Source organism: Plectropomus leopardus, chromosome 10, assembly GCF_026936395.1.
Source record: "Plectropomus leopardus strain MGB_pleo_1.0 chromosome 10, ASM2693639v1, whole genome shotgun sequence".
In the NCBI taxonomy this organism is placed as follows: Eukaryota; Metazoa; Chordata; class Actinopteri; order Perciformes; family Serranidae; genus Plectropomus; species Plectropomus leopardus.
Window position 1 is genome coordinate 29,508,045 of NC_142185.1, and position 563,626 is coordinate 30,071,670.

The 563,626-nt window shown below is 39.0% G+C and overlaps 17 protein-coding genes, 1 long non-coding RNA gene, 16 other non-coding genes and 1 pseudogene across 44 annotated transcripts in view; 21 read left to right on the top strand and 14 right to left on the bottom strand.

Annotated features, from left to right (window-relative positions):
* Positions 1-20,415: 20,415 nt before the first annotated feature.
* Positions 20,416-22,030, bottom strand: olig1 (oligodendrocyte transcription factor 1). Its single transcript, XM_042495290.2, has one exon. The coding sequence runs from the start codon at positions 21,726-21,728 to the stop codon at positions 20,955-20,957; it is 774 nt and encodes a 257-aa protein (XP_042351224.2). The 5' UTR covers positions 21,729-22,030; the 3' UTR covers positions 20,416-20,954.
* An 18,587-nt stretch (positions 22,031-40,617) lies between these two features.
* On the bottom strand, positions 40,618-42,725 carry olig2 (oligodendrocyte lineage transcription factor 2). The gene is made up of 2 exons (XM_042495284.2): positions 42,586-42,725; positions 40,618-42,110 (listed from the first exon to the last, which is right to left on the bottom strand). Exon 2 carries the CDS (start codon positions 42,086-42,088, stop codon positions 41,273-41,275), a length of 816 nt encoding a protein of 271 aa, XP_042351218.1. The 5' UTR covers positions 42,089-42,110; positions 42,586-42,725; the 3' UTR covers positions 40,618-41,272.
* A 5,513-nt stretch (positions 42,726-48,238) lies between these two features.
* Positions 48,239-85,497, bottom strand: LOC148188551 (uncharacterized). Its single transcript, XR_015777592.1, has 5 exons — positions 85,319-85,497; positions 81,862-82,133; positions 67,333-67,449; positions 56,551-56,680; positions 48,239-48,276 (listed from the first exon to the last, which is right to left on the bottom strand). It is a non-coding gene; the product is annotated as an uncharacterized LOC148188551 (long non-coding RNA).
* Positions 85,498-86,068: 571 nt separating this feature from the next.
* On the top strand, positions 86,069-98,420 carry LOC121948640 (uncharacterized). The gene is made up of 6 exons (XM_088083528.1): positions 86,069-86,377; positions 89,561-89,671; positions 89,762-89,871; positions 91,202-91,385; positions 92,511-92,587; positions 93,227-98,420. The coding sequence occupies exons 1-6, from the start codon at positions 86,179-86,181 to the stop codon at positions 97,454-97,456; spliced, it is 4,911 nt and encodes a 1,636-aa protein (XP_087939654.1). The 5' UTR covers positions 86,069-86,178; the 3' UTR covers positions 97,457-98,420.
* A 1,169-nt stretch (positions 98,421-99,589) lies between these two features.
* On the bottom strand, positions 99,590-99,708 carry LOC121938748 (5S ribosomal RNA). Its single transcript, XR_006106266.1, has one exon. It is a non-coding gene; the product is annotated as a 5S ribosomal RNA (ribosomal RNA).
* A 678-nt stretch (positions 99,709-100,386) lies between these two features.
* On the bottom strand, positions 100,387-100,496 carry trnal-caa (transfer RNA leucine (anticodon CAA)). The gene is made up of 2 exons: positions 100,459-100,496; positions 100,387-100,432 (listed from the first exon to the last, which is right to left on the bottom strand). It is a non-coding gene; the product is annotated as a tRNA-Leu (tRNA).
* Positions 100,497-102,149: 1,653 nt separating this feature from the next.
* On the top strand, positions 102,150-102,268 carry LOC148188552 (5S ribosomal RNA). The gene has a single exon (XR_015777809.1). It is a non-coding gene; the product is annotated as a 5S ribosomal RNA (ribosomal RNA).
* Positions 102,269-102,852: 584 nt separating this feature from the next.
* Positions 102,853-102,971, top strand: LOC148188553 (5S ribosomal RNA). Its single transcript, XR_015777810.1, has one exon. It is a non-coding gene; the product is annotated as a 5S ribosomal RNA (ribosomal RNA).
* Positions 102,972-103,555: 584 nt separating this feature from the next.
* Positions 103,556-103,674, top strand: LOC148188554 (5S ribosomal RNA). The gene has a single exon (XR_015777811.1). It is a non-coding gene; the product is annotated as a 5S ribosomal RNA (ribosomal RNA).
* A 584-nt stretch (positions 103,675-104,258) lies between these two features.
* On the top strand, positions 104,259-104,377 carry LOC148188555 (5S ribosomal RNA). Its single transcript, XR_015777812.1, has one exon. It is a non-coding gene; the product is annotated as a 5S ribosomal RNA (ribosomal RNA).
* A 584-nt stretch (positions 104,378-104,961) lies between these two features.
* On the top strand, positions 104,962-105,080 carry LOC148188556 (5S ribosomal RNA). Its single transcript, XR_015777813.1, has one exon. It is a non-coding gene; the product is annotated as a 5S ribosomal RNA (ribosomal RNA).
* Positions 105,081-105,657: 577 nt separating this feature from the next.
* On the top strand, positions 105,658-105,776 carry LOC121940733 (5S ribosomal RNA). Its single transcript, XR_006105680.1, has one exon. It is a non-coding gene; the product is annotated as a 5S ribosomal RNA (ribosomal RNA).
* Positions 105,777-106,353: 577 nt separating this feature from the next.
* On the top strand, positions 106,354-106,472 carry LOC148188557 (5S ribosomal RNA). Its single transcript, XR_015777821.1, has one exon. It is a non-coding gene; the product is annotated as a 5S ribosomal RNA (ribosomal RNA).
* Positions 106,473-106,990: 518 nt separating this feature from the next.
* LOC148188558 (5S ribosomal RNA) lies at positions 106,991-107,109 on the top strand (annotated as a pseudogene).
* A 699-nt stretch (positions 107,110-107,808) lies between these two features.
* LOC148188559 (5S ribosomal RNA) lies at positions 107,809-107,927 on the top strand. Its single transcript, XR_015777814.1, has one exon. It is a non-coding gene; the product is annotated as a 5S ribosomal RNA (ribosomal RNA).
* Positions 107,928-108,446: 519 nt separating this feature from the next.
* LOC148188560 (5S ribosomal RNA) lies at positions 108,447-108,565 on the top strand. The gene has a single exon (XR_015777815.1). It is a non-coding gene; the product is annotated as a 5S ribosomal RNA (ribosomal RNA).
* A 700-nt stretch (positions 108,566-109,265) lies between these two features.
* On the top strand, positions 109,266-109,384 carry LOC148188561 (5S ribosomal RNA). Its single transcript, XR_015777817.1, has one exon. It is a non-coding gene; the product is annotated as a 5S ribosomal RNA (ribosomal RNA).
* Positions 109,385-109,968: 584 nt separating this feature from the next.
* Positions 109,969-110,087, top strand: LOC148188562 (5S ribosomal RNA). The gene has a single exon (XR_015777818.1). It is a non-coding gene; the product is annotated as a 5S ribosomal RNA (ribosomal RNA).
* A 512-nt stretch (positions 110,088-110,599) lies between these two features.
* Positions 110,600-110,718, top strand: LOC148188563 (5S ribosomal RNA). Its single transcript, XR_015777819.1, has one exon. It is a non-coding gene; the product is annotated as a 5S ribosomal RNA (ribosomal RNA).
* A 693-nt stretch (positions 110,719-111,411) lies between these two features.
* Positions 111,412-111,530, top strand: LOC148188564 (5S ribosomal RNA). Its single transcript, XR_015777820.1, has one exon. It is a non-coding gene; the product is annotated as a 5S ribosomal RNA (ribosomal RNA).
* A 607-nt stretch (positions 111,531-112,137) lies between these two features.
* trnal-caa (transfer RNA leucine (anticodon CAA)) lies at positions 112,138-112,246 on the bottom strand. The gene is made up of 2 exons: positions 112,209-112,246; positions 112,138-112,183 (listed from the first exon to the last, which is right to left on the bottom strand). It is a non-coding gene; the product is annotated as a tRNA-Leu (tRNA).
* Positions 112,247-112,446: 200 nt separating this feature from the next.
* dhrs12 (dehydrogenase/reductase (SDR family) member 12) lies at positions 112,447-121,866 on the top strand. Its single transcript, XM_042494679.2, has 10 exons — positions 112,447-112,645; positions 114,001-114,134; positions 116,393-116,475; positions 117,348-117,440; positions 117,525-117,606; positions 118,627-118,688; positions 118,857-118,961; positions 119,063-119,153; positions 119,826-119,963; positions 120,912-121,866. The coding sequence occupies exons 1-10, from the start codon at positions 112,581-112,583 to the stop codon at positions 121,022-121,024; spliced, it is 966 nt and encodes a 321-aa protein (XP_042350613.2). The 5' UTR covers positions 112,447-112,580; the 3' UTR covers positions 121,025-121,866.
* Positions 121,867-123,252: 1,386 nt separating this feature from the next.
* On the bottom strand, positions 123,253-145,056 carry wdfy2 (WD repeat and FYVE domain containing 2). The gene is made up of 12 exons (XM_042494883.2): positions 144,748-145,056; positions 139,912-139,979; positions 138,743-138,816; positions 137,821-137,875; positions 136,302-136,452; positions 134,700-134,812; positions 133,081-133,207; positions 132,136-132,241; positions 130,515-130,616; positions 129,430-129,560; positions 129,212-129,320; positions 123,253-127,874 (listed from the first exon to the last, which is right to left on the bottom strand). The coding sequence occupies exons 1-12, from the start codon at positions 144,882-144,884 to the stop codon at positions 127,845-127,847; spliced, it is 1,203 nt and encodes a 400-aa protein (XP_042350817.1). The 5' UTR covers positions 144,885-145,056; the 3' UTR covers positions 123,253-127,844.
* A 5,093-nt stretch (positions 145,057-150,149) lies between these two features.
* On the top strand, positions 150,150-188,370 carry ints6 (integrator complex subunit 6). Its single transcript, XM_042494566.2, has 18 exons — positions 150,150-150,602; positions 150,741-150,818; positions 154,033-154,182; positions 163,886-163,975; positions 166,450-166,633; positions 173,455-173,580; positions 173,913-174,064; positions 175,444-175,596; positions 177,133-177,265; positions 178,040-178,134; positions 178,233-178,343; positions 179,103-179,318; positions 179,750-179,876; positions 180,996-181,138; positions 181,234-181,417; positions 184,338-184,706; positions 185,922-186,015; positions 186,711-188,370. The coding sequence occupies exons 1-18, from the start codon at positions 150,492-150,494 to the stop codon at positions 186,802-186,804; spliced, it is 2,610 nt and encodes an 869-aa protein (XP_042350500.2). The 5' UTR covers positions 150,150-150,491; the 3' UTR covers positions 186,805-188,370.
* Positions 188,371-191,005: 2,635 nt separating this feature from the next.
* On the bottom strand, positions 191,006-202,350 carry serpine3 (serpin peptidase inhibitor, clade E (nexin, plasminogen activator inhibitor type 1), member 3). The gene is made up of 9 exons (XM_088083535.1): positions 201,530-202,350; positions 199,016-199,339; positions 197,252-197,479; positions 195,762-196,004; positions 194,057-194,255; positions 193,868-193,968; positions 193,313-193,399; positions 193,061-193,144; positions 191,006-191,459 (listed from the first exon to the last, which is right to left on the bottom strand). The coding sequence occupies exons 2-9, from the start codon at positions 199,278-199,280 to the stop codon at positions 191,407-191,409; spliced, it is 1,260 nt and encodes a 419-aa protein (XP_087939661.1). The 5' UTR covers positions 199,281-199,339; positions 201,530-202,350; the 3' UTR covers positions 191,006-191,406.
* kiaa2012 (KIAA2012 ortholog) lies at positions 195,880-236,320 on the top strand. 6 transcript variants are annotated; one of them, XM_088083530.1, is made up of 25 exons: positions 195,880-196,043; positions 212,407-219,841; positions 220,113-220,373; positions 220,598-220,729; positions 220,908-221,054; positions 221,958-222,129; positions 222,449-222,600; positions 222,718-222,940; positions 223,710-223,777; positions 224,058-224,265; positions 224,462-224,599; positions 225,124-225,294; positions 226,655-226,777; positions 226,858-226,932; positions 227,088-227,158; positions 227,421-227,490; positions 227,567-227,780; positions 229,079-229,183; positions 229,319-229,508; positions 230,063-230,216; positions 231,087-231,475; positions 232,537-232,748; positions 232,874-233,046; positions 234,140-234,359; positions 235,578-236,320. In XM_088083530.1, exons 3-25 carry the CDS (start codon positions 220,263-220,265, stop codon positions 235,750-235,752), a joined length of 3,693 nt encoding a protein of 1,230 aa, XP_087939656.1. In that variant the 5' UTR covers positions 195,880-196,043; positions 212,407-219,841; positions 220,113-220,262; the 3' UTR covers positions 235,753-236,320. The 6 variants fall into 6 exon arrangements, with proteins under 6 accessions (XP_087939656.1, XP_087939655.1, XP_087939659.1 ...); XM_088083529.1 differs by having other exon boundaries at positions 212,407-220,373; XM_088083533.1 differs by having other exon boundaries at positions 212,407-220,373; positions 227,570-227,780.
* An 18-nt stretch (positions 236,321-236,338) lies between these two features.
* Positions 236,339-237,444, bottom strand: LOC121948642 (olfactory receptor 52A1-like). Its single transcript, XM_042494043.2, has one exon. It carries the CDS (start codon positions 237,442-237,444, stop codon positions 236,626-236,628), a length of 819 nt encoding a protein of 272 aa, XP_042349977.2. The 3' UTR covers positions 236,339-236,625.
* Positions 237,445-241,051: 3,607 nt separating this feature from the next.
* Positions 241,052-241,929, top strand: LOC121948643 (olfactory receptor 4K15-like). The gene is given in 2 exon segments (XM_042494044.2): positions 241,052-241,268; positions 241,271-241,929. Coding segments are annotated over 2 exon segments (876 nt in total).
* A 1,803-nt stretch (positions 241,930-243,732) lies between these two features.
* On the top strand, positions 243,733-264,604 carry LOC121948722 (uncharacterized). Of its 2 annotated transcripts, XR_015777705.1 has the most exons (12): positions 243,733-244,023; positions 245,210-245,689; positions 246,200-246,349; positions 246,655-246,890; positions 247,278-247,421; positions 247,723-247,810; positions 248,165-248,361; positions 248,907-248,993; positions 249,498-249,576; positions 250,180-250,391; positions 253,061-253,223; positions 264,328-264,604. XR_015777705.1 is itself a non-coding variant. In XM_042494149.2 (10 exons), exons 2-10 carry the CDS (start codon positions 245,254-245,256, stop codon positions 250,440-250,442), a joined length of 1,680 nt encoding a protein of 559 aa, XP_042350083.2. In that variant the 5' UTR covers positions 243,733-244,023; positions 245,210-245,253; the 3' UTR covers positions 250,443-252,366. The 2 variants fall into 2 exon arrangements, 1 of the variants encoding a protein (XP_042350083.2); XM_042494149.2 differs by lacking the exons at positions 253,061-253,223; positions 264,328-264,604 and having other exon boundaries at positions 250,180-252,366.
* fer1l6 (fer-1 like family member 6) lies at positions 252,136-306,631 on the bottom strand. Its single transcript, XM_088083536.1, has 46 exons — positions 306,244-306,631; positions 304,845-304,930; positions 303,996-304,104; positions 303,089-303,143; positions 302,671-302,802; positions 302,495-302,557; positions 302,289-302,367; positions 302,007-302,163; positions 300,954-301,140; positions 300,559-300,660; positions 299,831-299,921; positions 299,511-299,628; positions 299,176-299,410; positions 298,827-298,935; positions 297,417-297,672; positions 296,740-296,860; positions 296,473-296,573; positions 295,575-295,677; positions 294,538-294,657; positions 294,220-294,372; positions 293,403-293,574; positions 292,965-293,089; positions 292,077-292,211; positions 291,824-291,973; positions 291,612-291,719; positions 290,434-290,496; positions 289,904-290,002; positions 289,331-289,556; positions 288,680-288,858; positions 287,734-287,856; positions 287,602-287,650; positions 287,418-287,462; positions 285,725-285,825; positions 285,311-285,439; positions 284,260-284,400; positions 283,500-283,627; positions 282,644-282,814; positions 281,898-282,052; positions 281,234-281,376; positions 280,424-280,512; positions 280,194-280,292; positions 278,607-278,727; positions 278,406-278,526; positions 278,159-278,316; positions 277,946-278,046; positions 252,136-253,202 (listed from the first exon to the last, which is right to left on the bottom strand). The coding sequence occupies exons 1-46, from the start codon at positions 306,276-306,278 to the stop codon at positions 253,022-253,024; spliced, it is 5,724 nt and encodes a 1,907-aa protein (XP_087939662.1). The 5' UTR covers positions 306,279-306,631; the 3' UTR covers positions 252,136-253,021.
* A 3,975-nt stretch (positions 306,632-310,606) lies between these two features.
* prkag3b (protein kinase, AMP-activated, gamma 3b non-catalytic subunit) lies at positions 310,607-326,136 on the bottom strand. 3 transcript variants are annotated; one of them, XM_088083538.1, is made up of 13 exons: positions 325,851-326,136; positions 322,421-322,487; positions 321,937-322,076; positions 321,262-321,343; positions 318,557-318,615; positions 318,298-318,343; positions 318,130-318,181; positions 316,657-316,783; positions 316,261-316,426; positions 315,903-315,940; positions 315,364-315,510; positions 313,393-314,495; positions 310,607-311,534 (listed from the first exon to the last, which is right to left on the bottom strand). In XM_088083538.1, exons 1-12 carry the CDS (start codon positions 325,866-325,868, stop codon positions 314,379-314,381), a joined length of 1,059 nt encoding a protein of 352 aa, XP_087939664.1. In that variant the 5' UTR covers positions 325,869-326,136; the 3' UTR covers positions 310,607-311,534; positions 313,393-314,378. The 3 variants fall into 3 exon arrangements, with proteins under 3 accessions (XP_087939664.1, XP_087939666.1, XP_087939663.1); XM_088083540.1 differs by lacking the exon at positions 322,421-322,487 and having other exon boundaries at positions 314,402-314,495; positions 325,851-326,134; XM_088083537.1 differs by lacking the exon at positions 325,851-326,136 and having other exon boundaries at positions 314,402-314,495.
* A 3,573-nt stretch (positions 326,137-329,709) lies between these two features.
* Positions 329,710-354,511, bottom strand: ttll4 (tubulin tyrosine ligase-like family, member 4). The gene is made up of 21 exons (XM_042494520.2): positions 354,332-354,511; positions 351,590-352,863; positions 350,075-350,549; positions 349,088-349,259; positions 348,919-348,995; positions 348,718-348,781; positions 344,984-345,102; positions 344,787-344,897; positions 343,801-343,877; positions 343,471-343,665; positions 341,277-341,359; positions 341,050-341,178; positions 340,741-340,863; positions 340,547-340,645; positions 339,016-339,150; positions 338,799-338,936; positions 338,459-338,555; positions 337,893-338,103; positions 337,601-337,668; positions 337,388-337,458; positions 329,710-336,557 (listed from the first exon to the last, which is right to left on the bottom strand). The coding sequence occupies exons 2-21, from the start codon at positions 352,226-352,228 to the stop codon at positions 336,368-336,370; spliced, it is 3,273 nt and encodes a 1,090-aa protein (XP_042350454.2). The 5' UTR covers positions 352,229-352,863; positions 354,332-354,511; the 3' UTR covers positions 329,710-336,367.
* Positions 354,512-355,741: 1,230 nt separating this feature from the next.
* LOC121949617 (uncharacterized) lies at positions 355,742-372,987 on the top strand. Its single transcript, XM_042495358.2, has 8 exons — positions 355,742-357,878; positions 359,064-359,336; positions 363,976-364,230; positions 365,596-365,766; positions 366,603-366,734; positions 367,290-367,456; positions 368,297-368,551; positions 369,706-372,987. Exons 1-8 carry the CDS (start codon positions 357,626-357,628, stop codon positions 369,880-369,882), a joined length of 1,683 nt encoding a protein of 560 aa, XP_042351292.1. The 5' UTR covers positions 355,742-357,625; the 3' UTR covers positions 369,883-372,987.
* Positions 372,988-374,989: 2,002 nt separating this feature from the next.
* On the bottom strand, positions 374,990-408,620 carry abcb6b (ATP binding cassette subfamily B member 6 (LAN blood group) b). 2 transcript variants are annotated; one of them, XM_042494045.2, is made up of 19 exons: positions 408,402-408,620; positions 407,077-407,272; positions 403,572-403,664; positions 403,394-403,470; positions 402,768-402,883; positions 402,321-402,442; positions 402,017-402,126; positions 401,044-401,109; positions 400,753-400,878; positions 398,861-398,937; positions 398,532-398,595; positions 396,633-396,718; positions 395,717-395,774; positions 395,174-395,278; positions 387,570-387,744; positions 387,304-387,416; positions 386,243-386,337; positions 379,968-380,036; positions 374,990-375,950 (listed from the first exon to the last, which is right to left on the bottom strand). In XM_042494045.2, the coding sequence occupies exons 1-19, from the start codon at positions 408,459-408,461 to the stop codon at positions 375,836-375,838; spliced, it is 1,923 nt and encodes a 640-aa protein (XP_042349979.2). In that variant the 5' UTR covers positions 408,462-408,620; the 3' UTR covers positions 374,990-375,835. The 2 variants fall into 2 exon arrangements, 1 of the variants encoding a protein (XP_042349979.2); XR_015777583.1 differs by lacking the exons at positions 374,990-375,950; positions 379,968-380,036 and having other exon boundaries at positions 386,247-386,337; positions 387,559-387,744.
* Positions 408,621-414,126: 5,506 nt separating this feature from the next.
* Positions 414,127-563,626, bottom strand: part of kalrna (kalirin RhoGEF kinase a) — a 165,833-nt gene continuing 16,333 nt past the window's right edge. Inside the window, exons 2-68 of one of the 2 annotated variants that reach the window (XM_088083541.1) lie at positions 533,475-533,549; positions 527,801-527,915; positions 525,297-525,489; positions 522,936-523,109; positions 522,726-522,809; positions 522,393-522,524; positions 520,919-521,041; positions 517,034-517,156; positions 515,853-516,044; positions 513,494-513,625; positions 510,753-510,851; positions 510,478-510,609; positions 505,568-505,690; positions 501,349-501,540; positions 499,790-499,959; positions 498,999-499,173; positions 497,669-497,921; positions 496,085-496,251; positions 493,790-493,909; positions 491,661-491,729; positions 491,291-491,440; positions 491,034-491,183; positions 490,199-490,313; positions 489,857-489,972; positions 489,426-489,548; positions 487,873-488,055; positions 487,624-487,745; positions 487,226-487,292; positions 487,030-487,139; positions 485,405-485,474; positions 485,180-485,269; positions 484,316-484,408; positions 483,610-483,721; positions 483,121-483,311; positions 482,885-482,986; positions 482,614-482,762; positions 481,657-481,759; positions 461,359-461,437; positions 460,617-460,784; positions 440,164-440,370; positions 439,161-439,237; positions 436,902-437,051; positions 435,793-435,888; positions 434,129-434,247; positions 433,854-433,920; positions 432,932-433,035; positions 432,747-432,816; positions 432,526-432,612; positions 432,120-432,212; positions 431,505-431,555; positions 431,254-431,331; positions 430,904-431,089; positions 430,336-430,507; positions 429,451-429,668; positions 427,260-427,543; positions 423,672-423,834; positions 420,486-420,548; positions 420,136-420,163; positions 419,734-419,896; positions 419,462-419,583; positions 419,143-419,274; positions 418,867-419,028; positions 418,408-418,486; positions 418,230-418,281; positions 418,000-418,148; positions 417,438-417,576; positions 414,127-416,951 (exon numbers count right to left, since the gene is read on the bottom strand). In XM_088083541.1, the coding sequence (XP_087939667.1) occupies positions 416,394-416,951; positions 417,438-417,576; positions 418,000-418,148; positions 418,230-418,281; positions 418,408-418,486; positions 418,867-419,028; positions 419,143-419,274; positions 419,462-419,583; positions 419,734-419,896; positions 420,136-420,163; positions 420,486-420,548; positions 423,672-423,834; positions 427,260-427,543; positions 429,451-429,668; positions 430,336-430,507; positions 430,904-431,089; positions 431,254-431,331; positions 431,505-431,555; positions 432,120-432,212; positions 432,526-432,612; positions 432,747-432,816; positions 432,932-433,035; positions 433,854-433,920; positions 434,129-434,247; positions 435,793-435,888; positions 436,902-437,051; positions 439,161-439,237; positions 440,164-440,370; positions 460,617-460,784; positions 461,359-461,437; positions 481,657-481,759; positions 482,614-482,762; positions 482,885-482,986; positions 483,121-483,311; positions 483,610-483,721; positions 484,316-484,408; positions 485,180-485,269; positions 485,405-485,474; positions 487,030-487,139; positions 487,226-487,292; positions 487,624-487,745; positions 487,873-488,055; positions 489,426-489,548; positions 489,857-489,972; positions 490,199-490,313; positions 491,034-491,183; positions 491,291-491,440; positions 491,661-491,729; positions 493,790-493,909; positions 496,085-496,251; positions 497,669-497,921; positions 498,999-499,173; positions 499,790-499,959; positions 501,349-501,540; positions 505,568-505,690; positions 510,478-510,609; positions 510,753-510,851; positions 513,494-513,625; positions 515,853-516,044; positions 517,034-517,156; positions 520,919-521,041; positions 522,393-522,524; positions 522,726-522,809; positions 522,936-523,109; positions 525,297-525,489; positions 527,801-527,915; positions 533,475-533,549 (9,005 nt within the window). In that variant the 3' untranslated portion in view covers positions 414,127-416,393. The remainder of the gene's footprint in view (positions 416,952-417,437; positions 417,577-417,999; positions 418,149-418,229; positions 418,282-418,407; positions 418,487-418,866; positions 419,029-419,142; positions 419,275-419,461; positions 419,584-419,733; positions 419,897-420,135; positions 420,164-420,485; positions 420,549-423,671; positions 423,835-427,259; positions 427,544-429,450; positions 429,669-430,335; positions 430,508-430,903; positions 431,090-431,253; positions 431,332-431,504; positions 431,556-432,119; positions 432,213-432,525; positions 432,613-432,746; positions 432,817-432,931; positions 433,036-433,853; positions 433,921-434,128; positions 434,248-435,792; positions 435,889-436,901; positions 437,052-439,160; positions 439,238-440,163; positions 440,371-460,616; positions 460,785-461,358; positions 461,438-481,656; positions 481,760-482,613; positions 482,763-482,884; positions 482,987-483,120; positions 483,312-483,609; positions 483,722-484,315; positions 484,409-485,179; positions 485,270-485,404; positions 485,475-487,029; positions 487,140-487,225; positions 487,293-487,623; positions 487,746-487,872; positions 488,056-489,425; positions 489,549-489,856; positions 489,973-490,198; positions 490,314-491,033; positions 491,184-491,290; positions 491,441-491,660; positions 491,730-493,789; positions 493,910-496,084; positions 496,252-497,668; positions 497,922-498,998; positions 499,174-499,789; positions 499,960-501,348; positions 501,541-505,567; positions 505,691-510,477; positions 510,610-510,752; positions 510,852-513,493; positions 513,626-515,852; positions 516,045-517,033; positions 517,157-520,918; positions 521,042-522,392; positions 522,525-522,725; positions 522,810-522,935; positions 523,110-525,296; positions 525,490-527,800; positions 527,916-533,474; positions 533,550-563,626) is intronic. The other variant, XM_088083542.1, reaches the window with a different exon arrangement.

Here is a 563,626-nt window from a genome sequence, read left to right on the forward strand (position 1 = left end):
TAGACAAGAGAAACACGACTCAGTGAGAACACAACACACTGGTCAACACTCAGTTTGCAGCTACTGGCTACAACCCTAAATCCCCCTGAGGTTTTATCAAAGGCAGAAAGAGGTGCTATGTGTGTGTGTGTGGCTGCATGCACGTGTGTGTGCATATGTCTGTATGTGTGTATGCATTTTGTATTCATGCATTTGTGCTTGTGTGTGCATCTGAGTCCTCCTGAGGGAAATTAGTCGTCTCTACCCTGCTCCGTCTCCAGGTCCGTCCCTGATGTTTTCTCCCTCTGCCAGGACACTCCCACTCCCATCGGGCCACACTGCGGCTAATTGCTAAATACACTAGCTGTTGTTTCAGATGTTGGCAACTGTCTCTGCAGAAATGAATACCATTCAGACTAATTGGGAAACAATATCAAGACACGGGTCTCTATAGTTTTTACATTGTCTTTTACGGAACAAGTGCTGATCATCATCACATGAACCTCACTTCATCTTAGAAATCAAGATCCAGGCCGTTATGTTTTTGGTCGAACTGGTTATATTGTTTTAATTACTTCATTACACTGGAATACTTAAGAAGAAAACATTTTTAAACATTAAGATAGTATTTTGTGGAAAGTTTAGACAGCATCTGGAAAGTTCTGATGCAGACCAATCAATTTTTGCTCAGTTTAACCCTTGCACTCTTGCATTTTGTTGTGCAAATGTTTTGTTGTAAAATGACAGTAAACAAACATTGCAACCTTGCAACATATGAACAAAGAGTTGCTGAAAACAAACAAAAAATATCCTAAATCCTTTGCCCGCCATGTTTATGCATTTATGACATCTAGTCAGCAGCTTGTGTTAGAAAATAACGTTATCGGTGTTAGTATACTCGCCTGGCATGCTTTATTGTTAAATGTTTGCTTTCTAATAGATGCATATACTTAAATGTGCAACTGCTAAAAATAAATGAAAGCTACTAGAAACAAAATAACAAAATATATAACATTTTACCATCAATTACTGACACTGTTTCCATGGTTTCCGCCTTTTCTGCTGCCCTGAAATCTCATGCAAACGTCACAACTCTGCAACCTGGATATCATCGAAACGAATACAATATTTCTGAGTAGCAAGTGAAGCCAACATAAGTATGGACAGTAAAATAAGAAAACAAGTCACTGTTAAGTATTGCAAATTTTGGGGGGTTATGAGGACATGTGTAAAAATACTACGGCAGGTTTAGTTATGCTTCACCTCTTTCCCCAGCACTGCAGACTATGGAAGGTTTTTTTTCAGCTCATTCACAAAACATTATTCACTGACTGAATGGATCTGTAGCTTTTCTCCTTGACCAGCATCACTTTGTGAGAGCTCACACAGAGCGCAGCGCCGCTCGTCACAGCACTCTGTGAACTTGAGTCAGTTGTTTCGCTCTCTAAAGGTGTAAAAGGAGAGCTGGTGGGAGATTTATTCACTCCTTAGCAGCAGCAAGCAGCTGAGTGTCTGCAGCTTTCAGAACCCTGGAGAGAGCGATATATATATATATATATATATATATATATATATATATATATATATATAAAGAGATTTCGATTTCTTTCAAAAACTTGGGAAGACGGCAATGAGCAATGAAACAAGAAATTAAGCAAAAATTTGCAAAAGGTTAGTAAAAAGTACAAGAAAATTACCTGAAAATTAGTAATAAAAAAAAAAATAAAATAAAAACGTTTAAAAAATGTTAAAAAGCAATGACAACAAGAAATGAACCTGGAAAATGTGCTTTAAAAATTAAACCTTAAATATAGGTGGCAGATCAGAAAATGGTTATAAAAAAATCAATTTTGGAAGGCAACACATCTTGATTGTGGTTTTGTTGCATGTTAGAGCACAAAAACTAAATTTCTGGCATGAAGCGGTGACGTTTAGTGCTGAAGCTGTAGATTATTCAATTCCATTTTATGGTCCTGTAGCCGCAAAAGAAACGTCTCAAAAGGATGCCGTACATATTTGGCCAGAAACGATAAAAAATTTTTGCCAGTGGAAAAATAGGGCCAGAAATGCAAATTTGATTTTTATATTATTTTGGCAGACGTGTCACAGGATTTGGGAGTGTTGTCTGTTATTTAAGAGATTTATTTCTTATCCAGTGCTAATTTATCCAAATTTTCCAACTGAAAATGTGTTTTCTGTCATTTCTGTGTGAAACAAACAAGCATTGAAAACAGTTGCTGCTCCTTGAAACGTCTGAGTGTGAGAATAGAAGGTTTTCAGGCTCGGCAGCATGTATGAGCCATCTGTTAGACAGTGAATGTGTCTCTGCTTCCTTCACTGTGACAGCACTCACTGTGATTTACACTGTTACCGCCAACTGTCTCTCATACTGAAAACAGGGACGTCTCTGTATACAGTATGCTGATGGTACACAGATTATAGTGCTCAGCCTGTCGCTCATAGTCCCAGAAAGAAAGAACGAAAAAAGAAAAGAGACAGAAAGAAAGAAGTGACACCATTCAGTGCGTCACATGAGTGTCTCCTCTGTGCGTTTAGATGCAGGTGTGTGTTTAGTCTCCCTGGCTGTGTTGTCTTTGTGTGACACACTGAATGGGGACAAAACATACACGTGCACACACACAAACAAACACACAAAACCAGGCTGTGTTCACCAGTCCACAGACAGTTTGCGTGTGTGTGTGTGTGTGTGTGTGTGTGTGTGTGTGTGTGTGTGTGTGTGTGTGTGTGTGCTACTGAGGAAGAGTGTCATTTGACTTTATACATGAGGTCACTGGATGTCTGTCCATCCATCACTCTCAGTGCTGCTACCTGTGGATGACAGCTGTATTACAACAGTCTACCATCACTGAGTATTACAGTTTAAAGGAATAAGAAAAGAGAGATTTCTCGTTCGCAGAATAACCATTTATCAAATACCAGCCCATTCTCACCCCAAACGTGTCAAATTGCTCTGCTCTGTCAGCTCAATCGGGGTATGAGCATGACGCCCCAACACCGTCTCACTCCAAAGTTATGAAACGGTGATGGTCAGTTAGTGACATCAACCTACGGCGTTTGGAGTGAGAACGGGTTGCGTAACCACGTGACATGAGGAGCATGAATGCGCTCATAGGGAGAGTGGGTGGGGAGGCAGATGGGTCCCACACACAAACGACTTTCGTGTTGAAGTCTGGCGTTTGCATCCCATGTGGATGTGTTTCCCGTCTGAGTGTGTGTTTTCTTCACCTTACCACGTGCCTCTTTTGCCTACACCTCACCATCCGTGAGTTTGGTGCCTAATCCCAACCATCGTGACAGTCCTCGCTGTTGTGTGAACGTAGGGACGGTGCCGCATCATCCCACCATATGTATTTGTTGATATCACTGCACGGCATCTCAGAGTGTCATAGGTTGATGCTGTAAGGATAACTACAACATCATAGGCTGACGGGGAGGGTCGCCGACCAAACGTTACCATGTAACGAGTTCGGAGTGAGACTGTGTTGGATGCCAAAAGCCACCTTCGGCATCCAATCACAATGCGGCTGGACCGCATCAGAGAGAACAAGCTCAGACAGAACTGGCGGCGTTGTTATTATTAGAAAACACACACACACACACACACACACACACACACACACACACACACTGACAACCATGTTGTTCTGCTGCAGAGCTGTGTACATCATGTACACAGCTCTGATCTACTGGCAAGAGGAAAGGAGTCTGTGGCCTTTTAGCTATTTATTTTCCATTTTAAATATAATGCATGCATGCACTACTTTTGGTGGAAAGTAGTGTTGGATTACGCTGCATGAGTTTTGTGAGAGTTTGTAAATGGACGTTTTAATATATTTTTGCTGTTCTTTAACCCAAAAGTCAACCTTGTGAAAGTCTGAAAAGACTGTGATATTAAAACTTTTCTCAAGAGTAAAACTATTTTCACAAAAAAAAAATCAAAAATATTTAAAAAGTGCTCATTATATGATGGAGAATCACACACACACACACACACACACACACACACACACACACACACACACACACACACACACACACACACACAATGTGTTGCCTCAGACAGAGACAGAGGATGTCTGAAGCCTACAGACTCTTTCTTTATTCTTTCACTGTTTCTGTGTCTCCCCCCACACACACACACACACACACAGAGGCATCTTTTTTCTGCAGCAGCCTTTCAATACTTAACCGTCACTGAGACTGTATGGTGACCTGATCTTATTCTGTTGGTCCATACACACACACACACACACACACACACACACACACACACACACACACACACACACACACACACACACAAAAACACAAACACACACACCCTTTGTGTCTCTACTTCATATATAGTCTCTTTAGCTTTAAAGCCCTGTGTGTGTGTGTGTGTGTGTGTGTGTGTGTGTGTGTGTGTGTGTGTTTATGTGTGTCAGTAGGAGACCACAGGGATGCCCCCTGACAGTGCTTTAAGTTGAACTTCATTGTATCACTGTTCAAATCATTTGAACTACATGCATTCATGGTTCTGCACCAAGTTTTCTTTTGTCAAGGAAATATTAGGAAAAGGTGACCAAGATGACGTCTTCATCTTACAGTCAAAAATTCAAATGTATTCAAATTGCAATGATATGAAACAAAGATAGTCACTTTTCAGCTGAAAGCTGAAACAAACACATAATTTTGTTTTGCTCAAAAATGAACAATAATGACCAATCAAACATCAAACTTGTTGATTAATCTTGTCAGCTTACTGAAGGTTCACTAAAAAATAACCATATAAATCAAATTTTAAGACAGTTTGCCTAAGTTAAAGATATGGAAAGTATTAATCATGCAAATCACTCTGCAGGATGGACATTTCTGCTCTGTGTGAGTTTGCACATGTATGACAGTGGGATGGCTGTGTGTTTTTTTGGGGGGGGGGTGGCAGCAGTGTGTGTGTGTGTATGTGTGTGTGTGTGTAGCACAATGTTTGTACTGTGGGGGTATGCAGACAGATGGCCGGGACACTTGTACGTCTGTGGTTGAACAGTCCCACCATTGTCTGCGTCACAGAGAGAGCGGATTGTTGTGGCGGCCCGTCACACTGTAGTGTCTGTAAATCTCACATGTTCTGAGCACCACAACTCACTCCGACTCCCAAACCGATGCTGCTGCCTCCCCAACCATCAGCCACGTGATTTATCCCCAAACTCGACCTGCACTCGACATTAGGTTATATTGACCATAAACAAAGATTATATATGATTTTATTTTCTACGTCCTAATTTTACAACCAGTTATGGCAACGAGGCAAACAACGACAACAGTCAAAACCAGATGATCACACAGGTTGAGACTATTTAATTCGGAACAATACGTTTTATTTTGTATAAAACTAAATGGCCAAACATATATGGATATCTGCACCATTTATGTCAACACTAGAACATCACCCTCTCTGGTTTTCTTTTTGTTTTCCATTTTTAACCCTTCAAAACCTGGATTGACATCAGTTTCCTGCGTTACATTCAGACGCCTTTCACAACCATTTAAACCTGTAAAACCTGAGCAAGTCAGTTCGATAACAGCTAAAAAAGGAACGTGACACTTGGCAAGAGATGTCCCACAAACTGCAAGAAAAGCTGGCAAATAACAATAATTCAAGACATATCCAAACATTTTTGTAGAAACAAACCCGGCTATTTTTTTATGTCCATGGTTTATATCCATCCATGTTTGTAGCAGCCAAACTATATTACAAAGTCCAAAATTAGGAAATCCATTCTATAAACTTTGATTGTACAGTTTTTAAAATGATTGAATAAAATAAATTATAAAACTCCACTCCACTAAATCAGAATACAAACAGAACTTTCCCTTTTGGATCCATTTTTATTGTAAACAAAAGTTTCCACAAGCAATAGTACAAACAGCACAACAAGCAAAGTAGTGACCTCATGCAAAGCTTGCTGCATCACTCATATTCATAAAAACTCCCAAATGTATTTTACGCCAAAAAGAAAAAAGATGTTTTCCTGGCCTCAAGCAAGTGGTTTTTGTGCTACACGTATTAACAAGAACATTGTCGCAACGTAGAATTGAAATCGTCAAGTTTATCTGCTGAATAAGAAACAAACAAATGAAACATATCTGTGGTTGCTGTTGAATATACAGAAAATAGATACATAAATATTATTACTGTGGTTATTTAGACATTGTATGTACATACAAATAAATGTGTGTTCAGCTTAACAGCTTTATCACAATACTTTAATTACTTCTTGACAGTTTTACAAAAAACTAAACCTTGTTAAAGGCTCACACACAGACAAACACGTCATTCAAAGCTCAGAGGAAAACATACGAGTGAAAAAACCTTTCTGGTCTCATGTATGTTTGTTTGAAAAAGAAACAGACATGTTGAAAGTGACACCTCTTTCTAAAAGTGTACAGATGGGATCCAACACAAAAGAACTTTGAAGCAATTATCATAATCTCTCTCTCCCTTCGTTTCCCCTCATGATTAAACATGGGAGAGTTAAATCAGACGATTAGCATGCTGTCAGGGAGAAGTCTAACTGCTGTTGTGTTTCACAGTGTGAGAGACAAAGCGCTGGCCTGCACACCGACAAGCCTCCCCGGCCAGCTACAGTAAACTGGTAAACACACGTCTGTTTGGCTCAGCGGGGGATGACAAACACCCGCCGAGGAGGCAGAGATGAGAGGGCTGGAGGAACTGAGGAGAAAGCCCGTTTTGACTCTTTGGCTTCTGTGTCTCTTGGCGCCTAATGTCCAGAAATCAGGGGCCAAACAAGTCATTCTGAAAGGTCCCGGCACGACTGCCAAAGGCAGAATGGATGGAGACAGAAGGGAGAGGGAGGAGGGGGGTAAAGGGCAGTTTATTCTTGAAAGGGAGGCTGGACAGCAGACTCACCTTCAGCTTTTTTTTTTTTTTTAATTTATAAGGTTGGAGTGGGTGGACGCAGGAGAGAAAGCTCTGACGAAAGATTAAAATAGGTAGCAAATTCTGCAGCTCCTTTTCGAATGAATGTCTTCACAAAGATGTTTTAGGATTTATTTGTATAAATTTTTTATGTGTTTCAGCGGAAAACATTGATTAGGGTACAATGAGAAAGATACGCAAATGCGTCTTGGATAAGGAACAGATATGCAACAGAACAGTATTTCCTCCATTATTTTTTTAAAATTTCTTTTTATATCATGGTTTATATCAAGGTAGCTTGGAAAGTATTACTTCTGTTCTTGTGCATTTTGACGCAGTATCGGTAATATAAGGTCTATTACTAAACATTTCTGATGAAGGCTTGGTTCAAGTGTTCTGAACTAAACTAAAGATTAAATTGCGAAAATTTATATCCCAAACTGTCTCTCTCTACATACAAAGGGTAGTGTATCAGTAGGTGGGTTTCCATTAACCCTCAAATGGTGCAAATTGAAACTGCAAATATTAAATAAACCTACTAGAAACATGCCAATTAAAAAAAACTTTATTTATTGCAAAAAAAGTTTTTACGCGCGTGTGAGATGATATTTCAGGCAATTCAAAAAAGCAACTTTTAAAGGTCACACGATGCTATGGCTTTGCGCTTGTCAGTAGGAACTGGCTTCCTCGTGCATGATGTAGCAGGAGCTACAAGAGCTGTGACTGTATCACATTGACTCTTCATAAGTTGAGTGCATCATCGGGAAGTTTTGAATCCACAATTCCTCTGTGAAATCGTGGACTATCACCTCCCGGAAATCCCTCATATGTGGCCACTCTCACGTATACGGGGGGCTTGCCTTTCAGTTATCGCTCACATAACACTCCTACGTTGCCTTCGATTGGAAATAATGATGGCTAGTGCGGTGGTTGCAACAGAAATAAACCTGCTGATGTTTTGGAAAGTCACGTAACATCGCTCAGTGGAAGCGCAGTCATCTCGCAATTGTGTTTTATCAACATTTTGAAAAATAATGCTTAATTTTTGCACAAATCTGAATGGATTTGTATTGTATTGATATAAAGTTAAGGGAGTAATCCCCAATACAAACAATGTTATGATCAATCCAATTGTGCACTCAGATGTAGTCCACAACCACAACATTTTTAAACTTGTTTCTGACTATGTTTGGTCACTGACAGCGCTTTGTTAAGGTTAAAGATCACATTTTAAGCTTGCACTGAGTTGGAGACACGCATGTTTTTTAACAGTCAACCAAAACCACAGTACTATGTCTTATTTCTGTGATCTTTATGGGTCTTGGTGGAAACGCAAATGATGAGTTACAAAGATTGTAGTATAGTAAAGATTCTGGTACCATTTAGTTGAAATGGGTCCAAAGTGTCTCTGCATCGCTGTGTACCAACATACACGTTCTCCTATTTTTCATGCCCTCACTCGGTGACATTTGGAGGTCGTTGGTGTGAGTTGATGCATGTCCGCTGATAGACGTCTCCCTGAAGCTCTCGCCGAGGCTGATCAGCCTGGCCGCGAGCCTGCCGCGCCGCGCTTTACCGTGCCGTGTAACCATGCCGACAGGATTGGGCCGGGGTCCAGGAAGACAGTCGGCTCTGGAAGCTGTCAGCAGCAGCTCCGTTTGACAGCATGCAAATATATGCAAATGAAGAGGTCCAGCCATGACACCTGCACACAGGAGGAATGGACCATGCCCTTCCCAACAGAGGACTCAGGATGGTGGGTACACCGCCCAACACACACACACACACACACACACACACACACACACACACACACACACACACACACACACATTTATATATGCAAACACACACACTACAATCCTTGAGTACCCATTAGTTTCTGCCTTTACACTGAGTTTCGAATTTTCACTCACATTCAGAATCATAGCCTAAATGTCTAAGAAATATCCAACCAATCTTTAAAATCTTTCAAGTAGTATTAACCTTTTTCTCTTTAACCCTTTTAAACCTGGGTCGCCATCTGTTTTCTTGCACCTTTCCCATGCATTTAAACCTTTAAAACATTGGGAAAATTGGTTTGATTTCTTACGAAAATGGGGGGAAAGGTAATAAGCAACTTTGCATGAAATGTCTCAAAATTGCAAAAAAATTGTAAAAGGTGACAAGAAAATTATCTTTAAAAAATAGCTAAAAAGAGAGAGAATCATTAGAAAATTTTCAAAATTTTCAAATAACTGTGCTTTCACTAAAAGAGCAAATTATGTGTGAAAGGTGAACTGTGCAGGTGAGTGTTAAATGAATTGATTTTGGTTTCTGTCACAGTTCAGCAGGACTCAGAAGGCAGATGAACAAAACAAAAAGTCTTCACTGAGCCAAAAAACAAAACAAAAAAACAAAATGATCCAGTCAATCAACAAATTAACAAAAGGGGCTGGCTGAGGCAGAATCCAAAAGTTATGCAGGGTCAAAATCTAACGCTGAAAGTTAGATCTAAAGTTTAAATGCTGAAAAGTTGAGGCGCAGGGCACAAAGACAGCCTGGCAGAGAGCCGGTGAAAGTAGGCCAGTACGTAGGGAACCAACGAGGAATGAAGAGCAGGTGAGTGATGATCAGCAGGTGGAGTGAATCTGCTGATGAGGGCAGGCAGACTGGGGCCGGGTCTGAAATGACAGCAGAGTTAGAGCACAATATACAAACAAACTACGTGTATAAATGAATAAACAAAGTAATTAAAAACCGTCACAGTTCCAATGTTTTGCTGTTATAGATGCTATTCTGATGTTGTACTTGAAGTGATACTTCCTCCTACTCCTTTTTAAACATGTAAGATGCAGTTTCTTCTTGCTTGGTTGAATCTATTAACTGAGTATAGATTATCATCCATTTCTGTTGATCTATCTATCTATCTATCTATCTGTCTGTCTATCTGTCTGTCTGTCTATCTGTCTATCTATCTGTCTATCTATCTATCATCTATTTATCTGTCTATCTATCTATCTATCTATCTATCTATCTATCTATCTATCTATCTATCTATCTGTCTATCTGTCTGTCTATCTATCTGTCTGTCTGTCTGTCTATCTATTTATCTATCTGTCTGTCTATCATACATCTATCTATCTATGTATAGTTCACCCAAAAATGAAAATTCAGTCATTATCTACTCACTTTTATTGTCCACACTGCTGCTGAAGATTCACGTGGAAAAGGCGTTGCACTCGTCTCCCAAACAATAGAAGCAAATTTAGGCCAGGATTCAAATGTAAAAAAAATAAATAAAACCAAAAAATGACTCCATACTGCTCGTTTGAAGTCCACTACACCGCAGCCTCCGGGTAGTTTCTAGATAAGAAGTATTGCAGTGAATGTGTGAAAGGGGCCTCGGTTTGCTGCACCGATTCGTTTGAGTTTCAATAAAGACGCTGTTCTGAGCGTTATTGTCAATAGTGTACAGCTGTAAGCTGAGCCTGCATATGTCAATGACTGAATCAGTGCTGATACACCAATCTGTAAAGGAGTTGTATGACTGTTGACTATCGTTGCGAAATTTCTGTTAAACTCCAGTTATAAGACAAACACACTGTTTATCAGTGTTCAAGAGCATCCAGGTGAGTTTTCCCCTCATTTCTGACCTCTAAGGCAGCACAGCCAACACACGTTCTCCACCTTTTAACTTACGGTGGGGCTTTTGTTCCGGGCTTCAAAGTAAAGTCATTTCGGTTTATTGTTCAATGGGTCAAAATCATGTACCTGTGTGATAAAAATGCACAGCGCCGCTTGGCCTCGCCTCGTTCCTCTGAAGTGTTTTGACTCCTGTGTTGACCCTGCCGGCTGGTTTTGGCATTCCAGCAGGCTGGAGGAGAGGAGGAGAGAGCTGCGGGCCCAAGCAAGCCCTGCACACACACACACACACACACACACACACACACACACACACACACACACACACACACACACTGTCCTTGGGTTGAGGCGTCCAGGGTTTCTGCTGGTCAGCAGAAAGAGAACGGCTGTGTGATGGCACAAGTGTGTCTGTGTGTGTGTGTTTCGGGGATGTAGCTGTCAGAGAAGCAGTGCGTGCGTGCGTGCGTGTGTGCGTGTGTGTGTGAGAGATGATTTAAAAGTAAGTAGAGTCGGGGCAGCCTCTGGGAGGGAGCTGAAGTCTAGTGGCTCTGGTCCAGACCTTGTACCATGTAAACTGACTACACACCCAACCCTTCAAAAACCTCATATTTATAACACACAGACACACACACACACACACACACACACACACACACACACACACACACACACAGACTCTCCCCTCTGCCCTTGGCTGTCTGTTTTGGTGTGTGTGTGTGAGCAGATGGACAGGTTCATGGACCCTGAGGAGAGACAAGTGTGTGTTTCTCCTACAGTCAGAAAATACAAACACAACTCGCAACAAGAAGATTAAAGAATAACAACACAGTTAAAACAATAAGAGCCGCGCTGTTAATTTTAAAATATAGGTATCAAAGTCTTGCTAGAGTTGCTAGAACTTGGATTCGTTTCATTCAAAGAGATTTTTTTAAAAATTAAAGTTCTATAAATAAACCATATGATCATCTATGCTTTTGGGGGACAATATTTAGTTTTAGCTTTATACTATCAAAAATCTACCAGCAAAGTGTTGTGGAATGAGGTTCTTAATTTTAATAAGACATATAATAACGCTTTTACCAGGCAACTTAATGTACTGTATTACATTTCATTTACAGTTAAATATTTAAGAAATAACATTTGGCTTGAGTGGTTATGATACAGCGAAATAAACCCGACAGGCATTCGGTTTTCTCATTGGCACACAGTGGAAACAAACAATACATATTTAATCAAACAGACTTGGCCTGTGCTGTAATAATTACTTCTAATTATAAAATAAAGTTAAGAAAAAAGCTACCTTGATTAATAACACATTAGAAAACAGAAACATTTCAGCACGCAGTTTGGAAATGGTCAGCAGTCATGTAGTCCATGCTAATTGGTTACAGCGTGCAAAACTACAAAAAATCTTTAAAATGGCAAATCCAACAGCTCTAAAAGCCATTCAGACGTGATTTTATATGAAGTTGGGGTGTTGGGGATGTTGAAAGCTACCAATAACTTCACAAGTTGATCTACAGTAAAGTAACTGTAGTGAGAAATAGTTTAGTTAACTGGTTAGTTAGAAAAAACTAGTTCAAACTGCGTTATAGAAAAGGATCAGACTGACAATGTAGGCTACATGTGATGTGATATTATAATAATATATCAGACAAAAAAGTCACGTTCTAGCAAAAAGTGTCACTCAGCTGAATTTATTGCACTTGTGGCTACTTGTTTATGGATCATAAATAAAACAAAAAATAAAATACCCCGCTATTAATGAGGAAGTGCAAGAAAAGTCTGATTTGTTTTTGTATTTAATATCCATCAGTCAGACACCTGCCTTCAGAAACAAGAGCCCACGTGGGTTTTTGCACCAAAAAGGATTACCCAACTTGTACAAGCAAGTGCAACACACCAATGCAACAAATTCTCTGAATAATTGTTCATAAATAGCAATAATCAGTCCTTCAAAGTAACTGCAGTCAAAGGGGGTTAAACTATAGAAAAGAAGCAACGGTAAAATAATAAAATAAATCATGATTTTCCTTTTATAGCCCAAACTTGCTTGTAGTTTCACTAGTTAACCACCCAAAAATGGCCAAAAAAAGCATCTCAACTACCTGAATTAGTATGCGAAAATGAATGTAGTTGAACTACCAGCAAGCTACTGCAAAATTTAATTAATCTACTGGTTTGATGACATGTATTTCACTTCTCCTAAATATTGGTTATATAGACAATTAAATGCTCTGAGCTGAGATTCTCAAGCTTCTCACAACAGATTTCTTTTGTATTTCATTTTATCTTTGAAATTATGTTAAAACCAAGCTGGTTACTTGATCACTGCGGTAACATGCTCTTCAACGTAAAAAAAAAACAACAAAAAAACCACAAAACAGTCAAATGAGAATCCTCCTCTGCATGTCTCTGCCTCTCGTCTGTCCTGATGATTGATGACTCCACACACAGTCAGTGTTTGCCTTCTTCAGACCACTCCGCACCCTCGTATGGAGAAGATATTTATGGGTTTGCTGAGCACTTAAAACTGAGGACACTCACTTGTCTCCTAATAGTCCAAATCTCAATGATGAATGCAGATTTATATATTCAAAGTCTCTGAATAAACAGCATTTAAATTCAAATTCTACTTGTTATTTTATTATTTTTCTGAATACTTTGTACCCACTTTGTTAATTTTTTTTAATTATGGTAAACTGAATGAATTGTGTTTTTTCAGGGTTGAAAAAAAAAACGACTTAGATTTGCACAGAAATACTTTATATGAGCCACAACAAACTTTGAAACTAAAAAGCAAGATGAAACTAAAACAAAAGCAAATTTCCTTTAAAAAAACAGATATTAGACAAAATAGATGTTCATGATATTTCCTAAATTTTACTCCCCCTTGTCCTAATCTGGGCCATGCTCACTCATGCAGCAGTAACGGTGAAAAACTAACCCGTCTCTGTGAGCACAATGGCGGGTGCCCCCCTGCCCCTCAGACTCCCCACATAGACGGCGCTGTCTGACAAGCCCGCCTGCCAAACAACTCAATTAAGCAGAAAAGGAGGCAAGAAAGAGGAGCCCAAACAGAGGAGCGAGAGAAAGGAAGGGAAGAAAGGAGACAGGAAAACAGAGGAGGGAGAGGGCCGGTGGCTGTCAGGCCCCGTCGACACCCAGCCGACGTTTGGCGAGGAGCGACAGAAACACAAAACGAGAAGAAAAGAAAACCGATCTGTGATGTGTTAACTGGAATTCCTGCTTCCAAGGCCACCGAGGGTTCAGAGGGCAAACGGAGGGCCAGGGGTTCATTACCACAGCGACACACACTCACACACACACATTTAACAAAACCGTACTGAGATTTTGACTGTGTGACTTTACATAACTGTTGTCCATTTTACAGACTGCTCTACAGTTTTATGTTTTTACTCTTTTCTTCACGTTACAGGTATCCTCACGGCTCTGTGGTATCGAGTTTCCATTATCAGAAATGGAATTAGATTTGGAGACAACAAGCACTCCCTAATCCCTGTGTACTGAAACATGACTGGATACACTTTCTAATATAAAGATAAGACTAAAGAATGCCTTTTCAACAATTCTGATAAAAATTACAAAGCTGTCAACAGAATAGTGCAATGAAGTACATTATTTGCATCTTTAGTACTTCTTTTGAAATAGACAGTCTGTAATCCCCCAAAACCCAAAACTGGCTTGGAGAAAATCAGGTTTACAGGTCACTCCTCTCCCAGCATCTCCCATGCAGTACATCAGATAACTGAAGTATTGATCACCTGCCCACAGAAAATGTTTTTCTAACACCAAATGTTCATGGATGGATTAATAACCAAGCCTACCAGTCACAAGCCCAGGAGCCCAACGTGTCAGGGGCCCAACTGGTCTTTACCTGCAAAATGTCAGTCAAATTTAACAGGTGTGAACCAGGAAGAGACTCAAAATGACCACAATGAGACAAAATGACTACAAAGAGACACAGCATAACGACCAAGAGGTGCAAAATGACTAACAGAGACAAAATATGACCTCAGAGAGACTCAAAATGACTACAAAGAGATGCAAAATGACTACAGAGACTCGTCATGTTTTCAATAGAATTCAAATCAAATTTGTTCAACATTTTAAAAACTTATGAAAGACATATGAGCGCAGCACAAGAAAAGTGATGTTGATCCAGGTCTGGCAGGGTTAACAGTGATAGAGGACAGGCTTGATTTCTATTATTATGTCCATCGTGTGAGTTGCGACTCAGTATTTTGCTGCATGTTTCTCTTTTACTACTACAACATTAACATTTTAAAACAAACCTATTCAACTTAAAATCAGCCTCATTCCACCCCTAACCCAAATCATTTGCAAAACTTTAGAGATAATTTCAGATTTTGTAAAGACAATGCGTCCCCTGTGACCACACACCGTCTCAGTGCGTCTTTTAGCCGCTAGATTGGGGTAATGAGGTGACAGTTGATGGCGGCCTGTAAAGTTGTAATGAGGAGCACGGTGTGAATAGGACAGAGGGCAGGAATGGGTGGGAGAGAACACGATGCTTAATGAGCGGGCCGGCGGGCTCGGCAGTAACCCCGTTGTATCGGCTCGGTCTGAGAAAGAAGGGGTGACAGAGGGGATCGGGAATTTTGGGGTGGGACAGCACAGGAGGGCCTGATGTTATTTAGGGAGGGAATGAATAAAAGCTGGGTTAGAAAGTAAATGGGGGTCCTGACCAGCCCCTGTGCTCTGCTCATTGTGGAGATGAAATTTATGGCTCAGGACTTCCTCAGCCAAGGACTCCCCACGTTGACTGGTTAAGTGCCATGAAACAGTACGACAAAGGCCGCAGGCAAACAGCACTCTGAGATGAGAGGCTGCAGGAGAGCGGACAGTGGAAGACAATAGGTGGGTTTCCATTAACCTTCAAACTGTGCAAACTGAAACTGCGAATATAAATATGCCTACTGGAAACACGTCAATTTAAAAAAAAATAAAAAATTCACACTCGCATGAGGTGTTATTTCAGGTGCTTTGAAAAAGCCATATTTTGCAAAACTGCAATGGAAACACTTTTTTGGCTTTTAAAGGTCACATGATGCTATGGCTATGCGCTTGTCGGTAGGAACTATCACATTACTCTTCAAAAGTTCAGTGGATCATCCAGAAGTTTTAAATCCACAATTCCTCTGTGAAATCGTGGACTATCACCTCCCAGAAATCCCTCATACACAGCCACTCCCATGTATGAGGGGCTTGCCTTTCCTTATTGCTCGCATAACATGCCAGCGTCACCATCGATTGGAAATAATGACGGCTTGTGTGAAAGCTGCAAGAGAAATAAAGCTGCTCGTGTTTTGAGCATCCATCGCCATGCTTCTTGGAATCAAGAGAGGACAAGTCGCATAACATCACTCAGCAGAAAAGCAGTCATCTCTCCATTGTGTTTCATTGACATTTCAAAAAATATTGCTCAAGTTTTGCACAAATCTGTAATGGAAACTCGCCTAATGTGTACGCTCCACATTAGAGACACATGTTGGAGTATAAAGTGACGACCAAAATGCTTCAGCTAAAATCAAAACAGATATGTTACAGTGTTTTTTGTGTAGCAACGTTTGGTTTTTAGCAACATGGGCACTAACAAATATTTAAAAGCCTAAAAAAACACAATTCTTTGATGGCAGTTTGCCATCGAGTGTTAGAATAAAGCTCCACCCTGCTGCTTCTGTACAGGTGATGATTTACTGGTAAAAATCTGCAGTTACAAGGACTTAAATCTGACAACAAAGACTAATTAAAAACAAGTTCTTTAATTAATCTGTTAATTAGCCCCCATCGACGGTCACCATGACAACATAAACAAGATAAACATATTTGCAAAAAGTTATATTATAAATGGTCATCAGAAGAGAACAAAGTGAAAGAAAGATGCCTGGCTATTACAAGACAAACCCACAGGTGTGCTCATATGACAGCAGCCGATGTTTCAACGTTACTGTCTGATCAGGCCGTTCACTCACCAATATACATGTATGCAACCAAATCATCAGACTCTTCAGCTAAATGTACATGATATGAAGTGGCTGGCCTGCAGCAATGTGCAGACCTACCAAATGCAGCAACCTAGTGGGCGGGAATATTTAGGTGTTGCTTAGCAACAGTCCAGTTGTGAAACTATTTGTGTTGGTGAACCTAAAGAAATGATTAAATAAACAAACAAGTGAAATTTTCCTATGCCTATTACCATCAACTAATATAACATCACAGTTAAAGTACTGTGTTTTTACTTTGCCTGCAGCCTTGTGCCAATGACTGACATGCTGATACTCAACACAACAGCACTCCCTCTCATGTGATATTGCTTAAATATCAGGACTCTTCAGTTTATTGAATACAATGGCCAGACGAGAAGGTAGATATTAGATGATTCTGCAAATATCAGGTTATGTTCATTAACAATGTTTATTTCTCGTTCCAATACCCAGCTGCTCTCACAAATGGTTTGTTTGTTGTACGTTTGAGTTTGTTGTGTTTTGAAAGGCTGCAATAACGTGATCATGGTCATGATGTTGACAGGAGTAAACAACGAAGTGGTCCAGAGCAGTAACAGAACAGGTCAGAGCGGGGGACTGTGTTTCTATCCCTAAGCCAAACCACTGTAACTATTACTGCCTAAACCTTTCTCTTTTTTAAATTGCCTAAACCTACCCTACGTAACTGCATGTTCATCTTGCAACTGTACATCAGGGACGTAACATCATCACAATCACACAAACTTTTGTGTGTGCATTTTTGTAGAATATCATACAAACCGTCCTAAAATATGTTGCAACACTACACTACAGCATGGTTAAAGCCAGGCAACTATCTAACTATCTAACTATCTAACTAACTACCTAACTAACTAACTAACTGTGGCTCGATAACAGTGTCACCAAACATTATATAAACATGGTGCCACTTCAGTGGCAGCCTGTTGCAGTAGTATTTGTAGTAGTAGTGTTTTTGTTGTTTATAATCGCCTTTTTTTATCACCTGACTTTCTTCTGAGAGACAAGAGTCATAATTCCTACAACTGCCAGAGGTCTTTGCATGAAAGTGAACATACGTCGTTTTAGTAGAATTTGCTGAAACATCTTTCTTTCTCTGGAGGAAAGTCTCCTTCTGGGGAACTAGGTTTTGGTTATTTGGTTGCGTTTTTTTCTTTTCTTTTCTTTTTTTTTTTAGCCACATTGTTATGTGAAGTTTAACCAGTAATAGCTAGCTGAAAGGAATCTGTTGTGAGCAGGGAAAGGTTAAGGTTCAAACTATAAAAAGTAGAAATGCATACGTTACTGAAAAGATCAATACACAAATAACTTCAACTGAGAGATGCAAAGGAAGTACAATCAAAAAAGATACGTGACCTTTCATAAAAAGAACTACAAGGTTTGATGTTGTTACCCAAACTTTAAGAATAACATTCTGCGAACTAAAAGAAAACGTTACTAAAACATTGTAGTGGTTGCATTTTACCATTATCAGAACATTTTTAGAACCAAAAATTAGTAGCTGGGTAGTCTGCTTGCCTGGTCATCCACAGTGAACGGTGTGTGTGTGTGTGTGTGTGTGTGTGTGTTCGTGTGCATTGTCTTACAAGCCCTCCTCGCCCCATTGAACAACAGTGATGAAATGGAGATGAGTTAAAGTGCCAACACAAAGACTGACCAGACCCCTGCGTCGCTTCAACAATGAAACCACCAAACTCGAGAAAGTGAGAGCCTCTTGGAGAAACCGAGAGAAAGGGCAGAGAACGAGAGGGGGGAGAAATTAAGGAGCTGAAAAAAAAAGAAAAAAAAAAAAGAAGGGCTGAACCATCCTGAGAGCAGGAGGAAATGGATGGTGGGCAAAAGGTGGCAGAATGGAGCAGAAAATAGCAAGGTAGCTAATCCCTCCAGAGATAAAACAGCTATATGTAAATGAAAGACGTGAAGTTTGGCCATCTCACTTTGATCTGTGAATCGGGCTCTCCCTCGCTCCCTCCCCTCCTTCACTCTCACCCTCTTCTCCTTCCTCCTTTTTCCTTGTAAGAAAATCAAGCCTTATTTAGCTTAATCTCACTTAATGGCATCCAGCTCCTCTTTTGTCCTCGCTGATGCTAATAGATTCCCGTCCTTTCACTCGCCACCATTCACATATCTACCCTCCATAATCCTCTTATTCCGGGGTAGCAATTATTTTGAGTATTTTATCAGCATTATGATTATGATTATTTTCATTATTATTATTCATGCAGGCCGTGCTAAGGGCCAGGTTGCGGCTGAGAATATCCTCCCTCCTATCAGCGCCTCTTATTCTCGCTCCCAATGAGGCTGCCTGCTTTCTTCCAGAGGGGTGGCGAGTTTGCAGGAGTGAACCCCATTCAGCCGGACACATTTTCTGGGCGTTTGAACATATTGTGGAGTGAGTGTAATGAGTAGCACCAAATCACCCATCCGGGCTCCTTAACACAGAGAAACATCAAGAATTTGAGGACGGAGGCGAGAGAGGGGGCTAATAATCAAAAGGCCTCCTTTCTGCCGAGCAGTAATTACACGGGTGGGTTTTGATCTTTTGCTTGTTGGGGTGATGAATAGGGGGAGACATGAGGACTGTTTCACTATTTTGGGGTGGTGTGGAGGGTGGAAGACGCTTTTCAGCTCAACTTCTCGTCAGTGTGGTTGGGGAAGACCCACTGAGCTTGGTACAGTGCAACGAGAAATTCGTCCACTTTTTTTTTATGTTTGAATCACCTGTCAAAGTATTGTGGGATAGCAGGCGACACAGTGCTGACAAGAGACAAGAGAGGGGTCAAAAGCTGTTTTTCAACAAAAGCAAAGTGAGGGCAACATATGTCAGAAAGCTCCACAGTGTTCAAAAAGTGGTTTGTAAAATTTGGAGTCTTCAGATATAGTGTACATAAAGGTAAAGGTTTAATGAAACATGGTCCCCTTTCCTTAGCTATTTTGAAACCTTGACATTTGAATAATATGCAGCTGTCATTTATAAATTAATTCACCTATGTACTGAACATGCATTGGCCAAGAATGGTCACCTCTATTTGTCTGGTTTATTTATATATATTTTTAATTAATCTATTTTATTTATTTATTATTATTAATTTCTATATTCATTTTTCCCTTTTCCCCCAAACTAAATTAAGAAATTGATTTTAGTACTTTTTTGTTGTGGCTCTGATGCTTGGAGTTTGGTGCTATTGCTTAAAATATTCACATATTTTTATATTTTCTTTTATTGTTAGTACAATTTTCTCCTTGTCTGTGTTGTTGTCTGTATGTTTGCTTGTTTTTCTTTTCTCTCACTGTAAAGCCAATTAGGTTTCTTACATTGTGAATTTGTCACTTTTGAGTCTACTGGCTTCTTGCTCAGGTGTTTGCAATCTTGCATTAATTAAAGGGAAAACTGTATGCTGAGAGTTACACCCTGAAGAAGGCTGTTTGTGCTGCTGTGTTGGTTATCACCCAGTTTTATCTCAGCATGTAGCAGCAGCATTGTCTATGTTTGCCATCAGATTCAGAGCATTTGAACTTTCTGCCATAAGAGCTGCCCCCCAAGAGCACCTTCACCACACTTCTTTGACCCTTCAAGTGCTCTAGTCTTTTTACTTTCTTGAAGAAAATGTTTTTGATGTAGCGTTATTCCACCTGCATCACATTTTTTTCAACATAATGAGAAAATGAACATAATATCTGTCCAGTCACAAAATATTTACACTGGATGTAACAATAAAACATTCATGAACAACATATTTCCTTTGTTTTCTGCCAAAATATGCCAAGAATGTAACAGAAATTGAGTTTTTCACTGACTGCTGACTGAAGAGGTGTGCAGAGGAGTCTACCACAGAGTCTATAACACAACCCAGCGCACTTCAAACAGACTGAGACCACCACAAACAAAAACACAAATACAAAAATCTCTCATGTGAAATCAACAAAACGACTTTTCCATCTAATAATGAGTTCATGTAGGACCCCACTGCAGCTCTTAAAAATAACTTTTATTCATTTTTATAGTCCTTGATGTTGGCCCTGTCCTTATGGGCCCCTAAAATTGCTACAATAATGCAATCAAAGACACCGCATACAGTCATAACAACTCGCACACAAGAATCAACCAATTATTTCTCTGTAACATAAGAGAAAAAAATACAATGCAATTGAGATTATTAGCTCGACTTCATTAAGAAACTGGTTTATCTATGACGGAACAGATCCATTAGGTTCACAAAGCTTAAACGATAAGTGAGTTGTGAGTTATTGCAGTAAGTTATTATAAACATGTTAAAAATGTTAGAAAAATAACGATTCATATAAAAAATGTTGCATACATGTAACAGTCATCAAGTCCGTTAAGCTTCAGCTTCATGGTGTCACTTTGGGAATCTCGGAGCCGGAGTGGAGTGGCTAAATCTGGGCAGTCTGCAGACTCCACAGGGACACAGGGGCCCTCCTGAGGCCCCTGCAGAGCTCCACTGAACAGGAGTCAGCGAGGCCTCCATGGGCCCTGGGGACAGCAGGGGACATTTAACAGCAGAGGACGATGAAGCAGAGGAGGAAGATGAGGAGGATGCTGCTGAGGTGAGGAGAGACTCCTGGGTGAGGAGGAGCTGACTGGGGCCTGAGATTAGGGGCCACCCTCCTGCCAGCAGCAGCCGGGGGACGGGTCCTGTGTTCACGCCCATCCCGACGCTGACCTCCCCCAGCAGCCGCCGCATCTCCTGCAGAGACGAGCCCAGCAGGAGGATGTAGTTCCTGGCCAGAACCAGGGTGGAGATCTTGGAGAGCCTGCGGCCTGGAGGAGCACCGGGCTGGTGGGACTGAGAGGAGGAGGCGGAGGATGGCGAGGAGGCGTAAGGTACCATGACCTCCCTCAGAGCATCCATGGCGATGTTCAAGTCCTGCATGCGTTTCCTCTCCCTGCTATTGATCTTCCTCCGGAGCTCCTGCTGCTCCTCTGGGCTCAGCTCCCTCTGGGGTTTGGTCGGTCTATGGCCGCTCTGGAGGCCGAGCATGGGAGCAGGATTCAGGCGGGAGCTCAGGTTGAACCCGGGAGGGCAGTGGGGTAAGTCCTGGACGGACCCGGGGCCACAGAGCGGCAGAGATGGCTCCTGGGCCCTAATCACTGGATTTGACAGCACATTCATAGTCTGTTCAAATGTGTGCAAGTCTTCAGAGTTTTAGTGTCTTCTTAAAAATCTCGCTTAAAAAAAGCAAAAATCCACAAACTGCAAAAAAAAAGTCAAATCTTCCTTCCCTCCACCTGTTGATCTTCGCTTTGCTCGCAGAAAACAGCTGCCATCCAGCACAATGACGAGTCACCAAACCTCTTTACTTTTGGCTTCAGAGGTTCCTGGCGAGTGAGTGAATGAGAGCTTCCTGAAGTGGCGGCTCAGTTTTATCTCATTTCCACAGCTGCGTGCGGTGAGAATGACAGACTCACACAGTGGAAAAGTGAGCTAAATGCTCCCCTCACACACCCCCAACTCAGCTCAACTCCTCCCCGACACATGATGTGCTCTTTAGAGGCACACACATGCACGTCTGACTTTTTGATACCAGACAGTTAAATGAGAACCGGCAGGTAGAAGATGACAACAGCAGCAGAATCCCATTGAAAATTAGGACAATTTAAGGCAAGAGTTTTTATTTTTAAAATGAATCCTGTAGATAATACCATTAAGACCAGTTTGAAGAGAAAACCAGCCACAAGTACACTATGAGCAGAAATCAATCAATTAACAACATATGCAGTTTGAAGTTAATTCCATGGTGTTTTGAAAGGGTTTTTTTTTTGTTTTTTTGTAATTTTGCATTGTTCCACAAGGAACCTATATTATACTACTTATGTAATTTTTATCAGATAGCAAAAGTGTCAGTTTTCCAGGCTGTACTGGAACTCCTATTTATGATTTTCCAAGACACTCCAGTTACCAAATATAGAGTAAAAAGCTTTGGAAAAAAATAAGAGACCACTGCAAAATCATAAGTTTTTGTGGTTTAGCCATTTACAGACATGTGTTTGCGTAAAATGAAAATTTTCGTTTTATTCTATTTACTGCTGACAACTTTTTCCAAAATGCAAACTAAAAATAGGCTAGAGCAAAGGGTGCTAAAAATAGAGGGATGGTGTCCGTTTTGGTGCTCTAGGAGCGTGCTCAGCCTGGCAAGAACTTTTTGGCCATGCTCGCATGGTGGTCGATGTACAAAAAAACCCCAACATTTTAAGCATTTTTTTTATTGTCTTTTATTAAATACCTTTTCAATAATAGCTCCACCTATATTTTTACTTTTTGTATAAAATATATTCTGACCCAAGGCCATCTGGGGACGCCTTAGAGAAATGAATCAATCATCTATGTCACCCTTTTAGACTTTCCAGAAATGCAGACCACATTTTACTGCGCATGTGTTGTAGGCTACCCCATTGATATGACGCCATATTTCTCCAAATACTGGTGCTAATTAGCAATTGTTAGCATAATAACTCACGAAAATGCCAGCCTGCTCTTCCTCCAAACTCAAACTCAGTGGCCGAATGGCACTTGGCGCACCCACATGCAACACGCACAGGTGACGTCACTTGAGAACGCGGCCAGACTTAACTGGCCACATGGCATGAAATACTGAAAGACAGCGCCAGGTAATAATGCTGCCAGTAACCACGTAATATTAATAGCACAAGTGCCCCTAAAAGGCGAGCAGGTGGGCAGGTGGATGGGTCACACAAACATAAGGAATTCAACCCACCATGTGCATTTGTTGACATCACGGTAACGGCATCCCTGAGTGTAAACAACTGATGCAGAAGGACACCTAAAATGTCATGAGTAGAGGTGGAAGGTCACTGACAGAGCGGCAGCACGTGGCGAGTTGGGATGAGAATGTGTTGAAAATCCTGAACAGGATAAATATAAGCTGCTTAACATCAGCAAGTTAGCATTGTCATTTTGAGCATGCTGATGTTAGCATTAGCCTCATAGCACCACTGTGCTTACAAGCTACCAGTGTAGCTGCAGCCTTTTGCTTCCACCTGACAATATGAGCGATGTTGCTTTTGTGTGACGTTAATTGAAAACACACACAGAAAAACAACATTGTGAGCTTAATGGAATGCACCTTTACAGCCGTGCAACAACTTGGGAGCCATTAAAACCATCAGCACTTTGTTATGTGACAGAGAGCAGGTATTAGCAGTATTAGCGTGGGTTTTAATCGTGTCAGAGAACAGTTTTGGCAAACGGTGAATGGATACATCATTGTGTGCCGGGAGTTAATTGATGGTTTTGAGGTGGAGGTTATTGTTGCTCCGCTCTGAGTGGCTACGCTAACCGAACTGGCTGGCAGAGAGCTGGGCACGGATCCAGACAGCCAGACAACAGGCCAATTGACTCCAACCACAGGTGAAGCTGGCTTGGGGCACCGAGCAAGGCTGGAAACCTCAAATGTGCCATTCATGAAGCCACAAAAAGACCTCAGCATCACTCCGTCGCACGGGGAGCCTGGCCGTCCTCCTCCTTTGCACTCCGTCCCTCCCCCCTCTCCTTGTAAAGCCCATCTGAGCGGGAGAAAAGGAAGGCCGGGGGAAGAGGGGAAGGACAGTACCGTTACAAACAGAAAGCAAGTTGTTTACGATGAAAGCAGAAGGAGATGCAGAGGAGGAAGACCCTTTCTTTTCTCCCCGGCCGCTCCTCACTTGTCGTTTCAACAAGTGAAAGATGTGTGCGGAGGCGCTTCCCTTCCCTGCCAGTGGTCCGGTGGCGTCCGGCTGGTGCTGTGATTGAAGCTGAATGGACGGCTGCAGACGGACAGGAAAGGGAGGGCCTCATGAAAAGGGCCAGGCGGATGGCCCTCGCACCTGCAGGAGAACAGAGTGCAGGCAGCCAGGATGAATGTGTGCGTGTGTGTGTGTGTGTTTGTGTGCGTGCCTGCGAGCTCAATTTGATTTCTAGTGCCTGTTGAACAATGAGGGGTAATAAACGGAGTAATGAAAGAAAACAAGCCGTGATGGTTTCGACTGTATTTTGGGATCTGGTTTTGGTGTCAAGAGAAAAAAAAGGACACCTGCAAGGAGCCACACATACAGAAGTCAGAAAAGAGGAGAAAGAAAGAAGCTGGTGTCTACCAGAGAAGCGCACCTCCCCCACTTTTTTTATCCACCACTTAGAAGGGAAAGAAAAGTGAGCTTGATTTGGGGCCGCAGCCCAGCATATCCGCCTCCCAGCTTCCAGGCTCCTTTTGATGAGGCTGGACCAGGGCAGGAGCACCGGTGGCTTCAGGGCAGGGGGAAGACTAGTGTCTTTATGGTGGAAGGAGTACTATCCATCTGGGCAAGGCCGTCCAATGGTGGGTCTGCACCTGGGAGCTAAATGCCTCGTCTGTGTGGAGCCGTTTCCTGCGGCTGACAGACAGGAAGACACCTCGGCCAAACTCCTGGGTCAATTTATCCCCCAATACAGGATGAAAAATACACCCAAAGTGACACCACTAAAAAATGGTTATCAATTCCTTCCTTTTTTTGGCATTTGTCAAAGGGACTGTTTGAAAAAAAGTTTTTTTTCCCTCCTTGTTTGTTTTCTTTGATGTTTGTATTTAGGATTTTATGCTGTCTGCAAGTCAAAAGTCAATAATTCCGTGTCGGTTTTTCTGACTTCTGATTTAAATGCGTTCCTGTGCATCTGCTTGGGAAAAACATGGATCCCTACAGGAAACTCATGTTTGCTTGGCTAGCTAAACATCTACACATCAGAAGCATGTACTGAAGACTAACACAAGCTACCACAGCACCATCAGTGAAGAGAAGTGACGTATGCTGTAAGTGTAGATCTTACAGCAGGGTACATGCAGATTCATTGACGTAGGCTGCAAACAGAGACGGGAGCCGTAGGGTGGTAGGCTACTACATGCTCGCAAAGACTTCTATCAAACATTAATCAACTGAATGGAAACAGAAGTATCCTTACAAAGTTGTTATAGCACATTTCACAACACAAACACTACAGAAAAATTTAATTTCATTGTTATTTTCAATAACAAAAAATCACTAATAAACCTGCATATTGTTTTGGGGGAAAGAAATGACTAAATGCTGAGTTTGGACCACCAGAGCAGAGCAGACATTTCCTTGTTCAAACACACAAAACATCCTCTACTGGCTCTTTAATTGAGTACAAATTTGCAAAATTATAAAATAAGTCCACCTAAATCCACCTCAGTGGACATAAAGAGACAGTTTCACAAATGAAGTCACGCCACAGGCTGGCTGCTGCTGCTGCAGCTCCGGCACAATCTTGACTTAATGGAGTGAATTTACATCAGGTGTCTGATTGAGCTCTTTTGTGTGTCACTTGATGGTAGGTCGATGTGTTCGCCGCCTCGGCGGCAGGAGTTATGTTGTCAGTGTCTGAAGAAGGCTCGACAAAATTGGGACGATTACACAGCTATTTACTGTGTCCTTATCTGTTTGACACTGACTGTCTCGCTTGTTGCTGAAGAGCTCCTGAATGAAACAAAAATATTTCTCTGATTGGCGAGCGGTTCCTTCAGAGAACAATAAGAGACCAAAAGGCATTCGAGCTGGTTAACCAAACCATGCAGCTCACGTTTTCCTTATCGTCTCTTTCCTGCATTGTTGTTAGCTACAAATCTTACGTATTTCGCCAAATTTAACATAACACGGTGTGAGTAACTGATATACAAATAGTCATATAGGCAGTGAAGTTTTCCTTTAAAATACATTCAAAAAAAGTCGCATCGCTGTCTCAGAGAGAAAACTGGTGAGTTTTGGTCGTAAAAAAGCCTTAATTAATAAATTGTTTTTGTGATCATTTTTTTCTCCGTGGTTTTTGACAGCGTAGTTAGCCAAAGCGTTAAACGAGTCGGTGCACCTGCTCTGGGCTTTACATCCAAACTGTCTTCTGTTTACAATGTGCAGAGAGACTCTAATGAGAAATTAACAGTTGCCAATGACTGATTTCCTCCATGTGTCCCTGCAGGCAAACAGGTGCAGCAGCCACAATGGAAATATAACAGAACGGGACTTTTCAGAGGGGAAAAGGCTGCTACGCATCAAAGCAAGAACGGAGGACACACTCGTCTATTCGCCCAAACTCCTGCTCTGTGAGGCCTGGCCAAAGACATGAGAAGATTACAAGCTGTTAATAAGGTGGAACCAATCGGCTGAAGGTCTGCTTTTGTCCTTCCCAGCATGCTTTGTGGGCGCTGGCCTGGGATAGTCGGCATTTGGTGCTGATCATAGTGTGGCAGGGATAATGAAGGTGGGAGGGGTGTAAGGTTTTAGCCCTCGGGCCCTTTGTGAAAGAGAGCCTAAATGCTTCACGCTCAATAGCTGCACACGCTCAGCTGGTTTCGGTTGTTTAAATACAGATGGACATTTGCCACGTTCATAATTTGTGCTGCCAAGTGCTCCACTGACACGTTCTTGTCTTGACATTTATCCTTTTTTTTTTCTTGTTTTGTTGTGTCAGATGTATTCCTGCAAGATCTACACGGTTTGCAAGGTCATGAAAACCTGTAAAAGTGATGGCATGTGCAAAGGGACATTTCAAAGCCCTGGAAAAGTTTTGGAAATATAAATATACCCTGAACGTTTTGGAAAAGTCATGTAGATTAACATATGATGTGTTCAAAGTTGCTTTTACAGTTTCTGTCTCTGATAAATGGTGTCATTATTGGTGTTTTTTTTAAAACCCACGGATCCACAGGTTTGGAAGGCATGTTTTCTTTAAAATGTACCAAATATTTTTAAAGAAAAGAAAATTGCTTTTTTTTTTTCAAATTTCCAAATACATTTTAAAGAAAAAAACTTGTTTTTCTTTTAAAACTTTCCAAAAATTTAAAAGAAAAGACAAATTGGCATTTTTTTTTAAATGGCCAAAAAAATTTAAAGAAAAAACAAAAAACAAAAACAATCTTCTTTTAAAATCAACAAATTTTAAAGAAAAAAAAAAAAAAAAAACGGACATGGAGAGCATGTTTTCTTTTAAAATCGTCACTAAAATAAACATAAAATACAGCCATTTTAAGTTGTACTCCCCTCCCCTGAAGTGTAAAAAAGTATTTCATATGCCTCCCCCTTTTTGCACCACCCCCGTCACTCTCATTAACAACTAACAATTCCTAATTTTTAAAATAATAATTTAAAATATTTAAAATAAACTACCATATGGTTATAAGAAGAAAACGATATATCAATGGTTGTTTCAGAGAATGTTTGGTCTTTGAATTTTTCTCAAAGTCCTGGAAAAGTCATGGAAATGTATTGGTAAAAATGTGTATGAAACCTGAATCTATGTTTTGCTACTTTTAAATTAAAAGCCTGAAAATCTTCTCTCTTGAATGTTTTTTAAGTTTTACATTGATTTGTTTGCAACAGTAAAGCTAAAATACTCTAGTATTCTGTTGTAGTCATTTTAAATTACCCCAAACATAAGCCATCTCAATGATTGTCTTTTGTTGCAGCAGATGTTCCTCTCTGAAACAATGTCACCAGGGATTTGCACTGTGGCTGCTAATAGGAAAGTGTTAGTTAACCTGTACCCCCACAAAGTATCCTTAAAACCCCAGATCCTATTTAACCGTGACAATGATGGATTCACAGACACTAAACTTCAACAGGAATCCCTGTCTGAAGTAAAACACAGGCCTTCTTCTTCTAACTGAGCGATCGAGGTCAGCAGCTCCCCTAGTTAAAGTCTGAATGTTGAGGGGGCGGGTTGAGATGTTTCTTTTTGGGGTTTTATTAGCGGTACAAGGCCAAGAGTGCGTTTTCAGAGGTTAAACCCCCGTCTGTATGGAGGGCGGTGCCGCGAGACCAAAGTCACTGTTAAAGTGAAGGCTGATAGCAGTATGATGGATGAGGATACACGTCCCCGAAATTAGACTTCTGAAAGTGAAGCAATCCAGCGAGGGGAAGGGGAACAGGCTTTCAATGTGTAGTTGTTAAATAAAGAGACAACAACAAAAACTGGCTGCAGGGTGGAAATGCCGGGTTTTCTCTTTGTGAGGCATTGGCAAAAATGTCTGGATAGTCTCAACATGATATTTTAACTGAGCAAAACAAACAAATTCTAAACTTTTACTTTCTTAATTCAAATTAAATGACATCAAGTTAAATGCAGCATGGTGGCAAAAAAAGAAGTCAGACTGAAGAAACATACATGATCAGACAGGCTGTAAACAAACCCGAAACAAACCAAACCCTGGCTTGGTGGTTCTTTAAATCATTTAAATCCCAGCACAACAAAAAGTGTTTTTTTCCTATTTTTTGTGACCTGGTTGGAATTGTCCCTGCATGCCTCCCTTTGGACACGTTTCGCGCTCGGCCGGCCGGGAGGACGCCGCGAGGCAGAACCAGGACACGCTGCAGGGATCACATCTCCCAGCTGACCGAGCAACACCGGGGGAGAGATACGAAAAGATACTGCTGCTGAGAAAAGGTGTCCGGGGCTAATTTCTCTAATTTGCAATGCTGTGGATGAGTGGATGCTCAGTGGATCAGTGGACAGATAAAAAGTTTGCTAAAGGCAGGAAACTTGTTCCAATATTAAGGTTATGTTATAGTTAGAGTATGTTACCACCACACTCAGTCATCACAAATTATTAATGTTCATTTCTTTATCTGTTAAAGTCTTACACACAATTTTCTCCTTAAATTTCCCATTTCTTTGAGTGAAAAAAAAAAACTGCAGAAAACTGCCAATATACATATACTGCACAAAAAAATCAAATGCAACACTTTAATTTTTGATATATCACACTTGATAATGACTGATTTTGGGGTATCTGTGTCCATTTCTGTTGCACAAGCCAGGTGAAATCCTAATAAATGTATTTTTTTAAAGATAAACTGCAAATTTTAGAGTGGCCTTTTGCTGTGGCCAGCCCAGAGCACACCTGTGTAGTAATCTGTTTAATCAGCATTGCCACACCTGTCCTGTCCTGGTAGTTGGATTATCTTGGAAAAGGAGAAGACTGAAGGATTTTGACAAATTTGCAACCGGAATTTGAGAGAGATTAGTCTTTTTTCTGCATAAAAACATCTTAGATCTTTAAACCTCTGAAAAATGGGAGCCAAAGCCAAAATGTAAAAGCACAGTTGTAAGTTCACTATGTTTTTTGTTGGTTTGTTTTTTATGGCAGCACTATTTTATACTATATACCTTTTTTATTTATTTATTTATTTTTTTTTATTGGAATTCTCTCAAAATTCAGAGATACCTAGTATGTTTGGAACATTTGGGGTTTTGAGTAGAAACCTCAATATAGTTGCAATACAAGAGTTTTGACCCACTGGCAGAGTTTAAAAGGTTAAAGCGATCTGTTCTGATGGAAACCTTTTCTCCCACTTATTTACTGAATACTGAACATCATTTTGCATTTTAAGACATTGTTCTGATTTCACAAAATCTCGCCACGGCAGGCTGGCAGATGGATGCAGTGCATGTAAGATGATTCTTTCAAGCGTTGATGGACACATCTGTCAGCCTATACACCCTGTATCTCTCTCACACACACACACACACACACACACACACACACACACACACACACACACACACACACACAACCCCCCTCCTCCCCTTGAGAATCTCTCTGCTATGCCTTACAACCTCCTCCTCCTCCTGCAGCTCATTCACCTCCCACTGTGCTCCTGCTCCTCACAGCCTCTCAGCGCATTAAAATCCCCACTAAGACCTGAGAGATCAGACTGAAGCAGCCACCACTCTCCCTTTCTATTCAGACTCCACTCCGAATAAACTGCAGCAGGTTTGTCACAGATGTTGTCCAAACTCATGACCAGCCTCCCACTGAGGACTGCTGACTACAAACACTGTGACAGCAGGTGACTGACATGTTATTTTTACAGTTTCATCAATTAAATGGTTAAAAACCAACTTAAAAAAAGAAAAATTATTTTGGTTTGCTTTGGCCCAGCTTGCTTGTAAATCAGCCATTCTGAGTGTGGTGCTAATTTGATTTATGAAACAGAGGACCCCGGGGGAGGCAACAACTCTGAGAGCGGACATATGTCGCTCTGCAACACGATATCAGGCCTGAGTAACTTGACAAATTGGGGTTGTAGTTATTAAAACATCTCATGGCTGCTGTACAGGCAGAAATAATCACACTAGACTGGCTTAACCACAACCCAAGAAAATTCTGGACAGACGGCGCATAAAGTGTGTTGATAATAAAATGACACCTTACACTCTACAGTATCTAGTGTTTTAGTGAGGATGACTTCTTTTGAGCACAGCCCAGTCGCCAGAGGAAAATATTGATGTTATACATTTCTGCAAACAACGGACATGTTACAAACTCAAGACCTACCTCTTCAGTTTGGCTTTTAATTATTATCTATTGACTATTTATTTATATTTTCAATCTGTTTCACAGTTTTACTATTTCCTATATTATTTTATTATTTTTAACACACACACTTAATTATCATTTTGCTTTGTGATGTTATCCTGTCATTTAACTCGTATTTACAGTTTGAGTATTTTACTTATTTATTTATTTTATTACTATTATTATTTTATTCATTCATGTATTTTTTGTTTATTTATTTAGTTTTATCTCTCTATTTACAGGCTTAATCCTGCCTCGGGTGTTATGGTAGCATTACCTCAGTTCTTGGTTTTAATAGTGTTTAAGGGCTATACAAATAAAGTCTGAGTGATTGATTGATTTATACATTTCAAAATGTAGAATATCAACAAAATCATGTAGTTCTGATTACGCGTGTATGAGCTGCCTTTGTCATCAGGAGTTTGAGGGGATGCTGGATGGCCTGTCACACAGACAACATGGATGCCAAGGTGCAGACCACAATATACAATAAACAAACAACAACACTGTTTTTGTTTTTTTAGCGACCTGTTGCTATGTCGTCAGCTGCATTTTGTCTTCCCCATGTAGCCAAAATGGCCTGGCTCAGCATGAGCCTGAACTCAGTACTACAGAGGAAATGAATTGGGCTGTGTCCAGTTGCCAATCTCGGTTGAGACTTGGGATAATGACGCCCTAGAATCATGACGAATAAAGTGGCTGGATTTCGGCTGCCATATGTGCCATCACTGAGCCATTTAAAAAAAAAAACCTGGCCCCTCATTGGACCAGGTTGCCAGACTAGCATAACATCACTCAGTGGAAACACAGTCATCTCACAATTGTGTTTTTCTTGACATTTCGAAAGTATTGCTAAAACTTTCACAGATCTGTAAAGGAAACCAGCCTTGTCTCAACAAAGTTAGAGCTGAAGCAACATTTCCTTGTTTTTTATTCTTTTCATCAGAAACAGCTTTGGGCTCATAAACTAAGGTTAATAAAAGGTGACGACTCTCTTAGGACCAAAAGTAACTTTAATTTCTGATTAGAGGGTTATCAGTCTATGAATATCTGTTCCTTTATTTATTTGGTGAGGATGGAAATATTTCGTTATGAAGTTTAATAAAGAAAACTTGTTACATCATAACTTATTTTCACCTTCGGTCTTCAGATCTTAATACATTTAATTGGTGTGTTTAAGAGGTTTGTCTAAAGAGATTTTTTTTTGACTCACGTGCGAGAAAAGATCCATCCACCTATTTCTCTCAATGTAAGACATGTTAGAAAGATCTCAGCATGAATCTGAACCTTTTGAGTCGACTCTAGGACACCCTGTGTGTGTCTGTGTGTGTTTCCCACATCATGTTAGGTTCTCTGAAACCTGTCAGGTTGAGTTTCTTTGTCCAATCGTCCCAGCTGCCAGCAGCAGTCAGACCTGGCAGGGCCACTGCCAGGGGACAGAGTTGAGCGTAACATGGTCAACATACCATATGGGATGTCTTCCACATGTCTTCCACACACACACCCACATATACATATGTCTTTGTGGTAAGTAGCATATATTTTGATTAATCTGGTGATGATTCTCCAACATAACACACTTTTTCTTTGCCTTAAAAGTGCCACATGTAACTCTGTAAAAGCTTTGAGTTGGTAGTTCCATCCGACGACCAACTCAAATTGTCAGTATTTGATAAACCCTGAATGAGACTCAACAATCAAAGATCTTTTGCCACAGTTAAGATAAGACAAGACAAGACAAGACAAGACAAGACAAGACAAGACAAGACAACCTCCGTAACTTTAATCACATGATTTAATGTAAAGAACATAACGTCATTTGTGGGGTCCTAATTTGTAGGATATTATTGGAACCGTTCTATGAGGATACGTTAAACAATGATGTTGGGTAATAAGGTCTGAACCCCTGTTGGTGTTCCAGTTTTTGCCAAAGGTGTTGGATAGGTTTGAGGTCATAGATCTATGCAGGCCAGTCAAATTCTTCCACACCAAACTGGGAAAACCATTTTGTTTTGTTTGTTGTTTGTGGATCTGTGAACAGGGGCACTGTCATTGCCTAACAATGAAAAACAGGCCCAGAGTTTGGGCTGTTTGGGGTGTTTAGTCATTTCTGTCATGACAAAAGCAGCTCAAGAGACTGAAGGATGACAAGAACAAGAACTTATTTTAAATTTGATGATTATATGTTTGTCAGATTGGGAGCAGGTGCAGACATATCACTCTCCTGAAAGGCGTTTAGGAGGCCCTCTTCCCAGAGTCATTCAAAGTGTTGTCCACCCATCAGACAACTGGTCCCCACTGGCCCCCAGCACACCCCTCTGAGACCTCTGTGTCTCTGCATCGGTCGATTCATGTCCCAGTTCTGCACTCCTCAGATTCACTTTGATGTTTAATCCCATCCTGACTGTGTCCTCCTTCAGTCCGCGGAGCCGCTCGGCCAGTCATGAATATCCAAAGGTCTGCTTACTTGACAGGATTATCCCTCTTTTCAAAGCCACTGGGGACGATTCTTCAGCCACAAAAAACACACTCAATGGATCTTCTGCTCCCTCGCTTTGTTTCTCTCGCTTTCCTTTACTCTCACTCCTTTCTGTCTTTGTCCCTCCGGGCTTTTACAAAACACATTGATCCACCCGATCGAGGAGTTCATCTGCTGCTGTTCATAGATTACTGAACACACACACACACACACACGAGTATTGTTAAGTTCTTAGCAGAAATATCCTGATGAGTTAATAAATGGATAAAGTACCTGCACCTCAGATTTTTTCATGAGTTTCCTCACTTCAGTACTTTGGTGAAGTTAATATGCACAAATCGAAAACACTCCTTTCTTCAAGTGGATTCAAAATGCCAGGAGACTCATCTAATGAAATTCAGCTGCTGATGTAACTGCACGGTTGCAAACTCTGGTTGTAGCTGCCTTGCAAATCACATCTAGGCTTAAAGGTGGATGGGTGCAGTTTGCAAACCCGAAGCTGATACATTACCAGCAATCATCTCTAAATTATTTCCAACCCAGCCTCTTAAAGTAAGACCCAGAGCGCTGACCTGAACTGATTATCAACCTGCTGTATAGGAAAATGCTTTGTTGCTGGAAACTGATGGGTGCACAGTAGACTGGGAAATAAATTATTGTACAAAGAGACAACATAGTTCTATCACTACCCTCAAATGGGGTTGCGTTTATCGTGTTCACGAAGACATTTTCTGAAAAGCTCAGTTCTTAAAAATGAACATGAATGTAAGTTGTTCATGGATGGTAAGTTAGTATATAGTCTTTTATGTTATATAGACCTGTTCTTCATAATCTTATATGTCTAAGGAAAATGTTGATATTCCCAAGGGTCTCATCTTTTTACTCTGTCTTTATGCCTTTGCATTTCCTGACGGGGGCACTCATGAGCAGCAACATGTGAACACGATACTGGACCTGAGCGCCACATGATGAGAACTATTTCAGTAGATTTCAGCCTCTGAACCGACTATATAACTGCTTCATAATTTCATAACAATGCAAAGAATACAGTTTTCACCACTCTCCATTGGTTCTACATGGCTTTCAACGCTTTCAAAAATGTCTTGCAAAAACCGGGCTAAACAAAACACCAAAGCCATGGGCCCTACTGAAGAGGAAACACCCATGGGGACACCAGATTTAGCTGTCGCCACCATAATGCAGAGCAGTCCGTTTCAGCAAAAATAGACAAGACTGTGACTGCACTGTCCACGCAGATTGAAAACCTCTCTGATGAGCTACAGAGAGAAATAGCCACAGTCTGCTCAGAATTACAACAGGCCATGGATTATGCCTTTGCATTTCCTTTATTATGTCACCTGTGCTCCAGCTTGGAAAACTGTTAGCCTCTGTGGCATCTAGACGCCGGAAATAGCATCCATGTTGCCATTGCCTAGCAGCGGAGCTCTTTGCTCAACTACTTCAGTGCCAAATAGATCGTATACATGCCTTCCCATGTGGTAACCACAAATAGAAGATCTATTAAAAGTATATGTTCTTATAGCACAGGTAAAAGCCCCCTTCATATTTTCAATGGATTGTGTTCACTTGTGTCTCCGCCTGTGTATTCTTGTGTGTATGAAAGTATTATTTTCTTTTATTCTCTGATGGCTGAAACACATATTGCCCCTCAGGTACAATAAAGTTTAACTTGACCTTGACAAAGGGTCGGTAAAAGCACCCGCTGTCATTGGCTTACACGTCACAAAGGGTTGGTAAAAACACCCATAATTGGTGACTTTAACGTTGCAAAGGGTTGGTAAAAACCTGGGATCTGTGCCTCAAATGCCGCTGAGAAATTGAAACTCACTGCAGGGAGTGTGTATTTCCAGAGAAACAGGCGTATGGAGCAGTCAGCATTAGTCTTTGGGAGAACGGGCTGTCAGAGACAGCAGCTTACAGTCTGATCGGACATTTTTGAGACTTGTCTCGAAAATTTGAGCTGTCGAAACAATGTCACGGCACCAAAATAGCTAACCAGCTGCTGTCTTCATATAAACAGACAGATACAAAAGCTGGATCAATTTTCTCATCTGCATTTAAGAAAGTGAAAGAAATATGCATGCTTTGGACTAATCCTTCAACACGATACAAAACAGCATATGAAAAGCCAGCTAAGCAACCACTTGTTGCTTGTCTAACACACACATTCAGCGGTTTTGTGTGTGTTAGTGTCCGTCACAGTGAGTAATGGTGGTTGAGGGAGAGCAGATGAGGCTGAGTCGGAGTAAACATCAGTCCCATGGGAAAGAGTGACCTCTGAGGTCTCATATTCACCTTAGAGCTCCATCTATTCCCTTGTAAGAGTTAAATCCTGCCTTTGTCTCTGACAGCTTCTCTGTTTGTTTATCTTCTCTCTCTTATTCCTCCTTTGCTGCATCATAGACTCTGTTTCTCTTTCTGTTACTCCGCCACCTCTGATGCATCCCACCGATCTTTAATCCTTTCAGCTAACACAACATGATACGCGGAGCTGAAAGGGTGCAGCTACATCTGTGCAGTGTTTTCAGGAAGGTTTAAATCCAGTTACAACAGTGTAAGACTGATGCTCCCCTTCTGTCCAAAGTTATGAATATTTAAACTGTGACAGAATCAACCTCAGACTCTCAGCATCAATGGATAAGTCAGGCTACCACCAACAGTGGATAAGGAGCTGCTTATTCAAATCCAGTCACAGGGATGTGAAGCCCAGCTGCTATTGGCCAGAGTGATCAGCTGAAAAGATGCTACACAGTTAGTGTCTCTTTTAACTTTAGCACTATGTTAATCTGTCTAACAGAAAACTTTCTCATACGAGTTCGATGTAATTGTACCAACTTATATGTCTTCAACATTAGAGGACTAAAATATCTCAATTGTGCACCAATATTAAATAAAATAAAGTGTCTTCATTATTTTCTTACCATTTGAATTGATAAGCACTACTTACTAATCATTGTGAACTAAAGTTATTTTTTACATGAATAGATAAATCTTACATTTAAAATGCAGACGCCAGAAAAAAATGTCTGTATTGTATGTTTCTACATTTGCATGTTATTATGTGATACATTCACATTTATGTTTCATCAACTGTGGTTTATGTGTGCTAAAGTTTAGGCCCAAAAACACTTGGTTCTGGGTGGGAAAAGATCGTGTTTTGGCTTTAAATTAACCAATTAGGGGTCACGATCCTGACAGGAATAGCAGTGATGTCCATTAAATTAAAAAAAACAACTCTTTGCAGGCCTAAAAGGCCTCTGGAAAAACAGCAACAGGTTAGCTAAAATACACCCTTGTGTGGTGGCTAAAAAAGCTGGACAGGTAGCAATAGCCAGGTTTACAGATTTTCACAAAAAGGTAGGTGACATTTTCAAAATGGTGATAAAACACAATTGCGAGATGACTACGTTTCCATTGAGTGATGTAATGTGACTCACTAACATTTCAAGAAGCATGGTGACGGATGTTCACAACACCAGCAGTTTTTTGCTGTTGCAGTCACCACACTAGCCATCATTATTTGTAATTGAAGGCGACCTAAGTGTGTTATGCAAGTGATAATGAAAAGGCAAGCCCCTTGTACGTGGGAGCGGCCACATATGAGGGATTTCTCGGACATGACAGTCCACGATTTCACAGAGGAATTGTGGATTCAGAACTTAAAGATGATTCGCTCAACTTCTGAAGAGTTACGCTATGCAATAACACGTCATGTAGCGCCTGCTGTATCATGCATGAGGGAGCCAGTTCGTACTGACAAGAACAGCCATAGCATCATGTGACCTCTGAAAGCGAAAAAAGTGTTTACATTGCAGTTTTACAAAATGTGTCTTTTTCAAATAGACAGAAATACCACCTCATGTAAGTATAAAAACGTTTTTTAAAACTGAGGTGTTTCCTTTAGGCATATTATATATTTGCAGTTTCAATTTGTGCAATTTGAGGGTTAATACAAACCCGCCTAATGACTCATTAAAAAAAACAACATTTTTTTCTGTTTGTTGATCTCTGACAGTTGCCTGCAGCTTGGCAGCATCTCTTCTAGGTGTCACACCATCCAAAATCCCCTCAAAGGCAGCTCATATACTAAGTCACTTTAGTTTGCAGAAATGTACAATGCCAACATTTTCAACAAATATAGGTGCTTCCACATAGGGTATGATGCCAGTCTGACGTATGAAAATTCAACACCTCCTCACTCCCAAAACTCATCACAGCCAGGCCAGTGGCCCTACACATCAAACTGTGACGCTTTGTAGATTCCAGTTTCCGCTCCTTACATGCTACAGTGTCTTTTCAACGTAAACTTCAATGTCCACAAGAAACATAGGTTTCAGTATCTACACTAACAAATTCTCCCATAAAATCACTGTAAACTACTGGCAGCTAAAGTTGTCAGCATCCTATTGCTATCCTACTGTTATTTTACAATGTCACTGCTGTAATTTATTTTAACAGTATATTATCACAACATTTTACAGTAGAATGTGAGGTTTACAGTGTAATACTGTAGCTAACCTGTGGATGATATTGTGAATAACAATTGTTGCATGTGGCTTCTGTTCCTCAGGCTGACCTTTGGTGAAAGTAAACACTGCATAATGCAATAAAATCATACAAGTGTTATTGTGGCTCAAAAAAGCATTGAGATTTATGATCTTTTACTGGAGTGTGGAAAAACGGTACATTACTGTAAGAATTTGTAGTTTTACAACAATTTGTTACAGTGTTAGGTTTTGACAACACTGAATCACTGGAAAAAGCCAAATCAAAAACTGTTAAAAGAAGTTTCTCCTCCATATAGACAACATCTGAAAATTGCCCTGAGTTGAACTGACTGATTTGCTCTTTGATTTAAAGACAAAGAACAGCGTATTGTACATGCTGGCTCTCTCTCATGGTTTCCTGCGACACCTGAACAGAACAATGGTTGTTAACGTTATGAGTGACCCCTTTGCTTTTTGTGGTGTGACCGGCCAAAAGGTCTGATGTGAAAAAGGCCTTTGGAAATGTGAGGGAGAGTCCAGGTGTTTTCACTTGAGCCTGATTGCACCTCTTCTCGTGGGTGTTTTCAGACAGTTGCTGACTGGCATGTCCCATGTCTGCCCTTCTTTTTCACAGTGAACTGACACCTTTAAGATTTGAGTTGTCAAATGACCAAACAAAGAAAAAATCTTGCAGAGGCTCTTCAGATTCCAAACAAAATGACAATTTTATAACTGGATTACAAATGTGAAAATAAATTGTCATAGACTATAAAAGGACTATTGCTATGAATGAGAAGCGCACAAACCTTTTCACTTTGCAGATCAGAGGTCTGATTAACTTAACCTAAAACACTTGTGTGAGTTTGCAGAGCATTTAAGGCCGGTTCTACTTTTTTCAACAACAAAAAAATAAATTGTATTTTCATAATTTATTTTTTAGGTCCAACCATCGAATAACTACCTATATTAAACTTGTCTGACATTAAAGTTTCTATGTGCATATTCAAACTACTGCTTTGTCCAACTTCAAAACTGTCTTATATTAGCTAAGTCTCCTTTTTATGCCCTATCTCTAACACAACTCAAAGTTGAAAATTGCTCCCTTTTTGTGGATGGGGACCTTTTTAGTGTGTCACCTTGATGTGGATCCATCTGACTCTGCAGTTGAAGAAGAAATCAGAGAGAAAACTGTCTAATGTGCTGCTGAACTGAATGCTGCACATGTACATACAATTTAAAGTATGCTAACATATTCATTTAAGATCAGTGGAATTGTATGCCCATATTATTCTTAGATTTCCTATTAGTTTCCACGTGCTGAGACTGTTTAAAGATCTCATACCTCACCTGTAAACAGACTGTATTTTTGCCGTATTGCACCAAATGACCTCTTCCTCTCTGAAACGTCCTACAAAACCCTGAAGGACTCTGAATAATTCAATTCCAGTAATGAGACGAATAAACAAATGCGTGCATGAATATTCAGAGATTTAGTTCATATCGTTCCAGCTTCAAAAGCCTTTGGAAAACATTGCAACAGCATGCACAATCTGCTATGCAGCTGCTGCCTTTTCCTAAAGTGCACCGGCCTTTACTCGTCACTGGCTTTTTGTGTGCATCCTCAGCGTCTGTTTACACGCTTTTTGTGGGAAGTTGACGATTCTAAATGCAGTTTTTCTGGGTCATCCTCTTGTCATACAGGCTAGAAAATAGAAATCTATTCAATATCTACATTATATCAGTCTTTTAGCTCATTACAACTAATACATTCTACAGGCGGACGTACAGGTGCCTCTAAAAGTCATCAATGGTAAACTTAAGTGATTCTGCACCAGCTGAAGTCACCTTGTGTGCAACAGCGAAGGACCAAAAACTCGGACTTTGTTGTGATCTGAATTTAATCCAGCATAAACAACTTTGTTTCATGATGGCACAAACGTTACAGTGTCATAAAATATTAGGATTATGTTCATTTTATTCAATAAATCTATGAAAAATGCACATTTTCATACTAATTTCTTGTTATTAAATACATTTCTGTATTCATTATACAGACCTCATGCATTTATGTTGGACACTTAGGTTAAGATTAAAGCTGAAGTCAAAAATCAGAAGAACTAAACACTTTTTTATTTTATTGTACTTGATTTTTTTTCTTACTTTTTTTCTGTCTGGATGTTTAATCTACACTGCACAGACACTGTTGAATCAACTGACTTAAATTATTAATTAAATTATTATTTTTTCAGTTAAAAATAAAAAATATTTAATTCCAGAAGTAATTTTATTCTCATCTAATATTTGATTAGTTACTTTGAGTATAGCAAAGACGAATATAGGTCACTGTGCCATTTTAAGGTGAAAAAGGGGCCTTTTTGTTGCTCAGCAGTTTAAAGTTTTTCCCATAGTCTATTTTTTATTGCCTAAGTGCTTTAAAATGATAACAATTATAATAAAAGGCAATTTCAGGTGAAACTGAATTTATTTGTCTTTTTAAAGCCTAATGTATATGAGATTTCTGAGTCAGAATGTATAAAAGAGCAGTTTGATGGCTTACCGTGTTTGTATTACTGTTGATGTTTTTGTAACTGTAGGCCTGTTGGTGTATCAGTGTTGTTTTTAAGTTTAATTAAACATATTTGTAATTCTATTGTGTAACAGAGATAAAAAGAAAATCACCAAAGACTTGTTTCCTTTTCAATTATTCATCTTTATTTTACATTTCATCCCCCCAACATAATCAGAGATCCATCTGAAATTCCCGTCCAAAATAAGTAAATAAATATCATTTTCATTTTTTTTTTATTAAAAAAATAAACAAGTGGTCATTGTTTGACAGAGAATGACTGATAGCCTACTGGGGAGAAAATAAGGAGAGAAGCGTTGAATAAGATAGAATGAAGCAGGTGCAACATGTATGTGAGGGGTGGGGGAGTCTTCCCACACATTAACAAGACTCTAATATATGATATCTCCGACTATTTAAACAATAATCCATCTACATATTTACACTCTGTATTTGTGGTTTGATTTGTGAACTTTGCTCTGCAGAGAGGATTCAATTTGATCTTTAAATAACTGCAGAGACTCTTAGATGCATGGGCCAGTAATACGCTGTTGTGCTTTAGGAGTTGTGTTACAGTTGAGGTTAATTACCATAAAACACTAAGTTAGTTGCAAAAAACCCCAAAGTCCCAGTAAGGAAAACCATTGCTCATTACTGGCTCCGTCGACTCAACGGATCCAGCAACAAAGATAAATAAAAAGAGTAATAATGTTTGGAGAAAGTGTCTTTAACGGCCCCAAAAGTTCGTCTCCAGATAGTTTGGAGTCACTTGGAGTCGCCGGTCAGCCTCGGCATGGTGACGGCGCTCATGCTGCTCACATGCGGAGGCGGGACTTGGCACATGCTGCACGGACACGGCATCCCGGTGCCGACGCCCCAGTGCTGGAAGCTGCTGCCCAGCGGCCCCGCGCCGGCTGCGGGCGCTTTGAGGAGTCCGTGATGGGGTCTGACCGAGGTGACGGCGGAGATACCGGGCGCTGACAGAGAGGCGGTGGAGACGGCTGGTGGGAGGAGCGGGTGGTGCACGGCCGGGTGAGAGGCGTGGGAAGCCGCCGGGTGTCCCGGCACGGGCCCCGCGTGCGTCATAGTCCCACAGGCTGCCGGGTGGAAGCCACCGTGGTGTCCGCTGCTGCCGTAGATCTCGCTCACCAGCCGCTTCATTTCCTCCAGAGAGTTGCTCAGCATCAGGATGTAGTTTCTCGCCAGCAACAGGGTAGCGATTTTGGAGAGCTTACGCACCGACGGTCCGTGCGCGTATGGCATGACCTCGCGGAGCCCGTCCATGGCCACGTTAAGGTCGTGCATCCTTTTCCTCTCGCGACTGTTTATCTTGAGACGGATGGTCTGCAACTCATTTTCGGACAGGAGTTTACGGTCTTTTTTGGAGAGCCGGAGCGCGAGCGCGTCCTCGTCGGCGCTGGAGAGGCCGCGCAGGCCGGGGAGCTCCGATGGAGAGTCGCTCTGTGTGGAGGACACGGCGCCGGAGAAACCGTGCACCGACTTTTTCAGGGTGGACAAGAAGATGTCGTCCACCTCAGGGGATGAGGGTCTGCTGGAAACGCGGCTCGTGTCTGAGTCCATGGTCTTAATCCAGCACTGTGATCTGAGGAGAGAAAAACTTTTGGTTAATTTGCAGAATGCCAAAATCCATCTAATGCCAACACAATAAAACATCAAATCAACTTTTTGGAAATCATGACAGCTCGTGATTTTTCTTTTTAGAAAAAACGTTATTGCAAATGTACCAGTTTAATTAGCATAATATAAAGCAGAAAAATGCAAACAAAATTTGGCTTTCGATAAACTGACACCCTTAACGCAGAGAAAGTATCCAAAAATGCTGCACAATTTTAATTTTTTTTAAAAGGCTAAAAGTAGCTACATTTCTTGTAAATTTGCTTCACTTTTTATCTTTAAATTGACATTTGACCACCCACTAAGTCATAACAGATCAATAAGTGCCCTTGTCTGTTCTACATTGACTAACTAGCTTCTGGCTTGCAATAAGTAAAGCAGAAGGAGAAAAGACATAAAATCTGTCTATCAGAATGTCTAAAAACAAATAATCAAACACCTACCGAGAGTGTTTCCAAGCGCGATGGTGAGAAAATCTGCACGTCAAATCCACTTGTTACTCCAAATCGCATCTGACAGCCCATTTGGCACGCCTGCGTGTGACCGCGCGCTTTTATAGCTGGCTGCAGCGCACAGAGGCCGGGTCACCGGGACAACGCAGTTTCTGTCCCCGCTGCCTCCCTGCGACCAATCAGCTCCGTGCAGGGAGGAGGGGGTTGAGGAGGCGCAGGGGAGGAGGGAGACGGAGGGTCCTCCAGCCTGATGTAATTACCAACGCACAGCATTAAGTGAAATCAGACACACTCCCTCCTACATATGGCCCCTTCTTGTGAAAATGTTGGCCCGCGTGTGGATGGATTTTATTATAATAACACAGATAATAAGACACATTTTGCCCCTTATAAGTGGAAGGTAATGTGTATCTGGATCCGGAAAAAAAGTTTTGTTTTTTTTTTGTTTTGTTTTTTTTTTAAATCAGGTCTCTTTTTTGTGATAGATTATAATTTTCCGTTTTGTGTAAAAAAAAAACCCAGTTGTTTAAAAATGTCTAAATACATTTTACACACATGTATTTATTTTAATTTTTACATTTTTATCATTATCATTATTTTGACTGAAAATTCGTTCTTTATTTTTTTAATTTTAATTTTTCTTATTTAACCATCCGAGCTGCAGGCCAATCCGACCATAAAATCCCGTCTCCCCTCCAAATGAACAGTAATAACGGGTCGAAGCCTCATAAGCAGCTCAATATGTTTCCTGCTTGCAGTTTTGCTGTTAATATGGTCCGTTGTTACCCGCTGTCGACCAGCAGCTGCCGTTAAAGTGCATCTTTAACGTTAATTAATGAAGTGTGCAAAATTGTTTCTAACGGTTATGATCCGTAACATTTCAATTAGTCTGCAGAGAGCGATAGCGCTGCGGCCTGCTGCTGGCGCTCAGACGGCCTCCGGCTGACATAAGGGCCCAAACCGGTGATTTGCTCTCGGACGTAACTGAAGCTGACAGCAGCATTGTCCCCAAATATGAGTTGGATTGTGCAGTCAGACGCAATCAGCGCTAATTGCCTGGACAAGTTGATCTGTTTTCATAAGACTGGGCTCGGAATATCCCATCTGTATTTTCTTACTAATAAAATAGATAAATCAAAGTTCGTTAAATATGTTATTTTGCAGACTCAGCTACGTGGCTGCAGAATTGAATAATAAATTGGTGAATAATCAGTTGCTGCATTGCAGGTTGGACTTGTGTTAAATTCCCTTTTTGTTGTTTGATTGGTTTTTATTTGTTTTGTTTTGTTTGTTGATGTTTGTAGTTTACATTGCCCCATTTCGTTTTTAATGTATGCCTCTGTCTTACTTATATATCATAATAATGTAATAATACTTATGTATTATAGTCTTGTGAATTCTTGAAAATATTTTGGCTGTTTATATGTCCCTGTACTTGTCTTCATTAGGGTCTGTTGTCACTTTATTACACAATGTGAAAATAAAATAAAATAAAATTTAGAAATAGAAGTAGGCTTTAAAAAAAGAATAATGAGAAATGTAAAAGATGGGTTGTAATTTATAAAACACACACACACACACACAAAACAGTAAAAAAAATAAACAGTTATATATTTACCCTTTTTGTTTTTGTGTTTTAAAATGATTACAATAAGATTCATTAAAAATCCATAACTTAAATAAAATTAAATGTTCAATCAGTATACCCTTAATCAAATGTAGATGTGTTAAATATCTCATTAATTTTTAAATTACTCTATTTATTTTTTTGTCTGTGGTTACTTAGTTCCGTTACTTTCCCGAAATAAGACTTTGTGCTGTTGCCGTGGTTACCTGCAGTGTGATATACCTTGCGCACTGATATAGAACGTTGGTTTAACAGTTAACCGGAACTATGTTTGAGGGGCTCGCGTTCGATTGTAACGGACACCTGCCAGCCAATCAGAGGCCGACATTTCCCAGTCACCGTCAGTTAGGTGTTGTATCGATCCGCCAAAGACGTCACAAAATCAAGGTCGTTTCACACTCACACGCACACACACACTGTACTTTTCTCCTCTGTCCGTTGCGCTCGCGTGTTTGGTCCCGTTAAATCAGATTATGGTAATGAAGGCGGTAAAAGTGGCATTTTAAATCAGGAGGTTTGTATCTGTGCCACCTCTTGCTTCATTAGACATTCCCACACTCTCACTGATGCTCCGGACACACACACACACACACACACACACACACACACACACACACACACACACACACACACACACACACACACACACACACACACACACACACACACACACACTGCAGCCTTTTCCTTCAGCTCCCTTCACATCTTTTGCATCATCATTTTAAAAGTCCAGTTATTAGCTACAATTAGGCTACCTTGTACTAGCAAAAAAAAAAGGGTGTAAAATTTACATCCAACGGAAATTATGAAGGCTTTGTGGTCGTTAATAGCACATATTATTATATTATTTAGTCTTCTAATCTTAATTTTGCAACAGACTGAAACAAAATCTAAATATAGCCATGAGTCTGGACATCTCTAAATTTTGTTAGGCCTGTTAGATTAATGTAGGCTAATATTATCAGCTTTAGGAATATGCTGGGGCCCCAAACTAAGGTTGAGAAATACCTGCTTATGAAATTAATATTTAATGACAATAATCTCTGCAAAACTAATAACACATGGTTAACTTTTGGTACAAATAAATAAATAAATAAATAAATAAATAAATAAATAAATAAATAAATAAATAAATAAATAAATAAATGTCCTCAAATTTCTGCAAAATTGTGACATTTCAATTCCTACATTTTAAACAGCTGTCAGTCAGCCACTAGGCCTAATGTTAAAAGTTATCATGATGAATGGATTCATGCTCTCCCGCTCCACATTTATTTTTTCATAAACAAAAGCTTGTTCACAAAGAAAAAAACCCTGTATGTTTCATACTCCAGTGGTCAACTGGAAGAAGTGCATTTCACCCCTCAGTCAGTTCATTTGCAACATCAAATTTGGTAAGAAATATCTCCAAAATTGCTAAACAACAGCACTGATCCAACCTCCACAAACATAAATAATTAAGGGGAGATGAATCCAAAAAAGCAGAGAGCCTTCAGTTACATCATCCTTGTATTTTTCTATTTCAAATAATACAGATATACCCTGTATTCAGTGTGCCTTCATCAAGCCCCTCTGAGGGTTTTTTGCACCTCTCCCTCACATTTCTGTTATTTAGTTAGCCTACTAATTTGTGAAGAAAAAATGTCCTGTTAAAATTATTTTCCATAAAATAAATCACAAACACTACAGCCGTGTGATTCCCACAACTGTGTTTCTCCGCTGCTGTATCAGCCGACACTCGCAGACTTTCCAGCAGATTCTGAAACCTGGCTGCAGGGATTAACTCCCGATTCAGCCGCATCACATTAGTGAGGTCCAGCAGTGATGTTGGGTGATCAGGTCTGGCCCACAGTTGGTGTTCTAGTTTATCAAAGGTATAGGGCTCTGTGCAGGCTAGTCAAGTTCTGGCTTTGTGCACGGAGGCCATTGTCACACTGAAACAGGAGTCGAAGCAGTATTGTTAAAAAAAATCTTTATATACTGTAGAATTAAAGTTTGACTAGAACTAAAGCGCTCAAATTGGAAAAAAAGCAGGAGCCCTAAATCGAAAGTACACAAAAGTATGTGGACGGGGTTGTTTTTAACATTTCCTATTCCCCTCCAACTTTGACTCTCCTCAACACTCCTCACCGCCATCCTCTCCTCCTTTCTCCCTCTCTCTCTGTCCATCAGTCTGGGTGGCGGTAGGCCCGGTGTCGTGGTGAATACCAATAGTGAGGAGGAGCATATGTGAGCCATACTTAATCCTGCTAATCTGCCTCCAAAATAAAAAAGAAAGGGAACAAAAAAAAGCAGAAAAGAGAGGAGGGTGGAAAAACACGAGAGAAGGTTTCTCTTTCTGTCTGGGGAGCTGACCGACTGAGGCCAAATGAACTGAAAGACATGAATAACGTCCTGGCTCTCCCCCTCCATCTCTTTCTCTGCCAAATCTTGGAACGAAATGAAGCAAAATTCTCGCTTTTGTTGAAATCTGTAGTGAGGAACGTGAGACGCCGCCTGCCACCGCCACTGCTGTTACTGTGTGTGTTTGTGTGTTGTCTCCCAGTTAGATTCACATGCAGCTCTCCTGTACAGACGATTTACTGTACATCTAACGGCAAAGTTAAGTGCCAGCACAGGAAATGAAGATCTGAACGTCTTTTGAAGAAAATCACATTGTTTCCCCAAAAAAATACTTTACAAAAGCAAACTATTGAACATGCATAACATTTGCTGAGATAAATGTTCTGTTCAAGTTCAGATAGACAGATAGATAGATAGATAGATAGATAGATAGATACTTTAGTTATCCTGAGGAAAATTCATGCTGTCAGCTGATCACTTTCACACAAACAATAAAAGCATCACAAAAATATAATAAAAACATAACAAATATAAAAAAGAAAGGCAGCTGCAGAAAAATAACACAGCACACGCAAACACACACACACACACACACACACACACACACACACACACACACACGTACAGAGCAGCGGACAGGCAGCCCTCTTGTGCAGGCGCTGGGAGCCATGTGCTCAAGTTCAAGTACAGGAAAAAAAACAAAAAGGACCCACACACTATAAGGACGAAAATCTCCATAAAATACCAGTTTGTAAGAGAACAACCGCAAAAGTGCAAAAACAAACAAACAAAGACATAAATAAATATATTCTATTGGCAGGAAAGTAATCCAAGAAAATCTAATTAGTGGATACAGAGAAGAGCGGTCACCAAATGACCACAGTCACTCAATGAGAAAGAGGTAACCAGAGTAATGATTACCATAGTAACCAGCAGAGGTTTAAACACGAGACCACATGTGTATGCCTCATCGAACCACTCAAGTTGCTCCTACAGTTTACAACCATGTCTCTGAAAACACGGACGCTTCACACACATCTTCCCCCCGGCAGCACAGAAGATCTACACAATCAGCACAGTTTCAAGGTGGACGCCAAAAGATTAGTGTCACCAATTTGGACCAAATGTCTCCCCCTCTGTTCCTGAGTTATGATGCTGAATAATGGCCAGAAAAGTGTTTTTGCAGAACATTATAATATGAGGTTGACCTTTGGCTTTTTAGATATAAAATGTCCCCACTTCATCATTTTATTTGATTAGACACTTGTGTGAAATGTTGTCATAATCAGTCTATGAATTCTTGAGTTATGACCCAAAAACATGTTTTGTGAGGTCACAGTGACCTTCGACTAAATTCTGATACATGCACTCCTTCGCCCAAGGGGATGTTTGTACCAAATTTAAAGAAATTCCTTCATGTTCATGAAAATGAAACAGATGCGAGTTCTCAGTGACCTTTGACCACTAAAATATTATCAGTTCATCACTGAGTCAAAGTGAATGTTTGCGCCAACTTTCAAGAAAATTCTCTAAATGAGAATTAGTTATCGCAGTAACAAGAATGGGATGGACAGACAGGATGAAAACCCGAAAACATAATGTCTCACGGCGGAGGCAAGGATGAACAAAAGATAAGCAAACGAGAGGACAGAAGGCAAATAAACCCACCTACCTTTAAGGTGTCTTGTCTTCCCGTTCTTCCTCTGATGTATCTGTTGAACAGCAGAACATAAAGTCATGTCGTTAAAAGTTTGGTGATAAATCTGTTACAGTCAGTGACTGTTTTGCATCACACACACACACACACACACACACACACACACACACACACACACACACACACACACACAGACACACACACACATTTTAGTATCTCCCCAGTATTGCAGGCAGCTTCACTTTTTGTTGTTTCGGGACCCCTCTGCCCTTTTTTTGGTCTGCACCAGGTGAAGCTGATGATCGCTAATGTGACTGACTTGGCAAACAGAACTTTTTCACAGCAGACGTACACAGCTGCTGTAGTTACTGGTTTTAATGATTATGTCCTGGTGTGGTGCATGCTGACTCACTGGGATGGCTTACTGGGACACTTAAAGTGAGCCGTCATTAACTTTTATCAGTTTCACCTGTGCTTTTCCTACTGTAACATGTCAAAGTGTCTGCAGTGAAAAAAGGTCAATCAAGACCTGTTTGGCCCTCGTCACTCCTCGGCTCTGATGTCAGTATGTTCTGAATCAATCGACCTCATGCAAGAACAAATGTTATATCCTCATCCTCAAACGCTCTGTTTTTCTCATACAAACCTGTTTTTTTATTGACCTTCATTCAAATTATACAGAACACTGTAGAGCCATAAAATTCATTTGAAAACACTGAAAAACGTTCATTTTAGTAACATATCTGAAATCATTTCAAATACATAAAAAAAAGAATATAAAACAAAAACAATAATACAAATAACATTAAATTGCATGAGGGAGATTTAAACCAAGACATGCACCTTATTTGTTTTAATTAGATATACATTTTTTGATTATCTGAGAGGTCTTCATAGCTTTTTTATTTGTCGTTATCTTAGAGACAGACAAAAAATATATAGTACTTCAACACTTAACAAATGGATATTGGAAATAATTTGACTACTTAAGCTTTGTGGATGTGATATTTGCCAATAAGACAGACAAGTTTGAGATTGTCAGTCAAACCTGCTGAAAATTGCTTGTTTCAGCCCTGATGAACACCACCTGTTCACAAGGAGGTGTGTACTCACAGGATTTGACCATTAGTGTAAAAAAATGCCCCTGAAACAGCCATATAATGCCTCCTGTTCTCTGTCTGTGTACAAGTTTCATTCACATAAATGTCACTCAAGAATAAACAGAATTTCACTCTGCAGAGCCTCACATATCTCTGTCAGAAATCAGCAGACAAAAAGATAACAAGATTAGTAGCATCAGGTGCAATCAGTAAAAGGTATTAATGTAATCAGAGCAGCGCTGTACTGTGACAAAGAGTCAATGGCCTGATCAGACAGCAACTGCCCAGGCTGAAAAATGAAGTCAATGCAGAAGTGCCAAAAACTGCAGTTCATCGAACAGCCACATGAGGCTCCAAAACAGTCACTCCCTCACAGACCCTCATGTTAAAACGCCAAATTTTTAATTAATTAATTAATTTTAAAAAAACCAAAAAACAAACCATATATCTTATTAATGCTTACACATAATTAAAGGTGAGCCGCTTGAGTGATTGGCTGTCTGCGAGGCTACAGTTCGTGAGTCAGATGCACACGTCCCTCCTCTAGAGCTTCTCATTCAAATATAGCTCCAAAAAACCAAGAGAGAGGACAAAATGCCACAATGTGGACAAATGCTGTGACTTAACAACAATAAAATACTGTATTCATGTGAAATTGTTTGGTGCTGTGGTTAGCAATGCATTGTGGGTTGCTCTACTTGAAGCAACAAGATGGAGGCCCTTAACAGTATGCTTTTTTAATTACAGGACACTATAGTATGTTTTTTTGGTATCAGGGTGTTGCATGGAGAGTTCGGAGCCCGGGAAAAGTCTGATTTAAAGTTAGCCTTGTAATTCAAACATTAGGCTCGTGCTTTTTGTTTCTCTGTCAATTTTCTTTAGAAAAATAATTTGCAGTTACTTCAGAAACTGTTATTTTGGACAGGATATTTTCCCCTACAGGGGCACACAATTTGAAGGACGTGCTACACATCAACAAGGGTTTAATACTTGTGAAGGTGTCTGAACATGTAAAAAGTGACGTTGATCCAGGTTTAAAAAGTAACTTATAAACAGTTACAGCTGGAGATCAATAAGGGAATTCCTCCAAACTTTGTAACACCTGATGACTCGTACAGATCTGCACAGGTACATGTGGGGTCAAGAGGTCACTGATGTAAGCAGACTCAGGTCGTCTCACACATGACGAACCCCGAGGATGGTGGCTGCAGAGGGAGTCTTCAGTCCTCTGTGTCTCAGGGGCTGGACAGTGTTAGGTTATGCTGGCCGGGGGCTTTATCTCTACAACAGCTATTAGGAGGTAATTAAGTCCTAACACTGCAGAGCCTCCCATGGTTACTATAACATAACTGCAAATGGGAAGCTTACAAGCTCCTTTAGACGGCATGACAAATTGAATGGAACTCATTGGGCTTCGGCTATTATTCCAGCGGCCCCATCTGGCTGGGAAAAGATAAAGGGGATTTGCTGGAGGTTGTGAGGGGTTGAGCCTCCATGCTCGGTGTGTGTGTGTGAGGGATAAGGAACGAGAGGGGGGGTCCCGGTCCGGAGTGGGGAGTGTTTTGAGGGTTCCAGGGGGATTTTTTTTTCCTCCTCTTTGGTCTGAGCTTCAATTCAACAGGCAGCCTGAGATTTGCTTTGGCCAAATGTTACAAATGTTTCGACAACCTGGTCTCTGATCCTCGGGGGTCACCCAGGAGGGCACGGGGGTACAACGGCTTTACGCCCAGAGATTTAACAAAGCAGCATGGGGATGAATATATTCACACTTGTATTCACTCCCCGGGCCTCCAGATGCTTGTTTTAGCGAGACGTAGGACTAGACTCGGCTGCGTACGGCCCAAAGCAGGCCAGCTGGCGGTTTGTGTCCACAGTGTGTCCGTGACCAAACTTGTGTGGACAATAAAAGTGTCACGTTCACTGAAGTGATGCTGTCGATTGTTGACGGGGAAAATATGGTGAAATTATTTTAAGACTGTGGAAAGGTTTTAAAGATTTTAAAGAGTTCTTGAGTATATTTAAACTGAAATTTCACCTTTGTTTCCATTGTTTAAAAAAACCATTTGAATCATGTAATAATGTACACGCACTTTTTCATGACACTTAAAACCGTAAGAGTAGAAACCATTGTGCAATGGAGTAATCCAAACATCGCAACGATGACCTAATTTGACCTGTTTTTATGGCTTATTTTTGACTGTAGATAGTGACAACCAAAGAAGCTCAAATTGTATTAGTACTGTGTTAAATCAACAGGTATTTGAGTTATTTTGCTGCATTTATATCAATGTGAGTAGACCAAATGACAGAAACATCTTTCTGTATAATGCTAAACAAACAGCATTTTTTTTCAAAATCTTTTGTGCTGTTTTTGCTGTTATTGTCATTATTGATTTTTTTAATTAGTATTTAATTTTAGAAATTACTTTAACTGTATGTATCCTATTATATTTCTGCATACTTGTGTGCTTAAGTCTTTCTGTTAAGTTTGCATGCAAAAGCAAATTGTCGCATGGACAATCGTGATTAATCACAATTAGATATTTTAATCGATTTACAGCCCTAAAATATATATACCCCTCATGATTTATTGTAAAACTGTTACAATAGACTATTATTTTTAGATAGGTGTACCTAAAAAAGGATGCCAACTGTTATTTTTTTTCTTACTCTGATTACTCTTGAATTTGAAAGTGCTAATAATTGCCAATGCTAGCATTTTCAGGTTACTCTAAAAGCTTACTGTCTACACGGAAGCTTTAGAATATAAAGAGGCAAAAATCTCTTCCTCTTGTCATTTTATTTGACACGAAACAAAGTTGCTTTGACACCACCGTCTGGTCCGTTAAGAGGATTAATCAGTTTCAGCAGGTTAAAACTCAGCTCTTTCACCTCCAGCTGTCTTTGATTGTCATTGACACATTTGTTTTGGTTACAAGGTAAATGCAGCTGTACAAAATTGTGATTTGATGTTGGTAATGCCTTTTCAATTACACAGATAAGATGGTTCAGATTATCTGAATTGGGGCTGTATGAGGTAGTTTTCCATAGTCAGTGTATAATATACAGTAGATGTCAGTCGGCACGCCCCCGTTTGGAGAAGCAGGCTGGAGTCCAACATAGACACTAAGCAATGTATACTGCTGCGGAGCGGACAGCAACTAAATGTGGACATGGCTCTGCAGCAGACGAGCATGTTTGTGTGTGTGTGTGTGTGTGTGAGTGCGTGTGTGTGTGTTGGGGGGGGGTTGTTATGGTGGTTATTTCCCCCTTTATATCTTTCTTACTTACTCAGTCTCTTTTGCAAACTCAGTGCAGACTAACTTGGATCAATGTTTTGCCGCTGCTTCAGTGGAGACGGACAGTAATTAGTGGTGGCTCTTCATGCATCTCGATGCTTAAGGAGCTAAAATTACCGTGTTCACGTGGGGATTGTATTTCACAACATCAATGCCAATCTGAGCTGATTGTACACTTTCCCATTGCAATAAAAAGAAAGATGTTAACTGGGTTTTGTGTAGAGTCGGAAATGGGCTTCATCCACCCAAAAAGAGTTCCACATGAAAAAAAATCAACATCAGTTTAAGTGTACGCTATGTTTGAAATATTTTTACTGCCTTAATGTCAGACGGTGATTTTCAATGAGAAAAACAAGCTGCTAAATTGCTCTCTTCTCAGCCAGACTCCATTGAGAAGAACAATAATTTAAGACTGCTGGACATGAGCAGGGAGCTGCTAGTGTACAGCTGCAGGAAACATTTATTTTGTTTGTGTTATTGTGTGACTTTGGCGTTTAAAGGGATTCGTTCAGCTTCATCAAAGTCACAGTTACACAAACTAACTGACAGAAGCAGTTGCAGTTGCAGACCCGAGTTATTTCTCGTGATCTGATGACTGCTTTGCGAGTTAAAAGTGAGCGAGCACTGCAGCTGCACTTAAACTCACTTGCTGTGAGTTTTAAATTGAGTTGCTGAATGCACAGGTTTTATGCAATTGCATTGTTGGTCTCAACAACATTTTTAATACTTTAACTTCAGAAAAACCTAAAAGGTTCTTTTTGCATCAAATTTAAGATGAAATTGTAGAATCTACAGGCACATGGACTGTGAGGTTACATGAAAACACATGATATCAAATGCTATAAAACTGTCTTATATTTAATTGTCATCGACATGAAACATGCTAACTTATCGGAATGGGGAACTGAAGCCAATAACTCCTTTCCTGTTAAAACAAGCTGTCCAAAGGTAAGGTAAAGTAGTGAAAATACTTTCAATACTGTACACTTAAAGTGAAATTGATCTTTTTAGGTGGGACTTTTTTAGGTGGCTAAAATAAGCTTCATTGCTGACCTGCATCCACAGCAGTACATTGCTTAGCCTCCGTATTGGACCAAAAAGTCTATAAGAGGCATTTTCAAATGTATGCATCCAGGAGAACGTTTTCAAATAGTTCCAAAAGGTTGAACATGCTGTCTTCATGTGGAAGGGCGGCGCTAACAAAAAGAAAATTTATCTGTGTTATTGTTGACGTGGCCTCAGTCCTGCTGAAAGTCACTGATGGCCCTACAGTATCCTCACTGCTGCATCACAATGGATGTAAAGGGGTCTAATGATGGGGATCTGCCGGGCTTAACAGGCTCTCATTCAGATGGCGATTGTCAGAAGGCCTGGAGACAATAGGCCGAGGAATAACAATGGTGTACACAAGCGGACCAGGCCATCCCCGTTCTGCTGCAATTAGCGTCATATGGAGGCGCTGAGAGGCTGAGTTACATTCCTTTACTCTCACTACCAGCCTCCTGATCCCATCACACACACACACACAAACTCATCATCCCTAACAAAGGAGCCCGACTACTTTATTACCACCCCACTGCTAACCAGCTGTCACCCCCCCTAACAATTACACACACAGACCCCGCAAACCTCCAAAATATGTTTTCACACCTTTCAGGTTTCAGGTGTTTTAGTCCAGAGTGGTTGTGGTACGGTCAACTCATCTTTAAACTGAAAATGTAACTTTCTTTTGAGTGGAACAAATGTGAGGAGCCGGTATGCAGACAAAATTCAGAGGTGCACGGTCACAGTTAGATCTTGATTGAGGACCAAGCATAACAACAAAGCAAATAAATGCTACAAAACAAAAAAATGCAACTCGAAACATACAGTAAGTGCTACTGTTAATTTGATTGCATTAATGTAATGTTACAGTTACCGCAGTACCACAGCTGAGAATCTGCATGCATCTATGAATATCAATCTCTCTCTCTCTCTCTCTCTACATATATATATATATATACACACACACAGAAAACTCTGCCTTTAGGCTCAACAAATATTGCTTTCCCACTTGTCTCGCTTCATGGTACACCCCTCAGGTGTTCCTCTCCTACCAATTGTGATGTAATAATAAGAAATGTGCAGATGTGTTTTATGTAGTAATAACTTTATTAACTGTCAGAGCACAGTATTGAAGAGTTGGTAGTGGGAACGGGCTGACTCAACATACTTTGCTATCCCACTAATCTCACTTCATGGTACACCCTTCAGGTGTTTGTCTCCTACAAACTGTCCAAGTTTTTTATTTATTTTTTTTTTACCTTGAAGGGGCTTTAATCTAAACAATCACAACTTAATTGTTTAGTTAGCAGGTCAAACACAAATACTCTGCTTTGCCCTTTTGGGTATGAGGACTTGTTGTAAATGCAGGGTAGACCTGTTGGAAGCTCACGGACCAAGCAGACGTTAATGGACTTTGGGGGCCGAGAGAATGGACAGGTCTCCAGAGCAGGACCCACGGAGCTGAGGAGTGAAGGGGGGGGGGGTTGCGCTCATTTGGCAACTCGACACACTAGCTCTCCTTCAATTCTTCAGCAATTATGCTGTCATCAAGCCATTTTGCCTTGTTGAGAATGAAGAGAGGAGCACAAATAAGGGCCACGCTGGTTTAATTAAACTAATACCAATTCATGTTCCAGCAAGATGCTTGAGGCGTCATTAGGAGGAGACGGACAGAAAGGGTCTGTTTCTGTGTGTGTGTGTGTGTGTGTGTGTGTGTGTGTGTGTGTGTGTGTGTGTGTGTGTGCGTGTGCGCACGTGAGTGGATGCATGTATGCCCATTATGTATGTGAGAAATTTTGTGCGTGCGTGCGTGTATTTCTGTGTGTATGTGTGTGTGTGTGGGCATGTGTCCCCTTATTTCCAGTCCATTGAGCTGCGGTGCTGCTGCATGCTCTCTGCTGCCCTGGTTTTGGTCCAACAGAACATAATGTGTGGAGGGATGGAGGGAGGCGATGGGAGAAAGCAGAAAAGAGGAGGAGGAGGAGGTGGGGGGCTCTGCTTGGAGGGGGCTGTTTGTCACTGTGAATCGGCTCAGGGTGGTTCACATCATCTGGCCATTGATGGCCGCCCCTCCCCTGTTGTAAAACAAGCTCCTGTGGGCCTGCCTGAACACTGGGGGCATTGTGTCCCACCCTCGCAGGAAACATACCACCCAAAGTGCTGCTACCCCCACCACCATCCACCCACAGCATCCCCAATCCTCCTCTTTCTCCATGCATCTCCATCTTTTCCTCCCTTTGCACCAGGGCAGTGATGTTAACCTCGACTTGGAGGTGAATCAGCAGAAAACTGCCATCATTTGAGAGCAACAGGTAGAAGTAATGAGGCCGGACAAGGATGGAGGGAAAGAGGGAGCAAGTGGCCGAAGCTGAGGGAGGCGCAGAGAGGAAGACAGATTTGAAGGGCTGGTGTAAAGGGGGCGTTCCCCGTGGTTTCCGTAATATGGAGGGCTAATGGGAAGATTGATGGATTGAGACAGCAAAACAAAACAAGGGGTGGTGATAAAATGTAGAGTGGGGGATAGAGCAAGTAGGGATTGGGCTGAATGGTGGCTTGAAGCCTCAATTCTGAGGATGTGTGAGTGTGTGTGTCACAAGGCCAGGAGAAGGAGGAAAATTTACTGCATTTGGGGGCAGGGAGTGGGTGTGACTCGTTCCCTAATTACCAGGGAGGTCTCGGGAGCTTTGGGTACAAGACAAGTGTGAAGGGTGGGAGAATGAGACAGGATACAAGGGGTTAGCGCAGGTCAATGCTGACCACCTAGGATGCCCCTTGCAAAAGACGTGCACCCCCCACTGCATTTCAACCCCTCCTGGAGAGCCCCGGCTGAATGCTATAAATAAATATCGTGTCTTCTTCTCTAAAAGTTGATAATTTACTGCTCACCCATTCCGTTCTGCCCATCTCTTCTCCATTTCTCAGTGCCGTTGCCAGGCGGTGAATGGAGCTCGTCCTTTGAGTTTGGAGGGCCAGGCCTGTGTTTTCTGGAGGGGCTGTCCTCAACGTTTGGAGCACCCTGGAGTGGACACACACACACACACATATGCTTGTATGTTGAATGCCACACATGCTCCTTTATCGGCCACCTCTAAAAACAGCGAACCACATGGTAAAGAATTTGAGGGATTCTTGAGGGAGTAACCTGTTGTTCAATGCAGCCAAGGAGAGCTAACTCTTTTGTTTCCTAATTAAATCTGAGACTAACAGGTGCTTCAGGTTGATGATTCTTAACTATGGCTCAGAGTTGAAGGCGGACGTGTCAATATGTACGCTCACTTAATACTCTTGTGTTGTTTCTTTGCATATTTGTCAATTTGTTCCAAAAGATAGTTCGTATAATCTGATAATTTAATTGTTTCTCTAAATGTTTTATATCAAATGTAAGTTAGTGCAGATATTGTTGCAGTAAATTTCATGACACCAATATGTTTTCTCAGTCATATTTTGTCAAAATATGCATTTAAATCATGAATGCAGTTTGCACAGGACGGACGCCATAATGTGAAATGTGTTGTTCACTCAGACAGATGCAGAATCCTTGTGTAGTGGTTAAGACACGGACCATGTAATTGCAATGTCTGTGGTTCAATATGACCTTTGTTGCTTTTTGTACTCCCCTCTCTATCCTCATGTTTCCTGCCTACTCTCTCTACCTTTAACTATGCCATAAAGTCTTTCAATCTCAGGATCTTTATCTGAACTTAAAGGATAATTTCAGTTTATTACAACATGGATCTTATCATTGTAGGACTCAGAAAATGAAGGAAAAATGGTGTCACAAAAACAAACAAAAAAAAGACTATGCTCAAACTGTCTGTTTTAAACATACATCACAATTTATGTCCAAGAAATGACCCAAAATACTGGCAAGAAACTAGTAAAATTTTCAAGAAACCTGAAACCTGAAAATTTGCAAAAAACAGAGAGGTAAAAATAAAAAAACATCAAAGTAATTATCTGAAAAAGGGCTATAATTTAATAAAAATATATATTTTGTAACATAATTTTAAATATATCATTAAAATAATTATATACCATTTTCTGGTATTTACACCCCCCCCCCCATTTCTTGTGTTAATTTTCCAATGATTTCCTTTCTCTCTCTTCTTTTTCAGGTCGTGTTTCTTGTCATGTCTTAACCAATTTGCTGACATTTCAAGGGTTTAAATGTTTTTGAAAGACATCTCAATGCCACACAGGAAAACCAGTCCAGGTTTAAAAGTTGTGTGGCCTGTTTCCTTGTTTAATAATTATTCCAAAATTTCTACCTGCAAATTAAGGGGCTTAGATAATCTGGATAAACTGTCTGATCTTCTGACTTCCTTTCTCAACCCATTGGACTTTATTGTAGCAATGTCGTGGCATCCCTAAATATTAGTATTTACTTTGGGGAGTTCATTGTTTTCATATCTGAATGAAACAATGGCCAACACTACTAAAATAAGGAACAGTTTGTAATAAACCAGAATTTTCTGTAAAGCAGTTATCTTTTGACCACTGAAGAAATACAAAAGAAAATGTGCTGTTTTTGATATTTTATGTATGAGGACTTGTTGCTTCATATAGTGCTTAGTATTCTCAACAGGGTCCCCAATATACATTGCTTTATTTTTTCTTCTACACGTTTGCTTTCTTTCTCTGTCTTGAAGCCATCTGCTTCCCTGGCACCCTCGCCTGCGTGGCATTCACCTGGAGGAACGCAACAAAAGAAAGCGTGCAACTGAGACAGATACAAGTCTTTAACTGCCAGCGCTGCCATGGAGCCGTTCACTCTACTACTGTAGCTCGACAGAGGATTGAGAGTGAAAGACTGACGGAGAGAAAAAAAAACAAGAATCAAAGAGAAGGAGAGTGTGCTGGCAGCGTCACTCTGCGTCTGCTGCCATGGCAGAGTCACACAGACTCAGCTAAGAAATTGTAACCCTAACAGGGGGCACAGGGAGGGCAGAGAGGGACGGGAGAAACGGACGGGAGAGGGAAAGAAAATAGTGTCTGTATTCCCCAGTAAATCAGTGTTGTTGAGAAGCTCGGGCCCCGCCAGTTAAGTGAAGAAACGGCAGTGGCAGCTGCGCCCAGTTCAGTGCCTGCTGACAGAGAGGAGGCTTTTGTTTGCAGCACAGCCGGCACAGTGAACAGCATAGGGTGGCATGGTCTGGAATGTGACATTATTGTTTTTTTTTAATAGAGACTGGGTCAGAATGGGGCACAGTGAGGGAGCAATTAAGAGAGAACATTTTGTTTGTGTTTATGTGGGTGTGCACGTATAAGGCATGTGTTGTAGCCGGTAGTGACAGCCAAGGCTTGGAGTATAAACTTATACTTTCCTTGCCCTAAAATAACTGCAACGTGTTACATGAGCAATTGTAACATTTTATGAGGTGTTAAGTTAACACAAATGTCCATATTGTAACTATAGATTCCAATGTGACCTCTCAGTAAAATGACAATGATCTCTAGACGGTGCTGTACTTGGTGGCGGGTCTAGGGCACCAGAATTACTTGGTTAGGCTTAGAAGCAGTGATGCACGGTAATGATTATTTCAACTGATACCGATAAACCAATAATTTCCAGCTTCTCGTGAATGATAAGATACCGATAACCGATAATTTTGTTTGTTTGTGTTTCATTACCTGAGGGTATGAAAGGCTGAGATGTGATGAGTACAGATGGATTTAATTTGTGCATTTTCATATAGAAAACAAAATTTTTTCAACTGTCCAGTGCAACTGTTATAGAGGTTATAGAGTTAGAGTTACAGTTATAGAGGACATTAGCCGATTAATGCAGAAGCAAATCATGAACCTGCAGCAGACAGTGAAGGACAAACACCTGCTGCAGACACCTGTGGGACAATGAGCATGGAGCGGAGAGTGGGGAGACACCGGCGGACAATGAGAGCAAAGCAAGACCTAGCACAACCTAACAATTATGATTAAGTTTAACTTTTGCTGCGCCTGACGTTCTTCTGTTCTATCTGTGCCAAGTAGGATAAACTTAACAATCAATCGGTCAATTAATTATTTGAACCTTGCTAATTTCACAACACCAAATACGTTTTTTCCTCAGTCAGAGCTTAAAGCAACAGATTGCATATACTTTGACAGAATTTCATAGCTGGTTAATCACTTAAATTTCACGTTTTATTACTTTTTTAATGACAGATTTATCAACCATCAATTAATTGTTATCATCCCTTGTGCCAGGTTCTGCTTTCTGGATGGTATTCATATGTTCCAATAGCGCTCATAAGGAACTTTCCAACTCTGAAAATATAAAATCAATTAGTGGTGGGAGATGTTTTGATTGTTGGTGGGCCGCCAAAAGTAAATGAATGTGCTACGTATATAAAAATGACTTGAAAACATCCAAATTTGCAAAAAGACTGCTGCCTACATCATCACCTATGACAGTTGAAAGTTTCTGGTAGAAGCAACAAATTAATGAAGCAGAAACATCTCAAGTGACCGCAGCATGAATTGATGAAAATGAAAAATGAGCATTAATTAGAAAAGGCAAACAATCACAAATATTATCTGTTGATCACTTTGGAGTGATGATGCAATGGACATGCTTATGCACACACATGAAAAAACATAACTATCTTCCACCATCAACACTTAACAAGTCAACACCTGACTTCAATCTGGCAACACCTGCAGTGTGCTCACAAGTGCATGTTTACTTGTTTTGTGTGTGTGTGTGTGTGTGTGTGTGTGTGTGTGTGTGTGTGTGTGTGTGTGTGTGTGTGTATCCCAGTGTGGATGCGTGTGTGTGAGTTTAACAGGCAGGTGGTAATGAGGCAGACTGTGCTGTGCTGGCTTCTATAATGAGGTGGCAGGCAGTGAGGGGTAGGGCCAGTGCCACTAATGGGCCCCTATAGCCTCTAATAAGCAGTAATTATAGTGTGTGTTTACCAAGTGGCTCCAACACGGTTGAAAAGGTTACCTTCACACATAGCTACTCCACTGCAGGCCCTCCCACCCGGGGACACTAAGTGACAACACCGGAAAGTGCTTTGTGTGTACTGTATGTGTGTGTTGGAATTAGCATGTATGCTATTTTGGGGGTGGAGGAACTGTTAGGGGTTATGGCATTTTACAAACTAGTTATTCATCGTTATTTGTTTTTGTTAACATACAAAGGGACAGTTCAACCCAAAATAAAAAAATCCAAAATACATATTTTTACTCTTACCTGTGGTGCTATTTATCAATCTAGATTGTTTTGGTGTGATTTGCAGAGTGTTGGAAATACCTTTATTTTATATAGGAACTATTTTCTCACTACCGAACCTCTCTAACCTCTCTGGCACCTGTTTGTCTTTATTATTTTTGACCTGTATTTTGTCACTATTTTTTAGAATAGTCTTATTTGCTGCACACTTGTGTTCCCTAACACACCCTTGTTGTTGACGACCAGTCCTTGTGTTTCCCTCCTTATGCATGTCCCCGCCTACTCCACCTGTGTCTCGCTCTTGTGATCCCCTCTGTCTATATACCCGTGACTTTGCCCTTGTCCTCTGTCAGTTCGTCTGTTGTTTCAGTGTTGTCTCAGTTTAGTTTTTGATTTGTGTTTCTTTGTACTTTGAGTTTTGGTTTACCTGCTTGAGTTTATAGATTTTTTCAGCAACAAAACCTCACTTTTTGGTTTTGTAACCCCCTTTCTGCCTTTTTTGTTTTGCATTTGGGTCTTCATCCTGAGTTACACGTGACAATCTTTAAGTCCAGCCTGCTTCTGTAAATCAGTGTATGCTCTTCTTAGTTGTCTGAAAAGCCTACACATGATCCTGCTATTCACAGTCCACACAACATAAACAGATACTGAATACTACAGTATCTATTTATGTACAGTAATTAGACCTCATCGACAAACAGCAATTATTATTTTGTGAGCATGTAATACTCAGTTTTTTTTAAGATTACAGAAGACCTGAGATGTCTTCAACTGAACAAAATGTAAAACATTGAGTGAAAAGTTCACACATATGAAGCTTTTGGACTTTAAAAGTGTACAGTGACAATAGGAAAAATGAGGAAAAACTACAGAAAAAATGCACAAGTAATCAAAAGTAATTCCTTTTTTGCTCATGTTTTCTACAGAAACCAAACCAATTTGCTCAGGTGTCAAAGGGTCCCAAAAGCTTGGGAAAAGTGTCTGAATGCAGCACAAGAAACACATTTTGAGAACCTTTTTTGCTTCTTTTGTAAAATGCCAAAAAAAAGTAAAAATGTTTATATTTCTCATAATATGGCATCGAAAAAAAAATTCACTAGTTTTAGGCACTAGTTTTAAAAAACCTGGACACGACACTTAGTGAAAGTGGCTCAAAATGGTTGTTATCACGACCACGCCATGACTTCGAATAACATTAAAGTCACATATTAGTCCTCAGACAGAGAAGAGAAACAAAACTCAAATAAAGTGTTGACACATTCTGAAAAAACGGAAGTTTGGATGTACAGATTGTGAGGAGCACCTCAGCAGCTTATCAGACATAACGGACAAATATGAGCTGATACAGTTCAAAACGGCACACAGTGGTCGTCGGAGACATGTAGGACCGCGTTTGCTAAGAATATATGTCATAAATTTGTTGTGGTACTTTCAGGCTCTGCGTCTCCCCTTTGGTTGCACTCTGACCTCTACCCAACCTCGGACTGACCTCCTGAAGACACTCTGCATTTTGGGGAAGCCCTCTCAGTGACCTCATCAATCACAACGCCAGCAGCCAGGCAGCAGGTTCACCCTCTTTCTCTGGCTGCCGCTGCATTGTTTTCTTTCCGTCTCCTTCTCTACATCTCTCATTCTCTTGTTCCACTCTCGTCGCGCCCTCAAAGCTCGCTGTGATTTTGATGAGTGTACAGCTGCCAAACCTGACAAATCACACACTGTTCCTACATGTTGCTGCTCAACAAATTAGTTACCTATTGTCATACAGGACGCAGAGTTAAAGAGGGCAACCGCGGTTTGAATCATTTATTATCCCGCCAAGACGAAAACGGTCAGAAATACGCAACGCTGTCATTTAGTGAATACACAAAAACCCACAAAGATGCCACAAATGAAACAAAGACAGCCTACAGGGCTTCACTATGACAGTCAGAGGGAGACAGACTGTGCAGCCAGCCATACACTAGGCAGGTTTTCATTACAGATTTGCGCAAAACTTGAAATGTTGATAAAACAAAATTGCGTGATGACTGCGTTTCCACTGAGTGGTATGCGACTTCTCCTCTTGTGATAACATTCCAAGAAGCATGGCGATGGATGTTCAAAACATTAACAGGTTTATTTCTATTGCAGCCACCACACTAGCAGTCATCATTTCTAATCGAAGGTGACGTAGGTGTTTTATACGAGCGACAATGGAAAGGCAAGCCCCTTAAAAGTGGGAGCGGCCATGAACAAGAGATTTCTGGGAGGTGATCGTCCACGATTTCACAGAGGAATTGTGGATTCAAAGCTTCCAGAGGATCCACTCAACTTTTGAAGAGTTACGTGATGCAATAGGAGCCGGTTCCTACGAACAGGTGCACAGCCATAGCATCATGAAACCTATAAAAGCGAAAAAAGTGTTTCCATTGCAGTTTTGGGAAATACGTCTATTTTGAATGAACCTGAAATACCATCTCCTGTGAGTGTAAAAACCTTTTTGTATAAGTTTTGAGTTTTTTTTAATTTGACGTGTTTCCATAAGGCGTGTTTTATATCCGCAGATTTCAATTTGCACAATTTGAGGTTAATGGAAACCCACCTACTGTCTCTGTGTTGGAGAGATGCATGTAAAAAGAAAGAGACCTTAGCCTGATCAGATATCAACAGTCACTCATAAACACTACATAAGAGCTACTCTCTGCTTTTGGATCTCTAATCCAACATTAGCAGCGGGGTCTCTGCTCTCTTTCAGGGTGGTATTCCTGCAGCCGTTGGGCTCATCTTTGATGTGGAGATGAATGTGTTGGATAATGTTGGTCCACTATCTCACTGGCCATTCACATGTCATGAGAACTGCAAACCAGTGAAGAAATGGAGTCTCTAATCTGGTGCCCATGCTGGGACGGGGCCACGAGTTCGCGTACAACACAGTGGTGACGCTGTGTGTGTGTGAGTGTGTGTGTGTGTGTGTACATTTGTCAGGGGTGCAAGAAGTATTCAGATCCTTTACTTTAGTAAAAATGGCAGTGAAAAACTGTAAAAATGTTCTTCCTACAAGTAAAATCTCAGCACCTAAGCCTTTACTTTGGAAAAAGTTTTAAAGTATTAGACACAAATGCACTTCAGTATCAAAAGTAAAAGTACTAATTATGCAGAATGGCCCCCTTCCAGAGTTATATGTATTTTATGATTCAATCAGTGTTACTAAAGCAAATGTGCAAGCTAAAATCACAGCTACATTTAACTATTTGAATACTAGTTTAATATACAATAAAAAACAACCTTTTTATGTTTTTCATATGTCTTACAGGTAAATAACCTGCCAAGTATCTAATAAGTCAAGTATTGCAAACAGGGTAGAAAGTATTAGCCTGACTCCAGAGGTCAGATTTTTAGTAATTTGGGTGAAGTGTTGAGCTCATTTATGGCTGTTTCCACAGGTGTAAAGTTAACTCTTGACTGAGAATGGAAACGCTGCCGTCCTGCATCAGAGCCAGTTAAATATCAAAAGAAAAAAAGCGTGGTGAGATCTCAGCTGACAAACAGAAGTATTTTTTCATTAATTAAACAAAAGAAGGAACAGGGTGTACTTTTTTCTTTTGTTTTGACTTTCTTAAAATCCTCTGGGGTGCTACTAGCCAAAAACAAAAGTTACCAAAATTCTCCCTACTTTTTTTTCATTTGTAAGTGCACCTTTTTTTACTAAGAAAACAATGTGTATTATTATCAAATATATGAGGAAATGCTCAAAAAATACTGAATAATCATTTGATTACTTTTTTAAAATGGTTTGTTGGAAATAAAGATCCAGCATCCAAAACCCCAAGGTGACATCTTCTTTGCCTCACTTGCTTTGTGTGACTAATAAACGGTGAAAGCCAAAGATATTAAATTTAGGTTGATGTTAACCACAGAAAGGCCTTGTAGCCCTGTAGGCTTCACTAGCGGTTTTAATTGTAACCATGACAAGAAAGATGTATCCTCAATTATCATTTTCTCTGCTACAGCAGCATTTTGTGTCAAAATCATGTTGGAAAAACCCACCCAATCACCAGAATAAATGATGGTGTTGTGAATTTGAAACTAACAGATGTTACATTTCTATGTTTCATGCATAGCAAATATGTTGAAACTTTCCATATGTTTAAATTTTCAATATCATGTCAACGCTGCGGTTAACTAGTGGTTAGGTTTTCACACAAAACCCACTTCGGAGTTAGGAAAACAACATGGTTTATAATCCCTGTTTTTGTCAGTTAGAGATGGTGTTAGAAATGTCCTAACCTCTTGTTCAAAAGCACTAAGCTTACACGAAGTTCATACGCAATCTGAACTACGTCTGAAAAATACAAATGCAGCATATCTGAGGTTTACACAGGGTTCAACTTAAAGTGAAAGGGATTTAAGACTTTTTAAGACTCTTTTGATGCCACTTGAATTGAAATTTAACACCAGTTTCACAGTGGTAGATACTGACGGGAAAAATCTCTGAAATCTATTACTTAAGGTAAGAGGGATTTTATTTACTTATCAAATATATATTGTAAAATGAAACATGACTCTTTATTGAAAAGAATGCAAGAGGCATTTGGCAAATTATTATCACTTATTTAAATTACCGATTATCTTAAGCCTTTGCAATCAAATTAAAAAAAAAAAAAAGATTTATAAAAATCCTACCTCGAAAACATAAGCATTTTTGTGACTTTTCAAAGGTTGATTTAAGACATTTTAATGTTAATTAAGGCCTTATTTTTAGATTAATTGATTCAATGCCTTTTAAGACTTTTTAAGGATTCGCAGGAACCCTGGGTTCACCGAAATGTACAAATGCCAACATTTTATTCTAGCGATTGGGCTGGACAAACGGCCAACATGAGCACGATATCAGACTAAATAATAATAATAGGTATAATAAAAACGATAATAGCGATTGAGTCTGATTTTTAGGCTAAAAAGTCAGTATTTCTCTCTCAGTTTGTAGCAGTACAAAGTTGTATCAAAAACACATTTACCCAAGTGTTAAAGTCATGTACAAGTAATGTATTTAGTTACTTTCCACCACTGTGCACACATGTCCGCGTTCTGCCCGCATTAGTGAGAGAAAAAATGAGTCTACATGTGAGTGGCAGAGTTATCACTTGGCCCATCACAGTTTTTCCATGACAATGAAAACAAATCCAGCTTACACTCATTTCTGTTTTCTCTCAGACTCTGTATGTGTGAGAGAAAGCCTCCCTCTGTCCTCACTCTATAAAGGCTTGATCTCTGCCTCTGTTGAATATGTTAATCCATCTGGTGGTCCCCCTTTGCTCTTTCTCTCTGCCCACGAGACCCCCACTGCCCCACTCTCCCTTCCCAAGTAGGCGAAAAGGGATCTGGGATACTTCAGGGGAGGCTTGGTGGGCCAGGACTTCATCCCCTGGTTGATTATGTGTGGTGGAGAGAGAAGAGGGAGAAGGAGAGGTGCACGACGTAATCCTATTGACCATCCCTGTCCCATATGGTGAACGCACTGGCCTCTCCAGTGGTACAGTCGCTGGAGTGGCAGGGCCAGCTTGCCTCTCCAATAAGGGCACAATTTCACTAAAGCTCGCCGTCTCACGCTCTCATGTGGGATCACTGGTGTAGAAAAGACCAGGATTGTCCACCGCCATCTGATTACGATTTAATTGAACGTGGACAATCAGTCATGATCAACACTTTTAAGATTTACACCCACTATTATATACATTTTGTTTTACTCTAGTACTGAGAAGCAAACATACGATAATACTTTAATTTTCTGAATTGAGGGGATTTTAAAGGATGCAACTTTAACACAAAGCATTTCTTAGATGTCTTTTGATGGTACATAGATGATAAAACTGAGAATCTCTTTTCCATATTATTTAGATATTATTTCACATATTTTTATTGTGCAAATTCTCCATCGTCTGAGAGTTGATAAAAAAGTGTTAATATATTTATTAACTATATTGAAACTTTTTAAAAATGTTTTTAGTTTGTTTTTCTTCTAAATTTTTGAACTTTGTTTGAATGTCCCCATCATTTTTATTTCCTGATTTTATTTTGAATTTGTTTTTTATTATTTGTTTCTTTTCCTCATAAAGCACTTTGTGACTTTGTAAAAAAAAAAAAAAGCATTATACAAATAAAGTTTATTGTTATTATCAAACCAAGAGAAACACAGTGGGATCTATAGGTTTTGACTTTTTATAAATAATTTTGATTTTGAATAGTTTTCAGCAGAAAAACAGAGACCTACTTCTAAATGTTGATTCTTTGCTTAAAGGTCCACTATATTGGACATAAAAAGGCCCTATTTAGAGCCATGTTTGGTTTGTACATTCTAACGTAACAAAAACACAATGATTCGTAGTTTTAAGATGATTTGAAACTAATGAAACCATCATTTCTGCCAATAGATGCCCCTAAATCCAACACACTATGGTTTTGATTTATCATAGATACAATGACAAGTATCCATAATAGCAATAAAATGCAGATACCTGTGAGATTTGTGACACCTGGGCAGCTCCGTGGTGTGGTGGATAACTGGTTGGGGTCTCTCTCTGTGGAGGTTGCAGGTTCATTTTGTGCCTTTGTGGGTTTCCTCGAGTTTCCTCCTACAATCCAAAGACATGCAGGTTAGATTAACTGGCGACTCTGAATTGCCTGCAGGTGTGTCTGTCTCTGAGTGTCCAGCCTTTTGATTGATCAGCAAATTGTTGGCTGTACCTTTTCAGCTCATGGATGGGAATGGATGGGTTACTTTTATGGTTTAACATAATTTATTCAAAACTAAGGACAGCCAAAAACATGGAATGAAGGCAGAAAATGTGGGAATTTGGTCTGAAGTGGGGTAAAAGTCAAAGTAAATATACAAAATGTCCAGAAATGTGTATACATGTTTTTGAGCATGGGGGTAAATATCTTTACTGTAGGAGCTGAGTTTTTTTTTTATTCCGTCATTATGTGTATTCTCTTTGTCTTGTGCAGTTTATAAATAATTTGTTTTTAAAACTAGCTTAGTGCCAATGAAGGTGGGGCCAGGAGAAAAATATGGAGTGAAGTAAAGTTGAATGAATATGATTTAGGTAAAATAAACAAGAGTTTGTTCATGCCATCATGTTGACCTTTATATTGATAAAATTATTTTTATTTTCCTAATAAGAAATCCCGTTTTATTAGTTGTTTCACCAATTATTGTTAAGGATTTATTAAGGAGTCATGACAGAAAAAGTTTGAGAACCACTGAATTTGAGTAATTTGATATCTTTACCAAAACCTGGATAAACAGATAATGTCTTCAGACACTGATATGGCAAACTGTAAAATGGACATAAGATTCAATGACTGAATGACAATCATTATTGAGTTTTCCACACTTCTTGGTGATAATAATTTCCGTTAATGCATAACAACAGTTTTCAGCTCAACAGTGTCATTTGTATCTAATCCCTGTATTCCCAACATCGAATCAAAAACATAAACGTCAATGGGGCCAATGGGGGACCAATATTGTGTGTGTGTGTGTGTGTGTGTCAGTGATGGTGGGGGGGTCTGGCCTTGTGTCAGCGGCAGCCTGAACGTCTGTTCAGTTCTGGTGGAGGTGTGGGAGCCCGCGGGGGGCTTTTTGTCCGAGCACCACTGTTACAATCCACGTTGGCCATTCAGCCCCAGCCATGTCAATTGGCATATGGTTGATCCACCCCCAATGGGTTCATGTAACCAGAAAATGCTGCCTTTCAGGGACCTGCATTCTCCATCAAGCGGGTGAGATTAAGATTTAATGTCGCTCTCTCCTTCCACAACAGGGGGTCAGTGGAAGTGACGGGGAGAGGGGGACGATTAGGACACATGAACCAGCAGAAGACGCCCTTGGGGCAATCGAGAGCGGGGCCAGAGGGGATGTTGGGCACGATGGTGTTAATGTTGTGTTTCCCACAACAACAAAAAAAGGTAATTATGTCACTTGTTTTTGTTGCTAAAGCATTAACTCAAATAGTGTGTCTGTGAGTGTTTCTTGAGTGAAGCTATGACTCTATTTTATAACACACAGGGTGAACACTGTTTTTAGGGTCAAAGTTCATTCTTGAATTTGAAAAGAGCATTCGACAAAACATTAATGTCCATTTAGTAGCTGTCCTGGTGCTTTCAACTTTCAACCAAATTTTATTAATCTAATGGCCAGAAACAGAAAGTAAAGCAAAAATTAAAATCCACACAGCCAAACTTGAACTTCACTGCTTAATAAGTTGCTTTGGAAGTCTCAGGGGAAATCGACCTTAAAATTAAAGCCAGTTTAGATATAACTGAATACTAAACAGCTTTGCTTAAACCAGCAATAACATTTTTTTGCCACTACGAACTAGGGGACACAACATTGCTACCTTTCGTAATCTTTTAGGTTGATATGAAAAATGTTTTACTAAACAGCTTTAGGTGTCCAACAGTTATCTGAAGCAACATTTTCAATCATTTGGAGTTGTGTTTCTGACCATCTGATGAATGTGAGTCTAATATTATCTCACTTTAAGGTCTGTTTTTAGTCTCTACCAACTTCTGAAAGATTATTCCCTCATTTTATCTGCCTGCTGCAGCCAAAAACAAATTATTGTACGTTTATCTGTTTGGCCTGCTCAAAGGTTCATATTCTGTGTGGAAGGAAACAATGGCACTGTTTAAGTGGGGTATTCTCGCAATCTATTTTGACTTTTAGAAAGTTAAGGATTCTCACAAGATTGAAAGAAATAATGTCACTGACTCTTTACCAGGTTGTCGATTTAAATGAGCATTATTATGATATGATACGATGCAATATGATACACTTTATTGTTCCCGTAGGGAAAATTTGTATTGGACTCAGTGCTGCACAGATAAAGTCTCCAAAATCACACCATGACATTAAAAACACAACAGCCTGAACAAAAACAACACCAGATATGCAACTGCACATAGCCACAGTTTCACCCAAAACAACTGTGCACACGTTGCCCACTACACCTATTGCACTTACCCAGTAATAAAAACACATATTGCACTCACCCAGTAATAAAAACACCATGGTTGGTTCTTAAGTCACGCATTTGGTTAAACAAAAGGTTTAAACAAGACACAGATTAAAAACAGAATGGTCAGAATTGACCCAGTGAGGCCGAGACACCTTAACTTTTTGTTCGAAGCTAGAACTATGTCATAAATATATAGCCATGCCAGTAGACAGTGCTTCAAATCTGGATGTTGCTGCAAAGAAGCTACATAAGTAAAACGTCGATGCTTCAGATATATCTTCAAACCAGCAGCAAAGAAGGTCAATCAGGACAGTTTCAAGATTCGTGTCACCATTCAGTATCTGACCAAATGTCTCCCCCTCTCTTCCTGAGACGTTGACTTACGGCCAAAGGAGTTTTTGCAAAACATTATGATGTCATAGTGAAGTTGACCTTTGACCTTTTGTATATAAAATGTCATCACTTCATCATTATATCCAATAAGACACTGGTGTTAAATTGTGTCATGATTAGTGTATTAATTCTCAATTTATGGCCAAAATCACATTTTGTGTGGTCACAGAGAACTTGACCTTTGATCACCAAATTTTAATCAGTTCATTCTTGAGTCCAAGTGGATGTTTGTGCGGATGCAATGAAATTCCCTCCAGGCATTCCTAAGATATCATATTTGTGAGAATGGGAGGGACAGACAACCCAAAATGTCTCCAGCTATGGCTGTCTCTGGCTCAGAGGCATAAAAAATGCTACACTTCTTAAAATGCAACCAACTAGCATCTTTCTTCATCCCTGCACCCTGCAGGTTCACCCATGGAAACCTTGTTACGACTTTTACTTCATCTAGATAGTTTGTGACATGTATTCAAGCTGGGATAAACTTGAAGACGCGTCATACCATTGTTCTCACAAGTAAATTAAACCCTAACGCATAAAACTGACAGAGTGCCCCTTCAATGATGACCATAAAAGGCCAATACTAATCAATCAATTAGAACAATTGTCTAGTTCAGTTAAGAACAAAACTCATTTTTTCTGACACCAGCGTTACATTACTGTTTCTTCTTGGGCAAAGTCAGATTTAGAGTTAAAGTACCTACAAATTCTCCATCTCCATCTTTTTTCTTTCTGAGTTCCCACAGCTTAATTTTCTGTTTCCCACCAACAGAGTCGGCATTATGCGAGCAGCTTATCAGAACGCCTCATACCCAAAATTGCTAACTCCATTGTTTAGCTCGTACACAACACCTTCTTACCAGAACCCCTCTGACTGACATGCTCACAGACACACACTCAAACACACACATGCACAAAACTTGTCACTCTCTATCAAACTAATTTGCCTCTAACATGGGGGACGGACACGCCCTGCTCTAATTAACACAACTCTCTCTTTTTCTCCCTCTGTCTCTCAGTTTCCCTTTCCTGCCTTCATTCTCTCCATCGCCTCACCCCCCACACACACTCCCTCCAACCTTTGCTTCCTGCCTTTTGATATTGTAGCCATCTCACTCATGCCACCAATTAGTGACATAATAGAGCAGCGGGCTGCTGCCTGCTGACTGCTTGGACCTCAATGATCCAGTGCTGCTGCTGCAGGCAGGCAGGACAGATGTAAAGACAAGACAGGGGTGATTTGAAGTGGCAGGAACACAGGACAAGAAAAATATTGGTCATAAAGTTAATGTATTGGTCATAAAAATGTCCTTGATCTGTTTTTGACCATTTTCCCTAAAATCATGACATCAGGGCAAATTTTGAAGGAGAATTCAGAGGTTATAAGTCATAGCTTGACTTGGCGAGGATACCTAAAATGTCATAGGTTGACGTGGACGGTCACTGCCCGACCGTCACCATGTGGCGACTTTGGAGTGAGACCAGGTTGTTCCTGCAATAGCTTGCAGTGTCTATACAAGGCGTGCAGAAAGGACGGGCCAGAGTTGTGTTTATAGGCAGTAACAGACAATTCCTATATGTATACCTTGAATTCGGGTCTTCTTCCGCAATGTCCAGAACCTTGAGAATCTACGTTGGACTTCATTATTCATTTGGCGTCATGTCTTGATTACCTGGCAAATATAAGTCCATCTCCTGTGGAAACTACCTAGCCCATCAAGACAACCACACAGTCTGTTTTTACAGAATGATCTACTGTATTTAACGGTTTGTTCTTGCATGTTTACACCCATTACACCAGTGTTTTTAAAGCAATGTTATATTTGAGCTGGCTTTGTCATGACTAGGTACAGGGGATGGTGGATGGCTTGACACCTTGGCCAGCCTTGCAAGGTGCACGCAAATGTTTGAGACCACAAACAACAAAACCAATTGTTTTTTAAAGAGACATTGCTGTGTTTCCAGCTGATTTTTAGCCCCCACACCTGGGTATTTTTAACAACCTGTAGCTTTTTTCCCCCACAGGCTATCACAAAAAGTCGTTTTTTTAATGAGACATCAATGGCTCCTTCGGCACTGATTGTGCAACAAAAAAACATGTATTCTAAAACACAATCTTTTCCTGACAATAACCAAGTTTGGGGTTTTTCGCCTGGAGTTCTATCACAAATTAATCACAGCTTTGTTGGAATGCAAGAAATGTAAAAATTCAACATATCCACTACATCATAACATGCAAATGAAATGTATGCGTAGTTTGCAGAAACGTACAATGTCAACATTTATTATGGCGATTGGGTTGAGTGGGCCATGACTGCCACAGTCACAAACATATCTAGAAGGTTGATTTATTGGTCATTATTTAAAACTAAGTTTAAAAACTATAATGCATGGTGTTTTCTTTCTCTTATTCACTTGTTAAGTTAGGGCCCTCTGTGTTATTGTTCACAATTTGAGGGTTTGGTCTAGTTTTGTGGTTGTGGTCCGAATGGCGTGTATCCATCCAGTTTGGTTCACTGCATCTCTGAGCTGAGATCCGTGTTATGTAGGTTAATACCAAATGCAGAGACACAACACACCTCTGACTATGTGTCTGTCTGCCTGTCAGTCACTGTCTGTCACCATGACAACTGTCATGTTTGTTAATTGTAATCAAAGAAATCTCCAATCTTTTGTATAAGTTTCAAAGACTTCCCTTTTTCACTTTCTTTTTTAATTTTTGATTTTCGTATGTTATCATGCTAAATAAACTTAATTTTTTAGATTTTTTTTCCCCATGAAAACTGCACCAACAAGTGTATATATGACCATAAGTATAAAAAAATTGTAAACTAACTAACTGCCAAAAAGGTTTGGATGAATATTGTTATTATATTCATGCGCACACATACACTAGTCTCCAACGGCAGCTAGTGTGTCATTAAAGGAGGCCATTGTTGCTGATTAATTAATGAGCATTTTTTTTGTTCGTGGTAAACTGGGATTAGCATATTCATAAGGGCAGACATCTTTCAGACAGCTTTGAGCGAATCTGGCGGGTCTGTTTTCTCACTGTGTTCTTGTTTGTGCCCATACATAACCCCGTTTGTTGACCGGAGTCCTACCCCATTAACTCCCATGATCCTCCATGTCACAGATGCAGAGATCGAAACACAGGAGAGAGGGAGAGAAGCAAGACGCATATGGCCACATTTTCACACTTGAGAGAGCACGCCCCCCGGATTACAGACTAAATTGGTCAGGGTTACAAACTGATTACCATGTCGTGTTACATCTTTATTCTCATACATAATAAACAACGTCTATTAAAACATGTTGCACTCAACAACCCCCACCTCCATCCCAACCAGACAAATCAAACTGAAATTAAACTGAATAAAACTGTAATCACATACTGTAAATCCTGCAAGGACGCGATTTATTTTCAAACAGGGAATACAGGAACAACTTTAATGTTTTGATGTACTTAAAGAGGCATATTTACTTCCATAAAGACCCTTTAATGAGTCAAATTCCCTGTGTGGCCTGCTTATGGAGGTGGGCGTGAAATAAGCCCAGCATGTTTATATCTAATCTTTCTGGAACTTACTTTAAGCTTGATGAAAGGATTGCTCAATAAATAACAATATTTATATCATCTATTAATTTGACTGAGTAGCCTATGTTTGAGCTCAGAGCTGCCTGATATATCTGCTCTCATGATCTAATTTTTGTATGTCACAAAGGGGAAGGGAGAGCTGAGTTTATGATTTTTTATTAATATGTTACCATTACCCCCCGCGACCCTTACAAGGACAAGCGATTACGGAAAATGAATGAATGAGTGAATGTTACCATTACTATTATTAACATTATATTAGCATTCATATAAGCACTATTAATTCATCAGAATTTTTGTATACACACTTGATTCAGGAGCTATCTGTATGATGTAACTTTGATGTATTTAAGCTCTAGAGAAGTGACAGTGATGAAATAAAATCTGTATAATCTTAAAATCTTAAGTCTCTTTTTTTACATCAAGTTGATCAAACCGAGGCAAGCTCATACAAAAAAGTATAAAACATATGTAGAAATCCATGATCAATAAAATGTACAGAGAAGACAACATCTACTGCAATATAATGCTGTGTTTTCAATTAAGTTATTCTGAATGACCTATCGGGAATTTTAGGTAATGCCTTATTAAACAGTTGTGTTTGTTGTTGCATTGGTACATGGTTATGAGCTGATTTTGTCAACAGGAGGTGACGGCTGCCAGGCTAAAGGTCACCGTTCAAATGTTTGTGCTCCTGGATGTGGGAGTTTTTAGTGACCAGTGACTACATTTCCATCAGCATTTCCTAACCTACATTTATAATGCAAATAACCACTACTGATGCCTATTTACTAAATAACATTTGAAATATATGGCAGGTTAAACCCTAAAGTATAGCAAAGCCTATTGTACTGGATAATTGCCATAATTACTTCACTAAACCTCCTAATAGCTGCTATAGCTGTGTTTAAGTTGGACTTCAAGATGCTGGAAAAAGGGAATTGGGATATGGAGAATGTTTAAAAAACAAACTTGTGGCTGTGTATTTTGGTTGTTTTTTGGTAATAATTATAGCATTATATGTTCTTGTCCAGTTAATGATGCAGAGAACTTGGGTACTGGCAGCCTGATGGGACAGTTAAAGGCCAAGTTTGAGTGACTTATTTTTCCTCCGTCCTGTCTCCTCCCCCGTCTGTTATCTTATCTGATCACTGAGCCGCATATCTGCCTTATTAGTAACGTCCATCTAACTTTCTCTGAGCTGTTATTTCAATCTCTGGCCACACACAGACACACTCACGACTTATGTCGTGACCCGCTCACACACACACTCACGCATGTGTATGCAAGGACACAGACAGGGAAACACACACACACACCCTTGCACACATGCAGACTGACACACTCCCCTACTCACCAGCAATTTGTTGCCTCTGACATCACATTGTGTGTTAAAGCCGTACTGGCACCGGGCTGCAGCTTCGTTAACTTTCCTCTTTAATGAGCAGTTTAATTGAGCTGTCTAGCAGGCCACCTGTCGGCCTGCAGCCTCATTATCATACTAATGGACTGGGATTGTTGCTGTGCTGACAGCTCGGGCTGCACGGCCCTAACAGGCAGAGAGTCAGGGGAGAGCGAGAGAGAGCGAGAGAGAGGGAGAGGCCAAGTCAAAAACGTGGACTTTAGGCCACATTGGAAAGGAGGAAACAGGAGAAGAGAAAGAGTAAAAAGTGTACAGAGGAGAATGGGCTGGTTTTGATCTCTTTAAAATGACAAGTCTGGCAATATTTTCTATTTTTCCTACTAAGAAGTATTGTCTGTGTATCTTAAGCCTGATAAACCATATTCCTCTGTGAAACAGAGCTCCACTGTTGTCCAAAAACTATTAAAAATGAAGATACAGTGTTACATTGGGTGACGTGTTCCTTCATCACCTGAACTTACACACTGTAGTTAACTTTAATTTAGTGCCAAATATATGTACCTACTGCCATAAACAGCGACTATGGCTCCAAATGTTGCCAAAAATTTGTTCCTGTTTAGTGACATATACTTTTTAAAGTTTTATGTCTTCAGTAGAAAACAAATGACTCAGGAGTGGCCGTTACTGTTGAAAAATACTGACAGATGGACTAACACATTGTTGATTTTGTTTTGTTTTTTCCCTCAGGATTTATTGACAATAAAAACTACAATTAAAACCTTGCAGTTTTATGATTTTGCCAGTCAGTCAAGTTGTAGTTTACATCTATGTCAGTCCAGACATGGGGCCTAGTGAAAACTTTAAATCAATTTAATAAAAGGTATTAAGTATGGGTTGTTCCTTTTTTTGGCAAAATGTGAATGGCTCACATCATTAACCCAGCAACACAGACGAGCTATACAATCAGCACAGTTTCAAGGTGGACATTAGTGGAGATTAGCGCCTCCAACTCACTATCCAACCAAACACCTCCCCTTCTTAAACATAAAAAACTTTATCCTGTAACTACATTATTTTGTTGGTGTGTCCATGCAACGTCACTGACAGGCCGGAGAACGCCAGGAACAGAGGAAAACCTTTTAGTAGTTACTTTTCTTTATTTCTCTTATTTGGTGTCTTTTTCAAACTCGGTGCAGATGTATTTGGAACGGTGTTTCAGTGCTGCTTAGGAGGAGATGGAAGGTAATTAGTGACGGTACGCAATTGCATCATCATCGCTAGTTAAGAAGCTGAAATTACCATGTTCACCTGAGGGTTGCACTCCCATAAATGCCGATTTGAGCCAGATGCGATAAAAACCCATGTCTACTGCAGAGTCATTTGACCCGGGTGTGAATGCCGATTGTGCGAATTCTTATTGCATGAAAAAGCCAAATGTTAGCGGGTGTTAGCCATTTTTGTTTTTTGTGTAATGGGAATGAGGCTTGAGTGAAAGTTTCATAGCCCACACCAAGTACACACAAGCCTACATGTAAACAAGCTGTGAACAAAACAGCTGAATCAGCATACTTCAATGATTTACAAAATACTCAGAAGAAAATCCCAATTCTTGTTGATTCAGTTCTTTTGAAACACAGTGTATTCAGACTTAACTGAGGATTACCTGCTAAATTATCATTCTGCACCAAGAAAACACAAAAACTTGCGACAGAATCTGCACTGAGCTGAGAGAGTGAAACCAAGAGGACAAACTTCCTTTCTGTGCGGGTTGTGTGTTGCTCAGTGTCTTGATGTGCGCTAATGTGACAGCAGAAAGCTGGCATGAGGTGATCTCAGCACAATGGAGGAAAAGGCACCACACTGGGCCTGCTACTTTGCTCTTTTCCAGGCTCAGATAGCAGAGACAACAAGCTGAGTGAAAGTCAGCGCCAACAGTAGCTCTGTCAGGTCTTCAGCAAAATGAAAGACTAATTCAAGCCAAAATGAGTTTTTAATGTGAACCCTGCAGGAACTGCTGAGCAACATCTACAGTTTTAGATCAGTCTATAAACACAGCATCAGATTTATATTTGGTTCTAATACAGGAAGATAACCTCTTGCTTTCATTGGTGTTAAGCCTACCAGCTTGTGTCTGACATTTCGTTTGTTCCTACGTCTAATTATCCAGCTTAATTTGTTTTGATTTCGGGATTCCAGGGACTCTTTTCCAGTCAGCATGACGGCATAAAAAAGATGAAGGCGACAGAAGACGCCGTAGAAAGTGAATGAAAAAGGAGGCTAAATGGGGTGATTACAAGTGAAAGGTGGCCGCGGGGATGATGGACAGACTGAGAAGAAGAGTGGTGGGGGTACGGCCACGGTAGTGAGGCAATATGCATTCAAGGATCCAGTGAATACACTCCCAAATCCACACAGCCACATGCTAATGACGGCCACCATTTAATGTGTCAAATTCACAATTCCCTTCGTTCTTCCCTCTTTCTTTCTCTCTCCTCCGCGGGGCTAATTGCTCCGTCCCCTCCTTTTTGACAGAGAGGCTGTTGGTCTGAATTAGAGCCCATATTGTGGCGTCCATGCCCAACCTGCGACTCCCAAAGCAGAAGCACATGCACAAGGATCTGCTAACAGACTCAAACAGCGCTAAACAATCACTGAACCATCTTCCACATGTATTTGGCCACGGGCACATTAATGGATGTAAACTTAAAATGATGGTGCTGTCCATGTTTGGCATTTTCTAAAAGCTTTTTGCCCACACTGAAATGCCAAAAATGTTAAGGAAATACTTAAATACCACTGTGTTTTGTTGCCTCAGATATTCAGAATTCACTCATTTTGTGATTTGATACTGATGGACACTCATCGACAAACCCAGTTGTCAGAAAACATGTTTCTGCAAACCACAAACGTGTTACATTTTTACGTTATTATGTAGCAAAAACATTGAAATGTTACTTTTCTTTGTCTCACCAACACTGGGGTCAAAGTGTGGTCAGGTTTAGACATAAAAATCACTTGGCTAGAGTTTTCAAAAGATCATGTTTTGTGCGTAAAATGCCAACTTGTCATGGCACTATCATGTCAAGCAATGCAACTAAGTCGTGGTGAAAAACAGCTGCTTTTTGTGGCCCTTTTCTGTCAGAAAATGCTACCATGTCTTGGTATCTACTTTTTTTTAAGTTAAAAAAAAAACAACTTCCCAGCAGTAAACGTAGTGATGTCTCAGTTTTTGTGGCACTATTCAGAAAGGAAACTCAACAATGACTTTTTGTGGCACTTTTTATGGTGCCATGCTAACGTCTTGGTAATTTTTAGGTTATTTCTTCTTTTGTTGCTTATTGTTTCTTCCCATGTTTTTGAAAAAAAAATGTCAAGCCAAGTTGCCCAGGTTTTAAAGAATTAATTTTGCAGATTATGAAAAGACCCAGATCACAGGTTGGTGAGTTTCTGCAGTGGAAACGGTTGTAAAGTAACATGTCTGTGAGAACATTATATTATGTATTCTTTATATCTGACATACAAAAAAGCAAAGAAGAGGAACAATGAGGTCTGGGGGACAGAATTAAAAAGCTTTTCATAAAGAAAAATAACTTATTTTTTGACTAAATGTTCTTATGAGAGTCAAATTTGAACAATAATGTTTCTACATAAGTGTGCATGTGGATTTACCTCCTGGGTCGGGAGTACGCAGATGTCACAGACTCAGTTTTATGTGTTATTGTCCCACAACTTCCCTTTCTGCTAAGACAGAAGGCTCCCTGCGACCACCACTAGAAGAGCCAGCAGCCCCTTGCTGAGTTTAACAAGGTGGCCAGTGAGTGTGTGTGTGTGTGTGTGTGTGTGTTTCAGGGGTGAGGATGATCAGAGAAAAGGGTCACTGCTGGGCTACACTCAGGAAGAGGCCACACTTTCTTGGCTTCACGTTAAGGCGGAACAGTGTGAGCTGTGCTGACCACCTGCCTGCTGATCGGTGGGCAGAACCAAACACACAAAACACAAGAGGCCTGAAAGGGCTGCAATTTGTGGGAGGGAGCATTTCTAATGACCCTGTTAAAAATGTGTGAAAACTTGTGTTAACGTGCGTGTGTGTGTGTGTGTGTGTGTGTGTGTGTGTGTTTGTGTGTGTGTACTTATATTGTTATGAGGATAACTTTGAGTTCAAGATTCAGAGTGAAAAACATTTTGGAAAATGACAATTTTGATAGTAATTCTGGTCGTGTGTGTGTGTGTCTTAACTGCGAGGACTAAATTTTGTTTTAGTTTGAGGGGCAGAGATTGTGCTCTAAAGACGCAACAAAGGCCCCTTTTTATACCACGACTGCATTTTCACACAGAACCAAACGTTGGCAGAATCATTTTGGTTATAAACTGCATCGTGGCATACAGTGATCAAACACAGCAGAAGCAAAGAGCGTGACGTTTAACACATAAGTGTCGGCCTCTAGCATGAGGAATAACATGTCAATCACAATTATTCACCGTCTATGCTACATGACAGCTGATCTGAGCTATCCTCTGCTGGATGGGTAAGGAGCTCCTGAATTTCATCGTTTATCCAGTTTGCAGACATTTCTGGCCACCATTCTCCATCTTTGATTAGCCACTATACTAATAGCTGCTTTTTAAATTTCCCATGGGGGTCACACACATAACACGTCTTTAAAGCGTCGAGTCAAGTCAAGTAAGGGCAAGTCAATTTTATCTATAAAGCCCATTATCACAAAACACGGTTTGCCTCAGAGAGCTTTACAGCATATGACATCCCACTGCCCTTAGACCCTCACATCGCCTAAGGAAAAACTCCCAAAAAACAACACCTGAAACAGGGGAGAAAAAAATGGAAGAAACCTCAGGAAGAGCGGCAGAGGATGATGAGGGATCCCTCTCCCAGGACGGACAGAAAAGAAAAAAAAAAGTCACACCTGGCCGCGTCTTTCTGGCTTTACGTTTTACACCTGTTACTACCTCCGTTCCCGGCTCAGAGGCCAGACTATTCTGCCCCCCCCTTTCCACGATCGGATGTATACACAACGGCGAGGCGGCATAATGGCGTGATATTCTCGCCTTGAACAAGCAGTGTAAATGTGACTCCAGTCACTCAAACAGCCCCAACCTTAAATATGCGTAATTTCATGCTTTAATAATAATGTTAAATGGGTACAGTTGTCATGTAATTGAAATAAGCTATATAGACCAAAACTGTTTTATATACCAGGCTGTAAAGAGTATTTCTGATATAAAATGGGGCATTTTAATATGGCTGTCTGTGAGGATTGATTCTGTTTTGGAGTGAGCCTCAAGTGTTGATTTGAGGAACTGCCATTTTTTAGAGGTTGTTGCTTGAAAATTACAAGCACTTTAACTTTGTTAGAAACTTCAAAAGCAGCATCACAGAGCAGCTGGATTCATGAAGGCTAAAGACCTCACCGTAGAGTCTGTTAATCCAGAGCTACAGAGTTCTGGGGGACATGAACTTGTGCTAACAGCCTTAATGCTTGCCTCGCTTTTACCCAGCACCTGAACTGTGTTTCTGCCACTCCAGCAAATGGTGTTAATGTCATAATGAGGTCTGAATGGTGGGTGGATGTGCAGGGAGGAAATAATTTGGAATCTGGCCACACAGTGTACTGTGCCAACAATGTTTTCAAGTGGAGAGGCCAGGGACAAACGGCTGGAATGAAACATTGGTTACTGGCATTTTGAAAAAGTGAAAGAAACCAACTACTTCCCTTATAATGTCGCAACTTATTATTTATTATTGCACTTCTGTTTTTTTTTTTTTTAATCTATACTGAAAAAAGATTTAAAAAATAAGAAATCTCTACCTAAACCTCTCTTACTTTTTCTGTTAGGTTTCCTTGTACACGTCTACCGAGTCAGATTCAGCAAACCTCCTCTTTAACCTAATACACACCAGTTGTGTGAGAGTTTGCAAAAATATGTCTTGATGTAAGTCTCTCGTTAACCCCATATCCTTTAGTTCATCACTCATTTCTTTGTTTTTGGATTTGGACATGATGATGTCTGCCACTCACACCTAAACAATCTAGATTGATAAATGGCACCACAGGAAAGATGAAAAATATCTATTTTTTAAGTAATTTGGGGTGAACTGTCCCTTTAAGTAGTAGTTTCTATATATTAGTGGTCCTTGCATAAGGCCCATAATACATTTTTTTGAAGAGACAACATTTTGATCTGACAAGGGTCTTTCTCAGATCCTAAAATTACAAGCAAAAAAAAACTCCTTTACTTCATGCTGTTTTGTTGTAAGTTTACGATTTCTAGCTTATTTCTTTAAATCTTTGGTCAGCCTTTTTGTGATGGTTACTGGGTTTTATTTGGGTTATGTGTGTACATGTATATTGATGTTTTCTGTTGTTTTAAACAGGTCCACACACTCTTTTCTTTTAATCTGGGGGAAATGAGAAGAGATAGGGCATTTTACATACTTTTTTCCCTTCTATACTCAAATGAGTGAGTAAAAAAGAAAAAATCTTTTAAATACATAAAATACAAAATTATTTTCCCCTATGCAAACATTGTGTGGCGGCACTTTGGTACCCTCTACTGACAAGCTATCAGTGGTGCAAGCAAGTGTGTGGTCCTCATGGTGCACAACTGCTCGCCTTCTTGTGTGGGTGTGGGTGCGTGTGAAACCGGCATGTACCTCATATTCCCTGCATGCCTTTCCCTTTCTCCAGCATGCTCTTGACTTGACGCCGTCTCTGGGGACTTAATCCTCTGATCAGCATGCCAAGAGAGCGTGGAGGGGCCGGACTGAACTTGTGGAGGACAGGGGCCTGAGGTGACGCGGGCTCCAGCCACTTTTCTCAGATAGTCTCCAACACATGTACTGCGGCAGTGCGGCCTTGGCCTTATTGTTGACCCAGGGGTGGAAGTATAAGGGGACCCCCATCCATCTGCTCCCCATCTATCCTCCTAGATGAGTGCATGGGACAGAAATAATGAGTTACGTTGGCGAAAGCAAAAAAAAAAAAATCATGTTATTACATTGTATACCTGGACAATGGACCAGTCTCTCAAAAGACAGAATGTAATTGTAAATTAGGGGGAAAAAAATGACTTGAATTCCACTTTCCCTGGTCCGATGTGTCAGGTTCAAGTTACTTACGAGACAAAGACCGGGGTGAATAGAGTGACTCGAGAGACCAGGGGATTGAGGGGAGTTGCTTGGCACACAAACAATTAGCACTCATCCCTGCATAGCTCACCGTGGCCCCAAATCCCCACATTTGTCCAGACAAATTGACTGGACCCCAGGTCTTGTTTGTCTAGCTCTGCCGGCCTGCTAGAGAGGGCTTGAGGGCAGCGGGGAATGCCCCCTCCAAAGAGCACGACTCATGGGAACAGAACAAATATTGTGTTCTGGTCAAAAAAATTAGCCCTCTAACACTTTTTGGTGAGAAATATTGATTCATTCTGTGCTTAATTGAGCATTGGACCACTGGTTATGGTTTGGCTGTGTGATAACAACAGAAACTTACCGAGTTATTTTACAAAGGAAAATGGATTATACTTAACTCATACGGTGGAAAAAGAGATAAAGTCTGCACCTCTTAACCCAACATTGTTTCTCTCTCCAGTGCTGGAATTGTATATGACACCAGGGGGGACATGTTTAGAAATTAGGTTAAACATAATTTAATTTAACTAAAAAGTGTTTTGCCTTTCATTTATGTAGGACAAATGCCATTCTGCCCTCCTGCCTTTGGAGCCCTCTCCCACACGACATTTAAAATATTGACTGTCTTTCCCAGTGGTTCCAAACTGGTCCACTCATGGGGTCCATATTTTTATTTAGTCATTAGTTCAAGGTCAACGCATAATAATAAATCACATATTCAATATTATTTAACAAAATGTAAACAACACGTTGGCCTAGAACACAAAGAAATACAACATATTGCAAGAATTAACAGAAATGGCACTCTTAAATTAATGTAGTCTTATATAATAGTTCCCAGAATGGCTGCCACAGCATAAGGATGGCCAAGGGTGCTGCAAGATTCATTATATCATTGGGTTTTGGCTTCTTATTGGAAACCGGTACCCATTAACTGTGGTATTGAAGCTGTAGTTGATAACTTTTACAAAAATAATTTTTGATCGTGATTGTTGAGACTGTCACTACATCCACACACTACTGCTACATGAGACAGATAATGTGTGAAAAAATTATGGTCCTTGGCCTCTTCATAGTGCTTCTAATGGCATTTGCAAGAATTTACCACACATAAACAAAAACAACCAATTAGAGGCAGAGGAGTCTCTAACGCAGTCAATCACTGTTTATGAACCGTGGACAAACTGTCAAACTAGGCAGCGATGATCAAATCTCAGTCGAGATTCTGTGACTCCATTGCCTATTTCTCACCTCAAATGTTTTCACATTTTAGTGAACTGTTTAGCTGTAATATGCTCCACTGGTACAGCTGTGGACTGTGCAGTGCTCCATTTAACTCAATCCAACATGGTAGCCAGGTCACAGACTTCGAAATTTTCCAGCTAAACAGTATACTAAAATATTTTTCTGAAAACATTTGAAGTAAATTTTATATACTAGTTTGATAACTTGACTGCAGCTCACAAGCAGGGATTGACATGATTGACAGCTGCCTTACAGACTCCTTGGGTCTGATTGGTTGTTTTCTTTCACATGGGTATAGAGTGTTTCAGAAAATATGACAAAAGTTTTCTTTTATAATAGTTACCAACTTACAGCTTTAAGGCATTAGAGGATGCAGAGATTATAAAACTGTCAATAATGCACACCTTTCCCACACCTCCCTGTTGTACATCTCCACTTTTAAACAGTGACTATAATTCAAATACATCATAACTAAACAACTCAGTTGTGAGCTATTTTGCCCTCATTAGGGTTGTTTTCAAGTTTCCCAAGTTTCTTTATATCCATCAATTAGCCAAGTGACTTGGAGAAACTATGAGTTGTATTACAACCACATTTATTTTTAAATATTCAATATCAGATATTAACCTAACAATGGGTAAAGTACAAATAATGAACATATTTATGGAATTATTCCTTTAATATGACATATCAAATTTAACATTTTTTGTGTGTAAAAACTTGAGTTTCTCAAGTATTCAACACAGATTCTACAGTCAAAAGAACTTGTGCCTAATGCTCCTGTTATTGTCTTGTCTTTAAACAGCTGGATTCACCCTGTATTATGTCCTTGAATGGCTACTCTCAGATGTTATCAGTCAGTGCTTATATTAGACAGCCATCTAGTGCTTACTTTGGGGACATTTTTTCATACAATTCAATAGATCTTGTGAGCAGAATATCCTGCCAGGCCTCTAAAGCCTCAGAGCAACAGAGACACAATCACTTTGCCCTCATTTCAAACAACAAAGAGATCCTTGCTTGATCATTTCAGGCCACAATTCAAATTACAGGGGGCCATTAATTCAGAAATACAACCAGAGGCACAAACCGGGGAACTTCTCAAATTGGATTTACTCAAGCACACACAGGTAAGAGAGGCTAAATCCCCCAACTCCACCCCTCTGGCTGTACAGTTCATGATTTATGCATCTGTGCTGGCTATTAAAGAACAATGTAATTCATGTAACACATCACAAGGTGAGTTGTAAATGGTGATTATTTAGCTGGTTAGTTTCACAAGTACATGAGGGCCATACAAAATTAATGTTAAAATTCTGCCCTTGTTACCCACAACCTTGTCTCTGGCACCTGCAGAGTAAAAGTTTTCAACAACAAAAAGCTATGATAAACGCACTCTACACTTCTGCATCAGCTATGAAAAAACAAAGTTATACACCAGCAAGTGTAGAGTGGAACATTAAGCAACTAATGATGTTTTCTCTGGACTTAAATTCTTTAGGTGGACATAAACATAATTCCTATGGGATAAAATGTTTCATATCAGCTGGACGTGTAAGTATGCAATTATTTGTCGCTACATTTGCTATAATAACTTTAGAAAACAGCAATGCATCAGGGCTGTGTGTCAGTTGGCTTGTAGTTGTCCTGCCCTCCTGTGGCCAAAAGTGCTTACTCCAGCTTTAACTGCTACTGAATGAGAAAAATTGGTTTGTGCACGCTTTCAACTACTTACCGAGCTCTTTCACATTCTTCAGCTTTGATAGGACAGATTCATAGTGGCATGTGTTGTTCTTCAAGTCAGCTGGGGTGTCTTTGCTGGTGGTGACATAACTGGACTCTCATGACTGTCATGTTCTCCTGCAGCAGACGGTCGAAATAATGCAGCTTCAGTTGGCAGTATCTGATTCCATTTTAAGTCTGAGGATGAAAAAACATTGCAGACATTACAAAAGAGGTATTCTTCAACTTTATCTGCAAAAATGGATAAATGATGGACATCTATATTATCTGGACTTGCATGGATAAAAACTGTGGACAAATGTCTGAACAGGGGACAATGGATATAAATTGGTATGATGTACACAATAATTTTCATTTAACCTCACCATATTGTGCTCTTATTATGCTCTTATATTAAGTGCAATGCCTCTTTTTTTGCTTTTATGAACCAGTCTTGTGATGTTATACAATATTATAGTTCGTAAACTTGTTTCTTAATAAAGAAATGAAAAAGATGAAGAGTTAATCATATTGACATACACAGTAATTATCATATACCCGTACCATATTGTGCTCTTATTATGTAAGTGCATTATTTTATGTCTTTGTCTTCTTGTTTTCTTTTAAAGGACTGTGCTTGAACTGATCAGTTGCACTGGGTGACACAATACTTCTTCAGTATGATAAATATTGACCCTCCCGCCGCCTACGTCACTTCCACTTGCAACACACCTGTGCCTCATTAGGATTAATAGGCCAGATTTAACGGCGCAGGTATGTGGCGGCTCAAGCTTTTCTGACAGTTTCTTTGTGGTGTGGTGGCAGAGAGCAGCACATCGGTCCGAAGCGCATCGGTCCGGTCGGAGCATTACCATGGCTTCTGCACTGATGGCTTGGGTTTGCATCTGTCTAACACTAGCCCAGCTCAACAACGCAAAGAGCCAGCGGTACGCACACGGACGTTTGACCGGAAATGACGAGGCTAATGACGGCAGCGAGCAGCTTGTCGAGGCGCCTCAACAAGACGGGACACTGCGCAGCTTTCATGTACCGATTTGGCATTATCTCCAAGGTAAAAAAACAAAAACAAACAAACTGCTGCTCACGTGTTTTCTTTGTTTAACCAGTCTAAAGTGCATCCAAACAGTTTTAATTAGTTAACCAATGAATCATTTAGGTCTAAAATAAAGAAAAGGCTTTTTGTGTGCTTTTCAGTCCCATATCTACTTCACTTTAGGGCTAAAAAAGTTTAAGCAGTCTAAAAGTCGTTTAGAAACCAAATTATTGTTCCAAATCCAAGTATAGTGGCTTTGATCTGCATCCGGTGTAATGTGGTCTACATGTGGAAAATGCAGTGAAATCTCCATTTCTGTATTTTCACAAATAGATTAAAGGTTTCACAAATCTAGAACAGCGTTTTAAATAACATTTAGCCTTTCTGGGATAATCTAGTCTTGATACTACCAGTCTAAATATAGTGGTTTATGTTCTGGACCTGGTCTTATGTGGTCTATCTGTAAAAAAAATAAATAATAAAAGCTATTAAAATTACCTTTTTCATAATGTTACAAATGGAGTTAAGGTTTCATAAATTTGAAAATGCGTTTCAAACAATGTTGAGGCTTTACCTAAAACGTTCAACGTGCTTTCATGCAGTAAGAGGTGCAAAAAGCCGAGCAAGTAACTTTCAAACTGCTGAATCGGAAGCTACTTCAGCGTTATGGAAAATAACGGCGCCCTGCTAACATTAGCGCGGGGGAAATATTTCGGAATATTTTTTTAGCAGTTAGCGTTAAACAGACACTTTACTATTAAAGTACAAGCCCGAAATAAGGGCAGTAACGAAGGTACAAGGTTGGTTGTTACAGCTTACAAACGCTAAGTGCGTATATTCGCGGCTAACTAAGCTAACCAGTTAGCCAGTCGGTTAGCTAACAAACCTGATTCGGATCAACGGTCGCTGCCGCGCCGTCAGGAAGCGTCTCATCCACCGCTGGTTTCATGGCGAGTTTGTGGGATCATTTAGTGCCACCTTTGAACAAAAACCACGACGCCTCATCGACAAAAATCACATTATTAGCTAAAGAAGCTACACGGCCGAGCGAATGTGATGCCGGGTCGAAATAAATGCGACATAAAATGGAGACACCGAGGTTCCAGGTGCAACCAGGTAAAAGGTCTCCCTGGAAACAGAAGTTTACAGCTGCAAAATATTTTAGCGCAGTAAGGGACTGTTCTTTATTTATCAGGTGAGACTTTGTTTTTTGATTATTAATATTGTGTTGACTAACCTCAAAGCTACAAATAGCTTGTTTGAGCTACTGAGTCATTTGCACTTGTGGTAAATGCATGACCCGTGTGTGTGCGCGTGCGCACGTGTACCCTTTGATATGTGAAAGTTAAAACATTTTACATGAAATGCTGGAGTTGAAGAAAAAAAAGTTTTTCCCAATCTTGTCATGCTTGCTGGATGGTTAGTCCAAATTTTATATGAGACACGTAGAATAGTGGTTTTAATGAAATATCATTGTTTGAACGTCTTGTGTATTTTTTTTTCTTTTTTTTTTGGGATAAAAACATTGGTTGCACATTTGTCCAAGGACTGCTGTAAATTTGAAAATTTAACAGAAAAATTTTTTTTTCAACAGTTTCTGTCTAATGGGTCAATGCTTTTGAGGTTTTTTGTCAGGGCTGCTCAATTATGGCAAAAATAATAATCATGATTTTGATATTTACATCACGATTATTTAACATGACTAATCACTGGCCTCCAGAACATCATGCAGTTACTAAGCATTAACTCGGGTGTTTACTGGATGTCCTTTGAACTGAAAAACAATGAAAACTTTGTGGTGTAGCCAGGGCTGTAACACAACTTGCACATTAATGTAGTTTGTTCACTTCCACATAATAAAACCTAACCCAACTTATATAATTTAACAATACATAAGTTTCTGTATCAATAACATCTGTACTCAAAATCAATTTTGAGAAACGATCAATGATTGTTTCACTAACTCAGGAGAAACTCACCAGACAGACATTTCTCCATTATCTGTTTTAGAATGAGAACAGCTGGTCCACCTTAACAGTCCACCTTAAGGGGGCCTGGTAAGTTTCCAGTGGGAGGCTAACTTGGCTTGCTAACTTCGGGACTAACTTCTGTCACTTTAATCAGCAGCTAACGAACAAGACATGGGGACATATCTCGAGTCCTTCGGAGTTGTAGCATTTATTATCTGTCAAACAGCCTCAACTGTTTGACATATCACACAGCCGCGTTTCACGTCATACTCTCCGCTCCTCTCGCTGCAGCCTCACCGTCACCGTCACCATCACCGTCACGTTCACGTTTGCTCTCCCCGCTCGTGCTCGTTAACGCTCGTGCTCTATTCTTCGGTGCACGCGCTGTCTGGATTCAAAATGAGAACTTTGAAAACAACCAGAGAGACAGCGCGCTGGGACTCGCTGTTTTCAACACGCGTTGAAACTATGTTTTGGGCTTTGGAGCATGAGGAAAGAGTGCGCTTGATTTACAAAACAAGACAAAACGGGAGCAACATTGTAAGACTCATCACGCTGCACATATTATCTCGATAATCTTGTTTTGAAAATCGAGGGAAGACAAAATCGTAATCGAAATTAAAATCTGATTAATCGCCCAGCCCTAGTTTATGTTGTCAGTTTTGAAAAATGAAAAATGTCTTTTCTTTATAAATAACTTGTCTGCCCAGGTTACATTTTGGAAAAAAAGAAATTTAAGCCAAATTAAGTCGTACCGGCATTGTCAAGTATTACCCAAGTATCCTTTTTTTAAAAATTACATATTTATATTAGGTAAATTTTATAATTAGACCTCTTTATGATAACAATGCTCTTTGCAAAATGCTTTTTATTTGAATGTAAAATGTTTTGACATGGTTAAAGAGAAAACAAACTTTATGGCTGCATCCATTATTTAGTATAAAATGCAATATTCTCAGTGTTAGATTTTGAAGTAATTCAAAAGTATTTAGATTGAATTACATCTCTTAATTTTGTAATTCCTTGTAATCTAACAGTACATCGCTGATTACAAAAACTATGTAATTATTATTCAGTTAAATGACTACATTTCAGAGTAATCTGACCTCACCCTGATCTTATTCTCTGCAAGAAAGCCAATAAGTTTGTTTCCAAAAAAAGAAAAACTTTGCATTGTAACACCAGGCATCATTTTTCATCTTCAGTCATCAATTCTTTTTCTTTATTCCAGGAAGTGGAAAACATCCAGAGACAGAGTTCAGCCAGCCGCTGTATCACTGCAGTAAAGAAGCACTTTACTTGCGCTTTTCACTCATCCGATACTCAAATCTGCGTCTGGAGGGTGAGTTTGATTCATACACTTGTTTGTTTGTTTTTTTTACCTTTTCAGAAAAATGAATGGTTAAGTTCTGATGTTAAATCTTCCCCACAGATGGTGTTCGGTTGAAGTCGCTGCTTGACGGGTGTCACAGTTCTGTTCATATTTATAAGTGGTGGTTGCTGGTGAAGCTTCCCCATACTGGCTGCTACACAGCATCACAGGTACGATATTTGTTTCTTTGTCCCAACCAAGGAGAACTAATTCTCCAGCTCCAGTAGTGATTTGTTGCATTTGATGCATTAACTTATTTTAATGTGCTAGAATATGTAGTATGGTTTTCATATCTGCTTAGATATTTTGTACTTTTTATTAAGTTTTTTGTTCTCCTGATAACATGAGATCAAATCAAATAGAATCAAATTCAGCCACATTATGCCCTGCCCAATCTGAAATCCTCTGCTGAAAACAGCCCCCAACAAAACAATTATTTTGTTTGACGGACCAGTTCTTAAAATGGCTTAGTTTTATTTTTTTATTTTAATAATTGAAACTTTATATTTGTAAGTCATTTACATTTGCAGTAAGAAACGATAGTATCGTTGAAAATACTATTGAAGACATGCATCGCTGGTTTTGATCTTTTCATGGGATTTGTTAAGTGTGGTATTACTTTAAAGAAATTTAAAGTAATACCACATTTATCATTTTTTTTTAAATGACAGCTGTTGTTGTAAATCACTGACAAAATCTTGAAGCCTTTTTTCATAACTTATCATTTATTAGTTTGGGAAGTTTGCTGTGTAGTGAGTGACCTCCATGTGGCTGGCATGTATTGAAAATATAGTGAGGGAGTGCTTGTCAAAATAATTGAAGTACTGCAAAATGTATGTTTATCTTATTTTGTTGTAAGACGAGTGGCAAAACGATTATACTTGACGAGAAATCTGAAGTTACACTTGGCTTACCACATTCAGCATATAGAGAAAATTTACATAAGGTGCACTGTCACAATTAATGTTGCTGCAAATCATTGACATTCTGAAAGTAAAGTATTTGATATTATTATTTTTTGGACTGATGGTTAAAAAATAAACTCAGTGAAAATAAAAAGTCAAATTGATGTGTTTATTTTTATAGCTAACTTTTTAAAAAGCATGTATTTCTGTGCAGAGTGGTATGAGTATGTATTTGACACCGCACAAATTAAAATCCGTATTGCTGCTAATCATCTACATATTCCATGCTGTGTAAATCAAGAAATGATCTACTTAAGCATGCAGTATATTTAAAAACATTTTTGTTGTTTTTTCCATCTGAAAACAGAGTAATTTTGACAAAAACCTGACATTTAAAGGGTTAAAGTTCTGAGAATGAATGGATTTTTGATTAGGTCAGATGTTGGTTAAAAATGCAATTCAATGAAAAGTAGAAAATAATAATGTATTTTCCAGGCTTGATTTTGAACAGTATTTTTTTGCACAGAGCGATACAAGTGTGTGTAATAAAGTGTGCCCTAAGGGTTAAATTAATGACAATTTTGTCTTTCCCCAGACTGGAGATGGAATTGGTGCCCGTTCATTGAAACTGCATTACTTCGACCATCTGCTGCAGGAGGACATGATGGGCACAGCGGTGTGTGAGAATCCAGTGATATCGCCACAGGTGACGTGTACAGCAACTCGTGTCACTGTGCAGCTCCCTCGTGAATCAAAAGTGAAGAAGGTGAAAGCACTCGGTAAGGCCACTTTAATGTTACTGATTTAAAATTAATAATCAACTCCTTAAAGGGATACTAAGATGATTTTCAACCCTTTGTTTCATGATAAGGTAGTTACTATGTCTAAAATGACCTTTTGTTAAACTTTACTCTAATCTAACCAGTGCCTAGATACCCCATCGCCCAGGCAAAACTCCACTGGACAACGTGAATTGACACAAAAGACATCTGGAAGTGTCTTGCTGGCTCTCAGAGCTGTTACTCGAATTACAGGCTGTACTTGGCATTTTCGTTCTCCCCGCCACCCATGCCGTAAACACAGTTTAAAAAAAAAAAAAAAAGGAAAAAAAATGTTTCAAAAGATATAGCCTCTTCTCTCTCAAACTCATACCGAAATCCAATCAGAAGGTAAAACTGAGCAGTGCTGATAGAGTATCAATCAAGATAATGTTAATGTCCGGCCTTTTTCTCCCCAGAAATAATCTTACAAACGCATTGTAGTGCTGTGTTCAGCTGTAATAGCAGCAGTTTGTGACGAGAAATTGGGCGTCCTGTACAGTGAAAACGGATGCCGAAAAGACTAACGGTAAAATTAAGCAGTACTGATCGAATGTAAACAAGATTCTGTTACTGAGTTGTCCATTTGTCACCTCAAATGTGTTCAGAAACATGGTTTAGCTTATGCTACCTTAACGTGGTCCTTGGAAATATTGTAGTTTTTTATAAATTAATTCACGTATTAAATATACATTTTTGATCACGTTAATCAGAATCTAGTTTTATTGCCAAGTACAGTTACATATACAAAGAATGCGACTTAATAGAACATAAGATACAAAATAATAGAAGCAATAAATGTAATATGGTATTAATGTTAACTGCTTTCCATGTAGAGTGTAAACGGTGTATAAATATACTGAAAACACCTGTCAACCTCTTGTGTAAATGCTCTTAGCAATAAGACTCATCATGCATACGATCTCAAAGCTCGTGAACACAACAAAATTGGACGAAAGACTTTCCAACATGGAAATCACGAGATTCCGACATCACATGAATGCAGCATAACCTTTAACTGTAATATGAGATCGCCGGCTGCAATTAGGAACTTGCACCTGAGATTTAAGTTTGCTCTTTTGGCAGATTTTAAAGGACATCCAGTGACACAGCGCAAGACCCCTGATGCTTTGTTCATGGAGATATCAAAGTTACCAGACAAGGTAAGTCTGGAGCAAAACATGTTTGCATTGTTAAGCCTCAGCGACTATTTGGCGCATTTTAAGTGCTTTCATTCTTCATTTTTTTGTATCATTTTTGGCTGTACACAGTCTTGCCAAAACTTGTGATAAGCACCTACAATATGTCTAAAATACACTGTTTAAACAAAATTGTTTCATTCATACTGAGAAGTTAAGAAAATGCACCATTGAAACTGCAGTTTTTTTCTTGGTGTCATTCTGGTCATATTTAGCATATGGAGAAAATAGATGCTTTTTCCACTGGGTGCATCAGTGTTGTTGCAAATCCTTGACATATCCCAGGCTGTGATAATTAAAGAAAAAAAATCAATCTACTTGGCATGTTATATATTGAAAATAATTATTTTCCTTTTAAAAAAAACAAAACAAAAAAAAACATAGTGGCCTCATGACATGGAAAAAACACATTTAAAGGGTTAAAATTCTGAAAATTTATCAATATTTGATATTTATGATTAGGAATGATGATGGTTATAACAGCCCAATAAAAGTAGAAAACAATATTGATGTATGATATTAATATCATTGGAGTGTAATTTTAAAGCGGGCCCTGTGGGTTAAATAAGTCAGCGTAAAAATGAACACTATAAATGTTCGCAGGATACTGGTTTTGAACTGGTTTACGTCGACTCTACTGGGACACTGAGCACCATGGTGGCAGCTTGTTCTCCCACGTTTCCAAAGGTTGGGAGGCGTCGTGTTGGGAGATCTCTGGAGGAACCAGATTCATTTGGCCTGTGGGACTTTGCAGACATTCCTGATGATGAATTTGATCCAGAAACTACACCCACGACAACAGCCAGCTCAGGAACTGATGATTTCACAACCACAGTGACGACGGCCAGCTCAGGAACCAATGATGTCATAACCACAGCAACCTTGGGAACTGAGGAGGACACAGCCGCAACAGATGACCCTTTCGGATTAGATTCATTCGGCCTTTGGGACTTCGCAGAGGTTCCTGATGATGAATTTGATCCAAATACTACACCCACGACAACATCCAGCTCAGGAACTGATGAGGTTACGGCCACAACCGCCCCAACGACAGTCAGCTCACTTACCAATGAGGTCACAGATGCAACAGAGGACCCTGATGATACAGATGGTTTTGAGTTGTGGGGACTCGCTGAAATTCCTGAAGGGCCGTTTACAGGAATAGATATTGAGATTACAGTTTCTACTCCAACAACGCTCGCCTCTACGGCTGCATCATCAACCACCAGATCCTCTACCACAACGCCACCTGCCACAACAACCACCATTACTACATCTTCTGCCAGACCCTCCACCACCGTCAGAGCCAGCTCGGATACCACTGGTGCCCGCTCAACAGCAAATGCCGGCGTTTCGTCCACCACAACAGGCACTGGCTCAGTGACTACTAAGAGCCCCTCCTCCACCACTGGCTCTGCCTCCACCACCATCGTTGGCTCGACTACCACCAGCAGAACCCCGACCACCACGATGCGGTCTGGCTCCACCACCACGACGCGGTCTGGCTCCACCACCACGACGCGGTCTGGCTCCACCACCACGACGCGGTCTGGCTCCACCACCACGACTGGCGCCTCCTCGACAACCACCATCGAAGCCTCGACGACCACCACAGCCGAGGCCTCCTCAACGACCAACACGGGGGCCTCATCCACCACCACGACCGGCGCCTCTTCCACGAAAAGCGCCTCCTCGACGACTACCATAGGAGCCTCGTCCACAATCACGACTGGGGCCTCCTCGATGACCACAACCAGTGCCTCCTCGACGACCACCACGGGAGCCTCTTCAACCACTACCACGGGAGCCTTGTCCACCACCACGACCGGTGGCTCCTCAACGACCACCACGGGAGCGTCGTCCACCACCGCGACCGGCACCTCGTCCACCACCACGCTGCGCCTCGTCCACCACCACGACCGGCGCCTCTTCGGCGACCACCACGGGAGCCTCGTCCACCACCACGACCGGGGCCTCCTCGACGACCACCACGGGAGCCTCGTCCACCACCACGACCGGGGCCTCCTCGACGACCACCACGGGAGCCTCGTCCACCACCACGACCAGCACCTCCTCAACAACCACTACAGGAGCCTCTTCGACGACCACCACGGGAGCCTCGTCCACCACCACGACCGGCGCCTCCTCGACGACCACCACGGGAGCCTCATCCACCACCACGACCGGGGCCTCCTCAACGACCACCACGGGAGCCTCGTCCACCACCACGACCAGCGCCTCCTCAACGACCACTACAGGAGCCTCTTCGACGACCACCACGGGAGCCTCGTCCACCACCACGACCAGCGCCTCTTCGACGACCACCACGGGAGCCCCGTCCACCACCACGACCGGTGCCTCCTCGACAACCACCACGGGAGCCTCGTCCACCGCCACGACCGGGGCCTCCTCGACGACCACCACGGGAGCCTCATCCACCACCACGACCGGCGCCTCCTCAACGACTACCACGGGGGCTTCGTCCACCACCACGACCGGCGCCTCTTCGACGACCACCACGGGAGCCTCGTCCACCACCACGACCGGGGCCTCCTCGACGACTACCACAGGGGCCTCCTCGACGACTACCACAGGGGCCTCCTCGACGACTACCACAGGGGCCTCCTCGACGACTACCACGGGGGCCTCTTCAACCACCACCACGGGAGCCTCGTCCACCACCACGACCGGGGCCTCCTCGACAACCACCACGGGAGCCTCGTCCACCACCACGACTGGCGCCTCTTCGACGACCACCACGGGAGCCCCGTCCACCACCACGACCGGCGCCTCCTCGACGACCACCACGGGAGCCTCGTCCACCACCACGACCGGCGCCTCCTCGACGACCACCACGGGAGCCTCGTCCACCACCACGACCGGCGCCTCTTCGACAACCACCACGGGAGCCTCGTCCACCACCACGACCGGCGCCTCCTCAACGACCACAACCGGCGCCTCCTCGACGACCACCACGGGGGCCTCCTCTACCACCACGACCGGGGCCTCCTCGACGACTACCACGGGGGCCTCGTCCACCACCACGACCGGCGCCTCCTCGACGACCACCACGGGGGCCTCGTCCACCACCACGACCGGCGCCTCTTCGACGACCACCACGGGAGCCCCGTCCACCACCACGACCGGCGCCTCCTCGACGACCACCACGGGAGCCTCATCCACCGCCACGACCGGCGCCTCCTCAACGACCACCACGGGGGCCTCGTCCACCACCACAACCGGGGCCTCCTCAACAACTACCACGGGAGCGTCATCCACCACCACCACGGGGGCCTCGTCCACCACCACGACCGGCGCCTCTTCGACAACCACCACGGGAGCCTCGTCCACCACCACGACCGGCGCCTCCTCAACGACCACCGCAGGGGCCTCCTCCACCACCACGACCGGTGCCTCTTCGACGACCACCACGGGAGCCTCGTCCACCACCACGACCGGGGCCTCCTCGACCACTACCACAGGAGCCTCTTCAACCACTACCACGGGAGCCTCCTCGACGACTACCACGGGGGCCTCCTCCACCACCACAACCGGGGCCTCCTCCACCACTACAACCGGGGCCTCCTCCACCACCACAACCGGGGCCTCCTCCACCACCACAACCGGGGCCTCTTCAACCACCACGACCGGTGCCTCCTCGACGACCACCACGGGGGCCTCCTCTACCACCACGACCGGGGCCTCCTCGACGACTACCACGGGGGTCTCGTCCACCACCACGACCGGCGCCTCCTCGACGACTACCACGGGGGCTTCGTCCACCACCACGACCGGCGCCTCCTCGACGACTACCACAGGAGCCTCTTCAACCACTACCACGGGGGCCTCGTCCACCACCACGACCGGGGCCTCGTCCACCACCACAACCGGGGCCTCCTCAACAACTACCACGGGAGCGTCGTCCACCACCACGACCGGGGCCTCGTCCACCACCACGACCGGGGCCTCGTCCACCACCACGACCGGCGCCTCGTCCACCACCACGACCGGGGCCTCGTCCACCACCACGACCGGCGCCTCGTCCACCACCACGACCGGCGCCTCTTCGACAACCACCACGGGAGCCTCGTCCACCACCACGACCGGGGCCTCCTCGACGACCACAACCGGCGCCTCCTCGACGACCACCACGGGGGCCTCCTCCACCACCACGACCGGTGCCTCTTCGACGACCACCACGGGAGCCTCGTCCACCACCACGACCGGTGCCTCTTCGACGACCACCACGGGAGCCTCGTCCACCACCACGACCGGCGCCTCGTCGACGACCACCACGGGAGCCTCTTCAACCACTACCACGGGAGCCTCATCCACCACCACGACCGGGGCCTCTTCGACGACCACCACGGGAGCCTCGTCCACCACCACGACCGGGGCCTCCTCGACGACTACCACGGGGGTCTCGTCCACCACCACGACCGGCGCCTCCTCGACGACTACCACGGGGGCTTCATCCACCACCACGACCGGCGCCTCCTCGACAACCACCACGGGAGCCTCGTCCACCACCACGACCGGGGCCTCCTCGACAACCACCACGGGAGTCTCGTCCACCACCACGACCGGGGCCTCCTCGACGACTACCACGGGAGCCTCGACAACCACCACGGGAGCCTCGTCCACCACCACGACCGGGGCCTCCTCAACGACTACCACGGGGGTCTCGTCCACCACTACGACCGGCGCCTCGTCCACCACTACAGCTGGTGGCTAGTAGACTATTTATATTGCACAGCTGCAGAATTAAAGATGAGCTTTAACTTTAATGTGAAAAAAAATATAATAATAAAATGTGTTTGTTCTATTCACTGAGATTCATTTCCACTCTAACATGCATCTTCATCACATTTCTGCTATGTGGAACGGTTTTAAAAAAATAGTGCGATTCACGAAAATAACCAATAGTTATAATTCACATAAAATCATAGGCCAAATTTGGTTGCGCGTTTAATTTGCCCTTCTCCTCACAACCTTGCAATTTCCACAGGTAGAAAAACATAACTTGAACCAGAGAGATTCTTGAGTGTCAACTTTTTTTTGTCACCAAACCAACTCATTATTTTTCCAACTAACTCTTTTGTTTTTTGTTTTTTTTTCTTCCAGCTGACATTCAAAATGTTTCTGAGCTACTGGACTCTTTGAAACTTTACCACTGTGATGTTTGGGAGACAGTCTAAAATGCACTAAAGCAAGATCTACATTTTAATTTTTACAGACACTTAAATTACATACTGAAGTGAATTAAAAACAAGCAGGAAGTTAAGGTGCAATCTCATTAGGTTAAATGATATTTTAAAATGTGCAGTAGTAAAAAATAGCTGAAAAGACCAGTTGATTGAGACCAGTTACTTCATTTTTTTTCTCCTACTACTAAAGCTGTTTTCTCAAATTTGAAACCACTGCTCATCAGATCTTAATAGTGTCTATGGCCAGACAGAAATGAAGGTAGAATTAAAAGATCAAAGTATGTTACAAATAAAACATGTTAAGTAGAAAAAAAAACCATAGCCTACCAGTAATACAAAGAAAAGAATCAGAACAGTAAACATAAGGATCAAGACAGAATGAAAGTATAAAAAGATATAAAAGCGATTCTATAAAAAAAACTGTTTATTTTCATGAAAGGTTATAGTATATTTTTCAGTCATAAAACTGAAAATTGTCTCTTTGGAGCAAGAGGGTATTTTAAATAACACATTTCCCAGTCAAAAGTGTTTTACAGTTTTAAGTCGTTACCTTTGCAAAATAAACATGGACCAGAAATGCAGGAAATATAGATGAATTTATTTACTGATATTTATTTATTCATTAATGTATGCATGCATGCCTGTATAATTACCTTTTGTATGTATCTGTTTTATCTTTTTGAAATTATTTGAGGTTATTTACTTCACTATTTCAGCATTTTATTGTGTTTAAGCATTTCATTATGCTATTATTAGGTAATTTTGCATCCTCCCTAAATCCTGGGTACCTGTGCTGTTTCCTATCAGCAGCACCCTCTGCTAGTGAAAAGTGAGTAGCTAACAGTAGTTAGTTACTATTGTATATCAGCATTTGATTATGCAGCATATGATTTATGATGCTTTTTTCTAGGTCAGGTTTTTCTTTTCTTGTATTTTCTTTTCTTTCTTTTCTTTTCTATTTACTTCTATTTTAAATTTCACATTATTTTCTTGTAGCCTATTTTTTGGGTCATGTCTTGTATTGTTGCTTATTGTATTTTTCCCATGTTATTTTTAAAGAAATCAAGCCATTATTTCACAGGTTTCAAATGATGAAATAATAATTTTATTTGTATCATTTTAATATTTTGCAAATCAACCCTGCTTTACAGCAAAGTTAGATATGTTAGTTCTATGTTAATTTAATAACATTTAGTCATTCATTCATCTCTGAATGCATGACTTCCATTTTTATTTGATTGATTTATTTTACTTCTGATACCTTGTAGCGAAATTACATGGTCAAAGTCTGCTTTAGTTTAAAGTTTAAAGTCCCAAAGCTCCGGGACACACTGCCTATAAATATCAGACGCCACCTCGCTAAATATCTTTTACATGGAAACAAAAAACTTACCTCTTCTTTTCAGCTTTTAACTAGCTCTGACTTAACTGTTTTGCATTTTGCTTCGCACTTAAGGCAGTTGTGCACCTCTTTAAAATGTTACATTTTCCTTTTTTCATGCATTTATACACAATTTTGTGCTTTACTTTTTAATAGTATTATCTCAATGGGTTTAATTTTCCATCTTAAATGATTTTGCTGTGCTAAATAATTTAAGGTGCTTTTCATTTACTACTGTATATCAGCATTTATTGATTGATTGATTTTTTCAGTGGTAATTTTGTAGCCTCCTCACCATATTGCTTGTTGTGTGCTCTGTCTCCGTTAGATGAGCAGCAGCACCCTCTGCTGGTGAAAAGTGAAAAGTGAAAAGTAAAAAGCTTACAGCACCGGGTATTCCCAGGCGGTCTCCCATCCAAGTACTGACCCGGCCCGACCCTGCTTAGCTTCCGAGATCGGACGAGATCGGGCGTGTTCAGAGTGGTATGGCCGTAAGCGACAGCAAAGGAGACACACGACCTATTTATAGTTGTGTAATACAACTGATTTCCAAATTGTATTTTCTGTGCTTTCTTCTTTGCGTCTGAGATCAGACGAGATCGGGCGTTTTCAGGGCGGTATAGCCAAAAACAATCACTGAAGAAAAACACAAAGTAATTATAAATGACAACACGCTATTAACGATTCATAGCACTATGGTAAAAAGGAATTTATGGCTAAATAAATATAATAAAACTAATAATATTATATAATAATATATAGTATTGATACGAATAACAACAGCAATAATTTGTGACAAAATCTGAATCTTTAATGGAACTAATAACATGTCTCTGTCAAATAAATGTATTAGCCGGCTAGAAAGGTCTCCTCAGGAGTAGAAATACACAGAAAATAAGTATTATACCACTGAGATGCATGTTTAAGTGCTTTTGGGGGGCGTTGTTCTATTGATGTACATTAGTTAAAAAAGAAACATAATATATTTTCCATATCTTTACATCATCATAGATCTGTAACTGTCTGGTGTATTGCTCATGAATCAATGAAGCGTAGTGACACTTAAGACGGCAGCAAAGCCACAGTCCGAGCGAACAAGCATGTTTATCACCAGCCCTGATCTGGATAGTTGTAACTCGGATATTTATTGTATCACATTTTAAAGAAAAAGGTATTGTCAGAAGTGGGATTCGAACCCACGCCTCCATTCGGAGACCAGAAGTCCCATTCATAGGAAGGTTTTGTACCTTGAGTCTGGCGCCTTAGACCGCTCGGCCATCCTGACAATTGTGCCTGTTAGACGGTCAGAAGCCTGTTTGACTGCTTCTCAGAAGAGTTTACAACTATAGTTTTTTTTGTTGTTTTTGTGACAATTATCTTTTATAACTCATTTGAGCTGATGTGAGTACGAAAAGTGCCATATCTACTCCTTTAATTTTCTTATATGTTTGCCGGTACACTTTGCTCTCTGGCTGAAAACGTCCAACAGCGCCTCTGCAGCATTAAACTGATCCCAGTTCAGGAGTAGAATCGCCCTTCATTCATTAAATTTCCTTGTTGGTAATCAGCGTTAATTATCACTGACGTGAGGTCAGTGATGTATTATAGTAAAATCTGGATACAGCTGTGGGGGCGGGGCATAGTGACCTCACTCGCATGCGGCTGCGCCTTTACCGGCTAGTTTATCGCCTTAAAAACTAGCTAGCAGGCAAGCTAACCGAGTTTAAGTTTGGAAATTGAAATGTCAAAATGGACAGAAAATGTGCCGGGCATGTTGGATAACTTTTCCATCCACACCTTAGGAGGAACAGGTCAGAGAGGAGCCCGCTTCCTTTACCTGCCAGAGCCAGTGAGTTTAAATCTGTGTGTGTGTGTGTGTGTGTGTGTATAATTGCCCGCGGAATAGTGTGTCCGCGTCTAATGCGGTTGGTGCTGCGTGTGAAAAAGGAGTCAGTGCAATCATCCTAAAGTAGCTAATCATCTCAGTCCATGTATTATTTCTGGTTACTTTTCATGCATTCATATCGAAAATTAGAAATTGGTCTGAGCCCCACTAGTGTATGGATTAGCCCCACCTTTATATAGCCAAAACATGTCTGCCATGGCCACCAGTCAGACATGTCACTTTAGTCATTTTAATACTAATACTACACTTTATATGTAAAAAGCACCTTTCATAAGACAAATACAGCCCATCATGCTTTACAACAAAAACAAGTAAAAACATACACCGAGTGCTTCTCTTGAAAAGACTTAGAGGGCAAAAAGAAATAATAAAACCCACAAAATTACATTAGATAAGATAAAATAAGAATATAAAACACAGAATTCATCTTCACATGGATGAAACCTCTTGATAATACTAGTAAAAGTGAGATAAAAATAAGGATTTAAAGTGGAATACACAGCTTGCATAACTTAAGCTGGAAAATAAAACCCATTGAGATAATACCAATAAAAGGTAAAGCTAAAATTGTGTAGCAATGCGGGAAATTAAGGAAAAAGGGAAAATGTAACATTTTAAAGAGGTGCACAACTGCCTTAAGTGCGAAGCGAAATGCAAAGCAGTTAAGTCAGAGCTAGTTAAAGGCTGAAGAGAAGAGATAAGTTTTTAGTTTCCTTGTAGGAAATATTTAGCGAGGTGGCGTCTCTGATATTTATAGGCAGTGTGTCCCGGAGCTTTGGGACTTTAAACTAAAGCAGACTTTGACCGTGTAATTTCGCTACAAGGTATCAGAAACGTTTAAACCTTTAAAACAAGCTTTGTCAGGCTGCACTCACAGCATAGCACGTGTTTGTTGGATTTAGCCTCATAATGCCATTTTGTGTTTGTTTACAATTCAAAGAATAATACAACAAACTTTGGCCACAGAGATCCCAATTTGGAAAGCGGTTGTATTAAACAACTATAAATAGGTGGTGTGTCTCCTTTGCTGTCGCTTACGGCCATACCACTCTGAACACGCCCGATCTCGTCCGATCTCGGAAGCTAAGCAGGGTCGGGCCGGGTCAGTACTTGGATGGGAGACCGCCTGGGAATACCCGGTGCTGTAAGCTTTTTACTTTTCACTTTTCACTTTTCACTTTTCACCAGCAGAGGGTGCTGCTGCTCATCTAACGGAGGCAGATGGAAAGATGGAAAATAAAACCCACTGAGATAATATTGATAAAAAGTAAAGCACAAAATTGTGTATAAATGCATGAAAAAAGGAAAATGTAACATTTTAAAGAGGTGCACAACTGCCTTAAGTGCGAAGCAAAATGCAAAGCAGTTAAGTCAGAGCTAGTTAAAGGCTGAAGAGAAGAGATAAGTTTTTAGTTTCCTTGTAGGAAATATTTAGCGAGGTGGCGTCTCTGATATTTATAGGCAGTGTGTCCCGGAGCTTTGGGACTTTAAACTAAAGCAGACTTTGACCGTGTAATTTCGCTACAAGGTATCAGAAACGTTTAAACCTTTAAAACAAGCTTTGTCAGGCTGCACTCACAGCATGACACGTGTTTGATGGATTTAGCCTCATAATGCCATTTTGTGTTTGTTTACAATTCAAAGAATATATAACAAACTTTGGCCACAGAGATCCCAATTTGGGAAGCGGTTGTATTAAGCAACTATAAATAGGCCGTGTGTCTCCTGTGCTGTCGCTTACGGCCATACCACTCTGAACACGCCCGATCTCGTCCGATCTCGGAAGCTAAGCAGGGTCGGGCCGGGTCAGTACTTGGATGGGAGACCGCCTGGGAATACCCGGTGCTGTAAGCTTTTTACTTTTCACTTTTCACTTTTCACTTTTCACCAGCAGAGGGTGCTGCTGCTCATCTAACGGAGACAGATGGAAAGATGGAAAATCAAACCCATTGAGATAATACTGATAAAAAGTAAAGCACAAAATTGTGTATAAATGCATGAAAAAAGGAAAATGTAACATTTTAAAGAGGTGCACAACTGCCTTAAGTGCAAAGCGAAATGCAAAGCAGTTAAGTCAGAGCTAGTTAAAGGCTGAAGAGAAGAGATAAGTTTTTAGTTTCCTTGTAGAAAATATTTAGCGAGGTGGCGTCTCTGATATTTATAGGCAGTGTGTCCCGGAGCTTTGGGACTTTAAACTAAAGCAGACTTTGACCGTGTAATTTCGCTACAAGGTATCAGAAACGTTTAAACCTTTAAAACAAGCTTTGTCAGGCTGCACTCACAGCATAGCACGTGTTTGTTGGATTTAGCCTCATAATGCCATTTTGTGTTTGTTTACAATTCAAAGAATATATAACAAACTTTGGCCACAGAGATCCCAATTTGGAAAGCGGTTGTATTAAACAACTATAAATAGGTGGTGTGTCTCCTTTGCTGTCGCTTACGGCCATACCACTCTGAACACGCCCGATCTCGTCCGATCTCGGAAGCTAAGCAGGGTCGGGCCGGGTCAGTACTTGGATGGGAGACCGCCTGGGAATACCCGGTGCTGTAAGCTTTTTACTTTTCACTTTTCACTTTTCACTTTTCACCAGCAGAGGGTGCTGCTGCTCATCTAACGGAGACAGATGGAAAGATGGAAAATCAAACCCATTGAGATAATACTGATAAAAAGTAAAGCACAAAATTGTGTATAAATGCATGAAAAAAGGAAAATGTAACTTTTTAAAGAGGTGCACAACTGCCTTAAGTGCGAAGCAAAATGCAAAACAGTTAAGTCAGAGCTAGTTAAAGGCTGAAGAGAAGAGATAAGTTTTTAGTTTCCTTGCAGGAAATATTTAGCGAGGTGGCGTCTCTGATATTTATAGGCAGTGTGTCCCGGAGCTTTGGGACTTTAAACTAAAGCAGACTTTGACCGTGTAATTTCGCTACAAGGTATGAGAAATGTTTAAACGTTTAAAACAAGCTTTGTCAGGCTGCACTCACAGCATAGCACGTGTTTGTTGGATTTAGCCTCATAATGCCATTTTGTGTTTGTTTACAATTCAAAGAATATATGACAAACTTTGGCCACAGAGATCACAATTTGGAAAGCGGTTGTATTAAACAACTATAAATAGGTGGTGTGTCTCCTTTGCTGTCGCTTACGGCCATACCACTCTGAACACGCCCGATCTCGTCCGATCTCGGAAGCTAAGCAGGGTCGGGCCGGGTCAGTACTTGGATGGGAGACCGCCTGGGAATACCCGGTGCTGTAAGCTTTTTACTTCTCACTTTTCACTTTTCACCTTTCACCAGCAGAGGGTGCTGCTGCTCATCTAACGGAGGCAGATGGAAAGATGGAAAATAAAACCCACTGAGATAATACTGATAAAAAGTAAAGCACAAAATTGTGTATAAATGCATGAAAAAAGGAAAATGTAACATTTTAAAGAGGTGCACAACTGCCTTAAGTGCAAAGCGAAATGCAAAGCAGTTAAGTCAGAGCTAGTTAAAGGCTGAAGAGAAGAGATAAGTTTTTAGTTTCCTTGTAGAAAATATTTAGCGAGGTGGCGTCTCTGATATTTATAGGCAGTGTGTCCCGGAGCTTTGGGACTTTAAACTAAAGCAGACTTTGACCGTGTAATTTCGCTACAAGGTATGAGAAACGTTTAAACGTTTAAAACAAGCTTTGTCAGGCTGCACTCACAGCATAGCACGTGTTTGTTGGATTTAGCCTCATAATGCCATTTTGTGTTTGTTTACAATTCAAAGAATATATAACAAACTTTGGCCACAGAGATCCCAATTTTGGAAGCGGTTGTATTAAGCAACTATAAATAGGCCGTGTGTCTCCTGTGCTGTCGCTTACGGCCATACCACTCTGAACACGCCCGATCTCGTCCGATCTCGGAAGCTAAGCAGGGTCGGGCCGGGTCAGTACTTGGATGGGAGACCGCCTGGGAATACCCGGTGCTGTAAGCTTTTTACTTTTCACTTTTCACTTTTCACCAGCAGAGGGTGCTGCTGCTCATCTAACGGAGACAGATGGAAAGATGGAAAATCAAACCCATTGAGATAATACTGATAAAAAGTAAAGCAAAAAATTGTGTATAAATGCATGAAAAAAGGAAAATGTAACATTTTAAAGAGGTGCACAACTGCCTTAAGTGCGAAGCAAAATGCAAAACAGTTAAGTCAGAGCTAGTTAAAGGCTGAAGAGAAGAGATAAGTTTTTAGTTTCCTTGTAGGAAATATTTAGCGAGGTGGCGTCTCTGATATTTATAGGCAGTGTGTCCCAGAGCTTTGGGACTTTAAACTAAAGCAGACTTTGACCGTGTAATTTCGCTACAAGGTATGAGAAACGTTTAAACCTTTAAAACAAGCTTTGTCAGGCTGCACTCACAGCATAGCACGTGTTTGTTGGATTTAGCCTCATAATGCCATTTTGTGTTTGTTTACAATTCAAAGAATATATGACAAACTTTGGCCACAGAGATCACAATTTGGAAAGCGGTTGTATTAAACAACTATAAATAGGTGGTGTGTCTCCTGTGCTGTCGCTTACGGCCATACCACTCTGAACACGCCCGATCTCGTCCGATCTCGGAAGCTAAGCAGGGTCGGGCCGGGTCAGTACTTGGATGGGAGACCGCCTGGGAATACCCGGTGCTGTAAGCTTTTTACTTTTCACTTTTCACTTTTCACCAGCAGAGGGTGCTGCTGCTCATCTAACGGAGACAGATGGAAAGATGGAAAATCAAACCCATTGAGATAATACTGATAAAAAGTAAAGCAAAAAATTGTGTATAAATGCATGAAAAAAGGAAAATGTAACATTTTAAAGAGGTGCACAACTGCCTTAAGTGCGAAGCAAAATGCAAAACAGTTAAGTCAGAGCTAGTTAAAGGCTGAAGAGAAGAGATAAGTTTTTAGTTTCCTTGTAGAAAATATTTAGCGAGGTGGCGTCTCTGATATTCATAGGCAGTGTGTCCCGGAGCTTTGGGACTTTAAACTAAAGCAGACTTTGACCGTGTAATTTCGCTACAAGGTATCAGAAACGTTTAAACGTTTAAAACAAGCTTTGTCAGGCTGCACTCACAGCATGACACGTGTTTGATGGATTTAGCCTCATAATGCCATTTTGTGTTTGTTTACAATTCAAAGAATATATAACAAACTTTGGCCACAGAGATCCCAATTTGGGAAGCGGTTGTATTAAGCAACTATAAATAGGCCGTGTGTCTCCTGTGCTGTCACTTACGGCCATACCACTCTGAACACGCCCGATCTCGTCCGATCTCGGAAGCTAAGCAGGGTCGGGCCGGGTCAGTACTTGGATGGGAGACCGCCTGGGAATACCCGGTGCTGTAAGCTTTTTACTTTTCACTTTTCACTTTTCACTTTTCACCAGCAGAGGGTGCTGCTGCTCATCTAACGGAGACAGATGGAAAGATGGAAAATCAAACCCATTGAGATAATACTGATAAAAAGTAAAGCAAAAATTGTGTATAGATGCATGAAAAAAGAATAATGTTACATTTTAAAGAGGTGCACAACTGCCTTAAGTGCGAAGCAAAATGCAAAACAGTTAAGTCAGAGCTAGTTAAAGGCTGAAGAGAAGAGATAAGTTTTTAGTTTCCTTGTAGAAAATATTTAGCGAGGTGGCGTCTCTGATATTCATAGGCAGCGTGTCCCGGAGCTTTGGGACTTTAAACTAAAGCAGACTTTGACCGTGTAATTTCGCTACAAGGTATCAGAAACGTTTAAACCTTTAAAACAAGCTTTGTCAGGCTGCACTCACAGCATGACACGTGTTTGATGGATTCAGATCACAATTTGGAAACTGGTTGTATTAAACAACTATAAATAGGTGGTGTGTCTCCTGTGCTGTCGCTTACGGCCATACCACTCTGAACACGCCCGATCTCGTCCGATCTCGGAAGCTAAGCAGGGTCGGGCCGGGTCAGTACTTGGATGGGAGACTGTCTGGAAATACCTGGTGCAATAAGCTTTTACTTTTCACTTTTCACTTTTCACCAGCAGAGGGTGCTGCTGCTCATCTAACGGAGACAGAGCACACAACAAGCAATATGGTGAGGAGGCTACAAAATTACCACTGAAAAAATCAATCAATCAATAAATGCTGATATACAGTAGTAAATGAAAAGCACCTTAAATTATTTAGCACAGCAAAATCATTTAAGATGGAAAATCAAACCCATTGAGATAATACTGATAAAAAGTAAAGCAAAAAATTGTGTATAAATGCATGAAAAAAGGAAAATGTAACATTTTAAAGAGGTGCACAACTGCCTTAAGTGCGAAGCGAAATGCAAAGCAGTTAAGTCAGAGCTAGTTAAAGGCTGAAGAGAAGAGATAAGTTTTTAGTTTCCTTGTAGGAAATATTTAGCGAGGTGGCGTCTCTGATATTTATAGGCAGTGTGTCCCGGAGCTTTGGGACTTTAAACTAAAGCAGACTTTGACCGTGTAATTTCGCTACAAGGTATCAGAAACGTTTAAACGTTTAAAACAAGCTTTGTCAGGCTGCACTCACAGCATAGCACGTGTTTGTTGGATTTAGCCTCATAATGCCATTTTGTGTTTGTTTACAATTCAAAGAATATATAACAAACTTTGGCCACAGAGATCCCAATTTGGAAAGCGGTTGTATTAAACAACTATAAATAGGTGGTGTGTCTCCTTTGCTGTCGCTTACGGCCATACCACTCTGAACACGCCCGATCTCGTCCGATCTCGGAAGCTAAGCAGGGTCGGGCCGGGTCAGTACTTGGATGGGAGACCGCCTGGGAATACCCGGTGCTGTAAGCTTTTTACTTTTCACTTTTCACTTTTCACTTTTCACCAGCAGAGGGTGCTGCTGCTCATCTAACGGAGACAGATGGAAAGATGGAAAATCAAACCCATTGAGATAATACTGATAAAAAGTAAAGCAAAAAATTGTGTATAAATGCATGAAAAAAGGAAAATGTAACTTTTTAAAGAGGTGCACAACTGCCTTAAGTGCGAAGCAAAATGCAAAACAGTTAAGTCAGAGCTAGTTAAAGGCTGAAGAGAAGAGATAAGTTTTTAGTTTCCTTGTAGGAAATATTTAGCGAGGTGGCGTCTCTGATATTTATAGGCAGTGTGTCCCGGAGCTTTGGGACTTTAAACTAAAGCAGACTTTGACCGTGTAATTTCGCTACAAGGTATCAGAAACGTTTAAACCTTTAAAACAAGCTTTGTCAGGCTGCACTCACAGCATGACACGTGTTTGATGGATTCAGATCACAATTTGGAAACTGGTTGTATTAAACAACTATAAATAGGTGGTGTGTCTCCTGTGCTGTCGCTTACGGCCATACCACTCTGAACACGCCCGATCTCGTCCGATCTCGGAAGCTAAGCAGGGTCGGGCCGGGTCAGTACTTGGATGGGAGACCGCCTGGGAATACCCGGTGCTGTAAGCTTTTTACTTTTCACTTTTCACTTTTCACCAGCAGAGGGTGCTGCTGCTCATCTAACGGAGACAGAGCACACAACAAGCAATATGGTGAGGAGGCTACAAAATTACCACTGAAAAAATCAATCAATCAATAAATGCTGATATACAGTAGTAAATGAAAAGCACCTTAAATTATTTAGCACAGCAAAATCATTTAAGATGGAAAATTAAACCCACTGAGATAATACTCATAAAAAGTAAAGCACAAAATTGTGTATAAATGCATGAAAAAAGGAAAATGTAACATTTTAAAGAGGTGCACAACTGCCTTAAGTGCGAAGCAAAATGCAAAACAGTTAAGTCAGAGCTAGTTAAAGGCTGAAGAGAAGAGATAAGTTTTTAGTTTCCTTGCAGGAAATATTTAGCGAGGTGGCGTCTCTGATATTTATAGGCAGTGTGTCCCGGAGCTTTGGGACTTTAAACTAAAGCAGACTTTGACCATGTAATTTCGCTACAAGGTATGAGAAACGTTTAAACGTTTAAAACAAGCTTTGTCAGGCTGCACTCACAGCATAGCACGTGTTTGTTGGATTTAGCCTCATAATGCCATTTTGTGTTTGTTTACAATTCAAAGAATATATGACAAACTTTGGCCACAGAGATCACAATTTGGAAAGCGGTTGTATTAAACAACTATAAATAGGTGGTGTGTCTCCTTTGCTGTCGCTTACGGCCATACCACTCTGAACACGCCCGATCTCGTCCGATCTCGGAAGCTAAGCAGGGTCGGGCCGGGTCAGTACTTGGATGGGAGACCGCCTGGGAATACCCGGTGCTGTAAGCTTTTTACTTCTCACTTTTCACTTTTCACCTTTCACCAGCAGAGGGTGCTGCTGCTCATCTAACGGAGACAGATGGAAAGATGGAAAATCAAACCCATTGAGATAATACTGATAAAAAGTAAAGCAAAAAATTGTGTATAAATGCATGAAAAAAGGAAAATGTAACATTTTAAAGAGGTGCACAACTGCCTTAAGTGCGAAGCGAAATGCAAAACAGTTAAGTCAGAGCTAGTTAAAGGCTGAAGAGAAGAGATAAGTTTTTAGTTTCCTTGTAGAAAATATTTAGCGAGGTGGCGTCTCTGATATTTATAGGCAGTGTGTCCCGGAGCTTTGGGACTTTAAACTAAAGCAGACTTTGACCGTGTAATTTCGCTACAAGGTATCAGAAACGTTTAAACCTTTAAAACAAGCTTTGTCAGGCTGCACTCACAGCATAGCACGTGTTTGTTGGATTTAGCCTCATAATGCCATTTTGTGTTTGTTTACAATTCAAAGAATATATAACAAACTTTGGCCACAGAGATCCCAATTTTGGAAGCGGTTGTATTAAGCAACTATAAATAGGCCGTGTGTCTCCTGTGCTGTCGCTTACGGCCATACCACTCTGAACACGCCCGATCTCGTCCGATCTCGGAAGCTAAGCAGGGTCGGGCCGGGTCAGTACTTGGATGGGAGACCGCCTGGGAATACCCGGTGCTGTAAGCTTTTTACTTTTCACTTTTCACTTTTCACCAGCAGAGGGTGCTGCTGCTCATCTAACGGAGACAGATGGAAAGATGGAAAATCAAACCCATTGAGATAATACTGATAAAAAGTAAAGCAAAAAATTGTGTATAAATGCATGAAAAAAGGAAAATGTAACTTTTTAAAGAGGTGCACAACTGCCTTAAGTGCGAAGCAAAATGCAAAACAGTTAAGTCAGAGCTAGTTAAAGGCTGAAGAGAAGAGATAAGTTTTTAGTTTCCTTGTAGGAAATATTTAGCGAGGTGGCGTCTCTGATATTTATAGGCAGTGTGTCCCGGAGCTTTGGGACTTTAAACTAAAGCAGACTTTGACCGTGTAATTTCGCTACAAGGTATGAGAAACGTTTAAACCTTTAAAACAAGCTTTGTCAGGCTGCACTCACAGCATGACACGTGTTTGATGGATTCAGATCACAATTTGGAAACTGGTTGTATTAAACAACTATAAATAGGTGGTGTGTCTCCTGTGCTGTCGCTTACGGCCATACCACTCTGAACACGCCCGATCTCGTCCGATCTCGGAAGCTAAGCAGGGTCGGGCCGGGTCAGTACTTGGATGGGAGACCGCCTGGGAATACCCGGTGCTGTAAGCTTTTTACTTTTCACTTTTCACCAGCAGAGGGTGCTGCTGCTCATCTAACGGAGACAGAGCACACAACAAGCAATATGGTGAGGAGGCTACAAAATTACCACTGAAAAAATCAATCAATCAATAAATGCTGATATACAGTAGTAAATGAAAAGCACCTTAAATTATTTAGCACAGCAAAATCATTTAAGATGGAAAATTAAACCCACTGAGATAATACTCATAAAAAGTAAAGCACAAAATTGTGTATAAATGCATGAAAAAAGGAAAATGTAACATTTTAAAGAGGTGCACAACTGCCTTAAGTGCGAAGCAAAATGCAAAACAGTTAAGTCAGAGCTAGTTAAAGGCTGAAGAGAAGAGATAAGTTTTTAGTTTCCTTGCAGGAAATATTTAGCGAGGTGGCGTCTCTGATATTTATAGGCAGTGTGTCCCGGAGCTTTGGGACTTTAAACTAAAGCAGACTTTGACCGTGTAATTTCGCTACAAGGTATGAGAAACGTTTAAACGTTTAAAACAAGCTTTGTCAGGCTGCACTCACAGCATAGCACGTGTTTGTTGGATTTAGCCTCATAATGCCATTTTGTGTTTGTTTACAATTCAAAGAATATATAACAAACTTTGGCCACAGAGATCCCAATTTGGAAAGCGGTTGTATTAAACAACTATAAATAGGTGGTGTGTCTCCTTTGCTGTCGCTTACGGCCATACCACTCTGAACATGCCCGATCTCGTCCGATCTCGGAAGCTAAGCAGGGTCGGGCCGGGTCAGTACTTGGATGGGAGACCGCCTGGGAATACCCGGTGCTGTAAGCTTTTTACTTTTCACTTTTCACTTTTCACTTTTCACCAGCAGAGGGTGCTGCTGCTCATCTAACAGAGACAGAGCACACAACCGACAACATGGGAAAATATATCAATCAAATAAAAATGGACGTCGTGCATTCAGAGATGAACGAATGAATAAATGTTAGTAATATGTTAACTTACTAACATTTATTCATTCATTCATTAACACATAACTAACACATCTAACTTTGCTGTTAAACAGGTTTTTAAGGTTTAAATATTAAAATGAATGTACAAATAACAGTATCATTTGACCCTTCAAAACCTGGAAAAATGGCTTGATTTCTTTCAAAAACATCGGGAAAACAGTTTTTAAAAAAAATTTAAAACTGTAACACAAATATACATCAGAGAGAGAGAAATAATTTTAAAATTACATGCTTTAACTTTCTTTTTTTCTTACTTAATCCCATGTCAGGTAATCCCATGTTTTTAAATAGACATTTAAAGTATAAACTGTTATTCGTATTTTCACCAGTTACTATGGATTCAGGATTTGTCAGATCTGTGCAGTTTGGTGAAATGATGATGATGATATCACACAGGAATCTTTAACGATATTATCAAAAGGTATTGTCAGAAGTGGGATTCGAACCCACGCCTCCATTCGGAGACCAGAAGTCCCGTTTCTCAGGAAGGATTCACCTTGAGTCTGGCGCCTTAGACCACTCGGCCATCCTGACAACTGCGTTACAAGCGGACGGAACAAACATATAAATATTTACAAACTGACGAGTCCGGTTCTGTTTTTGATATATTATCATTAAATGTATATGTGGTATTATATGTAGTTAACCTCTGTGGCCCCCGCATTGCTATTTCTTTTCTGTTGACGCCGTAAATATCCAGCAGGGGCGCCAGAAAGTCATTTAAAATGCACTTCCGGTGGTCAAACACGTGACTCCCGCGCCCATCCTACTACATAACCACCCGCCTGTCATCCTTATGAAACGAAGACCTTAAACCGTGTTTTCTTCTCCACATTTAACTCAACAGCCTGCAGACACGTTTGTGTTTATGAGAAATATGTCGATTTACCGGAACGCCGTTTGGTTTGTGAAAGGACTGCAGGAGTACACAAAGTAAGTGTATTTTCTACTGAGACTTTACTCAACGTTAAGTAACCTTACTCCAATCTTTTGCAGCTTTCGTGGTTTGCGCAACAATGTAGTATTCACCTGGAGAGGTGTCTTTAAGTCAGCACCTTCAAGTCTTAACCACATGTTGCTGTTTGTAATAATATCAGGATAATATTCAGGTAGTATATGGTTTTATAGTGTGTAGAATAATACTGTGAAACCTGCAGCAGTATCGCCTTTCTTGTGCTGCTTTCAGACGCCTTTTTAAAGTATTTAAACCTTTGAACTCTGAGAAAAGTGCTGCAGTTTCCGTTAAAACATTGAAAAAAAGGCAACGTGTTGCAAATTGCAAGCAAGTAGATTTAGATTTTTTTAACAGCTAGAGAAAATGTCTAGATTGAAAGAAAATAAGCTGGAAGAAAACGACATTTCTTCTTGTTATAAATATATTTAAAGTTATTTTACAAAATTCTTATATGCCTATTTTTAAACGCTTTCTATGGCTTATTTACTTTTCATTTCACTTTCTTTGTGGTTGTGTTTATATTTTATTTATTTAACTGCTCAGGTTTCAACGAGTTAACTAGCAATGGTTGCACAGTGCTGCACTGTATGTTTCAGGGACTGTTCTTTATTTATCAGAGGAGAAAGGTGCATGGGGTGTGACTTCACATTGGAGGATATATTTTATCTTGTTTTTCACATTCTTTGAATTTTTGTTTCTTGAGCCTCCCTGAGTGACTTGGGGGAAAATGCATGACCCTCTCTCCACCAAAAATTAGTCGTTTGCTTTTAAAATGTTTTATTTTTTTGTATTAAATTGAAGTTGAAATCCTGGAGTTGAGAAAAAAAACCCTTGGTTTTACACTCTTGCCGTGCTTGCTAGTTAGTTCGTGCAAACAGTTTAATTTTGGCAAAAACTTAAATTCGACATAACATGTGATTCTTAAATTTGGACACATTTTGGACATATTTTGTGTCCAAGAACCATCAGAAATGTAAAAATTCAACACAAGTTTCTGGAAAGGCATGTTTTACTGAAACATTAGCTGTAAAATAAAGTTGTAGGCATTTTTTCAGAACTTCATACCTTCCTGAGATTTGACCGGGGTGAACGGTCAAACAACGGTCGATCATTTTAGATAACTGCTCCATCAGAAAATGTCCATTTTGCTTTTTGTCTATGAATGATTGATTAATTGACTCATTGCTCCAGCACCATTCATATGTCCTTTCTGTCAGTGTCACAGCCTTCAGGAGGAAACAGCAGACCAGAATGTCTCAGTATTTCACCAGATGTGTGTGTGGTAATATGGTGCCGGTGTGTGTTGTGTGTAACTGAACTCCTCTTTTAACAGGAGCGGCTATGAAGCTGCAGCGAAGCATTTTGTTCCAGCAGACCTGGATGTGAACCTGAGCGGCAGGTCCTTCATGATCACAGGAGCCAACAGTGGGATAGGGAAAGCCACCGCGCAGGAAATAGCCAACCGAGGTGAGTGTTTACCGACGTAACGTCAGACACGTCTGTAGTGAGGCAGGAAGCCGCGCCTCTCTCTCACAACCTCTTTAAGATACTTTTTGCGGCAACTTTTAAGCTTTTCATTCTTTCTGCTGTTTGAAAATTTGCTGCAGATCTGAGAGCGGCTGTAATTTGTCGATATCTTTAACCTTACCTTTCTAGCCTGGCTTTTAACCCTTTTAACCCTTTGAATAGAAATGGTCCGCCAGTGCCTATGTTACAGGCCTCACGCCTTCTGCTTCCTGTAACAGGTGGCGTCCTGTTTTACACAGGAGAAGTAGAGACAGGACACGTTAGTTGTGTCTTCACAGCAGGCAGTTTTCTGTCGTTATTCACAGAATTCATGTCTTTGATTTTTCTCTCTCTTTTTCTTATAATAAACCTTAACAAATATCTGTTTCAATTCACAATTATTCTCCATTTTCACAGTTTATACTAATGCATTTACACTTTTCCACAGGTTCATAACATGAACTCTGGAATAACATAACTGCCGATAGACTGCTGATGAATACTAATCTGCTTTTAAACAGGAATATCTCAGTTACCAAACACTGTTTTAAGGTTTTAGATGTCTCACAATTAGTAACTGCTTATTAGCAGCTTCAAAATGCACCTAAATGTTGTAATTCAGCCTCCTATATGGTTTACTGCACATTAGAAAACATAAACAACACAATATTTACGTTAATACACACTTGACCACTCTAACTGTCCACTTTGCGCTAATTTAACTCGCTTTCATGTTATCTAACTTACACAACTGTGAAAAAAAGTGCACGTCAAGGAGTTTTGATGAAAATAAAGATAATAACGAAAATAAGGCCGCAATTTGTGTTTCACTGCTTATATGGAAACTAGCCAAACTGCCGTTAGGACGCGTTTTACACGACCAAAACATCAATTTTACACATTCAGTTTTATCAAATCAAAACAAAGACGGTGTTAACAGCCTTTAGCATGTTTTGGTAATAAAGTATCCCAAATTACTAACCTGTTTTTTAAAGAAAGTAGAGACAGGAGACGTTAGCTGTGTCTTTCAGCAGGCCGTTTTCTGCCTGAGCAACGAAATCTCTGGAATCCTGACCACAACAAATGGTTGCTATGGTTACTGAGCACCCTTTGTGGTGGCATTAGTAACTGCACCTTCAAAAATATTACAAACATAAATACATATAATGTGGCTTTTTTTTTTTTTTTTTTTTAAAAAAAAAAATATTAAACACACAAACCAAATTGACAATTGTGAGCATACATTTGTAGGTGTCACACCTGCACTGTTTTTTTGCTCATTATGGTGTCTTTTTTTTTTTTGTATTATCATCAGTTGCTTCATATCTCTAAAATCTGTGCAACCTATGATAAATGGTTATTTTAGTAAATAGGCTGTAATAATTGATACAAGTATTGAAATAATGAAAATAAAAAATACAAAAATCTGATGTTTTTAATCAGATTTTACAAAATAAAAACACAAAACTTATCGATGCAAAATATTTTTATATGCAGAAACATAAACAAACTATTTCTCAATATTCCGTAGGTCACATGAACTATGTACACTATTTAGTTTTTGAGTTCTGCTCATTTTTTATAAGCCGAGTGCAAAGATTCATCATTCATTTCTCTGACGCCGCTGCATGGTTTTGCTCCATACGTAATGATGGCAGAAGCTTAAACTCTGCTGCAAAAAGAATAAAACTCCAGCTATTATGCTTTTTCGTTTAAATTATTTTAGACTTATTTAAACAGGATAATGCAAACAACAATATCCCGCTGCTGTCTGCAGGATGTCCATTTTTAAAGGCCAAATCAGAGCATTTTGTAGCAGTTATGTGAATTTGGATTTTGGTATTTTTACATTTAAGTCGTACTTTTTGTGCACTGTAGTCTGCACTGTCTTACTCCTCATATTTCTCTTACCATAAAACACTAACTGCAGCAGAAGCAAGTGTGCATCTCGTCATGGACGAGAGGCTGGTGCTCATGACAGCTCGAGACATAAACATTAATGGCGTCCAGCTCCACTGAGCCGTGATCTAAGCGCGCTCAGTGGAGCGACGTGAGCCAGCAGTAGATGCACGCTTCCTTCTGCGCTGTGATTCGGTTACCGATTGCGTTATCTTGGGTAAAATATACTTTTTTCAAATTTTGGGGTGAACTGTCCCTTTAATTATAATGTAAGTCCCTGCTGGCTTGTCTACTGATGTGTTTTTGTTTTGAGTCTGCAGGGGGAACCATTCACATGGTGTGTCGAAACAAGGGGCGAGCAGAAGCAGCCAAAGAAGAAATTGTGGAAAAAAGTAAAAATCAGGTGAGAAAGAGGAGAAAAGAAGGATAATTTTCATTATTTAAATCAAGATTCAAAGATAGAGGGTGCCATATCTTTGCGAATTTGTGATTTGGGGTTAAATTGACTGAACTTGAATGACGCTGATGTTGGTTTTTCAGGGTTGATACCGTTAGCTATTATTAGTAGTTAATGAGACAGATAACCGATATTGGGAACACATATACATTTCCAATAAAAATGAAAATCTTTCTATCAATAATTAGTATTTGGAATATAACAAACTCCTACACAAAACGTGTTTAAATGCCTTTAGTAAATTTTTAATCAAAACTTAAACGTTTAACATCATATACAGCAAGTTCCCAGCAATTGAATGAAAATTGAAATAAAAAAATTAATTAATAAAAATAACTCCCTGAGGTTTTATAAAGTGAAAATTCCTCCCATGCTGACACTTTATTTTCACTTTTTAATGAATTAATTTCATCGGCGATCATTCGCATAAAATGCCGATACAGATAATTGGGGAAACACCAAATATCGGCCCCAATAATCATGCAGGTCGATAATCTGTCGGTCAGCCTCTCTGCTGGATCTACAGAGGAGCGCCAGCCAGCTCCTGAACCTTTTGTAGAGGAGTCATTTGAGCCTAAACCAGAACCAGAAATTGTCCTGAGCAATGAGGAGTTCACTCCCGGAAAGAGTGTTACACTTTACATTTCATTAACTTTGACTCCTTTTATCCAAAGTAACTAATCGATCAGCTTTACACGCCACCAGCAGCAAAAGTCCTACAAACGTATATCTTACAAGGAAAAGTCGAATTATAAATTCTTCTTATTTCAACAGAAAGTTAAATTATTTCATGATTTATGTTTCCTGTTTATTCCCAGAACGTTCACGTCCATGTGGTTGACATGTCCAGCGCGAGACAAGTGTGGGAGTTCGCCCAAAACTTCTCACAGAGCAACACCCTTCATGTGCTGGTAGGTGTTACGTAGACGTGTTGTTCCTCCGTTATCTACACACACCGGTTTGTGTCATAATTCAACACTTGTTGTGTTCACCAGATTAACAACGCCGGCTGCATGGTGAACCAGAGAGAGCTGACCGAGGAGGGTGTGGAGAAAAACTTTGCCACAAATGCGCTCGGTAAGAAAAGTATTTTTAAATACTACACCTGAGTTTAGGTATACCAGAGCAATACTTTTTGAATACTTCCACCACTAAGGCTCCTCTTTATGCTGCCTTTTGCATTTTTACACAGAACCAAACAACTGGGCGTCTTGCAGCTCCAGTGTGTGATTTTAGATAGCATGTCGACACTGCAGAGCCAAAAGGGGCGTGACCGACGTTTAACACGACAGCGTCGGCCTCACACGTGACGAATAACATATCTTTGTTGTCAGTTGTCAGGTGTCACTTTTTTCAGTTTTTTTTCATAAATTAATTTTATTGGTCCCCCTCTACGTCTGTCAGTGAGTTTTACTATTTCTCAACGAATGAAAATCATTTCAAAAAGCTTGTGACTAAACGTGCTGTCTCCACCGGATCCTTTTAAAAACACTGCGTTTTTTCTGAAAAAGAGCAATTTTGGAGATAGTTGGTTTGCGTTCGACAGCTGTGTCAGCAGCCCTTAATAATAATGAGAAAAAGAAGAAATAACAATATTAATAAAAATACATTTTATTTGCAGAACACTTTTCAAGGTTCTTAAAGACACTTTACAAAAGTAAAAAAAAAGAATCATAAAATAAACTAAACTAAAATACATAATAAAATACACACAACATCAGAGTTCATATGACACTAATTGCACATTAAAAGCAGTTATATACAGTAAACAACAACAATAGCATAACATGGCAATAATATTTATTTACCCTCTCTGTTACGTGGGGGCTGATCTCGTTCCCTGCTCGGAGGAGCTCCCAAATCTCATTATTTTCCCAATTTGGGGACATTTTTGGCCACCGTTCTTCTTCTTTGAGTCAGTGAGTCGCTCTCATAACATATTGTCGAAATGTTACACCCGACCTGCCGTGGTCCCGTAATAAGTAAAATAAAAAAATAATGGACTAAGTGTTTAAAACAAAACAGTTTTGGTGGTTAAGTTTTGATTGTGCAGATAAAAGCTGCTGAACTTCCCTCCGTGCTTACCTTTATTTTCAGGTACGTACATCCTCACCTCGGCGTTGATACCCGCGCTGAAGACGGTTGAAGACCCGAGAGTGGTGGGTTGAATTTCAGTCGATGCGTCTGAATTCTGACACACGAACACATTTTAGAAACTTGCTTTAACAGTCAGACAGACCCTCTGTATGAAGACGCAGACTCACACTGTTTGTGTGATTCTGCTTCATTATAAGAAGAATTTCATATTTTCAGCTGTCTCGTTTTAGGTCACCGTGTCGTCAGGCGGCATGCTCACACAGAAGCTGAACGTGGACGACCTCCAGTTTGAGAAGGGGACGTTTGACGGCACCATGGCCTACGCTCAGAATAAAGTAAAGGATTTACAACAACACGGTGTGATTCTGGCATTTTGTGTCCGTGTTTGCTGAAATGTTTTTTGGGTTGTTTTTATTTGTGTCGTCACTTTGAACAGAGGCAGCAGGTGATTCTGACAGAGAGATGGGCGTCCCAGCACAAAGAGATCCACTTCTCCTCCATGCACCCTGGCTGGGCAGACACACCAGGTACACGAAATAAAGGATATTAACCCTTTGAAACCTGGATAGACATCAGTTTTCTTGCGATGCATTCAGATGCCTTTAACAAGCATTTAAAACTCTGAAACGGGAGCAGATTGTTCTGATTTCTTCAAAACATGGGGGAAAAGGCAATCAGCAGTTTGGCAAGAAATATGTCGCAAAATGAAAAAAAATTGTAAAAGGTAGAAAAAAAAGAGAGAGTGAGAGAATTATAAGAAAATTATTTTAAAAAAAAAATAAAATAAAAAAGCTAGGGGAAAATATCCAGAAAACTAACCAGTACAGTGAGAATATACTTTATATTTGATTTTATCATGATTATTTTATTTATTTATATTTGCACTTTTTACAGGTCATTTCATTGTTTTTTCCTCCCTATTTTTGCAGTTTTTCAGGGTTTTTTGGGGGGTCTTTTTGCCAACTTCTTGCTAATTTTTGGGTCATATTTTTCCTAAGTTGCGCATTGCCTTTATGCATGTTTTTGAATGAAATCAAGCTAATTTATTCAGGTTTTAAAGGGTTGATAATAACAATAAAAAGCTGTGAGACCAAGCAGCATCTGCTTTCATTTATTTGACATTAAATAATGTGAAAAGCACCCACATGTGACAGAAAACGTTTCCTCTGTGATTCACAGTTCTGTTTTTCCCTCTGCAGCCGTCCAGACGTCCATGCCTTCATTTCACGCCAGAATGCAGTCCAAACTGAGGACGGAGGCCATGGGGGCCGACACCACCGTGTGGCTCGCTGCATCTGCGGCCGCCAGAAAGCAGCCGAGCGGACTCTTCTTCCAGGGTCAGAAACAAATCACATTCAGTCTTTGAAAACTCTGTGAAAAGCTCCTGTAACCAACTTTACACCACCTGCCTCGACCGACCAGTGACCAGCTGTTGAGCATTTAGCAGCTAAAAGAACGATTTTTTTTCTCAGTAGTGAATGAAGCAGCACTTAAAGGAGAGTTTAAAAGGATAGTTAGGATTCTTCGAAGTGGGGTTGTATGAGGCATTTATCCATAATCAGAATATATTACGTACAGTTAAGTTTGACTTTTTTTTAAACCATGGGGAAAAGTCTATTAGCAATGAAAGAAGAAATAGTCCCAAAATAAAAAAAAAAGAAAATTACCTGAAAATTAGCAAACAAAAAAAAGTTAAAAAAAAAAAAAAAAATGTAAAGAAAAAAAACATGAAAATGAATTATGGAAATTATCAAAAAATTATGATAATTTTGTAGATAATTTTAAATATATAAGTATATTTATTATAAATGCATTTTTTCCCTATCTGTTTTATTTTTGCCTAAGTTTTTTAAAATAATTTCTTACAGTTTTTGAAACATCTGTCACCAAGTTGTTTATTGCCTTTTCCCTGTTTTTTTTTTAATTAATTGCTCAGGTTTTTACGGTTTAACTTCCTGTGAATGGCATCTTAAAACAGCACAAGAAAAATGATGTTGCTTCAGATTTAACATCATGCAAGAGCCGATATTAAAGCACTGAACCAAATAAAGGCTTCTTGTAAAGCAAAGACAACGACTGTGACATTTATAACGACGAGTAATTCAGTAATCGAGGTAGATGCCTCGTTAACGTTCGTGTTTTTATGACACTGCAACACTTTTAAATGCAAATGAATCCTGATTTCTGTATCAGCTCCCTGGTTATCAGCGTCATGTGTAACTCATTTTTATGGTTCAGCGTCTCTCCTGCTGACGTCTCACATATTTCCATAAAATTTCTTCCAGATCGTAAAGCGGTGGCGACACACCTGCCGCTGGCCTCGTCCAGATCCACAGCGCAGGAGGAGGAGAAGCTGCTGGCGGCGCTGGAGGAATTCGCCCTCAAGTTCAAACCTTAATACCCCCAAAATGCACTTAAAACCAAACACTCCTCAATACTTACTAATGTTTACACAATCATCAATCGAGTACCGGACGCGTTTTTACATTTTTGGTTGATACTGTAAAGAAAACTGTCAAAGTTTGTCTTTTGGAAGGAAGAATCTTGTTTGGTTGTTTCGGTTTTTTATCTGAACAAAACTAGGCTGAAGGAAAATCAAAATCCGCTTCTTTAAATACGCCAAATGTAAAATGTTGAGTGCTGAATTCGTTAAGCCTAATGTGAGAGATAGTAATGTTTAGTGCTTTAACCTTTTAAAACCTGGAAAAAATTGGCTTTGAAAAACAAGGCAACTTGAGAAAATTACCTGGAATTTAGCAAAGAAAAAAAAAAACAAAAAGTGGGAGAGTAAAAGAAAAAAAAAATAAACAAAGTGAAAACATGAATGAAATGACCTGGGGGAATAAAGAGCTTAAAAATTATAATAATTCTGTAAAATAATTAAATTTTTATATATGATTATGATCATTAGAAATGTATTCTTAAAAAATCTTCTAAAGTGACTGATATCTTGCAATTTGCAGAACATTTTTTGCAAAGTTTCTTATTGCCTTTTCAACCATGTTGTCGGGGGGGGGATCAAACTAATTAGCTCAATTAGTTCAAAGGTTAAAATAATTACGAAAGGCGTCCGAATGCAGCACAAGATCCAGGTTTCAAAAGGTTAATATAAATGTGACACAAAATGCAAATTTGTATATTAATTTCAGTAAAATACTTTCTTTAATTTCGGTGTCTGTTTGATAACACGTATGTGATTCATGTTTGTCATTATCTAATTAAATATATTTATACTTTTTATTCCCTTTCTTCTTGTTATTCCTCTTCAGAGTAGATACACAAAGCCCATATTAGACTCATCAAGACTGACTTTTATTCACCTAATGTGACACAGACTGAATCAAAAGATGCATTTTTATTTTATTTCTGCAGTTTTGGGACTGTTGGAGACTCTCATTCTTTGGTGTTTTTGTCATTTCACTTCTCTTGATTGTTTTTACGGTGAGTGTGACTTTTCTCTGGGGGTGACTGGAGGGTGATTGGGATCACCTGTCGTGCAGGTGAAGTTCTGACTCCTGAGTAAGAATCGTGAGCAGCTTGGTGCAGATTTCCCTCTGAGCCAATCAGGATGTGACGACGCCTTCTCTGAGAGCTTAAGAGAGGAGGAGAAACACACACTCAGGGCGCTCTGATCCTTTCAGCTCGTGCACACCACATCTGCACAAACACCGTCAGACAGAAGCTCTGGTCTTTTGTCCATTTTGAGACTTTGTTGCTGACTTTTTTTGTCCTGTTAGAGTTTTTTTTTCTGCGTTCTGAAATTAGGTGTAGGGAATATTAACCCCTAGAAACCATCAGTTTTCTTGTACTGTGATGAGATGCCTTACACAAGCTGTTTGACCCTGAAAACATGAGTAAATTTTTTTTCAGAGAAAAGGCAAAAAGCAACATGGCAAGAAATGTACTGCAAATTGCAAGAAATCAGTGAAAGGTTACAAGAAAATGAGTTTAATGAGTTTTTGCTTTTTATTTTTCTTACTTGTACTTTATTTTTCACTTATTTTCAAGTCTTATTAATTTTATTTTTTACTAATTTCCTTCAAATTTTTGGGCCATCTCTTTCAGTTGCTCATGTATTTGAAGAAGTCAAACCCATTTACTCAGGTTTTAAAGGGTTAAAGAACACATTTCCTTAAGGTCGCTTGCATCATGGCACTACTTTGTGCTTTTCATGCAAGAAATTTACACACCTAACAACCACCTCATAACCCGCAGGCTTTATTATCGTTTATTGGTTTATTTTTATTAAAACACAATATAATCCACAATCCCCATACATAAGCATATTTATCATCAAAGAAGCATTTGTTTATTACTGAAAACACACTTATTATCAAAGAGGCATTTCATTTGTGGAGGGAAATTTTATGAACAAGCCTTTTAATGATCCCCAAATAGCAATGTAGTGAAGTAACAAATCGTTTTTTTAATTTCTTCATTTCAATATAATGAGTTTTGAAAAAAAATGAGGGCTTTTCGGCACAAAAAAAGTGTAACAGGAAACTGACAGCTGCAGAGGAGGATGTATCAGAGTAAAAAGGTGGAAAAGAAGCTGCTTTGTAATTTATTTTCTGTAAAGATCTACCGTTTGTTAAGTGTGATCTGATAAAAAAAAAAACAGACTCCTTATTTGTCAAGTAGGCGAACCAGCTTTTTTAATGTCATTCGTACAAACACGGTTACATTAACGGACACAATGAAACACAAAAACGTCTGTTATCTGCCTGCAACAGAAAAATAGACCACTGGCCTCAGATGAAATGTTCAGGTTTTGTTTATCGAACAACTTTGTGTCGTCTGGGTTTTAACCTTTAAAGGCGCCACCTGTGATTTTGCACATTTCTGCTCTTTTAAATCTCACACACTTCACTTGATCACAGGTGATTATTGTAAAACAAGCTGCTGATTTTTTTTACTGCTATGCTATCATTTTACATTATTTCAGCCCAGAATGACAATCAATTAGCTGGAAACCAACATATTGGAAAAGCACAGCCCAAAGACCTAAAACTGTACACCATGCATTTTAAACTGGTCTGCAAAGAAATACATGATTTGTACTATAATTAACAAGCTGAAACCTCAGAAAAACGCTGATAGGGTCCTGTGAAGGGATCATTCAGATATTTGAAGCGGGGATTTATGAGGTACTTATCCACAGTCAGTGTGTATTTCCGCAGGCTTTTCTCATGCTCTGTTCGTATGTTTTCCCACAAAAAGTAACGTACCAAAATTTGTACATATCGCCCCAGATGAGCCATTAATTTGTGCATAACCCACGTACTTTTTACACCTGTGATCACTCGTAGGTTGCCAAATTGTAGGATGTCATACGAACAGTTTGGAGAAGCAGGCAGGAATACCGACACAGGAGCTATGCAATGTACTGCTGTGGACAGGTGCAGCAACAAAAGGTATTTCGGCCGCCTTAAAAATAAACTCAGCATCGCTATATTCAGAAAAATCTAAATGGCTCCACCTTGCTGTTAGGCAGTGATTTCCATTTGGGGAACTGAAGCAGTTATATGCTCTCTTCAAAGACAGACGCCACTGAGAACTAGAATTTAACCGCCAAAATCGAATCACTTCATCACTAAGTCCAAGTGCATGTTTGTGCCAAATTTGAACCGTCCACAGAACTACAATGCTTATCCTGCATGTCTGCTTCTCCAAACTAAGAGCAAGTTGACTGCCAACTACTGTATGTAATACACTAAATTTGGATAAGTACCAAGACCACTTCAAAAACATCCAAACTATCTCTTTAAGGTAAAGTACCCACAGGTTCACATTCATGAGTAAACAGCTGCTATATCTGTGTAAATGTACCTTTATGGGTAGATATTAAAGTGCAGACAAACTTTTTTTCATGAACAGTCAAGCCTAAAGTTTTCATTTCTCTGTTATTGAATGAATTCTTTAACATAAACCTTATTTTCAATCTTCTATATCAAACATCTTTGGAAAATATTCAGTGGGGTTTGAAAATCCGAAGAATTCAACTCAGTTACCATCTGATCATTAAAGCAAAAAACTCATAATCACGAAAAAAATAAATCATAAATTCTCTTCACAGCAGCGATTTGTGACTAATTTCGGCTTCTTGATTCCAGTGCATTGACGTAAAAGTCTGTATACAGTATTGAGACGGATGAGAACAAAATCAAAGGTCCATTAGTTTCCTTTCAGTCCTGATACACGACGCGTGTGCTGCCACTGATTAAGTTGATGATATGTGCGTTTGCATGTCAGAAACATTAAGACCATGCTTAGAATAATAAATAATCTCACAAAACAGCAGAGAACATACGAGGATCAGCAAGCGGTCTGATTGGTTAATTTACAGACACCCGACAGGTGTACTCAGCACTTCAGGGGATTTAGGCAAAAACTGTGTGTTCTTAAAATATCATGAAAAGAGTCCAGAATAACAGCATTACCATCGCTGTAATGAACTAACCTCTAAATATCTTTTGATTTTCCACCTTTATTTTCTGTAAACTTTAAGAGAAAACATAATTCTCCACAGATTTGACGGTATCGAAGTCATAATCCATGTAATATTTAAATCAAAGACTGCATGTTTCTATGGCTGCATCTTTATATCAAATGGAAACAATTTATGCACACTTCCCCAAATTTAAGCCTGATATATTTTGTGTCTTTGGAAACTTTAGCCAAACATGCACGCAAACTTTAACTACAAAAACCGAAGTGGACATTTAGATACTGTCATTAACATCGGGAAAAAGGCAATAAGCAACTTGGCATGAAATGTCCAGCAAATTGCAAAAAAAATATGTAAAAAAAATACCTAAAAATTAGCTTTAAAAAAGAGAGAGAGACAATCAATAAAACATCAACAAATAACTAGGGAAAATATTTAAAAAATCTATATTTATTATTCTATATTTACAATTAGGCCACAGAAAAAATGTATTATAATTGTTTCTATTTTTTGTATTTTAGTGCTTTTTTCAGGGAATTTCCTTTTTGTTCTTTGACTTTTTTTGTGCTACTTTTGAATCATTTTCTTTTGCTCCTTTTTGGGTCATTTCTTGTGAAGTTGCTCATTACATTTTTCCACGTTTTTGGAAAAAATCAAGCCAATTTGTTTGGGTTTCAAAGGGTTAAGGGATGTGCAGTAACACTTTCCTCAGCGTCACTCAGAGGAACATAATGAGGAAAAAGGGAACGCCTGCACACTTACTCCTCGACACAGTTTATTCAAGACAACGTGGCGATCGTACTTGGATCTTCGTCAGGTCAAAATGATTTTTTGTGAATTCTGACTTGATGCAAGTGTGCAGATGTTACCTTTTTTCTCACGTACTCTGTTTTTTGCTAGCCGTGCACCTATGTGATGTGTGTAAGACTTTTATCTCGAGTAATATAATGCCCAATAAAGTGTTACTGATATCAGTTTGACGAGTTCAGATGATTTCTTTTGCTTCTTGAACATGATAACAAGAACACACAGTGTCGCTGATGTGAAGCACATGAAACCAGGATCAGCCGGTATACTGCGACAGTTTAAGTCCAACCTGTGCATCCATTAGCAAAAACAAAAATACCAGCATTAAAGAGCTGCAGAGAGACTGTAGATATGCTTATGAAAACTATTTACAACAACAGGCCCTACAGTGTTGACACTAGTGCTACCTGCAGAAATTTCGTTTTGACTGCAGTGTTTTTCTAGCTTCTGTTTGTTTATAGGTTTTATGTTTTTTAAATTTTTAAAGAATACTTCACGCACCCAAACGACCATTTCTATATCAATTATTCACCCTGTGTCACATTGTATTAATGAAGAAAACTTTGTTTTTCTCGCAATCCAAAACCAGAAAAAATAGGTGACGGCAAAACTATATCAAAACATGTTTTACAAGCTCTCACACGACTCGTACCATATACGCCAAATTTCAATGATAAAGCTGCAGTGTTCAGTACTTCCCAAACACATGCATTTACACTAAAAGGGAGCTGCTAGTCTACTGCTGCCTCAATCAGTTACTGTCAGTTATTGTTTGACTTTAGTGAATCTGAACAAAACGTTGAAACGTTAAAGTCGCACAACACCACAAACAAACCGAGATCAAATTACGGTTTTTGTCACCTTCTTTCTCCTGAAAGTTTCAGTGCAGCTTTAAAGGTTTTCGTGAAAATAAATGTGTTTGGATATTGCAGGGGTTGTGTTTGAGTTTGTAAACAAATGTTTCGATATTGCTTTGCTGCTGTTCAACGTGGATCCCTATCACTTAAATTCATTGAGAATTTTCTGTTTTTGGATTCTTCATTTAACATGGAGGCATGTGAGAAAAAATAAAATCACAAACTCAATGTAATGGTCATGATAATGGTCATTTGGGGGGTAAAATATTCCTTCAAACATTTTCAAAATGTAACACTCCTTTCCTCTAAGTGTCACCGTGTCTCCTCCATATTCTTGACCTTAAAAACAGCAGTTAACAAGTCCTTTTCAAGAGCTGAAGACTACAAATCATGCAGCAAAGACATAAGTCTGCTGCTGCTGCTGTTACTTCCTGTTCCTGTAGGTGGTGCCGGTCGGCAGGTGTAGAAATGGTCAAATAGCTTCCTCTTGTGGAGAATTTGCATTCTGCTAAACGTGAATGTTTGTTTTTGAGTGAGTGAGTTATGGTCCAGTTCCATGACGTGCTTCACATCTTTAAAAAAAAAAAGTTTGGGTTTGACGGTACCCGCTGACACAGTGCACAAAAGGTTCTCTTGCTGTTTCCAGTATGAATTTGGCAGGAATGCATGAAAATTAAGTAAATAAGGTGTTTCAATTCCTTATAAATTCAAAGTCCTCAACTCTTCCCACGAACAGTTACACAGTACAGACACACACACACACACACACACACACACACACACACACACACACACACACACACACACACACACACACACTGAGAGATCCCGCACCCTTCAAACAAACAAACACCCACAACCGTCTGTAACCTTGTGTCAGCCGGGGCCTGTCCTGTCTCCCAGGCTGCAGCAGCCTGCAGTGTCCTCACTGTGAACGTGCAGCAGCTGCCGCTTGTTGTTGAATAACTGTTAAATATTATCCAGATGACATCGATACTGTTGGATGTGTTCCTCTCTTTCTCTTCCAAGTGCGACTGCTGCCGTGAAATCATCGCAGTTTGGTGAACAGAGCCTCCTGCTGACTGCTGGTCGCCCGCAGACGTCCCTCAGGACACCACAGGAGTCATGTCCCATAGCTGCAGAAAGACAGGAGACATAATCAGTTTGTCTGACTGCTTCTTAAGAGACATTTCTGCAGACTGTTTCTAAAAGTTCAGACAAAAATTAGAAATGAAACCATCATGATCTACGTCTGCAAAACTTTAGACCAATGTCAAGTATGTTTATTTCATTACATTCTAAGTTTCTGGATCTGACACATATAACGTGTTAAATTAATGTAGCAACGATTCGTTTTATTGCTCCTGTCTCTTCAAGCTCCCTTCCTGAAAAAGCCCAGTCGGCTCTGAGTGGACAGCGTTTTTGTGCCTTCTGTATCTGCATTTCAGGCCTCTCTGCAGCATCATAGAGCGCTACAGCGATGACAGTTTTATTGTTGAAGGCCGACTTGAAAGAGAGTGTTGCCCTGGATCCCTCAACAAAAAGTTAATGGGATTTTTACATTGGATTTCAGATTATTGCAGAAAATAAGCTCTTTGGCAAATTTTTGAAATGTCGATGTAATTGCTAGAAGTGACACGCAAACGTTAGCCCATAAACGAACTACACCACGACCCCTTGACTTCATCGTCACCGCCCCAGCTGCCTTCTTTAAGACATGTAAAAGCTTTAAAATTCACGGGTGGGCTATTTACTGACATCTTTAATATCGTAGAGCAAAACATGAATGTCTCCTAAACTTGTGTTAACTACAGAGAGGAGTGCTAAAATGCAGAGTCATCTCCCAGGTTTTAGGACTTATTCCTGCAGCACTCTGTTGCAGTTGGGGAATGACTGTAACAGAGAATAGCTGCACTTTCTATGTTGAAAAATCACCAATGAAAGCTTTTACACACAGCTGGTTCAGGCATGAATATGATCTAAAATCGTTGCAATGTAAACACTAGCAAAAACATGCCTAAAAACAGATGACCATATAGAGAACTCTGTAGAAAGTATTAAAAAGCTTTGGAAAGAGAGCATTCAGAACAGTCTGAGGTTTTTGCTCCAAGGGATTACTGTATACATGTTCACCACATTATTTCAAATTTGTCCATGTTCAATATGATCATCTGTCACTGTAACATCATATAAATGACAGAAATTGTGAAAAAGCCCAACAGGTGTCCTTTTAACACGACAGGATACATACATAATGCACAGATGGGGGGTCAAGTGCGGACTTTCTGGCTGGTTTATCTGGTTTTAATAATGCTAAATACAAGATCAAAAAAGAAAAAAGGACAACAAACCTAACCTTCTCTGCAGAGTTAAAGTCAGCCTGCTCAGGACTGACCCACTAATGTTACTGTGTCCGCTCACGTCTTATCTGAGACTCGCGAATACAACAGATTCTGTTTGTTTCTGTGCAGACCTTGATAACCTTGTCGGTGCCAGAGGTGAGCAGATTTCCAGTGGTGGGCTCATAGTGCATGTAAACAATGCTGTGCTTGCTGTCGTGGAAGGTGGCTGTGGGCGCTCGACTGGAACACACAAAGGGAAACGCTGGTTACTTAAACTGTGCGAGCGCTCGGACAGCCGAGAGCACAAAGGATCAGTATGTGGACACAACAGAGGCTGATTGTTACTCACTCCTCGTCAGTGATGGACTCGTGGCAGCTGTCACACACGCGCACCTCGAACTCGAAGCCCATGAGGGGGATGGTGGAGCGTTTGGACGAACACTTGCCGCACACGGCCTGGCCGCACTTCCTGCAGTGGTGCTGAGGGACACAGGAAGGATGTAAACACGTCAGCTTCGATTAGCAACAGTCGCATCTCTTACCGCAAATCTTTTGTAGTATCCTAGCAACCAGAGGTGGACCAGCATCATCGATTCGCAAATCATTTTAAAATTTACAACAAATGCAGTGACAGCATAGTAAATCTATATAAATAAGAAATATCTTTTCAATTTTCATTACTTTTAAACTAAATAATCAACTTTTTAGGTTCGTATCCATTTCCAGGTTTTTTTAAATTTTATTTTATGTTCTTTTTGTTTTGTTTTTTTTTTACAACTAAAGCTTCTATTCAGGTTTTCAAATACAACTTCAAATACCTGTTTTTTTACCGTAAGATATCATACGGTAAAACTAACGGTTGCATTTGGAAAAACTGCATGCATTAAATGTCTTTGCTCATTCTATATCACAGATATTGAAGAAAATAAGAACAGACCAGCAATTGTCCAGTCGTCCAGTGCTGCATTAATGGTGCCATCCTCAGTTGTATTTGGCTTTTTTGTGCCTTAAAGATTTACTATTTTTAAGAGCAAATGAAACCAAAACATGGACTTCATCTCCAGAAACACCAACATTACTGTGAGATGTGTTTGGTCCCTGCAACAGAGAGTCCCAAATGATTGCTGTACTGTTGAAAAATGGCTATAACTGTGTCCATGAACTCTTGCACATGGACGCTTGAAATAAGTACAATTGTTTTTGAGATTAAGACAATAAAACAGCTACAGGACATTTGCAGGCCATTAGTGCAAAAGGAGTTGTGTATGTTTCCTGGAAAGTCGTTTGGGATGATTTACAGGGTTTAGTCGAGCTACTGATCACTGAATCCAGCTGACGTTTAAACTGTGTTTTAATGTTTGGTGATTTATAATATTGGAACTCATACAGAAGTAATATGAATGATTAAATGTTAGTAACAGGATGGCAGAGTACCTGTCGAAGGCCAATCTTCTTACTGTCCCACATCTGTTTGAAGTTCCAGAAGAAAGGCTGCTCACACTTCTGACACGAGTCACTGTCCAACCACTCTGGGGTCTGAGCAAACACACAGTTTTAAAATTACAAACTTCCTCTTTTTAGAGTTGCCTATTTCATATTATGACTCCAAATATTGAGACAAAATATATGTAAATAAAGCACAATTTAATACCCCTGAAAAAAAGTTATTGTCATATTTTTAAAACCTGGACATGTAAAGCAATTTTGCTAGATAATGGACAAAAAATACTGTAGAACACAGAAGTCAATGTTATCATAGCTTCATAACTTCTTTGGGAAAAAGAGTGATAATAGAAATACCACAACATTTTTAGAAATATGCCTTTTGCCTTCTTCCTGAGTTGGAGGTGAATATCATTACCAAACCCTGCTTCTAAAAAAATGATCTTCCATATGCGTTTTTCTTTCTTTCTTTTTTTGATGCAGGAAAACCCCCTTAAAAATAAGCAATAGTGACTCCTTTTCCATTGCCAGCAGACAAGACAAGTACCTTTAGGGTTTTTTCTGGTCTAGTTTGTCACATTCTGCATCATGAATGTGCCAGAAAACAGGTTAGTAAACAGTAGAAAGCAGCATGGAGGTCAGTGAAAATTTTATGGTAGATACGTCTTCTATTAATCTGTTATTTATTCAGTCACTTTTTTTAAACTTGGCACAACTAATTTTGAGCAATGTTTGAGCTCTGCTTGGATCGAGGTGGACAGAATTTTGTGGATGGAAAAGGAGTGAAAGTTAGCATGTCGACCAGATGTTGTCTTTCCATCACAGCCGAGCCGATCGGTGCTGGAGCTGATAAATACCCCTGACTACTGCAGAATCATTTGTCCTGAGAGTGATTCCTAATTGTAACCTTTCCAATTAATACAAAGCCAGATGTTAGTGGGTTGTTTGTCCAGTGGGAAAGGGACTTTAATCTCATGTCTCTGTATTAAACTCAGGATGTGGATAGCCTATATCGCCTCACTCATTAACACAATGTACTGTATCATATTTGTTAAATTCCTACACAACAGAAGAAAAAATGACTAGTTCTAGTTATAGGGGGATTTAGGCATTAGAACTATTTCTTGACAAAAAACAGTTTATTGATCCACCTCAACCCTCTGTGTCTCCTGTGAATTTGGGCAGAACAACAGAGGCTGGGGCACAACAGAGTGAAACTGAGGCACGATAAAAGTGACTCGGTATAAACAAAGAAGCTGTAAAATCCAAACTAACTGTGTGGAGACTGGCGGAGCTCAGAGGGAGAGGAGAGGGCTTTAAAGCCAGGCTGTGTGTGTTTGTGAGAGAGAAAATCAAAGATCATTCTGCTAATCTGGTGACTTTTCATGGATCTCTAAGAGAATTTGTTTTAGAGTGCAAGGGAGCGTAAACATCTGCACTTGCTAACACACTGATCTGTATCACAGTATCGCACGTGCGTAAACAGACCTGAAAACACACGGTGCTCATGACACATTCCGTATTTTACCAGTTTTTCTACACAATGAGTCACAGCTCACAGATTGAGTTTGAGTGTGTGTTTGTGCTTTGGGTTGATGTTGCTCTCTCTCACCTCTTGTCGTGTTACGTCCATGTTCCAGATGACCATGCCTCCATCTGCGCTGCAGGAGATGAGCTGACGAGTGTGCGAGGCGTAGCACAAGCCCTGAACTTTGTCACTGTGGGGATCGGTGAGGACACACACACACACACACACACACAAATGTTGGATAACAAATCAGGCAAGCAGCTGAACTAAAAAGTGAGGAGTTGGTGTCTCAGCATGTTTACATTATCATCAGTGGTTTATCTGCGAAATGCTTTTTTAAAACTTTGCACTCAAATCACACTTTGCAACAAAACAACTGAAAAAAGAACTTTTTCTTTTGTGACTTTGACAGTGTAACAGATGGCCCCTGTTCAGACTTTGCCGGCTTTAGACTTGCTGATATAAGCTTTACATGTTGGACTCATTTCTGAGTAAAGACCCGATTTATTCTGTTATCAAAGTTTGAACGCATTCGTGGTTCTATGTGGTTGCCTATGAAATGTCAAAAAGAGTGAAAAATGTCCATCTCAAGTTCCTAAAACCCAAGATAAATCACTGTTTTGTCTGACCAATAGTTTAAAACCCAAAGATTGATTTTGCAATGTTGTACAACAGAGAAGTGCAGGCGATCCAATCATTTGGAAAGTTGCAGCAAGCATATTTGGCAGTTTTGCTTAGCATAAAAGCATAGCTATAGTTTGATTTAGGTTTAGAGGCATACTGGTTTGCAACAAAAAAAGCGCGATTTTGCAATAGCTGCGACCTTCCTGCCAAATTTCAGCCTCACAATGCAAATACTGTAACCTCCAAAGGACGGGGAAATTTCTGTGGACTGGCTGACAGTGAGCTATAAGGCTACTGGTTGCAGCTCAAAAATGACAACATATCAACACAATACAACACTAAAATATGAGTATAAACACAACAAATAGCTCCATAACACAAGAACACAGAGAGCATGATTCTTACTTGTGTCCCTGGAGTTCGATGGCCGTGCCTTTGCGCCCTCCGATGTCCCACATGATGATGGAGTGGTCTGAGCTGCCGGAGAACAGCACCCTCTGGACCGGGTCCCAACACAGGGCCGTCACATTACCTGGAGCAAAACGCACGCACGCACGCACGCACGCACGCACGCACGCACGCACACACACACACACACACACACACACACACACACACACACACACACACACACACACACACACACAGAGACAGCAGTGAAACACATCAGCAGAACAAAGTCACTCTCATAAACAAAGGTCAACTAAGAGGGACGAGCATCAGGCCAAGGCCTGTGCACGCCGCCCACATTGATACGTTTATGCACTGGGTTAGCTTCCCCCGCTTGTCACGCACTGGTTCTCAGAAGGCTTGTTTCATTTAGTTTTAACACTGTTTTTCCTCGTTAACTGGTTTCATGTGTTAAAGATTAATGCACTGAACTAATACTTGGAAATATCATCTGTTTGCATGTCGTCTCTTTCTAATATTTCAGAAGAAATATTTCAATAAAAACCTCAATGTGACAAAATATTCAATATCTTTTATCCCCGCTTGTTAAACTAATTATAATGTTTCCTTATCCTTGAACTCTTTGTAGTTAAAGACTTTAAATCCTATTTAAGACACTGCAAAAGACATTTGTCACTGCCTGCATTGTTGAAACACATTTCAAAAACGCAAAAGATTTTCTTAAACATTTGGAACCACAGGGCCCCTAAATGACTTCTTAATTGGTTCAATAAATCTGCAATCTGCCGGAGAACAACAGCAGTTGACAGAGGCCACGAGCTTCAAGCATTATGCGAGTTTAATGCAGCTGTTGCATGAACCGTGGTGGTTTATGTGAGGAGCCTTTAAATATAAAAGAAATCTTTAAAGCACAAAGATTTTATTGTCCTCTTCCTTTATCCTTTTTTAACCACGTGATAAGCTTCTGTACCCGGCTCATACATTTCTGCAGATGTTTCATTAAGATGTGACATGGTTTAGAGAAGCCTATTTTGTAGATATAAACAATCACCAGAAGTGTTGCAAAATTCAAGTTTTAATCATTTGCATTCAGAATCAGCTTTTGTCTCTTATATCAGCAGAATAAAAAACAAGCAACCCACGAGGCAAACAAGGAAGATACTTATTTATTCTCACAAAGTAATAACGGAGCAGAAAGCAAAAACTATCTGAGATGTAGCTGCAAGGCAATTTAGGTAACCAATTATTTAGGGTTCATGAGACAACATCTGAATAAAAGCAAAAACCCAAAAAGCCTTATTTGTTCACCATGTTGTAGCTCATTTACAACAATATAGCGTCATTAATGTGCGTGGTGGGGCTGCAAATAACGATTACTTTCAGTGTGGATCAATCCTGTGATTATGCTATCGATTGATATAATGATCGTTAAGTCTATAAAATGCCAGGAATCATTATAGTTTGACGTGACATTTGAAATGTTTTGTCTTTCTTGGACGACAGTCCAAAACCCAAGGGTGTTAAATTTACACTGGCAGAGAGATGCAGCAAATTGATCGACTGACTGATTAATTAATTCAGCACTAGTGTGTGTGTGTGTGTGTGTGTAGTACCAGTGTGTCCCTTGAAAGTGGTGACCAGGCTGCAGCTGTCCTGCTCCAGCTTCAGGATGGTCACCTGACCAGACTGGTCTCCTACGAAGGCGTGTCTGGTCTCCACATCAAACCTGGGACAGAATTAAGGTCAAAGTAGAAGAAACGGCGTCCTGTTGAAAAACAATCGATGCGCTCATTTGGATCTTTATCTGTTAGTGGACCAAAATCACACACTGCAATGTCAGCGCATCAGCTGAGCTACACAGTGGACTAAATGGTTTTATGGGTGTGTAAAACTATATCATGAAAGATTTAAGTCACTGCTCTTTGTAGTGGCAGTAAAGTGGACGACTGTTAGCTCTTCCACTGGCCGTTTAGTCAGAGTCCTCCTCTGACCTGGTTCAGTCACTTCAGACCAAAATCACGACAACACTGTCCGCACTGTGGAAAAGAAAAACGACTGCACAAGGAAAAACCTAATTCTGCAGTCCAATCTAAATCTGTCTCCAAAAAACAACAATACAAATGTAATTACTGGAGTTTCCACTTTTCTTTCTCTCTCTCTGGAAACCCAACATTATATTCTCTGTGTTGTTACCAGTGCTGTAAACCTATGACATTTTTATCAACTATTGACAATATTTGGGAATTGAGTAAAAACAGAAAAATGGATGTTTTATTGAAATAACATAATCTGGAACATGCAGATAGGGCTGTTTCCTTTCACAAGAATTACTGTTGTGCATATGAGAAATGTTAAAAGTTTCCCCAAGATGCCAGAATGGTGGCTGGTGTAGTGCAATAGAAAGAAAATAGTTCCTACATGAAACTGCTCACAACGAGGTCTGACATATCTCTTGAGTAAGCAGGTCATTGCTGATGAGTTTTTCAAATGTTTGGTGATTTAAGTACCACAATATAAGTGCCATTCAGTTACATGGTATAAGAGAGAGGGCAGACATCTTCACGGCTGATATCTCCGACACTCTGCAACTCTGATAAATAGCACTACAGGTAAGAGGGAAAATATGCATTTTTAGATTTGGGGCTGAACTGTCCCTTTAACGTAAATTTCTAAAAGACATTGACTGTTCAAAATGTTACCTATTCACAAGCTCATTACAAACACATCCCTGCTGTGTTTATGCCACAGGTTAGCATGAGGAGGCTAGCAGGATACCAGCAGTCTGATGACCTCACGGCGGGCTCATTGGTATGGATCAGTGTCGCTGCTGAGCACTCACATCCTTTCATCTGCCCATTACTGAAACCTACTCAGACGGTTTCCCTGACAACAGCATGACTGATGCCTATTGTTAGCCCTTTCCCATTAGTACAAACTAACTGGGAGCTAATCTCAAATCTCAATTGCCCTGTCTTCTGTTGCAGCGGCCTTAAAATAGACTTGTGTTGTCATAATAAAAAGCCGAGAGATTTTTCACAGTCTGCAGCACCAAAGATGGCTCGTCACTTCCCACTCTGTTATGTCCTCGGACTCCACTCCATTTAGCAGGAAGCTGAGCTGTCAAGTTCATCGAGCGAACTCTGAGGGCCAAGTGGCCGACAAATCAAGACAGCAAACAGGCCAGGAGGAGGAAGGGGGGGGGCATTAAAGGATACTGTAGTCCTGTAACCCAGGCGGCGGTACGATACGTCCCCAGCTGCTGGCCGCTCTCTGAGCAGTGCCAGTTGAAGTTTTTGTCCTGGCCGGTGCTCAGGAGCCACTCCATCTCCAACACAAACAGCACCACCGTCACTCTGCCCTGATGAGCTGCAGGCAACGGAGAAAAAACACAGAAATTGCACACGATTTCAAAATCAATTCAGTCGCAGTGCAGGAGCCGACTCAGAAATCTTTGCTCAATAATTTTCAACATCTCTAGTATGCTGGAATTGCACAAAAATACACATTTAACAGCCTATTTTGGGGATAAAAATAATGTGTAACTGCCTTCTTTATGGAGAGATCTGACCGACAAATGAAGGGAAAGCTGCTTTCACAGTAAACACAGTCACTCATGAGACAACATGTGATGCGCTTCTTCACATAAGATCAGAGGAACACAAACCATGAAAGGTCAGCTATATGAATTACACTGCATTCATCTAAAACTCCATTTTTCAAAGGCTTATATGAGCATCCATACAATACAAACTCATCTAATGCACTCTGCTCTGCAGAGGAGACGTGTAAAGATCGATCAGCGGCGCTCTGGTCCAGTTATTTCTGAGCGAGTTAAACTCAAAAGAAAGAAATGAATTATGAAAACCGCCAGAGAAACAAACATTCCTCAGGCTATAGTTTTCAAAGCCTTCAGCACACAGAGCTGAGCAGACTTTATCAGCAGTGAATTGTCCTGAAACTCCCTGGGTTACAACACATATACAGTGATAAATAATATGGTCCACTGTTTTCAAAGAAATGCAGAATTTTAGCAACTTTTAAGAAATAAGCTTTCAGAGCAACGAGGAGTAATGAGTACGGATGGGAATTGAGAAACGCTTTTAAATCCATCGGAAAGATCTGAGATTGGTCTGAGTTTGAGAGCAAGAGAGGAACGAATCTCTCTATCGATCCGCTTCTAGTCTTTGTGACCATTAGGGATGGAAATCAGGTCAGTTTCATACTTTAAAATACACTTGGATGTTATACCTGAAGGTACGACACAATGAATGGAAATGACGTCATTACTCGGTGTCCGCACGTATCAGACAGTCAGATTTTTGTCTTCTAAAGACCCTTTATGTCCAAGTACAAATAAAACTAAATTATATACATGATACATGGGCAATTCCACGTTTATGGTTCTTTTAAAAAGGGACAAAAGAGAAGTTATAAATTGTTTGAATGGGGCAACCTATTGTGTCTATGTCAAGATTTTTATTGCATATTTTAATCATTCAATGAGATAGTCTCAGTCTCCTCTCTGGCACCATCACTAGGAGTAACCAAAATCAGACTTCCTGTCTATAGGAGCTGAAAGACCTCACGTATGTACAAACCAACAATCCTATGGTTCTCTTCCAGACATGTGTGACTGATTCATACACATACACACACACACACACACACACACACACACACACACACACACACACACACACACACACACACACACACACACACTTCCTGTCTCACCCTGGTAGGTGCTAGCTGGAGTCATCTTATTGTAGTCTTCTGACAGGATGAACTCCTAAAAGACAGGAAGAAGAAATAAATATTCACAGCGACAGAGGGCAGTGGATGAGGTTTTCAAGTTAATCTATGAATGGCAAACAAATTCTGTTAAATGATTAAATTATAAATATAATTTCAGTATGTACGTAGTAACACTTGAACATCACACAAGCCTTTTGAAAAAGTCTCAGCTTTTCTAAAAGTGTGACTGTGTAGGTGTTCATCCTGCAGACAGATAAAACATCTCGTATCTTTCTAAAAACACAAATACAAATTACTTCTGTGAAAAATAATGCAGGACTTTGCATGGGCCTGTGAAAAGAAGAACAGCTCTTGGTCTGACGGCATATTTCCTCTCAGGCCAACGCCCACGATAAAACACTTAACTTACAGTTTTAAGTTTGCTCTGAGATGAAAATCCTTGAAAATGTTTTGTTATTGTTACGGTCTGACTTTGTGTTTGGTCAATTTGTTCCAAAGCAAACAACTCCCACTGTGAAATTCTCAAACAACTAAACAAAAAGTGTTTAAAGAAATGCTGCATCTCAGAAAAGACTGGGCTGTAATGTGTTGTAAAGGCCAGTCTGGTACATTACAGTACAACTGAGTGTCAGAGTAGTCCTTTTTTCTTGATAGTTCAACGCGACCTGACAAAGCTCTTGTTCCATTTAATAAGCAGGAGAGCAGCCAACAGCCAAAATACATACAGTCAAAGCTGTCCTCCACTTTATGTGCCAAAAGGTAGATGGTAAATATCACAAGATCTTCCTGCAAACATAAATACAACCAACAGAGACGACATGCAGCCTTCAAAGAAAAGCAAACAGTCTTCAGCTGAGTGAGTGTAAAGAAAAAAAGGCCGGAGGGTTGTGTTTGGACTCACGCAGATACTTCCAGTGTCCATCCCCACGGACAGCCGCCTGGTCTCTGGGTTAAAGGACATACAGGAGCACTGAGCTGGAGGCACAAAGACATTCAAGAATAATAGTGAACACTGTGCCTCAATGTGTGCGTGTTATTGTTAGTTTGGGAAACTCTCCAGTCTAAATTGCTATTTTTTTTACATGTAGACAAAAGCCACAATGTTTTTTTTTTCAGTTTGAGAAAGTACAAATCTCTAAAGAACCTCCTCCGGTTTGGCTGATATAATGTAGTGAAAATAACCTCCAAAATTCATACACAGTAGATAATTTAGACATTTCTGTCAAAGAGAAGATAGAATAGAATAAAGCAAAAAAAAATCTGTGTTTTTCCCATGCTGCTCATCACGGAGAGTCTGCTCACAACTGTGACTGACAAGAAAACACGTGTTTGGCTTATACTCACCTTGCACCAAACAGCTCATTCTAAGTTAGCGAAGTTTCAATTTTTAATCCATTTTTCCTGATATAAAAACTGAATCTTTTTTTCAAATAAAAGAAACACTATAGTAGTGATTACTGTTTCATCTTTTGCAGTTTCACTTTTTCTATTAGTGAATGACAACGTCTAATATACGCTGCCTCTGGCGCTGTTGTTGCAAGCTGCAGATCTTGCTGATGGCAGCATGGGATTTCCTTCAGTTGCACAACTATTGAGAAACAAGGACAAAACAGTGTCACAGACGTGTAGCACTGCAGCACTACAGAGAGGCGAGTGAACCATCCTACAGGAGCTCAGCTCGCGCCGAATCTCATTTCAGGAGCATGTAAACGCCACGCTGTCGTGTCATCCCGAGCAATGGAGTCTGTGTAATTCATTATTTTGGTCGTGATGGGGAGAGATGCTCATACAGAATTAAACCAAACACAGAGGAAGAGTGAACAAAAACAGGAATGAACAGGCTTGCTCCAAGACATTTGGATTTACTCATACATATTTAAAACTTATTTGATTACACTGAACAAGCCAATCATTCAGCTTATTCAAACACAGTCGTTGCCTTTGTTTTTAGGTGTTGCATTTAAACAAAGGTCATTAATCAAACAGTATAAACACAAAAAATGTACATACAAAATCAAATCAAGCTTATTTATAAGGCACACAGGTAAAAAAGCAATAAACAATACTTACTTGACATTGTGTGGTAGACACTGGGCCAGTACTGACCGCTGTCTCTCTTCAGCCATACCCGAATCGTCCTGTGGGGTGAAACCATAACGTTTTGGCGAAACACTTAATTCTCAATGGTTTGTATTCTGCAATAACACTGCGAAAAGATTTCTTTAATAAACACAGTTTTATAAACACAGTTTTATTGTAAAAATTATTGTATTTCTTAATTAACAGGATAATCTTATTTATTAACCCTCTATGGTACTATGTACAATTTTAGGCCTTTTACACACACACACACACACACACACACACACACACACACACACACACACATACACACACAGTATATCCCCAGTTATGATGCAAAACTCTGATGAAGAGGCAGGACCATAAGGAACCAATAGCAGTGTTTAAATTTGTCACATGGCTCTCTGGAGGCCATGCTGAATCCCTTTTTTTGCAGACTTTCTAACAAGGATCAGCTCAGTTATTTGTTCCCACACAGATTGTCTGAAAATGTCATTTCCTGTCCCTTTTCAGTCTGGAAAAAAAAAGATTCACAGTGATATGTGAGTAAAGCTTAATTTCTAACAGTATAATGTATTTTATTTGCTAATTCTGTAATGGAAACTTGTGAAAGTGCAAAAGCTGCCTTGAGGCAACACCACACCAGTATGGATTCACCATGACATTTGGTAGTGTGTATTTAGGTATATATGCTGTTCAAAGCATACCAGTCATCATAATTTTAAATCTCTACAATTTAATGTAAATAAATTTGATGTTAGTTGTGTCAAGAAAGACACAGGAGACTGACAGACACTCATGAAACTGAAAACAGCATTTAAATGAAGCACCAATGATCAAGCACTGGAATTTGACACAACTTTCTTATTTTGCAGAAGGTAATGTTAGTTTGTTTTGTTAAATGGTTCTTGCAAAGTTAGATGAAATATTCCAACAGGTTGTTCCACGATGGTATAATGTTGTCTGCAGATATGCAGTCTTATGAAATGAATTATTTTCTAATGTTTTTACATTTCAAATGGTATGCATTGTAACCTATTGAGGCTATTGAGTATTTTGCATGTGTTTTTCCAACAAATTTACTTCAAATTTGAAACAATAACTTTATTTTCCACTACTTACCATTATAGTACAGTGTTGCCTCAAGGCAGTGCACCCCAAAAATACCCCCCAGAAATTGTTCTCTTAAAAATTTCTTTAGATTTTGTTTATTTGGTCTATTTTATGACAAAAAAAACAAACCTTTTTTCCCAACTGACATCATAATACCCACCATAGATTAAGAAAATACAGGCAGAACTCGTAGATAATATTCTCATTAATTCAGAAAAACAAGTAGACTCCACATTAAGGAGGTAGGAAATACAATTAATTGAGGCAATGGTGTTTTGAATTGATTGACACCTCCACAATAATATTTGCTGTCCTGTTAGTGATAAATAAGTTATTAAGTGAAACTTAACTCCAAACCTTCATGGTATTCTACCCCTCAGATATGCACTGGCTAAGTCATGGGTCAGTTCAGCTGCAGTTCTATTTGCTCAGATCTGATGTTGACCGTTTTCGGAAAAGGTCACTGAACTGAGCAACTCTGAGTGGTTAGCAGACGTCCATTTTTAGTTCCTCTCAATGGCTGTCTGAGAACACTCTACAAAAGCCAAGAAGCAAGAAAAATGTGGGCTTACACTGAAGTTATGTGCTATAAAGCTTTGACTTTTTGGGAGGTAAATTAGTTATCCAATGCAGCACATTTCCTATCTCATGCTGGAAATTATCTTCAGGATCCTAAACGCCAATATTTCTGTAAAACTGTGGAAATATTTCATCAGTCAGTTTTGAAATGAGATATGTAGAATGAAGTGATTTTTATGAAATAGCCCTATTTTAAGCTCAGATTTAGTTATGTTTTCTTCTGACAGAAGTGTTCGTTCCATATAATGTGTTCAAGGACTATTGGAAATTTGAAAATCCAATGATAATTTTCCATACAAATGTGGAAATATTTAATAAGTGGTTTCAAGATTTCTCTGCCATTTTGAAAGGCATTAACCTGTTTACAATCCTGTCTCTGCTAAAGAAACACAGGAGGAACTGGAGTTGGAGCTTTCTGAAATGATACTCTCTATGATGATAGTCTCCAAAGTTATGTAAGGTTCCTGCAGCTTAAGGCAAAGTAGATTTAAGACTTTTTAAGAATTTTTCATTGCCACTCAGAGTGAAGTTATGGCTAGTTTTCTAATAACCAAAATGTAATGGGGAAAATTTTATTTTGCAGACAATTTTATTTTGCTCAAATGTTTATTATAACAAAAAAACATTCCTTTTTTTCTTTCTGTGAAAAAGTTAAGATAATCAATGTCAAATGTTGGGTCACCAAAAGATGTAATGTTTGATATAATTGATTTATTTATTTGCATAATAAAACAAAATACAACAAAAAACAGGAAACAAGTTTTGCTGATATTAAAAAAAAAACCTAGAAGCTTAAAGAAGTAATCCAAACTCTAACTATTTTAAGCAAATACAAAAACCCTGTAAGCAGTAGCTCAGTTCAGATTTTCAACATTTTCCTGAAAGAAAAAATAAAGTTTTATGAGTAGAAATCATCTAGACTATACCATATTTGTGATATATTTTTACTTTTTCATTGTATTTTTTTTTAAATTTTATATTCAAGATTTTTGACTGGGTTCTTGCATTTTTTCTTTTTTTCTTACAATGTTTATTTGGACTGTTATGCGCCAAAATACCAAGGCAAATCCCTAGTATTTGAAAACCAACTTTGTCATAAACCTGATTCTGATCCTCAATATGAGCAATTCAATAAAACAGAACATGAATGGGTAAAGTCACTGAGATTACACAGGTATGACAGGCCATGCAACCTTTGAACATGTGGCGATCACATACGCCCTCAAGCATTTGCAGATGTCATTAGACTGGAAATACATACTTGGCAACCAACAGAAACACACACAGACAGCCAGCCTCAGGCGTGTGTTAGACTGGGAGAATGAGGGGAGAAATGAAAGTGTTATTTCAACTAGTGACCTGTTTTGGGTCTTGAGAAAGGTTGAGAAACTTTGTTTTGGAAGGCAGACTCATGTTTAACTTGCTCTTTGTGTCATAAAATGTCAAACACAAATAACCCAAACTGCTTAGAGACTGTTGTTTATTTGTTAGGGGGGGCTGGGTTTAGACTTTGTTTGTTTCCCCAAAGCTACAAACATTTTTCCTTAAGCCTCCCTGAGTGACTTGGAAAAATGCATGACCGTCACTCCATCAAAATGTAGTTGTTAGATTTTTAAAAACTTACTGTTTGATATTTGAAAGTTAAAAGTTGAAGATCAATTCCTGGAGTTTTAAAATTAAAATAAAAAAAAAAAACACTTGTCATGCATGCTGGTTAATTGGAACAAACGACTTATTTTTGCCAAAATTTTCATTAAGATGTGTAAAATAAACTGATTTTGATGATTATTATTTTTACTCAGATTTGATTATGTTTTTGTTTTTTCTGACAAAAGCAATTGTCCCACATAATGTGTTCAAGGACCATTGGAAATTTGAAAATCCAATGATAATTTCTGTTTGTTAAGTTTCTGGCTATAATAAATGGTGTAATTTTGGAACATTTTAAAGAAAACATGCCCTCCAAACCTGAAGGCTTGTTTCCTTTAAAAAGGGAGTAAACTAAATACAAAGTATGCTGTTTCTCTCAGTAACTGTAACTAATTAAAATTACATTCATTTTGTAACGTAATTGCTGTTTTCTAACAGCATGGCTCATAAATTATGAACAGTCCCTCAAAGAGCTTTTGTTTTCCTGAATGGGTTTGTTTTTGATAGCTAGCACGCTAATGTTAGCAGCTATTAAATGACCATAACAAAGAGTTAAATTTGAAAAATTGTGTATTTTTACATAAGTGTGTTGGTTAACGATATAAAAAAAGCCAAAGAGCATAGTGTAGTTTATTAACATGTAACATGCTGATATGACTAATGTAAGTCTAATAACAAAATTTTACTTATGTTTCTTGTAACTGATTACAATTACATTTAATTTCTAATTTAATTCTTAGTTTCTTCCAGCACTGCTCATAAATAACTGTCCCTTAAAAAACTTTTGTTTTCCTGAATGGGTTTGTTTTTGATAGCTAGCATGCTAATGTTAGCAGCTATTAAATTATCATAACAAAGAGTTAAGTTTGAAAAATTGTGCATTTTTGTGTGTTGGTTAACGATATAAAGAAAGCCAAAGAGCATAGTGTAGTTTATTAACATGTAACATGCTGATAAGACTAATGTAAGTCTTATAACTACAGTTTAATCATTTTTCTTGTAACTGAATACAATTACGTTTATTTTGTAATTTAATTACTGGTTTCTCCCAACACTGCTCATAAATAACGAACAGTCCCTTACAGAGCTTTCGTTTGCCTGAATGGGTTTGTTTTTGATAGCTAGCATGCTAATGTTAGCAGCTATTACATGTTTATAAACAGGAGTTATATTTGCAAAATTGTGTATTTTTACATACGTTAAGTGAATCGGTTAACGTTATTAAGAAAGCCAAAGAGCATAGTGTAGTTTATTACCATGTAATACGCTGAAATGACTCGTGTCAGCTGACACTTTTATAGAAACGTCGCGGTGTGTTTTCAGCTTTAACCGTTGGTCTGATTCTACATACCAACGGCTGAGCCACGAGCGGTATAAACGTTAGCTTGATCAGTGACTGACAGGAGAAATCGATCCGGTGAAAGCAAGAAAAGCGACTGTTACAAAAGAGGATTTGGATGTTATTTTGTAGCCAAAGCTTACCTGTCCTCGGACACGCTGATAACACCGTCTTCCTTGGGAATGATGACCGCGGTGCTCACTACATCTTGGAAAGCCTCAATTTTGCTCAGCAGACATGGCTTCCGAGCCTGCGGTTGGGGCTGGATTTCGGCCGCCATGAGTCGGTGGTGCACAAACCTCCGTCTACGGTTCTGGCTCCGGGAAACATAACCCTCCCCCGGTCCGACGGCGGAGCCTCGGCTACGCGCTGCTTGCTAGCTGTCAGCAGGCAGCACACGGTGTTGTGACGGCGGCCAGAGATGCTGCCTGTCAGCTGACACACACACACACACACACACACACACACACACACACACACACACACATACGCACTCACGCACGCACGCGAGCACACTACACACAAAGCGTTTCCTGTCAAGAAAATAAAACTTCCCATAAAACCTTTGCTGTTGTATTTTCAAAACTGAAGCGTCATCTCTGATTAAGATTTTGTAAACTTTTTTTTCCCCAGTCTAGTGTAACTTTCGGCTCACAAAATGAGGTTTTGTGTTGTTGTTTTTTTTTAAAAGTAATAATAATACATTTATTGATATAGCCCTTTTCTTGACAAGTCTTCAAAGTACGTCAAGGCTACAGAAAGAACAAAACAGCAGATAAATTCAAAAACACAAGAAAAACATACAAAAAAGCACCCATGGATGACAAAACATCATAAAAAGGCAATAATTTAAAACCCAACAACATATTAAATAATCATAAATGCTGTACTATGACATTCTCCTTATTTTTTTGAATGACAAAGGCAACTGTAACATTTGTATGATTTTTTGAACGACATGCTATACTATACTATACTATGACACTTTTCTGATTAGAAAAAAGACATACTGTACACAAATAAATAAAAAAGATTTATTTTTATCTTAATGTATTTTATTGGGATTTCATTTTTATTTCACTTAAATGTATTTTATTTATTCATTTTTTTAAGCATAGCGCAATCCAGGAAGATTTTTGCAATAACATTTAAAAGTGTTATCAGATTAATCTTAAATTAATAAAAATTAAATGGTTGCTAATTTTTTATTATCAGCCATTTTCTTGAATGACACCCTTTATATGAGCAATTAATGGCATTTATTAAAGAAGTTCTCCAGTTATTTAGGAGATACTATACTACTATATATACTATATATATATATATATATATATATATATATATATATATATATATATATATATATATATATATATATACATATAAAAGGTTCGTCGGTGGTCAATTGATGCAGCAAGAGATTGAGATATTCAGACCTTTAGGCCCTATTGGTAAATTCTAAAAACACTGGAACCTAAATTTCCCAAAAATGCACCTTTAACAATTTCATTTGATTCTCCCTTCAATTCCCACGTCCTCCAACAAACTACACACCCCATGTTTGTGACACAGGCCTCCTGTTAGGAATTCAAAGTCTCTGAACTCAAGCTGAGTTTGGAGAGCCCCCTCCAGAGCAACAAAAACACAATAAAGCTGTTGTGACAGTAGAGTGAACTGAATTTGATGTTTAAAGCTGGTAGAGTGCTCTTTTAAGTAGTGAATAAATCATTTCCTAATGCTTTATAAATATGTTAAAAGCCATAAAAGAAACATTTGAGCTAGACTATAGGTTCTGGAGAATCCTGCATTATGACATTCCTGCTTTAGATCACTTGGCTTTTGGAAAAGGGCTTCATTATGGAAAAATATCAATTAATTAACAACTTAGTTAATTAACAAATAGTCTTAGTTAATTCACAAATAGCCTGTAGATCTGATGGGATACTGTAATTTATTAATAGGCTACTTGCAGTTGCAGATTACTGACTGGGAAATCTCTAAAACCTTTTTAGTGACTTTACCAACAGAAACAACATAAAAATAAGACAAGACAGGACAGGAGAGGACAGGACAGGACAGGACAGGACAGGAGAGGACAGGACAGGACAGGACAGGACAGGACAGGAGAGGACAGGACAGGACAGGACAGGAGAGGACAGGACAGGAGAGGACAAGACAAGGAAAGGCAAGACAAGGCAAGGCAATGGCCAATGGGGAAATTTACATTGTTACAGCAAGGTGTGTAGCTACAAGATAAGCAAGCAAAAAGAATAATATAAAAGCAAATCGAACAATATAAATGGTAGAAAAACAAGGTGCAGTAGTAAAAATAAATTTAAAACAAGCAAAAAAAATTGTGCAATAGTAAAAAAAACAAGGCGCAAACTCAACAGTTTTACACTAATTACACCTACACATAGAAGATAAAAATAAACACTAATTCTCATGAAACTAAAATAACAATTTACTGACATAAAATGAGAAACTTGTGGTCTACTAAAATTTGTAATTGCATTATTACTCAATATAAACCAACAGCCATATCTTTACTAACAGGCCTGTTGTATCTAAACACAGCTACATGAGTCTTTATTCAAACATCATAATGAGACTCTCTCACTTGAAATCGACTGAAAATATATTATTTTAAGAGTTGGTGGCAGGTTTCCAGCTGATTGATAAACTTTACAATCCCCAGTTTAACCTGCTGTGTTCAATATAGTGAATGAGACCTGCAACCTGCTTTTATATTAAAGGCAATCAATATGAAGTCTCTTTTCAGGTTGTTTTTAAGTAACTTGACGAATTTCACTGACATATCAACATAGTAGTCAAGTCTCCATGACAACAAAACGTCACACATCCGGTTATGACTTTCACGGTAAAACCCTTATTGAAAATTATGCCTGTTTTTGTAACGTTTTTGATCCAAGCAACGTGTTATTGTGAAACATATAGTTGATACACGTTTGCTATTGAGATGGTGTGTGTTCAAACTAAGAAAACACATCTTTGTGACACACAATAGCCGAAGAAAACACTTGTAATAGGTTGTTTACAAAAAGTTTTGAAACAGGAAGAGAATTATTTCCGGTCTCATTTTTTTTAGACTTCAGAATAAAGGTCTAAAACTAATGAGGTAAGTGAATGTAGGTTATGCTGTATGAAAAACTGTTCTTTGAATTTAGGAAGGGGTCACATGTTTGGATCTATTGAATAATAAAGATATCTATTTAGGAGAGTCGAACAAATAAAATAATTCATTTGTAAATCATTATATGATATATAGGCCAGACCTAAAATAAGTGCAATTTGAATAGCCAATATTTTTACAAATTAAGTGAGACAACAATCAAAATAACGAAGATGGCAAAATTTTGGAGAAAGAACTATTACTGATATTTTAAAGTTATGATGTAAATGTTTATTCGAATCAAGGTTACTTTGGTAAGTAAATCCTTCCTCAAAATAAGACCACAATGTTAAAAAACAGACAGATTTGATTTAAATTTCAAACTTACATTTCTACTGATTATGCATACAACAACTATAAGCAAGTAAATAAAATAAAGTAAAATAAGATATAAAAAACTTGCAATATCAAAGTATAAACACTTTTATAAATAGTCTATTTCAGGAGGATATGTTGGACTTTATTGAAAGGATGGCAGCTTGAGATCACATCTCATTTTCAAGTTGGTCCACTAGACACAAAACAAAAACATACAAACAAAATTGCATGCGTTGCATCATAAATAATAAAATTGGCTTGTTAGCTTGTTTTGAGTAAAAGAAAACAAAAACGGTATATTTCTCTCAAATATATTGAAGTTGGAGAAGAATAACTGGAAATACTGAGGTATCTCAAGCTTGCATTTAGTACAGGACCTAGTATTAGTACAATAAATGTGGGCTACATGGTTACTTTACACTCCACCACTGATTCTAAATGTATAAGATGCAGAAGTATCTGCTGTTGTACCACCAGATTACTGCACCTTCATTCCCCAGGCTGTGAAAGTCCTCAACTCATCCTTCAACTCCAAAAGACATAGCAAGGTCTTTTGAAACAAAATGTTGATGAAGATTAATAAAACAAAAGATAGGAATGGGGTTGAGGCAATTGGAAATAAAATCGTGAAGTGTTTTGGCCCATGTATTCTTGATCATTTCTGTACATTTTAACTGCTTTAACAACATCTGTTTTCTCTTTCGCTTTTTTGTTTTTTATTTGCTTTTTTGTTGTTGTATTTTGCCTTTTCTACCTTTTATGATATACTATATTTGCTGCTATGACTATTTATTTTTTATGTAATAAGCTATTTGTTATAATAAAACTGAAAATGCCAGTAAAGATATTGTTAAAAAAATGTAGCAGGTTCGAGGGCAAACCTCAGTTTCATTCTTTTAAACTATGGTGTCAGTGCAATTTTGCCCCCTGGATCCCATTACACCAGCCCCAACAATGATTTTATTCTGAAAAGCATGTCAGTGACACACCGGATACTGTACTGTTGTCTGTGTGCAGCTCCAGAAACTCTGTCAAACAAGAAGCAATAGACCTTCCTCCTGTTTGTCGTCGCCAACCACCGGATGGTTTCCTCTTATTTTTGCGGAAGTGATGATATTTTCCAAGGAGCTACATTATGTAAATTGTATTGCACAATCGCGCACGTCTGCCCGAGTGTCATGTGGCATTAGCAGTGGATCACCATAATCATCTAGTATCATGTGCAGCCCGTTGGATATCAATTGTGTTGTAAATAAGTTGAGACATTTTATGTGACATCAGCCAAAATTGATGGGAAGCAACACCAGAAGTCTAAAAAATCTCACTTAATGAAAGCTATTTTAAGCACAATTCCTTGTTTATAGCGACCATTTAAGGCCTGTTTTTTTCTTTTGCACATATGGATAAAAACAAAAAACAAAAGTATAGCCATCTTAGAGCTGCAGGGTGTGTGAGTGCGTGCGCGCGCATGTCAATCCTTTGCAGCCTCTATTCAGATATCTACCTTCCCATCATTTCACAGAAAAGGCTGTCTCTATTTGGTCATGGAGTACTATAATGTTAGCGAGTACTTTCAGGGTTAATATTGAACTGCTTTTTTTAATTAAAAAAAATATTGTCTGTCTTCTCTCTCAGTCTTTAGGGGTTGTCTTTCACACAGTAGCCCACGCCCGTGCATAGGATGAAGTAAACGTTGATTATGTAATCATCTCTCGGCGCAGACACGGTCCTATTCCTAAATAAAATATCCACGAACGACTATCCTCCGAAAAAAACCAAAAAAAAACCCCACAGAGTGCCACATATGTAGTATTCTTTAACACATAATGCATGTACTGAATATTTTCCTTGCATTCCTGCCTCTCAGACGAGCAAGCATGCGCACGAGACGCTCAGCTTTTGCCTTATTTGGATATGGTAATGAGTGGCTCCGGACGACCAATGAGAGGCGAGCTTTTAGCGCACGTGACGCTGAAAGACCGCTTGGGAGGCGGGGTCAAACGCGGAGCTTAGGTTAAAACCAGTGGACAAGACACAGCGCATTCAGTGTAGGGAGAAGCAGGGACACACTATGAGGGGGAACTTTGTTACTATGAAACTTAGGAATATTTACAAAATATTGTAAAAATTATCAAAATCCCTCGTGAATCAATGACCTGCCCCTAGGGTTTGAGGTTTTTAGTTTAGTTTGCCCGGAAAGGGCTTCTACACTCACTATTCTTACACTTTTTTGAAAGAATGTGTGAGACAGACAGTTAGCCAGCTAGCTAGCTAGCTGAGAGGTGATACAGGCGGCAGGAGAACAAAAGATTTTTTTTGCGTTTTGGCCGGTTGTACTGACACCAAGTCCATGCAGAACGTGTCATTACCATCACAATGCCCGTTTTACTTTTTCTGATAGACACGTCCGCTTCAATGAACCAGCGCACCCATCTGGGCACTACCTATCTGGACATAGCAAAAGGCGCTGTTGAGACTTTTATGAAGGTACTGTAACCACGGGACACATTCATATTGGGAGATCCCGAGCAGTGGGGGATTGCGGTTCAAGATCATCATTGTGCTGTTGCAAGCTCGCCTGTCAAAGCCGATCTCTCGATAAATAATTCTCTACTATTTCCACAGCTCAGAGGGAGAGATCCGGCGAGCCGAGGGGACCGGTATATGTTGGTAAATTTTGAAGACGTTCCGTTCGGGATAAAGGTTTGTTTTTGTCCAAGCTTTACATTGCGCAGATTGACTGTCCCCCCTCCATCGCTCCACCACGTTGTGATCACTACATCAATTGTGTAGAGGAAATCTTCAGGAGGAGCTTTCATACCCCTTTTAAAACATGGCCGACATTTTGTTTCAATGTGAGCAGCAAGGAACTCTGGGTGTTATTTATACAGCGAGGTGATATCTGGGGGGAGAGGGAGGAGGAGGAGGAGGTGGAGGAGGAGGAGGTGGAGGGTGACAGACTAGCTTACTTTACTTGTTTAGACCAAATTGCCACTTTAGACGGTGCACGGTGTCGTTTATGATCCTTTGCCCTTGTCGTCAGACGGATCTCGGCTGCAGTGCTGTCAAATCATGTCAAAGAGGAAGCGACCTATTTATGTGTTTATCAGTTTAGAGTCATAACACAAAAGTTAACCATTGACTTCTGCAAAAGTGTTCACAACAGTGGTGTAGTTATTAGGAGTGGGCGATTCGAGCCTAAAATAATATCACCATTTTTTTTAAGGGTATCTGTGCAACAGCTGTATTCTTGATGTGACAAAATACTGACAAATATTTTAAAAGAAACAAGAAGTATAGTTTAATATGTCTGCATAAACAGTCTGCGTTCAGAAAAAACTAAAAAAGTATCTCTTTCTTTTAGTTTTTTAGTAGTTTTATTGAGAGTAGGGTCAATTTGCACTTTTTTTTGTTTAGAAAATATACACAAACATAAATTATTTGTAAATATGCAGATGCAGCATAAAGATATTACAGTGCAATATAGAGCATTTACATAACTAGTACAGACATAGCTCCTCTTCAGGATTTTTTAAAATAAAAGACAAAAAAAAAGGTGCCCAACCCTCTTAATGGCATAAATCATCAAATGCCATTACACTTTTTTTCCCTCCAAATATTGAAAAAAGGTTGCAAGATGGCATCACATAAGTTCAACTGCTAATTTGTATATAGATATATCTTATCCTCTCCAACTTGAGAGTATTGACAAGATTATCAAGATAAATTTTAATATTAGTGATGCTTCTACCCTAACGGATGTGTTAATTAGTTAATAACAAAAAAGTTAACCATTGACTTCTGCAAAAGTGTTCACAACAGTGGTGTAGTTATTAAGGGTGGGTGATGTGGACCTAAAATAATATCACAATATTTCAGGGTATCTTTGCAACAGTTATATTCTTGATATGACAAAATACTTAAAATATACTACTGATTTTAAAAACAAACAAGCTATATTTTAATATGTCTCCATAAACAGACTGCATTCAAATATTAAGTAAAAACTAAACAGAAAGTATCTTTTATTTTTTTTAGTTGGTATTTTAAGCATTTTTTGAGAGTGGGGTCAATTTTGCACATTTTTTTAAGAAAATATACACAAACACAGAAATTGTTGGTAAATATTCAAATGCAGCATGAAGATATTGCAGTGCAGTGTAGTGCATTTACATGACTAGTGCAGACAGCTCTTTTCCAGGATTTTTAAAATAAAAGACGATACAAAACGACACAAAAACAAGGCGCCCCACCCTGTTAATGACAAAATCATCAAATGCCATTACACTTTTTTTTCCCTCCAAAGAAGGAAAGGAAGATGGCATCAAATAAGTTCAACTGCTACTTTCTTATATATCTTATCCTGTCCAACGTTGGAATACTGACAAGATTATCAAGCTACATTTTATTAATAGAGATGCTTCTTCCCTAACGTGTTTATAACAAAAGTTAACCTTTGACTTCTGCGAAAGTGTTCACAACAGTGGTGTAGTTATTAGGAGTGGGCGGTGCGGACCTAAATTAATATCGCAATGTTTTAGTGTATCTTTGTAACAGCTATATTCTTGATGATATGAAAAAGTACTGAAATATTTATTGAAACAATAAAGTAAGTGTCATATTTTAAAATATCTGCAAAAACAGTTTGCCTTCAAATATTTAGTTAAAACTTAACTAAATTATTTTATTTTTTTTAGGTTGTATTTGAAGCATTTTATTGAGAGCATGGTCAGTTTGCACAAATTGTTAGCAAATATTTACATACATGCAGGTGCAGCATGAAGATAATAAGTGCAAGTACAAGTACAGACACAGCTATTTTTCAGGATTTTTTTAAATAAGACAATAGAAAAAAAGGGAAATAACACACAAAACACCCAACCTAGATGCCCTGCATTCAGTTAATGGAAAAATCATCAAATAGCATTACACTTTTTTTCCCTCCAAATATTGAATAAAAGGTTACCAGATGGCATCTAATAAGTTCAGCTGCTCATTTGTAAGTTATCATATCCTCTCCAGCTCATACTGACAAGAACATCAAGCAACATTTAACTTTAGAGATGTTTCTTCCCTTAAATATTTTTATCAGTTTAGAGTCATAACAAAAAAAGTTAACCATTGACTTCTGTAAAAGTGTTCACAACAGTGGTGTAGTTATTAGAGGTGGACGATATTGCAAAAAATATCCTGCAATATTGTGATAATACTTTGGGGCCATTACGATATATTTGATGATGTGACAAAATACTAAAAAAAATACAGTATTGATTTTAAGGACAAACAAAAAGAGTAATAGCGCATTAAATTTTCATAAACTGAACAGTTTTCCTTTAAATATCCAGTGAAAACTAAACAAAAATGTGCCTATTTCTTAACAACAGTAACTCAGAGTGAGCTTCAGATTCTGTTTAAAATATAACCAATACAACAGCATTTGAAAAAGCCACAAATTACATATCTAAACAGTTATACAAAACAACTACCCTCGAGTCTGTAACTAGTGTATACATATAAAATAAACCAACAGGCATTTTGCTTCTCTTTTGGAAAAATCCTTAATCACAGAGTTGATGATTCAGTTGTTTTCAGCCAAAAGGTTTTAAAAAGTCCTCAGCTTTTCATAAAACATTCATGGCTGTAGTGTTGTGCACTGATTCCACACTGCTGTAATTGCTCCTGTTTTTGGAAGTCAGCTCCTCCGCTGCTGAGCAATTTTGGTTTCAGCCATGCTTTTTGCAATGTGTAACTGTATGTCGTCATTATGTCAACAAGTTGAAAATTTGAGTTGAATTTTACTGATCATATTAAAGATGATGCCGGTATTATCGTGATTATGGCACACCCATAGCAGATATATAGCTTTGTGCTTGTTATTCACCATATTTTTCTTGTTTTGTTGTGTTTTTTTTTAAAGGCTGGATGGAAAGAGAGTCATGCCACCTTCATGACAGAGCTGAGGAACCTCCAAGCAGCCGGACTCACGTCTATCGGCCAGTCCTTGAGGACCGCTTTTGATTTACTCAATCTCAATAGATTAGTGACTGGGATAGACAACTATGGACAGGTACGTAGCACTTGAAGAGGCAGACAGGAAGTCAGGTTGATGACAAGGTGATACGTGCCCCCCCCCACAGACCCCCCTTCAGCCTCACACCCTTACTCCCCCTCCCCTCTCCCCAGTCTTACAAGCATCAAACACCTGCACACTGTGACCCCACACACTCTCAGTCATGTGCTCAGGACACAAACACAACAGCAACAAAGTAAAAACAGGAACTTGTTTTTTTAACCGTTTAACCGTTATTGATTACAACATTGATTTGGAGAGTTGCGCCACGGCAACTGTGCTCAATCATAGCTTTGTGCTTATATTTTAAGATGTACACAGGGTTCCTGTGGATCCTCAAAAAGTCTTCAAAGGCATCAAATTCATTAATATAAAATTAAGGCCTCAATTGGCATTAAAATGATTTAAACTCGCCTTTTAAAAGTCTTAAAAATGCTTAAAGCACGTATGCTTTTATGAATCTTTTTTTCTGATGTTGCGGGGTAAAATTTTAAAAAATCTATTTTTTGGTAAATAATTTAATAAATTCTTTTTCTTAAACTCGTCATGATGGGAACTGCAGTTTAATCTCGCACGCAAAATGAAAAACACAAAATTGCCCAAAAAATGGCCAGATATTTCCCGCTTAAAATGGAAAACCTAAAATATACTTATATGATTGTACAGTTTATTCATTGTCTTCAATGTGTTTACTCTAAAAAGTTTGTTTTTTTGTCAATGCGAGCGAATCTTACTTTTTCAATGGACCAAAGGCATTTTATGTTTTATGTCATACTAAACATTTGGGCAAAAATAAACTGTCCTCCTTCAGTTTTGGTTATTAATAAATTAGTCCTAAAATTCAATCCAAATGGCATTAAAAAAAAGGCTTAAAAATTTATTATACAATATTTAGGTGCAGTAAAGTTACTGAAGTGAGATGAACAGCCTGAAAACTGATAAAACTGACATTATTTGCAGGTAGAAAGTGTAATAAAGCACTATATATTACAATATATGTTATCGAAATACGGAGCATATCCCAAAACTTTTGAATCGCGAAAATTTTGATTTAAATCCGTGAGAATATCATATCATGGGGCCTCTCGTGATTCCCACGCCTAAGCTACGCCGAACTAAAACTACTGCACTCAACAGATCTGCTTTAAATGCTGCTTTTATAAGGATTAAAATGTTTAATATTGGTGAACCTGTTTTAGAGACGTGTCATCTCAACTTAAAGGGGAGCATCACCTAAATTAAGAATTGCAATATGTTATTTTTCTATTATCTTAGTAAAGTTCAGTCAATATTTGTGAACATGAGCCGCTCTCTCTCAAAGCCAGAAACCAGAAAAGTACATTTCATCCAGTGTGAAGTCTGGAGCTGCTCTGCAGACGGTGAATGGTAGTCTGATTTTGTGACAGATTTTTTTTTTTTTTTTTTATACACAAAAAAGCTTTTTGTTGTATTGTTCTCTGGTCTTAAATGTACTCATATAGACAAAATCACAACTTCTGGCTATAAAACCCCTGCAATACATGCATAAAATGAAACAGGGCTGAGCCAAAGTGGTCTCAATTAGTCCGTTTTTAGCCACCTAAAAAGATCTAACTCAGTCTGCCATATTTGGATATTTTCATCGCTTTACCCTGCTGTCAGACAGCTGCTTCTGACGGGGAATTGAAGCCGTTATCTCAAAACCGCCAGACTCCATCGGCAAAAACAGATTTTATTTTGCAGGACATGAGTTGCTGTTTGACCGCTGCCTCTGTCAGTTAGTGTTTAAGGTAAAGCAGTCTACGTATTCTAGTTACACTTAAATCTGATATTGTCTTTTTTTGTGAGATGGGTCTAAAATACATTTTTGCTGCAGCCCAGTCCACAGCAGTACGTTTCTCAGCTTCCATGCCGGTAGATTTGATTTATGATAAATGAGCAAAGCGCCACAGAACATAAAATAAACCGGCAGAAATGTCAGATAGGTCGAGCCACTCTGTTTAACTATTTATTTTTAAACGCTACAGTTACGGCTAAAAATGACAACAGAAATAACAGTGAACCAATTACTCTCAGTGTCACCTGAATCTTTCCCAAAATCAGCGTCTATGAAGCAGCTCCAGACTAAATAATAATCATAATAATAAAATATTTATAAAGCACTTTTAAAACATGGTTTTAAAAAAACCCAGAGTTGATGACATCACAAATTTTCATTTCAGCTTTGTAGTTTTTGGATTTTGGAGAACTGTTCATGTTTACCAATATTTTTGGACAGTCTTAGACCATATGGATAACAATTATTACAAAACATTGGAAAATGGGTGTACTTCCCTTTTAATGGTCAGGTAGGAGCTGCTTTTGAATTGTGTTATCATGAACGACGTTTCTTATATTAAGTCTCACCTTTGTTAATGTTAATGGGTTGGACAAAATATTTGGAACACCTCTCAGTAAGAAAACAGCTCCAGAAATGACCTTAAAGGCAAATCAGCCTCTCTGAAATGTTTTCAAAAACTGAACAATACAACCATCATAAAGACATGATTTATTGCTGGGCTGCTGTTTTAGACGGCATCATGTTTTGTCAACCTGAAGGAAATGGCAACCCAGGGTAGTTTCTGGCTAACAAAAATGCTTTTTTACATTTTACCGGAAAGCTAATTTTGTTCCTGAGACTGCAGTTTAATCAGTTTTAACCTGTGCAAACTGGGATGTTTTTTTTTATCCAAACACAGGGATTTATCTCACAAGAAAGTCTTTGAATTATTTAAAACTTTTACTCAAGATCCTGAACTTTGGGATATTCAAGAAAAGGCTTTACAAGAAGAAGAAATGCACTTTAAACTAGACATCATAGTTTTTTTTGTCCATTGTTTTGCGCAGCTCGGTTTTTATGTGTGAGTTTGAAACAAATCTCTGCTCCAGCTGAACAGCAGAGTTGGTCTGATTCACAGCTGGAAGCCTGCATTCACATAAAATTAATTGGGACTGAATATGGTAAACAAGTACTCCTTGAGCCCACAAAAGTCTGTAACTAATTCAATATTGCTGGCCCAGTGCCAAAAAGTGCCGCCTAATGACATCACCAGTTTAAGCCTGCGGTCAAACTTCCAGTTTTGGGACATAGCTGCTGAAAAGTAAAGCAGTGTGAGACACTGTGGGTGTGATGGATAGGAGTTGCGAGGTAATGTTTGCAGTTTGAGTGCTGCTCTAATGTCCGCCTAATGACTTTTCTGCAACAGATGACAAACTAGTGTAGCGTAACACGAAATGACCCGAGTGGATCGGTCCTGATTTGACAATTAGAAAGCAACAGGAGATGTATCTCATCACCCTGTGAGGTTTTCTTGTTTTTTGTCCGCTGTTTCGACATGCTTTCTGTCAGAGTAGTCATTATTAATGTAAGCGTAAAACCCACAGTCTGACTGCTAGCTGAGTCTGCAGGCTTGTTTTTGATATAGAACCTGCACGTCTGTATTCCAGTGTGGAGGTAAGTCTGCAGGAGCAATAGTGAACTCTTAACCAGCGTTTCCTGAAATGGAAGATCCCCTCCGTCCAGCTTAATGCACACATACAGCATGCATAATGTATGTCAGACACTCTCACAGTGTTTGAATGTCAAATGCCAACTGTGCTGTCAGGCTGGCAGATAGGGACACAGACGCATGCCTGTGAACACAAACAGCACAGCTGAGGTCAAGGTTACTGTGTCCCGGTCCCCTGACCTCTAATGACAGGTCGATTTAACAGTATTTATGATTTAATGACCCGTCTGATGTGCCTCTTCACAACTGGAGGTCAGAACGGATGGCATGCTCACCCCGCCGACATCAGAGCTGATGTTGTAAAGACCAGTAACTATTATATTTATTTGGCTGATTCTGTCCTTTCAAAAGGAGTGGTATAATTGTTGTAAAGGGCTGCAACTAAAATGATTGTATTACTGATTATTATGTCTTTATTAAAAAAACGTTACTGTTTTAGTTTTAATGATATGCAAAAATAATAGAAAATGCCCATCTGAGCTTTCCATAGCTGGAGCTGCAGGGATTTAATAATAATAATAATAATAATAATAATACATTTTATTTCTAGAGCACTTTTCACAATACTCAAAGACACTTTAATTAAAAAACTCTGATTCCAGATATCTATTTCTCCTTGATGACATTAAATTAAACATCTTTGGATTTTGGATAAAACAAGACATTAGAGGATCTGAGTGTGTGCAGATTTTACCATGGCTGACTGTGCAGACTCTCTTGTCTTTATGGGGGGCTCGCATGTGCCTCAAAAAGGGCACTGACTGAGAGTCGTGTTGCAAAGACACATTCGTCAGAATCAGGATAAGATTTATTGCCAAGTAGGTTTTCACTTACAAGTACATATACATAAAATAAATACATTCTAATAAGAGGAAAGAGATAAGAATAGTAATACAAATAAGGCAAAGTACTGCAAAAATACACAAAATATGGCAGAGATACTCTAAAAAGTACAGTAACATGACAAATATGTACAGTGTAGCTGTGTGGTGGCCTACTTTTTATGTCAGCACATCTGATATATCATAATATAAATAAACAACCACATCAGTCCTCGACACCTGTAATCAAAACCAAACATCACAGTATGATACACTAAGACTAACTAAATTAGGGTGCAGTATACTCTGCAGAGTGATGTGCTATATTCTAAAGCTTATGATTGACACATGAAAGGGTCAAATAGCAAAAAATGAACACAAATGTATGAGCTTTAAATCTTTAATCTTCCTTGTTATGTTTTTTTTTGTATACTAAATACAAAACAGAGATGAATCATGGCGACTCAGCCTGAAATATGATTGGGAATAAGAACGTTTTTTTTTTTCTTCCTGATCTTTCGGTCAAAGTGAGTGAAGTTTGTGATATTGTGCTGCCAAGCTTTAATGGTGATGGCAATAACTGCATGCATGCTGATTTTGTAATGCATTGCAAAAAAGCAGTTAAGAAAACAGCTTTATTTGTATAGCACATTTAATACAATGGGAGAATTAAAAGTGCTTTCCACAGCTATAAAATGTAAAAAACAAAAAATATAAAAAAGAAACAGATTTACAATAAAATAGATAAGAGATAAAATAGAAAAGGTAAAACTAATTACTAAATGATTTAAAAAAATAAGAATAAAAATCATAAAAAATAAAAGTGAAGACAAAAGGTGCAAAGATAAAAAGATCATTTAAAATGATTTAAAATCAAGTTTAAAATAAGTTTGCAGTCATTAAATAATAAAAAATAATCAAAAAATAATCAACAATGAAAATAATTGTGAGTTGCAGCCCAATGTGACTTCTTTTGTCGTGTCCAACAGTCCAAAGACTTTAACTTTACAATCATAGAAAACTAAAAAAAAGTAATTATACTGATTAACTGACTAATTGTTTTAATACTTGTGCATCAGATCTCTTGTAAGCTCTGTCTTTTTTTTGTCTTTTATTTTGTTATTCATTTTGCGTCCTTTTATATGAGACAGTTTGTTAGAAACAAAGTAGAACACGTGTGTGTCTGCAGAAATTTAATTTGTTTCTGAGCAGATGATGCGGTTAACCATCTGAGAGCAAGCGTCACATTTACACTAATGTTAGCACTGGAGGAAACCCTGAATATACTTGTCTTTTATTAGTACCCACGGGCGTAAAGCAGGAGTGCTGATGTTCTTTGGAAACCTCATTTCCTCTGAATTTGGATAAACTTATCTAAAAGTCTTTTATTTCATGTTTACGAGCAAAAAAGCTGTGCAGCTGAACCTTCTTGGTTGCAGCTCTTTTGTTTGAGCAAACTGTGAAAGGTTTTCATCGGCGCTCTGATGACTATGCACACTTTTTTGTCTTAATGTTTATTTCTGTCTCAATTTACTTCAACGGCTGTAAATCAAAGCCAAACCAAAGTGATGCCGTCGTTTGTGCTCGGTTGACTTTGTATTTGAAGTCCGGTGTATAATAACTTAATATTGTCTGCTTTTCTTTCCAATTTAGTGCATGAGAAGAGGTCAACTTTGATTTTTCATGTTAAGTGCTCATGGTCTGAGACGTTCAGAGAGAGCTAGAGACAGGGGGGACAAAGGGGGAGTGAGGCGGTGGGGGAGTTAATATTGCCCTGGAGTGCTTCTCTCTACTGTAACAAAGAGCCCTCCAGGTTGCCAGGCATCTGAGATGACTCTCCCCAGGGAGATGAAGAGGAGCGTGGAGGCAGGCAGGGAGGGAGCCAGCCGGCGAGTAATCCTGACACTGATCACTGTTTCATTAAGAGAGCAATGAAAGAGCAGAAAGACAGAGAGGACGGGAACGCAGGGGAGCGAGGGAGTGAAGTGACCGGTGATGTTTAGGCGGAAGTTGACATGTCAGTGCGGCTGATAAACAGTGATTTAATAGATCTCCATCAGTCTCGTGTCGGCAGACCAGCTGATCCGGCTGTTTCAGACAGACTGTAGCTGACTGCATAGATGATCTATGAAGTCAGCCACAGATGATGATGTTCCAAAAAGTGATTATTTTCATCATTGATGTAAGTCTTACTTCTTTTCTAGTTTAGTTATTTTTATTTTTTTTTAAATCACAGTATGCTAAAACTCAAGGATGGCTTATTTTGTCACAAAATATTTCGTTTTCTAGTTAATTTAATCAGTCAGACTTTATTTGTATAGCACTTTTCATAAAAGCAAAACTGTGACACAAAGTGCTTTATACAGTTAAAAAAACAGAAGTCCCTCCCCCTATTACACACACACACACACACACACACACACACACACACACACTCAAAAGCTTTGTAATTAATTAAAAAACTAATAAAAGAGTACTCATTAATACAAGCAACTGGTGAAAATGCTACCATAAGTGAGGAAACAACAGAGGCAGGATAAAACTCAGATAAAAAAGGTAATCAATCAAATATAAATAAGAAGTAAATAAATACATGAATAAATAAATAAAATACTCTAAATTATAGATAAAAGGTAAATGAAAGGATAACAGCACAAATGACCATAGATAAAAATGTAAAAAAAAAACCCCAACAATATACCATCTAGTAAAACAACAAAACAGACTAAAATGTATAAATAAATAGTCAATAAAAAGTCAAAATCAATCAAATCAAAATAAATTATCACGTGAGACTAAGACAAAAATCAAAACTCCACATTTGAGTATAAATAAAAATAGCAGGTGATTATTATTATTTTTTGCTTATTGTTTCAATAGATCGGTAAATTGATCGACTTCAGTCAAATATCAACCCTATAGCTGTCTATAATCTATAACCCGTCTGCCATGTGTCGAAATAGGCGAGCCATGCACTGAAGCAACTTTCTCATTTTACAGCTAAACACACAGTAAACTTTATGTTTCTTGCAATAACAGAATCTTAATTCATATTTAATGAGCACGGCGTGCTTTGACAGTTGAGCCGCAGTAAATGACATGATTACAGACTCTTTGATTCCCATCTCGTGTTGTTTTTGTTCATGTGCTGTAATAACATTACAGAGTGCCCCAGGAATGAGTCCTAAAACCTAAAAATCAGTTTTTCAGCATTCCCAGTTCCCTCGTCTCTAAGTCAATGGTTTTTTTTTTGGTTAGAAGCCTGTAATAAGGTCTGTGGTTAGCACAAGCTTAAAGGCAATCACGTTTTTTTTCTACCACACAAAATATATGTCAGTAAATGCCTTCAACATGAGTTTTGAAGCTTTTGTTTTTCTTCTTCTTTGGCTGTTAAATGAGCTAAATGAGAACATCGTCACGCTGAGCCGTGTGAACGGAGGGGGCGTGAAGTCGTGTGACCGTGGTTTAGTTCATGTATAGCCTAAAGTTAACTTTTTCCTTCTGGTGATAGTATTTAAGTATTTAAGCTTCAGAAATCCTGAAAGTGGTGTTCATTTGTGATGATTATCTTGTTGAGCAAAATGTGTCAGTACACTGCAAAAACAGAAGTCTTAGTCAGATGAAATATCTTAAATTAAGGCAATATATGCTTGTTTTTTGTGTGTGTGTGTGGGGGGGGGTTGTGACTTGTTTTAAGCTGTTTTGTACTTTTACCGCATTTTTGTGTACAGTAGCAGGGCCAGTTTTAGAATACAATTCCTAAACATATAGCGTTACTCTAAGACAATGCCACTAGCATTTGCTAAATTTTTTCTTCATATTGTGAAAATAACTCTTCCATCTTGTATCTAGATGAATGTGCGTGTCAAGAGAAATCGACCTGTTCTGTTGGCAGATAATTTAGCTAATTTTGAGTAAGATTTTCCTATTTTATTGCTTTTTTCCTAGTTTTTACTGTGGACGTAAACACAAAACTTATTTTGAGCAATAATCCAAAATCCAATGGAAAAACGCCACTGGCTTTTTGACGCCACTAACGTCCGTGTCAGCCTACAGATAAACATCAACCTGGAGCACTCTATAAGTATGCAAGTAGGCAGAGGAACCTGAATATTTTCCACAGATCATCTGGTTCAGGTACATCTGTGTGGATACAGTGACACTCTCAGCAAGTATGACCAGAAAAAGTTACCAACTGTAGCTTTAACCTTACATTTGATAACAGCCTGACCTGTCAGACTGTCGTGGTGGAGATTACAGGAACAGAGCTGCTGCTGTCCTGTATCATCAGTGATGTCATGTCCCGAAATCTAATTTTAAAAGCTGCATTTTATCTTTTTTTAGCCCCCTTATGACCAACACCTAATTGCATAGCAACAGTAAAAGCTCAGATGTGACACGGATGAAATCATCACTCGTCTGGCAACTTAGCCTCATCGCCGACTCATTCGCGCGCTAAGAAAAAGCTCAGTTATCATTTTTGGGCCCGGAGAAACAAAATTGCCAGGTTGTCATGGATACCTCGAGCACAGTGTATCTTGGTAGTATCCTGCGCTGTTTACTTTGGGCTGTTTGTGTAACCGGACAGATCCATCATTCAGCAGGAGCCACAGCCTACAGGTAGAGTCCAAACTGAGCGGCTCCACATCCATTAATAATCACAGCGCTGTCAGGACAGGATGGCCTTTGTGAAGCCGCTGTGTGACTCCGCAGTGAGGTCCGGTGTGCTGACGGTTTTTCGCTGACAGGACCGCGCTGAGGTTTTTACGCCGTTAACTCATCAAGTTATTCTGCGGCCTCTGTGGAGATCCCACAGGGCTGATGCATAGTGATAAATGCAGTGCTGCTCCAGTTTCGTTTTATCTGTGTGTATGTGTGTGTGTGTGTGTGTGTGTGTGTGTGTGTGTGTGTGTGTGTGTGTGTGGGTGTGTGTGTGTGTTTGTTTGTGTGTGTGTGTGTGTGTGTGTGTGTGTGTGTGTGTGTGTGTGGAGTGCTGGTGTCATGAAATATTGTGGGGTCTAGCAGAAAAGAGATCCTCAGGTAATGTGCTCTGCTGTGGTGGAGGATAGAGTGAACATATACTGCAGATACACTCGTCTCAGATGTATAGATGTAGTCACTCTGTGCTAATCACTCTTACTGTCTCCCTTTATTATTCCCCTGAGTTAATGTTCTCCAGCTCATAACAGATCCCCTGTAAGTCATTTTTATAATGTTATCTGTGCTCGTTTGCGCTATAAATACACATCTGCTAAATTCTAATATGAATTTCGCTTCTATAAATGTGTTGCTTCTTTCTGCCCTTTTTGTTTTAATTAGTTGCAATTGTCCTTTTTTTTTCTCTCTCTGCAGGGAAGGAACCCCTTTTTCCTCGAGCCGGCCATCATAATCGCCATCACAGACGGCAACAAGTTGACCAGCGGCGGCGGAGTCCAAGACGAGGTCAGCCAACATCAGGAGTGCTTCCTGCTCGGTTGGATCGCAACTCAGGAGCCCGACTGATCACACGACAATGTTTCACTCTAACACAAGCATCCGTTACTTCATCAAACTTCACATATTCTCTGTTGCTAAGGAGGCTTAAGCTCAATTCAAAGAACTGCTTTTACAAAGTATTTTTAAAAGTTAAGGTTAAAATTTCCAGTAACTACAAAGAGGAAAGCCACTCAGCATCATATCATACCTGTTTTTACGGGGTAACTTTTTTTTTTCTGGCCCCTCTTTTCCGATGTTTTTGTGTCTAAATTACTCATGAGAAGCACAATTTTTAAAATTGGTGCAGTATTGAGTGAGGCCGCTGCAGCTGGCAGCGGTGCACTGTCAGTTTGAAGTGCTTGTTTTTTACGCTGCCAAGCTCAGATAGTTATTAAGTTATTGACAACATTATGGAAAGGATCTCTACAGAGAAAGACCTTTTGTTACAGAGTAAGATCCTTTTTGTTCAACCACAAACATCCTCAAAATTGCTATCACCAAACAAACCAGACTCCATTTAAAGAAACAGTAATTTAAGCATGTTTAGAGTCACATTTTCACATCCAACTGCGTGAATTAAGGGTTTATTCAACCAAACCAGAGTTGGTGATTGTTGGAACAGTGGAAAGACGGACCAAGACAAATTTGTTTTATGATGATAAAATTACTGTTTTATGACATGGGGTCTGGTGGCTTTCGGGATGACAATTTCAGGGCTGTTTCTGGTTTAAATAAAAATCTTACTCTTAAGCAAAAAGTCTATCTGTGTACAGATCATTTCTATAACGTTATCAGACACTTAGATCTGAGCCTGTCGGTGTCAAAAACAAGTACGTTCACTGGACGTATATTGACGGTGCACATATAGAGAGAGTTGTTACGTTGCAGCCTGTTTTTGCGCAATACTGGACCAATTTCAAAACCTGTGTTTCCCTTTAGTCACGTAGACACAAAAACATGGGAAACAAAATACTGAAGCTGCCCCTTAAATCTCATTAGAAATAAGATTTTCATTATCGATTTATCTGTTTGATTTGATTTACAATAACCATTGATCTGATTATTTTCTGGATAAATCACTTGATCTGTAAAGTGACAGAAAATTTGACCTCACAACTTCCGAAAGCTCAACGTGATGCATTTGAGCTGCCTGGTTTGAGCTGACGTTTTTCAATTTACTATCATAAAAGACTTAGAAAAACAGCAAATATTCATGTTTAAGAGGGTCTGTGAAATTTTAGAAAATAGTGTAAAAAGATGTTTGTTTTTAAGTGATTATTTTTCGTGAGCAACAGTCCAAAAACCCAAAGATAATCTGTTTACCAAAAAGATAAAAACAGAAAATCAGGAATTCTTCACATTTTTAAATTCAGTTTTGCTGAAAAATGATGGACAATTAAAGGATTTAAAAGTTGGTAGATTTTGATTATTAAAGTAGTCTGTAGATTAATAATTATTGTTTTAGCTCTAACTACAAACGTCAGCGGTGTGAGCATGTTGCCCTGAAGAGCCGTGAACCTCCACTCAGTGACTCAGTAACTCCTTCTGCCCTCATTTATTAATTAAACTCTGCCTCTGTAAATTATGGTGTCTGTCATCCAGGTTGAATATTTGTGCTGCTCCTCTCTGTGAGACAGAGTGGGCTCTAATAAGCCATGTAGTCCGTTCTGTAGCTTGAGAACTCGTGGAGGTCAAACACATGCAATTAAATCGTTGATTCTGCAGCCGCCGTCTAATTTATGGCCTCTGTGATAATTCCAGGCTTGTGCTTGTTCAGACTGGGCACAGACTGACGTTCGGTGGGGAAGTTTTGACTTTAATTGCAGCTCTCCTGGCAGTTATTTAAAAGTCTGGGCTGCTGAAGAAACATCTGAAAAGAAAGTTTCTGAGAAAATCCGTGTTAGAAGAGAAGAGGTGGAGAAAAGCCTTTTTTACTGTGAAGTGATGATACTTTACCATGACATTATTATTATTCTTATTAGCCGTTATTAATAGTTGATTTTTAATTATCAACCTTAGATCTGCTTTTGTATTCTTGATGACAATCCAGACGAGTGTTGGGCGATATGAATTAAATCTAATGTGACACTATATATAATGTCATATTGTAATAGCAATTTGTTCGGGATATAATACATTTTCTGCAAGTACAATTTAAAAATGGTTTATAGAGAAGCAACCAAATGAGAATATCTGTTTTTGGATAATGTAGTGAATTAAATACCTGATAGATTAAGACACCTCATCAGTATTTCCATTAAATTCCCCTTCATTGATTTTCAATTTCAGTTTAAAACAACCATTAAAGTGAGAGCTAAAAGCAAAATCTTTACCAAATCTTCTCTCTGTGTATGTATATGTCATCATATTGTCCAATTGTCCACATTTAATTTTGTCATCAATGCTCACTCCTCCGTCTCTCTTTCTCCCCCACCGTCCAGCTCCATCTGCCTCTGACCACCCCGCTGCCTGGCAGCGAGCTGACCAAGGAGCCCTTCCGCTGGGACCAGCGTCTGTTCGCTCTGGTGCTGCGAATCCCCGGCAACGCCTCGGTGGAGCCCGAGCCCCTCGGTGGCGTCCCGCCTGACGATTCTCCAATCACGCCTATGTGTGAGGTCACTGGAGGTAGGTGGGCGGAGTGTGTGGTAGTGTTTGATTAATGTATAATCTATGTTTAAAGGGGAAATCTGTGCATTTGACACATAAAAGTCAGTGAACTCCTCATGGGGAGTACTACATTAGTATGATGTCTGCAGCTCAGGAGCAAGCAGCAACCACTGAGCCCGAAAAATGAAGCCAAAACAGTGATGCCAAAAACTGCTGTTCTTCAATTGACCATTTGAGGCTGTTTCCAAAACAGAGTGAATCCCCATAGACCTTTTAAAGTGTTAAAATGCCCAACTTTACAGCAAAAATACACGTTTATAGAGACAAAAAAAAAAACAGTTTTGGTCGCGATAGCTGATTTCAATATTGATGACAGCTGTACAGGGGTTTCAGTTTTTATTTTATTTTTTAAAAACTCACCCGTTTACGTTTCAGTAAGGCCCAAAATTGTGTGACAGGCTGTCTGCGAGGCGTCGCTGAAGTCTGAGAGTCAGATCCTCCCTCGCTATGATCACTTCTGGCTCCACAATTCAAGATTGCGATGGCTGAAATGCAAAACTCGAGGCAAAACTCTATTATATTAAAAAAAAACCTGCTCAGAGAATAGAATTTGAAATGTTTAGGGTGTGTGACAGAAAGGAAAGGTTTAATGGAAGATGCTATTGGGTTGCATTATGGGAATTGTAGGATGTAGGGCTGCACAGTTAATCAGAATATTATCAGAATCACAATATGGCCTAGTGCAATATCCACATCGCAGGAGCTGCAGTTTTTTTTAATGAAGAAAATGTATATAGTTATAGGATATCTCAACTTGAATTAGACCTTAGACTTAAAATATCTTCAAATATCTTCAAATATCTCAACCTTTGCTGCACTGATTGTAACCCCTCTTTCTTTAGTCTCATATGTCACCAGACTTAATGAAACAGCATATCACTTTTCAAAAATGAAGTGAAACCATTAAGTAATTATCCAGGGTATTTTTCGAGTTTATTACGTAGTGTTGCCAAACATAGAGGAATATTTTCAAATTGTCCTGCAGGGTTGGTGATGATAATAAAGGGTTTTTTTTTGTCATTGCATACTAATTATGAGCTGCATAGGCTTATAACAGGGTGTCTAAAATTCCTTTAACAGTCTTGAATAAATTTTTTATATTTATTAGGCCTTAAAGGTTATGAAATAGTCTTTAAATTTGTGAGGTCTTAATAACCACAAACATTTTTATTTTAATTTATCAATTTTTAAATGTCTTTTTGTCACCATGAGTCAATCACGTCTGTGTGACAGTTCACATTTCTGATGTCTAATCTTAAAACCTACCGCTGAACCCAGTACTGTTGTTTTACTTTTTTTTATTTGCCAGTGCTTGAATTAGAAAAAGATAATTTATCCAAAAATCAGTTTTAAATTAAGAAAAAATCTTGAAAAAGCCTTAAATTAAGCGTCTCATAGACACCATGTAACAAGAGACAACAAACTGATATAAACCAGATCCATTATACAGTTTAACATGATACCTCAGACACTCCAAAAATTCCCAAAAACTGTTTGTGTAATTTACATAATTAGAGTGTTTTCTGCAGCATTCATAAATTATTGATAAAGTTTATATTATTGTAACCTGCGATGGAAATAAAAGCAAAGACTCTCTTCTTTACCTTCTTTTTTAAGAATAACAGACAGCTGGCTAACATAAAAAACGTTAAACTAATTTTCTTTGATCATCTGCACACCAGAAAATTTAAGCTACTTGTTATTGTTCATGCAGTTATTTGTAATTGGATGCCATTATAACCTTATTTTGGAAAACATCATAGACATATTCCTCTTGGGAGTGACATTTCTGCAGAAGAGCCCGTTGGAACATGCTGGGACAAGCTGAAAGTATTTATAACACCAGATCAAAATAGCTATTTGTCAAATGCATTCTGCAGAACGACGATGAATCATCTCTATCAATACAAAAAAAAGGACAATAATGGGTCTGTTTTCTTTTCTTTTTTTATTTTTGAGGGAAAAGACTTGGTGAGAAAGCGTGCCTTTGGCAGCTGTTTTTCACTACAGTGGTGGGACAGCCCCGAGCTCTGTCTCAGCACCGTCTTGCTCAACATTCGGAGTTACTTGTGTTTACAGGTTTGCCGGTGGGAGTACAAACACAGTATGCGCTTGTTTTAAGCGCAGAGCAGGCCTGCTGGAGCGGTTGTGGATGGGTTCAGAGCTTTGCTCAAGTGTACTTCAGGATATTGTTGATTAAAGGCGCACTTCGGCCCTCAAATGACATTTTGTAGATCAATCACTCACACCGTGTTACGTTGAATTAATGAAGAAAACATTGTTTTTCTTGCGTGCCTCCACAGGTCATAGGGGGGCCGTATTTAACAACGGCAAAAATATATCAAATATCAGTTTGCAAACTCTCACACAACTCGTGCAGTATAATTCAAGTCTCATTTATCCAGTTGTATGGTCAGTTCTTTGCAAACACAAAGTTCTTTTCAACAGGTACCCAAAAAATGTGATACTTATGTAGATAAGTATCACATTTTTCGGGTCCCTGTTGACCTCCACAAAACCAGATTCCAACGACAAAAACAGTATTTTTACCTCAGTGGACAGGGGAGCTGCTGGCCTACTGCTGCCTCTCTTTGTGTTATTGTATGACTTTGCTGTTTTAATTTAATTACTAATAACTTTTTTTGTCTGGCTTTGAAGAGAGAAGGGGTGTCCCGATTTATTTAATTTATATGTCTAATCTGATTGGTCAAGTCTTGCCTAGTGTCAACTGATTTTTTTTTCATGGCTGAAACAGATTATGAGTAGTCAATGAGACCAATATTTTGAACTGATGTGGATTTACATTAAAATATTTTGGAATATAACAAACGCCAAAACAAAACTTTGTTTAAATGCCTTTAGCAAATGTTTAATCAAAGCTGAAACTTTGAACATCATATACAGAAAGTTCCTAGCAACTTTTTTTTAAAATAAATTCTAATGAAAATTTAAATAAAAAAAAAATAAATAAATAGAAATAGCTCCCTGGGGTTTTACACAGTAAAAGTTCCTCCCATGTTGACACTTTCTTTGCACTTTTTAATGAACTCATTTTATCTGTGATCATTAAAATAAAATGCTGATGCAAATTATCAGCAAAATGCCAAATATCGGCCCCAATAATGAGCTAGGCCTGTAATCTGTCGACCCTGAGTACAAATGATTACTTGAAGTATTCCTTTAAGGCTAGAAAGTTCAGTTTATTTCCATCTGGTTCAAGATTGGATCTTTGTCAAACTCGCGGCCCATCGAGATACTTCCGGGCCGGCGACTTTGATCGGCTGCCTACCTACCAGTTTTTACAGAAGTAGACTTTTAGCCCTGCTGTCTCCAGTCCTCATGCTGCCTGTCTGTGGAAGCAGAACACACCAGAATGATGCTGATGGCAGGTTATGATTAACACACACACAGAGCGAGAGAGACGAGCACACCAAAGCTCTGTGTGGCGGTCGCTGGTGCTGAATGCAGAACATGACACAGCTCCATTGTCAGTGACGGTCTACAGTACATGCTGCCTGTCCATTACTGCTGATGGCAGAGCTGAAACAAAGCCACGGCCTATTGAAACGTGGGAGTGAATGGGTGCATAACAAGGTCATTAGAGGTGAAGTTGGAGGGAGTGAATGGCCAGAAGGCTAAATTAGACTCATCAGTCGTAGCTTCGTAAGACAGCGTGTCTGATTCACGGCCTTTACTCATGTGACCTTCACTGCCCTGTGACTGACGCTGTGACAAACAAGCAGATTCTGAGTTTTAAGAGCTACGTTTCATGCAAATGTGCCTCTTTGCATGCCGGTGACATCGAGTGAGTGCAGAGGACTGATGCAGCCCTGTGAAGATAAGCGCAGGGTTAAGTGGAGAGCACTTGATATTGCGCTGTATCTATAGTCAGTCGAAGCAGTGTTATGAATTAAACTAGCTATACTATAAACTCAAATATCATGTGCTTTTAACCAGGATTGTTTTGTCGCTGTTTTTATAGGTGGCTGATGAATCTAGAATAGAATAGAATATAGAAAAGAAATACTTCCTGTGAGGGAAATTGTTTTGATACAGAAGCAAATAAGAGAGCAGCAACTGAGTAAAATATTTGTTAAAAGGACAAAATAATCCAAATATATATTCAAAGTAAGGCACTTAACATAAAATAAAATAAAATAAATTAACAATTATAATAATAAAGATATGTACAGTATGGTATGTACAGAGAACAAACAAACAAGAAAGCCAAAAGGATTAAAAAGAGCAATAAAAAAGAAAAAATGTGCAAAAAGTGAAGTTGGATGTGCAAACATAGTCATGTGCAGAATTGAGAGCAGATGTGCAACTATCTTGCAACTAGCATCTATGTTTGTCTTCTGAATCTTTTTCTAACTTGTTTTAAGTTGGTGAAATACCTGAATTTGTTAAAACATGAAATCTTTTATGTTCTCTCAAAAGAAAAGCAACACTGAAAACACTAAATGATAGAGGAGGAATTTTTTAACTGATCTTCCTAAGAAAGTCCTGATTTGATTTGTTTTTGTTTTCTTTTTCAAGGATAAATGCAAAAGTGCTTTTTAGTATGTATCCTTGAAACTTAAATTTCTATTTATGTCATAAGTGAACACCCATCACATACTTTTTAATGCAAAATTAACCTTTTTGTCTACAAAGTCTCTTTAATAACTTTATTTCCACATTATAGACATTTTTACACATAATAACAATAATAATAATAATAACTTAATTTGTGTAACAGTTATCTAAACAAAGTTTTAAAGTGTTTCACAGAGTGCATAAGAACAAAGAAATATAAAGTTACATTAAATAAAACAATGTTAAGAGCTAACATAATTGTGTGCACTGAGGCAAAACGGAGCAAAAGGAAATAAAACAGAATTTCGTGATCACAAATGTACAAATCATCTATTAAAAGGAAAGGCTTTCCTTTAAAAATATGTTTTAAGCAGTGATTTAAAAAGCATTTTTCTTTGCTGTATTTGCGTTTTTTTTCTGGCGCCTATTTGCTGTGTTTTTACAAAACCCCGACCTCACCTGAGCACTGAGGGCAAACATGCTGATAAATATCCCAAAATTAGAGGCAGAGGGAAGAGTCTCTGCAGAAAAAACACACTGAGTTTAAATCATATGTGATGATTGTGAGGTCTTACTTCTGCATCAGTCTATTTATTGTTTATTTTAGAAAAATACTGCATTGTCTCTTTAAACTGTGAGTCAAACTACGTGTTATTACTCTGAATATGTGTTATGTGAAAGTGGTCGCTCATTTTAACAAACCGTTATAATTATGACCCAGCTCTCCGTGGTTCCCCTCAGCTCCCGGAGCCTTCCAGCCTCTTATAGTGCAGTATTTTGGGATTTTTTTTATGGCCCATTTACTGTGTGATTCAGCCTTAACCTCCGTCCCTGCAGCAGCAGGTAGCTGTTTCCTGTTAACAAGCTCTGATAAACCAACTACACATGACATGAGCAGCACCAAACGGCAGACAGAGTTTGAGACCAGCAGGTGAAGGACTTAGAGCATCTAAAGAGTCAGATGTTTTTCTCAGTTGATAGTGGAGCTCAAAATCAAGCGGATATTGGTCTTAAATTCAGCGGGTGACCAGAGATGTGAAATGAATGATAATGTTTCTCCAGATCTGATGCATAATGCAACTTATAAATTTAGCTTTGAATATATGTAAAATATTTTTCATTCAGCTTATTCCACTGCTTCCTAATGTCCTACAAATTAATTCATGCTTCCTTAAAAGAAGAGCTGCAGTGATATACTGGTTTTAAGATATGAAAGTTGACAATAATCAAACTGTCTACATTTGCTTATATGGGATTTAAAAAACAAAAAAATATCCAGTTGGACCGAGAATCACACATTTATCTTTTCCTACATACTGCCTTTAAAAATGGGTTTTAAGACTGTAATTATAGTGATAAAAATTTGTTCAACCAAAACTAACCGTTCAGTTTTCACTCTTTTAAGGGTCATTTTGACTGATAATAATAATTTTGTGATACCATGAAACTTGGATATTTTCTGAGACTGCTATGGTATTGTGAAAAAATTGCTGTTGGCAAACTGTACCAAACTCCAGTTAACAAAAGAATCATTTAAGCGTGTATAGAGTCAGAATATTTTCACAGCTAAGTGGGTGATTTAAGTGTTTATTTCAACCAAACCAGAGTAGGTGACTTTTTGAACAGTGGTCAGACGAACAAAGACATTTTTTTCTGAGCTTTATTTTGTTTCTGTGGACTTTGAATAAAGTGTATTTTATGATGATAAAATTAATGCTAATTTAAATGGAGTCAGGTGGGTTTGACAATAGCGATATCAGGGCTGTTTCTGTTTGGAAAAAAAGGACCTTACTCTTCAACAAAAATGTCTATCTCTTTTGGATCCTTTCTGTATGTTTTCAGAGTCTTATTATAACAATTTGATGCAGTCAGTGACAAAAAAAGCATTTTAGTTGATGTAAGCTGACCGTGCAAACATGTTTAAATTGCAGTCTGTTTTGTAGCTTCTGGCTGTCGGCCTCTCGCTCAATACTGGACCAATTTTAAAAATTGCCGTCTCCATTAGTTACTTAGACACAAAAACATGGGAAAATTGAGTCCAAGAAAAATACAAAAGTTACTATTAAAGACAGTTGAAAAGCTTAAATAAGCAGATTCAATACTTCATGGAATAATTCAGATTCAGTTAAAAGCTTTTGTTCTCCTGTTTAATTTATTCACATTTTCAGGTCTTTATATAACGTGCGTGTCTGTGTTTACAGGTCGTTCTTACAGCGTGTTCTCTCAGCGTATGTTGAATCAGTGTCTGGAGTCACTAGTGCAGAAAATCCAGAGTGGAGTGGTGATAAACTTTGAGAAAACTGGGCCTGACCCGCCTCCTTTAGAGGGTAAGAGACACTTCCCCGTGTCTAAACCACATTTTATTCCTGTCTCCATTTCTAAAAGACCTTTTGACAACTGCTGCACTGCATCTGTTTGATTAGTAGAAAATCTCTTCACTCTCTCCCACTCACTGTGTTTTCTTTTTATCCTCTGAGCTTTTCTTTACTGGTGGATGTCACAGTTGAAACCTTCATATTTTAACTGCCCACACACTGTTACAGCTCACCCAAATCATCCTGTTGTGTTTCGTACCTCACAAACACCTTCTTCTCTTTAACCGCTTGTGGTTGTTTTTTCCTGAGATGTCAGCTTCCTGTTGCTGTCTGTGTCGGTTCAGATGCTCCGGTTGAGGCGGTGAAGTCTGGCCCACAGGCTTGGCACTGTTGTCACAAGCTGATCTACGTACGACCCAACCCGAAAACTGGTGTCCCCATCGGTCACTGGCCCATCCCCGAGGCCTTCTGGCCGGACCAGAACTCCCCCACATTGGTAAGAAACTAAACAAGTTTAATCACAGGAGAACATTTATATTCTCTGCATCTTTCATAATACTTTTTAAAGAGCAGTGTTTGTATTTTTCAATCTGGACTCTTTTGTCACGTTTTCGTGCCTGAGGGACTAAAAAAAAAAAAACAGCAGCATAATCCAGATTTTTATTTAGAAAGAATAAAGGCACAAAGTCCCAGTGAAAGCCTGTATATAATAAAGATGCAACAAGGAAAAAGTGAGTGGCATACAGAATATATTGGGGTTTTTTTTTTATAAGGACACTCTTCATAAAAAGGTCACACAGCCTCTGCAATAACAATGGAGCAAAAAGGGAAGTAGTGAAGGTAATAAAACAGAATTACACGGGCCAAATATACAGAACAATATAACAAGTCGAGGTACAGCGCAGGAAGGTCGCAGCACAAGTGACTCAGTGTTTTATTTCATCAGGTGTACAGAAATTTTTTTATTAGTATTTTATTTAAGTTAAAAGAACAAAACCAATAACTTACAAAAATGGTTAACACGGACTATATATCTATATATACGATAAGATAAGATAATCCTTTATTAGTGCTGCAGTGGGGAAATTCACAATGTTACAGCAGTTATGAGGTACGAGAAGTATAAGCTGCGAAAGAACAATCCAAAAGCAAAAAAAATAATTACAAATATAAAAATATAAAAATGTTAGATAATAAAAAACAAGGTGCCAAGTATGATTTAGGGTGCAAAACAGTAACATAAATAATATTAAAATTACAATGTGCCAGGAAAAATGGGTAGGAAAAAAATGTAAATATATATATATATGTACACCAATTGCACATGGAGATAATTGCACTTTTGAAAAATTGCATATAAAGACAGACAGACAGACAAGGAGGAAAAACATAAGGGGTATACATATTAAGGAAAGTCTAATACAGGATTTCAATGTCAGTTATTCATAGTGTTATGTTAATATATATAATAAATGTATCTAGTAATATATAGTATGTATATTTTTATACCATAAACAGAGAATTAGCAGTTAAATCAATGAGTGAAAATATGTACAAAAGCTGTTTTCTAAGAATTTATCTTGAAGAAATGACACAAATTTGGAAGAAAACCAGAATAATATAATTTCTAACACAAAAATAATGCGTCTTGTGTTCAAAACAAGCACTACAACATAGATTTCATAGCTGGTCTTTTAATTGTCTTGTTTTTATGGTTTATTTATAGCGTATATTAACATAATCTTTCTTGTGGTAACTTTATTTTGTGTTCTTTCATCTTTTATATTGTACCTGAAGATTATTTCAGTTCATAATGTTAATATGATGTCACATAGTCCATAACAGTATTACCGTCTTCCTCTTTGACGCCCGCAGCCCCCTCGCTCAGCCCACCCCCACGTCCGGTTCTCCTGTTTGGACGCGGAGCCCATGGTGATCGACAAGGTGCCCTTTGACAAATACGAGCTGGAGCCTTCGCCTCTCACACAGTACATTTTGGAGAGGAAGTCCCCGCACACCTGCTGGCAGGTAAACCACCATCACACACATATATGGGGAATAATAAACATACGAAAGGTGATAAACTCAGTGCCTGAACTGGGCCAAAAAGGTAACAGGACCCAAACTAAGCTGATGTATAACAGGATTATCCCACGTGTTTTTTTTTATATATTTGTATTTATAAGCGTCTGTATATCCCACTTTATCTACCTTAACTGGCCTTTGGCCTTTATTCGGTATTCAGCTGTTTTATTACCTGTTGGGTTAACTGTCTCGGCTTTATTTATCAGAGCACCTGGTAAACTGTGCCATCATAGGTGGCATATAAATAAAGTTATTATTATTACTTTAGATATATTATTTTCATTTTATCACTTAAAATACAGACAACTTATATTTTCACAGCTTGTACATGAATGTATATTTGGTTAATAAAAATGTATTTATGTTACTATTGAGACAAATAAAATTTTACATAATATTTTGTATATATGCTACAATAATAGATAGTTATTGATTATTAATAGATTATTATTGATAACAGTTTATTTTAAGCAGCATTTGGAAAACGAACCCTGATCAGTTGATAAAGTCTCTTTCCTGATTTTCTTTTTTTTTTGTATGTTTGTTTTTTAGCCATTTTGACAAGGACATTTTAGCACTGTTTATTCATGCGTTTACAAAAACATGCAGTTATGTCATGGCTATATTGCATCTATGAGTTACATGAGTGTTTACCTGAACTTAGTATGCAAAAAGAAGAACATATGTGGACAAACATTAATAGTCCCAGCCTATTTTAGGCACCTGATAAACTGTTATATAAATGATACAAACTAAATAAGCTATGTTGTTCTTGTTTTTGTTACTTCAGTCAAACTGTAAAGCACTTTGAATTGCATTTGATTTATTTGAAAGGTGCTTTACATGCAAAGTTTTATTGATTGAGCATGCTGTTAGCAAACAGTAGTTTAAGTGACCTTGAAGCTGAGAAAGTCCAGTTTACACTGACGAAAAAGGAAAAAAAACCCTTTTGATTTAAGTGTCGTATTCTTTCCTCTGCTTCCACTCTCAGATTAAACTTAATATTTTGCTGCCTCTCTAGTAATAAGAATCAAAAACAAGGAAAGTTGTCCCTCCGTTTTTCCATTCATCCCACATTTTTGCATCCCCATGAGACTGCTAGCCTGTAAACTTTTGGACTTGTTTTTGTCTCCTCTATGCAAAGGCAGGCAGTTAAATACTTAAATGGAAACATTTACTTATTATCACAGTAATACACTCAGAGCTATCATAGGCGCTGTCCTACTTAACCAGAGGTTAGCTGAGGTGGAAACATTAGCTTAAAAATCACAGAGGGAGTGCTTAAAGTGCACTCTTCTTTTTAAAGAGATGGTTTTTGGCATTAGGTGCAGGTGCGTGGCTCAGTCTACAGATCCTGTTGGTGGTCATATCCAAGTGAACCAGCAGTTTAACGAAACAATCTTCCTGCATGTGATGTATTTGTGGTTAGAGCTCTAATGTCGCCACTCATTCATTGATTTCCTCTCGGTCTTTTTTTAGGTGTTTGTGTGTAACAGTGCCAAGTACAGTGACCTGGGCCAACCATTCGGCTACTTAAAGGCCAGCACAGCTCTGAACTGTGTCAACCTGTTTGTGATGCCCTACAATTACCCCGTGCTTCTGCCACTTCTGGGTAAGATCGAGGGATCCATGTCACATTTGCATTTCTCATTTTTACTGTCACTGTGTGTGTGTGTGTGTGTGTGTGTGTGTGTGTGTGTGTGTGTGTGTGTGTTTATGTGTGTGTGCGTGCTCCTGTGTCATCAGTACTTCCTGCTAATACCCAAGATTCTCACAGTCCAATTTATTTTTATTTTTAACTTTTTAGTTATTAAACATAAAGACAGTACATACAACATATAATACAGCGGAGAGGTTCACAATAAGTTCACATCTTTATATATTATATTACCATAGATAATTATTATCATAATTATATTATCCAAAGTCAGGGTTAAATATTATCATATTTTTGGTATTTTAATGTCCATTTTCAACACTACTTACTCAATGGTAATGACATTTCCTACAAAACATTCACTGACTCCGCATTAACCTCCTACCTTGCTGTTCAGTCTTAAGGAAAAGAGCACAAAAAATATACAAGTATGACAAAACAGTAACAATAATGATAAAATATAAACCAAAGTTAAAGACAGAGAAACAAACAGTTAAAAACAAAGAAGAAAAGCAAAGCACAATTAATGAACTCACATTTCGACTACTTAGCCTCCATCACCTTGGAGGTAAGCAGTTCGGCTCTCGGAGAGGGGGGCAGAATACGCAAACAAGGAGATCAGTGCACACGTCCTTAATCCATTAAAAACTATGCTCTCCTGTAAAACCTGAAGGCTTTTTTAAAGTACATGTTGCAGATGATTTTTAAGTCTTCTTTTTTTTCTTGCAGATGACTTGATCAAAGTGCACAAGTTCAAACCAACCATCAAATGGCGGCAATCCTTTGAGAACTACCTGAAAACGATGCCTCCATATTATATCGGGGTCAGTGAACTTCAGCTCGTCGGTTTCTTTTTAATTGATGAGAGACGAGGATCATAAAAGAAGCTGCGCAGATCTAATCGCTGTTCTTCTCTCTACAGTCCCTGAGGAAGGCGCTGAGAATCATGGGAGCACCGAACCTGCTGGCCGACAACATGGAGTACGGCCTGAGCTACAGCGTGGTGTCCTACCTGAAGAAGCTCAGCCAACAGGTGAGAAGCTGTGTCCCGCTACCTTTGGGGACATGTCGTAGAAAATCAGTGTTTGTTGTTATGCCGCGTTTCGGCACGACCAAAAGTCAACATGAAAGAAGCCCTCATCTCCTTTAAGAGAAAACCAATCCAAATAAAACAAACACAGTCACTAACCTCCATAACTTAAGACATGAAAAGACACAATAGCAATAAAACATATGACCACAGTTGGAAAAGAAATCCTGATGTATCTTATTTTTCTGTGTAATAGAGCTCCATTATTGTAAAAAAAAACAAAACAAATTGCTCCAAATGAGGACCTTTTTATAAAAGACGGGGGAACTTGGAAAGTATTGAGGTATGACCCTGAAAGTAACAAAATAACACTTGAAAACAGTCAATGCATAGTCAGATTTTTATTCTTGGTTACTTAATCTTTAATCAGATACAGTGGTTACTGATTTAAAGCATATGTTTGTTAATTTTATGCTTTATTTATGATCATTTTCTGAGTAGGTGGTAGGCATTGAATTAACACGTTTCTCTTATTTTGTTTTTTGTTGAGAAAATTAAAGCAAATTAAAGGAAAGGAAAAAAAATCCACTTTTGGTATGAGTACAGAAAATTTAATATAATATTGACCCTCATTTAAATTGAAATATATACCCAACAGTAGTGTGCATGTTTCTTTATATTGTTCATACAGTAAATAAGAGACTGAAAGTAACTACCTTCAAAATGCACGCAGTCATATGACTTATTTGTTCACATTTCCAGTCAAAAATCGAGTACGACCGCCTGATTGCCTTGATCGGTAAGAAGCAGCCCCCAGAGGCCGGCATCAAGGTGCGTTGGCGAGGTGGAGGGATATCTCTGGCCCAGCGGAGGGACTTCATCCAGCAGCTGCAGAGTCTCTCCGGAGAGGCGCCAACGCTTCCTCTGGAGCTCAACCCTAAAGAGTTTCAGGGCTTTCAGCTGGCTCTGCTCAACAAGGTGACATGAGATAATCATTTTTCTGAGCTATAAGCAACAGTTATTCAGTCGTGGCTACAAACATCAGCACTGGTTTTTACTCTGGTCCGATGAGCTGCATTTACTTGGACAGCTGTGTGATTTTCGATGTTCAGCTCAGATCTCGCTGTTCACATTCACTTTCTGCTCAGACTCTCTCTGCCCTCCTGACTTTCCATCCAGCCTCCTCTGAGGTGTTTATTGAGATGTTTTATGTAGTGTGTTTGGGTGCTTCGGGGCATGGGCATTTGAAAATCTCTCTCTCAGACTGTATCCACTGTAAATCCACTCTGTTATGGCCAGAGTTCGACAGTATTTCACCAGAAAATGACCGTCTTTACTGACTTGGTGGAAAGCTGGATTTAAACTCAGACACCTCGCTTTAAAATTCGTCTGTCTCGTGTTCTCATCAGGGCCTGAAGCCGCAGAGCTTCAGGAATCCCTACGACATCCCCCGCAGCCACCTGCTGGACCAGCTCAGCCGAATGAGGAGGAACCTGCTCAACACCAGCGTCTGTACTCTCAGAGGGCAGGACTCAGGTGAGTCACCGTGCAAGTCTGTTACTCAAACACATTCCTGTAACCACACCCGAAACGGATGTCACGCTGAAACGTTCAGCCACTGAACAAAGGTGAGCAAATAGAAGGAATTTTAGCTGGTTTTAAGTCATCAGAGTGAAAATTACAGCCTCTACTTGTTATAAGGCAATCTTGTGTCAAAAAAATCAGTATCAGAGTTTTATTCGATCAGACTCATTTTTTCTCCTCCTGTGAAACAGTTTTAAATGTTTGATGATTGATCCTGCAGTCAGGGACATTTTTAAAAGTTTATCTACACAAATGAGGTTTTGGGCAACTCGAAACCACAATTCACTGTTTATGGGTTGTAGCTGCTAACAGAGAAATATCAAGTGTAAGGCTGCACAGTTAATCGCATATCAATCTCGATCCCAATTTTGGTTCATCACAATTAAATGAAGATGATCGACTGATTCTTTTAAATGCATGCTTCCCTCGTAAAAAACTCTGCTGCGTATCAAATCAAGCCGGCCTCCACTTTTGGGTAATTGTGATGGAGCGGCATCCTGTAAGAAATTATCCTGCAGACGGATGTTAAATGATTATTTTTTAAAATCCATTCATTGAACATCATCATCATCATTAGAAGGTCATATGAGACAACACAACACATTTCTTAATGAATAATTACTGAAAATAATGAAAAAAATACCACAGTCTGCAGTAGGGCTGGGAAATATATCAATATTATACTATATGTACTTTGTATAAAAAACTTAAGAATAATCGTGATCTCAGTATTAATCAAAAGGATGTCAGTGTCATTTTGGTTATAACTGTGCAGCCTTTATGGAAAGAGACATTATAAGATGTTTTTTCGGATATCAGTGGGCAAAAAAATTTGTTTGCATTCCAGCAGACTGAATACATGAAATTCTAAAGCTGCCGCTATTTAACGGCCCTATTAAATGTGAAGGATTTGTTTTAAATTCCTTTTGTAATTGCACAGTTTCAAAATATTCTGTTTAATCTGGTAATATGTGACAGTACAGAAGCTAAAGATGCTGTATCTTCTGTTTCACTGGGACTTTTAGAGTAAAATGTGTACATTTCTGTTGACTTCTCCTGTCTCGTGTTCAGACCAGCTCCACAGCGTGCCAATAGCCCAGATGGGCAACTACCAAGACTTCCTCAAAGCTGCTCCTCAGCCTCTTCGAGACGCAGACCCCGAGCAGCCCAAACGCCTCCACACATTCGGCAACCCCTTCAAACTGGACAAAAAGGTAATTTATCAACCCTGCTCCTCTTTCATGACAAAAAGACTAAATTATTGATTGAGAAACTCGTTAACTGACCACCTTCCTCTCTCCCCTCTCAGGGCATGATGATCGACGAGGCGGATGAGTTTGTGACGGGTACTCAGAGCAAGGGGAAGAGACCAGGAGACAGCAGCAACATGACGGGCGGAGGGCCCAAGAGGCGTCGCTGCATGTCGCCTCTGCTGCGCCTGGGCAGAGCCTACACCCCTCCAGTCACACCGCCTGCCAGCCCTCGACCCACAGGTATAAATACGCACGTCTTTTTGACTAAAGCCTGGTACAAAGGGAAAGATTTTTTAAAATCTTAACTGATTTAGTGTTTTTTTACCAAGACATCGCTGCGTTTTCTGCTGGTATAATGATGCATGCAAAGAGATTGTTTTTTTAGAAAGACATCATTGCAATTGTACTCGGGATAGCACCATAAAAGGTGGTTGTTTTTTTACTGAGACATTACTGCATTCCTACTGAAAAAGTACCATAAAAAAGTGGCTGTATTTTTTATCAGTTCATCACTGCGTTTCCAGCTGAGACAGTGCCACAAAAAAGGGTTGGTTTTTAGCAAGACATTGTTGCATTTCTGCGCAGAAAGCAAAGCCATTGCTGCTTTTCCAGCCAGGATAGTGCCACAAAAAAGTGTCTGTTTTTTACCGAGACATTGCCACATTTCCGGCTGGTACGGCGTAACGAAAAAAAGAGGCTACACACGATGACAAATAATGACAGATTTAACAGTTCTGTTCATATAGTGTGCGGTGTGCAACGACATGACCGACACAGCACACCAAAACCGTCACCAACAACCAGAGTCTCGAGTCTCGCGCGGTCAAACGCGACATGACAGTAAACAAACATGGCAGATTACGAGCTAAATGTGGCTAGCTGTTAGCTCTCTGGTACATCCAGTGCTGTAGCAGTTTCTGTCCAACAGTTTGTCCTCTGTCTCTGAGGTCCATCTCACTTTATGCTTCACCATCTCCATGTCTCTCATTTGTTGTGCTTCCGTCTTCAGTCAGCTTGCTTCCGCTTTCTTTCTGTTTCCCCGTGAAAATTCACACACAACAGTATTTCTGATCATAAACATTGAACATGTTTAATTTTATATCTCAGTTGTCTTTCGAGCAGATAGCGAAAAAAATCTGGCAAGATAATCTTTAGAGCCATCAGATAACCGGGCCTTGGTGCGTGTGTACCGCGTGTAAGAACAATAAGATAATCCTTTATTAGTCCAGCAGTGGGGAAATTCACAATGTTTCAGCAGCTATGAGGTACGAAGAAGTATCAGCAGCGAAGGAACAACACAGAAGTAAAAAAATAATAACTAATATAAAAATATTAAAATGTTCGATAAGAAAAAACAAGGTGCCTAGTATTATTAAAAAAACAAGGTGCAAAAACTGAAACATAAATAAAATAAAATTACAATGTGCCAATAAAACGGTCTAGAAAAAAATATATATAAGAAATATGTACAGTAATTGCACATGTGAAAAATTGCACTTTTGTGTAAGTCCAGTCGGTGTGTGTGTGTGAGTGCGGTGTACTGGGAGCAGGGCTGATTGTTACGATAACTGCAGAAACAGTTTCATACTCTGATCAGTCTTCAGTCCTCGTTTTCGACTGCTTGAAGCCAGTTGTGCTGACACAGATGTGCTGAATCACTCAGGATTAAGAGGAGACTTCACAGTGGTATCACAGTGACAGTGCAGCAGCCTGCTCTGAAACATGTTCACTTACACCGTCTCTGATGTCCTTCAGAGGTTTTATGGAAAGCAAGTACATTCAAAACACTACGTTGTCCTCCGTTTGTCAGATCTAAAGGTTCCGTATACAACATCGGAGCATCGATATAGCAGCGAACCACTATTTGCTATGCAAAGATGTAGAGGAGTGATGGCGCCATGAGCGGAGAGTAAAGTCACGTCCTCTGTGTGTGATGTAACCTGAGCCTCTCTGTGGTTTGTTGTGGTAAACTAGTGCGGCTGAATGTGCATTTTAGAGTGTGTGTGTGTGTGTGTGTGTGTGTGTGTGTGTGTGTGTGTGTGTGTGTGTGTGTGTGTGTGTGTCGCGGGCCAGCTCGTGGCCAACACTCTATTGCTGTTATCGGGACATCGCCACAGATTCCTAGCAACATATTGGTTTATCTGAACGTACAGAAAAAAATACACAACCAAATGAAAATTAAAACCTTTCAATCATGTAAAAAGGGAAAATAAATAGAGAAATAGAGGAATGTAAAGAAATAAAAACATAAGGAAATAAATACAAAATAAAAAGTATAAACAAATAAATAGATTTGAAAAAAATGGAGGGATAATTGAATAAATACAATGAAACAAAATAATGGTAGAAAATATGTAGAAACAAAACCAAAAAAAAACACATTTTTTGTAGACAAGGGTATTGGATGAATATACACATGGAAACAAAGCTTTAAAATTTGATCCTAAACTTAATATTATAACTTGTTATTGTCTTTTTATTATTCTGCAGTCATGTCATACCTGACTTTGACCATTGTTCACGTCATTATTAGAGGTCGATAGATTATCGGCCTGGCTGATTATAAGCGGCGATATTTGGCATTTTGCTTGATTATCTGTATCAGCGTTTTATTTCAATGATCGCCAATAAAAAATGAATTAATTAAAAAGTGCAAAGAAAGTGTCAGCACAGGGGAAACTTTTACTTTGTAAAACCTCAGAGAGCTATTTTTATTTATACATTATTTAATTAAGTTTTAATCTAAGTTGCTGTATATGATGTTGAAAGTTTAGTATTGATTAAATGTTTGCTAAAGGCATTTAAACAAAGTTTTGTGCTGGAGTTTGTTATATTTCAAATTCTAAATATTGACAGAAGATTTTAAAAATTATTGTAAATGCATATTGTCTTCATAAATCGGTTATCGCTCTCATTAACTACTAAGTATCTGTATCGGCCCTGATAAACCAATATCAGTCATCATCTGAGTCGATATTAACTTGCATTATTAAAAAAATATGTGTTGTATTTGCCTGAAGAAGCAAACGAAAAGCGGCCATGTCAGCCAAACTCTGCTGTTTAAAGTAATTAAAGCTGAATTCAATGGATTTCATGCTAAACAAAATACTTTTTTAATTTTTTTTAATTTAATTTAATTTTTTAATCTCTGAACCTGCAGACATGGATGACGGAGCTCCTGAACCGGACCTGATCATCAACCACCTGAATCAGAACCACTACGGCTCAGACGGGAGTTCAGACTCGGAGGTGGACCATCTCTCGGGGCCCGCAGACCACCAGGAGAACCACACGGCCACGGACCCCGACGACCTCCGGCACGGGGACGAGGAGGAGGAGAACGGGCAGCCCCGGGCGGGCGAGCTGGCTCCGGGCAGCGAGGGAGGAGCGGAGATGGTGCTGGTGGACGACCAGCTGCCTCGCTACCTGTCACCTGCGGCTCTGAAGAAGCACATTCACATCGAGACGACGAAGGTCAACAACGAGCTGAGGACGCTCATCACCAAGGAGATCAGAAAACCTGGCCGACGTATGTATTCGTACTCAGTCTTTTGGTCTCAGTGTTTTACTTTAACCCTTTGAAACCTGGATCATCATCACTTTTCTTGTGCAGCATTCAGGCACCTTTCACGAGTAATTTAACCTTTGAACCCTGAGCAAATCGGTTTGATTTGAAAACATGGGAGAAAAGGCGATGAGCAACTTGGCAAGCGGTGTCCCACAAATTGATTTAGAAAATTATTTAAAAAAATAAGATCGGGGAAGAATGTCCGGAAAACTGCATGTATAATTGTCAAAATTATATATTGGAAATTATACTACAGAATTATTATTTTTAGGTATGTTTTTTTTCTCCAATTAATTTCCTTGTTTTTGTTTTCACTTCACTTTTTTCATTTCTTTCTTTTTTGTGCTAATTTTCAAGTCATATTTTTGTTCTTAAAAAACAAAAAAACTAATTTCTTGCTGTTTTTTTAATCATTTCTTCTCAAACTGCTCATTGGCTTCTTCCCTTGTTTTAAAGGAAAATCAAGCCAATTTACTTAGGTTTCAAAGGGTGAAGAACAGATTATTTTAATTAACAAGAAAGGACTAAAATGAAGTTGTGAAGGCAAAATTATAGTTGACATAATTAAATATGTGACTAAAGAAAAAGAAGAGAAGAGGTGTTTTTTTTACAGTTAATGATGCCACAAAGGTGTTAAGGTTTAATACCAGCCTTATATGTTTTTGAGGTTCAGTTGTCACATTACAGTAACAACTCAACCTAAAAAACTGCAATTGCACTGCATGAAATAACCGGGTGCCACACTGAGCTTTTCAGATGTGCAAAAGAAAAAGATAATGAAACTGGCCCATATTCCTTGAAAGTGTCTTTGTCCAAACACATAAGTGCAGCCTTTTTCACAGCAATCAAGTTTGACCTCAAAGTTGTTTTTCTCAAAAACTGAGCTTTCCAAAAAAAAAAACAAACCCCAAAAAACAGCAAGCTGTGGATTGGATTTGGTACAAATTGACGATAAAAGTAATCTGTACATTTGTCTGTGCTTCAAACTATAAATAATGATAAATAACTAGATAAATGTTTTTTTAAAATTTCTTTCTGTGAGCTGACAGAAAGAAGGGCTCCCTAAATCTGCTAAATAACAAACGTCCTTGATGAGATTAATCAGCTGTCCTAAAAAAAAAAAACAACGCAACAATCGAGCGATTAATCCTCAATCACTTGTTCTTTCTGTTTCAGACTACGAGAAGATCTTCCTCCTCCTGAAGCAGATCCAGGGCACTCTGGACACCCGACTCATCTTCCTCCAAAACATCATCAAAGAGGCGGCCAGGTACAGAGTCTCAGTAAAATGTGGAGTTGTGGTTAATAAATAAACTTAAAAAAAATATTTATGTAAAGTCTTAAGCACATTTATATAATGGCCTATTAGGGCCATTGTAGATAAAAATAAAAATTGAAAAACGGAGGGCAATAACTGAATTTCCAAGGTTAATGTCACAAACTTGCAAGAAAAATCTTGGATTCTGTCTGAGTTCACAGCAATGTCCCTTCAAAGTCAAGATGCTGATGATAATTTGGAGATTCTGGGCTAAACGCAGGAGTAGCTATTTCCGTATTGCTAAATCCATTTGTAAAGTAAATTGACAATTGCAAGAAATTTTAGAAAATAATTTAAAAAATAAGCTAGGAAAAATATCCAGAAAACTCAACTATAATTAACATATAAAGAATTATTATTTTTTAAAACCACCGTAGTCAAGTCATTTTCGTGTTTGTTTTTGTTTTTTACTGTCCTTTTTCCTCTTCTTTTTTCCGTTTATTTGTGTGCCATTTTGAGGTAATTTTCTTGTGTTTTTTTTAAAAAAAAATAAATTTCTTGCTAATTTCTGTGTAATTTCTTCTCATTTTTTTATTACCTTTTTTCCAGGTTTTTGAGAGAAATCAAGAAATCAGTTTCCTCTAGGTTCAATTTTTTTTTTAAATTTCTTAAGTACAAACCATAACATTTGTTTTTATTGCTTTCAGGTTCAAAAAGCGCGTTCTCATCGAGCAGCTGGAAAACCTCCTGGAGGAGATCCACAACAGATCCAATAACATGAACCACGTGGACACGCTCTGAGACCGGCTCATTCCCAAACTGAACTTTATGATAGTGAACCCCGAAAACCACCCACAACCCCCCCCTCCCTGTGTACTGGGGCCCTGCGGAGACGAGACAAGACGGCATCCAGCTCTCAAACTATCACCTCTTCGGAGGACTCTTATTGATGATCGCGTTGGTTTGCACACAGTTTAAAGTCAGTGTTGACCCCGGATGATATGAATGCGGGGACAAGAAAGCGTTTATGTCTACAGGTGAAGTGTTTGTCTACCCAGCAAGGTTTTTTGACTTGTAGGATGATTGTCTGTTTCCGATCTGTGAATCCTGAAGCATTCCTCTCGAATATTCTCCTCCGAGATAAGATTTAAAAAAAAAAAGACAAGAAAAGATCTCTTAAATGAGGAGTAAACGAGGGAGTTTCCCGGAGAGGAACAGACAGCAGTCGTGTTTTGTTTGTGACGATGTGACGGAGTAAGAAGGGTTCAGGTCGTGTTTTGGTAACTCAGGGTCAAACGGGATCCAGCGGAGATGCTCATGAGACACTTTTCTCCCCTTTTCGTTCGTTCACTTCCCCCTTGTTTTTGGTCTCTACCTTTTGTTTTGTGGGAGGAAGAGTCGTTCTGTTTTCACTGCTGAAACTTTAACTTTCTACACTCCACTAACTGAAGAAGCACTCCAGCGCTGTGCTCTTAAATGACTTAAAGTGTTAGATTTTGTCAACTTGTGGTTTACCTGCCAGACTGACAATTAATATTATTGTAACTTAAGGATGAATAATTTTGATCCACATTTTTGATGACGTCTGGAATACGGTAAACTTTAAAAACTGTGTCTTCTGCAGATAAAGATCAACACAAAATCATTTTAAATGATTGGTTACAAATGTTGAAATACAGGGACGCAAAAACCTCAGGAACTAATGCATCATAATCAGCAATAACATTGGAGCAACTTTTACCCCCATTTTTATCTTATTTTAACCCGAAACAGCTGATATGCAAACTGTCGTCCCCCTGGAGTGTTGATGAGCCGAGGTCTCGGATGCCAGCTTGTCCCAACGTGCTGGTCGCTGCCAAATAACTTAACCCGCCCCCGAAAAACTCCTCCCCCGCCATGAATCTCAAACCAACTTCTTGTCACTTAACGGTGAATGCACTTGTGTAAATTTGAGAATTTATTTAATGTAATTTAAAAGAAAAACTACCTTTTTTGTTGCAGTTTTTTTTTTCAAACAGTCCTCTTTATTTTTTTTTTGTCAGGCCTGTTTAAGTTTCTCAAATATACACAAAGAATCTGAACTGAGGTCTTGAGGTCAAGAGTTGATTTCTGATTCAGAGGGCAGCCCTCTTCTGTTCCCTCCCTCCTCGGACAGGGACCAAAATCTGCCATACTTGTCTTTGTTTGTGAAGAGGCCGCTACCAAAAGAGTATTTTGAATACACTGTAAAGATGTAAATAACCCTAGAGTACTATTTAAAGAGAATGTTCAGTGGAAAAATGGCCTTTTTGTAAGTATTTCCATGAATAAAGTTTCTATTTTACACTGTGAAGGGCCATGTAAATAAAGTGTTCTGTAAAGATGTGACTCTTTGTGTTTTTCTCCACGTTTTTTTTTTTTTTTGGTAGTTTCATTGCCACCATCAAAATTCAAAATTCTTTGAAAGGTAAAACATTTTTCCTCACTAGTCAGAATCACTGTATGTGCTTCTGTTATTGAGTTATATACGTTTCAACACACTGAACGAAGGATTGTTTGTTTTTGTAATCTTTGCTTGAATGTTTTCCCTTTATGACTTCAGGTTTATTGAATTTTAAATTTTTCAACAACACAAAGCCACATCACAGATAACAGTCCCCAAAGAACACCAGACAGAAGAGAGAGAAAAAAATAAATAAAATAAAATAAATGGGGATTGAGTAACACCAAAAAAAAAAACCAAATAGACAAGAGCACTAGTGAAAGAGAAACTAAGATAAATCAGGACCGAGGTGTTGGCATGATAGGAAAAAAAAGCCTGAATATTTTCCTGAAAAAAGATGCAGATGACTAAACTTGGGAGGTATTGGCTCGAAAAGCAATCACCCTGTTTAGACGTTGCATGCATTTCAGTAGACAGCCGAAACGCTTCGCCGTTCACACCTGTGCCTATCGTGCGTCTCCAGCTGAGCATTCGTGTTTAGATTTTGTTACTTTTTCCAGCATGCTCACTTGTCATGTCAGTGGTTGTTTCTGTACAGTGGAGACACGTGTCCTTAAATAGGGCGAAACAAGGAATGTTTACGCAGCACTTTGTCCAACTCAACATAAAATGGATAAGTGGAGCATTAATGCGCTGTCACCAAAACATCTACCACGTCCTGAGCTGATGATGTGGTCCGTGTCAGAGAAGCATTAGGATGGCGTCACTGTTTTCACGACAAAAGATATGTGGTCAAATGCATCCCAAACCACCCCTGCAAGCGGTTTGTGCAATCATGTCAGAAATCTGTCTCTTAACACCTGTGTTTAGCATGATGTGGTTGTGATGAGATCACCTGAGAGGCATAAGCAGGGTGAATGGGACCTAAACATGAAGCTTCTCATGGTCCAAATTAGAAGTACAATATCAAAGAAAATAAACATTTTACACATATTTTCCAAAAAAGAGGGTAAAACAATTAACTGAGTGTGTGAAGGAGTGGAAAACAAGTCAACACAAATGGAAATGTCTGTTTAGGAGCTTACTGTCACAAAAACACCAATAGAAAAACCTAAATTTAAAATAAAGACTGTTTTCTCTTCAGAACAACGGAGGAGCCTTTTGCTCATAATTTATGTACATTTATAACAGTCTATGATGACAATAAGGGGTTAAAAACTGCTCTTGCAGTGGTAGGAGGGTCATTCACTACAGAACCCATAAGCCATTGGGCCATCTGCTTTCTACTGATTGGCTGTAAGGCCACAGGATCTAGGGGCGGCACTTCCTTCAGCACAGGTCGTCTCTGCCTATTGAAGCCCACACTGTCAGCATAAAAGCTCCTATTGGCTCCAGTGACCCGTCAATCAAAAGGTCAGAGTTCAGCCTCCATTTTCATGTAAAGGAGTTTGCACATTTACCTGCAAATCGAAGATAATGTGGAAAAAATATGAACGTTTGAATGATGCAGCAGCAGTTTGTAGATATCTGTTGATGTAATATGTGTTTGGACTAAATGTTTTGCTGGGTTTTGACTGTCATTGACATTTTAGAGTGTTTGAAGACTGTTTTTGTTGTTGATATTGATCTGTGAATAACAATAACTCTTCACTGGTGAGTTCTAATTATTTCTTTTTTGTTTTTTGATTTATTGAGCCTGCTGTGGTGGTTGTATCTTGGTCAGCATATCATTATAATCAAATGAAACCTTACCAGAGCCATGAGCAGGCTGTCAGATTTTTAAGACTGAAGTCGGAAACCCATGGATGAAATTTTGTGACTCTTTGAAGGCATTTTGTGTGTCTTTAAGGCCCTTTTGTGACTTTTTGGGTGGTGTTGAGTTTCTTTGGTGTTGTTTTGCCCCTTTTGTACTTACTGTTTGTCTCTTAATAGTTCCTTTCCATCTCTTTGCGGTTATTTTGAGTCACTGTCCCTGGGCAGAGACACAAAATAAATTCTAAGAGACAAAAAAAAATGACCTCAAAGACAACCAAAATAAGACTGAAAATTACCTTACAGAGAAAAAAAAATGACCTCTAAGAGACAAAAAGGTGACCTTAACACGAAACAACCAAAACTAGACAGAAAGAGACACAAAATCACCTCTGAGAGACACCATGCAACCAAAAAAAGCCAAAATGACTCTAAAGAAACACAAAATAACCAAAAAAGACACAAAATTACATCAGAGAGACAAAAATGACCAAAAAAGACACAAAGTTATCTCAATGAGAGACAAAACAATCAAAAGTAGATCCAAACATTTGTGACATTTGAGGACAGTATTCTTCATTCTTCTTCAGCATTCAAATATTCCATAAGGATTGACTATATTTGCATAGAAACTTTACATTTTGAATTTTGTTGCATAAACTCTCTACCAGCTTCCTGTCGACGGGCAGTGTTCATGTCATTTAATTCCAGTATTTGCATGAGCCAGGACTAAAACCTTCTGATAGCATTACACATGTTTGATTTTGTCAAACATGTTTAATGCTATGTCAGGATGAGAAGGCAGACTTAAGGCAGCTTGGACTGAGTTTTATGACATCCTTGCACCAAAGAATCAAGATTAAAAGACCGCACACCAACTCAGCTTTTATTCTGACATTGAAAATTTGTCTGCGACAGTGAAATCACTTGAAAAGTCATTTGGTGTAAGGCCGGCATTAGTGACAAAAGAAGAAGCTTGGTAGAACAGAATAAAGGACCAAAACACTCTGAGCGTAAAAACATGTATTAAAATTTTATTTACAGACATGTACAAAAATATTGTCCCTCTTCCTGAAGTGTCCGTGGACCCTCCCGATGGTCCACAAATAAATACCAGTAGTGAAATAGGGGATCGGGGTAGGAGTGTGTGTGTGGGTCTCTCTGTGTGTGTGTGTGTGTGTGTGTGTGTGTGAGTGTGTGAGAGTGTGAGAGAGAGGTGTTTGAGTATCTCAGGGTGCTTGGTCCGCTGGGTTCATCACTCTGCCCATGAACAAGATGGATCCTGAAATACAGAACACAATAAAAATAAACTTTAGAAGGTTTAGTTATTCATTTAAAAACACTATGTGAATTTTATTTGTGATTGTGACATCTTTTTGCCTCTTCTTAAGGCACATTTTTTTAATAGGGGAATAATTAGACACTATAATGCTTCCAGTGTGTTTTATGGACACTGCCACTAGGGGGCACCAAATCTGGAAAGTTAAAATACACATATGGCCTTTAACTGCAAATTGAGACGATTTTATATAGTTGCTGACCTCTTTTTGGAATGCATGCAGTTTTAGGATCCTTGTAACATCTGCCAACGTAATAACAGCCCACAAATATAATACAGATCTGCAGCTTTTAATGTAATAAACCCACAAATGTAACAAAATTCCCACAAACGTAATAGCAGTTGCCTACTCCAAATGTTTTACGTAATTTGTTACGTTCGTGGGAAGGTGAAAATCTTCAGCTTTCAAAATTGCAATTACTTCCCAAAAATGTAATAGGAAACTGAAAAATGATATTTGTGGTCCTTGTTGTTTGTTTATTTACTTGTACACCTGCCAATGGGTTCGAGTCGGCTAATTGATTTTTTAATTAGATTTTCACTTTCCTGCAAACATAAAAATTTCCCACAAATGTATAAGGTATTACATTTCAAGGGAAGTTACGTTTGCAGCACGTTTGTGGGAATGTTATATTAAAAGCTGCAGATTTGTATTATGTTTGTGGACTGTTATTACGTTGGCAGATGTTACACTCCCATTATGGGTTTTTATCTTCCAGACAGCTGTTAGCTTCAGTTAGTTTCTGTATGATAATTATTAGCAGAATTGTTCAAGCCATGTTATCCATCAGTCACAATTAACATCAAGTCTGCATACGTTTTTGTTAAACACAAGTAAAAGGCTGGGTATATTCAGTGATTTTGTTTTAGTCATCAAAACCTATGTAAAGCTCAAAAAACAAAACAAAATCTGTGCTCTTTTCAAAGCCAGAGTTTGGAGAAACCATAGATGAGTTTCACTTTTAGTTCCCCGGCAGAAAAGTCTGTCTGTTTGGGAAGTACTGAACATACGACTAGGGAGACTTGGATTATACTACACGAGTTGTGTAAAAGTTTCACTTAAGTTTGATATCATTTCGCTGTTGTTAAATGCGATCTCTACGACTTCAACTCTTTAAGATTTTTTTCAGTTTTTGGATTCTTTGTTCACTGTGGAGGAATACCAGAAAATCAAAGTTATTTTCATAAATTCAGTGTAACACAGGGTGAGTAAATGATATACAAATAGACAAAATATACAAAAAAATTACTAAAAGGCTGCCCAAATGAAGGTTTTTTTCTTATTAATTGGCATTTAACACAATTTAATGCAGACTTGATGTTCACTGTAATGAATTAAACAACAGAATTTCATATCAATCATATGGTTGTCTGCAACCTTAGAAAATAAAAAGGAAGCTTAGTGAAACATCTAATTGTGATGTAAACTGAAGGTGATGGGTAGAAAATAGTTTAAAAGATGCAGAAATGCTGGTATGTTCATTTACGCAACGCCTCCTTTTGACTGCAGTGGTTTGCTGCACTGAAATAAATGAAATAAATACCTGTGTTAATCTGTCGTAGAAGAAATAAGAACGGCCGGTCCGCCTTGAAAACAGGAGCACGGGATCGTTTGAGTAGCACCATCGCTGCAAGATTGAGGAAATTAAAAATTATCATTATTATTATTATATCATTATTATTGTTTTTATCCCATAATCTGCTTCTCCCATTAAACAGATTATTGCAGGCAGGTAGAATCATGTCAGAATAACATTTCTGTGTAACTCTTCATTTTTTTGCAGAGCATGTCTCACCTGTAGCAGCAGCTGCTTTTGTTCCATCTTCTGTGACTTCTATTCGCACTTCATGGAAAGCATCAGACACATAAAGACCCTCCTCCACTGCAGGAAGAGACAAACTGTCAGCACAGGGATCACTGTGTGACCTGCAGCTTATTATGGTACGTTATGCTGTTTGTGATCTGTGGTATGTTTAAAACAAAAATAACTGGAGCTTTGTGCAAAGTGTATTCTGAGTGAATCAGTTGGTTAATGAGAAGGATAACAGATATTTGGAACTGATATGCATTGGCAATAAAAATGCAAATTTTTCTGTCAGTACTACAATTTTGAAAATAACAAACGACAACCAAAAACAAGATCATATACAGCATGTTACTACTAACTTTTTTTCCCCAAATTCACTGAAGATTTGAATTTAATAATAATTTTAATTTATCATTAAACTAAAATGGTGATACAAACAATCTGCAAAATGTCACTTATTAGTACTGGTTACTAATAATTGACCAACCTGTCAACCCTTAATCAATACTTTGAATACATATTCTAATGACATGATGTACTGACCTGATATTCCAGTGAAATCAGCTGCTGTCGGGTTAAAGGCGTCGCTGATGCCCATGGCGGGAAGCACTGACCTCAGGTTGAACTTGTTCTGCATCCTGAACCTGTGAACACCAAACACAGGACGATCAGTGCATCATCTCAAAGAGTCTGAGTCTAAAGATCATCTGTCACAGGGTGCAGGATTTTAACCTGGGTAGGAAAATGTCCATCTTTGTTCTGCGCAGGCCAGTGTCCCAGGAGGCCAGCTGGCGAGCGGTGAGCTGGGACTCGAGGGAGGACAGCGGCGTCTTCCTCTCGCTGGGCAGGACCACCTGCAGGCTGAGGGAGCGGCCCAGATACGGCAGCTCCAACACGGTGTAACGCTGATCTGATGCTGTCCTGAACTGACCTGCGACAAGGGGAAGGCGACAAGTTCAGGTGAGAAACTTTAGTCTTTTCCCACTTTTTTATGTAGTCACTAGGCTACTTTGTGATTAGTCGATCAGTAGCATGTAGAAACAGTGTTACCAGTGATTCAAAAGGTTGTTGCTTCAGTATGTTTCAACTTGGACTATTTACTCCCATGTTTTTGAGTCTTGACAAAAAGACAAGGTGTTTGACAGGAGGAGATGATCCAAGAGAATAAACAGTCCGCACACTAGATTATCCTTCCATAAATATTTAATTCAAATACTGACGAGGTGACATTTGGACCTACATGCTCTTCATCAGGAGGCTGTGTCTCAGCCGCATCCTGATGAAGACAATGCAGCTCAAAGCGTCGCCTCTGTGATAATTGAATTCTATATTTATGGGAGCATAATCAAGTGTGCAGACTTTGTTTCTTCTTTTGTGGCTTAGTGACTAATGGGAACAAGATTTGAAATTGATCCAGTATTGAGCAAAAAGCACTGCAACAAGGAGCTTCGACAGAATGCAATGTAACAACTCTGGGTATTTGTCAATTTACGTCCACTGAAAGTGCTTTTTTTGCCAATGACAAACACAGATTGTTATTTTAAGATTCTGACAACAGACAGGATTCCTATAGAGACAGACCTCTTTGTTAAAGAGTAAGATCTTTTTCTTTTAACTAGAAACAATCCCAAAATTGTTGTTGCTAAACCCACCAGGCTCCATTTAAATAAACAATAGTTCTATCATTGTAAAACACAATTCAGTCAAAGTCGACAGGAACAAAGTAAAACTCACAAAAACAAATCTTTGTTCAGTTTTCCACTTTTCCAACAATAATAAACTCTGGTTTGGTTGAATTATACTCTTAGTTCACACAGTTAGTTGTAAAAATATGTGACTCTGTAGACGCTTTAAATAATGTTGTCAGACACTTAAATAACAATCTGAGCCTGTCAGTAGCAAAAACAAGCATTTTGGTGGATGTACATTGATAGTGTATAATCATCCCAAATGGTTACGCCTTTTTTGCTGCTAAATACTGGAATAATTGCAAAAAATGATTTTTCCATTAGGCACAAAAACATGGAAAATTAATGTAGCTTCCAAGCTGGAAAATAACAAAGTTAACCTTTTAAATGAAGTCTTGAAATAGCTTTTTTTTTCCTGATCAACAGCCACATACCCCAAATAATATGAAACGCAGAAAACAAGCAAAACTACTGCATACATTATATATAACTTTATACTATAAATAGATTTTATTTATAATGCACTTTACATTTGGAACAAATCTCAAATTACTAAAAACAGATAAAAACAACCAAAATAAAAGCATATTTATAAGTTATAAAAGATAAAGGCAAGTAGAGCAACCAGCAAGAAGTTAAAAGTAAGGTCCTGTACAGAATGATGGTTTCATCGCAGCCGCTGTGTTTGTGTTAAATTACAGACAACATTTTGTCTTTCGATGAATAGATGACAGGATGGCGTCTCTTACCGAAGCTGACCTCTGTGGCCTGATACATCATGGGCACCTTGATGGCGCTCCCATCAGAGAGGATGAACGGCAGGTTCTGCGTGTTGGTGAACAGAAACTGTTTCTGCCAGACGCCCCTGAAGGCCACCGTGTTGACCAGAGCCATCTGCAGCCGGTGGCCCCACCAGAGGGCCTCCGCCTGGGCCTCGCCCGAACCCGACAGCTCCCCGCTGCTGCTTCCTGCCTGGAGGGGCCACGACTCATCTGGGAGGTAACAAGGGAAGAGCAAAGGTTAATATGAAGGTATGTCGTCTACAATTCATCTCTTTGAAGTTTCCAGATGGTTGTTTAATGTGGTCTGATGCAACGAGCAGAAGAAAAGCATTTGCAAATACACCCGTGGGAGGTTTCTTTAGAGACAAGCAAAACAGACACCATGACACTGTAGTTGTGAGGATACATTTAAAACATAACTCTTACTTTCATTTGTAAATATAACCACTAATCATGCGCATAGATTTTGGGATTGACACAGGGGCCACTTCCCTCTCTATGTTTACAACACAAAAACACAAAAGTAGCAGAGTGTTTTTATTCCCACAAACTGCTAGAATGGGGTCACAGCTTACGGTGAAGTGGCAAAAAGTGCATCATAGGTTTCCTTTTAACATCAGGGGGTTTAGAGGAACACAAAAAACAGGCAGTTTGGGGGTCCTCTGGAAATTTTAAGTGTCAAATACTTAATTTTCCTGCATTTTGCTACATTTTTAAGCACTAATTTGTGTCTTTTCTCTATTAATTTAAGATGGAAATGTCTTTAATTCACTCAGAAATTAAAGCCCTCTGAAACTTTCATATATATTTTTTAAAGATTGTTTTTTGGGGGAGTTTCCCTTTATCGATAGGACAGTGGATAGTCAGCAGAGGTGGGTGAGAGAGGGGATGACACACAGCAAAGAGACGCAGGCTGGAGTCAAACACAGGCTGCTGCAAAAGCATCAACCATGTATGGACACGTGCTCTACCAGGTGAGCTAGAGACTGCTGTCTGCTGTCATGTTTTTATTTGAGGGGGACAAATTCACATGCTCTAAATATTGAGGGGGGGGGGGGGTGTTCTTAGCATACCCTCCAAAATCTACACCTATGGGTTGTGGCAGTATGCAATGCAAAAGCAATGGTTGCAATTTGCCATAAAACAGAAGTGAGATAAATAAGCAGTGCGTAGTTGAACGAGGCCGTGCTATGACCTTTCCATGACCTTTCCACCACAAATTGGTGCATAAAACTTCATCAGAATGCAGGAAAGCGTTTGAAACTAAGATTTACCGCCACATAACCAAAACAATGAGCAAAAAGAAGCTAAAAAGCTCCATGGAGCTGCAGAGCTGATGGTTATTCTCTGTGGGTTCATTACAAGCAAATCTTGATACATGCTCATTTCATTCATTTTCAATATAGAAAATACTGATTATTGGGGCTCTAATTGTTCTATGAAGCTGTCCTGCTCACCGTGGTTGTGTCCCACTCGCTCCAGCTGGTTATGGGTTTGGTTGGGTTGGCTGAAATTGGCTCGGACCACGCTGGTGTTGGCCCACGCCGCTGCACGTTGTGTGAACTCAGTCAGGAGCTGGATACCACTCTGTACGAATAACGTGCATGTCTGCTGAAGCCACATCCCCTGGCTGGTGTTGTTTATGTCGCTCTGTGAATGCAACAGGAAGTCTTGTACCTGGGCATCTGCAGGACAGGAGGACACAGAGGATGGGTCAGACATGGAGCTGCGTTGTAAGGTGCAGGACGTTTATGAGAAGGGAATGTTTCAGTCTGAAGATTCTCAGCTGGATATGAAAAAATGTGTGGACACAAAAGGACCACAGATCTGAAAACTACTAAATTACCCATTGACCTCGTTTAGAATTAATTTCAGCATCCATCAATATCTATCATCCGCTCTGCTTCAACATCTGATCATAAGCTCTGCTCAAAGAGGTTTTATTTCACACCACTGTCAAAAAACATTTGGAAAAATGTCTAAAAAAGTCTCTACAACAGAGAAATCATCACTGAAATGGATCCAACTCAACAGCCTCAAGCTTGTGTTTGCAGAAACCTAACTGAGTTTGCACCGCGTCCCTGCAGGACTGAGCACAAACAAATGCTCATTTGACTTAATTTGAGCTTTGCTTAACACAAATTCTATCAGCGTGCTGAGCGCTTCAAACCGCAGGGATCTCCTCATCTGAAAAACTCCAGGCACTTTCAGATAAAATGATCCAAATTGTAGTCAAACTCAGGTTCTCTCATGAGGGAAACATTTCATTAGCGCGCAGCAGGTACTATGAGTAGACAGAAGCAATCAATTTTGGATGTGGTCTTCTGTCATGTTTGAGTTTTCTCTCTTTTTCTTTTTGGAGTTATTTGGGGATTTTGTCTGATTTTGAGTAAGGAGTAGATATGTTATTCATATGCTGATTTTCTGGCAGGGTTCCTACACATGCTTTATTTTAAATTCCATACTTTTCCGGACTCAAATTTCCAGATTTGTTGGTAGATTTTTCAGATCATATTTGACATTTGAGCACAAAAGCTAGACGTTTCTATTATATCATTTGTATTACAGTTGGGATTGTCGAGCAAGCCCTTGGAAAACTTGGATTTTCCCATTGTAGCTGTTTAATATTGTTCCCCCAATATTTTCTGTTTTGAGCAAAAATAAAAGAAATTAAACAACAAAAGCAAACGACCCAAAAATGTGTTGAAAATTATAATTCTTTAAATGCAAAATTATATATGAAATTATAGTATGTATGATTTTTTAAATAATTTTCAGGACATTTTTCACAATTTAAAAAATAAATAAAAAAATAAATAAAAAATTTACACCCCCGTATATCCCGTAGTATCCCGTATATCATCCTGTACTTAAAGCCTGATATAATCAGTTTCCATCCTACACAGACATGTGAAATCACATCACGGGGGTAAAAGAAACAGCAGCTCCAGCTCCCATTTTGTTTGTAACTAAACACAGTGACCTCTCGACCCCGAGGCCGAGCTGCAGGAGTGGTTAATGAGATTAGAGCTGGTGTTGAGGCAGGTATTATGGCTCCAGACACCACTGTGCTCTGCAGGGCCAACAGCAGCAGCAGCACCGCTCCACACCACCTGGTACCAACAGCACTGAGAGCCACCAGCAACCTCTCCAGCCTCACTCTCGCTGCGCGGCGAGCAGCTGCTGCCACCTGAGTATCAAACATGTGGGAAGAGTCTCACCCTTCACACTGTATCCGAGTGTCCCCTCCAGCTGAGCCAGCGTGTTGCCCCTGGCGCCGAGCTGCAGCAGCCCCAGAGACAGGGAGACGCTCGCTGGTGACATGATCAGGTTGGAGTTGTTCTCCGTCTCTGTGAGCGTCTGGTAGAGGCTGACGGCGAACCTGGTGTGCAGCTCCGCCATGCTGTCCTGAAGGCTGCCGTTACAGTGGCTCCTCTCCACCAAACAGAAGCAAATGAAGAGTGAAGCCAGGGGCAGGCGACACATGTCCTGCAGGAGGGGGACGTGTCCACAGGGTGCAACAGGTGGCCCAAAAAAACTAAATCCTGAAAGAGGAAAAGAGAGAAAGTAAATAATCCGCTGAGGTCAGAGAGGTCAAACATCAACTGTCAGTGGGATCCAAACCAGCACTGTGACAATAATATCATCATACTGCGTTTTACCAAACTCTGAGCAAGTTCTTAGTTTACTGAATGTGTGCTGATTTACAACAGATTTGTCCAATGCAATACAGAAAAAGTGACCATAGTTTATTGGATTAAACATTAATTTCATTGTTTCACATGTGTAGATTTTCGGGGACACAGGGGACATGTGCCCCTCATTATTTGGAATACGGACATTTGTCGCCTCCAAAAAACCCCCCATAAAAATAGCAAAGGACTTTTATATTAACAAAATAAAAGATATTTACATGATAAAGTGATGCAGAGAAGGCACAATTTGGTGCATAAAAATTCACCAGAATACGGGAAATTAAGTGCTTGATGCTCAAAATTTTCTGGTGGAAGACCCCCAAACCCCTGTTCAACCCCAATAAAATGAAGCCTACGCTTTTTCATAAGTGGATTACACTTGTGGATTTCTTTAACCATGATATATAGAGCTCATCATTACTCCATATGTGCAAATACAGAGAGATGGCACAATGAATGAACAGTACGTTCAAATTATGTGATGTAAGCTGACATTTTAAAAATGAAAGTATTTAATAAATTCAATTAGAGCTGTGTGATATTCAAAAATAAATATTTATTTTGATTATTCTGACAAATATTGCATTATGAGTTGCAGTTCTAGTGGAAATTGTGTATTTTGTACTTCCTCATAGAAAAAAAAGATGATAATTACATGATTTTTGCTGTGGTTCATACCAAACACACACGTCCCCTTATGTCTTAGATATAATGAGGCTGGGGCATCTCTGACACAACAATGCTTCATTTATAAAGGAAAATTATGTTCTGTAATTTGGATATTGCACTTGGCCATATTGTGAGTTTGATAATATTTCTATTCATTGCTCAGCCGTTATTTAAATTTAGCCTACAATAAATGTGAAGTGGAAAAATCTGAAAAGACATATAAAAGAAAAGAAATAGCAGACTATATGGTAAACAGCAGCAGTTGCCATTTTTTGGCAAAATCAGTACAGCTTGAGTAAACTGACAAATGCTATACTATGTAGTATTACTATGTAGTATGTAGTATTACTATAAAATTACTGTAAAGCCACTGTGGGGAGGATATTGCCAGTTAAGCCAATCATGTAGTCAAGCAACATTTCATCACCCAGTGTGAGGTGCAAATGTCCAACACATTCACAGAAGTGTATATATATATAAAGGAGCAGTGGTGGTTTACTCATGTACTTTAGTATCATTTTGAAATTATTTTTAATGCAGGACTTTTACTTTTATAATGGAGTACTTTTACATTTTTGTATTGCTAGGTTACTTTTACTACACTACATTTTTCAGCAGCCATTATACCTAAACAGTACATAAAGCAGCTAAAGCTAGCTCTACTTTGACCAGCTGTAGCATTCAAAGTTTTTTTTGCAGGACTTTTGCTTTTTTAAATGGAGTACTTTTACACTGTTACATTACTAGACTACTTTTACTTCAGTAAAGGATCTGAATACTTCTCACTGCACTGCATTGACTAAATGGTGAAAATTTAAGGGCCCTCCCATTTTTTTTAGCCTCTTCTGAGATGAAATACCACTCTGATGATTTTCCATTCAATCTTAAAATGTCTTAAATGTAATGTTAGGAATATTAGGTCTTAAAAGTTATTACATAGTCTTGAATTGGATTTTGTGAGGTTTTAATTGCTACACATATTTTATCCAATTAATTAATCCATCTTTTAATCTCTTTTTGTCAAAATTAGCCGAGCTCTTCTGTGTAAAAATCCACATTTCTGATGTTACACATTTAAACCTACCACCAAACCTAACAGTGTATTTTCACTCAATACTTCACAAAATGTAACCCAATTCACTGTAATAACCACATTCCTACATAAATTCTGGCTGTACAAGGGACCACACTTATATACTACTTAGCTGTATCTTACCTGCAATGCTTAATTTAAAAAAATGGAATTTTCAAAAAAAAAAAAAAAAAAAAGTCTTAAATTTGGTCAAAACTTATATTGAAATGGTCTTAAAAAGCAGTCTGATACCTGTAGACACCCTGATAAATGTTGACAGGTGCAGCTGTGAGTCTTACCTGTGGACAGGTGAGGTAGTATCCGTTTAACTCCAGCTGTTCTCTCCAACCATTCAGCTTCTGCAGGGGAGCTTCTGTCCTGTCTGTCCCCGGCTCTCAGTCACTATCACCGGTGTCTAGTCACTGTCGCGGTCCTGTGTTGTCCCCGGCTGTCCTGGTCTGTGCTCCGGTCCTCCGGTGGGTTCTCACTGAGGCAGTCTGTAGTCATAAGACCGTGTTTAAAGGGGAACGCTCCGCGCCGTGTTTGCGGTCTCCGTCGGCGATGTCCGTACCACTCGTCCGGGATTCCTGCCTCTCCGGGGCTATAAGGAGCCAGGCGGAGGGAGGCATGTCACTGACCAGCAAATCCCAAACCGGGCAGAGAGGAGGAAAAAAACACCCAAACACGCGCGCACAGCACGGCACAGCACGCATGCATGAAAGTTTTCTGAAATTTTAATTTCTGGAAATTAATAGGCTACCCTGTAGAGACGCTGCAGAAAAATGTTTCTTCTCTAAAAATATTGTAGTAAACAGTTCATCACCTGTTTACTTCCATTTCATCAGGCACTGATGCTAAAAAGATGTTCTGAATTTAAAATGCTTTATTAAGTGATTGTGAGCACAAACCGTACGCCCACTTATCAACCACCTACAAAACCTGGGGAAAATAATATTTTATCAAATTTATGTCAGTAATTCCTGTCCTTGTGCAGGGGTGCAGCACAGAATTCTGGGCCTAATGCATGAGAAGTCTCTGTGGGCCCCCCACCCCTTCTTTATGATCCATTTCTCCCAAGTTCTTGGTGTCAGACATTTTATTCAGACAATTTCAATCTAGTTATGGCACTAATTACTTCAAAATGTATGTATATATATATATATATATATATATATATATATATATATAACAAAAAAATAGTATGCAAACAAAACCAAACTTTTCATTCCAGGTTTTTCCAGGGCTCTCCCGCTCATTGCATTCCCGTTCTCATTCCAAACTCGTAAAATTGCGCTGCCTTGACAGTGCCTTTTGCGTAAGATCACAATGGCATAAAAAAAAAATATTTGCGTCCACATGAAACGCCGTTGGACAGCGTCATGTAGGAACACGGCTGGACAGAACCAGTCGTGGTGTTATTATATGCAGGCAGACAGAACCTTCCATGTCCACATGATACAGGCACAGGTGGCATCACTTAAGGATGCGGCCTGATGGACCTTGTTGTGTGCGCATGGCGTCAGGTAGAAACACTGCCAGTAATGGTATAATGTGAGGAGTGTGAGGGCGTCTAAAGGGCAGATGGATCCAACAAACCCTGAACTTTCATGCAGGAATCCGGTGTTTGCTTCCCTTCTGAATGTGATGGGTTTTTTTTGGACATTTTACCATGTGCCTCCTTCATATAATCCTAACCATAAGTAGCAGCATGATTGTTTGTTGACGTCCCAGTGTTGGTTGCCATGCGCGGATGTTGCCTAAATACACCCACATGCAGCATAATCCTGTGTTGACATCACGGTAGCGGCACCTCTGAATGACAGTAGCAGAAGCAGAGGGCGAATTATGCGGCAGCATGTGACGGCTTGGGATGGGAACATGCTGTGCGTTCCCATGGCTTTTGGTTTTGTTGTGCCAGCCCGAGATTTTCAGTGGCCCCATCTGATCAACCCTATGAAAAATGCATGGGGTTGCTTTTGCTACCACTACTGGATATCACATTTAGTTAGGATAGTTTTAGGGCTATTAAGTCCTGATGAAGCAGGAAAAATTCTGAGTTTGTTTTTTTAAAGGTTACAAACAAGCGTGTGCACACACAGAGAGACTAAGATGTTTTTTTTCCGTCGTATAAGTCATTCAACCTTTTTGTTTGCGATGATCAAAAGACATTCCTGCTCTGAGCGTCTCACTGCTGCGTCAGCATTTCTAATTGGTATCTCTCTGTGGAATGTGGAGGCGCTCATCATGGACGAGTTTCAGCTCGAGCGTGTGATAAATAACAGCGTCTCAGCCATCAGGAAACATCAGTGCAGAGTATAGACATCAACTATAGCAGGAAAATGGGATTTATAAACATGTTTTTATTTTATTTTATTTCTATTTTTTATAACAATTATAGATAATTTACTAGAAAGTATAGAATAAAAAAATAAGGATAATTTAGTCTATAATTTCATATTGCCTATGAAAACAGCAAAGAAACAAACAAAAACCAACAAACTAACTAACTAACAAAAAACTCTGACGATGGTGCTCATCCTGAGGGTGACTTGAGCGTCTGAACCAAATTTAATGGCAACTTATAAAATAGTTTTTGAGATATTTCACCCACCCTCACGGTGGTAGTGCTAAAAGAAAAGTCAGTGGATGACCAATCCATATGATAAATGTATTTATTTCAGAATTTAATAGGAGAATAAAACCCCTTATATGCATGTTGTCTGGAAAACACGAATGTCCCACATAAATTTCATGGCAATCTGTTCGGGTTGTTGAGATATTTTGAGCCGGATCAAAGTGGTGCCATAGAGTAGTTAAAAACAGAGCAGTTGCAATCATCCAACAAAAACACAAACAACCACAATAGAAATAGACTATAAGAAATTAATTGTACTTTTCTGAAGCATCAGAGCAAATGATAGACTACTGTAAATTACAATCCAGTCATTCGGTCATCAGGTATATTCCAACACAGTCACACAGAAATACGTGAAATGGACACGACCTCTTTAAAATACATTATGTGGTCGTGGCATGAAATGTGTTAAAATTCTATTACAAATGGTCGCAGTGTTATTTTGAACTGGTGGCAGTTTGTTTAGGAAAAAAACCCACTTGGTTAGGTTTAGAGAACAAAATAAAAAGGTAAATAAAAAGGTTAAATTTGGGGAAAGATAATGGTTTCAGTTAAAATAACTATGTGCTGTTCATAAGTGAAATTTAGTTTTTTGCCTTTATTTGAAAAAGGGGGAGAGAGAGGGGATGACATACAGCAAAGGGCCAAAATTGGAATCAAACCTGCAGCTGCTGCAGCAAGAATACATTCTTTGTACATGGAACACCCACTGTACCAGCTGAGATACTGGTCACCCCAAACTTCTGTAATCTGCGTAGTTAAGTCTATAAAGTCACATTACCACATTGACTTTTTTCACACAATGCACAAAGCGTTCTCCTGGTTGTCTCACTTAAAATGACGGGTTTTTCTTGCTCTTTAGACTTAATTTATGTGACCACCAAGACAAAAGATCCTCACTGACATTGCACTGGACTTGTTTTTGTGTTCCCAGCATGTTATTTTAGCACATTTTATGCACACCACCACACAATGCATTGTTAAAACTTCATGTGCAGTTCATATATGTCCATGAAACTGCACTGTATACTCAGATGTTACTCTTGCTGTAATATATAAGTGTGTGAAAACAGCAGCACCAGTAAAAATCTTCCGTTTTTCCCTTTTCTCTTACTATATAGGCTAAAACTGCTGGAGTCCTTAATCTATTGGATGTAATTACATTTTAAAGCAATTACACAGATAAAACGTAATTGAGTGTGCCACAGGACCAGTCATTATCTGCTCTTAACAGCTCGTTTTATGTGGTTATTTTGCAGTTAAAGTGAGCCGAGTATATTAGGGAACTTGTATAATTTACTTTTTACTTTAGGGATAAAGTACAGATGGCGTTCCCTATCATTATGCACTTGTTATGGTCGTTGTCACCGTCTGCACAGCATGTACACTCATCTGAATGTATATAAAGACAAGAAGATGAAGCGCCGCTGGTAGTTAGTGTTAGTATGGCCTGTAGTTCACCTAAAATCAAACGTCTATGGAGCGATCTCCCCTCAACTGTCCCTCTTAATTGGGGACACGACAGTCGGCGAAATAAATTGCAGGCATTTTTTTCCCATGAAGGACAGAACATGATTGGTAGCCATCAGGTATTTGGCTGCTTTGTCTAACGGGGGATTCCGGCCATTACTGGACTTGACTAATTAGTGGCTTGGCTTCATTAAACGGAGTCGCCACATTCTTTAAAAACCCAACGCCCCGACTCCCGACACAGGAATTTCAGAGTTTTAAGGACTGGGATGGAGGAGATGAGATGTCACGGTAACTGACCAGAGACAATCGTTTGAAAAGATGCCACCATAAACAGCAGCTTTCATCTTGGCGGCTGTGAGGCCTCTGGAGGAACGCGATGTTAGAGGTTCATCTCTGTGAAGTAGAAATAATGATTTGTGCTCTCTGATTCTGATCTCTGGACCAACTGCAAAGCAAACTGCCGCTGCTCCGAGGGGTCAGGATGGAGAGCGACAGTATGTGGCACCGCGCAGGAATCCTCTGCACACTAAAGATAACCGTTACAGATAGATAGATAGATAGATAGATAGATAGATAGATAGCAGAGGTCGACAGATTATCAACCTGGCCAATATTTCTGTATTGGCATTTTATTTTCATGATCATTGATAAAATAATTAATAAAAAAGTGCAAAGAAAATGCCGTCATGGGAGGAGCTTTTACTTTGTAAAACCTCATGGGCATATTTTTATTTATCCATTTTTTTAAATTTAAAATTTCACCCGACTTTTTTACAAAAAAAGATGCTGGGAACTTGCTGTATATGATGCTGAAAGTTTCAGTTTTGGCTCAGCATTTGCTAAAGTGTACGTGTATTTATACGTGTATGCACCTGCACACAACCAAACACACAATATACACTTTATAAACAGTAATGCAAGTTGTATGCACAATGTGGATGCCATACTATGTCATAGACAGACATGACTGTCGTGAAAATCTTTTCTTGTTATACCTCTGTAAAAATATGTCATTATGCATCTTATTAAAACTAGTAATGGTTGTGCATCGCTTGAGCTCCTCTTCCAACAACTCAGTCAATCTCACTGCTCTTTGAGCTGCCAGTTAACCCTCAGTTTGGTCTACTGCCACTCGGTTACAGCCAGGCCAAGCTGAAGTGGTGACCTGGCATGCCAAACAGTTTGTACCAGGCTGCTCAGCCAAATAGTACAGGACAGAGCTGATCTACCATTTTGGGGTCCAACTCAAGTCTCAAGTGCTTAGATGGAAATGGAAAATCAAGTTAAAAGTCCAGTAAGTGCTAATAAGCAAATATTGGCATGCTACAATTCTAAACTAAGAGCATAGCGAACATTGCAAGGTATAAGGTAGATTTATTTGTAAAAATGAAATTAAAAATTTGTTCCTAAATCTTGCTACATCTTGGCGTTGAAGGAGGAGTTGATGAGTCTCACAGCCTGGGGAAAGAAGCTGCTCTGTAGTCTGGTGGTTCAGCAACAGATACTTCAGTATCTTTTTCAGATGGCAGCAGGGTGAACGGACTGTGGCTGGGTGGCTGCTGTCTTTCAGTATCCTTTGACTCTGTGCAGACACCTCATTTTAGGTCACTGATGCTCTGTAGACAGGTACCAGTGATGTTCTGTGCAATTTTAACCCTTTGACAGTCACACTAAGAAATGCCTTTGCAAAAGAATGTACATTATGGACGGTAGAATATGTTAACAAAATGTGTCAATTTATTAAGAAAAAAAGAAACATTTTCCCAGTATAATACATTGTAAAAAGTGTAAAAGTCAATGTAATATAGTAAAAATCGGAAAAAAAGTAACTTCAGACAGTAAACATTTAAAAATAAATAAAATAAAAATAAACAGATACAAATAAAAATGAACCTATTTAGAAATCTGTATAAAATATTAATAAAAATATAAATAAAAAAACAACAAATTGTTGATGTTATATGATAAAAATCAGAAAATAAAATAGAATAATAGAATAAACAAACAAAAATAAATATAATTAATAATTAATCTATTAACAAAATCTGTATAAAATGTGTAAAAGAAAAAATAGTCAATTTAATATAATAAAAATAGAATTTAATAGAATTGCAGCATAATCAAAATTCTAAAATGCATTGAAAAAACATCTTTTTTCCCCCAAGCTTTTAGTAAAGCAGTTTGATCGCAAAAAAATGTCAGCCATGTGGTTATGATGCCTGTCAAAAAAACATACTAGTTTGTGATGTTTCCAGTCAATTTGCTTTCTATCGCTCCACTGTAGAAGTTAACCAGGGTCTTGCTCTGTTGCTGTAGGATGTAGAGCCTTTTCTGTGCTTTTTTAACCTGGTTGGTGATGTGTGATAACCGAGAGAAGTTCTCAGTGATGGTGAGGTGAAAAATCAGCATGTTTGCACCTTAGACTGTATAAATAATGGATGCAGCCACTGTGGCGTCACTTACTGATTTTTAGACTGCCATTTTGAAGCCTCGGCATTTTGGCCGTCGCTGTCCTAATTTGTTGGAGCCACAGGGACCATATTTGGAGCTGTGTAGGTGTGAGGGGTAGCTCTGACTCACTGTAGCAATGCCTTGCAAACAGCCTGTCAATCAAGCAGACCTGCCATTAATAATGCAGGAACTTAAAGCCTTCAAGAAATGTAAACTGGTGAGTTATATAATATAAGACAAACCCAGGAGGAAAATTTGTTGGGTGGGTGCATAGTGTATATAGCTGCATCGCAAGTACATACATACATGGCATCTAATAGACAACAAAAGGCAACACAATAATACACAACAATAGATTATACATCACAGAGTTGGTAGGTATCAATGTACTGAGGAGACATTAAAATAGCGCCAGTACTAAATAAATAAGTAGATAAAAGTTGATAAAAGAAAAATTCGACCTGCCCTCGGCATAAAACAAAAGAGTAACAGTATATAAATAGACCCTCTAAAGGAATTAAAAACAAATTGTCATAAGAGACCATTAATAGTGTATATTTGTGGAGCTAAAGTTTTACAGACAAAAAAAATTCACAGTTGTTGTCATGAATGTTGAAATGAGTTATTAGAGACCAAAACTGTTCTTGTACTAAGCTGTAAACATGTTTATTTTTGCTATAAAGTTGGCCATTTTCACATGGTAGTCTACAGGGATTGACTTGCTCTTGGAGCCAGCCTCAAGTGGACATTTGCGTCCAGAGTTTGATTTCGGACAGGCGGTTGGTGAGAGTGGTATGAGTTTGAGTGGAGATGGTTTTGGTGGAGATGTAGAGTTGTGTATCATCGGCATAACAGTGGAATGGTGGTGGATGATGACACTGAGGGGGAGGAGGTAAAGGACGAAGAGGAGGGGACCAAGCACCGAACCCTGAGGGACACCATGGGACGGAAGGGCAGTGGAGGAGGTGCAGCTATTGATCTTAATGAATTGTTGTCTGTTTGTGAGATAAGGTTTAAACCAAGTGAGGGCGGTGCCAGTGATGTTGACGGACAATTGGAGACAGGACAGGAGGATAGTGTTGTTGATAGTGTCAAAGGCTGCAGAGAAGTCGAGGAGGATGAGCATGTTAAGGTGTCCAGAGTCAGAGGAGAGGATTTGATGTTTCTGAAGGTGATTGCCTGTATCTCTTTTGGTGTAGGGGTGGGGAGGTCAATGTCCATAATTAATGCCAGGTGATCTGAGATGTGGAGATTGAGACTGAATATGTGTGGGATTGAGAGACCAGAGGAGCAGACCAGATCCAGAATGTGCCCATAGTTGTGGTTGGGGAAGTTGACATGTTGAGTGGGGTTGAGGGATTGTAGCAGGTCCAGGAAGTCGATGGCAGATGGACAATCTGTGTCAATGTGAAGGTTAAAATCTGACTGACAAAGTGAGCGAAGTAGAAGAAATGAGGAGTCAGGTTTGGGGGGGGCGGTAGAGGATGGCGGTACCAGGCGGGGGGTTGGACCGGGGAGTTTGAAGGCTAGGTCTTCGAATGAGTGAGCAGGAGAAATGGCTTTGGGGGTTATTTAAAATCCTTCTTATAAACAGCACCCCCTCCCCGCTCCTCAGCACATGATTGTTCCATATATGAGTATCTTGTGGGAGTGGTTTGGTTATGTGTAAAATAGTCCAGTGGTTTCGCCAGGTTTCAGTAAAACAGAGGAAATCTAAGTTATTGTTTGAGATGAGTTCATTTAAAATTAAGCTTTTATTGTTGAAGACACGGGTGTTAAGGAAGGCGACTTTTAGGTGAGTCTGCTTTCTGATTGGCTGTGGATGACGCGGAAGTGAACGGAGATTGGGGCTGGGTTGTCTCACGTGTTATTTGTTGTGATGACGTCGAAAGAAATTGCGGAAGCGACAGTAACATACAGAAGAGATGGAGTTTGGGGACGAGAAACTGTAGTTAAATAAACGGCAGGAGCGTCTGTGGCGACAGGAAAGGAGGTCTGCGTGGTTGTGGAAGTGTTGTGGATCCGTGGTGGAGGTATGAGGGAATACGGCGGCTGTGGGACCCGGCTGGGGAGCGGGGAGGAGGACAGGAGCTCGGAGCTTGTGGCGCGGAGTTCAAAAGGAGTAACGCCGTGAGGCACAGAGTGTCCACCGGACACACAGCAGCATGCCGGTGAGCCGAAACAGACAGGAAAACCAGAGCCAGCAAAGCGGAGGACGGTAAATGAGGCCGAGGTGCGGACAGAGCGACTCAGGGAGATGACTTACACGCCCGGGCTCCAACAGGAGCCCACAGCGGTGAATGTGTGGAAGAAAATCCAGTACAGGAGTCGGTGCGGTGGATTCAGCTCGGTAAGTTTCAGTCCGGTTTTTATCTTCAGAGGGAGGTTTCAGTGAAAGATGTCCCGTGGCGTATCATGCGGACGTGAAAGGTGGCTTTTGGCGTTGGGTTCTTACGCCATACGCACTGTCAACGCTGCGGTATTAGACGACTTTGGAATGACAAGGGAGCACAATTCACTTAAAAAAACAGCGAATACTTATTGTGAATCTGTATCAGACTTTTATTTTACAATACAGGTGCAACCCTATTACTAAAGCAATGACAAAACTTGATTTGTAAATCATTTGTCTGGAAAAGGGTAACTTGACCTGCTTCCTCAATAGCTTCCACTTAAGTTTGGTGTTGTGATGCCAGCAGTAATACACGGGAGTGGAAAAGTGTGGGAAAATGCACATTTAAGTGAGTAGCAGACTGACTGAATGTGGAAAAAAAATCAGACATATTGTTAAAATTGCACCTATTTTTCCCAAGACATCTCAGGCTGTTTATCATCAGTTTTTTCTTTCTGTATGGTGTTAGTGGTGCGGTCCACCTGAGATCAAATTGGGCTGTATGTGGCTAATTTGTATGTTATTCATGATGGTGCAATAGGCAGCCTCTCCAATAGCTCTGTCTTTGGGCTGTTATTTTTTCCTCTTTTACGACTGTTTTTCAGCTTTTATTTTTTTCTACTGCATGCAAGATGTTGCTCTTATTCTAGATATTCTCTCTTCTTACCTGCATGACACTGGTGGAAACCTTGTTTGTTCAAGGGAACAGCTGCTCTCAATCCTAACCTCAGGATTATCTTTCTATTTTGAAATGAGTTTGCATCTCAGATTTTTTACCAGGATAAATTATAATTTTTTTATACTTCATTATTTCTGAATCAAGTCTCAAATCTTCAGATCTGTTTATGTGAAGAAAAAGAGACAGCGATAGAAAGGTAGAGCCTGAGATTGAACCATCAACCCTCCAATTAATGTATAAAACGTTGCTGTCACCGTTTGTTCATTTATCACAGGGTTGATGGTGAAGCCTCCAGTGTACACGTATTGAGAATGCACTTTTTCGTGAAGTGTAGTCATTCACTGTTTTATGTTCTTGTCAATATCCTCTGACGAATATCCTCTTATTTGGGTTTAAGAGTCAATTGATGCATGTCAATGAAATGTACTTAACAGTGATACTAATACCCTCCATGTGCATGTGCACGTCAGTCTGTTTTCAGGAGCTTATCATGACTCCCTGAGAGTTTTTCTTTCCACAACGAAATATGTTCATTGATGAGTGTCTGTGTGACTCTGCGATGCCTCCGCCTTTCTCCACACGGCAGCAACTTAATCCCTAACGAACGGAGATTGTCCCCAGGCTCTCCATTCAGACCGCTCACCCCAGTCCCCTCTCCAACACCTGACCTTTGACCTTGAAGGGGAAATGATAATGAAAGGATAAGGAGGAGGAGGAAGAGGAGGGGTTTACAGAGTAGAAAAACACAGAAACTCTCTGTGGTTTATTTTCTGTGTTTTAAGGTTTCATCCAACCAAAAGAAAAGCACCTGGTAGTGTCATGTCCAGAATTGAAAAGAATATGACTATTATGACTGTGTGACGCATATCATAAGGTTATAGCTAGAAAAAAATGTTTGCATTGTGCGTTTCTGCAGACCAAGACTACTTCACATTAGTTCAGTTATGTACGTTGGTTATGGTGAGGAAATGAACATATTTTGGCCATATTTGGTGGCACGAAAGGTGCTGGAAAAGCAGGGAAGGGTTAGTAAAAAACAATGTTTGGAGCCACAAACACTGCTGGGTCACTGCAGTGTTTAGATGAAAATTGCCAAGCTTTGGTGGCTCAAGTACTAATATGAAACACTGCAAACTGACTGTAAAAAAAACAGAGGTATTTAACACCGCAGTGCTTTGGAGAAAAACATGGAGGTTCGGTGGGTCAAACGCTGCGGGGAAACGGCCGAATGTGTTGATGAATAACAGCCTGGTTTGGTGCCACAAATGTGATTGGGAAACACTGTGAAGGGTCGCCAAAAAACAACCGAATTTGTAATTTGTAGGTCTTGAACAGTGGTCTACATCTTGACATGTCACACCATCCACCATCTCCTCCACCTCCTGATGAAAAACAGCTCATAAACTGGCCATATTTTAGAGAATCTGTCACAGGATCCTTTCTGTACTTTAACATAATGATCAGGTTAAAAGTGAGCCAGCTTTATGGTATTGGTAAACCTAAGTTAAGCCCAAAGATAGTGGCTAAACCTCTAATATCCTTTCAGTGCACAGGCCCCAGAGGCAGAGGAACAACATCAACAGCAACAATAATGTGCAGAACGACGACAGGAAAAGAAGAGGAGGAAGAATAAGAAGAACAAATAGAAGTAAGAGGAGGAGGACAACATCAGAAGAACAAAAGAAGGAGGACATGTTGGAACAAAACAAGCACAATAGGAGAATATGATAAAGATAAATATATATTTTAAATAACTTTATTTATTTAGCACCTTTAAGAACAATCAATAATGTTGAATAAAGGCTAGACGACATTTAAGATAGAATTAAACAAGAGATTGAAGGCAGAAATGTTAGAAAAATAAAAAAATACAATATAATAAAGGCACTAAACAGAAATAATAATAATAATAATAATCATAATTAATAATAAGCAGGGTCGAGACAAAATAAAAAGATAAGTCAACCTCTTGAGACCTGAGCAAATTGGTTTGATTTCTTGCAAAAATACTGGGAAAAGGCAATGAGCAGCTTAAGAAGACATGAACCCAAAAATGGTAAGAAATTAGTAAAAAGAAACAAAAGTTAAAGTAACTAAAAATAAGCACAAAAGAAGGTAACTTCAAATATATATAATAAGAATAATTCTGAATATAGTTTTTCCTTATTTAAAATCCATCTTGTTAAAAAACAAATAATTTTCAGGAAATTTTGTTTTGCAATTTGTGTGATTTTTTTGTTGCCTTTTCCCCCATGTTTTTAAAAGAAATCAAACCAGCAGCTTGTCAAAGGCATCCAAACACAACACAAATAAACTGACGTTAATCCAGATTTCATAGGCTTAAAAGAAAAAAAAAGATACATTAAAAGACAAATTAAAGGGAAAGAGAAGATGAACGGGACTAACACAAAAAGATAAAGATAATGATAATAATAATAATAATAATCCCACCTTTCATACAAGAAATGCAGCCCAGCATGCTTTGAAATTGCATGCACACAAGTGCTTCCCATGAAAAGACAGAAAACACAAAGACACATAAAATAAGATCAGAATAGAAAACATGAAATGCATCTTCACATGGATAAAACCTTCTTGATAATTCCAGTAAAAGTAAGATAAAAATAAGGATAAAAATATAATGCACAGCATACACAACACAAGATGGAAAATAAAACCCATTGAGATAATATTAATAAAAATAAGCCTAAAAAATAGAGTGTATAAAATCTGTAACATTAAGGGAGATACAACATTTTAGATAGATGCAAACAAGTTGCAAAAAAAGAGAAGAAAAGAAAAAGGAGATAAAGAACATCTAGAGAAAGTTACAAAACACTGCAGTAAAAGTAGACCAGCAAAAAGTTTTCCAGCAGGCTGCTGAGTAAAATAAAGTTGCATACATGAATAATGGAGTGGAGTTCAGTGCTGAGCAGAGATGCCCGGAGCAGAGCTGGACTGTGATTGACTGACTCATTCTGCTTCACCTCCAGTGCCCTACTTCCCCTCAGGCTGCTGGGCCTGTGGGCAGTTGAGGCGGGGAGGGATTAGAGGGGACGCTGGTGTGCGGGGCCGGGCCAGGCTGCAACAACGCCAGCAGCGCTGTGAGCCGGTGTCGCCAGAGCGATCTGCCAGGTACGCCACGGCGGATTAAAGCCACTAGTGCTGGCACTGTGAGAGGGGCGACGTGAGGGGACGTGTCCCATGTAGGCTTCACCTCGCAGGAGCTCCGAAGAACCATGGGAAAAATGTTAGGTGGTTGTTATTCTGAGCGTCAAGACAGCAACTTTAAAAACACATGAAGAAATACACTAAAATGTTCTCCACTGCAAATAGATAAATAAAATAAAAGACAGCTAAGACAGGGTTTCAGGTTGTGTATCAGTTAAACTATGAGAGCTTTAATTAATGATCATGTTTGTGATTTTTTTAAGTTGTAGTTGTGGCCTTTTTTAACCTGTTTCTGTTGCACTGCAGCACCATCTGCTGACATTTGGTACTGAGCTGACAAGCTGTCTTCTGCTTTCTGGGTCCACTTAGTTTTAATGAGGATCGAAAGTCATCCAGCTCATAATGGGTCTCCAGATGTCTAAGCAATAACACAAGAGTTTAAGTTTACTCAGGTTCTAGGAGTATTTGGAATTTCAACCATAAAAAATGTATGCTGCGCCTCTTTAAAATGTTGTATTGTCCTTAATTTTATGTATTTATACACTCTATTTTTTTTTTGTTGCTTTTTTTTAAAAAGAAAAATAAGATTATCTGAATGGGTCTTATTTTCAAACTTATGTTATGCATTCTGTGCATCCTATTCTCTCCTTATTTTTTATCTTACCTTTACTAGTATTATCAGGTGAGTTTTATTCATGTGAAGATGCGTTCTGTGTATTCTTTTCTGATCTTATTTTATTTTTACATGCAGGTTTTTTTTTAACGTCTTCATGTCTTCTATGTCTTTTCATGTGAAGCACTTGGTGCATGTTATTTCTTTGTTGTAAAGCATTTCTTGTGTGAGAGTTGCTACACAAATAAAATGTATTAGTTATTTTTATTATATTAATACAGCTGAAATTTTTATTCTAACAAGCATGTTTCAAGTTTACAGTGGAGTCCTGTTTATTAATTTCTTCACTTATCAGATAATCTGCATGATTACCTGACTGGCAGGACCTTGAGGTAATTGCAATTAAATTTTACATTTTATGTTTAGGATGCTGCTGCATTATGACCTACACTCATGTCAATAATAAAGCATCCTTTTCGGGGAAATCTGCTAAACTGCCTTTTCTATCCCCAGGACATTATATGCATAAACATTAATGGAAATTATCTGTTTAACACATTACATTATTAAGCAAATATCCTAATTGTAATTTGAAGAGACATAATGAAACATTTTTTAAAAACTATACCCAAAAATCTAACAAAAATCGGATGTTAGTCTGTCCCCACTCTTACACGACACATCACCATGTTATTTTATGGTTAGAATCCTTCAGAAATCATTTTTTTTCTTGTATTATTGTGTGACTCTAAAAAAGATTTCTCTCATTGAAAATTCACAACATGATGGTTAAGATAAACACTTTTTACTCAATGACCCCCCCCCCCCCTTAAACATGTGGGACATTACATGTCACATAATACAGGAACAGGAAGTAGCATCATTTGAGTCTCCTGAAGGCCATGGGGACACCAAAAGTAAGTTCTTTCTTTTTATTTTCTGTATTTTTGATCATATTGTAAGTTGGTGGTTGCTTTGTGTGTATTTGTGGACATTTCTGTCTCTTTGTAGTCATGTTATGTCTCTTTGTGGAAATGTTGTGTCTTTGTAATCATTTTGAATCTCTCTGAGTTGCCTTGTTGCTGTTTTGCCCCTTTTTGTGGTTAAAAGCCCTTTTGTGTCTCTTTGTAGCTGTTTTGGATCAGTTTGCAGATGTTTGGTGACTAGTTTAGGTCTTTTTTTACTTCTTTTGGTATTCATTTCATGTTTCTTTGTGGTCGTTTTGAGTTTTGGTTGTTCATGGTCGGTACATGTTGATTTTAGAGACATTTGTAGGTGAAAGCTCGGATGGCCCCCGACACTTTGGGCCCCTGGGCCTGTAAGTGGTGATAAATACGTCCCCTCATTGGTAAGCACTTCAGCTCAGTGGTGTTATGTGAGCTTACAGTAGATGCACACTTCCTTCTGTGCAGTGATATAGTTTACAGCTGTAGTTCAGCAGAAGGAAAATAGTTCCTACATGAAACTGCTCACAACAAGGTGTGTGGATTATCTTGAGTAACTGCCTCATGATTTCTGGACAGACATTGCTGTTGAGTTTTTGAGCACCACAAGCCAAGTGCCATTTACTTCCATTATATTGGAGAGAAGGCTGATATCTCACACCAAAACAATATAGACTGATAAATAACACAACAGGTAAGATGAAAAACATGTCTTTTAGATTTTCTTTCAGATCCGCCAAATGATTCAGGTTGGTGTCTCGTGCAGTCAGCCTAATAGCTTATAGTTTCTTGATTATTGGGCCTAAATTTTCTCTTTTTTCTCTTCTCTTATTTTTTGCGCATATCCAAGATTTGTTCTTATTCTCTTAGTACCCATTGATTTTTTTGATTCAGGAATGTTTCTTTTATTTTTGCTTTTCTCTTAGGTAATAGAACATTTTATGAGCGGGTGAGAGCACTTGTACCAAGATAAGAGAAAAACATCTTGCTTTCACAGTCCACAAATTGTTGTCCAAAAAAATGCATGATTATTTAATCAAATTTAGATGAGGTTTTAGAGTATTTATAATGACTGCATTATTAACTGTTAGGGCTGAAAGAATGCTACTGTACTTGGTGCCCTGATCCCAGTGACTGTAATTTCAGTTACTGTGCTGAATGTGAGCAAATTTGGGTGTTTAAGAGCGTTTGCTGCATCTGGAGTTGACTTCTCTTATATTTGTTCTTACCAGAAAATTTAGAGAAAATATAAGAGAAATTTAACAAACTGGACCCCTTTTCAAGTGTTGAACTCCCCCATATACACAAATATATAGATATATTTTATTTTTTATTCAAATCATAAATGATACTGGCTGAACTGACCCCCAAATCTTTCCATAATACCCCCTGGTGCTGTACCTGCAAAAGTACCTCCTCATGTACAAGTACCCCTGGTTAGGAATTAAAACTGTAAGTCGTAATTAGAACAGTAAACGTCTCCGAATACCTGCAGACTTCTATCTGTATAACGTAATGTGGCACATATGTCCCTATAAAGGGTCTATTTTTCTCTCTTTTTTCACAATTAACAATCTTTGGGTCAGTAAAAAATGCAATTTACTTTAGAAGTATTTATATTTAAGTAGAAGAAAAACTAAGGGTATGAAATGACCGTTGCACTGAAAAAGTAAAACTTTATGGGAGATCTCAACTTGCAGGCTGATGCGTTTTCCAGACTTCCTCATGTGTAACCTCTGCTCTGTGGAAGAAATACAGTACACCACTCTCTGTGTTGATTGGTTGATGATGACATCACCTCTGCAGGGCTGCAAGGAGGCTTCGCCATGACAACCAGTGTGCACTATTATTGGATTCCCCTCTTTGGGCTGTGTGGAGACCTCACAAGGAGGCTCACACCTATTTCAGAGCTCAGACTGTGCAGAGAGGCAGGTTTCACAGGCCGAGCCAAAACAAGAGGCGCTTTACAGTGAAAAAGCTCTGATTGACTATGGGGCTGAAAAGTCATGAAATGGATGGATTCTTTAAATTTATTCATTTATATGGTAGGTTTAAATCTTTAGACAGCTCTTCAATGATTATATGACGATCCTAATAAAATCCATGGATGTGGAAACCCTGTATTAAAATGAAATCTTTATCCCCAAAGTTCAACACAAGAGGGCAGCATTGTACTGTATTAAAAAGGCTTCACAGATTCAAATATTTGAGGGTTTCTCATGTTCGTGCTCGTGTTTTAACCCTTTGAAAGCTGCGCAAATTGGCTTTATTTCTTTTCTAAACATGGGATCAATGTAGAAAGCAACTTCAAAGTAAAGGGAACAAATTTGCTCATGGCTCTGAAGGTTTAAATACATAGCCCTTATGGGCTGTTTAAATGGCAATGGTTCTTACATGAAACTTTTGTTGTGGTTTGGCCTTTTGTCCACAATAGATGACATCGCGCAAAGTCCGGTGCTTTTTGGACCTAAACACCTATGCAGACTTTCTCACGCTGAGTTGATGCTGATGCGTTTACACTGGAGTTGGTTGAAAGCCCAGTGTGTCTCATCACTGGCTCACTTAAAAAGCAACTTTTTTTGACACCCTCGAAGTGAGACCAGACTGGAAGAGGTGTAAAGTAACATTGTTTCAACTTTTCTCTATTTTTCATCTTGTGTTACAGTAGCAGCATCGAGGTAATAGCGTGCACACAATAACAATAATGGTAAATATTTACATCAATATAACATAGAATTACAGCATACAGTTACAGTAAGAAAGATACAAACATCAATGTTACCTAAAGTTACAACATTCAACTTAAGGACATCAAATAGTTAAATGCTCACATCTCTGATTTTGCTTCTGCCAGCCTTCAACACTTTGTTAAAAATCTTATTATCTTGTGCTAACTTTATTTCATGTTTAAATATTTGTCAGTTTGTACGTTTTAATTAAATTTAACTTAACTTAAATTAAGTTAAACTTAAATTAGCAAATTATCCAATTTATAATCATAGTCATTTGAACTAATGGTGAATGGATACACAACCAAAATGTTGTACCAAAGTGATCAGTTTTGGCTGAAGTCATTTTGTAATCTTCAAAAGACTTTTATATTTGCCTTCTTCATCTTCTTCTATCTCTTATTCAGTGGTGGACTGAATCCATTAACTACAATTAAGTTTAATTAGGTATTTTACCTCAGATTTTCCCTTTTATGAGACTTAACACATTTGTTATATACTACATTTCAGAGTGAGATATTTGACTTTTTAACTGCACTATTGCTTTAGATACTACTATGATGCATTGTTTTAGAAAAGTGGTACCCAACTGGTGGGTCGTGGTCCAAAAGTGGGTTGCAGGTCCATTCTAAGTGGACCACAAGTGACTTGTGAATAAGCCAAAGTTAATTTTTTAGGGGGAAATTGTAGGAAAATGGCATTAATAAAGGGGTCTGGGGAATTGTTCCTTCTGAAGAGGAGGGACACACTGTGACATGTGATAAATGGTTGAAATAGCACGTCAGCTAACACTAATGAAAAATGGGAAAATGAGAATGGTTGAAATGGCCATTGTTAAGTAAAAGTAATGGATATCAGTTGCAGTAGTTAGATAAAAGTAATGAATAAACTGCTAAAAGTAACTAACAACTGGTTGACATAGCATTAGTTAACTTAGGGAATGAAGAATATGACATTCACAGCGAGTTGGCCATCTTGGAAGGATACGTGTAAGAGCGCCATCCGCTGGCTATTGACTTACAGTGTAAAAAACAACTGCTGAACTCACACAAAACACTAGTCAGTGAATAAGATTTTAAACACCAAATGCAGTATATAAAGGGCATTTTAACATGGAGGTCTATGAGGATCGTCCCTCTTTTTGAAGCTAACCTCAGATGTCCATTAAAGGAACTGCAGTTTTTGGCTTCATATTTCAGCCCCTGGCAGGTACAAGTACCAGCAATCAAGCAACAAACTACAGCCTATCACATCTTTAACAGTTTTAGCAATGTGTGTCAGAATGGACTGTGTAACCTAGGCTGGAGGCAACAATTGAAAGTCCTGTTGTGTGTGTGTGTGTGTGTGTGTGTGTGTGTGTATGTGTGTGTTTTAAAGTCACTGCAGTCAAGGCAACTCAAACACAAAGTACCAACTCTGGACAACCTAGCAACAAGGATTCAACACGCTCACACACACACACACACACACACACACACACACACACACACACACAGAGGGCAGTCTTTGTAACGGAGACAGCAGGTATGTCCACTTTTTGGTCCTCTAATGCTAATTTTTGCTATAAAACATGATGAGATGTGACAGGAGCTGATAAAGTAATCATACCAACACAGGAAATCTAAATCTCCCTTCAGTAATTAACTTTTTTCATGCAGTTCTCTCTGAAATATTTTCAGGGCTCTAATCACTGTTGGTTCCTTGTTATGTTTATACTGCTGTTATATTCACTCAGTCTGAATGTGAAGGAGCTATTAACTAAAAGCTTGATGATATGACTTCCACTGTTACACAGGTTCGACATAACGCTGCTACTGATCACCAGCCCGCCGTGAAAACCAGTGAAGGGGGATTTCACAAGCTGCTACAGACGCCTCCAGTCCACCGCAATCTAATAAAGGCCTGTTCTACTTGACTCAGATGTCCTCCAGGACAATAAGACATCATGAAGGATTTGTCTCTGTCCGTGCTGAGTCGAGGGTGCGGTCGATTCGTCTCGTCCAACAGAAACACAGGGAGACATGATGGACGGCTGGATGTCTGCTTCACACCGCAGGTACTCACACACACACAAAGGCTGTAATAATACTAGTTCTAACATATTAGTATTTGAATACACTTAAGTTGTATATTGCCTGGGTTGCTTGTTGCTAGTTATTGTTGTAGTTGTCCCTGTTATGGAATATATCTGCATTAAACTTTCTCACATTCATGTCAACATTCATTCATTATTATTATTATTATTATTATCATTGATATTAATCATCGGTCGTTCAATAGGACTACTACATCTGGAAGTCCCAGGACTCTCTCCTGCGACTGTCCAACAGCGGACATCTGCTTGTGGAAGAAGTGTCTGCTCTTCCAAAGACTTACAGCACTCGTAGAGGGCCACTTCTGCTGTACTCTCAGGTATCAGTATGTGTTTATGTAACTACATTTTTGGCCAGTATGTAACAATGAAAATTGGCCATGCATATCAAAAAGACGGATACAACTGCTGAACATCTACTGAAAACTGTGGCTATATAGACCTTTTACATACAGAAACTAAGAGTTATGTTTTCTTTTAACCCTCTTGTGTCTCCAGGACTTGGTTACTATGGAAACCAGCGCTAACTCAGAGACCAGGGATAGGAAGCAGCAGGTTGTTCGGGGGTACAGCCAACAAGTGGAACAGCAGCTGAGCAACCTTAAGGAGCTAACAGCAGCGATTATGAGCTACAGCAACACCCAGGTATAGACCGAAATAACACCTGCTAACATCTGGCTTTTTAATGCAATGGGAATGTGTACGATCAGCATTCACACCCGTAAGTAGTACAGTAGACACGGGTTTTTATTGCCTCTGGCTCTGATCGGCATTGATGGGAACACAACACCCAAGTGAACTCAGTATTTTCAGCTCCTTAACTGGCGAGGTTCAATGACATGACATCAATAATTACTCTTTGTCTCCTCCTAAGCAGCTAAAACATTATTCAAAGTTAGTCTGCACCAAGTTTGAAAGAAAGACTGAATAAGAAAGAGATATTTAAAGAGAAGAAACCACTAAAAAGTTTTCAAAGACCTCTGTTTGTACTGCCGTCTACTGTTTACCTGTTCTCCTGCCTGTCCATGATGTCGCACAGACACACCAACAAAACAACCCACACACACAAGCTGAAAGAAAGGCAGACTCTTGTGCTGCAGCGCTGTGTTCACAGACAATGGAAATGCAGTCTATCACCTATATTTAGCAGGTATACCCGTGTTTGAAAAACCTGTGTGCACATGCTAATTTTGTTGGGAAAGGTATATTATGTGTTTATGTATGTATACTGTGTACTTACTCCATGTGTCTTCATGTAGACCCCAAGATTTTGTCTCTACGTATTCAGACAATGAATATTAAATGTTCCTTAAAATATTCCTTCCATCCTTTTCATGCAGTGTTTTAGTGTAACTTTGATCTTCAGTGGAATGATTCTGTTGTTCTGTGTCTCGTGGGTTTGAAAACTGAAACTTGTTTATTAACATTTTAACTTTATAATGCAATAAAATGTCAGAGCTGTGTATCAGTCAGCCTTTGTTGGGCTTCTTCTGCCCTCTTGTGGCCATTATTAGACTCATGCAAGTCTGATGTTTGTCTTCCCTGCAGTTCATTTCCTCCAAACTTGGCCCACTCTTCCTTCCTCCTATTAATCTCCCTCCTGCTCCAGACCTTCGACGTCCCAGTCCTTCACCCCTTCACACAACACATGAGCAGCCTAGTACAGAGCTGCTTGTGCAGTTAAAGCCTGAGTGGCTTCCTGCACAGAGAAATGATGAAGGTAAAAAATGGCAAGACAGACAGATGGGTCAATACAAACTGATGTATTTGGAGATTCAAAGTCCAGACCAGAAACTTTAGGAGAACCCACAGACTTAAAGAATGTTGTGCAAAATGTGCTGTGGTGATTGTGTTAATGAAAACTCTCAAACAGAATAACAATTAATCAAACTTGCAAACTTGCACCCATTTAGAAGTCATGTGGCTTTTGTTTGCAAGATCTGCTTTGCTTCTTACTGAAATAAAACTAACCAACTGTTAGACCAAGTCAACTCTCTCTATCCAGTATGGTTAGATCCTAAAATTAAGCTTCTCTGCAGATAAAGAGGGGAAGCAGAGCAGCAGGAAGAGGGTCAGGTTGGATCTGTTTCTCCAGATGCCCTGCTCATCCAGGAGTCCAAGTCCACAGATGGACCCTCAGCCTTGGGTACACTATGTAGCAACGACTCCTGAAGCACCAGAAGAACCTCAGGTGTTAATGACTGAAGTTACACCTCTAGACATATAATAATACTCTCATCTTTGCAAATGCATGTGAAACATCTGATTTTTTATTTTATTTAAGTTATTGACCAAATTTTATTCCTAGCAACTGCAGACTGCAGTAGACCTGCAACTGCAGACTTCCGCAGACCTGAATCTGGAGTATACTGAAAGTTTACACCATACTGATATTAACCACGACAGTACCCGAGGGGAGCTCCATCATCCAGTGGCAGATGATCGTGACTGTGCCATTCAAGACAGTGGAAGGAACAGTGATGAAGGCCGCTGTGAAACAGCGATAAGTGGGAACAGACAAAGGAGGACAGGTATGTTTATAGTCTGCCACAATATAAAAAAAAGTATGTTTATAGTCATAATATCAAAAATGGATGTCCATAGGTAAAGTTGTCAATGTCTAATGAACGTAAGTCAACAAGATGTCCTGAAACTCTAATTATCTTCATGTACTCACCGTCCTCTTCAGCACATCAATTAAAAACAGCCCAGTCGCCAGAAGAAATGTTACATGTGTGCTTCATACACATCATATTAATGTTTCTAAAGCAATGTAGTCCTTATTATGAGTGGAATTTATCTTTTTCCTTCAGGCAGAGAGGATGGTGAATGACATGACACAAAAGTGAGACGGCTGCCAAGCTACAGAACAGTTGTTTTTTAGCAGACTGTTGCTGCATTTTCAGCCATGATAGTGCCATGAAAGGCAGTTTTTTGTTTTTAAATTGTATTTATTTATTTTGTTTTTTTAACAGCAGCATCACTTAATTTCCAGCTGGGATGAAACCACGAAAATAAGTTGTTTTTTTTTTTACTGAGACACTGCTGCATATTCAGCTCAGGCTTTACCACCACCATGTACACTAAGACAAACCCCAATCTTCTTTTTATCCATAACCCAACAGAAATGTACTGTACATTGCTGACATTTAGCCTGGTGATAGGGTTGATCTGCAGACTGCATCTTCCTGACTGTTCTCTAGTCAAGCTACATGGAGTGTACACCAAACCTTTACCTTGTACATCTCCTCTACAGTATGCTGGTAACCATGATGCTCTGATTGCCCTCCTCACACACAGGCTTCCTTCCTCCTCTGACAGTGGGACAATCAGTCTGTGATGAACTCTACTGGGAGAAGACAGACAGGGTAAGACAATAGTTTCAAAAACAGTTGGTCTACTGGTAAACCGGATTGAACCAGTGGTATCAGTGGCACTAAAATGAACATATATAACAGAAAGTTTTACTATTTACCACAATAGAATATAACTATTTACAGTAGGTCAGTGCTCACCTCAGTCTTTTTTGCCTCCTGTAGTTGTTTTAAGTGTTTAGTATCTCTGAAGTGCCTTTTTAGTCCTTTTTAACCATTTAAAACCTGAGCGAATTGTCTTGATTTATTTCAAAAGCTCTGTTGAATGTTTCAGCCGAGTTGGACAGGTCCCAGCAGAGATGAGCAGTATGCAGAGCGCCTACCTCCCATAGCAGAGAGTCATACTGTCACCGCCACCCAGGTGATCCAGACTCCAACCCGGAAAGATGTCGACCCAAAGGCAGAAAGACTTCGGTTTCAGCCCCAAGAAAATCTGAACAGACTCCATCAGCAGCCTCTATTTCTTCCTCTGCTGTTTCCTGGTATGGAGGGTAACAAAGACACACACACAGGTGCACACACACTGACTCAGCTGAAGGACAGACCTGTCCAGGGTGTACCCTGTCTCTCACCCAGTGTCAAGTGGGATTTACTGCCCATCTGCCCTGATTAGAAATTTGTACTTATCTGCTAAAACAGATGCTGGGTTTTATTCTCATTTCTCCCTCTGTCTTCCAGAAAAGATTAGCGGAAAGCAAAAAGGAGGAGAAGAAAAAACAGAGAGACAAAACTTTAAAAAAGCGCCAGGAGGGCGAGGTGAAGGAGGAAGGCTTTCCTCTGAGAAAGGCTCTGTGATTATGTTGCAGCCAGGAGAAGGTACGGCACACACATACACTTCACAAGCTGGCGTCGAGATGCAAAATTATCACTTCAGTCTGTTAGACGAGTCTACAAGAAATCCAAGAATTCAATTTCTGAACTGATGATGCGTGCAGATCAAATTCTGCCCAGAAAACCTTATAAACATAAAAGATCTCAGCAACAGTGACACCAAAATATTAATTGTTCGTTTTTTTTGTTGTTTCTTTTAAACTCTATGGTGTAAACCTTAAGTCATATCAATACAAGACAATATACACAAGACTACACTGACCATGTTCAGAATACCACTTGGGGCACATAATTGTCCCAGTTTTTAGTGTTTTATGGCAGACATTTTCTTATTTGTGTATTTTCATGTTGTGTGTTTTATTGTGTGACATATGTGTGACTTGGCTTCCCCACTGAGAACTATATATATATATATATATATATATATATATATTAGTTTGAAAGTTTTCTCTACAAAATTCACAATATTCTTTTAGCCTATCACACTATCTTCTTATACTCTGCTTTAGAGCCTCCTCCTCCAGTGGGAGTGTTGGGTTGTGTTGCAGGACGGAAAGGCCCGGGCAAGCAGAGCTCTTTGGCCTTCTTACAGAACCGACTGCTGGACCTCCAGGATCCCTGTGACTCCAGCGAAGCTAACAGAGGAGTGGTCAGGGGCGTCCTGCCTCTGGAGCTCAGAGGTATGGGGAGCTGACCCACAGTGACACAACATGAAACTCTTAGATTTAGCTTTCTATGTTATCCACTGTCTGTTTTAGTCCAAACTGTCCTGAAAAAGCTACATTGTGACTTTCAATAAAATTTAGATAATTCAATACAGTCACTTGCATAGGTGGAAAGATGCTCTTTATGTGTATCCAGGAAATTAGTGAATATCCAAACAATGAAGTATCTTTGGGTGATGTTCCCACTTATTGCACAATGATGATGTTAATTACTTGGTGATGTGAATTTGAAGTGACCTAATTTAACTTTTCTGCCTTTCTGCATAGCTGTGATCACGGTAAGAACCATATGTGCCCATACCTGTGCGTCAGTGATTTTGCCCCTCCACTGTCACTTTAAAATACCTATGTTTCATGCCTCAATGTGACGACTCTCACACCCAATGTGACGTTATAGACTATAAGACCTACACTACCGTCTAGTGGTCAAATATTGTACGCTTTACTTACCTAACTAAACTACATACAAAATAAACAAATGCTAAATGACTCAGCAGCTGACTGCAGCCTTCATTAGCTGCATCTCACGCTATCCATGTTTAGTTTCTGTTCTAATGTGAGTCAAAGAACAATCATGAGAACACAACAGGCCTCATGCAAAAACACCTCCTGCCAACAAGTACAAGTGTTTTAAAGTAATAATCCCAAAGATTTTCATTTAAGTTGAAACGAGTAATTTATGACAAGTTTATGCAGTTAGGAGAGTCTGGTGGTTTCTGTTTTTGGTAAACTTTCAAAATGCTAACTCAAGTTCACCGACCACTTCACCCACTCTTTGACATAAATATAATTTAATCAACCCTTTAACAGGCATTGTGACCACAAGACTGACATTTTTTGTGATCAAACTACTTTACTAAAAGCTCAGAAAAAAAAAATTCTGATGTTTTGACATTGCATTTTAGTATTTTGATTATGCTGTAATTCTATGAAATTCTATTTTTATTATATTAAATTGACAATTTTTTCCTCCACACATTTATACATTTTTTTAAAAAAATAGGTTCATTTTTATTTGTAGCTATTTTTTTTATCTTTAATTTTTAAATATTTATTGTATGAAGTTACTTTTTTTCCGATTTCTACTATATTACATTGACTTTTACACTTTTTACAATGCATTATATTGGGAAAACGCTTTTTCTTTTCTTAATAAATTGACGCATTTCGTTAACATATTCTGACATCTCTAATGTATATTCCTTTGCAAAGGCATTGACTATCAAAGGGTTAATTCAGCAAGTGAGCGATAATGTTGTCATTTACCCATCAAAGGGTCCATGGCTTCATCCTTAGAGTTATTGTGTGTTGTCAGATTTGCAGAACGGCAACTCTGTTGGCAGCCTGATCCTGGGTCCTGATGGGCAGATCATTCAGCTATCGCTGTACGACAGCAGTCAGGATGCATCTCACGGTGATGGTGACACACAGGAGCAAGGTACGCTCTGTGAGCCTTCTTCTTAAAACTTTTATCTTCAAGAAATCTGAAATCTGTAACTCACTCTTTCTGTCTCTCAGCTCTCCAGGTTTTGTCTGCAGAAGGAGAGGAGTTACCCTGGGTCATTGTGCTACAGCCTGAACACACGCATACAGGTCTGCACGCTCGCACACAAACACACACATATACTCTTAAAGTCATTTACAGAGTTTAGGGGTCAGGTGCAGTATGCAGTGCTCTTTCACACTCTCTTTCCTGCTCTCACTGTTGTCTGTCCATGGTCTGTGTGTGTGTGTGTGTGTGTGTACAGAGGGAGATGTGGAGCTGAACATAGATATTCCTGTGGGTGACATCCAGCACCATCAGTCAGTGAAGGTAAAGGTGAATTAGTGTTTTCTGTCTGACTTTTTAGATCGATAAATAGCACTACTGGAACTGCATAATGGGAGAACTTTACCTTTAACATGTATCTTGTATCCAAGCTTTGCTACCATGCTGACTGATCTGCAGCTGTAGTTCTAAGCAGAATAAACAAAAGAATCCAAAATATGATTTTAGTATTTAGACATTCAGCATTTACAAAGCAGTGTCCGTACAATGTGTCACTACTTGTTGAATTTTTAAAGATCTCTTCTCCATTCAGCTCCTAGATCTTCACAGATCTTCATCAGCAGAGATGAATGCATACTCACCGGGCATCCACAGAGACCCAGGTAAAGATCTGCTGCTTCTTTTATCATAATTTCAATTTGAATGAATTTTATCCAAAGTTTTTGTTTGTTATTCCAGCAGTTGTGACCAATGAAAAAACAAAGCATGCACAGACAACTACAGAAACATGGCAAAAGGATGCTAAAAACAACATTAGTTTGCCTCCACTGAGGGAGCAGGTAGGGAAGGAGGAGCCAAGGGGAGGCAACACTGAAGCAGAGGACGAGGATGAAGAGGGGGAGCTGGGCAACACAGGACAGACTAGCTATTTGTCTGGATCACATCAGCCAGGGTTGGTGTTACTCACATTTAACTTGATGTCTTTGAAGGAGTTCTTTATGATATCCGGAGCATTAGTATAGCAGTAAGGAACTTTTTGCTTTCTGAAGTTATAGTGGTGTGAAAGTCTCCCTCCCTCTGTGTGTGGTGTAATCTGAGCTTCTCTGTGGTTTGTTGTGGTAAGCTGGTCTGACAGCACGTGACTGTCAGCACATTTGTGTATCCCACTGAATCACTGCCATTTTGCTCTGCATTTATACAGCTGTTACTGCTGATAGGTATTGCATTAAAAAATTCCCTTCCAGCCCAGAGAGCATTTTCCCCAAAGACCACCACTGTAAAAGACGTGTTAAACTGTTGACAGGACACTTCAAACTGCAAACGAGGTCAAATGTGACTTTCTTTTCTGAACTTTGAGCCATGGCGTTTTCATATTTGTAAAACTCAGAGAAAACGTGGAAGAAAGCGATTTAAAAACCTGTGGCGTCAGCACAATGTGAAGTGTATGAGATAATAAGATGAGATATAATAAGATAAGATGACAATTTATTGTCCATTTTCACGAATATGTCTTGCATCCTCAAGCTATCAACAATCAACAGAATAGCATAAAAAAACAATAAAAACATAAGCGGGGCCAGCGGGGGGAGCACTAATGCACATATCGTCATTGTCGAGTGCAAACCTCTTATCTCCACATTTCATTGTTTTCATTTTTTACCTAAATTAATTCTGTTGGTCCCCCGCTACATCTGTCAGTGGGTTTTTACCATTTCTCAAACAACAAAATGTATTTAAAAAAGGGTTATACTAAACCTCCTGTCCCCTTTGGATTATTTTAAAAACACAGCATTTTTTCTAATTCTTGAAAAATAGTAATTTTGGAGAAAGGATGTTTGCGCCCGATAGCACTGATATTCCGTATACCGCGACAGTAAACCCAGAAGAGAAGGCGTCTAGTTTTTATTAAAGTCTATGAGGTCAACACAGTTAGCTCTGCCAGCTATGTTGTTGTTGTTTGGACTTAAATATGGAGTTTGCACTGTTAGCTGCTAGCTTCTGATTCAGCCACCTCCATGTTGAGAAGCATATGCAGACAACTCATACGCTATGAGTTTTGCATAGAGCTCCTTAAAATGATTTTGTCTCTTTAAATAAACAATACTTTGAGAGTATTTGTTGCAAATCAACAAGATCCCACCGCTGACGGTCTTCTGCCACTAAAAAGAGATATTTTTTAAAATGGAAATATTTGCAGTTTGTCTGTTTTTCCTGGGAAAAACTACAATTAAAAGATGGTGTATCATGTAGCTGGCAGGACATCAGCCTAAATGAAGCAACAACAGAGCACGCTGCTGACCAAAGGCGACAGAATACTAAGAGGAAGGATGCTGAGGAAGCTGTGACCACCACAAGGTGAACCAAGAATACTCTCTACAAACTATAATGAGAAAAAAACCCCAATATAACAGACACTCATATGCCCTTTGATTTCTATAACAGTATGAATAACAGGCTGCACACACTCAAACATGCCCTTCATTTGTTTAGGAAAAGGGAGATTAAAATGGTGAAAAGTGCAGAGTCAGATGGGCAGAAGACATCAGCGACAAGGAGGGAAGAGAGATGGCGGAGGCAAAATGCAGGAAATGATGCTCCATCAATCGGGCACCAGAAACAGAAAGAGAGGAGCAACAGAGAAGCAGCAGAGACTCGGGATCATTCTCCTCTCCCTTCTGTGGTGAGGATTTATTGACTAATTGATTTACTGACATTTGTTTGTTGCTGTTGCTGCTTCCAGTGAGTTTGGGTGAACTAAACTTTTTATAAAGTATGTAAAAGAGGGTTAAATGTGTTAAATATACACTGTAATACCCCTCAAAAAGTGACAATTGTATCTATTTAATGAATGAGTGAATGTATTACTTTATTTCGAAGTAAAATTAAACTTAAAAAAAAGTACAGTGTCCAAAAAGGAGTAGGTAAAAGTAAAACTTGTATATCACCACTCATTTCTCATTTTTTTCTTTCACTGAATTTCCAAATTTATTTACAATTAGTGTACAAACAACCACCCCAGTTTACTTAAATAAATAAATAACTATCCCAGGTTTATTTGCAATCCAAAATACATATAAACACCGATAACACAACCTTTCCTCATCCATGTATCTGCCAAAAATATCTTTTTTACATAGTTTTTAATACTGATTTACGTTCATGCTTTGTTTGTATCTAAATCAGTGCCTGAACTCAGATGCTGTTCCTGTTTACAATTACTCTTCTGTCTTTTAGAAAAAGAAGATGCCAGAAAGAGAAGGAGAGAGTGGAGAAGTAAAGATGTTTGAGGAGAGAAAAGAGCGAGGAGAAGCGATGAAGAAGAAGGAAAATTCTGCTGGGAGGAAGAGGAGGAGGAGAGGAGGGCTGAAACACAAAGAGATAGTTGTTGGTAAGATATTGCAAACATTCAGACAAAAAAACTAAGAACATCACACTTTGAATGTTATCAATTCTTCTGAAACAGGGATGTGCGCAATTATTCGACTACTTGATTACACTTATGCCAGCCAGCACCAGCAATATAAGTCAGTTAAAACTTAAAATTCGTTTTTAATGGGAATTCATTCACCCAATGAAAATGCTGTTGTAATAATCAGGCACATTTCCTAAAGATTTATTTTCCTAAAGAGTATTGTTTTCAATAAATGCTAGTTGTCAACTTTGTTGTCATGTTTTGTAGGAAAAATATGCAAGATATCTAATGCATGATGCAAAGTGCTACACATTTAAGTGTGATATAAAGACACTGAATCTGTTATTATTATAGTGTTTTTGTATCTTTTATCTTACCTTCTGATTTTTGTCATTTGTATACTTTATTGCCATTTTCTTCTTTATGCTGCCATTTATTTATTTTGGTAATATTTTGGTTATTTATTTAGGTGCTAAATAAATAACATTTTATATTATTATTATTATTGTTCTAAAATACAGTTTGGTTGTTATAAAATGTGATTAATGATTTCAGATGTTTTTGTAATTTATATTGTATAAAGAAATGCCCCTGCACAATTGTAATGAATGGGGGGATTGGCTAAAGACATCAAACTGCGTTTGACACCAGGCTGTAAACATGTAAACATGTAAACATGTTATTTCTACTATAAAGTTTGGCATCTTAACATGGGTGGGATGTATTGACTTGCTTTTAGAGCCAGCCTCGAGGGGTCATTAGAGGAACTGCAGTGTTTGGCGCTTGAGCGTATGTCTTTTTTTATTCCTGTCTTTTCTTTTTAACTTTCCTTTCATTTTCTCATAGAAAACCACGACAACGACCCCCTAAAGAAAGAGGAGGTGAAGATCAGCAAGGAAATAGAAAAGGAGTCTCACCTAAAATCTGCCAAAAGTCCCTCTGCAACACAAAGACACAATAACAATACAAAGGCAAATTCAGAAGAGGACGTGGACACAGAGCATCTTTCCTCCAACACTGACAAACACAGCAGCGTCCGATCCGTGAGCTCGCTCAGGTCCGCCGCCACTTCATTCAACCAGAGGAGCTCCAGGAGGTCTGCAGCCTCCTCTTACTGTGAGGGGACAGTGCCGGCCAGCGCCATGGGTCTCACATCATCACATGGCCGCCTGTCATCATGTTCAACTGTCATGGTGACGGAGGAACAGCTGATGCTGAACCCTGTGAAGCCAGAGGTTAGTAGGAAGCACCTCAGCCCAGTCACCAGAGTAAATGTTGGCAGTTTAGGTTTCTGCAAAACACGGGTACGTTACATTTGTAGGTTTTATGTATCGTATCAACTTTGCTGCATTTCCAGCAGCTTTTTAGCCAATGAATAAATGTGGGGAGTTTTTAGCGACCCATCCTTGTTTTTCCACCGGGGATAGTACCGTGAACAGCGGCTGTTTGTTTACAGAGACATTGCTGCGTGTCCTGCTGGGATTGTGCAACTAAAATTGGGTATTTTAAGCCAAAACATTATTTTTTTTCCTAACCAAAACCGAGTTTATTTTATTTATTTATTTATTTTTTGCTTAAACCTAACCACATGTTAACCACTGCAATGTTGAAATGTTAAAAATCATGTAGCTGACATGTTGAAACTTTGTTTTTTTGCATTTCATTGACATGATTGAGGTTTGGTTATGTTTACGTACAAAAATCACTAGGCTACGGTTAGGAAAACATTCTGTTTTGGCTTAAAAAGGTCCCATTTAGGGGCATAATCTCCACTGGAAATGCAGCAATGTCTCACTGGCATTTTGTGGCTATAAAGCGACTGAAAATGCAGTGATGACTTGCTATAAACAGTCAGTTTTGTGGTACATTGGTTTACAGTGGTCTGCATCCTGGTAGACCGCTGCCGAGGTGTAACGACATTCACCATTCATTCCACCTCCAGATGACATCAGCTTATATACTACACCTCATTAGAAATGTGAATATGTTACGTATGAAACATACACAGGCTATGTATCCCTGGAGCACCCAGATAGAGGCCCAAATCTGCAATACTTTTTCACATGGTAATGCTATAATACCATAGTTCTTCATAATTATTAAATTCCCCTTATTTTACTGAAAGAAAATGTCATGCATTGCAAGAATGCATTGTGTCATCCTCCTGGTCAGCCAAGTGCAGTAGAAAACATGAGAAAGTATCAGCATCACAGTAAATAATAATTTTAGTTATTGTGCATATTTAAACTCTCTGTATGTATCTGTGTGTGTGTGTGTGTGTGTGTGTGTGTTTTAGTCCACCAGGCCCAAAAAGAGTCAGGAAGAGGAGCAGGAAGAGGCTGCAGCTCTGCGTCTGGCCCAGCGAGCAGAGAGACGGAGGCAGGAGGTAGAGAGGAAGAGGAGGGAGCGGGAGGAAGAGGAGAGGAAGCAGCAGGAGCGGGAGCAAATAGAGGAGAGGATGAAGAACGAGCTGGAGGAGGAGAGGAGGAAGAGAGCTGAGGAGCTCAGGTTTATATATAAAAAAAAAAACTGTAAAGGACAGGTTCACAGGTTTCAAGTGAAGTGTGTCTTAGGACAATTGCTACTTTAAAAAATTCAGTGAATTAAAAAATAAATTAAATCTCCATCTCCAGACTGAAGAAGCTGGCGGAGGAGGAGCAGAGGGGGAAGCGCGAGGAAGAAAAGCAGGAGCAAGCAAAACGGGAAGAGGCACAAAGAGAAAGAGAGAGGAGGCGGCAGGAGGAGAGGAGGCGGCAGATGGAGCGATTCCAGAAGATGAGGGAGGAGGAGGAACAGAGGAGGAAAGGTGAGACTGAGAGGAGGAGAAAGAGAGAGAGAGCTGAAGGAGAGGAAGCAATTGGGAGGACCAGAGCGGGAGGATAAGGCCACAGTTAACTCTGACATTAGCTGACCATACTGAACAAAAATTTAAACACAAAACTTTTGTTTTCACTCTCATTTTTCAGGTTTAACTCTTTAAAACCTTGATTGACGTCACTTTTGTTGTGCTGCGTTCAGACGCCTTTCAGAAGCATTTTAAGATGGGACAAATAAGCAAGAAATGTCCAGAAAAAAAGAAAGGAAAAAAAAAAGTAAAAACAAAAAGTAAAATGACTTGAAAATTAGTCAAGCTGTGCAGAGAGCATTAGATATTATCTAACAAAACAAGAGCTTCCATAAAAAAATATATTCATATTCATTAAGATATTAATAATTCCTATAATGATATATTTAAAATTATGTTACAGAAAAAAAAATTATTTGCTCTTGCACTGTAAGATCATTTTCTTGTCTCCTGTTTGTTTTCTATTTTTCTTTATAGTGGTTATGTACAGGTATTTGTCTTGTAACTTTTTACTGAATTATTATTCAGTAATTTCTTGTTAGGCGGCACAGCTGTGTCGTGGTTAGCACTGTTGCCTCACAGGGGGGCGGGGGCCCTTCTGTGCGGAGTTTGCATGTTCTCCGCGTGTCTGCGTGGGTTCTCTCCGGGTTCTCCGGCTTCCTCTCACAGTCCAAAGACATGCAGCTCAGGTTGATTGGTTACTCTAAATTGCCCTTAGGTGTGACTGTGAGCGTGAAAGGTTGTCTGTCTATATGTGTCGGCCCTGCGATAGTCTGGCGACCTGTCCAGGGTGTACCCCGCCTTCTGCCCAATGACAGCTGGGACTGGCTCCAGCACCCCTGCAACCCTTGCATCCTGCTTTTATCTTCTTTTGTCTGAAACCACAGACTCTTTATTTAAAAAGCAAGAGTGGTAAATCTCCTACCATTATCCTTTGTAAACTGCTAAAGTTAGTGGGGCTCAACAAAGAGCTAATTGGACTCTTAATGGCACCATGATAATTAAAAGAAAATTAGCTGGCAGTTTCCTGGAAACAATGTTTTGTCCCTTTCAGCTGAAATAGAGCGTCTGCGCCTGGAAGAGGAGAGGAGGCAGGAGGAGGAGAGCAAGAAGCTACAGGAAATGGATGAGGATGAGAGGATGGAGTACCTCTGTAGGAAGGAGCAAGAGGAGAAGAACAGAAGGAGCATAGAAGAGGAGCGTAAGAAGAGAGAAGAGGAGGCCGCTGTAAGGGCCGCAGAGGAGGCCAGGCTGCAGGCGGAGCTGCTCACCAGGTATATTTCCTCCATAAGCCGTACTTAAATGATCATTTTCTAAAGTGCAGAGTGGTTGTATTTAGTCCCTTGATTAATCATAGGTGTGTTTTGGATGTAACATAAATTCAACCAATCGGTGAGTTATTTCTCAATACCTTTAGTCAAAACTTTAGTCAAGTGTGCCTGCACCTGGCGCACTGCTATTGACATGGCAGATTCTACAGTGAGCTGTTTTCATCTATAGAAGGTATATAAAGATGGACAATGCGCCCCCACTTACACCCGCTATGCTTAGGTGTGGCAAAATTATATCCACGATACGGGTGCTACCATCTTGCGCTGGTGACGTCATTTTGAGCTGGAGTCTGCACAGTATCAATATCAGCGGTGGGGGAGTTCCCACCAAAACACCTGTCCGACCAATCATAGGCAGCGGTATTGGATGTGAGCGCATAGATTGGCTGTCACAGCTGTCAGTCATGGTGGAAAACCCTCCTTTTGTATAATTTAATGATTGATTAAAACCAAATTTATCATAAACACAAACACTTGAACAAACATCAGGGTGATGAAAACTGACTTCAGTGTCAGAGACCATCTCAAGGAAAAATTAATTTGGTGTGTACTTTGAGTTTTTAGTTTGGCCTAAGTCCCATTCACTAACATGGAGGGACAAGCTTTATGACCTTTCCTGCAGTCAGACACCAGGGGACGATGGAGATCGAAAAGCTTCACTTTTGGGGAGCTGTCATGTCGTCCATCTATATACAGTCTATGTTTTCATCAGATAGTAATTCAGTAAGAGTGGTGCTGTCACTGCAGCAAATATTGCATTTAAACAGCAAAACAAAAAACTGCATCATCTTTCTTAAAGGGGAGTCAGACAGCAACTCTGCTCTGCTCTCTGCTATGTTCAGTTTTAGAGCATGTATTCGATATCGTCCTCATTAATGATGTATTATCTCACCTGCCTGCAACCCACCAGCTCGTCCCTGTGTTTGTAACAAGCAGAGTGGGCTCTAACAGCAATGTTGGGTGTGACATTGTAAACTCATATACATTCAGATGTTTTAACTGTGGTACTTCTGGTATTCTCTCACATTTATGTTGCCTAGCAGATTTTTTTCATTGCCTTAAATTTACATTTCTGAAATGAAGGAGATAGCCAACATGTTCAAACAACTAATTGACTAGCTCACTCTCTCTCTGTCTCTCCCTCGATCTGTGCTCATACAGACAGATGGCGCTGTTGCAGCGGCAGTTGGCCTTTAAAAGGGGTCTCGCGTTTGAGGCTGAAGGTCTTGAGAAAACCCAGGGTATCTCCAGACCGTGGATCTACTCTTATTTCACTTTGTTACAGCTACTGGGTCTAAATCCAGCTAAAGCTGAGACCACAACCCCTGACCTTTAACCTACACGTGAGATCATGATAGACAAGTAGGATTTTTTTGTTTTGTTTGTTTTCTTTTAAAGAAATATTTTACGAGGGAAGCCCTGAGTAGTGAAAAAAATGCTGACAATCCTGGCCAAAGCCTAAGTTTATCTACTTTGTTGGAGATTTTATCTCCTGTGTGTGAGAAACAATATCCTGTGTAGAAGACATTCTTTTCTAAGTAGGAGATAAAAGTTTTTGCAGAATTATTTATGTACAGAGTTTGTTTTCACAGTAATCTGCCGGAGGTGCAAAGTTTCTAAGTCTCAATTGAAGGCATGCACCTGCGAGCATGATTTTGTGAAGTCACAACTAGTTGTGATCCAATGTGCAACTTAAAAAAGTGTGATACTTAAGCTTAAAACCTCCAAAAAACTGAGAATAAACTTCTAAGAATAGGAAGATATTTAACTTTCACTTGATTTCATAGTAAAATATTCATTTATTCAGAATTTCGTAAAGAGGGAAAAGCTATTCTTACACATAAATTCAGTTAATTGAACATTTTTGTGAAAAAACCATATCAGAACCAAGTGATTATTCTAAAAGTGTTTTTTTGTCTTCAAACATGTCAGATCTTTAAGTATAAAATGCATGTGACAAATATAATGAAATATATGAAATATGAATATGTTAAACCGCATTTACATGACATATGCTATTTATATGTTGCCATTATGAATGAACTGTGGGAACCAAATAATATCAATTTATTTATATAGCACAGTCCATGTGTGAAATACAGCACACAGGGTTTTGCATCAAAGTGGGTAATCACATTTATGAAAAAAAAGAACACAATTTGATTTAAAACAGCATTATAAGGAAAGAAAAAATACCCCCTTAATGTCCTTAATGTTTTAATTTAAAAAAAAGCTTAAAAGCATGCCTAATCTTTGATAACTTAAGACCATATATCATTGGATTTAAAAGAGGTTGAATTATCAGTAAATACGATGAGAAAATAACATGCAGTTCATAAGGAACAAATGTCATGTCAAATCTTTGACTGATCAGGTTATAAAAACAGGCAAAGACAAAGCTCATGAGTGAAACAAAATGTGGAGTGCAGGTATCAAACGCTTTCATTCTGGTCTCTTTGGAAGCTTTTAAGCACACAGCAATAATTCTAACATATGTGTATGAAATGAAACTGAGAGGAAAAGTGACGGTGAAAAGAAGGCCAAAAACAACATCGTAAATATATGACAACGTTCTGTTTGAAACCATCCAAATGACAAGTATGACAATTTTTACTTTTCTATTGGTTATCATGATATTGTAATGTAAAGGCTTACAAATACATACGTATCTGTCATATGCCATTACTGTCAGAGTTCCAAATTCAGCAGCCACGTATGTATGCATGCTGAATATCTGAATGAAGCAGTAAAAGAAAGCAATTTCATGAGTCTCTGACAGAATGTGTACCATCAAGCAGGGCAGCAAAGACGTGCAGCCGTATATTTCATTAATAAACAGACTGCACAGGAATAAATACATGGGCTCATGCAGATTTCTGTCCACATAAATAATGACAATAAGAACAAAGTTGGCAAAAATGACTGATATGTATAGAAGCATTGCCAGGAGGAAATAAAGGTGCTTAAAGTTTCCCATGTTACCGTACATAGCCAGCACAAATGACACAATCTCTGTTGAGTTTCCCATGATCCCAGTAATAACACACACACACACACACACACACACACACACACACACACACACACACACACACAATGTATTCAGCACTTTCTCTCTTTGACCGTATATTTACAAAAATGAATTTAAAACCGTGTTTTTCAAAAGAACAAAAGAGAGATGATTACCGAGAAAATAGCAGTTGTGTTACACTGACACAATAATGTGTTTTCTTTTGAATATATTTTTGGTCGAGGTTTGTTCTTTTTTAAAACCTGTGTATAGAAGCAATATACGCTATTTAAAATACTACTTAGACATTTCAATACAATTTATAAAAACAATATAAAACCTTTAAAAGCTTTGATAAACATGCTTGATGCTTGTTCCTTCCCTCCCTACTGAGACAAACAAAGGCTCAACTTTCGGCAAGTAATCACATGACAAGCACGCCAAGGGCTTCAGTAGTAAGTAGCCCATACATTACATCACCTTACTTAAAAAAAAAAACCCAGGAGAAGATCATGTTTTGGCTTAGAAACCCACATTTGATGGCATGATCCCAGCAGACAATGTCTCGGTAAAAACAACCACTTTTTTTGGCACTATTGCTGCAGGAAATGCAGCAACGTGTTGGTAAAAACAAACGCTTTTTGTGGTACTGTTTTGCAGAAATCTTAATTTGTAAAGTAGTTATCTAATAATAGTAATGGAGTGAAAAGAACGGTATTTCCCTCTGATGTGGAAAAGAAATAGAAAGTGCTATGGGATTAAAACACTCAAGTAATATAAAAATTCCTTAGATTTGTATTTTAGCAAAGTAAAAATAAAAAAAACACAGGCGAGGCCCAAAAATCAGTGTGTATGAACAAAATAAGAACAAATTGTAGATACAAGCAAAAAAAAGAGAATATTTGTTCACATATCATTTCTTGCACGAGGCTCAATATCTTGTGCATAAGAGTTTCTTTGATTTATAGAGATCATTAAATCATCATCAAAACATTCTTCAATTTCCTTGTCTCAAACATACCATCTATTTTCATTTTCCCTTTGTTTCTATAAAATACAAATATTTTAAATCATCTTGTCCTTTAGTTATTTGCTGTACATTCACAGCATTTTTTTGTAATGACTTTGTTTTGGTTTTCACCAGTGTGTCCATATATAAACACAGAGGAAGATTTATTTTTCAAGATTAATATTCTGAGCAAAGATTAAAAAAGTACTAGCAATTAGTAATATTATATATATTTTCTTGAAATGAGCCATTCTTCATAATGAGCACTTTTACTTTTGGTACTTTGAATATGTCTTGATAAATGTTTTTGTACTTAAACTCAAGTAACATTTTAAATAATAATAATAAAATAATAATAATATACACTTTTATGACTTTGACACTGTAATATCAGTAAAGTAAAGACCCACTTCTTCCAACACTGGGTGTGCTGTGTTTGCGCTGAGGAGCATCCCATGAGGCCAACAGACATTAGCTGTAAGGTCATACAGTAATTAGCTATGTGGCCGTATTCAGGCCTGTTCCCCCTGTGGAGGTGACACACCGGGGAGGGACAGTGGGGGACCTAATGGCTCTCATTACAGTCATGTTACATCACCTCTGGGCTTATGTGTATGGCCCGATGCTTTTAAAATGATTATATCCAAAACAGTCTCCAGGTGTGTTAATTGCATCACTTATATTTTATCATAGTGACTGAAAACACACACAATCAAAACAACAACAGACACAAGTTTTAGGATGCATTTGTAAGTAGATTGGGGTGGACAGATTATTGGCCTGGCCGATTGTCAGGTGTGATATTTGGCGTATTGCTGATTAACTGTATCAGTGTTTTTTTTTTAATGATCGCCAACAACATTAATTCATGAAAAAGTGTGCATATTACACTCCAACACAGGGGAAGGCAGTCTGCAATACATGTGATACTTCGTACATACTCAGGGAGATATTTTTATTCATTCATTTTTTAATTAAAATTTTCACTCAACTTTATTAAAAAAAAGTTGCTGGGAACTTGCTGTATATGATGATGAAAGTTGCAGTTTTATTCAAACATTTGTTAAAGGCATTTAAGTTTAATTTAAGTTTTTTATTTTCCAAATTCTAAATGCAAATGAAAATTGCTTCCAAATATCGGTTATTGGTCTTATTAAGTGCTAATAATTGGTATCAGCCCTGAAAAACAATTTCAGTCGACCCCTAAAATAGATTATATGTGCAGAAATGTTTGCTTGAAATCTATCAAATTACAGTAAATACCTGAGTCGTAAGTCTACAGACTGAGTATGTGTTCAAAGTGAAACACAGAAACTGTTGGCACATCCTCACAAACCACAGAGATACCTTTACATTTTCCACCCGGGATCATACCACATAAAGTGATTGTTTTTTGCCAGCACATCACATCATTTCCTGCTGGGATCGTGCCACCAAAAGCAATTGTTGTTTTAATGACACATCACTAAGTTTCCAGTGGCATATTAGCCACCAAACATGGGTTTTTTTCTGTGACCCATCGCCGTGTTTCCACCAGGGACAGTGTTACAAACAGCGGGTATCTTTCACTGAGACAAAAAGCGTTTTTTTTGGTTTTTTACTGACACATTACTGCATTTTACTGCTGAGAAATGGCCACAAAAAGTGTTTGTTTTATTCCTGGCGCATTGCTGTTTTCAGCATCATGGCTGTTTCCAGCAACCCATTGATGTGTTTCCATTGGCGACTGTGCCAAGAAAAGATGTTCTTGATTGAGACATTGTTACGTTTTTGGGCGAGATCGTGCCACAAAAAGTGTTTTTTTTTGTTGTTGTTTTTTTGGGTTTTTGTTTTTACAGCATATGTCTGCTTTTCCTGCAGAAATATTGCCGTATACAGCGGTTGTTTTTTCAACACACAGCTGCATTTCCTGCCAGGATCATGCCACCAAATGTCTATTTTGTACTGACACATTGCTATGCCTCCTGCAGGGGTATAGCACCACAAAAACTGGGATCATGCCATGAAAAGCAGTTGTTTTTTTGCTAGTATAATGCTGCATTTTGCATCAGGATCATGCCATCAAAAGCAAGTGTTTTCTTTCCTAACACATTGCTGTGTTTTCTGCAGGGACGGTGCCATGTAAAGCAGTTTTTACCACGACATTACCTGCTGGCATTGTGTCCTCAAAAGTGTTTTTTAGCCAAAACAGGATCTTCTAACTATAACCAAGTGTTTTTTTCTTACTAAACAAAGTAATGTAATATGTATAGACTAATCACTACATGTATACACTGAAGCTCTTGGCGTGCTTGTCATGTGATTACCTGCTGAAAAGTTAGTATAAAGTTCAGCAGCTGCCTTTGTTTGTCTCAGTAGGGAGGGAAGGAAAAAAACAAGCACATTTATCAAAACTTTTAAAGGTTTTACATTGCATTTATGAATTGTATTGTAATGTCCAAGTATTTTAAATAGTGTGTTGTAACACAACTGCTATTTTCTCAGTAATCTTCTCTCTTTTATTCTTTTGAAACGCATGGATTTAAATTCATTTTTGTAAATGTACGGTCAAAGAGAGAAGAGAGAAGAGAGAATACATTGTGTGTGTGTGTGTGTGTGTGTGTTATTACTGGGATCATGGGAAACTCAACAGAGATTGTGTCATTTGTGCTGGCTATGTACGGTAACATGGGGAACTTTAAGCACCTATATTTCCTCCTGGCAATGCTTTTATACATATCAGTCATTTTTGCCAACATTGTTCTTATTGTCATTATTTATGTGGACAGAAATCTGCATGAGCCCATGTATTTATTCCTGTGCAGTCTGTTTGTTAATGAAATATACGGCTGCACGTCTTTTACTGCTTCATTCAGATATTCAACATACATACATACGTGGCTGCTGAATTTGGAACTCTGACAGTAATGGCATATGACAGATACATATGTATTTGTAAGCCTTTACATTACAATATCATGATAACCAATAGAAAAGTAAAAATTGTCATACTTGTCATTTGGATGGTTTCGTTCATAGAAGTTGGAGTTTTGTTGTCTTTTACTGTTCATTCAAAGTTTTGTGGGGCTGTTATCAACAAAGTTTCTTGTGATAACAATCTTGTGGTTGAACTTTCTTGTTCACCAAACAGAACGTTGTCATATATTTACGATGTTGTTTTTGGCCTTCTTTTCACCGTCACTTTTCCTCTCAGTTTCATTTCATACACATATGTTAGAATTATTGCTGTGTGCTTAAAAGCTTCCAAAGAGACCAGAATGAAAGCGTTTGATACCTGCACTCCACATTTTGTTTCACTCATGAGCTTTGTCTTTGCCTGTTTTTATAACCTGATCAGTCAAAGATTTGACATGACATTTGTTCCTTATGAACTGCATGTTATTTTCTCATTGTATGGACTAATAATTCAACCTCTTTTAAATCCAATGATATATGGTCTTAAGTTATCAAAGATTAGGCATGCTTTTAAGTTCTTTTTTAAATTAAAACATTAAACAATGTTAAAGGTATATTTTTTCTTTCCTTATAATGTTGTTTTAAATCAAATTGTGTTCTTTTTTTCATAAATGTGATTATCCACTAATGCAAAACCCTGTGTACTGTATTTTACACACGAACTGTGCTATATAAATAAAGATCATTTTTATTAGTTGATTCCCACAGTTCATTAGTAATGGCAACATATACATAGTATATATCATGTAAATGCTGTTTAACATATTAAGATTTGTCACATGCATTTTGTACTAAAAGATCTGACATCTGTTTAAAGACAAATAAAAAAATAGACATTCTTTTATTTTTAAATTAAAAAAATGAAGGCATTGCAACTTTATCATTCGGTGATGATATATTATCTGGTCTTATAGTGCTGCTTTAATTCTACTTTATATTTCTTGTTTTTATTTTTAATCATAAATTTTATTATTATCTGTTTATGTAAAGCACCTTGTGCTGCATTTTACTCATGAATTGTGCTAGAAATAAAGTTCATTATATTTATTATTTGATCACCACAGATTAATGATGACAACATATAATAATATTTATATATATAGATTTTGTTTATTTACCATATTTAGATATGTCACATGCGATTTGTAGTGAAAAATCTCATCCAGTTTGAAGATCATTACAAATGCTCAGAATTCTTAAAATAATAATTTGGGATATGATTTGGTTTTTGCACAAAAATGAATCGAATTTAAATAATCAAAATGGCATCTACTCATTCTCCATTATTACATAATCCAGAATCTATGAATATGTGAATATTTTTCTATGCAAAAACTGGAGGTTTCAAGTTTGCGCATCACAAATCTAGAAGTTGCATATTGGATCCCATTTGTCTTTAACTAGCTGAGATTTTGACAAATCAGGATTTTAGGTGCATGCCTTAAATATAGATAACAAAGAAAGAGTTTCCACCATCAGCAGGTGAAATTGAAAACAAACTGCACATTCACCATGCTTTACAGTGACGGTCAAACATCAAGTTACAATAAATAAAACACATTTTTGAATGAAGGGGGACTTAAATGTTCAGATTTATCTCTAATCTTCTATCGTCATCATATCATTTCATGTATCTTACTTGTTATACAGTGTTGATGACATTTCTTTTTCTTAAATGACAAATTTTGTCAGCAGGCATGTCATCTGGCATCAGAATAACAAACTCTATATGACGATTGCTGATAACTAAAAATAGATAATGACAGTAGTTACAGTACATGTTTAAATTTTAGATAACGTTGTCATACTGTTGAAATTACAGAAAAAAATATTTTTATCCCATTTAATAATAACAATAATATTAATAATAATACAATGTATATATAAGCACCTTTCTGGACACTCAAGGACACTTTACAAAGATAAAACAAATGAATATACGATAATGAAAACAACAGATAAAAGCTACACACAGTATAAAATGGAACAATGCAATTACAGAGAGTATGCAATCTTGAACAGATGAGTTTTGAGTCTGGATTTCATATTTAAAATTCTGCCTGCTATATGTCATAGTACTGTAAGTTTTTTTCTGTTTGAATTCCAACTTCCCTGTACAGGGAGGGTTAAGACAATAAATAAATGAATACAATTAAAAAATACAATACAAATAGTACCATGTAAAAATACACCAGGATCTAAGTTAAATTTATTTTTAAAAATTGGTTGGTGTAGTCCATATATGCATAGTCTCCCCTACTGGTGAAATAAGGTCCACTCTTTGACGCATGCGCACTCGGCGTAGGCACACTTCCTGTCAGTTCTTAGCTCCACACCGATTGGTTCGCGGATGTTCGAATCACCGGAAACACTTCCGGTGTAGCGCGACGCAGTGAAAGCAGAACAACAGCACTTGCTCTGACTCATTCACACATTCATGTGTAAAGAAACGATTTTGAGAGTGAAACGCGACTCTTTGTGAAAGAAAACATAACACTGAAGAGTTTTTAGAAGAGCTAACGTAAGCTAACGTTACGAAAATGCCTAGTTAGCTAACGTTCCTAACGCGGAGTTTTCGCGTTAGCTTAGTTAGCCATCAGCTAACTGGCTAACACAAACGTGAAACACAAACGGTGAGTAAAATGTTTTCTTTTTAATCCTTCTTTCGACTTTAATAGGCGTCGCTCGACACAGTTTGACCGGTAAAGAAACTATGGGTAGAAATAAACTTGCTACGACAACCTTAGCTCTCCAACTGAACTCAATGCGTCTGCACCGCTGTTTGTAATAGTAGCAAACAAATGCTAACTGCTCTCAAGGGTCTGAATTATGTCTGTTAAAGTTAATAAACTGGACGTTAGGGGCTCCTAATTTGATTTAATTATAGTGTTTACCTACATGTCGATGACTAGTAAAGAAATAGCAATTTGCTATAACGTCATTTGTTTGTAAACTGCGTCTGCACCACTGTTTTTAAATCCCGGGTCAATATCAGTTAAGTGCTGCGTTCAAACGCTTTTTGACCCTTTAAAACCTGAGACGGTTGGTTTGATTATTTTCTTATACATAACCAAAATGTCCCACACATTGCAAGAAAGTGGTAAAACTGAATTGGTCTGGTTTCAAAGTGTTAATGTTATCATAAACAAATGCTAACTGTTGTAAAATGAAATGCATCTGCCGAAGTTTCCTAATTTGATTTAATATGAGTGTTGAGCTTCAAGTTGGTTGTCCCAAAATAATCTGTACTATTTATCTGATGTTAAACCTACCCGCATTTATTTAGAGTAACTTCATCACCAATTTTGTGTTTCACTTCCTCGTGTATCAGCTTTTACAACTCCGTATATCTCCTTATCTTTTCTTCCATGTCACAATGGGTTGATGCATGATGTTTCCACCGATTTGACTTGTATGAATTGATTATTTCATCCCAGCTCTAGAAATGAGCATAATACTGTGTGTTTTTTAGTAAATGTTTATTGTTATATATAATTTAGCTTTAAGCATCATTATTTTCCCATAAGGTCGAATTTCTTAACAGTAACGTACTTAGGCTGTGATGCATGTTGTGTTGTGTTGCATGATGTTTTATTTGCTCAAACATGGACAACATTTTATTTAATTGTTAACGACCGCACACTCAATGTGGCACAAAGTTGTATCATGTTCTTTGTTTATTTTGAAGATCCGCTTTGCACACTTTTGTTCTCAGTGGAAATGCCAAAACGCATGTCATTTAAGTTGCATTTGTCTCACCTGAAACAAAAATCTAAACTTAAACTGCACTCCTAAACTGTGATGTAATTGTGCATGCAGGTAAAACTTTGAAGAAACTCCAGCTGCTCTGAGGTCTCTTCAGAATGGATGTCAGCATTGCTGTGTCACTGATTCGGGGCCAGATGGGCGCTGTGGTTGAGAGAGCAGTGAATGGAGCGGTGGAAACTGTGCTGGCTGAGATGCTCAAAGTGGTCGGAGTGAAATTTGAGGAGCTGAAAACCCAAGTTGCTCTGATGAAAAGAGATGTTGCGTTGTTGCAGAGGGAAAAGGCCCAAAAAGAGAAGGAAAATGACAACATTCGAGCCAAGTTGCGCTACACCGAGCTGAAGCTGAAGTACTACAGGCAAGGAGTGGAGGAGGAGCTGCAGCAGAGAGCCTCCTCGGCTCTGGTCCGCATCCACCCGTCCTCCTTCCTTCAAGCACAGAGAGCTAGTGCAGGAGTCTCCTCCACAGAGACCTCTCCATCATGCTTGACTCAAAGCAGGACCTCTGACGGATCACTGACAACAAGAAACCAAGGTAATGACCTCACAAATGAATTACTTCTATCTGGCTCTGCACTCAAATGAGTCCCGAGACTCGAATGACTCCCTTCTGGTCAATATTCCCTTGGATATCGGGATGCGCAGATATGGACTGTGAAGTACACCTTATCATGAGCTCACCATCTTTAAAAAAGAATTGAAAGGAAATTATCATACATTTAATTCAGTGTTTTTTACTTTACACTCTGTATTGTGTTCCATAAATCTTGATTTCTGTTGGGTTAGTGTTGACTCACTGGTTACTTTTTACTCTTTGTTGTCATTTATCTTTTGTTGTATTTTACTGTAAAATTTAGGGATTTAAATTTTTTTTTTATTGTTTTTGTTTTCTTCACTTTTGTAATTGTTTTTTTCAAGTTTATTGTGAGGGTCCATTTGCTTCTTGACCTCTCCCAACACTTTTTATTTTTTTTAAATTCAACTAGATTTTATTCAGTTTTTAATTGTGTACAAATAAACTAAACTATACTGTTTGTTCTCCCAGAATGTACCTCTCCACACAGCACGAGCAGGCGTGCAGTAAGAGTATGCTGTAATTCAGATGTGGAAGTTGCCACCTCCGACCCATCTGACTTGATGCTGCCTGTCTCACTTCCTGTGAGCACACCAACAGACTCTCTGGATAGCAGCACAGGTACACAGCTGAGGGGTTGAGGAGTGGGATGAGTGAATGTGTGTGTGTACTGCTGTGTCAGAGTGTCTGATTAAAAGAAAATCAATAAAAAATATTGATGACAAAAAAATATCAAAGATAACTGTTAATGTAAAAATGTAAAAAGTGATCACAGCTGATATATTATTATTATTGGAGTTTTTGATCTGGCCTTCTAAGTCCAGTATATTTCAGGCTATACGCTGAATGAAACGTCAGATGTGCATGCATTTGTAAAATATAATTTCTGTCATAGCCTGTCCTTGATCAGATGTCTGTCTGTGCAGTTTTGTTCTGTCCCGCAGAGCAAGACACAGCTCAGAGCAAGGATGACGATCAGGATGACGACTGTGAGTGGACCATCACTCTGCAGCCTCATACAGAAAGCGTGGATGCTGCCATGGTCCCTCCTGTTGAGCTGGCACTGACTCTGGATCCAGGGCAGCAGTCAGCCGCCAGCTCTATGTCCCCTGATGGCTCCACCCAGGCTGATAGCTCCACGCTTCCCTCCTCTGCTCCACAGGTGACGCTAATGCACATGCACACCCCACTGAAATGGCCCTACTGCTCTGTGCTTTGACCTCTGTCCTCTTATAAATGAAGACAAAAAGAAACTTTACTAAATATGTACTGTGTTAGTAGGAGAAAACAGTTGAAAAAACATTCCACAAATGCACAAAAGTGCATTTTTGTATTTTACCTGCTATTAGGAGAACTGAACCATGATCCCAAAACTGAGGAGATTATTCAAACTGTGATTTTTTTTTCCTGTAACACCCCAAACGACAAAAGACACTGGTCCACATTTAGTGTCCCTAACTACTAGTGGAGTTGCATCTTTAGAGGTAAACTAGTGGACTTTGATTTCTTATCAGTCCTAAAGCCCTGGTTGTCTCCTGTTGTAATGTAGGTGAAGCAGGAGGTTGAGGAGCAGCAACAAGAGGAGGAGGAGGAGGTGATCTGTATCAAGGAGGAGCCGGAGGAAGAGCAGGAAATGATTGCTAGCCTCATGCTGGACTGCCAAGTGCCGCAGGATCATCTTCCAGAATCAGAGGTGAGGCTTGAGCTGAATATCAGATCTGACAATAACGAGTCAACACTTAAGTTCTTTTGAGTTTTCTTTCAAAAGTTGTTGAGGAGAGAATTTAGTTTTTAACAGTGTCGCTGCACAGTTTGACAAATCTGCCAATGATATTTCTGCACTCATGGGAGTGGAGTTCTGATTTAGGTTAGAAACCAAACTAAGGGAATTATGACACCTCACAATCACAAGATGACTCTGGGATTGTACTTAATATCACAGACAGTTCAGAAGAATCTGAACAGAGAATGAATGCTTTTGTTTCGTTCTTCAGGCTCAAAGGTCAGCGACACAGTGGTCGGGAACTCCTGCAAGCCAGAGAAATCACACTTCAACCTCCAGCTCACCCGGACCGAGCACCTGTGAGTGGATCTCTGTGTGTGTGTGTGTGTGTGTGTGTGTGTGTGTGTGTGTGTGTGTGTGTGTGTGTGTGTGTGTGTGTGTGTGTGTGTGTGTGTGTGTGTGTGTGTGTGTGTGTGTGTGTGTGTGTGTGTGGACTGATGTCATGCTTCTGAGTTTATACAGCTTGTCTAGTTTTTTTAAAGCTGAGTACATTTTCGTGCATTTTCAGTATTGGCTGTAAAGACTGGCTGTAAAGACCAAGAAGCAGTGTTGATCTGCTGCTATAACAACTGGAGGCCAGCATTAATTATATAAATCAGCAACCTGATATATTGATCTAGCTCTTTACAAACCTATTTATGTATGTGTCTCAGATCCAGTGCCTCAGCCAGTGGCCTCCATGGTGGCTTTGCCGTCCGGCATCCCACCTCGCCAGGCGGTGCGGCCCTGGACTAAAGACCTCAGCCTTTACGAAGAATACAAACTGCGCAGGAACGAGCTCCGCAGGCGAAGCATCACCAGACGCAGAGAGCTGGAGAAGACATTACCGCAGCCGCTGCTGGCAGATCTGGTCAGTAAACCTTAGTGTTCATGACAGACTCTTTTTGCGACATAAATCGTGTTTAAAGATTATAGTGTTTCGGGGAGATTTTTATGCCTCAGCACCAGCAATAGCTGTGGTTAGAGGCATTGTTTTTTTGGGCTGTCTGTCTGTCTCACTCTTGTAAACATGATTTGTCAAGAATGCCTCGAGGGAATTTAGCACAAATGTCCACTTCGACTCAAAGATGAAATGATTAGATCGTGATAGTCAAAGGTCAGGGTAACTGTGACCTCAAAAACATATTTTCTAGTGCATGCACTAATTATATTCATGCTGCATTTGTATATTTATCAGTACTTTCTATTTTTGTGTATATTTCATAACATTTTGTGCATATTAACCCTCTAAATTAAAATGCATTAAACCGTAGTTCTTTGGCCCAAAAAAGAAAATAGCACAATAAATGTGTATATGCCACATAGATGTTTATCCAAAGAGATAAAATATGTATTTTTCATCATGAGGTGAACTTGCCCATTGATGTGAAATGTGATGATATTGTTGTGTTAAAGGTGCGAGAGCGCAGAGAGAAAACCAGGCTGAGGGTGGCCAGATGGAGGGCAAAAAGGAAACTCCAGGCCTGTATCAATCAGGCTCAGGTCAGTCATGTCTTTTATTTTTTAATCACTGAAATGAGCAAATGACAAAATGACGAGGAAGATGTGTCCTATTTGGAAGGCATTTCTCTTTCGGCAATTGACATTTCCACGTCTCAAACCGACTCATTCAGGTTGACTTCCGTTAGAATCCCTTTTGTCAGCGAGCCTGTGTTTTGTCTGATTTTGAATTTTGATTAATTTTAGTTCAGTTTGTGTCAAAGATGTTACTTTGGACCCACACAACTTAACTTGAGTGCTGCACTCAAGCGACCACACTCAAGCTAGCAAGTGATACCGTCACTAACACGACAGCAGCAGGTCCTACTTAAGATTTCATGGTCAATTCATCACCTAATTGCACCGTATCGGCTACATGCTTAAGTCTTGAATAATTAATGAGTAAGCTGCTACCTACTGACCTCAATATTACCCACAAGTATCATTTACATAGAAGGAACCTTCCCTCCAATAAGACAAGTCATTTTTGTCTTTTTTTGTTTTCAGGCGCTAGGTGGCGCTGCAGGTCTTTCTCAAACTGGTTTTCCCATCAGCAGTCAGCATCACCAACTCACAGCGACTTGTGGTAAGATAAAACACCTTTGACTTACTTCTGCTTTTTAAACTTGATTGTTGTCAACTGTTCTTTCTTGTCGCTTGCCCGTGTTTGCTCACCTGAATTCAGGTTACAAAGCAGAGAAATTTGGCAACATGCAGATTCCCTGTTTCTCAACCTACTGTGTTTTTTTATTTACTTTCATTCTGACTAAGTAAATATATAATAATAAAAAATATTTTAAAATATGCTAAATTGGTTTCGTGAAGCATACTTATTGTCAATGTTTAGTTTATATTTCTAGTTAATATTTTAATAGAAAGCAATGGAATTTTTTCCCATAACTTTCATATTATGTGTCCCAGTGACTCGAATTTAATATCAGAATGTATCAGTACGCTGGATACAGCTCTTCACTTTGGATTTTAGTGCTTTATCTATTTTATATTTATATATTTGTTTTATGTTAAACTCAATTAAAAAAACAATCTCAGTATCATCCATGTGATGTGTGGTTTTGAACACGGATTATACTGTCTCAGATTCTGTAGAAGTTAAGTTTTGAGCTTTGATGTAATTAGTGAAGCGTATTAAAAAGTTTAAGGAGATAACAGTTGGTATCTTGTGTTTCAGCCGCCGCCTCCAGCAGTCAGCCGAGACAGAGCTCAACGCTACTGCAGTCCAACAGCTTCCTCAACAACTCCTCCGCAGCAAACAGCATCTCTGCCCCTCTCCCCTTCATACCCTCCTCTTCCTCCTCATCCCTGCTCCTTAGAGGCCCCAGCATGGCTACACATCAATACACTGTCACCTCCTCTTCATCCTCCTCCTCCTCATACCCTCAGGTCAGCCTGCAGCAGAGTATTTCTCTGACTGACACAGATATCTTACAATAAACTGCTAATAAACCAGAGCTGTTTACAAACGTACGATTTCTAACAATGTCTTTGTTGTTGTTGTTGTTTAGGAAAGGTCAACCAAACATAGTTATCTAAACTTTTGATCTGATTGACTTTACATTGGACATCCATTCACAGCAGAGTCTGTGTGCTATGACTTAATTCACTTATTTATTGAGCATAGATGTTTCAAACCATGGTAGATCTTCAGGTTAAAATTACAAGCACCTTATCCCTGCACATATGTACAAAGAAAAAAAATAGAGCACCTGATAGGCATCACTTTGTCTTTGTCTTCATTTTACATCACGTAACATCCAGTGCGTTCAAATAGAGACACAGCATTCAGAATTTTTATAAATTAATTTTTCTGAACAGGAAACATACATTATTTTTTGTGTACATATGTAAAAACCTTCAAAGTTATCTTTTTAAGTTAAGTTCACTGTTGATTTATTTTAAGGTGAAACTTTGTATGATTTAATTGAAATATTACAGAGCTTTGGAAGGGACATGAAGGAAAAATATTGAAAGTTGAAAAAAAATCTTTTAATTTATGTCCTTGTGCTTGAGAATAGCCTCAACAATGGAAGCATAAACCCCGTTTCAATTTGCTCTCTGAGCAGTCTCTAATCAATGCTGCTAAACGTATGTGATAAACACCAATACATGAGATCATCTAATAGTAAATTATTACAAAGAAGCTAAAACAAAAGCACAGCCCTCTGTGACTACAGAAGCCCAAAAGGGAGCAGCAGAGGAGAATTGAGCTTTTTCCATTTAAAAAAAATCATCCTGAGCCACAAATTGGAATTAACTGATAAAAATGTATCACCTAGCCCAAGGGTAGGCAACCGTCTCTTTAGCCCCTCTCCAGTGGCTCCTGTGTCTTTGACAAAAAATTATATAGAAGTGAAAAACAGTTATTTTTTAAAGCTTTTAATCCAATTTTATCATTGTTTTATGTCTAAAATTACGCTTACATTTTCCAGTTGCAAAAATATGTAGCCTGTATGCAGAATAAGAAAATGTATTAGCATTTCTGTGGCCTTGGTGCCTTTCCACTAAATCTTGCCATGTTTAAAAGGGGTGGCTGGTCCTGAATCACAAAAGCTTGGCTAACTACAGATTCCAAATCCAAGATAGGAGACATCTCAGGAAAATGGAGAATTTGCAAAAATGACTCTTTTGATAGTAAAGGTTGCCGACCCCTGCTCTAGCCCTACTATTATTAATGTTTTAGCAACAGAATTTAGTTATATTTCAAATATTTAAGTATAATCCTGTTCTGAATTTATTATTTAAAAAAATCATTTTGCAATTTACAGCATAAGTTTTCTACCAAGTTTTCTTGAGTATCAAAGAAATTCTCAATGTAACTGAAATGCCCCTAATCAAATCGATATTGCATTAAATCGAATCGGATATCAGTGGTGATATCCAGCCCTATTCTCCAGTTGTTTCACTCGTGTGAATTTATACCTGAGATCAATTTTAAATGAAATCTATTCCACTGACTTGATAGTACGTTAACCTAAAAATTTGCAAGATTTCTCAAAAGTAGTTTTCTTTCAACCCTAATTTTTCCCCTTTATGTCCCTTCCTGGGTGTAAAATATATTGCAACAGGGAATATTTATCATGTTTTTTTAGTGTGCATGTGGCTGTCTTGTAAATATTGGACACAGTGATTGTAGTTATTGCACTTTATTGTGGAGTTTAAATTAAAGTGTTCCGAGGAAAATTACCTGAGAAGTATTACATTGACTTGCAAAGTTGTTTCATACCAAAACGTGAAGGCTGCTAAGAAAAAAATGCTCATTATGTAAGTTTGACCAGAATATACAAAAGATTGATTTGCAGATAAAACATGAGACGCCTAATACCGTGTTCACTTCTAATAAAATTGTCAGCAAATATAAGCACTGTGATGAACTTTCATTTAACAAAGCTTGTCTCTTTCTTAACAGATAAAATGTAAATAAGCTTAAAAATATAGGTTCAGATTTTTGTAAGTCGAGTTTAAAACTTCACTGTGGTACATTTAAAGAGTTACTGGCTGCTGTGATCATCCCTTCATACTACATACGTACATACGTATGGCATGCGGATATTGTATTTACACTTTAAAAGATACAAACCTATGCTTTAAAGGCGTAGGCTTACGATATTATAGATTTTTGTTATTGTTAATAATTCCCACAAGAAGACCTAAAATGAATTTGCTAGTTAGTCTCTCCATTCTTGACAATGGCTTTTAACTTCAAGCCCCTTTGTTCTACTGAAGTAAGACATAAATCATTAAAAATTAGTGACAAACACATACTTTGTTTTTTTTCCTTTTTAAAACAAACATTTTGGCACATATTTGAAGCAACAGTAAAAAGCTGTAAAAAATGCTCTTGGTCACTTTAACATGAGCTGTCGATATATAAGAGTTCATGCTGGCCTATTATGACATACACAGTCATAACCTCTATTGTCGGGCTTGGAGGGGCAGTTGCATTATCGCAAGTCATTTACAATTTTGATGGATGTTCTCAACTACAGTGTGAACATAGTCTCTGTGTGTGTGTCTTATCCACTGACTATCTTCTGGGAAATGGCTCCTGGCAGCGTGTAGAACAGCAGGAAGAGGAAGAGAACTGAGATGAGCAAGACCAAAGCGATGATGATGTACTTCTTGTAACTTCGCCACACCAAGTGGAAGAAACACTTGAATGGATTGACGAACCAAGAGAAGGAGGTATCTGGACGACTGGGGAACAAAGAGAATTAGGTATAGTTTTTATATGTTTTTTCTATATTTTAAACATTATTTTAGAGTAAATCATACTATGCATTCTTTTTGACTTTGTAATGCCACTTTAGACAGTGAAAAACCACACAAAATAGCATGTTGAGACACGTATAGAATGTGGAAAAAAAAATCAAAAAATAATAATAATAAAGCATATCCAAAAAAGAAAAACGTCCAAAAACATCTTACTATAGCATGGCGAAATTTGTCAATATATCACATCTAAAAACCAACTGCAAAACACATGAAAGTATAGCATTTTTAATGGCAGAAAAGGCCATATTTGCATGGCAAAAAATAAGAAAATGACATGTCAAAAAAGCTGCTGAAATCCACATCCCATCCCAAGTAAGTCATAGTATAGAATGTCGAATAAACGTCTAAAAATATCATAATATAGCATGTTGAAAAAATTATGTTGAAAAATTTCAAAAAATTTAATGTCCAAAAAACACGTCATGGCATTGAAAGTTGCAAAAACGACCAAATACACTCTAATCTGGCATGATGAAAAAAAAACCAAAAATGCAAGGCTATAGTAAGGCAAAAATGTCAAAATATGACATGTCCCAAAACCTGCTAAAAACTACTTAAAACTGTATTAAATAGCCCCCAAAGACACGTCATGGCATTGAAAGTTGCAAAAATGGCCAAAATCACTCTAATCAGGCATGTTGAAAAAACGACCCAAAATGCAAGGCTATAGTATGGCAAAAATGTCAAAATATGACATCTCCCAAAAATCACTGAAAACTGTTGAAACATGCGTAAAATAGCCCCCAAAATAGCACCGTGGCGATTAAAGTTCAAAGAATAGCCAAAAACAATAAAATCTGGCATGTTGAAAAAAACCACCAAAAATGCAAGGCTATAGTATGGCAAAAATGTCAAAATATGACATCTCCCAAAAACTGCTGAAAAGTGTTGAAACATGCATAAAATAGCCCCCAAAACAACGCCATGGCGATTAAAGTTGCAAAAATGACCAAAAACACTCTAATTTGGCATGTTGAAAAAATGACCCAAAATGCAAGGCTATAGTATGGCAAAAATGTCAAAATATGACATCTCCCAAAAATTACTGAAAACTGTTGAAACGTGCATAAAATAGCACCCAAAACAACGCCATGGCGATTAAAGTTGCAAAAATGACCAAAAACACTCTAATTTGGCATGTTGAAAAAACGACCCAAAATGCAAGGCTATAGTATGGCAAAAATGTCAAAATATGACATCTTCCAAAAACTGCTGAAAAGTGTTGAAATGTGCATAAAATAGCCCCCAAAACAACGCCATGGCGATTAAAGTTGCAAAATTCACCAAAAACACTTTAATCTGGCATGCTGAAAAAGTCACTCAAAATGCAAGGCTATAGTATGGCAAAAATGTCAAAATATGACATCTCCCAAAAACTGCTGAAAACTGTTGAAACATGCATAAAATAACCCCCAAAATAGCACCGTGGCGATTAAAGTTCAAAGAATAGCCAAAAACACTCTAATCTGGCATGTTGAAAAAAAACACCCAAAATGCAAGGCTATAGTATGGCAAAAATGTCAAAATATGACATCTCCCAAAAACTGCTGAAAACTGTTGAAACATACATAAAATAACCCCCAAAATAGCACCGTGGCGATTAAAGTTCAAAGAATAGCCAAAAACACTCTAATCTGGCATGTTGAAAAAAAACACCCAAAATGCAAGGCTATAGTATGGCAAAAATGTCAAAATATGACATCTCCCAAAAACTGCTGAAAACTGTTGAAACATGCATAAAATAACCACCAAAACAACGCCATGGCGATTTAAGTTGCAAAAATTGCCAAAAACACTCTAATCTGGCATGTTGAAAAAATCACTCAAAATGCAAGGCTATAGTATGGCAAAAATGTCAAAATATGACATCTCCCAAAAACTTCTGAAAACTGTTGAAACATGCATAAAATAACCACCAAAACAACGCCATGGCGATTAAAGTTGCAAAAATTGCCAAAAACACTCTAATCTGGCATGTTGAAAAAATCACTCAAAATGCAAGGCTATAGTATGGCAAAAATGTCAAAATATGACATCTCCCAAAAACTGCTGAAAACTATTGAAACATGCATAAAATAGCCCCCAAAACAACGCCATGGTGATTAAAGTTGCAAAAATGACCAAAAACACTCTAATCTGGCATGTTGAAAACACGACCCAAAATGCAAGGCTATAGTATGGCAAAAATGTCAAAATATGACCTCTCCCAAAAACTGCTGAAAACTGTTGAAACATGCATAAAATAGCCCCCAAAACAACGCCATGGTGATTAAAGTTGCAAAAATGACCAAAAACCCTCTAATTTAGTATGTTGAAAAAACAACCCAAAATGCAAGGCTATAGTATGGCAAAAATGTCAAAATATGACATCTCCCAAAAATTACTGAAAACTGTTGAAACGTGCATAAAATAGCACCCAAAACAACGCCATGGCGATTAAAGTTGCAAAAATGACCAAAAACACTCTAATTTGGCATGTTGAAAAAACGACCGAAAATGCAAGGCTATAGTATGGCAAAAATGTCAAAATATGACATCTTCCAAAAACTGCTGAAAAGTGTTGAAATGTGCATAAAATAGCCCCCAAAACAACGCCATGGCGATTAAAGTTGCAAAATTCACCAAAAACACTTTAATCTGGCATGCTGAAAAAGTCACTCAAAATGCAAGGCTATAGTATGGCAAAAATGTCAAAATATGACATCTCCCAAAAACTGCTGAAAACTGTTGAAACATGCATAAAATAACCCCCAAAATAGCACCGTGGCGATTAAAGTTCAAAGAATAGCCAAAAACACTCTAATCTGGCATGTTGAAAAAAAACACCCAAAATGCAAGGCTATAGTATGGCAAAAATGTCAAAATATGACATCTCCCAAAAACTGCTGAAAACTGTTGAAACATGCATAAAATAACCACCAAAACAACGCCATGGCGATTAAAGTTGCAAAAATTGCCAAAAACACTCTAATCTGGCATGTTGAAAAAATCACTCAAAATGCAAGGCTATAGTATGGCAAAAATGTCAAAATATGACATCTCCCAAAAACTTCTGAAAACTGTTGAAACATGCATAAAATAACCACCAAAACAACGCCATGGCGATTTAAGTTGCAAAATTGCCAAAAAACACTCTAATCTGGCATGTTGAAAAATCACTCAAAATGCAAGGCTATAGTATGGCAAAAATGTCAAAATATGACATCTCCCAAAAACTGCCGAAAACTGTTGAAACATGCATAAAATAACCCCCAAAACAACGCCATGGTGATTAAAGTTGCAAAAATTACCAAAAACACTCTAATCTGGCATGTTGAAAAAATCACTCAAAATGCAAGGCTATAGTATGGCAAAAATGTCAAAATATGACATCTCCCAAAAACTGCTGAAAACTATTGAAACATGCATAAAATAGCCCCCAAAACAACGCCATGGTGATTAAAGTTGCAAAAATGACCAAAAACACTCTAATCTGGCATGTTGAAAACACGACCCAAAATGCAAGGCTATAGTATGGCAAAAATGTCAAAATATGACCTCTCCCAAAAACTGCTGAAAACTGTTGAAACATGCATAAAATAGCCCCCAAAACAACGCCATGGTGATTAAAGTTGCAAAAATGACCAAAAACCCTCTAATTTAGTATGTTGAAAAAACAACCCAAAATGCAAGGCTATAGTATGGCAAAAATGTCAAAATATGACATCTCCCAAAAACTGCTGAAAACTGTTGAAACATGCATAAAATAGCCCCCAAAACAACGCCATACAAAAATGACCAAAACACTTAAAAAGTGCAAGGCTGTATGGCAAAAATGTCAAAATATGACCTCCCAAAAACAAAACTGTTGAAACTAATTGTTAAAGTTGAAAAACAACCCAAAATGCAAGGCTATAGTATGGCAAAAATGTCAAAATATGACATCTCCCAAAACTGCTGAAAACTGTTGAAACATGCATAAAATAGCCCCAAAACAACGCCATGGCGATTAAAGTTAAAATTGACCAAAAACACTCTACTTTGCCATGTTGAAAAACGACCAAAATGCAAGGCTATAGTATGGCAAAAATGTCAAAATATGACATCTTCCAAAAACTGCCGAAAACTGTTGAAACATGCATAAAATAGCCCCCAAAACAACGCCATGGCGATTAAAGTTGCAAAATTGACCAAAAACACTCTACTTTGCCATGTTGAAAAAACGACCCAAAATGCAAGGCTATAGTATGGCAAAAATGTCAAAATATGACATCTCCCAAAAACTGCTGAAAACTGTTGAAACATGCGTAAAATAGCCCCCAAAACAACGCCAGGGCATTTAAAGTTGCAAAAATGATAAAAAACACTCTAATTTGGCATGTTCAAAAAACCACCAAAAATGCAAGGCTATAGTATGGCAAAATGTCAAAATATGACATCTTCCAAAACTGCCGAAAACTGTTGAAACATGCATAAAATAGCCCCCAAAACAACGCCATGGTGATTAAAGTTGCAAAAATGACCAAAAACACTCTACTTTGGCATGTTGAAAAAACGACCAAAAATGCAAGGCTATAGTATGGCAAAAATGTCAAAATATGACATTTCCCAAAAACTGCTGAAAACTGTTGAAACATGCGTAAAATAGCCCCCAAAACAACGCCAGGGCATTTAAAGTTGCAAAAATGATAAAAAACACTCTAATTTGGCATGTTCAAAAAACCAACAAAATGCAAGGCTATAGTATGGCAAAATGTCAAAATATGACATCTCCCAAAAACTGCTGAAAACTGTTGAAACATGCGTAAAATAGCCCCCAAAACAACGCCAGGGCATTTAAAGTTGCAAAATGATAAAAACACTCTAATTTGGCATGTTCAAAAACCACCAAAAATCCAAAGCTATAGTATGGCAAAAATGTCAAAATATGACATCGCCCAAAAACTGCTGAAAAGTGTTGAAACGTGCATAAAATAGCCCCCAAAACAACGCCATGGCGATTAAAGTTGCAAAAATGACCAAAACACTCTAAACTGGCATGCTGAAAAGTCACCAAAATGCAAGGCTATAGTATGGCAAAATGTCAAAATATGACATCTCCCAAAACTGCTGAAAACTGTTGAAACATGCGCAAAATAGCCCCCAAAACAACGCCATGGTGATTAAAGTTGCAAAAATGACCAAAAACACTCTAATCTGGCATGTCGAAAAAACGACCCAAAATGCAAGGCTATAGTATGGCAAAAATGTCAAAATATGACCTCTCCCAAAAACTGCTGAAAACTGTTGAAACATGCATAAAATAGCCCCCAAAACAACGCCATGGCAATTAAAGTTGCAAAAAGACCAAAAACACTCTAATTTAGTATGTTGAAAAACACCAAAAATGCAAGGCTATAGTATGGCAAAAATGTCAAAATATGACATCTTCCAAAAACTGCCGAAAACTGTTGAAACATGCATGAAATAGCCCCCAAAACAACGCCATGGCGATTAAAGTTGCAAAAATGGCCAAAAACACTCTAATCTGGCATGTTGAAAAAACGACCCAAAATGCAAGGCTATAGTATGGCAAAAATGTCAAAATATGACCTCTCCCAAAAACTGCTGAAAACTGTTGAAACATGCATAAAATAGCCCCCAAAACAACGCCATGGTGATTAAAGTTGCAAAAATGACCAAAAACCCTCTAATTTAGTATGTTGAAAAAACAACCCAAAATGCAAGGCTATAGTATGGCAAAAATGTCAAAATATGACATCTCCCAAAAACGGCTGAAAACTGTTGAAACATGCGTAAAATAGCCCCCAAAACAACGGCAGGGCATTTAAAGTTGCAAAAATTACCCAAAACACTCTAATCTGGCATGTTGAAAAAATCACTCAAAATGCAAGGCTATAGTATGGCAAAAATGTCAAAATATGACATCTCCCAAAAACTGCCGAAAACTGTTGAAACATGCATAAAATACCCCCCAAAACAACGCCATGGTGATTAAAGTTGCAAAAATGACCAAAAACACTCTACTTTGGCATGTTGAAAAAACGACCAAAAATGCAAGGCTATAGTATGGCAAAAATGTCAAAATATGACATCTTCCAAAAACTGCCGAAAAGTGTTGAAACGTGCATAAAATAACCCCCAAAACAACGCCATGGCGATTAAAGTTGCAAAATTGACCAAAAACACTCTAAACTGGCATGCTGAAAAAGTCACTCAAAATGCAAGGCTATAGTATGGCAAAAATGTCAAAATATGACATCTCCCAAAAACTGCTGAAAACTGTTGAAACATGCGTAAAATAGCCCCCAAAACAACGCCAGGGCATTTAAAGTTGCAAAAATGATAAAAAACACTCTAATTTGGCATGTTCAAAAAACCACCAAAAATGCAAGGCTATAGTATGGCAAAAATGTCAAAATATGACATCGCCCAAAAACTGCTGAAAAGTGTTGAAACGTGCATAAAATAGCCCCCAAAACAACGCCATGGCGATTAAAGTTGCAAAATTGACCAAAAACACTCTAAACTGGCATGCTGAAAAAGTCACTCAAAATGCAAGGCTATAGTATGGCAAAAATGTCAAAATATGACCTCTCCCAAAAACTGCTGAAAACTGTTGAAACATGCATAAAATAGCCCCCAAAACAACGCCATGGTGATTAAAGTTGCAAAAATGACCAAAAACACTCTAATCTGGCATGTTGAAAAAAAACACCAAAAATGCAAGGCTATAGTATGGCAAAAATGTCAAAATATGACATCTCCCAAAAACTGCTGAAAACTATTGAAACATGCATAAAATAGCCCCCAAAACAACGCCATGGCGATTAAAGTTGCAAAAATGGCCAAAAACACTCTAATCTGGCATGTTGAAAAAAAACACCAAAAATGCAAGGCTATAGTATGGCAAAAATGTCAAAATATGACATCTTCCAAAAACTGCCGAAAACTGTTGAAACATGCATGAAATAGCCCCCAAAACAACGCCATGGCGATTAAAGTTGCAAAAATGGCCAAAAACACTCTAATCTGGCATGTTGAAAAAACGACCCAAAATGCAAGGCTATAGTATGGCAAAAATGTCAAAATATGACCTCTCCCAAAAACTGCTGAAAACTGTTGAAACATGCATAAAATAGCCCCCAAAACAACGCCATGGTGATTAAAGTTGCAAAAATGACCAAAAACACTCTAATTTAGTATGTTGAAAAAACAACCCAAAATGCAAGGCTATAGTATGGCAAAAATGTCAAAATATGACATCTCCCAAAACGGCTGAAAACTGTTGAAACATGCGTAAAATAGCCCCCAAAACAACGGCAGGGCATTTAAAGTTGCAAAAATTACCCAAAACACTCTAATCTGGCATGTTGAAAAAATCACTCAAAATGCAAGGCTATAGTATGGCAAAAATGTCAAAATATGACATCTCCCAAAAACTGCCGAAAACTGTTGAAACATGCATAAAATACCCCCCAAAACAACGCCATGGTGATTAAAGTTGCAAAAATGACCAAAAACACTCTACTTTGGCATGTTGAAAAAACGACCAAAAATGCAAGGCTATAGTATGGCAAAAATGTCAAAATATGACATCTTCCAAAAACTGCCGAAAAGTGTTGAAACGTGCATAAAATAACCCCCAAAACAACGCCATGGCGATTAAAGTTGCAAAATTGACCAAAAACACTCTAAACTGGCATGCTGAAAAAGTCACTCAAAATGCAAGGCTATAGTATGGCAAAAATGTCAAAATATGACATCTCCCAAAAACTGCTGAAAACTGTTGAAACATGCGTAAAATAGCCCCCAAAACAACGCCAGGGCATTTAAAGTTGCAAAAATGATAAAAAACACTCTAATTTGGCATGTTCAAAAAACCACCAAGAATGCAAGGCTATAGTATGGCAAAAATGTCAAAATATGACATCTTCCAAAAACTGCCGAAAACTGTTGAAACATGCATAAAATAGCCCCCAAAACAACGCCATGGCGATTAAAGTTGCAAAATTGACCAAAAACACTCTAAACTGGCATGCTGAAAAAGTCACTCAAAATGCAAGGCTATAGTATGGCAAAAATGTCAAAATATGACCTCTCCCAAAAACTGCTGAAAACTGTTGAAACATGCATAAAATAGCCCCCAAAACAACGCCATGGTGATTAAAGTTGCAAAAATGACCAAAAACACTCTAATCTGGCATGTCGAAAAAACGACCCAAAATGCAAGGCTATAGTATGGCAAAAATGTCAAAATATGACCTCTCCCAAAAACTGCTGAAAACTGTTGAAACATGCATAAAATAGCCCCCAAAACAACGCCATGGCAATTAAAGTTGCAAAAAAGACCAAAAACACTCTAATTTAGTATGTTGAAAAAACAACCCAAAATGCAAGGCTATAGTATGGCAAAAATGTCAAAATATGACATCTTCCAAAAACTGCCGAAAACTGTTGAAACATGCATAAAATAGCCCCCAAAACAACGCCATGGCGATTGAAGTTGCAAAATTGACCAAAAACACTCTAAACTGGCATGCTGAAAAAGTCACTCAAAATGCAAGGCTATAGTATGGCAAAAATGTCAAAATATGACCTCTCCCAAAAACTGCTGAAAACTGTTGAAACATGCATAAAATAGCCCCCAAAACAACGCCATGGTGATTAAAGTTGCAAAAATGACCAAAAACACTCTAATCTGGCATGTCGAAAAAACGACCCAAAATGCAAGGCTATAGTATGGCAAAAATGTCAAAATATGACCTCTCCCAAAAACTGCTGAAAACTGTTGAAACATGCATAAAATAGCCCCCAAAACAACGCCATGGCAATTAAAGTTGCAAAAAAGACCAAAAACACTCTAATTTAGTATGTTGAAAAAACCACCCAAAATGCAAGGCTATAGTATGGCAAAAATGTCAAAATATGACCTCTCCCAAAAACTGCTGAAAACTGTTGAAACATGCATAAAATAGCCCCCAAAACAACGCCATGGCGATTAAAGTTGCAAAATTGACCAAAAACACTCTACTTTGCCATGTTGAAAAAACGACCCAAAATGCAAGGCTATAGTATGGCAAAAATGTCAAAATATGACATCTCCCAAAAACTGCTGAAAACTGTTGAAACATGCATAAAATAGCCCCCAAAACAACGCCATGGCAATTAAAGTTGCAAAAAAGACCAAAAACACTCTAATTTAGTATGTTGAAAAAACAACCCAAAATGCAAGGCTATAGTATGGCAAAAATGTCAAAATATGACATCTTCCAAAAACTGCCAAAAACTGTTGAAACATGCATAAAATAGCCCCCAAAACAACGCCATGGCGATTGAAGTTGCAAAATTGACCAAAAACACTCTAAACTGGCATGCTGAAAAAGTCACTCAAAATGCAAGGCTATAGTATGGCAAAAATGTCAAAATATGACCTCTCCCAAAAACTGCTGAAAACTGTTGAAACATGCATAAAATAGCCCCCAAAACAACGCCATGGTGATTAAAGTTGCAAAAATGACCAAAAACACTCTAATCTGGCATGTCGAAAAAACGACCCAAAATGCAAGGCTATAGTATGGCAAAAATGTCAAAATATGACCTCTCCCAAAAACTGCTGAAAACTGTTGAAACATGCATAAAATAGCCCCCAAAACAACGCCATGGCAATTAAAGTTGCAAAAAAGACCAAAAACACTCTAATTTAGTATGTTGAAAAAACAACCCAAAATGCAAGGCTATAGTATGGCAAAAATGTCAAAATATGACCTCTCCCAAAAACTGCTGAAAACTGTTGAAACATGCATAAAATAGCCCCCAAAACAACGCCATGGCGATTAAAGTTGCAAAATTGACCAAAAACACTCTACTTTGCCATGTTGAAAAAACGACCCAAAATGCAAGGCTATAGTATGGCAAAAATGTCAAAATATGACATCTCCCAAAAACTGCCGAAAACTGTTGAAACATGCATAAAATACCCCCCAAAACAACGCCATGGTGATTAAAGTTGCAAAAATGACCAAAAACACTCTACTTTGGCATGTTGAAAAAACGACCAAAAATGCAAGGCTATAGTATGGCAAAAATGTCAAAATATGACATCTTCCAAAAACTGCCGAAAACTGTTGAAACATGCATAAAATAGCCCCCAAAACAACGCCATGGCGATTAAAGTTGCAAAAATGGCCAAAAACACTCTAATCTGGCATGTTGAAAAAATCACTCAAAATGCAAGGCTATAGTATGGCAAAAATGTCAAAATATGACATCGCCCAAAAACTGCTGAAAAGTGTTGAAACGTGCATAAAATAGCCCCCAAAACAACGCCATGGCGATTAAAGTTGCAAAATTGACCAAAAACACTCTACTTTGCCATGTTGAAAAAACGACCCAAAATGCAAGGCTATAGTATGGCAAAAATGTCAAAATATGACATCTCCCAAAAACTGCTGAAAACTGTTGAAACATGCGTAAAATAGCCCCCAAAACAACGCCAGGGCATTTAAAGTTGCAAAAATGATAAAAAACACTCTAATTTGGCATGTTCAAAAAACCACCAAAAATGCAAGGCTATAGTATGGCAAAAATGTCAAAATATGACATCTCCCAAAAACTGCTGAAAACTGTTGAAACATGCGTAAAATAGCCCCCAAAACAACGCCAGGGCATTTAAAGTTGCAAAAATGATAAAAAACACTCTAATTTGGCATGTTCAAAAAACCACCAAAAATGCAAGGCTATAGTATGGCAAAAATGTCAAAATATGACATCTTCCAAAAACTGCCGAAAACTGTTGAAACATGCATAAAATAGCCCCCAAAACAACGCCATGGCGATTAAAGTTGCAAAAATGGCCAAAAACACTCTAATCTGGCATGTTGAAAAAATCACCAAAAATGTAAGGCTATACTATGGCAAAAATGTCAAAATATGACATTTCCCCTAAATAGCTAAAAACAGCTGAAAATTGCATAGTTTAGCTGATGAAACCCATCCTAGTCTAGAATGGTCGAAAAACAACATCATAACATAGCATGTTGAAAATAATTTCACATTCCACTCAAAGATGACACGCCAAGCAGGAAGAGGAAGTTTCTACTCAAACATGACATCCCCAGACCATCCAGTGAGGGGAGACGTAAAGTGAAGAGAGTGATGAGGCGACAGACATCCAGATAGAAGAACAACTGATCACTGTGTGTGCTTTTTGGGGATTTTAGTGCCTTTTCTTGCTTAAATTCTGTGTATTTGTCACTCCTGTAAAGCTGTATTAGATTTTTGTTTGTGATATTTTATCTATGAATAAAGCCTGCCTCGAGCAGTTTTAACCTGTGTCTACTGTCCCTGGGTGCACGCCTTTTTATCCTTCTCAGAATCAGGTGAGTGGTTAAAAGACAAACATATTAACAGGTTGCTTGACAAAACCAAACTTTCAGTTTGCTGCTAGGCTTTTGCTGACCATGGTAGTTTATTCAACGTCCCATATTAGAATGTTTTTGTACGTTTTGCAGCATTCTGTGTCATTCAGCAGGCTATTTTATGCAGTTTTTGGGACATAGCCTTGCATCTTTGGTGGTTTTTTGAACATGCCAAATTAGAGTGTTTTTGGTCATTTTTGCAACTTTAATCGCCATGGTGTTGTTTTGGGGGCTATTTTATGCACGTTTCAACACTTTTCAGCAGTTTTTGGGAGATGTCATATTTTGGCATTTTTGCCATACTATAGCCTTGCATTTTGGGTCGTTTTTTTCAACATGCCAGATTAGAGTGTTTTTGGCTATTCTTTGAACTTTAATCGCCACGGTGCTATTTTGGGGGTTATTTTATGCATGTTTCAACAGTTTTAAACAGTTTTTGGGAGATGTCATATTTTCACATTTTTGCCATACTATAGCCTTGCATTTTTGGTGGTTTTTTCAACATGCCAAATTAGAGTGTTTTTGGTCATTTTTGCAACTTTAATCGCCATGGCGTTGTTTTGGGGGCTATTTTATGCACGTTTCAACAGTTTTCAGCAGTTGTTGGGAGATGTCATATTTTGGCATTTTTGCCATACTATAGCCTTGCATTTTTAGTCGTTTTTTTCAACATGCCAAATTAGAGTGTTTTTGGTCATTTTTGCAACTTTAATCACCATGGCGTTGTTTTGGGGGTTATTTTATGCATGTTTCAACAGTTTTCAACAGTTTTTAGGAGATGTCATATTTTGACATTTTTGCCATACTATAGCCTTGCATTTTTTGGTGATTTTTTCAACATGCCAAATTAGAGTGTTTTTGGTCATCTTTGCAACTTTAAATGCCCTGGTGTTGTTTTGGGGGCTATTTTGCGCATTTTTCAACAGTTTTCAACAGTTTTTGGGAGATGTCATATTTTGACATTTTTGCCATACTATAGCCTTGCATTTTTGGTGTTTTTGTCAACATGCCAAATTAGAGTGTTTTTGGTCATTTTTGCAACTTTAATCGCCATGGCGTTGTTTTGGGGGCAATTTTATGCATTTTTCAACAGTTTTCAGCAGTTTTTAGGAGATGTCATATTTTGACATTTTTGCCATACTATAGCCTTGCATTTTTTGGTGATTTTTTCAACATGCCAAATTAGAGTGTTTTTGGTCATTTTTGCAACTTTAATCGTCATGGCGTTGTTTTGGGGGCTATTTTACGCATGTTTCAACAGTTTTCAGCAGTTTTTGGGAGATGTCATATTTTGACATTTTTGCCATACTATAGCCTTGCATTTTTTGGTGATTTTTTCAACATGCCAAATTAGAGTGTTTTTGGTCATTTTTGCAACTTTAATTGCCATGGTGCTATTTTGGGGGTTATTTTATGCATGTTTCAACAGTTTTCAACAGTTTTTGGGAGATGTCATATTTTGACATTTTTGCCATACTATAGCCTTGCATTTTTGGTGTGTTTTTCAACATGCCAAATTAGAGTGTTTTTGGTCATTTTTGCAACTTTAATCATCATGGCGTTGTTTTGGGGGCTATTTTACGCATGTTTCAACAGTTTTCAGCAGTTTTTAGGAGATGTCATATTTTGACATTTTTGCCATACTATAGCCTTGCATTTTTTGGTGATTTTTTCAACATGCCAAATTAGAGTGTTTTTGGTCATTTTTGCAACTTTAATCACCATGGCATTGTTTTGGGGGTTATTTTATGCATGTTTCAACAGTTTTCAACAGTTTTTAGGAGATGTCATATTTTGACATTTTTGCCATACTATAGCCTTGCATTTTTTGGTGATTTTTTCAACATGCCAAATTAGAGTGGTTTTGGTCATTTTTGCAACTTTAATCACCATGGCGTTGTTTCGGGGGTTATTTTATGCATGTTTCAACAGTTTTCAACAGTTTTTAGGAGATGTCATATTTTGACATTTTTGCCATACTATAGCCTTGCATTTTTGGTGGTTTTTTTCAACATGCCAGATTTTATTGTTTTTGGCTATTCTTTGAACTTTAATCGCCACGGTGCTATTTTGGGGGCTATTTTACGCATGTTTCAACAGTTTTCAGCAGTTTTTGGGAGATGTCATATTTTGACATTTTTGCCATACTATAGCCTTGCATTTTTGGTGTGTTTTTCAACATGCCAAATTAGAGTGTTTTTGGTCATTTTTGCAACTTTAATCACCATGGCGTTGTTTTGGGGGTTATTATATGCATGTTTCAACAGTTTTCAGCAGTTTTTAGGAGATGTCATATTTTGACATTTTTGCCATACTATAGCCTTGCATTTTTTGGTGATTTTTTCAACATGCCAAATTAGAGTGTTTTTGGTCATTTTTGGAACTTTAATCACCATGGCGTTGTTTTGGGGGTTATTTTATGCATGTTTCAACAGTTTTCAACAGTTTTTAGGAGATGTCATATTTTGACATTTTTGCCATACTATAGCCTTGCATTTTTTGGTGATTTTTTCAACATGCCAAATTAGAGTGTTTTTGGTAATTTTTGCAACTTTAATCGTCATGGCGTTGTTTTGGGGGCTATTTTACGCATGTTTCAACAGTTTTCAGCAGTTTTTGGGAGATGTCATATTTTGACATTTTTGCCATACTATAGCCTTGCATTTTTGGTGGTTTTTTTCAACATGCCAGATTTTAGTGTTTTTGGCTATTCTTTGAACTTTAATCGCCACGGTGCTATTTAGGGGGTTATTTTATGCATGTTTCAACAGTTTTCAACAGTTTTTGGGAGATGTCATATTTTGACATTTTTGCCATACTATAGCCTTGCATTTTTGGTGATTTTTCAACATGCCAAATTAGAGTGTTTTTGGTCATTTTTGCAACTTTAATCATCATGGCGTTGTTTTGGGGGCTATTTTACGCATGTTTCAACAGTTTTCAGCAGTTTTTAGGAGATGTCATATTTTGACATTTTTGCCATACTATAGCCTTGCATTTTTTGGTGATTTTTTCAACATGCCAAATTAGAGTGTTTTTGGTCATTTTTGCAACTTTAATCACCATGGCGTTGTTTTGGGGGTTATTATATGCATGTTTCAACAGTTTTCAGCAGTTTTTAGGAGATGTCATATTTTGACATTTTTGCCATACTATAGCCTTGCATTTTTTGGTGATTTTTTCAACATGCCAAATTAGAGTGTTTTTGGTCATTTTTGCAACTTTAATCACCATGGCGTTGTTTTGGGGGTTATTTTATGCATGTTTCAACAGTTTTCAGCAGTTTTTAGGAGATGTCATATTTTGACATTTTTGCCATACTATAGCCTTGCATTTTTTGGTGATTTTTTCAACATGCCAAATTAGAGTGTTTTTGGTCATTTTTGCAACTTTAATCACCATGGCGTTGTTTTGGGGGTTATTTTATGCATGTTTCAACAGTTTTCAACAGTTTTTGGGAGATGTCATATTTTGACATTTTTGCCATACTATAGCCTTGCATTTTTGGTGATTTTTCAACATGCCAAATTAGAGTGTTTTTGGTCATTTTGCAACTTTAATCACCATGGCGTTGTTTTGGGGGTTATTTTATGCATGTTTCAACAGTTTTCAACAGTTTTAGGAGATGTCATATTTTGACATTTTTGCCATACTATAGCCTTGCATTTTTGGTGATTTTTCAACATGCCAAATTAGAGTGTTTTTGGTCATTTTTGCAACTTTAATCACCATGGCGTTGTTTTGGGGGTTATTTTATGCATGTTTCAACAGTTTTCAACAGTTTTTAGGAGATGTCATATTTTGACATTTTTGCCATACTATAGCCTTGCATTTTTTGGTGATTTTTTCAACATGCCAAATTAGAGTGTTTTTGGTCATTTTTGCAACTTTAATCACCATGGCGTTGTTTTGGGGGTTATTTTATGCATGTTTCAACAGTTTTCAGCAGTTTTGTAGGAGATGTCATATTTTGACATTTTTGCCATACTATAGCCTTGCGTTTTTTGGTGATTTTTTCAACATGCCAAATTAGAGTGTTTTTGGTCATTTTTGCAACTTTAATCACCATGGCGTTGTTTTGGGGTTATTTTATGCATGTTTCAACAGTTTTCAGCAGTTTTTAGGAGATGTCATATTTTGACATTTTGCCATACTATAGCCTTGCATTTTTGGTGATTTTTCAACATGCCAAATTAGAGTGTTTTTGGTCATTTTTGGAACTTTAATCACCATGGCGTTGTTTTGGGGGTTATTTTATGCATGTTTCAACAATTTTCAACAGTTTTTAGGAGATGTCATATTTTGACATTTTGCCATACTATAGCCTTGCATTTTTGGTGATTTTTTCAACATGCCAAATTAGAGTGTTTTTGGTCATTTTTGCAACTTTAATCACCATGGCGTTGTTTTGGGGGTTATTTTATGCATGTTTCAACAGTTTTCAGCAGTTTTTAGGAGATGTCATATTTTGACATTTTTGCCATACTATAGCCTTGCATTTTTTGGTGATTTTTTCAACATGCCAAATTAGAGTGTTTTTGGTCATTTTTGCAACTTTAATCACCATGGCGTTGTTTTGGGGGTTATTTTATGCATGTTTCAACAGTTTTCAGCAGTTTTTGGGAGATGTCATATTTTGACATTTTTGCCATACTATAGCCTTGCATTTTTTGGTGATTTTTTCAACATGCCAAATTAGAGTGTTTTTGGTCATTTTGCAACTTTAATCACCATGGCGTTGTTTTGGGGGTTATTTTATGCATGTTTCAACAGTTTTCAGCAGTTTTAGGGAGATGTCATATTTTGACATTTTTGCCATACTATAGCCTTGCATTTTTGGTGATTTTTCAACATGCCAAATTAGAGTGTTTTTGGTCATTTTTGCAACTTTAATCACCATGGCGTTGTTTTGGGGGTTATTTTATGCATGTTTCAACAGTTTTCAGCAGTTTTTAGGAGATGTCATATTTTGACATTTTTGCCATACTATAGCCTTGCATTTTTTGGTGATTTTTTCAACATGCCAAATTAGAGTGTTTTTGGTCATTTTTGCAACTTTAATCACCATGGCGTTGTTTTGGGGTTATTTTATGCATGTTTCAACAGTTTTCAACAGTTTTTAGGAGATGTCATATTTTGACATTTTTGCCATACTATAGCCTTGCATTTTTTGGTGATTTTTTCAACATGCCAAATTAGAGTGGTTTTGGTCATTTTTGCAACTTTAATCACCATGGCGTTGTTTTGGGGGTTATTTTATGCATGTTTCAACAGTTTTCAGCAGTTTTTAGGAGATGTCATATTTTGACATTTTTGCCATACTATAGCCTTGCATTTTTGGTTGTTTTTTTAACATTCCCAATTAGAGTGTTTTTGGTCATTTTGCAACTTTAATCACCATGGCGTTGTTTTGGGGGTTATTTTATGCATGTTTCAACAGTTTTCAACAGTTTTTGGGAGATGTCATATTTTGACATTTTTGCCATACTATAGCCTTGCATTTTTTGGTGATTTTTTCAACATGCCAAATTAGAGTGGTTTTGGTCATTTTTGCAACTTTAATCACCATGGCGTTGTTTCGGGGGTTATTTTATGCATGTTTCAACAGTTTTCAACAGTTTTTAGGAGATGTCATATTTTGACATTTTTGCCATACTATAGCCTTGCATTTTGAGTGATTTTTCAACATGCCAAATTAGAGTGTTTTTGGTCATTTTGGAACTTTAATCACCATGGCGTTGTTTTGGGGGTTATTTTATGCATGTTTCAACAGTTTTCAGCAGTTTTTGGGAGATGTCATATTTTGACATTTTTGCCATACTATAGCCTTGCATTTTTTGGTGATTTTTTCAACATGCCAAATTAGAGTGTTTTGGTCATTTTGCAACTTTAATCACCATGGCGTTGTTTTGGGGGTTATTTTATGCATGTTTCAACAGTTTTAAACAGTTTTTGGGAGATGTCATATTTTGACATTTTTGCCATACTATAGCCTTGCATTTTTGATGGTTTTTTGAACTTGCCAAATTAGAGTGTTTTTGGTCATTTTTGCAACTTTAATCACCATGGCGTTGTTTTGGGGGTTATTTTATGCATGTTTCAACAGTTTTCAACAGTTTTAGGAGATGTCATATTTTGACATTTTTGCCATACTATAGCCTTGCATTTTTGGTGATTTTTCAACATGCCAAATTAGAGTGTTTTTGGTCATTTTGCAACTTTAATCACCATGGCGTTGTTTTGGGGGTTATTTTATGCATGTTTCAACAGTTTTCAACAGTTTTTAGGAGATGTCATATTTTGACATTTTGCCATACTATAGCCTTGCATTTTTGGTGATTTTTCAACATGCCAAATTAGAGTGTTTTTGGTCATTTTGCAACTTTAATCACCATGGCGTTGTTTTGGGTGTTATTTTATGCATGTTTCAACAGTTTTCAGCAGTTTTTGGGAGATGTCATATTTTGACATTTTTGCCATACTATAGCCTTGCATTTTTGGTGGTTTTTCAACATGCCAAATTAGAGTGTTTTTGGTCATTTTTGCAACTTTAATCACCATGGCGTTGTTTTGGGGGTTATTTTATGCATGTTTCAACAGTTTTCAACAGGTTTTAGGAGATGTCATATTTTGACATTTTTGCCATACTATAGCCTTGCATTTTTTGGTGATTTTTTCAACATGCCAAATTAGAGTGTTTTTGGTCATTTTTGCAACTTTAATCACCATGGCGTTGTTTTGGGGGTTATTTTATGCATGTTTCAACAGTTTTCAGCAGTTTTTAGGAGATGTCATATTTTGACATTTTTGCCATACTATAGCCTTGCATTTTTTGGTGATTTTTTCAACATGCCAAATTAGAGTGTTTTTGGTCATTTTTGCAACTTTAATCACCATGGCATTGTTTTGGGGTTATTTTATGCATGTTTCAACAGTTTTCAACAGTTTTAGGAGATGTCATATTTTGACATTTTTGCCATACTATAGCCTTGCATTTTTGGTGATTTTTTCAACATGCCAAATTAGAGTGTTTTTGGTCATTTTTGCAACTTTAATCATCATGGCGTTGTTTTGGGGGTTATTTTATGCATGTTTCAACAGTTTTCAACAGTTTTTAGGAGATGTCATATTTTGACATTTTGCCATACTATAGCCTTGCATTTTTGGTGATTTTTCAACATGCCAAATTAGAGTGTTTTTGGTCATTTTGCAACTTTAATCACCATGGCGTTGTTTTGGGGGTTATTTTATGCATGTTTCAACAGTTTTCAACAGTTTTTGGGAGATGTCATATTTTGACATTTTTGCCATACTATAGCCTTGCATTTTTGGTGTGTTTTTCAACATGCCAAATTAGAGTGTTTTTGGTCATTTTTGCAACTTTAATCGCCACGGTGCTATTTTGGGGGTTATTTTATGCATGTTTCAACAGTTTTCAACAGTTTTTGGGAGATGTCATATTTTGACATTTTTGCCATACTATAGCCTTGCATTTTTGGTGTGTTTTTCAACATGCCAAATTAGAGTGTTTTTGGTCATTTTTGCAACTTTAATCACCATGGCGTTGTTTTGGGGTTATTTTATGCATGTTTCAACAGTTTTCAGCAGTTTTAGGAGATGTCATATTTTGACATTTTTGCCATACTATAGCCTTGCATTTTTGGTGATTTTTCAACATGCCAAATTAGAGTGGTTTTGGTCATATTTGCAACTTTAATCACCATGGCGTTGTTTTGGGGGTTATTTTATGCATGTTTCAACAGTTTTCAGCAGTTTTTAGGAGATGTCATATTTTGACATTTTTGCCATACTATAGCCTTGCATTTTTGGTGATTTTTCAACATGCCAAATTAGAGTGTTTTGGTCATTTTGCAACTTTAATCACCATGGCGTTGTTTTGGGGGTTATTTTATGCATGTTTCAACAGTTTTCAACAGTTTTTAGGAGATGTCATATTTTGACATTTTTGCCATACTATAGCCTTGCATTTTTTGGTGATTTTTTCAACATGCCAAATTAGAGTGTTTTTGGTCATTTTTGCAACTTTAATCACCATGGCGTTGTTTTGGGGGTTATTTTATGCATGTTTCAACAGTTTTCAACAGTTTTTGGGAGATGTCATATTTTGACATTTTTGCCATACTATAGCCTTGCATTTTTGGTGGTTTTTTGAACATGCTAAATTAGAGTGTTTTTGGTCATTTTGCAACTTTAATCGCCATGGCGTTGTTTTGGGGGTTATTTTATGCATGTTTCAACAGTTTTCAACAGTTTTTGGGAGATGTCATATTTTGACATTTTTGCCATACTATAGCCTTGCATTTTTTGGTGATTTTTTCAACATGCCAAAGTTGAGTGTTTTTGGTCATTTTGCAACTTTAATCACCATGGCGTTGTTTTGGGGTTATTTTATGCATGTTTCAACAGTTTTCAACAGTTTTTAGGAGATGTCATATTTTGACATTTTGCCATACTATAGCCTTGCATTTTTGGTGATTTTTTCAACATGCCAAATTAGAGTGTTTTTGGTCATTTTGCAACTTTAATCACCATGGCGTTGTTTTGGGGTTATTTTATGCATGTTTCAACAGTTTTCAACAGTTTTTAGGAGATGTCATATTTTGACATTTTTGCCATACTATAGCCTTGCATTTTTGGTGGTTTTTTGAACATGCTAAATTAGAGTGTTTTTGGTCATTTTTGCAACTTTAATCGTCATGGCGTTGTTTTGGGGGCTATTTTACGCATGTTTCAACAGTTTTCAGCAGTTTTTGGGAGATGTCATATTTTGACATTTTTGCCATACTATAGCCTTGCATTTTTTGGTGATTTTTTCAACATGCCAAATTAGAGTGTTTTTGGTCATTTTTGCAACTTTAATCACCATGGCGTTGTTTTGGGGGTTATTTTATGCATGTTTCAACAGTTTTCAACAGTTTTTAGGAGATGTCATATTTTGACATTTTTGCCATACTATAGCCTTGCATTTTTTGGTGATTTTTTCAACATGCCAAATTAGAGTGTTTTTGGTCATTTTTGCAACTTTAATCACCATGGCGTTGTTTTGGGGGTTATTTTATGCATGTTTCAACAGTTTTCAGCAGTTTTTAGGAGATGTCATATTTTGACATTTTTGCCATACTATAGCCTTGCATTTTTTGGTGATTTTTTCAACATGCCAAATTAGAGTGTTTTTGGTCATTTTTGCAACTTTAATCGTCATGGCGTTGTTTTGGGGGTTATTTTATGCATGTTTCAACAGTTTTCAACAGTTTTTAGGAGATGTCATATTTTGACATTTTTGCCATACTATAGCCTTGCATTTTTTGGTGATTTTTTCAACATGCCAAATTAGAGTGTTTTTGGTCATTTTTGCAACTTTAATCACCATGGCGTTGTTTTGGGGGTTATTTTATGCATGTTTCAACAGTTTTCAACAGTTTTTAGGAGATGTCATATTTTGACATTTTTGCCATACTATAGCCTTGCATTTTTTGGTGATTTTTTCAACATGCCAAATTAGAGTGTTTTTGGTCATTTTTGCAACTTTAATCACCATGGCGTTGTTTTGGGGGTTATTTTATGCATGTTTCAACAGTTTTCAACAGTTTTTGGGAGATGTCATATTTTGACATTTTTGCCATACTATAGCCTTGCATTTTTGATGGTTTTTTGAACTTGCCAAATTAGAGTGGTTTTGGTCATTTTTGCAACTTTAATCACCATGGCGTTGTTTTGGGGGTTATTTTATGCATGTTTCAACAGTTTTCAGCAGTTTTTGGGAGATGTCATATTTTGACATTTTTGCCATACTATAGCCTTGCATTTTTTGGTGATTTTTTCAACATGCCAAATTAGAGTGTTTTTGGTCATTTTTGCAACTTTAATCGTCATGGCGTTGTTTTGGGGGCTATTTTACGCATGTTTCAACAGTTTTCAACAGTTTTTAGGAGATGTCATATTTTGACATTTTTGCCATACTATAGCCTTGCATTTTTTGGTGATTTTTTCAACATGCCAAATTAGAGTGTTTTTGGTCATTTTTGCAACTTTAATCGCCACGGTGCTATTTAGGGGGTTATTTTATGCATGTTTCAACAGTTTTCAACAGTTTTTGGAAGATGTCATATTTTGACATTTTTGCCATACTATAGCCTTGCATTTTGGGTTGTTTTTTCAACATGCCAAATTAGAGTGTTTTTGGTCATTTTTGCAACTTTAATCGTCATGGCATTGTTTTGGGGCATAGGTTATGCATGTTTCAACAGTTTTCAACAGTTTTTGGAAGATGTCATATTTTGACATTTTGGCCATACTATAGCCTTGCATTTTTGGTGTTTTTTTTCAACATGCCAGATTAGAGTGTTTTTGGCTATTCTTTGAACTTTAATCGCCACGGTGCTATTTTGGGGGTTATTTTATGCATGTTTCAACAGTTTTCAACAGTTTTTAGGAGATGTCATATTTTGACATTTTTGCCATACTATAGCCTTGCATTTTTGGTGTTTTTTTTTCAACATGCCAGATTTTAGTTTTTTTGGCTATTCTTTGAACTTTAATCACCATGGGGTTGTTTTGGGGGTTATTTTATGCATGTTTCAACAGTTTTCAACAGTTTTTGGGAGATGTCATATTTTGACATTTTTGCCATACTATAGCCTTGCATTTTTTGGTCGTTTTTTCAACATGCCAAATTAGAGTGTTTTTGGTCATTTTTGCAACTTTAATCACCATGGCGTTGTTTTGGGGGTTATTTTATGCATGTTTCAACAGTTTTCAACAGTTTTTGGGAGATGTCATATTTTGACATTTTTGCCATACTATAGCCTTGCATTTTTTGGTCGTTTTTTCAACATGCTAAATTAGAGTGTTTTTGGTAATTTTTGCAACTTTAATCGCCATGGCGTTTCTTTGTGGGCTATTTCATGCATGTTTCAACAGTTTTCAACAGTTTTTGGGAGATGTCATATTTTGACATTTTTGCCATACTATAGCCTTGCATTTTTGGTGTTTTTTTGAACATGCCAAATTAGAGTGTTTTTGGTAATTTTTGACACTTTAAATGCCCTGGCGTTGTTTTGGGGGCTTTTTTATGCATGTTTCAGCAGTTTTCAGCAGTTTTTGGGAGATGTCATATTTCAACATTTTTGCCATACTATAGCCTTGCATTTTGGGTTGTTTTTTCAACATGTTAAATTAGATTGTTTTTGGTCATTTTTGCAACTTTATTCGTCATGGCATTGTTTTGGGGGTTATTTTATGCATGTTTCAACAGTTTTCGGCAGTTTTTGGAAGATGTCATATTTTGACATTTTTGCCATACTATAGCCTTGCATTTTGGGTTGTTTTTTCAACATGCCAAATTAGAGTGTTTTTGGCCATTTTTGCAACTTTAATCGTCATGGCGTTGTTTTGGGGGCTATTGTATGAATGTTTCAACAGTTTTCAGCAGTTTTTAGGAGATGTCATATTTTGACATTTTTGCCATACTATAGCCTTGCATTTTTGGTCGTTTTTTGAACATGCTAAATTAGAGTGTTTTTGGTAATTTTTGCAACTTTAATCGCCATGGCGTTTCTTTGGGGGCTATTTTATGTATGTTTCAACAGTTTTCAACAGTTTTTGGGAGATGTCATATTTTGACATTTTTGCCATACTATAGCCTTGTATTTTTGGTGGTTTTTTGAACATGCCAAATTAGAGTGTTTTTGGTCATTTTTGACACTTTAAATGCCATGGCATTGTTTTGGGGGCTATTTTATGCATGTTTCAACAGTTTTCAGCAGTTTTTGGGAGATGTCATATTTTGACATTTTTGCCATACTATAGCCTTGCATTTTAGGTGTTTTTTTCAACATGCAAGATTAAATTGTTTTTGGTCGTTTTTGCAATTTTGAATGCCATGGTGTGTCTTTGGGGGCTATTTCATGCATGTTTCAACAGTTTTCAGCAGTTTTTGGGAGATGTCATATTTTGACATTTTTGCCATACTATAACTTTGCGTTTTTTCAACACGCAAGATTAGTGTTTTTGTCAGTATTAAAAATTTTAATCACCATGGTTTTTCTTTGAGGGCTGTTTTATGCATGTTTCAACATTTTTAAGCAATTTTTGGGGAATGTCATATTTTTACATTTTTGCCATAATTTAGCCTTGCATTTTAGGTCGTTTTTTTCAATATGCCAGAGATTAGAGTGTCTTTGGCTGTTTTTGCAACATTCTATGATATGGCGTTTTCAGGGCACGTTATTTTATGCAGTTTCAATACTCTAGGGAAATGTCATAATTTTGTATGACTTTCGCGGCTGTTTTTCAGATCATTTTATGACGTTTTGGGGTATTCTTTTACATGCTATACCATGACATGTCTTGACTTGCTTTACTATGATGTTTTCAGCTGTTCTTAGGACATGTCATATTTGAACATTTTCCAATAGTGTGACATTTTTGGTTTTTTTTTTTCAACATGATATATTATGTTGTTTTTCAGCTGATTTTAGGACGTCATATTTTGACATAATAAACTATGATGTTTTTGGTGGTTTTGTGGTATTTCGGGTAATTTTGGTTAACTTTTGACGACATGCTATACTATGATGTTTTTTGGTCATTGTTTGGGTCTCTTGATTTTTTTAAAGATTATTTTTGTGGCTTTTACTTTTATTTGAGATAGGACAGACATAGTGTGAAAGGGGAAGGGAGAGGGGATGACATGCAATGCCTTGGCGGCAATCGAACCTGTGACCAGGAACCTGTGGAAAGGACACAGCCATGGGGTGTCTGCTCCACCAACCAAGCTACAGGACGCCCTGTTTTTCGTTCATTTTTGATGACATACTATACCATGACGTTTTTGTTTAGTTTGGGTTGATTTCTGACGACATACTATACTTTGAAGTTTTTGCATCATTTCGGGTCATTTTTTAAGACATACTATACTATGACTTTTTTATGCTATTTTGGATCACATAGTTTAATATGACATTTTCATGCCATTTTGGACAACAAACTCTAGTATGATGTTGTTACAGTGTTTTGGGCTACTTACTTAAATATGACTTTTTAAATAGATTTTTATTACCAAAATTATAGTTCGATTTTTTTCAGACTATTTTGGTCCACATACTATGGTATGGCATTTTTCTCCATTTTAGATGAAATCCTATTTTATGACACTTTCTTCACTATGCCTCATAGGCTCCTCTACGCAGTTAAAGGAACATACACTTCTACACAAAAAACACACACACTATCAGAGAGTCTTACTTTGGTTTTGGCAGTGGTTCTGGCTCCTTCCTGGCTTTGCCAACAGGATTTTTCTCCGCCTCTTCAGCCGTCACAAGATGGAACTCTGCCTCCACCTTCCCCTGATGCATTCAAAGCACAAGATGCACCCATCAATGTTTCAACAACTGTTTGTTAAGCTGTGTGATATGCTCTGTGTTTATGGTGGTTTAAACAGTGAGTATGTGTACGGACCGTCAGCTCTCCAGACTTGCTAAAGGGCCACCAGCCTCTTGCTCTCTTCTGCTGGAAGATGGAGATCCTCTCTGTGCCATCCGTCAGCATTTCCGTCTTACATGACTTTGCTGTCTTTGCCCCCCGAGGGAAACCATGGAGGTTTAACTCCAGAGTGCCTACATGCACAATCAGGCAAACATTTTATCAGTCAAATTTAAAAAGAACGGTTTAACATAGATATACATGTAGAGGCAGTCACACCCACCTAAGAAATCATCAGAGGAGAGCGTCTCGAAGTCCCAGACCTGCAAAATGAGGATGGCAGGAATCTTCTGCTCCGTTTTCTCCAGAGAGAAAATATGCTCTTTCTTCCTCACCACTACAACCTGTGAGAGAGAGGCAGGTGTTAATAATAACTCAACTGGGTTAGTGAGGAGTGACCCCACATCTGTGTATTTGTCAGTACCTTCTCAGCAGGCAGGTAGTGGAAGGGGAAGACAAAGCGCCAGTTGAAGTTTCCTTCACCAGTCAGAGAGTTGTGGTGGACGTCTGTCTCCTGTCTGTCGTCCTCTAAACCTTTCAACCAGCTACAGAGAGATGGACAGCAGCAGTGTTGGCATGGGGATTTTTATACAGTTAAAGGGATAGAGTTGGGATCTTCTGAAGTGGGGTTGTATGAGGTACCTATCCATAGTTAGAGTATTTCATAAAGTAGCTGTCAGTTGGCACGACTCCACTTTGGAGAAGCAGGCTGAAGTCCAAAATGAAAGCTGCACATTATTAACAATATTTTCACTGCTTTACCGTGCTGTTTGACAGCAACTTCCAACAGGAAACTGAGGCCATCATATCTTCAAGAACAGACACTATTGAGAAAAACTGTGATTTAACATAGTTGAGCTCAAGAGCAACTGGTCTACTGCTGCCTCCATCTGTCATTTTGTTTGTGTTACTGTCAAACTTAAGATTCACCAAGTCACACAATAACACAAAAAATAAAGGATTGATGCAGCGGTCAACCTGCAGCTCCTGTGTTTAGCAAGCCAAAATTACTTGTTTGTCAATAGAGTCTGGTGGCTTTGAAAAGAGCATAGATTAGGAAATGAAGTTTAGGGCTGCCCCTTGAAAGTCAGAGATTTAAATCATCAATGGAAGATCAGAAAGTGCGCTCTTCACTTTACACTTTTCTGTAGCCCAGGCAGCTGCGGACATGATGCAGCATCCTGGAGGAGGAGAGACTGCACCATAAGGCTCCAAATCAACGTTACCTTCTGCCGTCTACTTTAAAGTGGTGAATTTACAGCTCAGAGCAACTTAATATAATACAGTCTCTGACTTTTTTTTTTAATATCTAGTGTTTGTAAAAACTGTTGCTACACATTTCTGATCCTTTGTTAATGCAGATAACATGTTTACTATATTACGTGACAGTCGCTGTCACATTGAACCCTTTAAAAGCTTATATGGGAAAAGAGAAATAAAAATGGTTGAATATTCATGTTAGGATGTCCAACTGGTGGAAGGCCCAAGGGCAGACTCAGAACACGTTGGAGGGATTATATATCTCGTCTGGCCTGGGAATGCCTTGGGGTCCCCTGGAGGAGCTGGAATGCATAGCTGCGGAGAGGGATGTCTGCAGTACTTTGCTCAGCCTGCTGCCCCCGCAATTTGGCCTCAGATAAGCGACAATGGATGGATGAATATTCATTTTGAATAGCCAAATTTAAATAAACTTGCATACTTCTTAGTTGAGTACAGCCCTGCTGAAATCATAACAGACTTCAGAACGGGCTGTCTGACAGAAAGGTAAAGTAGTAAATATATTCTCAATATAGCGTACACCTACATTTCTTAAACCTTTTTTTAGGTGGCTGAAATATGTTTTCCGGCTGACCCCCTCCACAGCAGAATATTGCTTAGCTTTTGTGTCTGCTCTCCTGCTGTCCGCATCAAACTGGGGCTCTGACTTACACTGTAGACTATGGATAACTACCTCAAACAACCCTAATTAAAAAAATTAGAGAAATGTATGTGTACAACAGTTTGTAGTTACCCTTTGACATAGATATCACTGGACTGTTGACCGGTCAGAAAGCTGGTGTCCTCCAGAATCACATCCTCTGTGTTCCAGATGATCATACGCAGCTCATACCTAAACACACACACACACACACACACACACACACACACACACACACACACACACACACACTGGGGTGTTAGACACAAATGTTGTTTCATTAAGACTTTAAGGATTGGCTAACAGGTGCTGACGGCTCTCACCCTTTTGGTTTTCGGGGTGAAATGTCCACGGAAGGTCCCGGATGAGGTAAATCCATGGGAAACATGTCAACCCACATCTGGACCTGACCCTACACACACACACACACACACACACACACACACACACACACACACACACACACACACACACAAAAGAAAATAATCAGGAACTGTTTCTGCAGCATTTAGATGCTACAGCAACAAACTCTTGTCTTCCTCACACCACAACGCTCCCCTAAAGAAATGAACAATGATTCATACAATAATCAGTGATCTGTAGGTGATGAATGTCACCAGAAGTTAAGCTTAAAAAAAGATAAATGACTACAAATACTACAACCAAAAGAGTAATTATGATTTTTGCTTCATCAGCTTTTCCAGTATTCTCTTCCGGCTTTCAGAATAAAAGTGTATTTTACAGTAATAGTGAGTCTGAAGGTAATATTTCTTCCACATTACTATTTCTCAAAATAAATTATAAATTCCTGTATTTTTGGATTCTTTATTGGTGTAAGGATGAAGTATGAGCCAAGTGTTTTGAAATACATTTTGTCATTCTTATAATAACAATGATAATAATATTAATAATGAGTATATTTTGAAAAACTGAGGCTAATGGAACAGATAGAAAGTTTTAAGGATTATCACTGCCTGCTTTTATTTTAAAGCAGGATTTGTGAACCTGATAAAAAAAATCAAAAAAGCATACTTTCTGTTGTCTGAGAGTAAAGTTTGTAAAAATGTTTTGATCTTATCAGGTATTGCACTCGGAGAACAGTGTACTCTGGCAGACAGTGTTAAAACAAATACCTGGTCCATGCCCGGCCGAGCCTTGTTGAACAGAGTTCTGGTCTCAATGTGTTCTGGTACCAGTTTGCATCCCACCACTGGGATCTCTGCCCAGCGGTGCAGGATCTTCAGGGACAGGTGCTCATAGGACTCCAGTGGCTCATCTGCAACATGTACCAGACATTATCAATAATGTCACACAAACATAAACACCACAAAACACCACATACACCCCTCGTCCTGCTCTATTTTTCTCTTTTTCTGCACAGCCCCAAAACAGCTTAAAACTATGTGGAACTGTGCAAAAATCCCGGTACAGTCTGTTCAGAAATAAATGAATACCTCATTGTACCAAAGCAATGCAGCTGTGGGTGTTTTTACTTTGCACATTAACCCTTTGAAACCTGAGAAAATTGGCTTGATTTCTTTCAAAACCATGGGAGGAAGGCAATGAGCAATAACAGATGAAATTACCCACAATTAGCAATCAATTAGTAAAAAGGACAAGAAATTTACCTGGAAATTAGTAATAAAAAATGAATACATATGTAAATATATATAGTTTTTCCACAGAAAATTTTCCCTAGGTTTTTAAAAATTATTTTTAAATCATTTACTTTTGCTCAAGAGGAAGAAAATCTCTTGCACTTTCACAGACCAAGAGCAAGATGTGTTCAGTCTTTACCTTCATGCATGAAGAGCGTCTTGCCAGTGAAAACTTTGCCGGCCACAGTGATGCGTCCAGGTCTGAACTGGGGATCGCTCAGATCGTTCTCTCTGCACAGCTTAGTCAGCAGCTCGGACGGCTTCAGACAGTCTCTCCAGGCGTTATAACCGTCTCTAACACACAGACAGAGAGGGAGCAGAGGAGAAACAGTAACCTGATTTAGTATGGTTTTAACCATTTAAAACCTGAGCAAATTAAGCTGATTTCTTTTAAAATCATGGGTAGAAGGCAACTTAACAAGACATGCCCCCAAAAAATAGCAAGTTAATAGTAAGGAGTTACAAAAAAATTACCAGAAAATAAGATTAAAAAGAAAAAGAAAAGGAAATAGGAAAAGATCCTGAAAATGGTAACAAGTGTACTAAATGACATAATTTAAAAATCTAATTCTAATAATTATAAATATAGAAACAAACAGTTTGCTCTGGTTTCAGAGGCTTAAACAGCTTGTGAAAGGCATCTGAACGCAAACAAGAAAAATGATCCAGGTTTCAAAGGGTTACTAAAAGCAAAGGTAACAGGACGGTCTTTTCTCCTTCAATTAAATATATTTGTTCATATTAAAATGATAAACCAAATAAGAGCACAGAGTTGAGGATACTCTAACCGGCAGGATGATAATGAACCTAAAAGAACCAAGTTAAAAAAAATAACTCAGGTTCACGATCAGAGGGAGCTGCAGGAAGGCAAACAGCCAGACTCACATGCTGTACTCGGTGGGGAGTCCACAGGTGGCTCTGTGTCGGCTGTAGAATCTGTTCTCCAGGTCGATTCGAGTCTCTCCTATCAGGTCGTCCCCTCCCACCATGTCATGGTCATAGATCACCACCGTCAGCAGAGACTCCTGAGGAAACTTTGCATGAATCTCAAAAGACCTGAACGCAAAAAGGAAGAAAAAGTTATGTGTCAGACTTACAGCTGAGGTAGGCTGTTAAATTTTGGTGTCACTGGGCAAAAATCCCATAATAAACTTTAAGCATTTAAGAGTAAAAACTAGACTTCTGCACCTCCTCTTGGCTCTGTTTTTAAGCTTTAGAAAATCTAGCCAGTGACGGGAGACTCTGGCCAATCATCAGTCATGTCAGAGAGAGGGCGTTCATATCGGCTGTTCTGTGAATGCAGATGCACGTGCACATAACTTCGGTATAAGACTGAAAGACTCCAAAGTGATTATTTCATTTTTCATATTGCTTTTGGTTGATTTACTGCTTACTTTATCCTTACTGGTCCATTGTTTGCTTGTTTGTTTACCTTTCTGAATTACATGACTTCTGTATTTGTTTATTATCCATCTTTAAGTGTGGTCCTTATAAACCCCAAAGGGTTTCTTAATCTAACTTTATCAACAAGGGAGTTGAAAAGAGAGTTGAGTGGCATTTTAGACACATACAAAGGTTGTACAAAGCTTTTGAAACCAATGTAAGAGACGGTGTGTCATGCTAAATGCCAATAAAAAGTACATTATAAAAAAAGAAAAGAGAGTTGAACAGTAAACAAAGGAGAGTGTATTTTCTAATTCTGCATTTTTTTTCCTTTTCAACATTTATGGCCATCATTCACCTTCCAAACACAGGATTCAGCTGTTTAGGGATGTAGTTGTCTCTGTCTTTGATTTCATTTTTGCCGAGCCGAATAACGATGTAAGGGTCGGCCTTCCCATCGGGATCAGCTGGGTGCAGGTTAGATGCCTGGAGAGTGATGAAAGAACATTAACACAACGGTAAATACTTTAATTTAGTCTCATACTACCCCATGTGTGCAACGTACATATTCTCATATTATATTCTCCCCATGTTAACATGACTTTTCACTGGCTTTCTTCACATTAACAGACCAGCATGTTCAATATGTTTGAAATTGCATGCAACAGTATAATAATCTGGGAGGACATCGAAATCATGTTATTTTTAAAAATACACTACTAAATGAACGGGATTTAGATCATGGTTTGTCTGGTTAAAATGCATATAATGTTTGAGATTTGATAAAAAAGTTTGCACTTTTATCATGACCTCTGAGTAAATGTGTTGTTGATGCAACATGAGCGATATGTTTCATTTATGAAATTGATAAAAAAAAAACAATAAAGAAGTGACCCTCAGTAGGTGAAATAAGACCCAGCAGGGACTAAAGGGGTTCCATTATCCTCATTTTAAAGAATTAAAGAGTATTTGTTCCTTTGTTTTAAATCACCACATTTTCTCCTTTTTGGTTTCTGGGTATTTTCCGTGCAAAGTGCACCTCAGCAGCTGTGCATGCTAGGAATAATTCATAGTAAACTCTTTAAACAGAAAGCCGAGTCTTAGAAATTAGGACGCACGGAGACGATGTAAACCCGTATGAGGACTTGGACCGGGTTGTTTGAAGGGATTCCTCTGCTGACTCTGAAGTCTCCGGTATCCGTGGCTTCGTCCCAGTCCTCCGGTTCATCGTCAATCAGTTTGTAAAGGCAGAATTTCCCCTGCAGGGAAGCGTAAGCACACAGTGGAACAAATCAGCAGTGAAGATATGTCACAGAGCAGGCCAGTCACAGCTGCCCCATACATGTTTCCAGGATTTTAGGACATTTCTGGGATGCAGGGCGTTTTCTAGGATTTTAGGATGTTTCTGGGTTTCTGAGAAAATTTATAGAATTTTATGATGTTTCGAAGATTTTATGATATTTCTCAGATTTCAGGATGTTTCTAGGATCTAAGGACGTTGGTCTTAATCACATGATGAGTATGTGGCCTGAAATGCCACTTCGTCATAACTATATTAAATGTTCATAAATATTCATGGTAGCATAAACTAGTGTGTGGACTTTTCCTTTTTTTCTTTTGTATTATCTTTCGGCCAGAACCTAGTTTTTTGTCGTTTGAATGTGTGTGCTTTTGTGAACGTTTAAAAAAAAACAAACGGTGGTACCTGTACCGCTGGCGACATGCCAACTACATCTAGTGCTACGAAGAGGAATCTCCAAAAATACATTTTCTTGTAGAATTATTAATTGTATATTATGCTTTCAAAATACTTCAACATTTAAAATAAGGATACTTATATTACGAGATCCCTAAAAGTCATTAAAAATATTTTTTTTCTCTCGTGAGATATTTTTGTTTCCCTATCACCCTACTATGTCATCATGTTCATGAATGTTGCACATGTATAAGTCCATGATTAGCTAAACTGTGATGGCAAGATAGTAGTTGGAGGTAAAATGAAGTTTAAAATAACACGAGAGTGGATCAGGAGGAAAATACTGAGCTGAGCCCTGATGAAACCAACGAGGCCGTGATGATATTGGACAGCATATCATTTTCTGAGGTGGTACGTGGTGTAAAATGTTTAAGAACCACAGCCATAGATGACATATAACATTATTGCCTCACCTTAAATTTGCCAACAAATCTCTCCTCAGTTGCCCCTTCTTCCTCATTGGCTTTCCCTCTGAACAGCTCGTATGTGTTCACCCAGTCATCAAAAGGCCCAAACTCTGCCTCCAGCTCCTTGTTGAACAGCTGCAAAGAGATTGTCAGCATCACTGCACTGAACGTGCTCTGACATTAATCAGAACCAAGATAGCACTTGGGTTTTTCTTCTTTTTTTTTCAAGAAAGCACATATTTGTAAAATTTTCATATTTAATCCAGTGAACCAGAGTAATCCCATCCAAACAGGTGAAACACAACAGATTTCAGCAATGCCTGTCTGCAGGGTGCTACAGTGCTGTTTCATTCCCAGCATCGTGTTTCAAAACACTCTCCTTCGATCTTTTTGGACTTTCAGCATTTGTGAACGGAGTACCTTGAGTGTGGCCAGTTTCGTAGGCAGCCCGAGGCTCGGCTCCAGAGTTCCTCTTCCTTTCTGTGTCTTCCTCTTTTTGTCTCCATCTGAGAAACTGCCGACTGATGGAACAAGCAAGACGTATTTCAGTGTTAAACATTGACACAAAGGATGTGTAGATAAAGCAAAAACATTTATTTACATTGAGGTCTGCAAAGCAGTTAACAGCAGGGAAATAACTACACTCAGTCCTTTTTCAATAACTTGAGAACCTCCATGCTCCAAAGAGTCATTTAGAAACCTATGAGTGATGTTTGTGATTTAAACCAAGTTCCACTCATCTTCAGAAGAAACACAAAATATGAAAAAGTTCCTTGTTAGAGGGGAACTCTGGTATTTTCATCCTGGACCCTGTTTTCCCAAGTGACTTGTGGAAACAACAATTCTTTAAATTGGCCCAGTATTGAAAGGAAATGCTGCAGCCGACAGCAGCGAAACAGGCTACAATGTAACCACTCAGGGCATGTTTGCACCATTAATTTACGTCCACTAGAAGTGCTTGTTTCAGTGACAGGCTCAGATTGTTGTTATGATGTCTGACAACACTATAGAAACACACCCACAGAGATATTTAATGTTTTTCTGTACCTTGTGCTTATTCCAGTCAGTTTTATGTCAAAGTCTTGTAAACAAAAAATCTTGTTCTGAAATCTCACAATAGGTGACTTGTTGCATGAAGAAAACAACATAAATTAGTAATGTGCAAGTCGAACCTCAGCCAGCATTTCAAAAACCCTGACCCCACACAACTACTGGATATTCTATTGCGAGTTTGTGAGAGGAGTGCTGGAAATAGTTTGATGTGTTGGAGAAGAGAAAATGTATCTTACTCCACTAAGATTTGTAATGTCGTGATTTCTTGTTGAATTTGACACTGCGAAAAAGGCTGCGAGCGACAGAGTGACACTTTTCCTTAAGCGAGAACTGGACACCAAAGAGACCAGCACAAGCAAAAGGTATGGAAAAACGTTTCATTTCTTCCTCTTCTCTTTTCTTTCCTGTTTCATTTCTTTTTCACAATGCTGTCAAATTCTTCTAATAACAATCAGAGCCTGTCAACCTGTCACTTTAAGTGGATGTATATTAAAAGGGCTACTTTTCCTGAGTGGGTAAATTGCAGCGTGTTTGGTCGATGTCGGCTTCAGCCCTCTTGCTGGATAGTGAACTGATTTCAAAAATTCTTGCTCCCACAAGTCACTTTGACACAAAAACGTGAAAATAGGGTTCAGGTTAAACAATAGTTTCCCCCAGTTCTCCTTTTAATGCATAAAATGTACCACCGTGTGTGTCAGGAGAAATGGATCCCCCAGAGTAAAATCATATTTAACTGCACACCCGTTAAAGTGGCAACCACCACTTTGTCCACTACAACAGTGCCTGACAGATGGCTAGCCACAGGGTTGTACCATGCAGAAACCAGTAAGAAAGAGTCACATCCAGTGGTACATCAACAGTGCCTGACAGATCTAGCCACACGGTTGTACCACAGAAACCAGTAAGAAAGAGTCAATCCCCAGAGCTTCCAGTTGTTAGTCAATGAGCTACCAAGCAGAATATTTTTCACCAAGGAAGTTAGAAGTTACACAAGGCCAAAAATGGCTGGAAAATGTCCCTTCATGACGCTACTTTTGTAGCTGCATGTCTTTGTCCTTACCCAAGGAGTCTATTCCATCGCTGAGCAAGCCCTGGTACGGCGAAGCTGCAATGAACAGTGTGTGTGTAGGTCAGAGGGGGATTAATGGGTTAGCCCCTTCTAAGACCAGTTTATTCGCAATATACATAACTGAGCGCCTTCAACATGACTAACGGACAAAACGTCATGCCAGAGGAGTTCTTACCTTCTTTTTCAAAGATCTGGGGGAATGGAGTGCCATCCTTCTGTTTGGCCTGAAACAGGAGCATAACATGTTAATATTTTCTTTTGTTTCTAAATATATTGTTTTGCAAAAAACCTCAACAATCAGAGCTACCTGTTTCTCTACAGATGCGTAGTATTTGGACCACCAGTCGATGACACACTCTGCTGATTCGTCAGCGATGGTCCGTCTCCTCCGCTTGGTGGAGCGACCACGTGTGCTCTTTGCGCTGCTGTCCTGCATTTAAAATATACACAGCATTCACATGCAAAGAATATATAGCAACCAAACCGCCAGAATTCATGCTGGCGTACATTTCTGCAAACCACCGACACATTTTTGGGTTATTATGTATTCTTTAGGTTTCTTTTTTGTTTCCACAACCATGTGGTTAACGTGTGGCTAGATTGTGGCATAAAAGCCATGTAAAAGATTAAAAACAACAACAACAACAACAACAACAACAACAACAAAAAACACTGGAAGAGAAAAGATTATGTTTTGACTTAAATTACCAGGTTTTGTGGCACTATCCCAGCAGGAAATGCAGCAATGTGTTGGAAAAAACTACTGTTTTTTGTGGCCCAAACCTGGCAGGAAATGCATGAACGTCTTCACTATCACAGCAAAAAAGACAACTATGTCTGGCTAATAACAATTGCTTTTTGAGGCACTGTCTCTAGAGATAAAACGGCGACTGGTCTCTGAAAAGTCAGCAGGTTTGATGGCTAAAAAGTCGCTGAAAACACAGCAAAGGCTAAAAAAGGCCAGCCCATTTTGTTGTTTGTTGGTCTCAAACAGAGGTCTGCAGTGGTCTCACCTTGGTGCCAAACCGTCCACCATCCCCTCTACCTCCTGAAGACAGAGTCAACTCATATACATGCAACCAGAACTACATCACTTGGTATGATAAACATGTAACACACAAATGTAATGCAGCTGTGGTTTGCAGAAATGTTCAATGCCAACGCTTTCTTCTGACGACAGGCTGCATTTACACATTGATATAGTGTGTGATCCCTAAGAACAAAGTTATTTATGTAGTTATATATGCAGCAACCTTCATCCTTTTCTTCCTGGATTCTGGCTTAGGGCTGGGCGGGGCTGGAGGTGGAGGCGGAGGTGAAGGCGGAGGTGGAGGTGCAGGTGCAGGTGGCGGTTCTTCCTCCACAGTGATCAGGAAATCCTGATTTGTCAGTCCCGTAGTTGAGCTTGTTTCTGCAGCTTCTTGGGACGGTCCTGTTGGATAAGAGACAAAAATGAGATGAATATTCCTGTGGGACAATACCGAGATCAACTGAGCCCACTGGACTGGAGGATCAATCAGGCATACTTCATTATCATCATTACTATTTTGTAATCTTTCCAACAGGTATACTGACAAAAACATTTATCTTAAGGGCCGTTTGAAAAATGAGCAAAATGATTCGATTTCATTCAGAAAGATGGGGAGAAGGCAATAAACAATGTAACAACACATGGCCCAAAAATAGCGAGAAATTAGTGAAAAGTTACAAAAGCTTTCCTGAAAATAAGGGGTGCATAAAATATGTATATGTATATATGTTTTTTCCCGTAACATACAAAATATATTATTATGATGATTTTGATTTTAGTTGTGTGGACATTTTCCTGCCCCATTCTCATGGCTAGTAGATAGCAACAAGTGTAGCTCTTTCATTGTCAACAGCACATTGGCCGCAAATATTACCCTCAGCGCTTTGTGGCTCTGGTGTCGCAGCGGGTCTAGTGGTTAATGTGACCGTGGGTGGTTCGTGTATCTGTACAGGAGCAGGCGGGGCTGGGGGTGGGGTGTATTTGAAGGCCTTGAGGTTGTTGATAATATGGTTTCCAACCAAAGTGCTGCGACCAAAAGCCCGCCAGTCCACGACAGTGATGCTGAGAGGAGGATGGAGAAGTTCGTTCTCTGGTAACTCCTAAAGACAGCACAACAAAAAAGAGGTTTTGTGTTATTAAAAGGAGATTGGGATTTGTTGTGATGTTGGATTGCAACAATTAAGAAATTCAACCAACCATGACTTCTGCATTGACCTTGCAATTTTGTCCAATTACTACAATTTTTCCACTAATTTGACCAACCACTACAGCTTCCCCTGAGTTTCACCAATCATAGCAGATCTTTGCAGAATGTCACCAAACTGGTTGTGAAGACTCAGACACGAGCAACACAAACTTCTCACGTTTAGCAACAAAATTACTGCTGAAGACCATGAAAGGCAATTCCCTGATGCTCTGCAAGACAGCGGGGATAAACTGGCCTTACCAGCTCCATGATATCAACCAGCATGGTGAAGTTTGGGTTGGACTTGTACTTCTGAATGACGGAGGAACGCAGCGTTTTACCTGCACACTCTATGAAAACCTAGAGGGAGAGAAGGAGGTTGTTAATTCAATTGGATGTTTTTCCATAATGTCATTTCTGTCAGATCTTTCCTTTCCTCTTTGTGTGAATCCACTAGATATTAACTGCCATACGCTGTAAATATTGTAAAGATCCTTGAGGCAAATGAGAGATTTGTGATATTGAGCTATATATAATAAAATACAATAAAACAAAATCTTCTTGACTTGACACCACGTTTTCATCATGCTGTCAGTATGGAGCACATATACATCACAGAAGTGAACAAAGGCAAACAGAAATTAGTCCACCAACAAACTTGAATTCATGAAAAGCATGAAATCTTGGTGATTCCTTTGTTGTTTTGTTCAAAAATAGAAAATTGCGGTCTGACGCAGATTGTAAATCTGACACAGAGTTTGGAGGTTGGAGTGAATGTCCACTGTGTGTACCTGTGGTCGATCAACAGACAGGAACTGAACCTTCTTCAGCTCCCTCAGACCCCAGAATAACACCTGATTGAAGAAAACAAACAAACACACACACACACACACACACACACACACACACACACACACACACACACACACACACACACACACACACAGAGGTTTGTTGAAGCTAAGCTTGAGTTAGTTTGTGAGACCAAGAGTCTGTTAACACCTTATCTTGACATGCCCTTAGATGATCCAAACATAAGTGGACAGCTAAGACACATCACTGCTCACACCTGTGTCTATCATGCGTCTCAAACTGACCAACTGATTTCATTTTTGACAATGTCACTTATGCTTGAAGGTCAAAGGGCCCCACACACAGTTATTATGTCAACCTCCCTTACTAGCTGCTTGCAAGTCACATTAGCAGGTGTCTGTACAGCTGGAGATGTCGCCGTCGACAGAATTCAACTTGTTTCCCTCCACAGGGCAAAACAATGGACGCTCACGCAACACGTCTTCTAACTTGTTGTAAAATGGGCAAGTTAAAGAATACTAGCACACTGTAACCAAAACAACGGCCATGTTTGGGTGATGTAGTCCTTGCTGGGGGTGCATCAGGACGCATTCACTTTACCCTGCAAAAGGTATGTGGTCAAAAGTGTCCCAGACCACCTTAGCAAGTGGTTTGATGATCAGATCATAATGTGTCTCAGTGGTCGTTTACACTTGTATTTAGTGCTGTCCGCTTGTGATCGAATCACCCACAATGCATGTTGATCCAAGGTGTTAGACTCACAGACTCAAAAACACCATCACATCACAGAAAGTATTATAACATCCAAAAGATCCACTCTCAGCAGTCTGTGTGACATGAGAAATATGTAAAAAATAGTAGAGCTTACAAATACAAAAGCAGCTGTATATAAAGAGCTAAATGCAGGTTGCAGCCCCACCTAGTGGAGAAGTAATGCCATGCCACTGCCGTTAAGAGCAGAAATCCTCAATCCCTCCCATCAATCTATTAATAAATGAGTGTGCAGTGTGATTAACCCAATGACAGAATAACTCAACCCAGTGTTGTCCTTTTTTTAAAAAAAATTTAAATGGGTGCTGCCAAAGTTACCCAGCTGTTACTTTATTCCAGAAAAACACACAAACACACACAAACACATACACATTGACAGCCAAACCTCAAGTCTGTAGGTGCTGAGGACAGGTCTAATGTTGGCAGGAACCGCATAGATGCCTCCTTCTCGCTCCTCTAATGCCGGCAGACTCTGCTCTCCGGACTCTGGGATCTGCACAATCATAACAATGACACTTTGCTTATATCTTTAATTATACCTTTATTTTGCGTCATCATGATGTAGAGTAAAGGATTAATAGCATGACTGTCACTGACCTCCAGCAGTTCAAATGCAGCCAGCAGGTCTCCCCCTGACTGGCTGCCACAGTGCAGCGGACTGTACTGCAGAGTTGGAGGTGTGTAGGGGTCAGAGGACAACCGGACTTCTGGCACTGCAACTGTGGTTCCCAGATACTCCGCTTTACCCTGCACACACAAGTGGGCAGTGTGAGGAGGTGAGAAGTCCAATTCAAAGAGTCAGCATGATTTAACATGTAATTAATTAGACGAGCTATCTCCATGGCATTACCAGTGTGTCGTCGTCGTACACCTCGATGAGAATACGTGGTGGCTCCTCCTGGATGTACAGCAGATCTCCAGTCACCATCAGGCGGCTCATTGGCAAACATTGATTCCATGTTGGACTGAGAGTCTGACTTATAATCTGAGAGCAACACACACAAACACGCACATCGTAAACACACAAATAAATAATGACAAAAATAATAATAATAAAACAGTGCCAGCTCAAAATCTACTTGGAGCAAAAAAAAACTCTTACACTAGGTGCACTAATACACTAGAATGTTTAATTTATGCATTAACACGTAGATGACCTGAGAAGCATCAGCCAACACACACACACACACACAAACACACACACACACACACACACACACACACACCATAGACTGTATATAATGACAGACAACATGACAGATCCACTAAAGTGTAACTTTTCAATCTCTATCACCCCCTGGTGTCTGACTTTAGTATAAGTCATAAAGTCCGTCCCTCTATGATAGTGAATGGGACATAGGCCAAACTGAAAACTCAAAGTACACACCACTGACTGACACTGAAGGTAGCTCTCATCACCCTGATGTTTGTTCAAGTGATCATCTTTATGCTAAGTTCGGTTTTAATAAGTTTTTCAGTTCTACATAAAGGGAATTTTCCGCCTTGACTGATAGCTGTGACAGCAAATCCATGCGCTCGCATTCAATGTAGCTGCTCGTGGTTGGTTGGACGGGTGTTTTGGCTCTCAATGACGTCACCAGCACAAGAGAGCAGCCGTATCTGGGATATTTTAGCTTCTCTTAAGCATAGTTTGGGTAAGTGGGGATGCACTGTCCATCTTTATTTACAGTCCATGATATACACACACACACACACACACATACACACACAAACTTACATTGGTGGTTTGGCTGTTTGACAGATAGGTGACCCGAGCAAAAGGGTCTGACAGGCCAGAGGTGTCTGCAGCAATGAGACCACGAGCCTGATACATGTGACACCTCAACTGGAACTGATGCTGCTCTGAAAGCACACACACACACACACACACACACACACACACAAACAATGCAACATGTAGTTTAGAGTCACATAAAGGCATCAGTTTACCAATGTCACAAAAACACTTTTACTTTTACCATCAGTAGTAGGCCTATCCAGAGTAACTTGACGCCTGATGTAACTGTGATGGTGTGAATGTAACGGTAAATCATAGACTGTACAAAATAATGGACATAGCCACCATGAACCATCTATTGGTTTGTGGACTCCTGTTGTGAAACTAAGATGTCTGGTTGCAGCATAATGCCAAAATAACCAGACAGGTGAATCTCACCTGTGCAGAGCAGTGCTGTTGGAGGGCAGCTGGCATCAGCGCCCCCTATGGCTGGACTAAACCCTGCAGGTAGGTCATCCAGCATGTAGATGGAGTCCAAACAGGTTCCATACCAGAGATACACATCCACCTTTGCTTGGACTGACAAGCCTGCACCCCGCTTCCCTGGAGGCTGCACACAAACACACAGTGGTGGTTGAAATACTTGATAACCAAACTAGAGTAAAAGTACACATATCTTACCAAACATGGCATCAGCAGAATTTAAAGTCACTATCAGTATAATATTACTTGAAATTAAGTCTTAAAGCATCAAATATTTAATGTACTTAAGTATCAACAGTAATGTCATTATTATTAATGTACTTAAGTAATGAAAGTAAAAGTACAAGTAAATGCCGTTAATAAGTGAGCAAATTTTCAAACTTTTGAGAATTATTTAATTAGTAAAGTAACATGTACACTAAACATGGAGCCTTGAAGAAATAAACAATGTCTTTTTCACATTTTAGAGGATTTCAATAACAAAATCCAGTTTTTTTCTTTCTTCCTACTCCCTCACTTATCTGTCCATCCATCCATCCATCCCTCCATCCATCCCTACTTTCTTCTCTATTTTAAAGTAAGTATCAAAAATGCTCAGGGGACATGTAGTGGAGTAAAAGTATACATTTTATTTAGGAAATAAAGAGCAGTACAGCTACTCCCCAAAAATACTTAAGTACTGTCACTAACTTGTATTACTTTATTACACATGTATGTATCAGAGTTTCTCTGCAGGCCTTCCTTCACTGAAAATACTTGTGGGTGTGTTTACCTTTAGAAACAGTGTTAAAATTTTGCCACAGTGGATCCCTCGGGCCTCCTGGCTGCTGGAGAACAGCACGTCTCTGGCTCGGACCCGAGCGTATGCAATGCGCTTGTTGTTGCTCAGCAACCATACAAAGACGTCAGGCACTGTGTGCTGCGGCTGAAGAGGTATAAGGCATGAACGTGTGTTAGAAAAGTTAGGACATGCAACATAAATTTAGCAATTTCTGACACACACGTTTTAAGGATGTACATGTACACCCGCACACACCAACTTCACTTTAATACATCCATGACACAAACACACACACGGTAAGTCCCGTACCTCCTCCACAAGGAAGCGTAGTTTTTGTGTGAGTTTTGTTGCCTCCTGCAGCATTTCTTTGACACCACCAGTTTTTCTCTTCCTCTTTCCTAAGGACTGGGCTTCTCCTATCATACTCTCCTGAAACATGCACGCACACACATACACACGCACGCACGCACACACACACAAACAAACACACACGTTGTTATAATGCAGGATATTTGCACATCTTTGGTGCAAATGTTCGGTCATTGCTATTAAAAAAAATGCATTCACCCAGAAGGTCATAGCATGTCTTTCATATGTTATTATTATTTTTTTTTTTACAGTATTTTTTTCCTGCATTCACCACAGATAAACAATTCACCGATGTTTGCGGCTTAAATGGGTAACAAATGGCCTGAACACTAAAACTGAAATTTAATAGGCCGAGAAAACTTGATAATTAGTTTTTGTGTCACAGTTTAATAAATTATTAAAACCTTTGTCCACCGAAGACGAAGTCCTATGACTCTGATTTTAATATTTTGGTTATTGTTTATAATTCTGAAAAAGTCCCTGACTTACAGACTGTCCAGAAAAGTTTCTTTTTCTTAAGCTTCATGTAACTCAGCTGCTATTCTGACTTTGGATAAACAAATAACTTAAAAAAATGTAATGGACAGAAACATTTTGAAATATTGGCAAAAAAATGTAAGAAGCAAAATGCTTTACATAAAGGGATAGTTTGGATTTTTTGAAGCGATGTTGTATGAGGTATTTATCCATTGTGTATTATATTAGATGTCAGTCAGCACACCCCAAGTTTGGAGAAGCAACAGGAGTGCTGATATGAAAGCTAAGCAATATACATACATATTCAATATCAGTTTAAGTATACATTATAATGAGAATATTTTCACCACTTTAACTTTAACTGTGTGGACTTTGGATAAATACTCGATCTGTCTGTAAAAAACAGCTACCAGAGTGAGAGGTTCATCAAAGGCCTTAAGACAAAGAATAAGCAGAGGTTGTGTATTTTTTTTATGTGTGTTTGTCTCAGATTTCCTCACCAGTTCCTGTTTACACATGGTGAGGCGCTTCCTGTCCAGCTGCGTCAGGTAGTTCGACTTCAGCTCCGCTTTCAGCTTGGCGTCTGCTGCTGTGATGAAACTCCTACAGAAACATGCAACGGTTTAGCGGCTCGACCATCACTGCTGCAGGAGGTCGCGTGTTAAGAACTCCAGAATATTCTGCAGGTACTCTTCAGTTTTTAAAATCATAATAAATGCTGCCATTATATTGGTGAGGATTCCCTCCGTGAACTACCATCCCATAACGTACATTATTAGGCTGTATCATGGTTTAATTATTATGCACACAGTTACTATAAAATGCACAATAACTGTGTTTACATTCCTTTATTCACACTGTGATGCAGAGCGACCATTAGAAGCGTTGCTTTATCTCTGCTGAATAAGATAATGTTGTTCAATCATTACTAGCTGTGTTAACTATGTGTCCTCAGAGTATAATGGATGCAGTAAGTTAAAGGTTTTGATACCTGAGCCTTTATTTTTGTGTAATAATTAACGTTTGTCCATGCATTACAGTGTCTCCACAGCTGATGTAACACTGATACATTTTTAACAAGGTGGATATTAACAACAGCAGAGTAATGGACATGCTGTATATAGCTCTATTGCTAAACCTTGTAATACAAAACTACAAGTACGACTTAAGCAAAGACAAAGTGTGCAGGGGATAGGGATGTCGAAATTCCAAACTTGGAGGAAAATTGATAGGAAAATGCAACAAAAATTATCTAATTTATATATATATATGTCTTTATCATAATTGAGCAATGAGATCGTTACAAGAACCCATGTATATACAAAAAATTCATTGCTGTTCAGACTTTCCCACCATTGTTGTGGTGAGACACAAACAGTCTTATCGAGCTCTGAATACCTGGCGTCCATACAGAATTCTTTCAGGGTGGTTTTGAGCACTTTGGCTGCACTTGGATCTGACTTCCTGTGTAGCTCCGCTGCACTGGCCACACCCTCCTCCTAAAAGACAAGGTGGAGGTGAGGGAAACTGTTCATAGATTCAACAATGTCAGGTGAGTACAGATTCCAACAAGGTAAAAGCAAACAGCAGATCTTGTTGACATTCTGAAAAAATTTGATCAGTGCGAATAACATGTCATGTGAGAGTGAGTGTGTATGCACATACAAACAGATGAGCAATGTCTTCCAGCATGTTAGAGTTGTACAGTCGGTAGGTCCTGTTCTCCCAGTGACTCAGAACATTGATACACGGCTTCTGCTTCTGCAGGGGTAGATACATGAAGTACCTAAAAGTACACGCATACATGCAAACACAGTTAAAGCTAGAAAAAGCTTCTTTTCACTATATCTGCCTCCTGCTAGTGAGAATGAATGTAATCAATCATCTAGTCCCATTCATTAAATGAAGGAGTGCTGTATTTAAATTGACACTCTTAAAGCAAGAATAGGTAACTTTTGAAAGACAAAAAAATAGAATTTTTATCAAGACTAATCAGGTCATTTTTGAGTGAGCATTTGTGCCAAATTTGAAAAATGTACCCTCAGACATTCTTAATATATCACAATAACGGGACAGACAGACAACTCAAACACATTAGGCTTCTGCCAGATTTTGGGAAAATTATGCAAAACTCAATTCAAATTCCCCTCTCGTAGCCACTTCTCTGCAAAAGTCACATAGCTTTACGGCCCTTTTTTATACCCATGTGAGGTCAGCTGTGGTATAAAATACAGCTGTAATACAGTCGACATCATGCAGAAGCGCACTTGTTTCGGTTTAAAAAACAAACGTCTTTCAAGAATCAACAAAGCGTCAAGAATCAAACAACAAAACGACTCAACTTGTTTCCTTCGACGATGACCGGTCTCAGCGGAGGCGTGGTGGACTTAGAGGTCGAGGGGATGGAGGGAAACTCTCTCTCCGTAGACTCTCTGGGTAGGAGGGGGGAGGATGGGGAGGTGGGTGACGTGCGGGGAGAAGAGGGGACAAACAAGTCAACGCTTTCTGGGATGTCCAGCGCTTTTCGCCTCCTGACATGAGGACTGGGGACTGGGGCGCTGGGCTGGCCTACAGACTCCAAGGTGTTACCGTAGTTACCTGAGGGAGGAAACAGAACCCGAAGTTAACAAAGTACCTCAGCTCATGTAATGTACTTACAGTTTTGAAGGACTTGCACTTCTACTTCTACTCCTTTAACTTTTACTTGTAACAGAGAATTTCTGTGCTGGTTTTGGTACTTTTTCTTAAGTAAGTAAAGCTCTGAGTACTTCTTTCACCACTGGAAACCAATGTCAACATATTTTTATTGTTTAGGAATTAAGCCTACTGCACAAAATGGATACACAATATCAGCATGTCATAAGTATCTGCAGATATTGATTATAAATGAAGTACTGAAATTGGTCAACATGCTGATTTCTTTTAAACATGTACAAAACATCAGCACTAAGTTGAAATATTGTTCTTATTTTGCACAATGAATGAATATACCATACTTTAAAAAACATTGTATTTTATGTCTCCATCTGCTGCTGGGTAATCACGATAAGAGTATGCATTATATGATGGTAATTCCATTACAGAAGAGACTTGATATCAGTATATTGAGTTAGATGGGGATAAAAGTGTACATATATATATATATATATATATATATATATATATATATATATATATATATATATATATATATATATATATATATATATTGATATCTTTATTGGTTATCTTTGGTTGTTTTTATAAATAACAGAAACATTTCAAATCCATAAAATTCAATGCAAAACAATACATACTACTAAAAAAATAAATTCAAAGGCTGCATCAACAAGTATTGTGAGCATAAGTGAATATTATGAGCTCCTCAAAAGAAAGTTTTTGTTAGCTGACTTTTGTATTTGATTATTACATAATGGAAAAATTTAGGTACTTTGTTCAACGGTTTAATATGACACACAGTAAGTGTAGGCGACGACCCCTAGTGACCGTAGTAATAATCAAAGGTTCAACAGAAAAAGTCAGGTGATGTAGTAAAGAGACCGAGAGTCTGCAAAAGTAGGAGGTTGGGGTGGATGGATCTCATTTAATACATTTAATACTTAATGTCACTCCCTCAGGTAATAACACATGCCATTGTCACATTACATACTTAACTCATACTCAATACAACATGACGGTTCAACAACAATTTGTTCTATTTAAAAACAACACAAGGAGAGAAAAGAGTGAGAATAGTGGATTTGGCGACTCACCCATGGAGAATTCAAAGATGATGGGCTTGTCTCCAATTTTCCTGTCAATCATGGTGGCTTCGAACAACGCCCCAAACAGCAGAAAGCTCTCGTTGTTGTCTGGATTCGGCTTTACACAGAAACATCTCCATTTACTCCTTTATGTGTTTTTGAAATAGACTTTTTGTTTCAAAATTTACGGTTTAATTTTACAGAAAAAAAGGCATTGTAAAAAAGTGAAAAAAAAATTAAAATAAAGGAAAAATTAATAACCAATTAGTGCGACATAACCACATAGTATTATTAAATTACTACATTGTGTTTCTCTGTAGGGGATCATTGTAGATGTCATTAACAGAAAACTTCTCACCACAGAAGGAGCCTCCACAGGCAGGACCTCCGCTGCCACGGCTTTTCCTTTGTCATCATCAGCAGCTCCTCCTGCTGCTGCTCCTGCTCCTCCTCCTGCAGGCGTCTTCCCATCCTTTCCTCCGCCTTTTCCTGCTTTAATGTCCTTCAGTGGTTTCGCCATCCTGCTGAGTTTGGACTCCGAACCCATCCCTCCTGATAGGATCTCCACTGTCAGCTCCATGTAGACTCGACCCCTGACACCAGCAAGGATTAAAAAACTTTTTGTTTAATTATTAATCTATTTGTTTTCCTCATAGTTAAAATATTTGAATAATCATTATATATTAACCTGACCTGTAGGACACACCCTCTCCGATGCCCTCATTAAGCTCTGCTGTGTCGTCACCAATTGAATAGTTTCGGTTAGAGCCATACAGATTAATCCAAGCAGGACCAAAAGTTGGTAAAAATCCTACAGAAAGAGAGATTGAGATAGAGAGACAAATGAAAGACACAATGAGCCAATCAAAACCTGTATAAAAAATTCTCCCAACTGGATTATGACTCCTGTCTGTCATCGCTTCCTTCCTCACTCCTCTGAACATATTTTTCCTTTGCCTAAACTCTTCCTCCTTTCTTCACATATTCCCATCACTCCCTTCATCTCTCCTCACCTTTGTCGCCGTCCTGTTCATTGGAGATGCGCCTCAAGTCAAAATAATGGGTTCCTATGGCAACATCACTCATGCTTCCTTCATCCCAGACCTATAAGGACAGAAAAGCTGGGATACTGTAACATGTATGCTGCGTTCATGTGGGGTCCAAATAAAAAAAAAAAATAGTACATGTGAAGTTCATGTGAAGAACAACTCGAAAAGTCTGCAAACATTTTGGTACACGATAATATATATATTTTTTTATCAATTTACATATTGCATTATTATTATTAGGTTGCAATAGATCATTGTTGTCCACTTAGGGTGACCGAGATCAGTTAGAAAAAGTATTTATTAGTTTTAATCCTAATAACGAATTGGGTATTTTTGTGGTATTAGGGAAATGTTCTGGTGCAGTAACAAGTCAGGGACAAAATCGCTTTGTATTACAAAGTGAAGGTGGAAAAATGATACCAGCACGTAAATGCTAAAGACTGCAGCTCGTCGAATGACCACTTGAGGCTGACTGCAAGAGCGAGTCAATCTCTGTAGATACCCACTACATCATAAACGCACCGCAGTTGAAAGAGTGACTTCCCAAATCTGAAAATGGGAGCATCAGAGGAGCACATGACTATAGTGTCATACTTATGTACGTTGGACTTGTACATTTAAATTGTGTAAATGGTGCAGAAATTTGCAGAAAAACAGTCCTTCCACCTCCTACATAATAACAAGGTTCAAACCTGGATCTTCAGCCTCTGACACAGAGGGGGAAACATCTCTGTGAAGACGATCTGCTCGTTCCACACCGGGTCTGCTGTGGACCTCTGAGTGGATGTGCGACCCTGAAAGGAGAGAAAAAAAGATTTACACATCAGTAAATGAAACAACTACAGCGAAATTTCAAACATGAGATGAAAGCTAGAAATGGCTCACTGAAAGTCTGACTCAAATTTCTTCTTATATTCACAACTTTTTATACATGTTTCGTAAAAGAAATTTGTAAGTCAATAATTACAAATATGTTTTTGAATTCCTGTACAACTTTGAGGCTTTCTGCCCTAAAACACACCTGCTGTTCACAAACTTGTACAATAACTGCAAAATGGCATCTGCTAATAGTCTATATTCAACCCACCATATTTTTGAAGAAGCTGACCACTACATATGGGTCTATGAGTGCTGTGTTGTCTCCGATGAAGGCCTTGGTGACATTGGCCATGATGCTGGAGTTATTTCGGGGAAGGCCTTCAGCTCGATACACCTTCACATAGAAACGAGCCCAGGGTCGCTCGGAGGGAAAACCCTCTGGTATCAGCAGGTTCCTGAGGAAAACAATATCACAAAAACACACAAACAATAGATTTTAATGCATTCCAGTCTTATAAAGACTTTTTTAAAGAGATTTATCAGCAACAACTAGAGATAAACAAACATAGCAAGTCCAGCTAATTACTCTAACAGGCTGCAATATACTGAACTTACATGAGACTTTTTTAAGCACTTTATACTACTTGTTTTGTGCCATATAAATGTTTGATTCTTGTTAAGTGTTATTTATTTATGTTACACCTCGATACATGAGGAATACTCTCTCGCTCTGCCTTGTACAAAGATGTATGATAAAATCACAAACTGGACTGATTCATTGGTTTTTTTTTTTAAATTACATCAAATTTTCAGACTTGTCATACTGATCTGACTGTTTTATATGGTAAAAGCTGAAAGTGTCGACAATGGAGAGTTCATTCTCTGTGAAGATTAAATGTGCCCAAAAAATCCATGCCATCTGCCCACAAGATTTTAAAATTAACTAAGTGGAAATGTTGGAGCATTGCAAAAGGTACCAGGGTCAGCAATTACAAAAAAATAAATAAAATAGGATCCATCCTCTAGGCACTATAAGTATTCGCAGAAACAACCTTTAATGTGTTTCCAAGAGGCACAGAGGTGATCGGTCGAATGTTATCTAAAAAAGCAGTGTCATCTGCATATAAAGAGATATAACGACCACTGTTAATAAATGAAATTGAGAGAATGCAAACATAACATATACTTGTAGAAAAAAGCATAGTAGAGCCCTCTATGGAGGATATCTAATGTTGTTCCAGTTTCTGGAACTTTTTCCAGAAAACCTACTGGTCATAAATAACACGAATACTGCAAAGTAACAACAGGATGGGTATTATACTTGTCTATCTGCTCTTCGGCATCATGCGCTTTTTGCCCTGGCTGCATGGCGTCTCCCTTCGCCGAGACGCTGATATCACACTTCACATAACCTTTGACTCCAGTGCTGATGTCACCAGGATTGGTCAGCATTGCCCATTTATTGATGAACTGGTGACCTGAGGGAGCAAGAAAGGGAAAGTAGAAGGACGTCTAGACTGAAAACAGAATGGAAGCACTTCGAAAACGATGTGCACCTCTTCTCTGAATAACCTCAGAGACATGTCAGAAAGACGTGAGCTACCTGGCTGTTTGTAGACTGTCCACACATCCAGCTTAAAGGACCCAACACAGAAACTCCTCAGCATTTTGGAGTGCATCACCTGAAGAGAGAAAAATTCACAAAGCAGAATATTAGCATAATGGCTTTCTGAATTTATCAATTGCAGTGTTGGACATGATACCGGAACTTGTCTTTGATATGTTTTTTAATTTTTTTAAAAAACTTACTGTCAGCTTGATGACTTTGTCAAAGAATATCTCTTTGTGTGCAAAGAAGTCAAACACGAAATACTAATGGAGAGAAGAGTTGTGGGACTGTTAGACTGAGGTAAAGATGATTCATCAGGGGTCTCTCAGATTAGTAAAATCTCCACGTTTTTCAGGTAGTCCAGATTTATCCTTACCTCATTGTAAAAGGGAGCATTGGTCCCTTCTTTGACAGAAGTCTGTTTCTTTTCATCACCGATCTCAATCACCACACTGGGGTCGATGTTTTCTCCCACCAGCTGCCTGCCTTCGGTGATGTTGATGGCAATCTACAGGCCAGACAAAAAAATTATATCCCATTATACAGATAAAAAGCATTTTGTCAGAATTTACTGTTGCCAATTAGGCCTTATATCATACTTTGTATTAGGTTTTGTCTTTTTCTGTTTTTGTCTTGATGCATTCACATTGTAGAAACATTTTTAACATTTTTCCTCTTTTCAAGACTACTGTTGTTATTCCGTGTTCCCTTGAAAATTGCTCAGGTTTATTCTTACATTTGAAAATGACATATATGACCCAAGTAAAGTACATGTGTGTTCTGTGTGCTGTTACCTGAAAGCTCTGTGGTTTCCCTTCACTTTTCTGGATGCAAGTTTTCAGTTTGGCCCTGTGGAAGTTTCACTGTACAGGTCAGTAACTAAATCTTATGATTGATAGGGATATGCATAAATATTAAGCCCGATTGCCTGAAGAAAATGTTGGCATTTTATGTTTCTGCAAACCACAGATACATTACATTTTTACGTTTTATACATGTATCAACGTTACTAAATTGATGACGTATATGAGAAGACTCTGTCACCAGGAGGTGGAAGCGATGATAATTGGCATGTCACCTAGGCAGATGCCTACTGGACTGCAGACCAACAAAGAACAAAACCAGTTTTTTCACCACCAAATGTGGGCGTTTTTAGCAATCTGCTGCTGTGTTTCCTGCCAGAATAGTGCTGTGAAAAGAAGTTATTTTTCAACAAGACATTCCTGCTGGTATAGTGCGAAGAAAATAGTGCTATGTTTTTTTGCCGGGATTATGCAAACAAAAGAGGTCATTTTAAGTCAAGACATAATCTTTCATAACCATAAATAGTGTTTTTTGTGCCGAACCCTAACCACAAATTTATGACATTGTTAGTGAAACATCAAGAAAGGTAAAGTTTCAATGTATCCTCTCTGTAAAAACGTAGTAGTGTAACTTATCAGTGGTTTGCAGGAACAAACAATGCCTGACAATTATTCTGGTGATTGGGTTGGAAATATTTGCACATAAACAGTAACTCATGATCAGAATACATAAAACCTTCATCCAGACTGATCGTCATAGCAGAGTAACCCACATACAGACAAAGCACTCCCTCCTGTTACTTTAAAAATTTGATATACTCAATATAATACTGCAATAATAATAATAATGTTCTTAAATATTGTATGTGAATGTTATGTTGTGTGAATTATTTCATACCTCTTATAGTTTGGTCTTATTCTGGTTTTGACTTCAGAGCTTCCTGGTTCCTCAGTGTTTTCTCCCTCCAGCAGCAGAGACTCTTCAGGGGGCACCTCGACCTCACTGTCTACACACACACACACACACACACACACACACACACACACACACACACACACACACACACACACACACACACACACACACGCACACTTTATTTTGCAGAACTCAACGTAGCCATGTGAAAGAGGTCAATAAAGCCTGACATGAATTATCTGGTCCATACTAACTGTGAACTCCCTGTGAGTGGAAAAGGTCAGTTAGGTTTTGCTCTATATGATTATAAATCTTTGCAAACTGTCTGAGGTTGTGGCTGTCGGCCATCTTTCAAGCTGACAAGTGCAGGCAACATGACCTAGTGACATAATACAAAAGATTTTGGAGTAAAATCCTGTTTTAGTGCTGCGACTCTAAAATGATTTTAGAATATTCAGTGTTCATGTCAGCTGCAGCCCGCTGAATGATTTCGGTCCCACATCCTGTTTCGTGCAGAAGCAACAGAGGACAATGAACACCTTAAAATCATTTCAGTGGACATTTAAAAGCACACAAGTTAAACAATGAGACATCTTGTGGTGACTGGTGGTTTGTGTCCTCAGAGACCTAAATGACCCATAATTGCTGTTACACTGGTATTCAACATGTGACTGTTTGACAAGGGTTAGTCTCACCCACAGTGATATGACAGGTATAATTACTCCATTGAACTGTAAATACAACCAAGATTGTGAGTCTGTGTGTGAGTGTGTGTGTGTGTGTGTGTGTGTGTGTGTGTGTGTGTGTGTGTGTTTGTTTTCCAGGCCTTACCCACAGCTCCCTTGTTTGCCAGGACCAGGTCTGTGTTGACTTTCTTCTTCTTCTTCTTCTTTAGGCCAAACATCAACTTGGCCTTTCTGCAGAAAAGGAAAAGAAGAGGGAAATAACTTTCAATCAGTCAAATTTTATTTTTCAACCTTCTCTGCTACAAATTACTTTCATAACTACAGGACACTGTAATGGAACAGTTTCGCTGAAGTCCCAGTTTAGCTGTACATCTGTTTATGGGTTTACATGTCAATATTGGGTGAATGTTGTATAACTTTGATTCCAAAAAAATGATTTGCCAACCAGTTTTGACCTTTATTCAGTCTAATACAGTATAAAGACAAGATGTTTAATGTTCAAACTGATAAATTATATTGTTGGTTTGTTTAAATATATACTAATTCTGAATTTGATGCCTGTAATATGTAACAAAAATGGGACAGGGGCCACAAAAGACTGGGAAAGTTGTGTAATGTTTTGTTATTAAAAAAAAAACCCTGTCTGGAACACTTCTCAAGTAAACAGGTTCATTGGTAAGAGATTAAAGTATCTTTATTTCTTTACTGGGTATGAAAGGGGCATCCTCGCAAACAAGGACCCTGTAAGGTTCACTACTTTGTAAAAACCGTGTGGGCAAATAGACAGTTTAAGAACAATGTTTCTCAGAGCACATGTATGGAAGTGCTACTGAAGGTATAAGAAAAATATCATTTTTAGAACATTATATTTTGGTCATTTGGATGATTTTTTAATTAAATATATGCTTTCTGAATACATTTCCAGAACAGAAATCTGAACTACAATAAACCCCTACATGTGTATTTTGGACATTTTCCATTTTATGGAACCAAAATAGCCCCAAACCTCAGAAATATACCAGCGCATGAAAATGTTTTTACCTGTTGTCTCCCTTCAACCCTTAAGCATAATCTTTCTTTCTGTGCAGCGTTCAGACGCCTTTGATTTAAACCTTTAAAATTAGTTTGATTTTTCTTTTGACAACATGAAAAATGCAGAATGAGAAAATTGCAGGAAATTAGTAAGAGTGACATGAAAATTAACATGAAAAAAAGGAAAAATTAAATTATTAGGAAAATGAAAAAAATAAAAATAAAAATTGTACTGAGAACTACATTTTGATTGTGATTAAATGTTTAAAATTATGTTATGGAAATATATATTATTTTAGCACTTTTCCCCCCAGGTCATTTCTTTTTTTTGTGTGGTTTCTGCTCTTCTTTTTTGCAATATACAGGAAATTTTCCTGGAACTTTTACTAACTTCTTTCTAATTTGGGGGGATTATTTCTTGTTACGCTGCTCATTGCCTTGTTATATCCATCCTTACATCCTTGTTCTAATGTTAAAGAAAATAAGAAATCCTTTAAACTGAAATTGCTCACCGACGCCGGGTTGCAGGACTGTCCGACTTATCCATTCTGCTGACGTCCAGAAAAGATTTCTTTTTTTACTAACAGACACCAGGAGGGTTCAGGTCCTTCACTTTACATCTTCAAACTAACATCTCTCCAAACAACTCACATTTAGTTGCTTTTAATACTTAAGAGAATTTGTTGCCTCCTCATCTCTCTCTGCTCAGGATAAACTGTGCAGCATGCATTTATCATCTGAGTGACGCTAGCTCTTTTCCAGCACAGAATTAACCTGTCAGCTCGCGGGTCAACATTATTTACTCATCTGACATGTATGCACTGTACATAAAGACTTATCGAAACATCCTTTAGCTCGTCCTCATGGAAAAGCAGCTCACTTTCCTCATGCCCCAATAATTCACTTACATATTAATTAAACCCGAGCGTCCAGCTCTGCTCCTTCCTCCTTGTTCTAAAGAAAATATTTTGATCCTATCTCGCTTCATGTTTAACTTGCTGTGGTTCCAGCGGCTCAGCTTCTTTGGAGTGTTGGGTTAGTTTGTGGTTTAGGTGAAAGGACCTGCCCTCCTCACTCCACTAACAGCTATTCACATGAAAGTTTCTCTGTTTACTAATGCTGCCAGAATGTTCTCAGGAGAGGATTTCAACTCGGCAGTGTTTTTGGTAACATTACACTAACCTTAATTGATGGTAAATTGATCATGAACCCCTTGAAACCTGGATCAACATCAGTTTTATTTTGCTGCATTCAGAAATCTTTTAAAAGTATTTGAACCTTTGAAACCTGAGAAAAATGGTTTGACTTCCTAGAAAATGTCTATTTCAGTAGGCAACTTGGCAAGTAATGTGCCACAAATTGCAAGAAAATAAAAAAAAGTAAAACTTGACAGGAAAGTTACCTGAAATTTTATTAAAAGAAAAGGATGTTAAGAAAACTACACAAATAATTTTATATCTAAAATTATGTTACAAAAAACAAACAAACATTATTTCATTTCATTTAGTTTTTAGCACTTTTTATATTTATTTTTACCATAATCATTCTTCTCCTTTTTTATTTTCAGGTAATTTACTTTTTAATATCTTGCTAATTTTCGGACCAAACGGTCAATTTTATAGTAAATTATTATTTTGCTGTTAACAAAAAAATGAAATATTAATATTTACTCATTATTAGTAATGCCTTAAGCCTATGAAACCAGGATCAGCATCACTTTTCTTGTACTGCCTTCAGACAGATTTATTGTAACTTTTAAGCACCTTTCTTTTTCAGGTCATTTCCTAGTTTTTGATTTTTTTTTCTCCAGCTTTCCCGTGTTTATTGTTTGTTTGTTTTATGCAAATTTTGGGGGGTATTTTTATTGTACTTTTAATTAATTTCTTGCTAAATTCTGGGTCATTTTTCTCTCAAGGTGCTCATTGCCTCCTTTCAATGTTTTTGAAAAAAAAAAATCAAACCAATTTTTCCAAATTGCAAAGGTTTAATGATGCTATTTAACAGTAAATTGTTGCACACATTATAATATTTTATTTACTGTTTTAAGTATTTGGTAATGGTTGATAATTAGTTATTAAACTGGCTATAAACATTATTTACATGGCGATAATAGTGTTGAAACTGATGATACTAACTCCTTGTTAAATATAAAATACTGTGTTTTGTGCAGTGACTAAAATTGGATCAACAGCACGATACGCAGTATTCAGCATTCCCACACATTTTCATCAAGAAAATTTCAAAATATTTCCATAACTTTTTAAGAAATCCATGTTGCCCCATTGCCCAGAATTTCTTTCAACTCTATTGAAAAATAATTTCAGCTAGTGGGCATGCATGAAGGAAGAGACAGAACATGAGGAGAAAATGAAGAAACATTTTTGGGGTAAAACATTGTCACATGATGCATAATAGAGCCACGTTATGTCGACTGCTACAGAAAATAAATTTGGCATTATGTTACATTATGTGGAAGGTTATCCACTGATGATTACTGTTTTACTGCATATAAAAAAATCCATAACTTTTCCAAAACTTTCAATTATTTTTATTTATTCCATGACTTGTCATGGACAGGGAAATGTGATTGTGAAATTCCATGAGTTTTTCAGGTTTTCCATTAAAAAAACCCTGAGTATAACCACCCATTTTTTGTAAATAAGCTTTAATGTTTGGTCATTATGAGGTATATTGTTGCTTTTTAAATAACAAAGATGAAACTGTTTCAGAGTCCGCAGTGACGCAAAACTCAGCAGCTCAAATTTAAGCTCCTTTTGGCCCACAGATTTCTTCTATTGTAGGCTGGGTTAATTAACCACCTGAACGCAACGTGCAAAGTGCCAACTTTATGCATTATAGTAGCACAATTGTCAGGACTGAGACTTCTCTTTTTAGTTTTCCTATTTTTAGGTTATTTTCTTATAACTTTTTACAAATTTCTTCTTAATTTTGGGGCCATTTCTTGATATGTTGCTAATCACCTTCTTCTCATTTTCTTAAACGAAATCAAGCCAGTTTGCTCAAATTTCAAAGGGTTAAGCTTTTGAAAGACCCTTTTTCCTTTTCTTTTTTTTGTTTAAGTCTGGATCACAGAAGCTTAACTACACAGAGCTAAGTGTTAAATCCAACTATAGCAAAAGACAAAAAAGCTGTTGCCTTCAACAGCAAACATCGCCACAGTACTCAAAGGACAGAACTGGTCTCCTACCTTAGTCTGGGATCCATGGCTGCAGTCAGAGGTCGGAGTCACTCATCAATTCTGTCAGCTGGACACGCTCCGCTGCATCCTGTGTGCATGTGTTGGCTCAGACAGAGTCAGAGTTAGACGTTAGGGTGAAGTAACAGCCTGACAGAGTGATTGGTGGTTTAAATGTTTGTTCAGAGGATGAAGTTGTAAAACAGAGGGAGCATGTGGTTGATGTATGGTGAGCTTCTTATCATTTAATTACCTGCTGGGAAGTTTAAGAGTCTCCAGAGGTAGTTCACTTTAATTTATATATTTTTGTTACTTTATTGTTTTTGCTGATTTTCTTTTATGTTATTTTATTGAAGAAGAAGCACTGGTGGATATTGTATGTATGTCGTTTGGTATTGGTAGTAGCTGCCAAAATAGCAAAACCAATACAAGAAGTAATATGAATATTGTTGGTAGAAGTTGTGGTATTGAGTGTATTATTATCAGTAGGCAGGCATCTCTTTGACCAATATCTCTTACACTCTGCAACTCACGAAACAATTTAGACTGACAAATAGCACCATAGGTAAGAGGAAAAATATTCTGTTTTGAACTGTCTCTTTAACAATAAAATAACATTCATCAGCTGCCTTAGATCATGTTTATAGCAACACTGAGATATAAGCAGAAGCAGCAGAGATACTTACCTAATGTGCATTTGTGTGTGTGCATGTGTGCAGGGAGACTGGAAATCATGTGACCAGGATGTATGAAAGTGGTAGAGTTAACAAATCCACCCCTGGTAAACAGAGCAGTTACACCTCGTCAGTCAGAGGATCAGCAGACGCACATCAGCTGTCTGATCACCAGGCAGAGCGGACCAAATATACATATACACAGCAGAATTAAACATGTTTACAGCCTGACGCAAAAAAATCCCAAAAATGCTTTTGGTCTTTGTACCTAATTTCAACACTCATGACAACCATGCAGTTGGTATATTTTCATAGAACTCAATATATAAATGTTATTAGGGCTAAAAGTTCAGGTGAGTGTCATGAGTTGACAAGTTGCTACCATGGCGACAATGTCATGGATGTATTAAATAAGTAGGCATACAGCTACAGAGGCAGGGCCCTGTTCATGCCTACGAGAGCTGCTCATTAGGGCTTGAAACACGGGTATTCAGGTTTTGAATACCAGGATCTACGGGAGACTTACGGTGGCCTAGTGTGCCCGAGCGGGTGGCCGCTGGTGGAGCGATTGACTTCTGGTTAAACGCTTCGCTAGCTTGAATGGCAGTCTAAAATATTTAAGCTTGCAGCTCTTTTAGATTTTCCAAATGATTTTCCAAATATAGCCATAGCTGTAGCTGTTGCTATTTTAGTGTTGTTTCAGTTCATTAAGGCAAGTTGTAATGTTCTGGTCGCCTAAAAAAGTGTTTGGTTGTACTAAAAGACCCCCTAAGGAGTCAGAGGTTACATTTTTCAGGTAAGTACATTTTGTTGTAATGGTTTAAAGTCTGTTTTTCACTTGCGAAAATTAGCATTACCATTATTATGGACAAGCATAATTGTAACATACCTGTAACAACTGTAATTGCATCACTAATCGAGCTAGCAATAAGCATTAGAGTTATTTTAAAATGAAACAAGTGTATTATTATCATTATATTATTATTATTTTATTTATTTTGTGTTATTCAGGAAATTAGTACCAGGATATTACATGTGTAATTACCATGGTTTTACAATAGTATGACATAATTGGTCATATGATATTAACCCCTTTATTAGCTTGTTATTAATATTTGTAGCTATTTATTTACAAAGCATCTGTCCTAGATTACTGCTGCATGATATTGTCTTTTGGACTATATATATATATATATATATATATATATATATATATATATATATATACACACACACATATATATATCTATATATATATATATATATATACATATATAATGTATTGTCTTTTTCTTCACTACATCAAAACTAAATTACCCTGTGACAAAACAAAAATATAGTGTCTCTAAAGTTAATTACTCATTACATCCAGCACAATTTAAAAATGTCAAGGTTTTTTCATTCTTTTTCTTTTCACAGTAACCTCAGCATAAGTGCATTTACAAAAATGTGATCACAATTCCAAGATCCAAAATTTTCAATGAATTAATGACTAATCTGTATTCATGACAAGACCATAAAGCCAAGTCAAAATGTCACATAACCGATTTTTTTCTTGTCATGTTGCATTAGCACCTTAAAACTTGCAAAATAACCACAAATTTGTCTTTAGTCAAGGTCAGTTTAAGAGTCTGTGGATGTGCAACATCAGTTCAACGCTGTTTTCTTTGCCACACTTGTGATACAGTTCAACACTGGTAGCAACCACAGTCTTCTACTGGCAACCACCTCGAAAGACACGTTGTTGGAAGTAGAAATTTTCACTTTCTCTTTTCACACTTGTCTTGAGGACCGGTACAGAAACCAGTGACTTTTTAGCCACAACCTTGTTTTGCTAACCTCTCATTGACTTTGTCACCTCATAGTCTTGTTTAACGTGATCAATCCCCATCTTGTTTTCTTCAGTCTTGAATGTACGACCCCTTGTAAATATCTGGAAAAGATGAAAAGAGAGTTAACAAGAACAAAGAAAAACTTAAAAAAAAAACAATGTTTAGTGAGGTCCAAAATTGATGGTGCCCAATCTATTCAACATTTACAATATTTGTAGACAGCAGACAGACACTAAAGCACACAGTCTAATGCCACAGACTGTTTCAGCACTGCTGAAACTTAAAGACATGTTCACATCATATCAGACGAACCAGATAAACTGGATGATACTTCATTTACACCCTTGGTTCATTAGCCTTGAAAATCAGTAACTGGTGGCGCTTCATTTTGGTTACACCATATAACTTGATAAAGTAATTGATCATCTTCAAAGTGCAGAGGTAATCACCAGTGGAGAAATTGTAAAACCAAGCAGGAAATGTCAAAACTGCACATCCAACTGGAACAAATATTTCCTCCAAGATGGCTGCTTTTATTTTGGGGTAAATCTGGTATGATGTAAGTGCAGCATGCTGTAATAACATGCTGACAGATGTGAAGAATGATAATACAGGCTTGGTTTGTCAGGTCTTCAGCTTAACATGTTGACTCCTCACCATAAGGTCCATTTCGTGGCTGGTCTTAAGCTTTAGATCACAACACATGATCCTCATCGGCAGATGGAGTTCGACCAGTTACAACATGGAAAACAAGTCTTAGAGTCTAGATGAAACTTTACACATCAGGGGGGTGATTAAAAAATGACACGAAAATATGAAATAGTTATTAATTTCACTAGTAAATAGTTATGCAGTGCATGTATTTGGGGCTTTTATTCTGAAAGGTGAGAGCAAAGAAGGGGATATGGCAGGCGCTGCCATTATAGAGGTTGAAAGGACCAGCTAAGCTTGCTGACTTGGTTCGGACTCCGGAGACTCAATGTTGTTGTTTTGTAAACCTCATAAGTATAGGCGTGACATGACTAGTTAATGGCTTCATTCAGGGAGCAAAATCTGGTGCATTTTCACAGCATAATATTTGCATTATGTTATATTGGCGTGCAAATACATTGCTGAAAAAAAACCCAGCCACGATGTGTAATTGCCTTTAATTTGTCTGCTGATGAGGGTCACATGATTAAATGCTCTTCAAAATGAGAGCCACTAAATATAGTGAGTTTGTTTTCTCATCTTTTATGAAGTCAGAATAAACTTTAAACCTTAACGTTTGCAATATCTTTTTCAAATTTGCTGATGTAGAAATGATAAAATAAGCATGAAACCTTTTTTTTTGGGTGGGAGACATGGCCTGATATTCTGACATGTCAGGCTAGAAGAGGCCCTTCTTAGTGACATCTAGACAACCAGCCAGGATGCTACGCATACAACTAAAGTAAATCAATCCAGCCTCTGTGACATCACTTTAACTCCCAAAACACAACATTACATTTAAACCTCTCTTACATGCTGACGACTAAAAAGTGTATTTTACTAAAACACTGGTAAAAGCAGACAACTTGTTTCTGTTCACATAATACTTGTGATGTTCAGGTGGCAGATGACATGTCAAAAGATTCTTAAAGCAAGGATGAGTGGGAATGGACCCATATTGGAATAAAAGTCACAGTATTCGGGAAGACTGATGGCAATTGAAGATTCATGGCCTTATTAGGGTATATACAGAATATTCAGAATAAAGAGAAAACTGAAGTTGTGAACAAGACACACAGGTGTGTTTAATTTATTTTGCTTGGTCTAGTTATATCTACATGGGTACCATTTCCCCCTCATGTCATCAATCTTTTTGGAGAATCTACAGAAGAACCACAATAGGCAGCAGCGAGATCTTGTTACTCAAAGAAAAAGTGGTGATGCAAGCTAAGACAGGCAGCCACCTGCAGCTTAGTTTGGGCTTCCTACCTGGGATGTGTTGCCTAAGAGGTGCTGGTGGCACAGTGGTTTCAGGGGAGGAGCTGCAGCAGGATGGCTGATGACAGAGGGTTGTTTGGGAGAGGGTGTGGAGGTCCAGAGTCGGACTTTGTAGAATGTAGAGGAGGGAAACTGCTTGGCTGATGGGAGGTACGATTGCAGGACTTTGGTAGATGTAATTGAAGTGGTTTTAGAGTCGGATTGGAAGATCAAGTATGTTATAGTTAAAGCAAAGTTGACTGTGGCTGGAGAGAGTTTTAAAGGCGATTTTTTTTTTTTTTCCAAGGGCAAATTGTATCAGAGCAGATGCCGGGGACATTTTGTTTGATGCTTCAAGGACGTTGGTTCCCAGTGAGGTTTCAGATGAGGTGGTTGGTTGAAGTTGGTTATTTGCAGCCCAGTGCCCAGAAATGAATGTTAGCACTATATGTTTCTGCAGACCGTATTATATTCGTCCATTTTAAATGTATCATATCAACACTAGAGGACACGCCTGCCAAACTGCAGATCACTGTTCAAGACTTTGCTGCTTTTCCTTTGTGCCTAAACCTAACCAAATTTAAATCAATGTTACGTCCTGTGGTTTGCAGAAACTTACAATGCAAGCATTTATTCTGGCTATTGGGTTGTCAGGTTGATCTTTAAGGAGCAGGGGTGCTTTAGATGAATCCCTGAGGGGTGTAGTTTGGTTGATGATTAAATATATCCTTGTCAAGTATTCTTGAAATGATTGGGAGATTTCAGAGCTGGAGAAAATTGTCAGTTGCAACTCTGACACCATCAAATTTCACAGGAAAAAGCAGGAGAAAAAAGACCCTCATTGTCTTCAGGGGGATGAAAAGTTGAAGATGAAGAAGATTTCGGTCAGTTGGAACACGAGGACCATAGATCACCAGATGAAGCAGGAAGCTTTCGAGGATTTGAAGGCAGAGCGATGGAGAAAAAGAAAGAGCGAAGGATGAACAGGAGGGTTGGAGTTAGGAGTACAGTGCATCAATACCTGCAGGAGTGAGAACCAGGGCTTGTAGTAGGTCAGATAGAGAGACAATCCCTCTCACCACATCATCTTTGTCAACCAACACCAAACGATGCACCTGAGAGAAAAACCCAACAGAAGTTTGTTATTACAGCCAATCAAGTTCAAGTTAATCGACACTAAGCACATACTGTAAGGTAATGAAGGTAAAGAAAAGTACAAAGACATAGAATCAAGATTTCAGTTCTAAACAGTAAATGGCAGTACTTTCAGACTGTATTTGATTGCTGTGGCATTCAGACAGTCTGATGGAGAGAGATTAGGCTCAGTATGTTACTTTTGACATGGAATGGTTTTTCATTGCCAATGGATGAACAGGGTGTAATGTTATTTAAAAACTGAGATCTTCCCCAATTTTCTCAGTTGCCCAGCCTGTGGACTGTTTTCTACGTAAAGGACCCATGAATATTTTTTCCGGGAAAATCTAAAGGATGACATATTATGTACGCTCCTGAAAGATGTAGCTTGGCTTGAATGCAACACTAGCGTTAGCTAATTAATTGTGTCTCTTAACATCAACAGACGGTACACACTGCAACACAGTCCACACATGCTGTTTCCGTTATAAATTATGCAGCAGCAGCATGAGGGAGACACACCCCAACTTAGTGCTCTGTAGCAACTCAAATTCAGTTAATGCTAGAATGGAGGGAGGGGGCAGGAACTCTGCTGCAAATCTTCAAATGCTTACAGCAGAGTCAACCAATCACAGCAGCTGGTCAAGCTGTTTTTTTCAGCAGGGATATATTGTGTTTTTAGCTAGTAATATCTTGATTGCTAATGCCGAGGGCTGGTCAAATAAATGCATCCAATCAAATGTGATGTGGGGCAGCCAACTACCGTTACTTAGCATATAAAACCACACTTGACCATTAGGTTGTGGGTTGTAAGCGAGTAAGGCAATATCATGGTGGGAGGTGAGTTACCTCAGCTTTTGCAATGCGGTCGATGATGGTCTCCAGGGTTTCGTAAGGGTAACACTTGAGGACTCCCTCCACCCAGCAGGCTCTGGAGGAAATGGCCTCACGCATCGTCATGTTCAGGTTGTTGTAGTTTTTCTGAGCTGCGAGATTCTGAATGATGGAGAAAAAAGAATTAGATACATGAAATCGACCAGCTTGTTTATTTCTGTCATCATTTTTAGCCAAAACTGGAACATTTAAAGATATACACATAGTGGTCTGACCTGTCTGAGGTCTCTACTATGATTATTGTTTTATTGTGCAATTGTTAGCAATCACATGATATTTCCTGTTATTATTTAATTTAGTCCTTTATAGTACCTTCAGCATATGGTTGTTTATGTTATTGTGTCTTTCTGAATGTTATCACTACTGAATTCTTTGTAGGAGTAGATGTCTCAATGCAATGTCAGCACACAAAAACAAGAGAACAAACTGTTTGGTTAAACATGGCAAAGGATTGAGTGAGTCACAGAGTTATAAAATGAGCAAAACGAACTTACAATGACATCAAACCTGGAGTACAGAGCCACGACTTTACCTGTAGAGGAGACACAGAAAGATGGACAAACCATAGATGGTACACACAGACAGAATAGATAGAAAGATATCAAGTGAAATGTATTATGCATAAAAGAAAATGACCACTGGAAAGAAATCACAAGTGAGTTTGTCTGAATAATGATGATCAGGCAAGTTATGACACCAGTCAAAAAAACAAAATTGACGATCACGCACAAATAGCTGAAGAGCTGACGTTTGCAGTCATTTCAACAGATCCAAAGTGTTGAACTGATTCTAAAACATAATTAACAAAATGACCTTTTTCTGAACCAAATGTGAAGCAGGATGTTGGACTACCTTCTTCATTTACCACAGGCAGAGCGGACACTCTTCTCTCTACAAAAATGGTTAGAGCGTCAAAAACAGTGGCCGTTTCCTGGACTGTCGCAATCTGTTTGAAGGTACCGATCGCCATTTCATTGATCCGCTTCTGAAGAAACCTGGGTTTAGGAATCATAGACCCCTGGAGAGGAGGTGAGGAAACAGAGGCAGTATACAATATCAAAAAAACCCAAATTAAATTTTTTAAAAAATCTGAGAGAAATCATACAAACAAAAAAATACACTTTCAGTAACTTTGTTCTTTCTCTCTCTAGGAAACCGATCAATATTTAATGTTTATCAATATTCCAAACCTTCAGCTGTGGCTTTGAAATATTCTTAAAGAAGTGTTACACAGGGAAGAAGTCTTACAAAGATGTGGAGGAACTTGAGGATGCGTTTGTGAGTAAGGATGTGGAGGACGTTTCCTGATGCTGGGTCGATGACGGGCAGCCGGTGTATCTTATTCTTCAACAAGGAGTAGATGGCATCAAACAGACTGAGGGGAAAAAGATAAAAAAAAAACATTATTAAGATACTAATAATTACATGTGAAGATTGTTACATGGAATAACAAAACACATTATGGATGTGGTGTAATCTGGCAACAGTGCCCCTTAATTTTCTTCTGTGGGAGTTTAAATGTAACAGACCACAGCTCCAGTGACTTTGAACACTGACATGAGATTATTGCATCCTGCTGATAGACAGCAAGAAAGTTGTTTGTTTAATTACAAAAGTTTTAAGACAACGTAAAATATCATACAACAAATCAAGTCAAATCAAGTCAATTTTAGTTATAAAGCCCAATATCACAAAACATGGTTTGCCTCAGAGGGCTTTACAGCATACGACATGTTGAAACCTGAGCATTACGATTTGATTTCTCTCAAACATGAAGAATAAAAGGTAATGAACAACATAACAAGAGATGTCCAGGAATTTATGAGAAATTAGTAAAAGGTGACAAGAAAATAACCTGGAAATTAGTTTTTTTAAAAAGAAAATAATCCAAAAAAAGGAGAAAATGTCCAGAAAACTATATTTAGAGTTATTAAAATTATATTTAAAATAACACTACAGAACAAAATTGTATACTTAAAAAAAAATCCCTTTTAAGGTTCATTTTACATAAGTGGTTTTGTTTTCTACTTTTCTCTATTTTTGTCCTTTTTTCAGGTAAATTTCTTTTTTTTTTTTTTACCAAATTTCTCACTTATTATTTGGCTATGTATTGTTAAATTTCTCATTGCCTTTACCCTGTGGCTTAATAGAAATCAAACCAATTTGCTCAGGTTTCAAAGGGTTAACATAATACTTAAGGCCTTTTCCGGGGAAAAGATGAAAAAACGAAACAAAAATATGGAATATTTGTTGACATTTTTTTCTTGTTCAAACCTTTACACCAAGTCCAACACAGATATTCACATTTTTGTGCATTCCACTGAAAATTAATTAAATGTCTGCACCATCACCCAGTCATTAATATGTTGTTGTTTTTATAACTCTAAACTCTGACTGGAAAAAGGCTTGTTATTCCATGTGCGCAATAATGTATAGAAAAGTTCCAATGTGGTTGCGTTTCTGATGGATAGCGCCAAAGAAATATTATAAATATTATTGTTATTATAAAAAGAGTGAATGCTGAGGTTTATTGCACTGGATATTATCATTCATGACTGGACTGAACAGAGTATTAATTTATCATATGTATTTGGTATATGCAGTAAATGGCCTTCAAATTGAGGCGAAATTGTCAGTTAGTGATGGTGAGATTATAAAACCACATTTGAAGTGATGAAACTTTAAGTTAGTGTAATCAATTATTTTGAAGGCTGGTTTCACCTGCAGTCAGGAGTGATGCTGATCAGTCTGTTGACAGAGTGAAGATAGATTTCTGCAGAAACACAAGGTATTAACACAAACTACCAAAAGTAGTTTTTAACAACCAACATCAGTTCTTTTATTGAACACTTTCTGCACTGTGTGAGGATAATGTTGTGTTGCACCGACCTCTCCATGTCTCAATCTTGTGTTCTTCCAGCTCATAAATCTGAACCTGCAAACAAAACAACATCTCAGCATCGGGATCACAGTATAGACATGAGATTTGCTTTTTTAAGTTCCTGCTTTTTTGTGTGTGTAACTAGTAAATCTGACAGGGTGCATCGCGTATAAGCAAAACACCAAATGGTTACAGATGTACCCCAGAGTTATGGGTCTAATGTGTTAATTTGATACAAATGTTACATCCAAAGGTCACACAGCTCACCAGGGGAGACTTGTAATAGCGATGGAGAATATTGATGAAGTCAGTGATGGTCAGCATACCTGCAGGCACACACAAACACACACATATGCACAGGCACATTAGAAACATCAAAGGATCAGCAGTAAGTTTTATCCCCACAAAGTTAAAAATGTTCTGTTCAAAGTGTGTTCCCATAACTCAGTTATTCATAGTGAGTCAGCACGTCAGCGTTGTCAGAAATACTGTGAATTTTTGGTCTCGATGAGCTCTGTGAGAGAGTGAGAGAATGAAAGAGAGAGCGAGAGATCTACGTTTGCAAATGTAAACACGTGTTTTAATTTCGAGTCACCAACAGTAGATCGCATAAAATATCATTGACTCAACTTGTGAGTTTGTGTGTGTGTGTGTGTGTGTGTGTATACTGCAGTTAAAGCAGAGGTAGGCAGTTTTATTTGGGCATCGTTGGGAGAAAAACACTTTGAGCATATTGTAATTAAAGTGGGCTGAGAAAAACTGGACTTCTGTACCTCCTCTTTACTGTTTTCAGGCTCTAGAAAATGTATCCCGTCACGGTAGACTTTGGCCAATCGCAGGTCATTTCAGAGAGATATGTGCCTATTAGCTGTTCTATAAATGCAGATTTACATGTCGATTTGAAAAGGACATAATTTGTAAAACTACAATGGAAACACTTTTTTTCACTTTCATAGGTCACATGATGCTATGGCTATTCATTCTTCCCTGTTTCCCGTTTTTTTGGACACATATTTGACTATTATCACATGAAAATAAGCATTAGTAAATTGCTGCAATGACAGGAAGGTACTTTGTTTATGTTTACATAACCACAACCTTTAGTAGCAGTGTGAATTAGTATTGTTCTCTTCCAAACTTTATATTGTTGCCCCGTAGTGTTAAGGATCCACAGTCAGCAAATACATATTTCCACTATTTATTCATCCAACAGTTTTGTTTTCTGTTTAAAAGAAACATTATAAAAATGGGCCGAAAGTCTGTTTCAAATCTTTGGGATGCAGGCTGATGGATTTGCACCTGACACTCTTGTTAAAGGCGGTTGCTGTTGAAATAACAACAAGAACATTAACACTTACTGACGTGATCTCTTTGTGTTCAGTGAGGTGATGGGGTTGTAATATAAGACTTGTAGTTGTATGTCTTGTAGTTGACCTGATTTCCTTTAAATGTTAGGCCAGGATCATTTGAAACCAACGCCACACTGTAAGGGAACCTGAACCCTCGGACCTGGGCTTCAACCCAATGTAGGTCACACACCTATTAAACGCAGGCATGTTTGGAGCCCCAGTACTTTCTCGCTACCAAATTAATTATTATAGCAGCCTATAAAAACATGGAAAGTTGGCGCTGACTGCTCGGCCACATAGTAATTCTTCTTTATGTATATATTTGATTGGATGGCCTGACTGAAATAATGACTGAATTATTTTTTTCTGTATTTTATCCAGGCAAAACTGTCTATTTGATATTAGCTAATCATTTTGAGAGAGAGAAAATAAGAAACAAATACACTTTAAACATAAAGGCTTTGATGATTTCTCTCATTGTGTTGTACAAAAGACCAGACTATTAGTTTGATATTTTTGCATGATAACAATAACCTGTCATTCTTTCATAATCCAGGATGACAAACACAGAGTAATTCTGCAAGGCGTGGAGGATTTTAAGTTATCATTATTTGTTATAATTTCAGAGTAAGTGGTTTAGATCAATGATTCTCAAACTTGCTTAAATATTGAACCCTGTTTATAAATTGTTTTTTTTCAGTCAAGTACTCCTTGGTCAGCGCAGTTAACAAGCATTAATTTCATTGCTATTGTCAGACAGTTTACTGTTGTTAACTACTGAAATGAAAATAGGAATATTTAATATAAAATGTTATTTTATCAAATTTTACATTTTTCATTTATTTATTTATCATTATTTCATTTATTATTTTTATTCATTTAACATTTTTATTTTATCTATGAAATATGAATTATCCATGACTAATATTTTTAAAATTAATATACCTATCTTTTTAAATTTTACATCCCTCCTTACCATCGAGTACTCGATGGTATGCTTAGTGCGGGGCCAGGCAACTTGCAGCTCTGAAGCTACATGTGACTTATCAGCCCCTCTCCAGTAGCTTTGTGTTGCTTTGACAAAAATGTATATGTAAAATAGCATATGATTCTTGCATTCTGCAATTTTATAAATATGCAGCCTGTATATCTAATTTAAAAAAAAGTTTTAACACCAACAAGAATGTTTTTCATACATCCATGGAGTGGCGCCTTTTTTCTGCTTAATTTTGCTGAACCTCAATAGCATTGGCTAGCAAAGTAGCTGAGTCTCCTTAGCTAGGGTAGCAATATATTCCAAATCCAAGAAGGAAATGTCTCTTAGAAAATTTGTGAATTTAAGTGTGTGGACAGATTTGCTTGCTTTAACCAAATAGCTCACTGCAGAGTAATGTGATATCTTGCAGTAAAACACTATTCATGTTTAAAAACTTACATAGAATTAAATGTGCTGTTTACCTTCATTGTAAAGCACAAATATATCACCAAAAAGGGAAGCACAAATATGGGTCACACTAATGATTCAGCACAAAAATAATTTCAAATAATTTCTGTACTAATCACCTCTATTATTTTAGAGAGGGCATGTATTTGCAAGAGAGAGGGACAGAAATTATGGCTCACCCACAAAACACTTGAGCTTGTTGTCCCACAGTGGCGCCGCCCTCACACCATTAGCCACCAGAGCAAAGAAAGCCTTCTTCACCTGATAAAACAGTTTTTCAATAATTACAATTAAAACCTGTTAAGCAGTTTTGGTATTTTTGCTGTCAAAAAGAGGGAATGTGCAAAGAAAACAAAATAGGTTAAAACCTAGTATATGGCTGGACCGTGTACAGTGGTTCCCAACCTTTTTCCGTCAGCGACTTCTTTACTATCATTGAGTAAACTGAAGACATATTTTAGGTTTATTTTATATTAAATTAAGAGAAAAGCGTGACCAGTGGAGGCTGTGCTGCCTGCAGCCGCTATCAGAGCCAAGCTCCGCCGATACTGATAGTTTGTGAATGATCCTATTGCCACTGATTAATAAACGGAGAATTCTGTCATTGTGTCGACACCTGATCCAACACTGTAACACGTCTGATTTTCTTCTTCTCCTCATAGCGGCAGTGCCACCTGTTCAGACACTGTGACACGCATCAGTTAAAAATGTTTAAATAAATGTTGCATGCTGTGGTCTAGCCAGAAAAGAAAAGAAAAGAAAAGAAAAGAAAAGAAAAGAAAAGAAAAGAAAAGAAAAGAAAAGAAAAGAAAAGAAAAGAAAAGAAAAGAAAAGAAAAAAAATGTATCCCATACCTGTAGTGTTGTGTCAAAAATGACCAGTTTGGAGCTGGTAGGGATGGCGTCGTAGCAGCAGTGACTCTTCATGAAGTTCATGTATATGAAGGTGTCGGGGTCTGTGCCTGTAAGAGCATGTGTTGCATATGCACAGCCACCTACAAATAAACAAATTCGACTTTATTTCATTTACATGGCACTTTAAACGATAAAGGGGTTTGGACCAAAGTCAAACTTGCTAAAAATATGAAGGCATATTGCTTTTATAAAAGCAGAGAAATATAAGTGCATAGATGAAAAAAACAAGATTGAAATAGTTTTAACACAGTATAAACCCAGAGAAACAGATAAAGATAGAAAACCAGGTTTAACATAATTAAAAGCCAGAGAATAAAAGTGGACCTAAACACAATAGCTGTAACATAACACTCAGTATGTGACAATTAATGACCAACTTCCTTAACTGTACACATGCAACATTACAAAATCCCCTTTTACTCACCTCTGCTCTTCATTGAAAGAACATCCTCCTCCTCGTCCTCCTCCTGATCCATCTCAAATAACGGGACCTGGCAAAAGAAAACAGTTTAGAGTTTCTGCTTTGAAGACTGACTTAATTTTACACACAGCTCTGCAATCTTCATTTCTGTGTTTCTGATTGGTAATTGATCATTTTCTCACTGACCTCAGGACAGTCATAGACTCTAAACTGACCTTTGAAGAGAATTATAAGCAGTGTGTAAAAACACTTTTCCCCCCCTTTTGTTTTCACCATGGTTACGGCTTTAGATTAAATTAAGATTGATCATATTATTTTACTCTACTGTCAGTACACTTGCAAATTGTTGCAGTATTCCTTTGGGTCATTTAAAATTTGATCGTAACATGAAATGAAGTGTCATTTTGTTGCAGAGGACGCACAGAGCACTTGCACTGGACAGTCCAGATGCACCCTGAGGATTTGTGGGGGAATAATGGCACCTGTCCTCGGTGACTTTTCACTCGCAGCTAAACATGTCTCATCTGCATTCTGGCAGGAGTTGCAGACATGCAGTTGGAACAGACGGTGTTGAAAACATTTGTGTTACAAGCAGCTGTGAGGAGTGTCCACAGGTTATCTGGTGCATGTCAAGGCAGTGAGCCAAGAACCTGCTGGTGGACGTCAGCATCGAGGCTGTGATGCCACAACTGACTCCTATCAAGTCCTATCAATTAAGACAGGCTGCCAACAAAGACATTACAGTGCACGAAGCTCAGTTGGGTCATCTAAGGAAAATCTGTACTTTTGTAGTATATACTGTTTTTCACTCTATGTACTTTTTTAAATGCTTTTCATTGAATTGTTTATTGTCACTTGTTTATCACCTTGACTGGTTTCGATAGTTATGCACACCTGCCACTATAGAGCTTGTGAGCTTGTTGGTGCACATCATGTGTGTCTAAACTTTTGTGGCATGGAGTAATGGTGCAGATGTTACTTTTGTTGCAAAAATTGTTGCTGTCAGCCATGTTTACTTTTATCCATGTTTGATGTCATGCACCTGGAGCGCTTGGAGGTGAGAATTTGGAAATTTAAACTGGGAAAGTCTGGATTCCAACTTTGAAATGCAAAAAGCATTTGCACAAGTAACTAGGCCCTTTTCAACATGCATATGGGTATATTTGAAAACGTCTTTTATCCTATGAATTTTGGCCTTTCAGTTACAATATTTTTTGATAAAATGCATTATACTTTATTGTCCCGGTAGAGAAATTTGTCTTGGACTCAGATACTGCACTATGAATGCCTTCATAGTTACAATAAAATAGACTACATATGAAAAAAAACAGCACCAGCTGTACCAAATCACACCATTAAATTGCACATAATCCACATTGCAAATACAAAATACTGCACATACACTGCACATAACACATATTGCACACAACCCAGTGGTTAAAAATCAACAAACTATTGCACAATCCGTGCAGCCTTAAACAGCGGTAGGAACAAATTAGTTTTTAAACCTCACTGAAACAGATGTTTGTAAAATTTTTAGAAACTTCTTTGGGTGGTAACATCGGAGTGTGAGTCATTATCTCCATTGTGACGCATCACAAAAGGACAATATTTCATGTGATGGCGGATGTGACCAAAAAAAATGCTGGATCCAACGTTGCTAACGGGACTTTTTACACGTTTACTCATAAACATACAATTAGTCTTCCATTATACTGAGGAACAGGGATGTCAGAATGCGCTAAAGAGATAATTGCTCCAGTTATGTAGTCTTCAGCTTTTTCTCCCTCCTCCTCTTCTTTTTCATTTTTTTAACTACCCTCTTTTCTCCATCATCTTTTCTTCACCCTCCTTTTCTACATTGTTTTCTTCTTTTTCACATGGCTTTAAGATTACAGTTTATATCGCAGACTATTGGTTTGACATTTTCTTTATAGCATCTCAGTTGTGTTTTGATTTGGACAAAGTGGGTTGTTTTTTATAACAATGCCTCTTTACCTTCTTCACCGTCTTTTTCTTCATCACCCTCTTCAGCGTCACATGGCTTAGCGTTATGGTTATATCACAGCCTGTTGATTTGAAATTTTCTTGATAGTGCTTCAATTGCATTTTGATTTGGACAGAGTTTTTTTATAACTGTACTTGTGTGGATTATGAAGAAAGGAGGGGGAAATCCTGTTTACAAAAATACCCATGTCAGAGGACAAAAACCTATGATATCCTAAATAGACTACAACCTCCCGTATTTCTAGGAGCTACTAAAAATTCCTAGGAGGAGTTTGAGGAAGTGGAACCTGCTCTATTTCCACCATGAACTCGCGAAGTGAAGGACAGTGACTGTCTGTGTGACATATACAGCTTACAGTATCTTACACCTGCATCATCACTTACAGCATATATATCCCTGTGCCACATGTGCTGAGCACACTCTGAAGTTCTTTTTTTATCCATGTGGTGACCTTAAAGGACATGTTGCCATTTGGTTGTATGGCTTCAATGCAAATAATATCATGTTTTATGGAACATTTCCACAACATTTCAGGACGGTCAAGTGAATTTGCTGATATTTCCTTGGCGATTACAGAGGTTTCAAATAGTAACTGAGAGATGTTGATGATCTTAATGTTGTTTTTTGGCTGTAAACAAACTGTCAAGCTTTTTAAAGATGTGAGAAAAAGAGGATATAATACTAAACATAGACTTAACAGAATGATTGCATCAATTAAAGTGAAAATCTACGTTTCAGTGACTATGTTGACATTTCACAGCTTAACAGCTACAAATATAGTGTTAATGCACCACACAGAGACATCTAAGTAGCAGACCAGATAAGGGTTGAGTTGCATTACATCAGTAAGTTAAGTGTAAATCAAGAAAAAGTCTCAAAATTTGGTGGCGCATGCAGAATTATTTAATCAAAATCATAAACAAAAGTATTTTTAATATCTGCTTTGAATTCACTTTGCCATTTAATAAAACTTATTAAATTTGACCAGAGACAGTATCTTAAAGATATAACTCTCTGCCCCTTTTGAATTGCACCTGTTACACCAATCGTGTAAAAATGTTACTTAAGTGACATCATAATGCAATCAGAAATGAATCTGTAGAGTTTTTTTATGTGCTTTGAAGTATAGATTTTAATAAATTACCGTAACTCATGTTGACCGCACTTTCATTACACACTCATGGGGCATTTTTAATATTCTTTGAATGACACATTAACTGTTTTTTTACAGCTTCAACAATAAAAGCAGTGGTTGTCAAGACCTACAATGTAAAAGTAGCCTTAGTGTTTGTGTCTCTGCAGCTTCTTGGTTACAAAGTCATATCCAAAACACCAACACACACATTTCGGTTACCAACGCAAACAAACAGCAGCCGGAAGAAGTGGACAGATCACAGGGGGTGAAGGGTGAGTCAGCAGGCTTACCTCTGCAAGACGCTCCATGGTTGGGAGAGAGTAGCCAGAGGTCCGCCTCTGTGGAACCAGACGGACCGGCGAAACCTTCGACTACGACCTTCGACCCGCCGTCCAGCTCAGACATCTGTCAGGCTCTGCTACCATGTCAGAGAAAGAACTCCAGACATGGTGAAAAAGGGCAGAGGCAGGGAGGAAGCAAAGAAGGAAGTACTGGATGCAAAACAACGAGAGAGACGAGGGAATCTGTACACTACCGGCCAGCTAGAGTCAGCTGGGTCTGAATGTCTGGGAAAGACTGAGGTCTAAATCTGGACTGAGGGGTGAGAGGCCCGTGGCATTCAGAGAGAGGGAGAGAGAGAGGGAGGGGAAGTGTGTACAGGGAATAGACAGTGTTACAGGAGAGTAAGGGGGGCGAAAGACAGACACACACCCTGCATGTTTCTGTGTTGACAGACATTATTAAGTACTTCCTTATCAGCTTTCAGTGAGAACTTAAGTGTTAGTAAAGTTTGCAGAGAAAAAAAAGACCAGAAGACACACAGAGCCCAAACCTCATCCCTGTCACCCAAAATTTAGCAAGAAAATAGTAAAACATGCAGGAAAAAATACAAGATTACAAGAATAAAGTTAAGCACTTCTCACCAGATTTGCTTTGGATACTGGCCAATAGTGCAAAGTTATGCAATCTGTAATCATAATTTAAGCATGAATATCAGTTTATTTGTTGTGTGACATCAAAAGAAACAATGCCAGTGAAATGTAAGCCTGACAGCTCCTTCAATTTATCCATAAAAAAAGACTGTAAAAATGAATATATAAACCAGGGTCTTCATCAGGGATCCTTGTGTCCTGAGGGCAGAGGCTCTCCCTGTGCCTCTCAGTGCTGGCCTGGTGTAACTGGTGTCTCCTTCATGACCTCAACAAGGAGAGAAGCCAGGCATCCAGGTGTCTGGGATCTGTAATGACTCTCCTGGCCTTTTTTTCTTTTTGCAGCTCCTGGTCTAAACATCTAGGCAGTAGTCGGGTTTCCATTACCCCTCAAATTATGCAAATTGAAACTGCGAATATAAGATGTCCCAAGTGAAAACACATCAATTTAACAAAAAGAACTTCCATTTGAGGTGGTATTTCAGGCAAATCGAAAAAGTCAACAAAGAGTGTCAGTAGGAATTGGCTCCCTCGAGCATAATGCGGCAAGCGCTACAAGAGGTGTTTCTCATAAAATCTTTAAAAGCTGAGCAGATCATCAGTTTTGAATCCACAATTCCTTTGTGAAATTATGGACTGTCACCCGGGGACGGCTGAAATTTCCTCAAGTGTCTCATAGCTAATGTGAAAAAACAGTTTCAAATAATGTTACACAAATAAATCATAAAATATTAGAGGAAGAAGCAAACACGGGCGTCACTCATACTAAAACGCAGATTTGGATTGAAATCACTTTCATTTTGTTTTTTAAAGGGTTAACCATGTTGACAAACTCTGTGCGTTGCAACCCAGGTCAAGAGAAAACGGTTGGACCAGGTTTGATTTCAATGTCAATCGAACAACGCCTGGATTAAGAGCAACCAGGGCAAGAAGCTGGTTGCAAATGAGGGTGCACAGTTGTGATGCAATAGCTCACCAGAGCCCATAAACAAACGGTATGATGGCAGACAACTACGATCTGAAGGACTTGGAGATGGTGCAAGGCTCTGCGGCTCAAGAGGTCCTGGCCATCTGTCTGAAGGAAGAAGTTAAGCAGCTGATGACCAGGACAGAACAAAACGATAGTGCTGAATGAGAGCAGACTCACAGCAGGCTCATAGAAACAGGTCACAAACAAACTGAAGCCACTGAAAAAGCAGTACATAAACGTTCATGACAACAACAAAAACCAGTGTGGTTCTGGGCAGTTCTACCGTCTGTGCAACAGTATTTTAGGACACACATGCCGAGTATGAGCCAAAAATGATCATTTTAGATGCAGTGAGTGAAATGCCGCTGAGTTTGTTCAGAACAAATTAAATTGTAAATGAGGACTTTTTTAGTGATAATTGAATTGAAAGAAGAAAGGTTGAACGCAGGTCAGATGACCCCAGTCTGACACTGGTCACTGGTGTAAAAGAGGTGACAGAGCAACATTTACATTCATTTGGCGTCATGTTTCTGGATGCCTGATTAACGTCACTTAACTAACTCCCGAGGGAGGGAAATAGTTGCTAATTTTATTTGTTGTTTGGTGGCAGGCAGGTAATGTACACATGGCAGAGATTTGGCAGAAAAATGACAGTGGTGAAAGCGATGAGAGTGAGCCAGAGCAATAAAGGTGTGGTCCGTTAAACATGAGCTGAAAGATGCTAAAATGCTCTGTTTAACTGAGATGAACTGCAAAGTCGGATGATGATTCTCTGTGGGTTTGTCACAAGTGAAATATTCACAATACACAGTTGTTTGATCAATGGCTACTAAACAGAAAATAATTCAGACCAGTGCAGCTTTAAGGCTTTGCCGGTCCTACTATGGGAGACGTTCAAGTTTCACTGGGCCATTACATGTCAAACTATTTATAGACACACTGAACGGCTGTAGTAAACTATCCTCTCTTTTTCACAGAGCTGTGAGTTTACATGTAGCCTCAAATATCACCAAAATACAGATCAAAAATATTACAACAAAAGTTACACTGTCATTACTTTCTTTCCCCTTTAAGTCAAACAAAACATCCTATGCCAAGTCAAAGATGTATCGAAAAAAAAAAAAGATGTGCATTATTTAAATACCATACTGAGCACAGCAAATCCTTGCAATTTAGTTTTACGTGGTGATGAAACCTGCTCTACATTATTTACTGCTTTTCTACACCCGCTCCTAGAGATGTTTGTTAAATACAACTCAAGCCAGAATTTAGAAAAGTTCTGTGAATCCAGTTTGCATCATATTTCAAATGCAGCAGTTTCTAGTACAGCAATTTTACAGTGTCTTTCTAATAATAAAAATAGTTATCCAAGCGGGTATGTCACTGCTGATAGGAGAAAGAAGTGCAGATATTTATAGTTTACAACTGCTTATGAGTCTTGACACATATTAAGAATAACACAGCCTGGTCTCTGTGTACTCTCACAACACCTCTGGCAATTCCCTCCATAGCAGAGTGAGCATGTATGTATAAATGCATGTATTCATGTATGTAATATGTATATATTTATATGCATATATGTGTGCATGTATGTATGCATGAATGTGCATGTAGAGTAAGCATGTATCTGTGCATGCATGCATGTGTGTATGTATGTGTATGTGTTTAGAGGATGTACTTACATGTATGTATATCTGGATACGTATGTATGTAGAGTATGTATGCCTGTATGCATGTATGTATATACAGTATGTGTGGTATGTGCGTAGTATTTGACTATGTGTACATGATGAAAGCAATAACAGTTCAATACTAGATGACTAATATCATTAGTCTTGTATTGTTGTGGATCTGGAAACTCTAGACAATCAAAGAGGTCACAATCGATCTAAAATATATATTACAAAAGTAAATGTAAATGCATAACAAAGCAAATGCATGGCCCCAGGTATGGTATTTTTGTAAATATTTGTTTTACAACTACTGAAAAATAGTTTTTACTTTCTTGGGCATTTTTTCAGCCAAGTATGACTATGTGCTCTAATTGGCTGCTATAGTGCTATACACTACGCTGCTATAGTTAAGACCGTTTTCTGCCTGAGATTCAGGACCTGACTGTGCCCTGATTGCCCCATTTAAACATATTTCAAAAAACAACGGTGACAAAGAATGTTTTTTTTAAGTAAGGAACATGCTTGTTTTCACTGTAAAACTGAACAGTTTTAAATCACCCAGATAAAGACCAAATCATCAGATTTGTACCACAAATATCTTTTATTGTGAAATTGTCATCCTGAGCAGTTCATACAGCCCTTTAATGTCGTTAAAGTTAGTAAAAAATATGATCATATCCACTTGGTTGTAACACTTCTGTTATGTTTAAAACAACTTCAGACGCAGTGTTATTATTTACCTCTGTAATATATATAAACTCTGAAAAGCAGCCAAACATGACGGCGGTGCGGCTGTAAAGTGAATCTGCTAAAAGCGTCAGAGTAGGTTGTCACTTCTGTCAAATGAAAACATTAAGACTCCAGAATGAATGATTTTACCTAGAAGGGTTAAAATTTCACATGATCATTTATAAACATATTCGTTTTATGCCTCAAGGGCCAGGAAACCCCCGAGGATCATTATTGAAGAGCAGTAAAACCGACAATAACAAGCGGTTTCGCATGTTTTAGCTCAATATAGCTTATTTCAGATAACTTTTTATTATATTCAATATATTTAATAGGTCATGTACTGAATAATCTAAAAAAAAATTAAAAAGAAAAAAAAAACATACAAAACCACCCGTAATGATCTGATGACTAAGGCTGCATCTACACTAATACATTTTCATTTTAAAACAGCTTTTTAAAACAAAACCGATCTCTGCAAATGCAAGTATTTTAGCACAGTTTCAGAAATAATTTCCGTTTATCATGAAAACATACGGAGAAGGGTGGAGACTTTTGTCTGTACTCTTTGTTCATTTCGTCCCTTTTCTGAAAGCTTGTGAATACAGACAAAATAGAGCAGCTTGACCAGAAATCATGGGGGTAGTGTAGCGTAGTTCAAGCGAGACACAACCTTAGGAGACAACAAGACATTTAGAAAGTAGATGCATGTTTCACAACAAAAACGTATTAGTGTCTATGTAGCCTAATACAGTGAGAGGCCCAGTTCAGACAGAGAGAAGTAAGCTGAACTGAGGATGCAACTGTAGGCGTCTTATAAAAGGTGAAGACGGGGAGGAGAAACAGCTGACAAATCGAAAAGCAGGCATAATTGCAATGCTTTTTTCTAAAACTGCAAAGCTTCACTGATCAACATATTTCACATTTTACAACTTTCACTGAAAGGACCAGTTGATTCATTTTCTGTTGACTAATGAATTAATCAACAAAAGTTGAGTCGTTTATCAAAAATGTTTATTACTCTCCAGTATATAGATTTTACAATGCTTTTTGAGAGTTTCACTTTTACGTCACTGTGTACTGAACTGTTGAACGCGTCAATGCATTTTGAAGACGACACCTCAAGCTCTGGGAGGCCGGTCTTTTCCTCTTTTTTTTCTGAAATTTCAAAGACTAAATTTATTAATTAATTATATACTAAACAAAGTAATAAAAAAGATTAGTAGAAAATAAAACAATCACTAGTCGATGTCCTTGAAGTACAGTTTATCCTCGGCGTCTCTGTTAATGTGTCCTTTGAGTAGCTCTATAAAGTTACTCTGATCAGAGCTCTGAACCCTTCAGACACCACTCTGCTTCCACATCACATCATATTCTCTTTAAACACAATGACCTGTCAAAATTTGAATTTCACTACACTTATATTCTTATTTCTTCTTTTCCATGTAGAATATTTATGTGTTAATAAAATTGTGCATTAGTATATAAAAGTCTGCTACATACGGACACTGCACAGCAGCTGTTAGTAAGTTGCATATTAAAACTCATCTGTAAACAAGTTAGCTTCACGTTTTTATAACTTCTGACAGCAGGACTGATCGACTTATTGCACAATATATGGATATGACCTTTGATCAATTTGGTGACCTTGATATTGCTGGTTGTGTTTACATGTGTTTCTTTACAAAAGAATGCCGTCAACATTTTTGCCAACATGAACAGCAGGGTTTTACAACAATTCTAAGACTCCCTATCTTTTTCTTTAACCCAGCTTCTTGCACAAGTCCCAAAAAAACAACAACCCAAAACCCTGCCGGTAGCCTGCAGCTGCACATTTTGAGTGGAAGATGCAAAGTCCTGATAGTCGTTAGCTTGCCAATCCCTGGCAACAAGCAAAAAACATTTGTACTTTTACCCTCCAACTACGGTGTTCCCGCTTGTTGATTAGTCGCAAGAGGCATCACTTGGATTTGTTTTTGTTGGAAAACTTTGGTCTTAAAGGTTAAGTGTTTAAGATTTAAGGGGTTTAAGTGGCATCTAGCACTGAGGATGGCAGATTGCAACCAGCTAAAATTTCTCCTGGGGAGAATTTCTTAAGTGCTCATGGCTCAGATTTTTACCGGGAGCCGAATTATCCACAGAGGTCTCCTTGTCTCCAAAACAAACGGAAAAGGTGATTTAAACCGATAAAAACACTGGAAAAAGCAGATTCATGTTCAAATGAATGGTTTTTCCTCACTGCTTTGTTGTAGATGAGCTCGTAACTACGGTGCCTGACACAAAAACACAAATGGTCTTATCTGGAGACAGTGGTTGGTTTGTCCATTCTGAGCTACTGTAAAATTCTGGCAGTAACCATGGCGATCTCCGTAAACAAGGTTCTGCACCCTATGAAGATATGAACAGCTTACTGTACGGTAACGAAAAGACACTTCAGTTACACTATACTCCATTTCTGCCAATATATCCCCCGAAATCCTACACACCCGACCTTCCAATCTCAAACTGAGTAGTTTTGGGCTACTCTTATACAGGTACAATAATAATACATATTATATATATATGTATACACTACATATAGTAACTCCTTTTCAAAAAAAATGTATTAAATATTTTTTCCTATTCCAATTACAATGACTGAATATTCTTAACCCCTTGAAACCTGGATGGACATCACATGGACAGACACCTTTCACAAATATTTAAATCTTTTAAAACATGGGAAAAGGACAATAAGAACCTTGGTTAACAAATGTGCCCAAAAGTGGCAAAGAAATTAGTAGATTTGAAAAAAATATTTTTAAAGAAGCTTTGGAAATATTTCTGGAGAAAAAGATTTCTAATTATCAAAGTGATATATTTAAAAATATTTAACATTTAACAAATTAATTATATTTTAAAGCTTTTTTTTCCAGATCATTTATTTATTTTTACTTTCCTGTTTTTTTTTTGATTGTTTTTGTGCTAATTTTTCCTCTTCCCATATTTTTGAAAGAAGTCAAGCCAACTTGCCCAGGTCTCAAAGGGTTATTTATTTAAAAGGGTGTACTTGCATTATAATACTATTACATTGTCATTATATTAATGGCATAAAATTGTGTCAGATAACAAAAAAGGGGACAATATATGGTCCAGCAAAACGAGTTGGGAATTTCAATTATTAGTGAAGGTAAGACAAAGAAGAGAGAGAGAAGTGGATGTTTTCATGTGACAGCTGCACCTTTCTCTTTTACAACCAGCTCTGCCGGTCAGTTTCTTCCTACAGACGTTGGCTTTAAGAGAAACAGTACCTAAACATTTGCAACTTCAAGTAGTTATTTTTTCTGAAAGTGTCCTCACAGTAGATGTATACATTTTTGAAACAAGATTTTCCCCTGAGGATACAATAAAAAAAATCTTCAACAGGTTCCCCTCAAACAGCAAACACTGAGCCCTAATGCAACACTCAGATAATCAGCTCAACTCAAACTGTTAATGACTTCAAGTGATACTTTGTAAAATAACGTTTCTGTCGATAAACATTTACTGTCACGTTCTGTAGGGTTAGATTCTGGCGCTGGACTCTGATTTGGCAGCTTTCAAGAACTCTAAATAATTCTATATACTATATTCATGTACAAGTAATCGTCACACAGAAAGCCCTTTTTTTAAAGATAAGAGATAACTTTGACACGACAGTGTTAAACGGCTTGAATTTAAAATGACATAAGTCATTAGTAATATTATTTTTTGTCTACTAACTAGCATGTCAAACCAAGTCATCATCTTCAAGTATCTCTAACATACTGTCATAAGTCAACACCATTATTTAAAATGAGGTTTTGTCAAGCACACCTGTATCACCATCAACCAGTGGAAAAAAAATCAAATCAAGTATTTAAAAGATGTTTGAAATACGCATCAGAGATCTCAACACACCACACACAGTCTGGTAAGCTCCGTCTCCCTCCCGTCATTTGAGCCCTTTTTTCTTCGTCTCTCTACTCTCACTCAAAGTTTGAGTCCATAAGGCTGGGAATGTGACACTTGTGCGATCAGTTGCTCAAGTGTCCTTTTAACATTAACCCAACAACAGTCTAAGCTTTAAGACATTTCAGAATTATTGTGTCATTATTCATCACCTCAACTCCGGGCTGCTGGATTCTGCTTTGTTCTTGCTAATGTGAGCACATAAAACGACCTAGCATCCACATGTTGCTTTGTGTTTGTGAGGAAGACCAGTGTGTCTCATTCACAGTTTAAGTTTAGAACTAAATGCCAGTGAGGATCGACACATGTAGGCAGATGGGATTCTTGCTCTTAGCTGGGATTTACTGAAAATGGCACCGCGTTATAAAAAAACACAAACACGGATGCCAGTGAGAAGATAAAAGTACCATTTAGTCTAAAGCCCCATTCGCACGGGACTAGTATTACCTGGGGATCTTATGTATTTCGAAAATACCCCCCTAACCTCCCCCTCCACACACATCTGTGTTTTTACTCAAATTTGCTGACATTATTCCCCAGAGCAGAAAAAAACAACATCCCAAAATCACAGAGATGCTGATTTGCACGGGACTAATATTATCCCATGACCTCTCTGTTTGCCGAAATACAGTAGGTCATTTGCCCTAGAATTCTAAATTAACAAATTGCGGACATGGCCAGTTCGCACAGATTTGAAATCACAGACCCCCTCCCACTACAGGAGGTCCACACGTGACACTTGTCCCGTGCAGACAGGGCTTACATCTACATCCATTGATTTTAATGCCTACCTACTGCAAAGACAACTCTGAAAAGTTATCACATCAACAAACATTTAATCCTGCGAAAGGACCATAATAAAGTAAAAAACGGATTTAAGCATCTACTAGGGATGTCAGGAGAACTGATACTTTAGTGCCAAGTCAGTGCCAACATTTTGAAAATGTTATGGTACTGGCTTTTCTCAAGTATTGTAGGTACTGGTGATGCAATTCTTCTGGACCTGACAAGGACATATACGCCTGTAAGTGCTGCTCTTAAATGCACAAGGAGTAAGAAGAACATCCACCAGCACAGAAGAACAAAAATAACATGTTGAAGACAACTCCAAGTGCAGCTGCAGCGACAGCTTTGCCTCTACTCATCGACAAGAAATGTTTTTAACTGAGGCCAGCGTATTTTATTTTTTATTCTTCTCAACGCTGCATATTTTCACTCCACTACAAACAACAGCAGCGTGACGAGGCACTGAGCGTCTCTTCTGCGCTGAGTGCTGCACGTCTGGTGGCTTTTTCCCGCAGAAAGTTGAAAATTGTTAATTTTTTTGTAAAACGCTGCACTGTCACTTTTCATCAGCCCTCCAATCACAATTGAGGAGGGGCGGGACATTGTGCTGAACAACAACAACAACAACAGAGGAGAAATATGTGAATATACTGTTGGTTATATATTAATATACGTTTTCTCACCCACAAAAACTAATGAACCCACATAGACATAGTACTCTGCATTTGAGGCAGCTCATCAGGGATTAATACTTAAAATTTAAATTTAATTTAAATATTTTTTAATTCAGAAGTGTAGGTTTAAGTGCATGGGCTTTATTGGTTTATTTCTGTTTTCTACTGTGGCATCAAATTAGGTATTGAGAATCATGTAATTCTACTGGTATTAGTAAAATACTTCTGGTATTGTGACATGCCTTGTATCTATCAGGCGTGCAACTAGATCAAACATGATTGGCCGATGCATTGCCCCACGCTGCTGCATGAAAGCAAAGTTGACCAAGGTTTAACTTATTCTGCGTATGTTTCTCCTCTGTGTCAATGCAGTGTATTTTTTTTTCATGCAGTGCTAATATCAGTTTGCACTTGGACTTGATGATCATGCTCACATGCTAAGAATGTCATAAGATAAAAGGAATACACTGTCGTAATGCTGAAACTGTCACACCGCTTATGTTTGCCTCTGTTGTCATCAAAGTTGCACCATCTTTGGCTGGTTAAGCCACAATGTAGATCTGACGAACATGAAGTTGACTATGATTGTTGATGTATCTCCAGCATGTTTCATGCTTCTGCAGGATGATTTTAATACTGATAGAATTATTGGAAATCACTGACTGCTCAGGATACATTTTATCCACAGTTGGACAATCGCTGGCATTTAAACTGGATAAAACGTGAAGAAGTAATGGAAGTTAACCTCAAGACTAGAGAGGATTTGCCACTATGAACTGGTTTTAGTATTTAAACAGTGTACAGTCAAAAAGTGCCACTATTTTCTGCATAAAATCCCACTGGTGTATAGTTACTGTAGTACTACCTTTTGAGAGCCAACAACACTTCTGTTAAAGACCACTCCCTTCTGCAGTGCTAGCTCGAGCTTACAGATCTAAGAACATTTCTCATTCAGAGTTTCAGAGCTGTTAGACTAGAAAGATCAATAGAGCGGTGTTTGACAAGAGGTGAGTGCTAAGTCCTACACCCTGAGCTTTGTGTCTGTTCTGGGTACTGATGGTGTTATCAAACCGAGTCTCAGAGCGAGGCGAACTGATGCGGCAGCAGGCTCTGGGTGAGGCTGGGCTGAGGACTTGCACAGGCACTGCTGGTGACACTGGATCCAGGACTTGGTGAAACAGGCAGGCTGGAGATGGAAGCAGCCTCCCGGTCTGAACTGTCGTCATCGTCTTCCTGATGGGAGCGGTGCTGATGGGTGACTATCACCCTGGAGGACAAGACAAGAGAGGGGAAATCAGGGTAATTTACTGTTTAACGTATAGTAAATCCTAACTCTGTAGAACTCCAATATTATGTTTACAGGAGCAAAATTTAAAGTGTCTGAGTTGTCTGCACATGGTTGTCAACATGAACGGGCAGCTAGCAGCTAACGGTGGTAACTCCATATACAGCACCAAAAAACAGCAACCGTGCTGACAGAACTAAGAGTGTTAACCGTGTGTCGTCCCAGTATTAGCAGTAACCGCTGTATGTGCTAGCCAGTGGGATACACGTATGTTCAAGTGCTGCCGGACTGCCTTACCTCAACAAACCACACAGAAACTCTGAATACAACACGTATTTATGTTCATGACACGTGCAGAACCTTTCAGCAAATGGAAAGTTTCATCATTGAAGCGTGTATTGTTACTTATTCACAATAAACATTTTGAATCTTTTATCAAATATGCACCCATGCAAGGATTTGTTAACTTCAAAGACAGTTGAAATTAAGCCAATATTCATGTTCAATGCGTTCTGTCTTGTCTTGTTTGTAGTCTGACTAAGCAATTTTGATTGAGCACACTCGCCGAAATGCAATCTCGAAACCCATCAGCTATCCTGTGACAACAAATTAGCTTTATTTTAACTAAAGATTACATATTAATATGATTAAATGACGTACCATATCGGGCCTTGTATTGACCAATATCTGTTTATTTATATTTATCTGTATCTGTAAGGGATCTGGTAGCAGTATCACCACAAAATCAATGGTGTTGTGTGTGTCTGTGTCTTTGTGTGTGTGTGTGTGTGTGTGTGTGTGTGTGTGTGTACCTGGATTTGATGGGGCCGACAGGGTCTTGGCTGTGGGATTCATACCTAGAGATGTAGCTACACTTAGACCACTAGAGAGACGCAGAAAGACACAGTAACAGAAAAAACACAGAATGGCACAACAGTTCAAATCACAACATTCATTTTCTGATTATCAAAGATATCACATCAATAATTCAGACAAATATATTCAGTCAGTCCACTATTTCTCACCATATGAGCAGGGTCACTGGTTCCAAGATGGACTCCTTTCTCACAGAGTGTCGTCAGCAGACTGATACCTGCACGCAAGACACACAGAACCCATAAATCCAGCAGTTTTGGTGTTTTCTCAGCCCTCTGTGTGTCATTTCCTCCTTATAATAATCCAAGAAGCTGTGTGTTTCTTCTTCAGTTATGAAATAGAGATTAGCCTCATTCTGTGTTCAGATGGTGATCAGGTTTTTGGGTGAAGCTGCAAATCTGCTGTATCATTATTTTGAAAATACAACTGAAACACACATACCTTTTGTCCTGTTGTTCCAGTGCTTCTGCTCCCACTGGTCCAGCAGGATGTTGATGTATCTCGGACACTCAAAGAAGCGAAGGTAGCGGGATGACGACGCTGATGGAAAAATACGCTCAAACTGTCCTTTACGACTCAGCTCGTCTTCGCTCTCTGCCAGCACGCGGACGTCCTCTGGAGTCAAGATGTCCAACACTGAAGAGAGGAAGTCCTGAGCGAGATGGAAAAAGAGGCATTGTTGTACTCTGTTTTCATTTTTTGTTTGTGTTTATTCTAAAATGAATTGTCATTGTCACCCCGAACGTCTACACCATCAGTGGCACAGTGGAGGATCATAGCCAAGAATTTTCATTTTGTGAAATTTTTGAGATAATTAAAAACTTTAATATGGAGCTGTTTATGTTGCACCCACCTTTAAACTGTGCTGAAGAAGCTTTTTAATTTTTTTTTGAAACTAGATTAAACACACTGGTTTTAAAACATCACTTACCTCTGATTGAATGTATATTGCTGTATCATTAATTCACTTTCCTTAGTTCAAGCGTTGTGTGTTTGTGGTAAATTACCTGGTCGGCGTAGCGCTGTGTGAGGTAAAAGGCCCGTTTGACCTTCTCATCAGCAGACAGATCTGGCTTGGTCCTTTCCCTGTTCCCCCCACACAGACTATACACACACACACACACACACACACAAAGGTGTTTTTAACTAAACAGACGTACAATATAGCCTGCGATTCAGTAGATGACGTCGTCGTACAGTCTGCATACATCAAACTTGATGTCTAACCAAGTTTATTAGATCCATGTCACACAGTGTAGCTGCACTAAACTTAAAAGATTACTAAAATCTCAGTCTGCAGGAGGCTTAACAGGACCCCTTGTAAAGCCTGTAGTACCTCGTCCCTACCTGCTGGTGGAGCTGGAGGTGCTGCTGCAGGAGGCGACCACATCATCTTTTTGGGGAATATGGAAGCCAGCCAAGTTCAGGAGGTCTCTGATCATCTGACCTTTGACTGAAACATCCAGCGCTGTGTTGGAGTGGAGGCTACACCAGAAACACAATAGTTACAAGATGTAGTTTGAAAACATGTGTGCGTACGTACGTGTGTACGTGTTTATGTTACCTTGGCGATATGTTGACCTCCAGGATCCAGGGTTTGAGCTTCTCATCCAGCATGATGTCAAAGCCAAACAGCTCGTGGCAGCTGTAAGGTGTCCGAACGTGCATCTTCAGCAGGCTGTTAACGTACGGCTCTGACCTGATAATCAACACACAGGACAGTTTTTCATCATTATTTTATTATTTCTTTTCGAAACAGCTTCTCTAATCATTTATCACTTCAGCTGCAGCGTTTCACATGGTTTTCTAAAACCCCTTCCTTTACGTTTTGATTTATGCCCAGAATAACAAAAAAGATTTCTGTGACATTTTTGGGTGAGAGTAGTGTTATAAACACAAGACTCAGACATAATCCCTGAGATTTATTAAAGCTGTGACGTGCAAAATTGCAACTGTTTAAGTTTTCCCCACCAGTGAAAGATTTCTTTCTCTGCTGCGAGGACACACTTCCTGTTAAGTAGAGGTGTAATGGTACACAATAGTCACAGCTGGGTTCATACCCAGGTTTAGAAGTTACGGTTCAGTGTGAGTTTGGTACGATGGGGAAAAAACAAATGCAAGGACCTGTTTCTTTCATTTGTTTTGAACAGACAGTAGTGCAAGTGTCAAAGATAAATATGATCCTCTTGCTAAGGACTGAGTAATATTTTGCCCCTGGCACCTTTGGTGAACTACCTTCAGTAAAACAATAAAGAACGCTTGTCATGCCTGAGAATAACCACCGCAGAACCTTGCAATTTTTGCCCTTTTTGAAATGTGTGCCAATTTTCCTGAGTTTTAAAAAAACCCATTAGTCCCTCAAAAATGAGATGGCGCAGTAGAAAAATAATAATCTATATGAAAACTATAAGTTCCTTGCAATTTTAGTGCCAGGGACCTTTTGGCCGGTTCCAGTCAAGAACCGGTTCCAAAGTTGTCCAATCCATCTGAATTGTTTGCCTCCCAGCTTATCCATTCCTTTTATCGATGCCAGCATATTTTAACAAAAGTTAAGCATTGCAGATATAGTCAAATGACAGCAAACTCATGCGTTTGTGCTGACAGAAACTTGCAACAGGGAGGAGTCTTGGCACAGAGGAGGAAACGGTTCAAAGTGTGGCCTCATTTCACAGTGAAAGATGATACAGCGCTGCATGTACTGTCTGTAAAGTGATAATTCCAAGTGAGGGTGGACACATTGCAGCAGTATGCTGAAACATCTTTCTACACCACAGGGGCTCAGATTCAAGATATGCTATGTATTTTGCACTCTATGCACAGGTACCACTGTTTCCTCACTGAGCATCATGTCCATTAGCTAAGGTACACATCCTGTTGTGAAAAATTCAGGCTTAGAATAATTACTTTTTTTCCACACAGAAAACTGTTAAGGAATCAATGAGGGAATCAATAAGGAATTGGACCAATTACCAGAATTGATAATAGCACTGGTCTCAATGAAATCTCATCAGTTCCATCCCTAAATGCCACTTTTCTGCTCTGGAACAAACCAGCACAATTACCCATTAAAAAAATGACTGAAAGTGCAAACTCACGCAATGATGGTTTTGATCACAATGTCTTTAATCTTCTCCCAGATGAGGGTGGTGTTGACTCCCTTAGAACCAAGATACTGCCACAAGGCCTTCAGAGCCCTGAAAACACATGAACACATGTGCTCAGACACCAGACAACAAGGGTAGCAAAGATCTGTCATATACTGGAAATTCTCTTTTACAAACATACAAACCATTTGTGTCCCTGGCAGGCCTTGTCGTCGCTGTTAGACTGGTATTCAGAGTTCTTCTTGTTGACGCTATAGTTGGTGAGATGCATGAACTTGTTACCCAGAGTCTTCATGGAAGACGAATACCTAAAAAAAGAGAAACACAAAAGCGGAATTAACTCAAATATGACCTCTAACATCAGCTTTTTGCAAGATATCTAATTGTGTCGCCAAACAGCCACATTGACTTTCACCTTTGTTCATGTTCCATTTAACATTAACTCATCGACAGTATTTGGCCTTGCTACTGCTGTGGTTGAGATAAAAACTTACTTGCAGCTGGCGAATCGAACCAGTCCGTCAGAGAAGATGTAAATTCTGAGTGGCTCGTAGGAGGTCACATAGACGTAGATCCGCAGGTCAAACTTGTTACCACTGATGAGGTAGGGCTTGTGAAGGTACCTGCAAAACACCACCAGAATTAAGATGTTTTGACCTGATGATTCAGGTTCTAGGATACTAAGGTTCAGACCAGGAGTATTCTCTTCTGGGACACTTACTTCTGGACCAGCAGTGGTCTCTTGCGGGGCATCTGGCTCCATTTGTGAATGACCTGGATACCTATTCCTCTGGCTGACGCAGGCTATTAGACACGAGAGAAAGAGAGAATGTAACTAAACATACATTTCATAAACCTCAACATAATTTTCCTCAAACATCATGATCTGTATGACTAATTTGGACCAATGTTCAAACTTTTAAAGTTTGAAGAGTAAAGTTGCTAAGAACATTACTATGTAGGTATATGATGACCATCATCATGCTCAGTTATGTCTCATAATTATTTGCAGCAATTTGTTTTTTTTTTTGTTTTTTTGTTACACGGATTTGGTGATAAATTGAAGCATTTTTTAACAATTGAGAATTAATAAAATGGTCAAAAATCCATCCAAAATACCACATTAAAATAAACTAAGACCTTGAGGAACACCACAGAAAAAAAACATGCTTTGATTTAGCATCAAAAACTTTTGACATTTTGGGATTTCTGTAATAATTGCATTTTTCTGCGATTGGATGACAAGCACTTCTGTTCTTTTTACTGTTGAAAAACCCCCTCATTGGTTTTTTAAAGGGTTTTTTTTGGGGGAACCAGTATTGTACAAATATCAAATATAAAGTACAAATGTGTGGTAGAACATCCCACCAAAACACCTCACACCCAAGAAAGTAATTGAAACAAAAGTAACAAAAAAATATTATTAAAAAAACAGGCTCAATGAATCCACAAACATCTCAGCTTCCCAGACATCCCCAATTTATGCAATTCTAAGACAGTCTAAGGACCTCACTATGCAGGAAATAACTAAATACACTAGTCAAAAATAACACATTTGTACTGCATTAGTAAAACTGCATGTCTTTGTTCCAGACTGCATGAGACTGATATAAAATGGGCATGTCTACAAAGAGACTTATTGATACCAGTGGAACCCATTTCCATTCAGATATCTTGAGGTGAGAGGTTGAGGTTTGAAAATGGCTATGCCGGTTTTAGCCCCTTTCCATGCTAGTAAGCTAGCATGACACGGTTGGTACCACTGGATTTCTTAGGTCCTCTACTTTTATATGATACCAGTAATTTAGCTCTACCTTTAAAACTCAGCCTGCAACAGCTTCTGAAAGACAGTAATGTTTGCTGAGGATGCCAGTATCCCCACAGAGTGTAAGAGGTTAATTACTTCCTTCTTGACTGCAAGGTGATGAGGTGGTTCGTCCACTGAATTTAGCTTCTATCTTTATCTTTTTGACCTGTTTTTCGCTGCTGTCCTTCAAACACATATTGTAGACCATTCTGCTGCTTCTGTCTGAAATCACTTGTTTTGTTTTTCCAACATTTGATAAGATTACTTCAGTGAATGCAGTTACAGTGGGCTCCATGCCTGCTCTGACAGCTCGACGGACTGTCAGAGGATAACAACAAAGCAGCGGGGCTTAACAAAGGCTCAACTCAATAATGTTTGCAGCCACAAAAATTCAAAACACAAGTTCACATTAATCTATATTTTTCCCACTGTTTTGCCTTTACATATTTGGTGCAGTTACAAAAAAACCTTAACTGGATCCACTGCCACAGGGTTGTACCCACCAGTGAGGTTGGACATACAGTTTACATCCATGTCTGTGAAAACGTGGATGCTTCACACACAGAAGATCTATACAAACAATACCCAAGGCTCTGATGTCATGGCGAAAAACATGTTTTACGGAGCCACCGTAACCTTGAACTTTTATCACCAGATTCTGATCAGTTTATTCTTGAGTCCAAACCCAAGGCCATCCTCAGATATAGTGTTCACAAAAATTACATGGTTGCAAAGTCACAGTGACCTTGACCTTTGACCACCAAACTCTAATCAGCTCATCCCTGAGTCTACTCGAACCTTTGTGCCAAATTTGAAGAAATTCCCTGAAGGTGTTCTTGATATAAAGCGTTCACAAGAATGAGATGAATCAGGACACAGTGAACTTGATCTTTGACCACCAAAATGTAATCAGCTCATTGCTGAGTCCAAGTGAATGTTTATGCAAATTTGCAAAATGCAAAATTTGAAGAGATTTCCTCTGCTGAGGATATCACTTTCACAAGAATGTGCCGCAGTCAGACAACCCCGAAAACATAATACCTCTGGCCTTGGCTATTGCCGGCATGATTATATACTTCTAAAATGATGATATACTTGCAGAACGTACAGGTTTGATGATCCATTTCTGCCTGGAGCCACCGTCCTCCCAGGCCTTGCGTAGCAGCTTGATGTCCTGAGGAAGGACGAAGGTGCGGGGGAAAAAGCTGAACTCTTGTTTGCCAAAGCGAACCTGCATCTTGGATAAGTTCCTCCACAGCCGGTCCTTTCTGCCGATTTGAAATGTTCCCGGGAAGTGGTTCAACTATGACAGAAGAAAAACACAGCCAAGATAAGAGTAATTCTGGACAGAAGCTATAAAAAATAATTTGACATTTTTCAGAATTAAGGCTTCCCAAGAGCACAATCTGGTACGAGCTGTGAATCTACAGTTTTTTACCTTCTGGTGCTCCCCAAGGGCCTTGAAGCCTGGAGACTTCATGTGGTGACCCCAACAGCCCAACCAGTCATGGCTTTCTGTATCAACAATGGAGCAGCAAATGGTCATATATGGTAATTATCAAAGTTATCAATTCAATACTTACATTTGATTGGTTTATGAAGTCATATGTATATGTGTGTGTATATATGTATATGTATATGTGTGTGTGTATATATGTGTATATATATATATATATATATATATATATATATATATATATATATATATATACGCGCACACACACACACACACACACACACACACACACACACACACACACACATATGTCTTTGTGTACATTAGTATGTATAAATGTGTATGTGTTTACATGTTTATATTTATATGTGTAAGTATATCTACATATTTATGCTTATATTCTAGATACTACTAGTAATAATTTAGGATTTAGATATAGGTATGTGTATGTATACGTTGGTAAATATCGTCATTGTCAGGTGCAAACCTTGTATCTCCACATTTCACTATTTTCATTTTTTTTCATGAATTAATTCGATTGGTTCCCCTCTACGTTTATCAGTGGGCGTTACCATTTCCCAACCAACGAAATGTATTTAAAAAAGCTTGACTAAACCTCCTATCTCCATATCAATTTTGGAGATAGGAGGCTTGCACCCAACAGCAACAATATATGACAAGCCTTGAATTTTTGTAGGAGAGTTTTTAATAAGTTTAATTATCTAAAAAAGGGGTAGGATTACATAAGTTTATACCTCTTCCTTCTCCCTTTCACACATGTAATTTCATGCATTCTGCTGATGGAATTCATTATGTCCTTTTTTTAAATTTCTCTTTTGTTGATACGTTTTTAAATGTTGTTTTGTTGTATTTTACATGTTCGAAACAAAGACATCCATCAGTCAATCAAAGTAGTATGCCATTTTAGACACAATCATTGGCCACCCCTGACACACGTGATGACTTACTTTTGGTGGCCTTGAAGTGTGACCTGCCGATGGTATGTTTGACGATATTTGGAGTGACGGTGCTAATCTTCCATTTTAACAGTCGTCTTTGTTCAACAGGCAGCATCTCCACTGTAGAGCACACAACAAAAGGTTTTTTTTAATTAACATTTTCCCACACAGACTGCAGATATAAAGCAAATACTGTGTCTCCTGACCTTTCTCATTGGCGGTGCTGAAGTAGAGTGTTGGAGGGATGAGGGGAAACAAACTGGGAACCAAAGCTGGTCTCTCCTCTCTATCATCTTCTGCCCCCAAAGACATCGGCTCCTCAACACTGAGAGAAAGACAAACAGCTGAATGATTAACAGACATCCAAAAACCTGAGTCCTGCTTTGAGTCAGGTACCAGGCAGGTGACCTGCAAAAAATTGATATTTTCTTGTGTTGCTTTACAAGTGTTTAAACCTTTGAACCCTATGCAAATTTGTGGGATGTCTAAAAAAATTTGTGAAAAAGGGTAATGAGCAACTGGTGAGAAATGTTCCACAAATTGCAAAAAAAAGGAGGTTTAGAAAATTGTTTTTTAAAAGTTAGGGGAAAATGTCTAAGGCAAAAGAAAAATGCTAAAAGGAACTAAATAATTATCATGATGAAAATTATGTTACTGAATTATTTAAATTTTTTAAGCTCTTCCATTTCTTGTTGCTTCTTTTTTTTGGAGGCGGGGGGTTATCTGCTTTTTTTTTTTTTTAATTAGGTGTGATCAGGTGTAATCATCATTGTTTCAAATGTACTAAATGTGGGAAAAGTCTTCCTTTAAATGTGCTGCCAGTACTGCAGCTGGTGTTGGTTCTAATTAAGTAGCGGTTCTTGAAAGTCACCCATGCAGGATTCGCACTGCAGATTCGAACTGACCACACTTGCATACACTGTAAGTCATGCTACTTTTTACTGTTTATATCAAAAGGAGAGATGGTTGCATGTGAAGGTCACATTTGAAACTCATGAAGCATTCATCGAAACTTCATGAAGCATCTGCAGTCGAACTATCTAAAAGGAGAGATGCCAATTCAACATATACATCAAAACACAGTCTGAAAGACAACATCTTTACAGACATCAAAGTAATTTCTTAACTTTCTAAATGTTGCAAAAAATGTAAACTACAATGTTAAAGTCTTCTGCTGAAGTCTATCCGATCCGTGCCCTTTCAGCACCACAGCTCCGCTTACCATGTTGCTATTAAACGAGCAAATTGCTCACAACAAAATTAAAAAGTAATGCAGCTCAAGTTACGTTCACTGACTTCTAACTAACGGAAGCTGGCATCCGGTCGCCACTTTAGTTTGTAACACAAGCCGAGTGCGGATTGGATAGATGACCATTTGCACTATGTGCTGGTAACATGATGCATGTGTGAAGTCGGTGTTAGAGACACGACAAGGAGAGAGCAAGTGCATGTTGACAAAGAGTCAAGATAAGAGACTTTATAATCTACCTAAAATTAATGCTGCCGCAGATTTTAATACTTCTTTTCACAGAGATGACGCTATTTGTGAGTGGGGATCCAATGAAGGCATAATTAAACTAGCGAGTAGCAATATTTACGCAGCCCAAAATAGGCGGTCGCAATTAAGTCCAACATTTCAAAATAACAGCAACGGGAAATCACACACAAAATAAAAATAAACTCACATGACAGTCATATAGGAAGGAAGGGAAGATGGATGAACAGATGGATGAAGGAAACAAAAACGATGTTATCCTCTTGCTGATCTTTCCCCTTAAATAAAGTCCTTCCACTACCAACATGTATACATTGGCATGACAGCTAGCCTAAGCTAACTTAACACTATACTGGACATACAGGAGCTATAGCTTTCAGGAAAGGCTGGGGAGGTGAAGGGGTGTATGTAAATGAACACATAAACAAATCAGCTGGTTGAGGGAAAAAAAAGGTGACAATAGTGGTCCCTATCCAGGCCGTTTTAACAGAGAATCAGCTCCGAGTCTTTGGTAGGGAGTTCTATTATTGAGGCCATCACAGTGGAGAACAATATGACGCACAATGCAGCAGACCTTTCCACCACGCTCTGCTGCTTTCAGCCTCTTTTCACAATTGCGGTGAGAGAATGAAAGCGAGAGAGAGAGGCCGAGTCCACAGGATCTGATGGATGTGCTGTGTTTAATGGCATTTTAGAAGATTAATTAGAAACCAGGCTTTGATGTTTAAGAAAGTGACATTTTGAGCAGTACTTAGTTTTTTTTAGATGAGAAAAAAAAACTCTTGACACCTCAGGCACTGGTCTATTAAATGGACAAAAATATTTTTTTAGGACCTTACATTTTGGGCATTGACCTCATTCTTCGCCGGAACGCGTCATTTTATGATCTAACTTTAGAGCCGAGGTGCGATGACTTTGCTTATAGTTGCCGGATCATCATCCATTATCATTCATCTCGTCTCCTGTATGAAGATCGGAGGGAGAAATGCACATAGATGCGCAGGAAGTGGTTGTTAGCATGCCAATCCGTAGCAACACAATAACTAAGGCAACAACTGAGGTTAGATATGTTAACCAAAACCGCCATATCAGATTATGTGTGCTTTTTTGGCAACATCACATCGGGCATAGCAGTAATGAATAGACACAGTGTTAGGAGGTAAGAGTGGATAAAAAGTTCTTGAGGAATGCAATTTGTTTTAATTAAAACATTTTTCATATGAGATATATGTATATATAAAATCCGTGAGTACATGTTTGTATGTGTATACATTATACATATGAGTATGCTGGCGAGTCGCACTGCTGTTCCTAAAAAACGGTAAACAAAATGTACGACATAGTTTTACCTTGTTGTCTCTTATCGTGTTTTATTTTCGTTTAAAAAGGCTCGTCTAGGAAAGGGCTTTGGAAATGAGCAGTGGTTATGAAAGCTGTGATACATTACATAAGATAACTGTTGTGCAGTTCTCTATGGATGATGTGTTTTTCCGTATCAAACATTGAACTAACTAAAATGAAAAAAATTGGACCAGGCACTGAGTGTGTGAAGAAAGTCTTTCTCAAAGTGAGTCTGGATTTACACATTTGTCGAAATAGAAGGCAATCTGCTCCACGAGAGGGAACACAGACAGGTGTCGGGGAAAAACTGCCACAGGAGGGAACAGTTGTCCTCCACGGCGTTTGCGTCAGTCAGTGTTTATGTTCTTGTGGTGATCTTGAAAGTCAATGTAAGTAAATAGACACAATAAACCCTCAACACACTTGTACTGCACTGCGCACAAAATGTGTTTTTTTTTTGTTTTTTTTTTACAATCGAGCTTTGAAAATTATTATACATTAATATCGTTGATGCTTTTTTTAAACCAACATCCATCCTAATCACAAATTTCAAATATTCATTAATTTTCAGATTTTTAACCCTTTAAATGCCAGTTTTTTGTCATGATGCCACTATGTTTTTAGATAAAAAAAACAAAAACAAAACAAAACAAAAAAACAAAACATGCCAAGTAGATTTTATTTAAATTATTATCACAGCCTGGGATATGTCAGTAATTAGCAGCTATATTGATTGTGACAGTACACTGAGTAGATAAAGCATGTATTTTCTCCATATGCCAAATATGGTTGGAAAAAAATGACATCATAAGGTAGAAAACAGTAAAAATAACAAATACTAAGGGAAAAACCCAGAAATATTACAATGCATGTTTTTATGCTTCCATGGCTGTGGGATCAAAAGATGAAGTAACAGTATGAATGAAACAGCTTTGTTCAAACAGTGTATTTTAGACTGATTGTAGATTGTAGGAGCTGAGCTGGAAATTAAACTACAATACACAATCTTAGCAAAATGTTTGCCATATGCATGAACACAGCCAAATGAAGAATAAAAGTCCCTGAGGGTTAAGCTTGTGCATGTGTGGTTTTAGTGAGTCTTACCTAGAGAGGATGCCGATGGATGCTGTGGATGAGGTGCCATTGATGGATGAACAGTCTGAATCATCTGAAGACAACAAAAGACAAATAAAATCAAAAGAGCAAACTAACTGAAGAAAGCTTGAATATGATGGAGTAATCAGAGCGTATATTGTAAATATGACTATGTGCGAATTTGTGTGTGTGTGTGTTTCAATATCTTACCATCATCACTACAGGCATTTTCCAGTTCATCAGGCAGCTCCTCCTCTACTCCATCCACCTGCATAACACAATCCTGACTGGAAACAAATATACAAGGTGAAATATTAAGATGGAGAATTATAAGAGGGGAAAAAATCTATTGATTGAGAAGCAATTAGCTGTTGCTCACCCAGACAGCTGAGTCTCTCCAACTACACACTCCTCTGTTGGCGAAGAGAGAGAAGAGGCAAATGGAGGGGAAGCTGACATGGAGACAGGCTGTCCGTGCCTGGTCAGGTGGATGCCGGAGATCTGAGTGGTCACGGAGCCAACCAAGGCTCCAGCAGGACTGGAGGCCACAGCTGCGAGGGAAAGGAACAGTCTGTTGATGATGGTCCATTTACGGTTTCATGCTAACAACATGGAAACTCGTGTATAGTGACTGTGTCCATGATTTTTAATGCACAAATCATGGTTTCTTTTTTGGACTTCATGACAATTAATAGTGTTTAATAGTGTGAAAAAAAATAAACTACAAAGTATTCCATTTATCGCTTTAAAACCCCTCAACACTTAAGGAACATTTAATGTAAAATAAATAAATAATAAACACTGCTCTGGACTTTGCAATAAATGTACCATACTCTGCAAATAAAGAGGGATCCAAAAATTAGCTGGGAGGGGTGGGGGGGTGGGGGTAGTAAATATAATCAAAAAGGAAAAAATGTCCAGAAAACTATATTAATAGTTCTCTTACTCTACTTTTTTAAAAATAATTATTTTCAGGTAATTATCTTGTTACATTTGCTAATTTCTTGCTATTTTTTTGCCATTTTTTGTTATGTTGTGCACTGCACTCTTTTCATGTTTAAAAGAAAAATCAGGGCAATTTGTTTAGGTTTCAAAGGGTTGAATAAATTTAGAGCAATTTTTGCATGAACTTCAGTCTTCTCAGCGTAATATTTAAATGAGAGCACAAAAAATGCTGTTCAAAGAAATGCCTGACAGTATCACCAGGCATCCTTGTAATGGTGAAAACTTCTGTAAAATGTGTCTTTTATATTTTTGAAGTTCTTGACCCTGCAGATTTAATAACTAGACTATCTAGTATTCTCTTGTCCTGGGTTTTCTTTGACATCTAGAGAATATTTCACAGTAAACCAATAACTCTGATTACCTGCAATGGCATCCTGTGGTGAGTCTTGCTTCTCCTGAGTGGCACTGACATTGGCAATGAGCACATTTGGCATGGAGCCATTTGGAAAGGGACCGTTTGTTGGAGGACTGATTCCTCTGCATGTTGACAAGGTGGCTCCCGGTGCACGCTGACTTTCTGGAGCCTGCTTTAAGTCTACTGGTGCTATGGTTTGGGCTTTGCTGTTTGTCGTTGCTGGAGAAACACCTCTGACCACCAGTTGATTGTTTAAAGCAGATGGTTCTGTGCAACTGTTTTGTCTCCGACTGCATTTTGTTGCATGATCAGCGGAATTACTCCTCCTTGTAGCTGAAGTTTCCCTTGTTGTGCTTCTTATTTCTACTTTTGTGCAGTCCAGGCTGGAGGCATCCTTTGCCATTGCTGCCCCCTGACGTTCACAAGGACTAAGGCATTGAGGAGGCACTGACGGCGAGGAGGAACAGTCTGCAGCTTCAGGCTGAGAACACAAAACAAGGAAAGGTCAGATGTGGAAGAGGAAGAAGCAAGTGGACTTAAATAAAGCTTGACAAATGACAAGGAGTATGGCACCCCAACATGATCCATAATTACAAGGTTGGGTACAAAAAACTACACAATGCTCTCTGGCGGACAAACTAATGGTGACCTCAAACCCAGTTTGGCATATTTGTACTGTAATTTCTGATAACTTATAGGCTGTCATAAACAGCAACAGTGAAACATCAGCCTGGTCGATTTATCAGCCCAGTTCCTCACCTTTTTACTGTAGTAATCCATACAAAAATATATACATTACTATACAGCCACTGACTACTGGGTGGCCCGGACTCAGATGAATACAGTAGTTCCAAATGGACAGCAGGAGCACCAAAAATCAACCTCAAAGCAAACAAAGTCTTTTTTTTTTAATATTCTTATGGTCACTGCAGACTAAGACATACACTGTATGCATTAAATGTTAACGCCGAGGTAGGCGGTTTTGATAATGGTAATATTAGGCAAAGATCCCATTTTAAACTTGGAGCATTTTGTAATTTAAGTGAGTTGAGAGAAAACTAGACTTCAGCACCTCCCCCGCTCTGTTTTCAGGCTTTAGAAAATCTAGCCCGTGACCGGAGACTGTCCAGTTACGGGTCATTTTTAGGCTAGGGGTCGACAGATTATCTGCCTGGCCGATTATCGGGGCTGAAATTTGGCATTTTGTCAATTATCTGTATCAGCGTTTCATTTTAATAATGGCAGATGAAATCCATTCATGTGAAAATGTGCGTGTAACACTCAACCAACAACAGCGAGGGCAGTATGCAAAACATGCAAAGAAACTTTTACTAAAACCTCAGGGAGCTATTTTTATTCATTCATCTTCGTTTAAATTTTCACGAAACTGAAAAATAGGAAAAATGATGATGTTTCAGTTTTGATTAAACATTTGCTAAAAGCATTTAAACAAAGTTTTGTGTTGGAGTTTGTTACTTGAACTTTGCTGCTGTGTTCATATTGGGAGGCATCAACACTCACCATCAGCTTGTGCGTTTGCTGCAGAGTGGGCTGTCCTTTGATGAACAAGTCTTGATGACAAAGTGGCTCCAATCCCAGCGGCACATCACCCCTGGCAGCTTGACATCTGCTCATTGCTAAACCATTTCCAGATTGCGAGGTTTTCAGCGACATGCATTCCTGCATGGTACCGGTCAGCTGGACATTAAACTCAATCTGGCGTTCCATTTTAGGGACAAAGGAAGGGGTACTGGTGTCCATGAGGCTGCTACCAGCCTGCTTCAGTCCTGCTGCCAATACCTGGTTTGTATTTTGCATCCCATTAAGTTGTTGTGGCAGGTTTGAAGACCCATCTGGCACAGCGGTGAATCGGCTCTGGGTGTTGGTTTTATTTCCATCCCCGTTCTCGCCTACAGAAACCACAGATGGGGCCACTGTTGTCTGCCTCAGGGGGGAAGCAGATGAGGCAACATTAGAGGCGAGAGGTTTGGCTGGATCCTTTCTCCTGGATAGCTCTAGGGAAGTCAAACTAAAAGGCACTTTAGTGGCCACAACTGTCTTGGCGTGTGTACTGACGGAGGTTGTAGTGGTGGGACTATCTGCGCTGGAGCAAGTCCGAAGCTTCGGCCCACCCCAGGGGGAGGACTGGTTGGTGGGCATGGCACCGCTCAACAACGCTGTGGTTATTTCTGAAGGTTAAAGCGCAGAGGCCTCGTGTGGAGACTGACAGGCCGGAGAGGAATTAAGAGTCAGAACAAAGCCTGAGGTGCAGAAAGGTTTTGTGCTTGTCCTGGTTGCTCCCCTCTCAGCGAGTCGTTCCTCTGTAAGAGTTATTTGAGTTGTCAGCTCCAGTGGAACGGAGTTGTAAAATTTCTGTTGGTCACTGTAGATTGACTACAAGTTCTTGATAAATCCTGACCAACAGTAAACATAACTGCCGCCACAGATGCAGTGACAGCAGCACAACACTTGGGCTGAGTGCCTGTGGTCGAGGGGCGGTCGCAGAGTTAAAAGCCTTCGCGTGAGGCTCAGACAGGCAGGCACATGTGGTTTTTCTCCTGAGGAAAAGTGGTTCCCGCTCAAACTACCAGTCAGAGTTTGATATAACACTGCAGACACAGTTTCCACCTCCTTATTCTCAAAAGCTCTGAGGATGAAATGTCACCTTTAGACCTCAGACTGGATACTTGGCTTATATCAAGCTGTCACGTTTTACAGGAGAAAGTGGTGTCCTTGGAGTTCTCATATCTCCCTCAGCTGATTTGAAGGAGGTGATGCACCAACACATTTCATCACTGAAAGTACACAAGAAGAGAAAAAGAGTCAGTGTGAGAACTTAGTCTTCTATAACAAGAAGTTATTAGAAGAACATAAATTACATATAGAAGTATAGTTAAGTGTACTGATGTCTTTCTTTTTGTACCTGGGTATACAAAAGAATGAGTGTGAATATGTATGCATGTGTAATCACTAGGAGTGAGGGGAAAAAAATCAATTCTGCATATTATTGCAATATTTTGTGTGATAATACTGTAGTGATACACAAATTGTTAGCAGTTAATGAGACGGATAACCAATATTTGGAACCAATAAGTATTTAAAAAAATTATGAAAATCTTCCTGTCAAGATTTAGAATTTGAAATATGAAAAACTCCAACACAAAACTTTGTTTAAATGCCTTTAGCAAATGCCTATTCAAAACCGAAACTTTCAACATCATACACAGCAAATTCCAAACAACTTTTATTTATTAAGTAAAGTGAAAATTCAGATATAATGAATAAATAAAAGTAGCTCCCTAACGTTTTACAGAGAAGAACTTCCCCCATGCTGGCACTTTCTTAGCACTTTTTAATAATCAATTTTATCAGTGATAATTAAAATAAAACGCCGATACAGATAATGGGCAAAATGCCAATTATTTGGACCCCTAATGTAAACATTTACATAACTAAAATCACAAGTGAAACATCAACTTGTATGCAAAACAAGTAATTTAGTCTAAATACATAACGTAGCTTTGAGCTTTTCATTTGTAAGTCCTCTTTTAACAGCTACTACGATAAACTACACTAATGTGATGTTGAAATTTAGGACAGTCGAAGCTGCTTACTTTAATGGTATTTCGTTAGTTTTGTGATACAAACTGTCACACAAACTGTACACAGTGAACAAAGTTGTATTGGGTGATACTGAAAAGATGCTCTATCATTGAAATCACGGCTATGTGAGCTAAGTATGAGGGGAGTTAGCTAGCCTGCAGCGTTATCACTAAAGAAAGAAATGCTACTTGCATTATATATCTGAATGTTACCATAAGTTTTTTTTTTAAGTTATCTTTACAGGAGACCTGGTACAGTGTGCTGTAACCGGCCAACACTGCTGTCAGTGTGACGGACGTCCTGAAAGGGAGAGTAGTTTCACGTGTTTGCGCTTCCCGGACACGCCGCTTTAGCTTAACGTTAGCTACACAACAAATCTGCTGTCGTTATCTAAAATAATAACATTAGCTCGAGTCGGACTGACTTTACACATCAAAGTATTCTTGAAAGCGACCCACTCATCCTCGTGGTTTAATAAAAACAGAATTGTCAGCCCGTGTGTGTCCGTTTCTGTTTACCGCTGCACCGTCCAGACAGCAGCGTTAGCTTAGCAACAACCATCGACACAACACCAACTGTCAATGAGCGTTTGACAAACCGCCCCGGTTTCAACGATAAAACAGCCTTTCTATCAGTCTATAAACATTTATTTGTACCTACTTCGCCTCCTGTAGTGTCCAAAACATGATGTCCAGTTGCTGTCTCGTTACAGATTCTTACATCGTAGTAAAAAGCTGAAAATCCGAGTGAAACATCATCATAACCGAAGATCGTCTAATGCGACAAGAGCGACATTTCGTCAAAGATGCGCCGCTGCTTCTTGTTCGTTGGTTTTCTTCTTCTTCTTTAGTTATTCTGGCGGGCTACAAAACCAATGTCAAAGATCTATGCCGCCACCTACTACACCGAAGGAGTAATAGCATTACTTTATTTTATAAAAACTATCACAGGGGAGGAAACAAAAGACAGAAAAATAAAATAAAATAAAAATTACTTGACGTTTCTAAAGTTGCTTTATTATGAATATTAAACCTGTTTAGTTTAAATATTTTTTAAAAAAAATAACCATTGTACTTGTTGGTCCCTTATCTCTAACAGACCCCTGCCAGACAGTTACTGCCTTTTATTGTACTGAAAATAAAACTCAACTATTCCAATAAAACTTCCAATAAAAAGTCCCTCCACACTCCTCATCCATTCTTTTTTATTTTATTATTATTCTCGAACAAAACTAGGCTTGTGTCATAAGGTCAGGCAGATCCTCCCCTGGCAACTATTTTCTTCATAAACAAGCTTGATTTTTGTTTTTTGTTTTCTTTTCTTTTCTTTTCTTTTCTTTTTTCTTTTCTTTTCTTTTTTCTTGTAATAAACTTTGGCATCTTATTTACAAGTAGAGAAAGAAAAAAACGGTCCAGAATTAAGTATAGTGGATGCACTGTATGTCATCAACAGCAAATTCAGATTCTGTCAAAAAATAAAAATAAAATTTAAAAAAGCCAATTTTCCCATAATTGGAGAAATGAACCCTGAGCTATTAAAAACAAAAAAACATAAAACAAAACAAAAAACAAAAACAGCTGCTGCAAAAAGCAAAACCTGAAACTGTAAGGTAGCATGTTGTAGGAGCCCTGGCTTCAAATAAAAAATAACACATTTTTAAATCAAAACAGCAAAAATATTTGTCTAATTTAGCCTGTATAAAGTTTTAAGAGATGAAGAAATATCATTTCACTATTGTAAGGAAAATGAAGAGCACTTCTTGAGATGACAAAACAGTCAGTAGCATAACTTGATGTCTAAAATGTGGACTGCAGAGGAAAGTTTGAGTGTTTTTATCCCCTCTGACTGTTTCAGTTGTTCCCCTCTCTTTGTTTCCCTACTGAGGACCAAACAGGCTTGTACGTCTCACATTTCACCACGAGAGGGCTCACAGGAGGAGACACCAAACCTCTGTCCTCCTCCTGCCTCTGCTCATGTCCTCTCCTCCCTTCTTGCTCCTCTGGTTTACCTCTTGGTTCCTTTTCTTGTGTCCTGTATTTTTAAATATCTTCTTCTCATCTGATTTGCCTTTTTCTTCTTCTCACCATCTTATCCCTTTTCATTTCCCTTCTCTTTTCCCGTCTTTTTTCCTCTCTTCCTTTGTTATTCCATTACTTTTCTTCTTTCCTCATTTTCATCCTACCCTTCCTTTTCCTCCTTTCTTCCTCCATTCCTTCTTTTACTTAATCCTTTCCACCCCTCTTAACTTTCCCTATTTTCCTCTCCTACCTGTTCATCTCTTTTCCTCTCTCCTTCCCCTCACTTCCTCCCTGTTTCCTTTCCTCTCTTCTCCTTTTCTCTTTTTATTCATTGCTGTCCTCCTCTGCTTCCCATTTTCTCACTTCTTTGCAATTCTTCTCTTAAACTTTTCCTCTCCTCCACTCCTCTTTCCATCTCGCCTTCTCTCTGCTCCCTCTACATCTCCGCCTCTTCTTTCCACTTTCTCCCACGTTTCTCTCTTTCCTCATTTCTCTCTTAACTCCCTCCTTCATATCCTCTCTTCTTCCTTCCTTCTCTTTATCCATACTCTCCTACACTCTGACGTCTCCCCTTTTCCTCCCTCATATCTTCCTCTCGCTTTTCTTCCATCTTTTCCTTACCTCATTCCCCCTCATCCACTCATCCTTTCCCCCTTTCTGGACTCTTCATATCCTCCCTTCTCTCCCTTTGGCATGTCAGAGCCTGCAGACAGAAAGAGAGAGAGAGAGAGAGAGAGAGAGAGAGAGAGAGAGAGAGAGAGAGAGAGATAAAGAGAGCAGAGAGAGTGAGCAGACTGAAGCTGAGCAGTGAGCGGGTTGAGCAGCAGAAGTGCTTCAGTCCTCAAAGCTGAGGAGGATCTCAAGTGTCACTGAGAGCAAAGAGTCTGCAGGACAAGCTGGTGGTCCCAAGAGAAGGAAGAACAAGAAAAAAAGGACATGTCCTCCAAGCCTTGTTTTTGAGGACAACAAATTCTGACTCAAGGATAATTTATCGTCTTCCAAGAGTCTGAAGCTGCTTCGGCTCAGCTAAAAAAAATCAGCGAAGAAGACGAAGAAGAAGAGGGGGGAAAAAAGTCTAAATTGACTCCTCTGGGAACGATTGGATATATTGTCATCTCTGAACTCCAGTAGAAAAGAGGAATTAAGACCCAAAAGTACCAAAAGAACAGAAGAAAAGTAGTTTCATTGTCAGAACGACCAAAAAAGGATGTTGGTGTATGTTGCATCCACTCAGATGCAAAGAAAAGATGAGATAAAAGAAGAAAATATAAAATTAAAAATAAAGTTCGAGTGACAGAAGAAAAGCACAACCAAGTTGCTGGATTTGTTATTTTTTCCCAGATACAGAAAAAAGGAGACAACAGAGGACATTTGGACATTTTTCTGACCAACATTTGTGTGAACTTCTCATCTCTGGATAAATAAGAACCAAAAAAAAAACAGACTGAAGACATAATATCAGCTTGTCAGCTGAAAAAAATCAAGAAAAACAATTAATTTCAATTTTTAGTCAGAGATTTTAATGAATCATTTTGAAAAGGAGGGAAGAAAAAAACTACAAGAGTCTAAATTTGCTGTTTGCTGAAGACAGAGATCCAAGGACCAGCCAAAAACATCAATGAACGCCATAGAAACGTAGGAGTCAAAAGTGAAGGAATAAAAAGGATACAGAGGAAAACAGGGAGAAGAGCAAAAGTGAAATATAGTAGAAAAAGAAGGATGAAAAAAGAGGACAAAGACATTTAAAGCTGACACAGAGAAGGAATAATTAAGGGGTAAAGGACAAAAGGATGAGCCAAGAGGAAAAGGAAGGGTAAAAGGACAAATTACATAAAAGGAAGACAGAACAAAAAGTATTAAAAAAAGGAGGACTAAAGAAAAAAGAATTCACTTTTAAAGGTCAAATCAAGACAACCACACGGACCCAGGTGTGATAATGAGGCTCCTGGTGCTCCTCGCAGCTCCTTTCTCCATCTTCGTCCTCCATATCGTAGCGGTGGCCCCGGCAGGCAGTGTGGCCCCGGGCCGTCTGGAGCGCTGGGTCCGCTCTGGCCTCCAGTCGCTGCAGTGGGACCAGCTGGACCGGTGCCTCCGCATGTCCTCGCTCTCTGAGGCAGAGTGCAGGAGGCTCGCCCACCTGCCCCTTTCCGCTGTGGCTGTCTACGTATCGGAGCCCCGCTCAGCTGCAGGTAGGGAGGGCAAAGGTCACACATAACTGGAGTTGTTGTTAGTTTGGTAACAGTATAAAAACAAAATAAAACATGAAAAAAAAACATTGTAAAAAAAATATATAGATTTTTATGTGACTTTTTTAAAGTCAATTTCGTGCTGTAGTTTTTTCTTGTTCGTTTTTTTGTTGTACTTTCTTTACATTTTCAAAAAACGTTTTTTCAGGGTTTTTTTTGTTGTTTGTTTTGTTGTTTTGTTTTGTACTTGTATACTAATCTCTTGCTAATTTGTGGGTCATTTCCTCTTTCGTTGCTCATTGCCTTCTTCTCATGTTTTAGAATGAAATCAAGCCAATCTGAAATGGTTTCAAAGGGTTAAAGAAATCAGACAAATAAATTAAATAAAAGAGACTAGCTTGATTGTTAAACTGATTAAGAAATGCAAAAGTCTGTCCACTGCCTTTAAAAGAAAAACTGATATCTGAATTTTCTGTTTACAGTTATTTAAGATTTTTGCCCAATGACACCAAAATAAAACTGCCTACCTCAGCTTTACTGTTCAAGTTTGCCGAACCACTTCATAAATGATATCCTCTACATTATTATTTTTTAAAATGTGGATATGATAAATGACAGAATCAAAAATGCAAAATTGTCAAAAGAATTAATTATTTTATTTATATTAATAAATATTTAAATATATAAATAAAATTCTAATATAAATATATGAAGCATTTTGAAAAGGATACAAAATGAAAATCATTTATCAGAGTATGTATAATCTCAAATCTTTTTGCAGATTTCTCTAAATTTGAGTTTAATGTGACCATCTTGTAAAGGAATTATTTCTTTTGTTTACATTGAATTGTTACTGTGTATTGATAATGTCAAAGTGAAGTCATTGTTTGAAATAGTATATTATAGCTCCACCGTTTCCAGTATAATATTTATAAATTATATTCTCTACCTATTGGGTCTAAGATGTGTCTGAGGTGATCAGTTATGATTGGGTGACTTTATTAAGAATATTTTCTGAAGATATTGCAGAGACTGTTTTTTTTTTTTTTTTTTTTGCTGTTACTTTCTAAGTGATTTAAGGTATTTCTATATCACATTACTTTATAATTACCACAAAACACTTACCCACAATAGCCTTGTACAGTTCATTCTCCTAAAGTAATAGTCTTTTCTTCCTAAACCCTCCAGGTACCTCAGACAAAGTTCTGGCCATCCTGCCGGACTCCTCAGGTGGCTCGATGAGCTCCAAACCACGGGGAGGTTTCAGCGTCAGCCAGGTGCTGAATGGAGGGGACGGTCCTCACAGACACCAGCAGCCTTTCCCCGGCTCCACAGCCCATGATGCTGTGCTGGTGCTGGATCCGAGCCCTGGGGAGAACTTTGGACACCCAGTGGTCCTCTTCTATGTGGATGTGAATGTGACAAAGAAGAGATGTTCCCACCTGGATGGCATTTACCTGGGTGAGTTAACAGATAGTCATTGTATGCATATTGAGCAATTGTTAACTTTATTCAAATTATTCAGTACATTATGGTCTTTTTGGTTGTTAAATGTTAATGTCTGGGTTTTTTTTTTATGTTTTTAATATAGCAGTAACCTTTGTATTAAAGACTAATCTATCAATCTGGAAGTGATGGCAGCTTTAAACTTGTAGAACTAGTAACTGTAGTAGTAATGGTAATGGTTGCAGTAATAGTGATATTGTTACAGTGGTGGTAGAGAACAGTAGTAAGTAGTAATAGTAATCGATCACGGGGTGTCACAGGGATCAATCCTTGGTCCATTACAATTTATATATTTGTTGTTTGTTAATGTTTATTGATTCCAATCCAAGCTCATCTTTAATATGCATTTGAAGCTTTCAGTTTATCACTTGGAGACTTATTTTAAATGCACGTAAGACCAAGTAACTCCACATCCATCAGTGCCTTGGGGAGATGGCCAAACGATCCTCCAGGAAAGGGGACTAGCTCAAGGTCTTCAGGGACTAGCTGACTGGAATGAAGGTTGGAAGTTACTGGGGCAAAGTTCATGCTGAAGGATGTTACGCTGGTGGCTGGCAGGCTGAAGGCTAGCTTGCTGCAGTTAGCTTGCTGGGGCTACCAGACCGAGCCTCCCGGAAGTGCATCAGGCTGCTATAACAACTCTCTGGATTTTTCATTGTGGCCAAAAGTGGAATTGCACTATTCGGGTCCGTCACTTGATGCCCATAAGCCCAGAGAAACTTTTTCCCATTGACTTATACTGGGAAAGAGACGTCTATAAAGCGGTGAATAATTTTTTGAGAACATCCAAGTCATAACATTTGGAAAGTCTAAAGAGCCTCAAAATTACATTTTTTTGATCATCATGTCTGTTTTTGTTGGAGAGCAAAAGTGAAAGTCTCTTCAGTTTGTGTAAGTCACAGACTGTACTTCAGACTTTTAACCAAAAACCCATTCAAAAAAATGTATTGACTCTGAGACAAGGGAACCCGAGGTGCTGAAATGCTAACTCTGGTTCACCTGCTGGGCTGCAAGGTTGGGCCTAGCTGGCTGGAGTGCAGACTGGTGGCTTGTAAGATGCTGGCCAACTGGGAACCAGGCAAAAGACTAACAGACTAAGAAAAGACAGGCTCAGGACAGGTAGGTAGCTGCATAGTGAACGCAGGACAAGAAGGTGGTGGGGAGGCAGCACTAACAGACAAGAAAGTAGGCTGGGGATTAGTGTTTATAAACTCTCTAAGCCACACAGGTAGAGAACTTCAAGCCATGGTTTACATGATGCTTCCCTGTATGCTAACTTTAGAGCAGCCTCTTTGAATTCCCAACGAGGGGCTCTTTTCCATTCCCCGTACCGGCACATGAGATCATAGAGAATCTGAATTTACATCACGCCGTGTGGGACGGAGCTGGAATGTTCCACGGATCATGGTCTCTTATCTCTAATACCAAAGTGTACGCACCATACAGTCTATGGTATGCACTCTGTCCAAAACCGAGATAGTTTACAGTGTTCAGGTATGTGAGAGGAGGTGGTGCATCTGGGTCTGTAATCCAGCATTGGGCTGCCAAGTCTCATGGATCTGTATGATTTATCATGATTAGTTTGTCCAAATACTATTGCTTTACAAGTGTAGTAGGCATGTCCAAAAAATGTAGTTTGGCGTGACATCAACTTTATATTCTATGATAATTCAGACAGTCAGTTAATGTGCATATATATGTGTGTGTGTGTGTGTGTGTGTGTGTGTGTGTGTGTGTGTGTGTATACCTTTTTAAGGTGTGTGTGTGTGTGTGTGTGTGTGTGTGTGTGTGTGTGTGTAAAGTTTTCTTCTAACTGAAGCAGAAGAGAAAGTAAAACTTGGATGTGCGTGGTCTCACCCTCTAAAAAGCTCCATTTATAGCTTATTGTTTGAGACATTTTCTTGCTCAGAGGGGGTCCGACTGCAGCTACCTCTTCAGCACTTTATGCCCACATCTGTGTGTGTGTGTACGTGTTATTGCACTTTTGATACTTGAGGTTTAGTCTTTGAGTGAGTTTAAGGATGATTTGAGGACTTCTTTCAGCATTAAGGGGATAGAGTCTTTGCAGTCAGAGCTCCTAGACTTTGCAATGACCTGCCTGAGGAGATCAGAGCCACAAACTCTGTCTTGTCTTTAAATTACTTAAAAAATCCCCACTTTTTAAGAAGTACTTTTCAGTGATTTTATTTATGTTTTGTAACATTTTTACTCATCTTTATTATGTCACTAGTGTTTGGCTCTTTGTTCATGTCATTTTCTCTATGCTTTTATATGTGTTTTGTTTTTGTTGTAAAGCACTTTGTAACTGTGTTTTGAGAGGTGCCATATAAGTAAAGTTTACTATTATTATCACTATTATGATTATTAGGGATAAAATTAGGTTCAGATTAAAGGATAATTATAGTTAAGCTGAAAAATGGCCAAAGCTATGAAAGCACCATCAATAAGATCCAAATTCTGCTAAAACTTTCCTTCAGGTTCAGAATGAGGGTTAAAGTAGGGTGTACAGGTCTGAAAGATTGATTAAAGTGTGAAAAATGTCCCCACTTACAGAGGTAATAATTATTATGGGTAGGGGTAAAAAAAAAAACAAACCCCAAAACAAAACAGTATAGTTTCGCAATATCTTGTGTGGACACCGAATATCAATGTTTTGTTACATAAATGATTTATAGTGCAAATACGAATTAAACATTTTGTAGCCTAAAATAATAATACTTTCTTCAATTAATTTCTTTCATTAAGTCAAATAAAGTGAAAGATTAGAATTGCATTGAGTCTTCACAAGAATAAAAACATGGGGCCTATGTTGTTGCAATAGTCAGCATATTGCAAAATGTGCAAAATCACAATAATATTGTATGGTACTGCTATGATATTGTAAAACTGTGAAAATAAAGGTAATATTGGGGCCTCATTTACATTTACATTTACATTTCATCTCAAATGTTTAAAATTTTTTTTCTAATTTTCATGAATAAATTTTTTTTTCTTATCTCATTGCAGTGAGGAGTTACTATAAACTCAGGTTAGTTGGTAACATTTTTAACCATATATTAAATCGCAATTTTTAACTTGCACCAGAAAGATATGCAAATATTAGCTGGAAAGATATTGCTCATCATAAACAACAAAATACTGTGAGTGATCACAAAAAGATGCAGTTGGATATTGCAGGTAGTTATTCCGTGACACTGAAGGCAAAGTGAGAGTATTTTGGCCATATTTGTAAAAGCGTTGGCAATCAAACATCAGGGTTTCTAAAAAGCCCCACTTTTGGTGGTGGCAAACAAAAGCTTTACTGTGGATAAAAGGCCAAAAGTGAGAGTAAAAGTAGCATTTCCAAAGTGCTTTATGCATGTAGAAATAGTCCAAAGGGACAGGAAGTGCATGTATTCTGTGATGTACCTCACAAGTCCTATAAAAAAATACGTGTTTGAAAGTGCAAGTTGTTGACCTCCTGCTGTGAGAGAGGTTAGGGCCAGATGTTGAGGTGAATTTGGCCCTGTGTTACACAAACACACACCTGTCAATTATTCATACTCACACACACACAGCTCTGTGCCCCCTGCTGCGTTCTGTAGATGGTTTTGGACCAAAGTCTTTTAGAGCAAAACTTTTTTTAGACCTCATTTAACCTGGAAGACAGGAAGAAAGAGGGAGGAAGAAAAGTTCAAGTCAAATTCAAGTTATTTATTTATCACATGCACAACAATTACCGAGGCAGTTTCAGGCTCAATGCCATGCATTATTTTTAGCTGTATCCCTGGTTTAAGAGTGCCCCTTTGCCCCTGAGAGAGAAATTTAAGGGGTATTAGAACTGAAGAATCAGTTGAGCCTGTAACAGACACATAATCTTATCTGTAGTGATTAGGTTTGACATCAATATTAAATTTCCACAAATACATTTTTAACCTTTCAGTGGGGACAGGTAGCTTGTTCTCATTCTGAAATTGTAAAACATGCCGCTTTTGATCACAATGCTAAAAGCCATAATTAGCATCCGCATGATACATCGCTGGATACAAGCTTAAAGCAAATAATAATTATTCATATTGTTATCAATGATATTTATATTTAAAGCTCAATCAAGAACAAATTTGGACAGCCGTTTGACACCTGTTGCGGCAACATGAAACGTGGACAGTCAGTGTCAGTTGAGAGCATAGGCAGCAGAACCTGTCGTGTCAGGTGAAACGCTGCCGATAACGACATAACAAAGGTCCCTATAGGGTGTGAGGGTGGGGTGGTGGGTGGATTGAACAAACCCTGGACTTTCATCTGTCCGTTGTTTGCTTCCTGTCTGAATGTGATGTTTTTCTTCTTCACCTTACTATGTGCCTCTTTTGCCGAAACATAACCATCCATCCCACGATGTGCTTGTGTTGACATCACTGTAGCGGCATACCGTAACATCAACAGCAGACACAGATGGATACCTACAGCATAATATGTAGACACAGAAGTCCACTGCAATGCGTCAATATGTGGCGTCTTGGGATGAGCAGGTGTTGAGATGGGGTACACGTGATAGCCCTGTTGGTCTTACTTCCCACCACTGAAATCAAATGTTCTCCACCCTTTGTGTCTTCAGGTGAGGAGTGTTTGACTCTTGCTTTGAAAGGTCGTTGTCAGAACCAGCTGAAGCGTCGGCAAGCCGGGCCAGAGAGGCTTATTGGCAATGGACATAGTCGGCTGGCAGGTGGGGCTCTGCGTGGCAGTACCATTACCACCAGTGGTGGGAGCCGTCTGGTGGAGCGGGCCATTGGAGGACTCTGTGAAGTTCACTTCCTTCCGCTAGTGATCGGAGTTGGAGACAGCAACCGAACGCAGAGACTCCGATGTGTTGGTAGGTTTTAAATCACGGCTTTTATAAGGATTTCTTTTTATTGGGCATTTGGTCATAAACCAAAGTACTGGACTAATGAAAACAACTGACCTAATGAAAGATAAGTTAGATGAAAATTTAAGGGATCACCAAAGTTATAACAATTATAACAATGGTAGACTATGTCTGTACCAAATTTTATCCCAAGTCATGCAATAACTGAAGATATTTTAATTACAGTCAGAGATGTCAATCTGCTGGTGGTGCTGGGAAAAAAATAGGAGATTACATAAGTCATTAGGATTCATCCTCTGGGGATCTTGAATATCAGTGCCAAATCTCATAGCAATCCACTCAATATTGTGAGATGTTTTGTTTAAAAGCGAACCTTTAACCCCATGAAGGTGCAAGACTAAAAGCCACAGGATTACCAAAATCATTGGGTGATGCAAACTCAATATTTCTCAACATAGACTCTGTTTTCCCCATTTTTTGAGTAGTGACTAATGGGAACAACAGTTTTTGAAAATCTGTCCAGTAATGTGTGAGACTGCTACAGACGGCAACTGCAAAAAAAAAAAAAAATACTGTTTACTTAAATTGAGTCTGATGGGTTTGGCAATGGCCATGGGGCTGTTTAATGAAAAGGAATCTTAATCTTTATAAAAAGGTGTGTTTCCATAAAGCTCATTTCCATAAATCGTCAGACACTTAGAATAATGATCTGAGCCTATCAGTTGCAAAAACAAACACTTTGGACCTAAACCGATGGTGCACAAATGCCCCCAGTGGTTAAACTGCAGCCTGTTTCGCAGCTGCAGCGCTCTCACTCAATGCTGGACCAATTTCAAAAATTTTTGTCTCCAGTAGTACTTATATACCAAAATATGTGAAATTAGGTCCAGGTTGAAAATAAAGAACCCTTTAGTATCCTCCTGGTAACAGAATATCAGTTTTAAACATACAAGTTGTTTGGTTTATTCCTGATTTTCATAGGTTGGGTGGCAGTCTGTTGCTTTTTTTCCTGCTAGGAGGGTTTTCTGATTGAAATTCAGAAATTATTATCATGTTATGCCAAGACCACCCACACCTGCAGCCTCTGCCAGCAACCTGGGCCTCGTGAGAAAAACTGCTGGGAAAATGTTATCATCCTGTTATGGCAAACATAGACAATCCTCAGAATAAAACCACAAACCCACCTCTGGCACGCTACAAATATGTGGAGATTAAGTATTCCTTACTTTTTGATTATGCCCAATTAAACTCGCTGTTCACTGAGTGCACTGGCATACCAAATTTGATTTGACCTGGTGTCAACACTGAGGCTCCTCTTTATTTAAATGTTTTCAAGACAAGCCCTCTCAGATATGCCCTCTGCTTCAACAGATCATGCAGAGTTTGCGAGGTGTCCTCAGCCGCTGCCGATGGGCTCTCCCAGTTTGCCTGTCTCAAGCTGTGAGCTAAATAAAAACACCAGACGCTGCCACCAGCAGCCACTGGCCACTCATCTTTCCTGCCGACTCTACCAGACCTGTGACCACGCTGTGCTCATCTCAGGTAGGAATATTCGGGTGTGCTTTTTCATATTTGCACTATTCTTACCCAATATCACCTCACAAACACTTGACAAACCATATCACCAGTGCCCCTGTTTAAGGCATATCTTTTTACTGGAACAAAAACCCACTATCCATCTTCAATAAGACACACATCACAAAGTATGAAATTGAATAATGAGATTAATAAATTATGGGCTAACCCATAGCTGTATAAAGAATGCTGGATACAATGTTGGCGGCAGGGCTTTAGTCGTTCCTATGAACTTTGCTCAGTAGCACACAAAGCCTAAAAAGTTCAATTTTCTAAGTCTAAATTACACAAATCTTCTACGTTGACAAGCTCACAGAGCAAGCACAATGGAGACTTTTGCGGGCAGAGGTATTAACTTCAGTTTAGTGCTCTGCTAACTTGAATATGGATACAATTCTTTGCATGTGTGGCTCTTCTAGACTTAGGAAATGTTATGGGACAAAATAAATCAAATCGCAAAAGTGAAACAAATCATTTCAGGGAGGATCATAGATTGTATATAAAGATAGACGACATGACGGCTTCTCTAAAGCGATTGCTTCTCAACTGTGAGCGCAAACGTCATGAAGGGACACCTTTTGTTGTTTTTCTTTCTTTTCTTCCTCTCTGGGGACATATGTGTGTGTGTTGCCATATGAAACCCTGCTGCTCTGAACAAACTAGTACAAAAAAGATATATGCAGCACCAGAGAGAACAGATTGCCAAACAGAGGACAGAGATTTGTCATTTTAAGAGTGCAACACTGTGTTGTGCTCATGGTGCGTGCGTGTGTGTGTGTGTGTGTGTGTGTGTATACCTGCAGGTGGCTGGCAGCAGCAGATGACGTTCCAGCGTCATGTTCAGAATCTTCAGAGGTTTTACCGAATGCTGCAGAACAATGGCTTCCACAAAGATCACATCAAGACGTTCTTCGCCAGCAGCGGACAGCTTCCTGGTACGACAGCATTGCTCTATTAACAATGTTGCACAAACATGGCAACATACATTTTGTTCCAAAAATCCTATGAGCCTCGCTTTCTTCTTCTGTTACTCAACTGTTATAATGACTGAGGTTCTCTTTGAACCCTGTCAGTGTAACCTAAATTATTAAACCACAAGGCTGGGACCATTGAAGTGGCCTCGGTCATTATTTATACCACGTGATTGGGGGACCGGGGAATGCCCAAAAAGCAGCACATTTATCTAATCAGGTGCACTCACAATAAAGTCCAGAAAAGAATTGGAACACACCTGCTTTTTTCGGCAACTATGACCATTAAGCAGCCAGGTGAATGGAGCAGTGTGCCTCCAAGTGTCCTTGTCGGATCTGGTGGAAATGCAGGGAAAAGGATGCGCCCGGCGTCCCTGGTAGTGAGACCAGTCTGAGATAGAAATAGATTTTTTTCTCAGTAGACAAAGTAAACAGTCAAACACCACCAATGACTGGACAGACAAAATGACCATCTCTACAACATGTCTAACTCCTCTCCCTTGTGTCCTCTCTCTTCAGAGGACATAGAGGGTGTCTACTCGGCAACGGAGAAAGCAGTGATCCGTAACCACGTGTCATACGTCTGCAGGAAGCAGCACTGTGCCGACACGCTGGTTCTCTACCTGAACTCTCCGACACGCAACGACGGTACCATGCTGCTGTGGGATGCCAACCTCAACGGCATTGTAAGACACACACACACACACACACACACACACACACACACAATGATCAGACAGTGAGAAGGGAAAAGAAAAATGTGTAAGTGGGAAAAAAAAGTGGAATTGAAGAATGCGTGTTGTTACTCTAAAACTATTCAATAAGTTGCATTTTGGTATATTTTCATACACTGACAGTTAAAATAGTGTGTGTTTGTGTGTGTGTGTGTGTGTATGAAGGAGTGTCAGGCAGCAGTGTCTGCACACACAAACAGAGATAAAGACTTGTCTTTGAAGCAGATCACCAACACAGAATGGAAAATGATGTATCGGACTCACATGGGAGCCATTATCAGTATCAGATAAGATGATTCCTCTGACCACACACACAGAGGAGGACCACACAGACAACAGTATCCCTGTCGTTGTTTCTCAAAATGAGAACATGAGCTCATCTGGTTAAAAGCAGTTATTACAGAGAATTGTTCAGCACGGTCACACTGGGTCCAGCAGGCTGCCATTATGGCTGTAAACACATGGTGGTAAACAGGAATTTGAATTTTTCTCTTTTTTTTTAACAATATGTTCTATTAGCGAGCGCACAACATCTGCGATACTGATGTTAGTAGATTTTTTAGTGAAAGCTAAAGGATGCTCAAATAAACATCAAGCCCCAGATAAAATAGGACCCTGGAGGAGCATCTATGTGGAACCAGTGTGTGTTCCCTTCTCTTTACTCTTGTCTTAACTAACCATACCCTTACCATCCTTCTCTTTATCACTTATCGAGATAACCAAAAAAATCCTCCAAAAGTTTTCAATAATATGACTGTGTTTTTGACGCTGCGTCTCCCTCTTTGTTTCCAGGCTGATCTGAAGGAGCGATACTCAGTCAACGAGCTCCTGGCCGACCTGGCCGGCTGCAGGGCGACTCGTGTTTTGCTGTTTGTGGATCAGAGCTACAGCGGCGTTCTGTCCAAGAGGCTGCGAGGGTCTCAGAAACACCTCAATGTGGTTCTGATCCAGAGCCAGACACGGCAGAACCACAACCACCAGAGGTTGAACCCTGGCAGCTGGTCCTTCATCAGCTCTGCCAGCTGCCTGCTGGACCACCTGGGAAAGGTATTTTATCACATAAAGCTGCTTTTACACTGCAGAACGGCAACTTGTCGCTTTCAGTGATTTCAGTGAGGGGAAGGCGGCAGAGGGGTATGGAAGAGTTACAACCTATGTGCATGTGCACAGATTTTGCTCTGAGTGGTTTATCTGGCAGTAGCGGCCCAGGTTTGGTCAATCAAATAGGAGGTGACAGTCATCAGAAATACCCAGAATTCTACAACACAAAACACAACGCTAGCACTTTATTAGAACAAGAAGAAGAAAATCTGGGCCAGGAATAACCACCAAACTTTCAAAAACGTTTCCACCAAACTTCAGATGACTGGTCAATTGTCTACAAATTTTACAACCATGCATGTAGAAATCTTTAGCAAATTAACTGATTTCTGTTGTCTTGCTACAGTATATAGTTATTTACACAGTGCCAAGCTAGCATGCACTAATGCCAGAGACGTACACTAAAACACATGCCTGTCATCACAGCCCTGGACGATACTTTGTTTTTTTGGGGAACGCTTTTGCAGGCAGTTGTCAGGGCTGTTGCAGTAGGGTAGAGTGAAAGCCGCTAAAGGTTTTTTAATGCCTTTGTTTTGATGGTTGCTGTGGCAAAAGACATTATGTTTTTGCAATGTCTATCTGCTAGTCCCATTCTTGTGAACACATCTCTCAAGAATGCCTTGAGGGAATTTCTTTAAATCTCAAACATCCACTTGGACTCAAGGATGAGCTGATTAGATTTTGGTGGTCAAAGGTCAAGGTGACCTTGCATACATCTAATTCTCGTGAATGCGATATCTCAAGAATACCTTTAGGGAATTTTCTCAAATTTAGCGCAAATGTCAACTTGAACTCAAAGATTAACTGATGAGAATTTGGTGATGAAAGATCACTGTGACCTCTAGAAAACATGAAACAAGGTCACCCTCCCTGTGACATAATTTTCCCTGCAAAAAATGCTTTTCTGGCCCTTACTCAGTGTCATGATGCAGAAACAGACACAGAGAAAGTTGGTCAGATACTGAATTGGTGACACTAATCTGTATCCACCTCTAAACTGTGCTGATTGTAGAGATTTTTGCGGTAATTCTCTTTTTTTTTCTTTTTCTTTTTCTAAATAATCTTCTAATCACCTCTTCCACCGTTGGTGTTATCATCAGGATCCTGGGATGTCTCGCCTCTTGGAGCCGTGGGCAGGCCTTTTAAATGTGACGTTGGCCGGCGCCCCCTGCAATGCCACGCCGCCTCTGACAGATGGTGAGATGCGTCGGGAGTACCAGGGCTGCCAGAACCTGCCGACCGCACTCTGGCACCAGAAACACAGGAGGACCAACTGAGAGAGAGACACTGAGACTGACTGGGAGAGAGAGAGAGTGAGAGTGGAAAACAAATGAATTATGGACACAGACACACACACACACACACACACACACAAACACACACAGACCATATGAGTGTTTACTTTGTACACATGCATATATACAGATGTATTAACTTAGGACTTTAGTTTCAGTGTGCTTGGTGGACACTGGTTGTGTGTGTGTGTGTGTGCGTGTATGTGTTTTCTGTCCTAACTCAGACAGTCACCATGGCGATGACAGCTCATCCCAATAGGAGTGTCCTGAACACCATGTGAACCGTGTGTGTTTGTGAGTTCAGCAGAAGGACAACCACTCGCACAGACCATAGCTAGTTTATGCTTGGGTCAGTTTGTGTGTGTGTGTGTGTGTGTGTGTGTGTGTGTGTGTGTGTGTGTGTAAACGCAACATCTCCTGGGCACTTAAACATTTCAGAGTCAATCATCGAACTCTATTTTTATCTTTACAACAGTTGTGCGGTCTTAGTTCTTTCCCTCTTCTCTTCATTCTGTCCTCTGCGACACCTCCTGCCCGCTCTCCTCTCTTGATCTCCTCTAACCGCCTCTCCACTTTCTCCCCTCTCGCCTCCATCTCATTTTCTACCCCTTCTCCATTTCCCTCCTTCTCTTCTTTCTTAAATTTCTTGCCGTTTCATTTGTTGGCATTCAACGCCTTTCTCCAACTATCATCTATCAGGGTTTGAAAAAACACTCAAATAATTTAGTCACAGCAGAGCTGACAAATGCTCTGAAACTTATTTACGCACAAATGAACTGAATGAAAACACCACAGATTTTTCAAAAAGCAGCACTCACAGTTTGACAAAAATCTTAACTCAAGATCCACTCGCTACCTTTTACCTGCATCTCACAGTTCACAGTATATAATACAGGAGTATTTTCCCTAAAAAGCAATCATGACTCATGACCCACTGGAAGTGATTTTGTTGCATTTATCTGCAGAGACTCTACCCTCCGCCTGTATTTTCTAATTTCTTTTTTTTTTTTTTTTTGCTTTGTTTGGGACGGCGTGACCAGGTGCCAGACCACAAGCAGCATGTATCCAAGAGAAAGCTATGAAAATTGTGAGACATTGCTGAGAAAAATTGCTAACATAGAAACATAGAAAGGCAAAATACCAGTTGGATAAAGCTCATTCAATGACAGTTAATATGGGATCAACCTTCCCTTTCACTGGCATTACTGTTTAAAACCAGTAGACAATGCCTGCATAGTTTACCTACAAATCTTGTCAAATCTTCAGATCGTCAAATCTTCTTCATCTAATTTTTCCAAGGTCAAGAATAGAGTTTCACCTCAGCTTTTTGACCTAAACTATTTGCTCTTCTCACACCAGTGCGTCAGATGTCAATGCATCATATTTATCAGACAGAACTATCATTTATAAAAGGAATTCCCAAAGTCAACATTTGGGTCATCCATCTCATGTCATCTCAATGTAGCTTAGGCCAAAAAAAACTGAAACAAAAACAATCAATCAACTCCTTTAAAGCTATTTTACTACTCTCACAACATCCAACCACTGTATATTGTAATTCTTTGTAAAATAACACTTTGTAAAGCTGAACTATATGAGCATTTCTCATTTGATGCTCCAGCCCCGTTCTCAATATTAGGTTGTCAAATAGAGATGCTTTTTCACGCCCCACACGACGTGTGATATCGACGCCAAAGGCTATTTATAGACCTCAGTTTGTCCTGTTTGAAGCCAAAAGTCAACGCTGTTTTAGTGTAACATTAGCCTACATAACTTCCATACCTACTTCCCGTGAAAGTAAAATGATGTCATTTTTGTACGATCATCATGCAATGAGGTATTTATGTCATGTTTTCTTTTTCCCAAAACATGATATTTTTGCTAAACCTAACCAAGAAGTTTTGTTGCCTGAACCTAAACACAACTACTTCACAGTATAAGTGTTTGGTTCCAGCTATGCGTCACATAAATATGCTAAATGGTTCCTTGTGCGTCGCTATCACATGCCAAAGGGCATAAAGAGTTGACAACCTAGGAATGAGAACGAGGTGGATGCCCCTGTGAGTGTGGTTCTGCTGGGTAAAATTAGGTGATAGTTGTTGTTTCACAGATATCAAGAGAAGAAAGGACATGAACATTTATCTGCTGCTCTTGTTGTTGCTGCAGTTTGAACAAACAAATTGTCTAGAGATGACAGTAACTACTTAAAAACCTGAATGATGAATGAAATGGACATGTTTTATTAAATGAATCCAATTTACCTCGATTATCTCTAAACAACGTCTTTGGTTTAAAAAAAAAAACAAAAGGTAGTAATTCACGGTTGCCTCTTTTCTGAAAGTCGTATCATGATAACCGACAGAAATGACAGTACAATAATAAAGTTATAAAAAACAAAAAAAATTACATGTAAGCAATTATTTTGCAGATTTAGTGATGGAGGACCTTTTCTGCTTTCTTAACCTGAGGAGGAGGGAAAGAGAGAGACACTGAGACAGCCGGGAAACGAGAGACAGAAACTGGATGGCAGTGATCATGATTAAGATATGAAGCACTGAGACTGCCCTCACTGCTACACAGACTGGCTATGGCATTTTAATAAGGGCACGACTTGCGTGTGTGAATGTACGTGTGCGTGCTCCATCACACAGACAGGCATCACATGAAACATGCACACGATCTAATATTAACCGTCCCTACACTAACAACGTACATGTGGTCCTCTACCTTCGGTGGTACTTTGTGATATTTGTCTGTACGTTACCTTGTGTCTTTTCTCTGTCCCAGTAACCATGTATACCACGGCCCAGTGTGCATCTCAAACCCCTCCCTGCTGTGTTTGTTGCTGTACTGATCTCTTTTACAGTAGAGATTTGTTTATTCAAGAGATGGAAATTGATTGGGAGAACAACTTTCCAAACGCGTAGGACATTTTGGACAAGAGCTGTGTCCGACAAGTTGACATGTGCATATTCACAGTCTGTGTAATGATCTGTACAGAGTATGAGATGTAATTTAGCAGAAATGTTTCTAGTTGCATGCAGAAAAATCACAAAAAATAGTCAATAAAGTACTTTTAGAAACCAGTGAAGTTTATGAGATTTATTTGTCTGCTGCCCAATAATAAAGCACTGACCTGATGACCATTATAGATGTAAATTCTGGGGAAAGGATACTGTGAGGTGACCATAATGGGGGAAAAAGGGCAAAACAGAGATGAAACTGTCAGCTATAAACCTGTGTGCATTTCTGTATCAACCAAGACTGTATAAATAATGGACTTAGCTATCGTGACATCACCCATTGGTTTGTGGACTCCTGTTTTGGAGCCTCAAGATTAGCATTTCGGCCCTTGCTATCTTCATTTTTTGGAGCCAAAAGTGGCAATATTTAAGAGGTTGGAGCTGCAGGGAACGGATGGGTGGTTCTGGCTCAAAGATTGTAGTGACTCCTCACAGACAGCATGTCGCTCAAGTGGCCAACTCATAAATATAGATAACTTTAGTAAGCTTTAATAAAATGTGAGTCATAAATATATAAAAAAAAATCACCCCAGTACAGTTGTTGTAAATGTTAAACTTAGCTATAGAGACCAGAACTGTTTTTTGTACCAGACTGTAAAATGTTTATTTTTGCTGTAATGTTGGGCACTTTAACATGGGGGTCTATGGAAATTTACTCTGTTTTGGAGCCAGCCTCAAGTGGCCATTAGAGGAACTGCAGTTTTTAGCACTTTCATTTTTTTTTTTTTAGCCTCGGAGGCTACCACTTGATATCAACGAAACTGCAAGAATAGATGTTGGAATTGTAGATTTCTGCAAACTATGGATACATTACATATCTAGATTATAATGTAGTGTCAAACACTTATGTTTCAGCAACTCTGTGGTTATGGTAAGGCACAATTATCACTCAGTTATAGTTGGGAAAAGATCATGTTTTGACTCAAAACGCCCACATTTGGTGGCACAATTCCGGCTGGTAAAAACACTGCAACAGGTGTATTTAACAAAAAAACAAGAAATTAAAAACACATAAAGTTTCTGGAAAGCTGCTGGAAATAGAGTGATGACCTGGTAAAAAATGAATAAATAAATAAAAATACAGGTTCAAACATTAATTGACAGCTCAGTAGGCATCTCAGCTGGGTGATATGCCAGCGTATATACTACTTGACTTTAGAAACATTGATATGATACATATGTAACATACATATGTAACATACAAATGTAACGTTTTTACAGAATTTTTAGCTGCACTAAACCATTTATACTATATTTTTAGTCTATCTATACTTTATGGCATCTCATCATTTCCTGATCTGATTAATTAGTTGTTTTTAGTAGTTTTCACAGTTTTGATGCAGAGCTGTACAAATACAGTGAAAGTGACAGTAGAATGCAAGCGCTGCAAAAGTTATCCAAACATAAAACCATCATAAAATTGTTGACCCATTTTTGGAAAAAGGTGCATGTCTGACAAGAGCGTCGGTAGGTCTTAATGTAGTGCCCTTAAAAGCAAAATATAACTTCACAGAGAAACGCCGTGACACAGTTATTGTTTCGGAGGATTTTTATTCTTACATCAATTCTTTTTTTTTTCAGTCCAATGGTATTTCTACAGCCCGGTATCACAAGTCACAATGTGCCTCAGGCTTTACAACATATAACACACTCTGTCCTTGGACACTCACAGCAGATGAGAAAAAACGGGAAAAAATGGAAGAAACCTCGGGAGGAGTGAGTGAAGAGAAATCCCTCACCATAACGAGACAAAGTTCTCGCTACAACACACTCTCCATCTGTCCTCCTCTGTCCGGCCCTGAGGCTGCTGATATAGTTTTACTCTAAACAGTTTCTCTTTGACACCAGCACTCTGAGTCCATCCCGGATGTTTTCACCAAAACAATCTCAGTAACACAATCGCCTGCTTTTAGTGGCTCGAGTGGATTCTTCTCAAGCAGAACATCTGACCACAGCCGTGTTTTCCTGCTGCAGAGGAGCTTCCACCTTGACTTTTAAGAAACATTTCCCATTGTTCAGTGCAGTTCTGCTGCCATGGTAGTTTGCTGGCTGTTGCAGGCTATCTGTTTCCTGCAGCTTCAGTTTTAGTTGTTTTCAGCCAAGTCGCCAGAGGAAAATGTTGGCATTATAAGTTTCTGCAAACCAAAGATTTGTTACATTTGCACATTTCATATCAACATTTCTAAAGTGATGTAGAGTATGAGCAGACTTTGTCACCTGTAGGTGGAAGGGACGGTGTTGGTGTGACACCTGGGTAAAATGTGAAGCTGCAGACCACTGTATATTATATTGTATTTTTTTGTATTGTATTATCTTAATTTTATTTTATTTTATTATTTTTGAGAGACACTGCTGTTTTTTGTTTGTTTTTATTTTTTCAAGGACTTTGCCTCAAAAAGCAGTTGTTTTTAACCAAGTTTTTGTGTGTACTGCCATAGTAGTACCACAAAAAGCACTTTCTTTCAGACACATTGCTACATTTCAAGCCGGGATTGTGCCAAAACATGATTACATTATCAGCAGCGTTACTTACAAATGAAGTGTGAACATATATGTACATGATAACATACAAATGTAACTTATCCATTGTTTGCAGAAACGTACAATGCCAACATTTTTTTCTGGCTATTGGGTTGTTTTTTCTACAACTAAAATTGCACTCACATGCAAAATATGTTCACAGAAAAAATGATATTCTGCATGAAACCGTAAAACTCACTGAGAGTCAAAAACAGTAAAGCTGCTGCAATGGCGTGGATCATGACAATGACGTTGTTTTGTCACGAGCTGTGAGTTTAACTTCGGACCTTACTGAAGCCATAGGTGCAGATACATGATGAGATCAAAATATATCAGATATGACAAAAAATATTTGTAGAGCATTGAATTAAAAAAAAAGTTCATACTCAGTGTCAAGTGTCTTGAGGCTGGTTGTTAGTCTGTGATTCTGTTTGCGTGTCGTGACTTTTCTGCTGCTTCATCCACATGGCTGCATACAGACCTCCCTGGACCAGCAGCTCCTCATGTCTGAACAGAGCCGGCAAGACAAGAACAAAGAGGAGAAAATGGGATAAGACAGTTAAAAAAGCCAAAATTACCAAAATGACATCATCAAAAAAGGGTCAGTAACTGCTCTTGTCTGTCTGATTCTGCTCCCCGGCTGAGGAGTTCATGTAATTTTCAGTTGCCCTCGTCTACATAGATTTCTATTCTGATCTGCACAAATTCAACATTTGGATGAAAACACTTGAGAGGAAAGTCATTCACTCAAAAGAGTTCAAATTTTGACCCAATACTGACCTGAAGCTGCAGACTCCTTTTGGTTTATCATTTGATATCAAATTCAAAAAATAAAATAGCATGTGACAGCAATGAATCCAACTTGGACTTCCAAAATTTTCCTCTCAGCTTTTAAACATAAAATACAAACAAGAAGAAAAGGGAGAAAATTGTAAAATAATTCTGTTATCTAAAAATTAAGTTCATATAAAACAAATTTGCATCAGCAAATACAGTTTAAAGGACATGTAGTGCTACCCGGGCTACGTACACATAATAATGATAGAAAATGTACCGTTCCAACAATTTTCAAATGAGACCTGAAAAAATCTTCATAATTACTAAGAAAATAAAGCCCATATACATTCACTGAACAAAGATTGTGAAATTAAAACACACACAAAACACAGATTTGTGTTAACTTCTTCTTAAAATATTGTTTTTTCAACCGACAGTAAAATTAGTGTCAGCCATTTCCTTTATTTCATGGAAAGTCTCACTTTGGGGCCATTATTGTGAAGACCCACGTAATTGTTACACATTTTTAACTCATCTTTTTAGTTTATTCTTTTATGGCTTTATTAATTAGTTGTTATTATTATTATATTTTTATCATTATTATTAGTAGTAGTATTTCTGGTATTATTATTATTAATTATTTAAATTGACGTCATTGTGTAAATCATTTATGCAGCTGTTTGTTTTTCTCAGTAAAATCTCACCAAACTGAAACTTAAAGGAACATTAATTATTTATTCATTATTATCATTTCATTGTTAACAGTAAAATAACTATTAATTATCAATTTACCTTTTATTAATGATGGTAATTTTAAAGTGTTACCAAATGTTTTCTAAAACGTTGACTCTCATCACATATTACTTATTATCTTGTAATATCTGTTTAATACCTTCTGCTATTGTGAGGGACAAAATAAAGAAATAAAGAAATAGAAATGAAAGAAAAAGAGGAGCAGGCGGAGGTGAAGGTGGGTCACTCATAATGTCTTGTGACACAAGAGCAGCTTTAAAAACAAAGTTGAGCTGTCTAAAATCCTCCTGCAGACTTTGACCAACTTTACTATGAATTAGTAAAACCACAAGTGTGTTACTGTCTGGACCGCCAGACAGGAAGAGAGCGAGCGAGGAACACAGCGAGGGTCAGAAATAGAGGTTGCAGAGAAAGTGAGCGAGAAAGAGAGAAAAAGAGAAAGAACAGGTTGATGCAGAGGAAACAGAGATGAGCGGAGAGAGTTAAAGAGGTCAATCTGAAGACAGAAAACAAAGGTGGAAGTTAAAGTGGAAAAAGACAAGGAAGAAGACAAAAATGATGTTAAGGCTTTTTTATTGTAGCCCTATCATCAGAAGAAAATTCTAGATTTTTGCAAACCACGAATATGTTTCATGTGATATTTCATAGATATTATATAACGTTTCTAAAGAGAGGTACTATATGAGCTGAAGGGATGTTGGATGGTGTGACACCTTGGCGGGATGCCTGTCAGACAGCCATAGAAACAATAATGTTGCTTTTTAGGAAGGTGTCACTGTTTTTGCAGACAGAAAAGTTGCACAAAAAGTGTTTTTTTTCCATCAATGTATTTCCTGCCTGGATAGGGCATCAGCAACTGATTGTTCTTCTGCCTCTGTGCCAGCAACAGCCTTGGCCAAAGGTGTTATGTTTTGGGGTTTTATGTCTATCCATCCATCCCTCTGTCCACATACCCTCTTGAATATCATATCACAAGAACCCCTTGAGGACATTTATTCCAATTTGGCACAAACGTCACCTTGAAGTTATTAACTTAAGTTAATGAACTGATTAGATTCTGGTGGACATGGGTCAAAGGTCAAGTCTCACTGTGATCTTGTCTATCCAATTCTTGTATACCCTACATATCAAGAAAGCCTTTAATTTTTTTTATTTTTTTAATTGGGCACAAATTACCATTTTGACTCAAAAATGAACTGATTTGAATTTGGTGTCAGAGCTCACTGTTACCTCACAAAACATGTTTTGTGCAAGAGTTCCTGCACTAATTATAGCAAAATGTCATACAATTATCTAATGGGGAGAAAAAATCATAAAGTGATGACATTTTATATCCAGCTTCACTGTGACATCATAAAGTTCTGCAAAAACACTTTTCTGGACATTTTTTAACATCATAACTCAGGAACAGAGGAGGAGGCGTTTGATCAGATTCTGAATTGGTGGCACTCATCTTGAAACTGTGCTGATTGAAGCATCCATGTATACACAGACATGGATATAAACTGGAAGTACCACTTGACTGGTGCACAGAAGCATACAAGCACGAGGTGATAATTGCAGTTTACCAAGACATCGCTGCATGTGCAGCTGGGTTAGTGCCACTAAAAGCTGGCATTTTAAGCCAAAACATGATCTTTTTCTGACCATAACTAGGTGGTTTTGTGCCTAAACCCACCACGTGTTAACGACAGCATTGCTGAAACAAAACGTTTCAACAAATTGGTTTTGTAGTTGATTTTGAGAAGTGGTTTGCAGTGTGGCAGGTGCCTAGACTACGTCATTTTAGAAATGTTGTTATGATATGTATGGAAAGCATAAATGTGACATATTTGTGGTTTGCATGAAATGCCAACATTTTCTTGTAGAGACTTGGTTGAAATGAAAGTGTAAGAGAAAAAAAAAGAGAAAGGAGAAGAGCAATATAATGCTACGGCTTGTCATATCTTAAAACAGTAGTTCAGCTATTAAACGTTGCACTACTCAACAATAACGGAGATTGAAGCATCTCAGGCTCAGCAGATTAACAAGGCTGTCCAACACGACAATTTAAGAGGATGTACATCCTTACAAAAAACGCCTAAAAATGTTACTTTTGGCACATGTTGTATTCACACGTAAACAGCAATTTTTTAGAATTAGCAGTCTAAGCGCAGACGTAGTCCTCATAAAGAATGTTAAGCACAGGGACAGCCTGAGGACGTGAAGAGGCCTCTTCCTGTCTCTGTTTGATGATACACTCCCACACTTTGTGGGACAAAATGTGTGTATTCTGACACCGGAGGTTAAGTGGGCCTGTCCCGTGTTTACATCACAGTGTCGATGAAAAGATGAATGCTCTGGTGTTCCCCCTTACACGCCTGCAGGGGCAAACAGAGTCTCTGCATGTGTTTACTGCTCTGCATGTGACCAGCTCACCTCTCAGGTGTGCTCTAAATGTTTACATGAACAATGCATTCAACAGGAGGATCTGTGTGTGAGTGTGTGTGTGTGAGAGAGAGAGAGAGAGAGAGAGAGAGAGAGAGAGAGAGAGAGAGAGAGAGAGAGAGAGAGAGAGAGAAAGAGAGAAAGGGAGTCTTCATTACCAGCTCCTATATCAAAGGACTTGTGCGCCTCAGCAGATAAGTGGTAGCTTAAGTGTGTGTGTGTGTGTGTGCGTGTGTATGCGTGTGTGTGTGTGTGTGTGTGTGTGTGTGTGTGTGTGCGTGTGTGTGCGTGCATGCACATGTCTTTATAGGTCCATCAGCCTCTGGGGCTAAGACAAAAGGGTTTAAGGGTCACACACACACACTCACACACACACACACACACACACACACACACACACACACACACACACAAAACAAAACACTGAGGTTTTGATCTACAGATAACAATTTTTTAAGCACTTAGGACACACAGAATCATTCAGGTGTTTCACAGGAGTGCACACACACACACACACACACACACACATCTGTGGCTGTTGAAATTGTCCTGATAAGACACCCTTACCTTCCTCTCTCTGCTATCTGTCCGTTGTGAACCACCAGGATCTGGTTTGCTCCAACGATGGTCGACAACCTGCACATCACATAAACATAATTTCGATAATTCATATAGTTGCAAGCTGCATTTCATCATTATCTGTCAGGCATTAAAGAAAAGACAAATTTCCATCGAATTTTACCTCAGTTTGTGCACATTCCTGGATCTCCATCGTTTGGTGTCAGCTGATTAAAAGAGCTTGGTTTATGACAGGGTGCTTAAAACTTTTGATGAGTTTTGCTCAACAGAAATGACATGTATTTGACATAAAAAGTGTTGTCTAAACTTTTCCTTTCATGTCACACACATGAAATGTTTTTTTATATTGCAGACATCATATCTATGCATCTCCTTGTCCATGTCCCGCAATGATTGGATAAAAACATATTCACCCTGTAAATCCCTTGTTTGGTTTACATACTGACCATCTCCTTTTCTTGTGCTCCCATTATCTTCTTAGTGGGAGTATGTTTGAAATCGCTATGTTTTTAATAAACTCACTATTTTTATCAAATCCATCCATTATCAAAATGCAAAAGGATGTGAAGTGGTACAAATAAAGGCACAAAACAAACAGCTGTCAGAAGAATATACTGATCGAGGTGATATAGCTAAACAAGCTGGCTGTAGGATAGCACCTGGTTACCATGGAGATGACTGAAACCTTTTGCTGAAGCATTAATTGAAAAAGAAGCTCTTAAATTTCTGTAGAGCATCACTCATCAAAAGTGCTGAGCGTCCTACCATAAATCAGGCTTAAAACTCAGTCCAACTCTCTTTTTCATCTTGACAATCCAACAAAACCAAACATGCTCAGTGTTATTGTACGTTTTTAGTCTCGGCTTATACCAGGGGTGTCCAAACTTTTTTGAATGGGGGAAGGAATGATCATACTTGATTAACAAATATTGTGTGGCAGGCCAGAGTACATTTTTAAAGTCAAACCAAGAGCCGCTTAAAATTGGTCTGAGGGCCACAATTGGCCTCAGGACCAGACTTTGGACATGCCTGGCTTATACAAATGGTGAAGTTTCATAATAATGAACACTGACACTAAACAAAAACTGAGTGCCATCTAGTAGCATTATATTGGAGATATACGGCCCATATCTCCTACACTCTGCAGCTCACACCAAAACAATTTAGATCGATGAATAGCACCACAGGTAAGAGGAAATGTATCTTGATTTTGGGGTGAACTCTCCCTTTAAGCTGGACATTTGTGTTTCTTGCACTCCTTTTCTGCGTACTGAGATTGCAATATTAAATAAATATTATCATTAACAATAAAAATGATCGCTATAAATACAGGATTCAAGTTGTATTAATCCTAAAATACTCTTTAAACACACATTTTTTGTGTATGAAGTGTCACAAAATTAAAAGGAGGCAGCCACATCAAAGCGTCTTCACAGCGATTTAAAAAAAGAAGAAGGAAGACAGTATCGCAGACATTAATTCCAGAGGTGCCAGAGGTCGAGGAGAGGAGGATAAGGAGAGGAAATGGGAAAGGAGAGAGACACGTGCTGCAGAAAGAGAGTAGGAGGGAGTCATAACGCGCAGTTAGATGTTAAATGTGTTCAGCTGTCTTATAAAAGTAAAATACAGAGTCATTCCTCAGTAATCACTTACACACACTTTAGCTCTGTCATTTCTGACACACACTTGCAACAAACCGATACACAAACACACACAGCTGAACATGTTTCTCCGGGTTGGAGAACTCTGTATGAACTTGTCTGTAAATTATTAAAGTTAATATTTATGACCTGCCTCTGATGAGAGTCTGATTAGAGACACAGTGATCTAAATGACTCGCAGCTCTTTTGTGATGTGACCTGATGGCGAGTCAGAGGATTGTCAAGGTGTTGTAACGTGGATGTAATGTGCAATTTTCAGTGTTTATCTTTAGGAAATGAAAAAAAGGTGGCATAAATGTATGAATCTTAAAATAGGTTTTTAAAAAGTGAGGAGGACATGTTGCCCCTGTGCCCCAGTGGAAATGAAACCCTCACGCACGACACTGTGTGCAGAACAAAAAAGCCATGGAGCTCATGCCTCTCCAAACTGCTGAATGTCACTTTAAGCTTCAGCAGAGCCACCACTCTGCTTTAATGTCATCAAGGCTATCTTTGGACGTCCACCTTCAATATTTGATAGAAAACCTCGGTCAAAGGTAGAAATATCTCTCCCCAGAGACTGCAGACGTCAAAGGTTTTTTTATGCACTCATTCAGGCTTTACAGCAAGAAAGAAGAAAACACACAGTGTGTTTACCTGCAGGCGGCTTCATGTCCTGTTTTTAAGGATAGGTTCAGGATAAACTTTATACTGTGCCTTCTCCTCAGGACAGACTTGAATATTTATGGCATAAATTCATACTCTACGCAATACCAGGTAACAAAGGTGGGACCAAATCTTTATTTTGCAAGTCACAAGTCAGTCTCAAGTTTTTGCATTCAAGTCCCAAATCAAGACTGACAAGTCCCAGGTCAATACCCAGGTCCTTAACTTTGATTTTCCAGTCTTAAACAAGTCATAATGTGCTCTTCACCAAATGTAATGCCATTGCTTTTTAAATAATTATAATTTATTAAATTTACAAAAATCATTAATGCTTTTTAAAATTAGTATTTAAAAAAAACATGGAGGTTTTGTGTAATTTGTCATTTTCAACCTGCAATTTTTGCATAGTGCAGTTTAGGTGTTTTTTTTTGTTTTGTTTTTGTTTTTACCAGTTCTTCCTGCTATTACAAATCTGTTGTGGAAAAGCCCTATCAAACCCAGTGACTGTACACTTCCATTTGGGGCCCTAATGTGTAACTGTCACTGTGATTATTTACCTTAACAAGACAACATATATATCCTCACATAACTATTACAAAATAATAATAAACCACAGCACTTGTTTGTGGCTTGCTGTGATATATGAAGCCTTGATATAACACTCTAGGGTCTGTAATATTTCACAAGAGGCATTTTGATGTCACTTTAGCAAAAGGAGTTGATAAAAATTAACGAAGGCTAAATTCCATTTACTTACTTTAGTTACAGGGCCATGGTACTGCTCATGCTGCCTCACTGTCATGGCTTAATGGGACACTTGAATTGAGAAGAGCCGTTCTTATTATCAATAACGACTGCTCTTTTTCTACTATGACAAATCAAAATGTCTGCAACTTTTTTAAGGAAACACAATTATAACAGTCCCCTGTGTCCAGGGGGACTGTTATAATTGGTTCCTGGAAACTGTGATTATTAGTAGTCCAATTTGCAGGAAAGTTTCTTTCATTTACCAACATTGCAAAGTTGCACAGAATTCATGGGCATTCGTCTAATTTAAGGTAACTTGCGACTGCAGCATTGCAACATCCTGCAGGGGTTTAAAGGTGTGCAGTCTGAGGTAAATAAGAGGTTTTTAAAACCATTATGACAGTTTCAGTGCAACATACTGAGGTTTTCTCATCCTAGTGGGTGAAGAATGGATTAGTGATGGTTTATCACCAACACCTGCATCTTTTTAAACTGTAAAAGATAAGGTGAGGATGTGGTTTTATTAGCATGTCGCTACCATGTTTAGGAAAACATTCACATCCAATAACTGCGGTTGATTAAAGGGAGACTTCATCTCATCCTTCGAAGCGAAATCATGATCTGTCTGTTGTCATGATGTGTTTCCATTTTACTGAAGGCCCAACTGATTAAGTCAACACACAGGGCTGATCCTCCGAGCAGACTCCATCTGTTGCTGCTATTGAAAGATTAAGAAGCTGCTGGATCAACTTATTCAAAGAATGACGGTCAGAATGAGGTCTGAGACACAGACTGCAACACATAATTAATTTAAAAGGGAAGATAATAAAAAAGAGGTCAGAGCTCAGTTGGTATCACCACTAGTCACAGATGATTAGTCACAGTCAACATCTGTAAACGTGTTTGAATTTGTGGGTCAGAGTTTCCATACAGGTGCACACATTGTCATGCGTGTGTAATGGGTGTAAATGCATCCTTATCATTAAGACAACATTAATGCTCTGTCTCAGATTAGATATTTCTGTACTTAAACTTGTTATTTTAAGTACATAAATGCATTCACACTGAAAAGTGTGGCAAAATGCAGTACACTATAAGTACAAGGAAGTCCTGCATCAAGTTAAGTATCTGGCAGGTGACCCGCAAAAAAATAAGAATAAAAAAGTGATTTGTGGGTTGGATTTTGTCTTGATTTTATTTTCAGGTTTGGCTCTGGGTTAAACAGAGAACAAAGGGGTCAGATCATGGGCGTTGGATGATAAATACATCAAAATGAAATGAGAATAATAAAAATTTAATTTCAGCTCTGTTTTCTGCACCAGCTGGAATATGAGAGTGGCTTCAATCTGGTGTATTACTAACGGCATGACAACTGTGGAGATGTGCTGCTCAATATTATGACAATTAATAAAAAATATGAATTTGAATATTAAATATATATTGAAAAAAAATTATATATATATATATATATATATATATATATATATATATATATATATATATATATATCTTCACATGTATGAAATGCCCCAAAATAATTCATTTAAACATCTTGCCTGACTGATTATTGGAACAGGACGTGGTTATAAGGTAGCTTTGGTTGGGCCATCGATCATATGTAAGGGTGTCGAGATGGATGCAGTATGTTTTTTTCAATATGCACATTATCTGCTGTGTAAAACATACATGTAAATATGTCAAAAGTAAGAAAGAAACTACAACAAACAGGGAAATGTGGGATTTTAAGGAATCTTTAAGCTGTATTTCAGTTTATTAACTTGTGTGTCAAGTTGGGATGGAGCAGTCTCAAACAGTTTTGTTGTTTTATGGTCCAACTAAGTCTTACAATATGATTGATTTACACAGCTGATCGGTTTGACAGATAATAAAATAATGTTTACACTAAAATTTTAGAATCTGTCAAACAAAATATTGTTTTTCCATTTTCCCAATTGTACTGTAAATATACAAATCCTTATTTTGGCTTTTGACCAATTGAGGCAATCTTCTGTGCACAATGTTTGTTCTGGAACAAAAGAAAAATCCCTAATACTTCTAATGCAGAACACGAAGGACGATATGGATACTGGTTTGTAGCAGGAATCAGCACCACAGGCTGCTCCACTCCTGATGTATTTTAATGTTGCGAGTGTCAGAGCCTTTCAAGTCCTTCTCAGTGTCACTCAGACAGATGAACAACCAGACATCTGTTTCTTTTACTTTTGTAGACCTGTCATCACGCCTCATCTTATATCCTCCAATCAGCTTTTCATTTAATCTCTCCATCCCATTTCTTTGTGTCTGATCTAATCCTGTTTTCATTTCAGCATATCCATCACACATTTTCCTTTCATGTTTTTCCACACATTTGGTTTTTCTTTTCAGCTTGGTCCTGTATTATCACTGTAATCACATTGTAGCAGACTGCTGTCATTTCTATGGCAGAATGCGTGTTTGTAAGCTCAGGGGCCAATTCACAAAGAATTGCCCTGCTTTTGTAGCTCCTAAACCTGCACAAATAAGACAATAAGAAACTGTGTAATTCTCAAAGCGGGTGTAAAATGCACCGCTAAATGTGCTGCCAAACTCCTGTATGTATTTAAATGACGTAATGTGCATAAAAGTGGCACAAAATTGGCCACTTTGTGTGCAAATAAGCCTCATCGTAAAACAGTTCAATTCAAAAGGATCAGCACTAACACACACAGTTACAGTGGAACTATTAGCGTCTTCAGAGAGTTGGTGGTAACTGAAGCATATTTATAGGCGTGTAACAACAATCAGACTTTAAAGTCATCATGGCAGCCGTGATTGCAGCCAGGCGAAGGCATCTTCATGTGATTGGATATTTTGAGGGAGATTATCATTTTTTGTTTGAGGTATTCTTTGAGCAAAGGCAACATTTATGCTTTGCCACACTGCAGCAAAACACAAAAAAAGAAAAGTGCACTCAGCTGCAAAACTTAACGGCCGTGTTTGTGAACTGGACCTTGAGACGGAAAAAGATAGCGCTTCCAAGCGATAACCATTTCATGCTGCTATCAGTGGCCACAATCCATCATTTATCAATCTACCCACAAGTGTCAAAAAAATAGAAAGTCATGTCCAGCACCACATTGGATCTCTTTTTTGCTCAAAACAACTACCACTCATTGGCATTTACAACATCCATATTTCACCTGAATATATATAGCTTGGGAGGAATGTCACCTGTGTGCGACCACTATAGTCGTCCTGTTGGTGCAGACCTTGGCCAGTGAAGCCTGGATGTTTCTTTCAGTCTGGGTGTCCAGTGAAGATGTGGCCTGGTGGAACAAACACCAAATACAGTATATAAGCGGAAGTACAGTATGGTGTAGTTAATGAGTAATGCAACATCCACCACTTAAAGACAGTTTAGCTAGTCAAATTAAAGTAACCCTACTTGTGGCCTAAACTATCACCACGAAATCACTAATGTTAAGCTGAAAAAAGAAAAGGAGGAAAAATAATCAGCATCTTACATGGCTGGATCTACAAACATAGGATATACTCAGCTTGCTTCATGCATTTTTAGTGGACTCCATGGTGCCTCTCAGTGCATGGAGGGCCTAAGTTGTTCAGATTTTCAAGAAACTTAGTAAGTGCATTCCTATCATCATTTTTTCACTCACAGAAAACATATAAATAATGCATGCAAATGTCTGACATTCACAGAAATGTATTGACCAGGCCAATCATAATACTTTTTAACCATTCATGTTTGTACACACTATGCTAAAAAGTATTGCCACTAGGTGGGTTTCTATTACAGATTTGCACAAAACTTAAGCAATATTTTCGAAATCTTTATAAAACACACCAGCTATCATAATTTCCAACTGAAGGCAACGTAGGCATGCAATCTAAGCGATATTGGAAAGGCAAGCCCCTTTTAATTGGGAGTGACCACATATGGCAGATTTCTGGGAGGCGATAGTTCACGATTTCACAGCGGATCATTTGGAAAAAACTTCCAGATGATCCGCTTAACTCAAATATGTCTTTTTCAAATTGCTTAGAATACCACCTCATGCAAGCGTGAAAACTTTTTCGAGATAACTGGGATTTTTTCTCGAAATGTATGTTGTTTTATGTATGTTTTATTTGTAATTTTAATTTGTTAATGGGAACCCACCTACTGATATGAGCTGGTTGTTAACATCAACAAGTTGTTTAAAAACATGTATCTTGGTGTGACTTATGCGTAACCTAATGTGTGATGAGGTGTGATGTGTTTCATGTGTCTTCACCTCGTCCAACAGAATGATCCGAGGTTCTTTCAGGATGGTTCGAGCGATCGCTACTCTCTGTTTCTCCCCACCGCTGAGCTTCAGACCTCGCTCCCCCACCTCCGTGTCATATCCTGTTTGGACACAACACCATCATCTTCATTATTATCATCAATACTATTAATTTTCTGCATCAAGACTTTCCGAAAAGCACCCTATTACAACGTCAAAGTCAAACAAGAAAAGCATCATTATCATCTACACACACTCACACACCCCAGCCTGACCCTGAGGAAGCTCCAGTATCCTGGTGTGTATGTCAGCAGCCATGGCAGCTCTCTGCACCTCCTCGTCGCTGGCTGTGACTCGGCTGTAGCGAATGTTGTTGCAGATGGTGTTGTTGAAGAGAACCGTGTCCTGAGGAACCACGCCAATGTGCAGCCTCAGAGAAGACTGACGCACCTGGGACAGAGAAAGGGACAAAATCGCGAGCTTTGGAACCAACCTTTTGCAAATCTGGATTTGGTAATTGCAGCATCTCTATTTGCGCTCTCTCTCTCACTCACACACACACACACACACACAAAAACAGCATACATCTACATAAATGTTTCATGGCTTAATTCATCTTATACTATATAATGCATGCTGCCCCAGGTCACAGACAGCACATGTCCTGAACCAGTTTCTGTCCCTGTCTCTTCGTGTCTCTCCAAGGATTTCACATATCTGACTTTACCTACTTACTTTCTTCTGTCACTATGTCTTTCTACTTCTGTTGGACAGTATATTGTTCCTGAGATAATTGTGATTTATTGCCATTAAAAGTCCATTCTATGTGACTGAAATAATGATAATATTTGAGATAATAATAAAAGTACACACTTTTAAAGAGCAATGACCTTTAGATTGACGTGTCTCAGCATCTGTTCATTTGTCTGTGGTGCTGTATCATAAGTCTTATAATGGTGGGGAAAAACCCTGCTGTTTATTCTGGCATTATGTTAAAATGTTGGTGACAAGCTGCAGGAAGACCTTGGATCTTGGAGATGATCACACAACAAAACTTGTTGGTTTTTTTGGCAGTGATTGCAGCCTTTCCGGCAGCTTTTTAGTCATCAGATGTGGTTGGATTTTGGTGACTCCTTGCTGTTTTTCTAGGAGGGATGGTGCCACGGAAAGCATTTATTTTTCTACTGAGACATCGCTGTTTTTCCAGCAGGGATTGTGCCACCAAAACTGGGTATTTTAACCAAAACATAACCTTTCCCTAACCATAACCAAATGGTTTTTTTGCCAAAACATGTTAAGCACAGTGTTGCTGAAATGTAAAGAAACTATCTGCTACAAACAAATGCAAAGTATTCTGCTTTTAATTTAATTTTTCTGGTGGTTGGGTTGACACAGAGGACAATTATGCAAGAAAACAATAATGATGCTGGAGAGAGTCTAATGAAACATACGGGTGTGTCCTCCAGCCTAACAAAATCAATATGAATTTTGTCCAAATACCACATCTAAAAACAAACTGTTATTATCATCCTTTCTTGCATTGAAATATTGATTTCCAGCAGCAGAATAAAAGAACAGAAATTTTCATGTGACTAAATGAAAACAATTAACAATGGGGGAGGTTAAAATGTATTTGAGATGGTGAGAGAAAAATGTGGGTGGTAGAGACAGTTAATACTGCAGACAGAGCGGACAGGTCAATGAAACTGAACTATTGAACTGAAACCTGGAGCAACTGATCAATAGAATAATGTGCAACCACTTTCAACAACACTCTGTTTTCTATTATTTTAAGCCCGCTTTTTGAAATGATTCCCCTTTTGTTGTACTATAGTAACCGTCCCAACATCTCCAGACTGAGAGGAGCACTTGGCCCAGACTAGAAGGTATAATGACTGAGTCTGATTTTGTCCAACCCGTTCAATTCCAAACCATATTGGTACCAGCAGAATAGTGGTAATGTTCTCCCCCCCATTTAAGGCGAAGCTTCTTAGCATTTTATGAATCTGGCTCTTGATCTCTCCCAAAATAATTTCCGGTTTTCAGTGACTCCCTGGTCGGTGTGCGGTACTTCCTGTGGAAAGCTTTCCTCCGCAGCCACAACAATACAACTTCCATTTCCTGCACAAGCTCGGTTTGGCTGGTAATCACTCACTTTCCCTTAATTTGATCTTTGCCGTTTACTTTTGGTATTTATTCCACTGAAGAGCAACACAGCATCTGTTTCTGATAGAGGCGGGCTGACAGAGCTCTAACACCAAATGTCAGCAAGAGAGAAACAGACAGACGGAGAGGGGGGAGGAAAAAAAGCCTTTTAATGTTTTTCATTCAGACGTCAACCACGGATCAAAAAAGAAAATATTAGTGTAAGACAGCTGTCCTCGCACACAAGGAATAATGACTACCACAGCAGTAAATCTGTGAGATGATGCCGTATTAAGAGCTAACTTTACTAATCCGGTTTTCTGCTAAGTGTGTTTATATATACACATAGTTGTTTAAAGAATGGATGAAAGCACTGCACTTCACCACTTCTAAAACAACTGGTCAAGGTCACTGAAAAAGGTCCTGTCTCATGCTTTGTTGACTTTTTCAATACTAACCAACTATGACCACAATCTTTCCATAACTTGAACAATGTGCTTTGAATGGCCTAAACAAACCATCAAAAGAAAAAGAAACTTTTTCAGGGATGCATTTAACATTTTTAATTATGCTGCTAAAAAAAGGGGCTTGATTCAACTGTGCCAATCTCCGATACGTTTGAGAACTGCGTTTACTCTTAGATAGTTTGAGGAATGACGACACATCTGGGTTTTTATTTCAGAAACGCGTGCTGAACCTGCGTCAGAGACAGAGGAGACTGCCTGTGAGTGAAATCACTCTGATTGGCAGTTCACCTCAGTGCACAACAACTGAGGCGAAAGTGAGAAATGTTAACAAACGGAGTAAAGTCAAGAGAGCATGAGATCAAAACAAACTTGTTATATTATGTAAGGTTAATTTTTGAATTTGTCATCGGTCTTCTGGTTTCTATTTTGAATGAATACAGAATACCATCGCCCACTGGTATGAAGACTTATTTCTTTGTACACAGGCGTAGAATGTAAATACTACTTGACCGTCAGTTGTGGTCTTTGCGACGTGTTCAAGTGCAGCTTTATGGAGGAAACATGTGACGTGAGACAAGGCGATAGTCAGCCTTCTTCACCATGAGTTGATATGGTGTGTTTGTGTTTTTAGTGGCAGATTTTGTGACAATTGGACAGCCTGGCTAGTCTCTCCCTCTTGTTTCCAGTCTGTTTGTGAAGTTAAGCTACACTAACTGTCTGCTGAAGCCTCATATTCACCACACAGACATATTGATCCTCCGGCAAGAAAATAGATACACATTTTAGGTACAATGTCAAACCCTTCCTTTAATAATTCAGCTTTTGTCCTGCTTTGGCCCTGCAATGATTCATCTTATAGTTATTGATGAAAGTTTCTCAATGGGCGTTAACAAATAAACTGAAAGTTGTGTCATAAAATAACTAGAAAAGCTGTGTATTTAAGAGCTGTGACTGCCAACACAGCTGAATAGAAACTGTTGTTTTATAATCCAAAAAATAAAAGGAAACCTGACGGACACCTTAAAAAACAACACAGATGACTCACACCAGCACTCAGTAAACAGCCATCAGCCGTCAGTGTTTGGGCCGGCAAGGTCAGACTCATCAGAGCTTCGCCACATGTGGCTGCCATATGCAGCGGCAAGCAGAGTGGCAGAGGACCGACGGCCAAAAACCAACCCGAGAGGTCCAAGAGGCTGAGCTCTGTCAACAGCATCTGATATTTAAGCAACAAAGTGTTCCACAATACAGAATTGGACACACTTTTGCTGAACTCCTGCATGACAGCAAAGATTTACAATTTCAAATGTTACTGCAGATTTACAGATTTTAAACACTCCAAATCACATGTACAGAAGATATACAGTTATCTACACACATTTTGAAACTATTACAGTGATCAATAACTCTCTCATATGGTCCACTTGATGTGATTAATGTATTAAGACAGATTTGGAAACTGCTGAAAGGAAAGATCTTCCAATCTACCAGCAGCTGTTTGCAACAAGCAAAACATCTTTCTACAAATTCCAGATTCAGCTGAAACATGTGGACAACATCAATGATAAGAGTCATATTTTAAACTAACCGATCACAGTCTAGTTGTCTCATTAAAAGTATTTCTATGGCCGTAACAATCTATGGTAGATAAAACTAGAAATACCGCCATGCAGTTGTACACCTCTGTGCACCAGTCAAACTGCATATATCTCTTCCTCAGTTAAGATGCTGAATAATGGCCAGAAAAGTGTTTTTGCAGAATATTATGAAGTCACGGTTGACCTTTGTGTTAGATATTTGTGTAATATTCAAGCATGTGAGTTCTTTAGTTATGGCCAAAAACATGTTTTATGAGGTCATCATGACCTTGACCTTTGACCTTCAACCACCAGATTCTAATCAGTTCATTCTTGAGTCCAAGTTGACGTTTGTGCCAAATTTGAGAAAACTCCCTCAGGGCCGTCTTCAGATATTGGGTTCATGGAAATTAGATGGCTGCAAAGTAACAGTGACCTTGACCTTTAAACACCAAATTATAAAAAAGCTCATCGGTGAGTCCAAGGGAATGTTAGTGTCAAATTTAAAGTCATTCCCCTAAAGTTGATTTTGAGATATCACTTTCACAAGAAAGAGAATGATGCAAAGTCACCGTGACCTTTGACCACCAAAATATAAGTTCATTCTTGAGTTGACTTAAGTGTTTATGGCACATTTGAAGACATTTCCTCAAAGTGTTGAGATATTGTGCAAGAATGAGGCACACATAGTCACAGTGACCTTGACCTAAAAAAAAAAAAACTAATCAGCTCATCCTTGAGTCTACTTGAATGTTTGTGCCAAATTCCCTCAAGGTGTTCATGAGATAACAGGTTTACAAGTATGAGGCGGATGCAAGGTCACAGTGACCTTGACCTTTGACCACCAAAATGTAATAAGATCATCCTTGAGTCCAAATGAGCATCTGTGCTAAACTTGAAGAAAATCCGTCAAAGGCTTCTTGAGATAGTGTGTTTACAAGAATGAGACGGATGGACTGACAACCCGAAAACATATTGTCTCCAGCCACAGCTATCGCAAAGGCATAAAAAGCCACTCAGGGGACATATAGGCTACATAAGCCCAGCCATTCTAATTACAAATAAATCCTTGAAATATATGGAAAAAACTTTTACAGCTAAACGAGCTGTTAGCAATCTGTTTTTCACACTGCAGATGGAACTGACATCATGAAATAAATTCAAACTAGGTGGTAAGTTCCTGAAATCATAGTTTAAAGGAGGTGAGAGGTGTTTGTGATTGATCAATAAAAAATACTTTGGCTCAAAAGCTGATCATAAAATCGCAGCTTTGATACAGAGCAAGAGTGAGCGGTACGAGGAAAGTGTTTAGAGAGTTTTTACAGATCATCTGTTTAACATGTTTCCTGTTGTCACTCTATTAAAACCTGCACTTGTTTTTATGTTGTAGTCCATAAATACTTCTTTAATGTTTCACTCTATCAGAGGACTCATTGGCTGGTTTAACCAGTAAAAAATTTCCATTTTAAAGAGTCGTTCACGCAAGTATTAATTATGTTCACCTGGTAAACATGAGGCAGATTGACGAGATGTGCGAAGTGCGGTGCAATTTTCACTGGATGTGAAAGTCTTTAAAAGTTTAGTTAGTTAGACATTTGAAGCGAGAAGATCAGTAACACTAAAAAATAAAGGTAGCTCTTTAAAAAAATCTCTCTTTACCCTATAAAATCTGGATTTTCGGGTAATTTTCTTGTACTTGTTTGTACTCATTTCTTAGGTTATTTCTACATGCTCATTGCCTTTTTCCCATGTTTAAAAAAAATCAAACTAAACTCAGATTTTAAGGAGTTTATTTATATATTTTTAATTTATAATTTATATTGACATTTATTTATTTATATTTACAGCCTCTTGTATTAATTCAAGGATTTATTATATAGCAGTATTTTTAATTATTTTTTTTAATATAAATTAAAATGTCATTTCATATATTATTGCTATTTCATAACACATTTTTTAAAAATAATTCTGATTAATATTATGATATGATGTTGTGCGAGGTTGTAAACATTTTTATTTCTGCTGCAAAGTTGGGCATTTTAACATGGAAGTCTATGGGAACTCTCTCACCCATGGAGCCAGCCTCAAGTGGCCATTTGATGAACTACAGTTTTTGACACTTTTACATTGGCTTCATTTTTCCGCCCTCCTGGTTGCCACTTGAGCTAAACACAACAACAGACTGAATCCCTCAGTGGAGGAAGCTGAGGCGTTTAACCGCTTCCTCCTCCTTTTTCTCTTGGAGAGCCTAAAAAATCCCAGGCTGACAAACAGTCTGAATCTGATTAAAGAGAAGACCATGTGTGCGTGTGTGTGCTGATTAAAATGTTTCTCCTGCTGTGTGATTATTAATGCGCGTCCTCATAATCATCACCAGCCTCTTCCTCTGAACAAGCACGTCTGTCGTAATAAAACAGGTGTGCGTGTGCTGTTTGGCTTTTATTGAGACTTTTGGCAAATCATAAACAGAGTCATTTCAGCTACAACTGCTATAAATGGGCTATCTTTACATGTGCACACACACAGACACACACACACACACACACACACACACACACACACACATCTGGCGTCTGGACTCGTTGCTGCATTATTCAGGAACCTTTTACTATGATTTATTCACAGTGTGACTGGAGCTCACACTCAGCTCGACTGCGTGTGTGTGTGTGTGTGTGTGTGTAGTGAGGGAAAGTGGAAGTCAAGGTGCGTGAGGCAAAAGCAAGAAATAAAGAGTCAGAGACAGAAAAAAGAGAAACTAAAAGGGCACTCTGAGAGCACAGACCTCCACCGAGGCCAACAGTCCAGTCCTGCATGATATGCAAATCTGCAAGCAGAACCACTATGTATGTCTGGATATTTAATCATGCTCTTTTTTTTAACATATTTTCTTAAAAAAAAAACCAACAACTATAAAATCAATCACAGACACATTGTTCTCATAGATATTAAAACCATCCGTAACCCTGTTGAGGGCAAAACAAGTTGAAAGTTTCTGTGTAACACAAGTTAAAACAGATTGTTTTTAAAGATTGCTTGAGTACTTTTAATCTGCCTTAAAGTCACTGCAGCTTGGTTAAGATTAACTAAGTACCCGTGTGTATCCCTCTGGTGTAAAGCTGCACTGTTTTTCATCACCGAATTAAAATTCCAACCTGGCATTTCTCAAGTTTTAAGATGCTTCAATATGTGACGACATTGATGGAAACAGAATTAAGGCCACATTTTAAATGCCGTGAAATCACTAACAAGAACATTTTTAATGCCTATAAAGTGTCACCAAATCACAACAATACCCCAAAAATCTGGAGAGATTCGAACCACATAAACTCAAGTTTGTGACATTAAAATGTCTGGAAGATCTGAATCATATGGTTCAAGTTAACCATCGACCTCTGTGTTAAAATTCACAACTTTTCGAGCAGAAGTAAAGTTCTGGTCTCTAAAGCTAAGCTCCCTCTTAATAACAACTGTATCGAAAATATGGATATATGTGTGTTTGCTTTCTTGATAAGAGTTTTATGAGAATATCAATACCACTCTCATGCCTGAGCACTGAATATGAAGCTACTGTCAGCAGGCAATTAGCTCAGCTAAGCACAACGACTGGAAACAACAGGAAACAGCTGGTTCAAAAATCTGCCTGTCATCACCTCCGATGAGTTTTATGCTCACACCGGCATGTGTGTTTACCTTGGAGATGTCCTGACCGTCGATGCGGATGCTGCCACTCTGAGGGTCGTAGAATCTGAACAACAGACGCAGGATGGAGCTTTTCCCCGATCCAGATGGACCGACCTGCACACACATTAATGACGAGCCCAGTCTCCGCTTTAATTTACGATTCAGAGGAATATATTGTACCTTTTCCATTGATTTGGTACCTTTTGTTACTAGTTACTTTGCAGATTCTGATAAAGCTAGATATAATCCACGAAGAAATTATTGTGCATATGGAAGCTCTAAGAGGCAAACCAACCCAAACCTTATCTACTACATACAAGTTATTATATTTTAGGCAAAATAAAATGTGCTTTTATTTACTTGTATTATCTATGTATTCTGTATTGTATTTTCCTTGTATGAAGGACCTTTAAACGTAACAGAGTATTTACTACTTTAACTCAAATGATAGATATGACTACTTTTGTCACCACTTTCTAGATACCACTAGAGATACGGAGAGTGAAAAAATACTTAGAAGAACTTAGACATAGTAAACAGAGGACAACGTACCAAAGCAACTGTCTGTCCCGCCTCTACCGTGAAGGACACGTCCTTAAGAATCTCAGTCCTGCACACACAAACACACAAAAAACAGCAACCGTCAGAATAAAAATGAAAAAAATCAATCAAGACCTTCAACATTTGAAAAATGCATCTTATAGTAAATCATTTTAATGCGTTTTTAATGTAAAAGGTTTATTCTCATTTAATTCACTGGATATTCTCTGGGATGTTTATTCACATAATGCTGTAAATGTAACACACTGTAAATGTCAAGGCACACAGGATCCAACCAAGACGTTTAATTAATATGAGCATTAATTAAAAACAGTCCTCTTCCTGACAGCAGGTGATGGTGTCCAGCTGTGCTACGTCTTGATTGAGAGACTGAGTTTGTCTTTCAAAATAAAAGCACCAGAATACCAGGTTCAAACCATAAAACTGTGACATACATGAATCCCAGAGAATTCAACATACATCCAAGTTACTGATATTCCATATTTTTATGTATTTCTTTAAATGTTTTTTTTTATATGTACTCCAACCTAAAGGACAGAACACCTATTTGTGTCACTGATTTCCAACATGCATATCATTATTGAGTTATTCAATTAAAGTCAGGGTTTAGTTAGGTTTACACAACCGTAACTATTTGGTTATGGAAAGGGAAACATGGTGATCATTGTTAAAACAACCCAACATTGACTGCTGATAGGACACGGGGTTCAAACAATTGTTTCTAGTGTCACAGTCATATGATATATGCCGTACAGTTCACATTGACCCCCTCCCTCTAAGGTTTTTTTTTACTAAATGACCAATACTGTTTTGAGGACAGTCTCTGTTTTTTTATTTTCAAATGAATGAAAAAGGATCAAATTATAGAAAAGTGAATTATAAAACAGATTTGTCGTTGGCTACACACCCAGGTACGTAGCTGAAACAGACTCTGTCAAACTCCACCTGACCTGCTGTGAGCTGCAAGTCTTGCGCATCCTCTGCATCCTGAACCTGTGAGGAGGAGGAGGAGGAGGAGGAGGAGGAGAGAAGGGAAACCGGGGAGAGAGAACACAGGAGGAGAGATGAGATGCAGTTTATAACTTTAAGCGATGAATATACATTTGAAGAACATATCTTCAAACAAGTACAAAGGGTTCAATGATATCTTTACCAATTACTTTTTGGTTGCACATGCGACACAAACACTTGCGTCCTGGGTCAAAGTCCTACATTTGTGTGATAATCACCTTTGCCTTTCTCTCTACGCAGACTTTATGGACTTACTCTTTTTGCTCCTGTGCTAGATTATATCGTGCAAATGTAAAGGACCCGAGGTTTGCAGAAACGTAGAATGCCAGCATTTATTGTGGAAGGTAATACACAAATTATACTGTATTACTTTTCATGGGTTTAAGTATAAACAGAGATACCAAATCAGTTTAAACTCAAGAACCACCTCTTTGCTTGTTTTGGTGCTTTCAACCATATCTCATGGTCTTCATCAGCTAATGGAGAACAGGAGGCGTTGGGGAACAAAAGGAGGAGAAAGATAGAGAAAGAAAGAAGAGAGAAAAGGAGGAGGAGACAAGAAGGATGGAGAAGAAAAAAGAGGGAATATTTTCCCATCATGCTCTAAATTTTTCCTTTCTCATTTTCTCTCTCCTCTCTTCTTCAAACCATCCCTCCTTCTTGCCTCCTCCTCCCTGACTCCCTGACTCCCTGACTCTCCTCGCCCACAGCTTCCCAAGCCAAAGAAAAGGGCTGCTGTGTTTTTAAGGTGCTCTAATGCTTTTGTCTACATTCATGTGACTGTTTACCATATCAAGGGCCTGTGAATGTAGGAGCCTTTAGTGAGGCAGCCGGGGGACGCCTTTTCCCACCAAACACACACACACACACACACACACACACACACAAATGTACAGGCAGACTGTGTGTTTCAGTATGCGCACAAACACACACAAAGTCACACACAAACACTTGTTGATCTCCTAATCCGCTGACCTCTGACTGTGTGAGTTTCTCAGTTTCCAGCACAACTGAAGCAGTGCGATCATAAATAAACACTTCATAACTTTCCACTTTTTATTACCCACTTACCTGCAATTATTATATTTTTACTATACAGGCATCTCAGTATAGTTTGTCTCTGATTCAAGAGAACACGTTAGGCTGTTTTGTATCTAAACTAAACTGCAGTAACTCTACTCAGTTCTACCATATTTGGAATAGCATTGTACTGCCATTTATGTTTATTTAAAAAACATCAGTCAAAAAGTTATATAAAATTTTCCGAGTAATATGACGAACTGATTTAAAATTATTGAAAAAAAAAGATAAATATAATGCAATACATTTCTAAAAAAGTGTATCACACAATTTGTTTTCTAATTGAATGAAAATACATCAAAATATGAAAAATACAAATCAAGCCGAAATAGACTGAATGCTTTCATCCTGGACAAAAGAGGCAGGTTAGGCCACTTTTTAAGTTTACTCTTGTCAAAACATTGACACGTTTTCTCCACAAGGAGGCTGTATGTAACGATTGAGAAGGTAAAGAAAAAATTGTTGTCAAAACAAATTATCCAACTAATAAGCATCCACATGGTAATTATGCTGTGAGTAATAAGTTTATTCTCTGTGTAAGTTTATTCATAAAGTTAGCATCACAACATCAGTTTTAAGCACTTATTTTATTACCACCAGTAATGGACTGTGTTTGAACAGACTGGTGCAAAATGAATTATATTGTATTATAAAATAAAATTATTCATGCACAAACAATGTTTTTTCCAGACGATTATTCTTTTTTGTGACTCACCTCTTTCTGCTCTGTCAGCAATGCCAGCATGTTCTCCATGTCAACAAACGCACTCTGAATCAGCCTGCAGAGACACAGATAGTAAAAGTATTACAGTACTCCTAATACTACAGTCATATGTTAAATAGTGGTACTAAATTTGGTAACAGAAGTAGTCCTGGAAATGGCATTAGCAGATTTGTACCAGACTAATATATTATAACATTCATTGTAATTATGACTTAATGCCAAAAAAATAATAAAATACAGCATTGCCACAGTAAAAACAAAGACCTACAGAGACACTGATGAACTTTGTTCAGAGTCAGCGGCCTGCACAATAATCTCACCTGTAATAGGTACCAAACCAGTTCAGAGGAGTGTACAGCTGGATGATGTAGGTGCCAAACAATACGTAGTCTCCAACCTTAGAAGAAAGTTACAACACACACATCAACTGAATATTACAAATCTTATAATAATTAAAGGTTATTGTAAGTCAGCCTTATAAATAAACCTCCCGCTATCAAAAGTTTCCCCAGCTAAATCATCAGAATTTATGTTGGCATTGTACATTTCTGTAAACCACAGATGTGTTATATTTGTATGTCATACAGCATATACCGAGTGGCCAGTCAGACCAGAGGGGAGAAACGAAACCAAAAGCACCAGACAAAGAGTGGGAGGAGAGCCGGCATCAGGGCGAGGCTGACCCGACTTGGACCGAGAGCTGTTCCTTTACCGAACCTTCCTCTGACTAATGTCTGGTTGCAGGAGAATAAAGTGGATGAGATGAGATCAGGGCTATCTCAGTAACAGGTAATCAGAGACAGCTCTGCACACATCTTCACAGAGACATGGTTAACCCCTAACATCCCGGATCAAACTATTTCACTGGATGGGCGGACCTTGTTGGGAGCCATAAGGACACAAGACTGTGATGCAAATTCATAAAATGCACTGCAGGAATTAGATGATGCCATTAGCGGCACCAGATCGAATTTTCATAGTAGCTGGGGATTTTAATCAACTCATCTTTCAACTCCAAAGATGTAGCAGGATCAAGGACAAATGTAATTTTGTTTTTTAAACTTTGTTTAAAAAATGATTAATAAATCTACCTTCTACCTTTTTCTACCTTCATAATGGATCATCAAAATTTAATGTTTCAGCAATACTGTGGTTAATGTGTAGTTAAAAATAACTTGGTTATAATTAGGAAAAGATCATGTTTTGGCTCAAATAATAAATTATGGTGGCATTATCTCAGCCAGAAACACAGTGATGTCTCAGTAAAAAAAAAACCAAACATTTTTCCGGTCAATATTATCGCAGCAATGTCTCTGAAAAAATGACTTTTGTCATGACAGTATCTCGGCCAGAAACACAGGGATGTCATGGCAAAAAACATTTGCTTTTGGTGGCACAATCCCAGCAGGAAATGCAATCTTGTCTCGTTAAAACAAAAAAGCAAATAGGCTGCTAAAAAATACCCACATTTGGTGGCTAAAAGCCGCTGGAAATATAGCAAATACATCACTTCCGAAACATTGATATGACACAATGAAACAAACAAATATAATGTATCTGTGGTTTGTGGAAACACACAATGCCAACATTTTTTCTGGCAACTGGGCTTTTTTTTTTACACGTCTTGGCTGCTTGGGGGCTGCCGAAAAATCTGAGGACACAGAATTGACGTAACACTGTTTTATAAAGTTGTTATGCAGAAAGTCTCACTGAGGTTACTGAGGCCGTGGCGGAGTCGCTCATGTTGTGTCTGACTGATTCAGGTCATGTCTGAGTCACTGAGGTCAAGTCCAAGTTTTTGTCATGGTTATGTAAGTCATCACAGTCAGGTCAGAGTAGCAGACGTCATGTCTATTGTGGTGTGTCTGAGTCACTCAGGTCATATGCAAATAAAGGTCACTATGAAGGTTGTTAAATCTGTCTCTGTTAGTTCACTGATCTATTACATCATCCTTGTTCTGTTGTCATCTGATATATAAGATTAATTTATATATAGAAAACTGAGTACAGCAGAGGAAAAATATACAACATAATGAAAGCATTAGAGACAGTCACTGAACACTCATTAAAAACCAGCCAGTGGGATGAGACATGCATGTACTGTATATCGTTTATGCCGACATTCAGTCTGGGGAAACCCGTCTCTAAATTGTGTGTAGACATGTGATATTGATGTTGGATTCTATCGTTTTCTTTTCCTCCTAACTCATACCTGAAACTGTCCCTCGGAGACGAGGAAGGCACAGAGCAGAGATCCAACCAGCAGTCCTGATCCGATGATGATGTTCTGGGTTTGATTCAGCAGAGCCAGCGAGGCTGAGCTCTTCCACTCACAGTGCTGCAGACATACAGCAAAAAAGGGTTAATTTTAAATCAAATTAGGTTAAATTTATTGTATTTTTTAAACTCATACATGATGCATATTCAAGGTACTCATACAAGCAGGTATGATTTTTCTATTGGCTGGTGTTTGGTGGCAGATGATGTTTCTTTTCAAACTTACTTGATATTTCAGGATGGCTTCCTCAAAGCAGCGGACTTCATAGTCTTCAGCGGAGTAATATTTTACCTGTTAAAATAAATCCAATTGAGAAAGAGCAGACTGAAACATCCTGAAAAAGCTTCTTAATTTTCTGAAATGACCAGTAACTTAAAAAATATTTCATCAAACATCTGGAAACAAATGCAAAAGAAATGTGCTATAACTTAAGAAACCGAAAAATCTTGAAAAGCTGTTTTGTACCGGGTAAACAAAGGCTGAAACGCAAAGATTTTCAAGGGTAAGTTAAATATTTTCTAACCTGGACCCGAATGACTAATGAGAAATCGGTTCAGTATTGAGCGAGAAGGCTGCAGCCTGCAGCAGTTAAACTGCAATTTGACCTTTCAGGGCATGTTGCACCATCGATGTATGTCCACTAAAAGTGCATCTTTTTACTGCTGAAAAACTCAGATTGTTATTTTCAGTGTCTGAGAACCTCCTGCAGAGACAGAGCTTTTTGTTAAAGAATAAGATCCTTTTGTTTTTACCAGACTCCATTCAAATAAACAGAAATTTTATCAGTCAGTCAAATGTTTGTTAAGAAATAAATGCATACAAACTTATCAAAATCATAATGCAAAAACAGGTCAAATTGCAATGACATGTTCATGATCCTTGGTTTCCTATCTCACAGAAAGGGGTTGACATGCTGTGAAGTACTTGCGCCTGTCTGGTCTACATATTTTATTTTATTTTATCTTGAATGTATTTTATTCTTAATGTATTTTATCTTAATTATTTACTGTTTTTATACTGTAGTGTTTTAATTCTTTTAATTTGTAAGCTGATTAAGTGTATAGTATTTATTACTTATTTTTCCAAGATTTTAGGCATCTATAGGTTTGCTCAATCAGCATTTCATTGCACTTGTACAGTGACAATAAAGACATCTATCTATCTTTAATAAACAGAGGAAATGTGTGGTCTTATCTACCGTCTCAAAGTTGAGCAGCGAGTCTACGGCTCTGGACTTGGCGTGGTTGTCTTGGTTGTTCATCTCTCTTCTGTATTTTGTCCTCCACTCTGTGATCAGGATGGTGCACGCTGCAGACACGAGCACAGTCGGTCATTGGCAAACTGCATTTGATAAGTTTGGGTTTTTGTTAAAAAGAGGTATTTGCAGTTTGCATTTATGGAGCCCTTACTTATTTGGAGAGAGTGCAAATTAACCTTATTAGACTGAGTTTTGGGTTAGGGCAGAGGTTTTCAAAGTCTGATACACACACACACTGACTCACTGAGGTAGAGGACCATGCAGGTGAAGACGATGAGTCCAAACCAGACGCTGAAGTAGGAGACAAAGTAGATGATGGCGATGACGATGTCACAGATGGTGGGAAGGATACTGAACAGGATGTAGCTAAAGACAGAAAACGACCAAAAAGTTATTACTCACGTGTGTGTTGGGTCATGGCTCTGTGGTCACACGTGTGGAGGTAATCGAATAAGTTTTCATGGGAGCATGCACTAGTGTGCAGACTTATTTTATTACATTTTATTCTTTCATATCTATTTTTTCTTGGTCCAGCACCTAGTTTTTATCACTTTTGGATGTGTGCGCTGCTTGAAGTTTTCTCTAATGGCTCTGTGGTCTCATTGAGCCCAAGAAGAGAACTAGTTCTGATAACTGAACCCAGGTTTATGTGAGCTGAGGCTACATGTCTCCAGCTATCTTCCTGTGCTACCTCAGCAGGTTGTTGATGGAGGAGGTGCCTCTGTCGACGCTCCTCAGCACGTCTCCAGTGCGTCTCTCCAGGTGCCAGCGCAGAGACAAGCCATGCAGGTGAGTAAATAAACACACCTGAAGCGTGGAGGGAGGGGGACACAGGGAGACACTTAAGTTACGTCACATATATTGTCTAATGTAAGCTATTATTTCATTTTGTTATTTGTTATTATACGACTTTTTAATTGTAAAATAATGGCACGCTTACTGTTGGCTTTTGTTCACACATTACATCTGTGGAGTCAAAGACAGCAGGAGCAACAGAATATCTGGTTGCAGAGATTTTCTTTGCAGTTTTTAGGCCATTCGGAGCACAGGTGGTTTATAGGTTAAGACATAAGGTGTGGGAGGGCAAGCCAGTGTATTTTTTTTTGAAGAAAAATCCACGTACATTGATCACGTAGGAGTTTTAATAAACCACAATTATCTTTTCATTAATGAACCATAAACTAATTATCCAGAAATACTCAAAATATTGTCAAGTGTACATGTGAAAACACTGAGAAATACTGCTTAAAAAGTCACACGTCAGACTCAAAAAACAAGCAGACATGATAGTAACAAAAACCGAGGTTGGAGCGGTACCTGAACGCCTCTGCTGGTAAACTGCTGCACTTTGATCCACATGAACTGACGAAGGTTGCTGATGAAACCAGAGGTACCTGCAAGAAACAACAGAGAGGAAGTTAACATTCACTCTGAACCTCACAGGTTCACCACACAGCTTATATTCTATAACATCTTTTATTTTGTACACACACACCTGCGCCTCCTCCCTGTAGGAACTTGAGCAGCGTGTAGATGCAGACGGTGGCAATCAGCGAAGTCCAGCTGCCTCCTGCAGAGAGCTCATTTACTGTAGACACACACACACACAAAACACACACAGAAAACTTTTCCTTTTTGTCTGGACCATCAGAAACTTTCTGCAATGATAAACCAGTACACTCAGTTACTCCATATTAAACCAATATTTTGACTTTATTCGGTGCATATTCAAAATTTGCACATTAAACATTAAAGGTGTAGTGTGTAAGATCTAGTAGCACCTAGTGGTGAGGTTGCAGATTGCCTTATCCTAACTATTTCATGTGTCAAGCGTTTAGAGCTGTGGTGGCTGACGCAAAAATGCAAAGAAAATCGAATGTAAAATGATGTATCCACTTATTTTCAGATCTCTATTTCCTAATGCAGCTCTACTCACGGGAGGAGTTTCAGTTTGTTGCAAACCTGCAACCTCACCACTAGATACGACTAAATCCAACATGCTAGACGTTTAGGTAAAATATAGTGTTTTTGTTATGTTTGTGTAATCATAGTATTTCCAATCTGGATACTACTACTACTAATAATCATCATCATAATCGTTATATCACTTTCCAAGTGCTTCCCAAATAAAAAGCTTAACATAATAAAATAAAATGACAGATATCAGATAAGACGCTAATAAAACAAACAACATCATTTAAAACAGGTTAAATGCAAATTTTAAAAAAACTGACAGTGCCGACGATAATTACAAACTAACTAATACCTCAACTTTTACTTAAGTAAAATATCTGAGTACATCTTCCAACACTGACACACATACAGTCATTACCACATTCAAACACACTCCGCTCTCTGCTGTTCAGACACATCCTCATTCACATTCATTACCATTTTGTACAAGTTCTGGGAATCGGGATAAAACGAGAAAACAGACAGAGATAAAGAGGAGGAGGAGAAAAACTGAAGATCCAGACAGAGAGACATGGTGAGAAAAGAAGGGAGAAAAGAAGATAAAAAGATGGACAGAAATGAATAAAGAAATGTGTGTATTCTTTAACTTTCTAGTGTGTGTTTTCAGTGGGGGGTATTTTCAGCTCTCTGGCATCAGGTCCTGGAGTCGGAGGGTGGGAGGCAGGGTCCGACCCAGAGACAAAACGTCCGTTGTACCGGTGTGTTAACTCTGCGAAAAAGGCCGCTAATGCCGGCTAAGCATGACTGGCAGGAGGGGTGACCTCCCAGAAAACCCTCCACACACACACACACATACACACCAACAACAGCCCCCCCTCAGCCCCCGCCTCCTCCTCCTCCACGCCTTCCTCATCACACAAAGCAGCGCTCGGCTTCATTCTCGCAGCGCTGGCTGATACTTTCATGTTGCTCCAAAAGCCAAATGGCCGGTTTTCTAAAGGGGAAAGTAGCTGAAGACAAACTGAATGCTGACTTCCTCTGAAGTGGAGGCTTCTGGGTCGTTGCCTTGTGGTGGATGCAGTCCTGTGTACAAAACAGGCTACAAAAGACTTTGGCAAATGATGACACCCCCCTGAAAAATGGAGGCTGCTTCCTCCTTCAGACCAATAAGATCTCATTTCACAGGAGCTGAACTGATTTATAATGAATTACTGCACCAGCACAAACTGTTTTGTAGTTTATGGTGTTTAATTATAATGACGGTCTGTATTTTTACAACTCTTATCCAGTCAGTTTTGATCTCATTTCTTGGGCTTAACCTTTGACTTATTTTGTAAACGTTACAGTTAGAGATGTAACAATATAAAATTTTCAGAATTATGGTGATAATCGATATTATCGCGATATTGTTGACATGTGCTGGAATATGTTTTTTTTTTAAAAAGTTTGACACACACTAAAATCATGGGTATTTTTTTCTTTAAATCAACCTAAAAGGCTCACATACATGTTCACATTCAAGATTATTCCTGTTACAAGCGTTGTGAATTTCTCTTTTAGTGATGTTAAACTCACACATTCTTTTTGACTTTGGGTCCCAATATTTTAATCTGAAAAGCTTTTTTTTTTTTTTAGAAAAATCAACCAGTGTGCACAGCAGAGGTACTAATGATCAGCCAATGAATGCAACGAGTGGGACTAATGTTTACCTTTAACTCATAGACCGTTTATAAAGATGGAAAATGTGCTCACATTCACCCTCAATATGCTTAAGTGAAGCTAAAATATCGCGGATATGGCTGCTGCCATCTTGCACTGGTGATGTAATTGGAAGCCAGAGATTGCGCAGTAGCGATGTCCGCGGTTGGGGTGTTCCCGCCAAAACACCCGTCTGACCAATCACAAGCAGCCCTATTGAATGTGAGCACATGGATTGGCTGTCAGAGCTATCAATCATGGCGGAAAGTCCCCTTTTTGTTGGATTGAATAACTTATTAAAACCGAATTTATCATAAAAACGATCACTTGAACAAACATCAGGATGTTAAGAACTACCTTCACTGACAGAAACCATCAATTTATGTACATTATGTTATAAACAGTCTATGTTTTAGATTCACAGCATGCATTCTCAACTTTCCTGACATCGTAGTTCGTTTTTTCCTTTGCTCTCAAAATGACGTTAGATTCATTCATATATGTTGGTTTCTACTTATTGGATTATAATTATCGCCCACCCCTACAGACTGATGACAGTTTTTCTTCTTTTTCATCAAATTACACCCGCCAACCGTATCACTGTGCAGAAGAAAGCGTGCATCTACTCATGAATGAGAGGCTCACACACATGAAAAGATGAGACGTGAATATTTATGGCGTCCTTGGTGGCACGTTACAAAAACTGTAGAAGGACAAGATAACTATTTTGTCAGTTAGCTTCTACTTTTGTGGATGTCTTGCTTCTAAACCCACAATAATAAACTGGAATTTTAAAATTCCTTTTCAATGTAATTCATTTAATTTCTAATTCCTTTTCCTTTTCATGTCTACCAAGGGTCAAACTAGGTTTACATCAAGACCCAAGAGGCTGCAAATGACACATTGGTGCATGCTGGAGTGCAAAACTACTGATTCTGTGCAATTCTGTAATTCTCAACATAAAATCAAAAAGCGATCAAAAATTCTAAATCACTGTTAAACTAAGTGGTGACAAACTGTCAAAACGCAATAAATGAAAAATGCATCAACTCTGAATGAACATCAGCCAAACTTTTTTTAAGTTCTGGTCCAAACTTGTGCTGTTTCCACAATATGACAACCCCACAACTCAGAGAATACGACCACAATAAGAGGAAAACCAGGACATAATCAGTCAGAGACGCGAGGAAACGAGGTGGACCACACTTTCAAAATCCTTGAGCACACTGCCATCTATAGTTTGGACAGTGAAACACAGCAAGTAGACGTGACAGCTGTTCTAGTTTGAGCTCTTTTCCTGCATTACATGTGCATTTAAGTGTTTCCGTTTTTGTCGTTTCAGGAGATGTTATTTCTATATAGCAGCTAATTTTGCTTTAAGTGCTTACCGATGTTTTTGGAGTAAACCGGCACCAGCACATTTACCAGTCGCTCTGCTGCCAGCAGGCCCAAACACAGCAGCACGAGTCCCTGCAGCGCCGCAGAGCCTTTGGGCCAGACGTAAGGCAGCAGCAGGCTCACCTTCCTCCCAAAACCACGCCACACAGACGGAAAGGAGGAGGAGGGAGAGGAGGAGGGCTGGATCTGGATGGAGAGAGAGGAAGTCACATTCTGTTTTATTATTTTCATTAAAGACTGTGTATCAGCATTTCTATTATTGTATGTTTATTCTTCATATAAATGCCTTGTTTCTTTTCTTTGTGTAAATCATTTCAGGTTTGTTAGACTATTTGCAACAAAAGAAGCATGTTCAGACTGAACCAAGAGAATTTTGCCTTGCTTTAAATGTGCAAATCAACTTTTGCGCAGCCATAATGTATCGACAGATTAGCTGCAAATATAACAACCAACTAGTCTCTATCCATCAACACTTCTGCCTGTGACCAGAGAGCACAAAACTGCAACTACAGTCTGACAGAAATTCAGCTGAAGTCCCTGAAATTAAAAAACAAAGTAAGCCTACGCGACGACACATTGGAGCATCCGATCCAGCGCCCAAAAGTGTTTTCTGAAATGGTCAAAAAATCCACACAAAAGTATGAGAGACAGATAATCTGTGGAGCTGGAGACGTATAAGAGAGACAGGTGTGAACGGCGATGTGTCTCGGCTGTCCACAGATTACCAAAACACATATTAAAATCAGGTGTAAACAGACTCTAAAAGAAGAATCAACTGATTCAGCAGATATGATTGATAACATTATCTTACTTATGATTAATAGTTTAAAAAATGATGGAAAAGACATTTATTCCACTCAGTCTTCATCCTTATCATAACCTGTTGCCTACATTACCCACAATGTATCTTGGCTGCCAGTCGGACAAAGATTCAGGCCTGTGATGCTAGTATCAGCTAATGTAGCCTCAAGCAAAGATAAGGAGTAGATTACAGAGGTCTGGTGAGCTCACTTCACTGGTTACTAACTCCACAGCACAATTTTTACCCCCAGAAATCAGTTAACGGACTTTGATGGTTAAATCAGTGGAGTTCCCCTTTAACAGTTTCAAATTATATAAAACTAGACCTTCTGACAATCGAACCCGATCAAATGAATGTGCAAAACTAAAATTTCAAAGGGAAGTAATTTGGGAAAACATGATTTCACACAAAGAGGCTTTAAACTTAAAAAGGTGAGAAAGTTTATTTAAATGTCTCTTGTGTTTCTAAAATAATAAGCACACAAAATATTATCGAGGAATCCCAGAAACTCACCTCAACATTTACAACTTCTTTTTTAACTCCTCTTCCTCTCTTCACGGTGACGTCTGCCATCTGATTCACCTCCAGTTTACTGAGCTGCTAAACTCATTCAGCTGCAGAGCAACAACACACACACAGCACCGCAGCAGAAAATATTTCATTAACTGGAGCTGTATTAGTGCCAGAGAGTTTAAACCTGCTGTGATGGATTTTAAAAGCAGTCACAGTGAGTGTGCGCATGCACACACACACACACACACACACACTGTTCTGTTGTGTTTTCAGCTTTCAATATAAAGTAGCTGTGGTCAGCATTTTGTTTTGAGCTGTGAGCAGGGCAGCATGAGTGTGTGTGTGTGTGTGTGTGTGTGTGTGTGTGTGTGAGAGAGAGAGAGAGAGAGAGAGAGAGAGAGACAGAGAGTCCGAGTCAGAGACAGAAACATACAGGGCTATTACAAAAAATAAAACTAAGATGAACACAGTGAGAGAACAGTTAAAAAAAAAGAGTGCTTGAATATCAGATAAATATGCAAAACTCTGTATTTGTAAATAAATATATACGCCAGGACGTCAACAAACGTACATGCTGGCACAGATGGTTAGGTTTAAGCAAAAGAGCCACACGGTAAGGTGAAGAAACACCATCACACTCAGACAGGAAGCGAACACCAGACTCCCGTGTAAAAGTCCAGGGTTTGTTGGATCTATCCACCTGCGCTTTGAGTTTGGGGACCTTCATTCTCCTAATGTTATGTTGTTACCGACAGCATTTTAACCTGACGTTCTGTCATGTAACGTACAGACAGCACAGGCTGCGTCCGGCTGCGTCCTGAGCTGACACCAACCGACCTTGGTGATTTTGAGAATGAGGTTCATTTTTTGTTTTGTTGCCCTGTTTAATGTTACTTGAGGGATGTACGTTCTTCTAAAATGTTGTCGATTTATCCTCACTTCCTGTGGTTGGATGAAGATAAAAAACTTGAGTTGTGCTTCAGGAAACAAACCTTTTTTGTAGCGAATTTCCTTTGTCAAGCTTGGGAAAGAAGGCAGAGTATTTTGTTTTAGGCCGAGCTATAAAATAATTTGTAATGTAAGGAATTATTTCACTGCTGCAACTGTAATTTTGGTGTCTTACAAACCCATGAAGGATGGGCACATTGTGTGCATGACACGAAAATAAAAGAAAACCAATCAATTCTGTCTGGTGGCGTAATAATAAAGTGAACAATTCTGTCCAGCCACAATCTCAGCTGATGATGTCTCGCAATGTATCAAGCTGACGCAAAAGCTGGCTTGATATGAGCTGTGTCTGAAATATAACAAGTTGAAACTAGAAGCTTATTGCAGCTTTACGATGTTCATGTGAATGTATTTAGCTTTCTATAATCTCACTGAACTCTAAATATCGGCCAAAGTCACAGAAAGATCAACTGCAGAAACCTGAGTGGTCTGAGTCACAGTTTACCTTAAAGCTAATGAATCGATCAGTAAATCAGTTAATGAAGAATCACACAGTGCTTTCACCTGTTGAAACTTGTGACATTTAACCCTTTAACACCTGGATCGACATCAGTTTTCCTGTGCTGCATTCGGAACCCTTTCACAAGTATTTAAACATCTGAAACCTGAGAAAATTAGTCTGATTTCTTTTGAAAACACGTAAAAAAGGTAATGAGCAACTTGTTAAAGAAATGTCCTGCAAATTGCAAAAAAATAAATAAATAAATTGTAAAATGTGACAAGAAAATGACCTGAAAATTAGCTGGGGAGAGATTTTAAGTTATATTAGAAAATAAAATAAAATTTTAAAAAATAGGGAAAAGTGTACAGAAGACAATATTTATAAATCTTATCATTGTATTTTTAAATTATGTTACAAAAACAAACAAAAGAATATACATAACATTTCCTTGTTTGTTTTTGGTTTTTATTAGTATAAGTAATTTTCTTGCCATTTTTATACAAATTTCTTGCTTTTTTTGGGCCATTTCTTGTTCAGTTGCTTGTTGCCTTCTTCCCATGCTTTTGTGGGTATTATGGGTGAACCACAGTCTAAAATATTACAGCACCACCCAGTGGGGAAAACACACAGAGAAAGCCCTTCACAAAGAGGTTTCAGAGAAAGAGACGGAAAGAGAAGAAAATAGAAACAAGCAGGTTCTTTATTAGTAAAGAGTAACAAACCAGCAGGTTGGATGGAGTAAGAAGAGGCAGCCTTTACAGAAGAGCGCCGCTGCACAGCAACATGAAGCCATAACGTTGTTTCTCTGTGGACAAAGCTCAGCATGAACAACATCAGGATACAGCACAGGCTTGCATTCAACAGGGTGGAGCCACCACAGTGCTACGCGGCTCACCAAGCCATGACAGATGCATTATGGGATTGAATGGACACCAGGACAGCCAGCCTGAAGATTAACTCTGAGGAGAAGAAGATCTGTCCACGACAAAAAAACGTCTGATTAAAGGGTTTAATAACACAGTGACACTAATCAGCTGTCCGCACGTCATTCTGTTCTACTGCAGTTAGAGGCAAATATTGTACTTTTACTTCACTGCATTTATTTAATAATTTAAATTACATGTTATTTTATGGATTTAGATTACAGTGCAGTCACCAAAAGAAAATGTTGGAATTGCATTTCAGCAAACCACAGATATGTTATATTTGCATGTTTCATATGTATTATTTCAACATTTCTAAAGTGACGTTTTATATAAGCTGACTTTTTTTTTGACACCTAGGTGAGAAGCCTTTCCAAACTGAAGACAAATAACTGTTTAAAAGCAACAAATAGCAAAACTGCTCTAAACAGGATATTTTCCTGACGATAACAAGGTGGTTTTTGTGCCCAAATCCCACCACATTAACCACAGCAATATCAAAATGTAAAGTTTCAATGTATCCACTATGTAATAAAGTGCAAATGTAACATATCAATGGTTTGCAGAAAACCTTACATTACAATGCAATTTTTTTGGGGGGGTGATTGGGTTGCAGATTAATGATAAAAAACAGTTAAATAAATTTTAAGTTTGGATGAAATAAGACTTTATCAATCACCAGAGGGGAAATTCAAAAGCTGTTCAGCAGTTTATAAAGTGGTTAAAATTAACTCCATCTTTATCAGCTGCGACATAAAAGAGATGCACACATTATGGATTCAGTTGTTCCAATCCAATAATCCAATAATCCAATAATGTGATATCTGCAGTGACCCGTTTCAAAAGGGGCCATTATGAAATGGGTCCAAAACACATGAAAAACAGGTGTGAATTTCAGCCTGCTTAGAAAAGGTCTAGAAACTGACTGGAAGGACACCGAGTTTTATCTACACACTGAAGACTTAAGATGCTTCTAAATATGGTGTACCCTCATAAAGACAAAATGTGAATAAAGGGTCTTTCTTTGACTCACTAAAATTTGACTTGAAGACTTCATTTTTAGACATCAGATCAGCTCTGCTCTCCAGAGAGTTAATCCTCTGCTGCTGTCCGGGGTCAGACTGCAGGGTGAAGCTGTACTGGGATTATTTTACATTCTGTACATGACTACTGCATGATAGATTTTTAAATTTCCATTGTCAGTTAAATAAGATGGGCAGACTGAGGCTTAGAAGAAAAGAAAATCTAACTCCAGAGGCTAAAGATAAACGTCATCTTTACAGGAAACTATTCACAACTTTATGACAAGAATGAAATACAGACCTCAGTAAAGCTTAAATATTCTGATTTGCTGAAATATGATGTGTTTTAAAGGCTGGCTTATACCTCATGAAGACCCTGAGTGCTAGGCTAAAACACGGGAACACAGAGCACAGACTAAACAAAGAGGAGATGAGGAGCTCTTTAAAAGATAAAGGAAACCAGCAGAGACAGACCTGTAGCGTGTTTAGAGATCTAAAACTGCGAGTACACAAACCGATGAGTGACTTCACGGCAGCTGCATTTGTTATTTGTACAGTCTGTGGTTTTAACAACTAAATTAAAAATATCTTTGGAGTTTGGTGATGTTTAGACAAAATGTCACAAATTTGATTTTTTTTAATGTTTGGACAAAGATCTTCTGATTTATAGTCTAATTTGTGTGAAACTTTTTTTTGTTTTTGCATTTGTTGCACTCCCCGGTAGTTGATATGAATGACATTTTCAGGGTATGTTTCGAGTACTTATGTGGACAAATCCTGAAAGTTTCGTCATGATTGGCCCAACAGTAATGGGGTTAGGTCTATTTACGCACTGAGCCATGCCCCTTTTGAAACTCATTGTTCAATATCTTCAAAATGTTGAGATATAAACAAGCTTTATGCAACTTATGATAGGTTTGGTCCTGCAGCAGTCCACAGAAATAACACAAGTTGTCTTTATTTAATAATTAAGAAAAAAAAAGTCTCTGATTCTGAGCAGTCTGAGCCTCCATAGAAAAGAGCGAGATGATGATAAATATGGATTATGCTATCTATTTTTTGCTTTTGTTTTAATGGACCAATGGTTTTAGCATGAATGTTGTCAACAGCATTTAACATCAGCTAGTTAGTTGGTACTGTTAGCAGCTAACTGCAGGTACTTTATTATCATATTTATTTTAACCACTTAACAGAGAGCTGTTCTGTGTATTAGGAGGAGAAAAGAAAACATGTTACCATGCCTGATGGTGAGATAATTGTACCTCTGATCCCTCAGGATAGAGAAATCTTGTGTTTCCAACTTGATCCAGAGTCCCTGCTGAGAAGATGAAACTGAGACGAAACAGCCGAACTCTGCTGCTTCACTGGTACCTGAATGGATCTGGTTACAGCTGCACTGATAAACACAAACAATGACACTTTGCAGATTTGCACAGATGTTGTTGTTCTAGACACCAAACAGGTGAAAGTTGCCTCTACAGAGCAAAGGTGGCTTGATTACATTTGCACCATTCTGCATCCCCGGCTGCATGAAAATAAATGCTTGCTATTGTCGTACGCTAAATGCTCGCGGGGAGGAGTTGGGGATGCCAAATGGTGAGAGGGGAGGGTTGTGAAAGCGTTTGGTGAAAGCAGAGGACAGCACTTGCGACGGCAGAAACACATTCTACTTTTTTTTGTTTTACATTCTTCATTAGAAACAAGACAGTAAATGGACACTTCTGTCTAAATCTGAGACTGACTCTGCAGCCACGTGAACTATTTTACACGACAAATGAGAATGAGGCCCAAACACTATGGTTGGTTACTCGCCACTGCGGCTGCTGGACAAATGTACAAACAGAAAAGTTTTCAGGGTGGAGTTCGTTTCCCACCCTTCACACCAAATGTCACAGATTTCTAACCTGATTTCTAAACCGTCCCTGGTGAATTTACATGCAGGTTTTCCCTGATTATTCTACTTTTTTTTGTAAACTATCTAAGCATTATTTTTGGACAAAGTATTTGTAAACAGTGATACCAACAGATTTTCATCTAGGAAGGGTTTGAGTCTCCGTCGTGCCTTCGCTGTGATCCTGTGAGGTCCAGTGTTTTCGCTCTACAAGTTCATTCAGTGATTTCCTTTTTCACTTTCACCTCCGTCCATCCATTTAAACCCAGTTCACTGTAGTTCAGTCCAGTTTAGAAGAGTCAGTGGTTTCATGTAAACTCCAGCAGTTCATTACGACGCTATTCACAACGTAAACTCTGCTGCCGCTGCACAGTCCAGCAGCTGTTCAGTGACTTCGGTTTGATTTAGTCGTCTCTAAATCTCGACACCAGACTGCTCCTGGTCACCACTGCAAAATTTCAATCTCAACCTCAGTCCTGACTTAAATAAATATTAAATAAATTAAAGGTATATCGTAGCGAGATTCAGTGCATCCAGTCCAGGAAACGTTGGTGGTTTAAATTGCAGCTACAATTGTTAATGTACATGAAATGCTATCCAGAAATCCTCTGTGGGGACTTAAGTGGTCTGTTAGGCTTCATACTAAATGGACAGGAAGAGTTAAACATCCCTTTAAAGTTGAGATTTTCTTTTGCTTTCTGACATTTAGGAGGCACCTTTTTTAATGATTATGTCCTGTGTGGAGATGACTTCCCACCAGTGATTTGGACGAGCAAATCAATTTATACTTCAGTATAGTGTGGACAAATTTAAGTTCCCCTCCTCAGATAATGATCACCATAAATTTATATTCAACAGCCGTACCCCTGAGTGAAAAGTCTGCTTTTCACCCCCGGGTTTCATTCATTAAGTTTTATTGACGGCTCTGCTAAAACTGACCTTCACATTGTTCTTCAAAGTTACTATTTCAAAATTGCCAAACTTCTTTGTTACTGTAGCTGCTATGTGTTATATGCATGGACAGTCTCAGGATCAATACTCAAACTCTAGGAATCCTGTCAAAGTGCTCTTGAGCGAGACATTGATCCAGGATGAGAACAACATCATTAAAAAGCTACTGGTGTGATCAGTCAGATTCACTTTGAAAACAAAAAATGTATATATTTCCTTTAACCTCTAGTGCTATTTACATTTTAGATTGTTTTTGCCAAGTGTTGGAAATATCGGCCATGCATTCTCTCCAATATGATGAATCTGTGTAACAATATAATTCAAAGCACCAAAAGAAAATCTGTTTTTCAGTCCACAATAGCACTACACGTGAGAGGAAATGAATGTAAATTTGATTTTGGGGTGAACTGTCCCTTTAAATCCTCTGTTAGAGTTTCTTTGTGTCGTTAATTCAAATCAGATTAGATGAACACAAATGCATCATTAGCAGTTTTGTCACAGTGTGTTACCATTTTTGCAACTGACCACTGAATGATGTCACTAGGCGGGTTTCCATTAACCCTAAAATTGTGCAAATCAAAATTGCGAATATAAAATGCGTCTAATAGAAACACATACATTTTTGGAAAATCGTCCATTTACCACAAAAAAATGTTTATGCTCGCATGTGTTGGTATTTCAGGCAATCCCTCGGGCATGATGCAGCAGGCGCCACAAGAGGTGTTATTGCATCACATAACTTCAAAAGTTTAGTGGATTATCTGGAAGTTTTGAATCCACAATTCCTCTGTGAAATTGTGGACTATCACCTCCCAGAAATCCCTCATACGTGGCCGCTCCAACATATATAAAGGGCTTGCCTTTCCATTATCACTCACATAACACACATATGCTGCCTTCAGATGGAAAAAATGACAGCTAGTGCGGTGGCTGCATTAAAATAAACCTGCTGATGTTTTGAACTTCCATCGCCGTGCTTTTTGAAATGTTATTGTGAGAGGAGAAGTTGCAAAATATCACTCAATGGAAACACAGTCATATTGCAATTGTGTTTTAGTGACATTTTTTTAAAAAAAGCTTATGTTTTGAGCAAATCCGTAATGGAAACCCGCCTACTCACTGGTCAAGCAAAACATCACTGTAGAAAATCAAAAAGCGTTTTAAAAATATTTAGTTATATTATCTGAGGCATGGTAGCTTAGCCACGGTGGTAAAATGCCTCACAGCGAGTCCTGCAGGACTCAGTGATCCTGAACAAAGATCCTAGATTAGATTAGCTCCTGACGGGCTCTCGCCTCCAATATATCATCTATCCCTGGAAAAATAAACACTACAAATATAAACTAACATGTTGTCATTACGCCAGCTCACAGTGTGTTTCCTAAATGCTCATTTTTTTTCAACTTTGAGGTAATGTCTTTGGGTTCTTTTGGGGTGTTTTAGGCAGTTTATGGGACCTGCTTCATATGTAATGGTTGATACTCGGTGAACAAAGATCACATGAAGTGTTAGTCAGTACTTAAATATCATACAGCAATAAATTTCAAATAATTTTTCTGCTTAGAAGTTTGGTCTGGTGGTGACAGAGAGGTCCTGTTAGCAGGAAGTAAATCTGGCACCACTGGAAGGATTCAGGCACCTCTATCACTCACACATTAATAAATACTAAGGAGAATTAAATGCTTAAAGTGTACTGTAATGTTATCGTGGTACCCTGGTGGTCACGTTGTTATCGACACTCAGAGCTCGTCTCCGTCACAGTGTGTTGCCCATGCTGCTGCTCACCAGCCCTTTGATATTGGTGATGGGCCGAACGTCATGCAGCTGTCTCCTTCGGTCAATGAATGTGGCCAACCGCGTCGTGTCCAGGGGCGTCTTGGAGTACTCCCCGCCGTGTGCACCCCCGCGGCCCACCCACGGGTGCTGCAGACAGGAAGTAGCGCTCGGCCTCTTCCTGGGATCCTGCTGCAGCACCGAGGACACAAAGTCCCTTGCAGCCTGGCTCACATCGCGGAAGTACTCATCCGGGAAGCAGAAGTCCAGGCGGCAGATATTGACGCAGGTTTCTTCTGGGGATTCATCCAGAAATGGGGAGACGCCGCTGAGCATCACGTAGGCCAGAACGCCGATGCTCCACACGTCTGTAGCGACAGAGACCGGAGTCCCACGGATGAGCTCAGGTGCAGCGAACTCTGGGTTTCCGAGTAGGAGGTGGACGTAGCGGCGGTGGGCGGACAGCTGGACGGCATCGCCGAGGTCGATGAGCTTAATGCCCGGAGTCGGGGTGTGGAGGTCCACCATGATGTTCTCAGGCTGCAGGAGAGAGAAACAGATTCAGCAACAGATGGAAGTGAATGATTTGGTGATAAACTGTGCAGGGTTTTCTTTAAAAAAACATGTAGTCTTATACAAAAATGATCCTTTTAAACCATCACTTATGACCCACTTGAACTATGTACCATGTAAGATCGGGACATTAAAGCAAAAACATAGCAAGCAGGTGTGAGACCGTCAGCAGCACACGATTAAGAGGAAGCTACGTGGACACAGCGCCTAAAAAATCATAAGGTGACACCAAGCAGAGCGAAACTGGGGTTCTCTGGTGATACTGTTTACATACAGTGATTTCACCATTCCTGCATAGTATACCATGAATTCTGATATAAATCCTTAAAATATGACAAAAAAATGGACATGCATCATAAAGAGAACATGTGTACATTTTCAAAGCACAAATGCACATAATTAAGACTTAAAAAGTTTTCAATTATCGAGCGCACAGACATGCGTGGTTCTCACCTTCAGATCCAGGTGTGCTACTCTACAGGTGTGAAGGTGCTGCAGGGCCTCAAGTGTCTCTCTGATGAAGAACGCCACCTTCTCCTCCATCAACTCATCGTGGGCGACAAGGTAATCGAGCAAACGACCATCTTCCAGCCTGACACACACACAGACAATCACAGTTTATCAAATTTAGATAATGCCAGCTAGCTAATGCTTTGAAGCCAATTTGACATTGTGGCCAAACCGCATTACTTCAACTTCTGGGTCCGTCACATGATGCAATTTGGCACTAAAAGATTTTTTTATTTTTTAAACCACAGACTAACAGTGGGAAAAAGACACCTGTACACCAGGGGATATATTTTCTTGATCGTCACAATCACCATGAAATGACTAATTTAATTTTCAGAATTTGAGCCATTAAGTTTAAATACATTTAGAAATTCCCGACGAGCTGCACAATTAAATCAATTCATCCTCATTCAAGTTAGCAGAGGGCTAAACAGGAAGTCAGCCACTCCGCCAGCAGTGCGCTTGCTCAGTTAGTTTTCATTTTTCTTAGTTTAGTCAAACTTACAGCTCCAGGATCAGCATCAGAGAGGTTGGAGACTCGTATGTGTCCAACAACGCCACCAGCTGGTGATGCTGTACGTGTCGGAGGACGTCCGCCTCATGAGCCACCTGCTCCTTCTTCTGCATCTTCTTACTCACAAACTTAACCGCAACCTGAACAAAATGAAAGCAACATTTAACGGCAGACTGAAAGACAAAACAACACAACAGATCAGTCTGTCAGAGAAGCCGTACCTCTTTCTTTGTGGACTTGTTGAGACATTTTCTCACCACTGAGAATCGTCCCCTTTTAAGAAGAGAGAGAGCACAAAAAGACAGGAAAGGCTGAATTTAAAAAACACAAAACTTTCGGACTGGAAATCAGGTTTTGGGTTGTGAAGGACATTATTTTGAAAGTCTGTGAATTGTTTACCTTCCAATCTCACAGATCTCAGAGAAAGTCGACTCAAAGTTTTCTTTCCACTGGATGCCTGTTCCATCATAGCCAGAGTCTGCACAGAGAAAGTTTTCATTTTCAACACTAGCAGGAATTTAGTTTTACTTTTGTCTAACAAACTATGGACGCGGGAGATAAGATACGATACAATAAGATGTGAGAGAATGACAAACTCAGAAGTTCAGGGGCTCTGTAAGTTTATTTTTTCTAATGCCTGGTGCATAAGAAAGTTCAACTCTTTTTTTCCGCCATTTTGATTTTACTCTTTGAAATGCAAAAAAAAAAAAGAAATCCCTAATGCGAGGCCCTAACATTCTTCTGTAATCATGTCTACATTACACTCTTGGACAGAAAAAAAAACATCATTTCCAAAAATGTTGAACTATTTCTTTGAAGATGAAAATAGAGTGTGAAACAGTTTGTGTGCACACTTACTGCTGCTGGGCAGCGTGACCATATTTGAGGGCTCCGATGGCGGGCCGAGCCCCCAGCGGTTGGAGGCTCGCACTCTGAACTGATAGTGACCTCCGGGGATCAGAGCGTCGATCTGAACACACTCCTCTCTGCTGCTGGCCACCTGCTGCCATAGCAACGAGTCTGAGGGGGAGAGAGGAGAAAAGTTGAGTCATTTTAAACATTTCAAAGGAAAAAATACATGCATATACACACACACGCATGCACACGCACGCAGGCACGCACACACGCACGCACCTTCCTGTCTGTACTCCACAGTGTAGCTGCTGACGGCACAGTGAGCGGATGAAGCCGGAGGAGGCCAGTGGATCATCACCGCTGTGCTGCTGGCCTCCTGGGCCACCGGTCTCCCAGGGGCTGCTGGGATACCTGCATGAGACAAAATAAACATAAACGCACTCGACAAACCACAGCATGTGTTCTGTTAAGAAGCTGTTTAACATCGCGGTTACAGAAGGTGTAAAAATCGAAAGCAAAATCTTTCTGTACCATTACACCTTTGTCTATCACTGACTTGAGTTGCTATTTTCAGTGAAATGAAATCCAGGAGTGTTACCTTGCACTTTAATGGAGGCGGAGGAGGAAGCAGACCCGTGGTCGTTCACGGCAACGCAGGTGTAGATGCCAGTGTCCTGAGGCATCAGATTACAGATCTTCAACAAGATGTCACCTGTATCCCTGGAGATAAGAAGGAAGAGGAACGTGAAAATGACGAGAGAGTAGAAAAAATATGAGAGGGAAGATGGGAGGAAGGCAGATATAAAGTGATGTCAGTCGGTGCAAAACAAAGGAAACCGCACATGTATGCACACGTGAACTCTGTGTTACCTGATGTCTATGGTGAAGCGGCTGTTGCTGGTCACTGGGTTCTGGTCGGGGCCCTTCAGGGTGACTGTGGGTTTGGGTCGTCCACAGACTTTACAGCAGAGGACCACAGTCTCTCCGAACGCACACACCACGTCTGACAGAGGGTTGAGGAACTCTGGAGCCACTGCACACAGAAAACACATCACTAAATCAGACAGTTTTCTACTCATAGTTTAAAAAAAGACATTAAATCATTACATTTATCATGCAATTTAAATTTGAAAAATGTGTCCTTCAGATAGTGGCAAAGGCAAACAGAGGGGTCCAATGGTTGGTGAACATGGTGTTATTCTTTCCCATCATATCACAACTACTAATATATTGGACGATAAGCTGACTCAGACTGCTTCATGTGTCTCTTACCTTCCTGGATGAAGTTCGGGTTAAGAAGCTGAAAAACAGATACGGTCAAAGTTAAAAGTTTGAGGAGGCTAAGTTTTTCAAGACATAACAAAAATACAATTTCAAGAACAACACAAAAGCATGTTATAATATTTAAAAGGACAAAACCAACAATATATTTCATGTTTTCTGTCCACACAAACATAATATATTTCTCTGCTATTTTCCACTTTTTTTTTTAGATATTTTTGAAGATAATTTTGATAAAGGAAACTCCACTGAGACTTTTTTAAATGAACAAACAAAGAAGAAAAACAAAGAAACAAGACAGAAAGAACAAAAGAAAGCAATAAAAACAGGTGTGTGCATACCTCCATGCCTGTTTTTGGGTCAAGGTCATCATCACAGTCTGACTCATCTGAAGTGTGAACGTCCTGGAGCAGAACGGAGGAGGAAGAGGAGAGTCGAAGAACCGGAGAGGAGAGGGTGAGACGTGGGGTTTAAAGGAGGGGTAAGGGTTAAGGAAACATCAACAAGGAAGCGAGGACAACAAAGAAATTTGGAATAATGGAAGTGAAGAACAAGAGAATGGGAGAGGAAATACGGAAAAACAGAAGGGAAATAGAGGAGTGAACAAAGCTCCAAGGAAGGGAGGCAAAAGAGGAGGAAAGAGCAGAGGAAGAACATTCATAGCAAAAATGAGAGGAGCAAATTCAAGATGAGGAGAAAGGGAAGTGAGGAGGATTAAAAAAATATTGGGAGTACGTGTGTTTATTACTCTGTGGCTTTAATCTTGGCTGCTGAAGGGGCTTCTGTGCTCTGCACACTGATACTCACCTGAAAGCTGTTCAGTCATGTTTAGCTTTAACGTCACTGCTCCCTCGTTCTCTCTATATACATAATCCTTCTTTTCTTAAGCAGAATGGCATATCCAACAATTTTACCAAGCAGAAATCAACCATTGCTAAATGTTAAAGTCAATGCAGAAGCGCTGTTAACTGTAATGGCCACTATACGCAACTCCAAGAAAATTCTTTATCATATCTAGAAACACAATTAGCCTCTTAAAAGCCAATTGCAAGTAAAAAACAAAACAAAAACAAAAACAAAAAACCCATCATAATAAATAAATAAATCAAAATAAAATTTAAAAAATGTGATTCTTTAAAATGCAGAAATGGCAGCAAAAAGGTAAGTCTATTTCTGGGCATCAAAATGCCAATGTTGATGTCACAGTCCCTTCAATCATTTGTCTGGTGCCTAGTTTACACCACGTGACTTTAGCCTTTATTTTCCGCTCGGCAAAAGCTTTTGGAAATCCTGAACAAAATGCCCAGATCAGAGGCAAATCAGCATTGGCTTGACACTCGCAAATCCGCTCTCAAGTGTTGCGTGTGAAACAGGAGCTGAAAGGCCTGTTGATGCATTGCAGTCAATCCCCAGATATTTAATATGCTTAATAAATGGGGAGCTTGTCAGTGAGCTACAGCAAATGAGAGCACTAATAATGGGTTGAGGACAGAGACAAACAGCACTGGGGGGCTTTTCAAGTGAGTGTGTGTGATTTAGAGAGAGAAGGTGGAAGGTGGACTATTGCACTCAACGTTACCGTAAGTTATCTGCCTACTAACTTGCTCTGAACTCTGTTTTGTCACTTTTAGACTTTGATGATTACACAAAAGATCCTGCAGTGTGTGAACCCTGTTGCTTGTCAGTCATGTAGTGTGAAAACCGCCAAAAACCCAACGTGGATGCTCACATGGGTGTCGCTACTGTTGTAGTAATTTTCTTGGTGTTGATGGCGCTTTATAGTCTAGGATCTAAATTTTGTCTTGCACTCAGCAGCAGGCAGGATCCATGTTCATAAATAATCACATTTCTTATATTGATACAAATAAAAAGCAAAGATATTAAACCCAGAGATGACTCCAAATGTCATGTTTAAGTGAGGTTGTCCCGATCCAGACTTACACAAACTTTAGATCTCATCATACTTTATGAAAGTGATAGTTTTGGGATTTTTGACGTGGGGCTGCATGAGATACTTATGTATAGTCAGTGTTTGCGAAAAAAAAATCCAAACTATCCCTTTAAATAACTATTCACTGCCTTCATGTAGAAACTCTTTCAGGCTGGATGCTGAGCAGAAGTAATTCATGTTTTACATACATGTATAAAACAGGGAAACATAAAAAGAAGTGATACAGTAAATTATCTTCATGTGACTATAAACATGACAACTCACATCTATCCACTCTGTTACCACGATACACAAAAAAACACTTGCTGGTGTGCTTTATAATGTTAGTCCACTGCTACAGAAAACACTGGTTAGCACAGCAGAGTAAAAAACAAATTCAAACTTAAATCAATACATTGGCAAATTCTACCTCTAACCATGCACAGGGAGGGAGAAATAAATCACAACACAAAAAGAAAATAAGACTTTATTTTCAAGTCAGTGCATTTGAGGGTTTGGGGTTAAAACAAAAGGTTTAAATAAAACTTGCAGTGTTCTTCTCTAGTGGTTCTCAACCCATCAAATATTTTGTATGTCACTTTCACTTACATAATTAGTTTTTCAGTTATATTTAAGTGGTACCCAGCCAACTTAAATCTCAGGGTCTGTAGACACCAGCATTTATAACATGATTATTTGAATTGGAATCATTTCACTGCAGTGGAATTGTCGTGATTGGTAGATTTACTGTCTTTGAACTTTTGAACACAAAACCCTGCACTGTAGCCTGATTTTTTATTTATGTATTTGAGTCAGAAGTGAGGTATTTTGACAAGATTCTCAGCTGCCCTGACATCATCCTTTTATCAACAATAATGTCTGCGCTTTGTTCTGCGGTTGTATAAAACAAAAAAGTTGCAGTCCCTACTGATGCTAGCTCGACAATCGGCTGTTTTAGTGGTAATTGGTTTTGAACAATCAGTGGTCCACAGCTCACTTGGAATCGCAGTAATGGTGGTACTAAAAAAAGTAAAAGGTACATGCAACTTTTGCCAATGGAAAACCAAAACAGAACGGTTCCAAGAAAGTCGAGTCGTGCCGTACCATGCAGTGGAAATGCTGCATTTGTCACCAAACTTCCAGGATCATATATTTTACACTACAAATTAATTTTGTTCTGCCAGTTTTTGGTCTGAACAGGCACTTTACCCTACTGCTACATTACCCATAATAAAAGAAATAAATTAATATAAATTAATTTAGGCTCTACTTGATACAAAACTAATTTAAGTTATGCCTCAGCCTTAAGTCATGGTTTGCTTATTAGCCAATCAGTGCTTTAGTTCACTACCTGATCCATAAATGAAAAACATACTGAACGAAGCACGGTCCATAAAAGTTGCTGCAGGTTGAGAACCACCGCTGGAGTCAAAAAGAGACACAGCAACGACTGTGTGTGTTTGTAGGTCTGCACACACACATGCGCGCACACACCACGGGTTAGGAAGAAAAATAAAAAACCAAGTGGGGGCAGGTGAGGGAATTCGGCACACACATATGACATCACCAGCGTGCGCCGTCGGCCTGCGTTACTCACTTTGCCCTTCGCCCTGGTGGCGGGGGAGGCGAGCGTTGGAGGGGGTGTGGTTTCTTTGGGCTTACGGAGGAGGCCATTCTCCTGGCCTCGGACCCCCACCAATGAGCCGTCCTTGGCTTCAGCGCGCTTCCTGGCACGCAGTGTGTTCCATGACAAAGACTTCCTGTACGGTACAGGAACGAGAAACATCAACCAGCCAATCAGAGAGAAGCTCAGCGGAGTCCAGCTCAGTCTGGCTGCAGAGGCAACGTGGCTGTCAGGTCTCGACTCTCTCAGGGACCCTCTGAAGCTTTTTTTTTTTTTTTTTTAAATTTTTACCCTCTAGCTTTTTTCAAAAAATGCTTTTACCCTCTGTAAACATTTTTATTATTTATTTTTTACCCTCTATAGCTTTTTTTTTTTTTTTTAAGTATTTTTACCCTCTGTAGCTTTTATTTATTTTTTTAAGTATTTTTACCCTCTGTAGCTTTTATTTATTTTTTTTTACCCACTGTAGCTTTTATTTATTTATTTTTTATCCTCTGTAGCTTTTTTTAATTTATTTATTTTTAACCCTCCGTAGCTGTCAAACGGTCGAGATGTGTGTGTGATGTCATGTTTTATCCTAATGATGCATAACTTATTTTCTGTCTCACTTCTCATCTTTGTGTTTTCTTTGTATCCATAAAGATCAAGCCAATATGGACCTGGAGAGACACCAGAATTACGTATGATGTATTAAATCAAAGGATATTTCTTTTCTGTGTTACCATAGATGCTGGGGTTTCTATTATGTTTGTCAGTACGTCTGTTGGCGTCCTTGTGTGTAATGGCAGAGGGTCCTGACAGAGTCAATGTTGCCTGAAGCTGCAGCCAAACTCAGGAGAGGAAGGACAGAGTGACAGAGTACAGTGGTCTGACTTTATTGAGACAGAAATAAAGTTAGACTGGAGGAAAGAGCGACAGAGAAACGTGAGACAAACAGTGATAAAATCTGTACAGAAACAACACTGTAACTTGTTTTCAATAATCACACCGGCAATTCAGCACGCTTGTGCCTCCTGTTGACTCAGAAATAATTTATGTTAATTTATGTTAACTCATTTACTCTTGAACATGAGCAGTGACAAGACTTGCGGCCAAACTCCTTTCTTTTGACTAAAAAGTAGAGGATGAAAGAATCCTCCACAGTTATTGAAAAATGTATATAACTGTCTAAATAATATTACTTTTTAAGTGTCGTATGTTATATCATAGATCATATTAACCATTACTTGGGGCTACTTTGTCAAACCAGTAGAAAAACTTGGAGGCAGTTTTTTAGTGCCATTACTCACACAATTTTTGTCAATTCATAAATAAAAAAGAAGTTTATAGTGGTCAACACTTTAAAGAACATTTTTTACAGCCTTACATCGTTTCTTTTGCAAAGCTAAAATTACACCACAAAGCAGCTGCATTTCTCATCATTTTTACACTTTTGAATTCATATTACAAGTCTGTACCTTCTGTGGAGTGTCAAACCGTTGAGTTAGTAAAAACTGAAACAAAAAAGGTAACAAAATAAATGTCACTACAACATATAACAAATACATAAAGCTGAAATTAAACATACAGGGGAAAGTGCAGCGAATAATTGTATACGTGTTGCTCTAATGTTAGGTGAAGAAATGTTCAGAGCTCTTACACTTTATAGACATCAATTCTCAATAAATAAATCCTGTTATCGCTTGACTAAGTCTAATTTCCTGAAAAGGAGGATCCTCATGATATAACCTTCAAAATCGTTAATGATAGTTTTGTGAGTGAATTTCTGCTGTCTTCCTTCTCGTCATTACTCAGGAAAAATGTTGGCATTGTTTCTGCATACCACAGATTTCTTAAATGTGTGCGTTATTATGTGAGGATACATTGTACTTTGTTTCAGCTGTACTGTGTTAACGTGTGGTTAGGTTTAAGTACAAAAAGCACTTGGCTATGGTTTGGAAAACATCATGTTTTGACCATATAATTCCTGCTTTTGGGAACACAATCCCATATGAAAATGCAGCAATGTCTCCATTAAATAAAATAGCTTTTTGTGGCACTATACTCACAAAAAAAAGTTAAATAAAAAGTGACAGGTCACTAAGAAAACCCCACATTTGGCACCTAAAATAAAGCTGGAAACACAACTATGACTTGCTAAAAAACAACCGGTCTTATGGTTTGCTGGTCTCAAACCATCACCCACTCCACCTACCAATGAGACAGCTCATTCAGTCAAGTCAACTACATCAATTTAGAAACATAGATACGGTACATATAAAACAAATGGAACTTATCCAAGGTTTGCAATAAAGTACAATACCAACATATTTGTTTGCAACTAGGCTGCTTCCTTCTAAGCCTATTAAATCTTTCTTTTAGTATGACAGTGTACACAGAAGCAGGCAGACCGCTCAGTTTAACATTTGCTGTTGTAGTTTATTTACAAATATTAAAAACTACAATCACCTTCAGCCTAACGCAGAACAAAACAACTTCACCTTCACGTCGCTTTGCTAACTCATGCTCAAGTCCAAAAGGTTTATTTTACAAATTTAAAATACATTTAAAATCATTATTATTAGACTACCAACAGTACAATGCTGACCGTTGCCATTAAACGCAACATATTGCACAGCCTGACTTCATTCATATTTTTTCTCATCTTAAATAGTGCAAAAGGGATTTTTTTTAACAGGAATGTTCTAGAGCCTCAGTTGAAATTAACTTTGTACAGTGAACTGCTGACATAATAAACAAAATCAACATGGAGGAGGAAACAAAATCCAACTTTGTCCGTAAAATAAAATAATAATTAACAAGGCAGAAAAACAACAACAACAACAACAAGAGGAATAAACACAAATGTGTGTATAGATTGCCACAGACAACAAAATAAATCTTCTCCACTGCGGAGAACGGGGCTGAGTCCACCTGAATGCCCCAGGTGAGTTTTTTTCTTTCCAAAATGGTAAAAAGAAAAAAAAATCAAAAAAAGAAGAAAAGCAGGGTGTTAGGAACTGAAATAAGAGTCCGGTTTTAGCTCCACATGAGTGTCAGTGGTTTTCTTGCTCTGGTTTTTCAGAGTCAGCTACAAGTTACAAGATTTTCTATCCAGTCTATTTCTGTGGGATAAATCCTCAGTACTCGTTTACATGGAAAATTATCAGTGTGAGTGTGTTTTAGTTCGGTTGCAAGCCTGAAATCCATTTTCATGTAGTTGCCACAGAGCCGTCAAGTGACAATGGCTCAGAAATAAAACTGTCACTGCAGCAGCTTAACGGACAGTAAGAGTACCTTTTACCCCCGAGGAGCAACAAGTCAGGAGTTAAAATACAAAAAAAAAGTCTCCTGAGAGGTCCAAGAGTTCGTTTTTAAAGGGAGGAGGAAGAGGAGGGACAGGATATGAGGGTGGGAGGAGTTAGGGGGTGAGGGCAGAGGCAGTGAGAGTTAAGCCGATTCAAAAACAAAAACGTGTAGACAGAGTTTGTCACCTCATCCAATCCAAGTGCTTGGTGTGAAGCCCAACCAGAAGTGCGTCTGTCTGCAGGTAAAGAAGTGCTGGGTGGGTGGGGGACTTACTTGATGTTGTTGGCATCGGCCACCGCCGCCGAGAAGGATGAAGTAGAAGAGGAGTCTTTTATGGACTTTGTGAGCGGGCCCAAGATGTGTCCCGGCACCCAGCCCTCCGCAGCAGGCGATTGGCTGTTGGCTGGCCGGTAAACAAGGTACATGTTCTGCTGATTGGTGGCCAGGATCTGGACTGTCTCCCCCTGACTGACGCAGATCTCATTCTCTTTGAGCGCCGAGTAGTCCTGAGAGACCAACATGGTGGAGGAGACGCCGTTACAGCCTCCTTCGATGTCCTGTGGAGGAGAGGAGAGGATGGCGGAAAGAGAGAAGACAAGAGGAAAAAAACACAAAGAGGAGGAGACCAAAGAAGGGATGGAAATGACAAATGAAAAGAAGAGGAGGAGAATTGAGGACAAGGTTAAGGTGAGTCTATGTGGGTTGGATAACAGTCCTGTTGGCTGTGATGCCGTTATAGCCGATCCAAACCTGAGGAGGAGCAGAGGAAGGTCAGGAGCAATGAGGAGGAGGAGGAACAATGAAAACCAGAATGTCAGCATTCTGTTCAGGCTTTCTTTTTCAAAGCAGTCTTTTAACTGAAAGTTAAAACAGCTGATTACCTCTACAAAAAATATCTGCAAGCAAGTCTTAAGCGATGCGTGGGTCAAAGTTTTTTAAAACCCGATCCAACCTGGCACTTATTAATCAATGACGCAAACCTGTGAACCAGAGCTGAAAGTTTGTGGTAGCGACCTACTTGCTGTTGGCTGTATGTCATTTCCAGTTAATATCACAATTTAAAATGTGTTTTTTCCATTTTTAAAAAGTACAAATAACACAAGACAGCAAGTGCTCACTGGTCTTTTAAATGTTAATCTTAAGCCTGTGATCTCAAGTGCACAACTGATAACCTAAAGGGTTTGTTTACATGAGTGCATAGCCGATAGGTACCATGGTTTGTTTACATTACATTACAAAGGTAGATGATTAACAGATTCACTGTGGACAGAGAGACGCTTGCTGTAATGTCAAAGTGTAAGGCCTACATATTTAAAGAAGGAAATATTTTTACCAGACATTATGACCAGAGAGATATAAATATGTCAGAGCTTAACACATTTTTCTAATCAAAAGCCGAAAAAAAAAAGAAGAAAAACTGAGCACAGCAGTGCTGATGAGAAAGCTGCTTGTTGAGAGTCAGAGACAGAGAGGAGACAGGAAGAGGAGGCGTAAAGTTGGTTAAAAATGCCACAAAAATAGCAGCAAATGTGGGCAGGATCGATGCAGGTTGTTGTAAGCTGACTTGAATAACAAGTGCTCAAACTACGACCATAACATAACACAGATGACATGTACAATTTGCAATTGTGCAGTCTTATTATCTAAAATTAAATAACAATGATAAACAGAATAATTCTATAAGCAGATGTCAGAGAGGTTTTTTTGAGATTTGCTGCTGCTGCCTCCACCCTGATCGATGGAGTATTTAAAAGTCATTTGAAAATGACATTTGTAAAACTTCTCTCACCAGGAACCCGATTCCTGGTTATTATGGATGATCCTCATACCTGGTTAATGGTTTTCATTTCCTTTTTGTTAGTGTAAGTAGACATTTTAGCAGCACACATCTTAGAAAGATGTTGAAAAAGAACGTTGTTCTATTTTAGCAGAGTGTCACTTTAACTTGTGACTAAAAATGTGTGTTTTTAGGAACATTTCTCCCTTGACGAGGGTCAAGGTGTTTGGCAGGCTGTAAATCACAGAGTGAGCAGACTATCCAGTTTCCTGCAGACAACAAAAGGTTTTGAGTCAAACTAGGCCACAAAGAGAACAGCTTGCTATGTGTATGTATATATATACCCACACTGTATGCTGCTACACCTGCAGTAGCCCAGATTTTACCCTTGGTTTTTAGGGAACAAGTAACACTCACAGACATCGTGAAGGGGAAAAGTGTGCTTGATGCCCCAGTTCACCAGCTGTCTGCTGCAGTTTACAGTTAAAGGCTAAAAGCTAAGTCTAGACAATACAAGAAAAAAAGTAGCTGTGTGTCTGAAACCAGACTTGGATGAGCTTGCTGATAAATTATGAAACATTAGACTTGTGAAAAATCTAGAAAACACTAAGAAACCTGATCAAATTTAAAACCAACGAGCCTGTTCTCCTCCCATCAGGTGTGTTCAGGCTGTTAGCAGGAACTCACCCTGGAGTCAAAACATGTCGAACCACCGTTGGAGGTAGACACTTTCATCTGGGTCCTCCCTCTCTCTGTCTCCTTCTCGCCGAGCCCGACAGCCGAGGACGGACGGCTGTGAGACGACATACCGGGCCTGTTCCCGCAAGACGAGCGGTTCCTGGTGAGTGAGGAGCTGCTGCCTGCTCCGCCCTTCTCCTTCTGGTACTCAATGGGAGACTGGAGAGCTTCAAACACACACAGATGGAACATTTATATTCCTCTTGAATGAATTAATGAATAAATGAGAGTTTTGGATCCTATTTGTTTTGCTGTAGTTAAAGTACATTTCAGCCCATTCTCTATACTCTAACATTAAATGTTGGCCTACCTTTCGGGCAGCTGTTGTTTTCAAAATTCTTACCAGCACTCCATGAAAATATACTTGCAGAAACTTGCTTGAAATAGGTAACAGTTAACACATGGCCTTTCTTTTCCCCCCTTAAAGCTGAATTATGATCATGTGTAATTCAGTTTCATGGGGGAAAACATTTTCTTTGAGCATTCACACGCAATCTGGAAATCTGAACATCCAAATAGTCAGTTATCTTAGTATAAATTAAATAAACAGTCCTTTTCATTCGATGTGCCTATTGATTTTTTTCATTTTGTAGCTAAGCAACAAAGAACAAAAGATGCTTTTAAGCAACCAGATAACTGATGTCCTGGTACAAAGAGTTGCTTGAAGTGATGATATTCTAAGAAAAGTCATCGAATTAGCGTTCTAAGAATTTCCTGTTACAGTTAAGACTAGATCATACTCAAGATAAAAGTTAGTTACAAAATCTCTTAGCCCTTAGGAGAGTTCCTCAGATAAAAATCCTGTTCGGAGTAAGAAGGAGGACTTTTTCTCACCGGACAGGAAGTTGCTCTGAGCATCCAGAACATCCTGGATGTGTCGGACCCAGACCTGCTTGATGTCGACGTTGGCGGCCTGCAGAGTGAAACGTTCCGACGAGCCCCGACATGACAAGACAAACTTACACGGATCGTTATCGGCGCTGTCCTCCAGACCCAGGTAGGATACCTGTGGAGAAGAGTAGGTTAAGAAAGAGCAGTTTAAGCTGAGCGACTATCAGTTATTCAGCATAGATCAAATTATTTAAAGAGCAGCTCAACACCCAGTTTTAATGTGAACACGAGCCTTTCCTAAATTCAATTCAAACCCTGATACAGTTCATCATAGATTTTTGAGGTTCAAGTGAACAAAACAGCCCAAATTTTTCTGGAATTTAGGAAAAAAACACTTATTTTGTGATGAATACTGTAAAATGGTGTCAGGATCAATAGATAGTGTGATAAAGTGACTCTATTTCTATGTATTTAATTATTCTACTAAATCAAAAAGGTGGATTTTGTGATATTTTGAAAATGTGCATCCTAAATCGTATTCCCCATAAGAAGAGCCCCAGCCTCTGTGTACCTTGATGCTCTTCTTGAACTGATATCCAGGTGTAGACGATCCTTTCCTCAGCAGCTCACTGAAGATGACAATCTGCTCAAAGAGGAAAACTCGTCGCTCTTTGGAGCGCGACAGGACGCCGGCATCCTGCTCTGTTACAAAGAAGGTTTCCTGCTGCAGCAGTTTGCCCTGGCAGGTGAGTTTACCCTGCAGAGAAAATGGTTTGGTAAACACAATACAATCAGTGCTCGCTGGTTAGCTTTTCATTTTTTTATTAATAGTTAACAGGTGGAGAATGAACAGGAATGCAGACATAACGTGTTAATGTGCTGCATGCAAACCTGTTATCAGTCAGCAGCAAGTAAACGTACCTCGTATCCTTGCAGCCGACCCAAATTCATCATGTCATTACAAAGTTTAGGGACCTGAGACATCAAATCCACGGCTTTCTGTGAGAACCACAGAGAGTGGGAGCATTAACAGACATCCACCATCATGAATATGTTAAGGCTTCAACACAAAAAAACTAACATCTGCCCAAATTCTGCATTCAGCCAGGGCTGTAAACACAGCGTGAATACTGTATGTGATGTGTAAACTGTGATATTTCAATAGTTTTTACCTCAATTTGATCGCAGTCCATGCCTGCCTTTGAGCTGTACTTCAGGAAGTCCTGAGGAGAAACCGCACTGTCAATACATCACTGTACCCCAAATGTCACAAAGATAAGCCTTTTTTCAACTCCAGGTTTTCATTTTCAGCTTTTAACATTCGATCAAGTACTTTTTTAAAGTCTAATAATGACTGCTGCTGCCACTGTTGTGTATGTTACAGTTTATTTAGGAAAACGGTCATGACATGCACATGTTGCTAATGTGTAGGCTTATTAAATTTTGTTGTTTTTGTGTGTGACTGTCTTGCACCCATTATCTGCTAAAGTGCACACACACCTTGTTCAGTGATGCTTTTTGTAAAGAGGATTTTCAATATGCTTAAGAAATTAGCTGCTGGTTTTACTCCCTCTGTGTTTTTTGCATGTTGATTTGGCCTCATAACTAAATTTGAACATATAAAAAAAAGAATATTTAGAGTACAGAGAGGGTCATGTACTTTCCCCTAGTCACTCAGGGAGGCTCAAGGAAAAATATTTGTAGCTCTGGTGAGAATTAAGATAGAAAGAATAATAAAATTTTTTTTAAAAAAGAACAGTACCTAAGGAAATTTGTGTGTATGTTACCTTTAGAAGCAGTTGATATTTGGTGATTCTCTGGATCGGTTTGATTAGAAAGTCGCTGATGGTCAGCCTGGACTGGATGTCCTGCTGGATTGTCTGAAAGACAAAAAACAACAGCTTATTTTCCAGCCTTTTGTCTATTTCATGTGTCTCTTCATATATTTGGTCAGAAAAAAATCAAATAAACCAGATAATATAAGATAAAACAGATTCTTGAAATTCTATATTAATGTTATAAAACAGCTACACTAACATGAAATTATTAAAATCAGCTGGGAGTCTTAAAGGACATTTTGTTGAGATATTACTTCAATTTAAAGTTTTTATCATTTTTCAAATATAAAACGTATAAATATATATATAACATAACTGCTAACAAACTAACACAAAGAGTTAAAACACCACTTACGTCAAAATATGTGTCATATTCTGCAACGATGAACTCAGACTTCGGCTTATTCTGACAATAAACCACATACATGTGCAGTCTTCTTTCCTGTTACACACACAGACACATTGTGTTAAATACAGCAGATCATCCAGGTCTAACATATTGTAATAGCACAAAAGTTAGCATCATCATCATCATCATCATCATCATCATCACCACCACCACAGTGTTCCCCTCACATGTTTGATGAAGAGCTCAGGGAGGTGTTCATGGTCATCCAGACATTTCTCCAGCTCTCCTACAAAGAAGCTGTCAGCGACAGAAGATGGATGTTATCGGTAAGCTCAAATAAAGGAACACCACAGATCCCTCTCTTCCCGCTCTTGGTCCATTTTCAGTCGTTGAGCACGAATGCTGAACTTACTCTCTATGCCAGTCGTAGATCTGGTGTATGTTCCCGAAGACAATTTTGTCTTTTCCTTTCATGTCATCAGGGACGCCTTTCTCCTCAATCTTCTTCATGAAGCCCTGCAGGGTCACAGAGGGTCAGCAGGTTAAGGATGCTCTGCTCACTTCTCTTCAGTTAGTGATGATAAATAATGTCAGAATGCCTGAGGGATGTTTTACATCTCGCTGAGACCGTTTCACAGAGAGGTTATTAAGCCCTCAGAGTGTTTGCAGCCTTTTTCTTACTAAAGCTACATTCAGAGGTTCTGTGTTTATCACAAAACTGCCAAAAGAGTAAAAGAGGCAGAGATAAACAATGACCGTGCAGAAAAGCTGTGGTAACTCGCACATAAAAAAAGAAGCACAAAAACAAGTACTGTCATACGATTGGCTATATTGAATCTGCACGATCAATACATTCACTTATGGACTATAGCATACAACATGCTGCAGGGCAGAGGGCTAATATAGACTACCACTGGATACAGGTCTTCATGAGTCTACCTGGACCCTAGGACCAAACTGGGGAATTTTGTTATAGTCCATCAGGTTATGGATTATAGATGGTGAAATCCCTAAATTTCTTGCAATTGTGCACCAAAAAGCATTGTTCTTAAACTGCTGAACTATTTGCCCCCTCATTTTTTTATTTTATTTTTTTCAAAGTGGTGAACATCACGTCATCATTGCATGCCACAACTTTTACAGTCTTTTGCTGCCCCTGTCCTATTCTTTTTTTTTAATTGTTGTATTCTGTTTTTATTGACTTTTTTCAAAACGCCCCAACTTTTCTAGAATTGGTTGTTCTTTATATATAACATCCATATATTAGAATTATAACAGAATCATCAAATACAGAAAAGCACTGGTGTGTTTTCCCTCAGCAGTGGGAGACTCACCTCCACCACGATGCCCAGGTCTTTGACGTAGTCCTTCTCTGTCTGAATCAGCTCGTTCAGGACAAACCTGGGCAGAATAAACAGTGCACCGTAACGTCAGCTGAAGACATGCTATCACCATTAACTATCACCATTACGTTACATTAGCAACGTAACATGATGATTGTGGTGGTAAACACTGTTGTGCAAAGTAGTAGTTCTTGAATTAGAATCAGTCGTAGCAGTAAAAGAAGTGGCAGAATGATGCATTTAGGATAATACACAACAGTACTCACATCCGTCCTCTCATAGCTTTGGCTCTTTGCTCCAGTTCAGGGTTTCGTGGCTGGACAGGAGTGGTTTGCTCTGGTGGAGAGAGGGAGGAGAAGCCGGGGTACACTCCTGGTTCCAGGGTCTGAGGGGAGGAGGTCAGTGTTAAGAGGTGGATTCAATCTTTTTCCCTTTTTAGAATGATTTTTTCAGAAAAGCAGCCACACTATCACATCCACAACTGTACATCAGTAAAATTATCTTTTGTCAAGTCTATTATACTTATTCAGACCACAATCAAAGACTTTCCTGAGGAAGGTTTTGCAATATGAACAACATTCAAAACCCTCTGTGCTCAATAAGCAACAACTTAAGGTAAACTATCATTTCGTGACAGCAGAGGGCAGCAGCAGCTTGGACTTTAGTATTTACAAGGAACAACCTGTACTGACTGAAAAGTGACTACCACTTAATTAAAAAATTCTACGTCAATATCAAATCTCAACTGATTCTTGGCTGAAGAGCGATTGTTCCAACTGACTTTCTCTGAAAAATATGCTGACATGGTAACAGATCTCATAGCATCATTTCTGTCCCCATTTGATAATGTTTTGCACCAGGGACCGCCTGAAATCTAAAAATATTCTAGTTGTTAGATATAATTAACACTAGAAAATTGCAAAGCCTCCTCATACAAAGAATTTCTTCTTGTGACTTCTTAAAATTGTGGCATTTTCTAAGAATTTCCCCTCTAGTTCATACTAGGTCCTAATAAAGATAAAGGTTACTCACAAAGCATCTTAGCCCTAAAGAGAGCTGCTAGAGTGAGAAACTGTTAGGAGTAAGGAGGAGGTTTAAAGAAACATGAGAGTTTCTTAAGAAGAGGATAAACTGACGGAAAGTATAAGACTTTAGAGAAATATTCTGCAAACTCTGGATGACGGTGAGTAATCCAAATGCTACAGATTAGATCTTGCAGGGATAACTTACAACTCCTTCTAGGATCCCTGGAGAACCCTGAATCACAAAGTTTTACTCAAATAGGTTAGGCACTGTGTTGGCAAATGAGATGCAACAGAAACTATTTCAGCTATTACTAAAAATAACATTATCTTCCTCCAACTTGTGGAGTCCCACAGGTCTTTGTTCCAGGCCACACATGTATAATTATACATACTAAACATATAATTCTATTTATGTGAAAATATAAATAGATTTATTTTTACCTTTATTACTTTTGCTCAAAACTCTCATGTATTATTAACACATTGTCCATGTATGGCAACATATAAACACAAAACACAACCATGCTACTACTGCTACACAAGCTAATTAACTGAAAATACAAACACTAAGTACACACACACACACACACACACACACACAAATGTGAGCACAAATGTAGTACAACACAAGAATGCTATACTGTACTTGCATGACTGTTAGCACGACACATATTTACTAGTGTATTAATTTAATGAAATGAGCAAAAAACTATCCAGATATGATGTGCTTAACGGAGAACGCAGATAAAAACTACTGTGTTCACTTCAGCCTTTAGGCCCATAAGATTCATTGTAAACATAACTGGTTTGCACCTCCTGTTTTTGTTTGCATCCCACGTCAAAGAAAATCTATTTAGTTACACTGGCCATGTGTACCACCAGATCATGCAGTCATGCACACTCACCATCTTGGTTTTAACCAGTTTTTCTATGGCGCTAACCAGCTCTGCAGCGCTGGGCACCTCAGAGGACGACTGCAGAGACGTTAGCAAGGAAGAAGACTGAGAGAGGAAGAGGAGGGGAGGATCAAAAGCAACAGCAGGTTAGACAGATTGGCAGTGAAGGAGAGAAGGCAGGGAGTGGGAGAAATAAAGAATGAAAAAAAGAAAAAAGATGAGACAGATATATAGAGAGATAGAAAGATAAATCAAGACAATGAACAAATGAGAGAAAGAAAGAATAAATGTAAGAAAAAAGAAAGAACGAAAGAAATAATGAATTGCAAAAGAACAAACGTAAGAACAGAAAGAAAGAAGGTATGAATGAAAAAGAACAAATGCATGAAAAAAGAAATAATGAACCAACAAAAGAACAAACAACAAGAATTACAGAAAAAAACAAACAAATGAAGGAAAGAACTCAACAAAGAACAGCGGAAAAAACAAAGAAAAGAATGAGAGAAAGAACGAAAAGAAATAAAAAACAAAGGGAAAAAAATGCAAGAACCAAAGAAAGAAAGGAGGAAAGAAATGACAAACAGCTTAAACAAACAAGCAAACAAATGAACCAAAGAACAAATGAACAAACAAGAGAACAAAAGAACAAATGAAGGAAAGAGTGAAAAAAGAAATAATATAGGAAAGATAGAAAGAAAGGGGGAAAAATATATAAAGAAAGAAGAGTTTTGGCAAAAAAATAAATGTAACAAAAAGCAGTGAAAGAACAGCTGTTAGTTAGCAGAGGACTGCCGCGTATTAGAGCCGAGCTACAGGCTGCAGGATTTATACCAAATGAAAAGTTAAAGCATTTCAAACAACACAGAAAGAACAAACTGGAGAAAAAAAAAGGTAAAATTGAAGTTTGTCAGAAGGAAGCATATAAAAGCAAAAGCTGCTGGAGGTTTGGGAGATGTAAGCGGACAGATAGAATAAATTCTAAATAAAGATATTTAAAGCAGACGTCTTCAAGTCATCATCAGTCTACATGTTAATCTAACAGCCACTGAAGATCAATTTCAGTTTCTAAATGACCAACACTGAGAGAAACCGGCAGTGAAACCTCCTTCCCGCCTCACCTTGTGCTCATCCTGAGCTGAAGGGTCTTTGATGATCTCCATGGGAGGAGGCAGAGGGGTGTGCGCATCCTCGTCAGGCTCCTCCTCCCCGCCGCTCTGCATCCCGGAGGGCGGCTTAGAGAGGAGGTTACCTTCCTTACTGATGAATCCCTGAGGGACACAGACGCAGAATTCGGAGTCAGGATTTAAATTTCACTTTTAAACTGTCCACTTCAAACGTCACTTTATTGATCACAGTGATCAATTCATCATTAAATATCAGCCTCTCCAAACACCTAAATCAACATTCTGTCAGACGTTTGGTTTGGAATAAATTACACCTGATTGGACAAACCTTCTTGGTTGTCATTAGTCTTTATGACCAGTTTTTAACAAAAATAGACATAAACACAACATGAACTGAAAGGCAGGGATGCCCAAATATATAAGAAATGTATAACGAGAATATACATAACAGAGAGAGAATATATATAACACGTCCTTCCTCTTTGATATTTGTTTCTAATTTCTGCCATTGCCTTCCTGTTTAACAAACATTGCAGCTGCTCTTGGAAACTTGGAATTTCCTCTTCACAAATTTGAAATGAGTAATGAGTAATGCAACATTTTATTTAGTTTGGGGAAGTGGTGATAAATCACAGATGAGTAGCTCGTCATGGTTTTGGTCATGCTTGATGAGTTTGTTGAATTAGAGTCTCTGAGCGAGTTTTGGCACACTCTTAGACACAGGGCTAATTTTGAGTTAAATCCATGTTTATTCAGTAGCACCAGGACATTTTTTTTCTTTCTACCAAACGACACCTGCCAACTGCGTTACCATGAGGCCGGCATCTACGACAAGAGCTACATGCTCATGACACCAGAGATGTCAATATTTATAGCGTCCTCCTCGGCTGATGTGTGATGATAGCTGCTCGTTGATGTGTTTCGCGGGCGGAGTTTGGTAGAAAGAAAATAGTTCCTCGTGAAACTGATCAAAACGAGGCCTGCGGATTATCTTGAGTAACTGGTTCATGAGTTCTTGAAAGAGACATTGCAGTCGAGTTTTTAAAATGTATTTTTATGTGTGTTTTTTTATGTCGTTTTGAGCACCACAAGCAGTGCCAATACTGGAGAGAAGGCCGACATCTCTACGGCTGATACCTCCAACACTCTCAAACAAAACAAACTGATAAACAGAACTAAAGGAAAAATATGTATTTTTGATTTTAGTGTGAAGTGTCCCTTTAAACTGCACTTGCATCATTCTTATCAGCAACATGAGTAGTATAAAAATTATTCGAAGAACTCAGAGGTTTCATAATGACATTAATCATTGAGTAATTCAGGACTTGATCACAAGTTTTCATACGTGGGTGTATTGGTGTTTTACAGAGAACGAAAGCATGCACACATAGAAAGAGGAACTTAAGAGGTTTACTGTCTGTAGCATAAATGCAGATATTATCAATGAATCTCTCTATGCTGGTATGACATGTTCACCACAGACAGGGGCGAGCAGATAGATTAGCTTTAAACTACACATGATCTGTAGACAGAAACAGATAACCAGCCATAAAACGGGGTGAGGTAATGAATATCGTTTAGTAAGATTACATGATTCATTTAGTTTTTGACCATATGCATTTGGTGCAGTCACATATTTAGTCACATATGTCTTGTGTGACTGGAACTTACAGATGAAAAATCAGCATGCAAGGTGTTTCATATCTAATAATATTTGACCATATGGGTCTTGCTGTACCTTCAAACATTACTGATGTAAACAAACCTTTGAGAAAATCAGAAATGCAGTGTTTTAGACTTCGCTGTGGTGTTATAATAAAATAAAATAAAACAAACTAAACTAAACTGAAGTAAAATAAAAAACCTATCCTCCAATCAAAGTACTAAAAATCAAAAAGGGAGAAAATAGAATTGACAATCATCTACACTAAATTTAAGGCCCATTTTGGGAAAATTCATGTTTCCATCAGACCGCTTGTTGTTAAAGGGTATGTTTTTCTACTTTTCATGAATCTAGTTAAGCGTTTCCAGTTTTTCTGCTTACTCAGGGTAAGAAAGCAGAGTGTAAAAATACTTTCCTGTAAGAAATTATCAGAAGTAAAAATAGCCTCAACTCATCTGGATAAAAGTTCAGTAAGCAGAAACACTGGTAATGTCTTTAAAAAGCGGGCTGACCTTAAGCTATGAAATGTCAGCAGGTTTATGAAATACCATTTATGGAAAACCAAACCACAAAAGTTGCAATATGCTTACCTCATTGATGTCACCCTGCAGGGCAGGGTCAGGCTGTCCAAGGTCAATACTCTTCCTGCTCTCATCTTTTTCTGGTCCTGTTAAATCAGTCAGTTCATTACTCAGAAATTTACACATGGAAACATATTTCAACAGGGTTACATTTAGACATCATGAGATTTTAGGATTTAGAAATTCAGGAAGTTTTGAATAGTCTACTAAAAGTTAGGTTGTATTTACAGATTCATTCAGAATAAATAACATCCTACTTGACAAGATTTTGGTATCATTTGTTTCCGTTTGTCATCCGAGATGTATTGACCAATTACGTGTGAGCAAACTTTGGTTGAAGCAGAAGAAACTGAATGCGCTGACTGAAATGAAATTTAACTTTATTATTAACTTTATTAGCTGACTACATGTGTAAAAAATCTGGTTGATGACGTCTTCTCTCAACTACAACTCCATTTTTGTGTCTTAAGTTGCCGATTGGACTGAAAACAATGACCAGCACACAGAAGAGGAAGTCTTGGCCCCGAAATCTGTTGGCTACACTGGAACCACTGAAATAATAACAGCTCCCAAAGGCTAAATTGTCATCAGACCAATAGCTGACGGATACTGAGACTGATTACATTGAACATTTAGTTAAAACTGCTAAGTCAAAGCTGTATCGTCAAATGGTGGGACAGTTGCAAGCAGGAACCTGCATATTAAAAACTTTCGCTGTTAGTGCATTCGAGAATACTTGGACACATTTATCGTCAGCAAATATTACGTTTGATAATATAAATGCAACACTGCAGCAAAGCTCAAATACTGAAGCACAAAGCAGGTTCTTTTTTACAGTCAAAATTTTTACCAGGCTGATTTTGATAATGGAAGGATTCAAAGGATTTAAAGGGTTCAAATGTAAGAAAAAACATGAAAAATGTATGGTATGCTTTAAAATGTGGCAGTTTGACACAATTCAATCATTTATTAAACTCGTCAGTAACATGTTATTATTATTTGACTGTCTTACCAGGCTTCTTCTGTTTGTTGTTGGGAGGTTTCTTAATGGAGCTGCCGTGGCTGAGGCGGCGGACTGGACTTGTCAGCCACTTCCTCAGAGTGTTTCCAGAGCGTTTGGGACCAGGAGAGCTGGACTGCAGTGAGCTGAGGGATGGCTGCGGCTGAAGGTTCGCCACGGACTCGGTCTTTCCATCTGAGCCACTAACGGGATAGTTTTCTGAAAGAAATCCGATAAAAATGTATATTTTAGAAAGATCAAATCAGTAGCGATTACTTTTTCTGCTTCCCAGCATTCCAAAATTTATTTGAAGCGTGGTTTGCCACAGTGGTGATCGAAGAGTCAAACCTTATATAGTCAATTGAGATTCTCTGGAAAAATATCATCAATCAAAACACAGAAGTTAATACTGTAGGAGTGTGTTTCTTCTAAAGCTTCTGTGTTGTGGTTTCACAAGGCTGAAATCAATCCTGGCTCAGAAAGACTAAAAGTTCTTCACGGTGTTTTGCAGGTAAATAAAGGAACTTTTCTTGTCTGACATGTTTATAATTTATGTCCTCCTGCTCCATTTTTTGCTTTGTTGTTACTCAAAAGGAGATTTTTTTCTCTGTGTAGAAGGTGACATTTACAGTCATGTTAAATCAGCTGGCTGGAACATTAAGTTCACACACACCTACATCATCGACCATTAATCACATCACCGCCATCCATCAAGTTTTCACCCTGTCTGCCACTCCAATAAATCAGAAAAGCAGAAAGAGGTTGAGTGTATGTGTGTGTGTGTGTGTGTGTGTGTGTGTGTGCGAGAGAGAGAGAGAGAGAGAGAGAGAGAGAGAGAGAAAACTAGGGCTTTGAACCCATAAGCTCATCCTTCGTGTTTATAGCTGCTGACAATCATATCATCAGTTCGAGCTATGTACATTTTTGTTTTGACTAGTCACGTTATAATTTACAATATTCATAAATGTATAGTCATTCACTGTGAAAAATTAGATTTATCTTAAATTTAAATTACCACTGGTCAGAACATCTATTGTCAAGTTGCTACCATGGCAACAGCAATGGTTAGGTAACTTAATCATGGCGTAACCTAAGATATAGTATAGATGTAGCTGTAGCTGTCACTGTTTCAGTGTGTTTCCAGCTCATGGAAGTTATTTTTAACATTTCAGTCGTCTAGGGGATGTCAAAATGCCTCAAAACTGTAGTCTACAAACCAATGGGTGACGTCAGATTGGCTACATCTATTATTTAGTACTGTGAGCCGTCAAAACTGAATTTTAGATCTAATCTTTAATCTTTAAATTTCATCCAATTGAGTCAGAGATTACAACATTTAGGTGAAAATATCTTAAAATCGTGCTTTTACTTCTCTTAAATGAGCTGCAGATATCTGTAATGTTTTGTTGTTTTTTTCAACATTTAGGCACATGTGTTTCTTTAATTATGTTCAGACACCACAGCGTCATGTTTTGGTCCGTAGGAAGTGACAATAACACTCCGACATCCAGATGAGTCTTTCTATTAATGAAAAACAGAGTCTGTTTCGCAGCTGCTCTCATGTCACACATGTACCCCTGTTGAAGATATTGTCCTTCTTTTATGTTCGCAGTGTTATTACTCTTTAAATAATCACATGCAAATAACCTGAAGACATACATAACTGGAAAGGCAAATAGAGAAATATTTGGTTGTATTTAAAGATAACCACAAAGTAGGAAATGTCATGTAGATGTGGCATGCTGACTGTTTCACTGAGGTTATATCTAGTTTCCCTGCAAAGCTCACAGAAAAATAAAGCAACATTGCCGTTTAAATTCCTGATGCAAACCCCAGAACATCCGAATGCAACTGACTGAGTGTGTGTGTGAGGAGAAAGATGCAGCAGTCATGTGTCAGGAGCGTGGTGGATCAGCTGCACTCATATACAGCTGGGAGCTATGAGCTACGGCTCATGGGGTTTGTGTGTGTGTGTGTGTGCGTAAGTGTGTGTTTGTTTCAGACAGGAAATGAAAAGGTGAGGGGTTGACAATATCTCCTGAGGTGTTCTGCTGCACTATCTAGAAGTGTTAAACTTTTGTTTTCCCCCTTAATTTCTCTCCCTAAGCATGCCCTCCCATTCTTCCACCCAAACCCCTCTCCTCATCTCTACCCTGCTTTTTGTCTGAATGTCTCCTACTAGTACTTAAATGTCTTTTTCTGAGCTGTAGATGTTGAAAAAAAATGTTTACTGTAAGATCAACAACAAAATTACTTTCACTTCCTATAAGTAGGTTTCAGCAATGCCACAATGTGCCCAGTGTGTGTTTGACTTATTAAAATACAGTACTGGCTTCTGAGAAACAACTACTGTTCAGTTTTTTTTTGTTCTAAACACATTTATCTGAACTTTATTTTATTTTAACTGCACATTATTTGTCATTTATCGTATGAAAAAAAAGGATAACTTAATGTATCAAATTAAATGACACTGAGTTTGTGCTGCTTAACTTAAATGACATTACCACAGTAAAATATTTTTCCAATACTTTTGTCTGAGAGGGAACTCTATTAAAGGTCACCTGACGTGCACAGCTCTTCCCTTCATATTGTGCAGGTTAATGAGTCCATAATAGCTGTTGTTGTAGTTGTTATCTGACTTAGTCAGCATTGTGGCAAAGATAAAACTCTGTTTGGAAGCACAGCCAAGGTCACCCAGAGCTTTTAAAGGTGCCTCTGTTTCTCTTTGGCTCTCATGAGACAAACTCATGATACACACACACAAATATGACACTGCAGAGAGTGGAGTAGGACAAAGTACTACAAAGTACTAATGAATGTATTCACAGAGCTTCAATGAAATCAATTGACCTCAGTTGTGCAAGACCATGAGATCTAGCCCCAGTGCAAGAGAGCCACTGTACTGTACTGTGTATTTTGGCTTTAAATACACAGTGATATTTCCGTAAAAAACAACCGCTTTTTGTGGCACCATACCTGTTGGAAACAATGCAACCAGTCACGGAAAAAAAAACATTTGCACTTGGTTGTTTAAAGCTGCTGTTAACAAAGTGATGGGTTGGTAAAAGACACATAATTATGGTGAGTTAAAATCAGCTGGAAATACAGTGACAGGTCCCTAAAAAACATCCACATTTGGTGACTGAGAGTTGCTGGAAATACAGTGATGGGTTGCTAAAAGACATACTTAGGGTGGCTTAAAATCAGCTGGAGACACAGCCAAAGGTTGCTAAAAAACACAGGTGTTTGGAGGCTTAAAAAACGCTGGAAAATCAGCATAAGGCAGCAATGATTTGCTAAAAACAACTATTTTTGTTGCTAGTTTTTGGTAGGGAACAGTGATCTGCAGCTTGACAGACCTCTCACCTACACCATCCCCTCCACCTCCAGATGACAAAGTATCTTACACACTATGTTACTTTGATAAAATGCGTATGAAATGTACAAATAACAGTTTTGCAGTAACTTACTTCCAACATTTTTTTGGTGACTGGTTTGCACACACATCTTTGTTGGTCTTTTTCTTTGTAATTGATGAATGAATTCTTCTGTTCTTCTAAGTTCACCTAACCTAGCACTTACTTTCAGCCTGGGATTTCAACATTGCAGAGCTGCCATCCTGCTCCATCGACAAACAAGGGCTGGCCAAAACTGTGTTTATTTTTCTTCGTCCTGTGTATATTCATAACAATTCCCTCATGCGGTGAAATCAATTGTTTTGTACAAGTGGACAAATAATTCAGCAGTTAAGCTGGAAACAAAAACAACTCAACACCACCACCCTATATTCGACATCACTCAGCAACAAAAACACATTCAGCTGACTAATGAAAAATAACTTAAAACATATTCTTGTTTCTTTAAAAAAAAAAACATCAGTGACTTCATCTTGTAAATGAGTCACTCTGAAACTTCAAGAAAATTTTAACAAACAGCTAAAGGAAACATGAGTTGTTGCAGTCTGTCACATGGTTTTTTAATTCAAAGAATGCCTCTAACTTACTTGAAACAGTGTGACTATGAGATGAAAGTCTTTTATTTGAGAGTGACATAGCATTTTGGCAACATTGTTTAACATCAAATAATGTGAACTTGATCGTCTTAACAGAACACATCTGTTAATACAGTGCAGAGCATATGGCTGCAGCACTGAGCAGGACACACACACTGTCCAGACATCAGATCAAGAGTTTCGACCCAAGGTCGTTCATTTACATAACACTGGATTTGGATTTGACATTAATCTAGTGCGTTTGCATGAGGAGACAAAGACTGCAAGCAAACCAGCTGAATTTTTTCCAGATTGACCACTTCACCACTGCTGTTCTCCCTCTCTCCCTGTCGTCACTCTGAGCAGCTGTTTCAGTGGTTACTCCCTGAAGTGTTATTGAGCAAATCCAGTCATGTGTCCTCAAGAGAGGGAAGACGCAAGTCCCTTATGTCATGTCACAGGTCACCTGTGTGTGTGTGTGCTTTCAGCAGAACCAATGTCAGCCAGTGAGAGGCCTTGACAGCTCACTGACGACAGAAACTCATTACAGACTTGAGAGCATACACACACACGCGCACACACAGCTGGCTGATAAGACATCACCACTGAAACATCTCCTCCCTTCGAGAATAAAGACACTGCAGAACGAGAGCTGACCAGTCACTACAACCAGGAGTAGCTGTTAGAGAGCATCCCATTCTGTGGGGTGCTTCCATCCACCTCTTTTTAAGCACATTTTAAATTTGCTAGGAAAAAAAACTATTTTGGTGTTTTCAGAGTCTTTGTACAAAATATTCTGTGGGTCCTGAAAGATGACTTAAAATGGCCAGTAAAGCTGGCACAAGGCACTTTCCATTATATAATAGAGCTGGCACTCAACGAGTTAAAAAACAGGCTATCATTGCTGATTTAGATTTCCAGGTTTTTAGTTTATCTTCTGTCTGATACTGGTAGCTGAACATCCACTACAACACAACAATGTTCTTTCATAGTGCTCCAGTCAGTTTTACAAAGCCACACACAGCACTTTCTGCTATAGAGCAGTTGGCAGAAAAGGTTATAAACAGAAGTGGTCATCATCAGCCATCATTAAGTGAAGTCCAGAGCAACGCTCATTTGAGAACTGATAGTTAGGGATTGTTAGCACTGTAGTGGGGTAATACTGAATACTGTGTGTACTGAAGAGTACAGCAGTGTCAGGGCCAAAGTCAGGTGAGACCAAACAAGGACGCTTTTGTTCAGCAGCTGACAGAAAGACAGACTGTCTACTGTTAAAATCCCCATCACTCACTATCTTTAATCACACACACACACGCACACACACACACACACACACACACACACACACACACACACACACACACACACACACACACACACACACAGACAGATCTGACATCCAACAGTCTGTAGATACCAAACCATCGTTCTGAATGCAACACAACAGAGTTTTGTCTTACCCTCTCTGTCTCTCTTTCTCTCTCTCTCACACACATACACACACACACACACACACACACACACACACACACACACACACTGTCATTCTGTTATTACACTACACACACACATTTCATCTATGAATGGCTCTATTTATAAGAGAGAATTAAAGCTCGACACATACATGAGATTCCAGGTAAGTTAATTAAACAGTCCAGGTAGTTATCTCTAACTATCTGTCTTAACTAGTTAAATCAGATGGAATTTGCATGACAAAATCTGTGTTATTTCCCTGTAAACTTGACAACATAATCAGCAGAAGAAAATTTTGGCATTGTATGTTTCTGCAAACCTCAGATAGGTTACATAACTTACATTTGCCTCACTTCAAAACTTCTTTTTTTTTTACTTTTTAAAAACAGCGTGGGTAATGCGTGGTTAGGTTGAGGCACAAAAACCACCTGGTTATGGTTAGAAAAAGATCTTGTTTTGCCTTAAAATATCTGCTTTTGGTGACAAATCCTGGCAGGAAAAGCAGCAGTGTCCCAACCACTTGTTGTGGCACTATGCCTAGTAGAAACACAGCGATGGATCCAGGATTGGGAATGGCTGGTAGATATTGAAATCCATCAGCCACAGCGGCAGGTGGACAAAAAAGTTCATTTCCAAACCCTGGATGGGTTGCTGAAAAAAAAAAATCACATGTGGCTTAAAAGCTGCTGGAAATGCAAAAATGACTTGCTAAAAACCCCCAAAATGAAACATTGATATGATTTGTATAAAACATATAAATTGAACGCATCTGTAGTTTGCAGAAACATAAGATGTCAACATTTTCCTCTGGCAACTGAAAAGAACATAAGAAGGCACAGAATAAGAACAACGGTACACTACAGCATATGCAAATACAGTATGTGAGCAGTACTAACACTGTGGTTGTCTTTTCTTGTGCCCGTCTGCACTCCTCCCATCATGCTTTTTTGTCAATGACAGGAAGTGACAGTAATCTGGGAAGATGACATTCCTCTCATACCTCTCTCACTCCCTCTTTCGCTCTCCTGTGCCTTACATATTTAACAAGACACACAACCACACTAATAATGCAAACCAAAATCCTAACAATTATTAGGGTGCAACTCCAACAACAGACAATACTTGTTTATCCACGGGAAAAATAAATAAATGAAACCTGTATACATGTATAAGAGGCTTGGAATCATATGCATCAACAAAATTAATGTCGTTAGAGAGACTGAACCCACAGACAACTGTTCAATGTAAATAAACTGTAGATTTAGTGGATGTAAAAATATTTCACTGCCACTTTAATTTTCTTCTCTCTTCTTCTCTTCACAGTCAAATTACATGTTATTGCAGATGTCATAACATGGCATAATGGAGACGCAAACAGAAAGGTTATTAAGACTTCACATGAAAATGTTTGCAGTGTGGATACAAACATCTCAATACATGCACAAATGCACAAATGCACACACACACACACACACACACACACACACACACACACACACACACACACACACACACACATACACACACACACACACACACACACACACACACACACACACACACACACACACAGTCCCTATGGTCCGAGATCAAAGGAAGCTATAGAGATAAAAAGGAGCTTTAATCAAGTCTTCAAAGCAGCAGCATTGCAAAACTATACAATAATACCAGGAGGTTATATAAAGGGCTTGTGACATAGTAGCAAAACACACATAATTCATATGAACAAGTTTCATGTCTGACTTGAGAGGACTTTTTTTGTCTCTATAATCTTCTCAATGTTTCCTCCTCTCTCAATCTCTCCATGTCAATTTATATATGATTCAATTCTGCACTGAGTCAAATACCACTGTCAGTATTCATGCAGCATCGTCAACAGTAGTGGAGGTATTAGGACTAGTCAGACCCATCTCACTTTGTGCAAGTTGTGAACCCCTCATGATTCTGCACTAAGGGTAAAAAACACTCTGATTTGTTTGTATTTATCAAAAATGAATCACAGTCGTCTTTTGGGGGCACTAAGTGCAGGATGCAGCTATAGTACCCTTGCAATAGTGTCACAAGGGAACTTGTTTTACTGGAGAAGTCAATGCTGCATTAAAATGGCTAAATCAATGCAAAAGAAAATGTCACAGGAAACATTAAGACATCTCAGCAGCTAGTTTCAAAGTTGCTGTTTTATGCAGTGCTGATACAAAGTGTGGAGAAGGGTCAGATTAGTTAAAGGTAGAAATGGGAATTTTAAAAATTAGGGATAACAGAAAGCACAAGAAGAGAGGCAGCAAGTGACAGACGATATCCTGTGTGAGACACTAACCCTGCCTAAAAAGAATATGACCAAATACAGAATAATCTTTCTATGAAAATCCATTAGAAAACAGTATATTTTGACACTCTTTCACTCAACAAAATCATTAATTATAAAAATCAGTTTGGTTCTGATATAAAATTGAGCTGCAGGACAGACAAGTCTGAACACACTGAATCACAGCTGATGAAGCAGTGAAGCAAAGACTTGGCTAATGCTGTCTCAGTCCATTATGTCTGCTAAGAGACTGTGTTTGTGTTTGTGTATGAGTGTGTGTGTGTGTGTTCCTCAGGGTCAGAGTAGTTTCCTGCCCATCTTCAGGTTTAATGGGTAATGGACAGAACGAAGGATCACTTTACACGCCAGTTAATCACTCGGCCACTGTCTGAGTGCGTGAGAAAGTGCCTCTGTGTGTGTGTGTGTGTGTGTGTGTGTGTGTGTGTGTGTGTTTATCAGGAAAACATGCAATAAAACATGCAATGTCAACAACAACTTCTCCCTTCCTCTTCAACACAGAGTCTTGATCAAAAAAATTAATTAGATATTGTGTACAGTTCATACACATGTAGATGCATGCTTTAATATATGCATCACGGACACCAATCTGACCAGCTGAGCTTTAACGCCAATGCAGTAATGTGACATTTATAAATGTGATGAAGGCCACGTTTAGACAGGAACTGCTCAACTAAAAACGGAAAAGTCTTTTCTTTGCATTTTTAAAACAATCTGCGCTCATATGATAACATTCTGAGAACGATCATAGTGTACATGAATCTGCAAAAACAACCAAAAACGCTGTAAAAAGCACATAAGGCCAGTAGTCTGCAGTGTAACTTTGTTATGATAAACCTCAGAACACCATGTGCATGTGCAAAGTGCGGCTGCGACATCACTGTTCTCACAGGATCTGCGCATTGCCTGTTTACATGGCAACAGAAGAGGTTGTGTTTTCAAAAGATTACACTCTGGAACTCAGTTTCAAAAGTTTGTGTTTTCAGGCCCCCAAAACACTGTCATCATGTGAAGGAAAAGCCAAACTGTAACAAAAGTTTCATGCATGAATCGTTGCCATGTAAACGACCCCTTACAAACTTGGAATCAGCAGCACTTGTCCTTCTGGTGCACACAGACATGAAACTGTTTTCCAAACTCTGAGACAGTTACTTATACAGTTTGAGTATTTGGTATCACGTCAAGTCTTATCACATCAAGTTTTGGTATCACTGAAATCAGTGTAACCAGTTCAGCTGCATGCCATTCTGTACATAAGCCTGCAGCTCAGAGGCTCTAGGGCCAAAGTCCCCTGTCTCTCCACACACAGAAGAGTTAACGTTTAGCTAACTGCAGCTGCATGCTAACCTGCAAACACACACACACACACACACACACACACACACACACACACACACACACACACACACACACACACACACACACACACACACCTTACATGTGCTCTTAAAGGTATCAGTTATGGAGGACAGTAGTCCTTATCCTTGAGGTGATTTTCAGCTCTTGACCCCCCCCAAAAAAAGAAGCACACAACTGTCTAAATTGCAGTTGTGCCAGAATGCTGGTCACCACAGTAAAACCACTCAAAAATTTAGCCTCCTTCAGTGCACTGATTGGTTGACAGTATGTACAGTAAATGGAGTTGCCTGAAATGAGCGAGGGGTAACAGGAACTCTCTGCACTGAACTGTCACATTTATAAAAGATATCTTTCAAAACATATTTCATTCAGATCTGCACCAAAATCACAATTTTCACTTTCTTTCCACTGAAGTCCATTGACTTTTTTTTAGTCCCCTAAAATCAGATACACTGCAATTAAGTAAACCTTATACATTATACCACAAATCATCCCATTAAAAGTAGAATAACACATTCCAAAAGATACATTTAAGTTTCTGTAGGGACATAAACCTCATGACTGTAGCTGCACAGTGTTGGACATTAAAATCTGAACACCAACTATTTCCACTGTTCCTCCATGATGGAGATATATACAACTGCTGGGGCCAAATGATGAATCTATAAGTCTGTGTTGCATTTTTCATATAAGTTGGCTTACCAAGAGCTAAACAAGCAAATAAGTTGTTTGCCTTTTGAAACAGCCCAGTGAAGAGTCTTCTACATTTGTACAATTCCTATGTATCATCAGCATGATTAAAGTGTTTCTTTAGCAAGTCACCACCGCTTTTTGACTGGATATTTGGCCACCAAATGTGGGTGTACAGCAGTGTTTCCACCAGGGACAGTGCCACCAAAAACGGTTGTTTTTTGTTGCGTTCACAGAGGGAATCGCGCCACCATAACCAGTAGTTTTAAGCTGAATGATGATCTTTTCCTAATCATAATCAAATGCTTTACGAGCCTAAACCACACATTAACCACAGCATTGTTGAAACGTTAAGTTACAACATGTCCACAACAAAAAAAACACACAAATGTAAAATATCTGTAGGTTTGCAGCAATGTACAACAGCAACATTTATTCTAGGCATTGGGCTTGAAATGACCCAAATGATTTTTGTGATTGACCTTCAGTGTTGAAGTACATATCTTTCAAACAATACACAACCAACTCTATTGCCCAACTTGAGAGAAAAGTCATTCACCTGCCTCCAAGAGGTTAAACAACTAAATTACGTTTTTTTCCTAGTAGGAATATTGACATGAATACTCTCCCTAAAAAGAACCTGTTACTTATTTACCTTTAACAACCATGGACCTCTCCACCAAAACAAACAAACCACAGACCTGTTCTCAAATGAACCTCACAGTCCCAGTCTAGAAGACCCAAATGAACTGGCACCTCAACCTTCAAGTTTGTGCTTTACCAAATTCTGTAAAATGGAAAAAAAATCTGTAAAATCAAAATTATGTTTTTCATTCATTAAAGAGCTGACTAGCATCTATAGCTATAAATATATATTAATTGTGTTTGACCTACAACTAAGGCAGGATGGATAGACCTGCTTTGACTCTTTGTCTCTGTTTGACTGAAAGACTGAGCTTGATAGTGTGGTATTTCCCCACTTTTACAGTGTATTAGTCACCATGTGTCTGAATGTAACCTGGCGACAAACAGACGCAGTCTGGGAAACAGTCATGACGCGGTCAACAACTCTGAATGAAATACAGTAGAAACCACAGTAACAGTGATTGAGAAATTAAGAAAATGACTACTATGATGAATCCTGTGCAGTCAGTGCCAATCCTTTGATACTGACCAAAGGGCTCTGTCAAAACCTGCTCTACACTATAACACACACACACGCAAACACTCACACACCCTGTGCAGCGGCTGACTAAATTGCAGGAAAACACATTGCACAATCCACCATCTGATTCTCCAGATACAAAGAAAGAAACTGTCCTCTTCTCTATGTCTCTCTCACTGCCAGTCAACCTCTCTCATCTCTCGTTCTCTTTCTATCTCTGTCTGTCTGGTGACACACAACTTCCTGTTTCAAAATTCATTTTCAATTCAAATTAGTTTCCAGTGGCACCAGAACACATAAAAATGAAAAATGAAAAGAACAGGAATTCCTCTCTGTCATTTTCTTGGCTTGTCTACCACACTTTCATTCAGTCACTCACAGACACAGAGACACAGAGACACAGAGACACAGAGACACAGACACACAGACACACAGAAACACACCCCTCTCACAGCGGAGATGGGCTGAGAATGCTGGCAGCCAGAAACCTGTTCTCTGCTTCATTCCTCAGCACACGCACAAACGTCCTAACTTGTAAAGCATGCAACACACAACGTACAGACATGCCAACACACACCCCTTTAACGCACACTCCTATCTGTGTGTTTCCACATCTGATCCCAACCTGTGCCTTTGAAGCAGCAGCAGCAGCAGCGGGCGAGGATCCATCCACAGCAACGCCGGCCTCGCTTCATCCTCCCTCACACACACATCCTACACTCACACACACCACTCTGTCTCACACACACTTCTATTTAGCTGTCTGACTCCAGCACTAACTGGTCAACAAACTTGTTAACAAGACTGACTGACTGACTGACTGGGAGAGTGTGTGTACACCACGAGCTGCAAGTCCAAACTGCTGACATTCACCAGAGAGAGAGAGCGAGAGCAAATGAGGTGGGAGGAGGAGGAGATGGAGGAGGAGCATACACACACACACACACACACACACACACACACAGACACACACACACACACACACACACACACACACACACACACACACACACACACACACTTGTCTGTCTTTCACAGACATAGTTGTAGAGTTTCTCTCCCTCCCGTACTCAGTTCAGTCGTCTGGAACAGAAGTCTTTGTTAATTATTGTGGAGGTCTACTTTCTCCTTTGTGGAGAGCCGGGACTCGGGTTCCAGCACTGTGTGTGGTTCTGTGTGTGTGTGTGTCTGGGAGAAAAGAAACGGAAGAAAAGTGTGTCTTAAGCCCCTTTCAGAAATCGACTTTGTAACACTGCCGGCCTTATCTGTCTGTTGAACTAATGGCTTTTTGGCATTTGGCAACTTGTATATATGTCCACCTGCTATGTAGAATTGCTGCAAGGACTTTAAATAGGGCAGTAATACAGAAGATAGAGCTGCAACATTTATGAGTGAAAAAAAAATGTTTCGCTTCACCTTAACTTGCTTTAACCCTTTGAAAGCTGAGCATATTGGTAGATTTCTTTCAAAAATATAAAATAAAATACCTGAACCCGGAAATCAATGAGAAAATTAGAAAAAAAAAGAAAAAAGCAAAGGACAAAACAAGCATGACTTAACAAAGTGCTCTTCTCTTCTCTTAAATCTATTTATTTTAAATATTTTTATCATATTCTTTCTGTAAAACAATTTCAAATCACTTTTATTGTAAATAATGTTTTTCTCATCAACCGCCTCTCTTTTTTAAAAAACTAATTTTTAGGTATTTCAGTGTCACCATTTTAAGAATTACTTGCCAATTTCTGGGACATTTTCTTGCCAAGTTGGCAATTGCCTTTTTTCCTCAAAAGAAGTAAAACCAATTCGCTCAGGGTTTCAAAAGCATCTGAACGCAACACAAGAAAAAACTTTCAGTTAATTTGCCTTTGGTAGATTGACACATGCATTAACTGGTAACTAACCAGATATTTTTAAAGGAAAAATGTAAAATGATGTGAAACATAAGAGGAGCTTTCCCTGTAGACTTTGACTCTATTGACTCGGTGAGCTTTAGGGTCGCATTTCTAAGTGCTACTTAGAGGTAGTGAAATTGTCTTGCCTTTTTTAAATTTTGTGTTGGCTTTGCTGATATACAGCCCGCTAGCCATGTTAACATTCAGAAAAATGGTCTACTGCACTGATCACCCTCTGGTCCCCACTGCTTGGCTAGCTGCTGCCACTGTCCTGAACTACGCACTAGCAGGGCGGAGCTAACTCACTTGGTGCTAACAGCTGGTAACACTGTCCTACCCATGGTGGTGGGATGGCGTTGCTATGTTGCCATGTAAACATGCTGATTCCCCTCTGGTCTCCCCCGAGCACAAAAAATAGAAAAACTATTTATGGCAGCAGATGTTTTAATCTTGGCTGGCTGCCACAAACAAATGAATAGGTGGGAAACCCTGATGAGAAACAAAATGCAGTGCGTCCTTTATTGTTGGCCGTTGGTCAAAAGCTTGCTTCTCTAAGCTCTGAGCCACCACTGCATGCATTAATGACTACAATGAGTGTATAGACTCTCAAAAGTGTTTCTTACAAGCCAAACAAAACATGATCCCCTAATATTTTTCTCATCAATATCGTTACCATAGAGAATTTGAAGCTCCAGCGCATGCCAATAAATGACAAGACATTAGGTTGTGACGCATATAATATTTGTTTACGAGCAGTATGTAAAACTTTTCGCTGGAATCATACTGTAACACTGTCAACAGGAAATATTTACAATGATGGTCTGACGATTATGTTTTTCCAAGGATTTAAACAAGACAGTTCATGTCCTTTAAGTACAGTTCATGTCTAAGTACTTTTTGAACACACATTTTTGTAAACAGACCAACATGTGACCAATCTCCTCAACAACTTCAAAAAAGTTTCACTGTTAGCATAATATAGTTTATTAAGGTAACAAAATTACTTAATGTACAAGAGGTGATAAAAAATTTAAACTTCTCTCTCTGTATTTAACCCTGTGGTGCTGTGTCCTTTACATTGTTGTCACAGCACTGTGAAGGTTGCTGCAGCAGCAGGTAAGACAACACACATGCACTTAGCCTAGATAAAGTGCTTCCAGCAGCTCTGTTTCCCTGCAGTGTCCCATTTTATACAGTGTACTTCAGCTGATGTTTTACAGCAAGAAATACAGGAAATAATACTGCAGCTATGACTACATACCACAGCAGCAGTTAGATACAACTTATTCCAGTCTCATAATACCTGTTTTTCCAATTACAACAGGGGTTTTCTGAGGTTCTTTGGCTGTATAATGCTGTGGTGTTCCATATTGCTATTTTTATGGCTTGTTAAATGTATGCATGGTGTGTATGAGTATAAATGGACAGGTTTACAGTTTTCATATGTGATTTTATGCATTTTTTCTTTTTATTTTGTCAATTTAATCTACAGATTACTTCTATTATGGTAAAGTATTGTAGTATTGTATTCAGTAGTTAACTGTGAGCTCAAATGTAAAAAAAAACAACCTCAAAGTCAAACTCAAGTCACAGAAAAATCATAATAAAAGGACAAGCTTTGTTGGTGTAAAAGAGAAGCAAGATGGAAAGCTATCAACCATTATGATTACAGTGATGAAAGTCCTGATAGAAAAGTTCAGAGGCGTCAACATCAAGAAAGATTTTTATAATGATAAATATGTGAGCGTTCACGCTATGAACAAATCGTTCTGTCAACAGTGGTGTAAAGCACAAGGTGCACACTCACATGGTATTGGCAGCCTCAGAAAATGGACATTGATGATCTGTTACCACTGTATGATGTGCAGAGAAGGAATAAGAAAACCAGAAGAGTGAGGTGTGGTTCTCAGGCAGGTGATGAGTCAATGTGGACGGCCTTTTACAGCGCTAACTTCTATCTGTTTCAGTGACTTAAAAAACTCCACCGAGACTGATTATCAGTTCAGGTAACTTTAGAGCTTCAATGTCTTCACAGTCTTTCAGTGAGGACAAGGAGACCTACTTTACAGAGGAGTCACAAGACCCAAGACACACACACACACACACACACACACACACACACACACACACACACACACAAAAACAGGACAGAAAGAGGGAAAAGGCTGTGGCTTGAGAGAAATCAGCAGAAGTTCATATCCAGCCCACTTAATTAGCTCTTTAGGGTTAATTAACAATTTGACTCATTCATTAACAAATAGAGGACAGTTAATTAAGTACCCATCTGCCTCAGCCAGTTCACTGTTGAGTCAGAAGACACAGATTCTGCCTAATTCTGCATTTACACCATCCCTTCCCTGGAATCACGTGACGCTTGTGAGGCTGACATTGAAAGTGTGACATGTTTGCACATGTGATACATGTGATAAAGCTCTGCATGCCTTGCTACTGACATGCTGCTGAATTCACACTGCACAGCAAAATATTGTGAAATGCTTTGCAGAGGCTTGATCATTTTGCCCTAAATTAGGTGTCAGACAGCCTCTGGGAGATGAAAATCCCCTTGTGTACGGAAGTTTGCAGAAATATTGATGATAAAGCTTGGTTTCACAAACAATATCAAAAGGGACTGGATGGGGATCAGCTGTCTGCTGGAGCCCCAAGTAAAACAAACAAGTGTAAAAGACGGAAGTACAGGACAATGTTTGATGTATCTGCGCTGTTTGCTTTCTCTCAAACAGTGTTTTCTCTCATTACCTGAAATTTATCGTGTTCCCACATTTTCGCTTCTGAAGCCCTCAGATTGTCTCTGCTCAAGCTTTTACACCAACAACTCTGCAGCTTCTGCAGCTCCCCCTCCACGCTCAAACAGAAAGAACATCTATTTTTGACACATTTTATCAACTGCTTCACATGATGTAAGTTATAATACTCATTCGTAACAGAACCACAACTTAACTGTGACAGCAGATCAGTTTAGGTTAGGATAAATTGTTGTAGCTGAGGATACTCATTATCAAAATTAATTCTTGTTAGTTCTGTGGTCTTAGGCTATCCAAAAATATAAGTAAACATGAATATCTCTCTCTAAAAATCAAAATCTAGAGTGCTAAAAGTCTGGAGCTGGGAATGATCTGAGTATATGGGAACATTTTCTGCCTCAGAACTGAGAAAACTTCAACAGAATAAAGCTCATATGGATATTAAAAAAAAAACACTCTATGGCAACACAAAACCAGGCAAAACCAGGCTCAGTCAGCCATTCATAATTTCTGAAGCAGCTCCAGACTTAATACTCTATGGCCCCGATTGCACCAAGATGCCTCACTAAAAATGTGTCGAAACATTAACAAACCATAGTGTCTTATGATACAGTGCACCTGGCGTGCCCTACACTCTTATGCTGCGATTTTCTACCAGTTTTTAGCTGCACACAAAAGTTAAAATCTTGTCAACTTTTCAGCGTGAGGTGTGGAGTGACATTGCTTGTCGTGAACCTGTGGTGAGTATCATGCCATTTACTATGTGAGAGGGAAAGGGGAATTCTCATGTAGTGACATTTTCATAAAGGCTTCTGTCTTTAAGAAAGAGCACATTTAGGGAGGGCATCGAGAGGATTACAGGAGATTAGTTTATGTAAGTCCGGCTCCACAGGCATACCATGCTGTGCCCAATGCGCTGCGCCAAGGTGTTTTTGAAGTGGCTGCCCCTGAAGCGCTGCAGCTGGTTGTGTATGTGAGCTATGACATCACAAGTTTGAGACTCACATCTCTGATTTCCGGCTTTGAGAGAAAGAAGTTCATGTTCACTAATATTTATTGAAATTTCCTAGGTCGTTGAAGTACTGTAGTGGATAGATAGATACTTTATTAATCCTTCACAGGAAATTACAATTGTTATGGTAGTTCATTCACAACTAACCACACACAACCACACATAACATAAAAGCACATCTGTAACTATCCATATCGAATTTTTTTTTTTTTAATTCTAAGAAAAATACTAACTTCTAAATATATCCAATAATAAACACTATGTAGTGTATGAAATTCTAGTATGCGAGAGTGCAGTAGTTAAAAACAGTGTTTATTTAAGGACATTAAAAAGTCTAATTGCTGCTGGCAGGAGAGTCTTTTGGCAGCGTTCAGTACATCCTGGTGGAATCAACTAGTGGCTGACGGCACTCTGCCGAAACACCAATTCATTATTTACAAGTTGTTTCCCTAATAACGCCTGCTAATGTGATTTCTATGATGTCATATATAAAATTGTAACTATGACAAAACTATGACACAGGGCCCCTTTTTTTAAATGACCACACCAAACTGAGTCTCAGTGGATGAAAGCTGTAGATGGTTTGAGGAATAAGCCTAATGACCGTGTTGGCCTTCAGGGAGCCTCAGACAAATAAATTTGTCCAAAGTTAACAGACGGTAAAACTTTGGATTCAACTACTGCAGCTGTATTTTGTGACCTTTTTCTTAAACAGCTATCTATTTAGCACACTACAATCTTCATTTTCAACTGCTGCCCCATGTTGTTTGCTTCTTCAATGTGTGTCTACGTGGCTGTGTGTTTATTTCCATGTGTAGCAGCTGTAGTGGTCTGATTTGCATCTCTCCACAGAAATACAAAACATCCTTTTCATCGGTGAGAGCATAAAACACACCATGGCTGCGGCAGGCAAATCAGCTGATCTTGAGCTGTGGGTGTGTGTGTGTGACTACAGTTAAGAGGACCCCCCCCACACACACACACACACAAACCTTTTCCTTGTTGTTTATATCCCTTAGCAAGACAAAACTAAACTGAGTTATACTAGGAAAGCAAACTGAGTGTGTGCATGTGTGGGTAGGTGGGAGGAAGTTTATGGTTTGTGAGTTCAAAGTTTGGTATTCAGAGAGTCCTGATAAGATGGGAGGATATGTATGTTTGTGTGTGTGTGTGTGTGTGTGTGGTTAATTTGTGTGCTCTGCTGCTGATGATTTCTTCTGTAACAAAACAAACATGACCCTAGATGCTGCTTTAAGCAAATGTGAATGACTAATTGTTTTTAGCATCCACCTTGACCATGCAGTAAAACTCCCATGATGCAATGAGGTGAAATCGGCTTAGCCTTATGTATCCTCACAATGAGGCATCTACACACACCATCGGCATGTAGTGTATCCAGCAGTGATAACAGTCTGAGGTCACCTATAACCAGCAAGGCGAGGACGTATTACAGCGGCTCCATTTCGCCCTCTTTAGGACACAACAGGAACACCCAAATCTGTGTGTGTGCGTGTGTGTCTTTTATGTCTGTCATTTTTTAGTTGTGTGTATATTGGTATCCATGCTAACCATGACAAATGAGACTGTGGCTGCATTGGAAATTCCATGTTAACCTGTTAACCTAAAGCCCAGTTCAGACCAAAGATTCGCCACAAGACACTACAGTTTTAGAACGTTGCAGGGAACAGTTGTGTGCAGTGTGAATTGGTGTGGCTCACCTGTGACTCAACTTGTCAATTTGCTAGGGGCTGATTTCACCTTTTTCAATTAGCCAATCAGCCTACAGTAAAGCCTGCTGGCCAGGTCAGATGAACTGTCAGCAGATGGCGTTTTTGCATGTAGCCCTCCATCCCTGTCGAGCCATTTCCATGACAACTGACAGGTATGTCGGTTCCTGACCTGACAGTGTGCTGGTGTGGGACTGTGGATAGCTGCTGCTCCTCGATGTATCAGCGCATTTAACACAAACACACTGACTTATTAATCAGCTTTTAATCAATTTGACTGTAGCAAGTATCTCGCTATCATCAATACCCTCATTCATAATTGAAGAAGCTACGAATTATATTAAGCTACAATATGAGTGTGAAAATCTGAAAGTACTATTACTAGTCTGTTACTATGGAGGACATGAACTGTCTTGTTTAGTCATATTGTAGACTGACAGGTTTTCAGACTGTGTAAACTGGTACATTGCCAAGTAGTTGCAAGTTCTACTTATCTTGTTGTGAAGCTCCGGCTGAACTGAGATTAAAACAGTATGAGAGATGTTTAGAATGTCAGAAACCTTAATATGAAACCAAAAGTATGTAAACTGCATACTATTTCAGGTGAAATATTACAGTATTCAAACACTCAACGCTATTCCAGCATCAATATCCCACGATGCAATTCAGTAGTGTGGGCAATGTTCTTAATAGTGGAGAGCAACCAAGGCAGCATTATTACATCAATAAGCAACAACCACCACTGGTGGTAAATAACTAATAAATGACTATTGAACTTTGTTATGGGCACAATATATGTTTGGGCTTTTTAATAGCTGTGCTGATGATGTGGCTCCATGGAAGCTAACTGGTCACTTTACCACTCTGATCCAGGCTGATATATCTCAAAACTATTTGGATAACATTCCATGAAATTCAGTGCACACAAATATTATACCTAAACATTATCTTGTTAGCCTTCTGATGTTTTCAGGAAAGTTTGACATTAATGAACACTACAAGCCACATTTCATCGTCCAGCAACGTTTCTGAAACATCTTTCTTTGCCATATTTTCCTGATGTTACACTGGAGAAAACATCCTCCCCACGTGCCAAAACATCTGTTTGATTTATACACGATGATGACTTAATTTATGTCTTAGGTCTGGTAGATAAAGCAGGACAGGTGTCATGGTTTCACCTATATTGTAATGTCCTCAACTCACCAACAGAGGTCAATACAGACCAGATTACTTCAAATGATCCAACTACTTCTGTCTGACTGAAGAGAAAGGCTCGATGAAAAACATCAAAGGCATCATTTGTGAGTTGGAGTTTAAGTGGTTGAAATCCACATTTTTGTATTTTCATAAATCTTTGAGCTAACTTTCTGAAGAACATCAGAGCATCAACTTTCCCAGATAACTAGATAATGACTGAAATCCATCCAATCAGGCCACCTTGTAGCATTTGAACTGGAAAGCATCCACAATTTAGAATTAGAGCCTCTGTTTGTGTTTGTGTTTGTGTGTGTGTGTGTGTGTGTGTGTGTGCACGCGCATGAGTGCGTATCACTTTCAACTTACTCTGAGTTTTCAAGTTTATGCAGAAAACAAGATCTGTAGTTCACACAAGCCTGAAGGCTATAGATGGTAACTTTTATACAAAAAAACCTTTGTTCTATGTTTATATTTTATACATTTAATTTACAACAGTTTATTCTGTGTGTGCTGTGGGAGCAATGTGGAGCCAATAAAATTGCATCAACAAAAAGATGTTGTAGCAGCACCTCTTAGGTAATGATTGTCACACTGAGCTGCATTTATCTACAATGCACCATTAGGAACATGCTGATCCCGAGCCAGCATATTACGAGAACAAATAAATAATTATATTAAGTATAATACCTTGTTTTTTCTGTTTTTTATAATTTCTATGTTTTAAGTTTAAGTTACGTCTTCTAGAAAACTTTTTAAACTCTGCTTTTACACCGGATATATAAAAAAGTTATAGGCATAATTAAAAACCAAATCATAATCTTGGACAAAACAGCTGGTCAGTGTACAGAGTAGCTTTGGACTCTCTTCCTACCTTTCCCCGAGCCGAAGAAGCAGTCCATTTCCACACTGGAGCGCGAGTGGGATACGCAGAGTGTAGAGCTGGGAACCAGTCCTTCCTGTGGGGGGCTGCGTTCAGTGGTTCGGACTAGACACCAACCAGGCCGCTCGCTCGGCCGCTCCAACAGCTCCACCGTCTGGCCTGAAGAGAAGAGCAGACAGCTGTTTCCAGAGTGGTACTGTAACTTGAGACAATCTCATTGTAAGAGTTTTAGGAGATACTTCCATGGAAAAATGTACTGTAGTTTCAAAGGAGATTTTGTTTCAAATTAAGTAAAATACTTAACCCTTTGGAACCTGGATCAACATCAAACACCTTCACAAGTATTTACAAGTATTTAAACCTTAAACATCTGAGTAGACAGTAGTCTATTTTTTTAAAAACCTGTTTAAAAAGGGAAGGAGCAACTTTGCAACTGTTCTGCAAATTGCAACAACTTAGTGCATCTGGGATTTTTTTCAAAGCTAGGGAAAAAATGTCCAAAAACTATATTTATAATTTTCATTTTTAAATATTTTAATTTTTTCATCAGCATTTCCTTAAAATACACAAGTATACCTTTATCCTTTTAGCCAAACATAACTAAACTGAATCAATTTAATAGGATTAAGTTTCATCCAAATAAACTACAATCTTTGGATAGAACTATTAAAGGCAAACTAGAACAGAGATCCAGACTAAAATGTGTGAACAGGAAAAGGGAGGTTTCCCTCACCGGTGGTGACAGACATCTCCGTGCTGCATCCTGCTGTGAAGTCCTGGAGGACGACTGTCAACTCACATCCACCAGAGAGCTGCGAAAAGAAAGACAGAGGAGACCTTTGATTAGACTTTTTAAATCTAAAACTTTTGTAACAAGGGCTTTGAAACTATGTTGTGTTTGCATATATGAGGCAAAAATATTAAACTATTAATTTCTAATGGTGTTAATCCACATTTCAGCCTCAAAGGATCTTTTGCGAATCTACTTGATGGTAGAGGAGCAGAAATGTAATCCATTAGTGTATACACAATAAACACTGAATAATTCCATAATGAAAACGATAAAGTGCATAACTAAGCTGTACTTGATGTTGGTGTGTCTGTGAACTTCACAGCGAGTGCTAAACAGGTCTATAGAGCCTAAAGCTGACAAAACAAGACTTTAAACTTTGCATTTTAGATTACAAAACTAGAAACCCCAGCAGCTGCAGTTTGCTGTTTGCAGATCTAAATTTTCTGCAGGCTGGAGGAACAGGACAAACCAGCAGCATGAGGACATGACCCCTGTTTGGTTTTATAACAAACACTGAAGCTTACAAACAGAGAAAGAGCTGAAGTGAACATGAATAAAAGTTGTGGGAGAGCATGAACAAAATCCTCATTTAGTCCTGAAATCAACCAAGGACAACTGACCGATGTGTGTGTTACCACAAAACATTTCCACACTACAAACCTGAACCAATTCCTGACCTTTAGGACTGAGCTCTACTCGTGTGAAGCATCACTGCTGTCAAGATTGTGGTTACATTTATCAGTATTATATAATAAATATAATGCTCGACACAGTTATATAATACCTTGTAACAATGGACAGCCAAACTTTCCCAACACAGTCAGAAGTTTTCATCACTTGGGCTTAAAGTTAAATCACAGGCCATTCACAACTGATCACACTGAGCTAGATAAAGTGATCTCAGAGAAATCATTTCAAACAGCAGTTCTAAATATTAACAAACAGAAACAAACTGAAAATGCAACCCACAGTTCGAGTCATAAAGTGTTCAGGGTCCATGCTGTGGACTGGATCATGAAATGGCCTAATAACCTGTTGCATAAAGAGTAAACTGACATGCACGCACGCACGCACGCACGCACACACACACACACAAACACACACACCCAAACACACACACGCAAACACACACACGCAAACACACACACACACAGTTCATGTCATACTGCTGAGGTGTGTTGACCTTTACCCCCATTAAAATAAAACAACATGAGTCACAATACACCAATAAAAGCACAAAGCAGAACAAATTCAGCTGATTGAGTGTGTGTATGTGTGCGTGTGTGTGTGTGTGTGAGGAAATGTGTGTTTAAAACAAACAAGCTCACTGATAAATCCTCCTGCACTGAACCAACCTGCACACCTGTGTACAGTAGAAACACTGTCAGCTGATGACTGTGTGTGTGTGTGTGTGTGTGTGTGTGTGTGTGTGTGTGTGTGTGTGTGTGCGTGCGCGCGCCTGTGTGTATCGTACTGTGGAGTGTGTCAACTAGCAAAGCCAGACATGACAGCACATCACCTCCATCGGTCCCATGTTGTTTTACTGGTGGGACCTCTCTGACCTCTCGCTCACCTGAAGGCAGCCGTCACAGCAGCAACACAATCGAACTGAGCTGGTGTTTGTCTGAAACCGCCCTTGCTCCTCAGACAAACTTATCTGAAAAGCTGTACCTGCTGTTCCTTGAATAAGACATGGACAAACCAAACACCCCACACCATCCACTACACTCTGCAGCTTCCAATCTGTCTGCTACTCCATCAATGTCTCAATTGTTTGCTGTATTTATATACTTGCATACTTTTCGGGTTGTACTCTTACATTTGAATGCACATAAAGCCTTTTCAGCCTTATTAACATGTGTCTTGTGCATGCAGTAGACATGCAGGCATTAGAATGTGTCTCCATATGTATCTCGCATCGGCTATTGTCTGACAACCATAAAGCCTCTGGGGTGAGGACCAATATTTCCGGCTGTTTCTGTGCTGTCAGCAGATATCTGGGTCAAGACTTCCTCTTCTGTGTGCCAGTCACTTCGGCTAATCTCTATAAACAGATAACTGCACATGAATGCAGATGAATTGAAAAATAAAGCAAACTCATCATCAGATAACAGCCAGTAGGTTCAGAGATTGCATTTAGGCCAGTGTATTCTGCCCGCCACACAGACTAGTGGATAGTGGATGTCAGAGTGATATCAGCAGTCCTTAATATTATATTAAATTACTGAAATCAAACCAATTAATTCTGTCAGACTGTTGCTATAGTTTTATAGCATTAAGTAAAAACTAAACGATAAATCATTTATAATGACACAAAAAGTAGCTGCAGGATGTAAATGAAGTCCTCTTCCTCTATCTGCCCTGTCTGCTCTATTTTCATTGTCTTGGAAAATGTCAGGGGAGAGTGTGTGTGTTAATTTGTGTGTCAGCAGGCACTCTTTGCAAGGCTAAAGATCTCCTAGCAACAAGGACCCTGGTTTCTATAAAAGGTGCAGGTGAGTTTATACCTGACAGATGGCAACGCACACACAGCGTCAAAAGGCCCTGCAGCCCCCACGCAGGTGTTTTTTTCTACTTTTTCTGGCTGATTAGACCACTCAGGTTGAAGGCGGAGCTATACTTGGAATCATGACGTCAACAAACTTCATGCACTAATAATAACTTAATTCGCTCCATTTGTTTTTGCCAACACGCGGCTGGTTACGTAGTGGCATTGGGTGTGGAAAGCTGCAGATAAGAGTGCAAGCTGCAAAATGAAGCAGCAGTTCTACTGAATCTAGCAGCTGATACCAAACAGCAGCAGGTAGCTGAAATGCTGTGGAAACTTTCCACAGTCTTAAAGTGTATTTTTTGTCTCACTAATACATTAAACTATGTGCCCCCAAAAACACAGCCCCCTGAGCTGCTTTAATGCAGGGCTGTTGCATAAATGTGTAAGATAATCCTACCGGTAACTACAGGTTTGCTGACATGTCGACAACAACATTTGGCATCCCAGTTCAGATGTAAAGGTCACACAATGGCAGGGATGGGAATCAAGATCTGTTTCCAGTTGAGGATACAACTGTCTGATTGAAAAGAGTCATATGCCTCCCAGCTTATCAGTTTCTTTTATCTGTGTCTGCATGTTTCTTTTGGACAGGCAAGCATCATAAAACAATGACGGTGTGGTGAGCCATATTATAGAGACATTCACCCTTTAAGAAGCAGAGTTCAGAGTTTACAGAAGGGGGATTCTGGGAAAAGCAGTTTGGGGGAGTGTTGTTAGTGCGGTTTTAAGCTTTAACCAGCAGATGATCTGGAGCTTGTGTTGGCATGTGTTGTTGCTGTTTCGAACTGAGAGTAAATTTACTCGACTCGACTCAGTCTCTTCATCTCATCATTCCTGCACTCCCACAACGTCATGCATCCATGCTCCTGCAAACCTGCAACAAGGAGTCATGGCAGCAAGGAAGAAAAAGTCTATTTCTTCATTTCATGAAGAAAGATGGCACAGTGCTGCTTGTAATTTCTGTAAAATTATAATTTCAAGGAAGGGCGGAAACACCAGTAATATGCTGAAACATTTTTTTCAACACAACACGAGCTTAAATTCAAGGAATGCTATGTGTTTGACACTATGCACAAGTGCCACTGCTTCCCAACCGAGCAGCATTTCAATTACTGAGGGCAGATTTCCTATTTAACAGGCAGGCTTAGATTTGATTAATGACTATGAAAAACTTAAATGAAAACAAGTGCTGCACAAATATCCTTTCCTTTATTTAGATGATAACAGTGGAACTTTTGTGACACGAGTCACAAGCATTAATAAAAGAATCAGACCTAGAAGGAGAATTGATAATAGCATTAGTATCAAGAAAATGTTATGAATTCCCATCCCTTTCCAAAGGTAGTAAATGTTCAAGTGCAGTGAGATATTGCATGCTTCACTCTCCATCAATAATCAGCTAAACGTAAAACATTGCTAATCGGTGGTTACTCCGATAGCCTGGTAAGACCATCCTGATAATGTGAGCTTAATGTTGTGCTTGAGATGCCATCTTATGAAAAGATTATATTTCCAAACTGTAATTGCTGAAGTTTATCCATCTGAATTTTAAGTGTTCCAAGAAGAGGAAACGAGTTTGAAAGCAGTATAAAGTTGCAGAGGACTTTCTAATGTGTCTTTTAATGTGAAAATATGCCTTAGTGCAAAATGAAGAAGGATTAAATATCCACCATCAGCAGATGGGAATTTGCACTTTTATCAGGATTTACATTTGCTAAAGTTTAATTTTTAGTGTTATTAAACATTTTCGCAACCAAACACAATATGTTATTATCAATATGAAAACAAACTTTTATACAAAATAGCAGAAAATGTGAGATTTCATTTACAAAAGGTTTTGAACCAGCAGTGTGACTGCACCAATAGGCCAATCATCTCATTTTCAGCATCACCCTAATGTGGTGGCCTCATTTGTGTGTGTGTGTGTGTGTGTGTGTGTGTGTGTGTGTGTGTTTGATGGCGTGTCTTGTGCTCTACTTCTATCTGTCATATGACCATTTCTTCACACTGAAAACACGCACACACACATGCACGCAGCAGCTTGTGATGGTCATATGTTAGAACAGAGGAAGATAGCATTGAGCAGAACAAACGCGCTTCACCTCCTTCAACAGCAGAACTAATGGACCCTGCTAAGATCAGGAAACTTCAGTTGTAAGTTATGATCCGGTGAATGACAAGGTCAAGATTTTATTTTCCATACTCTAGCAATGGATGGATCGGTTTGAATGTAGACGGCGTGCACAGCAGCCTTCATTCATTAGCAGTTCAGAGTACGACAGTGACGGAGAGAAAAACAGGTTATTGAAAAATGTGCGATGACTTTAACTGGTGGAACATCAGTCCCACTTTAGTGCAGCATGAGGTCAGCACTGAAGATGTTTTCTAATCTACATTTTAAGGGGCCTTTATGTTCAAAGGTAAAAAAAAATAGTTGAAACAAAAAAATGAGTCACATTCATTGTGCAGCAAGCTTTCCTGTACTTCTGGCAACAAGGTTTTCAAAGGCATTACAACTCATCCCTTCCAAACAAGCATGACTAATAGAAAAAGTGTTTTTATAAAGCAGATGAAAATTTCATGCTTGAAACTTCAACACAATTAGACTAAAGATAAGTATGTTAAATCAAGATGAAAATAAACATTACCCTGTAAAATGGGCTATATAGAGGTCACCATTAATTAAAAAAAAAAACAACAGTTATTTTTACCGTCATATTACTTCTGTCTCACACACACACGCCTCTGATTTTTTTTCCCACATGAGAGTGAAAATTGTAAACAAGCCAGAATGGCAGTGCATGCTAATGTGGAAATATTTTTGATAGTCAGCGACCACCAACCCTGTCTCCAAGGGATTACTTTCATATGCAACTCATTGCAATTCTTAGATTCAGTGGCACATTTTGTTCCAGTGCAAGAAGTGCATGCTTTATTCTTATACCACAGTGTCTGACGTCAACACTGAAGAGCCAAAGTTCAAGCTCTGTCTTGGACTCTAAGTCAGATTTTACTTCTGAACATTCAAGGAAGCATGAGATCTTTACCATAACTTAGCCAAGTTACCCAAACATGACCATGAAACACATTTATCATGCTTTACTTGCAGAAAGTGAATATTGTGGGGAAAACCAATGGGAAAGGTGGACAGTAACCATCAACACTGTCAATGTGAACGTGAACATTTTGAGGACATAACTAAGAAAACATAATCTGAACAGATACAGATAATGCCAAAGAATTAAAGATAAACATATTTCTTACGCGAACACTGTGACATTTTCATGCCTTTTTTATTTTAAGGGACAGTCAAAAATACAGATTTTTAATAAGGATAATCCAAAGACCCTGTTGTGAGCAATTTCATGTAGGGACTATTTTCTTTCTATCAAACTACCCCTGCCAACTGTATCACCAGGCAAAAGGAAGCGCTAATGTACTAGCTCAGCCCAGGGAACACCATTACTGTTTACATCCTGTGCTGCCACAAACACGAGCCTGTGCTCCATGAGTGGATGCAAACTGCCTTCTGCAGGGTGACAGTGTGCAGATGTAGTTCATTGTAAAGAAAACAGCTCACAGCAAGGTCTGTGGATTATCTTGAGTAAGAGAGACTTTTCTATCAAGTTTTTCAGATTTATTTTTTGGGGTTCTTTGACCACTACAAGCCGTGTGCCATCTATTTACATTATATTGTAGAGAAGGCACACATCTCTACAGCTGATATCTCTAATACTCGGCAACTCACAGCAAAAACTATCCAGATTGATAAATAATACACGAGGAAAAATATGTGTTTTTGATTTTGGATCAAGTGTCATATTAAATTCCTAAAACAGTTAATTTAGCTAAATAACATTTTTCATGACTGCAGCTAGAAATAATCCAGACTACTTGTCACATCTGAAGATAAAAGAGCTTGCAGGCTCATTTCAACAGTATCTTAGGACTGTAAAGATCAAATAGGGTTTGCTTGTCAAATGTGAATTCACTGCTGATTCATAAGAAATGACACATTGAGCAAGTGTGAAAAGTTTTCTTTCTCCAAAGAAGTAAAATCTGACTTCCCTCCACATCTGAAATAAACATTGCAATAACTATGTTAGAAATGTCATGCTTTTCTCAAAAAGTGCACAATTTTCACAATATTGGGAGCTTTTAAACTGTACTATTCTAAGGTCACAGCTGGCTGGCTGACTACACTTTGTCCTGCACTGCACACTCGCTGTATATACAGTATATAAAGCCCACTGAGTGGTATATACGTTTATCTAGCACAAGAGATAACTCTGCAGTACATAAAGGTGTTTTCAGTTTTAGGGAAAAGAAAATGTTGTAAAAACAACAGTCAGCGGATGCTGGACTGAGTCGTATCTTCCTGGTGTGGAAACCACGGAAAAATGCCTCATGTCCCAAGTGTGAAGAGTGGGCAACTCTAAATACATCTCTATTCCAGGGAAACTCCTCCCTGTGTGAAGCTGTCCTCTGGTTAAGAATGAAGACAGTAAAACATCTCGATCTCTGTATTATGTTGCCTTCCATATGTTTAGAGAGAGAGTACGGACAGCTACAGTGTCAGTGCAGCCACGCTTTAAGGTACAAGCACGCTCATTATGCAACAGTGTTGCGCTCTGATCACATGTTAGGCTCTGATGCTGTAGTGCGGGTTAAAATGAGTTTCACAGTGAAAAGTATAAACAAGTGTTTGGTGTTTGTTCGCACAGGAGCAGAACCGCATCACAGAGACCAGTCCAACCAGCCCAGCGTCATATTGGTCCAAAATATAGTGGCGAGAGTAAAAAAATAAGGAGTGAAAAGTTCAGCTGTGGCACATTATGTCTGAGCCACCCTGTCTGAGCCACAGTCCTACTGCACGACTGAAAAATACTGAAGCAGTGTGGCCAATAAGAGCCCACTGCTGTATTACACAACTGAAGATACACTGGAAAAAGCTGCACAGACAATTTAGAAACCACTCAAACCGAACATTTAATTCAGCGGTAGTGACTCCTCCAAGTGCACAATCACAAGCATGCTGTGTATGTTTTCAAAAATGAGGTAGACTGATCTATTGTCACAACTGACAATAATGGCAAGTCAGAGTTAGGGCAAACATCAAAGTGTTGCCACTAAAGGTGTTTCATAAGGATCAGTTCTTGGCCTTGTCTTGTTTACAATTTTTACTATTATCACTGTCTCTTCTATGACTGTAATATTCATCTTAATGCAGCTGGCATTATTCTCTATTGTTTCGTTGACTATTTTAGTGCCCTTCAAGATGCAAAACAAGGTTTATGAGTCTTTCCAGAGCAATAGATACTGATTTCTACAGGGGTCATAACACTCACCAATGTGAGTGTCAGTCTTGAGACTGTGCTGAAGATAATTCCATGCGTTTGATGCACAAAAACTACTGGCAGATTTTCCAAGTTTATAATAAACGCTTGTGTACTGAAGCATACAACAGTTGGTAGAGAGAGTTTGGTCATGTGGTGCAGTCCAGCATAGATGTTATAAAAAGGTGGTGAATGTCCAATAAGGGATTTATGAATGAAGAGAAATGTTTATGTGTTTGTGCTAGAGAGGAGAAACTAGTTCTGTGATACAGATGGACAATGCAAGTTGATGTCAAAACTGCGTTTGACTGTTTTTAGAGAATTTTCCCCTACTGATATGTTTAACTCTTAATTTTTTTCTGTATTTCAGTATCACTGAAAATGAAAGAAATGAAATGACTTTCAAGGATTGGATGAAGATTTAAATAAATTAATTAATTAAGTGAATTTCCTTCAGACTGCCCAGCCCTAATATACCATGCAACTACAAAGCATCTTAGAGTGGAAAATGAGAACTTTTTTGCTTTTACTGATCCTTATTAAATAAATGTTGATTTCACAGTGTAATGACTATAGAAAAATGACACCATCCGCATTAGCATTGATTCCCTATAAGCTTCACTTTCATTATGCAATTCTGTCTGCCACTGGGTGCAATCTCACTGGAACATGAAGCCTTGATTTACAGCACAAAGGAAGTGAAAAAGGCAGTTAACCTGCCCAGTATGATTCTTCCAAAACATTTGATGAATTTTCAAAAAGAAGAATGAGTAGAATCTTACTGATAAATTCCCAAAATACTGTGTGCCCTTTTATTTAAACTGTCAAGGCTGCACACAACAGACAGATAATCTTGTATTGAGAGTCCACATTGTTGATACACCACCAACAAGTAAACTGTTTGTTATTGTCAGTGGGCAGTGGTGTGGATGGAGTGTGCTGCATTTAGTCAGCAAAATAACAGCATGACAGTGTTTACACTGTTTACCCACGGTGCCTGCTCTGTAATCTGAATCAAACTGGCTTCAACTCAGCAGTCTGGACGCTCACATTTTATTTATCCCGTCTCTCTGTGGCAGCTAATGGCCTGTTTCCTGTCTGTCTGTCTGCCTGGCACACACACACACCCTGTTTAACCATTAACCTCCCCAATTACACACTTACACACACACACACACACACACACACACACACACTCGCACACGCACGCACGCACGCGCACACACACTCACAGAGACACACACTCCCTCCTGCAGTCCAGCTTTAAAACACGTTAAGTGAAAGTCAACAGCACGTATGATCTGGATTAGCATCTGAATCAGTGGCCAAACCTCAACAACTAAACCTCAAAACACTTTTTTCCCCCCAGATTTTAAACTCAAAATCTCAGATCTCAAACTCTTAACAGCTGCAGGAGGACGGCTGCACACAGACTTCTTTCTTTTAAGTCAAAGATCACACAGAACTTGACTGCACACAATCCGTCTGTTCTCTCAGCAGCTCCATCATGGAGAAAATCGAGTTAAAACAGAAGACTGTGTGCAGAGTGTCTGTGTCGAAGAAGTGCGTCCAAATATCGTATTTCTACATGCATTAACAATATACAAATGAGTAATATAGTGTTGCCTATGGTAGTATACAAAAGTATTATGAGCAAGTAGCTTCTTCTCTGATGTAGCAGCAACATCACTTATGTTTCTTTACCAAAATTATTAACTTTCACCAAAATAATTAACTTTTGACACTTTTTGCTGAGTGTATCAACACATTTTGGGTCATTAACTTTAATTTAACTATAGTCTTTCTGGAGAAAATGTTCTTCTATGACACCAGAATTCAGCATAGTACTTGAGTTAAACATGACAGTGCTACTTTCAGACACAGTCTAATAGTTAACCAGCATATTTGTCATTACAGACAGCAATGAACAGCAAACAGCACTAACCAGTACAATTTGAGCTGCTAATGAAGCAGCTGGTGTTCAGTGTGTGTAGAACAGCAGTTTGTACTCACTCTGCTGCTCTCTTTGAACAGTTTAAAGCTCATCCACTTTGGCATGTTGATCTCTCCTCTTCTGTCTCCTTCTCTCTCTGTCTTTGACAACTCCCTCGTTTGTGTCTTTGCCACACACACAAACACGCCCTCACACTGTCCCTCTCTCTCTCTCTCTCTCTCTCTCTCTCTCTCTCTGAACAAACAACCATAGCTTTGTGTTAGACAGGGACGGCACTCGGCTTGGGGTGTGTGTGTGTGTATGTTTGTGTGTATGTGTGTATGTGTGTGTGTGTGTGTGTGTGCGGGTCAGTGTGTTCACATTTCTCCCACTCCCGGGAGCTACTGGGGCACTAAAACACTTTCCACCACTCCTTGTGGGTCTGTGTGTGTGTGTGTGTGTGTGTGTGTGTGTGTGTGTGTGTGTGTGTGTGTGTGTGTCAGTGTGACACGAAAGTCATATGACCAGCAGATGGCTACTGTACGTCTTCGGTCTGAACCCAACACTGAATGAATTTGATTCATGAGAACACACACATGTAAACAGTTGCGAGGCAGTGTAACAGTGCTGTAACTGTAAGATGAAACACTTTAAACAACGCAACAATACATGACATTGGTTACTAATCAGAAGGTATCAAATTCATAAATTTTATTTTTGTCACTTATATCCAGTGCTGTCTTACCACAAAACCAAACCACATAATAGGTACAAATAAATAAAATAAAGAAGTTACAGGCAGTTTGATACAGTTCAGTTTCCTGGGTCCACACCTCAAATCTGCACACTTCACAGAGCTGACTGATATGTCTGTCATCGTGACATGAGACGGTGCTTTCTCAGTAAATATAAAAAAACAACCAATAAGTGCTGACGGAGTACTTGATTTGCCATTCAGCTCTACAGGGTTCCTACAGCTTAAGACTAGTTCAATTTCAGACTGTTTATTGCCACTTGGAATAAAATTAAAGACCAATTTTACAATAACCAAAATTTAAGAGAAAAAAATGAAACCCACATCAATTACTTAGGGTAAGGAACAATTTTTTAAAATGTCTATTGTCAAATTAAACACAAATTTTTGGTCAAGTAGAAAAGATGGATGATTAACTTAAAATGTTGGGAAAAAAAATACAACCTAAAGTGGGCCATAAAAGTAACCATCTTGAAAAAAACACTTTTTAATTTGCTGTGAGTGGTATGCTGATCTGTGTGATGGTTATGCTAGAGGCATTTTGTTATTACCAATTGTTTTGAGATTTTACAACACAACATCAGAAAAAAAACAATGAATAAAATCCTTTTTATCAGCATTTTTAAGACTTTGACAAGTTGATATAAGATATTTTAGTACCAATTAAGGCCTTATTTTTAGATGAATGAATTCAATGCCTTTTGAAACTTTTTATGGATTTGCAGGGACCCTGGCTTTACTAAGGCCGTTGTCAAGCTGCTGTCGAGCATTGTCAAGCAGTGTACCTGGGACAAGTAAGGTGTATTAAAACAACAATGGTGAGCACTATAGACATGATAGACGCCATCAAGGCTGTTCTAAATCAACATGTCTTCTTAATATATCCTGACATGGTAGTTTGTTTTACTTTACTCCAGTCTTTAAAACCCCAGAGTGGACTTAAAATTGACGTTAGATTCAGGGGAATACATCACAGTGAAAGCAGTGTCAGACTGAAGATGGAAATAAGAGTTTAACATTCGCGCAATACTGCCTGATATGGAGCAATCGATATGATACATTCTGGGACAAAACCAGTCAGAGCTGCCAACTTTAGTTAAAGATGTCAGTCAGGGAGATTTCCTGTTGATAGGGTCTGTATCCAGCTGCAGAACTACTTTGGCCACTTTCATCATGTGACAGCAATTCATGTATGTCACATGTATAGTATAATGGAAATTCAGTTTTCTTCAGACTTACACTATGTGATATTAAAAACATGTGAAGCCAGAGGGAAATGATTTGCTATAATTCTTAATGGTGTTTTGGGTGTTACTAACTGTTTTAGAGGGTCATTTTTTAAAAAAATATGCTGTCATGTACATATTGAGTGTCTTGCCATACAGAACGTTTTTCTTTTAGTTTACAAAAGTTTGAGGTATGTATCTTTGATTTGTGCTGCCAATCAAACACAACGAAAGTGGCATTTCATTTGTGATGCTAAAGATACTGAATAGTTAAATTCAAACAAGACTAAAGGCTGATTTATGGTAGGTCTTCGACACTTTTGATGAGTATCACTGAAGGATGTTAACAATCAATCATTTTATTATTGGGGCCGATATTTAGCATTTTACCAATTATGTATATCAGTGTTGTATTTTAATGACCGCCAACAAAATTAATTACAAGTACAAATAAAGTGTCAGCATGGGAGGAACTTTTACTTTGTAAAACCTCAGGGAGCTACTTTTATTTATTCATTTTTTTAAATTTAAATTTCCACTTTACTTTATAAAAAAGTTGCTGGGAACTATCTGTATATCATGTTGAAAGTCTCAGTTTTGATTAAACATTTGCTGAAGACATTCAAACGAAGTCTTATTTTGGAGTTAGTTAGTATTGACAGAAAGATTTTCATTTTTATTGTAAATGCATACTGGTTCCAAATATTGGTTATCGGTCTAATAAAGGTAGAAGAAGAAGGAAAAGGTAGATTTGTCATCTTTTTCTTAAACAAAATTTAAGAAAGAAAATAAAATACTAACTACTAATAACTGGTATCCGTCCTGAAAAAACAATACAGCTAATTTTGACTGATTAATACAAATCACTTTAACAGTCAAAAATGGATATTAAATATAACAGGCGCAACAGGAGAAAATGATAAAACAGTGGATTCTTCTGCTGCCCATGCTGGAGTTACATGATGCGACCAGGGCAATGCAATGATGTTGCTCCTGGGAGACAACTACAGCACTCTTCAGTAAGCTAATGACCCACAGGCAGAGACACCCATATAAGAGACGACCCCTCCGTACGATACTACTCTACAATCTATGTGAATTCAACTTCTGCCAGATGGCATGAGCTAACATATCAGCAGCAGCGAACATAAAAAAACGAGCTGTAAAATTCTCCCAATATACTCATTCCAACAACAATACAACAACCAACCAACTAATATTTAACCTCATCAAGATGTGAGAAATATATTGTTTTTTTTAGTAATGTGTGTAAGCTGAGCGTATAGTTTCTGAGCAAAACTCATTCCTCTGGGTGACTCAGCCTGATAGACTCAAGCCAGGCATCATTTATTGCTTGAATTCATTTATGTCACAGGGACAAAAATGGAGTCAGTGGTTACTGAGCCCCTTTCCAAGCAATGATGCACATTTAGTCCTATAGGAGTAATGTGCTAGTAAGTTTTATTGGCCCTGGCTCACAGAAGAACACATTTTTTACTCCAACTGAAGGCAGAGGCTAAAAAAATGTTTGCTCTCTGACCTACAGGGCTGTGGTAGAGCCATGAGGGCCGCCAAGCTGTCAACCACTGGAACGACGCTTTAAATAACACGAAAACCACAGACTGAACCACAGCTGACTCACTGCACCAAGAAACGTCACAGAAAGACATACTCCAAACAACGTCACAGGACTGACATATATACTGAAACAAGATGTTACAGATTTGGCTGAAACCTCAGCGTGTCAGCAAAACACCACAGAGCTGACTTGTGAATCAGGTCATGTATACTGGCACAGAGCTGTCCTTCACTATACTGTACCTCACTGAACCTAGAGCAGGTTCGACATCAGCTCATGCTGCCCTCAGTCATTATGGTCCTACCCTCTGCTAATCTCTACCACCTGAACTGAGGGCTGCTACAACTATCTTCTCTTAAAAGAAGACTAAAAACAAATTAATTGTAAGCTTTTAATTAGGCTGTTAGTGTGTGGTTAATGGGTATAATTTATAAAATCAGTCTTATTATCATTCCCTTTTTGATAATAACACCCTGTTGTGTTTTTATCTGCCCAGTTGCCAGAGGAAAGTATTGGCATTTAACGTTTCCATAAACCACAAATATGTTACATTTGTACATTTCAAGCATGTCAACATTTTTAAAGTGGTGAAGGGGACGATGGATAGTGTGTCAACTATGGGACATCTGCCAAGTTGCAGACTAAAACAAAAAAAAGGTTACCTAACAAATAAATGCTGCTGTTTCCAGCTGGGATAGTGCCACCAAAGTGGTTGTTTATACTAAGACTTTGCTGTGTTTCATGCCGAGATAGTGACAAAAATAAAGGGTATTTGATAATGAGACACCACTGAGTTTCCTGCCGGGAAAGTGCTTTTTGCAGAGACATCGTTACATCTCCAACCAAGTTGGTTGGGTATTTTTTATTCAAAACAAAATCTTTTCCTAAAAGTAATAAAGTTATTTTTGTGCCTTAATCTAATCACATGTTCACAACACTGTTGTTGAAATTTAAAAGTTTCAACATATTCACTAGATCATAAGGTATAAGGTATGTACATGTTATTGGTGGTTTGCAGCGAAATGCAATGCCAACATTTATACTGTGATTGGAATGGTTTGAAAATATGCAATATCTTCTTATAAGTTCTTGTAATGTATGATCTTTTCTTTTTTTTAAAATACTTCTTACTTTGAAGTCGTATGACGTGCTGTATAAAAAAATTAACTTCAGTATTTGGATAGTGATACAATAAGTCTTAATACATATTTGACAAAAAAGGTAGCTTATCAGTGCCTTCTAAAATGACTAAATGACTTTTACAGAAATGATGTCTGATCGGCTATCTTTAAGGTTAATGTTTGGTTCATTTCAAGCCACTAAGGTCAAGAAAAGGTTGCGTTCATGGATAAGGGAAAACAGCCTTTGGTAGGAAAAAGGTCACAGAAGTTACAAACTACGTAACCATTCACCCTGACCTTCTGCTACGTAGAGAGGGCAGTCATTACTCACATAACCGCAAGATGTCATTTGACAGGAAAATGTAAAAACAAGTTCATTTAGTTATGTAAATCAACAAATTTGGTTTGTACTAAAACCATGATTATTACTTTAAATTCAGAACGTCAGATATGATTTGAGGGTCTTCTCCCCAATGTTCCTAAATGTGCTCCTGCACTGTCAAAAAATTGGAGGACTGTGTACATCAAGTGCTTTGATTCCTACAAGTAATGTTAACAATGCTGAAAAGCATCCCAACTCAGACACCCCAGATCACTAGGTCTGTTAAAACAGCCCAATGAATGCCACAGGATAAAAGGTAACTATTCCATTGCTACTTCAGGAGAAGGATCAGTCTGTCAGATTGAGATGCTACATGCAGAGATGCTTTGAACTGATAACACTGTAGTACGTCTGCTCTAGTCTGTATATGAGCATAGAAAAAACAAGATAACAGGAGCCAAAGAGAGAAGAAAAAGCAGCAAACAGAAAAACTCTGTAAAAATGAGAAAAATAGGAAGAAACAAGGAGGCATTTGTCAACCAAAACTTCTCTAAAAACCATCAGAAACAGTAGCTTCCCACCCGTCTACACACTCACTCACTCACACACACTCACCACCACCACCACCACTCACTCACCACTCACCACCACCACCACCACCACCACTCACCACCACTCACCACACCACCACCATCACCACCACCACCACCACCACCACCACCACCACCACCACCACCACCACCACACACACACACACACACACACACACACACACACACACACACACACACACACACACACACACACACACACACACACACACACACACACACACACACACACACACACACACACACACACACACACACACACACACACACACACACACCCTCTAGGCCCAGACAGCCAGTGGAACATTTGACTATGCCAACGCTGGGCTGTTATTATGATATACGAGAGAGAGCGGTTGAGAGAGAGACAAAGCGAGAGAGAAAGAGAGAGAGAAAGAGAGAGATGTGTGAAAATTGAGAAAGTGAGGAAAAAGGGATGGACTGCAAAAGGAGCAACTAGCTGTGGGTGTGTGTGCACATCCAGGAAGGAGAAGGAAAAAAAGAGGAGCACGATAGACAGGAAAATAGGGCGAGGCAAGACGGAGAAAGGGACAAAAATGTTTATGCGAGGTGAGGAGCAAAAAAAAAAAGCAACATATGGCTACATATTGAATCTGAACCTGTATTAATGGTTTTTGTATCTTCGAGCAAACACTGAAATTTAGGAAGAAATAACTTCCCTTTTAAAAAAACATTTTAAAAAAGTATTTTAATCTACCAAAAGAAAATGGCAATTATTGCAGTCACACTGTGCCTTTCAGCCCTCATATTCAAATGCATTTTTATGTTATTTAAAATTTTGCTGAGTCATTTCCTAACATTGTTGATTAGCCACTGTTCAAATATAGTGAATAAAAAACAATAAAGACAACCAACAACAATAACAACAAAAAAAAAAATAAAATGCATATGCAGAAATGCATATTTAGGCTGATTTTGCTGTCATGAATATAAAATGTTAAATCCACAATGTATGTAGTTATTCCTTCATTTAAAACAATATTAATTGCAGACTAACAACAGTAGAGCTCTCCAGGTTGATCTAAGGTCATGACGAACTTGGTGAATGGCATTTTGTTTTATCTTCATAGCAACGGATTTATGAGCAAGAGGGTCAAAGTTCAGGACGCAGTGTTATGAAGAAGTATGCCCCGATGGTATGCATACCACATGCAACAGTACATACGTTGTGAGGGCAGCTGCAGTACCTACTCAAGCAAAAGAAAAAGTATGCGATTCAGAGGGCACCCACGGTCTTTGACCCCATGGGAACTTCGGTGTATGACATTTTTGCGATATAACTGGAGCGGCAATGTCGGAGGGTTACAGCAGATGCCGCCAGAAATAAGGGGATGGTGTAAAACTCAAATGGATGGCATATGAGGGAATGCTTTACATAGAAAGTACTTGTTTATGGTCTTTTATTAAAGATCCTTTCAATTATTGCAGAATTCTTCAGGAATCTCACTCATATCTTTATTTTTTTGTATTAAATAACCCCAGGCTGACTGCGAACACGTCAGTGAAACGAATAAATCATCCCCATGATCTGTGATAGCGCGCCAGCTTTTGAGCCGAATGCAGAGCAGATTTTACTGCTAATGTGTCAAACGGCAATTATATGACGCAATGTGACACTGTGTCCCAGCCTTCGTTTAATAGCTTTGGCTATCACTACTGTTACTAATAGTGTTAACCTTGTCACGTATACTAGGACAACAATCTGGTTTCCAAGGTAATGGATTTTGCCCTGACAGTAAACCACACCCCCATCCGTTTGAGAGAGAACCAGAAAACAGGAAGTAAAATTGGAGTGGGGCTGTAATGAGCAGGTCAACACCTTGAAAGAGATAATTTTTTGTTAAGTGGTGGAGCATACTGACTATCTAGAGTAACAACAATAATTCTACTTTATGCCTTTTTCACCTTTTCTTCATTAATTTAGTCATTTCAGCAATGCTATCTTATTGTGTGTTTGTGTGTCGAGGGGAGTATATTATAGTCTTTTTATAACAGTGAGAGAATGACATTTCTATACCATGGGCTTTTTTTCCCAATAAATAGGTTTCTCCCAGAGGAGTGATGGTAGAAAGCACTGCATCCAGTTCGTCCTCACTCACACATGCAGTGAGTTATCCTCACACATCCCCAGCCGACTGTGACTCAATGAACATTTTACAACTGGAAAAACGGACACTGACTAGCAAACACTGCAGCAATGCTATTCTCCCTGGGGGAATAAAAAACATCCAAATGTCCACCTGTCATGTTGTCCGTCTCACAAGTATAACTTGTTTGAAACAGTAATCTGGTGACTGGTTAGATTTTTAAAAATCTACGACTTTTCATCTGCTGACTAAGGGTAAACCCGCTGTGTCTATCTCACAGGACTGGAGTAAAAGGCATTTAAAGGGAGATACTGAACCCGAAGTGTAACTTCAGAGTGGTTCAGCATTAAACAAACATGGCTGATCAGATAATTGACTAAATAAACATCTTGACTTGTTTTGACTCCAAAATACACAAAGAATTGGTATACTTAATGATAATAAATCCCCGAAGGGCCGGCAGAGCCATGGGAACACAACAGAAAGGGAGTGCCAACGCCTTCTACATTTGAGACATCAAGTACTGCCACGCTTCCACTAACCTCTTGGGGAAAAAATACAGTAATGTCTCGAACCAGAGTGTCTCCAGTGTCACCGCATTCACTCACTTCAAATTTGTGCTTAAACAAAAGATAATTAGATTTAGGGAAAGTAAATTAGCGCCCTACACAAAGGGGATGGAATGGGAGGACTGCAATTTATTTATCCCTGCACATCGCCTCTAAACACAGCCCTGTTTATTGTGCTTTTTAGAACTCACAGCACTGTCCTTAAGTTGCCAAATATTTATTTTTTGTTGTCCCATTAGAAAGTTGCTCTCAGACTCAATGTACAGCCTACTTTACAACAGCAATAAATATAAAAATTACGAACTGCATCCAAGAAATACATACACAGCACAACCCACAGTTAAAGCCACACTGCTTGGTCAGCAGCATATGAAATATAAAACGTATCAAAACAAAATACAGGGACTGTGATTTTTTTTTTTTTTCTTTGATGTTTTCAGGAAAACAGAAGAGGAAAATCTAAAAATAGCTTGCTGGAGTGTTCAAAATCCTAGAAACAATAAACTAGACCAGAACAACAACACACCCACTCTCAAAAAAAACCTGGAAAAATTCATTTTTGTGTTTTCTTTGGACAGGAGGAGTTGGGAGGACCACCACCGACATGCAGTATAAAATCACATATGCAGACAGGACAGACCTGTGTGTGCATGTGTATGAATTATTTTTATGCGTGCATGTACTGTACATACATATACAGTATATTATGTACTAATATACATAAAAAACAAACTAGAAGGGAAAGTGACACTGACAGTGTGATATTGATAGAGACAAAAAACAGAAGGAGTAAAATAATTCAACTTCTACTACACACACAACCCACACTGCGAAAGCCAGTCCGATCGAGTGAGGTAGACTCTGTGTGTGTCTGTTAGTGCGCGCATGCATGCTTGTGTGCGTGCATGCCTGTGTGTGTGTGTCCGCGTGCATTGTGCTGACATTTAGAGGCAGGGTAATGTGTAGGCGTGGGGTTTCTTAGTGAAAAGGCCACACTGTGTAACACTACAGTGGGAGGCCATGACAGACATCTGTGTGGGTGGATGTGTGTGTGTATGTGTGTGTGCATAGCAATGAAAAGGGAGTTACTGTAGTAGTAGTAGTGGAGAACAACCAGTTCATATCAAAACATTTAATACAATTGTGGAGTCAGAACAACCAAAAAATCTGCTGCACCAAAGTCATTCAAAAAACTGCAAATTTGACATTTTGTTGCTTATTAGCAAATAAGCTAGACCTACAAAACTGTAGGTCTAGTTTAGACCTTTAAACAAGGTATAAGGAAGCACTCAGCAGTAATTCAGCATACATCCAATCACACAATTAAATGAAATTCTATTTTTTATTTATTTATTTTTGGTTTTACTTGTTGCTCCTTTGCCTCCTTCCAACAACATATACTGTATCACACACTATTAAAGCAGTGCCAAGTACCTGTTTGACACAGAAAGAGCCATAACAGACAAAGGCTGGGAAACCCTGCTTCTAATTAAACAACTGAAAGTTCTAGTTTTTTAAGATTTAAGTTAATAATCCAATCAACTTGAAGTTAGAGGCCATATGCATAACTCTAATATATAATAAAAATATAATGGGACAAGACTCTTTTGTTCCCCCTTATTATGTGTGCACTTCAAAATAAAATAATTGTCAAAATAAAAGTTCAAAGATAGGCTTACTTGGATGTGAGAGGCCGGTTGGTAGGAGACATCGGCACAGATGCCTGCACACATCCTGAAGAGGTTTTTCATGTCTAACTGCTCCTCTGCTCATATGGTAACATTGCCGAATGCTACCTATACACACACATCAACTACACACATACCTTCACACACAAAAAACCTACATCTAAAGTTATGATAAGCTCACAAACACACCATTATGGTGCTCCATGTATCTCACAGAGTTAAGAGAACACATATGTGCACAAACAAGTCTTTTTGTCACTGGCACATGCACAGCCCCTGCTCCTGTCCTTTGTAGCTGCATGGGAGACCCTGTAGCACTGAGACAGCTGTGGGTCCTCAGCTCATCAAAGACCACAGAGTGAGTCTCAATCAGCTGCCTCCAACTCCTTTACCTTCTTTCACACGTTAAACTCAACAGTAGCTCTGTGTGTGTTTCCTACCTTGTCGCTGTCTACAGTGTTCTGGGACGTCCTGGAGGCGATGGAGATGGTATCTGGTTGGCTGCTGCCGTCTCCCTGACTGTCTCCATCTTCACCTCCCTCCCTGAACACAAACACACAATCAGAATATCTTTGTTTAAAATCACTGGCAAACGTAAACATTTCCAGTGCGAGAATGTCATAGCATTGATGTTGTCATCTCATATAATACAGCTCCAATTCCAAAAAAGTTGGGGCACTGTGTAAAGTGAAATAAAAACAGAATGCAATATTTGCAAATCCTTTTTGATTTATATTCAACTGAGTACAGTGCAAAGACAACATATCTTATATTAAAACTGCTAAACTTTATTGTTTCCTGTAATTATACACTCTACTTATACTGCACTATATTCACATTTTACACAGTGTCCCATCTTTTTTGGAATTGGGGTTGTGGATGCAACATTTTTAACCACTTGTGCTCATGTTATTTAAAATAATTAAAGTAAAAAAAAATCTAATCTTTGTGTATATTGTACTTTTCAAGAACAAACAGGTTTCAATCTGTTGTGATGACTTTTTTTTTTCCACGGTCATACGATTTCTGCCCGCAGCGCCACTGTTTACAATGATGATGTTTTTAGTTGTGTCAACAGCAGAGGTGAGAAAAAGTCAAGTCCAAAATCTCCTTGTTGCATTAGCTTTAAAGGAATGATTGCTCAAATCACTTGTGTACCACTGGTTGTTCATTTCAGTAAAATTGACAAAGGATTCACTGAAATCAGAGAGGTTTTGCACCTCTTTGGGGCAGATGCAAAAAGCAGAGATGTGTTTGGGACGAGACACCAAAACTGGGACTGAATTTAAAAACACTACTGTTAACACTAATCTCTTGGATCAATACACAAACTATTAATTCAAAAATAAATTTTGTTTTAACAAGTGTAAATTGTGTTTGTTTGTGTCTTTGTTCACCTCTTAGCGTTATTCCTGGGTTTGCTCAGTGCTGGTGTTTTTGGCAGGTGAAGAGGCTCCTTGAGCGCCCCCTTCAGGTGAGTCATCCTCTCCTGAATCACCTCCCTGATGTTTTTAATCCACTCCTGTTTAGCTTCCATATTGGACGCCTAGAGGGGAAACAACACAATGACTATCATTACTAACACCTCCTAATGGCACCAAACCAGTATGTAAACATCTAATGACAGGACAGAACACATTTTCCATTCAAACAAAATGCTTTACTTGCCTTTAGCACCGTTTTATTATCAGAGGAGGGAGTTCTTCCTGCCCACAGAGCAAATTTACACGGGTCGCCCTCAATGTGCTCGGTCACCCCCAACTCTGATGTCTGCAGGACAGCAAGGAAGAGAGAACGTGTAATTATCAACCTCTGAAATGTGGTGATATGCACCTGCTGCACACATGTGACCAAACAGTTAAAACCATGCATGGAAGCACAAACATACACATGCACACACTCACCAGTAGTTTGTTCTTGTACTGGTACTTGGTTCTACCAGCTGAGTCTTTGATCTCCTTGCTGAAGACCAGGGAGAACTCGAACAGGAAGAGGTGTCGGTCCCTCCCCTTCCTGATCAGCGAGCGTGGATCCCAAACCTGGAAGCTGTCCTGCAGGATCAGCTCGCCCTGCACCTCCAGGTTCTCCTCAAAGCCTGAGAACGAGGATCGAAGACTTATTATCAACCAAGCTGCTCAAAGTCTGAACGTACAGACAGTCTTGAGGTGGAATGTGAAATAAACTTATTTTTAATTAAAAAAAAATATGGTATTTCTTGGATAATGGTCTAGGGTAAAGCAATTAATGGATTTAAAGATTTTAAATGATTCAATCTAAAAAACAGTCCTGGCAAACAAAAATGCATCAAACTGGAAAATGTTTAGAAATTACTTTCCAGACAGATAATATAAATGCTAATAAGAACATGAGTGATGTCAACAACAGTATCTTACCCTCCAACATGGCGAGATGCATGGCATCATTGGCTCTCTTAGGAACACTGAGCATCACCTCCAAACCATCTTTAATTTCTCCTTTACCCTCCTCACAACAGGACAGTAACTCCTGCGGATGGAGAGGATATCAGAAAATGTGGGTGTCTACGTAACAGTTTTCAAAAGTCAGTGTTTCTGCCCATCCAGACTTCAATGCAATCCAGGAATTTTCAAACTAATATGGGGTCAGCAGCATTTTAGTTAGTGATTTTAAGTAGTGTGGATGCTAGGCGGAAACATAGCAAAAGTCATGCTTTTTAAAACAAAAACATATTAGCCTTAGGTCTGAGGCCTTGAGACTTTTTTTCTGACACTTAATCCACATTTTGGTCATGGTACTGACTGGCATGGTTATGCACTATTTCTACTGTCATTTTGATTTCTCTGTTTTAGTTTGTATGTGTTACAAAGGAAAACAAATCATATATAAAGTATACATTAAAATTCTGTGATGACAGGGCATAACCTTGCAGGAAAATGTAACTTAATAAGTAACACCATGTGTTGGATCTCCACATTTAGACTGTGTATTCCATGAGCCTTGGCTGCTTCCTGACTCTCAGTTTTGATATGGTAATTTACCCCATATTTTCAGTTTTTCTGTATACCAACTTTTGTGTAAGAATTAAAAGTGAAGTGTTTGCATGCATGTTGGTGTATCTACCTTAAGCAGTAGTTGGTACTTAGTGATCCTCTGGACTGGTTTGATGAGGTAGGAGGAGATGGAGTTAGCCAGTCCACGTCTCTGTTGAATGTCCTGTTTAAACACAAAAATACAAAATTACAACAAATACCCAAATAACATTAAAAAAGTCAATCCTCAAAGTAAACTTCCACCTGATACTCACCATAATCTAAAATTTTCAATAACCAAACTACGCCATCTGCTGACAGATCATGTGAACAACTCAATCATCACCATATCCAGCTGCAGAGGGGAAATTAAAAACATGCAGCTGCACACAACCAGTTTTCCCTTCAAAATCTAAGTAATGTACTTTATAGAGTACCTCAGGGAGTGCTTCATTTAAAGGATAGATTAGAGTCCTGTTTATCTTGTTCAAGCTCCACAGTAAGCATCCATCACAACACATTCCCTGATTCAAGCCTTTGGTGGTTAACAGCTGGGTTTTGTACTGAAGCAACACTTTGATCATAATAAACTGCTCTTTTGGCAGCTGTTAATTTCCCCGAAACCTGTCCAAGAGGAAGCATTATGTTGATATGAGAATTATTGTTTAGACACACAGAACATAAGACATTCTTCTTTTATAATAAGCAGGGTTTTTTTTCTAATGATAAGATTAAAGTTAATAAAGGTTTTGTTTTATTTTTTATTTTTTTTTGAGGACACAACTGTTTTTTTTGTATTACAAGTAATACACTTGATATGACTGAAACTGTTTTAAACCAGCATTACATCGATACTACTTTTTTTTCTTTTAAGCTTTTTTATTTATTTTAGTTTCATGTATGTGATGACATTATGTGAATGAATCTCTGGCAGAATAATGCTGCGTTTACTTACGTCAAAGAAGGTGCCAGCGTGCTCCAGTATGAGCTGACTGGAGTCTGGTTTGTTCTTACAGTAATCTACATAAATGTGGAACTTATCAGCCTGGAAGACAGGAGAAGATGGGAGAGGGTCATTTCATGATGCTCTTTTCAAGCTCACACCCATATCAACAGAGGACTGACGTCACTGTCATTTTGTTCTGACACCATCTGCTGTGAAGCGCTGACTCAGACTCACCCAGGTGACGAAGCAGTGACCAACATCCTCTGGTAGCTGCTCATAGTTCACCAGTTCCTTCAGGAAAATACTGAAAACACACACAGGCACACACAGCAAAGGATCACAATGTGTGCGTGATATTCTCCTATATGGATCAGCCATTTTTTATCTTTAATAAAACAGAAAACCTGATGAATTACAATCAATGTTTTTAGGATGTCTGATTATAACATGAAAATGAACATCCTGAAACCCCTAAAAAGTTCATTCTGATATCCTGTAGGTGAAGCGCTCCTTTAAGATCTAAAAGGAATCGATGAGTATAAGAAAAAGTTTCCGGAATTAACCGAGGTACCACAGGAATATCAGAAACAAAGGGAATCCCAAAAAGAGTACATGAACTGTCTATAAAGGCAAATCTCAAAGACACATCTCCACTACAGCTACACTATCAGAAAAAAACTCCCTCCCTCAGAGTGTCTGACACCATGAGTCAATAGACCAACACTGGCACATCTGCAATTAAAACTTCATAATTTATGTATTATTTAAATGTACAATAGGGTTTTCTAATGTGAAATAATTCTTTATATCACTGCCTTACCTGCAATGTTTGGTGCAATATTCAACCACAGCATTCCTCTGTGCAGTCATTCAAATGTGCAATATTCTTCCAACTCTTGAATGTAGGCTATATTTAACATGTGACACATATTGTATATATTGTTTATATTCTTATTGTTAGTCTTACTAATATATATCTATGTTGTTCATGGTAGCATTGCGCACATATTTTTATTTTTACACTTACATACTGGTTTTATATATTGCATTGTAGCATAAGGCACAGTTTTATATTTACACACTTTACACACTCAGCACATTATCAGTATTTCTTTACATTGATATTTTTCCAAACTTACATGCTCAGCATATTATGCATATATTTGTTTTTAAAATTATTTAAATATTTAGATACTAGTGCTAATATTACTGTATTTCTATTTTATATTTTCATTTTACATTTCTATTTCTGTATATTTGTGCTGATACATATTTAATTTCATTTCTTCTTAAGCCACGTTTAAGAAAACAGACAAATAAATCTTCCTTGTACCTTCTACTTGTGATAAGTCTCTACACTGGCATCAGAGCGACTGTGATGAGCCACAGATTCCCCCCAGGGATCAGTAAAGTGTTTCTGATTCTGATTTCTTTTTTTTAAGTGGCCAGAGTTTTCACAGCAAATCTCTAACAGTTAAAGCTGGGGTAAGGAATTTAATTTTGTAGCAAAAATCCCATAAACTTTGAGCGCATATTTATTTCAGTAGTCTGAGAGAAAATGAGACCTGACTGCACCTCTAAGAAAAAAAAAAATCTAGCCCTTGATGGGAGATTTTGACCAATCATAGGTCATTTTAAAAAGAAGGATTCCCTGTTGGCTGTTCTAAAAAAAAAAAAAAAAAAAAAGCCCAATTCGCTAGCAGAGAGTTCTGCAGGGAAAGCTGCAATTTCAGCAATGGCTGTATTGTCAAGTTCTGCTGTTGTTTCTTTTTTTGCCTTTTCCAGACTTCTTCCTTCCCCTGAGCATTCCCACTACTCACTACTGGGCTCAGTTTTTAACAAAACTCTGTGTCTCTCACTTGTTGTGGAAGTCGCAGATATCCTGCATGTTGCCGAAGATGATATGCTCCTTGTTGGCGATGCCAGGTGGAATCTCCTCCACACCGTTGGTCATCTCCCACAGGTAGGTCTGACAGATAGACAGACAGGTGATGCACACAGCAAAATATGTGTTGTGTCAAAACAAAATCGGACAAGCAGAACAGTTTTTCATACCTCAAGACACTCATGGAGGTCTCTGACGTAGGTCTTCTCTGTCTGCAGCAGCTCTGCCATGATGAACCTGAGACAAGAAAAAACTTTACACCAATGAAGAGACCCCGCGAGGAAGGATCAGATGCTATTATTTATATAATTGCTCCTATTTTGTGTCTGCTTGTTCAATGGCCACATGAAGCTATTGATGCTCCCCCAATACTTATATTTCAACAACAAATAATTAAATACAAAACAAAACTATTTCAGTGGAGATTTCACAGTGTTGTTTGTTTCTGTATAAAAAAGCAAAGCCAACTTAATGAATCGTCTTTGTTGCAGCTCTATCTCTGGATCTCTGTGTAAAAAGGGCTTTGTTCTCTCTATCTCACTCTTCCTGCCTTCATTCATATACTCACTCTTTCTTTCTGGCAGACTTCCTCTTTTCCTCATTGACCTCATGGTTGGGGTCACGCAGTTTGACCTCGGGGTCGTCTGTCAGGCTGGCAGGGATAATGTCGAGTTCCAAGTCTTTATTGTCCTGCACAGAGGAGCACACATGCATTGTTGACAATGATCTGAAACAAAAATGTTCTGGCCCAAATCAGAGGGTCCAAACCTGGTTGATATATCAGGAGGGGTTACAGTGAAAATATGTGTGTTTTCACCTCAGAGCTGACCCCCAGGCTCCTTTCTAGGCTCTCCTGGTATTTGCCCATGCGTAGAGAGAAGTCTCGATATCTGCGGTCCACCGTGCTGACCCAGCGCTTCAGCTCTGACACGTGGGCATGGCCTTTCTCCACCAGGTTGTCCGCCAACTGGATCAGCAGCTTCACCTTCTCCTTGGTTTGCTGCAGGAAGAACACACAAACACACACAACATAATAATAATAATAATAATAATAATAATAATAATAATAATAATAATAATAATAATAATTGTACAGCACTTATTTAAACAAATCTACATCTATATCTACGAAGTGCTTCACAAAGTGCATAAGAATAAAACAAAGAAATATACAGTAACAATAAATAAAACAATGTTAAGAGCTAAGATAATAGTGTGCACTGGGGCAAAATAAAGCTAAAGGAAATAAAACACACATTTTCCTTATCTTTAAAATGTTTCAAGCAATGATTTAATGACACTGTCATTAAATCATTGCATCCGACTATTATCATCACCAGCTGTTAAATCACATGACATCGGAGCTCTCTGACATCACTGAATCTGTTAAATATGCACTTCTATTACAAGTAAACAAATCAGGTCTCTATGTGTCACCCAAGGCCAGTGAGGACACCTCTTTCATTGGCATCAAATTCAAAATGTTGCCATACTGGCCCCGTTTTAGTTTTCTTAAAAGGCTCCCCTTTGGTCATCTCATCACCCCAAAAAAACACATTAACATTCTAGTAAACAAACCAAACCATCACCTCTCTATCCCCCCTCTCACCTCTACTGAAATTTGATCTTCATCATGTTTGTGTGCTAGGCTTACTACCTGTCAATCACTAGTGGCTCCGCTAATATTATGTTAATCATGTTGTCATTTTGCATATTACTGATGCATTGCAAGTTAGATTACGCACTGTGATGCAGTTAGCACAAGTTGCTGATGTAATCTACTTTTTAATTAGGCAGAATGCATTACAATAAGAAATGCCTGTTAGGCTGATTTGCCAGGAAGACCAGAAATTGACCCAACTCTAAAGATTATTTTTTTGGCTTTTGCTCCTATTACTCATAAGACAGCTTATGTGTGAAGAGAGGGAACAACACACAGCAAAGGGCCACAGGTCAGAGTCGACATAGCCTCTGCACATGGGGGACCCGCTCCAGCAGGTGAGCTACCAGGCGGCCCAAACAGACCCAATTCTAGAGGGAACGATACATGTATATTTTATATTTAAAATATTGGGATGAAATTCAGTATTATTGCCTCTTAAAAAACAAAACAAAACATAATTTATCTCAGACAGAACTCTAATGTTTCAGAGTGCAAAACTCCCTAAGGATAATTCAAAGTTTACGCAAATGTATGAATGTTTGAATGACTGTAATACATGAGACTAAATATTAGCAAGTTTATAAAGAAGATACAGTTTTTATATATTACATCTACCAGCTTGATGTTCCCAGCAGTTCCTTTGAGGTTAAATAAAGCTGCCAGTAACTGATCTTTATACACACACAAACACACACTCACATACAGACCTTGGCTGAAAGTCTGAAGTGATGATAGTCATTGAGGAGCTGCTGCGTTTCCTCGCTGCTGTCACCAGGTGACGTGTGTGTGGCCAGATAAACTTCACCTGTCTCTTGGATCCAATCCAGTGCCTGCAAACAAAACAAACACACACACACACACACACAAATACACACAACCGATAAAGTTTATCCTTAATCTCCATAAATTCCCTAATAAACTCGCTCCCTGATAAAATAAACCAGATGTCCCTTTAGTGCTGCACATTTCCCCAAAGTGAAAATCAAGCCAGAACTCTACTTTTGTTTCACGAAAGCACGCATGCATGCACGCACACGCACACACACACACACACACACACACACACACACACACACACACACACACACACACACACACACACACACACACACACACACACACACACACACACACAAACCTGTTTGGCACTGCGTTCAAACACCAAGTACTGCTGACACTGGTCCAGTCTTCGTTTCTTTAATGTCCAGAAGTGAAGGACTCTGTTTTCTCTCTGCAGCAGCTCGTTCAGAATGGCTGCACACAAAAACACACAATTACTTCCTCCCTAATCCTAAATGTATTCCCAGCTCACCCATGTGGTTTTAGAAACCCAGCTGCGTTCACAGGTTAAGTACACATCATAATATCATACATCTGAATGAAGACAGCTGAGGTGCTAAATTAAAGTTAACTGAGTCCATGACTAAGACATGAACAACACCGGTACTTTTAAATATTTATTTATATTTTCTTTACTGACCTTTAACTTGTTGTTCGGGCCCTCTGGTGTGACCGGCGGCTCCAGGCATGCTTACATTGTTCCTATGGATGTACTTCAGAAACACCTCAGCGTTCCTCCGAGCTAGAGTGCACGCCTGGAGTACAGAGACATGGTGGCTAATACATTAAACTGACGCCATTCAGACACACACTTCTAAAACCCATCACTCAAGGACTTCACTACCCCTTACAAAACATTATTAGTTATTAAAAAACATTAGGCTGCTTTCATACATAATCTGTCATTTGCATTTCAAAGAAACTCTTTTATGTTAGCTTATGTAAAAATTGTAATTCGAACATTGTAATTGTTCATATTCATTCAATATATATCAATTTTTTTTTTTTTTTTTTTTAATTAGTTTTTGGGGTTTTTTAAAGATTTTTTGGGGGTTTTTTTTTTTAAGATTTTTTTTGGGGCTTTTTGCCGTTATTTGGTCGGCCAGCATAAGCATGAACAGGGGAAAGAGAGGGTATGACGTGCAGCAAAGGGCCGAAACCAAAATCCAACCCGCAGCTGCTACAGCAAGGACATTGCCTCTGTACATGGGGTGTCTGCTTTACCAAATAAGCTACTAGCAGCCCCACCTAAAGTTTTTTGCAGATCTTATTCCACCAAAGGTGAAGAGACTTTGATTTATTAAAATTTTGGGAAATGTGATTTAATTTATAAGTGCTGTAGCAATAGTTTGTAATTGAATTTTCTGTTCTGTTCTAGACATTCTGCTCTGTTGTGTTCTTCTGTACAGTTGTTAGCTTCAATATAGTGACACAGCTGTGTGTTTTCTGTTGTGACACATTGAGAGATAAATCACCTTGAGGAAGGCCTCTTTCTGCTCCAGATGTTTGCTAATCAGAGGTAGAAGGTGTTCGCAGTCGGCCGACATTCCAAGTTTATCATGGCTGCCACACCAGTCCTCGTCCCGGCGATACTCCTGCTCCAGGCTCTCTAGCACACTGCACACCTGGACACACACAAAGAGTTGGTGACACCATTAAAAGCACTCCTGCTCCAAGCTTCGAGAAAGCACAAACTCTGAGAATGTGTGTGAGACATGTGATTGACGTTTACCTGTTCAGACGTCTTGTAAAAGGCCACAGAGGCGTTGACGAGCTTCAGGCGGTCCTCCATCTTCAGCATCAACTGCTGCCAGTGAACTGCCACTTTCTCAGCACAGCCTCTTATCGCCTCTGGATCATAGTGACCTGCCTGAAGCATCATCTGAAGAGATGAGGAGCAGAGAGAGATTGAGACTGAGGTAATACATGGTCATGATGACCAGCCTGCAACATCTCTTTGACCCAGGAATGTAGAAATAAAATGTGCAGGGTAAGATAAGATAAATACTGGAGTAAGTTTTACTTGTTTGAAGTAAGTCTTATAAGTGTGTTACAGTCTATTTCAGAAAATAAAGTAACAGTTGTAAGAAGCACGGATTTACCTCAGCTTTTTGCTGGACCTGCAGAGCACTCTGATGAGTCTTCTGCAGAGAGTTAGCATGAAAGAGAGACTGGAGGAAGAGGAGGAGGAGGTGAGAGGATAGAGGAGAGGTAATTACCATTAATTAAAATCACTGACTCATTAGTTAGACTTTAAAGGTTCCCTGTGGAGTTTTTGGCCATTAATAAAGTCATGGAGCAATGTCTTTAATGTGTGAGTCCCTAGTTTGTTTGCACTCAAGCACTCGAGCACCCGTGCACGTTCCAATAAATGTTTTCACATTACTTCACTGATCTACAGATTGTGTTAACATGTCAAGACACATAAGCCAGTTAGCATACGTGTAAACAATACAGGTTTCCAACTCTTCAGAAAAATCTGCTTTGTAAGTCCTTTTGAGGAGAAAAATGCAATCATTACATTTGTTTACCTTCAAGGATACAAACAGCATATTTTGGTGAGTAACTCAGAATGTAAACAAACTAGAAAAAGGCACCTTTATTTGTTCCACATTATAAAAATTCAGATTGGCATGCCTTTTATTTATTATAAAGCAATAAAGGTATTCTATTAATACTGTAAATGCATCAAAATGCTCAATTCACAGAGAAATGCACGCTAAACTTTTACAAAAACTTTGGCTTTGAACAAACCGTCAGGACTTCCGTGAAATTGTGATGTCACAACTTTACTATATAAAAGTAGAAACTGATGCAACAGTTCTACTACAGTCATTACCCAACTGCAGTGACTGCAAAGGTGCGGAGAGCGCAGATCCATCAACACTCTAAAACCCTGCCCAATCAGAGCAGATGTGGCTTTTTTGAGAGGGAGGGCTTAAAGAGGCCAAGCATTTTGGACAGAGGTTGAAGACAAGTATATTCAGAGAGACAGTGTGAGAAAAAATAAGTGTTTTTTTCACATTAAAGCATGTTAAAATGTTCAAAGAAAAACCCAAAATCTTTTTTTTTTAACCTGAAAATGTGCATATTATGGGACTTTAAAGTGTTCAGTCTTACACTTACATATAGTGTAAATTAAGCCATTTTTAAGCCCTCAGCTGGTGTTTATTAGACCATAGCAGAAGTGTGCATTAACCAGCTACCATGATGACTTAGAGATTCAGAGAGCATGCATGTGCAAGTGCCCAAATGACAATTAGAAGCTATTCTCAGTTTTCTCTCAAAACACAAGGAACTGTTTTGTGTTTTCTTGAATGACAGCTGCGTAGGCCTGTCAAAGTCAGTTATATTTGAGCATCTCTAAATAGGCTCTGTCTCCTTTTCTCAAATGTAACCGCCAAAAATGGCAGCGAGAGCGAAATCATATTTAAAAGGTGACGTCATAGTCTGCGCCCATTTCTTCAGTCAACATTCTGCACTCTATTAAGAACTGTGTCACAACACACAGGTTGTAAATTCCAGCGTAGGAATTTTATTATTCATACGTGTGTGTTTGTGCGTGTCAGTGTGTGTATGCTTAAGCGATTATATTACATCAGCCTGATTGAGGATGCAAGACTCACTTTATGTTAAGGGAACACACACGCACGCACGCACACACGCATGCACGCACACGCACCCGCCAATAAGAGTTCCACAGGAGCAGAAACCAGGCCAGAACACACATGTTGGGTCTGGGCCAAAGTGATGTATTTATGTGTGTGAGCGTGCGTGTGTGTGTGTGTGTGCGTGTGTGTGTGTATGTGTGACTGTGTTCACAGTAGAGTGCTGACCAAGGGGCTTTTACCCCTGTGAGTGCTATCACACTTCTGGAGTCAGCTATTTAAAGTACCACACAAAGTCAAACATGCACACAAAAAAACACACACATGTTCAATGGCACTAAATTTGTGTGTGTGTGTGTGTGTGTGTGTGTGTAAGCATCTGTGACTCTTTAAAATCAATACTGAATCAAATGATTATTGTGGCAAGCCTGATACACACACAAATGACAAAGAGTGTGTGTGTGTGTGTGTGTATCAGCGTGCGCACTCATCTGCTACTATTCAAACCAATGCATACTGAAATAATTATTACTGAAGTACAGTAAGCCTGGTTTGAGCAGCAATAATTAGGACGTGTGTGTGTGCGTGTGTGTGTGTGTGTGTGTGTGTGAGTGAGTGTGTACCTCTATAGCCATCTGGAACTGCTCATGTTCCCTCTGCAGCTGCTCAGCCTCAGACAAGGAGCTGGCGTTCACCATGCTGGCGTTCAGCATGGACTCACCGTTACGAATCCAACCCAACACCTAAAGAGACACAGACAGAGACAGAGTGAGGGTGAGAGAGAAATTCAAAGCAATTACAAAATACAAATATTAAAAGGTATACTATGCAGGAATTATCAGTTACTTTTTGTCACCAGCATCACCAGCAAAAGCAAAAGTGAGTGCCAGCCCCAGATTTAGTCCACTTGGTGTTTCGCCTCGCTATATTTGCACTTGTCTATTTGAGAATGGTCACACTCTAGCTATTCTGCTATTTACACCCATCCCTAACACGTTATTATGGGTCCCGCTGCGTGCTGTGATTGGCTGGTACTTGTAATGTCAACACATCAATGTCGGAGGCAGTTAGTGTTGGTGTTAGTGATATTCTCTACAATTAAAGTGATAAATTTGCAAGAAAAACTCACAAATGTACTGCCAGAAAGTCGTGTGACTTGGTATAAAAGCAACACCAGGTAAATGAGATGTGGTAGGTGAACGGGTCAAGCACAGGATTTTCACAAAAGACATGGGAAGTCCCATGTGAGTCACTGCTGACTTGTGATATCAGACTCAGTGGAGTTATCATTATTAGTTTTGGGGATTTATAAAGCTGCTGAATGCACGATTTGAAGATAAACTTTATCAGCATAGCTGAATAGACAAGTTCATGTTAACATCATATTTTTATGTTGCTAGGATCCAAAGGAATGTGCAAATAGCCACATTAGCTATGTACACCCTGGGTGCAAAATACCAGTGTTGGATACAGATGCCCTGGTACTAATAGTATCTGCTTTTTTAAGCTCTGTGTCTGACATTTTTTTAAGGAGAATCCTGCATATATTATAGCATACCAATAAAATTATAGGACACTTATTTAAAATCACCTACACAATTTCTGTGTGTAAATGGGAAAAATAGATACACAAGATAAGAGTGAGATTGATATGCAGTGTGAGGTTAAAAATGTAAACAGTATAGTGTGAAGAACAGGACCAACATACTGTTGCAAAATCAATGATAATATGGATGCAGAAATTATTGGTGTGCAAGTTTTAGCAGCACAAATACAAGCGACAATAAACATGTTTTAGTAATGTATTTTAGATTTAGGAAGAATAGTGTCAGTGATGTTTATCATTTCCTCCTCTGAAAAACTGTTATTTAAAAAAAAAATTTTTTTTTTTTTTTCACAAATTTGGGGCGGTCCAGGAGGATAAACATCCCACGTTGTGACTGAGGGTTGTTTAACTAATGTGCAGTAGATGGCAGTATAACCTGCTAGAGCTAAAGAAGCACAAGAAGAAGAGCACAGATTCTGAGCAGTCTGAAAAAAAGTTATTTAAAAAAGCTGTTAAACATAACAGCACATGAGCGCAATCTTTGTCCAAAATGTCAAAACTCAGACTTATGCTGAAGTTACTGGTCATTTTTAGTTTGTTTTTTGTTTGCACTTTTACCAAGCATTACATACAATATTTAATTCCACACTTAATCTACATGGTGCACACAGTTATTATGAACTTCACTGAACTGTGGCCGCAAGTGAGTGTTGGTTTGCATCAGGTTCATAACCACAACAACTCTATAGGACAGACTGTAGCAAGACAGAGTGAGGTTGTAGCAGTAGAGGTGTGTGTGTGTGTGTGTGTGTGTGTGTGTGTGTGTGTGTGTGTGTGTGTGTGTGTGTGTGTGTGTGTGTGTGTGTGTGTGTGTGTGTGTGTGTGTGTGTGTGTGTGTGTGTGTGCGTGTGTGTGTGCGTGTGTTATTAGCACATTGCCATAAACCTCATAAATTATTCAGCTGTATCCATCTGTAGCAGCAGTTTGCTTCCTGTCTCAACACACAGCGTGTTCACATTCACATCTGCAGCAGCTTCTTCACAGAAAAACACAAAACATCTTTGCTTGAACCGAGTAAAAAAGAGCTGGGTGCTGTTCTTGTGGTTTCTCCAACATAAAGCAGTCCTTTCAACATAAGATTTTCAGTTCTTTGTCTTTTGGACAAAAGCCAAGACAAAGCCAGTCCAACTTTCTTAATTAAAGCACTTTCTTATTTCCTTTTTAGAAATGTTTCATCTTCTCTGGCTCAAGATCAGAATAATGCTCTGGGTATTTTATAGATACATGCAGTTTAAGCAAAAAACTTTTCCAATTTCTCTGGAAGAAAGTCAAATGAGAGGTAATGAATGATGAAGTTTGCCTGAGCGTTTACCTGTTTAACCTCGGCCTGGAGGTGTCGCAGCTGCAGGGTCTGCTCCAGTCGTGTGTGCGTGTGTTGCGCATTGAGATCCACCTCCTGCTGCTTCTCATGGAGGAACTCCAACAGCTCCTGAACCTGAGAGGCCAAGTCCATGTCCTTCTCCCCCGTCAGCTCGATCCCTGACGCAAACACACACATCTGAGCATCACATTCCGTCATCTCCGACTAAATGTTGTCTCCTCCACTCAAATAAGAGGGAATATTTGGTGATATTGTAGATGATCTCTGTCGTATTAACTCTAATTCCCCTGCTGCTCTGTGTAAACAGGACTCATTTCTCACTAGAGAGAACCAATACATAAACCATCACTTTTACATTATTTTTCATGTATGAACTACTTTTTTATGCTGAACATGTCCTGACTGCAGGAGTGTACTGGACAGACATCTCTACAATTGATTTCTCCAATACTCATTAACTCTCATTAAAAAATCTACATTGAAATAGCCATACAGATGGGAGGAAATCTATGTATTTGATTTTGGGTTGAACTGTTCCTTTAAGGGGAGGATTTCTGACAGACACAGTCACCAGGCAGCTTTTCAGAAATTTAGCTTAGAGGAAGGTCATGTACTGAATGAAAGTCTTTTAGCTCTCTAGTTTACATCCAATATTGATTTGATATTTTTTGGTTATAATATTTGCAGCTGATTACTCCATTAATATTTCATGGTATTTATGTTTGAGCTGCAGGTGTCTGTACTTAGTCAGTAGAATCAGTCAACTACCAATATCCCTCTTCACCAGTGGTTGGCGCTGCAAGTGAGGAGGAGTGAGCGTGTGTGTGGATGGGTGTGTGTGTGTGTGTGTGTGTGTGTGTGTGTGTGTGTGTGTGTGCGCGCGTGTGTGTGTGTGTGCGCGCACGCACGCACTGGGTGAGAGAGATTTATCACTCCAGGGGGTGGCATGACTGAGGCAGCGACCTCTACATATACACAAACATTACACCCAGTAAGAGGATTGTGCTGTGACGATTTTTTAACCTAATTCTCTGCCTGTTCCACTCAACGCGCTTTTCTTTGGGATCCCAGTTCATGGTTCTGCCAAAGCATCAGGGCTCCCTCTCTCTTTCATTGTACAGTGGCCAGCTGTAAATCCATATGTGAGCCTGCTCAACGGGGAATAGGATCACATCTGAAGTAGAGTGTGGATGCAAATGCATCCCTGAAAGCCACGACTGCCTAGTAGTAGTGTACATACACACAACAAACCTCCCAAACACAATTTATTTAAGGAGTTGCAGTTTAACCAAACAAACAGCACTCTGCTCTGGCTGCATGGCTGTGTTTTTTTTCTGTTCAGCAGAAGCTCAAAATTGGTCACTTGAGAAGCATGTTAGATGCAAAATGATAGCAGGTGTGAACTCTCGTCCAAAAACAAAACACAAGGGCATGGTTGGAAAATTATCTCTGGGAGCTCAGAAACTCATTTCAAAGCATCCAACAGGGTATCCCTGTCCTTTGCTTCTGTTTTTTTTTATTAATTTGACTTGCCTCTCTCTCCCTCTTTGGAGTAAATGTTTGTGTGTTCTCTACCTGAAGCCTGGACCTCCATAATGTACTGGTGCAGGTCTTGACCCTGTTGCATGACTTCGTACGTCATGTTGTTCATGGCTGCCTTCCTCTCTGCGTGTCGTTTCAGCCGCTGCTCTGCCAAGCCTATGTCCTCTGAGCCACCGGAGGAGGCGCCACCTCCCCCGCTGCTGCTGCCACTGCTAGCACCAGAACGGCTGGCGTCGTTCAGCTGACGAGACAGATCCTCGTTCCAGGCGTCCAGCTCGGCTGTGACCTGCAGGAGCAGAATGATGTGGGATCAGAAGACACATGGAGACACAGTCAACAACTCAACACGCCAAAAGCCAGTGGGTGCTGCTGGGCCGTTGTTGTTTTTGTGATGTGTCTATCAAGACTGGCTCTAATTAGCTCTCATCAGTGGCTGTTGGGCCAACTGGGCATGTTGAATCAGCGGTGTAGGCTGTAAGAGAGCAGGAGGAGCTCTCTGAATACTTGCTCAGCTTAGCAAATCAGCAATTTCACACACATCTTTCACCTTTCTTTTCTCTCTTTCTCTTGCCCACAGAAACACGGTTGTGCTCATAAATATTCACTTCTGGACTGTTTTGAGTGCAGTTATACTCTAAAAACAAATTATTTGGCTCAAAAAAAGAAAAATTAACATCAATATGTTTGAGTTCTAATGAAATCACGTGTAACGAGAGCACCACATTAAGTTAGGGGAATTAGCTACTCTTCTATAATCAAAGGCATAATCATTTTAAGTTAGCGCTTACTAAATAATTGATAGCAAAACACATTTTTAAATAAGAAAGTAAGATTTTTTTTTCTTTTTGTCATAGCTGTTTGTTTGGCCTGTGATCTTAACTGTCTGAATTTGTGCAGGTATTTTAAGTGGTCATGGGAGCGGACGTAAAATCCTGAACTGAAGGTGAATGAAATTATCAAGTCAATCTCATTACATTACTACAACTTATATTTTGTTTTAAATCAGTTAACACATAAATTTGAGTTTAAATTGCCAAATATAGTTAGTTGAAATAATTATCAACATTAGCTTGTCAACACAACTCATTAAAAATTATGCTTGCAACTTAAAAGGTTTATCTAGATCAAAAAAATTTGAATTTTTATCCTGCAAGCATGCATTTAATTAGGCAGGGGTTAAAGGTCCCCTGAAATACTTTTTAGAGCGTACCATTTGGTTATTCAGAGCATCACACTCTCAGAGCTGCAGAGCGTACTCCGGGCACAGACGGAGCACCAGAGTGTCAAGCTGAGTGAAACTTAGCTGTTTGTTAACCAATATAAAACAGAAAACTCTATTTCTTAAGACACAGAGCTCTCTTACCTCTATAGTATACTGCTCAAATATACGCAGCTGGAGGAAGATGTCCAGCTTGATTTTGCGTTCATGGAACAGTTCCTCCATCTGTCCCTGCGCCTCGTCCAGCTGCTGCAGCACCCCCTGGATGTGTGCGATAGAACTGCAGTGTGGAGTCTTATTGGTTGACATGGCTGCATCTCTGTTGAGAGCGACAGAGGGAGATTTTATATCATACAGGCCCAAAAACAAGACCATTGTCATTGCTAGAGGACCCCTTCAGCAACATGTTTTGAGGAGAAATTGAACTTTAAATGAGGCGAGGTAGGCACAAGTACATTTTCTGACATGATCTAAAGATGTTTCATAAAAACAACAACAGAAAATGAGGACAAAGTAAGTAAATCTATGAAAGTACAGAATTTTATTTTAAATTGTTTGAATGGAAGGTGGACCAAAATCGACCAAAACAGAGTAGTGAACCAGCAACATTCACACTCCAGCTGGTAAAGTTACATCCATTATTCCTCTTTCGATAAATATTATAACAAGAGGAAATACAACGAGATGGTGACATTAGGAGAGATGACACAGAAAAAAAACTGTCATACACTTGTGTCAATATGGTAATTATTATTCCTTATCTGACCTGAGTGGTTGTTTGAATTTGACTTTTTAATAACCTTTTAAGTATGAATATTATTACCTGAGCTGCTGTGTTAATCCTTCTTTCTCTTTAATAACATTATAAATATTAATATCATTACCTGAGCCTTTCAAACACCGCTCATGAATAATTATATGAATTTTATTATTACCTGAGCTGCTGTATTAATTCCTCTCCCTCTTTAATCACATTGAGCGTTGCCTCCAGTGTGGCCGTCTGCTGCTGCTGAAACTGCTGGATCAGAGTCTGAACTGAATCCACCGAATCACAGCACACCTCGTCCAACAGCTGCTTCTGCAGCTCCTCCATCCATGACCACAGCTGGACACACAGACAGACAGACGGGCAGGTTAGTAGATGTGTGATTAATCTGAATTTTCCTTAAACTGAACACTGCTGCATATGGAAAACTGGATCCTGAAGAAAACAACACGTAACACATTCAGGTGTGTAGTGCCAGCAGAAACTGACCTATTGGGACTAAAACCTGCTATTACACACTTATCTACTATCTGACTCTGCTGTGCGAACTCACACAAAGAGACTGTGTGATTGTGAAAGCACCTGCAAAGACTGAAATGCCCTGCCAAGTTTATAGCATCTTGGTGCTCTTGTGTGCAAACTGGCCCCTTTCTATGCAAATGAGCCTAACTGCAAAAGCTGTGAAATTCACAAAGATCCGCACCAATAATCACATGTGATTTTGCAGTTGTAGTAAAATTATGAGCATCTTCAAAGAGTTGGAGGTGACCAAAGCACATTTACAAGGGGTGTGCAGTCCAGCACTGACGCAAATATGGTTTCACTCAGTCACGTTTCAATGCCCTGCCTGAAGTTTTAAAGAATACACCTGCTTGTCGTCAATCACTTTTCTTTTTTTGCGTGTGTGTATTGATTGTTTTTCTATCTGTTTCACACACGATAAAAATCACAAGAAAGAATACATGTAACGTATGTGTGAGGGTGTGGGAGAAACCAGTAATGGCCTCTTTAAAAAAAAAAAAAAACACACACACCCAAAGAGCATACAAAAGGTAAAATTTAAACTAATTTAAACATACAAGAGCACTATTAGTGTTCAATATTTGTGTTAAAAAAATCAAAACTATAGCTAAAAAAGGAGAAAACAGGAATAATTGCTATATTTACAGTATAAGCAACACTTTCTAAGCATAATCATTTTGTTTCCAAATAGAAACTTTTTGACAGGAGAGCATGTCTAAGTCTCTCTCTTTGTACATTATAGACAGTGACACAAAAGAATTCATTAAATATGCATTTTCATTCCATAAAATAATTCTAATAGATGAAAACTTTCTCTGCCCTCTGTGTTTTTGGAGCAAAGGCAACATGTAAACCCTGTCACATGAATAATTGCAATCAGACGCAGATAAAAAAGGGCAAATTGCACTCAGCTGCAAAACTTTACAGGCATGTTTGCACTTTAATGTCATTAGTACAACATCTTTGTAAATCAGATCTTGAGACGGGGACGATTTTGGTTGCAAGTGATGTGCAACTCATTGTGCCATCAGCAGCTGCAATCATTGTTTATGAATTTGCTCATCAGTGGTTAATGATGAATTCCTATTTAATTTAGGTACAACTCCCAGGCAAAGCAATATATCTGAGATTCTTTTTTAGTTTGTGTGTGTGTGTGTGTGTGTGTGTGTGTGTGTGTGTGTGTGTGTGTGTGTTTGCGTGCCTCACCTCCTTGGTATGTGTGTGGAAGGAGACAGACATGTCGAGCAGCAGCTTCCTGTGTTCGACTCTGCGGACAAAGTCCTGGATTCGGACTTCCAGGTGCCTGGCTGCCTTGTAGATTTCCTCGGGGTCACACTCTCCGGTCTGAGCCAGCTGCTCAGCTGCCTCCAGCAGCTTGTCTGCATTAGTGTATGTGTTCTGTAAAGAGGAGGAGGGACCTTCATCATTGTCCACAGTAATCAACTATCAACATGATCAATATCTATATTAGCTTAGTCTTTTTTTGTTTCATGCCACATTACTTTGTTCACACCCTCCATCATAACTTTCACATTTTTCATCATTACTGCTATTTTTATCATCACTAGGTTTGATTTGTCTGTTTGTCAGATGGTTTTTGGAAAAAACTACAGATCTGATTTTCATGAAACTAGGGGGAAGGGCGTAGCATGGGCCAAAGAAGAACTCATTAGATTTTGGAGCGGCACAAAGATAACACACACAGTCAGATCACGTAATATTAAAATGTTAATTCCAGTCTGTAAATCAAAAGTGTAAGGTTTCCTGTCTCCACCTCTAACTTTACCAAAACGGGACTAAATCCTGTCTGAGTGTTAAAGCTCTCTGCATTCATCAGGAGGACAAAATGGATTAGCGTCGGTCTATTCTGGTAAGTATGAGAGATTACCACTGGAATATTTCACTTCAGGGAATATATTACAGATATTTTGGGACGGCTGGAGGTTGGGGGTGTGGTGCTAGTGTGAGAAAAAAAAAACGTTGTGTTATGATCCTAATTATTCAAGAATATGAGTTTGGGTGAAAGCTTACAGTCTGGATATTTTATAAGGATTAGTCAAAAGATAAAGATTATAATTTACAAGGGATTTTTACTCTTCACTGCATGACTGGTTTGGTTCAGGGTGAGCATTAAAATGGGGAGATGACAGGAAAGCAGGATCATCCCTGTCACCTGAATATTTAAGACCTTACCTGACATTAAAGGACATAAATGGATAGATGAATGGATGAATGACAATTCATAAGTAAATGACTAAAGACAATTTAAGAAATAAATAAACTGCTTAAATATATGATTTGTAAATACTGATTTTATATTTAATATACCCATCAACTCCCAATGCCTGAATTAGATATCTCAAAACTTGGATAAATAAAACCTACATTATCTGCATTTCTCACAAACCTGTAGAGATACAGTGCTAGCTAATCTTGTTAAACCAATGCCCATGTTAAGTTCATAACCTACTTGTCTGGCATTCAGACCCAAGGCTGAGGCAGTGAGAAGAAGCTGGAGAAAGAAGGTTTTAATGAGAGTAAATGAGTTCTGGGTTTTCATTAAGTCTTTCTGTTTGATGTTTGGTTGGTTTAAATGGAGAAGAAATCAAATGTAAACGAGGAGAGCTAAAAATAAACTGGAACTTATGATGGTCAAAGGACATTAATATGACATAGAAACTCACCCAGATAAACATACATCCCACCAAGTGCACACATCTTTATTTAAATGCCATCAATGAAATAAGCACGTCTTTAAGTTTGTGTGTGAGAGACAGTCCAACAGTAATGTGGGCAAGCATGCTTACATATTCATCTCTTGGCATGTAGCATAAACATATGCTTAATTTATTAATGTTATGTATTTTGCTAAGCGGAGAGTTTAACCAGCAAAACACACAAACTACATGAAAATGCTAATGGGGGGGGGGAGAGAAACTGAGAGAGAGAGCGCCTGACCCAAATAATGCAGATCCAGCAGGTTATGAAGGTTAATCCTAATCCAGAGTGTAAACATCAGATTACACAACTACATACCCTTTATAGGATTTACATTTATTCGCTTATAGGATTATCACTTCACTGAAACTCCGCTGAGCTGTGGTTTATCAATTGCCATGGATTCTGAATAGGCACCTGTCTTACTGTGTTATTTGATTTGAGATAGCAATGGAAGTCACAGCGAGCGAAGGAGCAGCTCCACAGGTCCGTCCTTCCTGCTGCAGTCAGAATGTACAACCAGCACTGCTCCCAGTAGGCCACACACATCAACTGGACTTATACTAGAGTGCTATTTTTCACAGGTGCAATTATCTTCCATGTGCAATTGATGTAAATATTTTTCAGCTGTTGAATTTGCACCTTGTTTTTCACTATTGCACCTTTTTTACTATTTCGATTGTTCTTTTGCTTACGTATTATGTGCACACTTTGCAGATGAAACGATGCAAAGTTCCCCGTTGTCGGACTAATAAAGGATTATCTTATCTTGTATTAGACCACAGCATGCAGCATTTTTTTAAGAATGAGAAAACACTTGATGATGTCTAGCTGTGATTCTCTGCCCCAACCTGACTGAGCCAGACCCACCCACTTCAATCCTGACCGGGCTGTCACTTCTCAAAAATTCCCTTCCCTTAATAGTCTGTGTAATGTCATGAGCTGTTCAGCCATTAACCCATTACAACTAATGAAAATATTGAGATTTAGAATAAGATTTAAAGTGAAAAAAACATTAAAATTAGGAGTTCATTTTCACACATACAGTACACAAACTCCATAAGTCACATTGGACTTGAGGGAAAATGAGAGAAAGAGAGGCGACTTGGTTGACAGTGTTTGCCTCTGCTTCCTCAGCAGCGGGAGAGATGTGCATAACTTGCAGTGAAAAGCAGTGATCATCATCATGTTGTGCATCACAATGAACCGCTGTGAACACTCAAAGATGGCGACGCACCACGAGGCGCAGTCTGCTCTGCACAACATGTTGTGTGTGAGAGAGAGCTGATGACAGTCTCCTGAAGACAGACATGGAGGAGAAGTGAGGAAACATGTCGGCCCTTAGCTGATGAGTAAAATATTATGTGATATTAAAAAAATCAAAATTTAAAATGGAAATTTAAGTTTTGAATTGGGTTTGGACCCACAACTGCTGCCATGATTCAGGCTAAGGTCGGGCTTAGACAGAAACTGTGCAGGGTTCATGTGACCCTACATGAACCCTGCACAGTTTCTGTCTGGCCTGATATTTTGGACCCGATCAGATCTCTAGTTGCAAAGTTGTTAAGAAAGCCTTTAAGAAAAAATCAATTGAGTGTGGAAAGGTGGTGGGATGTCAGCTACATGAAAGAGGGGAGAAAAATGACAAGAAGACAAAGGGAGAATGACGAGATGAGAAAGGAAAGTCAGTTTGACTGTCAGTGAGTGTGTTCATTTAACAACAGCAGAGACATTATGATTTGATGATTGTGATCACATTTGGTCTCCAAAGCAATCCTCTGAAATGCACAAACACACACACATCATCTGCTATAGGAGCACTCACTTGACTTTCAAACAAATCAAATCAGACAACTGACAACTTCAATAGAGAAGTACATCACACACTTTTACTACAAACAACCCACTTCAAAGCCCCTCAAGGCTTCAACTGTATATGAACCAATATTTCTGTGAGCGCTTCTTTAAGTAGACAGTTTTGTACAATGTTGAACAGCAAATGTTGCATAACTTAAGGGCTCAACTCGAGGCTCAAAGACACTGAGGGCCCTGCAGTAATACGGCCTGTGTACTATTCAATATTGAACAGAGAACTTTCTCTGCTGTGCGTTCTATATAATCTTTCTATTTTTTCATTATGGCGAATATTTAAACAATTTCTACTGCAGCACTGGCTTTGCAGACAAACCACATTTTTACTCAGTTTTTTTTAAATCTCTGCTGAAAGCTTCAACATGTTTCTTTGTTTTGTTTCCATTTTTATGGCTAAACTCCACTTCCAGTGTTTTCTACATGATAGACTGTAGCGCTGGAATTCAGGAATGGATAACATCTTCTGCAGATCTTTCAGGAGAGGCTCGTGACCATAAATGGTTAGGTAGAGGTCTTCATGCTTCCTGCCGCCACCAGGCATGGTGGTTTTGAAAATTTGGGATTAATCAAGGAAGATTACTTGCAGATGTGTGTAAGGCAAGCAAATAAACATTTGGTAAAAACAAACTTCAAAATTTCCGTGATACAAGTGGATTTCTTATATGTTGTGTTGATATTGGAAATGAGAGTACAGATATGCACTGACCAACTCCTGAGCTCAAGGAGTTTAGACAGTGACAAAATTTTCATTTTGGGTCAAACACCAAAACTACAGTAGTGCGGGCCTGACTTTAACAATACTTGGATGGAGACCCATATGGACAGACAGACTCACCTGAGCTACGTCTTCAAAGTCGTCGTGTCTTTTCTGCAGGGCACGGGCTCTGTGGAGGGATTTCCCGACACCGGTGTGTTTGCTGAGGAAAGCCTCGCCGTGGTTCTCTATCCAGTCCATCACCTGGAGGAGAGAGAACACAGAGATCATCTTCACAACATCTCTTCAAACACACTCAGGGTTAAAGATCACCTGCTGAGCCTTCTGTTCTTGGCGCTGCGCACTTTTTTTAAAGTGTACATACAGATCAGTGGCACAAAATGGTCTCAGACCTCATAAATTAAGAATGGAACAGATGAAACCTTCATGATTTAGGTCACTGCGGTCGAGAAGAAAAGGACGTTAAATATTCTGTATCATTAGACTACTGGAGGCCAAACGTCTTCACAGATGTGACGACTGCAAGGCAACATCAGTCACTTTGTTGTTTAATTGATATAATGTTGGTACTTTTTTCAGTTATCGTATCTCAGCTCTTAGTTCTTTGTTTTATAGTGTTTTCTGCCTATGATGTAGGTTGGAATGCATCTTTCACAATACAGAACTAGTATTTAGCAGCATTTAGCGTCAAATCTGTCTAAATTTCAACAATCAGTGCCCCACATTTACTTTTTTTTTTTTTTTTAAAGAAAAGTGATGTCACAAAGTGGTTATCATATCCCAGTCCCAACTTCTTTGGAACGTGTTACAGGCATCATATTGAGAATGACTGTATATTTACAAAAAACAATGAAGTTAATTAGTTTTATTATTGAATATCTTTTGAAAAAGAGAGGCAGCAGTAATGCTTCTAGAGTCCCTCAAACCACCAGTGCTTATAGAGGAGAATAATTCCAAAAAAAGGGAACTTATAACCAAAAAATAGTGGTATTAAAGATCCTGGACCAGGCACAGAGGATGGTTAGAAAAGCATAAAACTACTGACAACTATAATCACTCTCTTTGTCTCAGTGTGTCATTACACCCCAAAGAAGGCGCAAGCCAATACAGGTTGGTGTATTTTTAATGTTTCTAGCCCTATGAATTAAAAGCCTTATATATTTTTCAAACCACCCTGAGAACCTGGACCTGAATTAAGTATAATAATCAACTGATGATCAATTGATCAGGTGTTAAGAATTTAACGTGAAATTTAATCAATTAATCCACAGGCTATGAAATGTTGTCAAAATAAATACAGTTTGTTGCTGTGAGCTTTCACTGAGGCAAAGACATATTGGGTATTGTTTTAAATAGTTGTATGTTTTTTTTTCAAATAACAATTCATTTTTTGCTAATTTTACTGATTAATTGATTGAGTAAAATGCCTACAATTTGCAACCCTAACCTGGATCTTTTATACTAGTTCTTTTTTCGATTTAAGTTCTTCTTTTAAGTTCCCTTATATCTTTTCTTTGGTTGTATTTAACTGACCATAGGTCAAAAAAGATCTATAAGTCATCGCATTCTGCTTTTATTGACATTTTACACATCGTCCCCACTTTTTTGGGATTGGTTGTACTTCATATTTAAGGATGAACAATGCTGTCATTCATGACGTCAGTGTAGTGTGGTCAGTCCAGCTGGAGCCAAAAAGAGGTCAGCGAAAGGTCACATCAGACACAAGCCAGAGCCCAGAGACTGCAGCTGGACAATCTTCGTTTGAATGTGCAGCTAAAACTGCCAAATAAAACTACACACCTAATATGTTCTCTATCAGCCTTTACTCCTGCATCTCTGCCTCTTCCTCTCTGGGGTCACATATATCCTGCAGCATTATAACTCTGGTTGGAATAGCCCTGTTCTCAGTGATTTATAGACTATTGGTATGAGCTTACTCTCTCACTTGCTCCTTGTCTCACTTTCTGTGTGCGTCTCTCGCCCTCCGTGTGTGTCTCTTTGTCTCTCTCTGGAGTCTCATAGAAACTGAAGCATGACGAGTACAGTTGGCAAAGCTCTGTTTTCAATGAATTTATAACCGACTGATACAGTCTCTTCTTAACTCACTATTTCTCTCTCTCTCTCTCTTTTTGTCTTTTTAGCTCTCTTAAACACTTTCTCACACTCTCTCCTGGGTCACATAAAAATGTACGCATGGCTCCCGCACTCAGAGCATCCATCTTTGCATTTGTAGTCTGCCTAACGCTCAAAATCACTCTCAAAGTCTTGGCCATTCATTTAAAAAATAAGGCACATAACAATGACTTAAGTTAAAGTGGACCAGTTTTAACTTAATTCAATGTGCTCCTCTGATTGTGTGTCTATATATTTAATTAAACATGAACCCAATAGAACTGTGAATAGGGAGGAGTTCCTTCTGAAGCCCTTGATTTCAAAAGTAAAATTCCTCATTAAGTTTTAAAAAGACAATGTCACATGACTTACAGTTAGAGCACTTCTACATTTTGCACTGCAGTGAAACTCTCTTGTTAAAGTAATCAGTACAAAGGATTAACAGCTGTGCTAGAAAATTAGTATGGATACACTTCATCCATCTGCTCTGTTTTTCTGAGTGGACACCTACAATTTTTTTTAGCTAAAATCTCTTACCAAGATAAATAACTGGGTCTGTGTTTATACAGCAGAAATAAGCTTAAAGCTGCTTTCACAATGCCATGAGGTAATATGCCACCTTAAGTCATTTCAGTAGGGAGAAGATGGCAGAGGGGAAGTGATTTTAAGCACCACCGTAGGAGTAAAATGTGGTTGCTGCCGATGTGAACGTGCACAGATTTTGCTCCGCTAGTAAGCGTTCAATTTGTTGAACTTCTGGTGGCAGCTTCCTGGCTTTGAACGATTTAATAGAAGATGGAGGTGCTGATGATGTCTGAATAGTTTTATGATGCAGCACTAGTAACTTGTTGGCGCAACAAGAAGAAAAACTGGGCCTGGGATATCATTTCAACCAAATGTTAGATGATTGGTAAATTGCTGGAATATGTCAAAATCTTTAATAATTTTAGTGATTCCCATTGTCCTGCTACAGTATGCAGGTTTTTGCACAGTCCAAAGCTAGCTTGCACTTCCAACAGTGACGTTCAGTGAAGCACATGCCTGTCATCACAGCTCTGGACCATAGCGGCTTTGTTTTTTAGGGCAATGCTCTTGCAATAGGCAGTTGCTGGGCGGGTATGTGAATACAGCCTCATGTGAACATGTGATTTTCATTATCACAACCAAAATGCATGGTGCACAAAGGCGATGTGCCACATAACCGGGGCATTTTATTTATTTTTATTTTTTATTTTTACCTGCTACACAGACTCTGTCTTAATAGCGTGCGGTTGAATTGCAGCTTCCTGTGTGTATAGTGAGTTTTGCCAAGTGATAATGCTGTTGGTTATGCAAGGGTTGGCAGAGTGAGCTGTTTAAACTGGCACTACTTTATTGATTAATGGATCCTTTTAAATACAGAATGACTCCATTTGATTGACTCATTTTAATGTGAAATTTTAAAACAGGGCTTATACTCTGCAGACATTAAAAAATGAAATTCATGGACTTTCAAGTACTTTTCATGCACTGTCCTTCCTTTTTCAATTACTTTACCCAGAGCAAATTATTTACATATACATAAATATTAGTCAAAACATAAGACAGTGTTACATGATTCATTTTAATTTAAAGGACTTTGCATTGCCTCTGAAACAATGAGGTATCCATTTTAATCTTTTAAAACAGATTGTGCTTATTTTTTTACACAGTTTTGTATAGTTTCATCTGTTGGGAGACCAGGGAGCCACTCATTGAGAGAAAAAAATAGACCAGACACGTAAAAATAGAGATGAGCAGCACATTGTCAGTGTAGCAGCTTCAGTTGATTATAATGGACACGCCCTGCTGTGAGAATGCTGCGGCAGGCGTGTCACGCAGCATCCTTGTCCCATGTAATTTGGCTGTAAAGTATCACAAGCAACTTGTACCAGACAAGTATACATATATCTGTTACTTTCCTTGCCTGCAGGTGGAGCTTTTCAACATGTCTACATCTGCAGGTCTAAACAGTTGCTACTGTTGGGGCCTTTGTCCTGAGGGGGCATAGAGTGGACTGAAACTGCAGGTGTTGAGCTACGGTGGCTGCATCTCTGCAGCTGGACTTCGCTTCAGCAGTTTGGCATCAGCGACTCTCTTTGTCCTTGTTACTGTACTTTATTTTCATAATTTCTGAGAAAAAAACTCCTCAGAGCATACACATGTCGACTCTTTACTGAGATTCCAGAGGTTTTAGTAATGCCAACAGTATCTGGTGTACCTCATTCTTAATGTATTACTGTCCGACCCACAATCACATTAAAGAAAGTAATGTCATAAATAAAACCTCCCCCTCGTTCCCCACCGATGAAACTCTACTGGTTAAAAATATCCTTTATAAAACATAGCTCTGATATTACATTTTGAGCTCCCGAATATCTTTAAAACCTCTAGGAATCTGGGCTGACACCTTTCCAAAACCACATAGTCTGCTTGTCTGTGAAATATGAGCAGCGCTACCAGCAGAGCAGAGATCCGCTCTGAGCGTTTCATCTCAGGAATTTTCACATTACACACCGTTTAACTGGGACAAGAGGACAGCAGAGATGAATGAACATTTTGTGGTGGTTCTGCTACGCAAAGTCCATTACTCACACACAAAAACACATACGTCTGTTCACATGATCACACGCTTGCATACAAGATTACATGCTCCACTGTGGTTTGACAAAATTCTCTGACCTCGTGAGTAAGTAAAATTCTTCCAAACACTCTAGTAAAATAAAAACTGCAAAAACAATTTGCAATGTTGTTTTTCTCAGTTCATAAAAAACTGTCATTTTGAGGTTTACATCCAAAAGCAACAATATAGTCCCATTCTTCTCTCTCTAACACACTCCTAATGTTGTCATTTCCCTTGCCTGCTGTATGTGTTTGTGTGCGTGTGTATGTATGTGTACCTGTTGGACATCCTGCTGGAACACACACAGCTGCAGTCTCTGGTGCAGTCGGACCTTTCGATGCTGCCAAATATTCTCCAGACGCCGCTGATGGTGGAGAACCTCATGAACCACATCCAGGATGCAGTGTACCTGAGAATTAACATAAATGTTAACTAACATATTTTGTTCTTTTTTCCGTTTTTACTTGAAATAAAACATTTAAAGCTGTCTCTCTATTGTTATTGGCTCACAGGAGGAGCCTGACCCTAAGAAAAGAAAACAATGGCACTGACCGCTTTGGAGTAATTGGCAGTGGCTGTCAGCGAATCAGAGTTGCCGGGACTCAGAGGCCTCTGGAGGACGTCCAATAGGGCTTTGCCATCCTGACTCACCTGGAAACACAGACAGATAGATCACAGAGAGATCATAAATAAATAATAATAATTAGAAATAAAGCAAGAAAGAAGAAGTGCGTTTGAGACAATGGGGTGTCCAAAGCACCACTGTTTTCTTTGTAAAATGTTTTGCTACGTTTTGTCAAGGCTGAACCTGTTTAATGAAGACAGGAAATCAGGCAGAAAAATACAAAGAGTAAAAGTTCTTTTTACAAAGAGATTGTAATTAGGAAAAATTCAATGTTGCGTTAAAGCATTTCATGCTTTTTCTCTCCTCTCTTTGTTCTGTCTCCTCTCCGGAACAAATATATACTTTCTAAATCAGCATTTCTTTTCTCACTGCTAATTGCTAAATTATATGTGGAAACACACCACTAAAACCTCTGCGTCACACACAAGCAGTGACCCTTGTTTCCTCTCTGCAAGAAATGAGCCCTGTGTGTCTTTTTATGTCTCATGTCCTTGTGTTTCTTTTATAGCTTGTAATAATGTCCTTTGTAAATCACTCTGAATTGCCTTGTTGTTGAAAGGTGCTGTACAAAGCAATGTGCCTGCTTTATCTGATCTTTTTTTGTTTTGTTTTTATCAATTACAACCGAAACGGTAATGAACTTTGAAAATGTGGTAGTTATTGCAGTTTTTGGAAACTGGTTCAAACATCAGGCTCATCTGTGTTTATGTGCATTTTATAAAATATATATCTGAAAACTAATCAACTAATTGTTTCAGCCCTACTGCTTTTACTTGAGCAGAGAACCTCCTCAGAAACATTATTGGCTCCTGAGCTGCTAAACTGCAGGACTGGCACTAACATGGAAAAACATTAAGATGATTTACATAATGAGATGCAAAAGGGCAACAAGCTAAACAGTATTTTTTATAAAATTAGCTGTAAAGACGATTCAAAACCAAGGTCCAGTGCAGGCTGTAGCCTTGATCAGGAGGTAGAACACCAAACTGCATGAGGGAGTTTGTTCTTTTGAAGCAGCGATGACACAAACGCTCTGCAGAGATTACAGGCACTTTCTGTCTACTGAAAGCAACTGAGGAAAGAGCAGCTCCAGCACATGCCTCCACACACACAGACAGAGACACACAGATACACAGACACAGACACAGACACAGACACACACACACACACACACACACACACACACACACACACACACACACACACACACAGACACACACACACACACACACACACAGAGAGACTCACACACCTTGCACCCTAGACACCTGCATCTTCATCTTCTCTGCTTTTAAGCATTCAAAGATGTTTGTAGTCCCAGAACAGACAGCATCATGTTGTAACTTATCTTTACTAATTTAAATCAAACAAGAAGAGCTTCTGCTTCAGTTTCATACTTTCTGGAAAATTAGAGGTAACACTGCCACACTGTAACGCACTTTCACCTCATTAAATAAATGCATCAAGTTTGAGAGAACAAGAAAAAAAACATGCCAGTCTAGGAGCGTGTCACTTTTTGTAGCGTGCTCAACAGGAAACAATGCTGTCATAGCCTGCCAAACCTAACTGCTTCAGTGTGAGCCTCTGCCCAGAGCTTTATGTGTGAGTATATATGGACTTATCTTTTCACAGATAAGCATAAATTAAGCTAACACTGCAACAGCCAGCCAGTGAAGATAAAACGCCGCAAACTGGACTGCTGCAAAGGGGCAGAGAGGAGTGAGAGTGTTCAGAGACTAAATTTAGTGGAACGCAGGGGGTTTTCAGACAGCGGATCTGGATACGCTGGTGGTGTGGCAGCTGACCAACGCCACCCTGTCATCACCGCAAGTCACAGCCAGCATCACTGAGCTGCCAGAGCGCAGCACTAACAGCACCCAAAAGAGAGACTATGTATTCTGAAGTACACATCCTATCCTGAGAGGCGTACTGATAAAACTTTTTAAGATTTTCCACCTTAGCATTTTTACTAACATCACCATTCCCAAACAACTAGAAGTGTAAATTGCACTTTGCAAACATAGTGCACACTTTTCAGTCTATTCAAGAACTTATTTTCAAGAATGCTTTCAAAATGTTTCCACTGTCCAAAAAGCTGAAATATTTTCTGTTGCACTTCAGGCAGAGTTGTTCAAATCTCAAAGAGTTCCAGGGCATGCAGTGTTACAAACAGAAATGGTAGTATAGTTAGTGTAACTGTCTTTCTTAATCATCACTGACACAATAACAAATAAGGGACACATATTGGAGCTACCCTAAACCACACACAAGGAAGTGGATACTGAAGCATGTAGCAACATACAAATTTATAATGAAGAAAAGTGGAGAAAAAATGTTTTGTAAGCAAATAACAAAATGAAAGAAACTGGTGCCAAAAAACTGTTAGAGACGGCAGTGAGCAGTAAACTCAAACTCTGGAATTCATATCTTTAGTTTTAAAGCAATACGTTGATTACATAGAAGCCAAAGACAACAGGTCAGTGTCAACTTTAAGTTTGGCTGCAGTAAAATGCTGGCTTAAACCTTTGTGACCTATTATTCTCTTTATTTAGACTCGAAAAATCATTGGGGGCCTGCCCTCATTTACAATGATGTCATCATAAAAGCTCTGGTGGCAGCAGTAGATTTAAGTGACCAGGTTATGTGGTTAGGTGTGCTGTTGGTTTACCTCAGTGTAAGCCTGGGTGACTTGCTCGTACAGGCTCTGGTGGCGGTGGATGGCGATTTCCAGCTCCTGCATCTCTGACGGTAACCCTCCCTCGCTGCAGACTTTACACCAGGCCTCCACCTCCGACAAGAACTGAGGAAACAACAGACGTATAAAAAGTCATAAAACGTGTGCATTCATATATGAATCCATCTAACAACACAGCTAACACATAGATAAATACTGAGATGGTTTGTCTATAATGAAATGCTGACTTTTTACATTGTAGTTGCTAATATAATTAACAGCTATACACATTTTTTATCTGCTTTCACCCTTTTACAATGTATCACTGTTCTGGGCCAAAGGGTGGAGGCACATCCAGTCCATCCAACGCTTGTGTCCAGAGTGAGATATCTCAATAAGTGCAGGTCACACTGCCAGGACGATTGCTTTAAATACTCAACATGCTCATACTATGAATAATCATCTTTCTAATGTGTATTGACAACTGTCAGTTACTGCAGCATTTTCACCGTTTGCGTGCATGGCGTGCATGTCAGCCTCCTTTCATTTAAATTCCTTCTCTCAAAAATGTGCCCTGTTTGAGGATTTATTGTTCGATACATTTTAGTTTAAACAGTGTTTCTGCCTGTCTTGGTAGTAGGCTAATGTAGGTACATGTAGAGGTTGTAGTCAGTTATGTATTTGTGAGCTTGGGTCCCTGGTAGAACACTGCTAATCAATATTGGATCACAAGAGCAAAAACACTTTGGGAACCACAGCTTCAAATCTTTTTGATTTTATTTAACGTGTGATCCTTCCTCTACATATTTACATTTAAATCCCCTGTATTTGTAAGAATATAGATACATATGGATCCAATCACTGTGACATCCCACTAACAACAACAATCATTCACAGGTAGACAACTGCCAACTGTTTTCAGTTACATGTGAATCGGCAAACTTGTTTATTTCTGTAACATTTAAAGATACAGATATAACGCCAGTGGTCTGATCTATCTGTTGTTTCTGGTATGCTTTTTAGCACCATTTTGCTGTGTTTCCAGCAGCCATTGTGCAACCAAAACAGTTTTTTTTGTGACACATCCCTGTATTCATAGTGGCATTGCACAGCATTTTCAATGGCCATCATGACACTTAACACATTGGTTAGTGTCACATCACTGTATTTCCAGCACCGTTTCAAGCAGCCATTGTATAACCAAAACAGGCGTTTTTTGGAAACACATTGCTGTACTTCTGGTGGTGTTTCCATTAGGCATTTTGCAATGGAAATGGGATGTTTTTCAGCAAAACAAAGCAGCATTTCCAGCTGTGATTGTACAAGGTACAAGGTAAAGGTTGATTTTTCGTCATTTTTCTTAAACATGGTTAAAGAAGAAAGTAAATTAAAGTTGGTATTTTAAGCTAGTCTGCAGCCCAACAGTTAAAAAAAAATCTGAACCTTCCTCCATATTATATTGGTATCTAGCACCCCAAAACACAACAAGACCTAATCATCTTCTATTGAAATCTCAGCTGTTCCATATATGATACAGAGGTTTCACATCCGGGAGTTAATGTAAACAAACATTGCAATCTGGTATATAGATACACACATACTGTATGAATGGACACTGCAAATTCTCAAGGACGTTAGTATTGTTACAAGTTTTGTAGTAATTTACCAACAGGGTTAATAGGCTGCAAAAATGAAAGCAGCCTATACCTCTCTCTCTAAATCTCTCTTGTTTTCACACTCTGTAACGTTTACTCTCTCTGTAGCCTTGCCAATTTCCTTTCGCCTGTGTCTCTCCTCCCATCTTGTGTTCCATCTTTTATCCTGACACGTTTTTGTTTCTCTGTTTTTTATTAGGCTCTCTCTCAAACTCAGCCAATCCTTTCTCTGCTCCCAACCACTCACTCTCTCCCTCATTTAGTCTTTCATCTCCGGCTCTCTCAAATGTACACTTGTAGCTAATGTCAAGGGCCCAGCAGGAATCAAACAAGTCCCATCTGTTGCCATGTCAACCTTCCAAGAATCAGCAGCAGAGCAGTTTGGTCTATTCAGTATAATCAGACACTAAAAATGTCCCATTTACATTTTACATTCTGGACATGTGTCTGCTGTGGAGATTCCTAGATTAGATAGTTACCACATCAGTAACCAAGCATCAGCAGTCTCACAGTAAGTGGAGCCGCTTTTCCTCTAATGACAAAGAAGTGAGGGGGAAGTCCTTACATCAGGTTAGATGGTGTTTACTTTTTCTCCACAAACACATCCAATGTGTTTCCACCTGAAAATGGATTTGTCCTCACTGATGTCAGTTCACAAGAAAATCTCTGCTACAAGATATCTAGGTAATTGTTCTCACCTGTTCAGCCTTTTGGTGAAAGACAGATGACATGGCGAGGATGGTGGAGCGCTCATCAAGTGCAGCAGCAAAACTTTTCCAGTCCTGATCCAGCTGACTCGAGATCTGTTTTATCTGTGTGGAGGCGTAGTGACCGGCCTCGGCCAGACGGCTCGCCACTGACATGATCCTGTTGATATTTACATAGGCATTCTGGATGGGGAAGAAAATAATAATTGACATTAATATTAACAACAGTGCTGTTGGCAACCAACTGGCTTATCCTCTTGCTTTCTTTAGTACAACTGTGTTTAATTATTTGCATGAAATACTGTATCAAGACACTTAAATCTGTAATGAAAGTTAAAGTTTAGCCATTTCTATAAAAGTCCTTTCATAACAATTTTAATAAGTACATACATAGTGTCTTACGGTTCTGTAGTTAACTAAACTCAACAAAGAAGAATGAAGAAATGTATTTTACTTTATTTGTCATGGCTTGTGCGCCTGTGATGTTTTTGCTAAATTTGAATAATTCCTCTTGTTGATTTTCAAACAGCTGTTCTAAGACATACTATGCGGAATTGACAGTTCACTCCAAAGTGAAAAATACACACTTTTCATCTCACCTGTGGTACTGTTTATCAGTCTGGATTGTTTTGGTGTGATTTGCTGAGTGTTGGAGATATCAGCTATAGAGATGTTTGCCTTCTCTCGATATATAACATATATATATAATTGCACTCGGCTTGTGGTACCTGAGGTGCCAGAAAATATATTTGAAAAAAAAGGAAAAAAAAGACTCGAGCAATGTCTCTTTCCATAAATCTTACTAAAGATAATCCACAAACCTTGTTGTGAGCAGTTTCGTGTAGGAAATGTTTTCTTTCTACCGAACTACACCAGCCAACTATATAACTGCACAGAGGGAAGCATTCAGTATCTCCATCACACAGCAACTCAGGTAACCACAGGTAACAGGGAAAATATGTCTCTTGGATTTGGAGGTGAACAGTCCCTTCAATCTAAACTAACTCCACATAACTACACTACTGTACTCTGAGAGTATTTAAAACTTAACACAGATAAAGAGGTTAGCTAGCACAGAGCCTGGCTGTGTGTTTATCATGCTGGTAACCTCTTCTTATCTCTGCTGTTATGTACAGTGATGTGAGAATTATGGCTTTAATAAGTTTAGGTACCATGGAGTTCATGGCAAAGTGGTTGTGTTGAGTTTGCAGCTCCACAGCATGTTGGTAACCTCGGCCGATCTCAGTGTGACTCTGCAGGAATACTTCTTTGTTGTGGCTGATCCAGTCAAACATCTGCACGTACGTACACACACACACACACACACACACACACAGAGCAAGATTAATAACATTGCAAAGTATGTCACACATTCATTTTTGGAATTACTGCAAGCACAGAAAGCATTGCATTGGAACTGAAATTTGCTTCAGGAACAAATAGAAACCATCTGCTGTGAGAGTGCAAGTAAAAGACCATTTAAACAATTTAACAGCAGTTCTTCGACAGTGTTATAGCCTGTTTGCAGTTGAAAGCGCTGAAAAAGCTCGTAAGTAGACTTTGACTTGAAATGCATTTGTCAAACTACTGTTTCCAAGATCAAGAATAGACTTTCCCACTGAAACAAAACACTGAGGAATTTTCTCAGCGTGGGGTGAATAAAAGAATAGTTTCTTATTACCAGAGACAATTACTGCTTAGTTGGTAGATCCTAAAACTACATTTTACTCTTTAATATAAGCCTTTGCGTGATGCATTTTTCAGCTGATTGTATTGTACTGTGTTTTGAAGTTCATAACAGTATGTCTAGCATTTTCCAGCAGCTGCCCTTACTAATCTTGTGTGTGTCTACAATAAAGTTGGTGAGTAAAAAGCTGCCACAACTGAGAGAAACTGTGGCCAAAATGAAATAAACTCGACCCAGGCTGTAAACAAACAAAGAAATATTCCTTTAAAAACACGAATATCATTTTCTCTCGTTCATGTCATCTCTGCGAGCTGCTCAGTGTACAGCTGAAGAGACCAGGACAACCTTCACGCTTGCTTCTCCATCTCAATCAATCTTTGCAGACAGATGGAGGCCGGTTGTGGCGCCGTGTGGTTACCATGGTTACCATATCATCTACACAGTCATTCTTCCAGCAGTGATTTCCACTGAGCGGACACCTCGTCAGGTCTGACTGTTTCCCTGGCTCCACTGTGCGCGCCGAGTGTTTCCCACAGTGTAAACTCATCCACACACCCCCGCAGTTCCTCAGCATGACAACACTGATGTGGACAAAACTGTTTTCTTTCTTGCTCTCCATTTGCTCTACAGTAAATATTTACTGCTCTTGCATGTGGATTTCAGTGTGGAACAACACACCAAGTCAGCTGACGCCCATCTGTGTTTGTGCGATTCTGAGTTTATGTGTAAGTTTGAGAGTACACGCTGCACTCCTATCAACATCACTTAGGGTTTTACCAAACACATGCAGCTCACAAAAGGCAGGGCAACAGGCTGACATGGTTCAGCCATTCTGGATCCAAGTACATGACCTCGTCATCATACAGCACCATTGCCATAGTAACTGGTGTTTTGTCATGCGTTCATCTTATACAGCATGTAATGTCTACTGCTAGGGGTCTCTCAATTAAAACCATGGATGTATAAAGAGGACTAGATACAGCATTGGAGGCAGGGCTTCATTCATTTCTGTGAAAGTTGCTCAGTGGCCCATGTAGCCAAAACCTTCCTGGGTAGAAAATTACCCAATCTTCCACATCATCCCAGCCAACATTTGTATGTGGGATTCATGTGGGTAGCAAATGAGATGAAAAATGGGCTCCTAGATGGGATTGTCCACAGGTTCCATAATGGCCCAAAGTCAATTGTCCACATTGATAGGTTGATGTGTTTTTTGCTTGTTCATTTCTATTGTTTTAAACAGAGACACACAGCAGATAGCCATGCCGACACCGTGGCAATGCACACGCATTTCCAAGCACCTGTTTTTCAGGATGCAATGACTGTGCCCTGAAATGAATAGAGTTCAACTTTTGGAATGCAGCAGCGCACACTGCATGTCACTTGACGAGGAACAACCACTCACAGCCGGCTCCCTCTCTCCAGCAGTCTAAATTAAATTTTTATTTTTTTCCCAATACACACTTAAGAAACACCTGGAAGCTTTGCACTCAGGATTTCTAGTAAGAGGGCTAAGGTAAAGTGCTGGTTACTGTTGCTTAGCAACCTCAGACGCAACCTGCCTCCACACTCATGAAAGTTGGCACAGATTAGAAACATAAGTAATACCTAGTGACTGACCTCCAGTTTTCCAGGAGGTTAAAGACGCAACACGCGTATGAACTTCATTCAACTGGGCCGAACACGCTAGAGCTACCTGGGTACCATGTGGGTATGCACCCAAATTGGGCTTCTTATCTGGGGCCAAAGGGTAAACCCACCCATGTGGGCAACTGGCATGGGGCCATAATGGACAATACCATAAAGGGGCCTTTCTCAGCTCATTTACCTCCCACATAGGCCCCAAATACAAATGTTGGCTGGAACTCAGCCCATAGAGTAAGTATACTAAAAAGACGTCACCCAGCTATGCAGCTGTCTGGTTTAGCACTCCACTAACTTGGATCAGGATACATTTATTTAGTATTGTAGCTCCTCTAAGCTTTTTTTTTAATCTTATTGGACCGGGTGGATCAAATCTCAATAGTGGAACAAGTAATTTTGTGTAATTTGTGTAAGTCCATGGTAAAAAAGGTTTTTTTTGGTCCCAGTGGCATCACATGACAGGCCCAGAAGTTGTAACTCTCCAGTTTGACCACTGTGTCAAATTGACTTCAAAGCCCGTTGCTCTTTCTGAGGGCTTGACCAGCATGTGCCAGCATGTAAATCACCAAAAACTAGCCTTGTCAGTGATCGATTCTGTACAGGCCCGGTTCTTCATGAATTACCCTTTTGTATGATTTATAATAATGTATGAGCTAGTGATTCCTGTGTTTCCCTGCAGGCCAGAGCAATTAGAGGGGGTAAATGGGATTTGAGATAATATACATACACAACCGAACAAAGTATAAAACATAGTTGTAGTCGTTTTAAGACATTTTCAGCAGAAATTTCATACATTTTGTCTATTAAAAAATGTATGCTTTGTCTTGAAAATATATTGGTATGTGTCAGCTGTGCAAATGTCAGCTACTCAGGAGGTCAGTTTGCAGTAAATAGTGATGTATGTAGGTTTTATTTTTTAAAATGCAGTATTATTGCAGTATTTCTTTTGGGTATGGAGTGGCGTTTACAAAATAAAAGCATTCCTGAGTTTGCAATTACCTGTATTCCTCAAATACCGACCACTTAACATCAGAGAGCGTGATCTTTCTATTTATGGCATCTTGGAAAGAAACTGAAATAGTTTTGCATGTTGCTGTAAACAGGCTGGTATGATAATGATGAAAGGAATCCAAGCTTTCAGTCACAACCGCAGCTAATCACTTCCCTGGTGGAAGTGCATCAAGGCTGGCTGATTTTCCTCTGGTTTAACCACTAACTGTGCTCCTCTGTTGAGATAAACGGGCAAATTCATTCACTTGGCTAGGGAGGTTCTGGAGTAATTTACGAGGTCACACTTGTCAAGTGAAAAGAGGTGTGAAACTGTCCATGAGGAAGGTAAATTGGACAAAAGTTCAAATACTGGATGTGCCTCTTCAAACTTGGAAACAAATATTTAGAGGAGCTTGTGATGATCAACAGGCTTGCTGATGATGGTTAGTTACACACTTTCCCTGTGTGTGGAGGCTGCTTCAAAGTAAAGGCCTCCTAGATATCTGTACAGTGCATCACTGGGGACCTTTTCTGTGAAGCAGACTAAGTAATGAAACAAGGAAGTGTTGAGTTACACTACCTTTTGCATTTAAATCTAGATGTCATTAATTTTTGATTTATCATACCTTATGCAGCCATTGTGGTACATTATATACTAATAATACAAGTTTAACACACTTGTCACATTTCATCTGTATCATACAGCTAGGGATAATGACCTCTCAGTTAGACTCACTTTCTCTGCGTCCTGTTCAAACAGACGGAGCTGAAAGCACTGGTCCAGCTTCAGCTTCCTGACGTGCCACATCTGATGGAGATGCTGCCTCGTGGAGTGGAGCTTATCCAGTAAACTGGCAACCTATCAAAAAGCAAGGATCAATATTCATTTAGATTATGTTTCTCATGGTAGTTTTATCCATTTGAAGCTGACTCCAACTCCTTTGAGAGATTTGAGGTTTGACAATTTCTTTAAAAACAAGCAGAGAAACATGCTATTAAAGGTTTGATATTTACAATGTCTGGTGGAAATCCCAGTGTGAAATGCTTTTCAATTTACTGCTCAAATTGTAACACATTTTAACTTGTTAAGATGCATTTTAACATAAGCTCACATCACCAGTTTGCGGCCACTAACATATTTTAAATGGTTTGGTATTTGGTAATATAATTATCAGAATTATCTTGTATCCTCAGAAGTACATACAAAAATACAAAACAGCATGCATTGAACCTCCCTCTAATTTTTTTTTTTTTGCTGACTTGAATGTACATTAACACCTTTTATTTTATTTAAAAATGACAGATCTGTGTTGCTGGTTTTAGGAAGGTTTTTAAAGCTCTCAGACTTTTTATATTTCATCATATCTATCCTTTGATATCCCAGACAGCACTTCAGTATTTGCAGGTCTTTGAACCGCAACAGTAAGTTGTGTATGAAAAAACACGTCATTTCCCCTGAAATACCTCTAAATTGGCAATTCTTCATAAGTAGACATCTTTTTTGGTAAAAAAAATCATATTAATTATTAATAAAAATGAATGTTTCTCTTTGTAAACAACCTGTGCAATGAAACTCATGGTGCTCTTTCACAACTATTCCTGTGGAGTCCTTCAGCTAATGAGCAGACATGGAGTGAGTATACGTCTCATTAGCCGTAATGAGGGATGCTAACAAGCTGTGGGCATTGACCAGCTGGCAAAAGCATGAGAATATGCAAAGATTTAAACATGCATTATGGTAAAGTGTGCTTTTAGTGTTCAGATGTTGTAATGATAGAATATGCAGAAGACTGGTCAAAGTATCTCCTTGTAAAGTCATCAAATTTTCATAATTGGCAAAAGTGCCTTTTTTCCTGGATTGTATTGGTTCTGTTTATATTGTGTTTGGTGTTTACTGTCATACTTTCTAGTGAGAGTAAATCTCAGTTTGTGTTCTTAATATTCCAGCAGTCTGTGTGTATGAAAAGCGCCAATGTCAATGTAGACATTCAGTTATCTCTCTATGTTTATAAAGGTCTCTGAAAGCATCTGCAGCTAAAGTTTAGAACAAAATGCAATAATAAATCATTTATTTTTGTCAATTATTTTGTTTTTGTGTCACAGTGGGCCTAATTGGAGGCCCTTTTCCTTGATAAAATCTGATATTTTAAGAGATGATTTTGAAGTGGCAACTCATCAGCCAGCTATAATTGCAGCTGGCGTGTATTCACCTTGGGCACCAAGCTCTGGAAGTCAGCAGAGCCTGAGATGCAGTTCCTCCCTGAAAAACCATCACTTGATCTGATACACTGCAGCAATCGCTGGCCCTCCCGGTCCAATTCCTCAACTGGAGCCTTCAGCACCTACAGAAGTGCGTAAAAATTACTTTAGTTACTTAATATGTTCAAAGTTGTATGTAATGATGACAGAACTATGATGTTTAGCACAGAGGTCCACCAGCTTCAGGTTAGCTTCAGCCCAGCTAATGGAAATGCAACCAACTGTGTATTTCTTTGGATGTTTCTATATATGGTACTAGACTGTTCTGACAGCCACTCGCTCACCTTTTTCTTCAGCTGTGTGTGCTCATCTATCAACCGACGAGATCCCTCCACATCTGCAGGAAACTCCTTCTTGGACTGAAGCTCCTGCAACACACAGTGCAACTTTATCACTTTGGGATGAAAAACAATTTCAGTCCCTCTGAACCTTCCATTCATCTTTCCCTTGATGGAACATTCATTCATCTGCCCATTTATCTGTCCAGCACCCACCTGCAGATCTTCCAGTCTGGACAGCAGGTGAACAGCATTGGACATGAACTCCTCCAGAGAGACTCTCAGCTCCATCCACTCCTCATGGTTGTACTCCAGAGAGCCTTCAAAGTCATCTGTAAGCTGGGAGGGATCCACTAGTTTGGCCAGACCTTCAACTGACACCATGCTGGTCTGGTACAAACAAACAGAAAAAATTTCAGTTGGTAACAATCATGTCGGTTTGTACCATATGTTTCAGTGGCATCATGCAGGTCTTATATACGCAGAAACAAAAATATAGAGAAATATCATCTGTATACCAGTGTGGCTTGAGCATATGTCTAATTTTAATGACTACCAGGCTGAAATGTCAAGACCTTCAGAGTTGGAAATTGATTAATTTAGACTTGCACTTGTCATTTGTAACTCCATGATACCAAAATATGGCATTGGGAGAAGGCAAGATTGGCAACTCTCTCATGCGCTATATATATATATATATATATATATATATATATATATATTATATTTTATTATGTTGTTATATATGTAATCTTGTTATTGTATATTGGTAACTTACAATAGGAGCACTGGGTGCTGGAGGAACTATTTCGAAGCGGGTTATAAAAACGCAGAAGGCTTTAGTTTAATGCAGTTCATTAATGTATCAATCCAGTAGAGGGCTATATTACACAGCCTAATGAAGGCTCTCCTCTGGAGCGCAGATCTGACGAATTCATGCATTCACATGCAGTGGTTTACGCTTTGTATTAAAATCACTCTCTTATATTAACAGTAGTGTGACGGCATAGAACAATGAAGTAGCCTAGACCTTTTTAAATGAAGGAAAAAGCTTGGACACACGGACGGGCAGGTTGACAAAGGATCAAAGTCTGATAAATTATTAAAAAAGGATCAGTAATTGTAGACCTATCATATGAAACACTATAGACAAATGCTGAGGTTAGCATAGCAAAAGCTAATTTCCAAGCATGTAATTCACTATGAGAAGCGCAAACTTAACACAACTAACAAAGTTTCTTAACTGAAGTTGGGGAGCAAACGCCTCATCTCCCAAAGGGGTATCCCTCCCAGGCCTATAAAGGTATGTTTAACCCTCTCTCCTGTCCTTTTCTCCCTCTCTCTTTCAGCAAAAGAGCTACACAGGATTTAATGGAGCCTGGAGACTCCCTGCACTAAGACAGCACCCTCATCCTGAGTGTCAGCTCCCTGTCTTCTGCAAGCCTTTTCCTTTTCTCTCCTGGATCGTCCATGTGCAACACAGCAAAGCATGGTGGAGACTATCTGAGAGGACACCACAAGAGAAGGACATATATATATATATATATATATATATATTTATATATTTATTTTATATATTTTATGTTTTACAATATATTTTATTTTTTACATTTCAATCATATTTAACCCTTATTTGGTACTCGGTTGCTTATTTTCTATTGCCTCTGACTCTTGAGCTGCTGAAATGTGTGAATCTCTCGAGTGTGAGATTAATCAGTCTAATCCAACCCTGGCTGTCAACATTAATCTTCAAATATAAGCAAGTTTTATTTTAAAAAACAATATAATAATTAAATTAAAGACAATGTGCTCCGTGTATATTGTAAGTCAGTGATGTTATTGACTGCTATTTAAGCAGTCAATAACAGCACTGATTGTAGAGATTTAAGAAAATCTGAGTTTTGTCTCTCTGTATAATGTATTCAAATGGCTGCCAGACACTTCTGGAACTTTTCAAAGCCTCCATGAGTCACGTGACGCCCGGGCATTTTGAACCTCCGTTGTCATTACTCTTTTTATTCTAGTGCACTAGTTTGGGCTAAACAAAACTCTTTCATCTGCTAAACTAACGGTCATGGATACAGTTAGTGGGGTGCTTAGGGAACCACAGCCACCTTAAAATCACATATTTACATGTTGTTACCCTTATTTATTGGGAAATATACTTGTAGTACACAGTATTTGTGATAAGAAACTTTTTTTTAACTGCAAAAGAGAACCTTGACCCAAATATTTTCATTGGCTAAACTGAACTCTTAGCTAATCTGAACCAAGTAGGCCCTGACACATGTACAGTATGAAAACAGAAAATGTTGATTTTTTTGTTTTGTTTTTTTGATGCGAGAGAAAAAAAGAAAAAAGTCACACAATTTGCAAACTGAGGCTAACCTAAACCAAACACGTAATGCTAGCAGCTAAATGTAAACAAGCTGAGATTCTTTTACATTCATTTCATCCTAAAACGCACAACCCTTTTATGTTGATCTATGGTGAACATTAGTACTGTCCAAAAACATGGAATCTGAGGTGATGGTATGTTGGACGAAACAATCAAAGAAAGCCAGGACGCTCACTGACCTCAAAGGAGAACTTTGCACTGCCGAAGTTTGTCTTCTGTTTCTGCCAGAAGTTGTCCGGTTTGATGATGAGCGCCACACAGATCTCAGCTGGGAAAAACTCCTGCAGTGTTTTCAGCAGAGGCTTGATCAGCTCCCACTTAGATCCACGCATGTCAATAATGACGGTAAAACCACGTTTACATACATCCTCACTGAAGGGAGAGACAGGGAGAGAAAGACAATAGAGCCGTTTAGACAACATGGTATCTTGAAAATCCTTAACAGAGAAATTAATTAATGTTGCTTAATCCTTAACAGACTGTTACATCAAACTAATTACTAAACGAAACCTTCAGTGAAGTCTGATCAGACTGTACTGATCTACAAGGAAGCAGCAGAGCAGGGATACTCAAATTGCTTGGGGGGACACTTCTGCAAAATGACAGGAGGCCAGGGGGCAGTCGCAGCAGCCCCATACATGTTTTAAGGGTTTTAGGATGTTTCTAGGATTCTAGGACATTTTCAGGATTTTAAGATGTTTCTATGGGACCTTATGACATTTTCAGGATTTTTCTAGAATTTTAGGATATTTAGCGCATTTCTAGGATTTTTAGACATTTCTAGGGCTGTAGGATTTTTTTAGTGTGAATTATTTTTTTGTGAATTAGAAAATGGTTGGGCAGCCGCCTGGCACCATTCCAGGCGTCGTAAGTTGAGTCAATACCGTAAGGCCTGTGTGCTTGCATTAAGTATTTTTTCTGGAATACAATTTTTTTTTAAATATGTGTTTTGGTAAGCATAACTATTTTTGCAATTATGCAATTCCCGAAGTCTCCACTATGCTAAACTAACCCAAATTGCTGCTTGCCGTGGCCTTATATTTACAGGAAAGACATAAGAGTAGTTTCGACATTTTGATCTCACCTCAATTTAATCTGGTAATAACTTTGTTCATATTTAGTACAGATTATATATTAGTAAAGCAACGAAAAGCGTTAAAATGCAAAATAAATGTGATATGTAGACACCAGAATGCCTTCCAGATGGTGACTTGGCTGTGCTTGTTGCATGTCAATTTATGTATACATGTGGGTTGTATAAAGTGTATGCAACATGCTGTACATAAGTGTCTGTAAATATGTAAACAAATAAATTAGATAAAGGGTAAATTTTAAAAAATGTAAGTCTAATACTGCAGGGTAAAGTTCAAGTTCAAGAAAGTGTTATCTGTGTTCTTGGTGAATGTTATTTTTATATTTCCTGTTAGCCAGAAGCTGCTCTGAAACCAGTGCAGAGAGCCAGCTGTGTATACTGGAGTCTAATGGGCTTTAAATTCGGCTGCTGCTGATTGGAGAGTAAAAATACACTGAAATGACTTCACCTCCACACACAACCTCTATTAATATAAATTCAACAAAAGCACATCCATTATAGGCCGCCTCGGGGAAGCACAAACTCCACTTGTCGCCATGGAAACAGCAGCTCAATTAGCAGGAAGAATCAGAGCAGGGCTGATAGGGATCAAATGATACTACAGATTTCAGGCTAGTTTGATTTAATCATTTTGCTCCAGTCAGCCAGGTAAATGCTGTTAAATGTGTTAAAATGGACATTAGTCTTTGTATACAGCTGCAAGCAAGGTTAAAAACTGTGTCTGTTGATGCATTCAAGGACAGTCTGATGCCTGATGATTCAGTCAGCGTATGAAAAGCCAAATCATACATTTCTTGCAAGGAGAGTCAAAGGGGCTGTACTGTGACTGATTATTGATCAGTTTTCTCTAGAACAGTTAATTCCTTCCTTCTAACATCCTCAGACTGTGATGAGGAGCAGCAGGAATAAATGGACTTGAAGTCAAGTGTGACAGACTCGCTGCTGTCTGCTGCAAACAGTGCAGCTTTCATGCTGATGCAAATCAAACACTGCTCTCAGTCTGCTGCTGTGATGGAGAAGAAAGGAACTGATTCTCCAGTCTGACTCTGCAGTCTGGACTGCGCTGAAGCACTCCACATGCACTTCACCCTGCACCTCTTCCTTATAGGAAGTCTAGTTAACTAAACGCTATTGTCCTGAATATTAAGGTTAATAAAAGGTAACAAAGTGCTTATTTACAATGGCCAATAATGCTTGGATGCATTTACAATAATGCATTTACAATAAAAATGAAAATCTTTCTGTCAATATTTAAAATTTGGAATATAACAAATTCCAACACAAAACGTGAAAATTTGAAATAAAAAATGGATACATAAAAATAGCTCCCTGAGGTTTTAAAATGTAAAAGTTCCTCCCATGGTGACACTTTCTTTGCACTTTTTAATTAATTAATTTTATCGGTGATCATAAAATAAACCGCAGATACAGATAATTGTCAAAATACCGAATATTAGCCCAGATAAACCGCCAGTCTGTCGCCAGTCTGTCGACCCCTAATAAAATCTAATCTGAAAAAAAAGAATACACTTGCTATATACATGTGCGTATGTGTGTGTATTTGCTTGTGTACGATTGAATTGTGTGTACCTGGGAACAGTAGACAGGTAGGTAACCAGCCTCCTCAGGTCTTCCTGTTTTATTCGGTCGTGGTTACTCCTGGCAGGAAATGTCAGGATTGGTCCTCCTCTTTTGTCTCGCCCACCTGCACAAATACAAATAATGAACTTGATGTTTAACATTGCCACATACAGCATGTATGCAGTGCATATGTATTTTTGTTTTTATCAAGCAGAAACGTCCAGGGCTGAAAATAAGAGCTGTCAAAGTGTGAACTGTAGTTCCTCTAATGGCCACTTGAGGCTGACTCTAGGAGTGAGTTAAAATGTCAAACTTAGTCCCAGAAATAAACATGTTTAAAGTCTAGTACAATAACCAGCTTTGATCTCAATAGCTTATTTCCCCATTCATGACAACTGTTCTGGGGGGAATTTTTAAACAACTCTCCTGTTTAAATTTCATCAATGTTTAAAGTTGCACATTATTACTAGCAGAGCCAGTTTGAGTAATAGGTCGTGTCACCTCTTGACCCGTTGCACAACAACAAAGTTGGTTAGGTCACATAACAACGCATCAACCCTAGATTCACAGAGTGCAGACATAGCCATGGCTGTCGCTAATTTAGCGTGTTTTCAGTTCATGAAAGTCAATAAGTTTGGTCATTTTTTATTATAGTTGTACGAAATGATATTTTGTCTTTCCAGTAATAACTTTATTTTCATGGTATTAAGTCTGTTTTTGCTGGCTAAACATATCAGTAGCATTATCACAGTTAACCAAAGCTGTAAATGCACCATGCTAACCAAGCTAGTAGCTAGCGTTAGAGTTTCCTCCGCTCTCTTTTCCAAATATGGCCATTATTGGCTCTAAAACTCCAAGATCGCTGATATGCCAGACTTGTGGCTTCAAAACAGGAGTCCACAAGGCATGAAGAAACTGTGGCAGATTGCTTAATTACAATGAGCAGTAGTACAGCTTCGTTGCAAGAAAGTAGTTGCAGTATTCGTGGTTGCAGTAGTAGGCCTAGTAGCAGTTGTATAGTAGTAGTACGTTAATAGTAGTAAGGGTAGTAGTAAATGCAGCAGTTGAAGTATCAGTAGTGGTATCAGCGGTTGCAGTAATAGTGCTAATAGTGAAAGAGTACTAGTGCTAGCAGTACTATTAGCAACAGTAGTAGAAGTAATGCCAGTAGCAGCAAATAGTCGTACTAGTGGTAGTCTTAATAGTAGTATTAGTAGGCATAGCAGGCTTTCTACACTGCCTACTCCACCCAGTGATGATTACAAACTTATTTTAAACTTGATTTAAAATCATTTAAAAATAATTATTTTATCTTTGCACCTCTTGTCTGCTTTTTTGCTATTTTTAATGGTGATTTTTATTTTAAATTTTTGAAAATAATTTTGTAATTAATGCTACCTTTTATATCTTATCTCTTTACTCTTATTGGAAATCTGTATCCTTAGTTATGTTTTATATTTCATTGCTCTGTAAAGCACTTGGAAATGCCCTGTTGTGTGAAATGTGCTATACAAATAAAGCTGCCTTGCCTTACCTAGTGATAATAGTAGTAGTAGTAGTAGTGACCCATATTAGTAATAAAAAAATAAGTCAAGCTATTCTTTAGCTTGATTCTTAAATGAAACATCATTTAGTGTTATTATATTGTTCATGGGAGCACCGTCTAGTGTGTATGTTCTTCTGTTCAGTGTCTGGTATTTACTGTCTAGACATGCATGCTTTTGTAAACTTTTTGCAGCATTAGCCTTCTCAAAAGTAGAATATGTACATGTTATTTTTGTTCTGCACTACATGACATGTAGACTACATTAAAACAAAAAATCTAATATAAAATACATCTTCAGATGAAGTGTACCTTTGAAGCACTATAATTACAGGGCAGACACCACTCTACACTACAACCACTGTCACTCCATTATCACCCAGTAGACTGTATCAGTGTTAATCTGCACATTACTTTACACTAATGGCTTTAATATCTCTGTATCTGTAACATAACTCCCATCACAGCTACATCAGCCAGTAAACACACTTTCCGAAGGCTCCGAAAGCCATCCGAAATACAAACTATCGCTCTCCCTCTCTGTGATAAATTATGTGTGTAGAGATGTTTTGGTTAGATTAATGTAAGAAACACAAACCGCACTGTTTATAAAACTGCTACTCAGTCGTGGAAAATCAGTTCGCATGTGTGTGTGTGTGTGTGTGTGTGTGTGTGTGTGTGTGTGTGTGTGTGTGTGTGTGGGTGAGTGTGTGATTTGGGAGGGAGCACGCTGCTGTAATCTAAGGAGGAATCTTGATGACAGATTGTTGTTGGCACTGTCTCCTACATGCTCTCTCTCTTTCTGTCGCACTTTCTGTCTCTAGGTCTCTTTCCCATTCTCTCTTTCTAATTCAGAGTTCCGCTTTTTCGCTGGTACACATTTCTACAACAAGTACTACAATATTTGCCTTATAGCAGCACACAGCATTTCCATCGAAATAAGTGATCTCCAATTCAGTGGAGTGTGTAGACTCAAAGGTCTGGACCCAGGCAAATTAAATATTGTGCTGCTAGCACTAACAAATTATCCCTTTCCAATATTGTAGTATGAGCCTGCAGTGCAATATACCAAGGTATTTGTATTTGCCAGGACTTTATTGGTGTAAAATTTATGTTTAGTGTTATGGGTTCACATGATTTGATTCATCGGAAACAAAGAGGACAGATTTGCTTTTAAATTGTCAGGGCTGAAACTAGTGAATTTCTCTTATTTTCTCATATAATTTTGTGGTATATAAAATATCAGGGATATACAAAACTGAATGAAAATGCAATTAATTACTATTTCCAAAAACACAAGTTGATGTCTTAACTCTCCAAAAACATGCATAATCAGTTTACCATCACATCAGACAAATGAAAGCAGCAAATATCACAATTATTAAGATGGAACTCGAGAGTAGTTTTTTTTTTAATAAGTTTGTTTTTTTAAAAAGTTACTTATTTATTTTCTGTTGATTGCTTACTCAAATAATACACTTATCATTTCAGCTACTTTTTTAAAAATAAAATATCAGTCATGAAAACATGTAAACTATTAAACACTACTGTGCAACATTGAAGCTAGACAAACTAAGCAAAGTCGGGTTTTGATCCTTGTTAGAGTTTTTTACTACTGGCCATTTATGGGGATAATTTCCAAAAGATAATCAAGGGACACCGAGACAGACCAAAAATATTGTTTTTGTTAACATTACTTCACCCCTCTTTAACTAAAACATACATTTGATTTGCTGAAATCTGGCCGCTTGTAGTGTATCTGGACACTTGATCGCACTCCGTCCTACAGAGTTTGCTCACACGTTGTATGTTATGAAGAGGTGTAGGGCCTGAGTTGATCCATGCCGACTTGTTATCCGCTTTCATGGCCAACAAAGTATAGCAATAGATAAGATGAGAAAGATTGCGTTTCTTATTTGTCCAGTTTATGTCAAACCATTGTGACTGTCCTCGTGTCCCTTTCTGATCAGTTCTCTATACTGGAAATAATTTAAGCACATTGGATCAAGGTAGGTTTCCCCATAGTCGGTTCCAGATCTAGTCTAAAATTTTGGATTAATGAAGGCCTTAAACACAGTCTTTTTGTGCTTTTGTTGTGAACTTGCATCACTCTGCTTTTATTCTCAGCTCTGAGTCACACATTCATTAGTAGTCCTACTCTTATTTTTAGTGATCTGTGCTTCGGATCTTCTCATTTCACGGGCACTTTTAAAATGGAAGAAAACTGAGATTTTTTATACTTTGGGGAACAATCATTTTCTGAGGTCATGTGATGGTACATCTTGTTTGTTCAGAATCAAAATACATCACACGGCTGAGTGTTTGTGAGTGTGACGGCCTGTGGATTGAAACAGCTCATGTGTCTGCTTTCTCTGCTTGTTTTGGCACACGGTGGGCTGCAGTGCCTGTCAGAGGCAAGAAGTTCACATAAGTCATGTTCAGGGTGTGAAGGAGGTCTCAGGAGGTGTGCAAGTCGGGGTCCGAACCAATGATCTTTTCTGCAGTCCTGAAGGTTTTCATGTCCGACATAATCCCATTTAGTATGAGTGGGATCACTGAGGGGGAATCCACTGACATACCCACAGTGTGTTCAGCTACAAGTTGTTGTGACTACACAGGAGACCCAGCTGTAAGACCTCCCATCTGTATGCAGACTTGTCATGGTCTGGGATGAAACCGAGGACCTTGAGGAGTTTGACAGAGCGGGTCCACAGAGCAGAGGGAGGAACACTGACAGGTACAGAAACCTGGGGCTGTTTTTACAAAACATCCTGAGGCTAAAAGTAGCTCCTAGCTGTCTGAGTTGTCTGAATCTCCTAAAAATAAAAGGCTGTGTTAGTCCAAACCCTGAGAGTCCTACGTTTTTAAAGAGAAGTTCAAAAGGCATTTTAGCTGCAAAAAAAAGGTTTAAGAGAGATTAGAGGACCTCTAAGTCACTGAGACCAGCTCAAAATCAGGTCATTCAGCTGCTGTAATGTGCTGTCAGGTCAATGTTTTGGAATAATACATCTATAACTTTTAAAAGCTAATCTAAAAGATCCGCAACTGCGCAACTCAAACAAAAAATCCATGTACAGCACTGGTGAATATTTCAGCTGTCAGTCTGAATTAATAAATGGTTAGCCTGATTTCCAAAGTTTAGCTCACATTAGACTGCTATGGTTATTTTGCTGCATTCAACTGAAATTCGTAAACTCATGTTTACGACATGGGAAGTCGTGTACACGAAGATGTGTACTTGGTGATCTATGAAAATTTCCATGTGCAACTTTGAGTACAACAAGAGAGGGACGTTCATATGTATTTTTCTTGTGAATATGGTCAACACAAACCCTATTAAATGCAGCATTTTTTGCACTTAGTGGTTGGAAGCAGAGCCCGACCAATAACGGATGTTTGAAGGCGATACCAATACCTATACTAGGGAGTTAAAAAAAAAACACCAGTATCAATATTTTGGATATTATTGGGGAGTCAGAATGAAATTATCTCTTAAATAGTGTAATAAAATAATTGCGCAAAACTTTTGTAATGGAGGCAGAGTATTTTACAGTTTAACAATAACCTTTATTAGCAAAAATGACATCAGGGCACTGAAATAGTAAACTCCATCTTGAAACTTAACAATTATAATTTACTCTAGGAATCTTTTTCTGCATTATGTTCTGTTAAAAATAAACTAATATAAACTAAAAAAAAAACTATAACTATTCATATCGTGAACACAGGAAAACGTATACCAATATATCCCTGATGGGCCAATATCTACCAATAAAATCAGCTGACGGATTTATCGTCAGGCTCAACTTGAAAGAGATGGCATGAATATTTAAGCGACTGATGTACCCAATATCTTTTAGGTTATGAGTTTTCTTCATTCTTTACTAAAAGTCACTCTCAGCAGTTTTGTGAATAGCTCTTATCATGAAACTCTAAGTTAAGAACATTTATCATAATTTAGAGGATAAGATCCTTTGTGAGTGCAGCCCCTGTAGCTCCACTTTCTGATGTGTTTTAATAAAGCTCTGTATGACCTCAGTGCCTTGGATCTCAAGCAACTCATGATACCGTAAATGACCTCAGATTCCTGTCTTTGACAGAAGCTTTGGTGATTCAACGACAACATGGGCTGACACTCACCTGACACAAAGGCGACTTTCTCCTTTAACACAGGAAGAACGTCGGACGCCTTGATGCCTTCAGTCCTCAGTGACCCTGGAGAGAGACGCAGAGAGAGAAACAGTCAGTCGCTGGAGCTTTTAGTATTAATCCCATTATCAGATCAACATTCCTGTGAGGAGGAACACACCCACACACACAGATATGTAGCTTTTACAGTTTTCCGAAAGGTACTCTTTTGTGTTTAACATACTGCAAACACTCAGTGGCATTAAAAGCATTTTGCACCTTTCTCAACAGTTCACAGTAAAAATTAGAAGTATTTTTCCATTCACGAAAACAAAATCAACTGTCAGCGGTGAAATAAGAAAAAAAAAAATACAGTTCATCTTCATTTTTTTCATCCTTTTTTAATATCATAATTTCTTTATGATTTCATTCCCCTCATCTTATTGTCTTTCTTTCCTCTCAGTTCATCTGGACATCCGTCTGCCATGTAAAATCTCTCTCTCTCATTTTCATTAATGCTGCTCTCTGCCCCCTCTTTCTCTCTCTCTTTCTCAGTAAAAAACAAGCCCAAATGTCTGTGTCCTGCTGTGTGTATGTGCATGTGATACACTGTCCTGGCTGCAAACACACACACACACACACACACACACACACACACACACACACACACACACACACACACACACACACACACACACACACACACACACATTCCAAGAACATTCCATGGTGAGATTGCTAAGTCGGCAAAATCTATCTCAGGACACCGAAAGAGGCAGAGAAAAGTCAATTCCACGTTTTAAAGTGCTGACATCAACACAAACCTCTTTTATATTCATGATACGTAAAAAGGGACAACACAAAAAGAGAGGCTGAAGGGGCCAATTTTTAATGTCCAAATCCCTCGTTTTCAGGTTGGAAACGTGTGAGAATGTCTTTATATGCGGGGGTTTTTTGTTGAGTTTTTTTGTAGTTTTTGACAAATTTCAAATCCGCCTTGGGTGATTTGATCCCAAGTGAACAGCTTTTTAGCCGACGTGTGAATGATGCACTGGGAGCAGCCACATTCAGAGGTCGTCTCTCGGCACACGTGTCCAATCAGAACTGTCCACAATTCAGCAACTGAGCGATTAGTCACGATCATTGATGTCGTTCAAGGTTAATGATCTAATTGATCAGTTTTATGTTGGCTCATGTAACAGCGCAGCAGTGGTTTACAGAAACAGTATTGATTTAAACCTGATGGAGCAGTTTAACCTACACTAAACACAGGGACTAAATCCAGCTGCAGGTGGCTCTGTGCTATTTAAAGGACTACACCAATGTTTTTACTATGTTTATCTCCTTAAGAACAAAATATGTGTACATTTGTGCTTCTTATTTCCAAATGCATGCTGTGTAGTTTTAAAATCCGACTGAAATCACATCTGGTTGTCACTTCTGTGGTCAAAAATGTGTTTTTAAATGTACTCTCGACAGTGGCTGGCAGGAACACCTTGGTGACACTTCAGGTATGTTTACATGCTGTTTAATGTGCTGCAGCTAATTAGATATCTAGACTGCAAACTGCTGCCAAGTGTGAACAGGAAATTGACCTGTAATGAGCCGTACTGGTCTGACACACTCTGGATTGAATCTAGATAGCTAGACATGCACGTAATTGCCACAAGGGATCAGGAGAACATTAGGACTGCGTGATTATGGTCGAAATGATTATCGTAATTGTGGGAATCTTTTTCAGATTCTTCATTTTTCATCGACACACACGGTGAGTAATTTTGTGGGTGAAATACATTTTGCTTCATTTTTACAAAATGTGCTCCTTGTAAGACTGTGTGACAGGTAAGTGCACATTTGGATACAAATAGGAGCAAGTTTAACTATGTCCCACTGAGATCAACAATCCCTTTTTCAAGGGAGATAAGACAGCAGCATAAGAAAAGTTCAGACAACCACAATTAAACAGAAAAAATAGACAGTAAACGTGGAAATATTAAAATACCTGCACACAATGACAAGTGCTGACTGATTCATTCACTCCTGTACTGATCAAAATCAGGCAGAAAAAACAGCTTTCTTATTTTCAAATCTGCACATACATGAACTGTACCAACGGTCTGCTCCTCTTTGAGCACAGTGTGAGCTAAACACAGTACACTCTATTTAGAAACAAATCAGTGTCTCTTCGCTTTGACTGATCATGTTAATGAATGGATCTGCAAAACCACAAAAAGCTGTCTCAGCGAGCTCGTGGTTTCTTCCAACAATTTCACAATGTTCCTGTGATGGAGACAAAGCTGGGGGGTTAGACACACCAGCCCAGAGCAGATGATTCTGTATTTATGTGTCTTTATATCAAAATCTAAATGATTTGCATAGAAAAACTGTTTGTGATCCAAAAAATGAAGGAATGAACATTAAGAAGAGTGTGCTGCCAACATCAGCAGCCTTTTCTCAAAGAGCATAACACACACAGCAGAGGAAATGAGTGCGTGTGTGGATGGGCCGGTGAGTGAGTGAGACTCATTTGTCCATTATTGTTGAGAGGAAACAGCTTTTGTCATTTCAACACATACAGGAAGCTGTCAGTCTTGTTTCTGGACAAACACACTCATGCACACACACCCTTTTTTCTTTGTAATGGTGAGTCAGAGTGGGGTTTGGCTGCAGCTCTGCAGTGTTTTCTGCTCACCAAAGGAGGTTCTGTTCCTGAGAGGAACCATAAAGACTCACAGAACTCCTCTGAGCTAATCATGATATGATTTTAAAGGTGATAATGTTTGGTTTTCGTTAGGGGGCTCAAATCCTGCTTGTTTGATTCGTGTGAACACTGTGTAATTTGGCACAGAACGCAGATCTGTGCCCAATTCCAAATGACAAGGGTTCTCGAGGACATTCATGTGTACAGTACAGTACGCATCAAGTGTGAACAAAACTGTACCAAAACATGGAGGTGGACCTCTATTTAAAGCAACTACAAGGAGTTATTAACCAGTTATGAAACAGCCTTAATTTAATACTGATACCCCTACATCACACAGCAGCGTGGCCCAACGCAGACAGACCAAGGTCCAGCTTCCTGGACACATTTGACCTGCAGTCAGAGCTCTAGCAGGAGGCGGAGAGCTCTGCACCCAAAAAAAGCTACTCGTTCTCCGGCTGGGAGCAGAGATCTGCCCCACTGCTCTGCCAATCCCTGCTCAGTCCTTGAGGCAGCAGTGTCAGTCTGCAGCGCCGTTTTCCGAACTGTAGCTCATAGATAATTTTGAAACAAGTGTACTCGGAAAAAGGGAGGGGGGGGGTTCCACTTAAAGGCAATTTTGATGTATATTGTACATCAAAATTGTAAAAATTGTATTGTATTTTATATATTTGATGTATTTTCCTATATTTTTTCCTATTAAAGGTTCAACAGATTTCCAATTCTATTGAATAAATCAAATGTTTATTAGGAAAAAAAATGAATGTGTAGGTATTGAAAGCCGAAACTGCCTACAGTCCTAATGATCAAACTTTATTTTACCTTTACAGTTAATCATTATAGCTAATTGTTCTTTACTGCTTTAGTTCTCTGTAACTGTTTCTCACCAAGAACCAGGAGATAAAGAGGATTATGCAAATGGGTTCAACTGTCGCTAAAGTCAGACACAAAGCAGAAAGGCACAAAATGCACACACACACACACACACACACACACACACACACACACACACACACACACACACACACACACACACACAGAGTCGGTTTTGCCACTTAGGAGAACATTACTTTGAGTTACATTCATCCCCTAAGGATTTTTTTATCCTAAACTTAACCAAAACCCCTATATAACCCCCACTTTAATCCCAACCAAAAACCAAAACTCGCTCATAAAATATAAGGGTTTACACTGTGGGGACCAGTTTTTCCCCAAGATGGGAAGAAAGGCCCCACAATGTGACTGTGTGAATACATTTTGTCGCCACAAAAACATTTCCACGTACACATACACACACACTAGCTACGTCGCAAGTCGAAAAACCTGCCACACGTTGCATTTGTACATTTCACATGGATCAAATTAACGTTTCTAAAGTGATGTAGTTTATGAGCTGACTTTGTCATCTCGAGGTGGAGGGGTTGGCCATCTGCCAAGCTGCAGACCACTGTTCAAGACCAAAAACCAAACAAAAAACACTTGTTCTTTAGTGAGTCACTGCCGTGTTTTCAGCGGCTTTTCAGGCACTTATTGAGGGCGTTTATTAGTGACCATTTGCTTTCTACGGGGTATAACGCCACCAAAAAGTGTAGTTTTCTTTACCTAGACATAGCTGTGTTTACAGCAGAGACAGTGCCACCAAAAGCGGCTGCTTTTTAGTAACCTGTTGCTGTTTGTCTAGCTGGATTGTGCTACCAAAAAAAAGCATCTAAAACCAAAATATGATCTTTTTCTAGCCATAACCAAGTGGTTTTAGTGCCTAAATATCACCAAATGTTAACCACAGTGTTGTTGAAATGCAAAGAAATATGGTTTCACGGACGACCTCTAGCTCAACAGGTCGAGTGTGCACCCCATAAAGGCCGAGTCCTTTCAGCGGGCTGGGTTCGATTCCAGCCTGCAGCCCTTCGCTGCCTGTCATCCCCTTTCCTTTCATTCTTCAGCTGTACTGTATTAAGGCAAAAATAATTAATAATAAAAAATATATCTAGTTTCAATGTATCCACAATGTTATATCATAGATGTTTAACGTACCTGTGATTTGCAAAAACGTACAATGCCAACACACACGCACACACACACAGAGTCACTCTCCTCAGTGTCCGTGACAGTGTCAATAATCCATCAACTGAAAGGAAAAAGTAAATTGCAGAGAGAAAGTGATACAGAGAACATCTGAATACATTTTTTAATTAAAATTCCATCCGAATGTGGAAGGACTCGTACATTTAGTTTGATGACTTTCACAGTTGTCCCATCGTCATTTAGCTCCAAACATGTCTGATAGATTCTGATGGCTCAGATGGCTCTGAGGCTCAGACAGGAGGTGAAAGATTTCTCTTCACCAAGTCAAAATGTAGTTATCGAGGTCAAAATGTGCTTGTGATTGGACTTAGGACAATCCTGACCGTCTGTAAAGTCATTTTTTATTGTTAGTCTCCCGTAAATAAAAGTAATAACAGCAACATTCTCACTGCATTTATTCAGTCTGAACTTTTAGCATCAGCTGTGCATAATATGGTGTTAGTTATCAGCCTCCGCCAGCCATCACTCTGTCACTCATGCAGAATTGTGACAGCAGGAGCTCCGTGATGATCTGCTCTGTTCGTTAGATGCTATAAAATAATGTTGATGCATTCAGCTGCTGTTGATATTAACTCATCACTTTCTAAATATGCTTTATAATAGGGTTGATCACATGGTTGAATTTATCATTTATCACAGACTGGCCAAGTACATTGGCAGTTCGTTTTGGAGGCGTTTTTTGTCATTTTTATTTTGCTAATTAAATGGCGTTCATCCAAAGAAAAAAGTGAGAGTGGCTGCCAGCAGGCAGTAGAGATACATTTGCAAAACAAACAGTGTGTTGAGTCAGCATATTTTCATATCTAACTCAGTGAATTAAAGGTTTATTTAGACCAAACCAGAGTTTGGACCCCAGGACGAACAGCTGCAGCTATGCTGAAACCAATGGGAATCCTAAACAAAGCATTAAAACATTTAGGCCATGTTTAGATGAGAATGGCCCTGCTAAAAAAGTCTTTCATTTGTGTTTTAATCTGCGCAAAAAATCTGCTTTCAAATTAAAACATTGTGAAAACGATCCTCATGTACGAAGATCTGCAAAAACAACAAAAGACGCTGTAGTATGCATGCCAGGCCAGTAGTTGGCGGTGTAACTTTGTAATGGCATGACATAGAAGAAAAATGCGCTTATGCACAAAGTGCGGCTATGATGTCACTGTTCTCACAGGATCTGCATGTTGCCAGTTTACACAGCGACAGAAAGAGTATAATCTGGGACCCGGTTTCAGATTATAATCTTTTGTTGTGTGAACGAAAGGCCAAACCGCAACAAAAGTTATACATTTCATGCAAGAGCAATTGCAGTGTAAACGGCTCCGAGTTGGTTCTCTGCAGATAAACACAGCGCCACACACCTCCAGTTGGTCATAAGTGATGATTAGGAAGAATCACTCCTGGATGAGTCTATACGTTGCTTTTTTGTTTGTTTTTTTTAAGACTATTTTGGGGGCTTTTCTTGCCTTGTTTTGATAAGATCGCACTTGAGCACTCTGAACCAGCCTTTGTACATGGGGGGCCTGCTCTACCAGGTGAGCTACAGGGCGCCCCGTTTGTGTTGTTTTGGGGTTTTTTTGAGGAAAATCCTGCATAGTATATCTTTAACTGCTTGGGCAAAACTCAAACTTTTAAGATGTGGTAAAGAGGAGTGGAGACAGGGGAGAATCAGAGGGCAACACATTTGCTCTGATCACAGCTCCATGGTGTATGATTTCAGTACGTCCTCATGTTTAGGAAAAGCAGCATGGTTGGCTGTTGTCATATTATGTACTGAACGTGAAGTTACATACTTAACCTTACGCAATAGCATACCTTAAAAAACTCAAAGTTCACTTAGTTTTACATGAGATACGAGCCTTCGTGATTAAGTCGGTTATATACGAATTCGGGTGCATTACTTTTTGTATATACACATACAAACAATGAATAAGAAGATCCTGAGGATCTGCATCTATTAACATCCTCACCTGATATTCACACTGAAACAGTGGCAAGTAATGTATCTTTCCAGTCTAATTTTGTAGTCAACAAAGAAGCTTAGGTAGCGGTTAATTTAAAGTTTTTCAATTGCATCAAATAAATATGACAATTTAAGAGTTGTCACAACCTGTATAGCCATAACAAGAGCATTTTTTTTCTGTTGTCTTTTCTGTCTGTCCTTTCTGTCCACATTAAAATGCCATTCCTAATCCTGCCTACGACGCTCTGCATAGATCACTTGGGTGTTTTTCCAACTTGGAAAACAGCCTCTAATGAGTCCTGACCTATTTGAACTTCTGAAAAATCTGAAATGAAGGCAGCAATTCAGAGGTCTGGAAAAAGGATATGGTGATCTTTCATGAAGTGCTGAGTGTGTTAGATGTATTAGACAGACGTGATGGTGTTTCTATACAGTCAGCAGGATGTGGTGAAGATGTAAGTTGAAGGTGTTTACAGGTGGCTCTGTTTATATAGAGAAAAGTAGCCCTTTTATACGATCACATTTGCATTACAGAACGGTGGCCAACCCAACGCCTGCTCCCGTATGATAAATAAATAAATCAGCATCCTCATGGACACAAGATGATTTGCGTAATTTCTTATTCTTGTGATCATAAGAAAGCAGAGGATGTAACATCAAGATTAAAAGCGTCTGCGTGAGCCGAGAGAATTGAAATAAAGACAGAACATGTTGAGTTTCCTTTCATCTCTCTGTCTTCTTAAACACACATAAAACATATTTTTAATTATGAAAAGAACAGCGCGAACATTTGAGCTTTCTCAATTCATTTTTAAAGCGTTCAAACTATAGTTTGGCTCTTGAGTATTAAAATAACTGCCATGCATGTTTTTGTTCCTACTTGGCTTGTCCTCCTCTTTGCTTTCTCTCTCTCTCTCACACACACACACCTTTGATCCAACATGTGTTTTCTCCATCAGCGATGTTCACCGCATATGCATACTCAGTGTGTGTTTGTACAGTAGCAATACAGCAGTGATTACAGCAGCATATGGCTGGTTAAACGCACCAGACTGAACAACCTGGGGCCATTGAATTGACTCCACACACACACACATTCACACACAGAGGAGGAAGACTCATCCTATAGCCAACAAAAAGTCCTCAGACAGAGGAAAACCTGAATGGTTCGACAGTCTTCATTTTTGCTGCCACACTGCCCTGGAATAAGGCAGAGCACCTTCTGTGTGTGTGTGTGTGTGTGTGTGTGTGTGTGTGTGTGTGTGTGTGTGCCTTTACACTGAGGCTGACATCATCCACAAACCAGTGGGGACATCTGCTAACCATTGGTACACTGATGGAAGAAGACTTTAATGTGTGTGTGGGTGTTTTTTTGTGTGTGTTCAGTTGAACTCTCTGTCATCCGTACAAGAGTGAGATTTAATTCCACCAGCAAATGTCGGACTGACTGAGTCTGGTTGTTCTAGTCGTATTGTTGAAGCCAGAACCAGAAGCTTCCCCAGCAGCCATGAAATCAATAATGGTTGCTATGAGCAACAGGACATTCAAATGAGACCAAAATGCTGGTGGAAAAATAGGATTATTTGTGATGACTGAATTGTTATAAAGGACCAATAAAATACAGAATTGGCCTTTTTAAAATTTATTATTTATTTATTTATTTTTATGTCATTCATTTAGCCCTTGTAATTCAAATTCTAGTTGGAAATTGACCAGTAGCGAGTGATATATCGAGTGACGAATCTGTCCCGCTGACAATTTTCAGTTGACGCGGAAGTTCTGGTAGTAGTTGCTAGTGAGAGAACAAGAGTTATTGTCATCTGCACATCTGGAAATTATAGAGTTTAATGTTGAGAACATCTTTGACTGTGTGAGGAATACAAAATTTACGAGATAAAAGCCATGTTTTTTGCCAATTGAGTTCCAGAAAAATTTCCCTCTTGGGGTGATTTTATTCTTATTTTGAAAAATTCTACAAATATATCTACGACTACATTCTTATATGTCGATACCATTCAAAATCAATATAGATCATGCTGATCATGCCTGTTAATATGTTTATTAGTAGAATATATAAGTCCATTTAAATGCACCTGATGTCAGTGAAACTGTTATGGAACTGTATTAGCAACAGTTGCTACTGGCAACAGAATGTTTAGCTGAAACCATGGAGCTGCTCCATGGTGACAGCTGAGAAGCTAAAAGTCAATTAAACTAATATCAAGGGTCAAGGGGTAATGTTTCTTAAAAAGTCATGTCAGTTACTTCACTATGTCTGATACAGAAGAAGCATGCAAGAAAAGCCTTAGTCTACATAATTTAACAACAATGTTTTCTTTACAACTTGTGTTCATTCCCAAAATTTGTGAGTGGATACATACTAGCTACATGAGACCTGTGTAACAACAAACTGCCAGAAAAATTGAAGAAAGTGCACACAGATTTGGTCGTGAAGAATAAAAACACAATACCTAAGGAAATGGGAAAGACTGAAGTACCATCAGAGATGTCTACTCTGGTTTTTAAGTCCTCAGACTAAGCAAGTGTTGCCTGGCAACCAGCATAAAAACAGCCGTCTCCGCGCGTCACTCTGCAGCAGCTTGTTAGCATGAAAACGCTCAGTGAATAAACCTCTAATAACCATGAATGGCTGACTCATTTACATGCTAGCAAGGGTTGAAAGTAATGAATTCAAATTAAGCCTGCTTCAGTCATCACACACACCCACTGGAGCCGGGGGCAGGTCACAGTCTGCAAACTCCACTTTTATAAAAACACTGCCTCTGAGTGTGTGGAGCAGGCATCACATGGAAGTCAACTTCAAGCCTTTTATTTCACGAATAATCACAATTACAACCTAATCAGAATAATAATATAGTATGTCATGTAAACATCATAATCAGAACAATTTTCCCCAAAAATGAATTTTCTCAAAAAATAATTGATTTTGTCAATATCAAAAGTAAGGTTTCAGAGGTTATGGCCTGTTGTCTGCTCGTGCTAACTAAAATGTGATTAAATGACTATACACTATAGATAACAGTAAATTCGAATTGAATCTTTGGTTCTTGGTCCCTGTTTCTCTCCTAAATTCAAGTAAATGTTCGAAAATTCTAATGTATATGTATATAATCTGTAAATATTACCAGGGTAAAGCATCTAATAAAAAGGTTTTCACTCTCCAATGTGAGGTAGTCGAGGTCAACACCTCCAAAAGTTTCACATTAACACCATTTCAAAGTGTGATTATAGATTGGACTAATCCTATTTGATGGGGAAAGAGATCCCTTAAGGGGTGATCACACAGAGACGCATGGTGCAACCGCTCCAAAAACACCTTGGAAGAGTATCTGGAAAAACAGCTGGGAGCGCCTGTGGAGCGGGGCTGCGCGTGCATACTGCTTGCACATGGCCAAAAGTGATATTGATGAGCGGTGCGACTTCGCACCTCGAGCGGAAAAGTTGAAAGTAGTTTAACTTTTATACGCGCCCAAAAACCGCTAGAAAAAACGCATCATGCATTTGCAGGAGAAGAGCTGTACCATAGGAAACAAAGGTTTTGCTGGCAACACTTCTTTAGCGATGCTTCTCTAGGTCTAGTGAACTGCTGACAGAAAGCTGTATTCTGAAATATAGCATTATTTTTTCTGTCGCTCATTACATTCTAAGTCTAATCCCCAAGACACGCCAAGCAGCGGTGAAGTGAGGCGCACTGTTTTTAGCTGCCGGGTGGCCTGTTCTTTCTTTTGTGGAGATAATGTAAAACAGTCATATGAGATACCTGGATGGATGGATGGATGGATATAAAAGGTATGAAAGGGTACATAGTGCAACAAGATGTTTCACACATTGATATGAGAAATGAGCTCCGAAAACTGCTGAAAAAAACAACCTCAGGAAGTTAATGTAGTGTAAAGAGAGGTACTGGAGCTGTTTCTACAAGGGAAAAACACTGAAGCACACACACAGAGACACACATGTCTTTGTGATCACTGATTTAGTGCCTTACAGTATTTCAAAGAAGTAAGGATACACAAAAACCACTGTGACCGAACCAACCAGTCACACAAACACACACGCACGCACGCACGCACACACACACACACACACACACACACAGACACACACACACACACACACACACAGACACACACACACACAAAGCAGTCCTTAGAAGTTTTTCAGTGTTCATGTTTTTTTCATTTGGTAGTGGGAATAAATGTTGCTCTGATGTCTCGTTCTTTGTTAAGTTTGTGTGTGTGTGTGTGTGTGTGTGTGTGTGTGTGTGTGTGTGTGTGTGTGTGTGTGCGTGTGCAGGTGTGTGTACCATGCGCTCTATGTACATAGGTCTATCTGACTGGTTAATACATATGCTGCTGTCTTAATGGGTTTATTAAAATTATAATATATATATATATATATATTATTTAATTCATCTATTTTAGTTTGTGTTTAAATCATCTTTAAATTCATTTTTTTACTCTCTCTTAATCACGTTTAACTCTATTATTAGTACAATTACTACTGTGTTTACTGCTAATATTCTTTGAATTGTATTTACTCTAAAGGGCATGGGTTGTTATTGTTATTTTTGTTTTGCAATTGTCTCTCCAGTTTAATTCTACTTCAAATTTTGTCTGGCCTTCGTTCAGCATTATTCAAATCAAAGCACTGTTTTTAAAGTGCTATATAAAGAAAATGTATTATTATTATTATTATTATTATTATGATTATTATGATTATTATGATTATTATTATTATTATTATTCATTTGGGCCTGGTAGGATATGAACATACATGTCACAACGACAGACATTACAGAAATGTTTAATCCCACTGAACCACAGGAAAAAAGCAGTAAACCATGAATGTACTGTGGTATGTACAGTGTGCTTCTTTTGTCATAACAAGGTCACACAGCCAGGAAGTGATGTCACATCCATTTTATCTATGTCTATTCTTATGTATAACTCCAGGGATAAGGTCACAATATGCTCACACGCACTCACACACACACACACACACACACACACACACACACACGCAAAGAGACATAACTGGTGTTCAGTGTTTCCAGACGTGTAGATGTTAAAGGTCAACATGTTCTCCTGCTGGAACCATTAACACTGCCAGAAGCAGCACACAGGAACCAAACGATGACCCAGCCTTACAGGAAGGACTGCTACCATCATTGAAATGCACCCATGATGCAGTTGGGGGTCTGAGATAAGCAAGTCAGATGCTTCCAGTTTTAAGTTCTGTTCACGTCAGCCAGTGAGAGAAAGCTTTCGCCGAGACGGTGAAGGTGACACTGAGGGTGCTCAGACAGCCAACAGACGACCGTTTCAGTTATTAAAGCTGTATAAATCACTGTATGTACGACGTACTTTATTCAAGACGAGAGAGGCTCATTTCCTGGATCGGCACAACTGAAGCCAGAATTTAAAAAGGTCACAGGAGCCTGATCAGGAGCCTGATGAATCATCTACTTTTGAATAACAACCAAACATACGCAGTTTAATAGCTTAATGCAAAGCCAAACTGCCATGCGTCAAGGCTGGGCAATACGGCTTGAAAATAATACCACAATATTTTGAGCTATATTGCGATACACAATATATATCTCAACTTTCAAATCTCCTCTAAATTAATATGAACTACTAAAAAACATATCTATTATATGAACTGCAGTAGCTTCTACTGTACAACAAAGTTAAATAAATTGCTATTAAAATAAAGCATAAAACACTTATTATGAAATTAAATAACGTACTGTTATAATAAAATTTAGTAAAAAACTTATGAAGTTTTAAGTACTTTCCTAATTGAGTTAAATAAAACACTGAGAAAAATAAGTTAAATAAAGTACTGTTATAATAAAGTTAAATAAAATACTGTCTTCATGAATATAAATAACATACTGTTATAATAAAGTTGAATAAAGTACTGTTATAATGATGCTCAATAAAAGACTGTTAAAATTATGTTAAATGAAGTATTGCTAATATGTAGTTAAATGAAGTATTGTTATAATTAATTTAAATAAAATACTGTTAAAATAAAGTTAAATAAAGTACTGTTATAATAATGTTTAATAAAATACCGTTTTAATTAAAATAAATAAAAGTACTGATATAATTCAATAAATCAAGCTTCCAGTCAACAGTTACCAGTTAGTAGAAAGTTAAACTGTTATAGCGGCACCTTTAAACATTAAGATTTATTCACTGTGAGCTTGACACAAACAAATTATTTGTAGTACTCATAGTTTCATGCCATTGGCATAAAAAAAAAAAAACAATGTAACAATTCATAACTCACATGGAACAAGCAATGATACATCGAGAATAATCGTATAATGTTAACCTGCAACAAATGGCCGAGGTTAGAACTGAACCTGCCGCTGCAGCGGCAAGCCTTTGTATATGGGGCTCCTGCTTTACCAGGTAAGCTAATGGGCGCCCCCTTAAATATGTCTTAACGTGTGAAATGCCTGTTAAAACAACAAAAAATTTGCCTCAGAGGGCTTTACAGCATACGACATACCTCTGTCCTTCGACCCTCACAACGATTAAGGCAAAACTCCTCCCTCAAAAAACGGTAGCAGAAACTTCAGGAAGAGCGACTGAGGAGAGATCCCACTTTCAGGACGTCGTAGTATGCCTCCCCGTATCGTGCACTCTAGAAACAAGGCCTCTTGACACAAAATAGGATATGTAAAGAAGGACTATTTTCAGCTGCTTTAAACAACACCCGTTCAGTCCTACGTTTTATCAGCGAGATAAGAATGTTTCGTGAATCACGCTCTAACACTATTGTTAGACGATGTCTGTGCGTTAGTTTGTACATTAGACGGATAAATGAGTGCCAGTATGTGTTTGCTCCACCTACTTTTGAAAAACAATCACAGTTTAACAGCTTTATGCAAAACCAAACTGCCATGACTGAGTGTGAGAGGCTATAACATGTCACACACACACATACACAGGTCATGTATGTGCCTAAATGTCTTTAGAAGGCAACAGGTGAGGCCATCTGCACCCCTAGCAACAGCTGTCCCGAAAACCGGCTGCCGGGCCTCGTGTGTTACCACGGCGACAGGGGCTGGGAGTCTATCATATCTAATGTTGCTCAGCTTACATGTTGAAAGAATTCAAAGTGACACTGTGTGGTATTTGTGGATTAATGGCTGTGGAAGCTTAAATCCACGCAGCTTCAGCCGAGCAGTTATTATCCATTTACGCCGATCAATGACGTTGCCGCGGGTTACAACAGGTTGATCAAAGCGACACTTGTCACCCAGTCACGTCAGCATGTGTTAACTGTCAGGATTGGGTTGCATCAGCTGTTTGTATCTATTACTGCATTTGAGTTTGAGTCCTTATTAAGCTCCAACAGCACAGAGCAGGAGTATCCCAGCGAGTAAAGCCTTTAGTCATGTGTGAAGTGGCTACCATGAAACATCTGCAGAGAGAGATGTCTAATCAGAGAGCAATCAGGGATGTAAACGTGAAAGTGAATGCAGCAAAGAAATTGACATGTTTAAAAGGGATAGTGCAGAACTGTATGAAGTACTTATTCATTGTCAGCGCATTAAATACAGTAGATGCAGGTTAACACGCCCCAGTTTGGAGAAGCATGCTGGAGTAACAACGGGGAGGCTAATCAATGGGCAGGTTTCCATTTATACAAAAATTAAGCGATAATTTTGAAATGTCAAAAAACACAATTGCAAGACGACTGCGTTTCCACTGAGTGACGTTATGTGACTTCTCCTCTTGTGATAATGTTCCAAGAAGCATGGCGATGGATGTTCAAAACATTAGCAGGATTATTTCTATTGCAGCCACCGCAATCGCCATCATTATTTCCAATATAAGGCGAAGTAGGCGTGTTATGCGAGCAACAATGGAAAGGCAAGCCCCTCATACATAGGAGCAGCCACATATGAGGGATTTCTGGGTGATGATAGTCCACGACTTCACAGAGGAACTGTGGATCCAAAACTTCTAGATGATCCACTCAACTTTTGAAGAGTAATGCAATGCAATAACACCTCTTGTATCGCCTGCTGCATCATGCCCGAGGGAGCCAGTTCCTGCCTACAAGCACACAGCCACAGCATCATGTGACTTATGAAAGCAAAAGTGTTTCCGCTGCTGTTTCCTGAAACATGGCTTTTTCAAATCAGCTGAAATACCACCTCATACGAGCATAACAAACTTTTTTTGCTATAAATGGAGTTTTTTCCAAACTGACGTGTTTCCATTAGTTGTATTTTCACAATTGTATTTTGCACAATTTAAATGTTAATGGAAACATGCCTAATGCTGTGGATTAACTTCTGTGGACTGCTGTTATATTAGTCCCTTAAAAACCAGACTCCACTGACAAAAACAGTAACTGAACATCATCGAGAGGTGGAAATATTCTAAATATACCCAACACTTAAACTGATATTTATTTGCTTAGGTAGCTAAAATTTTGTTGCTGCAGCACATTGCTAAGTATGTTTTCCTGTCTGCTTCTCATAATCCAGGGCATGCCGAAAGATGTCTACTGTATATAATACACTGACTACGGATAAGTACCTCAAAGTACATCTGAACTGTTCCTTTAACAGAACAAGTGTTACATAATAAAATGTTGGTGCTGTGCTACATCATGTGCAAAGTTTGCCCCATTCATACTTGTTAACACACAGTCTTTATGTGGATATCTTGAAAACTGACACTTTCTCAAGCAAGCCCGGCAAAAAGCTGCAGAAAAGCCTTTTTCTTAGCAAAGGGAATAACATTAAGTAGAGTCCATACAAAAGCAGCATTAGACTGGATTTACAGTCAACGCAATGGGTTAATCTGAGCCCCACTGCATATACCTATCGCTTAAGATTCGATTTATAGCTGAGTGTCGGATCAGCTCTGCAAAGCTACACTTGTCTGCTGTATATGATTATGCCGCATCCTGCTTTATATTCCCCACAGTAATGTTCTTTAATAACAAAAACAGATTTATAGAACTGGAGATACATCCAGGTGACTTATTGTGTTGTGTTCTTATGGTGTCTCGTTACTGAATAGGAGACTACATACGTGCAATCACCGTTCTTAAGTTTATTCGTTCATACAAGGTGCAGATTGTGATGATCAAAAGGTTTGCAGTATAATCAATTTGTTAGGACACTTTTACACAGCTTCTTCAAGGCGGGAATCCTGCATCCTGATTTTGGCTCCCTGTGCTGTATAAAAGGTAAGACCAAGCGCTGCAACGACTGGACGATTCATTGTCATCACCAGCTAATTTGAAAATCAATTAAGCACTTTGATAATTTTTTAAAGAAAAGCAATTCAAATTCTCTTATTCAAGCTTCTCATAGTGAATATTTCCAATTGTATGTACTCCCCTTTGAAAATACACTGAATATTTTTGGGCTGTAGACTAAACAAGACATTTGAGGACATCATCTCGGGCTTCAGCAAGTACTGATCAACATTTTTCGCCATTTTATGGCATGTTTTAACACCAATAAATTAGTCGAGAAAATAACTGACAGATTAACTGACAATGAAAATGAGCATTAGTTTCTGCCCTAATAAAAGACAGAACTGGTGTGATGTTTTGACGACACGTTTTTTATGCGATCCACCGCCAGGAGATTAAAAAAGCAGCTTGCAGCAGTTACCAGCTAACACAAAGAGGAACAGCAACTCAAAACATCTGCAAATTGGGGGAACAACGAGGTCTGGGAGGACCTTACCCTCCGAGCAGAGGACGAGCTCAACCGCCATATAACAGGGACATTAAATTGTTATTACCATGTTGTTATTATTTAGAAAGAGCTACCGAATGCTTATGTTATATGTCACACTAGATGCCACTGCTGTTGGGTTACACATCACGCTCCCCATGCCTCATGCTATCTAAAATCAAACATATGAGCTGCATTATGCTACGAGTGTTTGGTTTTGTGCACAAAAGCAAAGCCGGCATAATGAAGGGTCTTAAATTCAGTACTGCAGGATCTCTATGTAAAAGGGGCTTTAGATTGTTACTGATGAGAAGATAACAAAACTGTGTGCTTCTTTAATTTCCTTTATGGCTTCCTTCACTCAACAAACTCCTGTAGCATCGGAAACACGTAAAGAGAAAACACAAGCAGCCAATTGCAGGTCTTGCCGGCCAGTGGTGTCATTTTTTAGGAGGTAAGGAAGGATAAAACCAGCTTTCCTCCTGGCTTGTTGGATTACCAGCCCAGCCTTTATCATTTGCATACTGAAACCTGATCACAATGGGGCAGACTCAAGATGATAAGACCACTTTTTAATACTGGTGATCAGATGCTGTCAAAACAGATAATCTATCAGCTGCAGATCCAATGTTATTATCAGGTATACATTCTTCACTTCTATACTTTGAGGCTGCAGACCAACACACAAGTTCACAGAGAGACATCCCACACAGACTGACCTTCACCTTCACACACAGATGTTGAGGTCTTACGGACAGAAAGGAGCGCAACACAGACAGTAAAGTCTGTGAGAGAGCTGGAGGTGAGCGGGCTGTCTAACAGTGAGGTGAACTTCAGCGGTGGAGTTTTCTTGTAAACAAAGTTATGTTTACCGACAGTGATTCTCACTCAAACGAACAGTTTGTATTCTTGAGGCCTCAGAACATGTTGAATACATTTCCTTCCTCAATATGAAACATTTGCAAAGATAATTTGAGTATTTTGAAACCTGCATTGTTTGCATCCATGTTTATGAGCCAGCCATTCTCTTCTTCATTGTTTTTCTGACCCGTTTCTGCATTACCACCTCGACTGTTGATCAGTGGAGTACCTTGAAACTGTTGCATGTGAATGTATTGTGTCACACACAGTTATGTGCCCTTGAATCAAGGAGCCAACTGATATTGATTTTCAGGGTTGACACTGATACCGATAATTAGTAGTTAATGAGATTTATAACAGATATTTGGAACCAATATGCATTTTCAATAAAAATTAATATCTTTCTGTCAATATTTACAAATTGGAATATAGCAAACTCCAACAAAAAAACTTGCAAATGTTAAACCAAAACTGAAACGTTCCACATCATATACAGCAAGTTTCCAGCAGCTTTTCTCATAAAGTCAAGAGAAATTTTAAATTTAAAAATGAATGAATAAAAATAGCTCCAAGAGGTTTTAATAAGTAAAAGTTCCTCCCATGCTGACACTTTGTTTGCACTTTTCAATCAATTAATTTTACTGTTGATCAGTAAAATAAAACAAGTCGTGGATTTAACAGTACAACTTCAGTAGAGCAGAAGAGCAGCTGCCTGAGTTAAAGAAAAAAAAAGCCAAACTCAGTATGCAAAGCATGTGTGTTTCAACCCCACAAGCCACTTTGACACTTGCAACAGCATCATGCAAAACAATGTCACACAGCTGCACATCGACAAGCCTACGAACAAGTGTACCAGAGCAGCAAAATCATCAGTTCTTTACAACCCCGTCTGGACAGACACAAATTGATACCAAAGAACATCCTGGTATTTATTGAGCTGGATGACCAATTACTCTCTGAGTTAGGAAACAAAGATTTTGAACCTGCACAAAACCCTGTAGATTTTCAAGGGTATCAACCAAATTTCTCATTGGGTGAAAAAGTAACTTAAAATACAGAAAGAAAAAGAGAGACTGAGACTATGTCCCCCTTGCAGCTTGTTAAAGTCACAGTGGAAAAGGGCAATGCCCAGAGGAAAAGATCATTAAAAGTAAGATGTCTTTTTGTCCAGCCTATGTCTCCCCGACACAGCTGAGCTCAGTTTAACATCAGTATGAGATTTTGACCATTTTCTCAAATTTCTGAAATTCGGCTCCTGAGAAAAAAAAGCCTTCCTCTTGTCCCAGCTCGTTCCTTATTTAAAAAAAAATCTTTTCTCTCTTGGGCTCTAGGGATAATCGTAAGATCCACGAGAAAAGTTGATTGGCATACGTGCTAATGGTCATTAGCATTAAAAATGCAGTGTGTTCAAGTGAATGTTAAGGCCGAGACACAGACGACATGAGGCGACAACAGGCGGCCGCCATCGCCACTAGTTTGCTGGTGTCAGTTCGGTGTGTCAGAAGTGTCGCATTGTTACAATTTGTTATATTGTTTTATTTTGTCTTTGTCTGGAGGCTGCAGAGTGCTGAATTGTCATTTAACTGGTAAAGTTACTAAACTGTGTCAAAGTTCATGATATCAGTGGCTGCTGTGACTGTTAAGACGACCCGCACGGCTCGTTATTTTTAATTATCCCAATCTCTTCGGTCTCTTTGCTGGTTTTGAACACACTGCCGCCGGCCTTTTTTCCAGCCTGTACCATCAAACTGCAGCTAATGCCCACGGTGCAGCTAATCTTTATGAAAAGAACTGGCATCCATATCTTTTAATAGTGTGATTTCAATGATTTGATCCGCTGACTGTCAACAGCAACTGACCCAGACTAGAACACGCTCAGTCCAGCTTGCAGCAGGAGTCAGTAGTTGTATAATGTCAAGTATCATACTGAGTATGAATAATTCATTGCTGTCTCATTATTTTAACATATCACCTGCATATATTCCTTAACACTGCAGGGTGAATACATTTCCTATCTGAAGCTCTCTCTCATACACACACACTCTCACACACACACACACACACACACACACACACACACACACACACACACTTTAATGGTCTCAGCCGGCTCCAGTTTCCCCTGCAGAGGAAAACCACATCCATCACTCTTCCAATGCAAACCACACACTGCTCTCTCACTCTGTCTCTCACAACCACACTCCCAAACTCGCTCACACACACACACACACACACGCACGCACACACACACACACACACACACACACACACACACACACACGGACAGACAGAGAGAGCTTGTAATAGTTAAGTGCTTGCCAGGCATCACACTCAGGTCACACACACACACACACACACACACACACACACACACACACACACACACACACACACACAGAGAGAGAGACACAGCAGATGATGTATTCTCCATAGGGAAGCTTCTTCTCATAAAGGGACAGTTGCTGGAAGAAAAACAGACAATGCAATTATTAAAAAGACAACTGTCTGTCTCTGTCTCTGTCTTTCTCTCTGCATCTGCACGGTCAGTTTAACTACTTACTTCTCATTTCTGGATAATTGACTCACTGAGACTCTGCCTGCTGTTTCCACAGTGATAACAATGAGCTCTTCCTCCTATTAAAGACTCAAGGCCACTGCGTGCGTGCACACGCACGCACACGCACACGCACACACACACACACACACACACACACACACACACACACAGGACACAGGGCACAGGGCACAGGACACAGAAGGCCATAAAAACTAAATATTCTCACCTACTAAGGAGCTGACTAACTGAGCAGGACCTTGTGTTTGTGTTCTTACATTTGCACATATATCTTCATGTTTGTGTCTCGCTCTTTCTCAGTTTCTCTCTCCTTCTTGTCCATCGCCACCATCTGACTCATTCAGCAGCAACCAATCAAATCGAAGCTTCGGTTTGGGGGTGATGACATCATTTGTGCTGCGTTCCAACCACATGGAGAGATGCCATCTGGAGGGTGCTGACTCAGCACAACACACATACACATCACACACACGCACACGAGTACAAGCAGAATCCTTTAGTATTGTAGCTCGAGATCAAACAGTTCTGGTCTCCGTCAAAGCAGACTGGATGAGTGATTCTGATTCACTGGTTTGAATGGGAAGTTCACATAAAGTATGGAAAAAGTGATTCTCATACTTTCAGTGCTGTGTTGCAGACAGGTTTCGATATTTTTAGGCCCACCCATCTATGATGAAGGCATATGACATCAGTCAGCAGCATCATCTCTCCAGAAGCAACATCATACTTACTCTGAATAATCAAAAGAGCTGTGAGCAATTTTCACTGTTTCACTGTGTCAACTGTTTCTTCAGAGGACTGCAGTACAAATGCAAACTGTTCACAGTGAGATCTGCGGGTTATCCAGACAACGAACAGAGACATCATCTCTGATGAGAGATGGTTTTGAATTAGGGGTGGGCGATATATCGAATATATTCCATAATTCGCGGCTTGTTCCTCATGCAATGTATAAAATGACTATATCGTGACTATCGAGTAGCCTATAAAATGTGTTGTTTTTGAGCCACTGGCGTTTTGGTTTTCTAGCTCTCTCCTGCAGCTCTCTGCCTCACTCAGACACACACACACACACACACACACACACACACACACACACACACACACACACACACACACACACACACACACAGAGCAGGGCTTCTGCAGGACTCCAGTCACATTTTGGAGCACTACTGCGTTTTGCAAACACTATTAATATATTATCTCTTGAGCTAGTAGTTTGTTTCCAACTTACAGTGAACTTAAAGAGTGGTGGTGGCAGTAGAATGAGCTGGTGAGGCGTTTTTATCTGCAGAGCTCTAAACGCAACTACTTGGTCGCATTTGCGACCACAGTGCACCAGTGCGACTTGCAAATATCAGTAACACATGAACTGGAGTGCTGTCAGTTTGTTGCCAGCTCACAGGAAGTGAATCCTCACGGTTAAAGACACCGCTGTGTCTGTTTGACTGTCTGCTAACGCAAGCAAGAACATCGACACTTCCAGGCTGAGACTATCCGGTTTGATAGATTGATAGTCCATTCAATTTTTTTTTTTTTTTAATTTTATTTTAGTAGTTAACATTAGTTTAAGGACATATAAAAATCTCACGATATATATTGTGTATTGTGGTATTTCTTTAAAATATCGCAATATTATTTTTAAGCCATATCGCCCAGTCCTTTTATAAATTATTTAATTGCTGTAAACAACAAAAATGAAATTTATTCATTTCCACTATATTGGGTTGAAGGCAGGAAACTACCACAAAACCTCGACAAATACAATCAAAACGATCTGCTAGATAACACTCAGGGTGCCACCTGCCACTCAGTTAGACACTCACATGCACTTACACACTCAAATGCACTTACACACTGTGCAATCTGAAAATGAAAGGTGCTGCTGGACGAGAGTATGTGGCATTTTAGCATCCATTCATTGCATACTATACTGAAATATCCATCACACACACTTGTTTATCCTTCCGAGACACTTCCACACACATGAACATGATTAAACAAAGAGGGCAGAGGTCAAGAGGAAGCCAGGGGTACCTTCCTCGAGGAAAAACCGAGCTAGAGACAGAAAGGAACCAAATGTTAAAACATGGAACACGTGTTTCAGCTATCAGATGAAACGCTCGCTCTCTCTCGCTGTCTCTGGATCAGCTTTCAGTCTCCAGACAGCAGCTGTCTGTGGAGAGGAAAAACTTAGACCGAGTGGTCAGACATGGAATGTGTGTGTGTGAGCGTGTGAGTGTGTGAAGAGCCTGGTGACAGTTCGGTACTTAGAGGCGCCACATTCACTGTAACAACGAACACACTTATAATCTGTGATTTATGAAGTTATCAGCAGCGATGGAAAGTATTTCAATACATTTAGTCAGTAATGTACTTAAAGGCATACCATGCAAAGTTTCCCCTAAAAAGTAACTGTATAGTAATGTATACAAAGTATTTCTTCTCAATCATCAATTGTGACCCACTAGTGTGTTGTGATGTGTTTCTCTGCAGAGACTCTTGTGGTCAGGATGTTCAACACGCAGGTGAAAACACAGCAACCAGGTAGTAGCAGCCAGTGTGGACAGTAACGAAGTACATTTACTTATGTACTTATGTAGAGTTTTTGAGTATCTCTACTTTAATCAGTCCCTTATTCCAAACTCAGGGTCCATATAAAAAACTAAGCATCACATACAATAAATAGTATAAAATCATGACATTTTGACATAAATATTGTACTTTTGGCTCTCATTACTTGTTACATTTGCTTTGAGGCCAGTGGATGATTTTTTCTCATCTCTTTCAACTTGTGCGTTACAATTTCATCTCTTTTTGTATTCAGTGCTTCTTCTTTGAAGTAAAGAATCCGAAAACGTATTTAACCATTTGCAGGTTTGATTATATAGCATCAGAATTTGTTGTGATGAAAAAAAATGATTCAATTATTTAATCGATTATTGGTTATATTAGGCAACTATAGGATTCTGCAGGTAAAAGTCCTGTGTCGTTTTGTGTACAATATTTGGTGACCCTCTGTTGGAACATTTCTAATGCTACAACTTCACTAGATCAGTCATCAGGGGAACAATAAAACCATTTATGAAAAGAATCTACAACATTACAGAAAATCAAAGATACAAGACTGTGTCGACTTTACTGAGCAGGTAGAAGTAGGAGTCCCAGAAAGGACTGAGGTAAGGAACCGCCATACAGAGAGAGCTTCATTTTCTGTCTCTGCTTCTAATCCTGGGTTGATGTCATATTGGCGTCATCGTAATTACCAAACTCCAACTTGTAAATCCATGTCATGATTACATCTAGGGCACCAAACAGACACAGCTGTCTCACGTCAGCCAGAGTCAGTCCTTCCAGGTAATTAAACCAGAATCTAACAGACAAAGTGTTATACGGTCAATGAAGGGTACTTTTAACCCTCACAGGACCAACTCTACAATTATATGACTGTTTATGACCAGCGAGCATTCATGTTGAAAGTGGGAATCTTTCCTTTCTCTAACAGGCCGAACATGAAGGCTGAGTTTTATTAGATCTTGATGGATGAATTCATCATCTGGAATCAGCCTGTTCAGTGATTACAGCGCCGTGTTTGGGCGCTGATTGTGTTGTTCTGATTGTGACTGATCACAGCTGTGGGTGGTGTTTCTCCGGATGGCCACTGATGCTCAGGGGTGCCATAGTGATTAGAGGCACGCAGCACACCACACTGACAGTTAACACAGAGACGCACCGCAGAGCACGGCCTGTTCTGCCGAACCTGTTGGACGTGAGACACAGAGCTATAGAGAAGATGGAGAAATGCTTTGAATAAACATGTCAGACCCAAGCTTATAATAAATATATTAAAATATTTTAAAAAATACATTTTTTACACTCGAAATTCTGATTTTTAACCTGCCTTAGGTCCAAAACTGGTTCAGGCTTGGACAGAAACTGTGTGGGTTCATGTAGCGTCTTGCCTAATTTTTGGCACCCGATCAAAGCTTTTTTGTGAGAAGCATCGCGCTTCCCACAATCTCCAACATAAGCAAGAGTCATTACTTGCTGTTCAGTGTAACAGATGTAGTTTAAGGAGTGAAAAAGTCTGCTTCGGGGAAGCACAAGGTGGAGGTGGATTGATCAAAAAAAACAGGACTTTGACCCAGGAGACCAGTGTTGGAGACAAAATCATCTGCTGCATTTGTGTCACTAAAGGCAAGTGCTCTTTAACCACACGCCGCTGTCTTTCTAGTCACTTTCTGTCGCCAAAGCCAGGTTTTTTTAGCAATACATTGTTGCTAATGCCAGCTGTTCTGTGCAATACACTGCTAACTTTCCAGTTGCGATCGTGCCACTACAGCTGGGTGGTTTTTAGAAACATGGTGCTGCTTTTCCTGCCACATTTTTGCTACCAAAACTGGGTCTTTTTAGCAACAAATTGCTACCTTCCCAGCCTTGCTTGTGCCGCCAAAGCCAGGTGATTTTTAGTAAAACACCAATACCTTTCCAGTCATTTTAATGCCACTACAGCCAGGTTTTATTTTGCACACAGTTGCCTTTTCAGCCACATTTCTGCTACTCAAAGCGGAGTGTTTTTTAGCAACACACCACCAGTTTTCAGCTGTGTTTGTGCCAGTTTAGCTGGTTTTCTACACTGCTGACTTTCCAGCCATGTTTGTGCTGCCAAAGCCAGGTGTTTTCCCTAGCATTATCGATTCTTTTTTGACTAAACCATTCATGTGACGCACAAGCATAACATCAACCAAGATCCTTTCCTAACTGTAACCAAGTGGTTTTGTTGCCTAAACCTAACCACTGACCCCTTCTTATCGCTGACTCGTTCTGTCAAGATACAGTGTAAAAGACTGATCCCCGGCCTCATTATAGTAATGCTACACTTCTACCCAAGAGGCAAAATATGAGGAGAAGGGATGAGATCACATTGGAAGCAAATATTTCCAACCCTTGACTTTTGCAGTCTGATCAAGTCCAAACTAAACTTTGCTCCTAAATATGGCAATCAGTACTCTAGATTATGTTTTTAAAAGGAATATCAGTGGTGGTAGTCTAAGTTCAGAGCTGTTAAAGTGATGCCTTGACATCTCAATTCTTGATTCTGTAGTGAACTCCTCTGATGACAGTATCTGTACAGATGTTGTGCAGCAGCAGTCAAAACTGGGATGATCCTCATGCCTTCAGGCAGCCGTACACACTCGACACAACAGACCTTTTCCCAGTGCCCGAGCACAAGCCAGTAATAGAGAATATGTGGCTGAGTTTGGCTTATCTCCAAACCCTACCTGCCAGCAGGCAGGATGAACACAAGCTGCCCTTTTCTGTTCACATCATGTCTCAGTAATTGAGTGTTTTTATTCTCTGATGAATGTTGGATGAGCATCACAGGAAGAGGAAACGGTGAGACTAAACTCTCAGATCATGGATGTAAAGCCCAGAAGATCAGATGATAATTGTACCCTGAACTGAGGAATATTAAGGATTAATGTTTCCACTCTTGTTCTCTCTGTTCTATTAATACTCCTCGGTAAGCCAGGTTCTGTTCGCTCAATTACAGCCTGACACAAATGTTCCTGTGTGTGTGTGTGTGTGTGCAGCCTCTTTTAAGGGCGAATGAGCTTTAATTAGTGCTTAGTTCAGAGAGGGGAAGATGCCAGAAGAAGGTAGAAACACAACCAAACAGTGCAGGAAGGATTAAAATGTAGAAATGAATAAAATAAATTAGTCCACCGCACAAAGAAACCACTTTGAAACACAGAGAAAGACAGAATAAATGGAGGAGTGTTGTGAATCAGTCCCAGCTGCTTCATTCATTCTGTCTGAATGGAAACTATGAACAGAACTTTGAAAATGAATGAAATTCAGCATTTAAATGCGTGCACACACACAAACACACAACTGCAGTTTGTGACTCTCCTGCAAAGAGCTACTTGTGGTTGTACTGGAGTGTTTTCCAACCGTCTATGACACACACACACACAAACACACACACACACACACTGAGTCAGGCCAAACCACAGCATACTCAATCTTCATGTGCCTGAGAGGTTCAAAGTTTTAGGGCTGGAGTTAAACTGAGGACGATCAGGCAGCTAGTAAATAAGTCTTACAGCAAAACAGATGCTCAATAAACAATAATCCGTCAGCAAGCTGGTAAACTAAGACGGTGAGTAAACCAGTCAGTGAACATTTAACCCTTTGCAGATCAATATCACTTTTCTTGTGCTGCTTTTAGACAACTTTTACAAGCATCTAAAGCTTTGAACCCTGACAAATTGGTGTGATTTCTTTCAAAAACAGAAAATTATTTCAAATTGGCTAAGGGAAAACGCTCAGGGAAAAAGAAAAAAGGAAAAAAAACTAATATCATGATTACATTTTTAAATTATGTTACAGAATTATTTTAATTTTTAAGAGCTTTTTGCGGGCCATTTACTTGTTTGTTTTTGTTTTACTTAATTTTCTTTTTTTTAAATTAATTTTTTTTAAATTTTATTAATAATTTTACAAAAAAATAATTTGTAAGTTCTTTTCTTGTACTTGTATTTTTGAGTCATTTCCTCTTTCGTTACTCATTACCTTCCTCCCATGTTTTTCAAGTCAAGCCCAACTGCTCAAATTTCAAAGGGTTAAATAAATTAGTCACTTCATCAGTCAATCTTTAAGTCATTTGGAGCTTTGTCTTTCTTAAAGCTGGAGTAGGCAGATTTCTAGACAAGCCAAAAAAAAAATCAGGATCAAGAAACACCCTTTTCCTGCATCTCTCCCCTCTCTGTATGTACGTCCACAGGCATATGCACTCGCTTTTCAGAGACACCCAGTGTTTCCCATACATTGATTTATTTAATCTTACTTCATTGTAGAGTTCAGCTCATTCTCTCAGCCCCTCCTTGTCCCGCTCTCTCTCGGTTTATTAGACCACAAATGAGAGAAGAATTAGTCAGCTAGCCACCCTACAGTCCCTCCGTCTCACTCCTCGCCGCTGTGATTCGAGGATCCAGCCAACATTAGCTACATAAACGTGAACTTGAAGCTGCAGCTGTGAGCCTTTAGCTCATGCTAGCGTCTAAACTAGCAACATTTTCTCTCCATCTCCGAAATGCCTCGCCAATATTGACATGTGTTATTTCATTTGCTGTCAGACTCTCTTAAGACTTTTTTTAAATTCCTTTTTTTGGGTTTTTCCTGCAGTGTCGGCAGTTGTTGCCAATGCTGGAATATGCAAGATTCTCCACCACTGAATCAGGCTTTTACTGAAGGGACGTGCACAAGACTCTTGAAATGACCTGTGATTGGCCAAAGTCTCCGGTCACTGGCGAGATTTTTAGACAACAGAGCCAAGAGGAGGTGCAGAAGTCTAATTTTCTCTCAGACCACTTGGATCAAATGCCGAAAGTTTATTGTTTTGCCCAATGATGCCAAAATAAAGCTGCCTTCTCCAGCTTTAACTTGAATGTACACATCAGATTTTCTGACATGGAACTCTGAGAATTACTCGTATAAACAGTAATTTATCAGCGCATGGATATTACTCTTCTGGGTCTTTTGGTTTATTTTTTCAGAGACTCAGTAAGACAGTGACTAGTCAGAACCAAATGAGTCACACCAGACAGCAACATAACGAAAACATTTATGGCCAAAAATATGAAAATAATCCTTAACAACACAAAACCTACATTGTCTAGTCACTTATTTGGAAGTCACAATAATATAATATGTGGCAAAGAAATGCCAGAATGGTTTTTATAATCTTTGGCTCTAATTGTTTTGCGAGCTCTTGTCAGTTCATGAACTGTTGTCATGCTTAATAAAAGCAGCATTACTGATGAACTCAAAACAGACATAGCAGCATTCTCCCCCAAATCTCCTGGATTTGTCAGACATGCAAGTGGAAATTACACTGTGAATTTTAAAGTGGGTGTGCTGACCTTAGAAAGAGTCCTCTGTCATTGTGCTTCAGATTTAGATGAGAACATCATGACGAATATCACCTCTGGGAGTTCCTATACATGGTTGTTTTGCTCACGGTCCATAAGTGTGTTTATAACAATAATAAAATATGATGTAGAGTTATTAAGGGGCACCCGAAATAGAGGACATCTGTCTCACTCATGGTTTTAGTACAGTTCCAAGTTTTGGTAGAGGAGCACAAATGTCTATTTATCAAATCTCTCATTGGCTGTAAATGTCTTATAAAAAGCACAAATTAACCAATTATGTATTACTTCGTATTTAGATTTTATATCCATTTGTCGGTTTTCTTCAGCCAAAGTTAACCGGCGAACTACACAGAACGAGTCCCTTCTTTTATCCACCGTGATCACATTTTACTGAGAACACATGCTTTTCTTTGACCTCATTTGCTCTCTTTCCCACACAAACACACACATACAAACACACATAAACACAATTTAAACACATGTAAACACACAGTAGTTTCCTTTCAGCCCATAAAGTGTTTTACTGCTGTAGTGTAGAATAACAGGCTAATTAGTGACTGCAGTGAACTAATGAACGGGGCTGATGTTAGAACATGGATAGAGCTGTGAATCAGACCAAACGCAAATGGAAAATTGTCTCACTGAGGCCACGGACAGATTACATGATTGGACTATACCCTTTGTGCCAAGTTGTGTTGGTGACCGGAATAATGTGTTCATGCAAACTGTAAAAAATACAGTAATTACTTACATGGTGCTTCCAAGCAAGGTCACATTTCTAATGCCGATTCCCATTTATGATTATATCCTGCAGTGGAAATGTATTCAGGGTTATCTGAATGTGATGAAGGTCTTATTAGCAGCTATCTTTGTTTCTCTGCATCTGTAACCCAATCGCCAGAATAAATGCTGGTATTGTTTGTTTTTGCAAACCACAAACAAGAACATTTTCAAGTTTTTTTGTAGCAAATATATTGAAACTTTACATTAGAACAACACTGTGGTCAATGTGTGGTTAGGTTTGGGCACAGAAAATGACATGTTTATGGTTAGCAAAACTGTCATGTTTGGATTGGCATTAATCTAGGTCGATATATTGATTCATTGATCAATGAGCATCCGAAATTATCAGCATAAAAACAATTAATTGACTGAATCAAGAGCATAATTCAATTAGCAGATTCATTGATAATGAAAACAGTAATTAGTTGCAACGCCAGTAAAAAAGGAACAAAAGCAGGTTGTGTGAGCATTATTTAATTTAAGTGTCACAGGGGACTAAACTAAATATGGTAAAATATACACGTTTAATAGAAAAATACTTTGCAGTACCATGATTTTAATTTGCATATCAAGTTGAAATCATAATTTGAATGTGAATGAGACTTTTGTACCATCGATGATGGTACACTAAGGACAAGACAAAAATGAGCTCAGTTCTTCCTATTTTACACTTTTATACAAAGACGGTTTCACACAGAAGAGCCAGTTTGAGGACGGAAATATGTAGGCACCTCACAATTAAATTTGATTTGATTCATACAGATAGGATGTGATGATGAAAAACAATTGTCGATGCATCTTCAAAATATGGCAGGACTGCAACAAGCCATTTTGTTATCAAGTCATGTGCAGTTGTTTTCCAATTAAAATGATGAATTAGAGTATAAAATGCATAAAACAAGCCTTCAGATTGCTTAATTTGTCTGACAAAAACCGAAAAAAAAATCAATTAACAATAAAACCCAGAGAAAATCAGCAAAGCCTCACATCTGAGACGCTGAAAGAAGTCAGTGGTTGAAACGATGAATCTGTGACAGATGTGGTAATTTGTCATTTTCTTTCCATCAGCTAATCAATTGACTGAAAATTGCTTCAGCGGTAAAACATGACGAACACAAAATCGGTCAGTGTGATATTGTTCTGCTTTAAAGAGAGCGAGACAAAGGAATCAATAACACGGTGTTCAGGTCTGACTGACTCTCGCTGGATTCTTATCTGCTCTCCGACAGCTCAGCCAGCCGCAGGGGAGCCATCGCTCTCACCCACACACACACGCACACACACACACACACACACACACACACACACACTTAAACGATGGGTGGTGAGTAATTACCCAGGGTCAAGCATACTGGTGATCTCCAAGGATGCCCTATTAAGTGTGTGTGGTGTGTGTGGGTGTGTGTGTGTGTGTGTGTGTGTCAGGCTGTGACTGAAATCTTTTCTGATTGGTCCGTTGGAGAGGATGGAGCCTCACAAGGGACTCAAGGTGAAAAAACATACAGCTTCTTGCA

Bases quoted from the DNA above. Each gene is read 5' to 3' on its own strand.
- fer1l6 (XM_088083536.1), bottom strand. From the start codon at position 306,278: ATGGATAAGTCGGACAGTCCTGCAACCCGGCGTCG. The intron at 302,803-303,088 runs GTAACAGCACAC...TCTGGCCTGTAG, and splicing joins GGAAACCACAGAGCTTTCAG to ATTGCCATCAACATCACCGA. The intron at 290,003-290,433 runs GTACACACAGTG...CTCTCCCTCTAG, and splicing joins TGTCTGTTGATCGACCACAG to GTTTTCATAGAGTGTGCAGG.
- olig2 (XM_042495284.2), bottom strand. From the start codon at position 42,088: ATGGACTCAGACACGAGCCGCGTTTCCAGCAGACCCTCATCCCCTGAG.
- prkag3b (XM_088083540.1), bottom strand. From the start codon at position 325,965: ATGTCTGAGCTGGACGGCGGGTCGAAGGTCGTAGTCGAAGGTTTCGCC. The intron at 321,344-321,936 runs GTATGGGATACA...CTGTTTTATCAG, and splicing joins TTTTTGACACAACACTACAG to GTGAAGAAGGCTTTCTTTGC. The intron at 318,616-321,261 runs GTGAGCCATAAT...GTGTGCCTGCAG, and splicing joins CAAGCTCAAGTGTTTTGTGG to GTATGCTGACCATCACTGAC.
- LOC121948640 (XM_088083528.1), top strand. From the start codon at position 86,179: ATGGCTTCTGCACTGATGGCTTGGGTTTGCATCTGTCTAACACTAGCC. The intron at 86,378-89,560 runs GTAAAAAAACAA...TCTTTATTCCAG, and splicing joins GATTTGGCATTATCTCCAAG to GAAGTGGAAAACATCCAGAG. The intron at 89,672-89,761 runs GTGAGTTTGATT...TCTTCCCCACAG, and splicing joins CTCAAATCTGCGTCTGGAGG to ATGGTGTTCGGTTGAAGTCG.
- kiaa2012 (XM_088083529.1), top strand. From the start codon at position 220,263: ATGAAGGATTTGTCTCTGTCCGTGCTGAGTCGAGGGTGCGGTCGATTC. The intron at 222,601-222,717 runs GTGTTAATGACT...TTTTATTCCTAG, and splicing joins AAGCACCAGAAGAACCTCAG to CAACTGCAGACTGCAGTAGA. The intron at 227,491-227,566 runs GTAAAGATCTGC...TTGTTATTCCAG, and splicing joins GGGCATCCACAGAGACCCAG to CAGTTGTGACCAATGAAAAA.
- LOC121948722 (XM_042494149.2), top strand. From the start codon at position 245,254: ATGGATGTCAGCATTGCTGTGTCACTGATTCGGGGCCAGATGGGCGCT. The intron at 245,690-246,199 runs GTAATGACCTCA...TTGTTCTCCCAG, and splicing joins ACTGACAACAAGAAACCAAG to AATGTACCTCTCCACACAGC. The intron at 247,422-247,722 runs GTGAGGCTTGAG...TTCGTTCTTCAG, and splicing joins ATCATCTTCCAGAATCAGAG to GCTCAAAGGTCAGCGACACA.
- wdfy2 (XM_042494883.2), bottom strand. From the start codon at position 144,884: ATGGCGGCCGAAATCCAGCCCCAACCGCAGGCTCGGAAGCCATGTCTG. The intron at 137,876-138,742 runs GTGAGTCCAAAC...CCTGTCTTTTAG, and splicing joins TGGACACTGGAAGTATCTGC to GAGTTCATCCTGTCAGAAGA. The intron at 132,242-133,080 runs GTAAGAATCATG...CGATCCCCACAG, and splicing joins ATCGAACTCCAGGGACACAA to TGACAAAGTTCAGGGCTTGT.
- LOC121948642 (XM_042494043.2), bottom strand. From the start codon at position 237,444: ATGGGAAACTCAACAGAGATTGTGTCATTTGTGCTGGCTATGTACGGT.
- serpine3 (XM_088083535.1), bottom strand. From the start codon at position 199,280: ATGTGTCGCCTGCCCCTGGCTTCACTCTTCATTTGCTTCTGTTTGGTG. The intron at 193,145-193,312 runs GTGAGACATGCT...TCAATCTTGCAG, and splicing joins AAAAGCAGCTGCTGCTACAG to CGATGGTGCTACTCAAACGA. The intron at 191,460-193,060 runs GTATTTATTTCA...TCTGTATTTCAG, and splicing joins TCTACGACAGATTAACACAG to GATCCATCTTGTTCATGGGC.
- olig1 (XM_042495290.2), bottom strand. From the start codon at position 21,728: ATGAATGTGCTGTCAAATCCAGTGATTAGGGCCCAGGAGCCATCTCTG.
- ints6 (XM_042494566.2), top strand. From the start codon at position 150,492: ATGCCCGTTTTACTTTTTCTGATAGACACGTCCGCTTCAATGAACCAG. The intron at 178,344-179,102 runs GTGAGAAGCTGT...TCACATTTCCAG, and splicing joins TGAAGAAGCTCAGCCAACAG to TCAAAAATCGAGTACGACCG. The intron at 179,877-180,995 runs GTGAGTCACCGT...TCTCGTGTTCAG, and splicing joins TCTCAGAGGGCAGGACTCAG to ACCAGCTCCACAGCGTGCCA.
- LOC121949617 (XM_042495358.2), top strand. From the start codon at position 357,626: ATGAGGCTCCTGGTGCTCCTCGCAGCTCCTTTCTCCATCTTCGTCCTC. The intron at 365,767-366,602 runs GTAGGAATATTC...GTATACCTGCAG, and splicing joins CCACGCTGTGCTCATCTCAG to GTGGCTGGCAGCAGCAGATG. The intron at 368,552-369,705 runs GTATTTTATCAC...TGTTATCATCAG, and splicing joins TGCTGGACCACCTGGGAAAG to GATCCTGGGATGTCTCGCCT.
- abcb6b (XM_042494045.2), bottom strand. From the start codon at position 408,461: ATGGCAGACGTCACCGTGAAGAGAGGAAGAGGAGTTAAAAAAGAAGTT. The intron at 395,775-396,632 runs GTGTGTAGCCAA...TTGTGTGTGCAG, and splicing joins TGTTTCAGCTACGTACCTGG to GACTGAGATTCTTAAGGACG. The intron at 380,037-386,242 runs GTGACATTCCTC...TGTGATGTGCAG, and splicing joins ACTATAGTGGTCGCACACAG to GTTGTCGACCATCGTTGGAG.
- dhrs12 (XM_042494679.2), top strand. From the start codon at position 112,581: ATGAGAAATATGTCGATTTACCGGAACGCCGTTTGGTTTGTGAAAGGA. The intron at 112,646-114,000 runs GTAAGTGTATTT...CTCTTTTAACAG, and splicing joins GGACTGCAGGAGTACACAAA to GAGCGGCTATGAAGCTGCAG. The intron at 114,135-116,392 runs GTGAGTGTTTAC...TTGAGTCTGCAG, and splicing joins GCAGGAAATAGCCAACCGAG to GGGGAACCATTCACATGGTG.
- ttll4 (XM_042494520.2), bottom strand. From the start codon at position 352,228: ATGCCCACCAACCAGTCCTCCCCCTGGGGTGGGCCGAAGCTTCGGACT. The intron at 348,996-349,087 runs GTGAGCAACAGC...ATTTGTTTCCAG, and splicing joins GGAGAGACTCAGCTGTCTGG to TCAGGATTGTGTTATGCAGG. The intron at 348,782-348,918 runs GTAAGATATTGA...TGTTGTCTTCAG, and splicing joins AAATGCCTGTAGTGATGATG to ATGATTCAGACTGTTCATCC.